Source organism: Trichomycterus rosablanca, chromosome 11 (genome assembly GCF_030014385.1).
Source record: "Trichomycterus rosablanca isolate fTriRos1 chromosome 11, fTriRos1.hap1, whole genome shotgun sequence".
In the NCBI taxonomy this organism is placed as follows: domain Eukaryota; kingdom Metazoa; phylum Chordata; class Actinopteri; order Siluriformes; family Trichomycteridae; genus Trichomycterus; species Trichomycterus rosablanca.
Window position 1 is genome coordinate 30,720,220 of NC_085998.1, and position 519,399 is coordinate 31,239,618.

Below are 519,399 nucleotides of genomic sequence, written 5' to 3' on the forward strand. Positions count from 1 at the left end.
CACACTACCATGTTATTACAATGTGAGTCTTATTGCATTGCTAAGGGTGGCACGGTGGCTAAGTGGGTATCACTGTCGACTCACAGCAAGAAGGTCATGGCTTCGATCCCCAGGCGGGGCGGTCCGAGTCCTTTCTGTGTGGAGTTTGCATGTTCTCCTCATGTCTGCGTGGGTTTCCTGCGGGTGCTCTGGTTTCCTCCCACAGTCCAAAAACATGCAGCCAGGCTAATTTGAGACACTGAATCGTCCTATAGGTACCTAGCTGCTACGATGCATAAACCAGTGCATTGTAGTGCCGGTCCCATGCCCGGATAAATAGGGAGGGTTGTGTCAGGAAGGGCATCCGGCGTAAAAACTGTGCAAAATCGATAATGCGGATCACGATCTGCCGGCGACCCTTAACGGGAGCAGCCGAGGAAATGGATAGATTGCATTGCTAAGAGGTGGCACAGCGGTAAAAACACACGCTTGAACTGTAGCTGGATCTCGAATACATCGTATCGAATCTCAGTTTTGCCTGTCGGCTGAGCGGCCACGTGAACAACGATTGCCCTGTCGTTCAGATGGGCGGGACTAAGCCGAATGGGGTCTCTCTCTCTCATGACTGGTGCGATTACGACCTCTCCTGGCTGATTGGTGGCACCTGCACAGAGATGAGAAAAGAGTGCTCTCAGGGTGTGTCTCTCCATACGCAACGCTAAGCTGCACTGCACTCGTCAAAGTGTAGGTGATTAGATGCATACGGCATGCTGCCCACGTGTCGGAGGGGGTGTGGGTCAGCTTCGTTCTCCTCAATCAGAGCAGGGATCGGCATTGGTGGAGGGGAAGCGTGATGCAATCGGGCAATTGGACGCACTAAAAAGGGAGAAAATGAAATAAGTATTTACATCATTAGAGAGGTTATTAGGTTATTTAAAATGATCAATGGCTTAATTTACCTGCCACAGATTAACCCACCTTCCATCATGATTAGTAAGAAATGCGGGGTAAAATACCAACAATACCACCAAAGTGGAGGGCCCGCGCAACCTGTGCAAATCTGACGAAATAAACATTTGTAAGAATGGTAATAAGCGCCTCCTGTCTGCACTGACAGTGCTAAACTCGCGCCAATTGCATTAGCATGAGCTGCAAAATATGAGGTGGCTGACACGCGCAGTCGCTCGCCGGATGATGGAGGAGCGGCTTGCTTTTTTAATAAACGCGCCGGGCTCCCATAAAGAGCGTCTCCTAACTGCCTTTGTATCGAGCTGATTCTGTTGCTGACTCGCAGGGGAATTTATGTACAAATAATTACTTTTTGATAGCCCCGTAATGTAATTTCCTGCCAAAGAAATATTCAAATGGTTCTCAAAAAAAGCAAGAGCAGTACAGTATTTTATCAGCCCGGAGCTACGACTGGATGTGGGGAGAAAATGGAGACAGATTATTGTTTGCAATTATTATATCGCTGTCATCCGGCTTAGACTGATACCACTTTTCTTAGACTGATACCACAAAGAGAAAAAGAGGTTTGAGGTTTAGTCTGAGGTTTTAAGCCGTACTGCTTACGCGTCACTGGAGAGTGATACGCACTTCGATTTGTTTGATTCAGGTACTTCACAATATGCCCTAATCACTGCACATTTAATTAGTGCAGTCGCTCTTTCACATCCACCCGGCGTTTTCTACATCGCAAAGCAAACAAGCTCTTTCCCATTTTATAGTAATTGTACAACCCCAAATCAGAAAAAGTTGGGACAGTAAAGATTTACCACTTTGTAATGTTGCTGTTCCTTTTCACCACACTTAAAAGACATTTTGGCACCGAGGAGACCAAGTGATTTAGTGTTTCAGCTTTTATTTTGTCTCATTCTTCCTGCAAACACGTCTTAAGATGTGCAACAGTACGGGGTCGTCGTTGTCACATTTTTCATTTCAAAATTCTCCTCACATTCTCTATTGGGGACAGGTCAGGACTGCAGGCGGGCCAGTCCAGTACCCGTACCCTCTTCTTCCTCAGCCATGCCTTTGTAATGTGTGCAGCATGTGGTTTTGCATTGTCTTGTTGAAAAATGCATGGACGTCCCTGGAAAAGATGACGTCTTGTAGGCAGCAAATGTTGCTCTAAGATCTCAATGTACTTTTCTGCATTAATGCTGCATCACAGAAGTGTAAATGACCTTTGCCGAGGGCACTGACACAGCGCCATACCATGACAGACCCTGGCTTTTGGACTTGTTCCTGATGACAGTCTGGATGGTCCTTTTCGTCCTTGGTCCGGAGCACACGGCGTCCATTTCTTCCAAAAATGACCTGGAATGCTGATTCGTCTGACCACAATACACGTTTCCATTGTGTGATGATCCATCCTAGATGCCTCCGAGCCCAGAGAAGTCGACGCCACTTCTGGACATGGTTAACATAAGGCTTCTTTTTCGCACAATAAAGTATTAAGTGGCATTTGTGCATGTAACTCTGTATTGTAGTGCTTGACAAAGGTTTGCCAAAGTAATCCCTCACCCATGTGGTTATATCAGCTATTGTTGAGTGGCGGTTCTTGATGCAGTGCCGACTGAGGGATCGAAGATCACAGGTGTTCAGCTTTAGCTTGCGTCCTTGGACTTTACGCACTGAAATTCCTCTCAATTCCGAATTGTTTAATAATATTATGCACTGTAGAGGGAGACATATGCAAATCCCTTCCAATCGTTCTTTGAGGTTCATTGTTTTTAAACATTTCAATAATTTTCTCATGCATTTGTTGATAAACTGGAGATCCTCTGATCATTTTTGCTCATCAAAGACTCAGCCTTTCCTGGATGCTGCTTTTGTACCGTTATTACAATCACCTGTTTGGAATCACATCATTATTTAGTTTTTTCACCTCATTACTAGCCCTAAAATGCCCTGTCCCAACTTTTTTTGGAATGTGTTGCAGGCCTGAAATGCAGGAATGGAGCTATATTAAAAAATGAAATGAAGTTGAGCAGATAAAACATAAAATATCTCAGGTTCAAACTGTCTGCAATCAAATAAAAGTCAAAGTAAATGTAAGGAACACTGCATTTTTATTTCATTTGCATTTTCCATTCCACTGCCAGGTTGTCACTGCTGGGCCCTTAACCCTCAATTGCTCAGACATTATATCGTCACAGTACATTGCTGATGGGTTAAGGTCTTAGTGTATAGTATGTCTTGTAATAGACTCCCCTACTGTCAAGGTTTTATTCCTGTCCTTTGCACTGGATGTCTACAGGAGTTTGGCTTCTCTTTTATTTATCCTTAATAATCGCATCTTCCTAATTAAGGTCATGGTGGGGTCAAGAACCAGCCAAGAAACTCTAGGGACCTCAATAGGCCAGCAATGCATTGCAAGACATGAAGCACATAATCATTCATTCAATCACACCAAGGATCATGAGTAGCCAGTCCACCTATTTGTCCCTATTATTGCATGGATTAGTTTTATTAATTATTGTCCCTATTTGCCTGGGATTGACTGTCCAGAGTTTATTGTTGCCTTGTAATCAGGTTGCACAGGTAGTCCAGCTCCTCTATGATGGGTGCTGTGTCTCCCACCACTCAAGAGGATGCAGAAAATACCAGGACATGGGTCATTATACAAGGAATGTAGAAGGTCATCAACCAAGTAGCATGACCAGTTTCAGCTCCTTTGTGTGAGGAGGACCAAATTGTGAGTTTCTGAGCAAACTCAATTATAGGTGGCTCAACTATGAGTGCCCAAAATCTTTTAAAGAAGCCTGTGCTTAGAGCCCAGCACTATGCAGCTTTATTGGCATTCACCAAAGAACACATGAATCGCCAGGTCTCCATCAGCATTGCTGTGTCTTATCCACTCATATTAGCACAACACACACTAACACACCACCACCATGTCAGTGTCACTGCAGTGCTGAGAATGATCCACCACCAGCTTAATAATACCTGCTCTGTAGTGGTCCTGGGAGAGTCCTGACCACTGAAGAACAGCATGTAAGGGGGCTAACAAAGCATGTGGAGAAACAGATGGACTACAGTCAGTAACTGTAGAACTACAAAGTGCTTCTATATAATAAGTGGAGCTGATAAAATGGACAGTGAGTGTAGAAACAAGGAGGTGGTTTTAATGTTATGGCTGATCAGTGTATTTCAAATGTACCTACAACACTTCAAAGGTGTTACTTAAGAGAAAATTCAAAAAAGTGCACGGCAGTGAAAGAGTCCCAAGCAAATTGTAATATTATCTGCTTTTGGTTCTTTATGAGGTGTTACCGTACGGTGTAAATAAGATCACTGCTGGAGAATATTGCATTGCTACATTAGCGGTTTCTTGAGTTTGTAGAAGCAGTTTGCTTTTCCTTTTTTATGACCTGAGGAAGCCAGAGGAAGGTAATCTGTATGCCAGGTCTTATTGAGAAGAAAAAAAAATGCTTGTTACAACAATTGTGCCAAGCAGCTCTGGTGTAGATCTGAGAAGATGTTGTGGATTCTTTTGGAATGACCTGGATTTTTGCATGGAACGTGTTAAATATGTTCTGATCTTAATAAACAGCAAACAGATTCTGCCTTTTTTTTTAAACACACTGTTTAATACTACACAGTCCAGGCTTGTACTTAGTAAATAGTAAAACATCCTTTAGCATCCATAGAATTTATTGTATCTGCTGACGTTTTTGTGATTCATTATTTGTATAATTAAAAAAATAATAAGATTAATTGAAATTAATATTATAACATTAAGGAACAGCTGTTTTATTGTATATATGTGATTTAGTTTCTTTATTTAATGCATTTACAGTACAAGTCAGTGACAAATATTATTAATAGTAATGGTTGTTTCTGTTAATGGGCAGCACAGTGACTTGGCGGGTAGCACAGTCGCCTCACAGCAAGATGGTCCTAGGTTTGATTACCTGGTGGAGCAGTCTTTCTGTGTGAGGTTTGCATGTTCTTCCTGTGTCTGCATGGGTTTCCGCCCAAAGTCCAAAGACATGTAGTCAGGCTGACTGGAGATACTAAACTGCCCTAGGATGTGTGTGTGTGTGCCCTGTAATGGACCGGCAACCCGTCCAGGGTATTTCATACCTCTCGCTGGGTGAATAGTACCCACCATGACCCTAAATTGGATAATGTGCAGGTAAAACAGACAATGGATGAATGTATCTGTTAAAAAAAGTGCTTAACCTGGCTGGGCTGAGCGGCCACACGAACAACGATTGACCTGTTGTTCATATAGGGGTTGGGGTATTAAGCCCTTAAAACCACCTTCTTGTTTCTACACTAACTGTCCATTTTATCAGCTCCACTTACCATATAGAAGCACTTTGTAGTTCTACAATCACTGACTGTCGTCCATCTGTTTCTCTGCATGTTTTCTGCATGCTGTTCTTCAATGGTCAGGACTCTCCCTGGATGACTACAGAGCAGGTATTATTTGGGTGGTGGATCATTCTCAGCACTGCAGTGACACTGACATGGTGGTGGTGTGTTAGTGTGTGTTGTGCTGGTATGAGTGGATAAGACACCGCAATGCTGCTGGAGTTTTTAAACACCTTACTGTCACTGCTGGACTGGGAATAGTCCACTAACCAAGAATATCCAGCCAACAGCGCCCCATGGGCAGCATCCTGTGAGCACCGATGAAGGTCTAGAAGATGACCGACTCAAACAGCAGCAATAGATGAGCGATCGTCTCTGACTTTACATCTACAAGGTGGACCAACTAGGTAGGAGTTTCTAATAGAGTGGACAGTGAGTGGACACGGTATTTAAAAACTCCAGCACACAACACACACTAACATACGACCACCATGTCAGTGACACTGCAGTGCTGAGAATGATCCACCGCCTAAATAATACCTGCTCTGTAGTGGTCCTGTGGGGGTCCTGACCATTGAAGAACAGCATAAAAGAGGGGTAACAAAACATGCAGGGAAACAGATGGACTACAGTCAGTAATAAAATGGACAGTGATTGTAGAAACAAGGAGGTGGTTTTATTGTTGTGGCTGATCGGTGTATGCTTGCCACCATATACAATGACTGACTCAATTAATGCCAAAATTAAGATAATATAATGTATATTATATTGATATATGATTTAAAATGTAGGGTTTTAACAGTTAAGTAGAATAGAAAGAAATGGAAACAGAAAGTGCTACTGCAGCTCTGCTTTCTTTCATGCACTTTTAATGAAGAGAGTAGAGATGGCTGAGAGTGAGGCGGCATTCATCGGAGAGTCATGTGACCACCAAGGAACCAAGTTCCCATTGCTTGTCCTTGGTAGATTTAATTGGCTAGGAGCTGCATTGTATCTGCTCTCCTCCACTGCTGCACTACATTGTATTAAAGAACAAGAGGCTGACGGAGTGCACTGTATGTGTGTGTGTGTGTGTGTGTGTGTGTGTTTGAGAGTAGGGAAGAGAGTTTGCAAGAGTATTATATAAGGGAAGTTTTATGCTAGATGTGTTTGTTCTGTTAGACTGATTCAGTAAGCCGTAATAATCTCCTGGCAAAGCACTGGCTCTCATGTGCAGGTTTGTGTGACCCAGACCATCACTGACCCACCACAAAACTGGTATTGCTTGGTGACGTTCCAGGCAGCATAAAGTCTTTCAGGTCTGTCACATGTGCTCAGTGTGAACCTACTCTCATTTGTTAAGAGAACAGGTTGCCCATGGTGGACCTGACAATTCTAGTGTTCTCTGGAACTAGATCAGTGGTCCCCAATCTTTTTTGCACCATATAATATACACCGATTACTCCATTTTATTAGCTACAATTACCATATAAGAGCACTTTGTAGTTTTACAATTACTGACTGTAGTCCATCTGTTTCTCTGCATGCTTTGTTAACCCCCTTTCATGCTGTTCTTCAATGGTCAGAACTCTCACAGGACCACCACAGAGCAGGCATTATTTAGGTGGTGGATCATTCTCAGCACTGCAGTGACACTGACATGGTGGTGGTGTCCACCAACCAAAAATAGTCCACCAACCAAAAATATATCCAGCCAACATTGCCCTGTGGGCAGCGTTCTGTGACCACTGATGAAGGTCTAGAAGATGAACAACTCAAACAGCAGCAATAGATGAGCGATCGTCTTTGACTTTACATCTACAAGGTGGACCAACTAGGTAGGAGTGTCTAATACAGTGGACAGTGAGTGGACACAGTATTTAAAAACTCCAGCAGTGCTGCTGTGTCTGATCCACTCATACCAGCACAACACACACTAACACACCACCACCATGTGTCCCTGCAGTGCTGAGAATGATCCACCACCTAAATAATACCTGCTCTGTGGTGGTTATGACTATTGAAGAACAGAGGGAAAGCAGGCTAAAAAAGTATGTAGAGAAACAGAGGGACTAAAGTTAGTAGTTGTAGAACTACAAAGTGCTTCTATATGGTAAGTGGAGCTGATACAATGGACAGTGAGTGTAGAAACAAGGAGGTGGTTTTAATGTTATAGCTGATCGGTGTATAAGATATAATTTCACGGACCGGCGGGGGAGGGAAGATTTAAACACAAACAGAGCTCTTGTTAGTTGGGTCAAAGAATCTAATCAACTACATTGACATCAACAACATCCCAAGAAAGACTTCGCCCACTGTTAGAAACCTTGGAGTTATGTTTGATTCCCATCTTTCCTTTAAATCTCACATCAGTTCCTTAACCAGATCTGCATTTTTCCCGGCTGTGATCCATACTCTTCATTACCGATGCCAAAACCCTGGTTCATGCCTTCATTTTTTCAAGCACTGATTATTGTAATTATTTATACGCAGGTCTTCCAACTAAACTCATCAACAAGCTGCAATACATTCAAAACTCAGCCCACATTCTAAATGAGTTTGTCACGAATTAAGCATCTATGCTCCTGGAGTTTGTTTGTGCTACGTCCCTGTCTCCAGGAGCACATGTTTGGAACACCCCCTCATTGTGATTGGTCTTCAGCTAATTATCCACAGCTGCACCTCGTCTCCAGTAATGTGCTCATGGCATTTAAGAAGGGAAGGCAGCAGCGGATGATTCGGCGGGGACTATTTTGGTCCCCCCTCTTTGGATAAGCATTTAGCATAGGTCGTGTGTTTGTGCCTGGTCTTGTGTGTCTTGTGTTTTGTTATTATTAAACGTGTCCGCACCCTCTTGTCTTGTCTAGCCCATTTGTTACAGAGTTGCACTGGCTTCCAATCACATCACATATAAAATTTAAAATTCTGCTTTTTACTTTTAAAGCTCTCCATGGTCTGGCCCCAGCTTATCTTTCAGAGCTCCTACACCCTTACATTTCCTCTCGTTCCTTAAGGTCCTCCGGAGGTAGGTTTCTCTCTACGCTTCTGACTAAACTGTCCTCAGTGGGTGGCAGATCTTTCAGTGTGGTTGCTCCTAAGCTCTGGAACTCTCTGCCTCAATCCCCGTGAGACAGCTCTTCTATCTGTTCTTTTAAGTCCCAACTGAAGACTTTCTTTTCAAACAGTATGTTTGTTCTTCCTCTCCTGTAAAGCGACCTTGAGACTGTGAAAGGCGCTATATAAATAAAACGTATTATTATTATTATTAAAATAAAATTATATGACGAGCATAATAAAAACACAAAGTGCATAACAATACTACTCACCAATGATGGACAATCAGTGGGAACCTGTAACGCTATATGGGCTATGACAATACAAGGGGGGGCAGACACACACGCAGAGATGTTATAACAAAAAGAGATGGAGAAAAATGCACACCAATAGTTCAATGAAGGTCATTCTGTAAGGCTCTGGCAGTGCTCCTCCTGTTCCCAATTGCACAACGGAAAATATACAAGTCCTGCTGCTGGGTTAAAAACCTTCTCGTATAACAGCACATTCTCTTGAGACCTTCTTGTAATGGTGCCATCGTGGAGGAGCTGGACTACCTGTGCAACCTGAAAGGGCTGCTTGTACCTCCTCATGCTTCCTGTAGTGACAAGGAGAGAGGAGAAGAATCAGTCAGGAATGATAAGGATAGAGTACCTGTCTCCGGCACCACCTGCAAAACCATTCCCTTTTTGGAAGTCGTCATGCTGTTTCCTTTCATTTGCACCAAATCTTGTGAAATTGATTCACAGTTGCGTATGTTTCCTAATGAGACAGATTGAAATCACTGAAGTTTAACTGACTTATACTGTGTGTGATACTGTGATGAGTAAGCGTTGAATGAAATAGTGTACACTATGTGAAAAGGGAAGAGTCAAAAAGTGTGGGACCCTCGTATCTTGTGTAACCTGTAACTACCTGTCGTGTCATGAATGTAACCAAAGTGTAAATGTTAGAATCCTAATAAATACATAGCTTAGCACAGGGTGTACCTTCTGTCTTTTCTTTGTTTAGCATACACTATATTGCCAAAAGTACTCACTTACCCATCCCAATCATTGAATTCAGGTGTTCCAATCACTTCCATGGCCACAGGTGTATAAAACCAAGCACCTAGGCATGCAGACTGCTTCTACAACATTAGTGAAAGAATGGGTCGCTCTCAGGAGCTCAGTGAATTCCAACGTGGCACCGTGATAGAATGCCACCTGTGCAACAAGTCCAGTCGTGAAATTTCCTCCCCACTAAATATTCCACAGTCCACTGTCAGTGGTATTATAACAAAGTGGAAGCGATTGGGAATGACAGCAACTCAGCCACGAAGTGGTAGCCACGTAAAATGACAGAGCGGGGTCGGCGGATGCTGAGGCGCATAGTGCGCAGAGGTCGCCAGCTTTCTGCAGAGTCAATCGCTTCAGACCTCCAAACTTCATGTGGCCTTCAGATTAGCTCAAGAACAGTGTGTAGAGAGCTTCATGGAATGGGTTTCCATGGCTGAGCAGCTGCATCCAAGCCTTACATCACCAAGTGCAATGCAAAGCGTCGTATGCAGTGGTGTAAAGCACGCCGCCACTGGACTCTAGAGCAGTGGAGAGGTGTTCTCTGGAGTGACGAATAACGCTTCTTTGTCTGGCAATCCGATGGACGAGTCTGGGTTTGGCAGTTGCCAGGAGAACGGTACTTGTCTGACTGCATTGTGCCGAGTGTAAAGTTTGGTGCAGGGGGGATTATGGTGTGGTTTTGTTTTTCAGGAGTTGGGCTCGGCTCCTTAGTTCCAGTGAAAGGAACTCTTAATGCTTCGGCATACCAAGAGATTTTGGACAATTTCATGCTCCCAACTGTGTGGGAACAGTTTGGGGATGGCCCCTTCCTGTTCCAACATGACTGCGCAAGGTCCATAAAGACATGGATGAGTGGGTTTGGTGTCCTGACCTCAACCTGATAGAGCACCTTCTGATGGATGAATTATAGCAGAGACTGCGAGCCAGGCCTTCTCGTCCAACACCAGTGTCTGACCTCACAAATGCGCTTCTGGAAGAATGGTCAAAATTCCCATAAACACACTCCTAAATCTTGTGGAAAGCCTTCCCAGAAGAGTTGAAGCTGTTATAGCTGCAAAGGGTGAGCCGACATCATATTAAACCCTATGGATTAAGAATGGGACGTCACTCAAGTTCATATGCGTGTGAAGGCTGACGAGCGAATACTTTTGGCAATATAGTGTAGCTTGGTGTAGAAAACAGTCTAGGTTAGAATAGGTTTAGTGTATTCTTGTTCTAGTTGATACCAAGTGTTTATATTTCTGCATTCATGTTACATTTTTATGTTTTTATTCATGGTTCCCCTTGTTGATTGTATATTTTGGCAATTTAGTTTTATTTAATAAATCTAGATATTAATATGTCCATTGTGTTTGCACACTTGTCGCCTGCCTACTCACCGAGTCTATCATTACAGCAATGTTAAAAAGCCAGACGATAGCTCAGTGGAAACAGATTGCACACAGATTTACATAAATATATAAATAACGGTGGTCCTGGTAGCTAAGGGAAATTGGCAGTGGCGTTTAAATCAGGAAAATCATCTGCAGCATTAGTAATTCAGGCATCCATATAGCGGTTCAAGTGCTTAACACCGTGTGTGTGTGTGTGAGTGAGAGAGAAATTGCTTGGTAATACAATCTAGAGAGGTGAACCTCTTTGGAGTAGACCTTAGGGAGCTAAAAGATGCGCTTGCTAACCGAGCGGCTTCACCTTGTCTACATGAAGCAATCAGATTTGGATGTTCACGCTGTCCCATCTACACAGCACACAAATTTTAATGTTTTATCTGCTCAACTTCATTTCATTTGTTAATAAACATCCATTCCTGCATTTCAGGCCTGCAACACATTCCAAAAAAAGTTAGAACAAGGGCAATTTAGGGCTAGTAATGAGGTGATTACAAACAGGTGATTGTAATCATGGTTTGGTACAAAAGCAGCACCCAGGAAGGGCAGAGTCTTTGATGAGCAAAGATGATCAGAGGATCTCCAGTTTGAAAATAATTGAAATGTTTACAAACAATGAACCTCAAAGAAAGATCGGAAGGGATTTGCATATTTCTCCCTCTACAGTGCATAATATCATTAAAACATTTAAGGAATCGGGAGGAATTTAAGTGCATAAGGGCCAAGGGTGCAAGCTTAAGCTGAACGCTTGTGATCTTCGATCCCTCAGACTCAACAATAGCTGATATAACCACATGGGTGAGGGATTACTTTGGCAAACCTTTGTCAAGCACTACAATACAGAGTTACTTTACTGTGCAAAAAGAAGCCTTATGTTAACCATGTCCAGAAGTGGCGTCGACTTTTCTGGGCTCTGAGGCATCTAGGATGGACCATCACACAGTATAAACGTGTATTGTGGTCAGATGAATCAGCATTCCAGGTCGCAGTGTGCTCCGGATCAAAGATGAAAAGGATCCTCCAGACTGTTATCAGCAACAAGTCTAAAAGCCAGGGTCTGTCATGGTATGGGGCTGTATCAGTGCCCTTGGCAAAGGTCTTTTACACTTCTGTGATTGAGATCTTAGAGCAACATGTGCTGCCTTCAAGACGTCATCTTTCCAGGGATGTCCATGCATTTTTCAACAAGACAATGCAAAACCTCATGCTGCACACATTACAAAGACATGGCTGTGGAAAAAGAGGGTACGGGTACTGGACTGGCCTGCATGCAGTCCTGACCTGTCCCCAATAGAGAATTTGAAACGAAAAATGCGACAACGACGACCCCGTACTGTTGCACATCTTAAGACGTGTTTGCAGGAAGAATGAGACAAAATAAAAGCTGAAACACTAAATCACTTGGTATGAAAAAGTGTGGAAACTTTTTAAAGAACCCTCATAAAACTGAAAAATGAATTTAACTGGTTTAAAATCTTAATGACCTTCCACCTATAGTAATTCTCAAAAGCATCCATAGTTGTCTGTTTCACACTACTGAGCAAGAACAACCCATAAAAGAGGACAGTCTGCCAGAGACAAAATGCAAATACAAAGTGTTGAATAAATACATCCATGTTCACTGTGACAGGCATATGTCCATGAGAAAGATAAAAGAAATAGAAAAAGATGGTGACGTGTGTTCTCGTACACTCCGACTGTCCTTGGCACTACGTGTGTGTGGTGAAGACCTGAAGCGGCAGCGGCTCTGACAGGCTCATAATGGGGCTTTTTGTTGTGCCTGGCATGGTGTGAAGGCTCCCTGCACACAAGCCTTATCTGAATCCCTCAGGGGAAGGTGCCAGAGAGGTAGAGAAAGAGAGAGAGGAGGTACGAGAGAGAGAAAAAGAGTAAAAAAGAGGCTTACACCCTTATCGCTATGACATTCGGTGCTTACAGGAGAGCAGAGTGCCAGTCAGATCATTTACAGGAACAGATTAATACTGGCCAATGAGTCACACACTTCTCACCTACACACACACACACACACACTGACTACCTACCTATGAGCACACACACACGATGCAAGACTCCACCAGCCCAGTGCTGAATGACACCACATTTATTTCCTCTTTATTCTTGCTTGCTGTACTACTTTTAGGGCCAATATTCCTTACAGTTTGGTTCAGGTCTACTATCATATACACTGATCAGCCATAACATTAAAACCACCTCCTTGTTTCTACACTCACTGTCCATTTTATCAGCTCCACTTACCATATAGGAGCACTTTGTAGTTCTACAATTACTGACTGTAGTCCATCTGTTTGTCTGCATGCTTTGTTAGCCCCCTTTCATGCTGTTCTTCAATGGTCAGGACTCTCCCAGGAACACCACAGAGCAGGTATTATTTGGGTGGTGGATCATTCTCAGCGCTGCAGTGACACTGACGCAGTGGTTGTGTGTTAGTGTGTGTTGTGCTGGTATGAGTGGATAAGTTTTTAAACACCTCACTGTCTCTGCTGAACTGAGAATAGTCCACCAACCAAAAATGTCCAGCCAACAGCGCCCCATGGGCAGCGTCCTGTGACCACTGATGAAGGTCTAGAAGATGACCAACTCAAACAGCAGCAATAGATGAGCGATCGTCTCTGACTTTACATCTACAAGGTGGACCAACTAGGTAGGAGTGTCTATTAGATTGGACAGTGAGTGGACACGGTATTTAAAAACTCCAGCAGCGCTGCTGTGTCTGATCCACTCATACCACCACCATGTCAGTGTCACTGCAGTGCTGAGAATGATCCACCACCTAAATAATACCTGCTCTGTGGTGGTCCTGTGGGAGTCCTGACCATTGAAGAACAGGGTGAAAGCAGGCTAAAAAAGTATGTAGAGAAACAGGTGGACTACAGTCAGAACAGTAGAACAGTAGAACTACAAAGTGCTTCTATATGGTAAATTGAGCTGATAAAATGGACAGTGAGTGTAGAAACAAGGAGGTGGTTTTAATGTTATGGCTAATTAGTGTATCTTTGTATATAAAGTAACTGATTAGGCAACTTATGTCTTCAATAAGGTTTAGTAAGTGGGAATGTCAAATTTCTCTTTTCTCTTGCATCCTTAAAGGGAGAAATTAAGAATCAAAGAAAAGAATCAAAGAAAAGGATCACACCCAGTAGATTTGTGAAGCTTTATCGAATGTCATCTTTAGGACTCATTTAGCTGTTTCCTCAGCTATTGATCTCTCATATACCAAACTCTTGGATTTGTTTGTGGACCTTATTTTAGCTATTCCCTCGTACTGTGCCTGTTTTTTAGGCTTTATGCCTTATTGTTCTCTCTGAATTCAGATCTGGTGTTTAGATTGGTTTATCTGGTGTCTCAATAGACTGCTAATTGATTTACCACCCACTGACTGATTTAGAAGTTGGGACGGGGGCAATTTAGGGCCAGTATAAGGTGAAAAAACTAAATAATGATGTGATTCCAAACAGGTGATTGTAATCATGGTTTGGTACAAAAGCAGCATCCAGGAAAGGCTGAGTCTTTAATGAGCAAAGATGATCAACGGATCTCCAGTTTGTCCATAAATGTGTGAGAAAATGATTGAAATGTTTAAAAACAATGAACCTCAAAGAAAGATTGGAAGGGATTTGCATATTTCTCCCTCTACAGTGCATAATATCATTAAACCATTCAAGGAATCAGGAGGAATTTCAGTGCGTAAAGGCCAAGGGTGCAAGCTTAAGCTAAACGCCGGCACTGCATCAAGAACCACCGCTCAACAATAGCTGATATAACCACATGGGTGAGGGATTACTTTGGCAAACCTTTGTTAAGCACTACAATACAGAGTTACATGCACAAATGCCACTTAAAACTTTACTGTGCAAAAAATAAGCTTTATGTTAACCATGTCTAGAAGCGGGTCGACTTCTCTGGGCTCGGAGGCATCTGGGATGGACCATCAAAGTGGAAAGGTGTAAAGTGGTCAGATGAATCAACATTCAGGGACTTTTTTGGAGAAAAAAATGGACGCTGTGTGCTCCAGACAAAAGACGAAAAGGACCGTCCAAAACAAGTCCAGGAACAAGTCCAAAAGCCAGGATCCGTCATGGTATGGGACTGTGTCAGTGCCCTTGGCAAAGATCATTTACACTTCTGTGATGGCAGCATTAATGCAGAAAAGTACATTGAGATCTTAGAGCAACATATTCTGCCTACAAGACGTCATCTTTTCCAGGGATGTTCATGCATTTTTCAACAAGACAATGCAAAACCACCTGCTGCACACATTACAAAGGCATGGCTGAGGAAGAAGAGGGTATGGGTACTGGACTGGCCTGCCTGCAGCCTTGACCTGTCCCCAATAGAGAACGTGTGGAGAATTTTAAAACAAAAAATGTGACAACGACGACCCCGTACTGTTGCACATCTTAAGACGTGTTTGCAGGAAGCATGGGACAAAATAAAAGCTGAAACATTAAATCACTTGGTCTCCTCGGTGCCAAAATGTCTTTTAAGTGTGGTGAAAAGGAATAGCAACACTACAAAGTGGTAAATGCTTTACTGTCCCAACTTTTGTGGAATGTTTTGCAGGCCTTAAATGCAGGAATGGATGTTTAGTAACATTAAATATTTCAGGTTCATTGTCTGCAATGAAATAGAAGTCAAAGTTAATGTAAGTAACTCCAATACTACTTCAGAGCAAGCCACAGCAGAAGACCTCCTGACCAATTAAACAGACGATTAAGCCATACCATGTAATGCTTTTAAAAAATATAATTCAGAACTGATCGTACAATAGTTGTATCACAAACACCCTACAGATGCTTTTAAATGCTTTACCTCTGTTTTCACAATCCTGCAACTCTAAGCCATCCATCATACACTTTTCCCTCATGTTCCAACCACACTGTCTTTTCCCCTCCTTGAGCTCTGTCTCAGCCTCTAATGAATCAAGCACAACTTTTCCTTCAAACAGAGATGATAAAGCCCCTCTGGCACGAACACATATTGCATGCATTCATCACCGCAAAGATTTAAGGTATGTCAGCATGTGCCCTCCCAGCATTAACCCCACAGAGACTCGGTAAATGGTGTAACACAGCTATAATTTAGGAGGATCCCAGGGTCTTCGGTTGGTCTCTGTGGATCGTTTCAGAATATCCCCCTTGTCTCAGTTTTTTTGCTACACTGCATGTCCCTTACTGGCTGTCTCCGAGCTGCTAACACATAAAGGCTGAGGACAGATTATCCTGAGAGGACAGAAACGGAAACATGAAGTGGCAGGCAGACAGGCAGGTGTGCTGTGGTGACAGGGCAGACAGAGCTGTGAATCCATATGCAGGGATTCGCTCACAGCTGGCTGGTTTTAACCTCTCATGTACTGTTTAGGAACAGGATAGGGCATGCTAATGTTACTGCCTTCTGTTCATGCTACCTTTCATCCTTTCTCATGATCTTACTCTCTCACACTCAAACATATATATATATTTATCAGCTCCACTTACCATATAGAAGCACTATGTAGTTCTACAATTACTGACTGTAGTCCATATATTTCTCTGCATGCTTTGTTAGCCCCCTTTCATGCTGTTCTTTAATGGTCAGGACCCCCACAGGACCACTAAAGAGCAGGTATTATTTAGGTGGTGGATCATTCTCAGCACTGCAGTGGCACTGACATGGTGGTGGTGTGTTAGTGTGTCTTGTGCTGGTATGAGTGGATCAGACACAGCAGCGCTGCTGGAGTTTTTAAATACCGTGTTCACTCACTGTCCACTCTATTAGACACTCCTACCTAGTTAGTCCACCTTGTAGATGTAAAGTCAGAGACGATCGCTCATCTATTGCTGCTGTTTTAGTTGGTCATCTTGTAGACCTTCATCAGTGGTCACAGGACGCTGCCCACGGGGCGCTGTTGGCTGGATGTTTTTGGTTGGTGGACTATTCCCAGTCCAGCAGTGACAGTGAGGTGTTTAAAAACTCCATCAGCGCTGCTGTGACCACCATGTCAGTGCCACTGCATTGCTGAGAATGATCCACCACCCAAATAATACCTGCTCTGTAGTCATCCAGGGAGAGTCCTGACCATTAAAGAACAGCATGAAAGGGGGCTAACAAAGCATGCAGAGAAATAGATGGACTACAGACTACTTCTATATGGTAAGTGGAGCTGATAAAATGGACAGTGAGTGTAGAAACAAGGAGGTGGTTATAATGTTATGGCTGATCAGTGTATGCACTGAATGTATAAAGCATTCAACAGCAAATGGTGGTTCAAAAGTGGTTGAATACTACAAAAGATAAATACTTGATAACATGTTTCTTATTCTCTTTTACAAAGTTTAAAAACACTGAGTTCCTGCTTTTATTGTACACTATAAAACATCCAATAAACAGGTTTTAGTAACAGTATAAATACACTAATGGATGGGAAGGGAAAGAAAATTTGAGGCAATGAGTTAAAAAATCAAGTAAACCTAATTAACATGGCCTGAACATCACCAACTTTCCATGCAGTGAAGAAGTGGACTTCATTTCTTTGACCGCAGAGTGCCGTGCTTTGTGCTGGCCGATCAGAGCTGACCACCACCTCAGTGGTCTGGCGTAATCAATACTAATGACTTTCTGAGGTTGGAGCTCCAGACAAATGTCTTTGTGGCTTGACTACATAACCAATACATTTCTATTACAGCTCTAAATGAAAATTCTGCAAAAATATAGACAGGCTCTGGCAGATAGAAAACACTGTGTGCCACTGTAATTCGATACCGCTGTAATGCTGTTATGTGTGGGGTTATTGTATAACAGTGATGCAGTGATATCAATATGGTGCCATGCCAGGCCTGAAATGCCAAAGTGGTTTTAGTAAGGGTAAGTGAGTGTACAGCCTACCCCACCACAACTAGGCACAGGTGGGTAAATTGAAAGGGTAAAATATAAGAGACCTGACCTTTTGTGGTTCTGTGTGTGTGTGTGTGTGACCTTTCAAATCATTTTAACATAAGATAAGACAATGGGAGTGGACACAAAATGCAGCTTTCAAATAGTCATTTCACTTCTATAATCCCTATTATCCCTGTGAAAAAGTATTTGCCCCCTTAAACCTAATACAGTGGACCCTTGGGTTACGAACGGTTTACCATACAAACAATTTGGGTTACGAACGATCTTTTTCAACTTAATGTACAAACAAATTTCGGATTTGCGAAGTCACGAACAAGTTAACTCCGACCGTCTCTCTCTCTATATATAAACTGTATATATACAGTGAGCGGACAGCGGACGGTGTTTTTTTCTGGGTTTTTTTATTTTTATTTTGTAAAATTTAATATTAAAATGGCCTCAAAGAAGCTGCAGAGGAAGTGCAGTGGTGAGAAAATGAACAAATCTATTACATTTGTTGTGTTGTATAATTACTCCTGCCAGTAGCTGTCACTGTGTATCAGACAGAGGGGACAGTGAGTGAGAGAGAAGAAGGAAATCGCTGAGTAAAGTATTCTTTCTTTTGTGCAATTACACCTACAAAATACAACGTTATTGAAATAAAGAAGGAAATAATAGAGAAATATGAGAGTTATTGTTGTTTCTGGTAGATACATTTTATAAAAAAAGAAGGAAATGTATTATGGTGTATGGTACAGCACACGTACTGTACTGAAATGTGATGTGTTTTTATGTACAGTACAGTACTACTACTGTGTATTGTTGTTTAATATTGTTTATTACAGTATTATCTATTCTATAATTTAAGATTGAAGGGAAATATACTTGTATTTATAACAAAAAAGACCATTTAAGACATTAGAGAGGTTAGGTAAGGGGGTGGTTTGGGAGGTCTGGCACAGATTAATTCTGTTTACATTATTTCTTATGGGAAAAATACTGTAGGTTTAACTAACGAACATTTTGACTTAAGAACAGCCCTTCGGAAACAATTAAATTCGAAAGTCAATGGTCTACTGTACCTGGTTGTGCCACCCTTGGCAGTAACAACTGCAATCAAATGCTTGCAATGAATTTTTTACATTGCTGTGGAGTTTCTTTTGTGCCTTTTAAAGGTGAACTTTCTTGTGGGCTTCAGATCATTGTCCTTCTGCATTACCCAACTGCACTTTGAGCTGTAGGTCACACTGATGGTCGGACATTGTCCTTCAGGATTGTCTGATAGAGAGCAGAATTTATGGATCAATCAATGATGATATGATATAAGTCATCCAAAGCCTGCAAAAGCAAACCAGCTCCAGACCATCACACTACCACCATGTTTGGCTGTTGGTATGATATAGTGGAATGTGGTGTCAGCTTTAAGCCAAATATAATGGGACCCATGTCTTCCAAAAAGCCCTTTAGCAGATGCTTTTATTCAAAGCGACTTACAATACTGTAACAGTATATTGTCTAAGCAATTGAGGGTTAAGGGCCTTGCTCAAGGGCCCAACAGTGGCAACCTTGCAGTAGTGGGGCTTGCACCAGTGACCTTTCAGGTACTAGTCCAGTACCTTAACCTTTAGGCTACAACTGCACCTGCCAATCTCATTAATTTCATTTTTAATGTCATCCCTGTAGCTTTCTTATTGTGAATTTGTGTACATTGACCTTATCTAAGACAAGTGACACCTGCAGATGCTTGTCTGGGTCCTTAGGTGACCTTCTGGATGAATTGTCAATGCATTCATGGTGAAATTTTAGTAGTCTGTCCACTCCTAGAAAGTTTTACCACTGCATTTGATCTATTTGTGGATAAAAGCTCTCATTGTGGTTTGCTGAAGTCCCAGAGCTTTCAGTAGTAATGGCCAATGAATGGCAGAGCTGAGATTCGATATGATGTATTTGAAATCCCAGCTCTGATGTGCTAGCGTGTTTTTACCGCTTCGCCACCTGAGCAGCCCTGCACATGTTATATTAAGTTATAAAGGCAGTACATTGTACCACACTTATGAATAAACTACTGTATATACTACACTGATCAGCCATAACATTAAAACCACCTCCTTGTTTTTACACTCACTGTCTATTTTATCAGCTCCACTTACCATATAGAAGCACTTTGTAGTTCTACGATTACTGACTGTTGTCCATCTGTGTTTCCTTTCATGCTGTTCTTCAATGGTCAGGACTCTCCCAGGACCACTACAGAGTAGGTATTGTTTAGGTGGTGGATCATTCTCAGAACTGCAGTGACACTGACATGGTGGTGGTGTGTTAGTGTGTGTTGTGCTGGTATGAGTGGATCAGACACAGCAGCCCTGCTGGAGTTTTTAAACACCTCACTGTCACTGCTGGACTGAGAATAGTCCACCAACCAAAGCGCCCCGTGGGCAGCGTCCTGTGACCACTGATGAAGGTCTAGAAGATGACCAACTCAAACAGCAGCAATGGATGAGCGATCGTCTCTGGTGGACCAACTAGGTAGGAGTGTCTAATAGAGTGGACAGTGAGTGGACACGGTATTTAAAAACTCCAGCAGCGCTGCTGTGTCTGATATACTCATACCAGCACAACACACACTAACACACCACCATCATGGCAGTGTCACTGCAGTGCTGAGAATGATCTATCACCTAAATAATATCTGCTCTGTGGTGGTCCTGTGGGGGTCCTGACCATTGAAGAACAGGGTAAAGGCAGGCTAAAAAAGTATGTAGAGAAATAGATGAACTACAGTCAGTAGAACTACAAAGTGCTTCTATATGGTAAGTGGAGCTGATCAAATGGACAGTGAGTGTAGAAACAAGGAGGTGGTTTTAATGTTATGGCTGATCGGTGTATTTGAATGTACTTAATAAAAACGTAGTTAGCACAAAGTAAAACATGAATTAATTGAAAATCAAACAACAACAAAGACAAAATGACATATCTGTCATACCTATTTCCCCTTTGATTTCTGGAAAGTTAGCATAGCACATTGCAAAATGAAAATAGTCTGGTGTGGTTGTCAGCCCACCCTAATTAACATAAAGAATATTAAAGGTAGGGAGGAAAATAAAAGAACTACCAAGGGACGAAGAGGCAGTCTGAGCTTCTTTTTCATAGTGTCCTTGAGAACAGATTTAGATAAACCTGCAGGGAAATGCCGATATCTTTAACTTAGTCTGTTCCTGAAGTTTCCGCAGTGTAAAATTTTGCAGAATGTGTCAGCTGGTGACTCTATCACTGTGGTCCTGAGCAACAGAGTATGTGTGACTGCATGAGTGGTTACAAATGTGTCTCTGTGTGAGTAGGTGGGAAACAGCTAAAATCCAGGTAGATGTACAGCAGCCTGAAGCTCCGTCATGTTTTTTTCTTTTCCTCAGAGGATTCTGAAAGAAGGTGACGCTTCACTCCACACTGCTCAACCGTGATTGTAACAGTGATGCACCTGTTCTGTATGTGTGGGGATTTGTACATGGTTTTTCTGCTCTTGCTTTGCAGTATTATTCAGTACCTGTTCTATCCTGGTCAGATTTGTACTGGGCACAATGCCACTCCTTTACAGAATGTAATTACTATGTGTGATTATTTTATTATGATGATACAGTTGGAGTGTATACATATATTGTTATGTTCAGATTCCATTTTTGCATATATTTTACACCAGTAATAGAGTTCTGAACATTGGCTGATACCCAGTGCTGATGCAATACCAGTATCTTTATAATTACTAAATGTATAATGTGTGTATTCCTTGGTAGTTCACACTACCCAATTTTAAGCCCATTTTCTATTCAGCGACAACATACACATGCCTCAGAATGCAACTCATATTGTGTGCTCAATCACCTGATTTCTTCAGATACTGATGTGGGAGAAAATTGAAGTATAAATACATAATCAATTGATACATAAAATGTGTATATACTGTACACTGATCAGCCATAACATTAAAACCACGTCCTTGTTTCTACACTCACTGTCCATTTCATCAGCTCCACTTACCATATAGAAGCACTTTGTAGTTCTACAAAGTCTCTGCATGCCTTGTTAGCCCCCTTTCATGCTGTTCTTCAATGGTCAGGACTCTCCTAGGACCACTACAGAGTAGGTATTATTTAGGTGGTGGATCATTCTCAGCACTGCAGTGACGCTGACATGGTGGTGGTGTGTTAGTGTGTGTTGTGCTGGTATGAGTGGATCAGACACAGCAATGCCGATGGAGTTTTTAAACACCTCACTGTCACTGCTGGACTGAGAATAGTCCACCAACCAAAAATATCCAGCCAACAGCGCCCTGTGGGCAGCGTTCTGTGACCACTGATGAAGGTCTAGAAGATGACCGACTCAAACAGCAGCAATAGATGAGCGATCGTCTCTGACTTTACATCTACAAGGTGGACCAACTAGGTAGGAGTGTCTGATAGAGTGGACAGTGAGTGGACACGATATTTAAAAACTCCAGCAGTGCTGCTGTGTCTGATCCACTCATACCAGCACAACACACACTAACACACCACCATCATGTCAGTGTCAGTGCAGTGCTGAGAATGATCCACCACCTAAATAATACCTGCTCTGTGGTGGTCCTGTGGGGGTCCTGACCATTAAATAACAGGGGGAAAGCTTATATATGGTAAGTGGAGCTGATAAAATGGACAAGGAGGTGGGTTTAATGTTATGGCTGATCAGTGTATGCTTAGGGCATTATTGCCAGTAATCATATTCTAATATTCCACTTCACCCAAACATCATTTGGTCAGTGGGGGTCCAATAGGGATGTTTTTAAAATAATAAATGGTTTACAGGTGGGTCAAAAAGTGTACAGAGCAACATTGTATCCCTTTGAGTAATTCGTTGAGTGTTAATAGAGTGTAGATTGAGACACAGCCATCTAACTTGCTGGCTAAAGCAGCATCTCTTCCCTACCTAAAATAGACTGTTTGGGAAATTATACCATTATTTTAACAATAATACTACTGGTTTTTATACTGGCTCAGATCTCCAGTAACAGTTACAAGGCTTTAATCCAGTTCATGATATGAATTCTAATATGAATCTTTATAACGTTTTGTAGCTTCTTCTATGTCTGTGGAATTCTGTGCACATTCAGTCAAGAGTCAGTGAGGTCAGGAACTGGCGCTGAGAAGGTCCGGGTTGCATTTTGAGTTCTGACTCAGTGGAGTTCAGGTGTTCAGTGGAGTTGAGGTCAGGGTTCTGTAAAGGTAACTAAAGTTGTCAAAGTATTTATTTATGGTTCATGTTATGGACCTCATCATCATGCTGGAAATGGAAAAGAACTGTCCCTTGATTGAAATCTTGAAGAACATAGTTGATCTTATTTATAGTTTAGCTATTGGTGTGGCTGAAAAACCTAAGGAAAAGTGTCCACATAGTTTTGGCGGTATACTTTTTTGTCGTTAATGCATCCTGCCGACTCCAATCTCTCTCTCTCTCTCGTTCTCGCCTACTTTCCATTTTATCTGAATTGATTGCTACATGACTAGTTCAGGAAAGGCCCTCTATATACTTTTCTCCTGCATGTAACTGTGTGTGTGTGTGTGTATGTGTAGGCAGCCAAGGTGCGTTCAGCGGTCGATGTAATTCTCTCCGTTCCCCAGAGTCTGAAGGTGATAATGGAGGCGGATAGTATGCCCCAATCATAGATTACAGCCGAGTGTACGAGAGGGTCCTTTTCTCTTTCATCTCTTTCTTTTCCTCACTCTCTCTCCTCCACTTCATCTCTCATGGCAAGGATGAGGATCAGAAGCTAGATCAGAGTCACCTTACTTCTTCTGTGTGAATATTATCAGAGCGATGGTGTATGAGGGGGAAGACTGGAGGAACCGTGTCCCTGCGGAGGCAGCATGAAGAGGTCAGAATGCAGACTCATGCTGCATCAGTCCCTGTGATCTGTTCTAACCTCCCAGCCTGGTCTAGGTTATTTTGAAGGAAAAGTTCAGAATGGATAAAATTAGAGGGTGGATTTGTGTTTGTCTGATTTTATACAACTTGACTGAATAAAATCCAGCCACATCAAGACAGTTTTTTCATATTTTAGGTTCATCTTCAGATACAAAAAGCCAGTCAAACATGATGTGCTGTGATCAGCTACTGATCAAAACCACCTCCTTGTTTCTACACACATTGTCCATTTTATCAGCTCCACTTACCATATAGGATCACTTTGTAGTTCTACAATTACTGACTGTAGTCCATCTGTTTCTCTGCATGCTTTGTTAGCCCCCTTTTGTGCTGTTCTTCAATGGTCAGGACTCTCCCAGGACCACTACAGAGCAGGTATTATTTGGGTGGTGAATAATTCTCAGCACTGCAGGGACACTGGCATGGTGGTGGTGTGTTAGTGTGTGTTGTGCCGGTATAAGTGGATCAGACACAGCAGCGCTGCTGGAGTTTTTAAATACCGTGTCCACTCATTGTCCACTCTAATAGACACTCCTACCTAGTTGGTCCACCTTGTAGATGTAAAGTCAGAGACGATTGCTCATCTATTGCTGCTGTTTGAGTTGGTCATCTTCTAGACCTTCATCAGTGGTCACAGGATGCTGCTCACAGGGCGCTGTTGGCTGGATATTTTTGGTTGGTGGACTTTTCTCAGTCCTGCAGTGACAGTGAGGTGTTTAAAAACTCCATCTGCTGCTGTGTCTTATCCACTCATACCAGCACAACACACACTAACACACCACCACCATGTCAGTGTCACTGCAGTGCTGAGAATCATCCACCACCTAAATAATACCTGCTCTGTGGTGGTCCTGGGAGAGTCCTGACCATTGAAGAACAGCATGAAAGGGGGCTAACAAAGCATGCAGAGAAACAGATGGACTACAGTCAGTAATTGTAGAACTACAAAGTGATCCTATATGGTAAGTGGAGTGTGTAGAAACAAGGTGGTTTTAATGTTATGGCTGATTGGTGTATACACACACACACACACACACACACACACATTCAGCTATAGGGCAATTCAATGTCTCCAGTTAGCCTCACTTGCATGTCTGGACAGTGGGAGGAAACCGGAGGAAACCCACTCAGACACATGGAGAACATGCAAACTCCACACAGAAAGGACCTGGACCGTCTCGCCTGGGGATCAAACCCAGGACCTTCTTGATGTCAGGCGACAATGCTACCCACTTAGTCACCATGCCACCCCAAAAACATTATTAAAAGCAGATTTGCCAACATAAGATAATAAGATAATACTAAAATAATCACAACTGTCAAATACAAAGCATTAAATACACTGTTATTAAGCTAAATAAGTAGATTAAAATGTATAAACAATATATTGCAAAGAGAAAAGGGTAAGTGACAGGATGACTAAAATAATGTTAGGTTAAGCTGAAGGAATTTTAAATAGTTCTTTAAATTTTATGAAGCATATCATAGTTTTGGCTTATTTAATATAACCTTAAAAATAAAACAGTGGCCGGTCAGGTGGCGCAGCGGTAAAAACACGCGCTGCAACCGGAGGATTGATGGGCGGGACTAAGCCAGATATGGGTCTCTCTCTGTCAGACTGGTGCAATTACGACCTCTGCTGGCTGATTAGAGGCGCCTACACAGAGATGAGGAAGGAGTGCTCTTAGGGTGTGTCTCTCCGTACACAATGCTAGGTGGCACAACACTCGTCAATGTGTGGGTGATAAGATGCATACGGCTTGCGGCCCACATGTCGGCGGGGGCGTGGGTTAGCTTCGATCTCCTCGGTCAGAGCAGGGATCGGCATAGAGAGGAAGCATGACGCAATTGGGCAATTGGACATGCTAAAGAGGGAGAAAAAGGGAGAAAATGCATAAAGAAAATAAATAAATAAATAAAACAGTGCATATTTACACATTTAAGTTTTAATCTGTTAGCAATCACCAAGGTCAATGGGTCTTTAATGTACCCCATCTATTGAATAGAATAAATAGATGAATCATATTTAAATAGATGAATGATCGCAATGACTGAGCAATTCAGTCTTCCTTACCCTATCATTTTCCTTCTTACTTTCCCTCTCTTAGTGCCACTCCTGACCCCAGCATATCTGCATTATTGGAAAGCATGATCTTTTCCCTCTAGTTTCACTTTCCCACTCATTTTTCCAGTGAAATTGTAGACGACAAGAGGAAAGTGGAGAGGCGCGACATTAAGATAAAAAAGACTTGTAAAACGCTGCAAAATCCTGCAACCGTCCATTTTCCACGATTCCTTCTCCCTCTTTCTTTTTTCTTCATCTCTCTTTTCACTAAGTGATGGAGATGGGGCTTCACTGAAAGAGACACCTTAAAGAACTAGAGAAAGGTTACAGTGGCTGACTCTATGACATGAGTATATTATTTATCACCAGCTTTCCTGCAGTGCTGCTGCAGCCTAATTGGCAAAATAAGGGGCTTTTATACGGCACAGACAGTAATGCGTGCACACACACACACACACACAACACACAACACACACACATGTAGATGCTCATATGCCTCATATTACCAGAATAAGAGAAAACAAAAACATCTGATATACCACTATTATGGAATAATGAATAATGTCACCAAAACATTCAAGAGAATCAAAACTTCTATTACATTCTTACACACATACGCACACACACACACATATGTACACAGATCAGGCATAACATTATGACCACCTTCCTAATATTGTGTTGGTTGCTGACCCATCAAGGCATGGACTCCACCAGACCCCTGAATGTGTGCCGTGGTATCTGGCACCAAGATGTTAGCAGCAGATCCTTTAACTCCTCTAAGTTGTGAGATGGGGCCTCCATGGATCGGACTTGTTTGTCCAGCACATCTCACAGATGCTCGATTGGATTGAGATCTGGGAAATTTGGAGGCCAAGTCAACACCTCAAACTCGTTGTGCTCCTCAAACCATTCCTGAACCTTTTTTGCTTTGTGGCAGGGCGCATTATCCTACTGAATGAGGCCACAGCCATCAGGGAATACCGTTACCATGAAAGGGGGTACATGGTGTGCAACAATGCTTAGGTATGTGGTACGTGTCAATGTAACATGTACATGGATGGCAGGACCCAAGGTTTCCCAGCAGAACATTGCCCAAAGCATCACACTGCCTCTGCCGGCTTGCCTTCTTCCCACAGTGCATCCTGGTGGCCCAGGTCATCCACGTGTAAAAGAAAACGTGATTTATCAGACCAGGCCACCTTCTTCCATTGCTCGGTGGTTCAGGTCCGATGCTCATGTGCCCATTGTTGGCGCTTCCGGCGGTGGACAGGGGTCAGCATGGGTACCCTGACTGGTCTGGTCACTAATCTGAATCTGAACTCCAACACACCTATAATAAAATTCTGTTTAAAAATGTGTGGTTCTTATCTGATGTGTAATAAAAATTATGAGAATTATCTACAGAATTAGCATAATGGATTTGGTCCTTTCACTAAATAGTCTCTACTCCTGTTATCCCTGTAGTTTGCCTACCTAAAAAAGAATGCCTGTGAAGGCATCAGGAGGCGCTGAAGGAGTGTGAACAAAATGCTATGCTCATGCTCTTCCTAAACAGATTATCTGTCTCAGTTATTATCTTACATTCACACCTTTGTCTCACTGTTTCGTTTTGGCCTCTTGAGGGAGTGTTTTAAATAATAATAATAAGAATGCCCTTATTGGTCATATACTGTATAGTGGTACCTTGAAACTTGACGTCAATTGGTTCTGGGAGTGGCGCATACTGCATAAACATCCACTGATACCACTTTTCCACTGACGCGGATCCGGCTCCGTTCCGCGTGTTTACACCTGAAAAAAGAGGTTCCAGACAGCGAACTAGCGTTCTAATCTGGCACCACAGAATACTTTGTTGTCCAGCACGAACCGTGCTGTCATCTGTGGGCGTGTCAAAGTGTAGAGGTTTGGAGTGGACGCTTTCACATGAGACATTATAACATTATATAGAATTTAAACCACTTTCATATTTTAAAGTTCACCTGATTAAAATTTGAGCCAGTCTGCCACTAATATTCAATGATATTTTCAAAGAGATGAACTGTGTGATATGACGTGGTAAAAGTGACCCGGACAGTATAAACGCTTAACGTGAATAATAAAGCTTAACGTGGCTTGTTGTACTAAAACAATGACTGATGAATTTGGGCAGTATAGAGCACTTATAACCAGTAATAACAGAGAGAAATTAAGTGTTTCGGTGCCGTACTTTTAGTACATTCAGCCACGTTACGCTTTATTTAGGTGAAGCTTTTTGCATATTCAGAACCCCGAGCTGCATAAACACCACACGTGAAGTTAATACAGCTAAACACAGATACATGTGGAGCTTTTAGACCGGATTTGATGCTTATTTCACACAAATGGATGTTTGTGTTGTGGAACTTTAGTGATGTTTCACCGATCAAGCTGAGCGCTGAGCAAATCGGTTATTTGCACCAAGGGTCGCGATGAGAGCAAAACGCTTCTCACGTCAATGAACTAAAGAAAACAACAACTGCGACAAACACGTCTACGTCTTCTTATCACCAATAGTTAAGCAATGCTTTAAAACGAACATCTGTAACAACAGCACAAATGCTCGCAGGTAACCTACACGCTCCACCATCATGTTACGACTCTTTACTTTCTTGTGTAACGCCCACCGTTGATGATGCAGGCTTGATTCCCAAAAACTGGTCGAAACGCGGGTCAGTTCTCTACAAAACACCAAGGTTCAAAGAAACCTGAACAGAACCGGTTCAAGAACCATGGTTCTTTTGGTGGAAAAGCGCCATGAGAGGCTTTTGATTTGACATTGGCAAATATGTAGAGTTTTTCTTCTCTGTGTTTAGCAGGTTAACCACAGTACAAACAAATATGTATTTAGTATACCAAAAATAAATGAGCTATGGTCTAAACTGTGCATCAGATTAGTACCTTTCTCTACTTATAATATACACCTTTAGTATCTATTGTTGAACAGTCGGCCTTAATGAATCCCACTGTGTATGCTAAATAAATGTGTTTGGTTTTGCACAGCTGTCGAAAAGCAACAAATTACAACAAGACATGCTATTCTGCACAATTAGAAACACAATTCTCCAAAGAGTCTCTTAATATATCAGTTTGCACATATTTTGTGTTTTTTTCATATTAACACTAATTTATTTAGTATAATCAGGGCCTGATTGTGTTGCTTTGGCTTTAAATCAGCAGCATTAGAAACAGAAAATACCAAGATACTGCATTCAGGCCCTGTATATCAGGTGTGTCTAACATTATAAGTAAGAACATCCTGGAGCATTCTGACAAGGAGGGTATTAAATGAAGAAGACAGAACACAGGTGCAAGCATTGTTCAAAATTATCCTTGGCAAGAACCGCAACAAGCCACAATGAACCACAACATCTGCCTCTCCTGCTCCGCATTGAGCTGATTTGAAGTCAATTATAAAAACGTTAGCACCCCTGCCACGACAAATCGCTACCTATTAGGAATAATCATTGCAGCTCAGTGGTTGTGTGAGTGCCACTAATCTAAGCTAGGGAGAGTGAGACAGCTGGCGGTAATTTTCAGGGATACTGACAGCCTTGGGTAAATAACGTCAAACCCACCCCGACACGAAGGAAGAGAATGAGAATAAACACCAAGCTGTCTCACCTTCCTTTGACAGCACATTAAAAAACACACACTCAGATTGACAAGGCCATGTTGATAAAACAAAATCACAGACGGAATACCTTAAAACATACAGACATTAAAGCAAAGCATCACACGGAAGTTTCAAATACACTTTTCAAAGATGAGATGTTCTTTTTGATATCTACAAAGCTACATGAACACACACACACACACACACACATGTATGCCTCATCGTCTGGTAGCTGGCTTTGTGAGAAAATGAGAAGAGCTGTCACTCAAACCAGAGAAATGATATGTTATCTGTCAGAGTTGTGCATATTTAGAAATTGGTTGCTCACGTTGCATTGAAAAACAAGCAAAAGAAATTCTTACTCTGTTTCTCGTCTCAGTGATTCCACTGGAAAGACTAGCCAGAGATAAAGTTGGTTTGTTTGTTTGTTTGGATTTTTTTACGTCATGTTTTACACTCTTCGGTTACATTCATGACAGGAACGGTAGTTACTCGTTACACAAGATTCATCAATTCATCAATGATACACTATGGTAGGTATAATTTACTATGGTAGGTATAATTCACTATGGTAGGTATGATTAACTATGGTAGGTATGATACACTATGGTAGGTATAATTCACTATGGTAGGTATAATGAACTATGGTAGGTATGGTAGGTATGATTAACTATGGTAGGTATGATACACTGTGGTAGGTATGATTAACTATGGTAAGTATGATACCCTATGGTAGGTATAATTCACTATGGTAGGTATAATGAACTATGGTAGGTATGATTCACTATGGTAGGTATGATACACTATGGTAGGTATGATTAACTATGGTAGGTATGGTAGGTATGATTAACTATGGTAGGTATGATTTACTATGGTAGGTATAATTCACTATGGTAGGTATGATTAACTATGGTAGGTATGGTAGGTATGATTAAGTATGGTTGGTATGATACACTATGGTAGGTATAATTCACTATGGTAGGTATGATTCACTATGGTAGGTATAATGAACTATGGTAGTTATGGTAGGTAAGATTAACTATGGTTGGTATGATACACTATGGTAGGTATAATTCACTATGGTAGGTATAATGAACTATGGTAGGTATGATACACTATGGTAGATATGATACACTATAGTAGGTATGATACACTATGGTAGGTATAATGAACTATGGTAGGTATGATTCACTATGGTAGGTATAATGAACTATGGTAGGTATGATTCACTATGGTAGGTATGATACACTATGGTAGGTATGATTCACTATGGTAGGTATAATGAACTATGGTAGGTATGATACACTATGGTAGATATGATACACTATAGTAGGTATGATACACTATGGTAGGTATGATTCACTATGGTAGGTATAATGAACTATGGTAGGTATGATACACTATGGTAGATATGATACACTATAGTAGGTATGATACACTATGGTAGGTATGATTCACTATGGTAGGTATAATGAACTATGGTATGTATGATACACTATGGTAGATATGATACACTATAGTAGGTATGATACACTATGGTAGGTATGATTCACTATGGTAGGTATAATGAACTATGGTAGGTATAATACACTATGGTAGATATGATACACTATAGTAGGTATAATGAACTATGGTAGGTATGATACACTATGGTAGATATGATACACTATAGTAGGTATGATACACTATGGTAGGTATGATTCACTATGGTAGGTATAATGAACTATGGTAGGTATAATGAACTATGGTAGGTATGAGACACTATGGTAGATATGATACACTATGGTAGGTATGATTCACTATGGGGCAGATTTATTAGTCAAAAGTTAGGAAACATAAGTCGCCAATTCATCACAGAGCAAACACACACATACACACACACACACAAACACACACTCACTCACACATGGCAATTTTAGTAACTCTAATTGGCCTGACTGCCTGTGTTTAATAGCATGATGCTGCCATCACCATGTTTCATCGAAGGAATGGTAATAACCAGGTGCATTGCCTGCTTTTCAAAAAGAGTGCTTGCTGTTCTGCTGTTCTGCCCACTAAGTTCAATTTTTATCAGAGCTCTTTACATGCCTTTTAGCAAACTGCAAGCAGGCTGGCATATGCCTTTAACTCAAAAGTGGCTTTCATCTTGTCATTGTGAAATAAAAGCATGATTTATGGAGTGCTGCAGAGATGATTGTCCATCTAGCAGGTTCTCCTATCTCTGCACAGGACTGTTGGGTTCTTTCTTACCTGCCTAAGGTTCTTCTTTCCTGAATACCCAATTTGGCAAGAAGGCCATCTCTAGGATAGTTCAAGGTTCTGTTTTAAACTGTTTGAGGCCACTCACATTCAAAGCCTTAGATATTGATGCCCTGATCTATGCATTCACACAGTTTGATTATGGATGTCCACAGACAGTTCCTTGAAATTAATGGTTTGTTTTTTAAACCCTTATACACCTTTATACACCTGTTTATATTGCAACAGGCGGATTCCAATTGATTTCTAGACACACCTCATGGACAATTAAAGCAAACAGGACGCAACTTACCACGGATTTAAGTGTCACAGCAAATGGCTCTGAATAATTTGTGAATAAGAGATTCTAGTTTTTTTTTTAACTTAATACATTATTTCAAAACATGTAAAACAGTGTAGATTCATGTGTAAAAATTCAAATTCTATTAATTGGAAAACAAATTAATGACACAGTAAAGAACACAAATAGTCCATTAATCCACAAAAAGATGCATTCTTTACTTATAATATTAATAATAATCAGTGCTGTTGAGACTTTCTCAAGTTGCCACTCTTATCTGAGGGATTGGAAGCCTTCATGGTGAGCGCTTATTTGGCTAATGTAAAGCAAGTCATGTTGATAATTACCTGCATATACACTGATCAGCCATAACATTAAAACCACCTCCTTGTTTCTACACTTATCCATTTTATCAGCTCCACTTACCATATAGAAACACTTTGTAGTTCTACAATTACTGACCCCCACAGGACCACTACAGAGCAGGTATTATTTAGGTGGTGGATCATTCTCATCACTGCAGTGACACCGACTTGGTGGTCATGTGTTAATGTGTGTTGTGTTGGTATGAGTAGATCAGACACAGCAGCGCTGCTGGAGTTTTAAAATACCATGTCCACTCACTGTCCACTCTATTACACACTCCTACCTAGTTGGTCCACCTTGTACAGTAGATGTAAAGTCAGAGACGATCGCTCATCGATTTCTGCTGTTTGAGTTGGTCATCTTTTAGACCTTCATCAGTGGTCACAGGATGCTGCCTACAGGGCACTGTTGACTGTATATATGTCAGTGCCACTGCAGTGCTGAGAATGATCCACCACCCAAATAATACCTACTCTGTAGTGGTCCTGTGAGAGTCCTGACCATTAAAGAAAAGCATAAAAGGGGGTTAACAAAGCATGCAGAGAAACAAGCTTTTACAAACTTAAACTTAATAAAAAAGAGCATTTGGTAGTTGTTTGTTATATGACAACTACCATTACTAGACTAAACATTGCTCACACTAGACTAAACATTGCTCAAACTAGACTAAACATTGCTCACACTAGACTAAACATTGCTCACACTAGACTAAACATTGCTCAAACTAGACTAAACATTGCTCACACTAGACTAAACATTGCTTAACTAAATAATAATACATCCTAATCAAAACTGCAAGAGGTAGTAGTGTGTGTGTGTGTGTGTGTGTGTGTGTGTGTGTGTGTGTGTGCGTGTGTGTGTGTGTGTGGAGGGGGTGATTGTACGCTAGGGGGTTCTCAGCACTCAAGATGTGGAGACATGAAACGAGGCATTAATTGAGCTGCCTGCAGAGGGAAATGTCTAAGGAAAGAACTCATTAAAATTATTATTAAAGCAACAAGCAGCACTCAAGCATGGCCAAAACATTCTAAGGACTAAAACAATCTGTTTTGTACTGGCATGAGGACATGTGATTAAACTAAACATAGAGCCAGTGTCACACTGTGGAGATGGTCTTAGACCAAACACATGCAAACAATACGATTTTAAAATGTGATGTTGTTTAGTGCAATTATCGGACAAAGCCGTCTAATTATGCTTAAACTTAGTAGTGAGTATCATTAAAAAAGGTTTGTGTTCATAATTTGGGGGAACTTTAAATAATGCTGCTGGTTGGACATCAGTTAACCAGAGAAAGGCTTTAAATCTACTACAAAAGAAATGCTAATAAAAAAGAAATGTCAAAGCACTTAGACGCACTAAACAAAATAAAATGTTACAAAGACACAAAGGCATAACCATGCTGTCAGCTTTCATTCATTAATAAACATTTTATTTTAAAAATATGAGTGTCATGGTGGATATGCTGCCACCTGGAAATACTAAGCACAAGATGGTAACACAACTTGGACAGAGCACTTTGTAGTTCTACAATTACTGACTGTAGTCTATCTGTTTCTCTGCATGCTTTGTTAGCCTCCTTTATGCTGTTCTTCAATGGTCAGGACTCTCCCAGGACCACTACAGAGTAGGTATTATTTGGGTGGTGGATCATTCTCAGCACTGCAGTGACACTGACATGGTGGTGGTGTGTTAGTGTGTGTTGTGCTTGTATGAGTGGATCAGACACAACAATGCTGCTGTAGTTTTTAAACACCTCACTGTCACTGCTGGACTGAGAATAGTCCACAAACCAAAAACATCCAGCCAACAGCGCCCTGTGGGCAGCGTTCTGTGAGCACTGATGAAGGTCTAGAAGATGACCAACTCAAACAGCAGCAATAGATGAGCGATCGTCTCTGACTTTACATCTACAAGGTGGACCAACTAGGTAGGAGTGTCTAAAAGAGTGGACAGTGAGTGGACGTGGTATTTAAAAACTCCAGCAACGCTGCTGTGTCTGATCCACTCATACCAGCACAACACACACTAACACACCACCAGCATGTCAGTGTCACTGCATTGCTGAGAATGACCCACCACCTAAATAATACCTGCTCTATAGTGGTCCTGGGAGAGTCCTGACCATTGAAGAACAGCATTAAAGGGGGCGAACAAAGCATGCAGAGAAACAGATGGACTACAGTCAGTAATTGTAGAGCTACAAAGTGCTTCTATATGGTAAGTGGATCTGATAAAATGGACAGTGAGTGTAGAAACAAGGAGGTGATTTTAATGTTATAGCTGATGGGTGTATAGTGTGGCATTGTGCAGACCACTGTATCATCAACTGTGGTGCTTTGGGTTTGTGGTAGCACAAATATTTTGGGATTTTTACAAAGACTAAAGGTACAAAGTTGTTAAATAATAACTAAATAATAGCAAACTGTAAGGGTTGGCTCTGGGGCTAGACAGACTCCAGGCCACTAGGGGTCAACAATGAGCCGGCAATCAGGTCTAAAGCACAACACCTGTGCACAGGTCTATAAAGAGTTGAGAGAAGCCGTCAGAATTTGCTGGGTCTGTGTCTTGCATTGAGCAAACACATACACAGCCGGTATTTTGGGTAGAGGACTGAGAGCTTTCTCTCTCACCCTCATTTCTCTCACGTCTCAAGTTTGTCTCTCTTGCAAAATAATTTTTTTATTTATTTATTTATTTAAAGTTTATTTATGGTAGTTCTACTCTTCTGTTGGGAAAGCCTTTTTTCCTCGTGTATCTTGAGGTAGCCAGTGTTTCCCCTGGCAGTCTTTGTGTTTTAATTTTTGCATCTCTCTTGAGCTTAGTGGTGTTAACCCACTTGAGTTGAATCGCCTTCTATAGAGCCTGCTTGGTTGAGTGTTTGAGTGATAGTGTTGGGTCAGTAACACAGCACTGGCATCCAACGGAAACACCTAGTAACTGTGACCCAGACCAAATTGAGTAAATCCAAATTTTCTATACACATCTGGGATTAGTGCTACAATCGTAATAAATGTAATACATGTGTCTATCATTGTTTTTAATACAAATATGCTTGGTGAGATGTGTTTTTTAAGAATACACAGAAAATAATTATTTGTGATAGTACTATGTTTTTCCGTTATTTTTATTTTCCATGACAATTTCTTAACCAAAAGAAAAAGCTAGTAGGTTTTCCCAAACTTTATTGTTTTACTATCTATTTGTTGAAATTTTGTTCCATACAAGAAGAATGAGTAACTCTATACACAAAATAATAATTGCAAGCCCTTTGAAAATAGACACATTTTGAATATTTTCTGCATAATATAACCATCACCATTTACAGTAAATTACCCTCAAAACACAACTGGCCAGATTTAAAATTATATACAAAACATAAAATCATAAATAAAATATTATTATTATTCCTTAGTAAGATCTTCAACACTGTCATTTATTTCCATGTCCATGGAAAACCTTTTCATGCCAGTCACAAGGTCCATTACTCTAAGAATACCCTTCTTTTTCTTTTGTGGGATTTCTCGAGGGCGTTAATGTATTGCAGGAATTATTTTCACATCAAATCTTTGTTTAAGGAATTTCCTCATAATCTTCATCATCAAAGTGTTTCTTCATGAACAGGGGCAGCATGGTGGCTAAGTGGGTAGCACTGTCGCCTTACAGCAAGAAGGTCCTGGTTTTGATCCCCAGGTGGGGCGGTCTGGGTCCTTTCTTTGTGGAGTTTGCATGTTCTCCCCATGTCTGTGTGGGTTTCCTCCCACAGTCCAAAGACATGTAAGTGAATGTAACCAAAGTGTAAAACATGACATTAATCCTAATAAACAAACAAACAAACTCATGAGCAGCTTTCGGCACCCCAGCTTGTGTCACATGACTCAATGGTGATCCCTGATTAGATCCCTAGGTTTTTCTATTGTTTTTCTGACTAGTTGGATGTAGTTACTTTACTATTTTCTTTGTAAAATAAACACTTCAAGAGAACATTATGCAACTATTACATGTTAAATAGATGGGGAAGGAAAAAAAATGTGGATACTAGGTTTTGCCATTGGAGGCAAGAGCAACCTGGGTTCAAATTCCACTTAGTTTAATTATCGGTTCCACATTCAGACTACTGAGCATTTGGGTCCTGTTCCTAACAAGTCTGGTAGCTCACCCAGTAAAGGCACCTGTATGGTACACAGGGGTTCAGTGTTCAAATACACCACTGTTCCTGGATGAAAAAGTATGTCCCAATCATACAAAAAAGGAACTGTTACAGAAAGAACAGAATCTCAGTACTGCTGTGAGATACATGCCGTAATTTGAAATGTGTGACAGTTTTGAAGCATCACTTTGAGCGTCTAGAAGAAATGCAGCTTTCTCTTTAATGGGTTCCCTTCTCATTATTATCTGCCACTGGGCTTTAAGATGTCTTTAACACTGACGTATCCACCATGAGACAGAGAGCACTGATGAATCATACTGAATTATCCATCCTTTATTACTGTGACCAGACGTTCCCAGTCTAGGAGAGAATATTTCAAAGGACTGTTTTAATAAGTTAAATGTATAAAAATCATTTTTGTTTTATTCAATATAAATGAAGTCATAAAAATTGCTTTACCCTTTGTAGCTGCACCAGTCTAATAAACTAATAGCTACACTTCGTACAGATGTTTTTGAAGATTTCTTTCTCTCTTTCTTTCTTCAGCAAACACAGTGAAAACTACAAGAAATAAATACTTAATACATAAAGTCCACATGCATTTGTCAGTCATTTAAAGTCTCTTAAATTAGCGTCCATTGATATGTGAGAAAATCAAATAAAGTTGCTTACAAGGTACAGTGTATCACAAAAGTGAGTACACCCCCCATATTTCTGCAGATATTTAAGTATATCTTTTCATGGGACAACACTGACAAAATGACACTTTGACACAATGAAAAGTAGTCTGTGTGCAGCTTATATAACAGTGTAAATTTATTCTTCCCTCAAAATAACTCAATATACAGCCATTAATGTCTAAACCACCGGCAACAAAAGTGAGTACACCCCTAAGAGACTACACCCCTAAATGTCCAAATTGAGCACTGCTTGTCATTTTCCCTCCAAAATGTCATGTGATTTGTTAGTGTTACTAGGTCTCAGGTGTGCATAGGGAGCAGGTGTGTTCAATTTAGTAGTACAGCTCTCACACTCTCTCATACTGGTCACTGAAAGTTCCAAGATGGCACCTCATGGCAAAGAACTCTCTGAGGATCTTAAAAGACGAATTGTTGCGCTACATGAAGATGGCCAAGGCTACAAGAAGATTGCCAACACCCTGAAACTGAGCTGCAGCACAGTGGCCAAGATCATCCAGCGTTTTAAAAGAGCAGGGTCCACTCAGAACAGACCTCGCGTTGGTCGTCCAAAGAAGCTGAGTGCACGTGCTCAGCGTCACATCCAACTGCTGTCTTTGAAAGATAGGCGCAGGAGTGCTGTCAGCATTGCTGCAGAGATTGAAAAGGTGGGGGGTCAGCCTGTCAGTGCTCAGACCATACGCCGCACACTACATCAAATTGGTCTGCATGGCTGTCACCCCAGAAGGAAGCCTCTTCTGAAGTCTCTACACAAGAAAGCCCACAAACAGTTTGCTGAAGACATGTCAACAAAGGACATGGATTACTTTAACCATGTCCTATGGTCTGATGAGACCAAGATTAATTTGTTTGGTTCAGATGGTCTCAAGCATGTGTGGCGGCAATCAGGTGAGGAGTACAAAGATAAGTGTGTCATGCCTACAGTCAAGCATGGTGGTGGGAATGCCATGGTCTGGGGCTGCATGTGTGCAGCAGGTGTTGGGGAGTTACATTTCATTGAGGGACACATGAACTCCAATATGTACTGTGAAATACTGAAGCAGAGCATGATCCCCTCCCTCCGGAAACTGGGTCGCAGGGCAGTGTTCCAGCATGATAATGACCCCAAACACACCTCTAAGACGACCACTGCTTTATTGAAGAGGCTGAGGGTAAAGGTGATGGACTGGCCAAGCATGTCTCCAGACCTAAACCCAATAGAACATCTTTGGGGCATCCTCAAGCGGAAGGTGGAGGAGCGCAAAGTCTCGAATATCCGCCAGCTCCGTGATGTCGTCATGGAGGAGTGGAAAAGCATTCCAGTGGCAACCTGTGAAGCTCTGGTAAACTCCATGCCCAGGAGAGTTAAGGCAGTTCTGGGAAATAATGGTGGCCACACAAAATATTGACACTTCAGGAACTTTCACTAAGGGGTGTACTCACTTTTGTTGCCGGTGGTTTAGACATTAATGGCTGTATATTGAGTTATTTTGAGGGAAGAATAAATTTACACTGTTATATAAGCTGCACACAGACTACTTTTCATTGTGTCAAAGTGTCATTTTGTCAGTGTTGTCCCATGAAAAGATATACTTAAATATCTGCAGAAATGTGAGGGGTGTACTCACTTTTGTGATACACTGTACATCATTGTCCACGTAAAGACACAATCACAACATTTAAGTACAAATACAACAATAAATGAAGTACAATTACCATGTGTGCCTCTTAGATCATGTGCAGAATAGGGTTAGATTGGAGTCATGTGTCTTTCCTCTGCACCCTTGTTGGTTCTGACCCACAATGCCACGGTTATAACACTTCACATTAAACAAACAGTTGCACTACATTTTATCCAAATATTATTTTAAAGTGGTACCTTTTTACACACAAAAATATCCAGCCAACAGCGCCCCATAGGCAGCGTCCTGTGACCACTGATGAAGGTCTAGAAGATGACCACCTCAAACAGCAGCAATAGATGAGCGATCGTCTATGATTTAACAGCTACAAGGTGGACCAACTAGGTAGGACAATCTAATAGAGTGGACAGTGAGTTGACACAGTATTTAAAAACTCCAGCAGCGCTGCTGTCTGATCCACTCATATCAGCACAACACACACTAACACACCACCACCATATCATTGTCACTGCAGTGCTGAGAATGATTCACCACCTAAATAATACCTGCTCTGTGGTGGTCCTGACCATTGAAGAACAGCATGAAAGGGGGCTAACAAAGTATGTAGAGAAACATATTGACCACAGTCAGTAATTGTAGAACTACAAAGTGCTTCTATATGGTAAGTGGAGCTGATAAAATGGACAGTGAGTGTGGAAACAAGTAGGTGGTTTTAATGTTATGGCTGATCGGTGTATAAGCACACTTATAGGTCTTGTTAAGAAATGCACAAACTGGATATAGCTGGAAGAAGCTAAATATACCAAGGTGGACTAAAGGAGGGTTAAAGAAGACATGCGGTGATGACAGACAAAGCAGAATGCCATGTGCAGAACTTCCTCCTCCCTTCCTCCATCCTTCCTTTACATCTCCATTTCTCGATCATCTCTGTAGAAAAGGTTAGTAAATGTCAGAAGGAAGGTCTTTATCATCTTCAATGGCTCTGATGGGTGCAGTGTGTGTGTGCATGAGGTGTGTAAAGATGACAGGGTGAAAGCCAGGCAAAGGAACTTGTGTAGCAATGACTGAACACTGAAAGAAAGTTGCCACCTCTGGGTCATTTTGAAAAATAATTGAAGCTGGGCAGATACATAATAGCTAGACTGTAAATAATATACTGTGTATTATATCCCTTTTTGATTGATTGCCTCGGTTAATGCATTTTGTCACACTTAATATTTTCAGATCATTTTAAATCAAGGAAAATTATTGTATTTTTTGTAGTCATTTAAATGTCAACTTACTTTTGTGTTTTGTGTAACTGTCGTTCTGCAGACCACAATCAAGCCTCACCTTTAGCTAATACAGACAGATGACCTCACTTTTACCTCAGGATTATTTTTATATCAGTGGAATTTATCCCTACCTCAATAATAACAGATTTTGGATGTCCTGACACAGAAAAGTGCCCCTCGCCATCACATGACCACCTTCAGGTTGGTATAATAGCACGGTGGCTCGGTGGGTAGCACTGTCGCCTCACAGCAAGAAGGTCCTGGGTTTGATCCCCAGGCGGTCTGGGTCCTTTCTGTGTGGAATTTGCATGTTCTCCCAGTGTCTGTGTGGGTTTCCTCTGGGAGCTCCGGTTTCCTCCCACAGTCCAAAAACATGCAGTCAGGTTCATTGGAGACACTGAATTGGCCTGTGTGTGCGTGCGTGCGTCTGCGTGTGCGTGTCTGCGTGTGTGCGTGTGTGCGTGTGCGTGTCTGCGTGTGTGTGTGTGTGTGTCTGCGTGTGTGTGTGTGTGTGTGTCTGCGTGTGTGTGTGTCTGCGTGTCTGCCCTGCGATGGACTGGTGCCCCGTCCAGGGTGTTACTGTGTGCCTTGCACCCATTGAAAAGCTGGAATAGGCTCCAGCAACAATCGCGACCCTGCCTTAATATTCTCACTAGTAAGGTATCTCACAATTTCAATGGTATTTTGACTCAAGAATGAGTGAGCATCCGATCCGATGCTGCCTTAGTACTGAAGGCAATCCCAGCATTCAGTGCGGCACAAATTTTCTCACAGAAAAATGAAAAACGTGGCGGACGGTGCGGAGAAACGAACTGAGTATTTTCAAACATAAATAAATGATTATTGATTTTTTATTTGTATAAACATGTACAATTGTATGTATTTAGCTTAGTAAGCAAAACCCAATGTTGTCGCTGTCTAAGTAGTGAGTTTGAATAACCTGCCTTATAAGTCAATGACTTATTAGCATCCTCTCTATTGAGGCAGCTGCCTATGTAGGCAGTAAGACAGCAAGGCAGCTCACTAGGTTTTCAAATACACCCATTGTTTCCAGATAGTCTCCAGCCCCTCTGCAACTCTGATCAGTATTATTTATTTACCTTCAATACACAGCGGGTATTATCCATGCCATAATAGGCTCTAAGGTTCAAACCATGCCTCCAGTCACCGTCCCTAAAGAGTATGGTGTGTTCTTTGTTTTATTTCCACCTCCCAAAAACAAGCTGTAAATGGATGGGCAATTGATATTGATAGTAATTCTTTCATACAGCTCTATTTGTTTTTCTCTCACCCACATCTCCCCACATCTCCACTAATGCCATTCTCGGTGTAATCAGGGACACTTATGCACCCATAACTCATACAATTCATAAAATACTTATGCAGTCCATAAGTCATACAATTATTTTCCTTCTGCCACCCAGCTTTCCTGCCTCTTTTCACGGTCATCCATATTTGATGACTTATAGGACTGCAGGCCTTTATAGCAATGACAAATTTGAGCCTTGTGACAGTTTAATGGCTGCTAAAGAGCTCTTGCTTGAGTAACTGGGTGATAAAAATATTATTCTAATGCACTGTGTATTTTCCCCAGTCAAAACTTAGTAATTGGTTCCAATTACCGAAACACTAAGGCCATTTCGGCTTGTTTGAGTGCAAATAATGTGTATCCGAGTACACACAGACAAATCTAACACACACACACACACATACGCCAGCACTCAAACTGGCTGCAATGCCGAGGTAAAAAGATCTTTATTTATATAGCAATAAATCTTAATATCACTTGTATTTCTTAGCAGTGAGTTCAGTATGCAGACTGATACTGGAAATAAGACCAGTTTGCACCAAACTTCCATTATAAGATTTATACAGATTTAATTGTCAACAGCGCTTGTACAACCCCAAATCAGAAAAAGTTGGGACAGCATGGAAAATGCAACTAAAAAAAGAACACACAGTTTCTTACATTTACTTGGACTTTTATTTGATTGCAGACAGGATGAACCTGAGATATTTCATGTTTTATCTGCTCAACTTCATTTCATTTATTAATAAACATCCATTCCTGCATTTCAGGTCTGCAACACATTCCACAAAAGTTGGGACAGTAAAGCATTTACCACTTTGTAATGTTGCTGTTCCTTTTCACCACTCTTAAAAGACGTTTTGGCACCGAGGAGACCAAGTGATTTAGTGTTTCAGCTTTTATTTTGTCCCATTCTTCCTGCAAACACGTCTTAAGATGTACAACAGTACAGGGTCGTCGTTGTCGCATTTTTCGGTTTCAAAATTCTCCACACATTCTCTATTGGGGACAGATCAGGACTGCAGGCAGGCCAGTCCAGTACCTGTACCCTCTTCTTCCACAGTCATGCATTTGTAATGTGTGCAGCATGTGGTTTTGCATTGTCTTGTTGAAAAATGCATGAACGTCCCTGGAAAAGATGACGTCTTGGAGGCAACACATGTTGCTCTAAGATCTCAATGTACTTTTCTGCATTAATGCTGCCATCACAGAAGTGTAAATGACCTTTGCTGAGGGCACTGACACAGCCCCATACCATGACAGACCCTGGCTTTTGGACTTGTTCCTGATTACAGTCTGGACTGTGCTTTTCATCCTTGGTCCGGAGCACACGGCGTTCATTTCTTCCAAAAAAGACCTGGAATGCTGATTCATCTGACCACAATACACGTTTCCACTGTGTGATGGTCCATCCTAGATGCCTCCGAGACCAGAGAAGTCCACGCGGCTTCTGGACATGGTTAACATACGGCTACTTTTTTGCACAGTAAAGTTTTAAGTGGCATTTGTGCATGTAACTCTGTATTGTAGTGCTTGACAAAGGTTTGCCAAAGTAATCCCTCACCCATGTGGTTATATCAGCTATTGTTGAGTGGAGGTGTTGAGCATAAGCTTGTGCCGTTGGCCTTTACGCACTGAAATTCCTCCCGATTCCTTGAATGGTTTAATGATATTATGCACTGTAGAGGGAGAAATATGCTAATCCCTTCCAATCTTTCTTTTAGGTACATTGTTTTTAAACATTTCGATCATTTTCTCACACATTTGTTGACAAACTGGAGATCCTCTGCCATCTATACTCATCAAAGACTCAGCCTTTCCTGGATGCTGCTTTTGTACCAAACCATGATTACAATCACCTGTTGACATCACATGTTCGGAATCACACAATTATTTAGTTTTTTCACCTCATTACTAGCCCTAAAATGCCCTGTCCCAACTTCTTTTGGAATGTTTTGCAGGCCTGAAATGCAGGAATGGATGTTTATTAATAAATGAAATGAAGTTGAGCAGATAAAACATGAAATATTTCAGGTTCATCCTGTCTGCAATCAAATAAAAGTCAAAGTAAATGTTAGAAAGTTTTTTATTATTTGCATTTTCCATACTGTCCCAACTTTTTCTGATTTGGAGTTTTATTTCAAAAGAAAAAACCCACACATTCATGTGCTAGGTGACTTCAAAAGGACTCAAATGTGCCGTAGCTAAATGAAGCATACATAAATTCATTATCAGCATGATTAAAACAGCTTTCTCTCTCAGCAGCCTTGTTTATACGGTACAGCTTAATTTGTTGAATGATTTAATCTAGTGAGATAATTTTGCTTTCTAATGCTTCCCGTTTAGTGTATTAGTACCATTCACTTCTGAGGTGTCTGGAAAGTCACGATGTTTTTTTAGCAACATGTATTTAATGATTTTATAAAAACATATTGTACCTGTGAAAGTAGATCCAGCTCTAGAACATCCTGCATCCTTGGCAAGATTTACTTTAGTCACCTCACACCCCACCTCATACCAAACACAACTGGGACTGTATTGGTCCACCAAATTAAGCAACCAGCATGTATTAACATGTTTAAATTTGGTTTAATTTGAGCTGTTCTGATGTGCACATGCTATTTAGTTTTAAATTATTGTCTTGCTTCATAGCCTAATTGGACCTATACTTCAACACACACACATACACCGATCAGCCATAACATTAAAACCACCTCCTTGTTTCTACACTCACTGTCCATTTTATCAGCTCCACTTACCATATTACTGACTGTAGTCCACCTGTTTCTCTACATACTTTTTTAACCTGCTTTTACCCTGTTCTTAAATGGTCAGGACCCCCACAGGACCACCACAGAGCAGGTATTATTTAGGTGGTGGATCATTCTCAGCATTGCAGTCACACTGACATGGTGGTGGTGTGTTAGTGTGTGTTGTACTGGTATGAGTGGATCAGACACAGCAGTGCTGCTGGAGTTTTTAAATACCGTGTCCACTCACTGTCCACTGTATTAGACACTCCTACCTAGTTGGTCCAACTTGTACATGCAAAGCTTACCTATTGCTGCTGTTTGAGTTGGTCATCTTCTAGACCTTCATCAGTGGTCACAGGACGCTGCCCATGGGGCGTTGTTGGCTGGATATTTTTGGTTGGTGGACTATTCTCAGTCCAGCAGTGACAGTGAGGTGTTTAAAAACTCCATCAGCGCTGATGTGTCTTATCCACTCATACCAGCACAACACACACTAACACACCACCACCATGTCAGTGTCACTGCAGTGCTGAGAATGATCCACCACCTAAATAATACCTGCTCTGTAGCGGTCCTGTGGGGGTCCTGACCATTTTAGAACAGGGAAAAAGCAGGCTAAAGAGAAACAGATGTAGAGAAACAGATAGACTACAGTCAGTAATTGTAGAACTACAAAGTGCTTCTATATGGTAAGTGGAGCTGATAAAATGGACAGTGAGTGTAGAAACAAGGAGGTGGTTTTAATGTTATGGCTGATCGGTGTATTTTGACATAACTAGTAAAGGTCTTAGTGCAGTGCCAGACAAGTAAGCCTTATTCGTCACAAAGACAGTAAAAAGAGAATTGGACATCATGACAAGGCCTGCCCTTTAGCTTCATGATGATGTAATGAAATAGCATCGATCCCTTTGATTTTTACCAGCTTACATTGTTAAGCTCAGACATTTTGGTAAATGGTAAAGATTTTGCTTGGCCATTTTATTTCCCCCAGGAATAAGTGGTAGACTCCTGCGGAGAGACTCGCGACACAAACCAATAATAAAAAATGCATTTTGTGTGACACAGCTAAAATTATGTCAGTGTGACAGCTTAAATGACTTTGAGTAATAATACTTTCAGAAAATGTAAGCAGCCAAGATTTCCCATGTTAACGTAAGAGTAATATTGTGTCAGTGGTAAGGGTTTCTCATTGATCCACACTGCATTGTGATCCATTCATGCACTTACTTGCAAATCCTTGTATTTCCCATGGTTCTTAAATGCAAAGAATAAACTATGCATACATTGCTTTTACAATTTAGCTACAAACATTTCCAATGCCATTTACACTTTTCATTTTCAGATTTCACTACTGTTTTATTCTGGTCAGGGTCACGGTGGGTCTCTTTACCCCTGAATCACTGGGTGCCATACTGTACAGTATGCAGTACACACCCTGGATAGGATGCCAATCCGTTATAAAGGCGATCATGCCTGTATGTAGACGCCTGATTGGCTGACAGCACCTCTGGGAATTCCAACCCTTGATCCCAGTGGACTAAACGTAAAACTGAATTATTAATGGAGGTGAAATTCAGAAAACAAACACAAACGAGGTGAGACATATGGGGGGCATGGACTTCATGAGCTTGTGAAAATATTCTGTCATCAATGAACACCGTACTTGCTGCGGAACGGTCCATAATTCAGTTATATTCCTAGGTGTAGGATTTCTGTGCTCCACATCAGGTTGCATAGTATCCCAGATGTGTTCGATAACGATGAGATCTGGTGACTTAGGTGGGAATGGCAAAACCCCAAACCCAGATGAGTGTCTCTAGACGTTTGTGGCAGTGTATTGTCCTGTTGGAAAAGCCCAAACCCATCAGAATGAATGCAGGACAGGAACAGATGTAACTAATCAGAAAGGAGGTACATATAGCGTTCACCTGTCAGAGAAGTTTGTAGACGTACCAGGGGTCCCATGGAATGCCAGCCATACAAACGTGCATGGGTGCCGTTGCTATGTTGTCTGTCTGTCTTGAAACTTTGGCACTTGTTTGGCACAAATACCCCTTTTTCACTGACGCGGAACGGAGCCGGTTCCGGTTCGCGAACGTGATTTTGAACCGGTTCTGCATGTTTCCAGCAAAAAAGAGGTTCCAGACAGCAAACTAGCGTTCTAATCTGGCACCACGGAATACTTGGTTTTTCAGCATGGACCGTGACGTCATCAGTGGGCGTGTCACAGTGTAGAGGTTTGGGTGCTTCACATGAGAAGCTGCAAAACTGCTGTGCTGGTGTCTCATATGAAGCTTAATGCTGCACTTCCAAATTTTAAAGTTCACCTAATTAAATTTTGATCCGGTTTGTCGCTCATATTTTCAAAGCAGCTCGAAAGAAATGAACTGTGTGATATGACGTGGTAAAAGTGACCCGGACAGTACAACGTTTAACGTGAAAAATAACGCTTAACATGGCTTGTTGTACTAAAACGACGACAGATGAATTTGGGCAGTACAGAGCACTTATAACCAGTAATAACGGAGAGAAATTCAGTGTTTCTGTGTCACAGTTTAAAAAAAATCTTGAATGATCGTGATCGGCGATCACTTAAATGTTTGGTGAAATCAAATGGTAGAAAAACTACAGTAGAACTCAGGGATGTTTAATAGTGAAAGTAAGAGCATTTCCACACGCACAATGCGAAGGGAACTCAAGGGATTGGGACTAAACAGCTGTGTAGCCTTAAGAAAACCACTTGTCAGCGAGGCTAACCGGCAAAAACGGCTTCAATTTGCTAGGGAGCATAAAGATTGGACTCTGGAGCAATGGAAGAAGGTCATGTGGTCTGATGAGTCCAGATTTACCCTGTTCCAGAGTGATGGGCGCATCAGGGTAAGAAGAGAGGCGATATGCTGAAGTGATGCACCCATCATGCCTAGTGCCTACCGTACAAGCCTGTGGGGGCAGTGCTATGATCTGGGGTTGCTGCAGTCGGTCAGGGTCTAGGTTCAGCAACGTTATGTGCCCAAAGAATGAGGTCAGCTGACTACCTGAATATACTGAACGACCAGGTTATTCCATCAATGGATTTTTTCTTCCCTGATGGCACGGGCATATTCCAAGATGACAATGCCAGGATTCATCGGGCTCAAATTGTGAAAGAGTGATTCAGGGAGCATGAGACATCATTTTCACACATGGATTGGCCACCACAGAGTCCAGACCTGAACCCCATTGAGAATCTTTGGGGTGTGCTGGAGAACACTTTGCGCAGTGGTCCAAATCTCCCATCATCAATACAAGATCTTGGGGAAAAATTCATGCAACTCTGGACAGAAATAAATGTTGTGACATTGCAGAAGCTTGTGGAAACGATGCCACAGCGAATGCGTGCTGTAATCAAAGTTAAAGGCGGTCCAACCAAATAGTAGAGTGTGTGACCTTTTTTTTGGCCAGGCAGTGTGTGTATTGTATTTTAGAGTGGGTTTGATGGTTATTTCACACAAATGGATGTTTGTGTCGTGGAACTTTAGTGATGTTTTATCGCTCAAGCCGAGCGCTGAGCAAATCAGTTATTTGCGCCGAGGGTCGCGGTGAGAGCGAAGCGCAAAACGCTTCTCACATGAATGCACTAAAGAAAGCAACGATGGCAAAAAACACGTCTTGACTTGAAGCAGATAAATCTGATGTGCATTGTTGAAAAAATTGTAGTCATTGTAATTAGGTAAATATAAGAGAGGAAAACAGATTTATGTCAATGTCAAAACATGTTTTCTTATTAAAAGATAAACAGTAAAAATGTTAAAGAAAACTAATTCTCTTAGCTAGTTCTCCCTCGAAAGGTTATCCAGGTTTGTCCACTGAAAGTCTGACAGAAGCACACTGAATATGTTGCGTTTAATATCCTGCATTTGCCTTTTAGTGATTTATTTTGCACATGGATGCCTTGTGGAGTCTCAGCCTTTCAGTATAATAGAACAACAGAATAGGTTTTCCACTTGTGCACATGCAGTTACTTATGTTATGTTATTTTAATGATTGAAAACACATTAATCATAAAGAACAGCATTAAGCACAGTTAAGGTTGACATTTGCCCTGTCTAGTTAGCAACTACAAACTATAATTTATTTACTTAAACAATAATGTAGTGACCATTTTAGGGAGAATAGGGGGCCATTTAGTCATCCTTTGTAAGGTTTTTATAGTAAATGTGCTTTGTTGTGGGAGATGTATAATGACTAAATTGTCATGGTATTGCTAAATGTCATGGATATTTTATGCATATGAAAACAACTTGAATTCATTCAATCATTCATCCGTTAACTGTTTTTACCATCCGCTCCATCCTATTTACTTGGCAAAAAGTAGGATACACCCTGGCCAGTCCATCACAGGGCAAACACACACACATTCACATGCAAATTTGTATCTCCAGTTAACCTGTAGAAAGAAAACAAAGCTACCGGAGGAAACCCACAGATAGTGCTTTTCCACCAAAAGAACCCTGGTTCTCGAACCGGTTCTGTTCAGGTTTCTTCGAACCTTGGTGTTTCTGAATCCGCTTCTTGGGAGAGTCAAACAAAGCTTCACCTAAATAAAGCGTAACGTGGCTTAACATACTAAAACTACGACACAAACACTCAATTTCTCTCTGTTATTACTGGTTATAAGTGCTCTGTACTGCCCAAATTCATCAGTCATTGTTTTAGTGCAACAAGCCTTGTTAAGCTTTATTGTTCACGTTAAGTGTTTTTCGTACTGTCCGGGTCACTTTTACCACGTCATATCACACAGTTCATTTCTTTGAAAATATCAGCGGCAAACTGGTTCAAAATTTTATCAAGTGAACTTAAAAGTGCAGCGCAAATGCGGTTTAGCAGCTTCTCATGTAAAAGCACCCAAACCTCTACACTGTGACACGCCCACAGATGACGTCATGGTTCTCACTGAAAAACCAAGTATTCTGTGGTGCCAGATTAGAATGCTAGTTCACTGTCTGGAACCTCTTTTTTTCGGTTGAAACACGCAGAACCGGTTCAAAATTAAGTTCGCGAACCGGAACGGAGCCAGATCCACGTCGGTGGAAAAGGGGTAAGAGACACAGGGAGAACATTCAAACTTAGCAGTAAAAAGAAATCAGACCACTTTATCTGGGAATAGAACCCAGGACCTTCTTGCTGTGAGGCGACAGTGCTACCCACCCATATTCACTCACTCACTCACTTTCCTAACCACTTATCCAATTAGGCGTGCTGGAGCCTATCCCAGCTTTTCAATGGGCGCAAGGCACACAGTAACTGCCCTGTGATGGACTGGCGCCCCGTCCAGGGTGACACACATACACACACACACACACCCATTCACCTATAGAGCAACTCAGTGTCTCCAATTAACCTGACTGCATGTTTTTGGACTGTGGGAGGAAACCGGAGCTCCCGGAGGAAACCCACGCAGACACAGGGAGAACATGCAAACTCCGCACAGAAAGGACCCGGACCGCCCTGCCTGGGACTCGAATCCAGGACCTTCTTGCTGTGAGGCGACAGTGCTAACCAGCAAGCCACCGTGCCGCCCGGATATTAAAACAACTGCTTTAGACATATCAAACATCTTCTCTAAGCTAAACCACTGTGATCAATGATTCAAACAGAATTATTACAGTCATTTTGCCATACCACAAACAAATGCGGTATAACATTTAGATACATCAGTGACTGCTAATGAAATAATCTGGGTTTACAGACGATACTCTTTTTGAAGCATTTTTGCAAGCATACTATTTAGACCAGAAGTATATAAGATGTTAGATACAGCGAGAACGATGTGAATGCATCAGAGACTGTGTACTTCAGAGCGCTCCTGCAGCAGGATAATGCAATCCAGCGGGTGGGTAATTGAATTTCAGACACTATAATTACTCGGCTCTCACTCCATTGCAGGTAGAGCAAACATCCTTAATATGCCTCCTCCAGCAATTAAAAATCAGTCTGCAGTGTTGCACCACCTTTCTTCCAATTACTGCTTTCTATGTACCTCACTTGCAGTAAAATATTCCAATGGTTGTTTTCTTAAATTGCCCTTCTGTGCTGATCACTTTTTTTTTTTTTGCTTTGTGTAGACTTTACCGAGTACATTTCTTTATAAGATGTGAGGAATTGTATTGTTTTGTTAGTATCATGTTGTGTGTTATTGTATGTGTAATACATATACACTCAGGTTCCTTCAGGATCCTAGGTCCTCTCTTGTGGGTCCTCACATTTAGTTCACCATACAGGCTTTAATAAGGTTGTGGAATGACCATCATCAGTTGTTTGGCTGAAGGATCTGATTTGATCATCTTTATAAAGGCTGGAACATTTTGATTTCAAATCTAATGGTACATTATGTAATCCATGATGCCTTGTATTCTAACAAGGTTTTTAGGGCATTTGGAGTTAAAAACAGCCCCAAAACAAGGATTCATTCCATGATCCTACTCCACCAACTATGCCACAGTGTTGTTTTACCTTCTAGTCATGAGTAGATATGAGTGGATATGACCATTGTTAGGCTCGTAGCTATATTTCAATAGCTATTGTCTAATTAAAGACATAGCCTAGACTTCAAAGCCTAGACTAAAGTATACAACGATCAGGCATAACATCATGACCACCTTCCTAATATTGTGTTGGTCCCCCTTTTACTGCCAAAACAGCCCTGCAACTGTGATGCACTGTGTATTCTGACACCTTTCTTTCAGAACCAGCATTAACTTCTTCAGCAGTTTGAGTTACAGTAGATCATCTGTTAGATCTGGCCACATGGGCCAGCCTTCTCTCCCCACGTGCATCAATGAGCCTTGGTCGCCCATGACCCTGTCGCCGGTTTACCACTGTTCTTTCGTTGGGCGACTTTTGATTGATACTGACCACTGCAGACCGGGAACACCCCAAAAGAGCGGCAGTTTTAGAGATGCTCTGACCCAGTTGTGTAGCCATCACAATTTGGCCCTTGTCAAACTCGCTCAAATCCTTACACTCGCCCATTTTTCCCGCTTCTAACATCAACTTTGAGGATAAAATGTCCACTTGCTGCCTAATATATCCCACCCACTAACAGGTGCCCTGATAAAGAGATAATCAGTGTTCAGTGTCTGTCATAATGTTATGTCTGGTCGGTGTACATACTGTGTACTATAACCTTAACATCTCTTTCTCATCCTCACTGTCTTGCTGTCTCGTACAAAAATATCTATCTTAAATCAGATCCCGCTTCCAGGAGTGATGCCATATGGGTGTTTAACACCATTACTTTAGGGGCCCTTCGCCCTCACCTCCACTGCGTCAAAAGTCTGCCAAGGTCTCTGGCAATATAAGCCAAGCTGAAGAGACTGATTTCATGTCAAATTGGAGTCAACAGACTGGGCTCATGGCCAAAAAAACACACCTGGCACATGCCATGATGCATATTTTTCGGCATGTATCTCCAATGACCTTAAGCTTACCCCACGTTTTAACTTACACACATCATAGGCATACCTTCATACTGAGAGTCTGATTGTACACTGATGATCAGGGAATCTAGAACGAGCGGCCAAGAGCACACGGGCGACACAGACTTTTTTCCCGATCGTGTATTAAATCCGTTATCTGATATACTGTCTAGTGCACTAAGTAGGATACATAAATCTATGATCAAATATACAATCTAGTGCACTATGTAGTGAACAAGAATGCGTTATCTAATACACTATCTAGTGAATTATGTAGGGAACATAAATCCGTGATCTGATATACAATCTAGTGCACTGTGTAGGGAACATAAACCAATTGTCTAATTCACTAACTAGTGCACTACGTAGGGAACATAAATTCATATCTAAAATACTATCTAGTGCACTATGTAGGGAACATAAATCCGTTATCTGATATACAATTTAGTGCACTGTGTAGGGAACATAAATCAATTGTCTAATATACTGTCTAGTGCACTAAGTAGGGAACATAAATCTATGATCAAATATACAATCTAGTGCACTATGTAGGGAACATAATTAAGTATATAATACACTATCTAGTGCACTATGTAAGGAACACAAATCATCATCTAGTTATACTTTCTAGTGCTCTATGTAGTGAACATGAATGCGTTATCTAGTGAATTATGTAGGGAACATAAATCCGTGATCTGATATACAATCTAGTGCACTATGTAGGGAACATACATCCGTTATCTGATATACAATTTAGTGCACTATGTAGGGAACCTAAATCTTTTAACTAATACGCTACCTAAAGCATTATGTAAGAAACATAAGTCTATTATCTAGTACACTATCTAGTGCACTAAGTAAGGAACATAAATTCATTTCTAATATACAATCTAGTGCACTATGTAGGGAACATAAATCTATTATCTTTCACACTATCTAGGGCACTATGCAGTACACATTAATGTGTTTGTGACGCGAAGTTAGCTCAGTTAGCAGCTCCTAAAAGTTCTGTTATGACCCATGTCCTTTTTTTTTTTTTGGCAGGGGGGGTGTCGGTGGATGGGGGTGGATGGGGTCTGGGTCCGGGTCCGGGTCCGGGGGTACCTCCATGAAATGAGTTTTTGCAACTTGGGATGTCTGTCAATGCACCTTTATTTTGGGCAAATGTGTCACCAATCCAGCCTCTCTTTGCTCCCGGAACTCATGTTTCATGTGTATGTGCCACGCCCCCACCTCAGGGAGAACGTGGTTTAAGTGGTTTTCTTTCTTGTTTCATGTCGATGCCGCTTAATAATGATTGGACAGTTGAGCTAATGATCCACAGCTGAACCTCATGGCAGGATTAACACTTAATGTATTGAGGACTGTGCTGTGAATCATCCAGCAAGTGCTATTTTATACCTTAGTTTGGAGGTGGTCTTGGGGTTTTTATGTTTGCTAAATTGTTTAGAGCATTGCAAAGACAATTGTATTGTATTTCAGTTCATGCATCATGTCTTGTATTTCAGATCATGTATCTTTCTTAGGAGTCTTGCTCAGAGAATCATGTCTTGTTAGCTTTCAGGGTGTAGCTTAGCTTAGAGTCCTGGATAAGATATCCATATATACAACCCCTGGCAAAAATTATGGAATCACCACTCTTGGAAGATGTTCTTTCAATTGTTTAATTTTGTAGAAAAAAAAGAAATCACAGACATGCCACAAAACTATCATTTCTCAAACTGTCAACCCTCTGGCATTAAGAAACAATAAAAAAAGAAACAAATATAATAGTTGTGGTCAGTCACAATTGCTTTTTTTTTTATCAAGTAGAGGAAAAAAATATGGAATCACTCAAATCTGAGGAAAAAATTATGGAATCATTAGAAAACACTGCACCATTATTACTTTGTTGCACCACCTCTGGCTTTTATAATGGTTTAAACTCTCTGAGGCATGGAGTTAACTAATGACAAACAGTATTCTTCATCAATCTGCCTTCAACTGTCTCTTGCTGTTGCCAGATCAGCTTTGCAGGTTGGAACCTTGTCATTGACCATTTTCTTCAATTTCCACCAGAGATTTTCAAATGGATTGAGATCCGGACTATTTGCAGGCCATGCCATTGACATTATATGTTTTCTTGAAGGAAAGTTTTCACGTCCTTTGCCCTATGGCAAGATGCATTATCATCTTGAAAAATGAAGTCATCATCACCAAACATCCTTTCAACTGATGGAATAAGAAAAGCGTCCAAAATTTCAATGTGGACTTTGGCATTTATTGAAGACCATCTCCCCTGTGCCTTTACCCGACATGCAGGCCCATATCATCAACAACTGTGGAAATTAACATGTTTTCTTTAGGCAGTTATCTTCATAAATTTAATTGGACAGACACCAAACAAAAGTTCCAGCATCATCACCTTGCCCAATGCAGATTCGCGATTCATCACTGAAGATCACTTTTATCCAGTCACCCACAGTCCACGATTGCTTTTCTTTAGCCTACTTTAACCTTGTTCTTTTCTTTTTAGGTGTTAATGGTGGCTTTTGTTTGGCTTTTCTGTATGTAAATCCCATTTCTTTTAGGTGATTTCTTACAGTTCAGTCACAGACATTGACTCCACTTTCCGGCCACTTGTTTCTCATTTGTTTTGTTGTGCATTTTCTGTTTTCAAGACATATTGCTTTAAGTTTTCTATCTTGATGCTTTGATGTCTTACTTGGTCTACCAGTATGCTTCCCTTTTACAACCTTCCCATTTTGTTTGTACTTGGTCCAGATTTTAAACACAGCTTACTGGGAACAACCAACATCTTTTGCGACATTCCACAATGATTTATCTTCTTGAAGGAGTTTTATAATCCTCTCATTTGTTTCAACTGACATATCTTGTGTTGGAACCATGATTCATGACAATCTGCTTTGTGCAACAGCTCTCCGAGGTGTAAGCACTCTTTTTAAACTGAAGAATAATTAGCAAATCTAATCTGCTGCAGATGTTTTGTTTTTAAACTGCAAATTACAGAGTGATTCCATAATTTTTTCCTCAGATTTGAGTGATTCCATATTTTTTTCCTCTACTTGATCTAAAAAAAGCAATTGTGACTGACCACAACTATTATATTTGTTTCTTTTTTTTATTGTTTCTTAATGCCAGAAGGTTGACATTTTGAAAAATGATAGTTTTGTGGCATGTCTGTGATTTATTTTTTTTCTACAAAATTAAACAATTGACAGAACATCTTTTGCCAGGGGTTGTACATATACAGCTGTACAGTACAATGAAATTCTTTATTCGCATATCCTAGCTTGTTTGGAAGCTGGGGTCAGAGCGCAGGGTCAGCCATCGTACAGCGCCCCTGGAGCAGACAGGGTTAAGGGCCTTGCTCAAGGACCCAACAGTGGCTGCATAGCAGAGCCTGGATTTGAACCGCCAATCTTCTGGTTGATAGCCCGAAGCTCTACCCACTAGGCTACCACTGTCCCTAATAGTTAGGTTAGCAATAGCAATCAGCATTTACAATGTGTCCACCCTTGCTTCTCATCTTGAGCCCTCTGTTGCAAGATAATTTAAAGAACAGAAGTAAAGAAGTACAGCCCTTGGCATGTTACATACTTCCATGCTCTTGACCAGTGCAATAGAAAGGTGTTAATTGTACTGTATTATCAATAAATCCTGATTTCCCTAGATGTCCCTGTCAATGCTAAAGCTATTAGTAGCCAGGGGTCTGAGCTAAATTGCTCTGCTTTCTGGATGAGAAGGATGACATTCTCGTTTCCTGTATTGAAGCAACATTGGCCAGTCATAAGCACCTGTGAGCTCCTGTGTACAGAGGGGACAGTTAGTGTTCTTCAAGAATGATGGTTTGCTTAATGACGTTGCATCAGGTGCAGTTTAAAAAAGGTGGTGGCTAAAAATAAGGCTGATCATTAACACATTAATATTTAGAAAATAATTAACTTTATGCTACATTTTTAAGGATATTGTGGGTATTTGAAGTACTTCTATAACAGCCTCTAGCTCCATTATGACTAAGTTGTTAAAAGGTACATATTGTACGATATAATTTCATCATTTTTGTATAATCAGAATGTTTTATAATAATTAGTTCACTACACCGTCTAAAGGCTTTCAATTCATCCATTCATTAATTCAATATCTGTTTTATTACTGCTTTATTCTATCTGAGGTCACGGTAGGTATAATTCACTGGGGTAAAAGGTAGGAAACACCCCAGACAGGTCACCAGCCTATCACAGGTCAAACACACATCACCTCCAATTAACCTGACTGCATGGTTTGGACTGTGGGAGGAAAATGGAGCTCCCAGAGGAAACCCACACAGACAAAGGGGAACATGCAAACTCTATGACATGTTGGTGGTGTGTTAGTGTGTGTTGTGCTGGTATGAGTGGATAAGACACGGCAGCGCTGCTGGAGTTTTTAAATACTGTGTCTACTCACTGTTCACTCTATTAGACACTCCTACCTAGTTGGTCCACCTTGTAGATGTAAAGTCGGAGACGATCGCTCATCTATTGCTGCTGTTTGAGTCGGTCATCTTCAAGACCTTCATCAGTGGTCACATGACGCTGCCCACGGGGCGCTGTTGGCTGGATATTTTTGGTTGGACTATTCTCAGTCCAGCAGTGACAGTGAGGTGTTTAAAAACTCCAGCAGCATTGCTGTGTCTGATCCACTCATACCAGCACAACACACACTAACACACCACCACCATGTCAGTGCTGAGAATGATCCACCACCCAAATAATACCTACTCTGTAGTGGTCCTGTGGGGGTCCTGACCATTGAAGAACAGAGTAAAAGGAGGTTTCAAAAGTATGTAGAGAAACAGATGGACTACAGTCAGTAATTGTAGAACTACAGAGTGCTTCTATATGGTAGGTGGAGCTGACAAAATGGACAGTGAGTGTAGAAACAAGGAGGTGGTTTTAATGTTATGGCTGATCTGTGTATATCCACAATGAGATATTTTTGCTCTATTCCAGAGGTATACAGAGGTACACCAGTATTCCAGGAGCATCCCACACCTGTACATGTCCATCATATGCACCAGTGCTTCATCAAATATATTTGAAAACATCTGTTCCTCTCTGTTGCTTCTCTGTTGCTTTATTTTCATGCCTTGCCGGCTCGTCGACTCTTCAGATCAGACATGCAGATGGATGGCTGGATGCTAATGAGGGATCTCAACAGAGCCACACAGCCTGTTAAACTTCTCCTGACATTAACCCACCCTATTCTCCCATGACACACCATGCATTAATGTACGGGTGGTCAAATTTGGTTTCTAAACACAATTAAACTGCTGCTCTTTGAATCTCACAGAGCAAGACACAATGTTAAAATGAGACAACGCAGATCCAGACATGATGCCAAAATGAGAATACACACCTGGGAATACCTCCAAAATGTATCTGGAATTTGAGTAAAAGCAAGTGTAGTGATTTGCAGAATTGTTTAAATTTAGCTACATTTAAAAGTTTTCAAGCATTAACTATTTATTGACGGTCTTGCCGCAGCATGGGATTCACGTTGGGACGTCCAAAACCTCAATTTTGTTTCTTTTGATCCTTTTTGAGGTGTGTTTTAGATCATTATCCTGCACATAATTCGACTGCGTTCAAGCTTTAGGCCACAAAGTGATGGTGGACATTCTCCATCAATTCTGATAGAGAGCAGAATTCAAGGTTCAATCATTTAATACCTTAATTTATATCATTACTACCACCATGTTCAACTGGTGGTATGATGTTTTTATGGTTGAATGTGGTGTTAGCTTTACACCAGATATAACGGGACCCATGTCTTCCAAAAAGTTCCCCAGTCAATCAGTCAAGTGTCTTGAGGTTATCTAAGTGATTTAACAGATCTGCCGGTAATTATGCTTGAGTGTGTCTAGTGAAATTGAACCCACCTGTCCAGTGAATTTGGTTATCTGTTTGATTTATAAGCTAAGGGGGGAATTACTTTTTTAAGTAATAAAAACAACAGTGTTTTCTACACAAGAATACAAATGATTAGCCGCTCAGGTGGCACAGCGGTAAAGTACGCTGGGGTTAGGTAGTTGGGGTTTCGAATACATCGTATCGAATCTCGGCTCTGCCTTTCCGACTGGGCTGGGTGGCAGCATGAACAACGATTGGCTGTTGTTCAGGGTTAGAGGGTAAAACAGTCGGATCATAGGTCCTCATAACTGGTGGCTGACTGATGGCGCCTGCACAGGGCTGAGGAATAATGCTGATGGGGTGTGGCCCTCCATACACAGTGCCTGCCAAGTGTATGAACTCGACTTGGGCAGGTGAAAAATGCAGTCTGAACGTGCCGGAGGAGGCGTATGTCAGTTGAGAGGCGTCCTCAGTCAGCAGTGAAGGGTCGAATCAGTATAGAGGACGCAATCAGGGTAATTGGACACGACTAGATTAGGGGAGAAAAATTGGGGGAAAAAGTGGGGTATTATTTTACACTGCTTTAAGGTCATGGTGGGTCCAACACATTTACGTTTACAGCATTTAGCAGATGCTTTTATCCAAAGCGACAAATACTGTGAAAGTATACAGTCTAAGCAAGTGACGGTTAAGGGCCTTGCTCAAGGGGCCAACAGTGGTAACCTGGCAGTCGTGAGACTTGAACCGGCAACCTTCTGATTACTGGACCAGTACCTTAACCACTAGGCTACAACTGCCCTATAAAACACCATTTACATAAATACACTTTGGACAAGGTATCGATAATTCTTCATATTTTAGGATGTGAAGGTGCTCAAAGACATGGAAAAAATCCATGTGGACACTTTGTTTGAAGAAAAACAATTTTTCTTTAAAATATTTAATTACCAAAGCTAGAATAATGGCATTATTGTGTCTATCAAACCATAGCCCTCCCAGTTTATGCAGATTTTTTGGGAGTTGAAATTCTCATTAAATATACAGATTTAATAACATTATGGGTCCAGTTTATTTTCAAGACTATTCTCATAAATGGTTTTAAGCTGGATGAAATTCATTTTTTCTAAGCTCAGGCATTACACAACATATTTTACTATAATAAAAACAACTAAACATGTCTGTGTCCCTGTAAATTATTTCATTATTATACTGTGATTGTAATAATTTGACACTATTTTTACTGTAGTGTTTGGTTCGGGTTGCAGCCCCCATTTCAGTCATTATCTACTATGAGCATCACCTTTTTGAAGAATTGAATTGGAATTTAAATAAACCAAACTTTACACTTGGCACAATGCAGTCAGACAAGTACCGTTCTCCTGGCAACCGCCAAACCCAGACTTATCCATCGGATTGCCAGACGGAGAAGCGTCATTCGTCACTCTAGAGTCCAGTGGCTGCGTGCTTTACACCACTGCATCCGACGCTTTGCCACAGGTGGCATCCTATCATTCTGGAATTCACTGAGCTCCTGAGAGCGACCTATTCATTCACAAATGTTTGTAGAAGCAGTCTGATGTCTAGGTGCTTGGTGGCCATGGAAGTGATTGGAACACCTGAATTCAATGATTTGGATGGGTGAGTGAATACTTTTGGCAATATAGTGTATCTAGCTACAATAAAAATTAGTTTACTTACATTTGCATCCATGCTTGTTCAAGTGTAACAACCCAACACTCTTTTTTGAGTGTAACAATACATAACGTTATATATGTTATATACCATGTTGAGCAGAATTATGAGAAAACCTATTATTCTGCCATCACGGTTGGGCCAAAATAAATTATTTCATAGAGCAGCTGCTTGATAAATAGTACAATTGTTATCTAATAAAAATGCAGCCCAGGATTGCTGTCTAGATTGGTAGCTACCTCGTGAATAAAACACAAAGAGTGTAGCATTAGAAAAGGAGATTGAGACCAACCTTGTTCAATTGACATGAACAGTAATTGGAACCGTGTAGTCAGTAAATTGAGATAAAAAAAGAACATTCTTTAAAGGATTACAATAAAAAAAAAAAACTGTAGCCCCAAACCACAAAGTGTTGCGAGCGAGGAGGTTAACGAGGGGTAACGGGGTTACGAATGAAAGACAGAAAAACAGACGAGAAGATTAAGGGAAGTTGATTTTTCTGTGTAAACATTTAGACTTGCTTATTATGCAAGTGCTAATTTCCCCCTAGGAGCTCATTAAAGTCTTGAGTGCAGCAGAGAAAGAGGAGAAGCTATCTATCTATCACCTGCTACAGAGAGAGAGAGAGAGAGAGAGAGAACCAAGAGTCATTTAAAAACTCTCACACAGACAGAAATATAAATTTAAAACAAACTTTGTAGCGTCAGCCTGATGATACCACATCGGGCTGGACACTGATTGGATGTTAATAGTAGTGGTGGTAAATTCGGTTCATTTTATGTACTCGGGTTAATCTGTGTCACTCAGTAATCTGATCCGGTACACTTGAGTCACATAAATCTCTTGTACTGACATCTTGATTGCGATTGATTTACTGCATGAAAATGCATCCAAATATCACTTGTCTTTATGCACTCATCTTCTGTAAATAAATCCTTCTCTCTTAATTATCTTGGCACCTCACACTTTTTTCCAAGTGGAATCTTGATCATGGGGGGTAGAGACAAGGAGGGGGGAGAGGGGGTGGACTCACCGACCAATCAGATGGGTATATTAATGGGTCAAGGGTTCAAGGGTTCAAGGGCCCTGACCCAGTCAGGCAGCCACAGTGGCACCAAAACAGTCAATAAATTACCGTGGGGGAAGGACTATGATACTCCTTAAGTGGTACAGTCCTAAAGTAGCCTGTAAGCATTTGCATTGTAATAATAATATAACTATATTTTGTTCAACTATGAGAGACAAAATGAGAAAAAAAAATCCAGGAAATCACATTGTAGGATTTTTAAAGAATTTATTTGTAAATTATGGTGGAAAATAAGTATTTGGTCACCCACAAACAAGCAAGATTTCTGGCTCTCACAGACCTGTAACTTCTTCTTTAAGAAGCTCTTCTGTCCTCCACTCGTTACCTGTATTAATGGCACCTGTTTGACCTCGTTATCTGTATAAAAGACACCTGTCCACAGCCTCAAACAGTCAGACTCCAAACTCAACCATGGCCAAGACCAAAGAGATGTCGAAGGACACCAGGAAGAAAATTGTAGACCTGCACCAGGCTGGGAAGAGTGAATCTACAATAGGCAAGCAGGTTGGTGTGAATAAATCAACTGTGGGAGCAATTGTAAGAAAATGGAAGACATACAAGACCATTGATAATCTCCCTCGATCTGAGGCCCCACGCAAGATCTCATCCCGTGGGGTCAAAATGATCATGAGAACGGTGAGCAAAAATCCCAGAACTACACGGAGGGACCTGATGAATGACCTACAGAAGGCTGGGACCAAAGTAACAAAGGCTACCATCAGTAACACACTATGCCGAGAGGGACTCAAATCCTGCAGTGCCAGGCGTGTCCCCCTGTTTAAGCAAGTACATGTCCAGGCCCGTCTGAAGTTTGCCAGAGAGCATATGGATGATCCAGAAGAGGATTGGGAGAATATCATGTGGTCAGATGAAACCAAAATGGAACTTTTCTCGTCGTGTTTGGAGGAAGAAGAATGCTGAGTTGCATCCCAAGAACACCATACCTACTGTGAAGCATGGGGGTGGAAACATCATGCTTTAGGGCTGTTTTTCTGCAAAGGGGACAGGACGACTGATCCGTGTTAAGGGAAGAATGAACGGGGCCATGTATCGTGAGATTTTAAGCCAAAACCTCCTTCCATCAGTGAGAGCATTGAAGATGCAACGTGGCTGGGTCTTCCAGCATGACAATGATCCCAAACACACCGCTCGGGAAACGAAGGAGTGGCTCCGTAAAAAGCATTTCAAGGTCCTGGAGTGGCCTAGCCAGTCTCCAGACCTCAACCCCATAGAAAATTTGAGGAGGGAGTTGAAAGTCCGTGTTGCCCAGCGACAGCCCCAAAACATCACTGCTCTAGAGGAGATCTGCATGGAGGAATGGGCCAAAATACCAGCTACAGTGTGTGCAAACCTGGTGAAGACTTACAGGAAACGTTTGACCTCTGTCATTGCCAACAAGGGTTATGTTACAAAGTATTGAGTTGAACTTTTGTTATTGACCAAATACTTATTTTCCACCATAATTTACAAATAAATTCTTTAAAAATCCAACAATGTGATTTCCTGGATTTTTTTTTTCTCATTTTGTCTCTCATAGTTGAAGTGTACCTATGATGAAAATTACAGACCTCTCTCATCTTTCTAAGTAGGAGAACTTGCACAATCAGTGGCTGACTAAATACTTTTTGGCCCCACTGTATGTACATATAGTATATAAAGTGTTTTTGTTATATTGATGTAATTACCATACTGTTGTATAATAGTAATTGCATAGCATAGCTAATTTTTTCTATAATTTCCTTATTTTTTATTTTATTCTACTCTATTTTATTTACTCTATTTACTGTACTTAAACTGTACTGGAGCTGCTGTAACACTCGAATTTCCCCCATGGGGATCAATAAAGGAATCTTATCTTATCTTATCTTCAACATCAACCCTTATGTTACACAATATTTAGTGCATATGTCCACAATGTCTTTTTTGCAGCATTGTGTAGAAGCCTCCCTATTTCTACACTCACTGTCTATTTTATCAGCTCCACTTACCATATAAAAGCACTTTGTAGTTCTACAATTGACTGACTGTAGTCCATCTATTTCTCTGCATACTTTGTTAGCCTGCTTTCACATAGTTCTTTAATGGTCAGGACTCTTCCAGGACCACTACAGAGCAGGTATTATTTAGGTGGTGGATCATTCTCAGCACTGCAGTGACACTGACATGGTGGTGGTGTGTTAGTGTGTGTTGTGCTGTTGTGAGTGGATCAGACACATCAGTGCTGCTGGAGTTTTTAAATACCGTGTCCACTCACTGTCCACTCTATTAGACACTCCTACCTAGTTGGTCCACCTTGTAGATGTAAAGTCAGAGACGGTCGCTCATCTATTGCTGCTGTTTGAGTTGGTCATCTTCTAGACCTTCATCAGTGGTCACAGGACGCTGCCCACAGAGTGCTGTTGGCTGGATATTTTTGGTTGGTGGACTATTCTCAGTCCAGCATGGACAGTGAGGTGTTTAAAAACTCCATCAGCAGTGCTGTGTCTTATCCACTCATACCAGCACAACACACACTAACACACCACCACCATGTCAGTGTCACTGCAGTGCTGAGAATGATCCACCACCTAAATAATACCTGCTCTGTAGTGGTCCTGTGGGGGTCCTGACCATTGAAGAACAGCATGAAAGAGGGCTAACAAAGCATGCAGTGAAACAGATAGACTACAGTCAGTAATTGTAGAACAATTTTCAAACTAGTAACACTAATCCATCAACATCTTTATCACATTTTAAGGCTTAGAATCAAATTAAGAAAATTAGAAATGACCATTTAAGTTTTATTGGATCAAAGCAAATAAAAAACAATCATTAAATAATTCAGTAAATTAAAGAAAGGATTTCCTTTGCTTGATATTCACATATATCTTACAGTCAATAATAATAAAATTACTATTTAGTATTTCTGATATAGCTTAAGTGTAGCCACATTTCCGACTAGAACGAAAACAAGAAGCATCGGTAGCTGGGCAGCAGCCTTATGATCCACACACACGATCACTATTATTAACACTGAAATACGGAAATACAGATAGTCAACCAGATTCAGTTAGAGTATATCATATAGAAATTTAAGGTTTTTATATATCTGTATATATCCAGTATACAGCAAGATTCTTCTTATGGAGACTCAGCATGACAGACTAAGATGTGTCCTCTTATAAGAAGAGTAATGACATAAGGTGAGAGTGAAAATACCCATAAGGACTGGAGGGTACAGCATTTGACATCTGTTTGTACAATTTAATATTACATTAGAATTTGATGATGAAGGATGAAGAGTATGAAGAAAAGTAGGCGTGTTAAAAGAAAAGTGTGTTTTAAAGATGGGATGAGGAAATTCCCAATGAAATGTGTATGAAAACAAGGGAAACAGCCTTTATAACTTTGTTATTAATTCTCAATTATTGTAATCATAGGGCTAATAAAAAAGTTTTGGCTGTCCAGAGCTGTAATCAAGCAGCATTGCGAGCATGTCGAAGAGTTAGCCGTATGAATTCCTTATTTATCGCTTACACACATCCTCCACACTCTCTCATTCATTCTCACTTTTTTACTCTTTCGCCGCAGCCCCCCGAGCCAGTGAGCTAAAGAGCAATAGTCTCTACGTGGCAAGCCTTTCATCTACAGCGGGAAGACCAGGAATCCAGAGAAAGTGGAGTACTTCCAACCGCCCATGAGGTTACCCCGCTCCAGCTTGAGGTAGGCTCGATCGCCTTTTTCCATTTGGATCAGGACGCCATTGCTGGCGGCCTCGCGCGTCACGTCCTGGTCTCCGGCGAACGCAGAGATCACCGGCCAGCCGTTGTGCATGAGGCTCACCTACAACAAGTACACAGGTTATATAGAAGGTTAGACAGATCTATTCACAACATCTTCTAATGTTTAATTTTCATTTATAATATATATTATACATTGACCAGGCATAACACTATGACCACTGACAGGTGAAGTGAATCAGACTGAATATCTCTTCATCACGGCACCTGTTAGTGGGTGGGATATATTAGGCAGCAAATGAACATTTTATCCTCAAAGCTGATGCGTTAGAAGCAGGAACAAATGGGCGAGTTTAACAAGGGTTAAATTGTGATGGCTAGACGACTGGGTCGGAGCATCTCCAAAACTGCAGCACTTGTGGGGTGTTTCTGCAGTGGTCAGTATTTGGGTCATTCCTACAATTCGGTGCCTTTTGTGTCCCCAGTACTGATCGATGTATTAAGTAAATTTTAAACAATACAATTTTCTAAACATCTTACTGAAATAATTAACACTTTCAAATACTAAACACAATGTTTTCTACTCCCCCCCACAATAAAATGACTGTATACATACTGTTTTTATCTCTTAGATACCAGAGGTTTTACCATGTCCCCAGTGCTGTACATTCTGATTTAGTGATGGATAAATGAAGTTTAATCATGAAAATATCTCAGTCTTTAAATACTGTTTAAAAGGTTTGCTTAAGTCCCTCTAAAGCTTGGATTTTTTTTCTTTATGAGTTTCATTTTATTGCTGATTATAAGGGTTTTTCACACGTCCCTTAAGTTGCTGTCCACCCTGTTATTTCTTACTACTGTCTCTTAAAATGAAAAGCTGTTTTGCATAGTGACATCATTTCCTGGAGCTCACATGATCTTTTTGGAGGAAAAACAACTGTGGAATATGTGTGGCTCATTAAACTCCTCATTTTAATGTTGTTTTTTCCACATTTTATCCTAAAAGTCATATGGTCAACCATAACATGTCCACCCTGTTACGGAATATATGAGAAAAAGCAATACGATTTGATCATTTTAACAATTATCACACTAAAAAGCAGAAAATTCTTTGTCTGAATTCACTTTCATGCTAGCATGGTTTTGCTCACTAGCTAATGGCTAATTTTATGTCAGAATGTCCACCCTGTTATGGTCCACCCTGTTACGACCTAATACGTAACAGGCTGGACGTCACAGTATATATGAGGTTCATGTGTAATTTAGCTTGACCAGTATTAGTTTGGAAAAGTATAACATGTCCTTTTTATAATAATATATGAAAAACAAATAAAAACAGTGTTTCCTTTTTAAAAAGTTTTAAGGTCTATCCTAGGAATGACCCATCTACTAAAATTGATTCAAAGAAGGAACAGTGGTAAACTGGCGACAGGGTCATGGGCGGCCAAGGCTTATTGATGCACATGGTCCAATCCAACAGACAAGCTACTGTAGCTCAAATTGCTGAAGAAATTAATGCTGGTTCTGATATAAAGGTGTCAGAATACACAGTGCATCTCAGTTACAGGGCTGTTTTGGCAGCAAAAGGAAGACCAACACAATATTAGAAAGGTGGTCATAATGTTATGTCTGATCGATGTATATAAAATGTTTATAACCTGGGACGCTTATTTTGTTTCTCTAGAGCACAGTAAAGCACAATGACACAATATTCTGTCAATCATGAGATCATTTCATCTTTGCCTTTACCGTCTGCCATTTTATTTACAATTGGCTTCAAAAACGTTGGTATGCTTCGTAAAGATGGATAAAACGATTATTTTACACTCTCAAACAGAAAATTGCACTTTCTTTAATTATAAACAATGATGCCATTAGTTGGGAAAATTTCTGTGGCAAAAACTAGTGGCAGATATTAAGAAGGTTCTTAAAGTACACTTTAATGGAAAACACATAACAACCATCTCAATACAATAGGTGTGCTAATCTGCACATGAAAGTTCATTCAAACTCAAATCTTCCCTGGACAGGTAAGCCACACCGTATTAATCTAAAAGCTTGTTGTTAATCTTAAGTAAGGGAAGAATAAAGCCTGTGGAATGGCCCTACAAAAGCAGTAACGCAGCAAATGATAAGCAGTGAACTGCAACCTGGTCATCTCCATAAATCTGGATGTTTTAACAAGACAACAGCAAACATAAAACCAAAATAGCTGGCTAAAAAGAAAGTTGCAGTGCTTGAATTGCTAAGCCAGTCACTGAAAATATATAGAGGCTTTAAACAATACAAGTCTACCAGAGGGTCCTTCATGATGCTAGAGAATGTAAAACCAAGGGAAATTAGGCAAAAGTTAATTATTTTAATGCAAATACAATGATACCTTGTAACTCAACGTCCTCTAAACTCTAGACGCCTTTCGTAGACAAATTTGTACCCTTAAACTCAACTTTTCCCTTAAACTCAATGTTCTCAATTTTTTAATTTCAAATTAACAATGAACAGTCGCTTTGTTCAGTACTCGGCTTGAGCGGTGCAGTAAGACGTCATCAAAGTGCAAATATGAAACAAAACTGCATTTGTGTGGAATAGCCGTCAAATTCACTTTGAAAGCGTCCACACTTATCTGTGTTTAGCTGGATTTTCCTCACTGTTTCACTTTTAAACTTGTGTTACAGCTCGATGTTCTGAGAAATTGTAAGAATCAGCTTATTATTTCAGTGTTTTTATATCATATTTGTGTTATTTTCAGTGTATAAGTGTCAAAAACAACCCAATTTTTTAACATTTGCCTAAAATATATGCAGTTCCTTAGGACCATGGAACGCATTAACAGGTTTCCCATACATCCTTATGGGGAAAAAATACCTTGAAACTCAATGCCTTTTAAACTCAACAGCACTCCCAGAACCAGTGGACATTGAGTTTCAAGGTACCACTGTATCTCAAAATTGTATTTTCTAACAAGTAGCTTATTAGTTAAGTTTATTTACACATAAATATATATTTTCTGGTTATATTAATAAGTTACCATATTATTAATTGCTGTCAAGTCGATTTTGACTCCTGGTGAGTGTCTGGACAGAGTTTATCCATAATATCCTGTCCTCTGATTGGGTCCTTAGTCTTCTTAATGGCTCATTTATTATTTCCCTAATTGTATCCATCTATCTCAGGGGTGTCAAACTCATTTTTACAGAGGGCCACATCTGCATTATGCTGTGATGTCTGCAATCTTAAATTATGTGTTTGGTGTCAAAATGCCAAATTTATACTTACTCAAAGTTCTATAGTGTGAAAAGTGTTGCGATCAGGTTATAATTGGCAGTGAGTGCAGTGTCAAGCTAAAGCCAATGAGAGCGCAAGATACAGAATAAAGGGAAATAAGGGGGAGGAGCAAAATATATAGTTTCTATCAGAATACATTGCCATGCACACAGGCTTTACAGTATTTGTGACTTATCGTCCATGCCAAACCATAATACCAACGTTGCATTGCAAAAGCATTTATTTATCTTCAACTCTCTCTCTGCAAAACCGATGATACCTGCTGACTGCTATTCACCCAGATTCTTCTCTTTTTCCTTCTTGCTGTTTCACTACATTAATGCACAAACAACTTGGATCGCTCGCTTCTTGCTGACGACCATTTTTGGAATAATTGTGAATGCTTATGAATGATCTCATTATACCTCTTGTAACTTGTGTTTTTGTGACAAAATGTAGTTTGGGAGACCGGACAGACTCGTCTGTGATTCCTCATGGTGATAGATTGTGTACTGTGTGAACGATCAGTCGTGTAGTGTGAAAACCACAGCGATTTAAAAGACTCCCGATTACTAAAGATCAAGTTGTGTACAGAGATCTGACCATTGTGAAAGTCATGTACTGAAAACTTAGCATTACAAAAAGCTAAAACGTAGGTGTGATTGCGTCTTCCAGTAAGACAGTAATCTAAAATATATGTCTAAATCCACACATAAAATAGTTTAACCATAAAATTGCCACCCTAGACCTCTGACATTAACGTTATTATACACCTAATGTAGTGAGCTTTGTAGTGAGCTAAAGAGAACAGTTCACAAGAGTGTTTTGATGACAATATTGCTCCAAGATTCCTTGCTCTGTATTCTCCAATCGTATCAATCATTACCTTTTATATTATTAACTTCTATTATTAAATGATTTAGCGCTGTCAAATTGGCAAAGGAAAATTCCACAATGCTTATTTTGAGGGGTGTGAATGTTGTAGCCTAAAGGTTAAGGTACTGGACCTGAAAGGTTGCTGGTTCAAACCCCACCACTGCCAGGTTGCCACTGTTGGGCCCTTGAGCAAGGCTCTTAACCCTCAGTTGCTTAGACAGTATACTGTCACAGTACTGTAAGTCACTTTGGATAAAAAGCATCTGCTAAATGTCGAAAGTGTAGATAGATGGATGGATGGACGGACGGACGGACGGACAGACGGACGGACGGACGGACAGACGGACAGACAGACAGACAGACAGACAGACAGACAGACAGACAGACAGACAGACAGACAGACAGACATAAATTAAGGCCTCAGTAGCAAGTTACATAAATCAAAAGTCAAAAGTTATAGTACACACTACAGAGATTCACATTATACAAACAAGTATCTGTATAACCACAACACTCAGACAACACACTACAACAACAGGACCTGAGGGTACATATGGAGTTTATCTGTAAATAATTGCCCCCTGAAAGCTATTTGCCCCCTGAAAGCAATTTATTCATAAATATTAGTTTTCCATCTTTACCAAGGCTGCCAACAAATCAGAGCTGAGTGTACTCCCCATTTTTTGTTTTGTTGGAGGATGCTCAAGTGGCACAACGGTCTATTACACTAGCCAACCCGTGCTAAAATCAGGGTTTGAATCTTAGCAGTGCTATTGGCTGGCCAGGCATCCCTACAGACATGACTGGCTATGTCAGGGATGGTGGATTGTCTTTGGCTTTTCAGCAGTTTCTCTTCCAATTTATTGGAAGTTAGTTTCATTTCCAACCCACTAATTAAGCCAGTTTATTTCTGAAATTCATTACAATGCTAAAACAAACTTCCACCTGCTAAAAGTAATAGAGAGTGAGTAGGTTACAAGCCAGGTCCATGATGTGCTTTACATCTAAAGATACAGATTCAACAAAAAATAATGCAGACATTTACTGCATTAACACACACAGGGCAGCACATTGTTGGGTAAATGTAAAGTATACATTTACAACATTAAAAGCTTAGTGTGATAGTAATATTTTATTGTGTATTATTTTGATAAGGAATGTTGACAAACTTAATATAACCTAATCTGGACACAACCAGTTCTTTGGAAAAGACAATTATGCTTGAAAGAGTTATGGTAATAGAGGAAGAGGATGAAGAGCAATGAGATCCGATTAGACCAGGGGTGTCAAACTCATTTTCACCGAGGGCCACATCTGCATTATGGTGGCCCTCAAAGGGCAGTTGTAACGTATCCTGCTGTGATTGCTCTCTGCCTTTCAAGTCTTGGACTATTTGTTGTTTTTCTTGGAGGCTAAATTCTGTGTTTGGTTTTAAAATGCCAAATTTATCCTGTATATTTATAATGTATATCTACATTTATATTGTACTCCTTTACCACAGACATGGCCTCATAACACAAGAGACGTACCGGTTTCTCCTCTTGAAGCACAAACTTGTATTTACTTTCCCATCTTTGATGAAATGACCTTCCTTCTTCTTGTACATTTTGGGATTATTTGTAAATATTTCTCAACATCACTTGTTGGAAATCTGCCTCAGTTAAACACTGATGTAGAAACACTGCTATCTAGTGGCAGGATGCGGTCACTTTCCGGCTCACAAAATCGGCATGCATTGTGGGAGATGCAGTTTATGTACGATTTTAAGACAATCATATGTCTTTTAAGCTCTCGCCACATAAAATGACATGGCGGGCTGGATTTGGCCCGCGGGCCTTAAGTTTGACACATTTGAATTAGCGGAACAATGAACAAGCCATTAAGAAGCCTGAACACCTATAGGGAAGACATAATAATATAATAATGGGTCTGTCTGGAAAACGTAGTGAGCTCTCTACATAGACACATTTTACGTCATCCTACTTGCTCCAGAGAAGAAGGCTGTCTAAATTCTTAGATACCTTACAATGCTGCCTACGGAGGTGCCTTAATTCTAAGTAATAATCAGACTGAATAACGAGGGAGCATCTAAGGCTTTTTTAGCAGTGAAAGCAATTCCAGCATTCTGTGCGGCACAACTTTTCTCACAAAAAATTACAAATATGGTGGATGGATGAGGATAAATTAATAAATCAAATTTGGGCTTGTCAGTGACAATTTAACTGTTTCGGTACACAGAGGGAGATGTTAGCTGGCGTGCTAGCGGGTTGTGCCTCCTCAGCCAATTGGTTTGAATGGTCTGAGCCTAACTGTGTTAGCTTAGTAAGTAAAAACTATGGTGACGTAATAGATAAGTAATGCGTCTAAATAATCTGCCTTATGAGTTTGATGTCTTATTAGAATCCTCTCTGCCTAGGTAGGCAGTAGGCAGCAAGGCAGCTCACTAAGTTTTCAGACAGACCCATTATAATCACTTTGATACCGATTTTGACTAACCCCTATTAAATTCTCACAACTAAAATAAAGAAACGACCGACCTAGTCAAAACAGAACTGTAAACACAAATTGTTGCCACAAAGTTTGAATTTTATATTATTGATTGTGCACACCTGTAAGAACTAAGTGTGGTTAAAACACTTACAATTGGCAGGTAAAAAGATTTCACGTCAAGTCAAATTTATTTTTACACTGTCTCAAAGCAACTTTAAATATTCCAAGACCAAAACCCACTGATGAGCAAGCCAAAGTTCAAATCTCAGCTCTACTACTGGTTGGCTGGGCGCCCCCTAGCAGGCACAACTGGCAGTGCCTGCAGCGGTCAATATCGGCCACTAGTCTGTTAAGTCAGAAAAGACCGGACTAAAAAGGGGGCGGGGTCTTCAGCGCTGTGTAAGGACCCTGGTTAGTATCTTACGGTAATATACCTTCCTCGACGCGACCAGGGTCCCTAACAGTGGAAGACTAATTGGCTATGCTAAATTGGGAAAAAAGGGAGAAAATGCCGTGTGATTTCGTAGGCGACTGTGCGCCTACACCTAGTCTGAGGGGGCATGAGTGTCAGATCTCATCCCCTAAGCGCGAGGATGGTACAAGCAGCAAGGGAATTGCAAAAGGGGAATTGGTGATAATTAGATTTGGAGAAATATGGGGGAGTGCAAAAAAACACTAACTTTGTTAAGGATTCAAGTAATGATCTTCTAACAATAGCACATTTGTTATTACTGCTTTGTTCCCCTTATTGCTAGATACAATTTCACACTTTTTATGATAATTATGACAGGCATAAACGCTTAAGAACATTAAGAAAACTGTGTGCAGTACAGTTCAGTACAGTACATTTAACTACCATTGCCATTTAGAGCTCCGACTTAAGGATGTGTTGACTATATTAAAAGCCTTTTTTCCCCCTTATTTTCCTCCCAATCTAGTCATATCCAAATTCCCCAACTGCATTTTGCTTCCTTTCTACTGTTGCGTACTAACAAATGCCCCCTCCGACACATGTGCAGTAGCCAATGAGGCTCAGTATCACGCTCGGAGAGTCACGCACTGATCTCCATTATCCCCCGTCTTTGTGCAGGCACTATTGAGGTCGTAATTGCAGCAGTTATAAGGAATCCATAAGGAGCCAATCGTCTGTTGTCTGTGTAGGTGTCCAGGCAAGACTTTGTTTTCACCCACTTTTAAACTAATTTAAAATAAACTAATTAAGTTTTTCCAGATGTTAAATGTCTTCAGAGAGGAAGCCGTCTGAGACAAGCAGGTGAAGTTATGCTAAGCTGGAAGTGATTAAATGCATAACAAAACAGATCGGAGAGACAGGCAACCAATCAAACGTCTGTAGATTTGATAATGGACAAAAGCCGTGACGGAACATCGTCTACAATAACAGCTATTTTAAAATACAAGTACAGAACAGACAGTGTTTCTAAATGACTTGTTCACTTCAAAGACAAATGGACTGTCTTAAACTTTCAGCCTCAGTAATTGTAATCCCTGTTGGCAAAAAGACATGCACTCATGCATTGTTCCCATCAGTGGCAATTACATGGCAGAACGAATGTAGACGTGGTTGAAGCAGGGTGTCAGATCCATCCATGTCACTTTATTAATGCCCAATTAGAGAGAGAATATGGATAAAAACGGGGTGATTTGGTCTTCAGCATTATTATAACTAAGCAGTTAATAATACAGGCTGAAATACTATCGGCAAAGGGACAGAGACCATGACCGCTACTCACATTTATAGTCTTTGCCGTGATTATATATATATATATATATATACAGTATATATATACACTGATCAGCCATAACATTAAAACCACCTCCTTGTTTCTACACTACCTGTCCATTTTGTTAGCCCCCTTTCATGCTGTTCTTCAATGGTCAGGACCTCCACAGGACCACCACAGAGCAGGTATTATTTGGGTGGTGAACCATTCTCAGCACTGCAGTAACACTGACATGGTGGTGGTGTGTTAGTGTGTGTTGTGCTGGTATAAGTGGATAAGACACAGCAGCACTGCTGGAATTTTTAAACACCTCAGTGTCACTGCTGGACTGAGAATAGTCCACCAACCACAAATATCCAGCCAACAGTGCCCTTGGACAGCGTCATTTGACCACTGATGAAGGTCTAGAAGATGACCAACTCAAACAGCAGCAATAGATGAGCGATCGTCTCTGACTTTACATCTACAAGGTGGACCAACTAGGGAGGAGTGTCTAATAGAGTGGACAGTGAGTGGACACGGTATTTGAAAACTCCAGCAGCGCTGCTGTGTCTAATTCAATCATACCAAAACAACACACTAACACACCACCACTATGTCAGTGTCACTGCAGTGCTGAGAATGATCCACCACCTAAATGATATCTGCTCTGTGGTGGTCCTGTGGGGGTCCTGACCATTGAAGAACAGGATGAAAGCGTGTGTGTGTGTGTGTGTGTGTGTGTGTGTGTTATGAAATAGGCCGGTGTCTGTCGTTAAGCAAATCCACTGCATATACGGTTGGAGTTATTCACCACCAGCTCAGACTGAAGAAGTCACTCGGATGAGTGATGAAACATATATCTACACCAAACTTGTGTCCAGATGAACTAATTCATCTTTGTGGATTTGTGTACTCCAAACACCAGTATACACTCACAGTCCTCTTTATTAGAAACACCTTTACACTTTCATACCCACGTAATTATCCAGTTAGCCATCACAAAGCAGCAGCACAATTCTAGTACTGTTGTTGGTGCCAGACAGCTAATTTAGCCACTTTACAAACAGCAATAAAGTTTAAAAATCATCCATTAAGCAGCAGTTCTGAGAGGTCGGTTCCACTCTTGTCAGCCAAGAACATGAATCTGTTGTTACACTGAACATGGCCTAACTAAACACAGATGATTAAATGGACTCAACTGACCACAGCACATTTTATCTTAGATGAGCATTGGCCCAGAGACCTCTGCTGAGTCACTGCATGGAGTTGATGTACGGCTTTCTCTTTGTATGATAGTGTTCCACGTTACATTTCTTAGTGATGGATTGTGTTAAGTGACATTGTTTTTCTGAAGTAATCCTGAGCTCATGTGGCTAAATTTAATAAAGTACCATGACGGTTTCTCATGCAATGTCATCTAAGGACTCGAAGGTTACAGATTCAACAGTGGTTTCTGGCTTTGCCCTACACATGCTTAGATTTCTCCAGATTCCCTTAAACTTTGGAAGATGATTAAAGACATAAATGTTCTTTTTGAACTGATTGACAATTATTTCGTGAACATTGGGAGAACATAATGGGCTATGATCCATCTTTATTTGCACAGATTGAGTATTTGATGTGGAATGATTTACATTTACATTTTTGGCATTTAGCAGATGCTTTTATCCAACACTTACAGTATACAATCTAAGCAATTGAGGGTTTAGGGCCTTGCTCAAGGGGCCAACAATGGCAACCTGGCAGTGATGGGGTTTGAACCAGCAACCTCACTGCTTACTAGTCTTGCACTTTAACTGCTAGGCTACAATGTCCTATAAAAAAATACAGCAGATAAAAAGCTGTGGCACAGTAGTATATTCTGCTAGCACACCAGCGCTGGGATTCTGAACTCTCCAGGTTTGAATCTCAGCTCTGCTACCGGTTGGCTGAGCGCCCCCTAGCAGGCACAATTGACAGTGGATGGTAAAAGACTAAGAAAGGGGGTGGGGTCTTCAACTCTGTGTAAGAAACCTGATTACTAGCCCAAGGCTCCTGTACAGAAGTGGAAAAATGTGGGGATTAGTGCACCAAAGTATGAGCAAATAAAAAGGGGTCGGTGGACTGGGAACACGTAGGAGGGAAATATACCCTTCTCGGATGTGATCAGGGCCCCCAGCAGTGGGAGACTAGTATCTAGTTATCTATTTTGTTAATAAAAATGATTTTGTCAGTTAAGTAAAGGTTTAAGTTAACAAATTTTTTAGAACATGATTTGTATGAAATTACAGCACAAATCAGCTAAACAACAAGCTGTTTCTGTTTAGCCGTGTTTTCGTATCGTCTCCAATCAACACGAAACGCAGCGCTACCGGTGTCCTCTCTTTTTTTACGTTTTATAATTCCTTTTACCAAATTTATAAATAAAAAATCAGATTTTAATCAGAAATGCATGTAATCAATCCTAGACGCACTTGGATACACATGACCCCAGGTGTGCAGTTTATCTGCAATGCAGATGCACATATTTAGGCGTCTTCGGTTAACTGAATGTGGGAGTGTGTGACGCGTCCAGTCTTTCTGCTTGTCGCTGGACCCGTCACAGATCTGACCAGGATGAATTGTAAAGAGAAAACAGTAACATAATTACTGTTGTCAAACTCTAGGCAACTGCTTTATCCACAGTGACTTACAATTGCGACCAAATACAATTTAAAGACACAACAAAGGCAACCGGGCATCGGTGGGGCTTAAACCAGTCTTGATCTTCAGTCTACCAGTCCAGTACCCTAACCGCTGAGCTTTACTTGCCCTTCCGTTTCGATAAAGCTTGGATTGTACTAATAGCTAAATAGACCTAAAAGCTACACTGGGACGTGGATCATTCCAGTCATTTTGATGCACCCCATGCAAAAAAAACCTCTGGATCTAGCTAACCAATGCATTAACTGCTTGTTGGCATCTTTTTAAAAGGAAGCATTCACATTGATTGTTTTTTTATTTTAGCAGACAGGGTTGTGTAATACAGAGCTTTGGCATAATTGTCTTTGTAATCCTGAGAACCATTTATTTTAATTAAACTGGACTAGTCGGGCCAGAAACAAGCAGAAAACATATACCGATCAGCCATTACATTAAAACCACCTTCTGGTTTCTACACTCACTGTCCATTTTACCTTCATCAGTGGTCACAGGACGCTGCTCACGGGACGCTGTTGGCTTGATGTTTTTGGTTGGTGGACTATTCTCAGTCCAGCAGTGACAGTGAGGTGTTTTAAAACTCCATCAGCATCGCTGTGTCTTATTCACTCAAGACACCACCACCATGTCAGTGTCAGTGCAGTGCTGAGAATGATCCACCACCATTGGTCCTGGCCAATGAAGAACTGCATGAAAGGGGGCTAACAAAGCATGCAGAGAAATAGATGGACTACAGTCAGTAATTGTAGAGCTACAAAGTGCTTCTATATGGTAAGTGGAGCTGATAAAATGGACAGTGAGTGTAGAAACAAGGAGGTTGTTTTAATGTTATGGCTGATCAGTGTATTTATTCATTGGAGTTAAGTCTGCGCAATCCATGAGACAGACAGTTACATCACTGGTCCAGTTTTACTGCATTTTTTTTTAAATAAATCATTAAACAAATGGCTTTTATGCTATTAAAATTTGCCAAATTGTCCTGTTTCAGAAATTCTCACCCTAACGTTGTTTATTATACTCATTTAGTAACTCCTTTCAGCTTAGTTAAAGCAAAGAAAACACATTTGTTAAGTCAGTCTTTTTATAATCATTTTTCCCCATTTTATTAATTTGTGATTATCAATTTAAAGATTAAGTAATTATCATTGTGTGTACGTGTTTGTTTGTCTATGCGTGTGTGTGCATGTTGCCCAGTCACCCCTTCCATCCTGCACTAATAACAGCCTCCAATTAACAATTTCATTCATTTCAAATGTGTTTATTGGGGTTGAGGTCGGGCTCTGATCTGAGCCCGTTAGTAATCATGCTTGTATTTTGCCTTTTCTCAAATTTAATAATTGAATCCATTTTTTATTAGGAAACAAATAATTAAAAGTGAAAAAAAATGCTGAAAGTACTGAAATTGACAGGTTATTTATACAAAGGGTCAGATTTCTGTGTTTTATTTTTCCCATTGCTTAGACATCTCTCTATTAATTAAATGCACATTTAAGTCAATATATTTGCAGCTATTTTTAATCTATTATAAATATGACCATACCAAAAACTAAGAAATTCTAAATGCACATTTAGTTACGCTGATTTCATGATTTTTTTTTAAGTAAAAAAACATTTTATTAAATGCAATAAAAAAAAAAATAAATAAAATAAACTAAGGCATTTACTATTGCAAAAAATACCTAAAACGACTTTTAAAGCATTTAAAGCATTTTTAAAACCTATTTTAGTATAGCTTTTTATATTGTGCATTTTGGAGCTGTTCGCACCATGCGCCCTTTTCACTACTCAGTTAATTGAATCACTATTAGGATCCAAACACACAGAGATTAAAAAAAGACTCAAATAAAAATGAGAATTAGACCAATGTCAAAAATATGCATATATGTATTTGAAAAGGATGCTGAGTAGAGTTGTGGGGGGTTAGTTGCTGTTCAGGGTTTAATCTGCTGCCAGGCAGAGACGTAATAAATCCCAAATGATTGCATTGTGTATATAAGAACTACACATGGTTAAAAGCTTTTAGTTTATATTGTATTGGATTTGGATGACTGGACATATGAACAATCCATCGTGGACTGTTTTAATTTAGATACTATACAAGAAACGTGAACAAAACATCCCTAGTAAGTCCAAATAATAAGTCAATAATCTACTATAATATTATGTCATTAATTTATATGCTTATACTTAGACTGAGTTGTCTAATATTGTTCATTTTTTGTCTCTAACTAAAAGCACTTTTCCTGCTGGGTACCAATCACATCACCTTAAAGCTCAACGCGCCACAGATCTTATCAGTACGGGTATCAGTATGGGTCCTTCCTATTATTTTGAGACACAATAGATGAACTATGTTTTCTTACAGAAATGCCATGGTATTTCTTTACATTATTTTTACACTCATTGCCTTTTGCAGACGCTTTTACAGGCTTTGTTCTGTAACCTGAAGTAACTGTGACTTCCTAAAGGTCGATCTGTTTAAAAAAAGCTGGTGAACAGAGTTGAAAAGAGTCCTGTGCAGTCAGGGGTACAGCTAATTTCTCAACTCATTTACATCAAATGCTTAATCCTGGTTAGGTTAGGGTTGTGCCTGGTCTGGTTCAGAAACACTGGACGTGAGGAGGAAATAACCCAAACAGGGAGCCAATTCATCGCACACACACACATACACACACACACAACCCTGATGAGAACTGGCAATCATGTCTATCATGTAGATGCCAGTATTTTGCTCTGGTGGCACAGAAGTATTCCTGCCTTGCGCCCAGTGTTCTCCCGGAGAACCAGACCCGGCGGGACCCTGACCAGCATAAAGCAGTTCACGAAAATAAAAAATGTAATGAATTTTAGTTTATTTATACATTCATCGTCTGCTTTATCCTGTTTAGGTTTGTGGTGGGTCTGATTAATTAAGCGAAAGGCATGAAACACTCCAGACAGGTCGCCAGTCCATCACAGGGCAAACACACACATACACACACATACACACAAATTCACACCCTCACATTTAAGACAATCTTAGTTGCTTTTTATATATATAATAAAGTTTTTATCTACATTTGGAAAAATAGAAATTGACATAAACCCAGGCACCTAAATACATACAAAGAAAGAAGAACACTCACCTGGATGGTCTGACGGTTATAAACCTTCACAACATGGAAATTAAAACTGTAAATCCCTTTTCGTGGTGCAAAGAAATTGCTTCTCTCCTCATCAAAACTTTTCCCGACATTCACCAAGACCTGCAGAAGGGAAACATCACACATAGATGAGTCTCATATGAATCTGATTATTACAGTCATGCACTTACAATGATTATACGAGCTCATTAATACAGAATTAGTGTATTATTATGGTTATAATTATAGGTGACAGGGCATTTAAACATCCTTGTTTGTCTTTACCTAAAGAAGGATTTGTGACTGATCTGGTAATGTAAATGTCTAAAGATATGGCACATGGGGTTTTACAGAAATTAGAAATTATCACATATTCATGGATCAATGAACACACTGTAGCCATAATATTTGAGTGTTTGACCTTGCATGTTGTAATTTGATTAAAATTTTTATTAAATATATGTTATATAAATTATTATATAATTATACAGCTTTTGCATTTGTATGATTACTCAAAGCTTCAACAGTTCACTGTTTATAAATATTAAATGTACTTTTAACCATTACCTTCCATTAATAATCATTATGATATATGCACTTTCTTTACTTGAACTTAAATTCACACACAAAACATTAAACTGTTATCAGAATCAGAATCAGATTTATTGGCCAAGTTTGTGGATACATACAAGGAATTTGGTTACGGCTGATGATATCTCTCTAGTATAAATACAGTATACAAGCAATGTATACATTAAACATTAAACACAAAAATATACAAACTATAAGACTATATACAGGCAATATATAGAACAAATGTATGGATGTGTGCATGTATGTATGTACAGTATTCAGTGACCTATGTATGTACATATAAGCAGAGGTACACAATATATGGCAGTATACAGTGATATACAGATAATGTAAGTTAGCAGCGTGTGGATTATTTACAAAAAATAACAGTAGAGTGCACAGCATGTAGGATGAGTACTACAATATTTTGACAATCGGCAGCAGGTGAATACACATGAAAGAATTAAGGTTTTATTATTATTAAAAAAGTCGTAAGTGTTCAAATGTGTAGAAAGCAGGTGGTGATGGTTGTACTAATATTTTATTATACATTATGTAAAATTACAATTATATCTGTATAATTTATACATATATTTTTTTATAACTTTAAGCTTTAATTCATTAAGCTCATTAAGTTTTAATGTATGGATTCACAAATACACTTGCATAGCCTAAAGTTATATAAAAAAAGTATAAATTATACAGATTTAATTGTAATTTTACATAATGTGTAATAAAATATTAGTACAACCATCACCACCTGCTTTCTACACATTTAAACACTTACATTTTAACTCTTTTAATAATAATAAAACCTTAATTCTGTCACATGTACTTGTTAGAATTGTAAATAATAGAAGGTAAATATTTGCTAATTATTATTATATACTATTTTTAGTTCATATCTTGACATAAACATGTTGAAATATTTTGCACACTTTTATATAAGTGGTTTGTTCTGTAATATAAAGTCATGCCGCACCCTGTATACCCTGTATTTTGCAAGTACATGTCAGTGAGACGACTATTTTGTAAAGGAAAAGACTTGATTTACTATAATGTACACTTATTTCTGTGCATTAACATTCACTGCAGTTTTGCTGATCCTAGAGCATCCTTTATTGACTTATAAAGAAGTACAAATTCTCATATAAATGGTGGGAATACACACACATTGACAAAAGACAAATACAATACAATAACTTATTAACCATCCCCACGCCTAACAGGCACAATATTATTCCTTTGCAAATGTACCTGATCGAAGTAGATGACCATGGTCCGATTGCTCATCTCCGACGGCTCATGGTTGGTGTTTCTCACCGCTGAAAATGCGACTTTGGCGCTGCCGGAGCGCACCGAGATCCCCAGCGCAGTGCCGGTGGGATCCGAAGTTGGGTTTGAGTCGCACACCACCAGACATTTCCCCTCCAGCACGATGGGTTCCGTCTCGTTTTGCGCGCTGGCGAGGCAAAGTAACGCCAGTGCGCCCAGCACAAACGTCAACATGACTGCAACTTCAGCCTGCACCTGCGCACCGTATCCTTACCAAGAAACAGAGATCTGCGCTTATTTCAGCCTTCTGTCTGAGTTGCTTGTATAGTTTTATAACAGCACAGTTGTCTCCAAGCTTTCTTTCAATAAACACGTTCACTTGTGATGTCCAAATCCACTTTTTTGGTTGGTTTAGATTATCGGGTGAGATTTTTTTCCCCCAGATCCTCTTTTCCTTCAGACTTATTCCAGATTCGGATAGGCGGAGGGGAACGTTCCGAGGCCCTCGTCTGAACACATAGCGCAGGGCTCCGTCTGCTCTCAATTATTGATGCCTGAGATATTGGAAGTGAAACACAAAAGCTTGTGAACGCTGCGCTCCCGCCCCTCCACTTCGCTCCCCACCGGCGCACCAGCGCGTCTCCAATCTACCAATCGCGATACACGGACCGCCTTTCCCTGCAATGATGCGATGCAAGTTGTCACCCCTTTTTGCACAGAGCTCTTACAGGTGGGCTTGCCTGATTATTAGGGGGGTGATGGTCGTCTCCTTTAAAAATAGGGGCGCGCCTTTGACATAACGCGCCACTGTGCGCACGGAGGTCATTCTAATGGATTAGTACCAGTGCGCCGGGGTAGCTGATCAAGTCTTTATGGTTCGTGGATTATCTTAAAGGAATCTTACAGTCTTAGTCTAGCTACAGCATATCTATCTAATGGGTGGCACCATGAACTAGAACTATGGTCAAGGAATATCCCTCGCCTCAACAGTTTAACCTTTTAACCTTGCTTAATTTTACTCAACAGCTTATTATTAAACTGGGGCCAAAGGAACCATGATACCATTGTATGCATGGTAAAGGTACTATATAACAAGGTTTCGGAACATTGAACTAAAACCAACGTTTTCCTCAGGAAGAACAACTAAAACCTCTTGGATAAAAAACACCCCTTACATTTAAATCATAAAGGATTAATGATTTAAAGGGGGACAAGGACAAATTTTTAATTCTGTTCTCAGTATGGCAAAATTGTCTAATTTTGCCATTTAAATTTTTCTTCATTGGATTCATTTATATTGTACAGATTTTTATTTTTTACTTGTTTGCTTGTTTATTAGGATTTTAACATCATGTTTTACACTTTTGGTTACATTCATGACAGTAAAACGTAGTTACTCATTACACATGGTTCATCAGTTCACAAGGTTATATCAAACACAGTCATGGACAATTTAGTGTCTCCAATTCACCTCACTTGCATGTCTTTTTTTGTATTTTGTTTATGCATTTTCTCCCCATTTTCTCCTTTTTTTAGTCCAATTGCTCAATTGTGCCAAGCCAAGAGTCAAGTCAAGAGTCAAGAGAGGTTTATTGTCATTTCAGCTATATACGAGTACATATTGAAACGAAACAACGTTCCTCCAGGTCCAAGGTGCAACATAGAACAAAAAAGTGCAAGACAGTACAGTACAGTGCAGGTAGACAACATTACAATAATATGAGAATGCTTAAAATAAATAAAGGAAGACAAGACTAGAGACAAGTGTTGGTTAGTACATGGTACTGAGTAAATAATGGTGAGGTAGATTATACATAAGTTATGTGTATCAGTCAATCAGTCAAGTGATGCTTCCTCTCCACCAATGCCGATCCCCACTCTGATTGAGGAGAACGAAGCTAACCCACACGTGGGCAGCAGTCGTATGCATTTTGTCACCTACACTTTGACGAGTGCAATGCGTTTCAGCACTGTGTATGGAGAGACACACCCTGACAGTGCTCTTTTCCCATCTCTGTGCAGGCACCATCAATCAGCCAGCAGAGGACATAATTGCATTAGTTATGAGAGGCTTTTTAATATCCCACCCCTATCTGAACAACAACATTGATTCGATACGATGTATTCGAGATCCCAACTCTGGTGTTCAGTGTGTGTTGTACCACTTGCATGTCTTTGGATTGTGGGAGTAAACCAGAGAACATGCAAACTCCACACAGAAACGACCCGGACTGCCCCACATGGGGATCGAACCCAGGACCTTCTTGCTGTAAGGCGACAGTGCTATTTATTTTTTACTTAAATATAAGTTGCAATAATTGTACTTAATTTTAATATGTGCATAATTAAGACGTAAATAGAATTAGTGACAAATGTAAGTAATCTGAAGGAAGAGTTGTGGGTTTTTTTCTTCTGTTGGGAATAAACCAGAACTAGTTCCAAAATGGACCAACTCAGCATTTCAACCCAGCAGTGTTTACTTGATGTATTTAACCACTATAATGTAATTAATTAATGAGTTAGTTAGTCATTACAAACTACACCGATCAGTCATAACATTATGACCACCTTCCTACTATTGTGTTTGTCCCCCTTTTGCTACCAAAACAGCCCTGCAGCTGTGATGCACTGTGTATTCTGACACCTTTCTATCAGAACCAGCATTAACTTCTTCACTAATATGAGCTACAGAGCTACAGTAGCCCACACGGGCCAGCCCTCCCTCCTCCCATGTGCATCAATGAGCCTTGGCCACCCATGACCCTGTCGCCGGTTTATCACTGTTCCTTCCTTGGACCACTTTTAATACATACTGACCACTGCAGACCGGGAACACCCGACAAGAGCTGCAGTTTTAGAGATGCTCCGACCCAGTCGTCTCTAACACATCAACTCTGAGGATACAATGTTCACTTGCTGCCTAATATACTCCACCTACTTACAGGTGCTGTGATGAAGAGATAATCAGTGTTATTCTCTTCACATGTCAGTGGTCATAATGTTATGCTTAGTCAGTGTACATTGCTGTGTTAAACAGTTAAACAAAAAGGGGTAATAAAAAAGAAAACAATTCATACTTATTGTTGGGTTTATTGAGAATCAGTGCAAATAAATAAGACAGAGCAAGTATACAAAAAGCACAACTACAGACAGTCCAGCAATGCCAATATTGGGGTATTTTGGGGGGTATTTTTACTTTAATTCTCCCACACCACCACCACCATCACTATCCAAATTGTGACATCCCCTGACACCAATTGTAAAATTTCATTGTTTTATTACCTATTAAAAAACTTTAATCACATTTATTATTCAAATGATGTAGGTGCTGATGTAAGCAGTGTGACAGCCCTCTTATGAGCAGGCCCCACGTATGGATCCACACTGGCCACGGGCTGCACCAGTAGGTGGTGTGGCTGCCCCACTCCTTTTAAAGCTGCTCCCAGTTTGTATCTAGTTTGTATCTTTTCCTCACTTTATTCATTTTTTGTGAACTTGGTTGTTCTCTGATTCTATCCCTTTTCTATCCATACTTTGGTTTGTATTCACAATAACCACCCCTTTACTTGTCATATCTCTCTTTTATTATTATTTTTTAATAATGTTCTGACTTGGTTGGGTTCATATATTAATTCTCGCGAGTATAGGGTTTCAACAGGCATGACCCCAGTAACTGTACTGTAGTGTTTAGTATAGTAGGCTAATCTAAGTCATAAAACATATATTTACTATTAAAATGTACATATATACTTGAAATAGACTGCTTAAATGTAAAACAAAATACATGAATAATAATGATTATTAAAGAATAGTATTTTTTAAACATTTCTGTTTGGCAATAGCTTGAAAATCTTCAACAGAATTAATTAAAAAATATATCACTTAGAGTAAAGCAATGTGAGAACTGTATTTCTGAGGTGTATTTTTTACAGATAAATTACGCACCTCATAGCTTTTGCCACCACACTAACTCTTGGGAGATCATTTTTCTCTCTGCATGATGCAGACTCATAATAGGTCCAGTTTTCTCTCGTCTGTTTCTCATAAATTGTTTTAGGAATAATTATTCTTTCTTCCTTTGTTGTTGTACCAGTGCATTAAAAATGGCATTGTTTGCCCTTAAAACCATATTTTTCACATGTCCAAAGAAGCTAAACCAAGCAAGTGGTTTGTAAATGCACTATAACTATGTCTAAACAACTGTATCTATCTATCCATTTATCCATTTATTTATTTAATTATGAAATACTTAAATACTATGAATAAATACTTTATTCAGGCTAAGGTTGCAGTGAGTCCTGCATCACTTACTTATGTACACACCAGGGGTAGACAAATGTACAAATAAGAGAAACAGGGTGTGGAAAGGGGAGGATCAAATCCAGGTCTCCAGTAGCAGTGTTATAATAATTATTACTTAGTTTGAGTCCTGTCTACTTATTAACATGTCCAAAGCTAAACTAAGCAAGTGGTTCTATCTATAGATCTGTCTGTCTGTCTATCTGTCTATCTGTCTATTAATTTATTTATAAACCACTTTATCCTGGCTAAGGTTGCAGTGGGTACTGCATCACTTACTCATATCAAAAATCTGAACCAAGCAAGTGGTTTTAATTGCACTATGACTAGGCCTACACAGCTTCATCTATCTATCTATCTATCTGTCTGTCTGTCTGTCTGTCCGTCCATCCGTCCATCTGTCCATTCATTTATGAACCACTTTATCCTAGCAGTTGCAGGGTCCTGCTTCACAACTTAGAGAAATGGGCATGGGAGGTAAGAATCAAACCCAGGTCTTTATTATTATATTTAGTTTGGGTCTTGTCTACTTATTTACATGTCCAAAGAAGCTAAACCAAGCAAACGGCTTGTAAATACACTCTGGCAAAGTATTTTTAAAGAGTTCTCTGCTTTGTTTTTATATTGTAATTATATTGTATTATTCTCCTTCAGTCAATCTTCTAAAAGCCAGAAGAGTGGATTAGCATATACTTGCAACAGGACCCGCACAGAGAAGTATAGTTGGCAGAGTGTATTATAACCCCCCGGGCACACCTGTCCTGTCTTATAAACAGAGCAGCTCTTTTCTGAATCAAGACTGGCATGCTGCTATAGCGCTGTCTACACAGCTTAAGCAACACACGCTATTGTTTACTTGCAGTTTGTACAAGATGACGGAATCAGTCTGGCATCTCAGAACGTATTTAAAATGTGTTTTGGCCCACGGAAGGAAGCCTGCGCTCCTGCAGCTCTGACTGCGTTCATTCTGCACCAGCGCACTCTCTTACGTGACATTTAATGAATGAGATGACTGAGTAAGAGGCATCTAGTTAAAGACCGAAACTGGACCGTCTTTAATATTCTATAGAAACATCAGCAGAAGCAGCAAAACATTCATTCATTTATTCAGTGTCTGTTTTACCACTGATTTATCCTGGTCAGGGTGGGTGCAATTCACTGGGCGAAAGATAGGAAACACCCTGGACAGGTTGCCAGTCCATCACAGGGCAAACACACACCCACACAGCAACAAAACACAACAACCATATAAACTTAACAGTTGAAGCCAAACTTTGCATACACTTCTGAGTTATACACTTCTGAGTTTTCTCCCTTTTAGTGCGTCCAATTGTCCGATTGCATCATGCTTCCTCTCCACCAATGCCAATCCTTGCTCTGATTGAGGAGAACGAAGCTAACCCACGCCCCCTCCGACACGTAGGCAGCATACCGTATGCATTCTGTCACCTACACTTTGGCGAGTGCGATGCGGATCAGCACTGTGTACGTAGAGACACACCCTGACAGCACCCTGACACCCTTCTCTGTGCGGGCGCCATCAATCAGCCAGCAGAGGTCGTAATTGCATTAGTTATGAGAGAATCTATCTGGCTTTTAATATCCCACCCCTATTTGAACAACAGGCCAATCGTTGTTCATGTGGCAGAGCCGAGATTCCGATATGATGTATTCGAGATCCCAGCTCTGGTGTTCAGCTTGTGTTTTACCACTTTACCCACTTTGTGTTTTTTTATCATGCTCGTCGTATCATTTTATTTTAAATCCTCCCGCCCCCGCCGGTCTGTGAAATTATATCTTATATGAAATGGGTCTGTGGTGTAAAAAAAGGGGATTGCTGTTCTACTTATTGGCTGTCCTTCATCATTGGTCTGGTGGCAAAAAATCCTCACTCGCATTAAGATGTGATGGTTTTTTTTTTAGTTAAATAAAACAATAAGTAACCATGGCAACCTCAGTCACTCAAATACTGCTCAAATACTGCTCTTGACTAGATAGCTTGTGGTTCCAATACAATAAAATCCCTCCTTTGTGATAAAGTGTGGACACATTGCTCCTCAGTGTAGTTTGCAATAATTAATTAGATTTGGGTAAAACAAAGCCCCCAGCAGGCAGATGAAGTGTTAAGAATATCTTGCATTATTAGCAAAATAACATTCCACCTGCAGGGGTGTCACAGTAGGGATGGGTGGATAGTGGAGGCCAGGAATGAAGTCAGGTAAAGTAAATATGCCCTCACTGAGCCAGCATTTGTCTAGAGCACCTGGGTCAACATGTATTCCATCTTATAACATGTTTTTAATAAACTAGGCATGCAGCAGTTTACAAAGGATCTTTTACCATATTTTACTATGAATGAAAATTGGCAGTGAAAGGTAGCCTTGCGGTAAAAATATATCTGTTATTAACTCGACAAAAAGAAAAGAAGGATCCCTCGATGCAGTAGATAAGCGGTGAAAGCTCGGTTATTGGAGCGTCTGGATGAATATTATATGGTGACAGGTTTCCCTGGAGGAGCAGTCCTGCCATGCTCCACATCCCCTAGGTCTTCCTGCATCATACTGCTGCCTAAGGTGCCTCCATCTGGCCCACTGTGTAATTAAAGACGTGCTGGTCTCTCTCTCCCTCTCTCTCTCTCTCTCTGTGTTTTGGTTATATGATGGAAACGATATGTTTTTGATACATTCCTGTTCTCGGTGGGTAGCACTGTCACCTCACAGCAAGAAGGTCCTGTGTTCATTTCCCAGGTGTAGTCGTCCTGGTTCTTTCTGTGTGGAATTTTCATGCTCTTCCGTGTCTGTAGGGTTTCCTCTGGGAGATCCGGTTTTCTCCCACAGTCCAAAGACATGCAGTCAGATGTATGTCTTTGTCCTGTGATTGACTGGCAACCTGTCCGGGGTGTTTCCTACCTTTCGTCCAGTGACTTGTACCCACCGTGACCCTTGAGTTTTTGTCTCTGTGAGGGTTTTGTTCTGGCATTTCAGTTTCCTCCTACTTTCTAATACATGCAGAGGGTAAATTGGCAGCACCAATTTTAAGGTTATGTGAGCTATTGAATGAGTGTTATTTATTTATTCTTTTATTTTTTTATGAACCACTTTATCCTGGCTAAGGTTGCAGTGGGTCATGCATCACTTACTCATTATTATTATTATTATTATTATTATTATTATTATTATTATTATTATTATTATTATTATCAGTAATGGTGGTAATAGTAGGAGTTTTTATTTATTTATCTTTTATTAAAAAGAGCTTAAATATTTTCACTTGTTTCTGTGTTTTGGTTTATATTAGATTTATTTAGGTCATTGCTTATACCTTATTATTATTATTATTATTATTATTATTATTATTATTATTATTATCAGTAATTGTGGTAATAGTAGGCATTTTTATTCATTTATTTATTTTTCTTGCTTTTATTAAAAAAGAGCTTAAATATTTTCACTTGTTTCTGTGTTTTGGTTTATATTAGATTTATTTAGGTTACTGCTTATACCTTATTATTATTATTATTATCATTATTATTATTATACAGTGGTGGGGGTAATTGTGGAGGTTTGTATTTATTTTTCTAGCTTTTATTTAAAAAAGAGCTTAAATATTTTTAGTTGTTTTTGGGTTTTGGGTTATATTAGATTTATTTAGGTCATTGCTTATACCTTTTTTTAAATAATTACATTGGTAGTGGTGATAGTAGGAGTTATTTATTTTTGTAGCTTTTATTGTAGTTTATATTACATTTATTTAAGTCATTGCTTAAATATTATTATTATTATTATTATTATTATTATTATTATTACAGTTGTGGTGCTATTAGTTGGATTTTGGGTTTTGGTTTATATTACATTTGTTTATAAAGTCATTGCCTATTATTATTGTTATTAATATTATAAATATTATTATTATTATTACAGCAGTGGTGGCAATAGTAGGAGTTTTTATTTACTTATTTTTGTAGCTTTTATTAAAAAAATAGCTTAAATATTTTCAGTTTCTGTGTTTTGGTTTACATTAGATTTTTTTAGTGCAGCACGGTGGCTCGATGGGTAGCACTGTCGCCTCGCCACAGCAAGAAGGTTTGACCCCTTTCTGTGTGGAGTTTGTATGTTCTCTCCGTGTCTGCATGGGCTCCGGTTTCCTCCCACAGTCCAAAAAGCATGCAGTCAGGTTAATTGGAGACACTGAATTGCCCTATAGGTGAAAGTGTGTGTGTATTGGTTTGTGTGTATGTGTGTCTGCCCTGCGATGGACTGGTGCCCCGTCCAGGGTGTTACTGTGTGCCTTGCTTTCATTGAAAAGCTGGGATAGGCTCCAGCACACACCCTGCGACTCTAATTGGATAAGCAGTTAAGAAAGTGAGTGAGTGAGATTTATTTAGGTCATTGCTTATACCTTATTATTATTATTATTATTACAGCGGTTATGTGATAGTAGGAGATTTTTTTTTTTAGCTTTTATTAAAAGAGAGCTTAAATATTTTCATTTGTTTTGGGGTTTTGGTTTGTATTAACTTTATTTCTTAAATCATTGCTTATACCTAAAGTACAGGACTAGTAATTGGAAGGTTGCCAGGTTGCCACTGTTGGGTCTCTGAACAAGGCCCTTAACCCTCAATTGTTTGCATCGTATCTAGTCACTACTGTAAGTCGCTTTGGATAAAAGCATCTGCTAAATGCCGAAAATGTAAATGTAATACCCTACAAAGATGTGTGTGTGTGTGTGCGCCACTGAAAATAGTCAGCAGAACGTCTGTCGCACATGACATGAAAACCATTTGCAGCGAAACGCCTTGTAACATATCAGTGTGACACAAGTTTCTGTGTTTTGTGAGAAAAGTCAGTCCCTGCGGATACAGACAGGCTGATAACTCGAGGTCATTATACAGCGATTAGCAAGTGAGCGCTCGGAGCCTCAAAACGAAGAGCTAACAACCGAAGTAATTAGCATGCTTATTTAAAACATTTAGCACATTGTAAATAGAACCACGCCATAATAGGATGTGTTTAGTTGCGCTGTATTTCAGAGTGCCAGACTATTCACACAGACTCAACCAGCGCTGGATGATTCAGTGGCTGCATAGACACGCGGGAATCGTTCACCTCTAGAGGATCATAGATTTATACTAATCGTATTACGCTGATGGCTGGAAGGTGGAATTAATATGTAATGAACATCTTTTCCTCTTTATTAGAATCATTTTCAGGTATAGACAGCAATTAAATAGATTAGCGGTACACTGTGTCCATTCCTTCGCTGAACATAATCCAATCAAGAATTTTAAGCCCTGAAAATTCAATTTGCAATATTACATTAGATCAGCTTATTATTGGCAGCCTGTTGGTGGCTCATCAGAATGATAGTTTCTGTCCTGTGCGCATTTCAGTAATTTGATTTACAGAGGGCTGACATACTCTGCTTGGCTTGGCTCTCCAAGAGGGTCAAGGTCAGTTTAAGGACAGGGGCACACATGCAATGGCTATTGTGTGAATGTATCGCCTGGAGTATGGGTAGGAACTTTCACTGATTACACTGTCTGCAGTGATTCTTGTACCACACTTGTCTCTACTGATCATTTTAATGATTAGGTTCCACTGCAAGTTCAAATGTTAAATAAGGAAAAAAGCAACAACAAAAAAGCATTTATATGGGAGGTTCGAGGCCAAAAACAACTAGATGGACCTCAAGACCTTCAGGAAAATATTTTGTGGACTGGTGAGTCAAAGAAGAAACTTCTTGGGGCGCTCAGGTGGCGCAGTGGTAAAACACTCTAGCACACCAGAGCTGACATTTCAAACTTGTCGGTTTGGATCATTTTCAGCGCTGCAGTGACACTGACATGGTGGTGGTGTGTTAGTGTGTGTTGTGCTGGTATGAGTGGATCAGACACAGCAGCGCTGCTGGAGTTTTTAAATACAGTGTCCAGTGTACAATGTAAAGTCAGAATCATCATTGCTGCTGTTTGAGTCGGTCATCTTCTAGACCTTCATCAGTGGTCATAGGACGCTGCCGACGGGGCGCTGTTGGCTGGATATTTTTGGTTGGTGGACTATTCTCAGTCCAGCAGTGACAGTAAGGTGTTTAAAAAGTCCAGCAGCACTGCTGTGTCTGATCCACTCATACCAGTACAACACACACTAACACACCATCACCATGTCAGTGTCACTGCAGTGCTGAGAATGACCCACCACCTAAATAAGACCTGCTCTGTGGTTGTCCTGGGAGGGTCCTGACCATTGAAGAACAGCATGAAAGGGGGCTAACAAAGCATGCAGAGAAACAGATGGACTACAGTCAGTAATTGTAGAACTACAAAGTGCTTCTATATGGTAAGTGGAGCTGATAAAATGGACAGTGAGTGTAGAAACAAGGAGGTATTTTTAATGGTATGGCTGATCAGTGTATATATCTAGTTCATCCCTGACAGGCAAGCCAATCATTGGTCGTGTAAGTGCCAGGATTTAAACTCACAGTTGGAGATGTCGGCTCTGGTGTGCTAGCTCACACAAAAAAATCTGTTAATGAATTAGCTTTTACATTCATATTTTTTCATACACATCGAATAATGAAAATCCTCACTCATTTGCACTCATGGCACCATGCTGGTGATCGCTGTAAATATATTGTTAGCAGATGTAGTTCTTTCAAACTTAAGTTTAAGAACAGAGGAACACTGATTTCAATAATAAAATAATACATCTGTTAGCCTGGAACAAAGACCGTCTCGTAAAATATCTGCCTGATTTCCATATTTGCTCCTGCTTAGCCCCTGAGTTATAGCGCACTCAGCTGGGTGGGAAAAGAACCATTAACACTCTTAGTAAGTCAGTATGAATATTGCATTTAGCGATATATGACGCACTTGAATCTTAAAGAGACAGTTACTACATTTTTAGGGGCCGCTGCATACAGTGGAGTTTTAATCTTAAATGTGACTAAATCTCATAGCAACAATTCATTAATTCATTTATTTATTATCTGTTTTACCACTGAATTATCCTATTCAGGGTCACAGTGGGTCCAATTCACAGTTTTTTATGTACAGTACTACTGTGTATTGTTGTTTATTATTGTTTATTACAGTAATGTCTATTCTATAATTTAGCATTTAGGGGAAAATATATGTATTAAATATACTTACGTATTTATAACATAAAAGAGCATTTAAGGTTAGGTAAGGTTAGGTAAGGGGGGTTTGGGAGGTCTGGCACGGATTAATTCTCTTTACCTTATTTCTTATGGGAGAAATAGGTTTAACTAATGAACATTTTGACTTAAGAACAGCCCTTCGGAACCAATTAAATGCATAAGTCAAAAGTCCACTGTAGCTGGGTCACTTTAGGAAAAGTCAAATCTCAGGTTAAAATAAGATTGAATGGATCTCATAAGCTAATAATTATACTGGTGGGACATTTTTACCCTTAAGACAACACAAGGGTCAAATACATGTCTGAAGGAAGGTACTAAGGTAACGATAATTGTTTGAAAGATCATTTTTACTTCTTTTCGGGGTGGCACAGTGGCTAGGTGGGTAGCACTGTTGCCTCACAGCAAGAAGGTCCTGGGTTCGATTCCCAGGTGGAGCAGTCCGAGTCCTTTCAGTGTGAAGTTTGTATGTTGACCTTGTGCCTGTGTGGGTTTCCTCCCACAGTCCAAAGACATGCAAGTGAGGTGAATTGGAGATGCTAAATTGTCCAGGACTGTGTTTGACATTAAAAGACTTAAACTGATGAATCTCGTGTAACCAGTACCTACCTGTCTTGTCATGAATGCAACCAAAGTGTGTAAAACATGACGTTAAAATCCTAATAAATAAATAAATAAACACTTCTTTTGGAGAGTCGTGTTTTCTAAAAAAAAAAAAAAAAAAAAAGGTACATCCTAACAACAAAGATGGCATAAGTATAAGTTGGTGGTCTCTTCTAGTTGTTTTTGCCAAGCTCTAAGTTCAGTCAGAGCAGCTTATTTTTCAGCCTAATAAGAACAATTTAACTTATTATGTGTCTTAAATAACTAATCGGGCCATTTAAGAACCACAAAAGCTTAATTTCATAGATTTATTTTAACAGAACTGTAATTTATAATGGCTAAATGTTCGCCGACCTGAGGCTGAAGCCTGTGGGTTTGAGGTTGCCATGCCAACAATGCAGTTCCTGCTGGACTGCTTGATGGGATGGGAATCTGCAGCGTCTGCACTCACGATGTCCAAAACTCACCAACAGACTTTATTCTAGCTGGTGAACTCTAATTAAATTCTTTATGGTTTCACTTTCTATAGTCCATTTCATTAAATTCTAATTAGCTCAATGATCCTCTAGGCCACCCAAGGAGGATGGGTCATGTTGAGTCAGGTTCCTCTTAAGGTTTTCCTGGTCACTGTTGGCCTAGGCTTGCTCATCATGGACGTTTAGTCTTGGAATCTGTAAAGCTGCTTTGAGACAATGTTCATTTTGACTTGACGACACTTGGCCAAATTACAGCAACATGCTGCCGACAATCTAGTATGTGTTTCTACTTATTCTAATGATGACCAGTTAGGTTGTGTCTCAATACAGATATGTTTTGATGAGTTTAGTCTTATTGGGTATGACAAACTCCATACCCTGATGTTCTCATTTTAGACCAACCACATGTACTATGTTTAATACTGTGTAAGATACTCAAAGATCATTAAAAGATCATTTAAAAGATCATGCTAGTTATAACTTTTAGTTTAAATTAATTGTGTGTATGTATGGTTCGTGTAAATCTTATTTACTCAAATTATTCTCCAGGCCACCCAAGGAGGGGGTCCCTGCTGAGTCTGGTTCCTTTCAAGGTTCCTTGCCATAATTTTAAGCAAGTTTTTCATTGCCACTGTCACCCTCGGCTTGCTCAACAGGGGTTTTTTGGTTTGTCGGTCCTGGATTCTGTAAAGTCGCTTTGAGACAATGTCTATTGTAAAAAGCGATATATACATTTATTTGAGTTGACTTAACTTAAAAGTAATTGGATTGTCATCCCTGAACATAATCAATTTATCCCTCAGATTGAGCCTCCAAAAACCAAATTTATTGCTCCGAAAAGCAGTACGTTTGTTGGATAGGACCAAAGATGATCTCTGGACAGTTGCCATTATCCAGACAAGATTAAGATTTAGCCTCAGACTAGGACTAAGATGCTGTTGTTAGCTGTTGTTAGGCCTCCTCTAAATAAAGAAAACCCCTTTGACCCTCTTAAATCTTTCCTTCTACTGTCCAATCAAAGTATTAATAATAAAGGGGTTATTAAGTAGTAATAACAAAAGTTTTATTTAAGTCAGGTTTCCAGAAGCATCACTGTACAGAATCAGCATTATACACCGACCAGGCATAACATTATGACTACTGACAGGTGAAGTGAATAACACTGATTATATCTTCATCACGGCACCTGTTCAGGGGTGGGGTATATTAGGCAGCAAGTGAACATTTTGTCCTCAAAGCACAAGCGTAAGGATTTGAGCGAGTTTGAGCCAAATTGTGATGGCTAGACGAATGGGTCAGAGCATCTCCAAAACTGCAGCTCTTGTGGGGTGTTCCCGGTCTGCAGTGGTCAGTTTCTATCAAAAGTGGTCCAAGGAAGGAACAGTGGTAAACCGGCGACAGGGTCATGGGCAGCCAAGGCTCACTGATGCACGTGGGGAGCAAAGGCTGGCCCGTGTGGTCCAACAGACGAGCTACTGTAGCTCAAATTACTGAAGAAGTTAATGCTGGTTCTGATAAAAAGGTGTCAGAATACACAGTGCATCACAGTTGCAGGGCTGTTTTGGCAGCAAAAGGGGGACTAAATATTGGTCTGCTTCACCCAGATTGTGGTTATGTTTTTGTTCTTGTGCTTTTGTGTTCCAACTTAGCATTTGATACTACTGACCATTAAATTTCATTAATAATGTTATTTATAAATGCTCCATTTGACTGACACATTTAAGATCAGTGTAGATGGATTGAAAGGAAAGTCAGGAACCAAAAAGCAGAGCTAATTATGCTTTCCTGGGCTTTTATACGTAGTTTATTAGGGCATTATTACATCTGGAACTTGCAAACCTTACTAACAATAGGGCAAATAGTTTGCTATTACAATATATACGCCTAAGAAGTAAACAGTTTAAGTTTTTATTTCACAGAGAAATAATTCTAAATGACAACAATTGGCTGTTATCTTCTTTATATTCCAGTTTATTGCTTAATTACCGTTTTTCTATTTGTTAAGCTGAAGAGGAAGACAGGGGAATGAGGGAGGAGTATATAAAGTGTAAGGGCTATTAGAATCATCACTGATAGCTGCGTGTGATGGGTCTTCTGTGTGCACTTCTGTTTTATAGCCCGAGATGTCTCCCACCTGGCGCACCAACAATAACCCTCAATAAGAATAAAAAGCATCATCAACATTAATGGTTTACACACATTTACACTCACTTAGTCTCACACCCCAACACAAACACCAGCGTACACCCCGGAATCGCACTACCGTGTCCTATAAATCTGCCGCTGTAGTATTTTTTTCAGGCTGGGCTCTGCTCCCCCTGCTTTCTTTAAAGTGTGTAATAATGGCTTTCATTTGGTTATGGGAGGGGAAGGGCCGCCCGGAGATGGCCAGATTAAATCTTACGTGTGCCAGAGGAGAGAGAGGAGACGGCATTTGGCTGTCAGGAGAGCGCTGGTGAAAAATAACCTGTCATCACTTTTCTTCCTGTTCAGTACCGTGTGTTTTCTGCTTGGCTTTTTTTGGGAGCTCGCTCACTCTTACTTCAGGGGGTGATTCATAAGGCGGGGTTTCCGAAGACAAAACGAGAGGAAGTGAGTAACGAAGGGGAGAAAGAAAGATCATGACTAGGAGAGCAGGAGACATTCAGACAAATGTCAAATAGAGAATATTAAAAAGTTAAAAAAAAATATTAAAAAGGTTAATTCAATTATTCATTCATTTACTCTCTCTTTTACCACCACTTTATCCTATTTAAGGTCGAGGTGGGTCTAATTCATTGGGCGAAAGCCAGGAAACACCCCGGACAGGTCACCAGTCCATCACAGGGCAAACACACACACACTCTTTCACACCTAGGGGGACTTTATTATCTCAAATTAACCTGACTGAATGTTTTTGGACTATGGGAGGAAACCGGAGCACCCACACAGACACAGAGAGAACATGCAAACTCCACACAGAAAGGACCCAGACCGCTCCACCTAGGAATCATACCAAGGACCTTCTTGCTGTGAGGCAACAGTGCTACCCAATGAGCCACTGTGTCGCCCTTTAACTCTATTTATTAAGAATTTCAAAAACAAATTTCACTTTCTGATGCATTTTTCCCAGCACTGTACCAGCGTTTAAATGCCATCAGCAGAAAATGTTTTTGGTTGAGCCACTGATGCACTGCTGCTTTCACATCCAACCTATAGGTTTATAGCCCAGTACGTGATTCAACAATGAAAACTGTTGCAATTCCTTATTACTACGTTGTTCTCTAAACATATTTAGGCAGCACGGTGGCTCGGTGGGTAGCACTGTCACCTCACAGCAAGAAGGTCCTGGGTTCGATCCCCAGGTGGGGCGGTCCGGGTCCTTTCTGCGTGGAGTTTGCATGTTCTCCCCGTATCTGCGTGGGTTTCCTGTGGGTGCTCCGGTTTCCTCCCACAGTCCAAAGACCTGCAAGTGAGGTGAATTGGAAATATAAAATTGTCCATGACTGTGTTCGATATGACCTTGTGAACTGATGAATCTTGTGTAATGTAACTACCTGTCCTGTCATGAAAGTAACCAAAGTGTAAAACATGACGTTAAAATCCTAATAAACAAACAAACTAACAAAACATATTTAATACAGTGGTACCTCAAAACTCGACGTCAGTTGGTTCTGGGAGTGGCGTTGAGTTTCAAGATATTTTTTCCCATAAGGATGTATGTGGAGCTGCATATATTTTAGGCTAATGTAAAATAATGGGGTTGTTTTTTTAAACTGAAAACAACACAAAAATAATTTAAAAACACTGAAATACAATTAAAAACAGTTGAAATAAAACCTGCACTTTAGCTTTACTTCTTTATTGTTTCTTTATGCTTCTTAATCGTGGAGATGCTTGATTTTGGAATACCGTATTCCTTAAAGAGTTCAGTAAGGGCGCATTTACATGAGAAGCAGCAAAACCGCTTTTGCGCCGGCTGTTTCCTATGGAGTGTGGCACTTTTTCCGTGTTGGGCTCGCAGTTTTTTCGCTTGCCGATTTGCGGGCTTATGATACAAGCAACTCAGGCTGTATGAACAAGCCTGATATAACGCTACAACACAAGTTTAAAAGTGAAACAGAAGGAAAATCCAGCTAAACACAGATAAATGTGGAAGCTTTCAGAGTGAATTTGACGATTATTCCACACAAATGCAGATTTGTCTCATATTCGCACTTTGATGACATTTTACTGCACCGCTTAAAGCGGAATCCGCCCACACGTCGAGTTTAAGAAAAACGTCGAGTTTAAGGGTACAGATTTCTCAACGAAGGGTGCTGAGTTTCCAAGATTTTAAGATTGGGGGATGTTGAGTTACAATACATTTCTACTTATCTAAGACACTCACTCACTTTCTTAATCGCTTATCCAATTAGGGTCATGGGGGGGGGGGGGGGTTCATGGGGGGTGCTGGAGACTATCCCTGCTTTTCAGTGGGCACAAGACACACAGTAACACCCTGGACGGGGCGCCAGTCCATCGCAAGGCATTATATAACACATTTGTATGAATGTAAAAATCTGTGAATTTTGTATCTATGATCTGTAGTCCTTTTGGATTCCCTCTGTTTGATAAACTAATTGATTTCAGATCATTAGGGTGGCACAGTGGCACCGTGGGTAGTGCTGTCACCTCACAGCAAAAAAAGCCTGGGTTTGATTCCCTGGCTGGGTGGCCAGGGTCCTTTCTGTGTGGAGTTTGCATGTTCTCCCTGTGTCCATGTTGGTTTCCTCTGGGAGCTCCAGTTTCCTCCTACAGTCAGACTAAAATTGCTTTAAGTGTGAAAGTGTGTATTTGTAAATGTGTGATGAATTGCCGAACTGTCCGGGGTGTTTCCTACCTTTTGCCTGATTAATCAGACTCACTGCAACCCTGACCAGGATAAACAGACAGCGAATAAATGAATCATCAAACAAAACACATGGTACAAAGGAATCTGTAAATGTAATTCATTTTAACTTAATTTCCACTCTTTTTCATTAGGCATCTCTGTCCTCCTCAGATGAGTACTGACCTGGAGCATACCCCCTTCTAAATACACCCCCCCCCCCCAGCCATGTTTTACACTCCATCACTATCCACCACTCTTTGGCAGTAAAAATGAATAAAGTAGACATTTTAAGGGACGTTTTTCCTCTCTGATGTTAACATGGTCAAGCCTGCTGTTATCTCTGCATACATTTAAATTAATTGGGGTGAGCGAGTCAGGCGTAGCTTTTCATCTTCAAAATCTAATTAGGCACATTTTGCACACTCTTATGGTGCTAATTGCTACCTTTTTGACTTGTAACTTTTATCTGTGTGCACCAAAAGTATAATTTGGGTTTATTTTCTTGTAATAAGTAACAAATCAAGCAGGGACTTTTTTTTAAATAGAAGTGATAATTTTGCATGAATTGGCAAAAACTCTTTTTTTTTTTATCAAAGTGACTTACAATTGTGACAGAATAAAATCCAAGAAATTGATGGTTAAGGGCCTTAACTTAAAACTAGAACTGAACTCTCAAGGTTGGTTTCCCAGACAGGGATTAAGGCTAGTCCAGGACTACACTTTGCTTTAAATGGAGAATCTCCATTAAAAATGCTGTGTAGTCTAGGACTAGGCTTAATCCCTGTCTGTGAAACCAACCCTCAGAGTTTGAATCTCAGCTCTGCTCCCAGTTGGCTGGACCTTCAGCAGACAGAATTTGTCCAGTACCTACCTTTGTCCAGTAGCATTGATTATCCGGACGATGGGTGCCAGTCATTAGCCCAGATAATCGAGGTGTCACTGGATGTCCAGTCTATTAAATTGCAACAAATAGACTGCATTTGTTGTTGATGCACCTTCTCCTTGTTTCTACACTCACTGTCCATTTTATCAGCTCCACTTACCATATAGAAGCACTTTGTAGTTCTACAACTACTGACTGTAGTCCATCTGTCTCTCTGCATGCTTTGTTAGCCCCCTTTCATGCTGTTCTTCAATGGTCAGGACCCCCACAGGACCACCACAGAGCAGGTATTATTTAGGTGGTGGATCATTCTCAGCACTGCAGTGACACTGACATGGTGCTGGTGTGTTAGTGTGTGTTGTGCTGGTATGGGTGGATCAGACACAGCAGCGCTGCTGGAGTTTTAAAATACCGTGTCCACTCACTGTCCACTCTGTTAGACACTCCTACCTAGTTGGTCCACCTTGTAGATGTAAAGTGAGAGACGATCGTTCATCTATTGCTGCGTTGATGAGTTGGTCATCTTCTAGACCTTCATCAGTGGTCACAGGACACACACTGCCCATGGGGCGCTGTTGGCTGGTTATTTTTGGTTGGTGGACTATTCTCAGTCCAGCAGTGACAGTGAGGTGTTTAAAAACTCCATCATCCACTCATACCAGCACAACACACACTAACACACCACCACCATGTCAGTGTCACTGCAGTGCTGAGAATGATTCACCACCCAAATAATACCTGCTCTGTAGTGGTTCTGTGGGGGTCCTGACCATTGAAGAACAGCATGAAAGGGGGCTAACAAATCATGCAGTCAGTAGTTGTAGAACTACAAAGTGCTTCTGTATGGTAAGTGGAACTGATAAAATGGACAGTGAGTGTAGAAACAAGGAGGTGTATGCATTTAAAAAGTGTGCGAAATGGACAGGGTGTGAATACTTTCTGAATCCAATGTGTGTATGAGAGCAGCAGAAGCTGAGTTATTATTTAAGGATCATACGAGGGGTTTGGCCCATCTCCCATCAGCACCGGTATCGATCTGCTCAGTCAACACTGTGCTCCTCTCTTCTGTACTCCTCCACACAGACCCAGACCCACACCTCTAAACACAGTACGTGCTGTGTGAGGCCAGCGGTGACCTGCACACCTGCTGAAATAAGAGAAGTGTACGGGCAATTTTTGATCTTCAGTTATAGATATAATTTCACACCCAGACCCCAAACACACACACACACTCACACAATTACTGTAATACTTTTCCTCCCAGTTTACATTCTCACCAGCGCACACAGACACCACCATGTGTTAAATTCCCGTACACACGTCAATCATGTTTGCCCTCACAGGCTGCCTCGCTGTGTGTGTTTGTGCTGTTAATAACTCCAATCTATTGTAACCTCAAAGCAGCACCTGCAGCCTGAGCCCACCTGAGCTGTTCTGTTTTACTGCACGTGTGGGGAGCACTCTCATCCTGCTCTCATCCTGCTCTCATCTCTCTCACTTTGCTTTTGTCTCTCTTTTACCTCTTACTTTTTCAGAAAAAGACATTTTCAATGGGTTATATTTGAATTGGGGTTTTTTAAATATATTTTCTTTATGCATTTTCTCCCTTTTTAGTGCATCCAATCGCCCGATTGCATCACGCTTCCCCTCCACCAATGCCGATCCCTGCTCTGATTGAGGAGAACGAAGCTAACCCACGCCCCCTCCCACACGTGGGCAGCATGCCGTATGCGTCTTATCACCTACACTTTGACGAGTGCAGTGCAGCTCAGCGTTGTGTACGGAGAGACACACCCTGAGAGCACTCTTTTCTCATCTCTGTGCAGGCGCCATCAATCAGCCAGCAGAGGTCGTAATTGCACCAGTCATGAGAGAGAGAGACCCCGTCCGGTTTAGTCCCGCCCATCTGAACAAAAGGCCAATCGTTGTTCATGTGGCCGCTCAGCCTTAGCCGGCAGACAGAGCTGAGATTCGATACGATGTATTCGAGATACCAGCTCTGGTTCCAGCGTGTGTTTATACCGCTGCGCCACCTGAGCGGCCTGGTTGTATTTGAATTGTTAAATGTATTAATAAAGGATGACGTGAGTGGAAGTGAAAATTCACAGTTCTACATCTTGTCTCCACCCTGTTCTAATATTGAGCTCTTTGATCATTATATGCACTTGTTTCTTAGTCTTTTTAATATGCTTGAGTAGATGTAGATCCTTCCAAAGCATCGTCGTCACTATAGGAGTTTCAAAGCATCATTCTTCTGTTTTTTCTATCCTTGTCTGGTATCTTGCATCAACTTGCATTTTGACTAATACACCGATCAATCATAACATAAAAACCACCTCCTTGTTTCTGTTTTATCAGCTTCTTTTACCACATAGAAGCACTTTGTAGTTCTAAAATTACTGACTGTAGTCCATCTGTTTCTCTGCATGCTTTTTAAACCTGCTTTCACCCTGTTTTTTAATGGTCAGGACCCTCACAGGACCACTACAGTGTAGGTATTATTTAGGTGGTGGATCATTCTCAGCACTGCAGTGACACTGACATGGTGGTGGTGTGTTAGTGTGTGTTGTGCTGGTATGAGTGAATAAGACACAGCAGCGCTGATGAAGTTTTTAAACACCTCACTGTCCCTGCTGGACTGAGAAAATATCCAACCAAAAATATCCAACCAAAAATATCCAGCCAACAGCGCCCCATGGGCAGCGTCCTATGACCACTGATGGAGGTCTGGAAGATGACCAACTCAAACAGCAGCAACAGATGAGCGATCGTCTCTGACTTCTCTCTGATCGCCTGCCTGCAGTCCAGATTTGTCTTCTATTAATAATGTATGGTGAGTAATTAAGTAGAATCAAATAATGTCAACCATGGGCGTTGGAATCAGTGGGTCTCAATTCTGTAAATGACTGGCACCAACCTAAAACCTAAAAGCATTTCTACTCATAGAGCATGGTGTAGGGGTGCTTTGCTTCATAGCGTTTATCATATAGGGTAAAATAGACATGTATGCACTACAAGGAGAGGATTTTTTTTAAGTGATGGTGGATATTCCTTCATCAAATTGTCCATCCGTGAAATGTTTTTAATATCTGTGATGCATATAAGAACTAACTGAAAGTGACACTCAGTATTAGCCTCCCCCTCCCCCTTTAGCAACACACTACTGTAGAACTACACGATTCCTCAGTTATAAAACAGTGCTATCTGTAAAGCTCGCAAAGCTGCCATTTAGCTTATTTGTTTCCTTTTGCAGTTGCAAAAGGTCTGTAAATGTGAATCTACAACTAAGATACACACGTTCTTTCTAATATAATAATGCACACGTAATTGAACTTATTATTGTTAAACCTTTACACTCAGTTAAGTACACATCCTACCCATTTTCAGTCCCTAGAGGTTTAGTTTTGTTTTTCCTACCCATTTTGTGTCTCTGTTGATTACCAAATTAGATGCACCTGTTTTGAGTTTCTGATCCCTGTGTTCCTCCTATTTAAACCTCTTTTGTTTTGCAGACCGGTGTGATGTATCAGAGAGTAATCTGAGCCAGTACTGAGCAGTTTCATTTTTTTGAATGCCAGTGGTTTTGCCTAGCCTGCTTCACTCCTGTACATGCATCTTAATGTGAGTCATCATTACAATTATGTCCTCATAAAACACATTAACAATTATTCAGTATCCAGCCTTAAGAAGGTATTTAAATATTTGGACTTACAACCAAAAGACAGAACTTTATAAGTTAGGATATACTCTATTGCCAAAGGTATGTGGACGCATGACCATGAACATGAACATGTTCCACATACTATTGTGACTAAAACAGCCTTTGTCAAAGCTTTTCACAAGATTTTGGAATGTATCTGTGAAAAAGAAATTTAACTTGAAATTCAACCTCAATTGGTTCTGGGAGAGGCGTTGAGTTTCAAGGTATTTTTTTCCCATAAGGATGTATGGGTAACCTGTTAATGCGTTCCATGGTCTTTCAAACGAAATATTCATAGGAATCAAATCAGGGAGCTGTGCTCTTATCTATGGTAAAGATTTGTTTGTTTTGCTCACTCTATTTTAAAACGGTATCGTGCGTAAACAACTCTATGAATCAGTGCTCATGTGTTTCAGAGATTCATATATATATTTGTATAAACCAATCAGAGCTTTCAAATTCAGATTTTGGGTGGAATTTCAGTTGTTTCTCTAATCCAGATAAGCAAGATATGCAATTTTTTTTTTTGCATTTCTCCAATGGGCCTTAATTATGTGAGCTGGCAATGAAAATCTCTCTCTTTATTGGTGGTAGAGATATAAGTGACATCTTGGTTAACAAATTACCAGTTTCACGCTTCTAGAGAATAAATTATCCGAAGACAGTTTTCGTTAGTTTGGTGGATAAACACAGTTGGAAATGGATTTATATAGTCAGGAAATATTCTGGAAATATTCTTGAAATGTTCAAGATGACCACCAAGAAAAAAAACCAAGTAGATTATATCCCTAGTGGAACAACACACAGGTATAGATTTCAAAGATTTCGAGTTTAGGGGACGTTGAGTTACAAGGTACCACTGAACATTAATTTAAAAGCCATTTGTATAGTCAGGCACTTAAGTAGAATGAGAAGGCTCGCTTACAATAGTTCCAATTCACCCATAAGGTGCTCAGTTGTGAACACTTTCAGGACTAAGATCCACACGTTTTATATTTATAAAGACATTAGTACAATTGCTTGTAAAAATAATAAGTGCATTATTATTTTAGGAAAAATGTGTATGTCTTAGTTGTCCATCCTTACAGTGTTCAAGGCTCTGTGCAGGCCTGTGCACCAAACTGGCTTGCTTTGTGTACACTGGAACATGCTGGATGAGGAAAGGGCTTTTCCCAAACTGTTGTCACAACTTTTGAAGTACAGTGTGAAGTAAATTGTGACATATAATATCACTTCATATAACTGATTATCTACACCTGTTAAGAATGGGTTTTAGCTGTGCTTCTGGCCTTGTTGGGTACTCTACAGACAGCATTGGATGTGTCAGATAAGAAAAGGTAAGATGTGGCATCACTATGTTGCTACACATATCACTACAACAATTATTTCTAGTGTCTGGTTAGAGCATCTTCCTGACTAGCAAAGGAATATTTGTAGTTCCTCAATACATCCTACAGCTCTATGTAGAATTCTTTCAACAGCTAATGCAATGCAAGATTGCAAGTAATTTAGACATTTTATCATCTACCATGAGTACTATTGTGAAAAGATTCAGGGAATTCATAGAAATCTCAGGCTGTGTGTTGAATGTACGTTACCTTCAAGCCCTCAGACTGTGAGAAATATAGTCACATGGGCTTTGGAGTACTTTGGAAAACCATTATCACTTATCACAGTCCATCTCTGCATTAAGAAATGTAATCTGAATCTCTGTTATGCACAGAAAAAGCCATAAATCTATTCTACGCAGAAATGTCACAGAGTTCTCTGGGTCTGAGCTTATCTCAGTTAAACGAGAAGACAATTGAGATGTGTGCTGTGGTCAGATAGGTCCAGATTTCTGCTTGCTTGTGTGGGAAAAAACAGATGTCAAGTTCTCTGTGCCAAAGACAAAAAGGACCATCCAGACTGTTATCAGCGCAAAGTGCAAAAGCCAACATCTGTCATAGCACAGGGGTGCATCAGTGCCCAAGACATGGGTGACTTTCTTATGTGTGAAGGTACAATGGACACAGAGGCATGTATTAAGATTTTAGAGAGACAAATGCTGCCTTTATTTGTGTGTTTTAACTACTTATTATACACTGATCAGCCATAACATTAAAACCACCTCCTTGTTTCTACACTCACTGTCCATTTTATCAGCTCCACTTACCATATAGAAGCACTTTGTAGTTCTACAATTACTGACTGTAGTCCATCTGTTTTTCTGCATGCTACCTAGTTGGTCCACCTTGTAAATGTAAAGTCAGAGACGATGGCTCATCTATTGCTGCCGTTTCAGTTGGTCATCTTCTAGGCTTTCATCAGTGGTCACAGGACGCTGCCCATGGGGCACTGTTGGCTGGATATTTTTGGCTGGTGGACTATTCTCAGTCCAGCAGGGACAGTGAGGTGTTTAAAAACTCCATCAGCATTGATGTGTCTTATTCACTCATACCAGCACAACACACACTAACACACCACCACCATGTCAGTGTCACTGCAGTGCTGAGAATGATCCACCACCCAAATAATACCTGCTCCGTAGTTGTCCTGACCATTGAAGAATAGCATGAAAGGGGGCTAACAAAGCATGCAGAGAAACAGATGGACTACAGTCAGTAATTGTAGAACTACAAAGTGCTTCTATATGGTAAGTGGAGCTGATAAAATGGACAGTGAGTGTAGAAACAAGGAGGTGAATTTAATGCTATGGCTGATCAGTGTATGTGTATATACATTATATTAGAATCTGACACATTTTCTTACTACTGTAAGTGTGTGAATGTGGTGACGAAATACCTGGTTTAATAACATCAGTGTGTGGAAAGAGCTCCTGCAGAGAATGTATGTTCCATACCATGCAGACAATCTGTTTTCTTCACTTAACATTCAAAGCTACCATCTGATTACCATCTCATTTTGTAGACTGTTTTACAGTCTCTTTCCTCCGCCGTTTCCTTCCCTCACATCTGCTTCACATTGACTGGCACTCGATTTAGAAAGATCTCACTCATTCATTCATCGTTTGTCTCCACACCTTTCCTCATCACACCATTGTTTCAGCATTTCTCTCAGTATCTCTGTGTTTGTCTCACTCCTTATGTGTCTTTTTCTTCAGCTGTCTCCGCTGAGGAAGAGAGGCAGAATGGCTTTCTGCTTGCTGTGAGAGAAGCAGCTCAATGCAGCTGGAAAAAGGTCACTGATGAAAGGCCTTTAAACCGAACTGTCAGAGAAATAGATACTGTACATCTCTCTCTCTCTCTCCTGCACTATCACTCTCACTTCTACATACGCTCCCACTTGTACACTTTTCAAATATAGTCAATCCATTATAATCATTATATAGTAGCAGTCATTAATTTACTCACACCAACAGGCAATAAGGCAAGCTGGTCCTTTTTTGTAAGGTCACTAACATGAACATGAACTCCTAACTGCTAGAGAATAGACGCCACCATTTGTGCCCATAATTATTATATAGTGGTCATCACCCATTTACTCGCACTAACAGGCAATAAGGCAAGCTGGTCCCCTTTATCCAGTGTGTATTGCGTCCAGTCCATTTTTGCGTCCTTGTAGTTTGTGTCCAGTGCGTATACGTCTGTGGGGCCAAGCTCAAAAAGATGCTGTCATGTTGTCTTCGTAGGCAGCTGGCTCTGTCCAGGGCAGTTACACCATGACAGGCAAGATTGCCTTAAAAAGACGATCAAAGGATGCTGGCATATGAGCCGGCAGGAAAAAAATACTGGTCCCCTAACTCCTAACTGTTGGAGAATAGACGGCTCCATTTGTGCCCATAATTATTATATACTAGCAGTCACTCATTTACTCGCACCTACAGGTAATAAGGCAAGCTGGACCCCTTTCTCCAGTGTGTATTGCGTCCAGTTCATTTGCACGTCCTTGTAGTTTGGGTCCGTGTATTGCGTCCATTTTTCCAGTGTGTATTGCGTCCAGTGTGTATCCATCTGTGGGGCTCCGCTCAAAAAGATGCCGTCATGTCGTCTCCGTAAGCAGTTGGCTCTGTCCAGGGCAGTTACACCATGACAGGCAAGATTTCCTTAAAAAGAAGATCAAAGGATGCTGGCATATGAGCCGGCGGGGAAAAAAAATACCGATCCCCTTTTATTGTTTTAAGAAGACCAGTAAAACCCAAGCATGAACTCCTAACTGTCAGTAAATGGACACCACCATTTAAGGCCTTAATCATTATATAGTAGCAGTCACTCATTTACTCGCACCTACAGGTAATAAGCCAAGCTGGTCCACTTTTTTAGTGTGTATTGCGTCCAGTCCATTTTTGCGTTCTTGTGTATTGTATCCAGTGAGTATCTGTCTGCGGGGCTTTGTTCAAAAAGATCGTCACGTCGTCTTCGTAGGCAGTTTGCTCTGTCCAGGGCAGTTACACCATGACAGGCTTTTTCTTTTAAGATTTCCTTAAAAAGTAGATCAAAGGATGCTGGCATATGAGCCGGCGGGAAAAAAAATACTGGTCCTTTAACTCTTAACTGTTAGAGAATAGACGCCACCATTTGTGCCCATAATCATTATTTAGTAGCAGTCACTCATTTACTCATTTACTCATTTTTCAGTGTCTATTGTGTCCAGTCCATTGTTGCGTCCTTGTATTTTGCATCTGTGTAAAAGCCCATGAACCAATCAGACCTTCTGATTTTAATGTTTAGTAAGAAATGCTGTTATTTGCATTTATTCAGTTTGCGTCACACAGATGATGTCAATGAAATGCTTGATTGGCTGACGAGTTAGTGTTTTACTTTACAACCGGGAACAGTTTGAAGGTTTTTAATTATAAGCACATTTACAAAATAACAGATTATATTTCTAATGGGACAACATACGGTTATAAATGTAATAGCATTTGGAAGGACATAAGCTAAGGTAAGCAGTGGTTATGATTTTTTTTTGCTGTGTTTTGAATTTTTTTATCGCACGCTTTTGTTTTGCAATGAAAACAAAGCATATCAGTTTAAGCTTTTAACTGGTACCCTCTTGTTACGGAGATTACATTCATTTGCACAATGACTAGGGAAGTAAAGACGGCAAAATACAGTTGCTAATCTGTTGTTGTTGTTAATCTGAATGTACATATTATTTGTTTATTTCTATGCTACATTTCCAATATATGTTTTGTGTTTATTATATTGACTAGTGAATTGACTCAGACTTTAGTCTATAGACTTGTGACTTGACTCTGACTCTAGCCTAAAGACTTGTGACTTGTCTTGGACTCTAGCCTAAAGTCTCGTGACTTGACTCTGACTCGTATTTTGTGCCTTGTGAACATCTCTGGTAGACGGCTTGTATTGTCCGGGGTAGTTATACCGTGACAGCCAAGAACGCAGCAGCACCAGATGAGTTCCTTGGAAGGATGATCAAAGGATGCTGGCATATGAGGCGGCAGGAAAAGAACTACCAGTTCCCTTTCATATTTTTTGGAAGGCCAGTAAACACATACATAAACACATAAACTTTTAGAAACTAGAAGCCAACACTTGTGCACATTTAGGTGTAGGTAAAAAAGCATTTGTGAGGTTTGACACTGATGTTGGAAGAGAATCTTCCCAATCGGGTGGTGGGCATTTCCCTGATCAAACCACAGTTCTTCCTCACAAACCCAGCAAGCCAAGTCTTTGTGGCTCAAACAGAACTCACTTTCTTAAACTGTTTCCACAAAGCTCAAAGTATATAATGTACATAATTCATTTTAAACAATCAATAATAATATAATCCTTTATAATAAGAAGGGACGTCCAAAGACTTTTGACCGAATGTGTAATCTACTGTATATGACAAAAGTAGACAGCCTAGTGAAGCAAATTCCAGTCATCCTATAGACTTACTGCCACCCAATGGCGAATTTAGCAATTACACCAGTAATTTTCTTATTACCCGAATGATCCTGTGACTTTTAATTAACGTTGGGCAAAACATGAAATGACTTTTTCTCATGATTACTGGTTTAAAAGGGCACTTAACTGTCACTCCAACTGTCCCTGTTCATCAAAACTGAGTAAAAACTCACACCAGTGACCAGTTGCAACACACTTTACATTGCTCAACCAGCCTTCTTTAACCCTTTAATGGTCTCATTATGAAAATGATATTTAAGCCAACCAATAATGTCTATACCAACAACAAACAATTAATATTATTTCCTAGTACGCACAGTATTTTTAATGAGCCTCTACCAAACAGTTGAGATGATCACAAAAATGATGCAACTTTCAAGGATGATTTTCAGCTTCTAGCTTAACACATGTTAACCAAGGAGTAGATGAGGTATTTAGACTCGAAGTAAGCTCAACCAAATAGTTAAGCAGAACATTAAAGGGTTAAGAGGCAAGTCAGGTTCCTCTGCATTCCGTTATGACTCAATGATGCACTCTTGAATGAATTTTGGTTCATTCTGCGTGGGTTTGCTCCAGGATCTCTGGTTTACAGTGCATAATATCATTAAACGATTCAAGGAATCAGGAGGAATTTCAGTTCGTGAAGGACAAGAGTGCAAGCTTAAGTTGAACGCCCGTGATCTTCGATCCCTCAGACAGCACTGCATCAGGAACCGCCACTCAACAATAGCTGATATAACCACATGGGTGAGGGATTACTTTGTCAAACCTTTGTCAAGCACTACAATACAGAGTTACATGCACAAATGCCACTTAATACTTTATTGTGCAAAAAAGAAGCCTTATGTTAACCATGTCCAGAAGCCGAGTCGACTTTTCTGGGCTCGTAAGCATCTAGGATTGACCATCACACAGTGGAAACGTGTATTGTGGTCAGATGAATCAGCATTCCAAAAAAAATTGGACGCCGTGTGCTCCGAACCAAAGACGAAAAGGATCATCCAGTTATCAGCAACAAGTCCAAAAAACCAGGGTCTGTCATGGTATGGGGCTGTGTCAGTGCCCTTGGCGAAGGTCATTTACACTTCTGTGATGGCAGCATTAATGCAGAAAAGTACATTGAGATCTTAGAGCAACATTTGCTGCCTTCAAGACGTCATCTTTTCCAGGGACGTCCAATGTAAAACCACATGCTGCACACATTACAAAGGCATGGCTGCGGAAGAAGAGGGTACGGGTACCGGACTGACCTGCCTGCAGTCCTGATCTGTACCCTATAGAGAATGTGTGGAGAATTTTGAAATGAAAAATGCGACAATGACGACCCCGTACTGTTGCACATCTTAAGACGTGTTTGCAGGAAGAATGAGACAAAATAAAAGCTGAAACACTAAATCACTTGGTATCCTCGGTGCCAAAACGTCTTTTAAGTGTGGTGAAAAGTAAATGCTTTACTGTCCCAACTTTGTTTGGAATGTGTTGCAAGCCTGAAATGCAGGAATGGATGTTTATTAATAAATGAAATGAAGTTGAGCAGATAAAACATGAAATATCATCCTGTCTGCAATGAATTTAAAGTCAAAGTAAATGTAAGAAACGTACATGTGTTTTTTTTTTTTATTTGCATTTTTCATGCTGTCCCAACTTTTTCTAATTTGGGGTTGTACAATCAAACAGAAAAAATCCAGCGGTTAGGATTTATCCAGATATTAGAGATCTAGAAAAAATTAGAGAAGAAAAATTGGTCTTCAAGGTGGCCTTAAAGTGCCAGGTTGATAGCGGTCTGTACACCAGGCGAGGATGGATTAGTGTACAGGAGAAAGGGATGAGAGGAGTGTGCTGTCATTTAACTCAGAATCTGTCATCTATCTCTCTGAGCACCAGGCTGCAGAGTATAAGCACTACACACTCATACACACCCTTACAGATTTAGAAAGTGCAAGTGACAATTTTTCTCGCACCTTTTTTTCTTTCTCTCCGGATATATCTCCCGTGCTCGGCGGGGGCATATTAAACACAGAACCTTTTCAGCTCATCAGTTCATCAGCTGTGATATTTGTGACATGCCAGACTGAGTTGTAAAAACTCAACAGGAATTACATTGTTATAACCCATCATCTGGGGGTAAAGTAACAATACGTGGTGTTAAGAAATAAATAAATTGTTACATTTATTTATTAGTTATTAGGATTTTAACATCATATTTTACACACTTTGGTTACATTCATGACAGAACAGGTAGTTACTCATTACACAAGGTTCATCAGTTCACAAGCTTAATGTCCAACACAGTCATGGACAATTTTGTATCTCTAATTCACCTCACTTGCACATCGTTGGATTGTGGGAGGAAACCGGAGCTCACAGAGTAAACCCACACAGACACGGGGAGAACATGCAAACTCCACACAGAAAGGACCCGGACCGCCCCACCTGGGGATCGAACCCAGGACCTTCTTGCTGTGAGGCGACAGTGCTACCCACCGAGCCACCGTGCCACCCTGTTGTTAAATTAGGCTCCCTTATTGTCTGCTTTCTGAAATACACAGATCAGCCATAACATTAAAACCACCTCCTTGTTTCTACACTTACTGTCCATTTTATCAGCTCCACTTACCATATAGGAGCACTTTGTAGTTCTACAATTACTGACTGTAGTCCGTCTGTTTCTCTGCATGCTTTGTTAGCCCCCTTTCATGCTGTTCTTCAATGGTCAGGACCCCCACAGGACCACTACAGAGCAGGTATTATTCGGGTGGTGGATCATTCTCAGCACTGCAGTGACACTGACATGATGGTGGTGTGTTAGAGTGTGTTGTGCTGGTATGAGTGGATGAGACACAGCAGCATTGATGGTGTTTTTAAACCAGTGGCGGCTGCTGGTCTTTCAAAGAGGGGAAGCTCATTGTCGGCTTACATCATAAAATTTGTCAATTTATCTATACATAAATTCTGCCCTCTGTTCCTTTTCAAGAAAATGGCCTGAAATGGGTTGCAGTTTGTCTTTCGACTTAACTCGCAAAATCCGCGATGGGACTGAAGCTCCCAGTGATTAAGTGACGTGTAGATCTCAAAATAGCTGTCAATCAAAACGGGATTCAGCCTTTCGACTGATCCTCCAATCATCTTGCAGAAGCTCAGCGTCCAGACCCGCCCACAGCTCCATTCACCCCCAGAGATGCGGTCCGGGGGCGGGACAAAATTGTGGCATATATCCAATGACCGGCGAGTTTCGAAGCAATGAAAAAAACCCTTCCATGCAGCCCCATTGAAGTGAATAGACGCTCAGCTTATGCGGGCAAATGCATTGACGCTACGGGAATGTATGAGAAGTTCGAGTCAGTCGATTTGTGATAAGTAGCTGATTCTGAACGATTCTGAACGTCAATGAAATGTTAACACAACTGTACATATTTGACCATTAAATTTTTGACATTTTAGGGGAAGCTGAGCTTCCTTTGCAGTCGTAGAGAAATCGCCACTGTATTAAACACCTCACTGTCACTTCTGGACTGAGAATAGTCCACCAACCAAAAATATCTAGCCAACAGCGCCCCGTGGGCAGCGTCCTGTGACCACTGATGAAGGTCTAGAAGATGACCAACACAAACAGCAGCAATAGATGAGCGATCGTCTCTGACTTTACATCTACAAGGTGGACCAACTAGGTAGGAGTGTCTAATAGAGAGGACAGTGAGTGGACACGGTATTTAAAAACTACCAGCACAACACACACTAACACACCACCACCATGTCAGTGTCACTGCAGTGCTGAGAATGATCCACCACCCTTATAATACCTGCTCTGTAGTAGTCCTGGGAGAGTCCTGACCATTGAAGAACAGCATGAAAGGGGGCCAACAAAGCATGCAGAGAAACAGATGGACTACAGTCAGTAATTGTAGAACTACAAAGTGCTTCTATATGGTAAGTGGAGCTGATAAAATGGACAGTGAGTGTAGAAACAAGGAGGTGTCTGAACAAGACAATTCTTTATTCAAAGCACCGCGGTAATTAATCTAGGATGATGTCTACTTGTGTATGCATTACCCAGGTTTGTTGAGTGCTCACTTCCTAATTGCTCATTATCAAAGAACAGGCTGTTGATATAATCGAGTTCAAAAGGGCTTATAGTGTAAATAACAGGAGGTAATGGATTATCCAACGAAGACATGTCATGCGGAAGCTTGGCTGTGTAAAACCCAGAGGAGCTTTGACATTTTCCTCTAATCTCGCTTAGCCTCCCGTACTCAGATAAGACACGGCCATGACAGCGCACACAAACCCAAGCCGCACGATACCCAGACCAAACCTTTCCGATGCCATTAGTAGCAAGAGGGCAAGCGATTAAAGAGCATTTTGATGGATATGTTTATTGTCTACGGGCAGTTCGTCCGGTATGGGTTCTGCATTATTGCCAGCGGATCGATGTCTCAGTGCGCATGCTGACCTTATTGCAGAGATCACAGATCGATAGCACAGTGAGGAACACTCCCGCACGCTGGGCAAACAAAGACGTGGACTTGAACCCTGACCGGCAAATTAAAACTCGATCAGAGTGACCCGATGGGGCTTCGGAGGGCTGGGGGCTGGGGGCTGGTGTGTGTGGGGACCAGTGACTCGAATAAACGTGCTGCTTTGAGTTAATCAGTGTCTGATTAGGTGGCAATTAGAGCAAGTGTGCAGGTACTGCTGAGACGATACTGGCATAGAGTCAAGAAATACAGTTGCAAACTGTAAGATACTGGACTAGTAATCGAAAGGTTGCTGGTTCAAGCTCCACTACTGCCAGGTTGACAATGTTGGGCCCTTGAGCAAGGCCCTTAACCCTCAATTACTTAGACAATATACTGTCTCAGTACTCTAAGTCGCTTTGGATAAAAGCTACGTGGGTAGCACTGTTGCCTCACAGCAAGAAGGTCCTGGGTTCGATCCCCAGTTGGGGTGGTCCGGGTCCTTTCTGTGAGGAGTTTGCATGTTTTCCCCGTGTCTGCGAGGGTTTCCAAAAACATTCAGCCAGGCTAAAACATGCAGCCAGGCTAATTGGAGACACTAAATTGTCCTATAGGTACCTAGCCACTAGGATGCATAAACCAGTGCACTGTAATGCCGGTCCCGAACCCGGATAAATAGGGAGGGTTGTGTCAGAAAGGGCATCTGGTGTAAAAACTGTTCCAAATCAATAATGCGGATCACGATTGTTTCTACTAATTTCAAGCTTTTATTCTCAAGGTTTTGTATATTGTCCTCTCATTTACTTTTGTTGGGAAAAATTTTTTAGTTCCAAGTTCAGGTTCCTCTGCTCAGTTTTTTAACTCACTGGTGGACTGAGTAGCTTATGTATTTACATTAGTAGTTATATTGTCTTGCATTACATCAATCCATCATGTGTATTTCTGGTCAAAGGCACTTCATTTGATTAGCCTTGAGTATAGGGTCCCGTAAAATACGGAATCGTTCCTTATTTGGAAACTAAATGTCGTGTTCCGTATTGAACTGATACGGGACGCGCTTTGTTCCGTATTTTTATTAATGGAGATAAATGCTGCAGATAAGGCTGAGACAGGGTGATATGTATGAAACAGAAGGAAACTGCTGCTACCGTGGGGATTAGAAAGCGTTTGGTTATTATTTTAAGTAGTATACACTTTAAGTCTTAGTAATGTGTGCGCAGGCATATCAGCATAACAACGTGTTTATTACTCTGCTGTTTGAGTAGCACAATGGGCAGAGTGCAACGCAATTATCCCCCCCCCCCCCCCCCCTTTTTCTCTCTGCCCCCCTAAGCAACGCAGTCTAGAACCGGGGTTGCATGTCAGTGTGAAGATGGATTATGTAAAAATGTTGTTTGCACTATTGAGAAAAAATGGTACACGATGTTCTTTATGCATGTTGTTTTACCTAAAATATGGTTCTGATTAATTATTATAAAGAATGAAAATAATATACAGTGTATCACAAAAGTGAGTACACCCCTCACATTTCTGCAAATATTTCATTATATCTTTTCATGGGACAACACTACAGAAACAAAACTTGGATATGACTTAGAGTAGTCAGTGTACAGCTTGTATAGCAGTGTAGATTTACTGTCTTCTGAAAATAACTCAACACACAGCCATTAATGTCTAAATAGCTGGCAACATAAGTGAGTACACCCCACAGTGAACATGTCCAAATTGTGCCCAAAGTGTCAATATTTTGTGTGACCACCATTATTATCCAGCACTGCCTTAACCCTCCTGGGCATGGAATTCACCAGAGCTGCACAGGTTACTACTGGAATCCTCTTCCACTCCTCCATGATGACATCACGGAGCTGGTGGATGTTAGACACCTTGAACTCCTCCACCTTCCACTTGAGGATGCGCCACAGGTGCTCAATTGGGTTTAGTCCATCACCTTTACCTTCAGCTTCCTCAGCAAGGCAGTTGTCATCTTGGAGGTTGTTTTTGGGGTCGTTATCCTGTTGGAAAACTGCCATGAGGCCCAGTTTTCGAAGGGAGGGGATCATGCTCTGTTTCAGAATGTCACAGTACATGTTGGAATTCATGTTTCCCTCAATGAACTGCAGCTCCCCAGTGCCAGCAACACTCATGCAGCCCAAAACCATGATGCTACTACCACCATGCTTGACTGTAGGCAAGATACAGTTGTCTTGGTACTTCTCACCAGGGCGCCGCCACACATGCTGGACACCATCTGAGCCAAACAAGTTTATCTTGGTCTCGTCAGACCACAGGGCATTTCAGTAATCCATGTTCTTGGACTGCTTGTCTTCAGCAAACTGTTTGCTGGCTTTCTTGTGCGTCAGCTTCCTTCTGGGATGACGACCATGCAGACCGAGTTGATGCAGTGTGCGGCGTATGGTCTGAGCACTGACAGGCTGACCTCCCACGTCTTCAACCTCTGCAGCAATGCTGGCAGCACTCATGTGTCTATTTTTTAAAGCCAACCTCTGGATATGACGCCGAACACGTGGACTCAACTTCTTTGGTCGACCCTGGCGAAGCCTGTTCCGAGTGGAACCTGTCCTGGAAAACCGCTGTATGACCTTGGCCACCATGCTGTAGCTCAGTTTCAGGGGTGTTAGCAATCTTCTTATAGCCCAGGCCATCTTTATGGAGAGCAACAATTCTATTTCTCACATCCTCAGAGAGTTCTTTGCCATGAGGTGCCATGTTGAATATCCAGTGGCCAGTATGAGAGAATTGTACCCAAAACACCAAATTTAACAACCCTGCTCCCCATTTACACCTGGGACCTTGACACATGACACCAGGGAGGGACAACGACACATTTGGGCACAATTTGGACATGTTCACTGTGGGGTGTACTCACTTATGTTGCCAGCTATTTAGACATTAATGGCTGTGTGTTGAGTTATTTTCAGAAGACAGTAAATCTACACTGCTATACAAGCTGTACACTGACTACTCTAAGTTATATCCAAGTTTCATGTCTATAGTGTTGTCCCATGAAAAGATATAATGAAATATTTGCAGAAATGTGAGGGGTGTACTCACTTTTGTGATACACTGTATGTTAAACAGCCTAAATAAAACATGTTGATAATGTTCCTGTGACGGTGTAAGACCCAATATATTTTTTATAGGTGCAACCCTAACCGCCCCCTGCTTCCGCTCAGGTAAACACCCGCCACCCCACCCCCCACCCTATGCCGCCAACCTGCCAGCCCAGGGTGTTCCTTATTTCCAGTTCTGAAAGTTTCCAACCCTGCTTGAGTACGAAAAGGCATGTGCTATTCCAAACCATTTAAACCAGGACAAACTTGACCAAAAAGATCATTGTGTCTGCATGGTATAATGTCAACTTCAACTAAACATGTATGTTAAATAATAAATCACCGAAAAGGCTGTCTGGGGGGTATAGTTGAGTTCTATCCATGTCTGCTTGCCTCTCATTCTTTTATTTTATAGTTAAACCATTCAAATAAGACCTTTTGACATATTTCAGACTGCTCTCAGACGTGCTTTAAGAGGTAAATGACAAGCAGTGAATATGCAGTGAGAAAATTAAACAGTCAAGAGGAGAGCTTATGCCTCCTTCCTTAATTTCCATCTGCATTTAACCCAGACAGCAGCATTAAACTATCACAGCCAACATGTTCAGCAAACGTTAGTCCAGATAGAAAGCAATGCTTCCATCTAAAGGCCAGGAGAAGAGACACAGGCGGTTTGGTTTAGCTTTGTATTTAAGGGGGTCTGGAGAACATCTTGTTTTTCGAACTGTGGACTTTAGAATAGCTAATTAACGTAGAAATAAGACTCATATCATGCTTAGATGAAGGAAAGTATAAACTGTAATGTCTGAGAGCAGCAACTAGTATAGCAAAGTATCTATAAAACAGACTTATCAAATAAAAGTAAGAATTTTGCAGTACTATTGCCATAGACAAACACATAGACAAACTATGGGCTGTATTAAAAAGCAAGAACAATCTGTATCATCACTTGTCTGTTTCTAATTGCACAAGATTGGAGCAGGCTATGCAGCATACTTCACCATATACCTCAGAGCAAATACGTCTCAATAACTGTAAACAATAGCAGTAGCAACAACAGGATGCATTTCAGTTTGCCTCGCTGTGTCTGTTGTAGCCCCCCCCCCCAATTTTCCTCCCAATCTAGTCATATCCAATTACCCCATATCCACCCTGATTGAGGAGAGCCGAGACTAACGCAAGCCCTTTACGACATGTGTGCAGTAGCCGACTGCATCTTTTCACCTGCACGAGGCGAGTTCATATGTGGATCAACTTTGTGTACAGAGAGCCACACCCTGACCACATTATCCCTGGTCTCTGTGCAGGCGCCATCAATCAGCCAGCAGAGGTCGTAATTGCATCAGTTATGAGGTCCCCTCTGGCACCCTTCTTGAACAACAGCCAATCGTTGACCGGGTAAGCGCCCAGCCTGCCGGATGAACTGATGAGTGTGTTTTATCGCTGCCCCACCTGTTGTAGCCTTTTTTTTTTTTTTTTTATAAAATCTATTGCATTTGGGTTTTACATGTGGCACGTGTTTTGTCTCCTGCCAATCCAGTGACAAATCTTGTTGACCCATTCATGCATCCGTTGGTCCCTGGTCAAGAAGAGCAACCAAATTGGGCACAATTACAGGTACAGTTCAGGTCAATTGGCAATGGAAACAAGTACAAAATGTGGGATCGTGGATTTATAAATGCATAGTATCACAGGGTATCCATGCAGTTGAATTTCACCCTGTTAGATATGATCTGGCCAACTGTGAGGATTAGCTGCAACAACTACTAAGTTATAAGGCAACAGGACGTTCTCATGGTGGAAAACAGTGTGGAGCACAGCACCAAGGTCCTGGTCATGTGGACCTGGATTTAAACCACACATCTGATTAGTGTCTGTGAATTTGACCAATGCTTCCCATTGTTGAAATGGGCTCACTATCTATAAACGTATAGGTGGACTGGCTATGAGTAAATAGGTGTGTTGGGTGTTGCGTGCAATGTATTGGCAGTCTGTCCAGGTTTTTAGGTCAGTGAACTTGTTTCTGCAGCAGATTTACTCTTATTTCTGGGTATATTATGGGAATAATTGCTTTGTTAGACTTCCAAGCCAATGAAGATTCCATTTGTGATCTGAAACGAATCTTTAGTGTTTTTTACCAGATGGAGCAGAGATGAAGTGTGGCCACTAGATGGTGGTCTGTATTCATCATATACACCAGCAGTTCTCAACCTGTTTTCCCCTCGACACCTATGATATTACGATATTATGATATTATTCTTATGCTTTAAGCAAGGATGCCAAAAGGTATTGTGTTCTTGCTCATGGAAAATTTGATGAATCCTTGATGAAGGTATGTTATCTTGGTGTTTACTGATTTTAGTTGATATAGTGGGTTTACTTCTGGTGAACTGGTGGTAGGAGCTTCCATACCCTGGTCTACTTCGGCAGGATCTGCAGCAACAACTGACTTTATCTGTCAACCTGCACTTCTGTGGTGGGCAAAAAAGATGTGTCCATTCTCAAAGACCCAACGTAGGCTATCGGCAGTTTAAAATAGATCTATATGACATCACAGAAAATCTTCCATATGCCAATAGCTTATTGATTTCCACCTCTTCTCAAATAAATGCAAGAGGGCCGACCCTCATCTAGGCACACTGAGGCCCCATAGATATACACCACTGCATTGTAAAGTAATGCAGTCCTTTGGCCATTATAATCAGGCGGAATCTTGGAGGCTTCTTGTTCAAATGCAGTGTAGTAGAATAAATTGTACAAATCGATGAAACTCATATTGGATTGGATTTATAAGTTTTTGTTAATGTTTGTGTATTTAAGCAAATGATTTTTGGGTAGCACAACAGTTGAAATGAAAACGAGATAATCCAAAATAGGGGAAATTTGTTAATCAACCTGTTTTGGTACTTTTCACAGGGGAATAGGTAACATGTATTCCTATCATGTTTGGGTATAAGAAAAGCATTAATGTTGTTTGTGAGTAGTGGTAAGTCATGGTTTACCACTTGTGTGTACAAATAAAAATAATGTTACTTTAATTGCAATTGTAAATAATTTGGGTATTTATTTATAACTACTGTCTATAACAATATTGAAAGATTCAGATATGCTTGCAAAATCTCTGTGCATAAAAGGCAAGGCTAAAAATATATTTAACGCCTGTGACACATTTGGTGCTGCATTAACACATGGCAGTTAAAAATGTCTGCAAAGTTCACTTCTCAAATAGTTTTTAAAAATGGTTAGTTATAGATAGTTATGTTCTCTGGGCCAAAAAGTAGATACCAAAGCAAGTTAAAAGTCTCTTATGGTTTGGTGGTGTGTTTGTTTTAAAAGCATGGGTAAAAAATTGAAAAAGTTCCTTATAGTGTATGTGTAAATGAGTGTATATACACTGATCAGCCACATCATTAAAAACCACCTCCTTGTTTCTACACTCTCTGTCCATTTTTTTAGCTCCACTTACCATATAGAAGTACTTTGTAGTTCTACAATTACTGATTGTAGTCCATCTGATTCTTTACATACCTTTTTAGCCTGCTTTCACCCTGTTTTTCAATGGCCAGGACCCCCACAAGACCACCGCAGAGCAGGAATTATGTAGGTGGTGGATCATTCTCAGCACTGCAGTGACACTGACATGGTGGTGGTGTGTTAGTGTGTGTTGTGCTGGTATGAGTGGATCAGACACAGCAGCGCTGCTGGAGTTTTTAAATACCGTGTCCACTCACTGTCCACTCTATTAGACACTCCTCCCTAGTTGGTCCACCTTGTAGATGTAAAGTCAGAGACGATCGCTCATCTGTTGCTGCTGTTTGAGTTGGTCATCTTCTAGACCTTCATCAGTGGTCACAGGATGCTGCCCACAGGGCACTGTTGGCTGGATATATTTTTGGTTGGTGGACTATTCTCAGTTCAGCAGTGACAGTGAGGTGTTTAAAAACTCCATCAGTGCTGCTGTGTCTGATCCACTCATACCAGCACAACACACACTAACACACCACCACCATGTCAGCGTCACTGCAGTGCTGAGAATGATCCACCACCTAAATAATACCAGCTCTGTAGTGGACCTGGGAGAGTCCTGACCTGGCATGCAGACAAACAGATGGACTACAGTCAGTAATTGTAGAACAACAAAGTGCTTCTATATTGTAAGTGGAGCTGATAAAATGGACAGTGAGTGTAAAAACAAGGAGGTGGTTTTAATGTTATGGCTAATCAGTGTATATACATAAACAAATGTGTACATAAGTGCATGTGAATATTTATAAATTGATATAGACTGTATATGTTTATGGGTGTATGTGAATTTGTGTATCAGTGTATGCTTTGAATATGAATCAGAGTCTGTTTTGAATGTGTTTGTACATGAGTGTATATGTGTACAAATGTACTGATGATACACAGTGCCAGCGTGTGGGTGAACATCTTTAGTGGAGCATGTTTTACAGCTGTTTGTCTCTCCAGCCTCTGCTCACAGACGCTCGGCCGCAGCTGTGAAGAATCCATCAAGACTCAAAAGTAATGGAGGCCTGGTTCTGCTTCATTTCACCAGCTGAGAGGTGTTGATTGGAGCTTTTTTAGTGGGAAGAAAAGAGAAAAACAACCCCACTACAGCTGATGAATGCCTTCGGAGATAGAGAGATTACAACAGACATAGAGAGACAGATAACATGTTTCCACTGCACTCGGGTCTGAATGAAAAACAGACGCGTTTTATCCCCGTCGTTTATTATAGTCCGCCGCCACAATGGCACGCCGTCCAAACAAAGTGCTTTTCTGAATCCTCGCCTCTCCGCAGAGCCGTACAGTCGCCGTCCCTGCACAACTGGATATCAATCAAAATGTATCACTATGAATATACTTGTTGTTGTCGTGTTAGAATTCGCGGCTACCCGGGTCGGCTCTAAATGCGACGTGCTGCATTGTTAGCGGAGCCGCACACTGTGCTTAGGTGCGCCGCTGTGAGTGAGATCTTCATTAGAAACCTTCAGCTCTCCGCGAACCCCCCTTGCCATCCTTAGAATGTAAGGATCTGTGCCAGATACCCACTTTAACAGCCAAACATGTTGATAATTAAAGCACTGTATTTGAGAGGTGTTATCACAACAATTAACAGCAAAAATGTAGGGTATGAAAGGGTGCCTCGGAACGTGTGGCTTCCTTTTTCCTTGATCATAAATCGTAGATCCGTCACAATTTTCTAAACACTGATTAATGGAAAGCATCGCCTGTCTTTGAAGGAAAACATATTTCTCCTACTTTTGTCAATCCTCCCGACTCTCCCTTCGCCCTCCCCCTTTTCCTTCCCCGAAGTTGGCTGGCTCTGGCCTCGTTCCGTAGCAGCGGCTGAATATCCGGCAAGGCCCCCATGCACAATGAGCTTTAATTGGGTTAAGTTTGTCCGCTACAGATAACATTTCTCTTTCTGCAGAGAATAAAGCAAATTGCTGGCACTAATGGCACTGTTTAATGTAGCTCTTTTTATTATGGATGGAGGAAATTAGGATGAGACTCCCTACAGAGAGCTGATGTCGTGGGAGCGGGTGCATTGTTGCAGCTCATCAGGAAGGCATTTTCACCGGAGCGCCGGTCCTCGTCGCTTTACTCTTTCCTTCTTTCTCTTTTCATTATATTGTATTAAACAGAAAAACAAAACTTACTGATCAAAACCCCTTTAAAATTCAACCTCATTTGAAGATCTTCCCTCATTTAAAGAAGTTCGGAACCTGACGTTTTCTGTTTACTACCCTAAGTCTATAAAGCTGGTGTTTCTTTTGTCTACGACTGGGGCAAGAGCCAGAATGGGGTACAAAAAGAGGAGGAGGGGAATTGCTATTGAGGTTTTGGCACGAGACCCGGTAAGCCGAAATTACCCTCTTTGTAAACAAGTCGCATTGAAAGCGTGTGTGCCCACTTTAAAGCCGGGGCCGACCTCCGAGCCTGGGACGGTGAAACCGGGACAGGAGACGAGCCGCAGTAAAAGTGTAGTGATGAGTGTGGGGATAATCAGCCACTGATGGAGCAGAGGGGACAGTAAGTGAAGTGGAGCGCTCAGCCCCAATCTGTGCCTCGTCTGCTACTGTCGTGGTCGGGTCGGACGTGAGGCAGCGGGGTTGGTTCCCTGGCTGTCCACAGCATCACAATAACAATTTAATAGGATAGGATAGGATAAAAAAAATTACATTGTCTTAATGACGCACTGAAATTCCTCCCGATTCCTTGAATGGTTTAATGATATTATGCACTGTAGAGGGAGAAATTTGCAAATTCCTTTCCAATCTTTCCTTGAGGTTCATTGTTTTTAAACATTTTAATCATTTTTTCACACATTTGTTGACAAACTGGAGATCCCTTGATCATCTTTGCTCATCAAAGACTCAGCCTTTCCTGGATGTTGCTTTTATACCAAACCATGATTACAATCACCTGTTGACATCACCTGTTTAAAATCGCATCATTATTTATTTTTTTCACCTCATTACTAGCCCTAGATTTGGCAGCGTGATCTAGGTATTGTGGATGTAGTTTCACATGACTGAACTTGATGTTGGAACTGATGTGGAACTGTATCCTGCTTTTTTATAGCAGATCACTGACTTCTTTTGAATAGTCTGATTATAGATAGATAGATAGATAGATAGATAGATAGATAGATAGATAGATAGATAGATAGATAGATAGATAGATAGACAGACAGACAGACAGACAGACAGACAGATAAATGAGTAGACAGACAGACAGACAGACAGATAAATGAGTAGACACAGACAGACAGACAGACAGACAGACAGATAGATAGACAGACTAGATATTTGACAGATACATAGACATAGACATAGACAGACAGACAGACAGACAGACAGACAGACAGACAGACAGACAGACAGACAGATAGATAGATAGATAGATAGATAGATAGATAGATAAATGAGTAGATAGACAGACAGACAGACAGATAGACAGACAATATATTTGATAGACAGACAGACAGACAGACAGATAGACAGACAGACAGACAGACAGACAGATAGACAGACAGACAGACAGACAGACAGACAGACAGACAGACAGACAGACAGACAGACAGATAGATAGATAGATAGATAGATAGATAGATATACAAGATATTTGATAGACAGACAGACAGACAGATAGATAGATAGATAGATAGATAGATAGACAGACAGACAGACAGACAGACAGACAGACAGATAGCTTTAAAGCTTTAATGTTTTATAGATAAGTTGGAAAAAACCTTCCACTCTCACTCACTAAGGTAAAAATGCTTTCTCATTCGAGAGTGTAAAGCACTCACACATGCTTTTGCTTTGCAGTATTTAAACCGGTTATGTCTAATCATTTCCTATAAAAATAGTGTATCTAGGACAAAAGCAGTGAGATGTATCATTGTGGAGGTGGGACCTGGTAGGGTTGGCGTGAGTTCAACAGAACATACTGTAACAGAACAGAGCGAAACTGCTGTAGGCAACATAAATATAACATGAACTCCCCAGGCTGGTGACAGTACAATGAGGGAGTGTTTAAGAGGGCTTTCTGGGGCTTCAGCTAACATGGCCACCAGCCGTCCAGGAACACGGGTCAGAAGAAGAAGATGTAGAAAGCTTGTGATGCGATTGATAAATATTTTCATTTATTAGTTCACTCATCTGGGTGGCTTGATGGGTAGCACTGTTGCCACACAGCAAGAAGGTCCTGGGTTTAATTCCCAAGTAAATTGGTCTGGGTCCATTGTGTGTGGATTTTGCATGTTCTTCTGTGTCTGTGAGGGTTTCCTCTCACAGTACAAAGTCAAGCTAAGTGTAGATACTAAAATTGCCCTTAGATGTGTGTGTTACGGTGTGTATGTGTTTATGTGTATATCTGCCCTGCAATGGTGCCCTGTCCAGGGTGTGCCTGTGTGCCTTGTGCCCATTGAGAGCTGGGATAGTCTCCAACACCCCTCGCAACCCTGATTAGTATAAGCAGCCCCATACGCAACAAACTGTGATGCATTGTGTATTCTGACACCTTTCTATCAGAACCAGCATTAACTTCTTCAGCTATTTGAGTTACAGTAGCTCATCTGTTGGATCGGACCACACAGGCCAGTCTTCGCTCCCCACGTGCATCAATGAACCTTGGCCGTCCATGACCCTGTCGCTGGTTTACCACTGTTCCTTCCTTGGACCACTTTTGATAGATACTGACCACTGCAGACCGGGAACACCCCACAAGAGCTGCAGTTTTGGAGATGCTCTGACCCAGTCGTCTAGCCATCACAATTTGGCCCTTGTCGAACTTACTCAAATCCTCAAACACATCAACTTTGAGGATAAAATGTTCACTTGCTGCCTAATATTTCCCACCCACTAACAGGTGCCGTGATGAAGAGATAATCAGTGTTATTCACTTCACCTGTCAGTGCTCATAATGTTATGCCTGATTGGTGTATATGGAAATTAATCACATTCTATACCTTTCTGTTCTATTCTAGGAAGTTTTGTGTATCTGTGGGAACTTGTGCTCATTAAGATAAAACAGCATTTGTGCAGTTAGGCTCTGATGTTGAATGAATCAGGCCTTCCTCACAATCAGTGTTCCAATTAATTCCAGAGTATTCAGTTTAGGTCAGGTCTTATCAACCCTAAACAATTGCCAAAAACTATTTACTTATATAATTGATTTAAAATACCTGTTAGTAATGACTAGGGCTGGCTCGATACCACTTTTTTAATGTCCGATACCAATCCGATACCATCATTTCTCCTCTCAAACAACTAAGCAGTAATAATACATGTCTCAATGCACCATGGTTAAACTAGCTATCTAAATAACAATGCTCAGACTGTGAAACAAATATTCTAAAGTAATAAATACAGAACCTACAACATCACACTTATGCAAAACTGCTGTTTTTATTTTCACTTTTACACACAGAACATTTAGCGGCATTTTTTATTTTACTTACTGTTGTTCACGTGACACGTCTCGCTTTACGGTGTGTCGTCCAAAGTGTCTTCGATTGGAAGATGTGGATGTCAATCAAACGCGATGGACCAATTAGAACTGACGCTGAGTTGAGATTTTCCGTTAAAGTTCTGTCACGTTTTTAGATGATTAAAAACCAAAGCGCGCTTATTAAAAAACCCTGCTGGATTTTGAAGAGGACGTCTGTGGGGGAAACACTAATGGATTAATCATTGAGGATGTGAGATATCTCCAAGCCGGGACAGGATAGGTTTTTTTTTATCTCAGGTGAGCGATTTATCATTTATGAAGTGTTTTTATTGTGTATAAACAGTGTTTTTAGATGTGGCAGTAGTAGATGATTTTTTAAAATACTAAAAGTTTAAGAAGATCAGTGTGTCTTAATTTCTGAATGGCTGTTGCGGATGTTGTAGATCAGTTGCCGATCAGTTGCCGAGTGAGCTGGCAATAAACAGCACTCTGCTGGAACGTATCTTCATGCTTTACACACAAACAATGGCCTTATTTACATTAAGTGTTATTTACATTAAGCAACAGTATCGGGTTATTTGGGCCAATATCGGGCTGATATAGATACAGAGTATCGGATCGGTGCCAGCCCTAGTAATAAGTGTTGCTGAAACACTTGAACTCAAAAATAATAAATAATTAATTATTGTGTCAACGTATTGGTGGCTATATAGTGTAACTAACAAGCCAGAGATTTTAAATGTGTCCAATTTGACCTTTTATACGTACATTGGGTCTATGTCAACTTGTCGTTTTATAAGCCTGCATACAACGAATAAAATGTATTCCTTTTCATACACATGTAGCTGTTTTATAAACCTTTAGTCCTAAAAGAATGGAAAAAGAAGCAAATCCATGAGGAGATGACAGAGGGTGTAATCGCTTGCTATGTGATTTAACAATGCAGTTTTTCATCTCATTCACAACCCGTTCTGTCCTTGACCCTTAAGAAGCTTGTAATGCGGCCTATTTCTCCTCTTTTGTATGAATCCAGAAGAAAAAAAGCAGACACCGCAGCAAGGTTCACCCTTTTATGCCCACAGGCCCCTTATCTCTCTGGGACTCCGGTACAGGAGGGGCGACTTCAGACGAGACCAAGAACCTCGGCGGTGGGGGGTCTATTTGAAAGGCCCCTCTGCGGCCTGGCAGGAGGACTGAGGCCCAATCTAAGGGACACCCCTGTTGACCGAGCGCACAGAGTTAGTAAACCCACAGAGTTATCCATGACAACGGACGGATCAACGGTTCGGTCAAAGACCGAAGAGGCGAGAACAAAGGCCTGGTGCGATTTAGCACATTTCTTTACTTTGCATTTGCCAAACATGTCCTTTCTCTATCTGTCCGTGAAGTAATGATGTCTCATACTGCGGATGACCAGGCAGACGGATGCTGGGAGGATTTTGGCTATGGCCATGTTGGGTTCCTGAGAGCAAAGGCATAAATCTTCTCATCAGCTTTAAGGTCATCCTTCAGGGTTTTTGTTATTAAAAACATCCCCATGTGAGGACATCACGGTGCCTGGATGTACTGCACAACCTGCATGAATTCCTACATCCACACTGGCATGGATGTGCCATTAAAATGAAAAAAATACACCCACTCTCATGCATACCACCTTATTAGATAGTATTGGATTACAGATATTGTGCACATTTCTAATGTAAGATTACAAGGTTTCTATTTTTATAAGCCTTGTAGTTTAGAGAATATATAATTTTAACCCATACACACTGTATACAGTGTATCACAAAAGTGAGTACACCCCTCACATTTCTGCAGATATTTAAGTATATCTTTTCATGGGACAACACTGACAAAATGACACTTTGACACAATGAAAAGTAGTCTGTGTGCAGCTTATATAACAGTGTAAATTTATTCTTCCCTCAAAATAACTCAATATACAGCCATTAATGTCTAAACCACCGGCAACAAAAGTGAGTACACCCCTTAGTGAAAGTTCCTGAAGTGTCAATATTTTGTGTGGCCACCATTATTTCCCAGAACTGCCTTAACTCTCCTGGGCATGGAGTTTACCAGAGCTTCACAGGTTGCCACTGGAATGCTTTTCCACTCCTCCATGACGACATCACGGAGCTGGCGGATATTCGAGACTTTGCGCTCCTCCACCTTCCGCTTGAGGATGCCCCAAAGATGTTCTATTGGGTTTAGGTCTGGAGACATGCTTGGCCAGTCCATCACCTTTACCCTCAGCCTCTTCAATAAAGCAGTGGTCGTCTTAGAGGTGTGTTTGGGGTCATTATCATGCTGGAACACTGCCCTGCGACCCAGTTTCCGGAGGGAGGGGATCATGCTCTGCTTCAGTATTTCACAGTACATATTGGAGTTCATGTGTCCCTCAATGAAATGTAACTCCCCAACACCTGCTGCACTCATGCAGCCCCAGACCATGGCATTCCCACCACCATGCTTGACTGTAGGCATGACACACTTATCTTTGTACTCCTCACCTGATTGCCGCCACACATGCTTGAGACCATCTGAACCAAACAAATTAATCTTGGTCTCATCAGACCATAGGACATGGTTCCAGTAATCCATGTCCTTTGTTGACATGTCTTCAGCAAACTGTTTGCGGGCTTTCTTGTGTAGACTTCAGAAGAGGCTTCCTTCTGGGGTGACAGCCATGCAGACCAATTTGATGTAGTGTGCGGCGTATGGTCTGAGCACTGACAGGCTGACCCCCCACCTTTTCAATCTCTGCAGCAATGCTGACAGCACTCCTGCGCCTATCTTTCAAAGACAGCAGTTGGATGTGACGCTGAGCACGTGCACTCAGCTTCTTTGGACGACCAACGCGAGGTCTGTTCTGAGTGGACCCTGCTCTTTTAAAACGCTGGATGATCTTGGCCACTGTGCTGCAGCTCAGTTTCAGGGTGTTGGCAATCTTCTTGTAGCCTTGGCCATCTTCATGTAGCGCAACAATTCGTCTTTTAAGATCCTCAGAGAGTTCTTTGCCATGAGGTGCCATGTTGGAACTTTCAGTGACCAGTATGAGAGAGTGTGAGAGCTGTACTACTAAATTGAACACACCTGCTCCCTATGCACACCTGAGACCTAGTAACACTAACAAATCACATGACATTTTGGAGGAAAAATGACAAGCAGTGCTCAATTTGGACATTTAGGGGTGTAGTCTCTTAGGGGTGTACTCACTTTTGTTGCCGGTGGTTTAGACATTAATGGCTGTATATTGAGTTATTTTGAGGGAAGAATAAATTTACACTGTTATATAAGCTGCACACAGACTACTTTTCATTGTGTCAAAGTGTCATTTTGTCAGTGTTGTCCCATGAAAAGATATACTTAAATATCTGCAGAAATGTGAGGGGTGTACTCACTTTTGTGATACACTGTATATACTGATCAGCCATAACATTAAAACCACCTCCTTGTTTCTACACTCACTGTCCATTTTATCAGCTCCACTTATTATTATTATTAGGTATTATTTAGGTGGTGGATCATTCTCAGCACTGCAGTGACACTGACATGGTGGTGGTGTGTTAGTGTGTGTTGTGTTGGTATGAGTGGATCAGACACAGCAGCGCTGCTGGAGTTTTTAAATACCATGTCCACTCACTGTCCACTCTATTAGACACTCCTACCTAGTTGGTCCACCTTGTAGATGTAAAGTCAGAGACGATCGCTCATCTATTGCTGCTGTTTGAGTTGTTCATCTTCTAGACCTTCATCAGTGGTCACAGGACACTGCCCACGGGGCACTGTTGGCTGGATATATTTTTGGTTGGTGGACTATTCTCAGTCCAGCAGTGACAGTGAGGTGTTTAAAAACTCCATCAGTGCTACTGTGTCTTATCCACTCATACCAGCACAACACACACTAACACACCACCACCATGTCAGTGTCACTGCAGTGCTGAGAATGATCCACCACCCAAATAATACCTGCTCTGTGGTGGTCCTGTGAGAGTCCTGACCATTGAAGAACAGCATGAAAGGGGGCTAACAAAGTATGAAGAGAAATAGATGGACTACAGTCAGTAATTGTAGAACTACAAAGTGCTTCTATATGGTAAGTGGAGCTGATAAAATAGACTGAGTGTAGAAACAAGGAGGTGGTTTTAATGTTATGGCTGATCAGTGTATATACAGTTTATTCACGTTATATTTACATATAATGTATTTTAGCTTTTACTAATATATATACTGTATATCAAAAAGAGGATTTTTTATAGGTTAGTACAGTCATTCATCACTGCTGTGACCTGGGTTGGACTCTTAGTGTGTCTCTGGTGTGAACGGATGGAAAAGATTAGAAGGCAAAAGTATTTAGACGCTACAAATAAATAAGATTACCTTGTAGTAAAGCCAATACAGTTTTAATATGTTCACGCCAATTAAGTTTTTTCAGCATTTAGTTCTTATTTTATGCATTTCTTTTATATAAACAGACCTGCTTATGCTTCCAGTGTTACTAGGGTCTTGTTTGTTTTGTTTGTTTGAATGCACTACGTTAAGTGTTGTTCTCCAGATTAAATTTCTTGAGTATTTTACACTAAATGGCCAAATGTCCCTGGGTGTAAGTTGGTAAATAAATGAATAAATAACTGATGCCCTGTAATTCACTAGCATCACATCCAAGATGTATTTTTTACTTACTTCCAGTGTGTGTGGGGACATTAGTGTAGGGTTTCTAATTTAATTTATAGCATTACATAGGGACAGTGGCAGCCTAGTGGGTAGAGCTTTGGACAATCAACTGTAAGGTTCAGAGTTCGAATCCCAACTTTGCCATGCAGCCACTGTTGGGCCCTTGAGCAAAGCCCTTAACCCTCTCTGATCCAGGGGCGCCGTATAGTGGCTGACCCTGCGATCTGACCCCAGCTTCCAAAAACAAGCTGGGATATGTGAAGAAAGAATTTAGTTGTACTGTACATCTGTATATTTATATATAACAAATAGGCATTCTATTCTATTCTATTCTATTCTATTCTATTCTATTGCTGGATTATCAAAATTATAATATATTTCTTACAGAATAATAATAAAAAACACTAAATACATTTATTTCAAATAAACGTTTTGTTCTGTTTTTTCCGTGTCGGATTAAGTTAATTTACCAAAAGGAGAACCTGTTATGACTGTTTTCACGTTACCCTTTTACCAGAGATGCCGATAACCATGGAGGGGACTGTATAACTACACAGATGTGAGATTTTAAAGAAGAAATTATGAGATTGATATGCTCAGCTCAATGTAAAAGCACATACTTGTTTGCTTCTTTAACGACTTGAAAATAAATCTTGAATTTCTTGATACTGTTTTTGTTTATTACTTTTTAAGTGGATATGATAGAACACAGCACTGACATTATAAAAATTCTTCTGAAATACTGAAGATGACCACTTTTCTTATGTATGTTATAACTTGTAATATTAACTTCAAATAAATAATTTCTGATTATTACTTATTAGAAAAATATTAGAATTACATATGAAAATATAAGTTTATGTAATTTTTTATCATATATGGCTCATTGTGTAACTGAAAAATATATTCTTGGTAAAAATGTGGACACACTGGTTATGTTAAAAAGGAGAACAAAATGTTTTTCTTTTAACAGACACACGTTTGATCTGATTAGTCTATCACACGTATTGATCATAAAAATGCAATTATACAGAAATACTATATTATAATAATAAAGACCTTCCAACCAACCTATGTGTAGTTCCCAAGGTTCCTTTTCCTTGTGTGTGTGTATATTTACATGATTTCAAGTTTACTGTCTGGCTGTTTTGTCTTTACAGCATATCGGTTACAAATGTATGCCAACAACTTAATAATTGTTGATGTAGTCCCTGCTGAGCCGTGCCTGCCTGAGTATCATCAGATTATTAACTTACTAAAGTTTGTGATTTGCGTAACAGTAAAATTCTCTAGTTTTGATTTCCAATTTAGTTCAACCTATTCTATTAAACAGTTTTGAAAATAAATACAATGATGTTAGAAATATGAAATAGGAAAATTATATTAAAATGAAACAACTAAATGATGTCGATTTGACAAACTAAATATTTTCTAGTTGATTTAATGCATTTGTATTTATGTGAAACCAATGTCCATAATTAAGTGAAATCAATGAAATCCCTCAAGAAACACAAGGAAAGTAAATTATTTTGCCCCTTCGTGTATATAAATAAATATGTGAATGTGTGATGCCCTGCAATGGATTTGCACCCTAGACAGGATAGGTGCCTTCTGAGTGGTGCCATATACCGACCACGACCCTAACCAATGTGAAGCAGTAGTGAAAATTTATTATCAAATATGTTAAGAAATGAACTATAATTATAACTGAATAATAATTATTTAAATGGTAAGGAGGGTGGCACAGTGGCTGAATGGGTAGCACTGTCACCTCACAGAAAGTAAGGCCTGGGTTTGATTTCCAGGTGGAGTGGTCTGGGTCCTTTTTGTGTATAGTTTGCATGTTCTTCTACAGTCCAGAGACATGCAGTCAGATTAATTGGAAACACTAAAGCCCTCCTAGGTATACGTGTTGGTATGATTGTGTGTGTAAATGTGTGTTTGCCCTGTGATGGACTGGTGACCTGTTCGGGGTGTTTCCTTCATTTTGCCCAATGAATAGGACCAACCGGATCCCTGAATTAGATAGATAGATGGATGGATGGATGGATGGATCTACAGATAAACAGAAACTAAAAATAGCAGTGGTAAAGATAAGATAAGGCAGTGGTAAAGCAGATAATAAATGAATGAATGATGGGGAATATTCAAGTATGTGACTCATTAAATTTACTTGATTTAATGGACATCAGTTGCACTTGAATACAATATGTATCACATAATAATTCTAGTTGTTCTTTATTCTTGTGGAGCTGATGTCCACAATTGAATCAGTTCAATTGATATTTTGGTGTACATGCAGCATAGTAAATAATAAATAAAAATAGCATTCTTTAAGCTTGTAGGCGAGATGCTGGACTAATTCCAAGCCGGTGTAAAAAAAAAAAGAGTGCAAAGACCGAAAGAAAAAGAGCTCAGAATCAAGTGCGTCTTTTTTGCGAGTTTTCTAAAGATGCGCGTTTTTGGCCGCGAGCCGAATGATTGCGCGCGCCGACTTCAGGCTGCAGTTTCCACGCGCGACCATTGCTCGGTGCTGTTGTCTCTCTCTCCGCCTCGTGTGCATATATGTGTGTGTGTGTGTGTGTGTGAGTGTATGTATGTGTGTGTGTACTGAAGCCCAGGCTGTGCGGAGCTCCCTGCGGGATCGGAGCGCTCCCCCGCCGGGACCCTACTCTCACATCCTCCCTGCTGGGACACGGGGCTACAGTTCCAGCCAAGCCTGCGCTTTATTATGTGTGTGTGCGCCGCAGCCCCGCCAGCATTCGGATCGGGAGGCGGAGGGAAGACCAGAGTCAGGACAAAGAAGAAAAGGGAGAGAGCAAGACGGCTTTAGCGCTCAACGCTTACGGCTCTTTACGGAGGCAGTTTTTAAAAGAAAAGAAGGAAAACATTTTTTTTTCAGGTGAGAGGAAGAAAATGCTGCCTTTAGAGATGCCTTCCTAAAATAAACAGCGCGAGTGTTCGGATCGGAGCGTATTAAACCTCCAGCGGACCACGCGGTGACTGGAACGGACACCAAATCACAAATTGCTGGTTATTTTGTGCCAGGTTGGTGCATCAGTAAGACGCGTTGGCACCTTTTTACCCGGCTTCTTTATTTACTAATCCTGTAATAACTCCGGCTGCTCATTTTAAACTCGCCGGCTGTTACGAAAGGAAAAAAACGGCGCACAGTGAGCAATCTACAGGTTGAAATCAGGCGCGCAAAGTTGCAAAAGCGCACGACTATCTCCTCGCCATTGCTCTCTACCCTCTCCTGCGACTGGCACACACAGCCTAACCAAGTTGCCGCATTGCAACAGGCAAATCGAGTGGAAGAAAAGTCCCAGCTCGTAGCCTATGACTGTTTGCGAGAAAAAGGACAAGAAGGTGATCGAAGCAGCACACCGACGCAGAGATGTCCAGGCGCAAGCAGGCCAAGCCGCGCTCCGTTAAAGGTAAGCGCTTTTTCTTGTACACAACCGTTCAGCATGACCAATAAGATTTCACAGCTAAACTGGCGCGCAGTGTGAACCGCAAAGATTTTATTTCCAGGCTAACAATGGAAGGATTGTGTGTTCAAGATGTGTAGTCTAAAGGATTGAGTTATTTACAGCAAAAGGTATAAATTAAGTTCTGCGAAAATTTAGTCATTGAACGCGCGGCAGACTGGAATCACCCAGCCTTAGTTCTGCGAAAATTTAGTCATTGAACGCGCGGCAGACTGGAATCACCCAGCCTTACTTCTAAAGGAAAATATCATTGACCTAAAAACATAAGACATAATCTTTAAAGTTTGGATTTAACACCAGGTTCTGCAGGTTCTGGATTTATTTTAACTCTGTATACTTGTATTACAAGTTTAATTGACACTGGGGATTAGATGGATAGATGGATAGATAGATAGATTTTATTGATCCCGAAGGAAATTAAAGCCCCAGTAGCATAATACAACAAATAATTAACAAAACAAAAGCAACCAGAAAAACTAGAACTGAGTATTTCTTGTATTTTACATAAAATGGATAACTGGTAACTGTAATGACTATGCATGAGGTATAGTTCCAGTGTAAAGATTAAATAGTAATTAAATTATTAAATAGTAAAGTGACATGTGACAATGTTGCACAATGAGGCCAATATAGCCATATATATATACAGTACATACACATATATACACATATACATACATATAGACATATGCAAATACATACACATATATACATTTGCACATGCATGTGCATACAAGTACGTACACACATGGCTACTACTACAACATGGTCGTGATTGAGCACCAAAACCAGAGTTAATTTAAATATATATGTAATTTCCACATTAACGTCAATTCGATTTAGATTGTAGCTTACTTATATTACTAAAAAGTACATTTAATGTAATATTTTTGTAGTACAGGCAGTGCATGTCTTATTTTTTATTATTTATTTACCAGTGATTTTAATCATAGCTCATAGACATGTTCTTCACTTTTTAAACCAATAATCCACTGGACCTTGTTCACTGATTTGGATTCTTGACTTTGCAACTTATTGTACTTTTATTCCATATGAATGTCCAGTATGCACTTATTTTAGATGCATGACCCCATCTAAACATTTGTACCAAATTTCGATTGGGTAGTTTCCTTACTTGGGTGGTGTTTTGAGGGATCACGAACCTGGTCTGACGAATGATTTTGCACTTGGCACACACTTACCCTATGGCAAGCAGATGGGCACTGGGGTGGCCATGTGGCCCAGTATGGGGAACCCTCCCCCCCATTAATAACTCAGGTTTTGTTCTAATTAATGGATACAATCTGTAATGATTCACCGAGGGCGGGTCACTGGCTACGAGAAACAAATTGCAGTTATTTTTGGACACGTGAGTTAATTGATTCAGGGTCATGAAAGTGCCATAAAGATGAGTAATAACAGATGTAAACTTAGTTGGTACCTGAGTTTTGAATCCACAGCAGTTTAACACAGAATGACAGCGAGAAATAAAGTCAGCATTATGGTATGAGTGAAGAAGAGAAAATGATACAGCACATATGTATTTTATTAAACCTGCATTATGGTGCTTTAAGGATTTGTAAAGCTTTTTGACTGATATGTTCTTGCATTTCATAGTTGTGTGGTGCAGATAAATGGCAAAAATACAAACATTCATGTAATATTGAAGTAGTTCCCAGGGTTGTGATGTGATCCTACTGTGACATCTATAACACTGAGTTCAGTTAGTTAAATGTTAAGTATATAAATATATAATAAGCTATAAGTGTTAGGCCTTTTAGGGAAACACATGCGTGGTACCATTAATTGTAAATGATTTAAAAAGAAACTCAGTATGATCTAAACAGTAGATAAATACTGTGAGTAGTTCCTAAATCAGCTAAACTGATGTTTGCTGTGTAAAGAGAGAGCTTAACCTCTCCACACTGACTGTCAAAATCTGCTAAGTGCACTGGACCTAGAATGTTTTGGCACTGTAAATGGACTGGCCTGACACAGTGGGTGCTTTCAGATAACCCATGCTTATATCAAGTCAGCGATGCACATCAGTCATGGGTCAATTACATATCTTGGCATAACCGGGGCATGGCTTTTCCCTATCTCAGACAAACACCTTGACTAGTGCTTGGCAATGTCAGAGGTCAGTCGGGCAAAGGAGGCACCAGCGGGTATGTTTGATTGTGTGTGGAATTATAAAAGATGGTGTAGTGTGTTACGCCATGCACTGAAGAATCTTGTTTAACAACTGTCAGATTATTACGTAAATTACAGATTAAGGAATAGATTTGGGTTCAAATTGAATTGTTATAGACAGACAGGCTAAAACAGTTCCTGTCATTTATTTGAACAGGGATTCGCCTAGTTCCTAATGCAAATAGCATTAAAAGCTATGATTATCAATGCTAATGAGGGAGAGATTTTGCTGCTGGGCTAAGAGATAGATGAGAGCGCGTGTGAGTGAAATAGAGAGAGCAAGCGGTGCTTATCAAAATATTATTCCTCCCAATTAATCCTGTTTTAATGCGTACGCGTGCAGCGCTTGGCCGCGGCGTTGCTGTTTCATATCTGCGCTTCTCCCTCGAGTGTTTCATGCATTATGTAGCGATGATTATTACTTAATTACACATTAATAAATCCCCTTTATTTGGAGGACATTAAGGAAGGACGAGTGCACACGACAGGCTCGGAGACACGGAGCCCCCATTTCCGTCTTTCTGCAGACTTGTTTACGCTCAATCACATCAGATCAGACCTTTAACCCAGTAAAGGAAGAAAACAGGGAAGTCAGGCTTGTGTTTATTTTGCTGAAGGAGTGAAGAACTAATGGTATTATTTCCACCTCACCTCCTCATGTTCTTCTCATAGGATGAGTTATTAATTACTAAAACGTGGATGGGAATGTACACTTAGAAAAAAAAAAGATCTATAGAAATGATACTTTTAGTTAGTTACACTTAAGAAGGCTTTTTTTTAAGTTAAAGAAATTGAATGCAATTTCTTGGCTGTAGGTTTTAAATCTTATACTTTCCGTCAATATCATCGTATTACATTTTTCTTTGAATTGATATGCAGAATTAAATAGCTTTTTAGTTAGGTTTATATATTTTTTTACTTTTTCTTATAAAAATTACAAAAAAACTAACTCACAAGCATCTAGTTAGCTAATAAATCTCTGTCAAACATGTCATTGTATGTATATTTTCTTTGCATTTGAAGTATTTCTAGAGTATAAGCTTTATTGCATGGATATTTAAAAAAATAATAATATTCATCAGTTGCTAAGCTATACTAGAATATCATCAATTTTACCCTTTTATAAAACAAATTATCTTGATGTAAATTAAAAAATAATAAATAATAAAAATAATAATAATAATATAAATAATAATAATAATAATAATAATAAATAATAATAATAATAATAAATAATAATTAATAGACTTATTTAACTCTTAATTCTATTGTTGTTGCTGTTACAGTACCCAAGCGTCCAATAAAATCAATATAAATGAATGTAAAAATCAAACATTAGTATAATACATTAATATAATATTAATTATATTATTAATATAATATATTAATACAATATTAATGATGTTATTATTAATATAATATATTGATATTAATATAATATAAATATAAAATAATCCTTAATTCCTTAATATGAATGCATTATTATGAAAAATTCATAATAAGTAATAAGTAAACTACTTTATATAAGTTTAGAGTTTTTTTTTCTTTTCTGTTTGAATTAATAATGACGGGGTCGATTTCTTTAATTAAAATGATCAAATAAATGACTTTGCATTTACACTATATGGTCAGAACATGTGAACACCTGAACAAAAACGTTTGACGTTCTACACTTCTACACATTCCATTACCAATATCATTGATATGTCGCTGTCTCATTAAGTATAGCGGCTGTTGTAGCCTAGCGGTTAAGGTACTAGATTAGTAAGCAGAAGGTTGCTTGTTCAAACCCCACCACTGCCAGGATGCTACTGTTGGGCCCTTGAGCAAGGTCTTTAACACTGAATTGCTTAGACCAGGGGTTTTCAACCTTGAGTACTTGTCTGGGGGGCGCGAGTGCCTGACCGGGGGGCGTGGCATTACGAGATGTTTTTACTTCTAAAACTAAAGCAATTCATTTTTCACCCACGGGAGACATATTTCATTAGTCTAACTGACCACGCACACACACACGCAGGTTTAATGTTATTCAGTTCAGTTTGAAAAAAACCCTTCAAAATAGGGCTAACAGTGAAGATAAACCGGTGACAAAAGCAACGACTGCTGTTATAGGACGTGTGTGTGTCTTTAAGAGAGATGCCCTGTTCACAGTAGTGATTCAGGAGTCGATTCATTTTAAGCGCAGCGTAAGTTTCTTTTCTCAGTCATCTCTCCGTTTTTACTGTTATAATGAATGTTGCGGTTGTAAATAAACACCAACTACTACAGAACATTTTGTGTTAGAACAAAGCTCAGGCTTAATTAAACTGGTTATTACCACAGAGCGGTAACCGAGTCAGATTCGTTCTGCCTGTGGAGCTAAACGTTTTCCGTCAGGCAGAGCAGATGATCCTGAACTAACCAACTTAGTAATTGATGCACTTTTGTCTCTGCTTGACTCTGTGAAGTAACGTTTTCTGCTCTCATCTACATCAAAAAGCAAGAACCGCTTACGACTTACCAAAGTGAACCACGAATTTATATAATGTGCTGATAGAATCGGCTTTGATGGGATCGGGCCGTATTATTTTGTTGTAATATTTTAAATCAGCAAAATTGCATCGTATGTATGATGTGCACAACGTTTATTACGTCATTTTAGCTTGTCAGAAGCTTTCTCTTTGGGGGGGGGTTCGTGGTCGGCACACGAAGGGGGGCGCATGTCCAAAAAGGTTGAAAACCCCTGGCTTAGACTGTATGCTGACAGAGTACTGTAAGTCGCTTTGGATAAAAGCATCTGCTAAATAGCGAACATGTAATGACCCCCCCCACCCCCCATCCTGCTGCCGTAACAGACTCCACTTTTAACAGAAAGCTTTCTACTGTCTGTCGGAATTTGTGCCTATAATACACTGTAATGTATCCCCTAGATTTTTAATGAGCTGTGATGGATTGGTTCTCGGTCCAGGGTATTCCTGCCTTGTGGCCAGTGTTACCTGGTGGAACCAGACTCACTGTGATCACCGTGATATCCATATAATTTAAAACTCCTTAATATGAAATTTTAAAAATAATAAGTAATAAATAAAATACAGGTTTGGGGTTTGTTTGTTATTGAATTAACAATGAAGGAGTCAATTTCTTTCATTAACATGGTCAAATAAATGGTTTTGCATTTACATTATATGGTCAAACCATGTGAACACCAGTTTGGCATTCTATTCTACTACCATAAGCATTGATATGTTAGCCCCCTCCCCTCCCTTCCCACTGCCGTAACAACCTCCAATTTTATCTGTGGGAATTTGTGAGGTCAAGTGCTGATTTGGGCCGAAAAAGCCTGGCTTACAATAGTCACTATAATGTATCCCTGAGATTTTTAATGAGCTGTGATGGATTGGTTCTCTGTCCAGGGTATTTCTGCCTTGTGGTCAGTGTTTCATGTGATCACCGTGATATTAATATAATATAAAACTCAATATCTAATTATAAAAATAATAAGTAATAATTAAAATACAAGTTTGGGGTTTGTTGGTGAAGGGGTCAATTTCTTTAATTAACATGGTCAAATAAATGATTTTGCATTTACAATATAGGGTCCAACCATGTGAAGACCAGTTTGGCATTCTATTTTACTAACATAAGCATTAATATTTAACCCCCCCCCCCTTTCATGAAAAAGAATGAAATAAAAAAGAGAACAGAAGTGTTTAGTGGTTAATGTCAGGGCTCGGTGCTGGGTCCGGAAACGCCTCTACATCAAACTTTATATACCTTTATGTGCATCTTTGTACACTAGCTTTGTGCACAAGGGTACATTCACTGTTGCCACAATGTTAAAACTGTATTTATTACTTTATATCATTATTTTTTAACTGTATGTGTGTAATGGCGAGAAATAGATTGAGGGATTTATATGATTATTTTTTAGTAGTTGTATGGGCATAGTTGGTATGGCAGGAAAAAAGGATCAAATAATTATGAGTGGTTTTGACATACTTGTGCCCACATGTTGTCCATATGTCATACTGTAAATTAAATGTGTCCTATAAAATTATGAAATATAACAAAAAATTTATAGTAAGTAATAACAAATGTAAATGCACATAGTATGTAATTATTGAGAGTTTTGTGTTGAGTTATGTGAGTACACAGAGTTCAGGTGGTTTCTGTGCAGCTAGTTCTTATTTCTTGGCTCAGCTAATAAAAACACTAAATGTTTTATCTACTCATAGCTACATAAATAAAAGTAAAAATAAAGAACGCTCATATAGAATTGTCCTCGACTTTTGGATTGTGCGTGTATGTGAAGAGCTGTCGGTAAAGATCTCATGGCTGACATCTCCTCGCCGTCTCTATACGACCATCTGGTTTCAGCATTTAGCGTTTTTATTGTTAGCTAGACTTTTGGCAGCCTTGACGTACTTTCATTGGTCAGAGGGCTGTTATAAAATGCTAAATTGCCTTAGCACAGAGCTACACGTAGCTACAGTCACACAAAGCTGTTTTTCATATTTGTAGTGATATCAGTTTTGTTTCCTGTACTTTGTTTGCTAGTTTAGCACAGAGCTACACATAGCTACAGTCACACAGAGCTGTTTTTCATATTTGTAGTGATATCAGTTTTGTTTCCTGTGCTCTGTTTGCTAGTTTAGCACAAAGCTACACATAGCTACAGTCACACAAAGCTTTTTTTCATATTTGTAGTGATATCAGTTTTGTTTCCTGCACTTTGTTTGCTAGTTTAGCACAGAGCTACACATACCTACAGTCACACAGAGCTGTTTTTCATATTTGTAGTGATATCAGTTTTGTTTCCTGTACTTTGTTTGCTAGTTTAGATACAGAGCTACACATAGCTAGTCACACAGAGCTGTTTTTCATATTTGTAGTGATATCAGTTTTGTTTCCTGTGCTCTGTTTGCTAGTTTAGCACAAAGCTACACATAGCTACAGTCACACAAAGCTTTTTTTCATATTTGTAGTGATATCAGTTTTGTTTCCTGCACTTTGTTTGCTAGTTTAGCACAGAGCTACGCATAGCTACAGTCACACAGAGCTGTTTTTCATATTTGTAGTGATATCAGTTTTGTTTCCTGTGCTTTGTTTGCTAGTTTAGCACAGAGCTACACATAGCTACAGTCACACAGAGCTGTTTTTCATATTTGTAGTGATATCAGTTTTGTTTCCTGCACTTTGTTTGCTAGTTTAGCACAGAGCTATGCATACCTAGTCACACAGAGCTGTTTTTTATATTTGTAGTAATATCAGTTTTGTTTCCTGCACTTTGTTTGCTAGTTTAGCACAGAGCTACACATAGCTACAGTCACACAGAGCTGTTTTTTATATTTGTAGTAATATCAGTTTTGTTTCCTGCACTTTGTTTGCTAGATTAGCACAGAGCTACACATAGCTACAGTCACACAAAGCTTTTATATATATATATATGACAATAAATAATCAAGAACATAAATTCCAGTACATTGAAATTATACTGTTTATATAAGGTAAACAGTCACAATAGTAGTTCAGATTAAAGTTTCATCACTTTGTTATATGCAATAAATGAGATGAATCAGAACTATCCAGCTTTTTATATCGACACTAAACTCTACCCTCATTTCTCAGGTAATGAAAGATGAGCAGGAAAGTTGATTTCTTAATTCTCACAGCGTGTTCACAGCATAAGCAGTTTGTTAAACAACTCTTAAAAGTATTTCATCAAGGCTAGAAGAAAATGTAATTATGCACAGTTTGACAGCAGTGGTGTTTTTCGTCCCCATTATAGTTGCAATCATGATGAGTGGTGTAGTTAAAAGTACAATTCTCTTGTTCTCTCTCTCTCTGTGTCTCTCTCTCTGTCTGTCACACACATACAGGTCAGTCTTTCCCTTTTGTCTTATTTATGTCAACAGCTATGGGGTGTAAACTGTAATTTTGCTGCCTCCAAAATTTTAGGCAACAGTACTGAAGTCTGAAATTTTAAAGATAGAACAGGTATATTAGTTTTTTTTTGACATGCTAAATTAATTAAATAATTAATTAACAAATGTTTATAGAATTTGTAAAGATATACTGTATAACAAAAGCAATTTACATTATATATAAATTTACACTATAAATAAATAAATCAAAATGTTTATCAACTTTTTTAATATTTAAAGTATAATTTAAAAATATACACTGTACTAACAAAAAAAACACAATATATAAATGTACACTATAATTACAAAAATAAATAAATAAATAAAAATGTTTATAGAATTAAAAAAAATACATAAAACCCAATGTAAAATATGTTGTACTTACAAAAAATACACTATATTTAAATATACATAAAAAAAATAAACAAAAATGTTTCTAGATATTTTTTAAAATTATTTAAAGCCCAATTAAAAATATACAGTACATTGTACTAACAAAAAAATTCACTATATATAAATTTACACTATGAATAAATAAATGAAGTGTTTATAGAATTATTTTTAAAAACATTTAAAGCCTAATTTAATTTAATACACATTGTCCTAACAAAAATTAATAAATAAAAAAAGTTTATAGAATCATTTTAAATAATTAAAGCCCAATTTAAATATACATTGTCTAACAAAAATACACTATTTACAAATCTACACTGTAAATAAAGGAATAAAATGTATATAGAATTTTTAAAAAACAGTTAATTCCCAATTAAAAAATATACATTGTACAAACAAAAAATACACTATATGTAAATGTACACTAAAAATACAAAAATAAATAAAAATGTTTATAGAATTTTTGAAATACTTAAAACCCAATTAAAAATATACATTGTACTACAAAAAGTGCACTATATATAAATTTACACTATAAATACATGAATAAATAAATAAATAAAAATGTTTACAGAATTTTTTATAAATATTTTAAGCCCAATTTAAAATATAGATTGTACTACAACAAGTGCACTACATATAAATTTACACTATAAATAAAATAAATAAATAAATAAAAATGTTTATAGATTTTTTTAAATATTTCAAACCCAATGGTAAATATATGTTGTACAAACAAAAATACACTGTATTTAAATTTACACTATAAATAAATAAAAATATTTTTAGAATTTTTAAAATTAAATTTAAAATATACATTTAAAATATAATAGAAATGTACACTACATATAAATTTGTACTATAAATTCATAAATACATTGATGATTTAGAAAAACTTTGAAAATGTGAAAACCGATTTGTTTTGATACTGGTACATTAGTGTGACCGCGCACGCGCACGTGTGTGTGTGTGGTAAGACTATAAAGATGGAGCTTGTTCTATGACATCTTAGACCCGACATTATTAAAAGTGAATATTGACATGGGTGCTTGATGGATCAGTGCTATTACAGTAACCCCCCTAAGATGGGATATTTCAGCGCCAAAGAGTTGGCATCTCTATGATGGGTGATGTGTCTGCCAGTCCCAAGTCCTTATCAGCAGCCCGCCTGCTAGTTTTTGTGGAAGGATCTGTCTTAATGCGCCATTGTAGAAGCTTAACCAAGCTTTATCAGTGTGCCTAGAATCAGTGGTCTGGAACCGTGGACTCACTCAGAATCCGCTCTGCACTTCGTTTCTCTTCTAAAGAGAAGGCGGCGATCTGGTGAGGGCCGCTATTAATTACTTTTGTGAGGCTGGAACACACTGTGCCCCCCTCTGGCCTGCCAACCATGTCTTCTCTAGTCCACGGGTCCCTACGGGGACTGGCCGCACTAAGACACGGTGCTCTGGAACCCGGATTGGGATGCTGCATGGGGCAGATTAAGATGTCCTGGAACACGACTGTGTGAAAGATTTAGAGCGAGTCTGCTCTACATCCTGCTCTAAATACATCCAAAACACTCTCATCAGAAGTGATCATGTGTGTTTTGGCTTTATGAGGCCATGTTACATATTCAGATGCATACAGGGGTGTGGAAATAGGTGTCTGTTTTTTGTTTTGGTAAAATGATGTGGTTTTATGTCCCAAAAAACACAAATGTAACTTTGTTTTATGTAGTATGTAGCACAGTAACTCAGTAACTTTCACAATGCGAAACACTACAAAACAGTCCAGAGATGAAATAAAAGGTAATAAAAATATATTACTGTAATACAATGTGTTCAGCAGAACTAGATCACTCTGCATTCCGTGTTTGGTCCTGGTCAGAGTGATGCAGAGTGGGTTAAGGACAAACCAGTCGTGGACCAGAGTGGCAGGTATATAGTGTGTCTTGAATCAACACCAGCTGTGGATTAAACTGGTATGTCGTGTTCCATTTAATCAGCAATGATACCAATACTCATATATACTCTGTGTGACAAATGATTAAAGTGTTCTTCCAATTGAATTTGCACAGGTACAACATGAGTGAGACTAATTTGGCAATCAAGGTGTATTGTAATTTGTATTTTGAAGGTTAGGTTAGGTTTGATCCAGTTTGGGTTCAGAGAATCTGGTTTAGAATAATATCTGAGTCAGAACAAATGGAATTATGTAGAGTTTAGCAGTTTGGAGTCATATTGATGACACATGAGGTTCCAATTGTTCCATTTTTGTGTGTATAAAATGGGGGAAAACTAGAATACCGAACACGATCAAGGGTGCACCAGTGAAGATTAAGAACTAAGTCTACAAAACATTCATTCACTGTCTGTTTTACCACTGATTTATCCTATTCAGGGTCACGGTGGGTCCAATTCACTGGGCGAAAAGACAGGTTGGCAATCCATCACAGGGCAAATATACTCACAAACTTCAATTAACCTGACTGCATGTCTTTGGACTGTTGATTGAAAACCCACACAGACACTGAAACCCGGATCGCTCCACCTGGAAATCGAGCCCAGGACCTTCTTGCTGTGAGGTGAGGGTGGTACCCACCGACTATTCTACAAAGCAATTATTTATTAAAAGTGTTAATTCAACATGAAATATTTGGGCCTAATATCTAAAAAGAGTGTAACTTTAGCGAAGTGCGCACTACTTTCTACTTAATTAAACAGAGCTCAAAGTAGTAGTTTCATTATTGTTGGAGAACGAATTTAGCACACCTAAGTAAATAATGTGGTATTTGGAACACCGTGGGCACTTCTACAAGGTTGAAAAATCTGGCTATAAATTGTGTCGTGTGAGCTAGGTGTTACGTCTGTTGGAGTTTAGTGACCCTGGAACTGAGATGGACCATTATCGTATGGCAGAAGTGGATTGTGTGAACAACACATGGGGTCTGTCTGAAAACCTAGTAAGCTGCCTTGCTGCCTATCTGGCAGCCGCTAAAGTAGAGAGGATTCAAATAAAAATATCCAACTTATAAGGCAGATTATTTAGACACACTTAGACAGTGATTACGGTGATTGAGTCACTGCAGTTTTAGCTTACGAAACTAACACAGTTAGCTAACACAGTTAGCTGGTCTCCCTCTGTGAACCAAAAACGATTAAATTGTCATATAAAATATACATTGTACTAACAAAAATTTAAACTAAATATAAATTTACACTATAAATAAATAAATAAATAAATAAAATGTTATAGATTTGTAAAGCTCAGTATGTATATACGTATATATACTGTGTATATATATATATATATATATATATATATATATATATATATATTTTGTATGTACAGTATATATACAGTATATACACTGTATTAACAAAAATTTAAACTACAGTATATATAAATTTACACTATATAAATAAATAAATACAATGTTATAGATTTGTAAAGCTCAGTATGTATATATATATATATATATATATACATATATATATGTGTGTATATATATATATATATATACAGTGTATCACAAAAGTGAGTACACCCCTCACATTTCTGCAAATATTTCATTATATCTTTTCATGGGACAACACTATAGACATGAAACTTGGATATAACTTAGAGTAGTCAGTGTACAGCTTGTATAGCAGTGTAGATTTACTGTCTTCTGAAAATAACTCAACACACAGCCATTAATGTCTAAATAGCTGGCAACATAAGTGAGTACACCCCACAGTGAACATGTCCAAATTGTGCCCAAATGTGTCGTTGTCCCTCCCTGGTGTCATGTGTCAAGGTCCCAGGTGTAAATGGGGAGCAGGGCTGTTAAATTTGGTGTTTTGGGTACAATTCTCTCATACTGGCCACTGGATATTCAACATGGCACCTCATGGCAAAGAACTCTCTGAGGATGTGAGAAATAGAATTGTTGCTCTCCACAAAGATGGCCTGAGCTATAAGAAGATTGCTAACACCCTGAAACTGAGCTACAGCATGGTGGCCAAGGTCATACAGCGGTTTTCCAGGACAGGTTCCACTCGGAACAGGCCTTGCCAGGGTCGACCAAAGAAGTTGAGTCCACGTGTTCGGCGTCATATCCAGAGGTTGGCTTTAAAAAATAGACACATGAGTGCTGCCAGCATTGCTGCAGAGGTTGAAGACGTGGGAGGTCAGCCTGTCAGTGCTCAGACCATACGCCGCACACTGCATCAACTCGGTCTGCATGGTCGTCATCCCAAAAGGAAGCTGACGCACAAGAAAGCCAGCAAACAGTTTGCTGAAAACAAGCAGTCCAAGAACATGGATTACTGGAATGCCCTGTGGTCTGACGAGACCAAGATAAACTTGTTTGGCTCAGATGGTGTCCAGCATGTGTGGCGGCGCCCTGGTGAGAAGTATCAAGACAACTGTATCTTGCCTACAGTCAAGCATGGTGGTGGTAGCATCATGGTCTTGGGCTGCATGAGTGTTGCTGGCACTGGGGAGCTGCAGTTCATTGAGGGAAACATGAATTCCAACATGTACTGTGACATTCTGAAACAGAGCATGATCCCCTCCCTTCGAAAACTGGGCCTCATGGCAGTTTTCCAACAGGATAACGACCCCAAACACAACCTCCAAGATGACAACTGCCTTGCTGAGGAAGCTAAAGGTAAAGGTGATGGCCTAAAACCAATTGAGCACCTGTGGCGCATCCTCAAGTGGAAGGTGGAGGAGTTCAAGGTGTCTAACATCCACCAGCTCCGTGATGTCATCATGGAGGAGTGGAAGAGGATTCCAGTAGCAACCTGTGCAGCTCTGGTGAATTCCATGCCCAGGAGGGTTAAGGCAGTGCTGGATAATAATGGTGGTCACACAAAATATTGACACTTTGGGCACAATTTGGACATGTTCACTGTGGGGTGTACTCACTTATGTTGCCAGCCATTTAGACATTAATGGCTGTGTGTTGAGTTATTATCAGAAGACAGTAAATCTACACTGCTATACAAGCTGTACACTGACTACTCTAAGTTATATCCAAGTTTCATGTCTATAGTGTTGTCCCATGAAAAGATATAATGAAATATTTGCAGAAATGTGAGGGGTGTACTCACTTTTGTGATACACTGTATATATATATATTTATATATATGTTGTATGTATATATATATATACACTGTATTAACAAAAATTTAAACTATATATAAATTGACACTATATATAAATAAATAAATCAAAAAATAAAATGTTATAGATTTTTTTTGACATGTAAAGCCCAGTATATATACTGTATATATACTGTATATATATATATATATAATATATATATATATTATATATATATATTATATTAACAAAAACTTTAACTATTAGGGCTGTCGAAGTTAACGCGATAATAACGCATTAACGCGATTTCAATTTAACGCGATTAAAAATAATAGTGCCGTTAACGCAAATTCTAGTTAATGTTGAGACTTGACTGGTAGAACTACAACGCTCGGTTACATTATGTTAAAACAAACGTTTTAATGTCGGACTTGCCACCGTTTTTCATTTGCGGTTTGTTAACATAATGTAACCGAGCGTTGTAGTGATGCACTTATAAAGAAATAAATACACGCTATATTCACAAGTTGTCGGGAGCAGAACACTTTTATTAACTTATTCTGTTAAGGTACCAAATACCAGAAAGCTGAGTCAAGCACGTTAGTCCATGCACTATGGAAGCCCCAAAGGGTCAAAACACACTCACTTCGTGTAGAAACGGCCATCAAACCATTGTCACAATACAACCACAGAAAAGTCTGTTACAATAACTACGCCTTATCCCACCTAAAGCACCGCTGATCTACAATGTTTGCTGATGGAGAAATTCTAAACTACAATCTGACATTTACTGCCTAGTATGTGAGTGAATAAAACTCCCTTACAGTTTTCTCTTGTCCCAGCAGTTTTTAACATCAGTACATTTAGCATAAAATGTGTTCACCATTTTAATTGTAACATTTCACATAAAAATCCTTGTTTTCTATAACATTTACACAGATTTTTTTTAATGCGATTAATCGCGATTAACTATATGAAATTCTGAGATTAATCGCGATTAAAAATTTTAATCGTTTGACAGCCCTATTAACTATATATAAATTTACACTATATATATAAATAAATAAATCAAAAAATAAAATATTTTAGATTTTTTACACATATTTAAAGCAACATTTGAAAAGAACTTCGCTCCGCATAGATTCGCCATGTTTGTAATTTTTGTGAGAAAAGTTGTGGTGCACTGAATGCTGGGATTGCCTTCACCACTAAAGAAGCATCGGATGCTCCCTCGTTATTCAGTCAGATTATTGCTCAGAATTAAGGCATCTCAGTAGGCAGCATTTTAAGGTATCTAAGAATTTAGACAGCCTTCTTTTTGGGAGCACGTAGGATGATGTAAAATGCTGTCTACCTTTTTAGGGGAGATTCTAAGGCTACAAGCTCCAGCTAATAATTGCTGCATCAAAGAACTAGCACTAGTGCACTGCATAAGAAATCCCAACTTTTCTTCTTTTCCTTTCTTCTTTCTTCTTTTCTCTCCTTTCCCCACACCACACATCTCCGGGTGGCTGCTCTACGACCCTTCCTAGCCTTGCTGTGCTGTACATTAAACATAAGCAAAGGGGCAATTAAATCCCACTTTCTCCACCTGCCTGATGCATATATTTATTTCCAGTCCTCCCTTCTGGACCGATCCTGAGCTCCGGTCTTCACTTTTTTAGGAAGGGGAGCTGCAGAGTTCATTAGCAATGAGTGCAGGAGCTGGCTTGACCCCTGCTGACCCCCCCAGAGTCTTTGCTGACCCCTCAGCAGGCCTTCTGCCCTCCCCGCCAGCCCCCTCTTGGCCCTCATTGCCCTGGGCTTACATAGCTCTCTGACACAGAGCATGATTTGGAGAACTGGAGAGAAAATGTTTTGCTTCAAGCCTTCAGCGTTTGAGGATTTTTTTAAAGGCTGTGTGTGTGTAAAACGGAACATGTGCCCACGCAGATAAAAAATTGCCTCGGCACTTGTGGCTCCCACAACACTCGGTGCTCAACCTATCGATTTTGCTATGCCTAGAAAGTTTTGTGCAAAGAAAGTACAAAAGAGTTCAAACAAAAAGGAATTTATTGAATCCGGTACCCTTGGCCTTTTCCTAACAGATCGAGTTTAACTGTGCTAACTGGACTTTTTGGCTATTTGTAGAGTTCAGTCGTTGCTGCTGCTGTATTTTTTCCTGATATTATTTTGAATGAGTAGATTTTGTCACTAAAAAAATATAAAGAAACAGACGGCCACTCATTTGCTCCTGAATGTAAAGACCTCTTGTTAAGGCCACTGAGGAGCTAAGGGATGTGCTATTATGACTGGCTTTTTGAACAGAGCTTTTTAAACACTGACAAGACAAATGGGAGCAAAGCCTGGATCGTTTCAAAGCCTTGTCACTAGCCGACACCGTACACCAATATTAGGCATACACTTTTTATCTTTTTGTACCCACAAAATGACTAATGCTGGGGTCATTTCTTAATTATACAGACATATCTATCTATCTTTCTATCTATCTATCTTTCTATCTATCTGTCCATCCATCTTTCCATTCGTCCACCCATCCATCAGTGAACCTATTTATCCATCCATCTGTCCGTCCGTCCATCCATCCGTCACTCTACCTAGTTTTCCATCTATCCATCCATCCATTGGTGTCTATCTATAGATATATATCTGTCCATCCATCAGTGTATTTATTTATCCATACATCCCTCCATCCATCCATCCATCCATCTATCTATTTATCTATATATTCATCCATCCATCTATCCATCTATCTATATATCTATTCATCCATTCATCCACCCACCCATCCGTCAATCTACCTATTTTTCCGTCCGTCCATCCATCCATCCATCCATCCATCCATCCATCCATCCATCCATCCATCCATCCATCCATCCATCTATCTATCTATCTATCTATCTATCTATCTATCTATCTATCTATCTATCTATCTATCTATCTATCCATCTATCCATCTATCCATCTATCTATCTATCTATCTATCCATCTATCCATCTATCCGTCTATCCATCTATCTATCTATCCATCCATCTGTGTATCCATCCATCTGTGTATTTATTTATTTACCCATCCATCCCTTCTTCCCTCCCTCCGTCAATCTACCTATTTTTCCATCTGTCCGTCTGTCTGTCTGTCTGTCAGTCTGTCTGTCTGTCTGTCTATATATCCATCCATCCATCCATCCCTCCATCCATTCATTCCTCAATCTATCCATCCATCAACAGATTTTAAGGCACAAGGCATTCATCCTTTATCCTGAACCCACACTCTTGTCCATATTTTGTCATAAGAAAGCTTCTTAGCGCTTAGGCTTCACTGTAAACGGGATCTCCTTTATACTAGACTCTTGCTAACCTCCAAGAGAGACGAAACCCTTGATGTTTCAGTTTTGCCTTATTCCTCTTCACTCAATTTGCTGTCAAAAAGCGAGGGCCTCCCCGCTGATCTGGGGATAATAACCCATGCAAACAGCAGGGCGATAGTGAAGAAACAATTAAAGTGCCTCACTGTTACAAAGCACACGCACACACAATATTGGAAATAATTACAAGGCTTGTGTATGTTAGTTTGTATAGTGTTGAGGTAAATGAATGTGTTTGCTCTGTGGTTAAGGTTCTGGACTAGTGATCAAAAAGTTGCTGGTTTAATCCTTACCATTGCCAAGTTTCCACTGTTGGGCACTTGAGCTAGGCACTTAACCCTCATTTTTTCAAACTGTATTTAGTCACCTTGGATCAAAGTCAAAATCATGATTCTTAAATGTCACATGTCTAGGGATATTCAGCCAATCACAACATGTATCTATCCATTAGTATGTTGGTCCTATGTGTCTGTCTGAATATTAGAAAAGGCTTCACTCCATCGCTCCAGCAAAACAAACCAGAGCCAAATGAGATGAGCCGAATTATTAATACTTCTACTTCACCCTGGTTCTGTCCACTCGTTCTCTTTATAAATGCTTCATCTCGCTATCAAACAAAGTCCGACCCGCTCCGGGAAATGTGGAGACGGTATGAGCGTGCAGAAAGACAATGGGCCGAGGGGGGTTGGCGATGGAAGTCTTGTAGGTTGATGGATAGATGGACAGGCAGATGGATGGCTGAAATAATAGTGAAAAATAAAGTATTTTGGCCCGGCTGTGTCAATACTTACCGGTGGGATCACATTTCCTGAGGCTGTCTTGGTCAGTGAAAGAGAAAAGCTCAGTCGTAGCGTTCAGTACAATGCCAGACTGATTTTCTCTGATTCACTCCACAAACAATTAAAGTGAAGGTATTCTATTGTGATCTGTTTCCAGGTTCCAAGTTAGACCTCTGGGTTGTATGGACCCAGGGATCAGTTGGGGAGTCCTAGTTAATGTCTAGTGACCTCTCTAGTCAAGAGGTAGCAGGCGCTTAGGACTAGTAATTGGAAATTCAGTGGTTCAAGCTCACCATTGATAGATTGCACTGTTGGGCCCCTGAGCAAGCCCCTTAACCCCAATTGATGCCTTATTGTTTGAAAGCACGCAAACACACAATATTGGAAGTAACTGAGCTTACAAAGCTTGTGTACATTAGTCTGCTCTGTGGTAAAGATACTGGACTAGTGATCGGAACATTGCTGGTTAAATCCTTACCATCACCAAGTTGCCCCTGTCGGACACCTGAGCCCTTAAGGCCCGTAACCCTCAATTTCTCGAATTGTAATTGTATTCTGTCACAGTTGTAAGTCGCTTTGGATCAAGGTGTCTGCCAAATGCCATGAATGTAAAAATAAATGAATCAAACCTAGAGACTGCAGACCTGCAGACCTCAAACTGAAATTCTAAACACACTTCTCAGTGAAAGACAAACTATTACGGATGGGAATCATTTAGTTTTTATATTGTGTGTGCTCTGCATGCTGTCTGTGTTGACGTAAGTAAGACGTAGACGTAATTGTGAACGGTACTTTAGAAGACTTGAGGTGTGCCAAAACTTTATTGTCAACCGGGCTTAGGAGCCAAAACATTACATGGTCACTAGTTAATCCTCTTCGCTCCGGCTGGAGCATAAGTTGGCACCATACACTGATCAGCCATAACATTACAACCACCTCCTTGTTTCTACACTCACTGTAGAAACATTCTATCAGCACCACTTACCATATAGAAGCACTTTGTAGCTCTACAATTACTGACTGTAGTCCATCTGTTTCTCTACATGCTTTGTTAGCCCCTTTTCATGCTGTTCTTCAATGGTCAGGACTCTCCCAAAACCACTACAGAGCAGGTATTATTTAGGTGGTGGATCATTCTCAGCACTGCAGTGACACTGACATGGTGGTGGTGTGTTAGTGTGTGTTGTGCTGGTATGAGTGGATCAGACACAGCAATGCTGATGGAGTTTTTAAACACTTCACTGTCACTGCTGGACTGAGAATAGTCCACCAACCAAAAATATTCAGCCAACAGATGAAGGTCTAGAAGATGACCAACTCAAACAGCAGCAATAGATGAGCGATCGTCTCTGACTTTACATCTACAAGGTGGACCAACTAGGTAGGAGTGTCTAATAGAGTGGAAAGTGAGTGGACACAGTACTTAAAAACTCCAGCAGCTGTGTCTGATCCATTCATACTAGCACAACACACACTAACACACCACCACCATGTCAGTGTCACTGCAGTGCTGAGAATTATCCACCACCCAAATAATACCTGCTCTGTGGCGGTCCTGTGGGGGTCCTGACCATTGAAGAACAGCATGAAAGGGGGCTAACAAAGCATGCAGAGAAATAGATGGACTACAGTCAGTAATTGTAGAACTACAAAGTGCTCCTATATGGTAAGTAGAGCTGATGAAATGGACAGTGAGTGTAGAAACAAGGAGGTGGTTGAACCCTAAATTCTTATGTGCGAACAACAAAAGGCTTTCACGGTCTTATACGGAGAGCCACAAACAGTAAAGAACTCTCTAAAGGAAAGTGATTGTAGCATTAATCTGTCCTCCAGTGATACAGGCGAGCCGCAAAGCCCCGACAGAAAAGGCCTTCGCTGTAATGCTTAATCAAGTCTGTATCAAACTAAGTAATGCCTTAGCGTGAAATCTGAAGCCGGAGTGAAAAAAAAAAAAAGCACTCCCCAGCTTGTACTACAGGATAAGACAATTAAGACTTGCTCTTGTTTTTTTCTTCCTCCCTCCCTTTCTGACTGTAACTCTCTCAGCCCGGGTTAGTTTGAGAATAAGAACGACTTGCTGCTTCTCCTCTTTCACTGATGGCGACTATTGTCAGTGGCACTCGGAGCACATCTATTTTGGGACACTCCCCAAAGACGCGGCGCTCCTGCGAGGCCATCCTAGGTCAGGGGCATCAAGTTAAGCTTGCTTTTCTTAGCCTATGAGGGGTGTAAATGGGGGGTCTGTATGGGTTATGTCGGGGTTTTTTTGTATTCTTCATACCTCCATCGCTTCCTTGACTCGTCCCTGTCGAAGGCATCGTAGTAGAGAGAGCACGATTACGGGGACGATCCCCAGCGAGCCGAGCGTTCAGCCAGTGTCATGCTCAATGACAGCCACACATAGCAGACGCGATTTAATCGTGCCTGCGCCGGCTTGCCACGCTCTCGTTCTCGCTTCATACCAGCCTGACATTTCCCTTACTGCCAGTCAGTCGATTTTGTATGGCTCTATCCGTCTTTAGCTCTCTCGCTTCTTTTCTTTTACTCTTCCCGCCTCTCTTGTGTGTTATATGTTCCAGTTGCAGTTATATTGGAAGCATTTTTCTGTTTGAGTTTGACAGCTGAGAAGAGTGAAAAACACATTTTAGATCTGAGGCCACCTTGACTGCGTTGTCTGTCTGAACACAAAAAACTGATCGATTTTTTGCTCTGTGTTTGTTATTGTGTTTATTTGCTTGTGTGGTGCTTAGTCAATCTAAAAAGAAAGAGAAAACTTCATCGAATCTATCCCAAACTCAACTCTAACGTACGTTCATTTAGTCCAAGTTTAAACTTGTTTAGACTGGCTTCAAAACTCAATGCTATATAATACTACACTATATACTGATCAGCCATAACATTAAAACACACTGTCCATTTTATGAGCTCCACTTACCATATAGGAGCACTTTGTAGTTCTACAATTACTGACTGTAGTCCATCTGTTTCTCTACATGCTTTGTTAGCCCCCTTTCATTCTGTTCTTCAATGGTCAGGACCCCCACAGGACCACCACAGAGCAGGTATTATTTAGGTGGTGGATCATTCTCAGCACTGCACTGACACTGACATGGTGGTGGTGTGTTAGTGTGTGTTGTGACACCTCACTGTCACTGCTGGACTGAGAATAGTCCACCAACCAAAAATATCCAACCAACAGCGCCCCATGGGCAGCGTCCTGTGACCACTGATGAAGGTCTAGAAGATGACCAACTCAAACAGCAGCAATAGATGAGCGATCGTCTCTGATTTTATATCTACAAGGTGGACCAACTAGGTAGGAGTGTCTAATAGAGTGGACAGTGAGTGGACACGGTATTTAAAAACTCCAGCAGCGCTGCTGTGTCTGATCCACTCATACCAGCACAACACACACTAACACACCACCACCATGTCATTGTCACTGATTTAATCTGTGGTGGTTCTGTGGGGGCCCTGGCCATTGAAGAACAGGGTGAAGGCAGGTTAAAAAGGTATGTAGATAAACAGATGGACTACAGTCAGTAATTGTAGAACTACAAAGTGCTTCTATATGGTAAGTGGAGCTGATAAAATGGACAGAGAGTGTAGAAACAAGGAGGTGGTTTTAATGTTATTAATTCATGTGTTTCAGCCATCATGTAATAAATCAACTATATAAAGGAACTTAAATGCTCCCAACCTTACAGAAACAGTTTAGGGAAGGCTGTTTCCGGTTCCACCATGATTGTCCCCCTGTGCACAAAGCAATCTCTATTAGGACATAAAGAAAAGCTCGGTTTAAAGAAACTCGCTGACCTCAGCCCCACTGGACAGCATTGGAATGAACTGGAACATCAGTTGATGCTTTCTGACCAACATCAGTGCCCTCTTTAGAATGAATGAGCACAAATTCCCACAGATGTACTTTCAAGACTTGTAAGAAACCTTATCAGAAGCAGAAGAGTGGTTGACTTAGAGGTCACTCTATTTAAATACCACTACCATTTGTTTTCGAAATGGGATGTCCAGCGTGGTCATGATCAGGTGTCCAGATATTTTGGCTATAGAGTGGATACAATGCGGTGATAAATTACACTTTAGTTTGACAAATATAATTGCATGTAAACACATTCACAAATAAATTTAAATATGGCTTCTGTCCTGAGACATGACCTCCAGCTACAATGCAAGTTCTAGGTAAACACGAACCTTTGACGTAATTTTATGACACTTCTGGTTTGAAGAGGTGGATGTTGTGGTCTGATAAGTGTGTGTGTGTGTTTATATATACAGTGTATCACAAAAGTGAGTACACCCCTCACATTTCTGCAGATATTTAAGTATATCTTTTCATGGGACAACACTGACAAAATGACACTTTGACACAATGAAAAGTAGTCTGTGTGCAGCTTATATAACAGTGTAAATTTATTCTTCCCTCAAAATAACTCAATATACAGCCATTAATGTCTAAACCACCGGCAACAAAAGTGAGTACACCCCTAAGAGACTACACCCCTAAATGTCCAAATTGAGCACTGCTTGTCATTTTCCCTCCAAAATGTCATGTGACTCGTTAGTGTTACTAGGTCTCAGATGTGCATAGGGAGCAGGTGTGTTCAATTTAGTAGTACAGCTCTCACACTCTCTCATACTGGTCACTGAAAGTTCCAACATGGCACCTCATGGCAAAGAACTCTCTGAGGATCTTAAAAGACGAATTGTTGCGCTACATGAAGATGGCCAACACCCTGAAACTGAGCTGCAGCACAGTGGCCAAGATCATCCAGCGTTTTAAAAGAGCAGGGTCCACTCAGAACAGACCTCGCGTTGGTCGTCCAAAGAAGCTGAGTGCACGTGCTCAGCGTCACATCCAACTGCTGTCTTTGAAAGATAGGCGCAGGAGTGCTGTCAGCATTGCTGCAGAGATTGAAAAGGTGGGGGGTCAGCCTGTCAGTGCTCAGACCATACGCCGCACACTACATCAAATTGGTCTGCATGGCTGTCACCCCAGAAGGAATCCTCTTCTGAAGTCTCTACACAAGAAAGCCCGCAAACAGTTTGCTGAAGACATGTCAACAAAGGACATGGATTACTGGAACCATGTCCTATGGTCTGATGAGACCAAGATTAATTTGTTTGGTTCAGATGGTCTCAAGCATGTGTGGCGACAATCAGGTGAGGAGTACAAAGATAAGTGTGTCATGCCTACAGTCAAGCATGGTGGTGGGAATGCCATGGTCTGGGGCTGCATGGGTGCAGCAGGTGTTGGGGAGTTACATTTCATTGAGGGACACATGAACTCCAATATGTACTGTGAAATACTGAAGCAGAGCATGATCCCCTCCCTCCGGAAACTGGGTCGCAGGGCAGTGTTCCAGCATGATAATGACCCCAAACACACCTCTAAGACGACCACTGCTTTATTGAAGAGGCTGAGGGTAAAGGTGATGGACTGGCCAAGCATGTCTCCAGACCTAAACCCAATAGAACATCTTTGGGGCATCCTCAAGCGGAAGGTGGAGGAGCGCAAAGTCTCGAATATCCGCCAGCTCCGTGATGTCGTCATGGAGGAGTGGAAAAGCATTCCAGTGGCAACCTGTGAAGCTCTGGTAAACTCCATGCCCAGGAGAGTTAAGTCAGTTCTGGGAAATAATGGTGGCCACACAAAATATTGACACTTCAGGAACTTTCACTAAGGGGTGTACTCACTTTTGTTGCCGGTGGTTTAGACATTAATGGCTGTATATTGAGTTATTTTGAGGGAAGAATAAATTTACACTGTTATATAAGCTGCACACAGACTACTTTTCATTGTGTCAAAGTGTCATTTTGTCAGTGTTGTCCCATGAAAAGATATACTTAAATATCTGCAGAAATGTGAGGGGTGTACTCACTTTTGTGATACACTGTATATGTGTGTGTGTGTGAGAGAGCTCCAAAGGAAGAGGGAGAGCTGACACTGGAGTTAGGGTTTTCCTCAGGAAAGGCCTGTCGGAGGCAGGAACCAAAGCTGCCCCGCTCCTCACCGCCAGGAATGTGCCATGTGTGAACCACGGGGGAGGAAGTGTGTGAGACGGAGAATGTGTACAGGTTGTTTTTTTTGTTTGTGTGAGTATCCTGGCCTCTCACGTCAATGCATGCTCGATTTCAGGAGATGGCAAGTAGTTGTCACGGGTGTCAACCTGAAGATGCTGTACTGGTGCATTAGTAGGGAAGGGTGTTCTGGGTTTGCTTTTATTTTTCTTTATTAGTCTCTAGCATATTCTGTATACACTGATCAGCTCCACTTACCATATAGAAGAACTTTTTAGTTCTACAATTACTGACTGTAGTTCATCTGTTTCTCTGCATACATCTTCGTGCATTTGCAGTTTATGCTCCGAGGCTATGGAACACTCTACCTCCTAATATTCGACAAGCACCTTCGGCCGCTGTTTTTTAAATCACTCCTAAAAACATACCTTTATAAGCTGGCATTTGAACAGTGAGGAGCTGTGTTAATTTTAATTGTTTAGTCTATTTTTATCTGTTTTATTTTGTCTCTTACTCTGTATTTTTATTTGGTTCTTACTTTTTTAATATAATGTTGTGTTATGTATGCTTATTCGATGTACAGCACTTTGGTCAACGTAAGTTGTTTTAAGAGTGCTTTATAAATAAAATTTACTTACTTACTTACTTACTTACTTTTTTAGCCTGCTCTTACCCTGTTCTTTATTAGTCAGGACCCCCACAGGACCACTACAGAGCAGGTATTATTTAGGTGGTGGATCATTCTCAGCACTGCAGTGACACTGACATGGTGGTGGTGTTAGTGTGTGTTGTGCTGGTATAAGTGGATCAGACACAGCAGTGCTGCTGGAGCTTTTAAATACCGTGTCCACTCACTGTCCACTCTACTGACACTCCTACCTAGTTGGTCCACCTTGTAGATGTAAAGTAAAGACGATCGCTCATCTATTGCTGCTGTTTGAGTTGGTCATCTTCTAGAAACTCCATCAGTGCTGCTGTGTCTTATCCACTCATACCAGCACAACACACACTAACACACCACCACCATGTCAGTGTCGCTGAAGTGCTGAGAATGATCCACCACCCAAATAATACCTGCTTTGTGGTGGTCCTGTGGGGGTCCTGACCACTGAAGAACAGCATGAAAGGGGGCTAACAAAGAATGCAGAGAAACAGATGGACTACAGTCAGTATTTGTAGAACTACAAAGTGCTTCTATATGGTAAGTGGAGCTGATAAAATGAACAGTGAGTGTAGAAACAAGGAGGTGGTTTTAATGTTATGGCTGATCATCATGGACATTTTGACTTAGTGATTGCTAACTGAATTGCCGTAGGATTGGTAGGACCGTTGTCTTTTAGTATTGCACCGTCCCAACAATGCTCCTCCATGTACATACATATTTTATGCATTCTATAAGAATACGCTTTTGTACTGGGATGGCATATGCCATTGTTTGGGATTCATGTAGAAGCATGGGCAGCAGCAGTGCTCATGGCACCCTTATCAGTAAACAGGCTAACGGTGCCCAACCAGCCTTTAGACACCAGCCCAAAAGTATGAAGCTGGCATTTCCTGCTGGACAGAACGCGACCGTCCCTAGAGCAGGCCCCAAGCAAGCAAGAAAGCATTCCTATTGGCTGCCAGATGTGCCTCGTGGTTATGTCGCACAACCGGTTCGGCCAAGTGTGATGCCAATCTTCCAAACCAAGCCTTTTCCCAACGGGGTGGCATCAGCGAACATGGCCTGTCCTCTAAGCCTGAAGCAGGGGATCATGAAGAAAGCTGATTAACCAAATACTTTTATCAGTACGAAAAACCCACAGCCACAAAAAATGACCTTAAAAAAAATCTATTCAATCTGCCAAAATTGCTAGTAAGCTGGAGAGGGGGCAGCTCAGCGCTTACGCCCGGATAGGGTAGGATAGAGGCGGATGAGGTCCACTATGCGGCCATGCGAACAGTCCAAAAATCCTGTAGATGCTTCCAGCTGCTGCCTCTAAATACATACACCCAGTAGCTTGGACATGCAGTCCAACAGAAAGACAGAGCTTATTAATAAAGAACAAGATGTGCAAACGGAGAAAGCAAAAGTATGTGGACACTAGACTCATACACAGCCAATAATACTGAGCTACCCATTACCCTTTTGCAGCAATAACAGGCTTTTAGACACAAAATTTCTAAGTGAGTCTGTAATAATCAACGTTCCAATTCATCCCAAAGGTGTTCAGCTGGGTTTAGATTAGGGTTCTACATTACAGACCATTGAAGCCTGCATTGCACACATGTGCACGGTCATGCTGGAACAGGAAATGACCTTTACCATAGTGTTGTCACCATGTTTAAAGCGTGTAATTTAGTTTTTATGATTGATTTTATACACTTGTTAGCATTAGGTGTGGCTAAAACCAACTTAATTATTTAGAGGGGGGTCTATATACTTTTAGCCATATATGGTATTCGAGTACATGCTTTTAAAATGTGACAAATAATTGGAAAATATATATTTTTTAAAGATGCAGTGTTTGAGAACATTGAACTAAGTATATGGATTATTTTTAATTATTTTATAATTATTTTATTTTATTATTTTATGTTATTTTATTTAATAATTATTGTTTTATTATTTAATTATATATTATTTTATTATTTTATTTTTTACATTTGACATTTAGCGAGATTTAACATGTTGGGAAACATGTTTGGCTTCACTTTGGCTTCTCTATCTGCTTAATAATGAACAGTGTCTCGTTTTGCTCAGATTGGCAGCAACAAGATGAATGAGAAAACGAATGAAAGTCTTAATAACTAATGAAACAATGAAACATGCTTCAAGGTCTGGATAGAATCAAACTTTGGTCTAGATCCGGGCTGATGCTTGGTGACATCTGGTTTATGTTACTGCGTCTGTTGCATGAAGTCCCACAGATGAGACACAGAAAATCGTAGAACATTCAATACTCAATGTGTTTATAAGCTCAGGTAAGCATAGCCTCTCCGCTCTGCGATAAGATGGCGGAGTCTCCGGAGGCACAGGAGCTCGGGAGCCTGGAGACCCAGCCGTGTGCATTTCCGTCACTCTCCCGGCTATTAAAAGCCATTAATGCCAAGCAGGACGAGTCAGACTTTTATCTTTTATTAATTACCTGGAAACGAAAGACTCTTTTCTTCTTGGCTCTCCAGCTCTTTCTCTCTCCTTGACGAGACCGGGCGTCTGTACAGGCTAACCATTAAAGCGTCATTAACCCAGAAAGCTGGCAGTGATGGACAGCATGTTGTGTCACTTCATTTTTTTTAGAACACGCGCTCGGTGTCATTATTAGCTTGGTACTGTGGCACCCACGTTTTGCAGCTGATTGCCTTGCTTCGCCATGCCGAAATGATAATGGCCTTTTCTTGTACTGGACCAAGGTGCTATTCTAGCATTAGTCTTGCTATCAGCAGCCTGATAAGAACATAAGTATATACCCATCCATAAACTGGTTGGACGTTCCATCTCAAAACCATGGACCTAAGGAGTTGCCCCCCTATTACAGCTGTAAGATTCTAGAGTGTGTCGAAAGATCATTTGTGAGGTCAGGCGCTGATGTTGGACCGGAAGGTCTGACTTGCAATCAACATTCCAATGTCATCTCAAAAGTATTCCATCCCAAAGGAGTTGAGGTCAGTGGAATTTCTCCACACCAACCCTGTCAAACAATTGTATTTTTTGGGTGGATGGAGGAAAACAAGATACTCACACTGATCCCCACTGACTGAGCAAAGGTAAGGATCAAACCCAGGTCTCCAGGGTTGTGTCCTGCATTTTGCTGTGCAGCAGTTGTCCCACCGTGCCACCCAGTTCAACCTCTGAAAGCTCCACATGTATCTGTGTTTAGCTGTATTTTCCTCCTGTTTCACCTTTAAACTTGTGTTATAGCTCAGGGTGCTGAAATTGTAAGAATCAGCTTTTTTTAGAGAGAGTCTTAAGCGCTTATTGTTAAAAAGGACTGAAAAACTAATGTGCTTCTCATGTGAATGTGCCTTTACTGAATGGAAGACGGTATTCCAAGATCAAGCATCAACATGATTAAGAAGCTTAAGGAAACAATTAAGAAATAAAGATAAAGTGCAGGTTGTATTGCATTTTTTAATAGATTTTTAACAATTTTCAATTGTATTTCAGTGTTTTTATACAATGGGTGTGTTCGAAAAGCTAGGGAGCTGTCTACATAGGCAGCATTTTACGTCATCCTGTGCGCGCTCCCGAGAAGGAGGCTGTTCGAAATCCTGGATGCCTTAAAATCCTCACTTCTGAGGTATCTTCATATTTCAATGTTATTTTGGCTCAAGAACGAGTGAGCATCGGAAGCGTCCTTAGTGATCGAGGCAATCCCAGCATTCATTGCGGGTCGGGCGTTCTTCTCTCACAGAAAGATAAACATGGCTGACGGGGCGGAGAAACGAATTGAGTTATTTTCAAACGTAAATAAAATATTACTGATTTTTAACTTGTATAAACTTGTACCGAGTGTTTTTATTTGCAAGTTCGGGCTTGTCAGGAAATGTAACCGTTATCGGTACATGAAGGAAAATGTTATATGGACGTTAGCGTGCTGTGCTACCTCAGTTCATTGGTTTTAATGGCAAGATGCTAAACGCGAAATGCGAAACCCGATGGAATCGCTGTCTAAGTAGTGCGTTCGAATAACCTGCCTTATAAGTCACTGACTTATTAGAATCCTCTCTACTAAGGCAGCTGCCTATGTAGACAGTAAGACAGCAAGGCAGCTCCCTAGGTTTTCGAACACACCCTATATCTGTGTTATTTTCAGTATAGTGTCAAAAATAATCCTATTATTTTACGTAAGCCTGAAATATATGCAGTTCCACAGGACCACAGAACGCATTAACAGGTTTCCCATGCATCCTTATGGGAAAAAATACCTTAAAACTCAACGCCGCTCCCAGAACCAATCGACATTGAGTTTCAAGGTACCACTGTACTATGTGGGATTTGTCATGTCATTTGCACTTGTCATCGATCATTTATTTTCTCTAAATGTTAAACAGCTGCAAATGATCCCTGGATTTCAGGTCTAAGTAATACAGTATATGTATCATTAATCTATTTACATACAGCATTATGACCGTGAATGAGCCCTTGATAGTGTAAGCAGTCACAGTGTACTTTAGTCTGAGTCCAAACCGCCTGTTCCTGGACACTGACCCATTGTGTCGAAATACACGCACACTCACGTAAACAGGTACGCCAGGTTTGAACCTATTCAAATGCACCGACACACACAAACACACCGTGCTGCCAATGTGGGGCTGCTAATGGCTTCCAGTGGGAGGAAGCAGGAGCTGGGTTTTATCCCTGAGTGGAGAAGACTTAATCAGACAGAATGGCTCGGGGCCAGTAGCAGGCCTGTACGCCATGGCCCTCCACGCTCACATTTGGTATTCGGAGACTCTTTCTCCTGCATACGGGCTGCAGTGCGGAGGGGCCCAGGTGAGAGTACCCCACATAGCTTTTTTTTCATTTTGCTGTTTTCTTCCAACTCTTCACTGTCTTCAGTCAGTGGTTTGGTATTGGCTTGGATATTGGATCATACAGTTAGTCTTAGGTTATGCTGTGACTTCTCTGTGCCCATATAAGTAATAGTAATAATAATAAAAGCAAGAACGTAAACCCTCGACTGCTAGTAGTGTATTAATTAACAAGTGTAATTGCAAAGCATCTGCTAAACGCTGTAAAAAAAAATTAAACCAGTATTTATTGGCAGTGGTAGCTCAGCGGTTAGGGTACTGGACTTGTGGGTGCTCACGTTTCCTCCCACAAGTCCAAAGACATACACAGCCAGGCCAGTTGGAGCTTCTGAATTGTTCTCAGTGTGTGTGTGTTTGTGTGTGAGATAGAGAGTGAGTGTGTAATGGACTGGCGATTCAGACCCACCAATAAACCAACATACCAGTTTTTTACCTTCAATAAACACTTCATCCTAATCAGGGCTGCAATGAGAGCCTGTATAAATACATTGGACATAATACACCCTGGACATGGTGCCAATCAGTTGACTCACTCAAATACTAACCCATGTGAGCACTGAGAACCTGCACCACAAGTTGAACCCCACAGGTAGTGTACATAGTCTAAGTATTTACTAAAAATGACGTGTCCATAAAATTAGACAGCCAGTACCAATCAAAAGTGTTTTGAGAAACTGTGCTTATAAATAGTGATCAGTCAAAATTCTGTACATGCAAAACATGAATGTATTTTAAATTCTGACTGGCTTGTTTCTACTTTAATATGAAGTATTTATAGACTATATGGACAAAATTATTGGGACACCCCTTCAGATTTTTGAATAAATGTGTGTCAACACACTGACTTATTGACTCACTGATTCACTGACTGACTCACTCACTGACTCTTTGTCTAGGTGCAATTGTAGAAGCAAATCCAAACCAATGTGGACACCACAGGTTGAACCCCTAGTTCAGTGGTAGTGGACAGAGGTCTAAGTATTTACTAAAATAACTAGTGTCCATAGGCCTGCCTGTGTGTACATTAAGCAGACGCCTTTATCCAAAGCGACTTACATTACAGTTACAGTATACAGTCTGAGCAACTGAGGGTTAAGGGTCTTGCTCAAGGGCCCAACAGCAGCAACCTGACAGTGGTAGGGCTTGAACCGGCGATCTTAACCACTAGGCTACGACTTGCATGTCTTTGTCTAGGTGCAATTGTAGAGGCAGATCCAAACCCATGTGGACACCATAGGTTAAAACCCCACAGTTAGTGGACAGAGGTCTAAGTATTCACTAAAAATAACTAGTGTCCATAAAAATAGACAGACGGATTCACTGATTCATTGACTGACTGACTCACTGACTCACTCACTGATTCACTGATTTTTTTTTTGATTCAGGGGCAATTGTAGAAGCAAATTCAAACCTTTGTGGACCCTAGAGGTCTAAGTATTTACCAACAGGTGTAATAAATAAATTATATTAAGGAAATAATATGCTTCCAACTTGCAGCAACAGTTTGGGGAAGGCCTCTTCCATTTCTCACAATGCAATGTCTAGCTTGGTTTAACGAAACTCTGCCAGCGACCGGCTTTGGAACGAACCGGATCATCAATTGAGGCCCAGCCATACAAATGCTCTTTTGACTGAACGGGCACAAATTCCCACAGATATACTTCAAAGTGCTGCGGTCACTCCATTTTAAAACCATTTGTGTTCTAAATGGGATGTCCGACAAGCTCATGGTCAGGTGTACAATTACTTTTGGCCATGTAGTGTAAGTAACTCTATTTGAAACATCAACATGATGTAAATCAGTGTATGAACGGCGCTCATTTTAAAAATGGTGTAAACAAACGCCTCGACTACACCGTTTGGGCTGGTTCCTCACATCCGGGTATTGTCTGTGAGGAATTTTTCACCCTCTTCTTGAGTCCGTGTGACGTTCCTTCGGACGCTTTGGATTTCTTTCATGTTCCAAAGACATAGGGGCTTGATCCAGCAACCTTCCGATTACTAATCCAGTACCTTAACCACTAGGCTACAGATTGCCATCTATTAATGATGAGCAGTTGGAGCTCAGTGGTTAAGGTACTTATTACCAATTTAATTGTGAGTCCGCTAAAAGCCTCAAATGTGAACTAATGGGCGGCACGGTGGCTTGGTGGGTAGCACCGTCACCTCACAAACACCTCGACGTGGTTCCTCACATCCAGGTATTGTCTGTGAGGAATTTTTCACCCTCTTCTTGAGTCCGTGTGAGGTTCCTTCGGACGCTTTGGATTTCTTTCATGTTCCAAAGACATAGGGGCTTGATCCAGCAACCTTCCGATTACTAATCCAGTACCTTAACCACTAGGCTACAGATTGCCATCTATTAATGATGAGCAGTTGGAGCTCAGTGGTTAAGGTACTTATTACCAATTTAATTGTGAGTCCGCTAAAAGCCTCAAATGTGAACTAATGGGCGGCACGGTGGCTTGGTGGGTAGCACTGTCACCTCACAAACACCTCGACGTGGTTCCTCACATCCAGGTATTGTCTGTGAGGAATTTTTCACCCTCTTCTTGAGTCCGTGTGAGGTTCCTTCGGACGCTCTGGTTTTCTTTCACCTTCCAAAGACATGCAGAAGGTGGACTGGATACGTCCAGGTCCTTCCTCTACATACAGTGTATCACAAAAGTGAGTACACCCCTCACATTTCTGCAAATATTTCATTATATCTTTTCATGGGACAACACTATAGACATGAAACTTGGATATAACTTAGAGTAGTCAGTGTACAGCTTGTATAGCAGTGTAGATTTACTGTCTTCTGAAAATAACTCAACACACAGCCATTAATGTCTAAATAGCTGGCAACATAAGTGAGTACACCCCACAGTGAACATGTCCAAATTGTGCCCAAATGTGTCGTTGTCCCTCCCTGGTGTCATGTGTCAAGGTCCCAGGTGTAAATGGGGAGCAGGGCTGTTAAATTTGGTGTTTTGGGTACAATTCTCTCATACTGGCCACTGGATATTCAACATGGCACCTCATGGCAAAGAACTCTCTGAGGATGTGAGAAATAGAATTGTCGCTCTCCACAAAGATGGCCTGGGCTATAAGAAGATTGCTAACACCCTGAAACTGAGCTACAGCATGGTGGCCAAGGTCATACAGCGATTTTCCAGGACAGGTTCCACTCGGAACAGGCTTCGCCAGGGTCGACCAAAGAAGTTGAGTCCACGTGTTCGGCGTCATATCCAGAGGTTGGCTTTAAAAAATAGACACATGAGTGCTGCCAGCATTGCTGCAGAGGTTGAAGACATGGGAGGTCAGCCTGTCAGTGCTCAGACCATACGCCGCACACTGCATCAACTCGGTCTGCATGGTCGTCATCCCAGAAGGAAGCTGACGCACAAGAAAGCCAGCAAACAGTTTGCTGAAGACAAGCAGTCCAAGAACATGGATTACTGGAATGCCCTGTGGTCTGACGAGACCAAGATAAACTTGTTTGGCTCAGATGGTGTCCAGCATGTGTGGCGGTGCCCTGGTGAGAAGTACCAAGACAACTGTATCTTGCCTACAGTCAAGCATGGTGGTGGTAGCATCATGGTCTTGGGCTGCATGAGTGTTGCTGGCACTGGGGAGCTGCAGTTCATTGAGGGAAACATGAATTCCAACATGTACTGTGACATTCTGAAACAGAGCATGATCCCCTCCCTTCGAAAACTGGGCCTCATGGCAGTTTTCCAACAGGATAACGACCCCAAACCCAACCTCCAAGATGACAACTGCCTTGCTGAGGAAGCTGAAGGTAAAGGTGATGGACTAAACCCAATTGAGCACCTGTGGCGCATCCTCAAGTGGAAGGTGGAGTAGTTCAAGGTGTCTAACGTCCACCAGCTCCGTGATGTCATCATGGAGGAGTGGAAGAGGATTCCAGTAGCAACCTGTGCAGCTCTGGTGAATTTCATGCCCAGGAGGGTTAAGGCAGTGCTGGATAATAATGGTGGTCACACAAAATATTGACACTTTGGGCACAATTTGGACATGTTCACTGTGGGGTGTACTCACTTATGTTGCCAGCCATTTAGACATTAATGGCTGTGTGTTGAGTTATTTTCAGAAGACAGTAAATCTACACTGCTATACAAGTTGTACACTGACTACTCTAAGTTATATCCAAGTTTTATTTCTATAGTGTTGTTCCATGAAAATATATAATAAAATATTTGCAGAAATGTGAGGGGTGTACTCACTTTTGTGATACACTGTACTTACCTGCTTTCTTTGCCTTTTTAATCCTTTCTAGCTATCTCTACTTTTTCTGTTTTGCTCTTTCCTCTTTCTTCCCATCACCCCTCTCGCTCCTGCTGTCATGACTGTCAAACAGTCGTAGCTACACGCGTCGGGTCCGAATCTGCGCCGCATTGCGATTAGAATTACGTCCGTGCGGTGCTCCGCTCGCCCTCGCGCTTTTGTCTCTCATTCAGATTCAGATTTAGCGATGCTCCTCTGGCACGACTGTTTAAATAACAATCGCTCTGCTTTCTTCTCTGCGGTGGGTCAGGCCTGCCTTTGAAGCCTTACCTGCAGCGGAAGCGTGCGGGGTCTCACTGTGACGGGCAGGGGGTTCGAGATTAATGCATCTGTGTGTGAGGATTTCAGTGCTATGCATTTATAACCAAAGCGCCTTTTTTTTTAGGTCAAAAATTGGTTTTATTATCCAGGTTGTGTGTGTGTATGTATGTGTGTGTGTGTGTGTGTGTGAGAGAGAGAATCTATTCTAGAATTAATAGATTACATTCACATTTTAGGCATTTAGCAGACGCCTTTATTCAGAGCGACTTACATTACAGTTACATTATACAGTCTGAGAAATTGAGGCTTAAGGGCCTTGCTCAAGGGCCCAACAGCTGCAACCTGGCAGTCATGGTGCTTGAACCAGCAATCTTCTGATTACTAATCCAGTACCTTAACCACTAGGCTATGCCTTGCCATTTATTAATGATGGGAAGTTGGAGCTCAGTGGTTAAGGTGCTGGTTTCCGATTCAAGCCCCATGGGCGCCAAGTTGCCACTCTTGGGCCCCTGAGCAAGACCCTTAACCCTCAATTGCTCAAATTGTATTTAGTTGCTAAGTCCGCTAAAAGCTGCACATGTAATCTAATGGGTGACACTGTGGCTAGGTGGGTAGCACTGTCACCTCACATCAAGAGGGTCTAGGGTTTCCTCCAGGTGTTCCGGTTTCCTCCCACAGTCCAAACACATGCAGTCAGGTTAATTGAAGATAATAACATTGCCCTTGCAATGAGAGTGCACTTGTAAACTAATGGGTGACACTGTGGCTTGGTGGGTAGCACAGTCACCTCACAGCAAGGAGGTCCTGGGTTTGATTCCCAGGTTTTGTGTGGAATTTGCATGTTCTCCTGTGTCGGTGTGGGTTTCCTCCAGATGTTCCGGTTTTCCTCCCACAGTCCAAAGACATGCTGGCAGGTTAATTGGAGATACTAAAATTTACCATTGGTATGAGTGTGTGTGTGTGTGTGTGTGTGCACTGATGCTCAGTGGTTAAGGTACACTACTGGTTATTAGAAGGTTACCAGTTCAGGCCACACTGGCACCAAGTTGGCACTGTTGGGCCCCTAAGCATGACCCTTAACTCTCAATTGCTCAAATTGTATTCAATCAAAACTGTAAGCACTGTCGCCTCACAGCAAGAAGGTCCTGGGTTTGATTCCCAGGTTCTTTGTAGAGTTTGGTATAAATGTGCGAATATATGTGTGTGTGTGTTTGCTCTGTGATGAACTGGCAACCTGTCCAGGGTGTTTTCTACCTTTTGTCCCGTGAATTGTACCCATCGCGACCCTGTATCTGATAACGCAAATAAAGGAATGAATCTATTAATGTGCCTGCATGTCTACTTGATGACCATTAGCTACTGTTAACTAAGAACAATTAAAGGCTGTCTTAGGCCACGTCTGGTATTGACGTCTAGACGCGAAAATGCAAGCGCTCTTTTTGTTGTGTCAATTTCTGTTGCCATCAGCCTTTTCCATGTGGAAGCCTGTGTGTGTGTGTGTTGCTGTAAATGGTAATGTCAGTGTTTAACGCTGCTTAACTGAAATGCAAATAACATGCTGCACTTACTCCAGTAATTAACCGAGCGGCAATCTCAATAATATAGAAATAAATTGTGTCAAGGATTTGTGTGTGTGTGTGCGGAAGGAGACTGCCCTGGGGGAAGAGTGTATTTTTTCTCTTTCTTTGTTTTAAATACTAGTTTAAAGAGAGCGGGAGTGAAGACTCTGCACTCTTTTATTTATACTACAGTTTATTTTCAATTGGTTTCTTGTTCAAAGAGCCGCTTCATTCAGTTCAGTTCAGAAATATTAAGTATTAAATATTAAATACTGAGTTCTGCTTTTATACCACACTTAATTACACATATACATACAGTATATATGACTACTGGTAAGAAGATATATGTATATACAACACGGACATCTGTAACTGGGTTTTGTTGCCCTGATCAACTGGGAAGAAGCGAATGCCATCCTTCCCACCCATTGAGCAGGACCTATTATGCTCAGCAGGACTCCTGGCCGCTGATGGATGTAGCATTGCCTGGATTGGAATTCTCTTTTTTGTAATTAAAAACACATGCTGGAACACCAGAGCTGGGATCTCGAATACATTGATTGCTCTGTTGTTCAGATAGGGGTTGGATAACTAATGCAATTACGACCTCTGCTGGCTGATCGATGGCGCCTGCACAGAGACGGGAAAAGAGTGCTGTCGGGGTGTGTCTCTCCGTACACAGTGCTGATCCGCATTGTACTCGTCAAAGTGTAGGTGACAAAATGCATACGGCTGCTGCCCACGTGTCGGAGGGGGCGTGGGTTAGCATTGTTCTGCTTAATCAGGGTGGGGATCGGCATTGGTGGAGAGGAAGCATGACGCAATCGGGCAATTGGATGCGCTAAAAGGGAGAAAAAGGGGAGAAAATGCATTATATACAGTGTATCACAAAAGTGAGTACACCCCTCACATTTCTGCAGATATTTAAGTATATCTTTTCATGGGACAACACTGACAAAATGACACTTTGACACAATCAAAAGTAGTCTGTGTGCAGCTTATATAACAGTGTAAATTTATTATTCCCTCAAAATAACTCAATATACAGCCATTAATGTCTAAACCACCGGCAACAAAAGTGAGTACACCCCTTAGTGAAAGTTCCTGAAGTGTCAATATTTTGTGTGGCCACCATTATTTCCCAGAACTGCCTTAACTCTCCTGGGCATGGAGTTTACCAGAGCTTCACAGGTTGCCACTGGAATGCTTTTCCACTCCTCCATGACGACATCACGGAGCTGGCGGATATTCGAGACTTTGCGCTCCTCCACCTTCCGTTTGAGGATGCCCCAAAGATGTTCTATTGGGTTTAGGTCTGGAGACATGCTTGGCCAGTCCATCACCTTTACCCTCAGCCTCTTCAATAAAGCAGTGGTCGTCTTAGAGGTGTGTTTGGGGTCATTATCATGCTGGAACACTGCCCTGCGACCCAGTTTCCGGAGGGAGGGGATCATGCTCTGCTTCAGTATTTCACAGTACATATTGGAGTTCATGTGTCCCTCAATGAAATGTAACTCCCCAACACCTGCTGCACTCATGCAGCCCCAGACCATGGCATTCCCACCACCATGCTTGACTGTAGGCATGACACACTTATCTTTGTACTCCTCACCTGATTGCCGCCACACATGCTTGAGACCGTCTGAACCAAACAAATTAATCTTGGTCTCATCAGACCATAGGACATGGTTCCAGTAATCCATGTCCTTTGTTGACATGTCTTCAGCAAACTGTTTGCGGGCTTTCTAGTGTAGAGACTTCAGAAGAGGCTTCCTTCTGGGGTGACAGCCATGCAGACCAATTTGATGTAGTGTGCGGCGTATGGTCTGAGCCCTGACAGGCTGACCCCCCACCTTTTCAATCTCTGCAGCAATGCTGACAGCACTCCTGCGCCTATCTTTCAAAGACAGCAGTTGGATGTGACGCTGAGCACGTGCACTCAGCTTCTTTGGACGACCGACGCGAGGTCTGTTCTGAGTGGACCCTGCTCTTTTAAAACGCTGGATGATCTTGGCCACTGTGCTGCAGCTCAGTTTCAGGGTGTTGGCAATCTTCTTGTAGCCTTGGCCATCTTCATGTAGCGCAACAATTCGTCTTTTAAGATCCTCAGAGAGTTCTTTGCCATGAGGTGCCATGTTGGAGCTTTCAGTGACCAGTATGAGAGAGTGTGAGAGCTGTACTACTAAATTGAACACACCTGCTCCCTATGCACACCTGAGACCTAGTAACACTAACAAATCACATGACATTTTGGAGGGAAAATGACAAGCAGTGCTCAATTTGGACATTTAGGGGTGTAGTCTCTTAGGGGTGTACTCACTTTTGTTGCCGGTGGTTTAGACATTAATGGCTGTATATTGAGTTATTTTGAGGGAAGAATAAATTTACACTGTTATATAAGCTGCACACAGACTACTTTTCATTGTGTCAAAGTGTCATTTTGTCAGTGTTGTCCCATGAAAAGATATACTTAAATATCTGCAGAAATGTGAGGGGTGTACTCACTTTTGTGATACACTGTATATATATGATGGATATACTGTATATATGGGCAAGTCGTAGCCTAGTGGTTAAAGTACTGGACTAGTAATCAGAAGGTCACTGGTTCAAGCCCACTGCCAGCTTGCTGCTGTTGGACCCTTGAGCAAGGCTCTTAACCCTCAGTTGCTCAGACTGTACTGTCATTGTAATGTAAGTAACTTTGGATAAAGGTGTCTGCTAAATGCCGTGTGTGTGTGTGTGTGTGTGTGTGTGTGTATATATATATATGTATACTGTATATATATATATATATATATTAGGGATATATTAGGCAGCAAGTGAACATTTTATCCTCAAACTTGATGTGGTAGTAGCAGTAAAAATGGACAAGCGTAAGGATTTGAGCGAGTTTGACGACAATGGCCAAATTGTGATGGCTAGACGACTGGGTCAGAGCTCCAAAACTGCAGCTCTTGTGGGGTCAGTATGTATCAAAAGTTATCCAAGGAAGGAACAGTGGTAAACCGGCAACAGGGTCATGGGCAGCCAAGGCTCACTGATGTGGGGAGCAAAGGCTGGCCCGTGTGGTCCGATACAACAGTCGAGCTACTGTAGCTCAAATTGCTGAAGAAGTTAATGCTGGTTCTGATAGAAAGGTGTCAGAATACACAGTGCATCACAGTTGCAGGGCTGTTTTGGATGCAAAAGGGGGACCAACACAATACACACAGGGCGTCGAGGGTAGTAAATCTGAGAACTAGATAAATACGTCCCCACCACTAATAAAGCAGAGTGATTTCCCACAGGAATGGGAAATGCTTTTATTAGAGGAGCGTTTTTATCTCTTTGTAATTATGTTTTTATATATTTCTATTTGTTTCTCAGTCTGGGCAATAGTTTGAGATCATAGTGAGTGGTCTTTACTGGTTTTACTTATTTTTTCTTGATGTACTTGGACATTTATTTAATCCATCAAGACATACATATATGTTTGAAGGAGTATTAACATTCCAGCTTGGCACTGTGGAGCCGGAAACATCTAAATGCGCCAAATCAGAGCATTGACACTCAATAATTTTTGATTACCACCAACAGTTTTACCACCACTTTATCCTATTTAGGGTTACAGTGGCTCCGATTCACTGAGGAAACACCCTGGACAGGTTGCCAGTTCATCACAGGGCAAACACACATAAAAACATTCACACACATTAACCTGACTGCATGTCTTTGGACTGTGGGAGGAAACCGGAGCACCTGGAGGAAACCCACACAGACATGGGAGTACATGCAAACTCTACACAGAAAGAACCCAGACTGCTCCACCTGGGAATCGAACCCAGGACCTTCTTGCTGTGAGGCGACATTAAAGCATCTAGTAGCATCTATCTAATCCTCATGAGCAATCTTCATGAGGGATCAGTGATAGCTCAGTGGTTAAGGTACAGGACTAGTAAACAGAAGGTTGCCGGTTCAAGCCCCGCCACCACCAAGTTTGCCACTGTTGGGTCCCTGAGCAAGGCCCTTAAGCCTCAACTGCTCATCGTGTTCCGCTCATTGTGTAAGTCACTTTGGATAAAAGCGTCTGCTAAATGCTGAAAATGTAAATGTATGTATGTATCTGAGTGGTGGCCAGTGTTAGCAGTGCTAGTGCTAGTGCTAACAGTGTGTAGGAGGCTGGGGTCTGCCGTGGCCGCCGGCTGGGTTGTATTTAGTCGAAAAGCAAAGTTCAGCTGTGTGGTGCTGTTGTGCTTTAGCCTGCAGGTAATCGCAGACCTGCGTGCTACTCTGTGTGGGTGGGTGTGTGTGTGTGTGTGTTGAGGATGCAGGACATGTCTGGTGAAGCCTCCTACCTTCTCAACACTCCCACACTCTCCCTCTCTCTGCCTGACCACACTCTTTTCTAATGAAGCATTAAATAAGCTATGAGTGGTGCCCTGATGGTGGGTAATCTAGCATTTCGTCTTCAGGAATTTACCGTCCAGCTTGCTAGACGTGGTACACTGAAGTAACTTTTTGGGGATAATAGTGCATAAGAATAATTTGGTTTGATTAGACACTTGTTGGGTATCGTAGCGTCTGTGGCACCAACAAATGGACGTCAGCCTTCTTGTTATGGAGTAGAGTGGGATTCAGATACAAGCCTTTGACTTTCCAAGTCATCAAATTGCTGTACTGTTCAGGCTACACAACTTGATCTCTTATAATCAGGAGTCATTGTGGTTTGGACACTACACGACTGATCAGCGATGGGGGTCATGCCATACATTCCACCACTTGGGTACCAGTACAGAAAAGATCCTTGATGCGTGTCTTCCTTGAGTTGTGGGTGAATCAAGACAAGCAAGACTAGTGGCTTGAAGATTGCGTGGTACGGTTCAAGTCATTAGACTAACGGACCAATCACTCACTCTCTCACTTTCTTAACCGCTTATCTGATTAGGGTCGTGGGAGGGGGGTGCTGGAGCCTATCCCAGCTTTTCAATGGGCGCAAGGCACACAGTAACACCCTGGACGGGGCGCCAGTCCATTGCAGGGCAGACACACATACACACACGTACACACACCCATTCACCTATACTGTGGGAGGAAACCGGAGCTCCCGGAGGAAACCCACGCAGACACGGGGAGAACATGCAAACTCCGCACAGAAAGGACCCGGACCGCCCCACCTAGGGATCGAACCCAGGACCTTCTTGCTGTGAGGCGACAGTGCTACCCACCGAGCCACCGTGCCTCCACAGACCAATCAGAATGGACTAAATCCTTCGTGTCCAGTTACAATTCTTGGGCTGTGATGTCAGTCAGCATGACATACATGCCCAGCATTAAATAGTGTAGCATGGAGGCACATCTGGAAGTATTCCAGGTGTTCCAGTTGTCTCCCGGATTTTCTAATCAAAATTGTGTACGTAGGTGAATGTGTCAGTGTGTATGCCCTGTCTAGTATGGATTCCAGGTGGTACCAGACCCACTGTGACCCTCACCAGTATGAAACAGAAAGACAGAAGCAACTGCGCTATGGCTAAAGGAAGCTGCGGTTAGATGAGCTCCTACAGGATATAAGTGCACACACTAAACCCACTTCCTGCCCTGATTGATTCACAAAAAAAGGGGGGGGGGGGGGGGGTATACACAGGCAGAAACCACACTACCCCTGCCAGCCATGCTGCATTCCTTCCACATAATCTGAGCCCTAATTACACACAGACACCAACCCTTACTCTATCAGAGTAACACATGGACACAGAAACACAGAACACGTAGCCCGGACTCTGTACGCCCGTGCTTCCCAGTCTCCGCTCAGCGGGGTGGCCGGTGCGAACTCGGCTCCAAGTTCACACCATGTGTGTACGCGTATGTGTATGTGAGCGGAGCCAATGCTAACAGGTCCTTTTGTTTGCTCTGTCAGAAGCCTGCTCAGTCAGGAGCTGCAGCCCCTGATCCGCCACACACGGCCAAAAAGACTAGCCTGTTACCGCTCGCCAGGCTCCTCGGCCCAGAAATAACAACAGACCTCCTCTGAGCTCATTTGGGCTGGCGTACAATTCCACTCCTGCTCACTTTTGCTTCATTTGTCCTTCTTTTTCGCTCCTAATGATGCTAGCAAAGTACGTCTTGGACCTGGGCTTACGGTTAGTCATTTGGCCCATGTGCCCACTCGGTGCTGTAGTGTATTGATGTGTGTGGGGGGTTTATTTCACACAGTACTCCCAGCAAGCATTACAGTTCATATTTCTCTAGCCTCTCTGTCGGCCCGGCCTGGTCGACTCGGGCGACTTTGCTGGACTATTTTTCAGGAAAGGCACCACGCTGGTTCTTTTAGTCACGTCTAGGTCTCTTGTTCTTTGTTGGACTGGGAGGGTAGCCTCTCAGCTTTGTTATATGCTCCCTTTAGTGTGTAAAATCTGTCTGTGGGCTACATATTAACCCACACACACACCAAGTCTTACAATTACAGTCTTTTACAGCATATTTCTGTTGATTTTTTTTATTATTATTATGCCATGCTTATAGCTAACCCCACTTCAAACCATAACCTCAGTTCCAATCAAATAGGGTTTTTAAAAGTCAGCGCAAGTCAGTCACTTTTATCTCTTTCCGCCGTCTCTCGTCTTTCCTCCAGTCCTCTCCAGCACAAACCTCTCTCAAACTCTTCATTTTCTCTTCTAGCGGCTAGTCTGATCTCTTAATGACTGTCTTCACCCCCCATGAAGCTCATTAGTGATAGCCATCTTCTCCACTTTTGCCCGTAATCCTCAAAGTAAATATCGTCCTTCGAGTTGTGTTCTGAAGCTATTTCACTTCTGCAGCTTGTGCCTTATGACGTGTCTTAACGCAAAGTGTTCCGATGAATGTTCGGATGTTCCATGACAATGGAATGTGAACAGTGTATTCAAGTGGGCATTAAGTTCTTATTTACGTTTGCACAGTTTCAACCCAAAATCTTCCACAGACTACACAGAGATGATCATGTGTGTAGAGAAGCACACTTTTCTACTGATAGTGGAATCCCGAAAGGGATAAAATGCACTCAATACGTAAACACGTACATCAAACGTTGTCAGCACGTTGTCAGTGGTGGTGTGTTAGTGTGTGTTGTGCTGGTATGAGTTTTTAAATACCGTGTCCACTCACTGTCCACTCTATTAGACACTCCTACCTAGTTGGTCCACCTTGTAAATGTAAAGTCAGAGACGATCGCTCATCTTTTGCTGCTGTTTGAGTTGGTCATCTTCTACACCTTCATCAGTGGTCACAAGACGCTGCCTACGGGGCGCTGTTGGCTGGATGTTTTTGGTTGGTGGACTATTCTCAGTCCAGCAGTGACAGTGAGGTGTTTAAAAACTCCAGCAGCGCTGCTGTGTCTGATCCACTCATACCAGCACAACACACACTAACACACCACCACCATGTCAGCGTCACTGCAGTGCTGAGAATGATCCACCACCTAAATAATACCTGTTCTGTAGTGGTCCTGTGGGGGTCCTGACCATTGAAGAACAGCATGAAAGGGGGCTAACAAAGCATGCAGAGAAACAAATGGACTACAGTCAGTAATTGTAGAACTACAAAGTGCTTCTATGTGGTAAGTGGAGCTGATAAAATGGACAGTAAGTGTAGAAACAAGGAGGTTGTTCTAATGTTATGGCTGATCAGTATAATATATATATAATCCGGATAGCTTCCAACGGAAGGCCAATACGTCTCCACTTTTTTAATATATAATAATACACAGGGCTGCTGAGTTAGCTTAGCATGTAGTAGTGAGGAAGTAGTGAGGAAAGTTGCCAACAGATTATAATCACATGAAACTTTATGTACCTTTAGGACCTGTTTTGGTCTGTGGAATAAATCTTGTTCCCTGAAACTGCATTTGAAAGCAAGCAAGTTTGTGAGAGAAAGATGCTAAAATGCTAAGCTAACCGCAGCACAATGGTAGCTCATTTCAGTGCAGTCCCAGTGCAGATTAATTCAAACTAATTTGACAAACTTTGTCCAATGTGCTTGGAATTTAAACTACTTAAAACAAAGCTTGTTTTTTGTTCTTTACGTGTGAGACTGTGTTGCTGTGTTCAAGGGCTATGGGAAGGGGAGGAGGAGGTGATGTTTAAGTGCTCATTGTGTGCTGAGTTCTGCTGTATCCTGTTTGTGTGCCAGTGGGGCTTCCTTCCCCTGCTATGCCCAGGAAAGCCTTCATCATCACTTTCCTCCTCTCATCTGCCTGCTGCCGTTACCTGTTTTTGCACCTCCGAAATTAGTACAGGGGAAGAACACACGCACGCAGGGTTTCACGGTACTCACACAAAGCCTTTGATGTATATCAGCCAATCAGATACGGCGTATGGCATACACCTAAGCCTGGTTAACATGCTGCTCGTCTGGGTTTACGATTGAACCCTTTCATGCATGGTGTCCACATCTGTGGACAGTGAACTTCCATTTGAGGTCATATGCCATGGTTATGTTCCTGTATTCCAAATAATTATTGCTTGGTGACATCATCAATTCAAAATGGTTGGGAGTGACAGCCATGTGCTAAATGCCTCACAGGCGTATCTGTGGAAAAACGTTTATTTCAGGAGGCCAATCGGGGCAGTAAAAATTGTCGTTTGTACAGTAAAATATGATGAACATGTTTATGGTTTATAAAATAAAACTGTGTAAAAAAGGTGGTTTTAAAAGTCCATGTTTGTGAACGTCATTCATTAGTCAGATCTATCTATCTGTCTGTCTGTCTGTCTCTCTATCTGTCTATCTACCTTTGTTTATCCTGTCTGTTTGTCCTGTCTGTCTGTCCTGTCTTCCTGTCTGTCTGTCTATCTGTTTGTTCTGTCTGTCTGTCCTGTCTGTCTGTATGTCTGTCTCTGTCTGTCTGTCTATCTATCTATTTATCTAGTCTGTCTGTCTGTCTCCTATTTGTCTATCCTGTCTGTTTGTCCTTTCTGTCTGTCCTTTCTGTCTGTCTGTCTGTCTGTATGTCTCTGTCTGTCTGCCTATCTATCTATCTAATTATCTAGTTTGTCTGTCTGTCTGCCTTTCTGTATATAAATATTTGTGTCTGTGTATATACAGTGTATCACAAAAGTGAGTACACCCCTCACATTTCTGCAGATATTTAAGTATATCTTTTCATGGGACAACACTGACAAAATGACACTTTGACACAATGAAAAGTAGTCTGTGTGCAGCTTATATAACAGTGTAAATTTATTCTTCCCTCAAAATAACTCAATATACAGCCATTAATGTCTAAACCACCGGCAACAAAAGTGAGTACACCCCTTAGTGAAAGTTCCTGAAGTGTCAATATTTTGTGTGGCCACCATTATTTCCCAGAACTGCCTTAACTCTCCTGGGCATGGAGTTTACCAGAGCTTCACAGGTTGCCACTGGAATGCTTTTCCACTCCTCCACGATGACATCACGGAGCTGGCGGATATTCGAGACTTTGCGCTCCTCCACCTTCCGCTTGAGGATGCCCCAAAGATGTTCGATTGGGTTTAGGTCTGGAGACATGCTTGGCCAGTCCATCACCTTTACCCTCAGCCTCTTCAATAAAGCAGTGGTCGTCTTAGAGGTGTGTTTGGGGTCATTATCATGCTGGAACACTGCCCTGCGACCCAGTTTCCGGAGGGAGGGGATCATGCTCTGCTTCAGTATTTCACAGTTCATTTTGGAGTTCATGTGTCCCTCAATGAAATGTAACTCCCCAACACCTGCTGCACTCATGCAGCCCCAGACCATGGCATTCCCACCACCATGCTTGACTGTAGGCATGACACACTTATCTTTGTACTCCTCAACTGATTGCCGCCACACATGCTTGAGACCATCTGAACCAAACAAATTAATCTTGGTCTCATCAGACCATAGGACATGGTTCCAGTAATCCATGTCCTTTGTTGACATGTCTTCAGCAAACTGTTTGCGGGCTTTCTTGTGTAGAGACTTCAGAAGAGGCTTCCTTCTGGGGTGACAGCCATGCAGACCAATTTGATGTAGTGTGCGGCGTATGGTCTGAGCACTGACAGGCTGACCCCCCACCTTTTCAGTCTCTGCAGCAATGCTGACAGCACTCCTGCGCCTATCTTTCAAAGACAGCAGTTGGATGTGACGCTGAGCACGTGCACTCAGCTTCTTTGGACGACCAACGCGAGGTCTATTCTGAGTGGACCCTGCTCTTTTAAAACGCTGGATGATCTTGGCCACTGTGCTGCAGCTCAGTTTCAGGGTGTTGGCAATCTTCTTGTAGCCTTGGCCATCTTCATGTAGCGCAACAATTCATCTTTTAAGATCCTCAGAGAGTTCTTTGCCATGAGGTGCCATGTTGGAACTTTCAGTGACCAGTATGAGAGAGTGTGAGAGCTGTACTACTAAATTGAACACACCTGCTCCCTATGCACACCTGAGACCTAGTAACACTAACAAATCACATGACATTTTGGAGGGAAAATGACAAGCAGTGCTCAATTTGGACATTTAGGGGTGTAGTCTCTTAGGGGTGTACTCACTTTTGTTGCAGGTGGTTTAGACATTAATGGCTGTATATTGAGTTATTTTGAGGGAAGAATAAATTTACACTGTTATATAAGCTGCACACAGACTACTTTTCATTGTGTCAAAGTGTCATTTTGTCAGTGTTGTCCCATGAAAAGATATACTTAAATATCTGCAGAAATGTGAGGGGTGTACTCACTTTTGTGATACACTGTACAGTATCTATATATCTATCTCTCTATCTATCTGTCTGTCTGTCTGTCTGTCATTTTACAGACATTTTATAATGATCTTGAATATTAATACAGCAGAACATATTACAGCATTAAATTGCAACTTTATACATAAATATGGAGACAAATGTGCATTTTGCTTTCCAAACTGGGACGCCATAGGTCAGGGGCTCAGTGCAGAGGGATAGAAAATATCCCAGAGTGCCAGTGACTGTGGAAGTGACAGCAGTGATGAGGGATATGTGCACGTTAGATTAGGGTAAAAATATAATGAGTTGCTACTTTATCTGCAGTAGATGGGTTTCCACATACATACAACTACACTTACATCTAAAATCTCTTTTTTTATTGTTAGTTTTTAATAATTAAGCTTAAATACATGACATCAAATACATGTAAGTTGTGTAAGCTGTGGAATGTTACTCATTTATGGCATGGTGTCCACATATGTGGTCAGTTAAAGAATTTTGAAATAAAACCAAATTTTGTAAAAAAAGGAAAATGCATTTAAATTTTGGCATTATTTTGACTAATAAAACAGAAGATAGATGAAAGGGTTAAACAACAATGTCTAAGTCTTGATTTTTTTCTCTTTGTAGCAGTGGAAGAGGCAGATTCGGCTGAAAGTGCGGGAAATTGGGACTCCACAACTCCGGCAGGTATGTTCTACATTCCACCGTGGCTAGTAGCGTGGCGCCTTCCAGTCAGCGCTCACACGACACCTTTAATAATTCTCTTCTGACTCCTGTGCAGCTCCTACCGTCGTTCCAATCCGTAATATCAATTCCACATGGCCTGTAGCCCTGCGCTCACAGGGGGGAGAGGAAAGAGAGTGGGATAGAGGAACGGAGAGAACCGTTTTCATAAGGCATGGGAGGACGGTGGCCAGGTGCACCCTAGAGCCGGGGCTTTGTGGCTGCTTCCTGTCTTAATGCTTTGTGGGGAGAATGCGGACGTATGTGTTCGTGACTTATGGGTTCCTTTCGGGTTAGACCTGCCTCGCAGGCAATGAACAATCTTATCTGGCAACATTTCAGGAGCCTGGTTTGAATTGTGCATCCGTTTGAAGCTGGGATTAGATTTCTGTCCTTATTCTTTATACACAAATGGAAGTAAAGTACAGTTCTCAAAACCAGTATGATGCTCCCCCATACCATGATAGATATTGGCTTTGATTTCTTCAGTTTTTGTATTTAAAAGGTTTAGATATTTAAGCCAAATTCCATATATGGCAAGAACAATGAATAGACAAATCTAGTCTAGTCAAATTTATTTGTATGGCGTTTTTTTACAATAGACATCATCTCGGACCGACAGACCACAAAAACCCAGTTCAACAAGCCAGGGGCGACAGTGGCATGGAAGAACTCCCTTAAAATTACAGGAACAAACCTTGAGAGGAACCAGACTCAGCAGGGACCCCCATCCTCTTTGAGTGGCCTGGGGAATAATTTGAATGAATTAGATTAAAACTAACCATAAATACACACAAAACTTAAAGTTATAACTAGTGTGTTAGTAGTGTGCTTTTCATTATTCAGTTTGGCTTAAGATAATTAATAGTGAGTTCTGGATGGTAGATACCCGTCACATCTAGCAGGAGCTGCATTGTTGGCACGGAAGTCTCAACTTGCAGGCTTCAACCTTGGGTGGGTAAACAGGTCTCCGTAAGAACAAGGGCTGGCACTGATCCGATACTCTGTATCAGTATCGATCCGATATTGGCCCAAATCACTGGATCGGATATCGGAAGGAAAAGAACGTGTAATCCGATCCGATACTGTTGCTTAATGTAAATAACACTTAATGTAAATAAGGCCATTGTTTGTATGTCAAGCAAATAACACATGAAGATATGTTCCAACAAAGTGCCGTTTATTACCCGCTCACTCGGCAACTGATCTACAACAAGAAATTAAAACACACTGATCCACTTCAACTTTTAGCATTTTAAAAAAATACTACTGCCACATCTAAACACTTTTTAAACACAATAAAAATCATCTACTACTGCCACATCTAAAAACACTGTTTAAACACAATAAAATCGCTTTATAAATGATAAATCTGAGATAAAGAAAACCTTGTCCCGGCTTGGAGATCTCTCACATCCTCAACGATTAATCCATTAGTGTTATGATATAAAACACACTACACCGTTTCTTGTTTAGCCACAGGTGACCTCTTCAAAATCCAGCAGGGTTTAATCATCTAAAAATGTGACAGAACTTTAACGGAAAATCTCAACCAAACTCTGCGTCCTTTGTAATTTTTGCACTGCATGCATTGATATTTAGATAGCTAGTTTAACCATGGTGCATTGAGACATGTATTATTACTGCTTTTTTGAGAGGAGAAATGACGGTATCGGATTGGTATCGGTATCGGCAGATACTCAATTTGCAGTATCGTATCGGACATAAAACAGTGGGACGTGGGATAAACGACCAAAAATGTAGTTAGGATGTGATATGAAATTAAGAAAGAATTACAGCAGCGATGGTTCATAACCCCTGAGCTTTGTTGGTGAATCCGACTAAGCTGTTATTGCGTCATGATTACAGGTTAGCTCATGCTGCATTGATGCTTTAACCACATCAGCTGACCCGTCCACTCTTTTTAAAATTCAACTCTTTGGCTTCATAGACAGCATGTAAAAACCACCATATCCAGTAATATATCTGTAAATGTGTGAGTTTAGGTTCCTTTGATATCTTAGATTGGGTGATAATACGTGCCCTGTATGTGAGGAAGGAAGTGCTGTTGAGCTCAGCAGAGAGACGGAGTAGGAAAGAAAAGGACCCAAGGGGGCGACAGGATGACGTGGGCTTCTTCTAAGCTGCCCTCGGGGAGCGCCGGAGGGGGGGTGGGGATAGGGTGGGGGTGCTGACTGCAGTCCTGTGTGGCCACGAAACGCTGCGTATGTGAGATCCGGCAGGATGGGGAGTCCCTGAGCTCTCCGTAATGCATCCCGTTTTTCCTCTCTTTTTCCTAAAAAAAAGTTTTTTTGTTCCCTTTCCTGGTCAAAGTTGCTGAGGGTCCTTGCACATTCATTCAGTTCTAAACCTCTGAACTGAAATCAGACATTCTCTTAAAAAATTTAATTCGTTACTATAAACGAATCATGTTTTCCTGTGTTTGCTTAAGTCACCTGTCCTGGGCTAGTGGGTGAGAGGTGGGTTGCCATGTCTTATTAAAAAAGATTAAAAAACCCTTCCTTTCCATTATTCCCTTGGAGATGATTTTAACGAAGACCCTGGTGTTCAATCCATGTATTAAATGAGTCTGTGTCTGTATGGTAGTAGGGGGCTTCCCTTCTTCCCTCCTTTCCACCCACCCTCTGCTCCCAAACCCCAGAGGACCTAAGTGTGGCCCCTTCACCCCTTCCTGCTGATGAAGAGCTTTGGAGGTACACCCTTCCACCCATAGTCTCCATCTCTTTCTCTCTCTCTCTCTCTCTCTCTCTCTCTCTCTCTTCCTTTCCTTCTTGCTCTCTCGCTGTCTCTGACTCCATTCCGTGCTCCAAGAGACAGAAAAACAAGAGTCCCTCCCAAGCCCAGAGGGGAAGACGAGGGAAGGAGAAAAGGTCGAATGTGAGCCAGGTCTCACACTTGAGACTCATCCAGGGAGAGAAAGAGGCAGTGTGGCACTGGGGATGGATTCCAATAGTAACATAGTTTAATAAGGTTGGGGTAAATTCGCTGTGTCTCTAGAATCATAGATTTCATTGGTTGATGAAGAAAGGCTGATCTTATAGTCTGATTTATTTTAATTGGCTTTGTCCGTATATGAATCTACATTGAGACACGTTGACTAGAACACACGCTTAAGCACACACACCAGTATGTGTCCCTGTCTATGATTCATTGTGGAAAAAAACAACTCATATCCCAGAGTTCCGGCCAAAAAGGGCTGTTATAAATCTGAATTGCATTATTTTATTCATTTTCTTCTTTCTGATTGGTCAGCCAGCAGGATTCTGACACACTAATCCAGAAAACCCGCTGACTGACTGCGAAGCTGCTTTTTGCTACCGTACAGACGTCCAGTGTCCTTTAAAGGTGCTTTGTATGAGGTCACTAAAATGTGTGAATGGCTGTGGGTGAGTTTCAATTCATCAGAATCCTACTGAGCTGCCTTGCTGCCTACTGCCTACCTAGGCAGCTGCCTAAGTAGAGAGGATTCTAATAAGCCATCAAACTCTAAGGCAGATTATTTAGACACACTACTTAGACAGTGATTACGGCAATTGCATCACCTCATTTTACTGGCTAACACAGTTAGCCTCAGCCTATTCAAACCAATGGGCTGAGGTGACACAACTCGCTAGCATGCCAGCTAACATCACACTTCAGTAGTGGTTTTCTAGGCCCCCTTTTTATTCTATTTATTTATGCATTTCTCCCGCTTCTGGGGGATCCCTGATTGCATTCGAGGAGGGTATGTTGCTGCCCATGCCTCCTCCGACCCGTACGCAGTCCTAGCAGACCCCTTCTTTTTGCCCATGCTTTCTGCACAGGTGCCTCTATCTGCTAATCAGGGTCCTTACACAGCGTTTGAAGACCCCACCCACTTAGTCCGGTCATCTCACCCAGAAGACACGGTGGCCAATTTGTGTCTGTCAGTTGTGCCTGCTAGATGGCGCCCAGCCGACCGGTGGCAGAGGATTTGAACCAAGGTGTTCAGAGTCTCGGTGCTGGTGTGCTAGAGGAATATCCCGCTGCTCCACCTGGGTGCCCCTGTTTATGCACATATTTTACATGTTGAAGTGTGAATACACTTTAGGGCCCCTCTATATAGACTAGACTAGAATAGAATAGAATCTTTATTGTCACTATACCCAGGTACAATGAAATTCTGAGGACAGGTATATGGGCTGATGATATATATGTTCTGCTAACGTTTACTTCCGACGTGTCTTTGTTTTTTCATCAACTTTTAACCCTCAAGGCTTCATTTTGAACACATATTTTCCAAACTGTTGCTCATACAACCCAAGAGGACAGGTAAATGACCCTTGGGGGCAGATTACCAAAGCTTGGAAACCTAGATGGATAGAAGTTTATTATGATGAACAAATTGCAGTATAGATATCATATCACATTGGTCAAATTTATTTGAAGATGTGTGTAATCTGGGAAAAAGGGGGCAAAATGATGACTTAGGTGGGCATGGCAAATCCCCAAACTCAGGTGAGTGTTTGTCGAAGCATAATGTGTGGTGGCACATTATCCTGTTGGAAGAGGCCAAACCCATCAGAATGAATGCAGAACGTCACAAAGGAGGCGTTTGTAGACGTACCAGGGGTCCCATGGAAGGTCGTTTATTGAATATTTGTCTTGTCATTGCACAAAGTAGGATATTAATCACTCTCAGTCTTGTGGCCGAAGACGCACAGCATCTCTCCGGGTGTAGCCTGAGCCCAAGCCAGACAGCATCTGGGGAGACCGAGGTGTTTTTACTTCTCCGGATAGAAGTAGGAGAAATGATGACCCTTCGTTCCACACCTCTACCGATTCAGTCCGACCTGCTCTCTGTGATACAGTGGACAGTTTAGAAAAGAGGACACGGGCTAGATCTCCCTCTTTCTTCCTCATTCATCTCCCTTTTTTTTCTCTCCATCTCCTTGCATGAACCTCTGGAGGTCCATAATATATTTTTAATTTCCCCAAGGCAGCCCCAGGAAAACAGTTCTAATGTGTGAAGGGGAGGTGTGTGTCTGCCGTGCGTGGCTGTACGTACTTATTATTAGCGCTCGTCTATGTGTGTATCTGTGTACTGTGTACCATCCCGTCTCCCGAATCCCGTCTCCCGAAACAGGTGACGGCCTCGGTGAGCAGCTGTCATCCTGTTCATGTTCTGTTTTAATTCTCTTCCTTCCATGACGCTCTCTTTCATCATCTCCCTCACCCTCGCGCCGTCTCTGAGGATGTGTAGGCATTGGGTGCCGGGCCCCTCATGGGAGAATAGGCTGAGTACACTGCATTTTGGAAGGAAGGAGGAAGGTGGAGGGGGGTCTCTAGGGGCCGTTGTTGTATTGTGGAAACATAGCAAGCGCGGGCCGGTAGAACCAGAGTAAGGCCTGCTTTAAATAGGTCCCTGTGTTTACTGCGTTAGGGCCTGCTCTCCCCAGAGGCGTCGAGTACACACACTCGTATGCACACATACACACTTTGCCTGCACCTGCTCAGGCGATGGGCCATCAGGGGCCCTGTCCCATCCTTCCCTAGCCCCAGTAAATATGTCAGCACAACCCTGTCCAACATCAAGCTTGGAGTAATGGTTCGGGTTTAAAATCGCATTTGCACAGTTTTGCGCCTACCTCAGATGTACTCAATCAGAAACGACGTTTGGTGTCTGACTTTTGCTTCTTCTTTTTTTTGTGCTGGGATTAGTACCAGTACTGGGATTAAAGAGATGCTTGATACTAATCCAGTTACCTTTAATTTGACATCTTTTGACTCCTTTGTTTTTCATATAATCATATACACACTGATCAGCCATAACATTAAAACCACCTCCTTGTTTCTACACTCAATGTCCATTTTATCAGCTCCACTTACCATATAGAAGCACTTCGTAGTTCTACAATTACTGACTGTAGTCCATCTATTTCTCTACATGCTTTGTTAGCCCCCTTTCACCCTGTTCTTCAATGGTCAGGACCCCCACAGGACCACCACAGAGCAGGTATTATTTAGGTGGTGGATAATTCTCAGCACTGCAGTGACACTCGCATTGTGGTGGTGTGTTAGTGTGTGTTGTGCTGGTATGAGTGGATCAGACACAGCAGCGCTCTATTAGACACGCCTACCCAATTGGTCCACCTTGTAGATGTAAAGTCAGAGACGGTCGCTCATCTATTGCTGCTGTTTGAGTTGGTCATCTTCTAGACCTTCATCAGTGGTCACAGGACGCTGCCCAGAATAAGCGAAGACATGATTGATCATACTCGAAACATAAAAAAAGTAACCATATTTAGCAGATCTAACAAAATGCTGAGTGCTAACAAGCGTCTGACACCTCTCTTGTGAAATTTTCACCCATTCTTCTCAATGCAAAAGCTTCCAGATGATTGAGATTTGATGGCGTTGTGCTGCAGCTGTTAGCTTTAACACTAAATGGAAAATTCTGGAGAATGAAAAGGTAATTCCAGGTTATATTAGGACCGATTCTTTAACCAAGTTTGCTTGAGATCATGGGGTCCCAGAACTCTGCAGGCCTATTCAATTTCCTTTTGACGAACTGAAGTGGTCAAGAGCTTTTTGGTCAAGAGCCGTGTACGTCAATGATGTTACGTGGTTTTCTTATGGTTGCCACTGACACATTTATCCCAAGCTACATAGGCTTTCTACACTCTTATCCCGGATTAGTTGAGTTTACTAGAAAATTGCGTGGAAACCCGTTGCCTTAAATTACTTAAGTTTTTACACAAGCAGAAACTAATGAAGTCAAGTCGTATTAACATAGACTCTTAAGTGGATCCAGTAGACAAATCAAGTTTACATTAGTAGTCTTTACTCAAAATCATAAGTTCACATAAATTATCTCTTTTCTTACGTTTAAATTGTAGAAAATAAATATTTTAAGTATACAAAAATCATATAACAAATAATAACATTATTAATTGCTACTTAAAATGTTTAATACTTTAATGTTTTCTTGTAATTTCTTGATTACTTTGCATTAAATTGTTTCAACAAATTTTTAAAGAAATTAAACAATACTTTTCAATGTTCCAATGTATTTTATTGACAAAATGTTGCAGTTCTCATTTGTTGCGGAGTCAATAACAAATTTGTCAGCCAAGTAAAAGTAAAAACAGGCATTAAAACTGTTTGGTAATTTGTTTTGTTTGTTTTGAGAACCCGTATGCACAGCATTTAACAATATGGACACTTTAAAACATACATTAAAACTTGATACAAGCTGTTAAAACATCAACTTGACTGATGAACTGTGTTAAGTTTATCTAGTCAACTGAACAATAATATGCAGTCCTGAGAAAATATGTCTACATCCTGAACTGTAGAACACAAGTGGCTGGACATTCCCATCCCACAACAAACTTCAATCAGTTCTCACATAATACAAAATCTAACAAAACTGTTTAACATTTCCTTTTTTATCACTTGTGACAAAAGGACATTTGTATTGTATTTTAGCAAACTTTCAAGGTTTGTTGGTGCTATTGGTGTCAAAGAATGGACAATAACAATGAATACAGAGACACAAGGCTGTAGTGGGGAAAAAGTCACTGGAAAAACAAGCAGCCATGCCTTCTCACATTAACCTTGCCATAGCAATTACTTACAGTGCAAGCTGGTTTTTCAGAGTTTGTAATCTGGGTTTTAGTTCATTGTGGCCCAGTGAAAGGAGAACCTGTTGGATGAACTGGAATGTGTTCCTCATTGATTTGTGATAGTTGAGATGCAGGGCGTAAGTAAGTCCAAACAGAATGCACATAGCTTTTGGCAGGTCTTGAATGTTGTCCATCACAACTTCTCCCTCAATGATGATCTTTAGAGAGGCTGGACTGAGGTGGGGGGATGGGGAGAGCAAAGCAACGTCAAGGTAGCCGAATGAGTCATCAGAGTCCTAACAACATAAGAGCACAATAATCACATTTTTCTTTAAATAACCATCTATAAAAACTATATAAAACTATGCTCACGTTGTTTGTCAAAAACAGAAACTATAAAACAATAGTGAAAAGTCAAGGTTACGCTGACATTTGATACTCTTTGATAAAGTAAGAGGTTACTTACAGAGCATTCTTTGTAGAAGTCTGCGGGACTGTCCCCAAGGACAATAGGAAGCCCTCTGAGCACCAGTGTCCGAATGTCAGTTGGCTCTTTGGTCTTTTGGAGAGTAAAATAACAATACAGTTACATATGTGGGTAGAATGACAAGTTAATGACTGGTCAATAAGAAAACACAATTTTGATTGGATTGCGCAACTAGTATAGTTGCATTTTTAGTGACGTCATTACATAAGCTGTGAAAAACAATACAATGCAAGGACATAATGGATATGGACCAACCTTAGTCTGCTGTGATAGCTGTGACAAAAGCTGCCCAATGTTGCCTCTCTTAGATTGAAATATCTCAATGAGACGAAGACTGTGCTGATCAATGCTTTCATAGAACTCTTGCTTGAGGTTCTTGCCCACAACCCTGTTGAACTCCATGTACACCTGAAAAATACAGATTTCAAAACTAATTAATACTGTGGCTGGGCCTGCAGCAATTTTGTTCCATCCCCTCTTAGCCTACTTGTTTTATCCCTAACCAACTACACCTGACCAATATCCCACCCACCATTCATTCTCACATGGGCCTTTAAGAATAACAAGAATGTATCATGAGTAGGATATTAGGTCAGAATTTACAGATTTACACAGCTGTGCATGTTAGGTTTTCTGATGAATCTTAGATAAGTGGACCTTAAGTGCATTAATGGAGTTAAATGTGCACAAACATTCTTGGTGTAAGCAAGAAAATCGCACCGTTCTATTGTAACCCCCATGTTTTAACCTGTAATGTTTTAACAGGTAACCCCGTTTTTCACATATAAACTCACAATACTTACACTTCCACTGCATCTTCAAAAGAACCTGTAAAAAAAAGAGCATAAGAAAACTTTTAGCTCAACAGCTGCACTTCTGTTCTGTAAACTCCACTGCAAAACATTTATCAGCCTCGGCTAATGACTAAGAAGTCGATAACTGTATTACTGCTACACAACGATTCAACGAGAGGCGTGGTGGCGAAAGACGCGGCATGGGGGAATGTGCTAACGCTATAAACTGTGAACCGATAAAAAAAAATTGTTACGCTAAATAGTAATAGCACACTAAATGAAGCACCGCGGCTGAAGTAGGAGCTCTGTGACGGATGGTTTGTTTATATTAACACGTTCAAACGAAGAAAGTTGACAACGTTTCATAAAGACTATAATCTAATAAATCCAGCACGTTGATCAACTTCTCCTCATCCATCTCGCACACTCGAGCTGCTTGTGAGAAAGACCTGACGTTGTTCCGAGCTGAGTCAGCCTCTTCTCAGTGAAAAGTTTCTTTTTATCAGAAATGTCTCATTTAAGATATAGTTCCTTTACATACTCACCATTTGTAGTAACACTGATTTCAAAACCCACAGCTTCGGGGTGCAGCGGCCATAAACCAGGGCTCTTCACGCAACGTTCTGCTGCCGTTTCAAACAGGCCCCTCCCCTCCCCTCCCCTCCCCTCCCCTCCCTCTCAAAAACTTACCATATTAAGTTATCTTTGCTTAACGTGATAATTGCACTGCATATTTCAACTCAGTATTGCTAACAACTAGTTTGAATTAGTAATGGCAATATTTTTTTACAAAACATGAAAGAATAATTAATGACTGCTCAAAAAATTTATTTATACCAAATCCGGGTTTAGAGTGTAGGGTCTTTATTTGTTGTCCTGATGAGATTGGACACCAGATTCTTAATGGTGTTCATGGTCTTGGAAATTTTCCTATACCCATTTCCCTTTTAATCATGTGATCTCTCAACTTCTTGAACACTTGAATCTCTGGATGGTGTTTATAATCACACATTACAGTTGAAGCAATTAAGGTCTGGTATTGGGTCCTAACTGGTTTAATCATGTTGTAACCTGACTTTAGACCTTACAGACTAGTATTAAGTTCTAACATCTGTAGCTTAATGTAGGGTTATAGTTGTAACATGGCAGTAATACAGGAACAGGAACTTTTTGGAATTTTGATATATACATAAACAGTATATACACTGAAGTGCCTGAAAAACTGGTACAACAGGGGACTGTAGTGGCTGGTGGTGGCTCCATAATGGTTCGGGGTTTGTTTAGCTGGCATTCCATGGGACCTCTGGTACGTCTACAAACCTCTCACACAGGTGAACGCTATATGTGCCGCCTTCTGATTGGTTTGGCCTCTTCCAACAGGACAATGTGCCACCACATACGTCTAGAGACACCAAATTAAGGTCAGAGGAACTTGGGGTTTTGTTATGCCCACCTAAGTCATTAGATCTGGGGTGCAACGTGCCGTGGATACAACAGAATTGTGGACCGTTCTGCATAGAGTATGGTGTTCATTGCCTACAGAGTCTATGCCCTGTTATGTTTCTGCAGTCCTACGCTCCTGTAGGGTGCCTACCAAGTATTAGACTGGTCTACTAGTTCTTCTGGCACTCTTGTGTGGGAATAAATACAGACTCTGACAGTGGTACCATGCTTTAAACATACTTTTTGTCCTCGTGGATACACACACCCTCTAAAGGGTGTGTTTGGTAACTCAAGAACTCTTGTCTTGTCTTTGCTTGTTTTACTCGGTCAGTAGGCCAGAGGTAGTTTTTAGAGACAGTACAGGTAATGGATTCAGTCAGATCAGGTAACATCAGACATCTCTAGTCAAGCACAGAGTGAAGCTGCCATCTGACTCATATTCTTGAGGAAGAGAAATTTTTTTCAGTCTGTAGCACACTGACACACTATTACCTCAGCTGATCCGTTTTACACTCCCGTGTGTGTGTGTGTGTGTGTGTGAGGTGGAGTTTGAAAGGAAGGCTTGTACTATAGATGTTTTTATAGGAAAAAAGTGCAGAGGTCTTGTTGAAGTTGGAGCAAATTTTTTCCAGTGCAGAGCAGCTTGTTGATGGTCCTGTTTAATCAAAATGTGTGTGTGGCTTAGTGCAAGTATATGTGTGTTTTTATGTGCAAAATATTTAAAAGCAGGGGTTATTAATGCTTTTTGATCAAGTACATTATGACATCAAAACAAAACTGCAAAATACCAGTAAAACACGCACACACACACACACACACACACACACACACACACTAAACACATAATAAGTAATGCACGGCCACCCCAACTTTTATTCATTGATTAATTTCAATTGTGGGGACATCACTGGTCATCTTTTTTAGGGTTTACCTTTCTTATACATGCAGTCATCATCCATTCTGAGCATTGTGGGTATAGAATTACAGGGCTCTAGACTAACGTTTTGCACTGGTTGCACTGGTGCACCTAACTTTTTTTCTTAGGTGCACCAGCACAAAAGTTAGGTGCACCCAAATTTTCGACCGCATCGCATTTAACACCGCAGTTTTACAGGTTCACTTTTTTTTTTTTTTTTAATCACTGTCCATACAGGCAATATTGACTTGGAAATAACTAACAATCTGGTCAACATGGCCTCGTCTGATGATCTGTTTTCTGCTGCCTGACAATGAAGGGCAGTGGGGAGAGGGGACACTTGGGCAGTGCATTTATCGCGGCATGTAATGTGTTTTATAGATGCATTGGGCTTTTTCAGCCTTTCAATTCGAAATGTATTAGAACCAGTCACAAATATACTATTGCCGGCCACTGTCTTCTTTACAGTTAATTATAGTATTACAGACTAATTATAGCACACTTATAAAAATTATAAAAATAATAGAGTAAATGTGTATGTATGTGTGTATATCTATTTATATGTGTGTGTATATTTAAAATGATATGTATATGTTTGTGTGTGTGTTAGAGTGTAATCTTAAATGCAGTGCATTATATTATCGGCTTTACTGAATCTTTTACACAGATTCCCAAAATCGCTTGCGGTGCACTCACTGCGTATTTTGACTACATGTATTGTAATATATTTTGGTCTTTTAGTTATTTTTATATTTTACTTAACGAAAATATTGTCGTGTTTTTACTTTCACTATCGCGGCACTTTACCGCTAGCATTAGCCCCTTGCTACTGTAGAGGGTCGGCTCACCTAGCCGCTGTCCGGTGGGGATGCTGCGGGTCTTTTGCTGTGCGGTGGTGGAGGTGTGGGAATAAAGGCACACGACAGGGTCGAGTCACTTTAACTGTTTAGTCAGGACTTAAGTGAGCGTTACAACACTTTACACCGCCGAGCTCCAGAACCCGAACTTCCATTCTGGGGACATCCGGCGAGTCCAAACGCACGTGTATATACCTGGTGCTGCATTCTGATTGGCTGAGCTGAATGTCGCTCACATATCACCGCTACAATATTGTCCCGCCCTTCACTATCTCTGATTGGTTTAGACCATGATACTGGCCTAATGTGTGTCTGTTGTTGTTGTTTTTTTCCCTCGGACGCCTGGTCGCACCGGTGCGACCTGAGATTTTTTTTAGTCGCACCATTGAGAAATTAGGTCGCATGTGCGACCAAATTGGTCGCACTCTAGAGCCCTGGAATTACAATTACAGTAATCTGTAGACTTTGTCACCTCACTCTACCCTGTTTATCAATTAAAAAGACTTTCACTGACCAAATATTTTTGTGGTAAGCCAATCCCAGCACTGAAACAACACTAACATGGTAGTTACACAAACCAATAAGGTCTGGATAATTTTAATAACACGGTATTGACACATGCTAATAAGATTAATAAATGGTAATAAAATGGTAATTACACATGCCAATTATGTTTGGTTAATAGTAATAACATTGTAGATATACATACTAATAAGATTTAATTAATGGTAATAACATGGTAGGTACACATACTGATAATGTTTGCTTAATAGTAATAACATAGTAGTGTTACAAAACAGGTATGTTTGGTTAGTGGTAATAATACAGTAGTTACACATACTGATAATGTGTGGTTAATAGTAATAACATGGTAGTTACATATACCAATTGTGTTTGGTTAACTGTAATAAAATAGTAGTTACACAATGGTGTGTGGTTAATGGTAATAACATTGTAGATATACATACTAATAAGATTTAATTATTGGTAATAACATGGTAGGTACACATACTGATAATGTTTGCTTAATAGTAATAACATAGTAGTGTTACAAAGCAGTTATATTTAGTTAGTGGTAATAATACAGTAGTTACACATACTGATAATGTGTGGTTAATAGTAATAACATGGTAGTTACACATACCAATAAGGTTGGTTTAATGGTAATAAAGTGATAGTTGCCCATACCAATGAGGTTTGGTTAATAGTAATAACACAGTAGTTACACATACCAATAATGCTTAGTTAATGGTAATAACACGGTAGTTACACATACCAGTTATGTTTGGTTTATGGTAATAACATTGTAGTTACACATACCAATAAGATTTGGTTAATAGTAATAACATTGTAGTTACACATACCTCAACTTCTTCTGTAATAGTACTTAAAAAATAACACATTTTGAGGTAGCAAAAATAAAGTCTTGATTATTAAACCCATATCTGACCTCTCCTACCACTGAAGCCATGGCAACCATCAAACTCAGGATGGAAATGCCCACTGTTGATAGACCAGGGTGAAAGAACTGAACTTAACCTTCTGTAAATCTGATTCAAATAATAGTTTGATATGGCTCTATCTCTACTGTCCATACTCAGGTCCGCTCCAACAGTCATGGTCACAGTAAATCCCAATAATAAAATAATTATGTTGTATCATCATGTAGCTGTGTCTGCTCCACCGAAGGTGATGCCTGGGTTTCCCCTTTTACTATGCTTCACAATTATCACAATAATTACGTCATGCACAGTGACCCACAAATACTGGACTGGCTGATCTGCATCATATTGTTAAACATCGTTAATGCACTGAACATCCTAAACTTTCCTAACTAAAATAATTTAAATCTGATTGCTTGACCCGCTGTCCTCTGTACCTCCTGTTACTTCGCCGTTTAGTTTCTTCTAACGCGTCATGGAATGTTCGGTTTGGTTTTGTCGGCCCCTCGTCGCCAAGGATGCCTCTTATAGTCCATAAAGCTCAGCATCGGTACAAGGCTAATTATTTCTCTTATGATAAAGGCAGTGCCGCACTGTAAAAAGAAGGGGGGAAAACATATCAACCTAACGAGGGGTAATTAGCAGGTCCCTGCAAGGCGGGGCTGTGCCGAGCTACATGGCTGCTCTGTGGATTCTACTAATTCACTTCTCCTCATCTAATTACCCCACACAAACATGACTGTTTGTCTTCCCTGAGAGAGAGACGGTGAGAGAAGGGGCGGCAGATATCGAGAAAATACCCCCCCCCCCCCCAATAAAATACATTATTTAATAACTTTTTATCCTTTAGAGACATCAAGTAGATCTACAGTACCTGCAGGTCTAACCTTCTAGGTTGCCAGCTTTTTTCTTTCTGGGTTTGATTCCAAGGTGGAGCGGTCTGGGTCCTTTAGGTGTGGAGTTCGCATGTTCTTCCAATGTCTGCTTGGGTTTCCTCCGCAGTCCAAGACATGCAGTTAGGTGAATTGGAGATACAAAAAAGTGTAAATCATGGAGTTAAATCCTACAAAATATAATAAATACTCAAAATAAGAGCACGACACATTAATAGAAGCAACAAATGAATGTAATTTTAATAATAATGTTGGATTTTTTATTATTCTGATCAAATATGTCATTTGTTAGTCGTTTATTTGCTACTTATTAGTTCTTGTTGACAAGCTAGCGTCTCGAGTGTATACTGTGTGTGTGTGAGCATGTGTGTGTGAAGGCTTCTGGCTCTGGGACGGGCTGTGACTCAGAGATAATGGCCCAATGCAGAGAGAAGGCCAAGGCTCCAGCTGGCAAGGGGGGAACCATGAGGTGATCTGCGGTGGTGGTGGGGGGGAAAAAAGCTCCTACGGGACCCCCGTACTCTCATTAACACACCGCTCCCGCTCGGGACGGGCGGCTGCGCACACCCCACGGTAAATTACTGATTAAAACACACAAAGGTCTGGAGGTATGAAAGCATGTGTGGGTGCGTTTAAGCGGGCGTGTCATTGTTCTGTTCAGTGTTCGGTGGCTTCATTTCTTTGTCAGGTCAAGGTCATCGAGCTTACACGGTGATGCGGGGAACACCCAGCACTAGCTCTGATGAACGATAATGTCGGTCGAGGGGTCACACACACCTAGGGGCGAGTTAAAGTACCAAAGTATCAAGAGGCATGAGGGTGCCACACAGCAACTTGGTTCAAGGGTTCAAACCTCATTTTTGGTCATTGTCTGTGAGCTTTGTTTACGTTAAGCTTTGTTCACGTTAAGCTTTGTTCACGTTAAGCTTTATTTACGTTAAGCTTTATTTACGTTAAGCTTTGTTCACGTTAAGCTTTGTTCACGTTAAGCTTTATTTACGTTAAGCTTTGTTCATGCTAAGCTTTATTTACGTTAAGCTTTGTTCACGTTAAGCTTTATTTACGTTAAGCTTTGTTCACATTAAGCTTTATTTACGTTAAGCTTTATTTACGTTAAGCTTTGTTCACGTTAAGCTTTATTTACGTTAAGCTTTATTTACGTTAAGCTTTGTTTACGTTAAGCTTTATTTACGTTAAGCTTTGTTCATGCTAAGCTTTATTTACGTTAAGCTTTGTTCACGTTAAGCTTTATTTACGTTAAGCTTTGTTCACATTAAGCTTTATTTACGTTAAGCTTTATTTACGTTAAGCTTTGTTCATGCTAAGCTTTATTTACGTTAAGCTTTGTTCACGTTAAGCTTTATTTACGTTAAGCTTTGTTCACATTAAGCTTTATTTACGTTAAGCTTTATTTACGTTAAGCTTTGTTCACGTTAAGCTTTATTTACGTTAAGCTTTATTTACGTTAAGCTTTGTTTACGTTAAGCTTTATTTACGTTAAGCTTTGTTCATGCTAAGCTTTATTTACGTTAAGCTTTGTTCACGTTAAGCTTTATTTACGTTAAGCTTTGTTCACATTAAGCTTTATTTACGTTAAGCTTTATTTACGTTAAGCTTTGTTCACGTTAAGCTTTATTTACGTTAAGCTTTATTTACGTTAAGCTTTGTTTACGTTAAGCTTTATTTACGTTAAGCTTTGTTCACGTTCAGCATTGTTTACGTTAAGCATTGTTTGCTTTTACTACATCATATCAAACAGTTTGTCTCATTGGAGGTGCTTTGAAAAGGTTGGATGGTTAGGATAAAGTGAGCATTAAACTGAAAAGGTGTTGCGATATCATTTTCTTAATATTACCCACCTTACCCTGCTTTTTCACATGGGCGCACACATATGGGGTGTGTTCGAAAATCTAGTGAGCTCTCTACATAGACAGCATTTTACGTCATCCTACAAGCGCCCATGAGAAGGAGGCTGTTCAAAATCCTAGATGCCTTAATGTGCTCCTTAGTGAGGTATCTCAAAATTTCAACGCTATTTTGACTCAAGAATGAGGGAGCTTGCGTTGCATCCTTAGCAGTGAAGGCAATCTTAGCATTCAGTGTGGCACAACTTTTCTGACGGATTTTTAATTTGTATAAACTTGCACAACTGTATTTATTTGCAAATTCGGGCTTGACAGTGAATTTACCCGTTTTCGGTACACAAAGGGAGATGTTGACATGCTAGTGCGTTGTGCCACCCCATCCCATTGGTTCAAATGGCATAAAGCTAACTCTGTTACCTTAGTTAGCGAAAACTGATGGAATCGCTGTCTAAGTAGCTAATTCGAAAAACATGCCATATAAGTCAATGACTTATTACAATCCTCTCTACTGAGGCTGCTGCCTATGTAGGCAATAAGACAGCAAGGCAGCTCCCTAGGTTTTCAAACACACCCATGGTCTGTCAGAAAACAGAGTGATCTCTCTACATAGACGCATTTTACGTCATCCTACAAATTCCTTTGTGAATTTTTAGATACCTTAAAATGCTGCCTACTGAGGTGCCTTAATTCTAAATGATAATCTGACTGAATAACGAGGGAGCATCCGATGCTTCTCTAGCAGTGACGGCAATCCCAGCATTCTGTGTGCGGCACAACTTTTCTCACATAAAATTACAAATATGGTGGACGAATCCGGAGCATCGAACAAAGTTCTTTTCAAATGTGAATAAATTCTCATTGATTTTTTATATTTATAAAGGTGTAAACTTGTAATTTATTTGCAAATTCTGGCTCGTCAGTGACAAGCCGTTCTGGTACACAGAGGGAGATATTAACTGGCATGCTAGCTGGTTGTGCCACCTCAGCCTATTGGTTTGAATGGCCTGAGACTAACTGTGTTAGCTTGGCAAGCAAAAAAATCGCTGTGTAAGTAGTGCGTCTATATAATCTGCCTTATACAGTGTATCACAAAAGTGAGTACACCCCTCACATTTCTGCAGATATTTAAGTATATCTTTTCATGGGACAACACTGACAAAATGACACTTTGACACAATGAAAAGTAGTCTGTGTGCAGCTTATATAACAGTTTAAATTTATTCTTCCCTCAAAATAACTCAATATACAGCCATTAATGTCTAAACCACCGGCAACAAAAGTGAGTACACCCCTAAGAGACTACACCGCTAAATGTCCAAATTGAGCACTGCTTGTCATTTTCCCTCCAAAATGTCATGTGATTTGTTAGTGTAACTAGGTTTCAGGTGTGCATAGGGAGCAGGTGTGTTCAATTTAGTAGTACAGCTCTCACACTCTCTCATACTGGTCACTGAAAGTTCCAACATGGCACCTCATGGCAAAGAACTCTCTGAGGATCTTAAAAGACGAATTGTTGCGCTACATGAAGATGGCCAAGGCTACAAGAAGATAGCCAACACCCTGAAACTGAGTTGCAGCACAGTGGCCAAGATCATCCAGCGTTTTAAAAGAGCAGGGTCCACTCAGAACAGACCTCGCGTTGGTCGTCCAAAGAAGCTGAGTGCACGTGCTCAGCGTCACATCCAACTGCTGTCTTTGAAAGATAGGCGCAGGAGTGCTGTCAGCATTGCTGCAGAGATTGAAAAGGTGGGGGGTCAGCCTGTCAGTGCTCAGACCATACGCCGCACACTACATCAAATTGGTCTGCATGGCTGTCACCCCAGAAGGAAGCCTCTTCTGAAGTCTCTACACTAGAAAGCCCGCAAACAGTTTGCTGAAGACATGTCAACAAAGGACATGGATTACTGGAACCATGTCCTATGGTCTGATGAGACCAAGATTAATTTGTTTGGTTCAGATGGTCTCAAGCATGTGTGGCGGCAATCAGGTGAGGAGTACAAAGATAAGTGTGTCATGCCTACAGTCAAGCATGGTGGTGGGAATGCCATGGTCTGGGGCTGCATGAGTGCAGCAGGTGTTGGGGAGTTACATTTCATTGAGGGACACATGAACTCCAATATGTACTGTGAAATACTGAAGCAGAGCATGATCCCCTTCCTCCGGAAACTGGGTCGCAGGGCAGTGTTCCAGCATGATAATGACCCCAAACACACCTCTAAGACGACCACTGCTTTATTGAAGAGGCTGAGGGTAAAGGTGATGGACTGGCCAAGCATGTCTCCAGACCTAAACCCAATAGAACATCTTTGGGGCATCCTCAAGCGGAAGGTGGAGGAGCGCAAAGTCTCGAATATCCGCCAGCTCCGTGATGTCGTCATGGAGGAGTGGAAAAGCATTCCAGTGGCAATCTGTGAAGCTCTGGTAAACTCCATGCCCAGGAGAGTTAAGGCAGTTCTGGGAAATAATGGTGGCCACACAAAATATTGACACTTCAGGAACTTTCACTAAGGGGTGTACTCACTTTTGTTGCCGGTGGTTTAGACATTAATGGCTGTATATTGAGTTATTTTGAGGGAAGAATAAATTTACACTGTTATATAAGCTGCACACAGACTACTTTTCATTGTGTCAAAGTGTCATTTAGTCAGTGTTGTCCCATGAAAAGATATACTTCAATATCTGCAGAAATGTGAGGGGTGTATTCACTTTTGTGATACACTGTAAGTCGATGTCTTATTGGAATCCTCTCTACTCAGGCAGCTGTCCAGGTAGGCAGTAGGCAGCAAGGCAGCTCACTAGCTTTTCAGACAGACCCATAGATAAATCCTCACCAGTGCCCAGTAATAGATCATGTGTGTGTGTGTGTGTGTGTGTGTGTGTGTGTGTGTGTGTTAATAACAGGGCCTCGTCTGGAGTTAGCAAGGGTGCAGCTGGGGTGCCCAACACATGTCTATCAATCTAGAACACACCGAGAGCGAGATAGCAGTCTAAATGGAGTATGTTGTGGAGACCCCCTCATGAGACCACCTCCCCCCTTTAGAGAGGATAGGGGAATGATGGCAGGCGGGAAAAATGGAGGTGAAACAGACTGGGTGAGCGAATGAGCTTAGCATTTACCGGAGGTTTGTGGCTGGGAAAGACCAGTGCCAAGAGCTTTTATATTCCGGCTGCTGTCCTGCGGACTGAAGTTACACGAGCCAGGCTGGTTTCGAACGGAAAAGATGGAGGGAAGAGAGGAAGAGAGGTAGCAAGGGCCGGAGCGGGGTCCCATCTGGCTCCTCCCTTGTTGCTATGGTAGCAGGTTGTGCTGGCATGTGCCTGGGTTGGCAGTGCCCATACCTCTGGCATCAGGGTACCTGGGGGAACGATGGTGTGTGTTTGAGAGTGTGTGTAAGTGAGTTAGTGTCTATGCACTATCCATTTGCGCCGAGATTAGAACCTCTCATGGATGAAATAGTAACGTTAGCTCACTTTGTGTGTGTGTGTGTGTATGTGTGTGTGTAAGTGTGTGTTGGTGTGTGAAACATCAGCTCAGGACCACTATTACTGTAGTGTCAGTTAGGGGCCTTTTCCTCCCTGTCCAGACGGCACTCTCACGACTGGACAGATGGCCATATCACCCCCCCACCCCAAACCTCCAACCCTCCAAACGCTCCCACCTTCACCCCCACCGGATGGACGGCGCGAATCTAGAGCACCTGAGCACCCTCCGTGCTCGAAAATACAACACCACACCGCACCCCTCCCCTCTCGTCTCCAATCCAGCTTCCCGCAGTCCGAACTGGGCCAGTGCCCAAAGTGATCCATCGGCTCTCGCCGGGCCCTCTCCCGGGCTCCAGGCTCCATTAGCGATTAGCGCTATAGTTCCCGGGCAAATTAGAGCCGCTGATCAGAGTGTAGCAAGCGCAGGAATGGCCACCTCCTGCTTCCCCTCTGATTGCACAAGTCCAGGATGATTAGACAGGATGTTTAACCCAGGGGAGCCACAGCACTGCCCTCCTCCTCTTTTTAATTCCTCTTTTCTCCCCCTTTTTTCGCTGAATTCATGCTCCAGCATATTCCTTTTTTCTTGCTTTTTGATTCCTTTCTTATTACCTTAAACTAAATGTCCATAAACTTTTGAATCCTATTTTATTAACCTCTTTTTATACGTCTACGTCTCTCATTTCTTTCTTTTTTTCCTGCGCTCTCTTTGCGGTCTCATGTGCAGTCCTTTCAGAGCGCAGCGTTTAATGTGATAATAAGGTGTGAAAATGGAGCCACAATGGCAGAAGGAGGATTGGGCTGGTGGATGTTGGTGCGGCGAGCGGGTGTGTGGCGCAGGTCTGCTTTCAGGACTGCCAGGACTCCATGTGTGATGTTATGCTATGATGTTACACTTATAATCCAATTGTTATCGGTACAGGTGCGCCGATTTAAATGTTTACCATTCCGTGTTGATCTCTTGTTTATGGGCTAAATAAGACACGCCTGGATAACATTCATTTGTTTATATTCTTCTTTAATAACTGCTGGGTCCTGGTCAGGGCTGCTGTTGCTCTGGCGACACTTGGACCAACACACTCACTGCTACTTTAAGGTTGATTTAGTTTTACTTACTGACTTACAACTAGGGCCATTTTGTTCAATCTGTGTTAGTATAGTACAGTAAAGTATAGTGTAGTGCAATAAAGTATAGTTCTGTACTGTCTAGTAGATTATAGTATATTGAGTATAGCGCATTGTGTAAAGTATAGTGATTATAGTATAGTAAGTAAAGTATAGTATAGTACAGTACAGTAAAGTATAGTGTAGTGCAGTAAAATATAGTTCTTTATAGTCTAGTAGAATATAGTATGGTGAGTATAGTGTATTGAGTAAAGTATAGTGTAGTGCAGTAAAGTATAGTGTTAAATAGTATGCTACAGTGCAGCAAAGTATAATGTAGTGCAGTACAGTTCTGTATAGTCTAGTAGATTATAGTATAGTGAGTATAGTGTAGTGATTAAAGTATAGTGGTTGTAGTATAGTGAGTTAAGTGTAGTTTAGTACAGTACGGTAAAGTAGAGTATAGTTTAGTATAGTAGAATATAGTATGGTGAGTATAGTGTAGTGATTAAAGTATAGTGATTGTAGTATAGTTTGGTAAAGTATAGTTTGGTAAAGTATAGTATAGTTTAAGATATTACAGTATAGTAATAGTGTAGTATAGTTTAGTATAGTATAATATAGTAGATTATAGTATAGTGAGTATAGTGTAGTGAGTAAAGTATAGTGATTGTAGTATAGTAAGTTAAGTATAGTTTAGTACAGTACGGTAAAGTACAGTATAGTCTAAAATAGTACAGTATAGTTTAGTATAGTAGAATATAGTATGGTGAGTATAGTGTATTGACTAAAGTATAGTGATTGTAGTATAGCGAGTAAAGTATAGTATAGTTTAAAATATTACAGTGTAGTAACAGTATAGTATAATATTGTAGATTATATTATAGTGAGTATAGTGTAGTGAGTAAAGTATAGTGATTGTTGTATATCGAGTAAAGCATAGTTTAGTACAGTTTGTATAGTATAGTAATAGTGTAGTATAGTTTAGTATAGTGTAGTAGATTATAGTATAGTATAGTATAGTGTAGTGAGTAAAGTATAGTGATTGTTGTATATCGAGTAAAGCATAGTTTAGTACAGTTTGTATAGTATAGTAATAGTGTAGTATAGTTTAGTATAGTGTAGTAGATTATAGTATAGTGTAGTGAGTAAAGTATACGATTATAGTATAGTGAGTGAAGTATAGTATTGTATAGTATAGTACAGTACAATAAAGTATAGTAAATTTAAAACAGTATAGTGTAGTAATAGTGTAGTATAGTTTAGTATATTATAGCATAGTATAATATAATATAGACCGTACTGCGTTTGGCTTTAGTATGGGAGGTCCGACAAGCTCATGGTGTTGACACACTTTTGTACATATGCTTATATCAAAAGCAACTTAAATCACGACTGCATACAGTTCAAGAAAACAAGGTGTAAGGGCCTTGCTTAGGGGCCCAACAGTAGCCAGTATCTAGTTTTGCTGTTTGGGTCTGTCTTTATTACTCTATGCTCTACAGTAACATGGATGGATTGTGTCGTTGTTTCTGTGTGTGTAAAAGCAGCCGTGCCTGAGAAGGAGTCTGACAGTAAGGACAAGGCCGGAGGGGAGGACGGTGAGCAGAGTGTGACCAGCCATGACGACAGAGTAGGAGAGGAGGATCTGGACGATGAGTCCATCTTCACCTGTGACAACTGTCAACAAGACTTCGATTGTCTGGCTGACCTGACAGAGCACCGCACCAACCACTGCCCTGCAGGTAGGCAAACAATACCACCCTCATTTCCCTCCTACAGCACTCCCAAGTACTGGGTCTGTAGTATCAACCTGCACCTTCAGTCAACAGTGTTGTCAGGTTGTGTTTTTTCAGCGGTCCATGTTTGAACTGCACAGTAATTATAATAATTCTGTATCTAATGCACTTTATTAGGAACACCTACCTGCTGCATACATATACCATACAGATGTGTAATTATCAGTCCATATGGTCCCCATAGTACCCCCCACTGACCAGATGTTATTTGGATGAACCATTCTCAGCATTGCAATTACAATACCATGGTAGTGTGTGTTGTGGAATTTTTATTACCTCTTTTTCAATTTAGTGAGGAGATCAGTGCTCCAAAAATATAAAGACAATAGTATCATGTGATCAGGAAGTCTGTACTGATAGAAGACTAGTGGAAGTTTAACACATAGTGCATCTAACTCTACGCCTATTGAGTGCTAGCAAGGTGTGTGTTCCTAATAAATTGGCCAGTAAGTTTAAACAGTATTTAAAAATCTGAACAACAATGCTGCACTTGACACACTCATACAACTACAACACACACTACCGTGTCATTATCATGTTAGTGTCATTGCGGTGCTAAGAACGCTCCAACACCTAACGTCATCCGGTCAGTAGGGGTTCCATGGGAGGCTTTTTTTGATTGATATATGTGGTACAGGGGGGTGACAAAGTGCACCGAGGAACAAAAGGGGCACAGGGTGTAATTCTATACCTACAAAGCACCTTTGTATGGAAGGTAAAGATTCTAAAATAATCAGTGTATGTAATAAATAGGTGTCAAAGTGCTAGGTGAGAGTGTTAGTCACTCTGGGTTGCCAGATTTCAGGTTCCCGGGTAGGATTTGAGATCGAATACGCTGTCAGACTATAATTAATCATATTAATCTTTTCAGCTGCGTGGTATAAGAAACGCTGTTGCAGCACTGATCATTCACAAAGCTAAGTACATAAATAATGAGCTTAAAACTCCTATCAACAACATTAAAAAAAAAAACTCATGCACCCTCTGACACATGTTCTGCAGCCAACCACTTCTTTTCTCCTGCATGAGGCCAATTTATATAGAGATATGTATCGGGCACGGAGAGTCATGCAGCTCTGTTATCCCCCATCTCATTATAAAGGTGGCATTATTCAGCCAGCAGAGGTCATAACTGCACTGGTTATGAGGAATCCCCTCCGGCAATCCCACCTTTCGGAAGAGCCAATCATTGTCCATATAGGTGCCCGACCTGCTGATAGCATGATAGTGTGTGTATATAAGAAAGAAAAGTGCACTTTTCGGGTTGCCAATAGCGCAAAAAATAAACAAATAAAGCTTTTCTCACCGTCTTGTTGTACCTACATTTATGTTAGTTTTACATTTAGCAGATGCTTTTATCCAAAGCAGCTTACAGTTTGAGCACTTGAGGGTTAAGGGCCTTGCTCAGGGGCCCATCAGTGGCAACTTGGTGGTGGTGGTGGGACTTAAACCTTCTTAACCAACTTTCCGATTATTAAGTTATGACAGATTATTATTATTGTCATTGGAGCTATACAAGAGCAGTTCTAGTGGTTAAGGTACTGGACTAGTAATCAAAAAGTCGCTGGTTCAAGCCCCGCGGTCCTGCCAGGTTGCCACTGTTGGGCCCTCGAGCAATCTCTACATACACTGATGGAGTTTTTAAGCACCTCACTGTCCCTGCTGGACTGAGAATAGTCCCCCAACCAAAAATATCCAGCCAACAGCGCCCCATGGGCAGCGTCCTGTGACCAACTCAAACAGCAGCAATAGATGAGCGATCGTCTCTGACTTTCAATCTACAAGATGGACCAACTAGGTGGGAGTATCTAATAGAGTGGACAGTGAGTGGACTTACAAAACATGCAGATAAATAGATGGACTACAATCAGTAATTGTAGAACTACAACGTGCTTCTATATGGTAAGTGGAGCTGATAAAATGGACAGAGAGTGTAGAAACAAGGAGGTGGTTTTAATGTTATGGCTGATCGGTGTATTTTGGTACCAGGTACCAAAGTAATTAAAATGATTGCACAGATTGTATTGATTTTATGTACAGAATGTAAAGTGATCTGTGCATTTAATAGCAGCTTGGGGAATGTAGGGTACAATACAGTTCGGTTTAGTGTGGTATCTTGAACGCTACATACTAATTCCCGCCTCTTATCTCGTCTTCATGTTTGTGTCGAACCGTCGGTGTTGAGTTCAGAACAGCAGAATACCAAGTCATGTGTGTATTGTGTAGGTGTGTATGTGTATTGTGTAGGTGTGTATGTGTATTTTGCTGCTCTCAGGCCGCTCCGGAGTCAGAGGTGTCCCGCAGGAGAGTGGTGTTTTAAAGCTAACACGCTGTACACCAACACAATGCCCATTATTACAATCGCGGTAATTAATGAAACGCTGAAAGCGGCCCTGCAGGGGCATCTGCTTCCTCGCAGATTAATCAAGGGCCTCTCCTTAACGAGCAGAAAGCGTGCGAGGTGGGGGTGAGCCAGAGAGAGAAAGAGAGGGCGAGACGAAAGAAAGAAAGAAGGTTTGACGGCCTGACGGCGGCTCGTTTTGCATAAGCGCGCGTGAGAGAAAATAAAGAACTTTATTATATAAAGTGTTCAATCAGGCTTTGATTGAAGAGGTGTTTAGTCACGGACGTGACGTGAAAGCGGTCGTGGGGAGCGTCAGCGAGCCTCGCCGAGCCTCGCCGAGCTCCGGAATAGCGGGGACGTGTTTCTGGTGGGAAATAATATGCCGTGACACAGGCCTCGTCGCTTCCCCAACCCGTTCGCCTGTCTGGCGGTGGCGTAATGAAATCAAGGCCTTGAATATGAGACGCGCTGCCTGCTCCCTAGCCGTCAGACAGCTACGTGTTGCTTAGCAGAGGGGAAAAAGAAAGAGAGAAACAAAATGAAATGATAAACCAGAACGTCCCGAGGGAGGGACTGCTGGAGATTGCGGAATAATCCAGTGCCGCGGCTAGGGGATCGCATCTCTGCCTGTGTCGGCCCCTCTTCCCAAACTGATATGAGCGTACACAAACACACACAAAGACACACACACACAATTCAGGCTTTATTATTATTATTATTGAAAAGAGTGCTAAATTAAAAAACACTCACCGGCCAATCCTTTAACGTTCTCTGCATACCGCTGGGAACCAGCCTAGCGGGGCACAGCACGCTGAACCGCAACCGAATCAGATACGCGACAAACACACCATTTTGTGACCGCGCGTTCGCGGCGCAGTTTATGAGGAGGGTCGCGGTTTCCGCCTCCCCCGGCACCGCGCAGAGCCCGGCCAATAACACCGAAGGCTTATAAATTCCCCTCTATCACTTTCAGATTATTATTGTGATCACACGACAGTCAGCGGTAATATTCTCCAACAGCAAACTCGTCATAAGATGATATAAAATTCCTAACAATAGCGCACGCTACGGGGTCGGACTGGAGACGTCGTCTTGTGGGACGTCTGGATGTGTATGCAATAGGAAATCCTTCAGTCTGGGGTTGAGGCTCAGAGTTTTAAGCCGGATTTTACACTTAGTGAAAATATTTCGGGAGGAATCTATAGATCAGGGGGCTTATATGGTGCGTTTGAGGCTAAAACATCCCAAAACATGAAGATGCATACACATCTACAGACATTATTACTGTATTTCTTGCCTTTTCGCCCAATCTAGTCCAGAGATGTTCACAAGTCACAAAATACGAGTCCGAGTCAAGTCACGAGTCTTTAGGCTAGAGTCTGAGTCAAGTCATGAGTCTTTAGGCTAGAGTCTGAGTCAAGTCACGAGTCTTTAGGCTAGAGTCTGAGTCAAGTCACGAGTCTTTAGGCTAGAGTCCGAGTCAAGTCACGAGTCTTTAGACTAGAGTCCGAGTCAAGTCACAAGTCTTTAGATTAGAGTCTGAGTCAAGTCACGAGTCTTTAGGCTAGAGTCTGAGTCAAGTCTTTAGGCTAGAGTCCGAGTCAAGTCACGAGTCTTTAGGCTAGAGTCTGAGTCAAGTAACGAGTCTTTAGGCTAGAGTCTGAGTCAAGTCTCAAGTCTTTAGGCTAGAGTCCGAGTTAAGTCACGAGTCTTTAGGCTAGAGTCCGAGTCAAGTCACGAGTCTTTAAGCTAGAGTCCGAGTCAAGTCACGAGTCTTTAGGCTAGAGTCCGAGTCAACTCACGAGTCTTTAGGCTAGAGTCCGAGTCAAGTCACGAGTCTTTAGGCTAGAGTCCGAGTCAAGTCACGAGTCTTTAGGCTAGAGTCCGAGTCAAGTCACGAGTCTTTAGGCTAGAGTCCGAATCAAGTCACGAGTCTTTAGGCTAGAGTCCGAGTCAAGTCACGAGTCTTTAGGCTAGAGTCCGAGTCAAGTCAGGAGTCTTTAGGCTAGAGTCCGAGTCAAGTCAAGAGTCTTTAGGCTAGAGTCCGAGTCAAGTCAGGAGTCTTTAGGCTAGAGTCCAAGTCAAGTCACGAGTCTTTAGGCTAGTGAGTCAAGTCACAAGTCTTTGGGGGTAGAGTCCAAGTCAAGTCACGAGTCTTTAGGCTAGAGTCCGAGTCAAGTCACGAGTCAATATATTATAGATAAAACATACATTGTAAATGTAGCGTAGAAATAAACAAATAATATGTAAGTTCAGATAAAAAACAACAACAGATTAGCAACTGTATTTTGCCGTTTTACTTAGTGCCTTTACTTTCCTAGGTACCAGTTAAAAGCTTAAACTGATACGTTTTGTTTTCATTGCAAAACAAAAGCGTGCGATAAATCGCAGCACAGCGGCCAAAATCCAAAACACAACAAAAAAATCATAACCACTGCTTACCTTAGCTTATGTTCTTACAGATGCTATTAAATTTATAAACGTGTGTCCCATTAGGAATATAATCCGTTATTTTGTAAATGTGCTTATAATGTGAGGTGGGGCCTCCATGGATTGGACTTGTTTGTCCAGCACATCCCACAGATGCTCGATTGGATTGAGATCTGGGAAATTTGGAGGCCAAGTCAACACCTCAAACTTGTTGTGCTCTTCAAATCATTCAGCAGAGCATTGCCCAAAGCATCACACTGCCTCTGCCAGCTTGCCTTCTTCTTATAGTGCATCCTGTTGCCATGTGTTCCCCAGGTAAGCGACGCACCCGGCCATCTACGTGATATTAAAGAAAACAGGATTCATCAGACCAGGCCACCGTCTTCCATTGATCCGTGGTCCAGTTCCGATGCTCACGTGCCCATTGTTGGCGCTTTCGGCGGTTGGCACCCTGACTGGTCTGCGGCTATGCAGCCCCATACGCGACAAACTGGGATGCACTGTGTATTCTGACACCTTGAGCTACAGTAGCTCGTCTGTTGGATCGGACCACACGGGCCAGCCTTCGCTCCCCACGTGCATCAATGAGCCTTGGCCGCCCATGAACCTGTCGCCAGTTTACCACCGTTCCTTCCTTGGTGACTTTTGATAGATACTGACCACCGCAGACCGAGAACACCCCAAAAGAGCTGCAGTTTTGGATGCTCCGACCCTGTCGTCTAGCCATCACAGTTTGGCCCCTGTCAAACAACACCTGTCAAACTTCAAATTGACTTTACCTGTCAGTGGTCATAATGTTATGCCTGGTCGGTGTATATATAAGGTTTGGTTTCAGGCATCTAGAGGAGGTGATACTATTTTTATATCTGTTAACCCTACCACACAAGTTTTGAACTTTTGCTAAGTGTTCAGCTACTAGTGATTCGTGTTAGCTCTTGACGCTTTCTTTTTGTCTGCTAAACTTGCGTGGTGGATATAATACACGCGTACGTTTTTGTATGTGTGTGTGCGGGTGCGGTGTGGGCCAAATCTGGGGGGAGTCTCTGCAGGAGGAGGAATCTGGAGCACTGGCTCCCCAAGGAGTGCTTGGAAAAAAACCCCGGATCAAATGGAGAACATTCTCTGCTCCGCTCCAGTGCCCCACGCCCGGCCATGGTCGGACTCTTAAACGTCTCTCCCTCTCTTTCCCTATGGTCTCCCATGTGGCCTAGTGCAGCTGACCCTTCTAGCCATATGCCCCCTACCCCCAGCCTGCATGCTGCCCAGGGCAGGAAACTGGGAGCTGCTGTTCCCAAAGGTCTGCGGAGAAGAAGGTCCAAGGTCATGCCATAGCGGCTCCACTTACAGCATTGCATATATAGGGACAGAAGCGTTGGGGAAAATGACAGTATACACTGATCAGCCATAACATTAAAACCACCTCCTTGTTTCTACCCTCATTCCATTTTATTAGCTCCACTTACCATATAGAAGCACTTTGTAGTTCTACAATTACTGACTGTAGTCCATCTGTTTCTCTACATGCTTTGTTAGCCCCTTTTCATGCTGTGTTCTTTACTGGTCAGGACCCCCACAGGACCACCACAGATTAGGTATTATTTAGGTGGTGGATGATTTTCAGCACTGCGGTGACACTGACACGGTGGTGTTGTGCTGGTATGAGTGGATAAGTCGAGTGGATACCTCACTGTCACTGCTGGACTGAGAATAGTCCTCCAACCAAAAATATCCAGCCAACAGCGCCCCATGGGCAGCATCCTGTGACCACTGATGAAGGACTAGAAGATGACCAACTCAAACAGCAGCAATAGATGAGCGATCATCTCTAACTTTACTTCTACAAGGTGGACCAACTAGGTAGGAGTGTCTAATAGAGTGGACAGTGAGTGGACACGGTATTTAAAAACTCCAGCAGCGCTGCTGTGTCTGATCCACTCATGCCAGCACAACACACACTAACACCCCACCACCATGTGAGTGTCACTGCAGTGCTGAGAATGATCCAACACCTAAATAATACCTACTCTGTGGTGGTCCTGTGGGGTTCCTGGGGTGAAAGCAGGCTAAAAAAGTATGTAGAGAAACAGATGGACTACAGTCAGTAATTGTAGAACTACAAAGTGCTTCTATATGGTAAGTGGAGCTGATAAAATGGACAGTGAGATTGTGCAATGATATATGTACAGTTTGGCCAGCACGGTGGCTCGGTGGGTAGCACTGTCGCCTCACAGCTAGAAGGTCCTGTTGGAGTGGTTCAGGTCCTTTCTGTGTGGAGTTTGCATGTTCTCCCTGTGTCTGTGTTTCCTCCCACAGTCCAAAGACATGCAAATGAGGTGAACTGGAGACACAAAATTGTCCATGACTGTGTTTGACATTAGAGTAAATACCTGTCCTGTCATGAATGTAACCAAAGTGTGTAAAACATGATGTTAAAATCCTAATAAATAAATATTTGATATTCCTGATAGACGGCAGTGAATCATAAGGGACCGACGTTAGTACTTCTGTATCACAGCTGAGCTCTGCCCCCTCGGAGCGCATCGTCTGCACTTTCATCAGCACCTTAGCTTTGTCACATTAATCGCTTCACGTGTTGGAAATAGTGGGAAGAATGGTGGGGATGTGTGTGTGTGTGTGCGCGCACATTAGTCTCCATGTGAAATAAAGGTCAGCGCTGGTGAGGGACTCAGGCAGGGAACTAGGAGGAGAAGGAGAATCAGGTTGAGCGAGAGCGTTAGCCGTAGCCGTGCGGGTAAACGCGAGAGCTGTCAGTCAGGTGGGAGGCGGGCGCTCGGCCTGTCAGATACAAATAGGAGGCGAGTGCTAATTAACCCGCCTTCACAAGACTGAAGGGAACAGGCGGATCTCCTGAGAGAGCAGAAGAGCCGGTGAAGGGATGGCTCAGTCAGCAGGAATAGCTCTCATGCACTTACTTTCTTTCACTTTACACACACTCGCACACACACACACTCAAACACACACACACACACAGACAACATAAAAACTGGTTCTATTCTGTGTTGAGACAGTATTAAGTACTGCACTTACTACTGCCATCACACAGTTATGTACATACGAGGGTTCTTCAAAAAGTTTCCTCACTTTTTTCAACTCTATTTATTAAGAATTTCAAAACAAATGACGTCACTTTTCAACACAGTCACCTTCCCCTGCATTTTTCCCAGCATCCTACACACATTTTAATGCCATCAGCAAAACATGTATTTGATTGAGCGTGTAGCCACTGATGCACTGCTGCTTTCACATCATCATCACATGAAAATCTTCTTCCCCTTAAAGCTTCTTTGAGCGGTCCAAAAAGGCGGCAATCAGATGGCGCTAAATCTGGGCTATAAGCTCTCTCTCAGTCTCTTAGACACGACCAATTACTTCTCCTCCCACCCTCACTGTTTCTAACCAAAATATAAATGTGCGGAAACTTTTTGAAGATCCCTTGTATATGTTGAATTAACTTCACTGGATGTTAATCAAAACCTTCTGATTAATAGTTCACTACCTTAATCTCTTAGCTACTACTGCTCTATGTATATCTCTATCTGTCTATCTATCTGTCTGTCTGTCTGTCTATATTTGTCTGTCTCTTTCTATCTATCTATCTATCTATCTATCTATCTATCTATCTATCTATCTATCTATCTATCTATCTATCTATCTATCTATCTATCATCTATCTATCTATCTGTGTGTCTGTCTCTCTATATCAACATCTCTATTTGTCTGTCTGTCTGTCTGTCTGCCTGTCTGTCTGTCTATCTGCCTGTCTATCTATATCTATCTACCTATCTGTCTGTCTGTCTGTCTGTCTATCTGCCTGTCTGTCTGTCTATCTATATCTATCTACCTATCTGTCGGTCTGTCTCTATCTATCTATCTATCTATCTATCTATCTATCTATCTATCTATCTATCTATCTATCTATCTATCTATCTATCTATCTATCTATCTATCTATATCCGTCTGTCTGTCTGTCTCTAACTATCTGTCTGTTTGTCTGTCTATCTATATTTGTCTGTATGTCTGTCTATCTATATTTGTGTCTGTCTGTCTGTCTGTCTCTATCTATCTATCTATCTATCTATCTATCTATCTATCTATCTATCTATCTATCTATCTATCTATCTATCTATCATCTATCTATCTATCTGTGTGTCTGTCTCTCTATATCAACATCTCTATTTGTCTGTCTGTCTGTCTGTCTGTCTGTCTGCCTGTCTATCTGCCTGTCTATCTATATCTATCTACCTATCTGTCTGTCTGTCTGTCTGTCTGTCTATCTGCCTGTCTGTCTGTCTATCTATATCTATCTACCTATCTGTCGGTCTGTCTCTATCTATCTATCTATCTATCTATCTATCTATCTATCTATCTATCTATCTATCTATCTATCTATCTATCTATCTATCTATCTATATCCGTCTGTCTGTCTGTCTCTAACTATCTGTCTGTTTGTCTGTCTATCTATATTTGTCTGTATGTCTGTCTATCTATATTTGTGTCTGTCTGTCTGTCTGTCTGTCTCTATCTATCTATCTATCTATCTATCTATCTATCTATCTATCTATCTATCTATCTATCTATCTATCTATCTATCTATCTATATCCATCTGTCTGTCTGTCTATAAAGTTTATTTTTGGTTTAGATGCCACATAGTTCAGTCTCTTCTGGGAGCCCAACTGAAACACACACACACACACACACACACACCACACACACACACACACACACACACACACACACACACACACACACACAGTGTATGAACCTGAATTGGGCCTTCACATTTTGATTGTACATGTGTAACTATACTCCACTCCAGCCATACAACCCCCCACTGGTTGAACAACTCCTGTCTGTCGTCAGGGTGGCAGCTAAATCCAGGGAGACCGGCACTCTTATTAAAGCCACAGATCACTTTTCTTGCCTCCATCTATCGGGAGGTGGACAGGGACAGTAATCGAGGGGAGATGTGAAGACGGGAGACACAGAAATATCGAGTGGGACAATATTTTCGAAACGAGTGCACAGTGCTCTATTAATTATTCTATTTGCTGATAACATTCATTCATTCATTCATTGTTTTACCAGCTCTTAATCCTATTTAGGGTCACTGTGGGTCCAATTTACTGGGTCAGGTCGCCAGTCCATGACGGGGCAAACACACACACTTACACACATTCACACACACACACCTAGGAGGACTTTTAGTATCTTTAATTAACCTGACTGCATGTCTTTGGACCGGGGAGGAAACCCACACAGACACGGAGAGAACATGCAAACTCCATACAGAAAGAACCCAGGCTGCTTCACCTGGGAATCGAACCCAGGACCTTCTTGCTGTGAGGTGATAGTGCTACCTTTCAAGCCACCATACAAAATTAGTCAATTTGTTGAATTCTACACTAACTGGTAATGCGTGTTGTTCTGGTATGAGTATCAGGTGCAGCAGTGTTGTTGGGATTTTTAAAAATCAACGTCCTGTGATCAGAAAATGTCCACAGATTAATGACTAGAGGATTAACACACATTATGATGAGGGGAGTCAGCGACATGAAAAAGTTGAGCAAAGTTCATTCATTTATTTTCACTAAGTGGGACAGTGGTAGCCTAGTGAGTTGAGCTATGGAGTACCAACTAGAAGGTTGTGGGTTTGAATCCCAGCTCGGCCACGCATCCACTGTCGGGCCCCTAAGCAAAGTCCTTAACACTCTTAGCAAAGTGGGCGGAGTCAGCGACAAGAGAAACTAAGTGGGACAGTGGAAGCCTAGTGGGCCAAGCTATGGATTACCAACTAGAAGGTTGTGGGTTTGAATCCCAGCTCGGCCATGCATCCACTGTCGGGCCCCTAAGCAAGGCCCTGAACACTATCAGCAAAGTGGGCGGAGTCAGCGATAAGAGAAACTAAGTGGGACAGTGGTAGCCTAGTGGGTCGAGCTATGGATTACCAACTAGAAGGTTGGGGGTTTGAATCCCAGCTCGGCCATGCATCCACTCTTGGGCCCCTAAGCAAAACCCTTAACACTCTCTGCAAAGTGGGCGGAGTCAGCGATAAGAGAAACTAAGTGGGACAGTGGTAGCCTAGTGGGTCGAGCTATGGATTACCAACTAGAAGTTTGTGGGTTTGAATCCCAGCTCGGCCATGCATCCACTCTTGGGCCCCTAAGCAAAACCCTTAACACTCTCTGCAAAGTGGGCGGAGTCAGCGATAAGAGAAACTAAGTGGGACAGTGGTAGCCTAGTGGGTCGAGCTATGGATTACCAACTAGAAGGTTGGGGGTTTGAATCCCAGCTCGGCCATGCATCCACTCTTGGGCCCCTAAGCAAAACCCTTAACACTCTCTGCAAAGGGGGTGGAGTCTGTGACATGAAGAAGTTGAGCAATGTTCATTCATTTATTTTCACTAAGTGGGACAGTGGTAGCCTAGTGGGTCGAGCTATGGATTACCAACTAGAAGGTTGTGGGTTTGAATCCCAGCTCTGCCATGCAGCCACTGTTGGGTCCCTAAGCAAAGCCCTTAACCCTATCAGCAAAGTGGGCGAAGTCAGCAACATGAAAAATTAATTCATTTATTTTCACTAAGTGGGACAGTGGTAGCCTAGTGTGTTCGATGGAAGAGAAACTGATGGAAGAGAAACACATCATCATGGGGTCAGAATTTGTGATTTGTGGTAAAAACTGGGTGGGAAGGAATCTGATTACTGGTCAAATTGTATTTCTATATGCTCTGTAGATACTTTTTTTGGGTGACGCTTCCAGTGTGAACACAGGGCGATGAGCGATCAGCGATTCGGGCGACTAGAGACGGAAAATTGCTGCCAGTATTTTTTATTTATTTATTTATATTGCACGTGCCCAGTGTTTAGAGCGAAACTGTTCTAGATCTAGAACTGTTCTCGTAACCTGATAGCAACCTTATTCCGATTTACAGAATGCTGTTTACATGAGCAATTGATTAATCTGGCAACCTTCTGATTCAAATCTAACAGTAATTGCATTATTAGCAAACACGTGAATGCAAACGCTATCTAACTGTGTGCTGCACTCTCTCTCTCTCGCCCACTCGCGCTCTCTCTCTCGGAGCCGGAGGGTGGCCTGAAGATTCCTGCACTAAGCCCTTGGCACGGATACAAATGCAGTCACAGCTGGTTGTAAACTCAGGTTTTCCAGAGAGAGCAAAGAGCCCTGCCTCTGTAGGAGAGAGGCAGAGTGAAAGGAGGGAGGGGGGCACAGCATGATGGGATAGAGAGAGCGAAAGAGGGAGGGAGGGGGGAGACAGAGGAGGGTTGTTTCGAAGCACACTGGAAGTCATTTTTCATCACAGGGTTCATTTTTCACGATGAAGTCCTCTCTCTCTCACTCTCTCTCGCCCTCTCTCTCGATTTCTCTCTCTTTCTCTTTACCGTCTTACCGTCGCTCAATCGTGGTCTTTTTGTGTTTTCTTTCTTCTTAAACACAGACCCCTTTTTTTTTTCTTCACTTCTTTTACCCCTCCTCAATTTTTTTGCTCCCCTCTGTCTCTCCCAGCCCTAGTTTCTTGCTCCCCTGTTATGAAATATGGATGGCACCAGTTCGGGGAGTATAGAGCGCCTCTCTGCCAGGGAGCACGCCTCTGTCTCGGCAGACCCGTCTCGTGCACGCACCTAAACACTTCGCTGAGCAATCTGTCAACATGTCAGCAACACATGTTTTTTTAGGATGGGGGGGGGGGGGGCAGAGTTGGAGTAGGAAGAAAAAAGTGAAGAGAAAAAAGTGCTTCCAGAGGGAGTAATGGTTCCCACCAGGACTGCGAAAATGCTTTGAATTCAGCAGATTTCTATTGCGCCGAGACTCCCCCGGGGTGACTTTTTTTTTTTTTTTACAATGCCTGCATTTCAGAAATTTGAGCCAAAGACCCCTGGGGGCGTCCTTTCATAATGCCTGAAAATGTAGGGTTATATTGTGTGCAGTTCCCCATGGGGGCTTTATTAATACCTGAATTCTGAGGCACCGCAAATTACACAGGGACCCGGCGGGGGCCCGCGATCGCGCCGGGAAACGGAGAAAAACTCTGCGGGGACGTTTTCTGCTCTCTTCTCTTCCTCTTTCCTTCTTTCTCTTCTCTTCTCTCCTCTTCTTTTTTTTCCGCATTCGCTTTTCTGTGCTTTACGCAAGAGTGGAAGCGGAGAATTCGCCAAAGGACACAAAAAAGCAGTGTGCGGATGCGAGAGCTCGCGAGTGTGTGTGTTGGCGGCAGACGCCTTGTATTCAGCTTGCCTGCTCAGAGGGAAAAATCAGCCGATTAAAAATGTAACTCCCTCCTCCTACCTCCCTCTCTCTCGCGCTTTCTCTTTGACTCTCGCTCTATCTCTCTGACTCTCCCTCTTCACATGTGCTGCTGTGTTGAGCTTGCAGTCGGAAGAAGACAGAGTAAATATTTGGGCTGACTGCGTATGCCCGGGTAAAAGACGAAATCCGTCGGAATATCTACACACGCTTTTTTTTTTCCGCCTCGTCTTGGGGCGGGCGAGAGAAATCTGGCATATCCCTCATTTGTATTCATTGATTGAAGAGAGCAGTGTGTACCAATGAATAAACGTCCTGGTGATAAAAGTACACATTTACAAATCTATTTTTCTGTGTATACCTATAGTTACACTGGATAAATAATTCATGCGTTGCATATTCACAAAGCAAATGTGAATTTGTGAAATTTTATATACATATACACCGACCAGGCATAACATTATGACCACATACAGGTGAAGTGAATAACTGATTATCTTCATCACGGCACCTGTAAGTGGGTGGGACATATTAGGCAGCAAGTGAACATTTTATCCTCAAAGTTGATCTGTTAGATGTGTTGACGACAAGGGCCAAATTGTGATGGCTAGACGACTGGGTCAGAGCATCTCCAAAACTGCAGCTCTTGTGGGGTGTTCCCACTCTGCAGTGGTCAGTATCTATCAAAAGTGGTCCAAGGAAGAAACAGTGGTAAACCGGTGACAGGGTCATGGGCGGCCAAGGCTCATCGATGCACGTGGGGAGCGAAGGCTGGCCCGTGTGGTCCGATCCAACAGACGAGCTACTGTAGCTCAAATTGCTGAAGAAGTTAATGCTGGTTCTGATAGAAAGGTGTCAGAATACACAGTGCATTGGACTTGCAGGGCTGTTTTGGCAGCAAAAGGCGGATGAACACAATATTAGGAAGGTGGTCATAATGTTATGCCTAATCGGTATGTGTGTGTGTGTGTGTGTGTGTGTTTGTGTGTATAAATATATATCTTACAAGGGTGGATCGGGTCAAGTGTCATTCACTTGTCACAGCTGTTGGTTCAATAAAATTTCTTCCATTAACCATACCTTGAAACTCGACGTCAATTGGTTCTGGGAGTGGCATTGAGTTTTAAGGTATTTTTTCCCTGTAAGGATGTATGGGAAACCTGTTAATGCGTTCCATGGTCCTGTATATACACTATATTGCCAAAAGTATACACTCGCCCATCCAAATCATTGAATTCAGGTGTTACAATCACTTCCATGGTGTATAAAACCAAGCACCTAGACATGCAGACTGCTTCTACAAACATTTGTGAAAGAATGTGTCGCTCTTAGGAGCTCAGTGAATTCCAGCGTGGTACCGTGATTATATGCCACCTGTGCAACAAGTCCAGTCGTGAAATTTCCTCGCTACTAAATATTCCACAGTCCACTGTCAGTGGTATTATAACAAAGTGGAAGCGATTGGGAATGACAGCAACTCAGCCACGAAGTGTTAGGCCACATTAAATGACAGAGCGGGGTCAGTGGATGCTGAGGCATGTAGTGCGCAGAGGTCGCCAACTTTCTGCAGAGTCGATCGCTACAGATCTCCAAACTTCATGTGGCCTTCAGATTAGCTCAAGAACAGCGTGTAGAGCTTCATGGAATGGGTTTTCATGGCTGAGCAGCTGCATCCGAGCCTTACATCACCAAGCGCGATGCAAAGCGTCGGATGCAGTGGTGTAAAGCTCGCCGCTACTGGACTCAAGAGCAGTGGAGACGTGTTCTCTGGAGTGACGATGGACGAGTCTGGGTTTGGTGGTTGCCAGGAGAACGGTACTTGTCTGGCTGCATTGTGCCAAGTGTACAGTTTGGTGGAGGGGGGATTATGGTGTGGGGTTGTTTTTCAGGAGTTGGGCTCGGCCCCTTAGTTCCAGTGAAAGGAACTCTTAATGCTTCAGCATACCAAGAGATTTTGGAGAATTTCATGCTCCCAACTTTGTGGGAACAGTTTGGGGATGGCCCCTTCCTGCTCCAACATGACGAGCGAATACTTTTGGCAGTATAGTGTATAAGTTCAAGGGTACAAAAGTCTCCACAACGGACGTCGACTTCTCTATACCAGAGGGGTGGCACAGTGGCTAAGTGGGTAGCACTGTCGCCTCACAGCAAGAAGGTCCTGGGTTTGATCCCCAGGTAGGGCGGTCCGGGTCCTTTCTGTGTGGAGTTTGCATGTTTTTCCCGTGACTGCGTGGGTTTCCTGCGGGTGCTCCAGTTTCCTCCCACAGTCCAAAGACATGCAAGTGAGGTGAATTGGAGACACTAAATTGTCCATGACTGTGTTCCATATAACCTTGTGAGCTGATGAGCCTTTTGTAATGGGTCTCTATACCAGACGTTTACGTGACGTCTTCTTAAGTCAGCCAGACAGGAGCAGTCATCCAGGAACAAGGATTCGATATTCCATCATGCTTTCCCGCTCTCGTATTAGTATGATTGTGCACATATGTGTTTAAGGGTGGGTGAGAATGTGACCCTGGGTGGCACTCGTGACCCGGGTGACCCTGGTTGTTGGAGAATAGAGCTGTCACCAGTCCCGTCATAGAGCACCAGTAAGGAGAAACAGCCTGTTCACTTGTATTCTGAACTTCCTGTCAGGGCTAACCCTTTCGCTCTCACTTTATCTCTCATCTATGCTAAAATGCTAAATCAGCGTATTGTGACGTACCTTATACCAGTAATAATGATGTATTATCATATAGCCATATAGTCTCTAAAGTGAGTGTCTGCAACTTTGATGAACAAGGGCAAATATCCGCTCTTTTCCCATCTCTCCTGTTGCGTGCCCCCTTAACCTGTCCTCCTTCTCTGCCTTTCTGTCTCTCTCCAGATCTCCTGTGGTTTCTTTTCTCCTTTCCTCTCATTTCTTTTACTCTCTCGGTCTCTCCTGTTGAGTTTGGCTAAGACCTCCTGCTCTCGTTCATTCTCTCTCTCATACCCTTCATTATTTGTGCGGCACCTCGGTGTGTCCCTTCACCCCTCACTGGCTCCATATAGCGGGTCGGGTGCGGTACAGAGCGGGTAAAGAAGGTGCACGCAGTGTGTATGGAGTGGGAAAGGCCTGGCTGTCGATATAGGACTAAATATACTATATAGTAAAGGACGTCAGTTCTGCCAATGCATTCTGTGACACTGTTTTGTATTTTTATTTATTTATTTATAAATGATATTGTGACACAGCCAATGATGCAGAAAACTTAGCTGGGAAATCACCTATAATTAAAAACAAAACTAAAAACATTGTTTTTTTTATTTAATTAATTTATTTACTAATTTATTTTTAATTTACTTTTTATTTATATATTAATTTTTTACCACAGACATCATTATATTGTGACACAGCCGATGATGCAGCTTTAAATTGACACAGCCAATGATGAAAAAGAAGGACACTTAGCCGGGACATCACCAATAAGTAAAAACAAAACTTATTTAAACAGATTGTTTTTTTAATCTAATTAATTAATTTATATTTTATTTATTATTTATTTATTTGTTTTTTGTTTATCATTAATTTATTTATATTTTATTTATTATTATTATATATTTTTTTGTTTATTACTTTTTTTTTGTTTTTTTTGTTTATTATTTATTTTTTATTTTTTGTTTATTATTATAATTTTTTTTTTTTGTTTACTATTTATTTATTTTATGTTTACTATTTATTTAATTGTTTATTTTTCATTCATTATTTATTTATTTTTCATTTATTTTTTATTTTTATTTTTTTTTTTTACCACAGACAGCATAATATTGTGACACAGCCAATGATGCAAATGAAGGACACTTAGCTTTTTTTTAAGGTATTTATCAGTGATAGAACATCTGGCAACGTAATGGCCAGCCAGGGTAAAAGAAGAACACTTCACTTGGACATTACCACTAAATAAAAACAAAACTTTTTAATTGTACTTTTTTTTTTAATTGATTTATTTAAATTTTATTTTTTATTTATTTCTTTTTTATCACAGATAGCATTAAATTATGACATAGCCGTTGGTGCCAAAGGACATTTTTATTTTATTTCTATTTGTTTTTTTATTATTATTATTTTACCACATTAATCAATTTTACCATTAATCAATTTAATTGATTAATTTAATTATTTATTTATTTATTTATTTTACCGCAGACAGCATTATATTGTGAGACAGACAATGATGCAAAAGAAGTACACTTAGCTGAGACTTAGCTTTTTTTTCCCCTTTTTTTTATTTATTTTATTTTTAATGTATTTATCAGTGACAAAACATCTGCCAACCTAATGTCCAACCAGGATGTGACGTCCCATTCCCAAACCCTGTACACTCCTTTTTCCTCCATGCTCACCAGTAAAGTGAAGTGAAGAGTAATCAGCTGGAGCTGTCCGATTGAAACCAGTACCCACCTTCCACTTTCACTACCCTCCACTCGAGGGGCCCGAATCTTTCTTCCACACGCACACAACGCCGCAACAGAGGCAAAGGGCAGAGTGCCAGGGGGAGAGCTGTTATAATAGTTTTAACCCTGCGCTCAGGTGTGGCTCGCCTTTGTCAAGTGAAATGTCAGGGAAAAGCACTGCCCCTGGGACGCACCCGCCGAGAAAAAGCGCGCAAGCCTGTCTGCCTCCACACTCTTTTCAAAGAGCTCAGCCATGCCTGCTTTACACACATACACACGTACTTGAGAGTCCATTAACCTGGGCTAATACACACACACACCACACACACTCACACATAGAGCTCCACACATCAACACAATCACACTTGCTTATATGCACACACACATACAAACCAGTCAAGGTGCTGGGATACCAGTGTTATACGTAGAGCTTTACTAAATTCACTACATAAAGTCACTGATACATTGAATGACAGAATAAATGGAAGCTACAATACACAGCACATTCCACCTTAATAGTTGACCGTAACCCTAGAACAGCCTGCAACACATTCCAAAAAAAGTTGGGACACTAAAGCATTTACCACTTTGTAATGTTGCCATTCCATTTCACCACTCTTAAAAGACATTTTGGCACTGAGGATATCAAGCAATTTAGCCCATTCTTCCTGCAAACACGTCTTAAGATTGGGGACAGGTTGGGGACAGGTCAGAACTGCAGGCAGGCCAGTCCAGTACCCGTACCCTCTTCTTCCGCAGCCATGCCTTTGTAATGTGTGCAGCATGTGGTTTTGCATTCTCTTGTTGAAAAATGCATGGATGTCCCTGGAAAAGATGACGTCTTGTAGGCAGCACATGTTGCTCTAAGGTGTCAATGTACTTTTCTGCATTAATGCTGCCATCACAGAAGTGTAAAAGACCTTTACCAAGGGCACTGACACAGCCCCATACCATGACAGACCCTGTTCTTGATAACAGTCTGGATGGTCCTTTTCATCTCAAATGACCTGGAATGCTAATTCATCCGACCACAATACACGTTTCCACTCCGTGATGGTCCATCCTAGATGCTTCCGAGCCCAGAGAAGTTGACACCACCTCTGGACATGGTTAACATAAGGCTTCTTTTTTGCACAGTAAAGTATTAAGTGGCATTTGTGCACGTAACTCTGTATTGTAGTGCTTGACAAAGGTTTGCCAAAGTAATCCCTCACCCATGTGGTTATATCAGCTATTGTTGAGTGGAGGTTCTTGATGCAGTGCCGTCTGAGGGATCGAAGATCACGGCATTCAGCTTAAGCTTGCACCCTTGGCTTTTACACACTGATATTCCTCCTGATTCCTTGAATGGTTTAATGATATTATGCACTGTAGAGGGAGAAATATGCAAATCCCTTCCAATCTTTCTTTGAGGTACATTGTTTTTAAACATTTCAATCATTTTCTCACACATTTGTTGTCAAACTGGAGATCCTCTGATCATCTTTGCTCATCAAAGACTCAGTCTTTCCTGGATGCTGCTTTTATACCAAACCATGATTACAATCACCTGTTTGGAATCGCATCATTATTTAGTCATTACTAGCCCTAAATTGCCCCCGTCCCAACTTTTTGTGGAATGTGTTGCAGGCCTGAAATGAAGGTATATTAACAAATGAAATGAAGTTGAGCAGATAAAACATGAAATATTTTGGGTTCAAACTGTCTACAATCAAATAAAAGTCAAAATAAATGTAAGAAACACTGCATTTTTATTTTATTAGCATTTTCCATACTGTCCCAACTTTTTCTGATTTGGGGTTGTAAAATTCAATGCTAGGATTGGCTTTGCAGGTGAGGAAGCACCAGACCTCCATCAGTATTCAGTCAGAATATTGCTTATTATAAGTGTGAGTGTTTTGCACATGAGAGAGTGCCTCTATTCTGTTCTGCATCTTCCCATGTGGAGCACCCCCCTCAGGGACCTGGACCAGCCTCAGGCAGGCTCTCATACACCCATTACAGGCCCCCTACACACAAACACACACACACACACACACTGTCTGACGTCAGAGCTGTGGCTGGCTGCTCCCCTGGGTGCCAGGAGCGGTCTTTGTTCCCCTCACCCACTTCCTCTGCTTGTCCTTTGTCCCTGGAAATAGCCGTCCAGCTAAAAGCCTGATCACAATCCCTTACATCCTACAAGGACAAGGGTCCTTCAAAAAAAGTACCCAAACGAACAGATTTGGATGGATAGGTAAAGATTTGGGATGGATTTCCTGTCAGATTAAGAACATGTGAAAGATGTGGAATGGAAGATCAGATGGCTGTAGGTGAAGGTGCATCGATTCGTCTGAGACCGTGACACTGGAGCCTCCCCAGGGAAAGATAGAGGAAAAAGAGGGAGAAAGGGAGAGGAGTGAGTGATGGGGGTTGGGGCGGTGTTCAAAGTGGAATGCGGTCTCCCGGGGTCGGGGATCTGGAGCGTATATGTGCTGTTCTTCTGAGCAGCGAGGCCTTCCCATGCCACCAGCCATTGTGAAATATTTAAACCTGATTTTCATTTGGGCTCGGGCTGGAAAACATTGCTAAATAAGTCAGAAGCCTCGGCTGAAGTTTACACACACGGATCATGCCATAGCAAGCGTTACGATGCTGTGGGCTTAGAGGCTGGCGTACAAAGATGAAACCCCTGCTTTAAAATCGAATCATATGGATGAATTAAATTTATTGATCTATTTTTTGGCAGATTATCCTTAAGTCTATAGTTACGTAAAGCTTGCTTGACCTAAAACAAAGCTGCTGTGTCACAGCAACTTCTAGTCATGTCAGATTATTTTATTTATTTATATATTTATATGGAAGCCAGTTTTTTTTCTGTAGATGTCTCAAAGCTGTAATTCAAGCTGTAAGTCAAAGGACATTGGCTGCGTCCGAAATCGCATATTAAACAGTACATACTAAACTGCAGGCATACTAAACTTTTTCAGTACGCAAGTGTGGTATGCACGCAACTTCGTACGTACTACGTCCACAATCTTACCAGCGTCACATTATGCATGACGTCTTATCGCCACAGGACATAATGAATTCTGTCGCTCTCCACAAAGCTACTCATTATATAACGTTACTCAGGGCTGTACCTAATCATAACATTTCTAATGTTTGTCTTTCTTCTTCGCTACGAACACCTATGCAGCTCTAGTTGAATTATGGGATAGATTATCGGATTGAACGCTCAAACATGGCTGCGCAGGCAGTAGGTCATCCGGGTACTTTATGCATACTGATTAATGACCGATGTATTCGGACATACTAACCCAGGCATGTCCAAAGTCCGGCCCTCGGTCTTCTGTCTTAAATTGCATTACTTGTGGCCCGCCAGCACAGACAAAAAAAAAAAAAAAAAAATTATAGGCTGTATGAACAATGATTAACATGGACAAAATTTAACATATTATTGACGTATTGGACTAAAACAACGACCTTTGAGTGGTGGAGAAAACTTATGCCCAGTAATAATTTAGAGAAACTCAGAGTTCCTGTGTCGATCGTTTAGTACATAAAGCCACGTTAAGCTTTATTTTTGTGAGTTCAGTTAGAAATTCAAATTGCTTGATCTCTATGTTCTGATTTGTTCATTGGAATGCTTAGATTTGGTTGTTGTTCGCTGTGTGAAAATAAAACTATTAAATAACAGCATATTTATATGCATATTTTATTGTTGAAAATAATGTCATCAGGGACTGTTGGCCCTCGGGCACTTTCACATTATCTAATCTGGCCCTCCTAGAAAAAAGTTTGGACACCACTGTACTAACCGCTCTCACGTACTGCTTCCGTGTACTGATTTTGGATGCAGCCATTGTGTCAGATACTTTTTTTCTTCAACTGTAGTGCTTAGATCACAATTTCTGCCAGTTTTACGCTTCCAACTCCGATTACACACCCCTACTCACATAGGTAGTAATATAGATAGTCAGTTAATAATTAATCTTCAAGCAATGATAGTTTGCATTCCTACTACAGTCAGACTAGCCCTATTTATGTATTTAATGTATTTACATGTACACCGATGAGGCATAACATTATGACCACCTTCCTAATATCGAGTTGGTCCTTCTTTTGCTGCCAAAACAGCTCTGCAACTGTGATGCACTGTGTATTCTGACACCTTTCTATCAGAACCAGCATTAACTTCTTCAGTAATTTGAGCTACAGTAGCTCGTCTGTTGGATGGGACCACACCATGTGCATCAATGAGCCTTGGCCGCCCATGACCCTGTCGCCGGTTTACGACTGTTCCTTCCTTGGACCACTTTTGATAGATACTGACCCCTGCAGACCAGGAACACCCCACAAGAGCTGCAGTTTTGGAGATGCTCTGACCCAGTCGGTCGTCTAGCCATCACAATTTGGTCCTTGTAAAATGCTCGCTGGCTTATATACCCATTCACTAACAGGTGCCGTGATGAAGAGATGATCAGTGTTATTCACTTCACCTGTCAGTGGTCATAATGTTATGCCTGGTCGGTGTATGTACGTATGTATGTGTTAATGTACTTGTACAAAATTGGATGACGTCTGTTTACTTTTTAAACCTTTGTACCAGACTTACCTGTTCGATCAAGCAAGCAGTGGTAGTGCGGCCGGTAGTATTGGTGCTGCACAGCTCCAAGGACTCAGGTTGAATCTCCATCTCTGGCTGGTTTGTTTCAGTATCTTTTTGAAGGTGGAGTTAAATATTTGGTTAGTTAGCTAATGTAACAATCCAAGTAAATAAATTCATTTTTAATTGAATGTAGATATGATCGCTCATCCTGATTGGTTAGAATGCGGTTGGTTCATTTTATTTGCACATGTAACATTTACATTTTCGGCATTTGGCAGACGCTTTTATCCAAAGCGACTTACAGTACTGAGACAGTATACAGTCTGAGCAATTGAGGGTTAAGGGCCTTGTTCAAGGGCCCAACAGAAGCAACCTGGCAATGGTAGGGCTTGACCTGGTGACCTTTGGATTACTAGTCCAGTGCCTTAACCGCTAGGCTACAACTGCCTTATTATATAAGAACATAAACCAAACACTTCCCCCATTTAAACCTGTGTAATTAATAAGGACTATGTAACATAATAATAACTCATTATAACTTGCTAGATTTTGCTATGATATACTGTAAATAACCCAGGTATCAATCGTATTTTAATGACAGTGACCAGCCCTGTTGCTATTAATGTTAGTGTTGTATTACATATCATAAAACAAAAAAACAAGGATTGTGGTGATATTGCTATTGCTTATTACAAGCCATGTTTACATGCAGCCTAATAATCCGTTAATAATCCCACTAATAGCTCAATGGGAATAGAACACATCCATATATATGCCTTAATCTGAATAGAGGCCGTTCCGAATACAGTTTCTATCTGAAATTCATCTATTATTATCGGATTGTTGAGAGTGTACATATAAACACCTCAGTCTTTATCTATAATTGAAATAAATTAAATCAGATTGAAGAAAATCTTGGCATATAAACATAGCCACTGATTCTATGACAGCTGGAGGAATGCAACACGCCAAATATTATTTAATTTTCATCTTTTACCATCGCTAGGTTTCCCTCCAGTTTCCCCCAAATCACCAGGCGCAATACAGCAACACTGCACAAACAGGACGCCAATCCATCGCCGGGCCTCGGCCACCCCCTCCTCAGATATAGGCAATCATGTCTGTATGTACATGCACAACCGTCTGACAGCACCTCTGGGGATTTAAACCATAGATCCCAATTTACCGCCGCTCCATCCAGCACCCTTCAAGTATTATACAGTATATATTTTAAACAGCCGATGGCATCCTTAAAAACACACCATGTAATCCTTTCTCTTTTCTCCCCTTCTTTTCCCTGCACCTACTCTTTGCGCCGATTAATGAGAGCGTTTCTGCTGGAGCGCAACAGGACCGTGGCAGGCCTGCTCTCTGGCTGGCTGGTGGGAGCGCCCTGTTCGAGTAATGAACTCCCCCAGGATGTGGCACAGCAATGCGGGTTGCTTTCCACGCTCGGTTCCCAGGGCGGCCTGGGTTGAAGGCTAGAGTGAGAGAGAGAGAGAGATAGAGAGAGAGAGAGAGAAACCATGCGGCCTGCGAGTGGGTAGATAAAGTGAGAAGGGGGTGTGGAGGAGAGGGACCAGGGGAAAGTGTGCACCCATGTGTGTGTGTGTATGGATGGGTCTCTGACAGCTGTGGGGGCTCGGGGCTGACTGGTGTGGGCCTGATAAGGGGTCATAGGCTTGATGAGAGGACTTATAATCCACCAGCACACACACACACACACACACACACACACTGTGTGTAATGGTGGGATGGTGATTGATTAAGAAGAACACTAGGTGGGGCACACATGCCAGTCTTGCCAAATTCCCCTGACAGGAATCTTCTCACCTCAGGCATAGATTTTTAAATCCGTTCCTTCCTCTACACAGGTCCCACATTATTAGAACTCCATTTATGTGTCCAGACTATATAGTGTTTTACTGTTACTGTCCCCTGAGTTCTGCTCTCTTATAAACTGGACATTTGCCATGTGATCCTTCGTGATAACATTTGGCTTTGCATTAGTTACATGTGCCATAACAGACCTGCTCAATGTGATGTGGTATTGGTATACAAGGAGTAGTAGGATGGCAGATAGCAGAAAGGCTGTGTAAGGCCAGCTCTTATTATTTCTAATTTATTATTGACCCTGAGCAAATCCTACACTTTTTGTGTTTGTCCATTTAATTCCCGCATATTAGGTGGCACGGTGGCCTGGTTCGACTCCCTGTGTCTGTTGTGGGTTTCATTTGGAAGCTCCGGTTCCCTTCCACAGTCTAAAGACATGCAAGTGAGATAAATTGGAGATACAAAATTGTCCCTCACTGTGTGTGACATTAAACTTGAACTGATGAATCTTGTGTAACCAGTAACTACCTGTCCTGTCATGAATGTAACCAAAGTGTAAAACATGACGTTAAAATCCTAATAAATAATAAATAAATAAATTCTCTTATATTAAATGTACATAGTACAACAATTACCAAACAATTGTTGTCTTATTTGGCTGGACTATTGTTACCCGTTAATGTATTAGTATCTGTTGACACACAAGTCAATCAGGTATTAAGCTGCATGTTGTACTAGGTCTCAAACCAACAAATTGGAGATCAACCCCTGATTTGGACTTTGAGGTGCACTCAAACTTCTAGCTAAATGTGTGTGTGTGTGTGTGTGTGTGTAAAGGTAAGAGTCTATTCTCCATTTATACACACAACAACATATTTAATGTGCATTACAACAGTATATATTCATATACGTTTACATTTACATTTTCAGCATTTAGCAGACGCTTTTATCCAAAGCGACTTACACAATGAGCAGAACACGATGAGCAATTGCGGGTTAAGGGCCTTGCTCAGGGACCCAACGGTGGCAACTTGGTGGTGGCAGGGCTTGAACCGGCAGCCTTCTGTTTACTAGTTATGTACACTGACCAGGCATAACATTATGACCACTGACAGATGAAGTGAATAACACTGATTATCTCTTCATCATGGCACCTGTTAGTAGGTGAGTTTGACAAGGGCCAAATTGTGATGGCTAGACGACTGGGTCAGAGCATCTCCAAAACTGCGGCTTATGTGAGGTGTTCCCGGTCTGCAGGGGTCAGTATCTGTCAAAAGTGGTCCAAGGGTCATGGGCGGCCAAGACTCATTGATGCACGTGGGGAGCGAAGGCTTGCCCATGTGGTTCAATTCAACAGACAAGCTACTGTAGCTCAAGGTGTCAGAATACACAGTGCATCACAGTTGCATGGATGTATTAGGAAGGTGGTTATAATGTTATACCTGATCGGTGTATATGAGCAGAACTGTTGCTTAGTAGGGTTGAGTTGAGTATGGTTTCCTCTCATGTGTGAAAACACATGACAGCATGTGTACACTAAGTACATAGTGAGTACACAACACGTACTGTATGTGTATTTACAATATAAATACAGTATACACATACAGTATATACTGTATATACACATGTAGTTTAACATTAAATAACATTTTAAGTATTATTCAAGTAAACCTTGTTTTTCCCCCATGTAATAATACTCCACTTTATGTCCTTAATTATTCGTTTTTACTAAAACAGTGTCTTTAATGGCTTGAAACACTAGTAAGTAATGAAACACTTGGGGGTTTGATTTAATTTAATTTTTTTTTCATATTAATTTAATTTTGGGGCATGTGAGTGAGTGTGAAAGCACGCCCTTCTTCTCTGACTGTTCAGTGCAAGTGTGTATTTGTATGTGTGTGTGTGGCAGTAAGATATATCAGATACAGGTGAAAACAGAATGTCTAAATGTCTAATTGTTATCTTTTATTTAGTATTTGTTTATTTGTTGGATCTATTTTTTTTAATCTAGACCAACTTAGAATTCGATTGAGCAGTTGTACTTCATTTCATTTCATTTCATTTTCAGCATTTAGCAGACGCTTTTATCCAAAGCGACTTACACAATGAGCGGAACACGATGAGCAACTGAGGGTTAAGGACCTTGCTCAGGGACCCAACAGTGGCAACTTGGTGGTGGCAGGGCTTGAACCGGCAACCTTTTGTTTACTAGTCCAGTACCTTAACCACTGAGCTATCACTGGCCCTATCACTGATTGTTCTTGCTTTACAGCCCAGAAGTGAAAGATTGTCAGATCTGGGATTTAACCTCATAACCTTTTAAATAATAGATCAGAGCAGGTATTATTGAGGTGGTGGATCATTCTCAGCCCTGCAGTGACACTGACTTGGTGGTGGTGTGTTAGTGTGTGTTGTGCTGGTATGAGCGGGATCAGACACAGCAGCACTGATGGAGTGTTTAAGCACCTCACTGTCACTGCTGGACTGAGAATAGTCCACCAACCAAAAATATCCAGCCAACAGCACCACGTGGGCAGCGTCCTGTGATGACTGATGAAGTTCTAGAAGATGACCAACTCAAACAGCAGCAATAGATGAGCGATCGTCTCTGACTTTACATCTACAAGGTGGACCAGCTAGGTAGGTAGGAGTGTCTAATAGAGTGGACAGTGAGTGGACACGGTGTTTAAAAACTCCAGCAGTGCTGCTGTGTCTGATCCACTCATACCAGTACACAATACACACTAACACACCACCACCATGTCAGTGTCACTGCAGTGCTGAGAATGATCCACCACCTAAATAATACCTGCTCTGTGGTGGTCCTGTGAGAGTCCTGACCATTGAAGAACAGCTTGACAGGGGGCTAACAAAGCATGCAGAGAAATAGATGGACTACAGTTAGTAATTGTAGAACTACAAAGTGCTTCTATATAGTAAGTGGAGCTGATCAAATGGACAGTGGGTGTAGAAACAAGGAGGTGGTTTTAATGTAATGGCTGATCGGTATATATATATATACTGTATATAGATATCTTAGTGCAGGCGTGTGATTGTTCATGTCTAATACGGAAATTTGATGGCCGCTCTGCCATTAGAGAAGAGGTCTGACAGTTCACGGGCCTGGATAGCGGGAGGGAAGAACTGGGAGGCTTAAAAGCCGCCGCACGTCCATATTTGAAGCCATTTCCATGTTTTAGTTCTCCTGCGTTATTAAAAAGCAGAGGTGGGGTGATGTTTGATGTCGGGATGGGGCTGTACTTTCAGCCCGGTCCCTGTGCAAATCCTTTTTTTCCGAGGCAGCTAGCGGCCACCATTGATCTGCCACTCCCGCCATGCCCGCCCTCCACCGCGCTCGGCGGGAGCGCCCGATTACGGGAGGACGTGCACGCCTGCGTGCGCCGGCGTTCGTATTTATGTGCGCAGGTACATGTGGCTGTGTGCATGTCTGATATCGGCTTTTTTGGTGCGAAGGTTCATGTTTGTGTGTGAATTTGTGGACGAATGTGTGTGCGAAGGTCAGCTCGGTTTCTCCTTCCCAGAAAACAGCCCCTGGGGCGATGCCAGAAGTTCCCAAATAAAAAAAAAAGTTCTTTTTAATTCTTTCGGGCAGTCACAGTGGACATCCATCCCCCTTCGGGCCAGCAGGAGAGCTCTCTGCGTGGGCTGGGGCCTTGCTGGCAGAGGGGGAGGACCTGGATGGGATCTGGCAGTGTTTGTACGGCTCGGTGGGGGTTCGTGGTGTGTGTGTGTGTGTGTGTGTGTGTGGAGGTCTTGTGCAAAGGCAACCCCAGGAGCCAATGGATCGGAGGAGTTTTTTGCTGAGGCCCTGTCCTCGCCCTCTGTCGCCCCATGGTTTGGCGGATGTAGACCGTAATTACTGGACCCCCTGGCCTCTTTCTTTCTCCCAGCCCCTGCCTTTGATCTGTTTCATGTCGAGCACATTTTTCCCTGCTTGTGTTACCTTTGTCTCGTCCTCTGGTGCTCCGGTGCTTTTCTCACCCCCTTTAATGCACACACTGTCCACACAGGGGCACAACTCTCACCCCGTCTCTTAGGTTTACTTTTAAACTTGTTTAAACTTTCATAATGATCATGTGAAAGTTCTGTGATCCGCGCTGGTGCATAAATCTGAATGAGAAACACAAAGCTAACGATGAGCGCTCTGGCTTGTGCTGTTGTTTAGGATCGTTTCCTAACTTTAAAAAGTCCTTTCTCTCGTTTGAACAGTACAAGAAAGGCGCGGCACTTCTGTGCGCGGACGCGTGTAGTCGAGCATCTCGGGGTACGCCTGAGTGTCGCGGCAAAATAATAACGCAATTATGAACACAGACCAAAGTGAGTGAGCGGCTCCCACCTGTTGACGGCGGCGCGGCGTGTTGTTTAGCTCGCGTCCTGCGGGGCATTGATCCGTCGCCTCCTGCATGTGTGAGGGGGATTGGGGTCGCTTTTTGTTTGCGAGGTAATGGCATTGTTAGCATAATGCTCGCTTGATTTGCTATTCACTGTGGTTTGATACAGCTATTCTTCTGGGCTAATTGCCACACCACATATCGTTCGGCTCAGTCGAAAGCTCAGATTTGATGGCGCTATCAGAGCACGTGTGTGATTAGCTTTTAACAGGGGCTGAGTAAGGGGTTAGGCAGCAGACTGGCTCCGGAGATGAGACGTCTGGGTAACGTTTTAGTCTGGGCCATATATATAAGTCTTTCAAATCCTGCAGCCTTTCTTTACTTTTGTTCCGTTCTATTGATCCGTTTTGTTTTTTTGGGTCCCGTCCCATCTATATCAGTCTCTGTTCCTTTTAATGTGTGTTTGTCTGTGCTTCTCTAACACTGAGGCGCATTGAGAATGAGGTGAGGTGTGTCATCACGGCACCTGTTAGTGGGTGGGATATATTAGGCAGCAAGTGAACGTTTTATTCTCAAACTTTATGTTAGAAGCAGGAAAGATGGACAAGTGTAAGGATTTGAGCGAGTTTGACGACAAGGGCCAAATTTCAGATCTGCCAAGATCCAAGCATCTCCAGAACTGCAGCTCTTGTGAGGTGTTCCCGGTCTGTAGTGGTCAGTAGGAACAGTGGTAAACCGACGACAGGGTCATGGCCGGCCAAGGCTCATCGATGCACGTGGGGAGCTCAGGCTGGCCCGTGTGGTCCGATCCAACAGCCGATCTACTGTAGCTCAAATTGCTGAAGAAGTTAATGCTGGTTCTGATAGAAAGGTGTCAGAATACACAGTGTAGGGCTGGGTATCGCCACCAATTTCCTGGATCGATTCGATTCCGATTCACCAGGTCCCGATTCGATTCGATCTTCGATTTTCGATTCGATTTTCGATCCAATTTCGATTCAACACATTTAGGCATATTTGAGTTACATTAACAGGTTTTGTTTACATATGTACAGATGTTCAGAGAACGAATGTGATAATTGTACAAAGAACACTCATTATTAAAAATATTTGTGTATTTTGTTTACATAAATAATTAATCCAAAACAGAAAACAGTAACATTCAACAGCCAGGTGTATGTTTACATTACATTTACAATGTTGTAGCATGTCAGACAAATGAAATAATAATAAAAAATGAATGTTACTGTTTTCTTCCATTTGTCTGACATGCTACAACATTGTAAATGTAATGTAAACATACACCTGGCTGTTGTACAGCTTATGCCAAGTTTACACTACACGACACTCTGATTAACACGTGGTCACTGTAATGTTCACACTACACGACTGATCGGCGATGGGGAGTTTTACACTACACCATCCATCACCAGGGGGAATCACAGGCGAGCTTCTCTGGTCTCCAAAACTACGTTTTGTCACGAAAACACACGTGAGAAGTGATGAAAGGTTTAATGATACCACGTCCAAACATGCACATCAACAAGTAGCGAGCAATCAAAGTTTGTGCGCTGATGAAATAAATGAATCTGAGTGGATTTGGCAACACGAGCAGCATGGATCGTTCTGTAGTGAGTTGGAGGTTAATAAATATTTTGTTTTGTAGAGAACGATCTCGCGTGTGCTGATGTATTCTGATAGAAACTATATTGCGCTCCACCACCTGTTTCCAACCTCTCCCCTGTGTTTCCCCTCGCTGTTTCTCACATTGATTGAGAGCCGAGTTTTGATCGCAGAGCGAACACCGAGTTCCTCCCGAATCCAGAGCCGAGCGAAAATCAGTGCAAAAAGTTGTGTAGTGGTCATAACTTGAGCTTCTGCCATGCTAAACTGATGTGCAGGTCAGATCTCGTTGCATGAAAAAACAGTGGCTGGTCACGCGAAATTAAAGGGGGTAACAATAGTAATAGATTTCCGTGTGCACCGTAAAAAGGGGCGTATTTAAAAAATCGATCTCGCATTTATATGAATCGATATCGGATCGTTCAAATAAAGATCGATTAAAATCGAAAAATCGATTTTATAAACCCACCCCTAACACAGTGCATTACAGTTTGTTTCCTATAGTCACAGACCAGTCAGGGTGTCCATGGTGACCCCTGTCCACCACCAAAAGTGCCAACAATGTGCACGTGAGCATCGGAACTGGAACACGGAGCAACGGAAGAAGGTGGCTGGTCTGATGAATCATGTTTCTTTCAGGTGCGGGTGCGTGTGCATCGTTCACCTAGGGAACACATGGCACCAGGATGCACTATGGGAGGAAGACAAGCCGGCCAAGGCAGTGTGATGCTTTGGGGAATGTTCTGCTGGGAAACATTGGGTCCTGCCATCTATGTGGATGTTAGTTTGACACGTACCACCTACCTAAGCATTGTTGCAGACCATGTACATCCTTTCATGGAAATAGTGTGTATATATATACGTATATATATATATATATATACTGTATATAGTATATGCGTACAGTAGTAGATAGTATATACATACAATTTTATTATTTATTATTATGTTTCACTATGGCATCTATATGGCATCTATGTATATATATATATATATATATATATATACAGTATATATGTATATATATATATATATATACAGTATATACAGTGTATCACAAAAGTGAGTACACCCCTCACATTTCTGCAAATATTTCATTATATCTTTTCATGGGACAACACTATAGACATGAAACTTGGATATAACTTAGAGTAGTCAGTGTACAGCTTGTATAGCAGTGTAGATTTACTGTCTTCTGAAAATAACTCAACACACAGCCATTAATGTCTAAATAGCTGGCAACATAAGTGAGTACACCCCACAGTGAACATGTCCAAATTGTGCCCAAAGTGTCAATATTTTGTGTGACCACCATTATCCAGCACTGCCTTAACCCTCCTGGGCATGGAATTCACCAGAGCTGCACAGGTTGCTACTGGAATCCTCTTCCACTCCTCCATCATGACATCACGGAGCTGGTGGATGTTAGACACCTTGAACTCCTCCACCTTCCACTTGAGGATGCGCCACAGGTGCTCAATTGGGTTTAGTCCATCACCTTTACCTTCAGCTTCCTCAGCAAGGCAGTTGTCATCTTGGAGGTTGTGTTTGGGGTCGTTATCCTGTTGGAAAACTGCCATGAGGCCCAGTTTTCGAAGGGAGAGGATCATGCTCTGTTTCAGAATGTCACAGTACATGTTGGAATTCATGTTTCCCTCAATGAACCGCAGCTCCCCAGTGCCAGCAACACTCATGCAGCCCAAGAGCATGATGCTACCACCACCATGCTTGACTGTAGGCAAGATACAGTTGTCTTGGTACTTCTCACCAGGGCGCCGCCACACATGCTGGACACCATCTGAGCCAAACAAGTTTATCTTGGTCTCGTCAGACCACAGGGCATTCCAGTAATCCATGTTCTTGGACTGCTTGTTTTCAGCAAACTGTTTGCGGGCTTTCTTGTGCGTCAGCTTCCTTCTGGGATGACGACCATGCAGACCGAGTTGATGCAGTGTGCGGCGTATGGTCTGAGCACTGACAGGCTGACCTCCCACGTCTTCAACCTCTGCAGCAATGCTGGCAGCACTCATGTGTCTATTTTTTAAAGCCAACCTCTGGATATGACGCCGAACACGTGGACTCAACTTCTTTGGTCGACCCTGGCGAAGCCTGTTCCAAGTGGAACCTGTCCTGGAAAACCGCTGTATGACCTTGGCCACCATGCTGTAGCTCAGTTTCAGGGTGTTAGCAATCTTCTTATAGCCCAGGCCATCTTTGTGGAGAGCAACAATTCTATTTCTCACATCCTCAGAGAGTTCTTTGCCATGAGGTGCCATGTTGAATATCCAGTGGCCAATATGAGAGAATTGTACCCAAAACACCAAATTTAACAGCCCTGCTCCCCATTTACACCTGGGACCTTGACACATGACACCAGGGAGGGACAACGACACATTTGGGCACAATTTGGACATGTTCACTGTGGGGTGTACTCACTTATGTTGCCAGCTATTTAGACATTAATGGCTGTGTGTTGAGTTTTTTTCAGAAGACAGTAAATCTACACTGCTATACAAGCTGTACACTGACTACTCTAAGTTATATCCAAGTTTCATGTCTATAGTGTTGTCCCATGAAAAGATATAATGAAATATTTGCAGAAATGTGAGGGGTGTACTCACTTTTGTGATACACTGTATATATATATATAGACTTGATGTGTACAGAACTACTGCCTGTACCCGTCTACCACCTGTAAACCTCTATTGGACCCCCATTGACCATTTAACATTTGAGTGGTAGACTGGTAATAACATGGTAATAACATGGTAGTGTGTGCTAATAGGTGCAGCAGTGTTGCTGGGATTTTGAAATGTACTGGACACCTTCTGATCTGGCTTTTAGTCTAATATTTCCAGTTGGAGCACTAATTTCCCTCTAGCATTAATATTGGGGTGTTTAGAAATCCCAGCAACACTCCAGTATACCAGTGCAAAACCCAAATTATATCTGGTTATTGTGGAGTCCCATTCAATTGATAAATAGGATATGGGGAGGGGGTGGTGGTAACAAAGCATACAGATCAACAGACGGGCTACAGTCATTAATTGTATATACAGTGTATCACAAAAGTGAGTACACCCCTCACATTTCTGCAGATATTTAAGTATATCTTTTCATGGGACAACACTGACAAAATGACACTTTGACACAATGAAAAGTAGTCTGTGTGCAGCTTATATAACAGTGTAAATTTATTCTTCCCTCAAAATAACTCAATATACAGCCATTAATGTCTAAACCACCGGCAACAAAAGTGAGTACACCCCTAAGAGACTACACCCCTAAATGTCCAAATTGAGCACTGCTTGTCATTTTCCCTCCAAAATGTCATGTGATTTGTTAGTGTTACTAGGTCTCAGGTATGCATAGGGAGCAGGTGTGTTCAATTTAGTAGTACAGCTCTCACACTCTCTCATACTGGTCACTGAAAGTTCCAACATGGCACCTCATGGCAAAGAACTCTCTGAGGATCTTAAAAGACGAATTGTTGCGCTACATGAAGATGGCCAAGGCTACAAGAAGATTGCCAACACCCTGAAACTGAGCTGCAGCACAGTGGCCAAGATCATCCAGCGTTTTAAAAGAGCAGGGTCCACTCAGAACAGACCTCGCGTTGGTCGTCCAAAGAAGCTGAGTGCACGTGCTCAGCGTCACATCCAACTGCTGTCTTTGAAAGATAGGCGCAGGAGTGCTGTCAGCATTGCTGCAGAGATTGAAAAGGTGGGGGGTCAGCCTGTCAGTGCTCAGACCATACGCCGCACACTACATCAAATTGGTCTGCATGGCTGTCACCCCATAAGGAAGCCTCTTCTGAAGTCTCTACACAAGAAAGCCCGCAAACAGTTTGCTGAAGACATGTCAACAAAGGACATGGATTACTGGAACCATGTCCTATGGTCTGATGAGACCAAGATTAATTTGTTTGGTTCAGATGGTCTCAAGCATGTGTGGCGGCAATCAGGTGAGGAGTACAAAGATAAGTGTGTCATGCCTACAGTCAAGCATGGTGGTGGGAATGCCATGGTCTGGGGCTGCATGAGTGCAGCAGGTGTTGGGGAGTTACATTTCATTGAGGGACACATGAACTCCAATATGTACTGTGAAATACTGAAGCAGAGCATGATCCCCTCCCTCCGGAAACTGGGTCGCAGGGCAGTGTTCCAGCATGATAATGACCCCAAACACACCTCTAAGACGACCACTGCTTTATTGAAGAGGCTGAGGGTAAAGGTGATGGACTGGCCAAGCATGTCTCCAGACCTAAACCCAATAGAACATCTTTGGGGCATCCTCAAGCGGAAGGTGGAGGAGCGCAAAGTCTCGAATATCCGCCAGCTCCGTGATGTCGTCATGGAGGAGTGGAAAAGCATTCCAGTGGCAACCTGTAAAGCTCTGGTAAACTCCATGCCCAGGAGAGTTAAGGCAGTTCTGGGAAATAATGGTGGCCACACAAAATATTGACACTTCAGGAACTTTCACTAAGGGGTGTACTCACTTTTGTTGCCGGTGGTTTAGACATTAATGGCTGTATATTGAGTTATTTTGAGGGAGGAATAAATTTACACTGTTATATAAGCTGCACACAGACTACTTTTCATTGTGTCAAAGTGTCATTTTGTCAGTGTTGTCCCATGAAAAGATATACTTAAATATCTGCAGAAATGTGAGGGGTGTACTCACTTTTGTGATACACTGTACATGAGGTAGCTTATAAAATAATGAACAAATTGGATCTGTATGTACCTGATAGATGTAAATACTAAAGGTGCTAGTGTGAGTGTATATTTGCTTATATTCTAAACCAGAAGGAGCAATATAATGACGAATACTCTTAAATCCCTTGCTGGAGAAACCTCCTGACCTTGATCTTGCACATGACTGACCAGTTTTATGAAAAGCACTTACCACATTGGCATGGAGCTGAGCGCATATGTGGAGGAGAGATGCTGTCGGGATGAGGTGGAGCTCCTTGCGTGTCCTTGAACCCTGGCTGGGTGCTCTGGTGTCCCCCTGGGGAGTGCACAGTTTAATACCACAGTAATTATCCTCTCCACCCTTTCTATTGCAGACCAGGTGTCTCCTTTACCCTGTACAGCATGTGTGTGAATGACGTGTGTTGTTTTTTAGTGGCACATATTAAAATCTGTACAGACGTGCTTTGTTGAGTTTGCTATTTATACACAAATGCTACGTGCACCAAGTTAGTGCGAGTGTGGTTTTTTTATTATAAATGTGCCCCATCTTAAGCCAGTATCAGAGCTTGTCTGCATGTGTGTATCACTAATAGTAGGTCCAGGTGTTCCTCTTACCTCTTCACCCCCTGGAGACTTGTAGCTTATGGGGTGCCAGTCTTGGCAGGAGGTTTCTGGCTTGTCTGTCTGTACAGGGGCTCTCTGGGGCTCTAAAACCACTTGGGGAAACTTATGCAACCCCCACCTCAACCATTCAGTCCCTTTCTGCTAACCTCCATGATCTTGTACCAGCCCAAAAGTAACAAAAGAATAATGGACCGAAATGCAATATCCGCAACCCACAATGGAGAAAATGGACAAATAAGGGATAGTGCAGAAATGAAAACTAGATGCCGTGATATGACAAGCTACTCTCGCCTCCCCAGCTTGTAGCTTATGGGGTGCCAGAGTGGGCAGGAGGTTTCTGGCTTGTTTGTCTGTGTAAGGGCTTTCTGGGGCTCTAAAACCACTTGGGGAAACCTTTGCAACCCCCACCTCAACCATTCAGTCCCTTGCTTCTAACCTCCAGCATCTTGTACCAACCCAAGCTGCCAGCCAATTGTTAAGTACAAAAGAATAATTAAACAAATTGCAATATCTGCAACCCTCAATGGAGAAAATGGACAAATAAGGGATAGAGCAGAAATGAGAACTGTAGCTTATGGGGTGCCAGTCTGGACAGGAGGTTTCTGGCTTGTCTGTCTGTGTAGGGGCTCCCTGGGGATCTAAAACTACTTGGGTAAACCTTTGCAACCCCCACCTCAACTATTCTTGCTTCTAACCTCCATGATCTTCAGCTCAAAGCTGCCCTTCTAATTGGTGTGCGAACGTATTTCCACTGTCGAACAGAGACAGCTGCAGTTGCTTTGAGCTTCCTGTAGAGGGGGGTGCTGGTCCCAGACAGATCTGTAAACACATAAATCCACACAGAATGTATCCAAATCTCATACTGTTACCATATTGGTTTGATTCAGTGACGTGGGTGGATGTAACCTGTTATGGCAGAAACAAATCGGAATCGTTATTAAAAAGCTCGACATAAAATAAATGCCCACTAAGTGTAAATTAAGATGTTATAACGTCCTCATCTATGCCAACCTGCAGGCATGCATGCTAAATCAGGTATCAAATTAAATAGGCCAGGTTGCTCAGCTAATAATGTGGCTACAGTAGAGCCATAATGCTCTTGTGTTACAGTGTGTTTTTGTTGAGGACAAAAGCACACACACACACACACATGTGCACACACACACACACACACACAGATTTGAGTCAGAATGACACATTCTCTATTAGCTTCCCCCTGTAGTGTTGCAGCCTGCAGGCATACCAACTATTTTTAACAATGAGGTTTGGCTGATTGAGTTCAGAAATATGAGAGATGGTCAGAGACGAGCGTGGCCGTCTGTCGGGCGAGCTCGGCTACTGGGCATTCACGTACACGCTGATCACCCCACAGCCACCCTCAACTGGGAGGTTTCTTAGTTTAAGGTAACTTATCGCATGCAGCGTTGTCGGCTAAAATTGTAACCGGGAGTGACTCGCCTCGGTCTGAATCTGATAGAGAAGAAATTCCACGAACTTAATGGTGATAAATTCAAATAATAAAAGCGTCCAATTAATAAATACAATGCAACAAATGAACAATGGTACAAAATGCAATTTCCGCAACCCGCAACAAAGAATATGGACAAATAAGGGATAGTGCAGAAATGAAAACTGGATGCCATGATATCACAGGCTGCTCCCCAAAGGACAGTCAGGGACTTTTTGCCACCCAGTGTCAGAACACTGAACCTTGTTTTTTTGAGGCAGACCATAGATCTAACCTTAGGAGCACACCGAGCCATCAGACTGCTTTTACACCTACTTTAATGATAAGAACATGGGGTTCAAAATGTCATAGCAGGTGTGAAAACACGTCTAGAGCAATCAAGTGCTCGTGGATCATTTTCAGAAGGTGTTTTATCTGAATATTGGTGTGATATGAAAATTGGTGAGGCTTTTAGGGTTCTACAGTAGTTCTGTGTTCAGTTGGATGATTAACTTGATTATAAAAACAACTGATTATCTAGGTCAGCAGTCTTCAATATTTTTGGGACCCCCTTGACATGGGTTGTATTACGCTTTCAGCAAGAATGACAAAAGGTATTGTCCTCTTGCTCATGGAAACTCTGCGAATCCTTGACAAAGGTAAATATTTTGGTGTTTTCTGACTTTGGTTGATGTAGTACACCTATCAGCTATAACATTAAAATCACATCATTGTTTCTACACTGACTGTCCATTTTATCAGCTCCACTTACCATATAGAAGCACTTTGTAGTTCTACAATTACTGACTGTAGTCCATCTATTTCTCTACATACTTTTTTAACCTGCTTTCACCCTGTTCTTAAATGGTCAGGACCCCCACAGGACCACCACAGAGCATGTATTATTTAGGTGGTGGATCATTTTCAGCACTGCAGTGACACTAACAACACTAACACTAACACACACTAACAAACCACCACCATGTCAGTGTCACTGCAGTGCTGAGAATGATCCAGCACCCAAATAATACCTGCTCTGTGGGGGTCCTGACCATTAAAGAACAGGGTGAATGCAGGCTAAAAAGGTATGTAGAGAAATAGATGGACTACAGTCAGTAATTGTAGAATTGTAGAACTACAAAGTGCTTCTATATGGTAAGTGGAGCTGATAAAATGGACAGTGAGTGTAGAAACAAGGAGGTGGTTTTAATGTTATGGCTGATCATTGATAAGGTACATGCTTGGAGAATGAGGGCCCAAGGTGCCTGATTTTGAAAACTTGCCACCAGTCACAGTATGTAAAGTGTTTTGGCATGTTTTTCCAATGCCTCTGAAATGCGGTAGTGTTTGTTGCCTGTAATGGATTGGTGCTATGTCCAGGTTGTTTTCTTGTTTTGCTCCAAGGTTGATCTGATCTGACTAACACGATTGAACGATTGTTACAGCAGCAGATGATTCTGTGTGGATGCAGCATCAGTTTCTCCTCACCGTGTGTTTATGTGTTTGCTCGGAGGCCAGGACAGGAGTACACAGGCAGCGAGAGGTAATGGGGGAGGAGGTGAGCCTTAACCTGACACTTTGCAGCGTCTGTCTGATCAAAGAGGGCCAAACGGCAGACAAGCTTGTCTGATCTCTACCTGAAGCCTTGCTCTAGAGTGCACACACATCTGAGCAAGAAAAAACGTTATAGTCGACTCTCGGGCTGCTTAAAGAAGTCTTTGCGCTCCGCCGTTCCAGGTGCACGGGATCAGGCTAAGTGGGGTGAGGGTGGGGGTAAGTGAGGTTGTTGCTACCCTGGTACCATGCCTGGCTGGGTAGACAGCTGTTTCCCATTGACCGTGTGTTTAGAGGAAACTCGACTGCTCAGACGAGAGCGAGAGAGACCGAGACTCTACATGAGACGGTCTTCAAAGGGGTATAAGATACAGCACACAAAAGATAGAGGACGCTTTGTGTCAGAAGGGGGGTAAACAAGACGGATCGGGCAGAAAAATGAGGAGCAGCGTGAAGGAGCAGGTGAAGACGATGCCGAGGAAGACGCGCGGTAAAGAGCGGGAGCAGATGCCAGATGTCTTAGCCTGCTGACGCCAGAGCAGAGGAGAGACTTGTTTTGGTACACTTCACATGTAATTAATGTGCAGCTGTTTAACAGTGCAGGCCCCCACCGTCAACACACACCGCGCTGCATCGGAGTCAAACGCCTCTTAACCACTGCCGGTGCCCTTGTCGTCACACAACCTTGATTTGTCTGCTTCTCGCTTCACCCTACCCTTACATCGACTTCTCTTTTAGACTTGTATTTTGACCTCCGTTCTGCATATTAGCCACAGATACGTTTTAGGAGGGCGCCAATTTCATAAAAGACGCACATACACCTGTTTTAGGAACATCAGTGTGTTTAGGAAATGTATTTTACCTGCATATGATCACTAGGAGAGTCTCCCTGATTCGATCTCTGTGAATCCATACCAGACCTTCTTGCGTTACAGAGGTTAACCCTCATTTTGGCTGTCCTCACTTGGGTATCTATGGGGGGGAGCAGGGGTATTCTGGGGACAACTCTCAGCTGGCCCTGTGTCCCCAGCTTTGGGCCTCCGGTCCCCTGCCCTTCACCTTCTGCCCTGGGAACAACGCCGGCTGCTTTAGACTCTTTTGGGTGCCAACTGCTACATATGGGCCATGGGCAGCATGTGTGTTTGTGTGTCCTCCAGGATTCTGGCCCCTGACAGACCGCCTGTTCTGTGACTTTACTGTTCTCTGTGTGTATCCTTCAGGATTTGATCCCTGACTGACTTCTTGCACAGTTACAGGACAGTCATGTGTATGTGTCCAGTATGTGTCTTCTGAAGCTGTCTCCTTGAAGCAACAGACAGGTGCCCAGCAACAGTTTGAGGACATTGTCTCAAGGGGCATTTCGTTTGTCAAACACACTGGAGTTTGTTTCCCCAGAGGAGACTCTACTCATGTATGATGCCCCCTCCTGCTTTGGTCTTTCCTCTCCTCTCAGCCTAGCTTTGTCTGCTGTGGAGACACTGAGGAGTGAGACCTGTCCCTACTAAAAGTTAAAAGATTCAGAAGAGAGAATGTGGTATCAGGTGTAGGATGAGGTTGTGAAAGCTAAAAATTAAAGGAATTATAAGTGACTGGTATACTGGGTGACCATGTGGGAACTCATGGTAAAAGTTGTTTTTCTGCCTCCTGTAGTGCAGCTCTCTCATTAGGGGCAGTAGGCAGAGGGCCAGGGGAACAGGACTGAGTAGGAAGAATGCTGGGAATGGTAGAGGCTTAGGCAGGGGGCCAGACTCAAAGGTGAAGGAAATGGTGGGGGTGAGAAGAAACATGACTAGGTAAAGAGACACGGATATAAAAAAAATCTTTGCCACTCATTATGATTTGACACTTGATTCTGAGCTAATTTGATTCTGTCATTTTTTGACCTAATGTTTGCGGACACTTGCGAAGGATCTTGCGTTTTATTTAAATAAGGACGCCTTTTTTAAAGCAAACCATTTGTGGGTCATGTGTCCAGCAGAATAATGACCCAAGCAATCATCAGAGAACAGCTAAGGATTAATGACAATAAATCTTTGGACTGTTATGAAGTAGCCTGCTAAGAAAGTCTTAATCTGAATCCTATTGAACTTTTGTGGAAAGAGGTTAAACTTGCAAAAGCATAAAAAAATAAATAAATAAGTTTACCTATATTTTTGTTTATAACATTTTTGGTTGTTTAATTATTTAAAATAATGTTCAATTGGTTAATTAAATAACTAAATTAAATGAAATTAAATAATAAAAAAATTAAATAATAAGATACAATACAGTCGTCAGTTTAAACATTATTTACTTTTATTTATTTATTTAATTTACTTATTTTTAAGATGGAATGGTACCAATATTTTTTCCCTCATCTATATGTCACAAAGTTACATAAAAGTTCATAATATATAATTTATATAATATAATAAATATAATATAATATACATAATATAATTAATATAACATAATATAACATAATATAATATAATATACTTAATATAATATAATATAATTAATATAATTAATATAATATAATATAATTAATATAATATTATATAATAATTTAATATAATATAATATAATGTAATATAATATAATATAATTAATATAATATAATATAATATAATATACTTAATATAATATAATATAATTAATATAATTAATATAATATAATATAATTAATATAATATAATATTATATAATAATTTAATATAATATAATATAATGTAATATAATTAATATAATATAATATAATATAATTAATATAATATAATATAATATAATATAATATAATATAATTAATATAATGTAATATAATATAATATAATATAATATAATATAATATAATAATATAATATAATATAATATAATATAATATAATATAATATAATTAAATATAATATAATATAATATAATATAATATAATATAATATAATATACAAACTGCGGTGCCCAGGTGGCACACCAGCGATGAGATTCTGAACTCTTCGAAACTCGGCGTTGCCACCGGTCGGCTGGGCACCATCTAGCAGGCATAATTGCCATTGCCTGCAGCAGACACGGTTCTGCTAGGGTGGGATGACAGGACTATGTGAGTGGGGTTTTCAAATGCTGTGTAAGGACCCTGATTGGCAGATAGAGAGGCATCTGTGCAGAGTGCATAGGTGAAAAAGGTTCGGCAATTTACCCATTTCGACTGCGATCGGGGATCCCCCAGCAGCAGAAGACTAATTGACAAACTGCAACTTAATTATTAATGTGTTATTTTTACAAATTCTATAATGTCTTAACCCTGTGAGGGTATGGCCTTCTAATTAATAATTTGTGACTATATTTGGTGAGAAACCAAATTCAAGCTGTTATATTACGCTAAAAAAATAAACACTTTCTTTATGGTCGTGGGTGACACTGTCCAAAATCAAGCAAACTTGGGTGTATGTCAAAGTAAAAAGGTTTTATGGACGTCCTATGGAAACTTCTGAAAGACTATTGCTATAGATTGTGTGTTTTATTGGTTTATAACAGTTAGCTGTTTGTTAAAGGGAGACGCAGAGCTTCACATTGTCAGCAGGTAAAACTTCTGAATGTGTCCAAACCTTAATGATCACACACCAGCCAGACTGGCATTCACCAAAGCTCCGGCCCCAGGCTGGTTCCGCCGTTGTGAAACATGGAGAACATCATTCTCCTTCTCATTTATTCTCTCATTCTCTCTCTCACTCTTCCTCTTCCTCTGTCCTCGTGTCTGATGATGAGGAGAAGACAAGACGTCAGACCGGGCACATCTTCATTACAGCTTTTCGCCACGTTTCCAGCCTGGCATGTTGGCAGATCGGCCAGCCTATTAGCCAGGCCAGCGTGGTCCGCTCTGGCCTGGGCTAATGGCGGCGTGGGGGTGTGAACAGGGAGGGAGAAGCGCTCTCAAACCTCTATTAGTGAGACATCCACCAATCAGGTGCTGTCGATGGGTTCCTTCGTGACAACGTCCACCAATTATCAGGTGTAAGCTCGAGGCAGGGTGGCGAGCCTACCTCCAGACATCAGAGTACGGATCTGTTCATGATGTTCCGTTAACCTTGTTTTCTTGAGCCAGCCTTTGGTCTTGTGCTCCACCCTTACACCAAGGATGAGCAGGCTAGCTAAGCGGGAGCGCTGCCGGGAAGGGACCAGGACAGTTCGCTTATTTAGTAATGAGTCACAACATGAAAGATAGACTGGCATGAAAGACAGAAGGGTGAAAGATGAAGACCATCCCAAAAGTAGGATCAGCAGATAAACTTGAGGTTTTGTGTCCGTCTCTATGTTTGCTAATCTCCATTTCTTTGCTTTTTTTCTCTCCCTTTTTTTCTTTCAGTTTCTTTTCTAATTTACTTTCCACTGAAATTTTTTACACTGTTTAGCGCTCTTGCCAAGTCTCCCGGCGGACGGATGACAAAAGCCCTGTAAAAGCCATGTGATCTCCCATTTTCCAACAGCCACACTTCTGAGGATTAGGGCTATTTAATGACTATAATCTCCTCCTCTTTCAAAAGTGATTTCTCACATTCTCGCGCAGTTAGACGGATCAAATGAGCATTAATAGATTTATAATTTGCCAGAATGACCACATGTGCCAGGAGATTTTTTTTTGCCTTTTTTTCTCTAGCTTCATCCTTGTGCAAATGTTACTTTAAATCTTTTGTGTGGCGGTAGTATGTGTATCTGTCCCACAGCAGGGAGACTTGCCTGTCAGTCAGGGTAAATCTTCTACCTTACAGTCCAGGCCACAGTGTCCAGATCAGGGACTTGTCTGTCAGGGGCCAGAGTGTTATTGTGTAGCTAAGGAATTCACCACAGTTACATCTCTTATGGGCTTTTATTCTGGGCTCTTTCATTGGGCCAGCATGGCACTGTTTCCCCCTTGTCACTTGTTTTTTGGTTGTGATGTGTCTTGTCCTGACATAGTGACTGGAGTAGGGAGCACAGGGGTGGTGTGATTTGAGTTCCTTGTGGTTCCTTTATAAATACAGCAACCTAAATAATGGTCAATTATTATGATAATTATGATACTGGTTAAGCCACTAATGGACAGAGTGTCACTTCTGCAGTCTTCTTGCTGGTCCTACATAGTTAGGATTTGTCCTACTACTGTAGATCATTTGGGGCAGTTGGCAGTTGTCTAGCAGTTAAGGTTCTGGACTAGTACTCAAAAGGTTGCTGGTTTAAGCCCCACCACTGCCAGGTTGCTGCTATTGGTCCATTGAGCAAGGCCCTTAACCCACAATTGCTCAGACTGTATACTGTCACATTTGTTACATCCACTCAGTGTAAGGTGAAAGTTTGGGTTTTCTTTCCAAAGAGTAAGAAAGAGACCACTGTTCCTTTTTTAATTCACACGTAGTCAATGCGACAAAGTTAAAGAACGTCATTCAATATCCTACACTGCTAAATTAATAAACAACGTTGCTGTATAAATATTTCTGACACAGCCAATTTTATACGCCATGTACAACGATCAGACATTACATTAAAAACACCTCTTTGTTTCTACACTCACTGTCCATTTTATCAGCTCCACTTACCATACAGAAGCACTTTGTAGTTCTACAATTACTGACTGTAGTCCATCTATTTATCTGCATACTTTGTTACCCCCCCCCCCCCCCCCCTTTCATGCTGTTCTTTAATGGTCAGGACCCCTACAGGACCACTACATAGTAGGTATTATTTAGGTGGTGGATCATTCTCAGCACTGCAGTAACACTGACATGGTGGTGGTGTGTTAGTGTGTGTTGTGCTCCACCACCATGTCATTGTTACTGCAGTGCTGAGAATGATCCACCACCTAAAAAATATCTGCTCTGTGGGGGGTCCTGACCATTGAAGAACAGGGTGAAAGGAGGCTAAAAAAGTATGTAGAGAAAAAAATAGACTACATTCATTGTAGAACGTGCTTCTATTGTTAAGTGAAGCCGATTAATTGGAAAGTGAGTGTAGAAACAAGGAGGTGGTTTTAATATTGTGGCTGATCAGTGTATTTCAATTTATTTCCTTACAGGTGTATGTATTGACCGAGTATACAAGTATAACTATCGACTGTTACTGACATATTCCCACATTTGCCACCTGCTTCTCTTTTTGTTTCACTAACACTATAAGCGTTTTTGTAATAATGAACATGACACTGCTGCTTACATTGATATCTCTATTTTGAAAGTTTCTTGCTTGGAGGTAAATTCATAATTCATGGTTTATACAAAAGTCTACCCACGAAGCCCCTTCGAGATGTATTTGTTCTGCAGAGCACAATTTTAAAGTGGATCGATTCATCACATGAATTTACAGTATTTTCATGAAACTGCTGCTCGTGCACAGCGATAAAACCATACAGAGGTATAATTATCTGCAACGTGAACATACGTGAAGATATAGTTTATACACTGATCAGTCATAACATTAAAACCACCTCCTTGTTTCTACTCCATTTTATCAGCTCCACTTACCATATAGAAGCACTTTGTAGTTCTACAATTACTGACTGTAGTCCATCTGTTTCTCTGCATGCTTTGTTAGCCCCCTTTCATGCTGTTCTTCAATGATCAGTACTCTCCCAGGACCAGTACAGAATTGGTATTATTTAGGTGGTGGATCATTCTCAGCACTGTAGTGACACTGACATGGTGGTGGTGTGTTAGTGTGTATTGTGCTGGTATGAGTGGATCAGTTTTTAAACACCTCAATGTCACTGCTGGACTGAGAATAGTCCACCAACCCAGCCAATAGCGCCCCGTGGGCAGCGTCCTGTGACCACTGATGAAGGTCTAGAAAATTACCACCTTAAAAAGCAGCAATAGATGAGCGATCGTCTCTGACTTTACATCTACAAGGTGGACCAACTAGGTAGGAGTGTCTAATAGAGTGGACAGTGAGTGGACATGGTATTTAAAAACTCCAGCAGCGCTGCTGTGTCTGATCCACTCATACCAGCACAACACACACTAACACACCACCACCATGTCAGTGTCACTGCAGTGCTGAGAATGATCCACCACCTAAATAATACCTGCTCTGTGGTGGTCTTGTGGGGGTCCTGACTATTGAAGAACAGGGTGAAAGCAGGCTAAAAAAAGAAATAGTAGAGAAATGTAGAGAAATAGATGGACTAAAGTCAGTAATTGTAGAACTACAAGGTGCTCCTATATGGTAAGTGGAGCTGATAAAATGGACAGTGAGTGTAGAAACAAGGAGGTGATTTTAATGTTATGGCTGATCGGTGTATATGTTTAATACATTTTAAGTGTGTAGAGTTGGTTGTGAACAGTTCATTTAAGGCCCAACATGCTAACATGCTAAGTGAAACGAATGAAAATCTAGTTGATACAGGAGGATGATGAAATGAACAAAAGGTTACACCCCGATCCTTTAACGTTTGTGATTTTAATGTGTAGTAGATGTTAGTTCATTATATAAATGATATACATAAGAAAATTGTCAATGCACACAAAGCTGCCACATGCACACTGAGAGTGGGTGATAGAGTGAGACGGAGTCTATCTTTTCCACATGGATTTGTTGTATTTAATTATTTGCTTTCATGCAAGTATTTTTTCTGTCCTCATCGTTTTAATTCCGTCTGTGTTTTTCATTACAGATGGTGACGATGACCCCGGGCTCTCCTGGGTGGCATCCTCTCCCTCCAGCAAAGACGTGGCATCACCATCGCAGATGCTAGGGGACGGCTGCTGTGATCTGGGCACAGGGGAGGAGGAAGGAGGCTCCGGCCTTCCTTACCCGTGCCAGTTTTGCGACAAGTCCTTTAGCCGCCTCAGCTACCTGAAGCGCCACGAACAGATTCACAGCGACAAGCTGCCTTTCAAGTGCACCTTCTGCAGTCGGCTGTTCAAGCACAAGCGCAGCCGGGACCGTCACGTCAAGCTGCACACCGGTGACAAGAAGTACAGCTGCCAGGAGTGCGAGGCTGCCTTCTCGCGCAGCGATCACCTCAAAATACACCTGAAGACGCACAGCTCCAGCAAGCCCTTCAAGTGCAGCATTTGCAAACGTGGCTTTTCGTCGACCTCTTCGCTGCAGAGTCACATGCAGGCCCACAGGAAAAACAAGGAACACGTGGCGAAAAAAGACCACGGCAAGCATGACGGTTCCACAGGTGATGTGGCGGAACAAGAGCAGGACCTGTACATGTGTGATTACTGTGAGGAGACATTCAGTCAGACGGACGAGTTAGAGAAGCACGTGCTGACGCGCCATCCCCAGCTTTCGGATCGCGCCGAACTACAGTGCATTCACTGTCCGGAGATTTTCAGCGACGAAGGAACCCTCCTCACCCACATTGACAGAACGCACGCCAACAAGAAACATAAGTGCCCCATGTGCGCAGAGCAGTTCACATCCGTAGAGGAGGTCTACTGCCACCTTGATAGTCACCGTCAGCCTGACTCCAGCAACCACAGTGCCAGTCCTGATCCAGTATTGGGAAGCGTGGCATCCATGAGCAGTGCCACTCCTGACTCCAGTGCCTCACTTGAGAGAGGATCCACCCCAGATTCTACTCTCAAGCCGGCACAGGGAAGACGCAAATTAGTCCAGGGCTCAGACCACGATGACGGAGGCTGGTCAGTAAAGGTAACCTACAGTTGCCCTTATTGCTCCAAGAGAGATTTCAACAGCCTGGCAGTTCTGGAGATACACCTGAAGACAATTCATGCAGACAAACCTCAGCAAAGTCATACCTGTCAACTGTGTCTGGAGACCCTCCCGACTCTGTACAATCTGAATGAGCATGTGCGAAAAGCTCATCGATCCAGTGGGGGCTCCGCATCCAACTTTCCTCTTCTGCAGTTTAGTAACGTGTCTGCCTTTCACTGCAACTACTGCCCGGACATGTTCGCAGACATCAACAGCCTGCAGGAGCACATCCGTGTTTCTCACTGCTTGCCCAGTAGTGTAGTAGCTGGCTCCACCACTCTAGAGGGCAACCATGCTTTCTTTTGTAATCAATGCTCTATGGGTTTCCTTACAGAGTCCTCCCTTACGGAACACATCCAGCAAACTCACTGCAACAGCGGGAGCGGCGTTGCCAAGATGGAATCCCCCGTACTGCAGCCCTCACAGTCCTTTATGGAAGTGTATTCCTGTCCTTATTGCACCAATTCTCCCATCTTTGGCTCCCTTCTTAAACTCACCAAACATATCAAAGAGAACCACAAGAACATCCCACTAGCCAACAACAAGCGCAAAGTTCGAGTGGCAGACTTGAGTCCCGCTTCTTCTGATGTGGAAATATCATCCCCTAAACGTCACAGGATCACCAATGACACCACCACGGCAAGCGCTAACGGGGACTACCCCTGCAACCAGTGTGACCTTCGCTTTACCAGTTTTGAGAGCTTTCAGGTGCATCTTAAGTCCCACCTGGAACTCCTACTGAGAAGACAGTCCTGCCCTCAGTGCAACAAAGAAGACTTCGACTCTCAAGAGTCCCTGCTGCAGCACTTGACCATCCACTACACCACCACCTCCACACAGTATGTCTGCGAGAGCTGCGATAAACAGTTTTCTTCTGTGGATGACCTGCAGAAGCACTTGCTGGATATGCACACTTTTGTGCTCTACCACTGCACATTGTGCCAAGAGGTCTTTGACTCCAAGGTCTCTATCCAAGTCCATCTGGCTGTCAAACACAGCAACGAAAAGAAAATGTACCGCTGCACTGCATGCGCGTGGGACTTCCGCAAGGAAAGCGAACTTACGATGCATGTGAAGCACAGTCACCTGAGTCAACCCACCTTACCTGGGGTTACCAGCAAAGCTCGCAAGTGCATATTCTGTGGGGAGAGTTTTGGGACGGAGGTGGAGCTACAGTGCCATATCACCACCCATAGTAAAAAATTTAACTGCCGCATTTGCGGAAAGGCCTTCCATGCCATCGCCCTGCTTGAGAAACATCTTCGAGAGAAGCATTGTATGTTTGATGGAGGAAACGGCAACGGAAACGGAGGAAGTCAGAATGGGACTCCGAATGGAGTGAGTCAAAGCTCTAAACGAGGAGGAGGTTCAACTGTGGCTGTCGAACAGGCCGACTTGCAGAACATGCTTTTGAAGGCAGGAGCCCAGGACACTGCCAACAGCCATGAAGCCAGCGGAGGAGAGGAAGAACTGGATGCTTCCGAGCCGATGTACGCTTGTGACATCTGTGGTGCGGCATACACCATGGAGTCCCTGCTCCAAAATCACAGGTTGCGCGATCATAACATAAGACCTGGTGATGATGACGCAGGAATGCGCAAAAAGAAAGCTGATTTCATCAAGGGCAATCACAAGTGCAATGTTTGCTCAAGAACCTTCTTCTCAGAAAACGGCCTGAGGGAACACGCCCAAACTCACCGTGGTCCAGCCAAGCACTACATGTGCCCCATCTGCGGAGAGCGCTTCCCCTCTCTGCTTACACTTACAGAGCACAAGGTCACTCACAGCAAGAGCCTTGATACAGGCACCTGCCGCATCTGCAAAATGCCCCTCCAGAGTGAAGAAGATTTTATTGAACACTGCCAGATGCATCCGGACCTGAGAAACTCCCTCACAGGCTTCCGCTGCGTGGTCTGCATGCAGACCGTCACTTCCACCTTGGAGCTTAAGATCCATGGCACTTTCCACATGCAGAAGCTCTCCTCTTCAGGGGGAAGTGGTGGCGGAGGAGGTTCCGCCTCATCGTCTCCCAACGGCCAGTTGCCTGCTCACAAGCTCTACAAGTGTGCTCTCTGTCTAAAAGAGTTCAAAAACAAGCAGGAGCTGGTTAAGCTGGATGTCAACGGCCTGCCCTTTGGGCTGTGTGCTGGCTGCATGAGCCGAGGCACTAACGGTCAGTCGCCCAGTGGGGTCGTGACTCCTCAGGAGCCAGTGGATAAGGGGGCTTCTGGACTACGCTGCCCAGAGTGTGCGGTCAAGTTCGAGACTTTGGAGGATTTGGAAAACCACGTTCAGGTAGACCATCCTGAAAGGAGCCCGGAGACAAGTGCGGCTAAGAAAGTGACTGATGCATCACCTGTCCCTAAGGTAAGTCTAACCTACCATGCACTTAAAACCCTGAAGTATCTCTCTGATTTGCTACCAATCAAATTTCAATTTGGTTGTTTTGCTAATTACAATTGGTCATAATTGTTGTTTAGAATTAAATAGGAGTTTAATTCAGTGAAATAGAGGTATACCTTTGCTCTTTCGCTAGTTTACTTTCTGTATCTGTCCTTTCCTTCATTTAGAAATCATTTTCCTCTCAGATGTCTGACCCACCGTTCAGACAGACAGTGATTTTTCGCCTCTGGTCGCCCAAATTGCCGATCGCTCATTGCCCTGTGTTCACACTGGAAGCGTCATCAATTCCCTGTGGGCGTTTGGCTGCCATGGTTTAACCAAGGCACAAATGCCAAGACAGTACAGCATGCTTTTTCCCTCTTTTTTCCACCAATTTTTATCCCCCAGTCTAGTCGTGTCCAATTACCCTGAATGCGTCCTCTATACTGGTTCGACCCTTCACCGCTGACTGAGGACGCCTCTCAACTGACATGCGCCTTATCCGGTACGCACAGTCAGTACAGATAGTGCATTTTTCACCTGCACGAGTCGAGTTCATATACTTGACGGGCACTGTGCACGGAGGGCCACACCCCCATCAGCATTATTCCTCAGCCCTGTGCAGGCGCCATCAGTCAGCCAGCAGGGGCCGCAGTCGCACCAGTTATGAGGACCTATGATCCGACTAACAACCCTGAACAACAGCCAATCGTTGTTCATACTGCCGCCCAGCCTAGTCGGAAAGGCAGAGCTGAGGTTCGATACGATGTATTTGAAACCCCAACTCTGGTGAGCTAGCGTGACAGTACAGCATACTTTACTGGCTGTTATCAAAGTTAAACTTTGCTCAATGTTTTCAATTTGCTAATTCCACCGACTTTGCGCCACTAACTTTCCCCTGAGATTGCCAGCTTTAATTGAAAATTGAATGACACCCAGAAGCAAATTGTTTGCAAGCAAGTAATGTTCTGTTTTACTGATTTCTATTGGCCTGAACAAAGAATTCATGACTGCATTACTGTAGGCTCCAGGGGGGTCTACAGTCTAATCCCACAGTGCCATTGTACAACCTGTTCCCTTGATATTGGTTCACTGTTTAGTGGATATTGATAGTAAACCTCCAGGTCACTCTGGCTTAACCTTACCTGTTCTAAGTCCCACTATCCTGGTTTGTCTTACAGAAGAAAACATATCAATGCATCAAATGCCAAATGACCTTCGAGACCGAACGTGAAATCCAGATCCACGTTGCCAATCACATGATCGGTGAGTGAAAACCTTTCCTTTCTCCATACGTGTGGATGTGCGTGTGTGCATGCTTCGTCCTGAACTTGGACCGCTTACGAGCAGCGTTTCCCGCTTCCCCTCTCTTCCCCGCCGCCCCAGCGATCCAGGATCCTGCTCGGCCCTCGCTCCCCGCACACAGGTGTGAGACAGACAGGTGAAATGAACAGCTCTATTTCTGGATCACAGATGTCGCTCTCGACAGCTGTTCCATTGTTTAACAGCGAGCGCGCAGCTGAGGCTGTGGCTGCAGGTCTGTCTGATTGCTGTGGTAACTCTTCGCCGCGCAGTCGAGGCTGGGAGTACAGGTCTCACTCCTTCCGCAGTGGCTAAGAAAACAATTAGGTCATCTGTGACTTTCTCATCTTCACCTCATCGCTAGATCTGATTCTTGACGATGAAGCATGCTATGTTCTGTTGATTTGTGTGTTTAGAAAGATTCGAGTGCACATAGTCACAAACCTAAGTGTACACCGATTAGGCATAACATTATGACCACCTTCCTAATATTGTGTTGGTCCCTCGTTTGCTGCCAAAACAGCCCTGCAACTGTGATGCACTGTGTATTCTGTCACCTTTCTATCAGAACCAGCATTAACTTCTTCAGAAAATTGAGCTACAGTAGATCGTCTGTTGGATCGGACCACACGGGCCAGCCTTCACCCCCCACGTGCATCAATGAACCTGTCGCCGGTTTACCACTGTTCCTTCCTTGGACCAATTTTGATAGATACTGACCACTGCAGACTGGGAACACCCCACGAGAGCTGCAGTTTTGGAGATGCTCTGACGCAGTCGTCTAGCCATCACAATTTGGTCCTTGTCAAACTCGCTCAAATCCTCACACTCGCCCATTTTTCCTGCTTCTAACATCAACTTTGAGGATCAAATGTTCACTTGCTGCCTAATATATCCCACCCACTAACAGGTGCCGTGATGAAGATGTAATCAGTGTTATTCACTTCACCTGTCAGTGGTCATAATGTTATGCCTAGTCGGTGTACCTGCTAATTCATACCTCATAGCTTATTCCTCCCTGCTGTATGTAACAGATTATTCGGTTGCATAAATACCACAGACTGTACAACAATTGCAATTTAGAATAGCTTTATGGTAATTACATTGACAATTACTACATTAATTTTTCTCCACGACATCAACTCAACCCCCCCACCGCACTGCCCTCCCATTAAAATAACTAAAAGACTATGAAATATCAGAATACATGTAGTTATCAGCATACAGTATACATATAGATATATAATCACTGTGTTATTATAGTATTAGTGTTATTGTAGTATTATTTTATTCTGTTGTAGCCAAGTGTTGTTTTTGGCAAGGCTCATTTGTTTTTCCATATATGGTAAAAATGATGATGACAAGAATAATTATTAATAAAGAAAAAGCACACTGCACTAAACAGGTCTGATAACCAATGGTTTACTGATCACCATGACGGTTCTACATGTATCATGCCATGTTGTTGTGTTGTTTGGCTTTAAATCTACATTTTAATATTCAACTGTTCAACTGATTTAGCTGTTTTATTTATAATTTCTAAGTAAAAGGAATTTTCCTTTTCTTTATAGTCGTTTGACTGTTCTAATGTTTTACATTAATCACTTGGGGTCAGGACATATTTTCCAGTAATTTACAGGCTATTTAAAGCTTACATTTACATTTTTGACATTTAGCAGACACTTATCCAGAGCGACTTACAGAAGAGCTTCCACACTAAACATTTCTGTACTCTAGTTTAAGTAGACAACAGTCCAATAAGGAAATAAGATAAATAAAAATGTTAGTAAGCACATGTTAGGTGAGTTTTTAATCGTCTTTAGAAGACGTTAAGAGACTCGGATGTTCGGACAGACAGAGGAAGCTCGTTCCACCACTTGGGTGCAAGTACAGAGAAGAGCCTTGATGCTTGTCTTCCTTGAGTTCTGGGTGGAGTTAGATGAGTTCTCTAAGGTAGCTTGGGGCTGGTCCATTTTTGGCTTTGTAGGCAGACATCAGTGTTTTAAATTGAATGCGGGCAGCTACAGGAAGCCATGGAAGAGAATGAAGCAGTGGGGTGAAGCCTACATTTCTCAGGAATACTTGGTCTCACTCAGGCTGATTGTCATGCCAGTTTTACCAGGAACTTTGATGTTGGTTTCCATTCACACTTAACTCTCTCAGACTGTTTGTTTAACCTCTACTTTATCCTGGTCAGGGTTGCGTTGTGCTCTATTCATTGGGTGAAAGACTGGGCATCTCGGACAATCACAGGGCAAACACAAAAGGTGATTTTTAGTAGCATCAATTGGCCTGACTGGAGGGAACCCACTTGAACACATGGAGAACATGACAACTCCACACTTCTGTGCCACCGTGCCACCCCACATTTAACTCCTTCTCATACATTTGCATTAAATTCTTGGGTAAAACTACTTACACTAAAAATGCAACATGTTCTCAAGAGTGAACTAACAGATTGTAGTGTGAGCTACATAATGGTATGGAATCTATTATTATATAGTGTCCATCTTTTAACTATTAATTATGACTCAGTATCAACACATGAATAGTCTGGTACCACTTAGGGGCAAACACATGGTTAGGATTGCACAAAACAGCGACATCAAAGCCACGAATATTGTCTGCTTGCCGTAATTATGTTCTGACAGCGGTCCAGCAATGTTGATGAGACATTAAGGTCGTAAAATGCTGAGTCAGTCTAGTGATTTCCACCAGGTGGACGATATTACGCAACATGTAGCAGCCAGTGATGCTTTGTTCTTGTATTCTTTAAGTAATAGTTGCTGCAGCAGCAAACTGTACCATAGATTAACGAGCAGAGCGTTTGAGTAATTGTTCACAACAAAGGCTTATGTTCTTAAGCTTTGGTGGCTTCTTAAGGCTGTACAGTAATTACTAAGCTGTTCAGTGTTGTAACTGTACCAACCACAAGGTTAATCATCTACAATGTTGCACAGTATACTTACATCATGTGTCCAAGGTCCATTGACGCCTATCTTTAGCCCATGCATGGCCAGGTGTTGGTTGCAATGTTGACTGGTCAACTGCGGCACACGTGTTGGTCTACGACTGTTGTACCCTTGCCGATGCAGGGTACATTGCATAGTCATAGCTGAAATTGGTTGCCCTTGCCCACTTTTTGCTTCTCAAGGCTTTATAGTTCATAGACTGTGTTGCTTGTGTTGGTGCTAGGTACCTAATTACTTACCATTGCACAATTTACACACATCATGTGTCCAGCATCTATTGATGCCTATCTTTGGCCCATGCAAAGCGTTAGTTACAATGACGGGTGGTCAACTGCAGCTGCGACTGTTGTATCCTTGTCGACGCAGGGTACATTGCATAGTCAGAGCCAAAATTGGTTGCGTTTGCCCACTATGATATCGCAGTATAATGTGCCACAGAGGAACAGCTCACCTATCAGTATAAGTCACCACACGAAGCCAGCCACTAAGTAACCTTCTGCGGGATGTTAATGGTTTCTTTGTTCTTGGTACACCCATTATACCGTGGTATTGGAACAGCCCACAAGTGCAGCTCTTGCTGAAACACTGGCACCACACCTCTGGATGTAACCACCAATTGGGGGCACTTTATCATATGTGATCATATGTCACCTGCCAGGTGTTCAGAATGCAGCACATGTTCAGTGTGTTATACAGTATGAACTGTGCTTTGAATCCTACACTTTCATCATGGATTATAGTCAAAATGCCCATATACTAGAAGGCATGAAGTATAACCTGCCTCACCACTGGCATAAAGGGAATTTTAGGTTAATTAACATCCTAATTGTCAGAAAAGCTAGAAGAGATTAATTACGGAATTATAGCCGATTATTTTAAGTGCTCGTTTTTCTATGATCATTTTTATACCCCTCTTTACAGTTTGATAAAGTCTTGGCGTATTAATAGAGCGGGCCGTGTATTAACCCTTATCAGACATCGTGTTAGCCAGCAGAAAATTGCAGCGAGATCACAGAGCAGCTCTGACTGAAGCCTACTCTTACTCGCTCTTCTTCTTTCGGCTGGAGATTACAAAACAATCATTAAAAGCCGCGCTATCTGTCTGCTTTGATATATGACTGAGGAGGCTAAAATTAGGATTTGAATTGGGATTTCTGGCCCTCTTTTCACAGCAAAATCCTTTACAAAACCAGGTCTGTTTTCAGTGCTGGTCTGCTTTTCGTATTCGCAGTTGCACGGGACAAATTGCATGGTCAATGCTAAATGTTAATTTCAAATTAAAGGTATATTATGTTTTTAATTATAAAGCAGTATTTATAGAAATCGTCTTCTTTAAATTGTATGAAGCAAGATAATATAAGGCTGTACCAATTAGATACAGTGGTACCTTGTAACTTAACGTCCCCTAAACGCAAAATCTTTGACACTCAACACCCTTCGTAGAGAAAGTTGTACCCTTAAACTCAAAATTTCCCTTAAACTCAATGTGTTATTTATTTTTAACCATTTTCAATTATATTTCAGTGTTTTATATATTATATCTGTGTTATTTTCAGTGTATAAGTGTCAAAAACAACCCCAGTATTTTACATTAGCCTAAAATATATGCAGTTTCACAGGACCATGGAATATTCACATTAACAGGTTTCCCATACATCCTTATAGGGAAAAAATACCCTGAAACTCAACGTCTTTTAAACTCAACACCACTCCCAGAACCAACTGATGTTGAGTTTCAAGGTACCACTGTAATAAGACCTGTATTTATTGTATAATGCAACACCTAAGTGTAGTGGTCTACACTTATTTTAAACCATATAAGGCTACAGTGTTTTGCACAAACAGTTTACTTATAACTTCATGTAAAGAATAAAAAAATAAAGTATAAAGTTAACTGGTGATGTTCTTTTAATGGAACAACAACAAAACATCTAATGTGACATTGTTAGCTCAATTCATACTACCACTGTCATTGTTGCATGTTGTTGTCATGTTAAAATGTCATCGATATCATGCTAAATCAGCAGTTCTGCATGTTTAAATGAAGCTAAAAAGACTAATATATTAATATTTTGATATAATTCCACCCATGTTTATGCAGGACATAAATTGCTTGGCAAAAAATGGGCCAAAAAACATTTTAATAGTCCTAACAACAAATAATGGTCTGAAAATGGGCAAGAACTAAGAAACTGGGCATTTGTTATTGTTCATCGGTGCAGTGAACTGTTGGGGGAGCTAAAAACAGAAACATTTACTTAAAACATCTTAATGTTTGATATAAAACTCAATCTAATACATGTCCAGATGTTTTCCATTATATTTTCCAATATATTTTTTGCCTGTTTTTTCTTTATTAAAAGATTAGCCGCTATTGGCTGCTCAACTGATGCTACCCAACAAAGTTCTGAAAACAAGCTTCTAAACAGAACCAGTAGTGACTGGTCTGTATATCTACTGAGTGTGCAGTCCTTTAAGTTCCAAGCTAAACAAGTCAGAAAATCCCCTTCACAAAAAAAACTAAATATCAAGCCGTGGTTACTGTCAGAAAACACATATCTGGTCTTTGTCTTTACAAGACCCTTAAGACACAGCAAATCCCTATTTCCTTACAAACTATTAATAGAATACGTCAACATATTAAGAGAACAAATGATGTTACCAGAAAGAAAGGATCTGGAAGACCCAAAGCCTCTTCAAGCAGTGATGACAACCCGCTGAAATTTACTGTTCTCAAGCCTTCAGAAACTGTCAGCAGAATTCAGAAGCTCATAAAACAAGAGTCTATTGAGAAGATGATAACCAGAAGGATGTTGACTGAAGGGTTTGTGTATAGATGTGTTAAAAGCCATCAGAGGATCAGGGACAGAATGAAGTTTGATTCAGAGTTATTCAACACAGTATTGACACTCACTGTCCATTTTATCAGCTCCACTTATCATATAGGAACATTTTTTGTAGTTCTACAATTACTGACTGTAGTCCATCTATTTCTCTACATACTTTTTTAACCTGCTTTCACCCTGTTCTTCAATGGTCAGGGCCCCCACAGGACCACCACAGAGCAGGAATTATTTAGGTGGTGGATCATTCTCAGCACTGCAGTGACACTGACATGGTGGTGGTGTGTTAGTGTGTGTTGTGCTGGTATGAGTGGATCAGACACAGCAGCGCTGCTGGAGTTTTTAAATACCGTGTCCACTCACTGTCCACTCTATTAGACACTCCTACCTAGTTTGTCCAATTTGTAGATGTAAAGTCAGAGACAATTGCTCATCTATTGCAGCTGTTTGAGTTTGTCATCTTCTAGACCTAGATCAGGGGTCACAGGACGCTGCCTACAGGCCGCTGTTGGCTGGATATATTTGGTTGGTGGACTATTCTCAGTCCAGCAGGGACAGTGAGGTGTTAAAAACTCCATCAGCACTGCTGTGGCCTATCCACTCATACCAGCACAACACACACTAACACACCACCACAGGCATCTTGTCTTTGTTAGTGGACTCGTTTTATTTTTACAGCCACCAGATATTTTTATTTGGGTTCACACGTCGACGTTTTCCTCAGCCATGTAATTCTTTCTAAACATTTTCAGCCTAAAATATGATCGACGTATCCCGTATAAGCACGTCAATAACACCTGCTCTCAGTAATACAGTTTTTTTTCTTACCTTTCCATTTTTGTATGGTTCGCTGACACACCTTCACGTCTCACTCTGTCACAGCCTTTTTCCCAAAAGTGATGTTTGCGAAGGTGAGATCATACCTTCACCGCCAACCCCTGTCGCCCTTCCTCTGCCTAGATCTCTCGCTCTGTCTCTCTGTGAATGATCATCACCGCTGAGATGACACCTCATCTCAATCAGTTTAACCAGTCAAATTTGCAACATCTGCTCCTCCTCTCATCTCCGTTCCTCCACCTGTGATCTCCCCACCGCTGTGCAGTCACGCGATACTGTGTCTTTTGCTTTGCCGTCACTCCGCTCCGCTGCCGAGCCCCCGGGGGAGAGCGCGGTGCAACCGTACCGAATTCCTTAGTACAAAAAATAACCTGCTTAAGATCTGTAATGTTATAAATAGCATTATTAATACACATAATGCATTCTGTACTGTTTATATTAGTTTTATGTCTCAGGCTGTGTGTTTGCTTGTAGAGCTGAGATGAAGGTGATGCACTAAATGGGATTGTCAGTACTGGATGAGGTTGTCAGTACTGGATGACATCCTTTGAGTTTGTCAGTACTGGATGGACGTTATTACCTGTAGAAAGACAGTCTGAATGAGGGTGTAAGAACTGGATGAGGTTGTCAGTACTGAATGAGGATGTCAGTACTGGAGGAGAATGTCAGTACTGGAGGAGGATGCCAGTAGTGGATGAGGATGTCAGTACTGGAGCAGGATGTCAGTAGTGGATGAGGATGTCAGTACTGGAGCAGGATGTCAGTAGTGGATGAGGATGTCAGTACTGGATGAGGTTGTCAGTTGTAAATGAGGATCTCAGTACTGGATGAGGTTGTCAGTACTGGATGAGGATGTCAGTACTAGATGAGGATGTCGGTATTAGATGGACATAATTACCTATAGAAAGACAGTCTGGATGAGGATGTCAGTACTTGATGAGGATGTCAGTACTGGATGGACATTATTACGTATAGAAAGACAGTCTTGATGAAAGTGTCATCTGGATGAGGTTGTCAGTTCTGGATGAGGTTGTCAGTACTGGATGGACATTACTACATATAGAAAGACAGTCTTGATGAGGGTGTCATCTGGATGAGGTTGTCAGTACTTGATGGGGATGGCAGTACTGGATGAGGATGGCAGTACTGGATGGACATTATTATGTATAGAGAGACAGTCTGTATGAGGATGTCAGTACTTAATGGGGATGTCAGTACTGGATGAGGATGTCAGTACTGGTTGAGGTTGTCTGTACTGGATGGACATTATTACATATAGAAAGACAGTCTGTATGAGGATGTCAGTACTTGATGGGGATGTCAGTACTGGATGAGGATGTCAGTACTGGATGGACATTATTACATATAGAAAGACAGTGTGAATGACGATGTCAGTACTGGATGGACATTATTACCTCTAGAAAGACAATCTGGATGAAGATGTCAGTAATTGATAGGGATGACAGTACTGGTTGAGGATGTCAGTACTGAATGGACATTATTACATAAAGAAAGACAGTCTGGATGAGGATGTCAGTATTGGATGGACATGATTACAAATAGAAAGACAGTCTGTATGAGGATGTCAGTACTGGCTGAGGATGTCAGTATTGGATGGACATGATTACAAATAGAAAGACAGTCTGTATGAGGATGTCAGTACTTGATGGGGATGTCAGTAATGAATGGACATTATTCTGTATAGAAAGGCAGTCTAGATGATGATGTCAGTACTGGCTGAGGATGTCAGTACTGGATGGACATTATTACGTATAGAAACACAGTCTGTATAAGGGTGTTAGAACAGGATGAGGTTGTCAGTACTGGTTGAGGTTATCCATACTGGATGGACATTATTACATATAGAAAGAGAGTCTGGATGAGGATGTCAGTACCTGATAGGGATGTCAGTACTGGATGAGGATATCAGTACTGTATGGACATTATTACTTATTACTTATCACTACTGGATGAGGATGTTAATACTGAATGAGGATGTTAATACTGAATAAGGATGTCAATACTGAATGAGGATGTTAATACTGAATGGGGATGTCAGTACTGGATGACATTCTCTGAGTTTGTCTGTGGATGTCAGTACTGGATGGACATTATTATCTATGGAAAGACAGTCCGGATGACCTCAACACATTTGATGACCTCAACACATTGCATGACCTCAGATTTTAACACATTTACACCCGCTGACCCATACTATAATGCACTAGATGGGGTCGTCAGTACTGGATGAGGATTTAAAGGTTGGCAGTGCTAAGTGCGGTCTTACCAAAATATAATCAGAATTGATCCTATTTCCCATCTCTCATATTCAATATAGTCGTTTGGTCTGTCTAATGGAATCCCACAGGTAAATTAGATCAGTGGGATCCATTAAGATGGTGGTAAGTCATGGCTGAAGTGTTTAAGATTAGTGATAGAGGACAATTTACTAAAAACCAGAGACTTATAATTTGATTATATTATTCTGAATAGTGTCAGTGGGTAGAGGATGTTTAAATGCAACGATGCTCATTATTTAAGTGCAGGTCTTTTTGAATTAACTGTTTAGATCAGGATAAAACCCATATTAAAGACTTGTATTCTTTAGTCCAGATTGACCACATGGTAGTTTGATTAGTCATTGGTTCTTGGTGCAATTCATTAACCCCCGTAATCACAATTCCAAAAGTGAGAAATTAAACATCAGTCTTCGTCTCTCTGTCTTTCCACTGTTATTGGTAAATCGTCGCACGATCCATCTTCTCACTGACGTTATGTCAGCGTCTTCCTCCTTTTCTCTCTGTTATCCTGTCAAAATCCTCAAATCTCCAGTTCAGGGGCGATGTCAGGAAGGCTACTGGGGTTGGGATTGATCACCCCCTCGGTCTCACACCACAAAGCCGATGCCATTTATAACGCCTGCCCGGCAAGAGATGCCCATAATCGCGGTAATAAGACTGATAATATTCCATCCTGTCCACCAGCTCACACTAAATTATGGCAGGATCGGTTTGGACCCTCTCATTTCCCCTGGTGAGTGACAGCAAAGCTCTGCGCTGTATTAGCATACCTGGTTTAGCGTGTAGCTGCAAGCTACGGGAGGACAGGGCTGCCTTAGAGAGGGAGGACAGAGGAGACGTAGCAGTTATGACTATGATATGATATGATGATTACATCTCAGTATAGATAGATATCATACCTACCATTAGGGTTGGGCGGTATGACGGTATTACGGTATACCGCGGTATTTAAAAATGTTGACTGTATTTTAAAAATGTGAAGCGCCAAATTTCAGCTTAAGGTCCACCTTGAAAACGGAGACTTTAAGACCTGCGCGCATCCACAATAAGGGAGGGCGGGAGTTGTAGGTGGTTGGAGCTCACTGATTGGTTGTTGGGGTGCTCACTTTTTGAGGCGATAACACAAAAGCTAAGGAGCTCTCTACATAGGGTGTGTTCAAACACCTAGTGAGCTGCCTTGCTGTCTTACTGCCTACATAGGCAGCTGCCTCAGTAGAGAGGATTCTAATAAGTCAACTTATTATAAGGCAGGTTATTCGAACGCGCTACTTAGACAGCGATTTCATCGGGTTTTGCTTGCTAAGCTAACAGTTAGTATCTTGCCATTCAAAACCATGGGATGGGGTGGCACAACGCGCTAACATGTCAATATAACATCTCTTTGTACCGAATACAGTTACATTCACTGACAAGCCCGAACTTGCAAAAAAACACACTTGTGCAAGTTTATACAATATAATAATTATTATCTCTGTGTGTGTCGCGCTCACTCTTCGCGACACTCGGATTTCGGATTTGAATTCCGACAATAAACAGCTTTAATTATGACTGATTAATTCCCCGTACTGATGTGAAGCAGAATTGGTGTATTACAGCCGATAAGAACGACGCAAAAATGAAAAGAACATACAAAACATATATATAACGGTTCCCAGAGATGCGACTCGGTTCATTTGAAAGAGCCGTTCAATAGAATCGGATCGCTCGCGAACGACCCCCCGCGGTAATACCGTATACCGCGGTATTTTATGAAGACGGTATGACGGTATGAAAATCGGCAATATCGCCCAACCCTACCTACCATACAGATGGTTCATATTGATACATTCACATTTTTGGCATTTAGCAGACGCCTTTATTCAGAGCGACTTACAGTATACAGTCTGAGCAATTGAGGGTTAAGGGCCTTGCTCAAGGGCCCAACCGCAGCAACCTGGCAGTGATGAAACTTGAACCAGCGACCATATGATTACTAGTCCACTACTTTAACCACTAGGCTACAGCTTAGCTTAAATTGTGTTGTTCTGGTATGAGTGTATCAGGTGTAGTAGAGTTGTTGGGAGCAGCTGTGAGGTCAGTCATTGATTTCGGACATTGATTGTGGCCCACAGTTGATGTTCCGATTTATTGTGTGTTCAGTAGTGTTGAGGTCAGGGCTTTATGAGAGCTACCAAAGTTCCTTCCTTTGTGCACAGGGGCACAGGCAAATTGGAGCAGGAAAGGGCCTTCCTCAAACTGTTGAAACAAAGTAAAATGGGTAAAATACATTTTTGTCAATTAGCAATTATCCAGTCACCTGAACTCTATATATACAGTGTATCACAAAAGTGAGTACACCCCTCACATTTCTGCAGATATTTAAGTATATCTTTTCATGGGACAACACTGACAAAATGACACTTTGACACAATGAAAAGTAGTCTGTGTGCAGCTTATATAACAGTGTAAATTTATTCTTCCCTCAAAATAACTCAATATACAGCCATTAATGTCTAAACCACCGGCAACAAAAGTGAGTACACCCCTTAGTGAAAGTTCCTGAAGTGTCAATATTTTGTGTGGCCACCATTATTTCCCAGAACTGCCTTAACTCTCCTGGGCATGGAGTTTACCAGAGCTTCACAGGTTGCCACTGGAATGCTTTTCCACTCCTCCATGACGACATCACGGAGCTGGCGGATATTTGAGACTTTGCGCTCCTCCACCTTCCTCTTGAGGATGCCCCAAAGATGTTCTATTGGGTTTAGGTCTGGAGACATGCTTGGCCAGTCCATCACCTTTACCCTCAGCCTCTTCAGTAAAGCAGTGGTCGTCTTAGAGGTGTGTTTGGGGTCATTATCATGCTGGAACACTGCCCTGCGACCCAGTTTCCGGAGGGAGGGGATCATGCTCTGCTTCAGTATTTCACAGTACATATTGGAGTTCATGTGTCCCTCAATGAAATGTAACTCCCCAACACCTGCTGCACTCATGCAGCCCCAGACCATGGCATTCCCACCACCATGCTTGACTGTAGGCATGACGCACTTATCTTTGTACTCCTCACCTGATTGCCGCCACACATGCTTGAGACCATCTGAACCAAACAAATTAATCTTGGTCTCATCAGACCATAGGACATGGTTCCAGTAATCCATGTCCTTTGTTGACATGTCTTCAGCAAACTGTTTGCGGGCTTTCTTGTGTAGAGACTTCAGAAGAGGCTTCCTTCTGGGGTGACAGCCATGCAGACCAATTTGATGTAGTGTGCGGCGTATGGTCTGAGCACTGACAGGCTGACCCCCCACCTTTTCAATCTCTGCAGCAATGCTGACAGCACTCCTGCACCTATCTTTCAAAGACAGCAGTTGGATGTGACGCTGAGCACGTGCACTCAGCTTCTTTGGACGACCAACGCGAGGTCTGTTCTGAGTGGACCCTGCTCTTTTAAAACGCTGGATAATCTTGGCCACTGTGCTGCAGCTCAGTTTCAGGGTGTTGGCAATCTTCTTGTAGCCTTGGCCATCTTCATGTAGCGCAACAATTCGTCTTTTAAGATCCTCAGAGAGTTCTTTGCCATGAGGTGCCATGTTGGAACTTTCAGTGACCAGTATGAGAGAGTGTGAGAGCTGTACTACACACCTGCTCCCTATGCACACCTGAGACCTAGTAACACTAACAAATCACATGACATTTTGAAGGGAAAATGACAAGCAGTGCTCAATTTGGACATTTAGGGGTGTAGTCTCTTAGGGGTGTACTCACTTTTGTTGCCGGTGGTTTAGACATTAATGGCTGTATATTGAGTTATTTTGAGGGAAGAATAAATTTACACTGTTATATAAGCTGCACACAGACTACTTTTCATTGTGTCAAAGTGTCATTTTGTCAGTGTTGTCCCATGAAAAGATATACTTAAATATCTGCAGAAATGTGAGGGGTGTACTCACTTTTGTGATACACTGTATATATACGCACCGATCAGCCATAACATTAAAACCACCTCCTTGTTTCTACACTCACTGTCTATTTTATCAGCTCCACTTACCATATAGAAGCACTTAGCAGTTATACAATTACTGACTGTAGTCAATCTGTTTCTCTGCATTCTTTGTTAGCCCCCTTTCATGCTCCTCTTCAATGGTCAGGACCTCCACAGAGCAGGTATTATTTAGGTGTTGGATCATTCTCAGCTCTGCAGGGACACTGACATGGTGGTGGTGTGTTAGTGTGTGTTGTGCTGGTATGAGTGGATCAGACACAGCAGCGCTGCTGGAGTTTTTAAATACCATGTCCTCTCACTGTCCACTCTAGTAGACACTCCTACCTGGTTGGTCCACCTTGTAGATGTAAAGTCAGAGACGATCACTCATCTATTGCTGCTGTTTGAGTTGGTCATCTTCTAGACCTTCATCAGTGGTCACAGGAGGCTGCCTACGGGGCGCTGTTGGCTGGATATTTTTGGTTGGTGGACTATTCTCTGTCCAGCAGTGACAGTGAGGTTTTTAAAAACTCCAGCAGCGCTGCTGTGTCTGATCCACTCATACAAGCACAACACACACTAACACACCACCACCATGTCAGTGTCACTGCAGTGCTGAGAATGATCCACCACCTAAATAATACCTGCTCTGTAGTGGTCCTGGGAGAGTCCTGACCATTGAAGCATGCAGAGAAACAGATGGACTACAGTCAGTAATTGTAGAACTACAAAGTGCTCCTATATGGTAAGTGGAGCTGATATAACAGACAGTGAGTGTAGAAACAATGAGATGGTTTTAATGTTATGGCTGATTGGTATATATATATATATATACAGTGTATCACAAAAGTGAGTACACCCCTCACATTTCTGCAGATATTTAAGTATATCTTTTCATGGGACAACACTGACAAAATGACACTTTGACACAATGAAAAGTAGTCTGTGTGCAGCTTATATAACAGTGTAAATTTATTCTTCCCTCAAAATAACTCAATATACAGCCATTATTGTCTAAACCACCGGCAACAAAAGTGAGTACACCCCTAAGAGACTACACCCCTAAATGTCCAAATTGAGCACTGCTTGTCATTTTCCCTCCAAAATGTCATGTGATTTGTTAGTGTTACTAGGTCTCAGGTGTGCATAGGGAGCAGGTGTGTTCAATTTAGTAGTACAGCTCTCACACTCTCTCATACTGGTCACTGAAAGTTCCAACATGGCACCTCATGGCAAAGAACTCTCTGAGGATCTTAAAAGACGAATTGTTGCGCTACATGAAGATGGCCATGGCTACAAGAAGATTGCCAACACCCTGAAACTGAGCTGCAGCACAGTGGCCAAGATCATCCAGCGTTTTAAAAGAGCAGGGTCCACTCAGAACAGACCTCGCGTTGGTCGTCCAAAGAAGCTGAGTGCACGTGCTCAGCGTCACATCCAACTGCTGTCTTTGAAAGATAGGCGCAGGAGTGCTGTCAGCATTGCTGCAGAGATTGAAAAGGTGGGGGGTCAGCCTGTCAGTGCTCAGACCATACGCCGCACACTACATCAAATTGGTCTGCATGGCTGTCACCCCAGAAGGAAGCCTCTTCTGAAGTCTCTACACAAGAAAGCCCGCAAACAGTTTGCTGAAGACATGTCAACAAAGGACATGGATTACTGGAACCATGTCCTATGGTCTGATGAGACCAAGATTAATTTGTTTGGTTCAGATGGTCTCAAGCATGTGTGGCGGCAATCAGGTGAGGAGTACAAAGATAAGTGTGTCATGCCTACAGTCAAGCATGGTGGTGGGAATGCCATGGTGTGGGGCTGCATGAGTGCAGCAGGTGTTGGGGAGTTACATTTCATTGAGGGACACATGAACTCCAATATGTACTGTGAAATACTGAGCAGAGCATGATCCCCTCCCTCCGGAAACTGGGTCGCAGGGCAGTGTTCCAGCATGATAATGACCCCAAACACACCTCTAAGACGACCACTGCTTTACTGAAGAGGCTGAGGGTAAAGGTGATGGACTGGCCAAGCATGTCTCCAGACCTAAACCCAATAGAACATCTTTGGGGCATCCTCAAGCGGAAGGTGGAGGAGCGCAAAGTCTCGAATATCCGCCAGCTCCGTGATGTCGTCATGGAGGAGTGGAAAAGCATTTCAGTGGCAACCTGCGAAGCTCTGGTAAACTCCATGCCCAGGAGAGTTAAGGCAGTTCTGGGAAATAATGGTGGCCACACAAAATATTGACACTTTAGGAACTTTCACTAAGGGGTGTACTCACTTTTGTTGCCGGTGGTTTAGACATTAATGGCTGTATATTGAGTTATTTTGAGGGAAGAATAAATGTATACTGTTATATAAGCTGCACACAGACTACTTGTCATTGTGTCAAAGTGTCATTTTGTCAGTGTTGTCCCATGAAAAGATATACTTAAATATCTGCAGAAATGTGAGGGGTGTACTCACTTTTGTGATACACTGTATATATACATAGTGTGTGTGTGGTAGGGCATCATTTTCATTTTAGTCTCCACTTAGTGCTGCCCCCTCTTGGTGTCTCCCAAGCATTGTGGCGCACCCTACTGGTGGGCAAAGATGCAAGGATGCACGGATTCAGCACCGCACACACACTCATCCCAAAACCATACACACGCACTCACACCTGCAGGGGGCATCCCGTGGGTCTGCAGCTGCACAGTGGAAAACAATAAAGCCCACAGAAAAAGGAGCCACGTTCCTAAGAGACACCCCCCACCACACACACACACACACACACACACACACACACACACACACACAAAGAGGTTCGAACTCAAAGAGGAAACAAATCAACAAACAATACAGAGCGACTCTAACAGTCGATGGAGGATCCAGGTCTGAGCTGCTTCCTGTGTTTCCTGTGTTTAAATCTGACACGCTCTTGACACTTCTTGTGGTAGGGCGAGATGTTCTGGAGCGTTTCCGTTTTGCCAGGCCGAACAGGACTCTTGTCGGACTCTTAGAGGCTCCTCGGGGCTCTGCTGTTTTTCTCTAGTTGTTTTTTTTTACTCTTTGAGTGTGTGGGCAGAATCCTGAAGACGTGTGTGTGCGTGGAGTGGACAGAAGTAATAGATAGAATCTTCCGTACTACTGTTCTGTACTTTTTTTTTTTTTTTGAAAAAGCAAAAGCACGCAGACGCTAATGCTGCGCTAATCACCGGCGGTCAGAACTCGCAGCACGCCCACTCTCCTCTCAGTCGCCTTTAATCAGCCAACACGTTTCAATTAGCATATTGTGTTTAACCTCACTTTCATCTGGCTTTATTAGCGGATCGAGCCATAGTCAGCCTCTTCACCCCCCCTCGGTCCCTCTTTCCTGTCTCACGCCAACCTGTTTGGCTTGTTTTATAGAGAAATCGATCGTGAAAATTGCACAGAATGATCTGTGTATTACATTGTTAATCTTACGTCGGATCATAAACTTAAAACTGAGAGCTATTAATTATGTACCATATGCTTTATGGATTTGATTTGGACTAAATTAATTACTCCAGTGGACCTTGGGTATTTATACAGGTGCGTCCTAGTAAGTGGATTTCCTTTCTACCTATAGCTACGTGTTAAGCAAAACATGTGATGTTGCCAGATATGCCACCTCGTTTTGAAGAAAAAACACTGTTTTCCTCCCACAGTCCAAAAACATGCAGTCAGGTTCATTGGAGACACTGAATTGCCCTATAGGTGAATGGGTGTGTGTGTGTATGCGTGTCTGCCCTGCGATGGACTGGCGTCCTGTCCAGGGTGTTACTGTGTGCCTTGCGCCCATTGAAAAGCTGGGATAGGCTCCAGCAAACACCCCCACCCCCTAAAGAGAGAGCAATAAAGTGGATTAAATAAAATCAATTAAATTACCTGGATTAACATACAGTCCCTTTCTATGGCTTGCGCAACTGCGACGAAACACGACCAGGGGCGAATCTCAGCTCTGCTACCGGTCGGCTGGGTGCCCCTTAGCGTGCACAATTGGCCATCAGTCTGCTTTGTGGGAAAAGACCGGACCGGAGCATAGAGATTGGTTAGTGTCTCTCTATTCATGATATCCGGCCTCATGTGCGATTCCACCGAAGCAGGGGCAAATAAGAAGGGGTCGAGGGACGCAGACGGGATCCCCAGCAGTCGGGAGATCTCCACTTGTAGTGAAAGCGAAATGTGACCTGGTAATTGGATATGACTAAATGCAAGAAAATATAATCTGCTAGCACACCAGTACTGGGATTCTGAACTCCCCAGTTCAAATCTCAGCTCTGCTCCCTTAGGCTGGGCGCTCCCTAGCAGGCACAATTGGCACAACTAGTCTGGACAGGACTAGTGGATGTGGGTAGGGTCTTTGACGCTGTGTAAGGATCCTGGTCAGCCGTCTGAGGAGCATGGAGATCGGTGCGTGGCTCTCCGTGTGTGTGTGTGTGTATATGCGTGACTGCCCTGCGATGGACTGGCGTCCCGTCCAGGGTGTTACTGTGTGCCTTGCGCCCATTGAAAAGCTGGGATAGGCTCCAGCAAACACCCCCCCCCCGCCCTCCCCCAAGAGAGAGCAATAAAGTGGATTAAATAAAATCAGTTAAATTACCTGGATTAACATACAGTCCCTTCTCTGGCTTGCACAACTGCGACGCGACCAGGAGCGAACCTCTAGCCCCTAGCGGGCACAATTGGCCATCAGTCTGCTCGGTGGGAAAAGACCAGACTAATAAGTGGGCGTGCAAGGATCCTGGTTAGCCGGCTGAGGAGCATAGAGATTGGTTCATGTCTCTCCATGCGCGATATCCGGCCTCACGTGCGATTCCACCTGTGCTACCCTAGGCTGGGTGCCCCCTAGCAGGCACAATTGGCACAACTAGTCTGGACAGGAGTAGTGGATGGGGGTAGGGTCTTTGACGCTGTGCAAGGATTATAGTTAGCTGTCTGAGGAGCATGAAGATCGGTGCGTGGCTCTTCATGTGTGAATCCAGGAAAGCAGGGGCCAATAAGAAGGGGTGTAGGGCAGGTGAATATACCCTCCTCAGACTCAATCGGGATCCCCAGCAGTGGAAGACTACCCTAAATCGAGAGAAAAAGGGAGAAAATGCATAAATAAAAATAGAAAAACCAATAATGCGAGTGAAGGCAGGCAGACGGGAGCAGAAATGGTATGGTCCACTATAGGGGTGTCTGAAATCTGCCTTTCGGTTCCTGGCTTATATCATACTGTACCTTACTGTACCTGTATTAACAACCCATCGCTCAGAGAAATGTCCCGGATTACAGTATGTATGAGATGCATAACCACCGTTTCATCACTTCCACAGTAAATGATCCCTTCCACCTCCCATAATCCCCATGTCTGTCCCATGTTCCCCTTCTAACCCTCATATGATCATGAAGCTGCTGACTAACTGTCACCCTGCCTTCTCTTTCCACCCTTCCCTGCCTGTCGGATGTGCCTCAGGAGAGCCCGCCCAGCTGCCATCAGGTTTGTCCCCCATCTCTCTCCCATCCCCACCCCTCCCTCCACAGACACTGCACAGAGCACTTATAAAGGGGGGGTGGGGGTTAGCTAGTACACTGTATAGAGACTATATTGCATGACCGGATTCCTCCTGATAGAGACGTAGTTCACTTTAACCTTCCATTATTCACGATCAAGGAACTCACACTACCATCCACCCCCCCTGTACATGGTTGTTTCTTGCATGGGGCTGGGGTAGGGGGCATGAGGCAGCGCGCACCCACACCTGAACAGACAGGGCCTCCGGAGAGACTGACTAACGACACGTCTCGCTTTTAATTCTTACTTATTCATCCCGGTGAGCCTGATGCCTGAAGCATGAACCACGTGTTACCATGGCAACATCACACACAAAACGATCGCTAGACCCCACAGTGATGTCATAGCATCCTAGTGACAATTGTAATGTTGTATTATTGTAACAGTTGTAATATTTCAATGTATGAATGAAGCAAGTGGTTATTGATGGTACCAGTACTGATCCAACATTGAGATCTTTGAAGGGTGGGTTTGCCAGAGGGATTCCCTATAACTCTCTGTGCGTGATACGGATCTCTATTAGAACCCGCCACATACAGGTGAAAAGAAGCGGTCGGCTGCTGATTACGTGTGTGTGGGGGGGCGTTAGTCACAGCTCTCCTCTTATCAGGAGTGAAGGTCTGCAGCAGAAGGAGAGCCGAAATGTGGTTTGGTAATTGAATATGGCTAGAAATTACTAGCACACCAGCACTGGGAATCTCAGCTCTGCTACCATAGACTGGGCACATTTGGCACAACTAGTCTGGACAGGACTAAAAAGAGGGTGCGCTCTTCGATGCTGTGTGAGGACCCTGGGTTGTAGTCTGAGGCTCCTGTACAGAAGTGAAGGAACATGGATATTAGTGCATGACTCTCCATGCGCGAGACTGGCCTCACTGCGCACGTGTCTGAAGGCGAATGTGTCAGGCAAATATTCCCTCCTCGAATGCGATCGGGGTCCCCAGTAGCAGAAGATTAAATGGCTATGCTAAATTGTGGAGGAAGGCGGAGATCAGTGCGTGACTCTCCATGCGTGAGACTGGCCTCACACTCAAATCCACCAAAATATGGTGAATAAGAAGAAATCAGAACTGCGCACACGTCTGAGGTGAATGTGTCAGGCAAATATACCCTCCTCGGATGCAATTGGGGTCCCCAGTAGCGGAAGACTAATTGGCTATGCTAAATTGTGGAGGAACGCGGAGATCAGTGCCTGACTCTCCATGCGTGAGACTTGTCTCACACTCAAATCCACCGAAATATGGGCGAATAAGAAGGGGTCAGAACTGCGCATGCGTCTGAAGGCGAATGTGTCAGGTGAATATACCCTCCTCGGATGCAATTGGGGTCCCCAGTAGCGGAAGACTAATTGGCTATGCTAAATTGTGGAGGAACGCGGAGATCCGTGCATGACTCTTCATGTGCGAGACTGGCCTCACACTCAAATCCACCGAAATATGGGCAAATAATAAGGATTTCGTAGACTGCACATGCATCGGAGGAAGTGTGTGTCAGGAGAATGTACCCTCCTCGGATGCGATCGGGGTCCCCAGTAGCGGAAGACTAATTGGCTATGCTAAATTGGGAGAAAAAAGTAGGAATAAAGGAGTGAGACGCAAGACGGCGCAGACGGCAGGTGACGCAAGCCCTGGCATGGTCTCTGTGTGTCAGTGAAGATTTAACGAGGCAGCACTCCAGAAGCTTTAGAAGTCAATGGATGTGGATAATGCGGATGATGGCTCACTCCGCTAAGTGCCTGCATTTGCGTCTGGCTGCGTTTAGCCTGGGGCCATGTGTGTGTGTGTGTGTGTGTGATTGCAGGTCGTACCAGCCCTCTCTATTCAACACGTGCCTTTATTAAGAACATCACAAGTGTCTGTATTAACAGTTAACCGTGTCTCTTGTCTAAATTTAGATCCCTGTAATGCTGCATTTAGGATTTTTGAATGAATCACAACCCACAGCTACTGTAATCTATGGATTATTACTATGGATGAATATTTTACACACACTTTCTATTACTTATAATGAAATGTAGAATAGTTTACCGGCAGTTAATACAATCTTACTAATAAACACAGTTTTGGCTATTTAATAATGCACTTTGGGGGTATACAATTACCACAAGACCCCCACAGGACCTTCACTGACTACAAAACACAGCAGTAACAGGTATTGTAAGTTGTACTGGTATTACTTTTAAGAAAACCAACTACAGCCACCGTCTCAAAGCAACTTTACAGAATCCAGGACTGCCAGGATCCAGCTTTTGTAACTGTTCGAGCACGTTAGTGTGTAGAAAAATTAGGAAATTCAAATTATGAGTAGAAAAATAGAAGCTAATTAAAAATAGAAAATAGAGATACAAATGTTCAGAATAACAAAAATTACCTATATATATATATATATATATATATATACATACAGTGTATCACAAAAGTGAGTACACCCCTCACATTTCTGCAGATATTTAAGTATATCTTTTCATGGGACAACACTGACAAAATGACACTTTGACACAATGAAAAGTAGTCTGTGTGCAGCTTATATAACAGTGTAAATTTATTCTTCCCTCAAAATAACTCAATATACAGCCATTAATGTCTAAACCACCGGCAACAAAAGTGAGTACACCCCTAAGAGACTACACCCCTAAATGTCCAAATTGAGCACTGCTTGTCATTTTCCCTCCAAAATGTCATGTGATTTGTTAGTGTTACTAGGTCTCAGGTGTGCATAGGGAGCAGGTGTGTTCAATTTAGTAGTACAGCTCTCACACTCTCTCATACTGGTCACTGAAAGTTCCAACATGGCACCTCATGGCAAAGAACTCTCTGAGGATCTTAAAAGACGAATTGTTGCACTACATGAAGATGGCCAAGGCTACAAGAAGATTGCCAACACCCTGAAACTGAGCTGCAGCACAGTGGCCAAGATCATCCAGCGTTTTAAAAGAGCAGGGTCCACTCAGAACAGACCTCGCGTTGGTCGTCCAAAGAAGCTGAGTGCACGTGCTCAGCGTCACATCCAACTGCTGTCTTTGAAAGATAGGCGCAGGAGTGCTGTCAGCATTGCTGCAGAGATTAAAAAGGTGGGGGGTCAGCCTGTCAGTGCTCAGACCATACGCCGCACACTACATCAAATTGGTCTGCATGGCTGTCACCCCAGAAGGAAGCCTTTTCTGAAGTCTCTACACAAGAAAGCCCGCAAACAGTTTGCTGAAGACATGTCAACAAAGGACATGGATTACTGAAACCATGTCCTATGGTCTGATGAGATTGTTTGGTTCAGATGGTCTCAAGCATGTGTGGCGGCAATCAGGTGAGGAGTACAAAGATAAGTGTGTCATGCCTACAGTCAAGCATGGTGGTGGGAATGCCATAATCTGGGGCTGCATGAGTGCAGCAGGTGTTGGGGAGTTACATTTCATTGAGGGACACATGAACTCCAATATGTACTGTGAAATACTGAAGCAGAGCATGATCCCCTCCCTCCGGAAACTGGGTCGCAGGGCAGTGTTCCAGCATGATAATGACCCCAAACACACCTCTAAGACGGCCACTGCTTTATTGAAGAGGCTGAGGGTAAAGGTGATGGACTGGCCAAGCATGTCTCCAGACCTAAACCCAATAGAACATCTTTGGGGCATCCTCAAGCGGAAGGTGGAGGAGCGCAAAGTCTCGAATATCCGCCAGCTCCGTGATGTCGTCATGGAGGAGTGGAAAAGCATTCCAGTGGCAACCTGTGAAGCTCTGGTAAACTCCATGCCCAGGAGAGTTAAGGCAGTTCTGGGAAATAATGGTGGCCACACAAAATATTGACACTTCAGGAACTTTAACTAAGGGGTGTACTCACTTTTGTTGCCGGTGGTTTAGACATTAATGGCTGTATATTGAGTTATTTTGAGGGAAGAATAAATTTACACTGTTATATAAGCTGCACACAGGCTACTTTTCATTGTGTCAAAGTGTCATTTTGTCAGTGTTGTCCCATGAAAAGATATACTTAAATATCTGCAGAAATGTGAGGGGTGTACTCACTTTTGTGATACACTGTACATACATACACAGTGGAACCTCGATTTGAGAGACCACATTTTAACGGATTTCAGATTTAACAGAGAAAATAAGGAAAACTGAATGTTCGGTCCGGTAGCTTCAGTAGCCACCAGCAGTGCTTCAGACTCAAAATAATAGATACTCTACTAGTCCCCACTATACGATCACAGCAAAAAAAAAAAACATCTCCACCACACATGATAAATGAAATTATTTCCCTGTAGTACAGTACACCAATTTGAATATTGATTTACAGGTTTTACATGACATATTTATATATATTTATGTTGTTCAGTGGTAGCCTAGTGGGTAGAGCTTTGGACTATCAACCGGAAGATTGGCGGTTCAAATCCATGCTTTGCAGCCACTGTTGGGTCCTTGAGCAAGGCCCTTAACCCTATCTGCTGGTTGCCGTACGATGGCTGACCCTGCGCTCTGACCCCAGCTTCCAAACAAGCTGGGATATGCGAAGAAAAAATGTAATTGTACTGTACAACTGTATATGTATATTTGACAAATAAAGTATATCTATCTCTATATCTATATGTGCATGATTAGTACTTTTGTGGACCTTAGTGCTGTGTTTTCATATATTTCCACACACCTGGAAAAAAACCTTGCTGTTTTGGACAATTGCATTTTATCGACCATATATATATATATACAGTATATATATAGAGAGAGGTATGTATCAAGATAAGTATAGTCCTGGTTGCTATTTTGGTTAAGGGCCCGAATATCTTGTGGGAAAAAGCTCCTTCCTGCCTTTTGACCAGCACCGTTTCTTATATATAGACTGCAGGTCAGGAAACTCGGTACCTTCTGGAGAGCCTGTACCTTCCTATCCTGCCTGGTGCTGTTTCCAAACCAGGCTGTGATGTTTCCTGTGATGATGCTGCTTTCAGTGGTGCAGGTGTAGAAGTTTAGCAGTACCTTGGAGGGCAAATTTGAAGTCCCTTAAGCGTCTAGACGCTGGCAAGCCTTCTTTGCCAGGGTGGTGGTGTAGCAGGACCATGACAGATCCTTCGATTTGTGGACTCCAAGGTACTGCAGTCCCATTGAGCGAAACAGTAAACAGTTCTCTGGCTTTCTGGTGCCGTTGTGGTCTCCACATGTGCAAACATGGGAACAGAAGAAGAGCCCCTCATGCACATCCTATACCACCTGGAACTAATCAAGCAGGACCTCCGATGGGGCCAGGCGCAGACGCACGGGGGCTACCATGCAGGGGGCGCGCTGCCAGAGCCAACGGGTAAAGCGATGCGAAGGAGATGATGGAGTTAATGGATTTTGAGGCAGACATGCCAGCTGTCCATAATGTCTCCAGTTCTCCTGTCCAAGCCACATAGAGGACCATGGACCAGTTGTCTGCACACATATATCACCATTTAAATTATTATTATTTTTACTTTTTCTACTCCTCTCTCTCTCTCTCTCTTTTGTGTTCGAGTACCCCCCACAGAGGATGGCATGTTAAAACGAGAGAGAGGCATAACTGTTTTGCCCAAATGTTTGTTTGCAAGGCTGAGTGGCGTCTGATCCCCCCGAGAACTCATTTTGCCACGTTTGCGCTTGATTTGCTTCTTATGCTGTTTATTAAAGGTAATTACAAGCTGTTTGGAGATCTATAAGAGAACTACTCAGGGGTAGGCCCCTCCGAAAGGTGCGGGAACAGAATGGAAAATCAGCCGCGCCGGTGGCCGCCGCCGCTGAGATTTTGTAGCAGGTGTAAATTTGTACATGTGTGTACACCAGACACTCGGTTTTTTTTTTACTAGTGTGTCAAACCTGGTCTGGGTTCTAATTCTGGTCACTATACTGGGCGAGATTGTGTAGCTTTGGCAGGGGTGTGCTGCCCCTCTGTCATCCCGTCCCATGCCTGTCCAGGTGTGTCTGAGGCAGCTGCTGTGCAAGGGAGGGTGGGACTAATGTGGGAACCACTCACCCCCCCTCCTCCTCCCCTCTTCTGAGCTCTGTGAGTTAATTGTTAAAAAGACAAACAAGCCTCCCGCCTTTGTGCCCGTAATGAACGCGGGCCAGCCGCAATTAGCTCCTCGCTTAATTCGTTAAGTATTCTGAATTTATTTTCTCAAGCGACAGTGGCATCTGTCGCAGCTGCTGCGGAAAACTTCCACCCATGCGACTCTGTGTTGGGTGTGTGTGTGTGTGTGTGTGTGTGTGTTAGTTTGCCAGGGTGGGTGCAGTGTGGTACTTTGGTAAACAGAACTCAAGGGATGGAAGTGAGTAAAGACGATGTGTGAAGATGTGATATTAATATTGTTGGCCATAACATTAAAACCACCTCCTTGTTTCTACACTCACTGTCCATTTTATCAGCTCAATTTACCATATAGAAACACTTCAAAATTCTACAATTAGTGACTGTAGTCCATCTATTTCTCTACATACTTTTTTAGCCTGCTTTCACCCTGTTCTTCAATGGCCAGGACCCCCACAGAGTAGGTATTATTTAGGTGGTGGATCATTCTCAGCACTGCAGTGACACTGACATGGTGGTGGTGTGTTAGTGTGTGTTGTGCTGGTATGAGTGGATCAGACACAGCAGCTCTACTGGAGTTTTTAAATACCGTGTCCACTCTAGTAGACACTCCTACCTAGTTGGTCCACCTTGTAGATGTGAAGTCAGAGACGATCGCTCATCTATTGCTGCTGTTTGAGTTGGTCATCTTCTAGATCTTCATCAGTGGTCACAGGACGCTGCCCACAGGGCGCTGTTGGCTGGATATATTTTTGGTTGGTGGACTACAGCGCTGCTGTGTCTGATCCACTCATACCAGCACAACACACACTAACACACCACCACCATGTCAGTGTCACTGCAGTGCTGAGAATGATCCACCACCCAAACAATACCTGCTCTGTAGTGGTCCTGTGGGCTAACAAAGCATGCAGATAAACAGACAGACTACAGTCAGTAATTGTAGAACTACAAAGTGCTTCTATATGATAAGTGGAGCTGATAAAATGGACAGTGAGTGTAGAAACAAAGAAGTGGTTTTAATGTTATGGTTGATCGGTGTATATTACTTTTCCGTCTACATTTACCACCCTTCTGATCAGTGTCTGGCAAGTCAGTACAAAAGGATAGGATATGTCTGGTAGCTTAGAGGGTGGAGCTTTGGACTATCAATAAGAAGACTCTGGGTTTTGTCAGTCACTCTGGATAAGAGCATCTGCTAAATAAAAAATAAATAAAAAAATAAATGTAAATGTAAGAACCAGCAAAAAATGAATGAGATGCTGCTAAAACATAGGTAATACTTAACATCGCCATGGGCCTAGAGGTCACCATAAAGCCTGTATGAGTTCCAATCATTCAAAAACACAAATAGAACGACTGTCAAAATAATCAATGTCCAACTTTTTAGAAGGGTTACCCAGAGTGCATTTGTGACGGTTTAACCTCGATTTACTCCATGACTGGGTTACACATCGGTGTGAGTGGCACTGTGCCTTTCCAGCTTCACTTCAGCTGTGCAAATAAACCCTTTATAGACCGTCTGATAATTAACTGCTGTCTGAAGTGATTGTGCCTCTGCACATCAGATCAGTGTGTGCAAGCGCGAGTGGGAGAAATGCGCGGATGTCACAGCTCATCGGCGCTCTCCACCCTCGATCTCGGGCGGGGGTGGCGGTTCGGCGGCGCCAGGGCGCAGGTATCTCGGCGTGTGTACCTAGACGGTGTGTGTTCTCGTATGTGGATGTGTGGGAGAGACAGGCACCCTGGGGACAACGTCTTCAAAGGCAGCACTCTGAGGAACGGAGAGAGGTGCCTGCCTGACAGGAGCTTCCAGCTTTGATCCTGAAAAGGGAGAGCTCAGGGGTTAAAAGAAAAGAGAGGATGGAGAGAGGGAAGCGAGATAAAGGAGCGACTGAAATAAGATACAGGGAGATGTCGTATATAAAACCTTCGAGGGCAGACTTCCTTTTTATTTCACCCGAGTTAGGGTTGATCTAAAACTCGGCTCTGCCCTCAAGGTATGCCCTGTATCACACTTTGCTTCTCGGCAGACAGTTGTTAGGAATAAAATGACACGTTTTCCTTATGTGTTTTGCTCAGAGCCAGCTTGTAAAACAAAAAAGGAACGTCTCTTGATTTCTGGTGCGTTTATTTGACTGTAGCCTAAATAGAATTCAGAAATATGGTTTAAGTCTCTGTCCAGAAATACACAATATGATGAATGGTAGATTAAAATAGAGCACGTGTGAATGAACTAAATAAGTCCATTTAGCAAATATCAAACCTGCACTGCTACTCAGAACATACACAGTCACACTAATAACAAGAAATCAAGCTGTTCTGGTGTGGTTTGGGACGCTGTTTCAAGACAGATGGACGGACAGACAGACAGATAGATAGATAGAGGCAGACAGACAGTATCAAACCTATACTGCTACTCAGAACATACACAGTCACTCTAATAACAAGAAATTAAACTGTTTCATTTCTAGACAGACAGACAGATAAAAAGAAAGGCAGACAGATAGACAGACAAATATAAAGAAATAAAGACAGACATAGAAAGGCAGGCAGACAAGCTAGATAGAAAGAAAGGCAGACAGGCAGATAGAAAGGCAGGCAGATAGACATACATACATACATGCAGACAGACAGAAAGGCAGACAGACAGTTCCGATGTGGTTTGAACATTCTGGTTTGGAACGCTGTTTCCAGACAGACAGACAGACAGTCTAGATAGGAAGAAAGAAAGACAGTATCAAACCTACACTGCTACTCAGAACATACACAGTCACCCTAATAACAAGAAATCAAGCTGTTCTGATGTGGTTTGTACATTCTGGTTTGGACACAGACAGACTGAGACAGACAGACAGTATCAAATACGCACTTCTACTCAGAACATACACAGAAATCAAGCTGTTCTGGTGTGGTTTGGACATTCTGGTTTGGAACAGTTTCAAGACAGACAGACAGACAGACAAGCTAGATAGTAAGAAAGGTAGACAGACAAACAGACAGAGACAGACACATAGATAGATAGTTAGACAGACAGACAAGCTAGATAGAAAGGTAGACCGGCAGACAGACAGACAGACAGACAGATAGGCGGGCAGACAGACAGACAGACAGACAGACAGATAGATAGTGTCAAACCTACACTGCTACTCGGAACACGCACATTCACTTTAATAAGTCAATAAAACTGTTTTAGTGTGATTTGGAATGCTCTGGTTTGGAACGCTGTTTCAAGACAGACAGACAGAAAGACAGACAAGCTAGATAAAAAGAAAGGCATACATACAGACAGACAGACAGACAGTATCAAACCTGCACTGCTACTCAGAACACACACACTCAGGCAGACAGGCAGAGAGACAGACAGATAGAAAGACAGACAGAAGGATAGAAAAGCAGACATACAGACAGACAGTAAGGCAGATAGACAGACAGATAGTAAAACAGACTGATAGATAAACAGACAGACAGATAGATAGAAAGGCATACAGACAAAAGGATAGAAAAGCAGACAGACAAACAGATAGAAAGACAGTCAGACAGAAAGGCAGACAGACAGTATCAAACCTGCACTGCTACTCAGAACACACACACTCAGGCAGACAGGCAGAGAGACAGACAGATAGAAAGACAGACAGAAGGATAGAAAAGCAGACATACAGACAGACAGTAAGGCAGATAGACAGACAGATAGTAAAACAGACAGACAGATAAAAAGACAGACAGATAGAAAGGCAGACTGATAGATAAACAGACAGACAGATAGATAGAAAGGCATACAGACAGAAGGATAGAAAAGCAGACAGACAAACAGATAGAAAGACAGTCAGACAGAAAGGCAGACAGACAGTATCAAACCTGCACTGCTACTCAGAACACACACACTCAGGCAGACAGGCAGAGAGACAGACAGATAGAAAGACAGACAGAAGGATAGAAAAGCAGACATACAGACAGACAGTAAGGCAGATAGACAGACAGATAGTAAAACAGACAGACAGATAGAAAGGCAGACTGATAGATAAACAGACAGACAGATAGATAGAAAGGCATACAGACAGAAGGATAGAAAAGCAGACAGACAAACAGATAGAAAGACAGACAAACAGAAAGGCAGACAGACAGTATCAAACCTGCACTGCTACTCAGAACACACACACTCAGGCAGACAGGCAGAGAGACAGACAGATAGAAAGACAGACAGAAGGATAGAAAAGCAGACATACAGACAGACAGTAAGGCAGATAGACAGACAGATAGTAAAACAGACAGACAGATAAAAAGACAGACAGATAGAAAGGCAGACTGATAGATAAACAGACAGACAGATAGATAGAAAGGCATACAGACAGAAGGATAGAAAAGCAGACAGACAAACAGATAGAAAGACAGACAAACAGAAAGGCAGACAGACAGTATCAAACCTGCACTGCTACTCAGAACACACACACTCAGGCAGAGAGACAGACAGATAGAAAGACAGACAGAAGGATAGAAAAGCAGACATACAGACAGACAGTAAGGCAGATAGACAGACAGATAGTAAAACAGACAGACAGATAAAAAGACAGACAGATAGAAAGGCAGACTGATAGATAAACAGACAGACAGATAGATAGAAAGGCATACAGACAGAAGGATAGAAAAGCAGACAGACAAACAGATAGAAAGACAGACAAACAGAAAGGCAGACAGACAGTATCAAACCTGCACTGCTACTCAGAACACACACACTCAGGCAGACAGGCAGAGAGACAGACAGATAGAAAGACAGACAGAAGGATAGAAAAGCAGACATACAGACAGACAGTAAGGCAGATAGACAGACAGATAGTAAAACAGACAGACAGATAAAAAGACAGACAGATAGAAAGGCAGACTGATAGATAAACAGACAGACAGATAGATAGAAAGGCATACAGACAGAAGGATAGAAAAGCAGACAGACAAACAGATAGAAAGACAGACAAACAGAAAGGCAGACAGACAGTATCAAACCTGCACTGCTACTCAGAACACACACACTCAGGCAGACAGGCAGAGAGACAGACAGATAGAAAGACAGACAGAAGGATAGAAAAGCAGACATACAGACAGACAGTAAGGCAGATAGACAGACAGATAGTAAAACAGACAGACAGATAAAAAGACAGACAGATAGAAAGGCAGACTGATAGATAAACAGACAGACAGATAGATAGAAAGGCATACAGACAGAAGGATAGAAAAGCAGACAGACAAACAGATAGAAAGACAGACAAACAGAAAGGCAGACAGACAGTATCAAACCTGCACTGCTACTCAGAACACACACACTCAGGCAGACAGGCAGAGAGACAGACAGATAGAAAGACAGACAGAAGGATAGAAAAGCAGACATACAGACAGACAGTAAGGCAGATAGACAGACAGATAGTAAAACAGACAGACAGATAAAAAGACAGACAGATAGAAAGGCAGACTGATAGATAGACAGACAGATAGATAGAAAGGCATACAGACAGAATGATAGAAAAGCAGACAGACAAACGGATAGAAAGACAGTCAGACAGAAAGGCAGACAGACAGTATCAAACCTGCACTGCTACTCAGAACACACACACTCAGGCAGACAGGCAGAGAGACAGACAGATAGAAAGACAGACAGAAGGATAGAAAAGCAGACATACAGACAGACAGTAAGGCAGATAGACAGACAGATAGTAAAACAGACAGACAGATAAAAAGACAGACAGATAGAAAGGCAGACTGATAGATAGACAGACAGATAGATAGAAAGGCATACAGACAGAATGATAGAAAAGCAGACAGACAAACGGATAGAAAGACAGTCAGACAGAAAGGCAGACAGACAGTATCAAACCTGCACTGCTACTCAGAACACACACACTCAGGCAGACAGGCAGAGAGACAGACAGATAGAAAGACAGACAGAAGGATAGAAAAGCAGACATACAGACAGACAGTAAGGCAGATAGACAGACAGATAGTAAAACAGACAGACAGATAAAAAGACAGACAGATAGAAAGGCAGACTGATAGATAGACAGACAGATAGATAGAAAGGCATACAGACAGAATGATAGAAAAGCAGACAGACAAACGGATAGAAAGACAGTCAGACATACAGACAGACAGACAGTATCAAACCTGCACTGCTACTCAGAACACACACACTCAGGCAGACAGGCAGAGAGACAGACAGATAGAAAGACAGACAGAAGGATAGAAAAGCAGACATACAGACAGACAGTAAGGCAGATAGACAGACAGATAGTAAAACAGACAGACAGATAAAAAGACAGACAGATAGAAAGGCAGACTGATAGATAGACAGACAGATAGATAGAAAGGCATACAGACAGAATGATAGAAAAGCAGACAGACAAACGGATAGAAAGACAGTCAGACATACAGACAGACAGACAGTATCAAACCTGCACTGCTACTCAGAACACACACACTCAGGCAGACAGGCAGAGAGACAGACAGATAGAAAGACAGACAGAAGGATAGAAAAGCAGACATACAGACAGACAGTAAGGCAGATAGACAGACAGATAGTAAAACAGACAGACAGATAAAAAGACAGACAGATAGAAAGGCAGACTGATAGATAAACAGACAGACAGATAGATAGAAAGGCATACAGACAGAAGGATAGAAAAGCAGACAGACAAACAGATAGAAAGACAGTCAGACAGAAAGGCAGACAGACAGTATCAAACCTGCACTGCTACTCAGAACACACACACTCAGGCAGACAGGCAGAGAGACAGACAGATAGAAAGACAGACAGAAGGATAGAAAAGCAGACATACAGACAGACAGTAAGGCAGATAGACAGACAGATAGTAAAACAGACAGACAGATAAAAAGACAGACAGATAGAAAGGCAGACTGATAGATAAACAGACAGACAGATAGATAGAAAGGCATACAGACAGAATGATAGAAAAGCAGACAGACAAACAGATAGAAAGACAGTCAGACAGAAAGGCAGATAGACAGACAGACAGTATCAAACCTGCATTGCTGCTCGGAACATGCACGTTCACCCTAATAAGTCAATAAAACTGTTCCAATGTGGTTTGGAATGCTCTGGTTTGGAACGCTATTTCCAGACAGACAGACAGACAGACAGACAGTATCAAACCTGCACTGCTACTCAGAACATACACAGTCACACTAATAACAAGAAATCAAGCTGTTCGAATGTGGTTTGGAACGCTGTTTCAAGACAGACAGTCAGAAAGACAGACAGACAGAAAGATAGACAGACAGTATCAAACCTAAACTGCAACTCAGAACATACACAATCACCCTATCTGTTTTTCACACGAGCTTTCCCTTATACAGTTAATCCACATATGCACCGTACCTACTTGTAAATAATCTCTATTGCACAAATTTTTATCGCTGCTATATTGTTTATTTTATTCTATGTTTATATATAATATACCCTTTCTATTTTTTACTTAGTCTGTCAGTGTACCGTACTGTACATCCTCATTGCACACTTTGCCTGATGTTGTACTGTTCATGCTGCTGCTATATTGTTTATTGTTTATTATACATTTAGATATAGTGTCCCTTTTTATTATTTAACTTGTTGTATGTATGTTGACATACTGCACCAAAAGAAATTCCTTGTACATCTGGTACTTGGCGAATAATAAAGATTCTGATTCTGATAACAAGAAATCAAGCTGTTCGAATGTGGTTTGGAATGCTGTTTCAACACAGACAGACAGACAGACAGACAGACAGTTAGACAGTCTGACACACATACAGACAGACAGACAGACAGACAGTATCAAAACTACACTGCTAGCCAGAACACACACATTCACCCTAATAAGTCAAAAAAGCTGTTTCGATGTGGTTTGGAATTCTCTTGTTTGGAACGCTGTTTCAAGACAGACAGACAGACAGACAGAAATAGCAGGAATGAGTGATCTTAAAAGTAATTCAAGTGAATTTGAACAAGGCCTAAAGAGTGCCCTACGAATTTCAGTTGACTGCATAATTGCTGGAATGAGAAAACGATTTGGGACGAAGCCGAACTCTGATTGCGCCTCTTTTTTATCGAACCTGAAGAACACTTTCAGGCTGGTGGCTGATTGCAAAATAAAGTGATAGAGAGGACAGAGAGGGATTACTGGATGGAGATAGTGGAGGATGGAGAGAAGTTGGCAGAATGCGAGGAGATAAAGCGAGAGGAAGCAGAGGAAGAAAAACTGGATCAGTCTTTCAGCTGCAGCGTTGAGGGAAATGGATATAGAGACCGGTTGGCCGGTCAGAGCGGGCGCTGATGGGTTTCGGTTGACCTTTGGAAGCGAGGGATGGAAAGAGCCGGGTAGGGAGATAGTGGAGGATGAGGCACGCTGACAGGGGCACTCCTAGTTTTTTGGCAGGCTCTCGGTCTGCGCGGCGAGCAGCTGGACTTCATTAGGCGCTGGTGTTAATTACTGGGACCGGGCTGCAGACGCCCGCCTGGTTGCACAAAACACTGTAATTTAGCAAGGGTCACCTTGAAATCGATCGTTTACCATCACGGAGGGTGAGAGCGAGCTGGTGGGTGAATACGTGAATCAAAGAGAGATGAGAAGAAATGTATGTAGGATGGATAGGGAGCGTGGGTAATATGTATCGAGAGCTCTTAAAGCTCTCACACGAGGTGCTTGTAGTGAAATGGTGCTCAGGTATTAGCCGAGAGACACGACACTTGTTTGAAGGACGTGAAATTGGTTTCTAATAGGGGGGTGATATGGTGAAATTTCACACACTGAGCATTTTATTAGGTACTTTTTTGTACATACATTCATTGCTTATTTTATAAGCTACACCTACCATACAGATGGGTATCCATGGGTATATAATTACTTTGTGTAGCCCAAAAAGATACCCTATGGGGACCAGGTGTTATTTAAGTGGTGGATCATGCTCGGCACGGCAGTGACAAAATAGAAGCCGACAGTGTCATGTGATCATGAAGTGTCCACTGATTAAAGACTGAAGAAGTGCTGACAGTGCGTGTTCCTAATAAAAGCTCAGTAACTTTAAACAGTACTTACGAATCCAAACAACACTGCTGCACCTGATACATTCATACCAGAACAACACACACCACATGTCATTACCACATTATCATGTAAGTGGAGTGCAGTTTTGAGAATGATCCACTATTCAAACAATATCTGGTCAGTGGGGGTCCTGTGGGTTACAGGTGTTTGCAATATACAGTGTATCACAAAAGTGAGTACACCCCTCACATTTCTGCAAATATTTTATTATATCTTTTCATGGGACAACACTATAGACATGAAACTTGGATATAACTTAAGAGTAGTCAGTGTACAGCTTGTATAGCAGTTGTAGATTTACTGTCTTCTGAAAATAACTCAACACACAGCCATTAATGTCTAAATAGCTGCAACATAAGTGAGTACACCCCACAGTGAACATGTCCAAATTGTGCCCAAAGTGTCAATATTTTGTGTGACCACCATTATTATCCAGCACTGCCTTAACCCTCCTGGGCATGGAATTCAGGGGATCATGCTCTGTTTCAGAATGTCACAGTACATGTTGGAATTCATGTTTCCCTCAATGAACCGCAGCTCCCCAGTGCCAGCAACACTCATGCAGCCCAAGACCATGATGCTACCACCACCATGCTTGACTGTAGGCAAGATACAGTTGTCTTGGTACTTCTCACCAGGGCGCCGCCACACATGCTGGACACCATCTGAGCCAAACAAGTTTATCTTGGTCTCGTCAGACCACAGGGCATTCCAGTAATCCATGTTCTTGGACTGCTTGTCTTCAGCAAACTGTTTGCGGGCTTTCTTGTGCGTCAGCTTCCTTCTGGGATGACGACCATGCAGACCGAGTTGATGCAGTGTGCGGCGTATGGTCTGAGCACTGACAGGCTGACCTCCCACGTCTTCAACCTCTGCAGCAATGCTGGCAGCACTCATGTGTCTATTTTTTAAAGCCAACCTCTGGATATGACGCCGAACACGTGGACTCATCTTCTTTGGTCGACCCTGGCGAAGCCTGTTCCGAGTGGAACCTGTCCTGGAAAACCGCTGTATGACCTTGGCCACCATGCTGTAGCTCAGTTTCAGGGTGTTAGCAATCTCCTTATAGCCCAGGCCATCTTTGTGGAGAGCAACAATTCTATTTCTCACATCCTCAGACAGTTCTTTGCCATGAGGTGCCATGTTGAATATCCAGTGGCCAGTATGAGAGAATTGTACCCAAAACACCAAATTTAACAGCCCTGCTCCCCATTTACACCTGGGACCTTGACACATGACACCAGGGAGGGACAACGACACATTTGGGCACAATTTGGACATGTTCACTGTGGGGTGTACTCACTTATGTTGCCAGCTATTTAGACATTAATGGCTGTGTGTTGAGTTATTTTCAGAAGACAGTAAATCTACACTGCTATACAAGCTGTACACTGACTACTCTAAGTTATATCCAAGTTTCATGTCTATAGTGTTGTCCCATGAAAAGATATAATGAAATATTTGCAGAAATGTGAGGGGTGTACTCACTTTTGTGATACACTGTATACATAGCAACAAGTGGGCTAGAGTCTGTAATTGTATACCCACAAAGATGGTATGTATGGTAGGCTTCTAAAATAATCAGCTGGAAAAACTAATTTCTACAGCACCCCGTCTATTCCTCATCTGAAAGGAAAAACACAGGGATCACAGTGGGTCCAAAGCTTATCTGGCTTAAAAGAGCCACATTTCACGTCAGTCATTAAATTATACCCATGAATTGAATGATAGAATGGAAGCTACAATACGTACACAGCACACCTACCTTAATGCTTGAATGTAAACCTAGAAGATCCAGCGACGGTGCGAGGCCTCATGTTCTGTCTCAGATACGAAAATGCTCGTCTGTGCTTTGACACCCCAAGCCCCCTCCTGCGTCAGTCCAAACTAAGTTCTCTGAGTCGTGTTTTCATCTGCTTTAGACTTTGTGATCTTGGACATTTTGACTAAGAGATTGCTAACTGAATTGCCGTAGGATTGCTAGGGCCACCTCATAGTGCAAACATAACCAGTAAACATGAGACAGTTATGGGAATGAAAAACGTTGAATTGCTAAACACAAACCTTACATTTGGCTCATTTCACGGCTATGAACTAGGTAGGGCCTTATTAATAGGGTACTAAACTTTCCATTGCATGGCATTTTTAATTACCCACTTATTTACTTACTCACATCTAGGGACAATTAGAGTAACCTTCCATCTACAGACGTGTTTGGTAGGTGAGCAAACCAACGTCTAGTCTTAAAAGCATTAAGATTAAAAAAAGCATTTCTTTTTTCAAGCACCTCAGAAAAGTCTAGTCAGTTCTGTTTCTGAGAGGGTATAAAAAAGCAGAATATAGTTTTTGTTGTGGCCTGTAATACCTGAGAGGGTGCACACACACACACACACACACACATCAGTACACGATCATACATTTACTGTAAGCCGCTGTCACACAGCGCAACATATGGGTTTGTCTTGGCAGCACAAGGGTAATTACGAGATACTGTACGAGGACAAAGAGAGACAAATGGGAAAGTCGAGAGGGCATCTGAGACACGGAGGGGTAATAGTTTGCTTTTCCGGCGCGCTCCCCTGTATACAAAAGGTGTACAATAGACGCCTTTATTCCACCGTCTCCCAAAACAAATGTCTACCACTCTGTGCTCCCTATAATACAAAGGTCTAATGCAATCTCCTGCTTAATTCGTAGCCATGTCAGGTTTTCAGCCTCTTTTCTTCCTCCTCTTCTTTTTTTATGTCTCGCCCAACTACCCCCCCCCCCCCCCCCCCCCTCCTCCCTGAAGAAAATCAATGCATTCTGATTTAGTAATTTCCCATGGTGGCGCGCCTTGCGTTCCCTGCGCTGAGAGAGGTGACAAATCCGGTCATGGTTGGTGTGAACCTCTTTCTCTCTCTTCCTCCCCCCCCCCCCCCTTCCTCGATCACTCTCTCATTCTTTCTTTCCTTCTGTCTTTCTCTACTCTACTTTTGTTTTCATTTCTCTCTCTCGTCTGCCTCGAATTTGTTGGAATTTCGCAGGCCTTCCCGGTGCTCTGGTGAAAAACACTCATTTGTGACGGTGCCAAGCTGCTAATGGCGGATGGCAGGGTCCATGCCGAATCCCACCTCCGCTCCCCTGCGCTCGTTATGGCCGCCTCGGCACGCCGCACACCCCTCCCCTACATCTGCCAAACTCAGCTGCGAGGGAGCGGCGTAATTATCCCGCCGGAGCCGCAGACGCCTCCATGCCGTCACAACTGGGGCTTCATTAGAGACCCGCAAGAGTGCCCCCACGTGTGTGTGTGTGTGTGTGTGAGAATGTGCTATGTTTATTCGAGAGCGGTTCTGGATGTCCTTTGCGCTCTTGTGTACGGAGACTAGTGGAGCGTGGATAGTTTGTTGGAGAGTTTTTGTTGATCTGTGAGACAGTTGTGTGCTGCATGTGAATGTGTGTGTGTGTGTGGTTTTAGCCTGATCTGTACTAATATGCTAGTGAGTACACAATTAATGAGCGTGCGGCGTGCGGGCGTGTGCCGAGCTTATCAGTGACTCTCAGAGGTAATTTGACTTTTTAGAGCTGTAGACCCCTGTGCCAACCCCCTACCCCCATCCTCCCCACAGAGAGCCGGCAGGACCTAGATTCCCTCAATACGATGCTCATACACATTAAAAACAACCGACTTAAAGGTAATACAGTAAAACAATTGGAATCTGTTACTGAATGTTGCTTATAATATAACTAATACAGTGGTACCTTGTAACTCGACGTCCCCTAAACTCAAAATCGTTGAAACTTGACACACTTTGTGGAGAAATTTGTACCCTTAAACTTGACGATTCCCTTGAAATTTTTTGCCGTTTTGTTCAGCGCTTGGCTTGAGCTGTGCGGTAAAACGTCATCAAAATGAGAATATTAGACGAATCTGCATTTGTGTGGAATAACCATCAAATTCACTCTGAAAGTTCCACATGTATTTGTGTTTTGCTGGATTTTCCTCCTGTTTCACTTTTAAACTTGTGTTATAGCTTGGGGTGCTGAGAAATTGTGAGAATCAGCTTTTCCAAGAGTCTAAAGCTTAATGTGACTTAATGTATTAAAAGAATACCTTTTCTACAATACATTAACTCAATACCACGCCTTTAAAACTCGACGCCACTCCCAGAACCAATTGACGTTGAGTTTCAAGGTACCACTGTATCTGGTTCCAGCAGCTACCAGATTATTTATGGAATCATTTAAACTACAGAGATGTTAATGATTAAGCGTTAAAGCATGAATCTGATCTCTGCTTCTGCTTTAAGCAGAAATTGTCTTGTATTTTTAAATTGGTCAATAATATTATGCACTGTAGAGGGAGAAATATGCAATTCCCTTCCAATTTTTTGACGAATGTTGTTTTTAAACATTTCAATGATTTTCTCACACGTTTGTTAACAAACTGAAGATCTTCTGCCCATCTTTGCACCTCAAAGAAAAGAAAAAGCTAGTGTTAATATACATGTACATAAGCAGTAGTAAAGATGATGAAATTAAAACTATTCAAAATATAGATTAAACATTTAATTTCATTGGTATTTATTTATTTATTATTTATTTATTTATTTATTTGTTATTAGTTATTTATTTATTGATTTACTTATGTATTATTGATTGATTGATTTATTTTGCATTTCCTCCAGTTATCTTTCCAATCTAGTTTCCCAATTTGTTGTATTTATTTTATTATGTATTTATTATAAAGATAATGGCATTAAAACCATTTAAAATACAGATAAAACATGTAATTTTATTTAGTTATTTATTTATTTTGCATTTCTTCCAATTTCCCTGCTATTTTTTGCCTCTACTGCTGCATACTTTGATACTCCTGCAAATTTAAATAAGTTAAACTTTGACTTATTTATTTATTGTTATAAATAAATAATAAATAGTTAATAATAAATTAATCTGAAGTTGGTCAAATCTACATTTATTTCAATAGGATTTGTAACAAATCAACATTTTCTTTTCATTTTACATAGATACTCACTGCTTACCCTAACTTGCCCCCATCCCAACTCTTTTTGGAATGTGTTGCATTACTGAAATGCAGGAATGGAGGTATATTAATTAATTAAACAAAATAACTTCAAGTAAATGTAATAAAAACTGCATTTATTGCCCATATTGTGGAAGCTGTTGACCCTGTTGACCGATTGATTGATCAGTACGGCCAGTTGCACCTGTTAGAAATCAATTGGGTCGATAGCACAGCTGAAATTGGAACTTGAGAGCTCAAGATCTAAGCCGTGGTGGGTTAGCACACTATACAGCTACATCAGCAATAGTTCTGACTCATCACATGATCAATATAATGAAAGATTGATTTCCTAATGGGAGTGGTCCCTTCCAGAATGACAGTGCCCCTTAAAAACGACGCAATGGGTCAATGCTTTAATGATTGTAGAAATGATCATCAGACGCTGTATCATATGCTAACCTCAGCATCACCACCTAAGGGCCAATATTAGAACTATTGCTATGGTTTTTATTTTTTATTTCTTGCGTTTCCGTGCTTTTTTCCATATATTTATAAAATGCACATAAAAGATGTGCATGGAAATCCCCTCACACTCTCTCTCCACCTTTCTATTTTCCACCGAAGTGTTCCCGAGATGCTAATCGTATTGCCATAGCTTTCTTTAACTACCTGACATGCGGTGATGTCGTAATTGTGGGGGTGTGTTTGAGTTGGAGAGGTGAGACACGTCTGGTTGAAGGCTTGAGGAGGGTGAGAGTGAGACGAACTGAAGGGTTATTACCGACTCCTGCTGGCTTACGCTGTACGCCGGCTCATGTGATGCAGGACTGGCTGTTCCACCATGGCAACTACATACTGCTCGCTGTTTCCCGCTGAGAGCGCCGAGTGACTGCACTCGGTCAGAGGTTCCAGACAGCCTGGGCAAGACAAAATACTGTATTTATTATACTGTACATATTATTTAAAAGAGCCTTTAATTACTCCTGCCAGGAGATATAATGTTAAAGTGTTAGCCACTTAGGATTACAGTTGGTTATAGTTATTCTTATATATAAAATCTAAATGCATTCAAGTAGTAGGTAAAATATACTTAGTAAAAAAAAAAAAGCTAAAGTTAATATACATTAGCTGCATTTCTATTTCAGAACCAGCAGTAAAGGTGATGAGATTAAAAACCATTTAAAATATAGATAAAACATCTCATTTTATTTATTTATTTATTTGCATTTTCGCCGATTTTCCTCCTAATCTAGTTGCATCCAATTGCCCATTTTTTAAATAAAATAAATTAATAAATTTCTTTCTTTCTTTCTTTCTTTCTTTCTTTCTTTCTTTCTTTCTTTCTTTCTTTCTTTCTTTCCTTACTTACTTACTTATTTACTTACTTACTTACTTACTTACTTACTTACTTACTTACTTACTTTTCAATAAAGGGGATGAGATTAAAACCATTTAAAATTTAGATTTTATTTATTTATTTATTTATTTGCATTTCCTCAAATTTTCCTTCCAATGTAGTTGCATCCTGGTTTTGAGATTGGAGATTAAAACCATTAAAAATAAAGATAAAACATGCATTTTTTTAATTAATTAATTAATTAATTGTTTACAATTTATTTATTTACATTTCCTTCCATTTCTCTCCCAATCTAGTTGTATCCAATTGCCCAATTCCCTTTTTTTCAGTAAAGGTGATGTGATTAAAATCATTTGAAATATAGATAAAACGTGTAATTTTAATCATTTATTTATTTATTTATTTATTTATTTATTCATTAATTTATTTATTTGCATTTCCTCCCATTTTCCTCCCTATCTGGTTGTATTCAATTGCCCATTTTTTTCAGTAAAAGTGATGAGATTAAAAACCATTCAAAATATAGATAAAACATGTAATTTTATTTATTTATTTATTTATTTGCTTTTTCTCTAATTTTCCTCCCAATCTAGTTTCTTCCACTAAAGGTGATGTAATTAAAACCTTTCAAAATATAAATAAAACATGATTTTTTTTATTTTATTCATTTACTTATTCATTTATTTATTTATATATTTTCATCCAATTTGTCTTCCTTTCCATTTTCCTTACTTTGTATTTTTCTTCCTTTCCATTTCAGAACCCACAGTGGAGGTGGTGTAATTAAAACCATTTAAAATATAGATAAAACATGTAATTTGTATTTATTAATTAATTTTATTCATTTATTTGTTTGCATTCAGTTTTCCTTCTAGTTGCATCCAATTTCCCAATTTGTTTGTTTTTTTAATAAAGGTGATGTGATCAAAAACATGCAAAATATAGATAAAACATGTAATTGTATTTATTTATTTACATTTCCTCCAGTTTTCCATATTAGTTTTTTTATTTTTTATTTAGTTACTTCTGCAAACTTTAATTAATGTAATTCTAAAGTTGGTAAAATATACATTTATTTTAACAGGATTAGAAACGATCAACATTTTTTTAATTTCTTTTGTGCTTTTGAGCCTGTGTTTATTAAACTTTGACCTGTTAATTATTTTTGTTCACTTAACGTCAGACCTGCTTTGCTAAAATATGCAAAATCGCTTATTTAATGTTGTAAATGTCTTTTACATTTGTGCTTTTTACTATTTATGGGGCTTGATTGTACGCTATAGCTAAATTAACTAACTTCAGCACCATTTCTTAGTGTGGCCACACCCATTTTCCAAACCACAAGCTTGAAAACCATGTGACCACGGTTCAGACAGGGTCCCAGTATATATATTTTTTAACTGAGCTTGATCACTACATTGGGTACAATATGACGGCGCCCTACACACCTTGCAGCCAGTGTGTCCAGGTTTTGTTAAATGGTCTGTATTTTTGATATTTGACGCCCAACCATTTCTTATTCTAATATATAAACCTTCTTTGTTTAAAGTAAAGACAGTTCAAGCACTAAAATGATTCAAATTCCCTCTGCACACTTTTGAAGCAGCTTGCTGTAGTCTTCTGACCTCTTTCCTGAATACTTACTCGACTGCGTGTTTGTACGTGATGGTGTGTGCACGCTCAGATTTTCCATTTCCAACACGCCCGGGAGATCAGACCACCTTGCTGGAACCGTTGGCTCCCTCAGCGCAAGCCTCCGCCCATAGGAAAGCCAGACTTCCTCAGGTTCAGGCCAAAGCAAGCATTTCATGCTTTTCCAGGCCGGGCCAACATGACTGATCAGCCTGTGTTCATCTGAGGACAGAATTATTTAGCATTAGCGCTAGTCAGACCCCCTTTCCACTTCAAACCAGCACTTTTCTCTCCTTTGCTGTAGTTTGGTCATTCTAGGAGCATCATGAGTGATTAGATTTGAAAGTATTTGCACCTAATTGACTGGCTGTTTGGTTTAAGCTGAGGAAAGCTGATAAGTCGAAAGCATGTTAACGTTAGCACTTCACGGTGACTTTTCAGGTCAAGGGTTAAACAATTTACAGACTCCTCACATTTGCAGCAGTTTATTTAATGTGCAGGTTTATTGATGTTACCTCATTCCTCCGTTTTACAAAGAGACTAAACATCTAGAAATAGAAACAGAGGTACAAGCAAAGGTGGAAAAAAGGTCTAAACCCAAGACCCTAGTTTTTCATTTATTTATATTTATATTATATTTTTACATAAGTGTCAGTCATATTAAAAGCAGCTGACAGCCTTCGGTTCCAGACTAAACTCTGGACAAATAGCTCTCAGATCGATAGTTTCCCAACAGCAATATTTGGTATCAATGCGTATCCTTCTCATTACAAGATGAAGCAAGAGCCTCTCCGGGCTCTGAATAATTTATCCCCTCGACGTGAAGAAAATACCAGAGTAAGGAAGGCCGATCGTACACTCACTCTCTCCATTCTCCCTTCGGCCCAAAACAGACCAAGCTCTCATCTCATCTCCCTCCCTCCATCAGTCTCCCTCCAGTTCATGATAAACCTGCAGACGCTCGTCTCTGTTTCTGTCTCACCTTATTTCGGCTGTCGTTCCTCCCTGGTTCTCTTCTTTTCCGGAACGGTGGCGCTTTTAGTCACTTGTCTGCAGCAATTATCTTTAGAGCAGAATGTTCTATTACTATTTAGTATCAAGCCATTTATTACTAAGGTTGCCAGATTTGCATTTCAAATTCATCCCAAAAAACACTCCACTTTTAACAGGTCAGTAGACAACATCAATAGTTAGATTACCCCAGTTCCAAATGTGTCTCTTAACATCAAGACCGTCATCATTAATTAGTTGTTGGGGTAAATTAGTGTGAGCTATCAATAGCTACTCAACAACCAAATCTTTGAAGTATGGCTGTGGGATTTTGTATCCATTCAGTCAAAAGAGTAAATGCATGTGCTAGTCGGCAGCTTTTTTGGTCAGGGTGGGAGTGTTGCACTTGGCAGGGAGTTGCAAACAGGAATCAGAAATGACTGAATTGGGGGGAAAGGGGGAAAGATTGATTGATTGCTTAATTGATTGATTGGTTAATTGATTGGTGGATGGTTGGCTAGCTGGCTTGTTGGTTGGTTGGTGGGCTGGCTGGCTAGTTGGTTGGTTTGTTGGTTGGTTGGCTGGTTGGTTGGTTGGCTAATTGGTTGGCTGGCTGGCTGGCTGGCTGGTTGGTGTGCTGGCTGGCTGGCTGGTTAGTTGGTTGGTTGGCTGGCTGGCTAGTTGGTTGGTTTGTTGGTTGGTTGGTGGGCTGGCTTGTTGGTTGGTTGGTGGGCTGGCTTGTTGGTTGGTGGGTGGGCTGACTGGCTGGCTGGCTGGTTGGCTGGCTGGTTGGTTGGCTCTTTGGTTGATTGATTGATTGATTACTTTATTGATCCCCAAAGGGAAATCTTTCACATATACAGATGATACATGGATTCCTTGTATATATTTAGTAAAGTACATATATACTTTTTTACATATATACTACTTGAGCACTTGCATAATCAGGAAATGTTTGGAATATTAAAATGCATGTAAACACACTCAGTGCTGACAGTGGGATGATGGGGGGTCGGAGAGGTTCGGAGGGAGATGGAGTTGTTACCGTGCTGAGCTACAAGCAGGTAGAGAGAGCGAGCGAGAAGGCGTAGGCCCGGTGCTTTATGTTTTCGGTAATTAAAACAGCATTAGGCTATTTATTTCCTCTCCCCGTGCGTAGCTGATTGGGCATGAGGGAACGCGGGACTCGCAAAGCCGAGAAGGAGCACAATTACACGCCATCAGCAGACAACATTAACTCGCTAATAGGAACATGGTAATAAAACTTTATTATTATGGGGGAACGATGATTGCCTGGTTTAAGATAACATTTATAATACTTAGCAATGATTCAAAAGAGGTGTGGGGTGGTGGGTGAGGAAGAAAAGCACAGTGTAAGACGGAGTAAAGATGCTTCTTTTCTCGGCAAGGAAAAAAGGAGAGAAGGATGATGGTTTATTCCTGAGAGGTTAGCTCTCATTAGCCATCTATCCAAATCTCCATTATGTTTTTATCCACTAATGCACACCACAATTCACTCATGATACTGACCTCCACCCATCCTCTCTCTCTCTCACACACACACACACACACACTTTTTAAACTTTGTTCCTTTATATACCTGAAGTACGTGTTACTTTCGGAGCAGAATGTTCTATTACAGCAATTACCAATAAGTGATTTATTACTAAGGTTGCCAGATCTGCATCTCATATTCATCCCAAAAAACACCTCAGTTTTAATAGGTCAGTGGACCGAAAGTGTCTCTTTACATAAAGGCGGTCACCATTAATTGAACTTTCGGGGCTAAATCTACTGGGGAGGGGGGTGGGTCTCCTGTCATTCTAAAACATTCCTGCCATATCAGTAACCAATGGAAACACGGATCGATCATAACATTATGCAAAGCTAGTAAGTGGAATTTGTTTATTTATCATTTTATATCAGTATATTGGGTAGGGGGTTGCTTTTACCTTTATTTTAAGGGGGTCAGACCCCCCAATTGCCCCCCTGTTAACACCTGAAGTACGTGTTACTTTCAGAGCAGAATGTTCTATTACAGCAATTACCATTAAGTTATTTATTACTAAGGTTGCCAGATCTGCATCTCACATTCATCCCCAAAAAACAGTTCGGTTTTAACAGATCAGTGGACAAACTTCTCTTAACATCAAGGCTGTCACCCTTAATTGAATGTAGGGGGGGATCAAATCTACCAGGGGGTCACCTGTCATTCTAAAACATTCCTGCCATATCAGTAACCAATGGAAACTCTAGGGAATCAAAACATTATGCAAAGCTAGTGAGTGGAATTTGTTTGCTTTTACCTTTAAGGGGTGTCCAAGTATTTATTAAAAGGGTCAGACCCCCCTCCCATTCCCAATTGCCCCCCTGTTATTGGAACCATTATTACAGCCTTGCTTAACAATACTAATGCATTATATATTCGTACATAAAATACTTATACAATACTGGCAATCAAGGGTTGGTGGCTTTGCTCATGGGTCCAACAGTAGCAAGTTACCGTGACAGGGGGTTGAACCAGCAGTGTTCCAGTTAACAGACCTGTTAAGCTAGCTAACCACAAACCAGTAACAAATTTAAGGAGGAACCTGTATGATATGGGTCCTATATGACACTATAGGGCCAAAAGTATGTGGACACCCCTCCTAATTATTGACTTCAGGTGTTTTAGGTGCACTTTTTTTATACACATTATATACTTTAAGCAAGGGCAACAGTTTGAGGAAGGCACTTTTATTCTAGGATGACTTATTAAATATGGAGGAAGGGGTGCTGGCAACACCCTATATATAGAGCCAAAAGTATGTGGACACCCCTCTTAATTCTTGACTTCAGGTGTTTTAGGTGCACTTTTTTATACATTATATACTTTAAGCAATGGCAACAGTTTGGGGAAGACACTTCTTTATTCAAGAATGACTTATTATATAAGTCAACTCCATATATGGCCAAAAGTATGTGGACACCCCTCCTAATTATTGACTTTAGGTGTTTTAGGTGCACCTTTTTATACATTATATACTTTAAGCAATGGCAACAGTTTGGGGAAGACACTTCTTTATTCAAGAATGACTTATTATATAAGTCAACTCCATATATGGCCAAAAGTATGTGGACACCCCTCCTAATTATTGACTTCAGGTGTTTTAGGTGCACTTTTTTATACATTATATACTTTAAGCAATGGCAACAGTTTGAGGAAGGCACTTTTATTCTAGAATGACATAATATATGGAGGAAGGGGTGCTGGCAACACCCTATATATAGGGCCAAAAGTATGTGGACACCCCTCCTAATTATTGACTGCAGGTGTTTTAGGTGCACCTTTTTATACATTATATACTTTAAGCAATGGCAACAGTTTGGGGAAGGCATTTTTTTATTCAAGGATGACTTATTATATATTGGGGTGCTGGCAACTTCATATATGGCCAAAAGTATGTGGACACCCCTCCTAATCAGGTGTTTTAGTCTCACCTATTACATACAGGTGTATAAAGCTTATTGAATAAAATACATTTTACAGTTTTAGCAATGGCAACAGTTTGGGGAAGGTACTTTTTTATTTAATATATATGCAAAGAAAGGATGGGAATATATGGCAATCCTATATTAATGCCAAAAAATGACAGAGATATTGAAAGTGCAGGTCATTGTATGTCCTTACAATTTAGTGGCAGGTGTCAATGCGCATAATTTTTTGAGCCTCTGGTGTAAATTACCAGCAGCCTTGTTGCCGAAAGTGGTTGCCAGTTCTTTTTCAGCGTTTTTCATGCTGAAATGTGCATCGTGTCTGATTATCGTATGTCTCACCCATAGTGCGTAAATACATGAGAATGTACTGACAGTTATATAATCGTATATACAGATCACCCCACACGGCTTAAAATATCGTATATAATGTACTTTAACTTCTAGATCATAGCAATTAATGCACAGTTCAGCATCTGGCGCATCTGGCGCGTGCCCCCTTCCATACACGTGCACACAGATACACACGCACTAGCAATCGTCTCTCAGCTTGTAGCACTTTCTGCTAGACAGCGTCGAATAATAAAGACATGCCAGTACAACCACTAAAGTCTCACACTGCTCTTACACTACAGGCAGCGAGCGCCGCACACACCCAGGAAATAAACTTATACCGCACGCTCTCTTAATCAGACCCCGCACACACCCACCACGACTGGCGATCGGCTGCCGAAACAGACGCCAGTGTTCTTATTTTAACCCACACCTTCACACCTCAGCCGGGGCCGGTACAGTCCCTCAATCCCTCAATCCCTTACTCCCTTTTTTTTACTCGCTCCTTCACGCCCCCACTAGACCTGACATTCCAGCAGATGTTAAGAGAACTCCTGCAGTAATTAATCTGATAACTGGGCTGGTGTGTGTGTGTGTGTATGTGTGTGTGAAGGTGTTAACAGTCGGGCTTTGATTTTTCTTCCTTTTTTACCTTTAATGCCAATTCTTTTCCTGTAGTGAATGTGATCCATTTGTACAACATACGTATAAGAGACAGGTAGACGCGTCGAAGCGAGATGCGCACAAACAGAAAATGTGGTAAACGTGTTAAATTTCCATGTAGTGTCTGTCATATGTGGTTCTTTTGCTTGAGGGCTGGATTGAAGGTGTGCGCTTTGTGCCCCGAGGCCTCGCTCCGGTCTGATTACAAGGAGCAGTCTGAATTCCCCTTCCTGCCTCACTTCCATCATCATCGATCCACTCTGTGTGAATGTGTACTCGGCACATGAACACACACACACACACACACACACACACACACACACCGTTCTCATTATTGCTTGGAGGAGGGGTGAAAAGAACAGATATACAATTTATGAGGACATACATTGTTCCATATAGCACACAAAGCACACATGTTAAAATGAATGTTTAATTACAATTGTACTCCACCCTCCATAGTGAGACACTTCACCCTATAATGCCAAGCGTATCTTATTTGATATATGAGTTTTAGACACCTCTATATCATTGGTAGGTGGATTTTTTCCTGAAATACCTGATGTATACAATTAGATACATGTCTTCAGCCTCCTAATAGATTATTCATGCATCAGAGGACCTTTTAATGAGACCAGGGTGGCACGGTGGCTCGATGGATAGCACGGTCACTTCACAACAAAAATTTTCTGGGTTTGATTCCCAGGCGGGGCGGTCCGGGTCCTTTCTGTGCGGAGTGTGCATGTTCTCCCCGTGTCTGCGTGGGTTTCCTCCGGGAGCTCCATTTTCCTCCCACAGTCCAAAAACATGCAGTCAGGTTAATTGGAGACACTGAATTGCCCTATAGGTGAATGGGTGTGTGTATGTGTGTCTGTCCTGCGATGGACTGGCGCCCATTGAAAAGCTGGGATAGGCTCCAGTGAGCCAGGTTAAGATTTGTGTTCCTCTGCATTTTCATTTTGGCCGGCAGAGGGGGCACGAAGGCGCTGATGATTGATTGATTGATTCGTCAGTTTCTCTTGATCGACAGTTACTTGCGCCTCATGAGTGGTAATTCGCTCCAGGTGGAGGTCTTTCTAAATATGACGGTTTCCCCTGTTTAGTTTTGCCAGCTTATCTGTTGGCAAACCCGCTATTTCTCTTAAACCATGATACCTGGCTATTTAATCCGGTCTGGTCTTCCACTGGTGTGCGATGCCAGGACACTTAACTCACCCGGTGTTACAGCTTTTTTGGGCCACCCTTGGAGAGTGGATTGCCCCAGAGGTGACATGATGTACCGTTTTTGTAGCGGCCCATGCTAGTAAATGGTAAATGGGGTGGTAGGGTGTCTCTTGTGTAATTCTGGTCCCAGTTGGTTCTCAAGTTTCCTATCTTTTCTGTTTCCTGTCAGATTGTGACAACCAGTTGTCAGTTCCGCACTATTCTTGTTCTATCCACTTTCTCCATTGCGGGCTGCTGATGTTTTTTGTGTCTTTGTTCCTGTAATTTTGGCCACGTTATTTATTTGCTATTGGGTTCTTTTTTTATTCTTCCGGATGTGGGGCTTTACCTCGTGTTTCAATAGCAAATGTCTCCCCATTGTATTCATCAGTTCACTAGACAGATTGTACCTTAAGCACCTCATAGCTAACATGGATTGATATATAGATTTGGTTTGTCTTTTAGATATTTATATAGAGTGTATTTTTTATTATTTTATTACATTAATGAAAACTCAAGCTTAAAAATAGAAAGAATAAGAGAAAATGTTTAGTTTTAGTGCTTTTTAGTTGGTATCGCTCCAGTGTATCAAACTGTGCTTGTGATGTAACAGTATTAGTCATTTTATCCTTCACAGTAAGAATGTGTTTACGTTGTTATGCATTGCCGGTGTGTTTTGGGCTTTTTTTTCCACTGGAAATTAACCACTACATAATAAACCACTACATAATAATGGTTGATAATAATGACAGCAATGGTGGTGCAGCAATGTGTCATGTATTTAGTACTAAATCCCAATGTGGATTGGGACACAGCCAGAGATGCATGATCTGTAAACTGTGATATTTTTCTATTCCTAGATTGATTTATACAGTTCTAACCGGATCGCATACACACCACACAGACGTATGCTGATATCACAGCAGGTTTGAAGAAAGACATTCGATTCTGTGTGTTCGTGTGAAGTCCCATAAGCCTCATCAAGACTTTAGCACCTTTATTAAAGCAGAATCTTAGCGGCGTCTCACTGCACACAGACCGGAGCGTGTACACCGGTGTGGAAGTGTGTGTGGCCCCTCTAACTGAGCTGTTGAAGGTAAAAAAAGCCTTGGGTCCAGGAGTGTGAAATTGGTCCATCTCACTGTCAAGGACACCTTTAATTACAACAGCAGGGGGTTTGGTGAGCGCAGGGAGACGGAGGAGTTTACAGGGCAGATAAGGTGCTGAAAAGAGACTCGGTTTGCTGTATGATGTGTAACCTATATATAATAATAGTCATATATAACGTGAATATTTTGCTCTGTGTGATCACGTGATCACAGTGGACAGATCATACAAACAACACGTACAAAACATGTTAATCATTAATGATGAGAAATAATGAGTGAATGCTCCCTACTGGGTGTGTTCCAAACCTCTCAGAATGCTAATTCACTAGCGGCCTTCATTCTAGATCAAGCAAGGTGCTAGTAAGCTAATTTGGCTTGAACACGGACGTTAAGATTTCCGCCTGCTAATTAGCTGAGCGATGTGTTTGTTTAAATAATAATAAAGTATACAATAATAATCATGTACATCAACAAATCTTACACAGTAGTTGTTAGCATTATTGGCTAAAGATCAAGCTGAGAAAGCAAACATGCTAATACTAAACAATGAGGAAAAGCCTGGTATAACTGGCCTTCGTTGCAGATAAGGTGTTAGCAAGCTAATGGCATCTGCTTTTGGTTTGAACAGAGACGTTAAGATTTCCACCTGCTAATTAGCGGAGCGATGTGTTTGTTTAAATAATAATAAAGTATACAATAATAATCATGTACATCAACAAATCTTACACAGTAGTTGTTAGCATTAATGGCTAAAGATCAAGCTGAGAAAGCAAACATGCTAATACTAAACAATGAGGAAAAGCCTGGTATTCCTGGCCTTCGTTGCAGATCAAGCAAGGTGTTAGCAAGCTAATGGTCGCTGATTTTGGCTTGAACACAGACATTAAGATTTCCACCTGCTAATTAGCTGAGCGATGTGTTTGTTTCAATAATAATACAGTAAACAATAATAATTACAGACATCGACAAATCTTACACAGTACTTGTTAGCATTAATTGCTAAAGATCAAGCTGAGAAAGCAAACAATAAGGAACAGCCTGGTATTCCTGCCCTTCGTTGCAGATAAAGCACGGTGCTAGCACGTTAAGACGTTAAGATTTCCACCTGCTAATTAGCTGAGCGATGTGTTTGTTCAAATAATAATAAAGTATGCAATAATAACCATGGACATCGACAAATCTTACACACTACTTGTTAGCATTAATGCTAAAGATCAAGCTGAGAAAGCAAACATGCTAATACTAAACAATAAGGAACAGCCTGGTATTCCTGGCATTCAGAAATGTATCTTTATATTAAAATGTGTTCCACAAATTATTATATTTCCTTATTTAGTACAGATAGCGGCCTTTGTTGCAGATCAAGCAAGGTGTTAGCAAGCTAATGGTTGCTGATTTCGGTTTGAACAGAGACATTAAGATTTCCACCTGCTAATTAGCGGAGCGATGTGTTTGTTTCAATAATAATTAAGTAAACAATAATAAGCATGGGCGTCGACAAATCTTACACAGTACTTGTTAGCATTAATGGCTAAAGATCAAGCTGAGAAAGCGAACATGCTAATACTAAACAATAAGGAACAGCCTGGTATAACTGGTATTCAGAAATGTAACTTTATATTGTATGTAAACTGGTAATAAAATAAGTATTTAGGGGTTCATTTAGTGAATACTGAAAACTAAAAATCACTGTTTCAATATTTCTTAGCCCCTAAGTCTAGTGTCAATAGTATTAGCAATGTTAGCATATGAATTACTGTTGCTTTAATTCTGACAATGTAGCACTTTGTTAGCAAGAAATGTATATTTTATTATATTAAACAAGCATGTTCACATGTAAACAAGCAAATATTAGGATTGTGCTTTGTATGTAGTGACACGTTAGTTTTCTGTCTCAATTATATCCAAATGAAATATTATTTAGCTTTCATTGCTAATTAAAGCAATACTAGCAGCATGGAAGATAGTGTGGAACTAATGTTTTTATTAGCTATTTCAGTCAGAAAACCTTTAAATAACTGAAGTCCGTCACATTCTTGAAGCTGACTGAAAAATTGTGCTACTAAAATGTTTTGGTTACTGTCGTAGTCTCTGCAAACAAGAAGAAGAAGAAACAAAACAAAAACAACGAACAAAGATGGCAGGCAGTATTTTACCAAACAGTACTAGCATCCAGTATCATCCTGATTGCTTGTACTGTGTAAAATGTTTGAATGATTTGAGCTTTCGAGGCAACACCAACATAAGAGGCTACTTTTATTTGGTTTAAACAGTTAGCTAATACTTTAGCTCAAGCAGTTAGCGTTATTTAGCTTTAATTTAAGAAAGCTGCAGGTGACACATTTGTAGCGGGTATTTAGTCCTAGTCTTGGCTTTGGTCACCATCCATGTGAAGTTTAGAATTTGGAGTTGCATTCATTGTCTGTTTTATCACCTTTTTATCCTGGTCAGGGTCGCAGTGGGTCTGATTTAATGGGCGAAAGGCAGGAAACTTTCTTGTTGTGATGCGACAGCTGTACTCAATGTACCACCTCCTTACAAAACATGCAGAAAGTAAATTCATTTATTGTCTTGACATCATCGTTTTATCCTTATCACCGTTTTATCCTGGTCAGTGTCATTGTGGGCGAAAGGTAGAAAACACCCTGGACAGGTCGTCAGTCCATTAAAGGGCAAACACACACACACACACACACACACACACACACCTAGGGCTAATTTGACTCTCCAATTGACCTGACTGCATGTCTTTGGACTGTGGGAGGAAACCGGAGCACCCGGAGGAAACCCAGACACAGGGAGAACATGCAAACTTCACAAAGAAAGGACCCGAATCGCTCTACCTGGGAATTGAACCCAGAACCTTGTTGCTGTGAGTGAGAATTAGAGAGTATTTGATGTTCTGGGATGGATTTAGTTCATCATTAGTGACGGGTGGAGCTACAGACGGCAGCAAAAATACACCAAAGCCGCAGGAAAAGTGAATCAAAGAGCCTCTCGAGCTATTTGACTGATACGAGCGGATCCGCCGCCCGCCTGATGCCTCGTTTCCTTAGCAGAGCGGCCCGAATTAGCATGATAATCATTCCCATCGTTTACAAGGGCGAAATGTTTCAATTTAATGCCTTGCTTATGTTACCAGCCATGCACTTAATTAGGAAGTAATGACTCCAGCGAGGCAAGAAAAGCGAAGGACAGAGCAGAGAGGAGACGAGAGGGATGAGGACTGAGAGCACTTCATAGCTAAAACCTCTGTATACGCTCGGGCACTTCACCTGGCACGCAGACAGCCACGCGTTGTACACGGCATCCTGTAGCCATAGCGACTCTGCAACGTTTTTCGTATGTCACCCTGACCTCAGGACACGAATTTGCCTCCCCTCCCCTCCCCTCCCCTTTGCCCTTTCTTCCCTTTTCACTTAGGCTTTCACTTTGAATGGTACATGTCGCGCCAGCTCCATTGTACTGTACAGTATGTTCCGCCTCTCAGAGTCAACATGCAATACTTGTAAATTCTGGGTAGAGGGGTGGGCACAACCAGAGAAACTGACCGACCCCTTCTTTTTCTGGGATTGGGTGGTGGAAGGCACTTCTTTCCTGCTCGCTCTTCTCTCTGGGGGGCATCGAAGCAGTGTGGAGGAGGGGCAACTCTGCAGCACAAGCGCTAATCTTATTGACTTCAGGAATGACTGGCCCGAGTTGGACCAGTGAGCTTTGTCTACAGTTAAATGGATAAGGGGAAATGGGCAGAAATGTATTTTGGACAGTTCCAGTTACCTCAAATCAATGACGCAATTACTCCCCATGAGTCACTGGGGCTATAAGGCTAATGTATATAAACATTTTACTTGATTTGTTATACTTAAACTGTTGTGATTTCATACTTATGAACAATTTGAGTAATAATCTAGTAATACGTTTTAAATTCGGCTGCTCCTCTATTAGGGGTCACCACAGTGCTCCGAACACCTGATTTGGCACAGTTTTACACCAGATGCCTTTCTTGAACCAACCCAACCCTCCTCATTCTTATCCAGACTTGGGACCAGCACCTAGAGCGCACTGTCAAGTGCACCTACCAATGGCTAAGCTGTACAGCCACCACCTCCCCAACATAGCCAATCAACGAATTTAAACAGACACATTAACACAAAATGAACATGTCCACTTACGCCCCCATGTGGAGGCTTTATGTTACATCTTGTAAACTACAGTAGGATCAGATTGCCATCATTTTTTTAAATTAAGTAGCTCAAAATATGCTTATGCGGTAAAATACGCTTGCACACCAGAGCTGGGTTCTCGAATACATCGTATCGAATCTCATGAATCTCACGACACATGAATAACTCATAACTGGTGCAATTATGACCTCTGCCGGCTGATTGATGGCGCCTGCGCAGAGTTGGGGAATAATGCTGATCACGGTGTGGCTCTCCGTGCACAGGGCTGATCCGCATATGAACTCGCCTCGTGCAGGTGAATAGATGCAGTCGGTACTGCACACGTGTCGGAGGGGGCGTGTGTCAGTTGTGAAGCTCCTCAGTCAGAAGTGGAGGGTTGTATCGGTAGAGGTGAAGCGTAACGCAATCAGTCATGGAAAAATCAGGGTAGTAGCATTGCATCTTTTAGATTTGAATCAGTGTAGTTTAGTGCAGGGGTTTTTAAACCCTGGGTCGGGTCGGGAGCCAAAAGAAATGGGTCATGGAGAAAAATTATAATAATTAAATAAACGTATTTTAACAGGCACATAAACACAAAAAAAGAACTTGTCTGCGTGCACTCCCATGGGGGGGCTTTATGTTACATCTTGTAAACCACAGTAGGACAAGATTGATAATTGTTTTTAAATAACTATATTTCGTTTTGTGTTTCGTTTTGATGCATTGTTTGTGTTGCCTAGGTCACGGCAAAAATCATGGACAGGCACAGGCACATAAAAACAAAATTAACTTCAACACCACGCCCCCATGTGGAGACTTTATGTTACATCTTGTAAACCACAGTGGGACCAGATTGCCATCATTGTTTTTAATAACTATATTTCGTTTTGTGTTTTGTTTTGATGCATTGTTTGTGTTGCCTGGGTCATGGCAAAAATCATGGACAGGCACAGGCACATAAAAACAAAATGAACTTGAACACCAGCGCCCCCATGTGGAGGCTTTACGTAACATCTTGTAAACCACAGTAGGACCAGATTGCCATCATTGTTTTTAATTAACTATATTTCGTTTTGTGTTTTGTTTTGATGCATCGTTTGTGTTGCCTGGGTCACGACAAAAATCATGGACAGGCACAGGCGCATAAAAACAAAATGAACTTGAACACCAGCGCCCCCATGTGGAGGCTTTATGTTACATCTTGTAAACCACAGTGGGACCAGATTGCCATCATTGTTTTATAATTAACTATATTTTGTTTTGTGTTTCGTTTTGACGCATTGTTTGTGTTGCCTGGGTCATGGCAAAAATCATGGACAGGCACAGGCGCATAAAAACAAAATGAACTTGAACACCAGTGCCCCCTGGAGGCTTTATGTTACATCTTGTAAACCACAGTGGGACCAGATTGCCATCATTGTTTTTAATTAACTATATTTCATTTTGTGTTTTGTTTTGATGCATTGTTTGTGTTGCCTGGGTCACGACAAAAATCATGGACAGGCACAGGCGCATAAAAACTAAATGAACTTGAACACCAGTGCCCCCTGGAGGCTTTATGTTACATCTTGTAAACCACAGTAGGACCAGATTGCCATCATTTCTATTAATTAATTAAAAATCATGGACAAATTGTGGGTCTCTTGGAAAAAAAGTTTAGAAAAACCCCGTTTTAGTGTTTTGTGTGTGTGCTCGTCCGAGATGCTTTAAAAGTCTACATAGGAGCGGGGCTGCTTTTCTCAGCTGTTGATCCCACTCACGCTGCTTTGTGCAATGGCAGATAAATGCAGATCTTCTGTCACACACTAATTACAGCAGCTTAAGTGCTTTAACCACTGTTATCACAAACTGTTCTATTCTCTCAAACCCCCCCCCCCCCCCCCCCCCCGTCTTACAACCTTCCTGTTTGTGTGTTCATGTGTGTGCGAGCGTTTATTTCTACAGCCCGTGTCATCCCACACTACAACACCTTGTGTGTGTATGTGTGTGTGTTTTCAGAGGCCAGACTTACCTCTCCGTGTGAGCTAGGAGAAGCAGAACGCGATAGCACTTGATGTTCGGTGGAACACATTTCACGGCGCATAATTTAAAAGTTTCCTCCTGTTATTGTCTCCTACAGATTCTGTCATCTACCCCTTTCGCTAGCGTTCTCTCTCTCGCTCCTTTTCTCTCTATGACAGCCCCCCGCTCCGACAGACTTCCCGCGGTCTGCCTATTAGCGCCAGCCTCAGAGTCGACCATAATGCTTCATTTACAATATGGATGGAATGTGTGACAGAGGTGTTGCTGGGTAATGGCTCATCTCTCTATTATTTCCATAATGTACACATTTGGCTTCTCTGGAGTGTGGTTGGTTTGTGACCTGGAGACATCAGTAGCTTTAAGAAGAACACTTGATGAGAAGCTTTAGACACACACACACACACACACTTTCTGCTGCAATGTGCAGTGCTGAGCCACTCTTGGGAGAGTTCTGGGTGGGAAAAAGGGGAGGGGGAGTAGGGCAAAATGGGAAAAAGTGAGTATGGAGAGTGGGTGTGATACTTAATGTCTTGTAGAGAGCATGTCTGCTTATTGTCCAGTTATGTGGAACTGATTTACTTATTAGGGTGGCACAGTGGCTTGGTGGGTGGCATTGTTACCGTACAGCAAGAAGGTCCTGAGTTTGCTTCTCAGGTGGAGCATTTCAGCAGTCAGGTTAATTGGAGATACTAAAGTCCCCCTAGGTATGAGTATGCATGTGTGTGTGTGCTTTGTAATGGACTGGCAACCTGTCCAGGGTGTCTCCTACCTTTCGCCCAGTGAATCGGACCCACCGTGACCCTGAATATGACAAACCTGTGGTAAAACTGCCAATGTATGAATGATTTAATTATTTACTAATTATGTTTAAAGCTGGGAGATTTGGCAACCAATGTATTTGAGTTACACACAGCACCCTGGACTGGGTAGCAGGGCATTCTGCACCTTCACCCACTTTAGTTATTAATTTAAGGACCCAATATCTCTACTCCTCTACCTTCTACCCCACCAGTCCAGAACGGCAAGGCTTACACATGCTTTCTCAAGATTAGCCAGCATTGCAAGATCAATATTCGCCAGCTCTATCTTTTTTACCCTAAAATCAATTAACCCGTCAATCAGACTTCAGCTCCCAGTCATGGATGGCTTTGGGTATTTTTAGGGCTCAAACGCTTGATCTTTTGATGATAGGTCAAAAATCAAGGGTATCAAGGGAAGGAAACAACTGCACTTATCCCTAAGGAATTTCTAAAATAGGGGTTGAATAGGGTCACTGTGGCTGTGCAGCACCTATAAAGTTTGGTGAAACCGTTACCTATGGTTATGAGTTAAAGAGTGAATGGGTGAGGTAGTAAGGTCCTGCGGTGATAGGGTAGGATCTGGACCAATCACAATTCTAAGAGCTTACTAAAAATGAATCAAATCAAATTGAATCGAATCAAATAAGCGAATCGGATCTGAGTGTTGGGTAGTGTAAAGTGAATGTATGAAAGAGAGCGATGAAAGGGTTAAGGAACATAAAGGCTGAGTGTGGCATTGGAAAGCAGACGGTTCTGGGCTAGCTTACAGCAGCTGCGGAGCCCCGCTGCTAGATTAAAAGAGGCTGACGGCCGCGGCCTGAAGTGCAGCCGAGCCCCCCAGCGGGTGGAGACGGGAAGGGGTGCGGGCAGCTGTCGCCCTCCACGTACGTTCTCACCCTGCGTTCACCCTGCTCACACCCCACGGATACGCGCGATCACACGGGTCTGATGGTCAACACTGTGCCCGATGTGGAGGTTGCCGCTGGATGTTGGGGGTGTCCAGATAATTGTGAACTGCTGCTTTAAGACTCATTTTTTTAAATTAACTTGCAGAAGGTAGGTTGGTTGCTTTAAATAGTTCTTGGTTTACTTGGAAAGGCTTTGGACCTCACTACCGGTCACTGGTTAGAAAGAGCTTGGCATATATATATGTATATATATACTGTATATACATCTCGTCCATTGGGTTGGATGCTGGAAATTCCTTATAACTGATGCAATTATGACCTCTTCTGATTCAGGGACAGGGAATAATGGGGATCAGTGTGTGACTCAGAGTCTGCAAAACCGAGCCCCATAAAAAGATGCAGTCGGCTACTGCACACGTGTCTGAGGGGGCGTGTGTTAGTCACGGCTCTCCTTGGTCAGGAGTGGAAGTCAGCAGCAGTATAAAGGAAGCGAAATGCAATTGGGGAATTGGAAATGACTAAATTGGGAGAAAAATTGGGGGGGAAATGTGTATAAATAAGCTGCTGGTGATGAAGCTGTTGAAATATTCTTCTAGAGTCATTTAGTTGGATGAATGCTAATGTAGGGTCTTGGCAGCTTGGCAGGGCTGGTATTCAACCACACGATCGTCTGATCGGTTGTCCAGGGTTACAGCTGGACGGTTACCGCTGTTCCACATAAACACAGAGCTTTTTTAATGCATCACAATTCACAGGGCGGGAAATGATCTGATGCAGCAGGTGTGACATAGAGATGAAATTAATGACAAGGAATGGGTAGAGAGGGGGACAGAATAAAGGAGTAGAGGATGCACAGGTGGAGGGGCTGGATTTGATTGATAGCATTAGCTGCTGGTGTATTGTGCACCTGCTCTTCATACGCCAGACCCTCGTCTGGAAAAATAATCGAGAGAGAATATAGATTGGCAATGAGCGAGAGGGGTCAACTGGTAAATACTTTGCTAGATGAGTAGGTAAAAAAATGAGAGGGTTAGTCTACTCACCTCTACTGATACAACCCCAGACTGCTGACTAAGGAGCTTCGCAAGTGACACACGCCCCCTCCGACACGTGTGCAGTACCGACTGCATCTTTTTACCTGCACAAGGCGAGTTCATATGTGGATCAGCCTTGTGCACGGAGAGCCACACCCTGATCAGCATTATTCCCCAAGTCGCCGCAGTTGGCATCAATCAGCCAGCAGAGGTCGTAATTGCACCAGTTATGAGGAACCCTGGTCCTGCTTGTTTATGTAGCACCCAGTCCAGCCGGATGTCAGAGCTGAGATTCAATACGATGTAGCGTATTTTACCACTGCGCCACCTGAGCGACCCGGCTGCTTTATTTTTAAGCATTTAAAATAGTAGATGTCTACTTTATTTTGATTATTCATAATTGTTTGCTGACTCTCTTTCTATGCATCGTGTTCTCTTCTTTTCTCATTTCTCGCTGACTCCCGCTCTCAACGGGGGTGCAAATCCCTCTCTTCGGAGCTGCGTGTTGCAGAGTACGGGGGCTTAGATCCGACATCCCGCCCAGATTCCCAGTGTCTCTTCGTCTCCCGTCTCTAATCCGTGCAGTCGGGTCTTTTCCCCTGTTCCGTCTCTTTCGGCGGGAAGTGAAGAGAATAGGGGCTGGTTATTAGGATTTACTCCTCTTTTCTCATGTCTTCATCCCTCTGTTCATTCGGGTTCCGTTCTCTCTCGGTTCCCAGGCTTATGTGTGAGAGCATGAGAGAACGAGAGAGCCAACTGTATTTCCAGCTCTCTCTTTTTCTCACTTTCTTAGGACTGTTGTGATAATTCAGAAATGTTTCGTGTTATGTGAGAAATGCTAAAAGTGCAGCTAAAGCACATATTGCCGCGCTCTCCCTTATGCATATGCAGATGAGGATGGATTGTGTAAAAGGAAGGAAGTGGGTGGAGATATTAACAGTGCACCTCATCTCACAAGGTTTGGGCAGTTAGCAGTGGTCGACTTTGCACCTAATTTTTCTGCTTGTGGTTGCCAGGTGCCTGATTGTCCTACTGAATTGAGTTAATCTGTAATCATGGCTATGGGTTCTCTTTTGACAGACTATTATCAGCATTAACTTCTTCAGCAATTTGAGCTACAGTAGCTTGTCTGTTGGATCACCACACGGACTAGGATTTGCTCCTCACGTGCATCAATGAGCCTTGGCCGCCCATGACCCTGTCGCCGGTTTACCACTGTTCCTTCCTTGGACCACTTTTGATAAATACTGACCACTGCAGACTGGGAACACCCCACAAGAGCTGCAGTTTTGGAGATGCTCTGACCCAGTCATCTAGCCATCACAATTCGGCTCTTCTCGTCAAACTCGCTGAAATCCTTACGCCTGCCAATTTTTCCTGCTTCTAACACATCAAGTTTGAGGGTAAAATGTTCACTTGCTACCCACTAACAGGTGCCGTGATGAAGAAGAGTGTTATTCACTTCACCTGTCAGTGGTCATAATGTTGGTGTATTTAACACCTTAACGATCAGGGCTATTGTTGTGCACTTTATGTGCATCTAAAGGACATACCTAGTTTTTAAGGCTTTTTATTCAGAAAGTTCATAAGATAAGAGATGATTTATAATTTTAGGTTACATAAAACCCCATAAAGTATCAGAAAAAAACAGCTAAAGGTCATGTTGATATTTTACTATGCTTAAATGATGATAACAACTTTTATCAAGTGTCCAGTTAGACAGCTGTCCAGTTAGACAAGTCCATGTTGATCTCCAAACCTTTACAACACACAAACACCAGATATTTGTACTTTATTCGTACCTAATGTTGTCATTATTCAATACATTTGTGTCGTTTGGCTCTCCCAGACTGTCCAGATACATGAAATGTACCCCTCCCTCATTTCTTCACATCAGTGTGTGTAAAGCATACTGAATCAGTGAGTCAAAACAAGTCAGAAAACGACTCTTTTCGAACGAATTACTCATTGGAATCGAATCACTAAACTGTGCTCTGATTATCGTAGACCGATCAGCCAAAACTTTACGACCACCCTACAATGCCTATTTCATAATAATGGTCCATGTGACAGAGAGGGATATAAACGTTGGGCTGATGAGTAGTTGCTCGTTGTACTTGTATTGAATGAAGCAGATACGATCAGCATAAAGACCTAGCGACTTTAATAAGGGCTGAATCATTATGGCTAATTGACTTCTCCAAAACAGCAAAGGGTGCATGGAGGCAACCGTTTACATACCTGTACCTACCAGCAAGTAGTTCACATAGGTACGAGGAACAAACCAGCAACAGGTTGTTGGGCGGCCAGGAATTTTCAGCTGTGTCGATTTTGTCCCCTGTGTTTCGACGCTTGATTTGACACGTGTCCACACTTCTTTATTACCTACGCTTGGTAGGCAGTACCAGGCACAATTTGCATGATTAGCTACAGCTTTAGTTCTCTTAGCCTTTAGTGTAATATTGCCAAACCTAAACAAGATTCTGGTTTAAGCCACTTAATTACAGTGAAAGAATTCAATCGTAGTTTCTTTCTACTCATTCCCTTTTGTGTGTGTGTGTGTGTGTGTGTGTGTGTGTGTGTGTGTGTGTGTGATGTATACCTCATCAGAATGCAGTACGTGTTATTCGTGAAGGGTGGGGGAGATTAGAGAGACTCTACTGTCACCGTCCCAGGAGAGCTGGCTAAGAGCACATGCTGGCATGAGCACACAGGAGCCAGAATAGATGTTAAACACACACATGTACACAATCATACACACACACACACACACACACACACATGTACATGAGCATCCGTTATAGAAGTTCTGGCTCCATGTTATTTACGTACAATAGAAACTAACCTGCTCACCCAACACCTGTTCTCTATGCTGTAGCTCTACTGTAGCTCGACTGTACCACCACTTTATCCTGTTCGGGGTCACGGAGGGTAAGATTCACTGGGCAAGGGGTAGGAAACACCCCAGGCAGGTCACCCTGTAGTTCTGTTCAGCAATCCAAGATAAATTGGGACAGTTAAATACATTTCTTGTTGACTTTTTACTGCCATGATTTTACTATGGTGGAGCAACATAAGACTAATGATGCCTTGATTAGGGTTAATCTGTCCTTATAACCAGCAGAAATTCAGTAAAAATATGAATCTATTAACCTGTACCAAGATACCAACGTTCTAGCACATCAGAGATCGAATCCCAGCTCAGCTACTGGTCGGCTGGGCACAATTGGCAGTGCCTGCAGCAGACAAAAATTGGCCACTAGTCTGCTGGGTGAAGGGTGGAAAAAGACCAGACAAAAAAAAATGGGTGGGGTCATCGGTGCTGTGTAAAGACCCTGGTTAGTATGGTAGAATGACGCCCGAGGCGCCTGTTCCTCTAAAGTGGAGGAACGTGGAGATCAGCGCGTGACTCTCCATGCGTAGGACTGACCTCATGTGTGACTCCACCAAAGTATGGGCGAACAAGAAGGGGTCGTGGACTGCACATGCATCGGAGGGAGCATGTGTCAGACAGAAGCCTAATTGGCTACACTAAATTAGGAGAAAATTTTTAAAAAAATTCATATTAACTGCTGGTCTATATAAATATCAGTATTAATTGCACACACCAAACACAAACACTGGCACCACAATTGAAATCGACTGCGTACATCCTATGCATGCATACACACCTCCCGATCACACTCTTTATTCATTGCGGTGTGCACAGGCGCCAGATTGGAGCTAACGCTTCACAAACACAGGAGGATAAACAATCATAACAATCCGAAATCCCAATCGCATGCACTAACACTCTCTCTCTCTCAGACTCGATCCCATGCTGCTGAGATGCACAGATTCCATGCTTGTGCATTCCCCCACCCTGAGCCCGGTCCCAGATGCCCCAGTCGTTGGCCCAGCATTGCACAACAGACTGTGGTATTATAGCAGGGAGAGGAGGGGAGAGTGCCAGGGGAGAGAGAGTGGAAAGGAGTGGGCGAGCATAACGATGAGCTGAAAGTATGCACCCCTTACTTTAGGGAGCGCCATCCTTTCTGAGACCCACAGGGACCCAGCTTTCCATCTCTCATTATCCGTCTCACTTTTTCACCTATTTTTTTTATCGCTCATATTCTCGTCTCACTCTATTTCTTTTCGGTTTGGACAGCTGTGGGTGAGGATCAGGTTACGGGTGGCGCTGGTGCTTCCTCTGCTGGCAGGACTGTGGGTGTGGGTCACATGTCTGTATGTCATTAGCATCATGCCTGTACAGCAGATACAGCTGCAGTGTTATTATTCACATATGGACAATTAACACTTCAATTCTACACATCATATCACTGCACAATGCATACTAGCCTCAGGTAGTATACTTAATTATTGAGAAGTGCTTTACACTACTGAATTAGTGGGCATTATGTGCATTTGTATAAACTGGGTTACATTCTTTAAGGACTTTAAGTATTCTGGAATCTTTTAGAGGGAACAAAAATCTTTGATGTGTGACACAATGGTGCAGCCTGTAGGGTGAGTGCCACAAACTAGCACGAGTCCTGGGGGCCTGGGTTTGATTCCTGTGTCCAAATAGATTTTTGAGGTTTCCAAATTTCATTGAGTGAGTGAGTGTGTATGTGTGTGTTTGAGGGAGTGAGTGAGTAAATAAGTGGGTGAGGAAGGGTGTGAGTAAGTGAGTGAGTAAATAAGTGAGTGAGGAAGGGTATGAGTAAGTGAGTGAGTAAATAAGTGAAGAAGGGAGGGAACGAGTGAGTGAGTGAGTAAATAAGTGAGTGAGGGAGCGAGTGAGTAAATAAGTGGGTGAGGAAGGGTGTAAGTGAGTGAGTAAATAAGTGAAGAAGGGAGGGAACAAGTGAGTGAGTAAATAAGTGAGTGAGGGAGCGAGTGAGTAAATAAGTGAGTGAGGGAGCGAGTGAGTAAATAAGTGGGTAAGGAAGGGTGTGAGTAAGTGAGTGAGTAAATAAGTGAGTGAGGAAGGGTGTAAGTAAGTGAGTGAGTAAATAAGTGAAGAAGGAAGGGAACGAGTGAGTGAGTGAGTTAGTGGGTGAGTAAATAAGTGAGTGAGGGAGCGAGTGAGTAAATAAGTGAGTGAGTAAATAAGTGAGTGAGTGAGTAAATAAGTAAGTGAGGAAGGGTGCAAGTGAGTGAGCGAGTGAGTAAATTAGTGAGTGAGGAAGCAAGAGAGTGAATTAGTAAATAAGTGAGTGAGTGAGTAAATAAGTGAGTGAGGGAGGGAGCGAGTGAGTAAATAAGTGAGTGAGGGAGGGAGCGAGCGGGTGAGTGAGTGAGTGAGTAAATAAGTGTGTAAGCAAGTGAGTGAGTGACCAAGTAAGTAAATGAGTAAATAAGTAAATAAGTGAGGGAGGGAGGGACTGACTGAGTGAGTGAGTGAGTAAATAAGTGAAGAAGGGAGGGAACGAGTGAGTGAGTGAGTGAGGGAGCGAGTGAGTAAATAAGTGAGTGAGGAAGGGTGTGAGTAAGTGAGTGAGTGAGGAAGGGTGTGAGTAAGTGAGTGAGTAAATAAGTGAAGAAGGGAGGGAACGAGTGAGTGAGAGAGTGAGTGAGTGAGTAAATAAGTGAGTGAGGGAGCGAGTGAGTAAATAAGTGGGTGAGGAAGGGTGTAAGTAAGTGAGTGAGTAAATAAGTGAGTGAGGAAGGGTGTAAGTAAGTGAGTGAGTAAATAAGTGAAGAAGGGAGGGAACGAGTGAGTGAGTGAGTTAGTGGGTGAGTAAATAAGTGAGTGAGGAACGGTGTAAGTAAGTGAGTGAGTAAATAAGTGAGTGAGGGAGCGAGTGAGTAAATAAGTGGGTGAGGAACGGTGTAAGTAAGTGAGTGAGTAAATAAGTGAAGAAGGGAGGGAACGAGTGAGTGAGTGAGTTAGTGGGTGAGTAAATAAGTGAGTGAGGGAGCGAGTGAGTAAATAAGTGAGGAAGGGTGCAAGTGAGTGAGCGAGTGAGTAAATGAGTGAGTGAAGGAGCAAGAGAGTGAATGAGTAAATAAGTGAGTGAGTAAATAAGTGAGTGAGTGAGTAAATAAGTAAGTGAGGAAGGGTGCAAGTGAGTGAGCGAGTGAGTAAATAAGTGAGTGAGGGAGGGAGGGAGCGAGTGAGTAAATAAGTGAGTGAGGGAGGGAGCGAGTGAGTAAATAAGTGAGTGAGGGAGGGAGCGAGCGGGTGAGTGAGTGAGTAAATAAGTGTGTAAGCAAGTGAGTGAGTGACCAAGTAAGTAAATGAGTGAGGGAGGGAGTGAGGGAGTAAATAAGTGAGGGAGGGAGGGACTGACTGAGTGAGTGAGCGAGTAAATAAGTGAAGAAGGGAGGGAACGAGTGAGTGAGTGAGTGAGGGAGTGAGTGAGTAAATAAGTGAGTGAGGAAGGGTGTGAGTAAGTGAGTGAGTAAATAAGTGAAGAAGGGAGGGAACGAGTGAGTGAGTGAGTTAGTGGGTGAGTAAATAAGTGAGTGAGGGAGCGAGTGAGTAAATAAGTGAGGAAGGGTGCAAGTGAGTGAGCGAGTGAGTAAATGAGTGAGTGAAGGAGCAAGAGAGTGAATGAGTAAATAAGTGAGTGAGTAAATAAGTGAGTGAGTGAGTAAATAAGTAAGTGAGGAAAGGTGCAAGTGAGTGAGCGAGTGAGTAAATGAGTGAGTGAGGGAGGGAGGGAGCGAGTGAGTAAATAAGTGAGTGAGGGAGGGAGCGAGTGAGTAAATAAGTGAGTGAGGGAGGGAGCGAGCGGGTGAGTGAGTAAATAAGTGTGTAAGCAAGTGAGTGAGTGACCAAGTAAGTAAATGAGTGAGGGAGGGAGGGAGTGAGGGAGTAAATAAGTGAGGGAGGGAGCGAGCGAGTGAGTAAGTGAATGAGTGAGTGAGTGGGCGAGTAAGTGAGTGAGTGAGTGAATAAATGAGTGAGGGAGGGACCGAGTTAGTGAGCAAATGAGTGTGTGAGTGAAGGAGTAAATAAGTGTGAGCGAGTGAGAAAATAAATCTGTGAGGGAGCGAGTGAGTTACTAAGTAAGTGAGTGAGGGAGTGTGTGTGTGTGTGTGTGTGTGTGTTTGCCTCACTCACTTGCTCACTCACTCACACACACATTCACTCCCTTTCTTCCTCCCTCCCTCCCTGGGTTCAGTTCCCAAGTGGAGCAGTCTGGGTACTGTCTGTGTGGAGTTTGTATGTTCTCCCTGTGTCTGTGTGGGTTTCCTCCGGGTGCTCCGGTTTTCTCCAACAGTCCAAAGTGAGGTGAATTGGAAACAATACAAAATTGTCCATGACTGTTTGACATTAAAGACTTGAACTGATGATGAAGTTGCTGTAACCTGTAACTATCTGTCCTGTCATGAATGTAACCAAAGTGTGTAAAACCTGCCGTTAAAATCCTAATAAATAAATAAATATAATATAATGATCTTCCCATTAGGATTATTACAGATGGATAATTAGTCACTCGAATAGAAAGAAAAGGTAATTGTTAGTATTTTTATTTGTTTTATTACAAGAAAAGTTTGGACGCCCCTGGTCTACTATTAGGTACAGAGTTTTTTTTAGAAGATGTTTGGAGGGGGGAATTCAAGCTGGATTAAAGACTTCTTAAAAGTCCAAGTCTTCTCTTGTTCTCTCTCTACGTCTCTCTGTCTGGTTTATTAATTCATTCCCTGCTGTAATGGCTTGCAGCTGGGGAGAAAGAGAGCACTGCTGTAACGCCGATGGAACGTTCTCCCGCCGTCTAATCACCCTGTTTGTACATCCCTAATAGGAGGAAGAGAATGTGGGGAGGGGTGGGATGCTTTACTGTCATTAAGAGGTGAACGACTTGGAATTTATCTCATTAAGGTGTGTGTTTGTGTGTGCGCTAATGTCCTGCTTTGCTTGGCTGCATTGTAGACGCTGTATACACCGATCAGCCATAACATAACATTGTTTCTACACTCACTGTCCATTTTATCAGCTCCACTTACCATATAGAAGCACTTTGTAGTTCTACAATTACTGACTGTAGTCCATCTGTTTCTATACATACTGTTTTAGCCTCCTTTGACCCTGTTCTTCAATGGTCAGGACCCCCACAGCACCACCACAGAGCAGGTATTATTTAGGTGGTGGATCATTCTCAGCACTGCAGTGACAATGACATGGTGGTGGTGTGTTAGTGTGTGTTGTGCTGGTATGAGTGGAGTTTTTAAATACCGTGTCCACTCACTGTCCACTCTATTAGACACTCCTACCTAATTGGTCCACCTTGTAGATGTAAAGTCAGAGACGATCGCTCATCTATTGCTGCTGTTTGAGTTGTTCATCTTCTAGACCTTCATCAGTGGTCACAGGACGCTGCCCACGGGACATTGTTGGCTGGATATTTTTGGTTGGTGGACTATTCTCAGTCCAGCAGTGACAGTGAAGTGTTTAAAAACTCCATCAGTGTTGCTGTGTCTTATCCACTCATACCAGCACAACACACACTAACACACCACCACCATGTCAGTGTCACTGCAGTGCTGAGAATGATCCACATAAATAATACCTGCTCTGTGGTGGTCCTGTGGGGGTCCTGACCATTGAAGAACAGCAAGAAAGGAGGCTAACAAAGCATGCAGAGAAACAGATGGGCTACACTCAGTAATTGTAGAACTACAAAGTGCTTCTATATGGTAAGTGGAGCTGATAAAATGGACAGTGAGTGTAGAAACAAGGAGGTGGTTTTAATATTATGGCTGATCGGTGTATATCCCGCTAACGCAACAACCCTACACCCTAATCTACTAAGTACTAACTTTCTACAGTCACGTCATGCTCAGTATGCATCTCACGCATACACACACACACGTACTGACTCACAATGGGACTACAAATGCGTTTGCCACCGCAGACACATCAGCGCGAGGCAGGCGGGTCGGCAGGCCCCTGGGAGGCCGCGGTGTTCCTGTTTGATGTTGGCAGCTGATTAATGAGTTGTGAGGAGTGAGCATTTGACGGGCGCTCTCTGGGCGCCTGTTTGAGGGCCTCTCGGTGGGTACGTGCGTGTGTGTGTGTGTGTGTGCAAGCGAGTACGCAGTGTGGGTGGGTGGTTGTGGGGGTGGGATTAACCCCCACTGGTTACCCTTGAAGAGCGTGTGGAGGTGTAGAGGCGGCCCGTGTTCCAGCAGCGCATCGGGGTGCTGTCACAATTAAAGCAGCGCAGCAGAGCTACCGCAGGAATAAGCCTCCTCGCCACACGCTAGCTCCCTCCAGAGACACGCAAATGAAAGGGGGAACGGAAGAGAGGAAGATGGGAGGCTAAAAAGGAAAGATTAGTGTTAGATGAGAAAGGAATGACAGAGATGGGATTGTATGGTGGAAGAGAGGGGAGATCCGGTCCGAGAAAGAATAAGCATGTCTCCTTCCTTTTAAGGGACTGATGTGATACATTTGAGAAGCTAAAAAGTTCTAGAACTTTCTTTATATACAGGAACTGGACTAGGAGAACGCCATTGTTGGCCGGCAAAGGGGGCATGGAGGCGCACATGATTATATGTTGATTCATTTTTATTACTTACATTTACAGCATTTAAGTAAAAAGTGTCTAAACGCAATCACAGGTGCAGAACATTTGCCCTTTTGCCCCACCACCATGTGGCAGAGTCTGCCACCCATCAATGGAGGTCAAGTTATATTAACACGGCTTAGCTGCTGAGTTCTACAGTGAGCCACGTTGGAGTCGTGTCCGTCTGCGTTGCCATTGTTGGACGGCAGAGGGGGCACGGAGGCGCAGATGATTATATGTTGGTTCAATTGGTATACAGTGGCTAAACACAATCACAGGTGCAGAACCTTTGCCCTTTTGCCCCACCACAATCTGGCAGAGTGTGCCACCCATCAATGGAGGTCAAGTTATTTTAACACGGCTTAGCTGCTGAGTCCTACAGTGAGCCACATTGGAGTCGTCTCCACCTGCGTTGCCATTGTTGGACAGCAGAGGGGGCATGGAGGCACACATGATTATATGTGAAACCAGCAGATGACATAGTGACATAGTGAAACCAGTTGATAGTGTGAGTTTCTGGCTCATCTTTTATTGTACCCAGCTTGTACCCAACTTTTACCGTATTTAGGTTCCATAGCTTTCCTTTTCCCCCAATAACTGGGTTGTGACATATTGTGACAGCCAGTTCTCAGTTCTGCACTATCCCTGTTCTATCCACTTTCTCAGTCACGGGCTGTCGATGTTTTTGTGTCTTTTATTTGTTACTTTGTTTCTATTAGTTTGGCCACCTTATTTATTTGTGTTTATTCTTTATGTGTGGCTTTTTAGTCACATTATTGTTCCACCTTGGTCAAGCATCACCTTTAGCTGGTAAATCAAGTGAGATTTGTGATATTTGTAACTAAACTGTGTTGAACTTACAGATAGTATTGCCTGGGACACTAGTTTTCAAGGGTGTAAATTCGACACCAATTATCAAATCCTAAAAACTAAACAGGGGCTAATGCTACCCACACTTTTCAGTCCTTAAAATACATACATGACTCACATAAATCACATTCACATAGTTAATAATAAGGCTCCTAAGGTCCTGAAAGAGTAAAGTGTCACATAGGATCTGTCTGAAAACCTAGTGAGCTGCCTTGCTGCCTACTGCCTACCTAGGCATCTGCCTAAATAAAGAGGATTCTAATAAGACATCAAACTCGTCAGGCAGATTATTTAGACGCACTACTATCACTAGGTCTTCAGACTGACCCATAGTGAACACAGTTTTGTTAATAGCTAAGTAAAGAGAGAGAGTGTGTAAGCAAGCATTACAGGTGGAAGAAGGTAGAGGAAGAAAAAGCTCGTGTGTAAGCATATAACTGTAGCAAAATCAAAAAGCTATGATTCGAGCAAAGTGCCAGGCATTGGGGAGAGTGAGACAGGAAACAAGGGTTTGAAAAATATAGAGGATTTTTGAAGGAGCCAGACAGAGGTTAGTAGGAGGCGATCAGCAGCTTTCTGAGCAAAGATTGTTCATGGCTGGGTGTTTGCTGGAGTATTTGTGCAGTATGTGTGTGTGTGTGTGTGTGTGTGTGTATGTGTGTGTGTTTACTTCTTTACCACAGTGGAAGGATATCTGAAGTAGCGCTGGCATGTCTCTCTCTCTCTCTGGGAGCGATGCTTTAATTAGCTCCTGATGAGGACCTTCAGGAAAAGAAGCAGGTGATTGGACTTCTTATCCAAATAATTACCTCAATTAAGTCATTAAGACCTTGGGCATCGCCAGGCCCAGAACTGGCTCCCTTGTGCCACAGCATCCCCCGATCTGCCGTGCCCTGTGTGTATAATCGTGTGGAGGTTTATTCTCTTTTGCATTGAAGTCTTCTTGGATCATTTTGTTATGCAGTCATATACATACACATGCAAAAAAAGGACAGGTTAATTACCATTAGCATCTGGATGACCGTATGTCTACTTGAGCCCTCGGAGGAAGTGGTTTATTGGTCGTTTGTGTTGATCCTCCCAGCAATACCATACCACCAAAGCATACCATGCCCATGGGTGGTTCCCCCACCTATGCACCCAGCGACTGTGATGCTACAGCTTTGGCATTATTGTTTGCTAGGCGAAGGATCCTCTTGAGCTGGAAGTTGGCGGCCTCACCTTCACACTCGCTATGATTAAAAGATGTGTTTTTTTTCCCCTTAGCCTGGAGAATATCAATTTCAGGTTGAGGGGCTCTGTCGATATATTTTTATGAGATTTTTCAGCCCTTCATAACTTATCCCTCATATCCCTCATAAGTATTTGTATTTATTTATTTTAAGTATTGTTATTTATTTATTTTAATTATTGGTATTTATTTATTTGTTTATTGTAATTATTTGTTATTTGTTTATTTGTTTATTTTAGTTATTGGTATTTATTTATTTATTTTAAGTATTGTATTTATTTATTTTAAGTACTGGTATTTATTTATTTATTTATTTTAATTATTGGTCTTTTTTATTTATTTTAGTTATTGGTCTTTATTTATTTGTTTAATCATTGGTATTTATTTATTTATTTTAATTATTGGTCTTTATTTATTTATTTAATTATTGGTATTTATTATAATTATTGATATATATTTATTATTAATTATTGGTTTATTGTTTATTTATTTGTTTATTTTAATTATAATATTTATTTATTTGTTTATTTTTAATATTATCATTTTTTCTTATTTTTTATATTTAGGTACTATTTATTCACATATTTATTTACTTATTTTTTATTTCCATTGTTATTTTTATGGTGGTCACTATTAAAGTTTTTACTGTAATTTAATATTTATTTAGTAATTATTTTTGGTTTTTCCTGTGTATTTCAAACCTTCCTTTAGGTTTAAAGCTCAAAAACAGATGTGTTTTGTAGAATTATTTGAAGCATATGTCTGTCTATGATTTTGCTTTCTAGTCATCAATAAAAAGAAAAAAAGGAAAGAAAAAAAGAATTAAAGTGGGTTTGTTTGGATTTCTGTTGTCAATTCCCCTCCCATTGTCGTGCATCAAGGGTATCCAGGTGTGTTTTGGCTTGCGGAGCATCGAAGCCCACATCTGGATTAGGCCAGTGTCCCTCCTCCCAGATGTGCTCTGACTTTAAAGCAGCTCTTATTGTTGAAGGTAGGCAGAGGCATCAGCTGTATATCAGGTGTTTGCATACACACAGACAGATGTTATTTTGATAATAGTAAGAGTGGGGGGGCTGAACGAAAAGACAAAGGGAAATAACAACAATAGTGTTAAAACTAATTCAGACGTGACGAGCGGAGAGGAAACGAGGCATACGGGCAAGGTGCACAAACATTTGGCCCCGGATTGGCTTTTCCATCTGGCCCGGGTTTGTATGAGCATCTGGGCTTGTGTGTGTTGGCGTGTGTTGTGTGTGTGAATTGTACGTGCCTAGCTCATATTATGAAATTAGGCACACTACTGAGACAGGGATTCATAAATACATATAGGCTACATTTTCATATACGTCCATTGATAGATCAGAGCACAGTCTGCACCCACCGTGACCCTGATCAGGATGAAGCAGGTACTACAGATAACTGAAGATTATGAATTATGTCATAACCCAGACAGTAAAAGTGACAACATGCTGCATTGAGCTTTGATTAAATACGCAATACCCTCGATACTCTGGGGAATAAACATCCCCTTAACATCCCTATATTCACTAGAAAGGGGGGAGGGGGGTTGGAATGATAAAGAGAGGAACAAGAACACTACAAGTAAAAATAAAAAATGGTCCTTTAACCAGGATCGCTGACACGCTCGCTTTTGTTGTAGATGTGTACGCATTAATATTGATTTTTTTTTTGCACCCAGGCTCTTTGAACATTCAGTTTGGTGTCGCTCCCTTAAGGCGAGGTCTCTCCTTACACAGCAAGATAATTCTTTGTTGTCTTTAATAACCCCGGTGTTTGACACTCAGATTTTAATACTGGTATGGATTTTTTTCTTTGTAACCTTCAGATGGTATAAGAGGTGTGGAGCAGAGAGAGAAGAGTCAGACTGAAGAGCACAAATGTCAGGATTAGAAATCGCTAATTCTGCTTCCCTGAAAATTCACTTCGGAAGCATTTAGATGGTTGATAAATCAGTGTGGAGGGAAGCAGGTCCTGGCAGTGTGGTTCTGAGCCAAATTATTTAGCATGATAGTAAATAGTATTTCATTTAGATGGTACTATGTCGTTTATTGTTGTTCATCCGCTGTCTGTCCATTTTTCTTTCTTTCTATCTAATCTGTCTGTCTCTCTTTTTAATCTGTCTGTCTGTATTTCTGTCTGTCTCTGTCTATTTATCTATCTATATATACTGTATATTAAGGCTGTCAAACGATTAAACATTTTAATCGCGATTAATCTCAGAATTTCATATAGTTAATCGCGATTAATCGCATAAAAAAAAAACTGTAAATGTTATAGAAAACAAGGATTTTTAAGTGAAATGTTACAATTAAAATGGTGAACACATTTTATGCTAAATGTACTTATGTTAAAAACTGCTGGGACAAGAGAAAACTGTAAGGGAGTTTTATCCACTCACATACTAGGCAGTAATACTATCCAGCAGAGACCCTTGACTTCGTATATATGTCAGATTGTAGGTTAAAATTTCTCCATCAGCAAACATTGTAGATCAGCGATGCTTCCGGTGGGATAAGGCGTAGTTATTGTAACAGACTTTTCTGTGCTTGTATCGTGACAATGGTTTGATGGACGTTTCTACACGAAGTGAGTGTGTTTTGACCCTTTGGGGCTTCCATAGTTCATGGAATAGCATGCTTGGCTAACGACTCTAGCTGTCCGCTATTCGGTACCGTAACAGAAGTTGTTAATAAAAGTGTTCTGCTCCCGACAACTTGTGAATATAGCGTGTATTTATTTCTTTATTAAGCGAGTGCATCACTACGACGCTCGGTTACATTATGTTAACAAACCGCAAATGAAAACCGGTGGCAAGTCTCAACATGAACTAGGGATGACTCGCAGGGCCCAATAGAATTTGCGTTAACGCCACTATTTTTTTTTATCGCGTTAAATTGAGATCGCGTTAATGCGTTATTATCGCGTTAACTTCGACAGCCCTAATATATATACAGTGTATCACAAAAGTGAGTACACCCCTCACATTTCTGCAAATATTTCATTATATCTTTTCATGGGACAACACTATAGACATGAAACTTGGATATAATTTAGAGTAGTCAGTGTACAGCTTGTATAGCAGTGTAGATTTACTGTCTTCTGAAAATAACTCAACACACAGCCATTAATGTCTAAATAGCTGGCAACATAAGTGAGTACACCCCACAGTGAACATGTCCAAATTGTGCCCAAATGTGTCATTGTCCCTCCCTGGTGTCATGTGTCAAGGTCCCAGGTGTAAATGGGGAGCAGGGCTGTTAAATTTGGTGTTTTGGGTACAATTCTCTCATACTGGCCACTGGATATTCAACATGGCACCTCATGGCAAAGAACTCTCTGAGGATGTGAGAAATAGAATTGTTGCTCTCCACAAAGATGGCCTGGGCTATAAGAAGATTGCCAACACCCTGAAACTGAGCTACAGCATGGTGGCCAAGGTCATACAGCGGTTTTCCAGGACAGGTTCCACTCGGAACAGGCTTCACCAGGGTCGACCAAAGAAGTTGAGTCCACGTGTTCGGCGTCATATCCAGAGGTTGGCTTTAAAAAATAGACACATGAGTGCTGCCAGCATTGCTGCAGAGGTTGAAGACGTGGGAGGTCAGCCTGTCAGTGCTCAGACCATACGCCGCACACTGCATCAACTCGGTCTGCATGGTCGTCATCCCAGAAGGAAGCTGATGCACAAGAAAGCCCGCAAACAGTTTGCTGAAGACAAGCAGTCCAAGAACATGGATTACTGGAATGCCCTGTGGTCTGACGAGACCAAGATGAACTTGTTTGGCTCAGATGGTGTCCAGCATGTGTGGCGGCGCCCTGGTGAGAAGCACCAAGACAACTGTATCTTGCCTACAGTCAAGCATGGTGGTGGTAGCATCATGGTCTTGGGCTGCATGAGTGTTGCTGGCACTGGGGAGCTGCAGTTCATTGAGGGAAACATGAATTTCAACATGTACTGTGACATTCTGAAACAGAGCATGATCCCCTCCCTTCGAAAACTGGGCCTCATGGCAGTTTTCCAACAGGATAACGACCCCAAACACAACCTCCAAGATGACAACTGCCTTGCTGAGGAAGCTGAAGGTAAAGGTGATGGACTAAACCCAATTGAGCACCTGTGGCGCATCCTCAAGTGGAAGGTGGAGGAGTTCAAGGTGTCTAACATCCACCAGCTCCGTGATGTCATCATGGAGGAGTGGAAGAGGATTCCAGTAGCAACCTGTGCAGCTCTGGTGAATTCCATGCCCAGGAGGGTTAAGGCAGTGCTGGATAATAATGGTGGTCACACAAAATATTGACACATTGGGCACAATTTGGACATGTTCACTGTGGGGTGTACTCACTTATGTTGCCAGCCATTTAGACATTAATGGCTGTGTGTTGAGTTATTTTCAGAAGACAGTAAATCTACACTGCTATACAAGTTGTACACTGACTACTCTAAGTTATATCCAAGTTTCATGTCTATAGTGTTGTCCCATGAAAAGATATAATGAAATATTTGCAGAAATGTGAGGGGTGTACTCACTTTTGTGATACACTGTATGTACTTCTCTGTCTTTCTTTCTTTCTTTCTTTCTATCTAATTTGTCTGTCTGTCTGTATTTCTGTCTGTCTGTTTGTCTGTCTATATGTACTTCTGTCTTTCTTTTCTTTCTATCTAATTTGTCTATCTATCTGATCTATGTCCATCTGTCTTTCTTTCTATCTAATCTGTATCTCTCTTTCTTTCTTTCTATCTATCTTTTTTCTTTCTCTCTTTCTTTCTTTCTTTCTTTCTTTCTTTCTTTCTTTCTTTCTTTCTTTCTTTCTATCTATCTGATCTATGTTCGTCTGGCATTCTTTCTTTCTATCTCATCTGTCTGTCTATCTGTCTGTCTCTCTTTCTATCTAATTTGTCTGTCTGTATTTTTATCTTTCTGTCTGTCTTTCTTTCTATCTAATCTGTCTGTCTGTGTTTCCATCTATCTATCTGTCTGTCTTTCTTTTCTTTCTTACTATTTAATTTGTCTGTCTATCTTTCTTTCTATCTATCTAATCTATCTGATATATGTCCATCTGTTGTTCTTTCTTTCTGTGTAATCTGTCTGTCTGTTTATCTGTCTGTCTGTCTATTTGTCTGTCCATCTTTCTGTTTTTCTATCTTATCTATCTGTATGTCTGTCTGTTTTTTTCTATCTATCTATCTATCTATCTATCTATCTATCTATCTATCTATATATCTATCTATCTATCTATCTATCTGACTGGCTGTCTGTCTATCTATATGAAAAAAATTTGACTTTTAGGAATGGCTAGTGCAACAGTAAATAACAGGGCAGATTGAAACACATTTTTATCCAGTAACAGAGCAGGGCTCTAAGCGGTTTGTCCTTTCTGACTCATGGCCACAGATAAATACAGTATCCTTAGTGCATGAGCTCACAATCTACATATGACACTGTGATCCACCACTAAGGAGCTCTTGTAGACTACCGTTCCCCAATGTATCTTATTCAACACAGCACGGGCAAGCACGAGCATCATCTTATTATTGTTAACATGAGTTCTTATTTAATGGACAGTTATAAACGATGTAATCTTTAGAAGGTTTATACATTTTCCAGGTTTTAAAAGTGAGTTTCAACTATCTCCCCAAGATATAAAGAATTTAAAGAGGGTCACAAGCATTTTCACCATCCACTTTTAACATCCTGACTAAGTGCTTTTACTTCCCAGTTTCACCACCAGGAGAGAGTTGATCTATTTTATGTTGTTCTTTTCACATTTCCAGCACAGACAGTTGTGCTTGCCTGATGGCACCTTTAAAAGCACCTCTGTTATCCTAGCAGACGAAGAACAAACCTCCAAACGCATGTATATTTCATCCCGGCCTTGAATGCATCATTTATTGCTTTGTTTGTATTTGAGCCACAGCGACTGCGGAGAGCCAGTGAAGTCTTTGGGGTGGGAATTTGAGTAACCATGGAAACATTAAAATGACCCAAGTAGGATGAAAAGTTAAAGCAGCAAGGTATGATGGGAGATGTATGCTCACAGGCCCGATTCGGTGCATGCTTAAAGTGCTCCGGCTTCCTCAGGGAGGAGAGACTTTTTTAGACTGCTCTCTCGTTCCCTTTTCCCTAATCTGCAGATAGGAACTGTTCTATTAAGAGACATCAAAGGCAGCACCTCACACGGGGAATAGCTGAAGCATTAGAGATGCCAGGCTCACGGTGAGAGCTTTGTGAAGAGAATTAGTAAATGACAGTTGCCTCTGCAATGTAAAATGATCCAGAGTGTTTGTCGCACAAGTCCTGCCCAATTTGCTTTCTTTTTCTTCCTTCTGTAAGCGAGTTGATCAGGCCTGGTATAAATGACTCATAAGTACATTTCTCAGAATGTCTGTTTCCAGCATGACAACATAAGTAGCCCTAAATTTTCCATCACCCCCCCTGCCGAGAAGTATTGTTTTGCATTTCTGCTTGACTTGATCACACTGAGCTTTGTGCTTTGATTCCGTGTCTGACAAAGTCCTTCTGTTAAAGGCACAGAAAAACTAAAGCTAATCTAGAAATGAGACATGTAAACAGCAAAAAAATCATATCTGTTGACTTAGTCACGTTAATATTAAGGGGTAAGTCCTGATCTGAATCCCATTGAGATGCTGTAGCTGTAGAAGAGACCACAATTCCTCCACAGCGATTTAAATAATAATAATAATAAGTTACACTTATATAGTGCCTTTCTCAAAACCCAAGGTCGCTTTACATACAAAAATAACAATCACACAGAAATAGCAGAAGATGAAGTGAGAAAGTGCTGAAAAAATGTTCCAGAGCGAAGGGGCAGCAACACTAAAACACCGACCACCCAAAGTACTCAGCCTGAACCTGGGAACTACCAGGAGACCAGCATCTAACAATCTTAAATTCTGGGATGGAGAAAATTTGATTGTAGCATGTTACTGCCAAGAAAGCACAATCAGTTATTGGAATCAGGGGGCAATTACTTTTTCACATGGGTGATAGATAAAGATAAATATTTATCTTCAATATATGGAATGAGAGCAGCACGGTGGTGCAGTGTGTTACGCTGCCGCCTCCCAGCAACAAGGCCCTGGGATCGATTTCCAAAGGGACCAAAGTCCTTTCTGTGTCCATGTGGGTTTCCTCCAGGTGCTCTGGTTTCCTCCCACAAGTGTGTTAATGTGTGTGGACTGGTGACCTGTCCCGGGGATAAAGCTTTGGTAAATGTAGCTTTGGACAATGAATGAATTAATTCAAAGATAACAAAATAAGACTTGTCTGGACTATGGTCGAGGAGGCACGGTGGCCTGGGTTCGATCCCCAGGTGGGGCGGTCCTGGTCCTTTCTCTGCAGAGTTTGCATGTTCTCCCCGTGTCTGCATGGGTTTCCTCCCACAGTCCAAAAACATGCAGCCAGGCTAATTGGAGACACTAAATCAGGGGTCATCAAACTACGGCCCGCGATGCTTTAATTTGACCGGCCCCTTTAACCACAGCAGCAATACATGTTGTCTGGCCACTGTTCATCTTCGAACTCACAGTATTATAACGGGGAAAAAAATAACAAAGGAGTCTCAGTAGATTATACGGCAGCGATCCAACGGGTGGCGCTCCAAGCATGAGGGGAGTGATTGGCGCATCAATAGAGACATGAGTGACCGCAGCCACTGTGGGATTTCGTTATGAAAATCCTCGTGTCCTGTGTTTCATTAAAGCTAATGCTCTTAACTACAGGCAGTTTCAGGAATTCTTGTCTGAGCTGAAGATGTGCTTTACTGAGATCCGCTCGCTGAGTCGGGGCAAGTTTTGAAATGTTTTAACGACCTGCTCCCGGAGATCAACGCATTTATGCATCCAAAATCAAAACTCAAGCACATTGTTTAATTTTTATGCTTCTCTTTCCATTGCTCCCCGATCTCAATAAAACATGCACTCAAAGTAACTACCGTTTTCGGGAGCATCTACTTCTGTGTGCAAACTTTTTCGAAGTTGAAACACCTTAAATCTCCAACCAGATCCAGACTCACTGATCAACATTTATTAGCTATTATGACTGGCAGTAACAAATATGGAACCTGATGCTTACTGTCATCAGGCAAAAGCAGACTCACAGTTCACACTGATTTTTTAAGGAAACACTGTATGAGGTAGGATAATGGAAATTATTAAAATAAATAAAGTTTCTGCATTATCATTATGAACTACAATTATAAAAGCCCAGGCAATACATCCAGTATACATAGTAAATAGCTTTTTTGGGTGTGTTTACTATTTCACCCGCGGTCCGGCCCCCCGAAACACTGAAGAACAGTAATCTGGCCCTTCGGTTAAAAAGTTTGAGGACCCCTGCACTAAATTGTCCTATAGACACCTAGCCACTAGGATGCATGAACCAGTGCATTGTAGTGCCGGTCCCAAGCCTAGATAAATAGGGAGGGTTATGTCAGGCAGGGCATCTGGTGTAAAAACTGTGCCAAATCAATAATGCGGCGACGCCTAACGGGAGCAGCTGAGGAAACAGATAGATAGACTCGTGCGAGTGAAAAATGCAGTCTGTACTGAGCACGTGTCGGAGGGGGCGTGTGTCAGTTGAGAAGCGCTTTCAGTCAGCGGTGGAGGGTTGAATCAGTGATTAGGGGAGAAAATCGGGGGAAAAAAAGGTTGAAAAAATAGAAAATGAGGGTCAAGTTCAACCCCAAAATAAGTGGCCTGTCCAATCAGCACTTGGATCTAGAGATTATGATGATTTGAACATAGATGTGCATACATATGCATGTTTTTTTGGGGTTTTTTGGGGGGGTGGGTCATTGAATGCAAGCTGCTTTTATAAGAATTCCTACACACACATGGATTACAGATTTAACGTTTCGACATAAGGTGCATAGTGCATATAGAAGGCCTGTTGAGAGCCCCGCGGTGTCCATATATGTGTGACTATATGTGATGCTGTCCTCTGTTGAGGGCCAGAGGCAGGGCACAGCTGGGTGCAGGGCGGGACGGGGACGGTCCAAACACAGCAAGGTCACTCCTACAGTTATACACCACACCGAGCGGTTTTACTGCCAGAAACACCCCACCACCACCACCACCACAACACTCTTGTTCAACCTTATTTTTATTACTTTTTAAAATGCATTCATTGTTTCTAATTTGTTTTATTTCGAGCAACTTTCAATTTCACAGCGTCTATTTTTCCCCCAGTTTTAATGATTCTTTCTTTCTTCTGTCTACGTCTTTCTCTCGCTCTCTGGAGGTACAGATGGACACATTTGCAGGTTAACTCGAACAGCTGGAGGTGCATTATTAGCGTCCTGCTGCTCCCTCATATTTTCTCCTGTTTTTTTTTATCCTTCCTTGGCACGCAGATAATTCGCGAGCGGCTAACCGAAAGACGTAGTTGTCGTCCTGATAGAAAAGCGAAGATGGGCGGCGGGGGGGGCGCGGTCATCCGAGGCTATCGTACAGAACACAGAACTATCTGCGGTTTGCATTCAAAGAAATATACGGAAACATACAGAAATTACAGTAATTGTGTCAATTTGGGCGTGCATACGTTATTGTGTATGAATCAGGGGGATGGAAATTAAATCCCAGGGATCCGGCGTGTCCTTATGGGCCGAGCCGACAATCTACTATTGTGGCGGAATGGTTAATTTTGTTTTTGAGCTGCATGTGGGAGATCTTGCATGGATAAAGAGCTCCCAGTGCATCCAGGAGAACAGGATTAGGCACACACACATGCATTCACACATAAATAATACAAATGAACACGCTGATCGTAAACGCTTAGCTTTTTTTGCAGGACCGGGCTGTCCTTTTTATAGTTCTGCGGTGTGTGTTTCTGAGTATTTGTCAGTTGTCGGTTTTACTGATGTTCAATGCAGCTGTGTCCTCTGGCAGCCATTAAGTTTAAAAGCAGCCTATCATGCTTTCTGTAGGTTGTGTGTGTTTGTGTGTGTGTTTTCTGATCCAGGAGACATGCTGCACAGGCAGCACTAAGCACCAGGCCTCAAATTCAATAAGACCCCGCGTAGACCGGGCTCGGCCAGCAACGCTGGCCAGCGCGCACGCAGCTGACCACTGACTAGTGCCATAATTACCCTCCATACTGCAATTAACAATCTGGGTTTGTGTGGTTATAGGAGAGAAAGAGAGAGGCAGACCAGTATCTCACCCATTAAAAGTTTGGAGTTGGCGATGGACTTTTGGGGTGCTGCAATGGCACAGTTTTACGCACCAAGTAAACACAGACTGACCAGAGACATTTCTAAATGTCCACTATTGGTGCTGCTGGGTCTGCAATTGGCCTATAAAAGGCATTGTTATTGGTGTGTAGATCTAGCCACATACACTTTGTTCTGGTCCCGGATGTACATTTGATTTGGTCCATATTGTCTGTGTACTGTCCATCTTTTACATCCTTTGGACACATTGCCCTCAGTTGCTTTGGCTTTAAGTATCAGCTAATGCTAATACAGATACAGGACTTTTGTTGGTCAGAACTTCTTTATCATTAATTTAGGACAGGTTTAATATCAGATGCATCCCTGCATAGTTGTTTTCATAGTTGTTAGTCTTAGTGGGTGATTCGATTGGTGAAGCATTTACTGATGATTAAAAAAAGAAACTACAGTTAGTTTTATATAGAAACTACAGTTTCTATATAATAGCTTAATAAATAACAATACCAGCCAATCGCTGACTGTAAATTTATGCTACAATAAAGGTCACTATGACACAACAACCATAAGGTATGTCATGGAAAAATAAGGTCAGATGATAAATGAAAACAAAGGATACAATTGACTGAATTGGAGAATTTATTCGCACGGTCGTGGGTTCTTACAGCAGTGGAATAGCTGAAGAACAAGGAACAGAACTGTGTCCATCCCTTTATACTGCTCTAGTCACGTCACATTGGGTGTTGGACTTTGGAACCTCCATTCTGTGCTAACTGTTGTGTCTTATCTGCTAACAACATTCTACAACAGCTTAACAACAGGCATGTTGCTTATCTCTATACTTCAGACTCTGTACTTTAACAACTATAAGTATTTAATGCACAAGCAGCAAAATACTAATATTCAGGTGATATTAAACATAATATCTGATTCTTCCATATCAGATACTTTAGTGAAACTACTGGGTTTCAGAATAAAATATAGGTGAATTGTTATGCATTATTTAATAGTTCCAGTAAGAGGTGGTTGGGCAGGGACCTACACAAAAGCTTGAACTGTCAACCCAGGGATTACATTCTTTTTGTAATGACTGTGTTGGATTTTGGAACCTCCATTCTGTGCTAACTGTTGTTTCCTATCTGCTGACAACATTCTACAACAGCTTAACAACAGGCATGTTGCTTATCTCTGTACTTTAGACTCTGTACTTTAACAACTATAGTTGAATTATTCCGAATTATTCAATAATTCCAGTAGGAGGTGGTTAAGCAGGGATCTACACGAAAGCTTGAACTGGCAACCCAGGGATTACATTCTGTTTGTAATGACTTTATCACACGGACGTTTCATCCGAGGGCTGATTAGACGTCTGTACCCATGGGCACTTTTCAGCCTTCGGTTTACATTCTAAACACAAACAGCCAAGCAAACGAACAATAAATCCTGCGAGTGTGTACAAGGTTGCGAGTGGTCTGGAAATGCATATATATGCAGGGCGCATGTAGCTGAATACAAATACGCTGCCCACTGGAACTCTGATTAGCCGGACAACAAGAATCTTTGCGCTAATATTTCGCCTCGATCATGAAAAGTTTGCCCATCACTGTTAGCATGGTCACGGCAAGGTCAGTGTGCTGTACTAATGCCCAGTACATTAGACTTTCTGCTTTTGGCTGATTTCTCCACTGCTTTGATTGCACTGGGCTGCAGGCCCCTGCCCACCTCTCCCTGTGCCATCTCTTTATCAGCATGTGTGTGTGGAAATGAGAGGCAGAACCGCCCAGCGGTAGATCTGGGCGACCAGCGGGCAGCCGCTGCCAGACCAGGCCAAACTGCAGGGGTACGCTTCCACAGATGTGCGCCGATTGGTTGCGCACTGATAAAAAGGGCGGAGCTAAGAGTCAACAGGGGGCCGCGATTCGGGCACCCCGTAAGTGGCACGTTGAGCGAGGCTGTATTTTGGCAGATGAATAAAAGCGAGGAAGGATGACTGTTAATTTGCTGGCAACTTTGTGCTACAGCTGGTCCTGCAGTGCTTTATGGGTAATGAAGTTCTCTGGAGAAGAACACTACAGTCTAACAAGGCTTAAACCGAGTAGCGAGTGCCAGTTGCTTTGTTACTGCTAATTAAGGTGGTAATTTTAATTCGAGCATGGGATGTCTGAGAGAAAAAGGATAAAGGAACAGTCCGGAATTATTTTTTTACCTGATCAGCTGTTCACATCTGTCGAGTTTAGGAGATTATCACAGATAATAATGTTATCATGAAGTATTAAATAATTATGTAATGATTTTTTGCTTTAGCAATAATATGGCATTTTTATTATCTTAGATTTGAATCACCACCTTTAAATGTCTAATGTAGATAAAGTGGATGAGGTAAAAGCTTACATACACCGATCGACCATAACATTAAAACCGCCTCCTTGTTTCTGCACTCACTGTCCATTTTATCAGCTCCACTTACCATATAGAAGCACTTTGTAGTTTTACAATTACTGACTGTAGTCCATCTGTTTCTCTGCATGCTTTGCTAGCCCTCTTTCATGCTTTTCTTCAATGGTCAGGACCTCTACAGAGTAGGTATTATTTGGGTGGTGGGTCATTCTCAGCACTGTAGTGACACTGACATGGTGGTGGTGTGTTAGTGTGTGTTGTACTGGTATGAGTGGATCAGACACAGCAGCGCTGATGGAGTTTTTCAATGGGCGCAAGTCACACAGTAACACCCTGGACGGGGCGCCAGTCCATCGCAGGGCAGACACACATACGCACACACATACACACACCCATTCACCTATAGGACAATTCATTGTCTCCAATTAACCTGACTGCATGTTTTTGGACTTTGGGAGGAAACCGGAGCTCCCGGAGAAAACCCACGCAAACACGGGGAGAACATGCAAACTCCGCACAGAAAGGACCCGGACCGCCCCGCCTGGGGATCGAACCCAGGACCTTCTTGCTGTGAGGCGACAGTGCTACCCACCGAGCCACCGCATAAAATCCGCATTCCTAATTTATTACAGATTATCATTAATTATGGCCAGTGAGTTATCTGTACCCATATAATTAGGGTTAGTTTGACTGCACCTATCAACAGTGTTTTTGGGTTTGTGAAACAGTGGTCTCCTGCCAGGGTTGGAAACAAAACCCAAACTGTCACCTGTTGCTAAAAGAAAATTAGGTTGGATGATTAAATGTAACATCAACACATAAAAGGTTTTTATGAATTAGAAGGGGCCGGAACGTGGGTGACACTATCCACATTTGAGCAATTGATCCACTTTATTGTTCAAAAAATCCACAATAAACCTTCAGAATTTACATTTTAAAGTATTCTTATAATATATGATATAGAAAATAATAAATAGTATCTATGGCCATAAATATCCAGCAAGTGCAGAAAGCATCAGTCTAACTATCTCCCTCATCCCTATACCAGATTTTCTCAACATAACGTTACAACATCCTAAAAATGGCCGCCGAGTTGCCGTTTCGGAGAAGTCGGAATCATTGACGAGCAAAGAAAAAGGAGAGAAGCATACGGCTTGGAACGAGACTTTGTTTGTTTGCTCGTGTGCATGAAGGTCGGGTTCTGTGGGTTGGAGGGATCCAGCTTCCCACTGTTATGTAATCTGATAGGAGATTCCAAGCTGGTCAGCTCCATATGCCGTCCGCCACTGCCAAAACTATCTGGAGCCGGAGACTCCATCTCATTTGGCAGCCGGAGAGAGTGCAAGAGAGCAAACTAAAGAAAGAGCATTTTGAAAATATTTGCCGGAGCTAATGAGAAATGTGTGAATTACACCAGCAGCCGGGAGAGAGAGAGAGAGAGAGCGAGAGAGAGAGGATGATGTAGTAATTCACTTCTTATAGCTCTAAGTCTAAAAGGATTGAGTAGCAGGACTGAACCAATGTACGATACATTAAATCCACTTACCATATAGAAGCACCTTGAAGTTCTACAATTGCTCACTGTAGTCCATCTATTTCTCTACATACTTTTTTAGCCTGCTTTCATGCTGTTCTTCAATGGTCAGGACCCCCACAGGACCACCACAGAGCAGGTATTATTTAGGTGGTGGATCATTCTCAGCACTGCAGTGACAATGACATGGTGGTGGTGTGTTAGTGTGTGTTGTACTGGTATGAGTGGATCAGACACAGCAGCGCTGCTGGAGTTTTTAAATATCGTGTCCACTCACTGTCCACTCTATTAGACACTCCTACGTAGATGGTCCACCTTGTAGATGTAAAGTCAGAGATGATCGCTCATCTATTGCTGCTGTTTGAGTTGGTCATCTTGTAGACCTCCATCAGTGGTCACAGGGCGCTGCCCACGGGGCGCTGTTGGCTGGATATTTTTGGTTGGTGGACTATTCTCAGTCCAGCAGTGACAGTGAGGTGTTTAAAAACTCCATCAGCGCTGCTGTGTCGTATCCACTCATACCAGCACAACACACACTAACACACCACCACCATGTCAGTGTCACTGCAGTGCTGAGAATGACCCACGCAGCTCTGCCATGCAGCTACTGTTTGTACTTAACCCTCTCAGGTCTAGGGATGCCATACAGTGGCTGACCCCATGCTCTGACCCCAACAGGGATATATCATACATTACCAACACTCACCAACACTCACCCACATTTACTGTATATGGTCCTTACTGTATAGAGGACCTGAGTATGAGTCTAGTCTCTGCACACTGTCTGGAAGACGTTTCTGAGTGTATTTGGGTTATGGACTAGCTTCTTGTCCAGAGTGTATCCGTGCCTTACGCCTAGTGTTTTTGGGTAGCACTTGACCCACTGTGACTAGGGATGCCATACAGTGGCTGACCCCACGCTCTGACCCCAGCAGGGATATATCATAAATTACCAACACTCACCAACACTCACCCACACTTACTGTGTATGGTCCTTACTGTACTTACTGTATAGGGGACCTGAGTATGAGTCTAGTCTCTACACACTGTCTGTAAGACGTTTCTAGGTGTATTTGGGTTATGGACTAGCTCCTTGTCCAGAGTGTATTCGGGCCTTACGCCCAGTGTTTCTGGGTGGCACTTGACCCACTGTGACCAACCAGGATAAAGCAGGTAGTGAAAAATTAAATGGTGCCAGCCAAGGTCATAGAAGTGCCAGTACACACAGTACAATATAGGGACACAGTGTAGTTTAGGGACAGTGGTAGCCTAGTGGGTTATCAATTGAAAGGTTGAGAGTTTGAATCCCAGCTCTGCCATGCAGCTACTGTTGGACCCTTGAGCAAGGTCCTTGGCTCCAGGGATGCTGTACGGTGGCTGACGCCACGCTCTGACCCCAGCAGGGATATATGACAAATTAAGGCATTCTATTTCATGAATTGTTACAACATTGATGTTATGACATCATAAGTATGTCACCCTCTACCCTTATATATATTTACATATATGGAAAAAGATGCTCGGAGGGGGGTACGAGAAGGTTGATGGGTAGCTCCTGGGATTGTTTCAGCACTCTGTATATTACACAGTACTCTGTGTATTTATGTGTAAGTGTGCGGGAACAAAACACAGAAAGAGAGTAAGTAGGTAGTAGTAGCTCCTAGGACCCCTCCAGCTCTGCAGTGTGTGTGTGTGCGTGTGTGTGCTCTGCTTTGGCCCACATTGCCACCCCCACCGGCACGGGTCAAGCTCAGCGTGCTGCTGCTTCTCCCTGCTCTCTATCCTCGAGTTGCCATAGCAACACACCTTGAGCTCGCCCCCTAGAGAAGCCCGGTTTGCCTCCACCCCTCTTTTTGCCCTGGCCCCCATCCCTTCTTCTTCCAACCTCCCTCTCCTTTCTCTCCCGACTTTCTCCCTCGTTCCCTCGCTCGCCATCCGGCCCATCAATCTGAGGCCGGAGCTGCAGGGCCTTAGGGCCGGGCGAGAGGGGCCGAGTCCGGCGGGAGCCACTGCTCCCATCCACACAGCTCATTTATGTGCCAGAGCACACTATGGGGGGTGATGGGAGGAAAAAGAGAAGCAGGGTAGAGGAGGAAGTAATAAGCAATGTACAGGATGAGGAATATGGAAGATTGAAGAGGTTAGGGTGTGCAGATATAGGCATGTCGAACAGAACTCCTCCTGGATCCCAGTGGTCAATTACCTGAAAGCACATTGGCCGAGCACTAGCAGTAGCCACTGCAGTGATGATGCAGGATGAAGGTCTGTTCTGTTAGTGGAATAACAAGCTGAAATGATACATAATTACTGCCTACCCCACAATGCATCTCTGCACTTCTTAAAGCCTGTTTAATTTTGTCTACTTCCTGTTGCTCTGTCCACTACCTATTAGCACTAATTGCACATTCATATATTATAGTGGTCACAAACCTTTCATTTCCTTGCTGTTACTCATTGCTTTTCATTCTATGTCTTGCCTTTCACCACTGGAATCATCAAACCAGGCAGGAACCTTTTCAGAAATGCTAAAACACTTTCAGGAACTGTGACTAAAGGTTTGGCTGGTCTAGTGTACCCAGCTAGTTCTGGTAATCAAATGTCCTAAGTGTCACTGAGGCCACAAAAAAGAACGTTTTCTCAGAGGCTTACATAAAAATAGCTTCATTTTCTGAACGCCTAAGCCATAATTTTGTTATTGATTTGTTTTAAAGGTTTTTGCTAAGAATTTCAAAACTAATTTCTCCTAAAATCCTGGAATTATTATTATTATTAATTTATTTTTATTATATTTTTATTATGGTGTTATAATTATGATTTTATTATTGTTATTATTATTGTTATTATTATTATTTTTAATTATATTATTATTACATTATTATTATTATATTATTATTGTTATTATTATTATTACTATTTAGATAATTATTTATTTTTAAATTATATTATTATTATATTGGTATTATTGTTGTTATAGTTTTATCATCATTATTATTATTATTATAATCTGGAATTTTCTCTTTAGAAGTTGTATTATTATTATTATTAAATTATTATTATTATTACATTATTATTATTATAATTATTACTATTTAGTTATTTATTTATTTTTAAATTATATTATTATTATATTTTTATTATTGTTGTTATAGTTTTATTATTATTATTATTATCTGGAATTTTCTCTTTAGAAGTTGTATTATTATTATTATTATTATTATTATTATTAATAATTATTTTTATTAATTCAAGTGCCGTCAAGTTAATTAAGACTCCTGTTGACCTATGATTAGTCTCTCTTCAGAACATCCTGTTTATGTGTGTCCTCAGGCCTCTTAATAGCGTGTTTCTTTTTCCTCTAATTGTATCCGTCTACCCTGTCACTGGCCATCCTCTTCCTCCTTTACCTTTAACTATTTTGCTGTAATAAATGAATCTTCACTTTTTTCTTGAATTCCTTGGCTTTCTTGTAATCCAGCATACATATGCAGTAATATCTCACATTCTTCACCTTTTTTAAATCCTGCTTGCACATCTGGCTGTCCTCTTTCAGTGTAATTATCTTCAGCATAATTTTACTGGCAGGTGATGTGAGGGATTGGTATTGGGATAGAAACTGACCTCTTCCAATCTACCAGCCATTGAGTGGTTTAGCTGGCGGAATTTAGTCATCAGTTTAAGCGAATCTTAGATTGATCTCAGGGCCTATCTTGGCATTTCATTTTTTCTTGCCTGTATCATTTGTAATGAAACAATCAGGTCTTCTTTCTCAGTCAGGGTAATAATGCTGTAAATTATAAGTGTTTTAGGTGTTTAGTGTCTCTCGCCGCTTCTCCAGTCAGGCTGTGATGTTCTTGTCCTGCTGACAAGCAGCTCCGGTGGAGTTTTCTGACTCTGGTTAGCTGATCGATCCATCAATCAGTTTAGCTCCCCAACCTTGTGCTATTGTCTTTTGTTCAGCAGTGACTGAAATTGAATATGTTGTACTTTTAGAAAAGCTGTCGACTAGCCCTCATCTCTACTGCCTCCAGCAGAAAAAAAAACGAGGCATCATGAACTGTCTGCTTTGATATGGTTGCCATTTTGTTGATGGCATCTTTGGCAGCCTGTTCTTGAGTCTTTTATTAGGCTTATGTTGATTCTGCTTGTATGCAGTTATAATACAGAAGCCGTTATTTGATGTGTACGTGTGTTAAGCTGTAGAATGGCTCGCCAGTAGTACCGCACTCTCCATCCCAAAGCGTACCCTGCTAGCTCCACTGATCAAATACGCTCCATGAGATGCAACATGGGACTGGTTGATGGTGACTAGCCACTGTAATCACACACACACACACACACACACACACACTGGAGTGGAGTGCTTAGTGTTACAGCCGAGGCTAAAAAAGAGATGATGGAGCATGTTGCTCAGTGCCCGATCAAACCACAGCAGGTCTCACAGACAAGAGTACATAGAAAACGACACACAACGACAGATACGGCCCCCCTAGCTACCATTACTTTTGGCCGGACAGCCCAATTATCCCTTTGTTTTCTGCTTTCCTTAGCAGAATTCCTTTCCTCTTGCCATACCCCTCTCATTTCCCCAATGTTCCTCTTTGGTGTCATTGCGCTCTCCTCCCTCCCTCAAGCTCATTTGAAGCCTCTCACTCTCTCTGCCACACCACGGCTCATATAAAATGTCCTCCGAAAGCCACCTGACACACGGCATTGAATCCTGACCTCTAGCCTACCGATGCTCCCTACTGCAGAACATACCTTCCACATCCAATGTCTTTAAGGAGAAACCAAAACCTAGAAATCTCCACACCTTATAATCCTCAATACCTCTCCCTCCCTGTTCTTTCAGACAGGATTAGGATGTCCTTCGAGCCACATCTAGATTGGAATCATCACAGGTGGTGGTTTAGGAAGGCATTTCGGGACGATATGTCGGCAGGGGTCCTCGATTGATCGATCGAGTTTATTAACCCTGCCCATGACCGGAGCTCAGAGGAATCCGTAATGGTGTCTCTACAATCCCAGATCATCTTGAAAGTTGGTGTACTAGGGGATTGGCGTGTGCGCAGGGGTGGGGGTCTGGAGATGGGCACTGTGATGGAGCGCTGGCAGGCAGGCAGGCAGGCAGAGCTCAGGCCTGTGTGGCGTATGGGTGATAAGAAGCGAGCAAAGACACCCAGCCAGGACCTGACGCCCACCTTTCATCTGTCCTGCTATGGATGGGCATGGGGTCCGGTGATGTCACTCCGGACGGCTTAAAATAGAGCCGCGGGCAGGGGGGACGGCACTGTACCTACAGCGCTTGGGGGCGGCAGGCAATTACCGGTCGGGAAAAAGACAGAACCGGGCAGAGGAGGAGGGGAGGAGGTTGGAAGGTGAATGTAGGATGGTCAGACTGGTCGGAGCTAAAAGTGAAGACTTTGATTTAAGTATCATGTATAAAATTATGGTTGGCACAGATTTGAATTACGATTGTCCATTTTTTCGGTCACGCCCCTCCTTTCCTTTCCCTTCCCTTCTCTCGGGCCGATCCCACCGCTGTGTGTGTAACCTGTTGTATTATGTGCTCTTTGGTTGCAGAGGAAGGCATCAATCACGAGTGCAAGCTGTGTAACCAGATGTTTGACTCTCCGGCCAAGCTCCTATGCCACCTGATCGAGCACAGTTTCGAGGGCATGGGCGGCACCTTCAAGTGCCCCGTCTGCTTCACAGGTAAGGGGGCTTTACCCAGGGTGCTAAGGGCATAGGGTCAGGGACAAAAAAGATATATCTGTGGACGCACATCACACACGTATGTATAACACAACACGAATTACAAAGCAATCACTTACAGTGTCTGGTCATGTATCCGAACGTGTGTAATTGCACTCATTCATGTAGGGTAATGATGCATAATAACACACGGTTGCTTAGGTCTGTGTTCACTGGAAATGCAACTGCTCTTCATTATATGCTCTCTTGCACATGTTCTTTAATGCAGCCCCTGATCGTGGGCAATTAAACGCATGAGTTTGTTTATAATCTCTTCCTGTCTGCACTTGTTTGCTTACTGTCTGAGTGACTGAATGATTTTATGATTAAATTGTTAAGGTGTTAAAGGACAAATAGAACACCTTTATTACTGATCAGCCATAACATTAAAACCACCTTCTTGTTTCTGCACACACTGTCCATTTTATCAGCTCCACTTACCATGTAGAAGCACTTTGTAGTCCATCTATTTCTCTACATACATTTTTAACCTGCTTTCACCCTGTTCCTCAATGGTCAGGGCGCCCACAGGACCACCACAGACTCAGCACTGCATAACATAGTGTGTGTTGTGCTGGTATGAGTGGATCAGACACAGCAGCGCTGCTGGAGTTTTTAAATACCGTGTCCACTCACTGTCCACTCTATTAGACACTCCTACCTAGTTGGTCCACCTTGTAGACAGAGACGATCGCTCATCTATTGCTGCTGTTTGAGTTGGTCATCTTCTAGACCTTCATCAGTGGTCACAGGGCGCTGCCCACGGGGCACTGTTGGCTGGATATTTTTGGTTGGTGGACTATTCTCAGTCCAGCAATGACAATGAGGTGTGTCTAATCCTCTCATACCAGCACAACACACACTAACACACCACCACCATGTCAGTGTCACTGCAGTGCTGAGAATGATCCACCACCTAAATAATACCTACTCTGTGGTGGTCCTGGGAGAGTCCTGACCATTGAAGAACAGCATGAAAAGGAGCTAACAAAGCATGCAGGGAAACAGATGGACTACAGTCAGTAATTGTAGAACTACAAAGTGCTTCTATATGGTAAGTGGAGCTGATAAAATGGACAGTGAGTGTAGAAACAAGGAGGTGTTATGGCTGATCGGTGTATACACATGGACAGTACAGTACTGGAGCTGAAAGCATTAAGGGTCTTGTTTAAGGGCCTATCAGTGGCTGCATGGCGGAACTAGGATTCTAACTAGTTCTAATTGGTAACCACTAGAAGCTCTAACCACTGGGCTACCAATGTCCAGTCCCATGAAGCAGTTGTAGTACAGGAATAGGCAGTGACTAAATTGGCTGGACAAAAACAATCAAGGTCAAAGCAAAAATCTGTATTGTTATAAATGACTACGACATATAAGATTTAAGCAACCAAACATTTTATAGGGACCTTTTAGGCTCATAAACTCTCTCTCTCTTTCTAATCTCCCTACCATTAATCCTTTTGTCCACTCAATTCTGTGAAATAAAACTACATTTATTATATATTTCACTTTATAACTCATAGCCAATATATTTCTCTATGGACATAATTCTAAAAGAAAATATTATGACAGGTTCTGTGTGGCAGAAGAGGATAGATAATAAAGGTCAAAATGAAGGAGTCAGGGTGTTTCGGTCAGTCCAGCTCTCATGCTGCGTTCACCATGAAGTTAATGAGAACTGACCTCCCTGTTGAGATGCCTGGTGGGACTGGAGGCCTCCTGGGCAGACTGTACCACTCCTGCTACCCCCGCTTAGCCTGCTGGTGTGATGAAAGTAGAGCAAGGAGAAGCCATATTATTTTAAAAATGAACCTTATATTACAGAGAATGTGTTAGCACGGGTCGAGGACGAATGCCAAAATGGTGCCAAATGTTTCTCCTGGACACAGATTTATGTGATACATAATAACATAATATTAATATTATTATTAGTACATAATAAATATTTCAATCAGTCAGTCAGTGGCTCGGTGGGTAGCACTGTCACCTCACAGCAAAAAGGTTCTTGGTTCCATTCCCAGGTGAAGCTGCCTGGGTGTTTTCTGTGTAGAGTTTGCATGTTCTCCCCATGTCTGTGTGGGTTTCCTCCAGGAGCTCTGGTTTCCTCCTACAGTCCAAAGACGTGAATGAATAAATAAACAAATCAATAAATCAATGAGTAAATAAATAGATAAATAAATGGATGAACGAATAAAAAATAAATAAATAAATGGATTAAATAAATAGATGAATTAATAAATAAATGTACAAATAAATAGATGAATAAATAAATAAATAAATGATTAAATAAATAAATGTATAAATAAATGGATGAATGAATAATAAATAAATGGATGAATAATTGGATGAATGAATAAAAAATACATAAATGGATAACTAAATAGATAAATGAATAAATAAATGGACAAATAAATAAATGATAAATGAATAAAGAATAAGTAAATAAATAAATAAATACCTAAATAAATGAAGTAATAAATAAATGAATGAGTAAATAAATAGATAAATAAATGAATAAACAAATAAATGAAGTAATTAATAAATAAATGAATGGATGAATGAATGAATAAAAAAAATGAATAAAAAATAAATAAATAAATGGGTGAATTTATAAATAAACAAATACATGTATAAATAAATAGATACATTAATACATAAATGGATTAATAAATAAATGGATAAATTAGTGTATAAATAAATGGATAAATGAATAAGAAATAAATGAATAAATAAATAAATATATTAAATAAGTGGATTAATTAATAAATAAACAAATAAATTAATGAATGAATAAAAAATTAATAATTGAATAAATGTATAAATGTATCAATTAATAAATAAATAAATAAATAAATGCATAAACAGATGTATGAATTAATACATAAACAAATAAATGAATAAATAAATAAATAAATAGTAAAAGTTTTTTTAAAAGCACCTTAAGGACCTTTTCTGCTAATCACTCATCCAATCACCCATGTTCACATTTAGCAATTTATTTGCTTTGTTCTGTTTTGTTTTATGTAACAACCATGCAAACTCCACACAGAAAGCACCCACACTGCTCCACCTGGTAATTAAACCCAGGATCTTCTCGTTGTAAGGTGATGGTGCTACCCACCGAGCCACCGTGCCACTGTGTGTCAACGATACGTTACATCTGCTTCTCAGAGCGTGGCTGCTGAGATACAAATTCATCTCAAGCCCTGCTTGTAGCCCATCGTAATGGACAGAATGACCGCTAAGAAGCTTAATGTTTGTATAAAACCTTTCTGAAGGTCTTTCAGGTGAGTCGAGTCGATGTGTGTGTGAGTGTTAGATTGTGTGTATTGTGCCGAGCATTAGCAGAGGTCAGAGAATAAAGGGCAGGTTTATAGAGAAGCAGGGTAATCCGTTCACTCTCTCCAGGGTAAAACCTTCTTTCTACATTACGCTAAACGGCTTCTGGGTGTGCGTGTGGCCGGAGGTATGTTGTGAAAGTCACTTTGAACTGCCTGTCAGCTAACAATTGGGAATCAGAAATCATTATTTGAGGTTGTCAACATTATTGGCTGGAGTGTTTAAATCTACCCTGTTAGCCGTGACTTTTGCGCTTCCCATCTTTTGTGCTGCACATTGTGATTGGCACTCATTTACCAAGAGCTTATGGGTGCAAAAACAGATGCAAACAGGTACAAAATAACACCAGCATGAAGTGTGCCGGTTACTCTACATCTTGACCTTTGGGGCTAGTTAATGGAAATAGATTCATTTATGGCCTGCAGTGTGTTAATGCAGAACAAATGCGCCCTTTGTCAGATGTTACAAGGGAAGAACAGATACTTACTTAATGCTCCATTTGCACTGTGGTTGTAGTTATTATAGCAAGATGGATACTGCAAAAAGCTTAAAGGTTGAAAGCTTATTTGTGTATATTTTAAATATTGTTTTGAGTTTATAGAGTTTAGTTTAAACAAAACAGGAACTAGAAAAATTATTGCCAAAATAATAATAATAATAAATAACTCACAGATTTATTGAATCCGCTAGGACGTGTTTTGTGTTGTTAAGGCTAAGGTTGTTAAGGGGAGATATGTATCTAATTGTACACTTCAGGTATTTCAGGAAAACAATGTGCACACTGACCACACTGATTATAGTGATTAAAAGTGGTGGCTGTAATTGATTTCTACATCGGTGTGCGTCCTATATACTAGGCGGCCAGATGGTGGGCCTTGAGTTTGACATGTCTGCTTTATACCATGGATGTCAAATTATGTACATTTGTCCCCGTCATTCATCCCTCTTACAAACATCCTCATGGTTGCTCCCTCTTTCCATGTTGGTTGCTTCCCCCTTACAAAATGTAGGTACTCGGTCCTCTTTTAAAGTTCGACTCTATTCCTGTGTGGCTTATGAATAAGTGAGAGACCGTCTCTCCTCCTGGGAGCCTTAATAATTTATACTCTCTACACACATAGCAAAGGTAAGTTTACTGAAATGAAAAAAGTCGAGAAATGCACAAGAACAGAATTGAAAATCCCGAGGAAAAAAAAGTACGATGATTTATTGATAAATACAGCAAGTCCTGGAGGGCATAGTTTAGCCTACCTACAGTTTCCATCATCTCTTCCATTTCTTTGTCATCCCCTATTCTCTCAAAGAGCCGGGGAACTTATTGCCCCGAGTGTTGCCTTGCATCATTTTCACAAGACTGTACATTCTCCCGCGCTAAAATTGGTAGTTGTGGTGTGATTCTCTCTTATAGTACATGACCGGCCACCAATTTAATCATTCGCTCCCCTCACTGGTCATCTAACATCACTCTTCCTGAGCGAGCAGTGACAACGTTTTTATAAAATCATGTTCTTCTTTCCTCCCCAGTGTTTGTCCAGGCCAATAAGCTTCAGCAACACATCTTTGCCGTGCACGGACAGGAGGACAAGATCTACGATTGCTCCCAGTGTCCGCAGAAGTTCTTCTTCCAGACTGAGCTCCAGGTTAGTCCCATATATTCTACACTTCAATTTACTCTCTATGACGTACAGGTTGAATGTGACAAATCGGAGCTGAAATCCTGCTAATAGGCTGTTAGCGCTGTTTATTGTAACTCGGGCTCGGGCGGGTACAGTGGACCTCGGGGCAGGACCGTGTGGGTCGTGAGAGATGCAGATGTGAGACGAATCAGGGCTAATGAAGGAATTAAAGGAGAAGACGAAGTACATTCTAGGGCTAGTAACGAGTCTACGTCTGACCACCTGCTGATAAACCCTGCTATACACATGCGCTTTCACACACGAGAACACACACACACACATCGACATGCATACTAGTCGTGCCTCACTGTAAGATAATATCCTAGTGATATTTAATATACAGTATACACCGATCAGCCATAACATTAAAACCACCTCCTTGTTTCTACACTTACTGTCCATTTTATTACTGACTGTAGTCCATCTATTTCTCTGCATGCTTTCTTAGCCCCCTTTCATGCTGTTCTTCAATGGTCAGGACCCCCACAGGACCACTACAGAGTAGGTATTATTTGGGTGATGGATCATTCTCAACACTGCAGTGACAATGACATGGTGGTGGTGTGTTAGTGTGTGTTGTGCTGGTATGAGTGCATTAGACACAGCAGCGCTCACTGTCCCTGCTGGACTGAAAATAGTTCACCAACCAAAAATATCCAGCCAACAGCGCCCTGTGGGCAGCGTCCTGTGACCACTGATGAAAAGTCTAGAAGATGACCAACTCAAACAGCAGCAATTGATGAGCGATCGTCTCTGACTTTACATCTACAAGGTGGACCAACTAGCTAGGAGTGTCTAATAGAGTGGACAGTAAGTGGACACGGTATTTAAAAACTCCAGCAGCGCTACTGTGTCTGATCCACTCATACCAGCGCAACACATTAACACACCACCACCATGTCAGTGTCACTGCAGTGCTGAGAATGATCCACCACCTAAATAATACCTGCTCTGTGGTGGTCCTGTGGAGGTCCTGACCATTGAAGAACAGGGTGAAAGCAGGCTAAAAAGGTATGCAGAGAAATAGATGGACTACAGTCAGTAATTGTAGAACTACAAAGTTCTTCTACATGGTAAGTGGAGCTGATAAAATGTACAGTAAGTGTAGAAACAAGGAGGTGGTTTTAATGTTATGGCTGATCGGTGTATATGACCTGTGTCTGTTGCAGTGGAAAGGAGGTGATTCATCATTCCACCTTCCCTCCCTTAGACACAGCCAGTTATTTACATAAAAACAATTGGCTGTGTCTAAGTAGGTGGTAACAATCCAAAGTTAAATTAAAAACATGTTCATGCCGCCTACCTCTCATATACATATACAGTGTATCACAAAAGTGAGTACACCCCTCACATTTCTGCAAATATTTCATTATATCTTTTCATGGGACAACACTATAGACATGAAACTTGGATATAACTTAAGAGTAGTCAGTGTACAACTTGTATAGCAGTGTAGATTTACTGTCTTCTGAAAATAACTCAACACACAGCCATTAATGTCTAAATGGCTGGCAACATAAGTGAGTACACCCCACAGTGAACATGTCCAAATTGTGCCCAAAGTGTCAATATTTTGTGTGACCACCATTATTATCCAGCACTGCCTTAACCCTCCTGGGCATGGAATTCACCAGAGCTGCACAGGTTGCTACTGGAATCCTCTTCCACTCCTCCATAATGACATCACGGAGCTGGTGGATGTTAGACACCTTGAACTCCTCCACCTTCCACTTGAGGATGCACCACAGGTGCTCAATTGGGTTTAGTCCATCACCTTTACCTTCAGCTTCCTCAGCAAGGCAGTTGTCATCTTGGAGGTTGTGTTTGGGGTCGTTATCCTGTTGGAAAACTGCCATGAGGCCCAGTTTTCGAAGGGAGGGGATCATGCTCTGTTTCAGAATGTCACAGTACATGTTGGAATTCATGTTTCCCTCAATGAACTGCAGCTCCCCAGTGCCAGCAACACTCATGCAGCCCAAGACCATGATGCTACCACCACCATGCTTGACTGTAGGCAAGATACAGTTGTCTTGGTACTTCTCACCAGGGCGCCGCCACACATGCTGGACACCATCTGAGCCAAACAAGTTTATCTTGGTCTCGTCAGACCACAGGGCATTCCAGTAATCCATGTTGTTGGACTGCTTGTCTTCAGCAAACTGTTTGCGGGCTTTCTTGTACGTCAGCTTCCTTCTGGGATGACGACCATGCAGACCGAGTTGATGCAGTGTGCGGCGTATTGTCTGAGCACTGACAGGCTGACCTCCCACGTGTTCAACCTCTTCAGCAATGCTGGCAGCACTCATGTGTCTATTTTTTAAAGCCAACCTCTGGATATGACACCGAACACGTGGACTCAACTTCTTTGGTCGACCCTGGCGAAGCCTGTTCCGAGTGGAACCTGTCCTGGAAAACCGCTGTATGACCTTGGCCACCATGCTGTAGCTCAGTTTCAGGGTGTTAGCAATCTTCTTATAGCCCAGGCCATCTTTGTGGAGAGCAACAATTCTATTTCTCACATCCTCAGAGAGTTCTTTGCCATGAGTTGCCATGTTGAATATCCAGTGGCCAGTATGAGAAAATTGTACCCAAAACACCAAATTTAACAGCCCTGCTCCCCATTTACACCTGGGTCCTTGACACATGACACCAGGGAGGGACAACGACACATTTGGGCACAATTTGGACATGTTCACTGTGGGGTGTACTCACTTATGTTGCCAGCTATTTAGACATTAATGGCTGTGTGTTGAGTTATTTTCAGAAGACAGTAAATCTACACTGCTATACAAGCTGTACACTGACTACTCTAAGTTATATCCAAGTTTCATGTCTATAGTGTTGTCCCATGAAAAGATATAATGAAATATTTGCAGAAATGTGAGGGGTGTACTCACTTTTGTGATACACTGTACATATACAATAGTCAAGTGTTAACCATAGTGCAGTCAGACCTTTTTATGTGTGTTAGTGTGTGATAGTGTAAAGCAAGTTCTAGCTGAACAGAGAGCTCTATTCCCAAAAGATTCATGCTCAAGTGCACAGAGCAAGTGTTCAGAGTGGGCATCTGACAGGTCATCAGAAAGCAGCCCGGGTTACTGTTTCATTCCTTGTGAGCTGGACAAACTCCTCACAATATGCAGCATTTTTAAAACAGATGTCTGTCTCTCTGTGCACACATACACTGTAGCTCTAAGCAGACTTGTGTTGCCAAATATACTAAGATCACGTGTATAAATGTATACATGAAATCGCTAAATTGATATACTTATTTGTGATTTGGTCCATATGAATGTGTTTAATCATATTTATGAAATATTATCTCTCATAATTACATGAATTAATGTAAATTCCCTAATTCTTGCCTAATGTTATAACATACAAAGCAAGACTACCTCCAAAACTCTAGACAGTGTTACCCATGTTCCGGGAGGTCTTAATTTATGGTGGACTGGTTTTTGGTGGTTCTTGGTTTGCATCCAATACTTTAGATAAATTTCCACTCAGCATAAAGCAACAGTTTATGTAAATTTTAAAAGTAAAAGGTGCTGACAAAGAAGCCCAGTTATATATATGTTATATAAATATATTGCCTTAGGTGTGAATGTGTGTTTGTGTGTGTGGGTGTGTGTTTGCCCTGTGATGGACTGGCAACCTGTTTCCCACCTGTTGCCCAGACCCAACGTGACCCTGAATAAGTTAAAGCAGTTGTAAAACAGACAATGAACGAATACATACATATATACATACATGCACCACTGCTTTCACATCATCATCACATGAAAATCTTCTTCCCCTAAAAGCTTCTTTGAGCATCCAAAAAGGTGGAAATCAGATGCCACTAAATCTGGACTATAAGCTCTCTCTCAGTCTCTCAGACACAACCAAAAACCAAAAATATGAAAGTGCAGAAACTTTTTGAAGATCCCTCATATAAATGATATATATACACCGATGAGGCATAACATTATGACCACCTTCCTAATATTGTGTTGAACCGTCAAGGCATGGACTCCACTAGACCCCTGGTTTAGGCTCTGCTGTGGTATCTGGCACCAAACACATCCCACAGATGCTCTATTGAATTGAGATCTGGGGAATTTGGAGACACCTCAAACCCGTTGTTGTGCTCCTCAAACCATTCCTGAACCATTTTGCTTCTGCTGATCAGGCCACAGCCATCCATTTTGGCCATGAAAGGGTGTACATGGTCTGCAACAATGCTTAGATAGGTGGTACCTGTCGAAGTATCATCCACATGGATGGCAGGACCCAAGGTTTCCCAGCAGAACATTGCCCAAAGCATCACACTGCATCCACCGGCTTCTTCCCATAGTGAATCCTGGTGCCATGTGATTAATTAGGTTCTGGTTGAAATTGTATATAGGCTTGATGATTGATCCAGGAGAACTAGCACTGTAGACTTAACCTTCATTTACTAGGCGTTATCATGGATGTAGGGTAGTAGGGTTGGGCACCACTGTGATGGATGATAGCTGAGCTCTATGGACAGCTGGCACTGAGGGCTTAACTCTTGGGTTTCTAGACATTTTACACAGCCACAATATTAATAGTGTTTTATTTATTTACCCGTGCAGTAAAGTCCTGGGTTCTTCAGCACTGCTTGGTGCACTTTTAGGACTTTCTGCTGAATTGCATAATTGATTTCATTGACTTTTCATCTCTTATGCTGCTTATGGGTCAGACAGATTGAGGAGGCCAGGTTGGTGCATAATTCAGCTCAATGAGGCTACAATGGGCAGCTGGGGTCAGCTCCATCCTACCCAGACCCTGCAGCATTTATCTTCCTGAGCTATAGGCCACCAGCCTGCATGCTGCACACACATGTGCGTATATGTCTTAGTGGGGGGTGGAAGAAGCGGTGTTGGTTGTTAGAGTGATGTTAATAGCCTTCTCATACCAATATATTCGGTTTCATCTTTCAGGAAATGAGATAGGTGAGGTGATGGTGTGACCTAAATCTCCCATAAGCCCCCCACTCTCGCGGTCACTCCATGTAGCCTCACCCCCAGCCATGGAGTGACAGTGATGTACAGCCGGCGGTGCTGGGCATATGGCCGGTCAGTCCATTTAGCAGCAGGAGGAGCGCTGGACCCTGTCGGTCACTGTCCACCTCGCCCCGAGGCCGGCCGGCCAAGATATCCACTCCAGTTGATGGCCCAGTGGGCACAGTCTCCTTCTTCTATCCATCCCTCTGTCCCATCCTGCCCCATTATGTCCATGCCAGACCTTGAGCTCCAGGCCTCATTTGGCTGGTGTAGACAAATCAGTAAGGAATAGTGAACTTAGTAGTGCACTTGTGTTTGTAGATAATAAGGGGCCTTATGTTCCCTGGTCTCTATATTGAAACAATGCCCAATTTCCTCTAAGCACAAGGTGTCAAATTGTGTTTTCCTCAGCAACTTTGGCAAACGAACTACTGTTTAATTTACTTTTTAATGATTGAAGTGGGGCTAGTCTGCTACAAGCAACACAAGACGGAGGGCATTGGGGAAAGCTGACCCATCTGTGCAGCCAACCATATAGATGGATGGACAGACGGACAGACAGACAGACAGAGACATTTACAGTACATTATATTTTACATTATATATAGATAGACAGACAGGCGAACAGACAGAAAGATGGACAGACGGATGGATAGACAAACAGACAGACAAAAAGATAGACGGACGGATGAATAGACAGACAGATAGAAAGGTAGACAGACAGATGGACAGACAGAAAGACAGGCAGACAAATAGACAGGCAGGTAGGCAGACAGACGGACATAAACATATAGACAGACAGGCAGACCTACCGATCGACTGGCAGTGATAGCTCAGTGGTTAAGGTACTGGACTAGTAAACAGAAGGTTGCCGGTTCAAGCCCCGCCACCACCAAGTTGCCACTGTTGGGTCCCTGAGCAAGGCCCTTAACCCTCAATTGCTCATCGTGTTCCACTCATTGTGTAAGTCGCTTTGGATAAAAGCGTCTGCTAAATGCTGAAAATGTCAATGTAAACAGACAGACAGATAGACAGACAGACAGACAGACAGACAGACAGACAGTGTTGATATTGCAGTAGTATATTTATTATAAACAATATGTAACTATGTATTATCCAAATACATTATGATAATCAAGATATATTTGCATACATTGATGAGGCATTACATTATGACCACCTTCCTAATATTGTGTTGGTCCACCTTTTGCTGCCAAAACAGCGCTGACCCGTCGAGGCATGGAGTCCACTAGACCCCTGAAGGTGTGCTGTGGTGTCTGGCACAAAGATTTTAGCAGCAGATCCTTTAACTTACAGTGGGGGAAATAAGTATTTGATCCCCTGCTGATTTTGTAAGTTTACCCCCTTACAAAGACTTGAACAGTCTATAATTTTTATGGAAGGTTTATTTTAACAGAGAGAGACAGAATATCAACAAAAAATCCAGGAAAAAAACATTAAATAAAAGTTATAAATTAATTTGTATTTAAATAAGGGAAATAAGTATTTGATCCCCTACCAACCAGCAAGAATTCTGACCCCCACAGACCGGTTATGTACCCATGAGGCACACAAATTAGTCCTGTCCCTGTATAAAAGACTCCTGTCACAGAATCAGTTTCTTCCGTTCAATCTCTCGACCACCATGGGCAAGACCAAAGAGCTATCAAAGGACGTCAGGGACAAGATTGTAGACCTGCACAAGGCTGGAATGGGCTACAAGACCATCAGCAAGAAGCTTGGTGAGAAAGAGACCACTGTTGGTGCGATAATTCGAAAATGGAAGAAATACAAGATCACAGTCAATCACCCTCGCTCTGGAGCTCCATGCAAGATCTCACCTGGTGGGGTAAGAATGATTCTGAGAAAGTTGAGGTCAGTCCAGAATTACACAGGAGGAGCTTGTCAATGATCTCAAGGGAGCTGGGAGCACAGTCACCAAGAAAACCATTAGTAACACACTTCGCCGTAATGGATTGAGATCCTGCAGTGCCCGCAAAGTCCCTTTGCTCAAGAAGGCTCATGTACAGGCCCGTCTGAAGTTTGCCAATGAACACCTGAATGATTCAGAGAAAGCTTGGGAGAATGTGATATGGTCAGATGAGACCAAAATTGAGCTCTTTGGCATCAACTCCACTCGCCGTGTTTGGAGGCAAAGAAATGCCCGGTGGGGATGGTGTTCTTGGGGTCATATCCAGCATTTCTCTGCTCCCAGCTCCCTTGAGATCATTGACAAGCTCCTCCCGTGTAATTCTGGACTGACCTCACCTTTCTCAGAATCATTCTTACCCCACCAGGTGAGATCTTGCATGGAGCTCCAGAGTGAGGGTGATTGACTGTGATCTTGTATTTCTTCCTTTTTCGAATTATCGCACCAACAGTGGTCTCTTTCTCACCAAGCTTCTTGCTGATGGTCTTGTAGCCCATTCCAGCCTTGTGCAGGTCTACAATCTTGTCCCGGACGTCCTTTGATAGCTCTTTGGTCTTGCCCATGGTGATCAAGAGATTTGAACGGAAGAAACTGATTCTGTGACAGGAGTCTTTTATACAGGGACAGGACTAATTTGTGTGCCTCATGGGCACATAACTGGTCTGTGGGGGTCAGAATTCTTGCTGGTTGGTAGGGGATCAAATACTTATTTCACTTAATTAAATACAAATTAATTTATAACTTTTATTTAATGTTTTTTTTCTGGATTTTTTGTTGATATTCTGTCTCTCTCTGTTAAAATAAACCTTCCATAAAAATTATAGACTGTTCAAGTCTTTGTAAGGGGGTAAACTTACAAAATCAGCAGGGGATCAAATACTTATTTCCCCCACTGTATATAGGCTGATGTCTGATGGACAGCTTAATGCAACTTTCAGTTCTGATCAACTATAGACTTTGTAGACTTTCCGAAGTTCTGTTTGTGGGATGTGTGTGTGTTTGTGTGTGTGTGTGTGTGTGTGTGTGTGTGTGTTTGTGTGTGTGTGTTAATGAGGTTGGATGGATGGTGGACCCTGGTCAGCATGGCCTAACCATCAAGCCCTCCCCATTATCCACACTCAGGGCCAGCCCCTGTTAGTCCTCACAGTTCCCATGAGCCCTTGCAGGACACTCACTGCATCATCCGTTTCCCATCCTGCTTGGCCAATTCCCCCCTCAATCTCTCTTTCCTCCTCCTAACTCAGTTATTCTCCTTTTTCTGTGTTTCTGTCTCTCACATTCTTTTTGACACTTTCTCACCCCCACATGAGCCAACCGCATGCATTTTTCAACCCGCTTTCTCCATCTCTCTGGCACTCTCTCACTCCTTCTCTCTCTGTGCCTCTCCCTCGCGCCCCATAAATAGTGCAGACGTAAGCTGGTAAATAAGTGATGCTTCGCCCTGATCGGCGCAGCAAGACCCCCTCTACCAGACCCCGGCTTTTTTTTCTGGAAACTTCAGAGACTTTCTTCACACTGTGTGTGTTTCAGTGTGTGTGTGTGTGTTTTCCTTCAGCTGTTGTTTTGTTTCCCTTGCTATCCCCTTACACACCCATCCTGCCCACGATGCTGGCCCCTCCGTGGTCGCCACTGTCACTGCGTCCGACACGGCCCTTCGGGGCGCGGCGCAGTCTCCCCACGACTTGCACCCTGGCGCGTGTGTGTACGTGTACACTGTTTCCTTTAGCGCTGCTGAATATTTAACCACAGTCAGCGGACTGTATGAGTGTTTGAGTGGATGAGCGAAGAGAACGGTCTTTGGGTTTTGCGGTTGTTTGTCCGTGCCTCTGCGTTCCCCCTGGCGTCCTGAAAGTGTTAAATATTTGAGAGTCCTCGCGGTGAACGTGTTGTGATGTCGGTGTGTGTGTGTAGGAAGTCACCGATGAATTTAGAAATGCCATACGCAGTGTACAGAAGAGGTTTCTTTCTCGCTGTGGTGGTGCGCTTGTGTAAAGCATCTAAACTAAGCTACAAATTATGGACCTTTGAGGGTACAACGTTAGCAACACAAAAAAGGTACTTGAGTACATTTAGCACTCCATTTCTTACAGTTTGGGGTGTCCAAATTTTCCTCCCAATCTAGTCATATCCAATTACCCGATTGCATTATGCTTCCTCTCTACTGATGTTGATCTCCACCCTGGTTGAGGAGAGCCGAGACTGACACACGCCCCCTCCAACACGTGTGCAGTAGCCGACTGCATCTTTTCACCTGCACGAGGCGCGTTCATATGCGGATCAGCTTTGTGTATGGAGAGTCACACCCTGATCAACGCATTATCCCTCGTCTCTGTGCAGGCGCCATCAATCAGCCAGCAGAGGTCATAATTGCATCAGTTATGAGGTCCCGTCCGGCATCCTCTTAGAACAACAGCCAATCGTAGCTCGAGTAGGTGCCCAGTCTGCCGGATGTCAGCTAGCGTGTTTTACCACTGTGTTACCTGAGCGCCATTTTTTAAAATTTTGTTGCTAACAAGGGTTCTCACATGCCCTCTATGAGCTCTTAACGCACCCTCAGAATTGATAATAGAGTCATTAATGAGGTTTGAGTAATATTTAGCGAGGACCAATAATATTGGACAGGGCTAAAAGCAATCATTATTTAATAATTATTTAAATTGCGGTGGGTATAGTTCACCAAGCGAAAGGTAGACAGGTTGCCAGTCCATCACAGGGCACACACACTCATACCTAGGGGCAATCTAGTATCTTCAGTTAACCTGACTGCATGTCTTTGTAATGGAGGAAACTCACCAAACACCCACCTGTTGCAGCCAATAAACATTTTATTATAGCTTCTAACCCTAATTAATGGTTAAGGTAATAATCAGAGGGTTGCCAGTTCATGCACCACTACTGCTGCTTTTGGGCTCTTGAGCAAGGCCCTTAACCTTTAATTGCTTGAATTGTATTCAGTCATAACTGTAAGTAGCTTTAGATAAAAGCTTCTGCTAAGTGCCACAATGTTAAATGTACTTCAACAGTGAGCATTACACTCACTCACTCTCTTAACCGCTTATCCAATTAGGGTCGTGGGGGGGTGCTGGAGCCTATATCAGCTTTTCAATGGGCGCAAGGCACACAGTAACACCCTGGACGGGGCGCCAGTCCATCGCATGGCACACACACATATACACACACACACATTCACCCATAGGGCAATTCAGTGTCTCCAATTAACCTGACTGCATGTTTTTGGACTGTGGGAGGAAACCGGAGCTCCCGGAGGAAACCCACGCAGACACGGGGAGAACATGCAACAGCATTACACATCATTTCTTTAATTATATTTGCAACCAGTTGCAAACAGCTGGTTGCATTATCATCTCTTGTAACATGTGCAACATGCTCGGTTAAATATCAGGATATAGTGTCTCTTAAATATTGCAAGTTTATGAGGTTCATGATTGTTATAGATATTGTTGGTTTGACTTACAGTTTCACTTTGTGTGTGTGTGTGTGCACAAGTGTGTGGCTGTCTGCCCATGTCCCAGCTGCCCTAGCTTGTGGAATGGCACAGTGTTTTATTAGAACAGGGACCTGGGGGACTCTCTTCAGACCCCTAACCCCAGCACACACACACACAGTCTTACACACAAACTTACAGACTCCCCAATCCCCCCTTCACTGTTGATTGGCTGGTTACTTGAGGTGCAGCCTAGAGACTAGAGTTCTGGTTTAACATTGCAAGGACTGGACTGAAAAAAGCACACACTTACTAATACACTACACACAGAGAAACACACACACACACACACACACTTCAGCTTGTGATTGTGTAAAACATCTCAAGACTGTATACTGCAAAATACACTAACACACACTTTACTGTGATGAAACGAACCACAGAAATGCACACTGATACAACAAGGAAGGGACCCTATAACTGAAGCTTTGTTTTAAAATGAAATTTACCCTCAATTACTTAATAAATCATGTAAATTAGTATAATGTGTATTTTCCTATGTATTTTTTACTTGTAAATACGTTTACATATTACAAATTTTAGTCAGAAAAGCATGTGGCACAACCACACATTAATAAAATATTATATTTATTTACCAGGACAGGGGACATAAGAGCCAAAGTGGCAATGACAGAATACAATTCAGAATTAAGAGCTTTGCTCAGGGACCCAACAGTGGCAAATTGGCGATGGTGGGGCTTGAACTGGCAACCTTCTCAATACTAGTCCAGTACCTTAACCTCTATGCAGACGCTTTCATCCAAAGCGACTTACAATTATGACCGAATACAATTCAAGCAATTGAGGGTTAAGGACCTTGCCAACAATGGCACCTTGTTGGTGGCAGGCTTGAACCGACAACCTTCTGATTACTAGCCTAGTACCTTAACTGGTCCTTGAATTTGAATTTGAACATCAGACATTTTAACCCATTTGAAAGCTTGTTAATTCATGTTTTCTGTAAAGTCAATATTATTTTATAATACACATCGCCCACACAAGTTTTACTAAGCCCATTTTACTATTCTGGGCTTGTTCCAGCTAACATAGTAAACTGGCCAGCTTGAAGTTAATATTTGGTAAAACCGCTGTTGACTTTCTCACTGCACTGCTGTGGGACACGAGGCTTGTGGCATAGGGGTGTTTAAAAGGGTGACACAAAGTCCTACAAATTGAGTAAGTGAGGGAGGGAGTGAAGGGGGAGGGAGTGACACGTCATCCCTGACTAGTATGAAGTGGTTGGTAAAGTAAATAAATGCCTAGAAATTTGACTTTATAGATTATTTAATGAAATGCCCCTTTTAAAAGTAACTTGATTGGTCAGACCTGAAACTTCATAGCTGATTACCACAGCTAATCTTGAGTTCGTATCTCAGATCTGCTACCGGCAGGCTGGGCGCCTACACGGACAACGATTGGCTCGTCTGATGGGTTGAATACTGGAAAGAATTCCTTATATCTGATGCAATTACGACCTCTGCTGGCTGATCCATGGCGCATGCACAAAGACGGGGAATAGGGGGGATCAGTGCGTGACTCTCTGTATGCGATACTGAGCCCTATATAAAGCCGCTTTCATAGGTCATGAGTGGAAGTCAGCAACAGTAGAGGGGAAGAAATCGGGTAACTGGATATGAGTAGGTTGGAAGGAAAATTGGGGAAAATATTGAAACTTCGGAGTGTTCAGTAGGTGTAAATATGCTTGGCACGGTGCCACAGCTGGCAGAGCGGGATGGACATAGTGACAAGGGGAAGTTTGTGAGAAGTTTACAAGTCATTCCCGTATCCGGAATACTCGGAGCAGGAGGGGACGTGTTTAAGTTGTTTACTTGTTTTGTTGTTGTTTTGTTTCTCTACCCTCGCTGAGGTGAAGCCTCGGATGAGTTTGCGGCCTGGTGAATTCAAATCAGAAGCGCTCGCCGTGAAGCAACCCGAATCTTTAGAGAAAATCAAGTCGTTCAGATTCGTTTTAGTACGACATGGGACGCGGTTCGGGCTCGACGTGTGTCTGCGCACATGGATCTGCATGTGTTTGCGTTCGGGTAATGAATCACGATGAAGGTACGCGCCGGTCGGTAAATTCCCCGCGCCTCGCCAGACGTCCCCTCCGATCCGTTCGCGAAAACGCCCCTGCTTGAGGCCGTGGTCTATAAGGGAGCGGAGAAGAGAGGGCCGAGATGAAGCGAGAGAGGGAGATGAACTTCAGCAGCTTGGCACACGGGAAGATGTGGCGTCTGCTCTAAATTGAATAATTTGAGGACCGGTGAGAGAAAGAAAGAGGGAGGGGGAAGAGACGGGGAGAGAAGAGACGCCGCAAACGTCGAAAACATCGTTCTCGGATCTGCCACTCATTTTTTTGTTTCGATTTTTGTACCTGGAATCGTCTGGTGACAGAGGGACAGTCGACATATGACAGAGGGAGGAGTGTGTGTGTGTGTGTTGTCTGTGTCCCAGTTAGACATGACAGTTGAGCAGGCCTCTTCGGCAGTGCTACAGCATTGCCCTGCGTGCCGCGTTGTTGTCTCGCTTGCAGGTTGCCAGATTGGGACAGTACCTGTCACAGCTTTTGACAGTGACATACGAGTGCAGGCTCTGTCCCTAAACATCGAGCAAATGCACACAAACATTCACAAACACCCACATACTGGCTGGATTTCTGTCTTTGTGGGATATTTCCAGCGGTTTTACCCCTTTTTTGTAAGCTGGATCACACTGAACCCTAAAAGAAGACACAATTTTTGTACATTAAACAAAAATTTATTTATTACATGAGGTCCTGACAGAATTTTGCCTGTAGTCTGTCATCATGAGGACTATTTAATAGACGGCTTCTGAATTTTAATGAATAATCAGTAACATTTCTGATGTGATGGTCCATCCTGGATGCCTCCGAGCCCAGAGAAGTCGACGCCACTTCTGGACATGGTTAATATAAGGCTTCTTTTTTGCACAGTAAAGTTTTAAGTGGCATTTGTGCATGTAACTCTGTATTGTAGTGCTTGACAAAGGAAATCCTTCACCCATGTGGTTATATCAGCTATTGTTGAGTTGAGGTTCTTGATGCAGTGCCGTCTGAGGGATTGAAGATCACGGGTGTTCAGCTTAAGCTTGCACTCTTGGCCTTTACAAACTGAAATTCCTCTCGATTCCTTGAATCGTTCGATGATATTATGCACTGTAGAGGGAGAAATATGCTAATCCCTTCCAATCTTTCTTTGAGGTACATTGTTTTTAAACATTTCAATCATTTTCTCACGCATTTGTTGACAAACTGGAGATCCTCTGCCATCTATACTCATCAAAGACTCAGTCTTTCCTGGATGCTGCTGTTTGGAATCACCTGTTTGGAATCACATCATTATTCAGTTTTTTCACCTCATTAAAAGCCCTAAATTGTCACTTTTTTGGAACGTGTTGCAGGTCTGAAAAGCAGGAACGTAGGTATATTAACAAATGAAATGAAGTTGAGCAGATAAAACATGAAATATCTCAGGTTCAAACTGTCTGCAATCAAATTAAAGTCAAAGTAAACGTAAGAAATTTTTATTTTATTTGTCCCAACTTTTTCTGACATGTAAAGCATTTTATCGTCTGGTTTTAATTTCATGTTCTTTTAATTGTAACTATATTTGCAAAAAGCCTTTCTGAGGTTCTAGATCTCAGCAATGTTTTAATGCTTTTAATAGTTCCTTATGTAAAGCACTTTGAATTGCCACTGTGTATGAAAGGTGCTATACAAATAAACTTGCCTTGCCTTGCTGCAGGCACTGTCAGTTGTGCCCACTAGGGGGTGCCCAGTCGACCATATTGCACTTTTTTAACGTATATTTTTATTGGGTGTGTTGGGTTGTGTTTTTATGCTCAGGCCTCACGTCGAGGTGTAGCACTCCAGCACCAATAACACGGCGTATTACGTGATGGTATGCTCCTCTAATGATCTGACACAGAGCACACACACACTAGCAGGAGTTCTTCACACAATCACAATTCACAATGCGCACAGGTGTGTGTTAGCTCAGATACACACACACTCTCACACGTTCACGCAATACTTACAATAATAAGCGTCTTACACTTGTATTCTTTTACACCTTTCTCATACGCATCCACACAGGAAGCTTTCTTACATAGAATTTGACAGCATACACATTTCCTCTCACTCGCACAGACACACAGCGAGAGATCTTACACATTTGTTTCTATTCAACAGCTACCGTATGACTGAAAGCTCTATAAAATCATGCCGCTGACAGCTACGTTTTTCTCTGTACGTCTTACATGTCTGTTTATTAGCAGCGGGTTTCACTCATGGCTAACGTTAGCACCCGTTAGCCTCCACTTTCCACCTCCGGAGCTTTTGTTCCACTGCACAGGCTTCTAAAACGTTTGGTAATTTGAAATCTAAGTGTGTTTTTTTTTATTGTTAATTGTTGTAGTACTAACATGAACCATTTAGAACTGAAAGCTTCAGTTCCAGTGTCCTATAAATCAGCGGTCCCCAACCTTTTTTTGCACCACGGACCGGTTTTATATTAGATATTATTTCACGGACCATCGAGGGTGGGAGGATTTAAAATAGAATAACTATACTACTCACAAATTAGCTTTTTTCGCTACAACGAGACACTGCTCCCACCTAGTGGTGATTGGGGACAATAACACCCGTAAAAAGTAGTGTTTTCATTGCTGATGTAGCGATCTCTAAATATTTATTCTTTCTGTGCGGCCTGGTAATAAATGACCCACGGACCGGTACCAGTTCGCAGCCCGGTGGTTGGGGACCACTGCTATAAATCACAGATTTTACGGATTTTTTAAGAAAAGTGCCACCTTTTACGGCAGTCATTAAATAACACTCATAAATTGAATGATAGTATAAATGGAGGCTACCGTAATACTCGGTGGTCTCAAATAGGAAAATACCCATCCGTGTTTTCACACACCCCCTCTGCGTCAACAGAATCGGTTGGGAGTTCCAAACTCAGTTACCTGAGTCGTGCTTTTAGCTGCTTCAGACTTCAACATCACTATCCGATTGCTAACTGAATTGCCGTAGGATTGCTAGTGTAACAGATTTTTCTGTGGTGTAGTGTGCTGACAATGTTTGATGTATATGTTTACATATTGAGAGCATTTTGTCCCTTTGGGGATTCAATCATCAATGGAAAAATGTGCTTCTCTACACATGTGATCATCTCTCTGTGTAGTCTGTGCTGCTCCTCAAAAGAACAAGCGGGTAAAGTATTATGCTCCTCATAGTGTGGCTATGTACAGTTTATTTCTTACTTTATAAACTCAGCTCAGTTACACTAGGACCACCTCATCGTGAAGTTAACTAGTAAACGTGAGGCACTTGAATGCTACGTTAAGTTTGAATTTCACACAATTCGCATATTACACAGGAAAAGGTCATGAATTAGGTAGAATTCGGCTTGACACCGTGAGGACCTAAATGTTTTAAAGATTAACCTCAAAGGTCACACACAGTTCTACAATTACTGACTGTAGTCCATCTGTTTCTCTGCATGCTTTGTTAGCTTTGTTTCATGCTGTTCTTTAATGGTCAGGCTTCTCCCAGGACCACTACAGAGCAGGTATTATTTGGATGTTGGATCATTCCCAGCTCTGCAGGGACACTGACATGGTGGTGGTGTGTTAGTGTGTGTTGTGCTGGTATGAGTGGATCAGACACAGCAGCGCTGATGGAGTTTTTAAACACCTCACTGTCACTGCTGGACTGAGAATAGTCCACCAACCAAAAATATATCCAGCCAACAGCGCCCCGTGGGCAGCATCCTGTGACCACTGGTGAAGGTCTAGAAGATGACCAACTCAAACAGCAGCAATAGATGAGCGACCGTCTCTGACAAGGTAGACCAACTAGATAGGAGTGTCTAACAGAGTGGACAGTGAGTGGACACGGTATTTAAAAAATCCAGCAGCACTGCTGTGTCTGATCCACTCATACCAGCACAACACACACTAAGCGCTGAGAATGATCCACCATCTAAATAAAACCTGCTATGTGGTGGTCCTTTGGTGGTCTTGATCATTGAAAAACAGGGTGAAAGCATTCAGTAATTGTAGAACTACAAAGTGCTTCTATATGGTAAGTGGAGCTGATAAAATGGACAGTGAGTGGAGAAACAAGGAGGTGGTTTTAATGTTATGGCTGATCAGTGTATATATGAGAAATAAAGGCTTTCTATACTATTAAAACATTCTTCTGGACTCATGTTGATGGGTAACATACGACTCTTTGTGCTCCCATTTGGGCCACTTCATGTATTTAAGTATACAGTCAAAAAAACGTCCCCAGTCTCCCTCCCTGAGAGTATTACAGTCAAACCCAAACCAGACAATTCCCAGCAGACAGGCAGGGGTGCATTGTGGCTGTGACACGGAAAGCGAGTGTGTGTACTCCTGTGTGTCTCTGAGCGGCGGAACACGCTTAACGTTGCGTAGCCTAGCCTTAGCCTACCGCGGCTCCGTCACCCATAACACGGCCCGTCTGGGACGCTGGAGCTCATCTGCTAGTGCGGTACGCCCCGCCGAGCTCAGCCAATATCGAAATGTGTGCAGCCCGTGCAAATGTGTTTTGAAATCGAGGATGGGAGTTGCCTTGTATTTCCAGATATTTGGTGCGGCTCGTGTTGACATTTAGAAGAGCCGTATTAGCCCTAAGGAAATACTTTTTTAAGGTAGATCCCAATGCTGCCTAATTTGTTCAGAATAATTGGATGATTAATTGCCTGGAATGATCTCAGTAGAGATGTGTGGTACAGAGGCACTGGTGGCTATACATGCAGGTGTGTGATATTTACATTACATTTTACAGTTACATTTTCGGCATTTATCCAAAGCGACTTACAGTATACAGTCTACACAACTGAGGGTTAAGGGCTTTGCTCAAGGGCCCAACAGTGGCAACCTGGCAGTGGTGGTGTTTGAACCAGCAACTTTCTGATTACTAGTCCAGTATCTTAACCGGTAGGCTACAACTGCGTACAACTGTTAGGAAGTTAGGAAGTGTGTATGGCTGGGTGACGTGAGGCTGCTTTGTGGTGATGCCATGCCACAGTAGGTTGGTGCCTGTGTTAAAATAACGACCTAATCTCCACCTGTAATGTATCTGTGGTGACCTCAGATGGATATTTTCACACATGTTTACACTGCAGTAGTGCCATACAACAGTAGGTTGGTGCATTTGTGTTACATTAATACTCCTACATATGTTGTCTTGTCTAAAAATGCTGGGGCCGGCACGACGGCTCGGTGGGTAGCACTGTCGCCTCAGAGCAAGATGCTCCTGAGTTCGATTCCCAGGTGAATCAGTCCGGGTCCTTTCTGTGTGGAGTTTGCATGTTCTTCTCATGTTTGTGTGGGTTTCCTCCGGGAGCTCCGGTTTCCTCCCACAGTCCAAAGTCATGCAAGTGAGGTGAATTGAAGATACAAAAATTCTCCATGACTGTCTATGTGTCAGTTTTGTATCTCCAATTCACCTCACTTGCACGTCTTTGGGCCGTGGGAGGAAACCGGAGCTCCCGGAGGAAACCCACGCAGACATGGAGACAACATGTAAACTCCACAAAGAAAGGACCCAGACTGCTCTACATGGGAATCGACCTTCCCAGGACCCAGGGAACCCAGGGCTGCTAGCATGGGTAACCAGGGACCAAGCATACTGAAGTGGGGTATAAGGGTGCAGCAAGAAACTGTGCAGATCACCGATTGGTTTCCACTCAAGTGATGATACAAGCACTATATTTATGTACAAACTATACCAGGAGTGCTAAAAATCATCCTGCTTCATCCTTGCTACTGCTACTAGTACAGCATCTTTGGGAGAATGCTGTCACAGCCGTACCTTTAGCGAACTTTTCTGACTATCAAGGGTACTCTTCTGCATTTTAAACTGACAATAGAACATTAGGTATGGTACAGAGAGTTGTGATTGTACTGTAGGGGTACCATGCATTGGAAAAGGGGCACAAGCCTCTCATATATAGTCTGTGCCCAATTCTGGCATTACTAAGTGGCAGCATCAGAGGCGGGAGGAAGTCCCCCTTTGGGCTAGCATGCAGAAAACAGGACGTCGCCGCAGAGAGAGGCAAAACACGTACGGTGAAATGACCGAGCTTTGGCTGGGTGCAGGCTGACTTTGTGTGCATTAGTCCGGGTGTGTATGTGTATTTGTTTATAAGTGTATGCGTGCGTATGATAAGGAATCCAGGGGCAGGGCAGGGGGCCGTTTATTTGTAGCCCGTTCCCAAGTGAGTTTCCTGTCTCTGGGAGGTGAAAGCTGAGAGCGTATGAAGCTTTAAGACAGCCCATCTGTTAGTCTCCGGCCCTTGGAAAACTGTCAGGCGGCTCTAAAAATAAGCCACGCTAAAGTGCACCAAGCGGCAAAGGTGATTTTTCATTTTGTGTTAAAAACGGAGCAGACCGGGACAGGTCTGTGTCCTAAGAGCAAAGTTACGTGCACTGCCCCCTCCTACCGACTCTCACTCCCGCCTGCGAACCCCAGTGATTCCTCTACTTGTTTCTGACCAGTCTCAGAATCTACGGACAGAGGAAAAGTATTGGATCAAGGAATATGCAATTGTCTTATTTTATATATGTGACAATTGGTGGTAGCCAAAAAAGAGTGCAATAGCAATTATTGGTAATATTTTAGAGCATTTTTAAAGTCACATCACAATATATCAAAAATATATATTTTTGCCTTAGTTTACATAAAATCTTTGCAAAATTGGACATAATAGGTACAAAAAACATTACTTAAACAATTCATTTATTTTGCATTGTACATAACACTGATCCAGTCCAGAGATGTGTCTGGTACCAGTTTATAGCAGGGCAACACCCTAGAATCACCCTAGAAACTTAAACCTATTAAGCTTTGGGTTACCTACACTACCTGCTGCATCAATGTTCTCATATATAATTCTCACTCACTTTTTTAACCACTTATCCAATTAGGGTCACGGGGGGGGGGGGCTATCACAGCTTTTCAATGGGCGCAAGGCACACAGTAACACCCTGGATGGGGTGCCAGTCCATCGCAGGGCAGACACACATACACACACACACACACATACACACACACACCCATTCACCTATAGGGCAATTCAGTGTCTCCAATTAACCTGACTGCATGTTTTTGGACTGTGGGTGGACACCACACACAGACACAGGGAGAACATGCAAACTAAGCACAGAAAGGACCCTGACCACCCCGCCTGGGGATCGAACCCAGGACCTACTTGCTATGAGGCGACAGCGCTACCCACCGAGCCACCGTGCCGCCCCATATATAATTCAGGTGAAGCATTTAGTCAAAACTGCTTGGTTTTAAAGTGACTGTATTTAAGGACCCCAAATCAGAAAAACTTGGGACAGTATGGAAAACACATTTAAACTAGACAATGCAAAACTACATGCTGCACATATTACGAAGACATGGCTGTGGTAGGAAAGGGTACGTGTACTGGACTGGCCTGCCTGCAGTCCTGACCTGTCCCCAATAGAGAATGCGTGAAGAATTATGAAACCAAAAATACAACAACGATTACCTTGTACTGTCGCACACCTTAAGTTGTGTTTGCAGAAAAATTGGGACAAAATAACACCTGAAACACTTCATTCCTTGGTATCTTCAGTGCCCAAATGTATTTTAAGTGTTGTGAGAAGAAATGACAGCACTACAAAGGGGTTTTTGGAATGTGTTGCAGGTCTGAAATGCAGGAATGGATGTTTATTAACACAAGAAATGAAGCTGACCAGACAAAACATTAAATATCTTGGGTTCATACTGCCTGAATGAAACAAACACTGTATTTTAATTTTAATTTTAATCTTCTGTACTGTCCCAATTTTTTGGGATCTGGGGTTGTATTATAGGGCTGTATAAGATAGCATTATGGCCAGCATGGTGGCACAGCTGGTAATCCAGGATCCATGGGTCAGGGTACGTCTGGGTTTACCACATCCAGGTTCTCCAGTTTTCTCCCAACGCCCAATTATATGGATTGGCTTCAGTACCTATTGCCCGCTGTTTCCGGGTAAGATCCAGACCCACTGTGATCCTGATTGGGATAAAGCAGATACTACAGTTAAATAACCAAAAATAACCTTAGTATCCAGAGCCCAAACAATGGGTACAGGAAAACCACTCACACACACACACACACACACACACACACATACAAAGGACATTCTGATTCATTTCAAAAGAGTTCACTGGGTTTAAGATCAGGGCTTTGTGCAGGCTGTTGGAGTTTCTCCACACCAAACTGGTCAAACCATGTCTATATAAACCTTGTGGACCTGGCTTACACCCTGAATCTTAGTAATTAGAAGTGGCATCCACATACTTTTGAACATATAGCCCAAATAAGGTGTCAACATGTGTTGCGATCTAATACTTTTATACCTGAATTAAATCCACTGACGTGCTCACTAAAAATCCTGAGGTTTCTCTTGTTTTCCCTCTTTGTTTCCACACAGCAAGCAAAAAAACATTACAGTCCTCCCAATGCCACACTGTTCCCCGAGGCCTCCCTAGAGCCAGGGACCAGGGGCCCTGCAGTATACACACACGTACCGAGCCCTGATTGAAAGTGACATGACAGCAGCTCCAGTCCGCATGCTCATATGTGAAAAGGGGTAGTGTTGGGAAACGTAGATTTGATTTTCCTTTATCTTTCCTTTCCCCCCCCATCTCTCTTGCTCCCTTTTTCTCTCCCTCCCCCTTAAAGCGGGCGCAGCAGTCTGACGGTCTCTGCATTAGTAATGGGACTGGGCCATATTTCCCAGGAGTGCGCAGCTCCGCAGGATTTAGCCTCTCTTTTATAACCAGTTTAGGAAAACAATGACAGCAGAGATATTGACTGAGCTTTGAGGAGCTGTTCTGCCCAGTACACAACCTCCCCCTGGTATGGGAGATGAGCAGAGTGGGGAAGAGAGGGCAGGCTGTTCTAGCTGGTACTCATCCTCCTACTGCTAGAGCAGAGTACCGGCCAGTCGGAGGACAGTGTGTGCCGGACTGGGGAGACAAAAGCAGGTTGTAGTTTAGGATTATCTGCTAAAAACCTGACAAACTAGTAGACTGGGGCTCCTCCTCTGTTGAGAAACACACATGTGCTGATGGAGGAATGTGGATGGGGTGGCGTGGTTAAAAAATAGTCAAAAGGGGAAAAATATGGAACAAACACCAGCTCACGCTACCTAAAACACTGTGGAAAACATTGTAGCCCGCCAACTGTGATTGGGCAAGTAAGCGAGTCAGTGAGTCAGAGACAAGCCACTACTGCTGCTCCAAGGACCTGGGTTTGATCCATGCTTTTGTTTACTGTTTCAGAAGTTTCCCATGTTCTTCCAATTTGATTGGCTAATAGATATGGCCAGTCAAAAACGCCATTTGTGTGAGAGTGAGTGTTTTGATGCTCTTTAATGGATTGCCCCTCCAACCAGCCATAACATTTAAACCACCTCCTTGTTTCTTCACTCACTGTCTATTTTATCAGCTCCACTTACCATATAGAAGCACTTTGAAGTTCTACAATTACTGACTGTAGTCCATCTATTTCTCTACATACTTTTTAACCTGTTTTCACCCTGTTCTTCAATGGTCAGGACCCCCACAGGACCACCACAGACCAGGTATTATTAAGGTGGTGGATCATTCTCAGCACTGCAGTGACAATGACATGGTGGTGGTGTGTTAGTGTGTGTTGTTTTGGTATGAGTGGATCAGGCACAGCAGCGCTGCTGGAGTTTTTAAATACCATGTCCACTCACTGTCCACTCTATTAAACACTCCTACCTAGTTGGTCCACCTTGTAGATGTAAAGTCAGAGACGGTCGCACATCTATTGCTGCTGTTTGAGTCGGTCATCTCCTAGACCTTCATCAGTGGTCACAGGACGCTGCCCACAGGGTGCTGTTGGCTGTAAATTTTTGGTTGGTGGACTATTCTCAGTCCAGTAGTGACAGTGAGGTGTTTAAAAACTCCGTCAGCATTGCTGTGTCTGATCCAGTCATACCAGCACAACACACACTAACACACCACCACCATGTCATTGTCACTGCAGTGCTGAGAATGATCCACCACCTAAATAATATCTACTCTTTACTGGTCCTGGGAGAGTCCTGACCATTGAAGAACAGCATGAAAGGGGGCTAACAAAGCATGCAGAGAAACAGATGGACTACAGTACAATTGTAGAATTCAAAGTGCTCCTATAGGGTAAGTGGAGCTGATACAATGGACAGTGAGTATAGAAGGATGACAGCATTGATCAGCCTTGTGGTCAGTCTGATGTGCAAATGAAATCATAGGACACAGGGGGTCCCAAACAAATAAATGTAACTTCACAAGCCTTTAAAATTGGGTCACTGGCCACAAATGGCTGGGAAGCCCTGAAGTTAAAAGTATAAACCAATCATAGTGCATTGTTGTGAATAATTATTGCACCTAGAAGAATGCCTTTATTTTTCATATATACATATACACGTGTACAGTACAATGACAGTCTTTGGAAGCTTGGGGTCAGAGCGCAGGGTCAGCCATTGTACGGCGCCCTTGGAGCAGACAGGGTTAACGGCCTTGCTCAAGGACCCAACATTGGTTGCATAGCAGAGCCTGGATTTGAACCGACAATCTTCCAGTTGATAGCCCAAAGCTTTACCCACTAGGCCACCATTGTCACAAAAGGTCAAATTATTGAAATGAGTGGGAATTCTTCGCTAATGTTGTCATTGATGTGTTCCTGGGCATTGTTTTAGGTGAATATGGCCACCTAGTGTACGGATGACACACATAACTCGAGAATGAAGATCAGTTAGTTGGTCAGGGAGTTATTCCATCAGGGAGTCAGTCAGCTAGTCAGATAAAATTCATTCACTACTTTACTACAGTGTCTTTTGGCTAAATCTCTCAATAATGACAATAAAATGAGATGTTTAACAAGCCTACAGCCAGCTGCCCAGATACTTTTGGACATATGCTGTATCGATGCATTTAATCATGTAGTATTGCATATGGATGCATAATCGGATGAAACAGTATTGAGGGGCGACTATAATGCTCTTTCAGGACTATTTAAACCACCTCTGGCTCTCCCTCTCTCTTCCTCTCTGAGAATATATCAATTACAGCTGCATTGCACTGATGTCATACTGCGAGTCATTATCAAATTCAGAGACACACACCATTCTAGTGATCGATCGCCTGCTGCTCGATCGATACCGCGGCCCCCCGACGACACGTTCGGATGAAGAGAGCAAACTGCGACCGGCCTGAAAACGTGTGTGTTCCAACACACTGATTAACTAATTTAAACAAGCGTTAGAGCGCCCGCCTCTGCGTCAGCCGCGAGCCTCGGAGACGGAGGGACACGATGTTCGACACGAACGATGTGGGTGGTGCACGTCTATCTATGCAGGTGGCCGCTTGGTTTTCGAGTAGGTGTGTTATGGATGTATGCACTGGTGCATCCGAGGGGGTGAAACGACTGTGTGTGTATGTGTTTGCCGGGCTCCTTCCACCCTTTTATTTGTACTGTGCAGTTTCCATCAGGCCACTGCAGTCGCGGTGTGATCTCGGGCCCCGGGGACCGGCACTGCCTCTCAATCTCTCCTCCTGCAAATCAATAGAACTCCATACAACCCACTGCACCTTGGGAAAACACACACTCGCTAGTCACAAGATTCACACAAGCATAGAATAATGCCTTTGAATTACACCGATCAGCCATAACATTAAACCACCTCGTTTCCACACTCACTGTCCATTTTATCAGCTCCACTTACCATATAGAAGCACTTTGTAGTTCTACAATTACTGACAGTAGTCCATCTGTTTGCACATGCTTTGTTAACCCCCTTTTCATGCTGTTCTTCAATGGTCAGGACTCTCCCAGGACCACTACAGAGTAGGTATTATTTGGGTGGTGGGTCATTCTCAGCACTGCAGTGACACAGACATGGTGGTGGTGTGTTAGTGTGTGTTGTGCTGCTATGAGTGGATGAGACACAGCAATGCTGCTGGAGTTTTTAAACACCTCACTGTCACTGCTGGACTGAGAATAGTCCACCAACCAAAAATATCCAGCCAACAGCGCCCCGTGGGCAGCGTCTTGTGACCACTGATGAAGGTCTAGAAGATGACCAACTCAAACAGCAGCAATAGATGAGCGATCGTCTCTGACTTTACATCTACAAGGTGGACCAACTAGGTAGGAGTGTACAGTAAGTGGACACGGTATTTCAAAACTCCAGCAGCACTGCTGTGTCTGATCCACTCATACCAGCACAACACACACTAACACACCACCACCATGTCATTGTAACTGCAGGGCCGAGAATGATCCAACACCCAAATAATACCTGCTCTGTGGTGGTCCTGTTGGGGTCCTGACCATTGAAGAACAGGGTGAAAGCAGGCTAAAAAGATATGTAGAATGTTTGTAGGTAAGTGGAGGTGATAAAATGGACAGTGAGTGGTTTTAATGTTATGGCTGATCGGTGTAGATAATTATTCTCACTCTATGCAGCAAGATTGTGTTTTATTGTGTAATTATTGGCTACGAGCTTCATCCTGGTGAAGGGGCAATGGACAAGGTATACACCCTAAATAGGGCTGTAATTCATCTGTTCACACACCTGAAGACATGACTGCACATGTGCTTGCATAAATGGCCCTGTTAAGTCACTGTTCAAGTGTTTAGCAGGCTTAGCATTTTGTGCATTTTTTGAAGCATGGCTGACAGACTTGTGTACAAGGCTGACCTCTGCTGTCAGCTGGTGGTATCACAGGAAGAAAAACAAGCCACTAAAAAGTGCTTTGCTCTCATAATGGGGTCAGGTGCTCCCAAAGAGATGCGCTTCCTTACTGGAGAGCTTTCCTCCTCCCTTGCTCGTCTGCTGTCTGCTTAACATAGGAGACACAAGACATGACAAGGCACAGGACGAAAAAAGTCACCAACCAACTGACTCGTATAAATGTGCGCTCAGATAAGAGGCAGTATTTATCAACAGAAAACCATGATTAATCTTGGATGGTTTATTTTCTTGGTGTTTTTTATTCCCTAATAAAACGCAGCTTATATTTCTGAGAGATTTATCTCCGAACACGGCTTAGAAAGGGTGTGATCGTCCGCTCTTCCCTGCGGATTGGGTTTATGATGCAACAGAAGCACATAGTAAAAGCAGCTGGAGGAAATCTAGCCTAACACGCTGCCCAACGAGGCTTTACAAATCTAATATTATTAATGATTATCCTTTTAGACTACAAATAATGCATTCGAAATCTCACTGTATTCATTTATAGTAATCAATAACTCTATTATATTATTTGATTGGGTCTTTTTCAACCCATATAGACCATTGGCTAGCAGTTCTTATTTAAAAGCTGACCAGACCTTCAACAAATTGTTTGCATCACTACAGTGACCATAGCAAAACTGTAGAAGAGTCTTTCAGTTTAATTCAACCCTTTAATGGTCCCATTTTGGATTGTGCCAATACATTCAAAAGGGCATTTGTGCAGACTGGCACCAATGTTGAGGAACGCCTGTCTCACAATCAACTTTCAATTCATCCAGTTCATTGGTGTTCAATAGGTTTAAGTTAAGGGCTCTTTGCTAACCACTTCATCCACACCAAACCCATCAAATCATGTCTTTCATTTATTTCATTTATATGTTTATCCTGGTCAGGGTTGCTGTAAATCCTGCTTCTCTGGAATCACTAGCACACTGCAGTAACACATCCAGGAAAAGATGCCCAACCATGGTGGGGCCTTGGCAATCCCCCACGGACAAAGCCAATCTTGCTTGTATGTAAATGCCCGACCAGAAGCACTTTGTAGTTCTACAATTACTGACTGTAGTCCATCTGCATGCTTTGTTAGCTTCCTTTCATGCTGTTCTTCAATGGTCAGGACTCTCCCTGGACCACTACAGAGCAGGTATTATTTAGGTGGTGGGTCATTCTCAGCACTGCAGTGACACTGACATGGTGGTGGTGTGTTAGTGTGTGTTGTGCTGGTATGAGTGGAGAAGACACAGCAATGCTGCAGGAGTTTTTAAACACCTCACTGTCCTTGCTGGACTGAGAATAGTCCACCAACCAAAAATATCCAGCCAACAGCACCCCATGGGCAGCGTCTTGTGACCACTGATGAAGGTCTAGAAGATGACCGACTCAAACAGCAGCAATAGATGAGCGATCGTCTCTGACTTTACATCTACAAGGTGGACCAACTAGGTAGGAGTGTCTAACAGAGTGCACAGTGAGTGGACACGGTATAAAAAAAACTCCAGCAGCACTGCTGTGTCTGATCCACTCATACCAGCACAACACACACTAACACACCACCACCATGTCATTGTAACTGCAGTGCTGAGAATGATCCACCACCTAAATAATACCTACTATGTGGGGGTCCTGACAATTGAAGAACAGGGTAAAAGCAAGTTCAAACAGTATGTAGAGCAACAGATGGACTACAGTCAGTAATTGTAGAACTACAAAATGCTTCTATATGGTAAGTGAAGAAACAAGGAGGTGGTTTTAATGTTATGGCTGATCAGTGTATATACATTATATACAGAAATACATGAAAATATGGAGAACCTGTCAAACTCCTCACACACAGTAACAGGATGCAAGGTTTATATCCAGATGTTATAAAATGTAAAGATGTGCTGCAGTCACTATCTACTTCTCCACCATACTGTACTATATAGTATATACTGTATATATTGTATATATAGAAATACATGGAAATGTGGAGAACCTGCCAAACTTCTCACAGACAGTGACTGGATGCAAGGTTTATATCCAGATGTTATGAAATGTAGGGATGTGCTGCAATCACTGACTGCTGCTCCACCATACTGTACTATATAGTATATACAGAAATACATGGAAATGTAGAGAACCTGCCAAACTCTTCACAGACAGTGACTGGATGCAAGGTTTATATCCAGATGTTACGAAATGTAAAGATGTGCTGCAATCACTATCTACTGCTCCACCATACTGTACTATATAGTATATACAGAAATACATGGAAACGTGGAGAACCTGCCAAACTCTTCACAGACAGTGACTGGATGCAAGGTTTATATCCAGATGTTACGAAATGTAAAGATGTGCTGCAATCACTATCTACTGCTCCACCATACTGTACTATATAGTATTTACTGTATATACTGTATACATTATATAAAGAAATACATGGAGAACCTGCCAAACTCTTCACAGACAGTGACAGGATGCAATGGTTATATATTTACCTTTTATAAAATTTGATGATAATCAGTGCTCACTGTCTGCTGCTCCACCATAATGTACTATATAGTATATAGACTGTATATACATTATATACAGAAATACATGGAAACGTGGAGAACCTGCCAAACTCCTCACAGACAGTGACGGGAAGTAACATCTTAATTAAGGTCACAGTGGGTCCGACCCCACTCAGATACACCTTTTGGCTAAACAAAAACACACCCTAAATGGACCACTAATCCATTACAAGGTATTACACATTATTCTAGGTGGTGCCAGACGCACCACGACCCTGATCAGGACGAAGCACTTAGTGAAAAAATAGTGATATTGGCTGATACCCTGGGCTAGCTTTTGTTTACATGAGCGGTGTTAATCATAGCCTGCTGTAGCACAATTACTATTTACAGCCCTTTTATTCCTTCCCGTTGTGTATACTCCACCAGAGGTGTTTCATACGTGATTATAAATTTATACGCTGCACTCAAGGGCCCATAAAATGTGTTTGTCTCATAAGGTATTGAGATGATGCTTTTTAAATATTCATAAATACGAAACAAGACGCACGACTCGCGGATCTGAACAAACAACGCCGCCGTAGCCCGAGACGGACGGAAGGCATCGCAGAACAAATATAAAATAAATATAATATGATTTGTGCTCTCCTGCATTTCTGAGTGAGATGAATAAGAATGGTGTGTATTTAAAGCTACTCCGTGTGCGCACCGAGCTTTGCATAATGTAAAAGCCGAAGAAAAGAAAGGAAAAGAAAAGAAAAAGCACACATGTGGCTAGAGAGCAGGTACTCCCTTATCAAAAAAAAGGGGGTGCTGGCCCTGAGAAGGACAGACAAGCCTGGCGGGTGGCTGGAGAGCAAGATGGATGGAGAAAGGGAGGTGTGGTGGAGATGTGGTGGTGGGGGGGGGGGGGGGGTGTATTGAGGGTGAAGGTGTGGGCACGTAGCTTATTATTTCTCTCCTTATGGGTTCTCTTCTCTTCCTGTGCAGAACCACACACTGAGCCAGCACGCGCAGTGAGCCCGAGCCCCGCAGGACTCCTGGTTCAGCCCGGAACCCCAACCCAGGCCCGGTGGGGGACGCCCATTTCAACATCACAGCCAATCAAAGTGTCATTTGCTACTCACATGTAAAACTCTAACGATTCTGCCACCAGGCGCAGCTATTACGAACGGTGGGGAACGAATATTAATGGGATATGCTATTAAAAAAAGAAAAGGAGCGGGGGGAAGGAGATGAAGAAGAGAAAAAGGTATTCTACGTGCAGTATTTTTTATTATCCTCGCGTCCCGATTGTGTCCTTTTTCTGATTTTTTTTTTCTCTTTTTATTTGGAACAAAAGAAAACATGGGAAAAAATAAACACCCTGCGTCTTTTCTCTAGTCTCTAGAAAACACCCGTCCTCTGTTGCTTATTATATGCAATTTCATAGGTGTTGTTTGTTTACTTTCTTTAATGCGTTTCATTTTCCCCTTTTATTTGCCGTACCTTTTTATTTCTCGCAGTAAATAGGTACTTGTGCCGTGTTGTGAATGCTTGCCAGTCGTAATCTGTTTTATTTTTTCCTTTCTATTATTGTTATATATTTTCTTTTTTTCTAATTACAGTAAAAAGACAAAAAACAGTAAATAAATCGACAAAAACATAATGGTTTTGATGGAATTTTGCAGTTCATGGGCCTTATGGATGTTGTAAAAATAAATATCATTGATTTCAGTTCAACTGGATGATGTCTGCTTTTTAAATGTGAATTAACCAGATTGCAATAAAAACTAGTACAGTTGAAAATAAACAAATAAATGAATCATGAATAAAGGGAATTTGTGTGTCTGGTGTGTTTTTTCCCCCACGAACTAGCTCGGTTGCTTTCACACTATAGAGTGATGAAGGCTTATCTAGAATAGCTCAAATAAAACACATTTTTATGTGGTACACAGATTAGCCGCAGAGCGCCGCCGAACGTGGTGTTATATAACTGCGTACGCAGAGGGAAAGAGCAGCCTAGTTTTAATAAGAGCCAGTAATAACATTTACTCAGCACTGTATACAGTACTTATTTTTATTTATTAGGATTTTAACGGCATGGTTTACACACTTTGGTTACATTCATACAGAGATGTTCACAAGTCACAAAATACGAGTCAAGTCACGAGTCTTTAGGCTAGAGTCCGAGTCAAGTCACGAGTCTTTAGGCTAGAGTCCGAGTCAAGTCACGAGTCTTTAGGCTAGAGTCCGAGTCGAGTCATGAGTCTTTAGGCTAGAGTCCGAGTCGAGTCACGAGTCTTTAGGCTAGAGTCCGAGTCGAGTCACGAGTCTTTAGGCTAGAGTCCGAGTCGAGTCACGAGTCTTTATATTAGAGTCTGAGTCAAGACACGAGTCTTTAGGCTAGAGTCCGAGTCAAGTCACGAGTCTTTAGGCTAGAGTCTGAGTCAAGTCACAAGTCTTTAGGCTAGAGTCCGAGTCAAGTCACGAGTCTTTAGGCTAGAGTCTGAGTCAAGTCACAAGTCTTTAGGCTAGAGTCCGAGTCAAGTCACGAGTCAATATAATATACACAAAACATATTGGAAATGTAGCATAGAAATAAACAAATAATATTTAAGTTCAGATAAAAAACAACAACAGATTAACAACTGTATTTTGCCATTTACTTAGTGCCTTTACTTTCCTAGTCATTGTGCAAATGAATGTAATTTCCATAACAAGAAGGTACCAGTTAAAAGCTTAAACTGATATATTTTGTAAATGTGCTTATAATTACAAACCTCCCAACTTTTCCCGGTTGTGAAGTAAAACACGAACTCGTTAGAAAGCCAATCAAGCGTTTCAACCTGTAATGGACTGGCGACCTGTCCAAAGATTCCTGCCTTTTGTGCTTTTACCCAATGAATCGGACCCACACGACAGACAGACAGATAGATAGACAGACAGATAGATAGACAGACAGTTAGATAGATAGACAGACAGTTAGATAGATAGACAGACAGACAAGACAAGAAAGACAGTTAGATAGATAGATAGACAGACAGACAGACAGACAGACAGACAGATAGATAGATAGATTGCAGTGGGTACAATTCAGCCGGCAAAAGGTAGGAAACACTGCAGACAGGTTGCCAGTCCATCACAGGGCAAACACACACACACACACACACACACACACACACACACACACTAATACCTGGGGCAATTTTAGTATCTCCAGTTGACCTGCCTGCATGTCTTTGGACTGTGGAACAAAACCGAAGCTCCCGAAGGAAACCCACACAGACACAGAGAGAACATGCAAACTCTAATGCATACTTCCATACTAAACAGTACGCGAAAGCAGTACGTGAGAGCGAGTAGTATTCGTTAAACAGTAAGTGAACAGTATTTGGATAACCTACTGCAAGGGCAGCCATGTGAGTATCCACACAGAGCAAACTGCGGTCCCATAATCTATCCCATAGTTCGATTGAAGCTGCAAAGACGTTCGAAACGGAAGAAGAAAGATGGCAGAAATCAGAGAGTCGGCTGTTTACAAGTGTAAGTAAGCGTAATATAAAATGTTATGATTGTGTACAACCCCATGGGACTTTTAATGAATAGAGGGTCTTTAACTATGGCGATGTCGTCAAGTCAAATTTATTTGTATTGTGCAGTGGACATTGTCTCAAAGCAACTTTACAGAATCCAGGACCAACAGACCAAAAAACCCTGCTGAGCAAGCCGAGGGCGACAGTGGCCAGAAAAAAAACTCCCCTAAAAATACAGGAAGAAACATTGAGAGGAACCAGACTCAGCAAGGACTTCCATCCTCCTTGGGTGGCCTGGAGGATAATTTGAATTAATTGGATTTACACAAATCATACATACACAAAATTAAATTGAACTCTAAGTTTTAACTAGCAAAAAATAATAATAATAATGTAAACAATTGGAGTTCTTCATTATTTAGTACAGTCTGTGATAAAGTCAGTAGTGAGTTCTGGTGCATACATGTCAGGTGTCCGTCACATCTAGCAGGAGCAGCATTGTTGGCACATCAGTCTCAACTTGCAGTCTACAACCTCCGGTGGGTAAACAGTTTTTAGTCTGAACCACCTTAGGTAAAACAACAGAAAATGTAGTTTAAATGTGAAATCATTAAGAGTAAAATTTTTGTTTTGCACAGAGTAGCATTAGACTCAGACACCCCTAATTATTACAGCATAACTAAAAGGGAGAGCTAGCAGGTAACCCAGTCAGAAGGCTTTTTCAGGACGTCAGCGCCCACCTCCCCCACGTCATCAAACCTTGAGTGATCGGACAAGAGAGGCAGAACGACAGCAACCCAACGTCCCTGATAACCACAAGTTTCTGTGACCTAGAACCCCCAAGCTTTGCGCCTTTGTCTATAATCGGGGTGGGCAGCTCCGATCCTAGGGGTCAGAATTCAGGCACAGCCGGAAGCCGACATGCTGTGATGACATATATATATATACACTGGTGTGTTTCTACACTCACTGTCCATTTTATCAGCTCCACTTACTATACAGGAGCACTTTGTAGTTCTACAATTACTGACTGTAGTCCATCTGTTTCTCTGCTTGCTTTGTTAGCCCCCTTTCATGCTGTTCTTCAATGGTCAGGACTCTCCCAGGACCACCACAGAGCGGGTATTATTTGGGTGGTGGGTGATTCTCAGCACTGCATTGACACTGACAAGGTGCTTGTGTGTTAATGTGTTGTGTACTGGTATGAACGGATAAGACACAGCAGTGCTGCTGGAGTTTTTAAACACCTAACTGTCCCTGCTGGACTGAGAATAGCCCACCAACCAAAAATATATCCGGCCAGCAGCGCCACTGATGACGGTCTAGAAGATGACCAACTCAAACAGCAGCAACAGATAAGCGATCATCTCTGAATTTACATCTACAAGGTGGACCAACTAGGTGGGAGTGTCTAATAGAGTGGACAGTGAGTGGACACGGTATTTAAAAACTCCAGCAGCACTGCTGTGTCTGATCCTGCCATACCAGCACAACACACACTAACACACCACCACCATGTCAGTGTCACTGCAGTGCTGAGAATGATCCACCACCCAACTAATACCTGCTCTGTGGTGGTCCTGTGAGGGTCCTGACCATTGAAGAACAGGGTGAAAGGGGGCTAACAAAGCATGCAGAGAAACAGATGGACTACAGTCAGTAATTGTAGAAATACAAAGTGCTCCTATATGGTAAGTGGAGCTGATAAAATGGACAAGGAGGTGGTTTTAATGTTATGGCTGATCGGTGTATGATCTACACTGATGACCCAACCGTGCGTGTCCTCGTCCTGTATCCTTAGAATATTGTTTTCATTTTCACATCTCAGCATGAAAGAAACCAGAATAAAATACAGCTACAGTGTAGGAGACAAGAGGAGAGGTTTATTTCAAACTGTGGTTCATATTTTTCCATTGCAGAGTTTTACTAATTTTATCCATGTGTTTAGGCAGCTGCTTCCTTAATTCAGCCAGACAGAATGACCATAATATATTCGTTATATGCCAAGGCACCCAGCAGGCATGTGAACTTGTGCACTTGGTAGAAGAATTTTAGCTCACCATATGGTTTATCATTAAAGCACAGTCCTGGGCTTGAATGTAGATGGGAAGCAGTGACCAAATAGCTGTGGGCTATACAGGACTATAAATGAAGTTTTGGGCAATTAGTTTTTAATAATTGCATTATAAAGAGGGTATTGTGTTTTTTTAATGTTCAATCCCCCTTCCTGCATTTTTAACTTCTGCCTTATGCTGTTGGCACAGCTAAGACTTGAAACTGGGTCTCAAAGGTAGTAGGCTTGCATGATAGACTGTGTATTAGTTGTTTACTTTTTAAATCAGATCATAGAAATATAAATTATTCTAGTGAATCAAATAATTAGATTCCTGGTTCAATTTAAATTGGAATCAGGAATCAATGATTTAAAAAACTATATGTAAATTAAGGCCCTGGGTTATTTTATTAAACTGTAATATCAAACATTATAAGACGGATAGTTCCGGTCCTAATCTGATTGGCTGAGCCGCGTTCGAAGCCGTTGTAAAATCCCCGATAAACGCACACCTAGGACCACCTCACATCATTCCATATTAATACGCCACTGAAAAGAAAAAGTGTTGCCTAGCAACACTGTTAATTGAACTACCTGGCGTCGCGGAAGAATGCTTTATTGTAAGTTTATACACAATAAATACATTTATGAATTAAACATTGTTGTATTTATTGTATTTTATGTTGACCGCCGTTTTATAAAAGCAGTAAGCCACTCGAGACCGTGCGTTACTGCTATGATTTTAGCACGGGGATGACGTTTTTGGCACGACGCGAAGCGGAGTGCCTAAAACTTCTTTCCCCGTGCTAAAATCATAGCAGTAACGCATGGTCTCGAGTGGCTTATTGCTTTAATAAACTACTCACGAACAAAACCCTTAAGGATCCCCACCCAATTAAAAAAAAATTTGCATGACATTTCATAATGTGCAGGTTACATTCATGGAAATAATAACCGTTGGCCTGGTGGTAATACATGAGCAGAAATGGGCAGCCTAAACATCTGATTTTTGTTTAGGAGCCAAATTATTATGGTTAGATGATGGGTACCCAGGTTGAAGTATTCCCTAAACAGGAAGAGATTCTCACAGGTAGCACAGGTATAGTTCCCAATGGCAATGGTCTGAGAGGACAAATCACAAACCTCCGACAGGCTGCTGGGCAGTCAAGACTCATCAATGCCAAAAGACTCCAAAGCTGTGGTTGATTGAATTGCAGATCTTTTCAATACCAGTAAATGTGTTATAACATAGTGTATCAAAGGCCTCTGTGTATAGGGCTGCTTAGTCACAGGTCAGTCCCTATGCTAACCCTTATGTCCAAAGCATTTTGTAGGCACACAGGCATCAGAACTGCTCCAGCATCAAAGTTTTATATAAAATACAGGAATTTATTCTGTCAAATAGACAAGGAACTAATTAAAGCTTTATTTCTTAATAACACATCTTTATAGACTATATCAACTAAACTTCTTTATTTATTTTTAACTAAAGAAACTTTTTCAACTTTACATGCAAGTGGGTAGCACTGTCGCCTCACAGCAAGAAGGTCCTGGGTTCGATCCCCAGGTAGGCGGTCCGGGTCCTTTCTATGTGGAGTTTGCACGTTCTCCCCGTGTCTGCGTGGGTTTACTCCGGGTGATCCGGTTTCCTCCCACAGTCCAAAGACATGCAAGTGAGGTAATTTGGAAACACTGAACTGTCCTATAGATACCTAGCCGCTAGATGCACAAACCAGTGCATCGTAGTGTCGGTCTCAAGCCCGGATAAAATAGGGAGGGTTGTGTCAGGAAGGGCATCCGGCATAAATTGTGCCAAATCAAAGCGGATCATGATCCGCAGAGAGCCGACCCCGCAACCGAACAGGACAAAGGCCGAGGAAGAAGACATGTACTAAGTGGGTAGCACTGTCGCCTCACAGCAAGAAGGTCCTGGGTTCAATCCCCAGGTGGGGCGGTCTGGGTCCTTTCTGTGTGGAGATTGCATGTTCTCCTTGTGTCTGCGTGGTTTTACTCCAGATGCTCCGGTTTCCTCCCACAGTCCAAAGACATGCAAGTGAGGTAAACTGGAGACACTAAATTGTCCATGACTGTGTCAGGTTTCCTCCCACAGTGACCTTTTTTTTGGCCAGGCAGTGTAATATACATACGCACCAACATATAAACATATAAGTCAAATAAAACCACTAAAACAAAGATGGCTATGACAACCCAACAATTATTAAAAACGTATTCATTAAGCGGACATTAAGGGGACTCCTTTTAGGAAAAGTGGAAGACTATTATAAAACGCATGATAATTTTAGAAGAGGTGTATAATAAAGCAATAACTGCTTTTATAAAACGGCGGTCAACATAAAATATAATAAAATACAACAATGTTTAATTTATAAATGTTATTATTTACAAAAACACGTACAAAAAGCATTCTTCCGCGAAATCAGGTAGTCCGTTAACAGTGTTGCTAGGCAACATGAGGGCGAACAAAACGTTCGCAATAAACATTCCTCCACAAACACTATTACACTATTTCTTGGACTAATAATTAGGATTACTGTTTATATTAATCTGGACATTTACATGTATAGTACATGACTTAAAATAGTGTTCAATCAAGTTTGTACTTTTTCTTTTTAGTGGCGTAGTAATATGGAATGATGTGATGTGGTCATAGGTGTGCGTATATCGGGGATTATACAACAGGTAGTTCCGACCTTACAATCTGATTGGCTGAGAAGCGTTCTAACTGTGCTGATATTCGTGATAACAGCACGGCCTTTTCACACCACAACTGTATTACTCCGCTGACGCGTTGCCAATAACGACAAGCTTCATGCACACAAACCCGCACGCAGGCGACACAGACCTTATTCCCGATCACGTTTTAAATCCGTTATCTGATACACAATCTAGTGCACTATGTAGGGAACATAAATCCGCGATCTGATACACAGTCTAGTGCACTATGTAGGGAACATAAATCCGCGATCTGATACACAATCTAGTGCACTATGTAGGGAACATAAATCCGCGATCTGATACACAATCTAGTGCACTATGTAGGGAACATAAATCCGCGATCTGATACACAGTCTAGTGCACTATGTAGGGAACATAAATCCGCGATCTGATACACAATCTAGTGCACTATGTAGGGAACATAAATCCGCGATCTGATACACAATCTAGTGCACTATGTAGGGAACATAAATCCGCGATCTGATACACAATCTAGTGCACTATGTAGGGAACATAAATCCGTGATCTGATCAAATCAAATCAAATCAAGGTTTATTTGTCACATACATGGTCATACACGGTACAACTGGCAGTGAAATGCTTTAGTGATACACAATCTAGTGCACTATGTAGGGAACATAAATCCGTGATCTGATACACAATCTAGTGCACTATGTAGGGAACATAAATCCGTGATCTGATACACAATCTAGTTTACTATGTAGGGAACATTAATGTGTTTGTAACGCGAATAGTTAGCTTAATAGCCCAGTTAGCAGCTCCTAGAAGTTCTATTATCACCCATATCCTTTGGTGTGTGTGAGAGGATTTTATTTCTTTTTTTTCCCTTCGGAGTTTCTTGCCTTCTTCTTCTTGCTGTTCTTACCTCCCTAAAATGAGTTTTTGCAACTTGGGATGTCTGCTTTGTAGTGTTAAACTTTATATTCGTTGTGGAACTACTTTTTGGCAGAAGGTATTGTCAATATTAAAGCATATTTAATATGAAATTCAGGGCTTCTTTGATTTATTTTCTTTCTTTCTTTTGTAAAAGCTGTTGTATAAAAGCAAAAGAACACTTGAGGCTGTGATGTTATTCGCGATAACACGCTCCCTCTCGTGTTCTATTAAAGCAATAAGCCACTCGAGACCGTGCGTTACTGTGATTTTAGCGTCGACGCGAAGCGGAGTGCCTAAAACTTCTTTCCCGTGCTAAAATCATAGCAGTAACGCACGGTCTCGAGTGGCTTATTGCTTTTATAAAACGGCGGTCAACATAAAATATAATAAATACAACAATGTTTAATTCATAAGTGTATTTATTGTGTATAAACTTACAATAAAGCATTCTTCCGCGACGCAAGGTAGTTCGATTAACAGTGTTGCTAGGCAACATGAGGGCGAACATAACATTCACTTCTTCTTTTCAGTGGCGTATTAATATGGAATGATGTGAGGTGGTCATAGGTGTGCGTTTATCGGGGATTTTACAACGGCTTCGAACGCGGCTCAGCCAATCAGATTTTAGGACCGGAACTATTTGTTTTATAAATGTTTCTAAATGTTTACTTTCGGCTTATGCTAATACTACATCTCAAGACTTGAACTGTAACTTTTTAGACGCTCCCTAAACAACACATCTACAGCATCTTTAACCAGAGAAAAGTACAGTTACAGAGAGGACATGTTTTGAGAGTTATTAAGCAGAAACACACTTCGGGTAGTTTTAGGAAATCAGACTGAACTGTTTGGCGTCTATTTATCAGTATTTTAGAAGAAATAAGCTTAAACGTGTGACGGGTGTTCATTTGTTGGACGGACCACTCGGTGTGTAGCTGTTTTTGTTCCGGGTCTGTGTAGCACTGTTAGTAAGTTAGGCTCCGAGTGAAGGTGTGTCTGTCACTGTCCAGCACTGCTGCTCTGTCTCTCACACACACACACACACACACACACACACACACACACACACACCGCAGACATTTATGAATACGTGAGGAAAAACGAGGTGACGAGGCACAATGGCGGCAGCGTTACTGTCCGAGACGGATATTCAGCAGCGCTCCATGTCGGAAGAGGACCCGAACGGGAACGAGCACGGAGCGGCCGCTCGCAGTAGCGCACCCCGCTGGGGCCCTCAGCACGCCGGAGCCCGTCAGCTCGCCCATCTCTACTCTCCAGGTAAGAGCATGAGCAGGTGTACAAGTCTGCACTGTTTCAAACACTCAAATACACTCGTAAAACCCTTTTTTCCTATTATAAAGCTAAAAAGAAAATATAAGCTGTGTTAAAGGACATAAGTTTATATTATACAAGTTGAAAAATGTATATATACACTGCCTGGCCAAAAAAAAAGGATTTAACTAAGCCTCCCATTGGATAATTACTGCATGGGTGATTATGTTTCAGCTGGCAACAAGTTATTTAACCCTAACTGATGCAGTGAGTAGCTTCTCATTTGTTAAACAACCATGTCGAAAGACACATCCTGTGGTCGTGGAAAAGACTTTAATCTGTTTCAGAAGGAGATTGCTGAAACGACTAAAATCGGGTTAAGAACTGTCCAACGCATTCAAAATTCAGGATTCTATAATAATTCGTAATGCTCATTAATTATTACTTAAAAACATGATCTAGGTGCTCAGGTTCGAAACTCGGCTCTGCCATCTGGCCGGGATGGGCACCTACATGAACAATAACTGATGCAATTACGACCTCTACTGGCTGATTGATGGCGCCTACACGGAGTCGAGGGATAATCCATTGATCAGGGTGTGGCTCTCCGTACACAGAGCTGATCCGCATATGACCTCTCCTCGTGGGGGTGAAAAGATGCAGTCGGCCACTGCACACTTGTCGGAGGGGCGTGTGTCAGTAACGAGTAACTACTGTTCTGTCATGAATGTAAGTGTGTAAAACATGACGTTAAAATCCTAATAAATAAATAAACAAATAAATGTTTTTAAATTGTGAAAACTAAATAAAAATTGAGGGGAAACAAACAGCCACGGTGATTCCTGACGCAACCCTTTTTATTTTTATCCGGGCTTGGGACCGGCACTTAGAGTGCACTGACAAGAGCGTAAGAAGCCATAATGATCACTCACTTTCGAGTTCATTTCTAGGCAGTGCAGCAATCTCCCGCTAGCAGGCCCAGTTAATTACTTTGGGAGAGTGTGGAATGGCTAGTGAAGGGGTGTTATACAGGGTTAATAAGTGTATGTAGTGATGTGCATCTCCGGGAGCTTGGGGGATTTAATTTTTTGGATGAACTGAGTTGCCCCCTGCTGTGAGTTGGATATTTGGAGTGGCTGTTTATCAGATTCTTAGAGAAAGTGATAGTGTGTTGTTAACAAGCCACGTATCTAAACACGCTGCCTTCTGGGTTGGCCACCCGTTTCTCTCAGCTGTATTGTTGGCAGGGTTAATTGAGGACGCTTGTGGGAATAAAGCTTCAGATCTTAATCCAGGCTGACGGTGAGTTGAAGCTTTTTCTTCTTTTCATCCAGACTTTTTACTACAAGTGTCATGGGATTTAAACACGTAATGGCTCGGTTCGGCGTGTAGTTAAGGGTGCTGGAGCTTATTGAATTTTGACATTTCTGCACTATATGAAGAAAGAGGAGTAGGGCCATTCTGTTGTATCGGTCTCCAGGACATTATATGTATAAATGTACAATGATCAGCCCAATCATTCTTGTTCCTACACTCACTGTCCATTTTATCAGCTCCACTTACCATATAAAAGCACTTTGTAGTTCTACAATTACTGACTGTAGTCCATCTGTTTCTCTGCATGCTTTGTTAGCCCCCTTTCATGCTGTTCAATGGTCAGGACTCTCCCAGGACAACCACAGAGTAGGTATTATTTGGGTGGTGGATCATTCTCAGCACTGCAGTGACACTGACATGTTGGTGGTGTGTTAGTGTGTGTTGTGCTGCTATGAGTGGATAAGACACAGCAATGCTGCTGGAGTTTATAAACACTAATAATAGTCCACCAACCTAAAAACATCCAGCCAACAGCACCCCGTGGCCAGCGTCCTGTGACCACTGACGGAGGTCTAGAAGATGACCAACTCAAACGGCAGCAATAGATAATTGATCGTCTCTGACTTTACATCTACAAGGTGGACCAACTAGGTAGGAGTGTCTAATAGATTGGACAGTGAGTGGACACGGTATTTAAAAACTCCAGCAGCGCTGCTGTGTCTGATCCACTCATACCAGCACAACACACCACCATGTCATTGTCACTGCAGTGCTGAGAATGATCCACCACCTAAATAACACCTGCTCTGTGGGGGTCCTGTGGGGGTCCTGACCATTGAAGAACGTCATCAAAGTGCGAAAATGAGACGAATCTGCATTTGTGTGGAATAACCGTGAGATTCACACTGAAAGCTCCACATGTGTCTGTGTTTAGCTGGATGTTCCTACTGTTTCACTTTTAAACTTGTGTTACAGCTCGGGGTGCTGAGAAATTGAGAGAATCAGCTTTTCATAGAGAGTCTAAAATGCTTATCGTTAAAAAAAAAGCTTGATGTGGCTTAATGTATTAGAAGAATGACTCAGGAACACTAAACTTCTCCTAATTATTGCTGCTCATAAGTTCTCTCTACTAATGAAATTCCTGGCTTGTTGTTTTACTACAATAAGTTACGTTAAGTATTGTGCACCGCCATATTCCATAGGAAATAACGGCACAGCAGCGCAAAAGCGGTTTTGTCACTTCTCATGTGAATGCACATTTACTGAACGGAATACAGTATTCCAAGATCAAGCATCTCCATGATTAAGAAGCATAAGGAAACAATAAAGAAGTAAAAGTATAGTGCAGGTTTTATTGTATTTTTATTAATTTGAACTGTTTTTATATTATATTTGTTATATTATTTTCAGTGTGTATAAGTGTCAAAACAACCCCAATATTTTACATTAGCCTAAAATATATGCAGTTTCACGGGACCATGGAACGCATTAACAGGTTTCTAATACATCCTTATGGAAAAAAATACCTTGAAACTCAACGTCTTTTAAACTCAACGCCACTCCCAGAACCAATTGACGTTGAGTTTCAAAGTACCACAGTATTGGCCGCTCAGGTAACGCAGCGGTAAAAACACACGCTGGAACCAGCGCTGGGATCTAGAATACATCGTATCGAATCTCAGCTCTGCCTTGCCGGCTAAGGCTGAGCAGCCACATGAACAACGGTTGGCCTGTTGTTCATATGGGCGGGACTAAGCCGATGACTGGTGCAATTACGACCTCTGCTGGCTGATTGATGGCGCCCGCACAGAGGGGAGAAAAGAGTGCTCTTAGGGTGTGTCCCTCCGTACACGCAGCTAAGCTGCACTGCACTCGTCAAAGTGTAGGTGATGAGATGCATACGGCATGCTGCCCATGTGTCGGAGAGGGCGTGGGTTAGCTTCGTTCTCCTCAATCAGAGCAGGGATCGGCATTGGTGGAGAGGAAACACGATGCAATTGGGCAATTGGACACGCTAAAGGGGAGAAAATGCATTTAAAAAAAATACTTTTATTATTATCTTCCACTTAGAAACCTTGTAAAAATGAAACAAAGTTGCCTGAGATTGACCAGTACACATTTGATGGAATGGCCCAGTAACAGAGCAGCTCGAACCACTGGATTTTACGTTTGCGCTGTTTGAAACAGGCGCTTGCAGGGTGATACAGAGACCTCAAACGATTTTCAGAGTGAGATGCAGCTGATGAGACACTGGTCTGTTCGACGCTCTCTCCGCTTCATTACTGCTACCCCAGGACGGCGGAACAGCTGGACGCCGGTCTCCACCATATGTCTGCGTCTCATGCACCACTGACTGCTCCTTGTGCTTCTTTATCCCGCTTTATGGATTCGGCCTGAAGTAAACAGGAGGTCGCTGACTACTTTCCACATCCTTGGGTTCCTCCCACCTGCTGCTGTGCGCTGAACATCTGGGCCTTTAGAACATTTGTAACTCACATCATCTGTGAGTAGGTATGGGAAGAATGAGTTCGCTATCTCGCTGGTAAAGCACGTTATCATAACCTGTCCGTGAACTATTATCACGTATCCGCCTCCCTAGCGTTATCAGCCACTCTGAGTCACTAATGCACGCGGAGCTTCCACTTATCAGGTGTTAAAACTGCAGTGTTTGTTTATGACGAGTGTATCAGAGATAAGCTAATCATATGTCAACACAATACAAAAGCATGGTCGTTTGAATGTGTTAGCGCTGCTCTTAGGTAAAAAATATATTTATTCTTGTATTCCCACCCTATTGTATATACTTTGTAACAGAGAGCTACAGGTGGATGTGATATGGTTGCCTGGTACAGTAAGAACTAGAGATGGGACGATCGATCGGCTATGAATCGGTATCGGCCGATTTTTAATCAAAATATGCTATCGGCGATCGGCCGATATTTCCTAAAAGTAGCCGATCCGATCGTGTGATATATAAAGATCATTTTAAGTTAACAGCTCAGTGGATTGATCCAGACTTTGAGCTACGAAGCGCCAACCATCACATCACCATTCATCAACCATCGTACAGAAACCACATCATTAACGTTGTGCATCATACATACGATGTAATTTTGCTGATTGTAATATTTACTTTAAAAAGATAATTCAACCCGGTCACATCTGAGTCGATTCTATCAGCACGTTATATAAACTCCTGGTTCACTTTGGTAAATCGTAAGCGGTTCTTACTTGTGATGTAGATGAGAACAGAAAACGTTACAGAGCCAATCAGAGGCAAAAGTTTATTCATTAGCAAATTCGTTAGTTCAGGATCATCTGCTGAACTTTTAGCTCCTGTAACGGTCGGTTACAGATCTGTGGTAATAGCAGTTTAATGAAGCTTTTTAATGTAAGAGAGTCACACAGAATGTTCTGAAGTAGCTGATGTTTATTTAAAACCACGACATTTAATTAATAACAGTAAACACGGAGAGATAACTGAGAAGAGAAACTTACGCTTCGCGAAAAATGAATCGACTCGTGAATCAATGAATCACAGCGATACTGTGAACAAAGCGTATCTTCTAAAGGCACAAACACACACACACACACACAGGCGCTGCTCCGGTTTATCTTCACTGTGAGGCTCTTTTTAAGTTTATTTATTTTATTTACTGCTAAACCCCCCCCCCCCTGTCCCTGAAAGGAGATCGGAGATCGGAATCGGTGCCAAAAAACCCGATCGGTCCATCTCTAGTAAGAACTTAACAGTACACAGTAACTTAGCTGGCTTGAAATCTGAACGTTTTTAGAAAGCACAGCCTCTATTAATGGTTTTATAATGTCACGTTTTATGGCTTTCTAAATCTCTTTACATTTCCAACTGCAGTATTTATAAGGTTGTCTCAGGTTTGCTAATTGGCTTAGATAAGATACTGGCTTTTATGGACCTGGTGGCAGTAAATCATAAGGTAAGTCCATAAATATGTTTTAACCATCAGAAATAAGCCACTGTGACAGTCGTTGTACATGGGCTTCACTCTTAGGTCAAGTTAAACCAAGAAATAATACATTCACAGCACAGTAAGCAGCTTACAAGTGAATACAGTGCAAACAATTACGGGTTAATGGCCTTGCTCAGGTGCCCAACAGTGGCAACTTGGTGGTGGTGGAGCCTGAAGCAGTAACCTTCTGATCTATGGACCAGTATCTTACCCACTAAGCTACCACTGCCCTTTAAACCCTTTAACATGGGATGCTAATTTTGCACGTTTCTTTTAACTTATACTTTATAACCGTCATCCTCACTTATAACCGTCATCCTCATTTCAACACCATTGGCATTTAAATGGCAACCTTTCACTTGTGGGAATCTGTGCCCGTTCAGTCAAAAAAAGGCAATTGTGAGGTCACACACCTATCTTGGACGAGAAGGTCTGCTCTGAGATCAGTGTTCCGATTCCAGTTTAGGCCTGTTTGCAAACCACTGGTCTTTCACAATACCAAACTCACCCAATTATGTCTTTATGGACATTACTTTGTGCACAGGACCAGCCCTGGTGAAACAAAAAAGGAAATTGTCTAAACTGTCTCTAAAATTGTGTCAAAATTAGAAACAGATGATTTTTTAAATATAATTATTTTATACACCTGTTGGCAGTTGGTGTAGCTGAAAGTATTAAACCCACTGATGAGGGATGTACTGTATTTGAGGCCAGTCTTGCATACGGAGAGTACAGGCGCAGGCGCTTCAGGTTACTAACACAGCATTAAAGACCTCACCCACTTTTTCGTCTGGTCTTTTCCCACCTAGCAAACTAGTGGTCAATTTTGTATGCTGCTAGGGGGCACCCACCCGACCGGTAGCAGAGCTGAGATTTGAACTCGGAGAGAATATCCTGCTGCGCCACCTGGGCGCCCCAGCTTTAAACTTTTTTAATGGAAATCTTTAAATACAGACATGATTTTATTGTTCATGCCTAGTTGCGATACCTTTACAGCTCCCACCCGCTCTCCTAATCGAGACTGCCACTGAAACAAGAAGGAATGCCGAGCATTTCTGTCATCTTAACCCAGCCTGTAGCTAACTGTGGAAAAACACACACACACACACACACACACACACACACACACACACACACATATACTGATCAGCCATAACATTAAAGCCACCTCTTTGTTTCTAAACTCACTGTCATTTTATCAGCTCCACTTACTATATAAAAGCACTTTGTAGCTCTACAATTACTGACTGTAGTCCATCTGTTTCTCTACATACTGTTTTAACTTGCTTTCACCCTGTTCTTCAATGGTCAGGACCTCCACAGGACCACCACAGAGCAGGCATTATTTAGGTGGTGGATCATTCTCAGCACTGCAGTGACACTGACATGCTGGTGGTGTGTTAGTGTGTTGTGCTGGTATGAGTGGATCAGACACAGCAGCACTGCTGGAGTTTTTAAATACCGTATCCACGCACTGTCCACTCTATTGTACACTCCTACCTAGTTGGTCCACCTTGTATATGTACTTTTTCGCGTGGTGTTTAATGAATGCTGTGTATTCGGACACACTACCCACTCCTGCGTACTGTTCAGTATGGAAGTATGCGATTTCGGAGGAAGCCGATGATCACAGTTGAGACGCTGCTCAAAATCGTCCGTGTTTGTGTTCATGGCACGCCTCTTTTTTTTTTTTTTTTCGACCAATCACAGACGTTGTTGCGGAAAAGATGAGTGTGCTGAGTGTGTGCGTAATTATAATAAAATGAAAAGTGGAGTAGATTTTTAAATATTTAATATTTAAAAAATCACAGTGGGGCCACTTGACTAAGAAGTTGGTACTAAATACCGAGCTGAGTGAAGAACGCACAGGGAGTAAAGAGCTCAGAAATGGAATTCAGATCAAAGTAATTATACAGTTTCCTACTGTCGCCATCCCCGACTGTCACACTCACCTGAAGTTCCCACACAAGCTAATGGAGCGCAATCAAATATTAATATTAGGCTAATAAAGTTTAAAACTTAATGGCATTTGTGTGTGTGATTGTGCATATTTGATTTTGTATGTATAGCAGGGAAGTTAATGATTGACCTGTTAACCGATAACACACAAAGCCGTGATTGTTTAAATGCTGTTTAAGTTGTTTTATCTGTAGAGAAATAGTGCTGATTTGAAACACGCCCGACCCGCCCTAAATGCACAAACAAGGAAAACCTTTATATGTATGTACGTATATATATATACAGTGTATCACAAAAGTGAGTACACCCCTCACATTTCTGCAAATATTTCATTATATCTTTTCATGGGACAACACTATAGACATGAAACTTGGATATAACTTAGAGTAGTCAGTGTACAGCTTGTATAGCAGTGTAGATTTACTGTCTTCTGAAAATAACTCAACACACAGCCATTAATGTCTAAATAGCTGGCAACATAAGTGAGTACACCCCACAGTGAACATGTCCAAATTGTGCCCAAATGTGTCGTTGTCCTTCCCTGGTGTCATGTGTCAAGGTCCCAGGTGTAAATGGGGAGCAGGGCTGTTAAATTTGGTGTTTTGGGTACAATTCTGTCATACTTGCCACTGGATATTCAACATGGCACCTCATGGCAAAGAACTCTCTGAGGATGTGAGAAATAGAATTGTTGCTCTCCACAAAGATGGCCTGGGCTATAAGAAGATTGCTAACACCCTGAAACTGAGCTACAGCATGGTGGCCAAGGTCATACAGCGGTTTTCCAGGACAGGTTCCACTCGGAACAGGCTTCGCCAGGGTCGACCAAAGAAGTTGAGTCCACGTGTTCGGCGTCATATCCAGAGGTTGGCTTTAAAAAATAGACACATGAGTGCTGCCAGCATTGCTGCAGAGGTTGAAGATGTGGGAGGTCAGCCTGTCAGTGCTCAGACCATACGCCGCACACTGCATCAACTCGGTCTGCATGGTCGTCATCCCAGAAGGAAGCTGACGCACAAGAAAGCCCGCAAACAGTTTGCTGAAGACAAGCAGTCCAAGAACATGGATTACTGGAATGCCCTGTGGTCTGACGAGACCAAGATAAACTTGTTTGGCTCAGATGGTGTCCAGCATGTGTGGCGGCGTCCTGGTGAGAAGTACCAAGACAACTGTATCTTGCCTACAGTCAAGCATGGTGGTGGTAGCATCATGGTTTTGGGCTGCATGAGTGTTGCTGGCACTGGGGAGCTGCAGTTCATTGAGGGAAACATGAATTCCAACATGTACTGTGACATTCTGAAACAGAGCATGATCCCCTCCCTTCGAAAACTGGGCCTCATGGCAGTTTTCCAACAGGATAACGACCCCAAACACAACCTCCAAGATGACAACTGCCTTGCTGAGGAAGCTGAATGTAAAGGTGATGGACTAAACCCAATTGAGCACCTGTGGCGCATCCTCAAGTGGAAGGTGGAGGAGTTCAAGGTGTCTAACATCCACCAGCTCCGTGATGTCATCATGGAGGAGTGGAAGAGGATTCCAGTAGCAACCTGTGCAGCTCTGGTGAATTCCATGCCCAGGAGGGTTAAGGCAGTGCTGGATAATAATGGTGGTCACACAAAATATTGACACTTTGGGCACAATGTGGACATGTTCACTGTGGGGTGTACTCACTTATGTTGCCAGCTATTTAGACATTAATGGCTGTGTGTTGAGTTATTTTCAGAAGACAGTAAATCTACACTGCTATACAAGTTGTACACTGACTACTCTAAGTTATATCCAAGTTTCATGTCTATAGTGTTGTCCCATGAAAAGATATAATAAAATATTTGCAGAAATGTGAGGGGTGTACTCACTTTTGTGATACACTGTATATGCATTTTCTCCCCTTTTTCTCCCTTTTTAGCTCCTGCAATTGCCCGATTGCGTCACGCTTCCTCTCCACCAATGCCGATCCCTGCTCTGATTGAGGAGACCGAAGCTAACCCACGCCCCCTCCGACACGTAGGCATCATGCCGTATGCATCTTATCACCTACACTTTGACGAGTGCAGTGTAGCCTAGCTGCATGTACGGAGGGACACACCCTAAGAGCACTCTTTTCTCATCTCTGTGCAGGCGCCATCAATCAATGAAAGAGAGACCCTATCCGGCTTAGTCTCGCCCATATGAACAACAGGCCAATCGCTGTTCATGTGGCCGCTCGGCCTCAGCCGGCAAGGCAGAGCTGAGATTCGATACGATGTATTCGAGATCCCAGCTCTGGTTCCAGCGTGTGTTTTTACCGCTGCGTCACCTGAGCGGCCAAACAGGAAAACCTTTAAATGTACATTTCTTTCGGTTTGGTTTCACGATCAGGCAGGTCAGACAGGATTTAGTACTATCTGTGTGATACAGTATAGCCAACGGCTGCCGATGTGCTAGAATCTTAAAATTAGGTGGCCTTTTTTTGTGGATCAGGTAACGTACAGAATGTATCCAGGAGACAGACCGTGTCTGTGCGTGTGTCCCAGGTTGAGCTGTCCACCGAGATCAGATGAAAGCATGAGGGCCTGTGACTGATCCATTTGTCTTGGTCAGGGGAATTCTACCTCCCTTCTTTCCTTTGTGAGTTTCTCTCTCTCTCTCTCTCTCTCTTTCTTTCTACGTTTGTTCCTGACCCACTTTTAATCCCCCCCACAAGTCCCGTCTGAAGAAAGGCCTATCGAGATCTGGCCGGAGGGAAACGCGTGTCTTGTCTTTTCCACACATTGCCATTTTACTTTTCTTCAGTGCTGTCTTTAGCATTTGTGTTTGCCCACATGTAAATGCCCTGGCATTGTCAGGAAGGTGAAGTGGTAAGAGAATGGCTCGTTTATGGCGTGTTGGCAGGTTTGAAGGCTGCTGTTCCGAGCCTGTGAAGTGCTCATTGTTCTGCTTCTCCGGAGGAGGTCTTTCAGAGGCACGGCTGTACCGTGAACACGGGCCACCAGCACGCCATCAGAGGAGGCCAGTGATGAAAGGAGTCCATTGTTGGCCCGTGATGGTGCGAGACACATCTTGCCGCTGTTCACACTCGCCAGCTTCTACATATTTCACACCACCAAGGAAGCTGGACCTATTATTGGAATCTATGAGTTTAGAAGATATGTGGTATTGATTTGGCTTGCAAGTTCTGATTTGATATTATAATAATGCCTGATTAAGATAAAGATTAAGCTAGCACACCAGAGCTGGGATTTCGAATACATGGAATCTCAGCTTGGCCATCCGGCCACATGAACAACGATTGGCTGTTTGCCGGACCAGGGTTCCTCATAACTGGTACAATTACGACCTCTGCTGGCTGATTAATGGCGCCTGCTCAGAGTTGGGGAATAATGCTGATCGGGGTGTGGCTCTCCGTGCACATAGCTGATCGGCATATGAACTCGCCTCATGCAGGTGAAAAGAGGTAGTCGGTACTGAGCACACGTCGGAGGGGGCGTGTGTCAGTTGCGAAGCTCCGCAGTCAGCAGTGGAGGGTTGTATTGGTGGAGGTAAAGCGTAACACATTCAGGGTAATTGGATACGACTAGATTTGGGGAGACAGTTGGGGGGGAAAAAATGAAACATTGGGTCTGTCTGAAAACCTAGTGCTCTGTCTACATAGATGCATTTTGCGTCGTCCTACGTGCTCCAGAGAAGAAGTCTGTCTAAATTCTTAGATGCCTTAAAATGCTGCCTACTGATGTGCCTTAATTCTAAGCAATAATCTGACTGAATAATGAGGGAGCATCAGATTCTTCCTCAGTGGTGAAGGCAATCCCAGATCCGAATATGAACTCGGCTCGTGCAGGTGAGAAGAGGTAGTCTGTACTGAGCATGTGTCGGAGGGGGCGTGTGTCAGTTGCGAAGCTCCTCAGTCAGCAGTGGAGGGTTGTATTGGTGAAGGTGAAGTGTAACGCAATCAGGGTAATCTATCTATCCATCTATTTATCTGTCTGTCCGTCCATCCATCCACCCATCTATCATCTATCTGTCTATCCATCTATCCACCCATCTATCTATCTGTCTATCTATCCATCCATCCATCCATCTATTTATCATTCATCCATCCATCCATCCATCCATCCATCCATCTATTTATCATTCATCCATCCATCCATCATCCATTTATCTACCTACCTACCTACCCACCTATCATCTACAGTATCTATCATCTATCTATCTATCTGTCTGTCTGTCTGTCTGTCTGTCTATCCATCCAGCTATCATCCATTTATCTACCTACCTACCTATAATCTATCTATCTATCTATCTATCTATCTATCTATCTATCTATCTATCTATCTATCTATCTATCTATCTATCTGTCTGTCTGTCTGTCTGTCTGTCTATCCATCCGTCCATCCAGCTATCATCCATTTACCTACCTACCTACCTATAATCTATCTATCTATCTATCTATCTATCTATCTATCTATCTATCTATCTATCTATCTATCTATCTATCTATCTATCTATCTAGCTAGCTATCTAGCTATCTGTCTGTCTATCCAACCATCCAGCCATCCATCTATTTATCTACCTACCTACCTACCTACCTACCTACCTACCTACCTACCTACCTACCTACCTACCTACCCACCTATCATCTATCTATCTATCTATCTATCTATCTATCTATCTATCTATCTATCTATCTATCTATCTATCTATCTATCTGTCTATCCATCCATCCATCCATCAATCGTCCATTTATCTACCTACCTACCTACCCACCTATCATCTATCTATCATCTATCTATCTGTCTATCCATCCGTCCATCCATCCATCATCCATTTATCTACCTACCTACCCACCTATCATCTATCCATCCATCCATCCATCATCCATTTATCTACCTACCTACTTACCTACCTACCTATAATTAATCTATCTATCTATCTATCTATCTATCTATCTATCTATCTATCTATCTATCTATCTATCTATCTATCTATCTATCTATCTATCTATCTACTTCTTTTATGCTATACAGTAGCCCATGACTCCCAATGATCCCTAGTTATGGAAGAAACTTATAGCAGCATTAAAAATGAGGTGGAAATAATTTAAGTTCTTCTACCACTGCATTAGGCTGCAGTACCACTAAGTAGGAAATCTTCCTGGTATCAATATAGACTGAAAGTTTTGGCATCATAAAAACAGACGTAAGATTTTTCCTCACATTGAGGCATGACAGTGTTCATCATCTAAAGCTAGGTGGGTGAAGGAAGAGGCCATGTTTCAATCTGCTATAGAAGGCTGCAGATGTTAAGTGGGTGAGAGAGTTAACAGGATCGCCATTAGCATTCACAGGGTGTTGTTTGGCACTCCAGCCACCCCTCTGTGTTGAATCAGGCATCGTTGATTAATTTCAGCCTATTAGCACCCCCTCCTCCTCCCCATCCTCCCGCCTCCCTTCACCCCTCCCAGGTTAATTCCCCATGTCAGTGAGCGGTGACGGGGCCACGGGCGTGAGCGATCGGCGCACGGGCTGGCTGGCGAGCGCATTGTTGTCAGGAGTGTATTAATGAGCGCGCGGCTCAGCTCCCGCGGCCAGGGCCGTAGCGGCGATGGCGACTCTGCTGAGGCCTGGCCTAGTTTCTGCCCTCGCCGGGGAGCACGAGGATCCAAAGGCTGGTGCTGATCACCTGACAGCGGCCCCACTGCTGCGACTGTTTCGTGTGTTTGTTAGCAGGTGTTTGGGCGCAGGAGATGAATGGCGAGCATGAAAGCGGCTAAATGGCTTTCTGGTCTTTATTTTCTCTCTCTAAATAAAAGATTTCAGAGGAAGGTGTCAGTTGTAAATATCACAAGCTGTTTTACTAGTTGTAGGTGCTCAGTGGGCTTTAAATAGTCAAACGTTACCCTACGTTCAGACCAACAGCCATGCAAAGCGACCGGCTGTCATTCATTTTCAATTAGAGCTGGCGACAAACGGTGGCAACCTTAAGTGGGCGGAGTCAGCAGTGGGATTAAGTTGAACTTTATGCAAATTAGGAGCAAAGTAATGTAGCGATTACCAAAAGGTAAGGGTCGTGAAAATCGCAAATGAGCCGTTTCCCGTGTAATCTGCAATTTGCTAAGAAATTCAGAATTTACGGTTTGTGTTTAGCGTTTTAACATTTTTCATTTGCGTAGCATTCAAGTGCTTCGCGATTTCTGGTTAATTTGCACAATGAGGCGGTCCTAGCAATCCTACGGCAATTCAGTTAGCAATCGCTTAGTCAAAATGTCCAGGATCTCGAAGTCTAACGCAACTAAAAACACGACTCTGGTAACTGAGTTTGGAAAACTCCTAACCAATTCTGTGGACACAGAGGAGGGGGGTGTCAAAACACGGACGAGAATTTTAGTACATGAAGCCTCGCACCATCGCTGAATGTCCTAGGTTTACATTCAGCTATTAAGATAGGCTGTGCTGTGTATTGTAGCTTCCATTGATTCTATCATTCAATTTATGAGTGTAATGTAATGACTGCCATGACATGTGGCTCTTTTCTTTAAAAATCAGTGAAATCTGTGATTTTTGAAAAACAAGGTCCATGAAATTAAGCACATTTTCCAGTGAATTTAGTAGGACCAATAAGAATTTAACAGAAACTGTACACTACATTTTTAGTTTTTAGATAATAGTTCCTACTAGAGATGGATGAGATAATGTTGTGATGTCAAACTTCCACAATTAGACGGCAGCGATCACAGAGAACAAACACAGTTTTCTTGTTGACTGCACAGTAGTGATGGGTCGGTCGCGAACGAGTCGGCTCTAAGAGCCGGCTCTTTAAAGTGAACGACGGGATCCGGCTTCTGATTGGGAGCCGATTCGGGGTTTTTTTCCGTTTTTTTTTTTCTGTCAAAGCCGCAGAGAGAGAGAGAACTCAGCGCTTTACACAAATGAAATCACTTTATCGTCACGTCACATTAACACAGGTGTGAAAGGTGAGTGAAATGCTTAGGTGCTCAGTCCCTCCATAACAGAAAAGAGAAACAGGATCAACCCATCAAACATGAGCTCCTTGGTTTTTCTGAATGCTAATCTTCACTAAATACTTACAAATACTGTCACCTGGATGCTGATTTTTCTTTTTGTTTTGCACATTTTCATTTATATTTTGTTGAGTGTGAGTGATGCTTCGTTGATGTTGTGTTGTTTCACTCTAGATGCTTGTTTATTTTGTTTTGTTTATTAGGATTTTAACGTCACGTTTTACACTTTGGTTACATTCATGACAGGAACATTCACCTCACTTGCATGTCTTTGGACCGTGGGAGGAAACCGGAGCACCCGGAGGAAACCCACGCAGACACCGGGAGAACATGCAAACTCCACACAGAAAGGACCCGGGCTCTTCACCTGGGGATCGAACCCAGGACCTTCTTGCCGTGAGGCGACAGTGCTACCCACTTAGCCACCGTGCCGTCCCACTCTAGATGCAAATGTACAAGTAATATACACAATCGGATCTTTTTGTCTAATTGAGATGGGTCTTTGTTTTTGTATTTTATAATGTATTGTTGGAGCACTCTGTTCCATGTTGAGTATATAAATAAAGCAATTTAAATAATAAACATTTGATACAATGTTTTTTTACATTAGTAATTAATTTTACATGTAATTTGGTAATAAATTAATTTAAGCAACAAAAAAATCTAAGGAGCCACTTGGGAGCCGAAAGAGCCGGCTCTTTTTGGTGAGCCGAGCCAAAAGAACCGGCTCTCTAAAAGGAGCCGAAATTCCCATTACTACTGCACAGACAGTGATGAACCAAGATGGACAAGGGTGAAATTTTTATGTGAGGGATTTCCCGTAAAGTGGGCGGAGTCAACGATGCTTAAATTTTTATTTTTTTTTAAGTTTATGCAATTAGGAGCAAAGTGATGTGGCGAATACCAATAGGAATTGAACATTTAGCAGTGCGATATCCACATTATCTTCACCACTGTGAAACGGTACACTTTGTTTTTGGTTCCTAGATAATCATTCCTACTAGAGATGAAAGAGAAACATATTGTCGCTTTGTCAAACCTCCGCAAATAGACGCCAGAGATCACAAAGAACAAACAGAGTTTTCTTGTCATGTTGACTGCACAGATAGTGATGGACTATGATAGACAAGGATGAAATGTATAGAACAGGGATTTCCCTTCAGGATTTTTATTTTAGCAGGATTACATATGATTTGTGGTAAACACTGGGTAGGGAGGAATCTGTGGTAAAATTTGTGGTAAAATTGCTCTGTAGATACTGGCTAGTACAGTGCACTGTTCTGCCATGGCATTGGCATTTGCAGTGATTTGGGCAACAAGAGGCAAAAATTGCTGCCGGTCTGGACATAAGAAACAATAAGATAAGACTTTATTGATCCGAGTACAAGAGAAGGGTGGTAAAAACATGAAGGAAAATACAACTAAGTGAAAAACTTAAGATACAGACTTAAGAACTGCTAGACAAAGTTGCACACATAGTGTGTAGTTATTTACACTAAAAGGTTCCCTTTTAAAAGAAGTGATGCATTTTGTTTTATTGTTATGAATATAATATACACGTGAAAATATGAATAATATAGTACATATTTCATCTATGTATTGCACTTTTAGTAAATGTAAATATTAGAGATGCATGAGTACTGATACTGGTATGGGGTATTTGCCCGATACCGCGCTCATTAACTTGTACTCGTACTCGCAAACGAGGCTCCGATACTAAACGTGCCTAGTGCACGTTGCTGCGTTATGCCTGGTTCACACTACACGATTTGTGCCCTGATTTTCGCTCGGCGACTGGTCGTCGCTAGATTTGCCGGCTCGGGAGCAACTCGGCGTTCGCTCGGCGATCAAAACTCGGCTCTCGATCGCTAAGTGTGAACTATCCAACAACTCGATCCGACCGGCTCGCCGAGCGCTCGGCGACCGGATCGAGTTTTCTAGCACGTCAGATATCTGATCTAAGATGTGCGACTGGGAATGAGTGACATGTCGAACAGCCAATGAGAACGCAGGATACGGTGTGAGGGGAAACGCAGGAGAGGAGTGTAAACAGGTGGGACAGGGGGATAATATAGTTTATATCAGAATACACCAGCACACACACACACACGTTTTACAGTATTTCTGACCTGATCGTTCTCTACAAAACATAACAACAAAACACCAACATTGCAAAAATATTTATTAACCTCCAACTCATTAACTCCATTAACTCATTAACTCCTTCATTCTAAATAGGTATTGGTATCGGTATCGGTATCGGCAAGTACAAAAATACATGTACTTGTACTTGTACTCGGTTGGGAAAAAATGGTATTGATGCATCCCTAGTAAATATGAATGACATAGCCTAGTGGTTAAGGTACTGGACTTGTAATTAAAAGGTCACTGGTTCAAGCCCCACCACTGCCAGGTTGCCACTGTTGGGCCCTTGAGCAAGGCATTTAACACTCAATTGCCTAGACTGTATACTGTAGGTTGCTTTGGGTAAAAGTGTCTGCTAAATGTTGTAAATGTAAATATTGCACCTTTTTATTGAACCTATAGGAGGAGTTTTTAACAGTTTATTTAATAGGGTTATATAATAGGGTTATATAATAGGATTATAGTTGTGATGTTGTCCTTGCCCTGTCTGCAGTATGTGTTACAATTTTTGACAATGTCAGCAGACCTTTGTGTGAACGTAACATCAGATGATGATTGGATCATTTTAAAGGGATTCTTTTTGAATTCTTTTCTTTAAATTTGCTTAGTCAGCGTTGCTTACTTAGCGTCAAATGATCAGTCAGTTTTGGTTGCAGTATCACGTATCAGTTTTTGTATCAGTAGCACATTGGTGAGCTGTTGTCTGAGGTTATTTGACCTGCACTTCAGAACCACAAGTCCCTACATGCGTCTAACATGACATAGCTGTAATTATGGTAATGCCGCCTAGTCATTTAAAACCTTGTGATTCCACATGATACCGTGTGACAACCTTGTATCTTGTATCTCTATTAAAAATGTATCGTGTTTGGTGCTTTTCAGAGTGTAATTGGCCCTGTTTTTTTGGTGTGAAATATCTGGGTCCAGTGTCCACCCAGAAACACTGGGCTTGATGTAACATTCCATTTTATAGGTCACAAACCCCTTGTTGGGTAAACTTGAGAAGTTTTAAATAAACACCAACTACTACAGAACATTTTGTGTGACTCTCTTACATTAAAAAGCTTCATTAAACTGCTATTACCACAGATCTGTAACCGAGTCAGACTCGTTCCGTCTGTGGAGCAAGAAGTTTTTTTGTCAGTCAGAGCAGATGATCCTGAACTATGTATGATGCACAACGTTAATGATGTTATTTTAGGTCGTGAAGAGCTTTCACGATGGTTTCTGTACGATGGTTGATGAATGGTGATGTGATGGTTGGTGCTTTGTAGCTCAAAGTCTGGATCAATCCACTGAGCTGTTAAGCTTAACATGGTCTTTATATATCACACGATCGGATCGGCTACATTTGGGAAATATCGCCGATAGCATATTTTGATTAAAAATCGGTAGATATCGATTTATAGCCGATCGATCTTTCCATCTCTAGTACTGGAAGGTACCTCAGAAGGTAGCAGCCTTGTTTATAGGTCGCAAACCCTGTGCTGGGTGAACTGGGTCCAGTGTCCACCCAAGTGGGAAGTGGTAAAGACTAAATTGGAAAATTGTAGAAAAAGGGGAAGAATTAAAAATTACTTATTGTTTTTTTTATTATTATTATTTCTATTAAGGATATTTAAGATATATGAGGGTTTTACTGACAGTGATGTTCCACCAACCTGGTTCAGCTAATATTTTAGCATACAGCTAGGATAAAAGAGGGGGATCTGTATGTATACAGTGAAAAATACTTGTGTAAATGCTACAGAGACAGTTTGTATTTTTTATTCCAGGTGCAAGCTCACGCTTGGCTTCTACTAGTTCACAGTTGGCTCACTGCTGATTGAGATGCTTTGTTGTAACTTCTTGGCATCAGCAGAACAGGAGGCACCATCAGCTCACTGTGATGAGTTGGCTCAGGTGTCAGGTGGAATCGTGTTCTACTGAAACAGGTGTTGGTGGAAACGTCCGTTCATGTGTAATAACTGGGAAATGCTGTAGCAGACTTGTCGCGACATCAACAAACCATGAACTGGGTCCAGTGTCCACTCAGAAACACCGGACAGGGCAACACACAATCACACATTGACTTACATACCGTAGTAAAGAAACTAACATGTACACAAGGAGAATGTATGAAATGCCTCAAAGATAGTGATCAGAGTCGTTGTTGATAATGGTAATCCGAAACTAGATAAAGCTGATAGATAAATAGTTGAATGTAAGCGATGGACACAGACGAAAATTCTCAGCCGTGTTTTGACCCCCTTCTCTGCATCCACATAATTAGTTGGGAGTTTTCCAATTTAGTCGTGTTTGAAGCTGCTTTAGATTTCGACATCTTGGACATTTTGACTAACCGATTGCTAACTGAAATGCCGTAGGACTGTTAAGACCGCCTCATAGTGCAAATGAATGAATAAACGTGAGACACTAAATCTCTAAACACAAACCTTTCATTCTGAATTTCACAGCAAATTGCATATTACATCATCATGAATTAAGTAGGGCCTTAGCTATATGTTAGCTGTAGTGGTGGTATGCTAACTAGTATTAGCTTTTTACAAATCTTCCCTTGGTGTCCTTACATGTTGTTTTTTTTTAAACCATGGTTGATTATTCTAACACCACATCTTACATGCAGTCTTTAATGACTCTTCTAGTAAACGTAATGATTAAAAAGTATACACACACTCTCTATTATTAAGATGTATCTATGTAGGCGCCCAGGTGGCGTAGCAGGATAATCCACTAGCACACCAACGCGGAGATTCTGAGCTCCCGGATTTGAATCTCGGCTCTGCTACCGGTCAGCTGGGCAGATCTTATGGGAGATCAAGGAGATTGGTGGACTGCGCACACGTCGGAGGGAGTGTATGTCAGGCGAATATAAAAAAAAGCTATAGATATTAATCATGCAAATTAAATCAGCCTAGCTATTGAGAGGTTCACTTGCCAGTGCGCTCTCAGTGCTGGTCCCAAGCTGGGATAAAATAATAAGGGTTGTGGATAAAATGAGAAGGGTTGCCAGAGGAAAAAAAACTTCCTAATACAGGAGCAGCCAGAAGAAAAATAGTGCATAAACTTGCTTCCTGTAGTGTATTCGACAACTTATTTTACTTAGAAATGAAACGAAAGGGTCGGTCAGGTGGCACAGCGGTAAAACACGCTAGCGCACCAGAGCTGACATTAAGAGGTCATCAGTTCAAAACGCAGCTCTGCCATCCGGCTGGGCTGAGCAGCTATATGAACAACGATTGTCCTGTTGTTCATACGGGGTGGGAAAAGCCGGGTAGGGACTCTCTCAAGGCTGATGCAATTACGGACTCTGCTGGCTGATTGATGGCGCATGCACAGAGACGTGGAAAGAGTGTGTTGATCAGGGTGTGGCTCTCCGTACACAAAGCTGATTCGCAAATGAACTCGCCTAGTGAAAAGATGCAGTCAACTGTTGCACACATGTTGGCTTAGTTCTCCTCAATCAGAGCGGGGATCGGCATCAGTGGAGAGGAAGCGTAATACAATTGGGCAATTGGACGCGCTAAAAGTCGGGAGAAAAAGGGAGAAAATGCATAAACAAAATATAAAGAAAGAAAGCTGTACTTTCAACCGCTCAGGTGCTTACACAGACACTTGATTGGCTGTGTGCCTGCAAGGGGCGGGACATTGGCTGAACAGGGTTTTCTCATAACTGCTGCAGTTACGACCTCTGCCGGCTGATTGAAGATGCCTGCACAATTAGACGAAGGGCGATGGGCAGGTGAAAAGATGGGTTGGTACTGCACACGTGTCAGAGGGGGCGTGTGACGGTTCTGACTCTCTTAGGTCATGAGTGGAGGTCTAAGGCACTAGAGGCGAATTACAGTCAGGGAGTTGGATAGGACTAGATTGGAAGAAAATTGGGCAGAAATGCATAAAATAAAATCATTCATCGTTGTTTAGTCCTTAGTAAAAATATATAGTATACATTACCATATAAGGTAATCATAAATAATACATGAATGTATTTGTGTGCTATGACATTAGTAATTAGTGTGTTATTAGCTCTGGTCTGGTCTATTGTTTGGGTGCTTGGTGTAAGCCAGCCCACTGTGGTGCTATAAATAGTGGTCATCAATATCCTCCTCTCAACTGCCACAAGCCCTCCGTCTTCTCAAGGCAGATCCTCTGATGGCATTAAATTTTTAGAAGAGCTGACTCCACTGTGCCACTGCAGGAAAGAGGGACTGAGAAGAGAAGGGCCGAGCCAGCAGAAGAAAGAGCGGCGGGAGAAGCAGAAGTACTTTCATGTCTTTAATGACCGAATATGCAAAGTGAGGGAAATGCATATGGCACGGCGGGCGAGAAGATAGAGATAAGGCGAAGTCTTGACCAGAGTTATAAGCTCAGTGTAGTAGATGAATCATTTTCCTATTCTGTTTCACTGAGGGGTTTTTGTTTGGTTTTTCCAGTCATACTGGCATTATAATACATTGACATCAGTTGGTCCTGTCATGATCTCCTTATTGATGCCGTTACACATCGCATGTGTTTTCAAATGGATCGGGGTCATGCTAACATCACCAGTGGTCATAGCAGCAGTACCAACCAGCATAAGAGCTTCTAATTCTTAGTGCAGTTTGGTAATGAAGAACAGTCTCACACACATGTCTATACACACACGTCATGACCAGCTTTGGTGTACCCAACTGGAGTACTGCAACTGGCATTCGAATTGACGTCAACAGTTCAATTGTTTATTTTTTATGCATTTTACCCCCTTTTTCACCCAAATTAGTGTAGCCAATCCACTGCTGGGGAGGGTGTATATTCGCCTGACACACTCTCTCCATTGTGCGCGCAGTCCACCAATCCCTTCTTATTCCGCTGTACTTTGGTGGATTTGCACACGAGGTCGGCTTTGATCTCTGCATCCTGATCATCCACTTTGTGTACAGGCGCCCTGGGCAACCAAAGTCCTTACACAGCATTGATAACCCCTCCCCTTAGTCCGGTCTTTACCACCCAGCAGACTGGAGGCCAACTGTGCCTTCTAGAGGGCGCCCAGCCGACCAGGAGCAGAGCCGAGATTCATTCCCTAGAGCTCAGAATCTCAGCGCTGGTGTGCTATCGAATTATCCTGCTGAACCACATGTTAGCCACAAAGTCTCCTGCAAAATCACTTTGTCTACTGACCCTCAAACCCTGTCAGATTTCTAAGTGTTGCTGTTTACTACTGTTAGGCGAGATATCAAGGTGTCCATAAACTTTTGATAACTTGTCCTTCTTCTCTGTGTTAAAACAGAGGTGCTGATTTCAGTAGGTTCTGTGCCCCTATGAATGTTAAACAACCCCAACACCCCTGACCATTACCTTGGTTCTTTGATCCTGGCAACTAAGCTTGGACTCATGTACACGTTATCTCTTCTAAATATACTCAACCCTCCCTTACTCTGATTGTCTGTGCGTGATGAGTTTTTTCCTGTGCGCAGTCTGGTTTTGCGGGGCTCTTTCTCTCAAACTCATAGCAGCAAATGACACTGGAGTAAAGGATCTGAACGCCAAGATTTATCTATAAGCAGATAAATTATGAGGAAATTATAAGTACATGTTTAGGTTTAAATAGGTCATCTTTGTCTATGTGTGTTTTCTTTCTAGGAAAGCGGCTGCAGGAGTGGATCTGTGTGATCCTGTGTCTTTCTCTCTTCGCTGTCAACTTCGTATTCCTCATTATCAACTTTTCCTCAGTGCCCATCTACAGAATCATATTTAACATTGGTGAGTAGGGGCTAGTGTAATAACCTGCCTTTTTGTTTACCTGTAGATGTGTAGTAACTAAATGCATTATTTGATTCCTGATTGTAAATCTGCTGCTGGTTGCACTACTCCGATCTGATCAAGGAGGGCCGGATCACCAAAATGTTCTGCCCGTGGTGCCAGCTGCAATATTTGTTTGCAGAGCCATGTAGGCGTGGCTGTCATGCATTTTGAACTCTGTATGGTAATTCCTCTTAAGTGCAAACTGATTTCTAACTGGTTTCTTTATATTTGTAATGTAGCAACACAGATTTTGCCCTCTGGTCCCCTATTCTGAGTTGTGATTTTTTTTTTTTTTATTCAAGGATAGTATTTTCTTGATGCCATCTTTCTGCTTTTTTTTTTGCTTGATTAATCTTGTGTTTTCTTTCTTCTCTCAGTGGCTGGTATCGTAACGGCAGACTTTGCGTCGGGGGTGGTGCATTGGGGAGCTGATACCTGGGGCTCAGTGGACATTCCTGTCATAGGGAAGGTGAGCAAGGGATTTGCCAACGAATAATCCCAGAATACTGAACTGTCCACCATCTAAGAGGCCTCAACTGCTGAGCCTTGTCTGCCAGAAATGAAAGATTGAAAGACCAAAGCTTTTACATGTATAATTTCACCATATATATAATAAAGCAATAAGCCACGAGAGACCGTGCGTTACTGCGATTTTATCACAGGGAAGGTTGTTTTGGCACGATGCGAAGCGGAGTGCCTAAAGCGTCTTTCCCCGAGATAAAATCATAGCAGTAACGCACGGTCTCGAGTGGCTTAAGGCTTTACTATATACAGTGTATCACAAAAGTGAGTACACCCCTCACATTTCTGCAAATATTTCATTATATCTTTTCATGGGACAACACTATAGACATGAAACTTGGATATAACTTAGAGTAGTCAGTGTACAGCTTGTATAGCAGTGTAGATTTACTGTCTTCTGAAAATAACTCAACACACAGCCATTAATGTCTAAATGGCTGGCAACATAAGTGAGTACACCCCACAGTGAACATGTCCAAATTGTGCCCAAAGTGTCAATATTTTGTGTGACCACCATTATTATCCAGCACTGCCTTAACCCTCCTGGGCATGGAATTCACCAGAGCTGCACAGGTTGCTACTGGAATCCTCTTCCACTCCTCCATGATGACATCACGGAGCTGGTGGATGTTAGACACCTTGAACTCCTCCACCTTCCACTTGAGGATGCGCCACAGGTGCTCAATTGGGTTTAGTCCATCACCTTTACCTTCAGCTTCCTCAGCAAGGCAGTTGTCATCTTGGAGGTTGTGTTTGGGGTCGTTATCCTGTTGGAAAACTGCCATGAGGCCCAGTTTTCGAAGGGAGGGGATCATGCTCTGTTTCAGAATGTCACAGTACATGTTGGAATTCATGTTTCCCTCAATGAACCGCAGCTCTCCAGTGCCAGCAACACTCATGCAGCCCAAGACCATGATGCTACCACCACCATGCTTGACTGTAGGCAAGATACAGTTGTCTTGGTACTTCTCACCAGGGCGCCGCCACACATGCTGGACACCATCTGAGCCAAACAAGTTTATCTTGGTCTCGTCAGACCACAGGGCATTCCAGTAATCCATGTTCTTGGACTGCTTGTCTTCAGCAAACTGTTTGCTGGCTTTCTTGTGCGTCAGCTTCCTTCTGGGATGACGACCATGCAGACCGAGTTGATGCAGTGTGCGGCGCATGATCTGAGCACTGACAGGCTGACCTCCCACGTCTTCAACCTCTGCAGCAATGCTGGCAGCACTCATGTGTCTATTTTTTAAAGCCAACCTCTGGATATGACGCCGAACACGTGGACTCAACTTCTTTGGTCGACCCTGGCGAAGCCTGTTCCGAGTGGAACCTGTCCTGGAAAACCACTGTATGACCTTGGCCACCATGCTGTAGCTCAGTTTCAGGGTGTTAGCAATCTTCTTATAGCCCAAACCATCTTTGTGGAGAGCAACAATTCGATTTCTCACATCCTCAGAGAGTTCTTTGCCATGAGGTGCCATGTTGAATATCCAGTGGCCAGTATGAGAGAATTGTACCCAAAACACCAAATTTAACAGCCCTGCTCCCCATTTACACCTGGGACCTTGACACATGACACCAGGGAGGGACAACGACACATTTGGGCACAATTTGGACATGTTCACTGTGGGGTGTACTCACTTATGTTGCCAGCTATTTAGACATTAATGGCTGTGTGTTGAGTTATTTTCAGGAGACAGTAAATCTACAACTGCTATACAAGCTGTACACTGACTACTCTAAATTATATCCAAGTTTCATGTCTATAGTGTTGTCCCATGAAAAGATATAATGAAATATTTGCAGAAATGTGAGGGGTGTACTCACTTTTGTGATACACTGTATATGGTGAAATTATACATATACTTTTATAAAACGGCGGTCAACATAAAATATAATAAAATACAACAATGTTCAATAAATAAATGTTTTTATTCACAAAAACACTTACAAAAAGCATTCTTCCGCGAAATCACGTAGTCCGTTAACAGTGTTGCTAGGCAACATGAGGGCGAACATAACATTCACTTCTTCTTTTCAGTGGCGTATTAATATGGAATGATGTGAGGTGGTCATAGGTGTGCGTTTATCAGGGATTTTACAACGGCTTCGAACGCGGCTCAGCCAATCAGATTTTAGGACCGGAACTATCCGTTTTATAATGAAGGTTTTGAGTACTATAAGCTTTGCTTGGCCCCACAAAATGACACAATGGGTTTGTTTGAAAACCTAATGAGCTGCCTTGCTGTCTTACTGCCTACATTGGCAGCTGCCTCAGTAGAGAGGATTCTAATAAGTCAATGACTCATAAGGCAGGTTATTCTAACGCGCTACTTAGACAGCGATTCCATCGGGTTTCGCTTACTAAGCTAACACAGTTAGCATCTTGCCATTCAAACCAATGGGATGGGGTGGCACAGCGCGCTAGTATGTCAACTAACATCTCTCTCCGTGTACCGAAAACGGTTAAATTCGCTGACAAGCCCGAACTTGCAAATAAAAACACTTGTGCAAGTTTATACAAATAAAAAATCAATAATAATTTATTTACGTTTGAAAACGTTACGTTAATTTCTCCGCATCGTCAGCCATGTTTTTTTTTCTTTTTCTGTGAGAATGCTGCTGCACTGAATGCTGGGATTGCCTTGATCACTAAGGACGCTCCCGATGCTCACTCGTTCTTGAGTCAAAATAACATTGAAACTAGACAGCATATTAAGGCATCTAGGATTTCGAACAGCCTCCTTCTCGGGAGCGCATAGGATGACGTAAAATGCTGCCTATGTAGAGAGCTCACTGGGTTTTCGAAAACACCCAATATATGATGGAATCAGTACACGCGAAACAGTTGCAACAAATACAATTTTTATTGTTTATTTAATATTTAAATCTTGTACAATTACCCTTAGCTCTCCCTTTAATAAATAAAACGTTTGAAAAGTAGACGGCTTCATATATCTCCGATTCCAGTTCGCTTATAACATTGAAATAGTGACTAACATGAAGTGTTTTCACACTGTAAGACATACCTGGAATCCACTGTTTTAATCATTGCTCTGAAAACTTCTTTCTCGACTGTCTATAGAGGAATCGTGTCCTTGCATATGTGGATTGGTACTGCGTCCGTAATATCATTGTTTATAGCAGCTGTGGCTCGACAAACCATACAGTATATATTTATAGTGTTTTAGTCTGTTCTAGACTGCTTACACGCCTCGTGTCTTTGGCAGGTTCTTCCGGTGCACATATGGTCTTCCTCTCTTCAGTTTTCATCTGTTTTTGTTTATTTTTTTCACCATATTGAGGAAACCTCTCTCATCTGTTAACACTATCATGCTAACGCTAACTATAATAACAATATTATATGATCTGCTGCCTACTGAAGCCTACAGCTGTTAAAATGAACTGTTGCGGTATGGCGGTATATGAAATATCCATACCATATGAGGAATCAAAGACGGTATACTGAATGTACCGTCATACCGCCCAGCCCTAACTGTTAGTATATTGCCCAGCAATAAATGCATCTGTGTAATTGGGGCTTCTATTGCAGCATGAATTGGCACACCATTGCTGTGATCAAGTAGAATAAAGTGTGCATGCTAACAATTTCATTGTGATAATGGTACTTTTCTTTGCTGGTACTGATACTACTACCAGTATCGCTTCTGATACAGATACATTATTTGTATTTGTATTATTTCCTCACTGCATCTAATATACTTGAACAGACATCCAAAGTTTCTGGAAGTTCTCCCGATCGCATATTAAATCCGTGATCTTATATACAATCTAGCACACTGTGTAGGGAACATAAATCAATTGTCTAATATACTGTCTAGTGCACTATGTAGGGAACATAAATCCGTTATCTGATATACAATTTAGTGCAATATGTAGGGAACATAATTAATTATGTAATACACTATCTAGTGCACTATGTAAGGAACACAAATAATCATTTAGTTATACTTTCTAGTGCTCTATGTAGTGAACATCAATCCGTTATCTAATGCATTATCTAGTGCACTATGTAGGGAACATAAATCCGTGATCTGATATACAATATAGTGCACTGTGTAGAGAATAAACCAATTGTCTAATTCACTATCTAGTGCATTACGTAGGGAACATAAATTCATATCTAAAATACTATTTAGTGCACTATGTAGGGAACATAAATCCATTATATGATATACAATTCAGTGCACTATGTAAGGAACCTAAATCCGTTAACTAATACGCTACCTAAAGCATTATGTAAGAACTATTATTATGTACTATTATCTAGTACACTATCTAGTGCACTAAGTAAGGAACACAAATTCTTTTCTAATATGCAATCTAGTGCATTATGTAGGGAACATAAATCTATTATCTTTCACACTATCTAGTGCACTAGGTAGTACACATTAATGTGTTTGTGACGCGAACAGTTAGCTTAGTAGCTCAGTTGGCAGCTCCTAAAAGTTCTGTTGTCACCCATATCCGTTGTCGTGTGCGAGAGATTTTTTAGCTTTTTTCTCCCCCCTTGTCCGGGGGTACCTCCCTGAAATGAGTTTTTGCGACTTGGGATGACTGCATGAACAACAACTTAGCATAAACTCAAGCTGCTGTAGATGGCACCAACCTCTAAGTTTGAGAAAAGGAAAAATGAAGTCCAAGGTTTTAAAGCCTATTTTTAGCACAGATCAGGTGTAATGAGGACAGCAATGTCACGAACTGATTTGCATATTACACGCAATTTCAAACCATTAAAAAAGCCGCTGCCAAATTGAACACCTTGCTAGGAGAATATTCCAAACCCGTTTAAGTGTACAGGCAGGTCTCTTGGAGCCTCCTTGCAGTCAGGCGCACATGCTCCCACCCACACTACGTACACAGTGTGGCCTCTCAGCGTATTAGTCTGTTTGATTTTAACAAATGACCCTGTTTAATTTTCATATCAGCCTTTGCTTTATTGGTCTGTTGTGATTTACCAGGCTCACGGCCGGCTAAAAGAAAATGCCACGTCCTCCCTCCGGGGTTCCTCCATTCCTGTTTTCTGGAGCGGCAAGTTGTAACCTCCTCCACTCTCACACACACCCCATGCTCTACCCTACAGGGGGCAGGAATACCCAGGAGGCTCAAATTAATGCAGACTGTTGGGCAAGTCCTCTTCTTGTCCAATCAGAGAAAAGGTCACCAACTGCTAGTCCAATTAAAGCGCAGTTGGGGCCTGGTTTTTTGTACCGGACAGGTAGGGATGATGAATATGGGCAAGCTTTTGTGTTGGTAGCGACAGCGGTTATTGTGTTGCTGAAGGAGTTGGAGAGTCGCATTGGTGCATGGTTATCTTTTGTAGTGTAGCTTCCAGACCCCATTTCTACATGTTATTTTTTAAATCGTCCATAACTTCGTAATCAAAGGACCGAGTTCTGCTCCCTTATTGTATAATTTGGACGGGTACCATATAAGGATTGCATGTACATGAAGTTAGCCAGTGGCTGCTGCCATGCAATTCATTATTCTTGCTCTTTTTTTATGCATATTCTTTCTTTTTCTCACAATTTAGCATAGCCAGTTAGTCTTCTGCTCCAGGGGACTCCAATCGCATCTGAGGAGGGTATATTTGCCTGGCACATGCTCCCTCTGATGTGTGCACAGTCCACCAACCCCTTCTTATTTGCGTATACTTTGGTGGATTCACATGTGAGGCCAGTCTTTCACATGGCGAGTCACACTGTGATCTCAGTGCTCCTTCACTTCTGTGCAAGCTCCTCTGGTAACTAACCGGAGTCCTTACACAGCGTCAAAGGCCCCTCCCACTTTTTTTAGCCTGGTCTTTTTTCATCCAGCAGACTAGTGGCCAGTTTTGTCTGCTGCAGGCACTGCCAGTTGTGTTTGCTAGAAGGCGGCCAGTTGACCAGTAGCAGAGCTGAGATTCAAACTCGGAAAGTTCAGAATCCCAGCACTGGTGTGCCAGCGGGATATCCCGCTGCGCCACCTGGGCGCCCTAAACTTAGAATTTAACATAGAATAGAAGTTCTTTTTTACATTAAATGATTATGAAGTACATAAAGTGTCAAGCACTTATGAGCAGTGATAATCAAGAGAGGTTTGGTGTTCCTTTGTCGTTCTTGTAGTACATTAAACCACTTAACCATTAAGCTTTTTTTTTTAATAAGTGTTACAATTTTACAATTACAATTCTTACAATTTCTCAGCAACCCGAGCTATAACACAAGTTTAAAAGTGAAACGAGGAAAATAGAGATAAACACAGATCTACACAGTCGAGTCATTATTATGAGCACCAGCTAATATCCAGAGTAACCGCCATGTGCAGCACGGAAAGCACCTAAACAGGCTGGGAGTGACTCAATAAGGTCATGGTAGGTTGTCACAGGTTCCTGGAGCAATGCCGGCTGCAGGGAGGATCCATAGAGTGAACGCGACGATTGAGGTGTTTACATAGATGCTCAATTGAGGTCAAGTCTGGGGAATTCTTGGTCGTGCTGTTCCAACCAATGTCGGACATTTCTAGCAGCGTGACATGTCGCATTGTCTTGCTGAAAGGTCCCATCCGCCCCAGGAAAGACAACGAGGGATATATGTGCAAGACAGCCTATCGCACACCTTATATACCCACCAAGCCAGCTCACGAAACATGACTTCCTTCATGAGCTCTGTGCTGTCGCCATCGAAAGTAGGAAGTGATAATAATGTGACCCTTATGTGTACGTGGAAGCTTTCAGAGTGGATTTGATGGTTATTCCACACAAATGCATATTCGTCTCATACTCAAGTAAAGCGCTAAGCAAAGTAACAGTTTGCGCCGAGGCTCGCGGTGAACGATAGCGCACATATAATGCAATACCAATAAAACAAGCACACAGCTCACATTCCTGCCGTGTATATCACAAACGTGCACACATGGCAGTATAAAAACAAACAAACCCAGGTCCTCAGGACCTATGTTGCTGTGCGGCACCCACTCTAAATGATCAGAAATTTGGGCACCAAATTTATAGCTCCATAAAGTTAGTTTCTGCTTTGGACATATGGTTAGAGCACGTATTTTCTGGAGCTTATGCCAACTAAACGGCTCTTCCCGCAGGCCCCCCTGCGGCCCAGGCCGTGGAGGACATGCCATCGTCTCTTTAATCAGCGTCCGTCTGTGCTGCTAAACGGCTCGATCCGCTGACCCGCCGCTAATGGGAAGGAAGGAGAGAGGCCTTCCTCGCAGCTCTACAGCCACCGCGGATCCTCCTACTTTCGAGGATAATTAGGATCTGCCACCCGGGAGTGAGTAGACTTCAAAAAGAGCAGGGGAATTTACGGCCCTTTTTAAGCTCCCAGCGCTCTAAGACCCTTTAACGGCCAGATTAAAGACGGCACTCGGCGGACGGCTACGTACAGCCTTCGGTCCGTGCGTTAAACCAAAAAGCATCGACTTGAGGGAGAGACGTTAATGAGCGTGATTAAACGGGCTCTTAAGAGCGAGAACGAGGAAAAAAAAAGAGGATGTGACCAAAACGATACAGCTCGCTCCAGTGGGTGCTTAGTTAAGAATGGGGGTTGCTGGGCTCCCATCAGCCGTCGTGTTGCCAGGGCAATGCGGTGATGGGAGTCGTGATTAGCCAGAAGGCAGCCGAGGCAAGGCAGGGTGTTAAACGGTGCGGGATTAGCGGCGACAAAACGCCAGGTGGTCACGAAGCATCGAAGAGTCCGCGCGCACGCCCGAGTCTGGAGCTTGGCGCACGTTTAATCTCACGCGCAGGCTGAGGAGAGACGGGAGACGGGCAGAACGGGAGGGAAGATAATTGTCGAAATATCAGCAGAGATGCCTTCCAACCCTGCGCTCCAGCAGATTTCCGCCACACACGCTCGCATGCAGGCGTGATTGAGTTAGGCCACAAACATGCGATAATGACATTTCCCCTCCGCGCCTCGCCTCGGAAACGCGACAGCGACACAGCTCCGAACCATTTCTGCTTTTTTTGTGGCGAAATAAATTACTTTCATTCTTTTGTGATGTATTTTCTTCTTTTCTCTTTGTCCGTGTGCGCTTTTTTCCATTCCTCCTTTCATTTGGCGAGCCCCGTGCAATCCGGCCATGAGTGACATGAGCCGCTGAGCTTCAGCTTTTTCATGCTGCAGGATGGCAGCAGCGGGGAAGTGCCGCTTTATGGCCGGTTATCTCGCTGCTCCAGAACTTGTGAACTCCTGCTCCCCCCCTCCTTCCATTTGCTTTCATTAAGCTCTATCGGTCAGCATCAGTACCAAACAGACATTTTGTTTTTTATTTATTTATTTTTGTTACCATACACCGACTAGGCATAACATTATGACCACTGACAGGTGAAGTGAATAACACTGATTATCTCTTCATTACAGCACCTGTTAGTAGGTGGGATATATTAGGCAGCAAGTGAACATTTTATCCTCAAACTTGATGTTTGAGCGAGTTTGTCAAGGGCCAAATTGTGATGGCTAGACGACTGGGTCGGAGCATCTCCAAACTGCAGCTCTTGTGGGGTGTTCCCGGTCTGCAGTGGTCAGTATCTATCAAAAGTGGTCCAAGGAAGGGACAGTGGTAAACCAGCGACAGGGTCATGGGCAGCCAAGGCTCATTGATGCAAGTGGGGAGCGAAGGCTGGCTCAGATTGCTGGTTAATGCTGGTTCTGATAGAAAGGTGTCAGAATACACGGTGCATCGCAGTTTGTTGCGTATGGGGCTGCATAGCCGCAGACCAGTCAGGGTGCCCATGCTGACCCCTGTCTTCCGCTAAAAGCCCCAATGGGCATGTGAGCATCTGAACTGGACCACGGAGCAATGGAAGAAAGTGGCCTGGTCCGATGAATCACATTTAAGGTCTGATGAAGCTCATATGAGGATCCGTTTCATGCACAGACAGTCAGGTGTGCAGGAGCCATCGATCAGCCAGTAGAGGTCGTAATTACAGCGGTTATGAGGAATCCCTGTTCAGCCATTGTCCCTCCCCTTAGAGACACAGCCAACAGTGTCTGTGTAAGCACTTTGCCGGGTGATAGCAGAGCTGTATGAACTAAGCACAGTATGGGACAACGGAGACCCCAAACTGTTGAGCGGCTGGAGTGTCACATCAAGAAAAAATGGGAAGAAATTTCTCCTTCACATCTACAACAATTGGCGTCCTCTCTTCCCAAATAATAACAGCAAGACATTCAAACTACATTTAAGCTGATTGTCAAATTTGTATTGCAGTCATTGTGATTTTACATTGATACATAATATTGTACAGTAGACCCTTGAGTTACGAATGGTTTACCATATGAACATTTTGGGTTACGAACGTAATTTTTTTTTTAACTTAACGTACAAACAAATTTCGGATTACGAACCGAAATTCGCGAAACAAGTAACTCCGACCGTCTCTCTCTCTCTCTCTCTCTCTCTCTCTCTCTCTCTCTCTCTCTCTCTCTATCTATCTATCTATCTATCTCTCTCTCTCTCTCTCTCTCTCTCTCTATCTATCTATCTATATATCTATATATATTTATATATACAGTGAGCGAACATTCGGACAGCGGACAGTGTTTTTCCGGTGTTTTCTTTATATTTTGTAAAATTCTATATTAAAATGTCCCCAGAGAAGGTGCAGAGAAAGCGCAGTTTTTTGTTGTTGTATAATTACTCCTGCCAGTAGCTGTCACTGTGTATCAGACATCGAGTAAGTGAGAAGGAAGTTATTATTTCGTGAAATTACACCTACAAAATACAACGCTATTGAAATAAAGAAGGAAATAATAGAGAAATATGAGAGTTATTGTTGTTTCTGGTAGATGCAATGTATTATGGTGTATGGTACAGCAGACGTACTGTACTGAAATGTGATGTGTGTTTATGTACAGTACAGTACTACTGTGTATTGTTGTTTATTATTGTTTATTACAGGAATGTCTATTCTATAATTTAAGATTTAAGGGAAAATATGCTTGTATTTATAACAAAAAAGACCATTTATGACATTAGAAGGGTTAGGTGGGGGGGTTGGAAGGTCTGGCACAGATTAATTCTATTTACATTATTTCTTATGGGAAAAATAGCTTTAACTAACGAACATTTTGACTTAAGAACAGCCCTTCGAAACCAGTTCAATTCGTAAGTCAAGGGTCCACTGTAATACTGAGACAAGTGAGGCTGTTTATGCTGGACAAGCTAACGTTGATATTTTAAGCTTTGGCGCAAAGCTAAAGTTGCTAACAGGTCTTGGCTAATCAGCTAGATTTGGTCTAAGTTTCAGCAAACTGTTCCATTAAACCCCGATAAAAACAAACATAAAAATCAATTGTAGCATATGGGTGTATGTGAGTATTACATGCTCTTCTCTCTGTCTTGTACTGCAGGCGTTTATCCGTCCGTTCCGGGAGCACCACATCGACCCTACGGCCATCACACGGCACGATTTCATCGAGACCAACGGTGACAACTGCATGATCACCATTCTGCCTCTCGCACACATGACCTACAAGTTCCTGTCCTTCACACCAGGTACAAGGACACCTACACTTTACAGTTCTCAAGCAATGGTGACTAAGCATGACTTTTATTGTTCTGTTAGTAAAAGCTGGTTAATGATGGGCGGAAAGGTGAATCGTGTACATTGTGTACGTGCTCTTGAGGTAGATTGCTAGTAACAAAAAAGGCAATTCAGTCATTTGAAATGCTTCCAAGAAAGAAAGTGTTAAGGGTTTTTTTTAATCACACAACATGTGGCATAATGAGAACTAAGCCACACTAGTAACAATAGGAATGCTGGGATACAGTACTGTGCTTCCCCTTGATTTCTTCTATTTTTGCTCATTTGTCACATTGAAATGTTTAAATCTTCCAACAAGTAAACACAAAATGTAGGATATTGTGTTGGTCCCCTTTTTGCTGCCAAAACAGCCCTTCAACTGTGATGCACTGTGTATTCTGACACCGTTCTATTAGAACCAGCATTAACTTCTTCAGTAATTTGAGTTACAGTAGCTCGTCTGTTGGATCGGACCACACGGGCCAGCCTTCGTTCCCCACGTGCATCAATGAGCCTTGGCTGCCCATGACCCTGTCGTCGGTTTACCACTGTTCCTTCCTTGAACCGCCTTTGATAGATACTGACCACTGCAGACCGGGAACACCCCACAAGAGCTGCAGTTTTGGAGGTGCTTTGACCCAGTCGTCTAGCATCACATGTTCCTGCTTCTAACACATCAACTTTGAAGATAAAATGTTCGCATGCTGCCTAATATATCCCACCCACTAACGGGTGCCGTGATGAAGAAATAATCAGTGTTATTCACTTCACCTGTCAGTGGTCATAATGTCTTGCCTAATCGGTGTATATCACCCTTGTGAAAATGAATTGCCCCCTACAAACCTAATACCTAGAGCCCTGCTAAATTAACACCTATAATTGAATGATAGAATAAATGGAAGCTACAATACACAGCACAGCCTACCTTAATGGTTGAATGTAAACCTAGAACATCGAGCCACGGTCTCAAAGACGACAATTATTGTGCTCTGCGTCCACATAATTGGTTGGGAGGTTTCCAAACTCGAGTAGTTCCCTGAGTCGTGTTTTTAACCGCTTTAGACTTTCTGACTAATCGATTGCTGACTGAATTGCCGTAGGATTGCAAAGGACCAACTCATAGTGCATATTAACCAGTAAACGTGAGGCACTTGAATACAAACCATAAAGCAAAGTCCATATTACACAGAAAACGGCTCGTTTCAGGGGTCTGAGGCGCGCTTTTAACAGCCGTGAATTAGGTAGGGCCTTACTAATAACTGGTTGTGACACCCTTGGGAGTAACAACTGCATTCAAACATTTGCGATAAAATGTATAAAACGAAAAATCTTCATCCATTCATAGTGTTTCTTTCTTTCTCAGATGCCCTTGCCGAGTCCTACCCATGGGAATGTTTTGTGTTCGCGCTGGCCGTCTTCGTGACCATGACCAATCAGATTCACAAGTGGTCTCACTCTTATTTCGGCCTGCCGAGATGGGTCACCTTGCTGCAGGACTGCCACTTAGTGCTGCCCCGCAAGCACCATCGTATCCACCACGTCTCCCCTCACGAGACCTACTACTGCATTACTACAGGTACACAACCACTTACACACGAAGCTGCATTTAGCAACAATAACTCTTACCAGATGCTTAATATAACTCAAGATCAGTCTTTTCATTGCTGGAAAGATTTTTTGTGCAAGAACTGCATAAAGTAGTACTGAAGTCTGGCCACAAAATCTCAGTGAGATTTAAATCTGGTTAGTTTGACTGATTTATTAGACCACAGAACATTATACCAAAAAGGTTTGAGGCTCATCAAGGTGTTTTTGGCAAATGCAAGATGTTCCTCTTGATGAGCAGTGGTATTTTTCCTGCGATTCTCCCACGGATACCATTTTTACCCCGTTTACTTCTAATGCTTGATTCATAATCGCTGACCTTACCTGTGGTGAGGGAGGCCTGCATTTGTTTGTGCAAAGATTTCCTGTGTTGTTCCAAGTTGTATGTTGTGAATATACAGATTTAGCATTTGATGCCTGCAACACAATAAAAAGTCGGGACAGGGACATGTTTACCACCGTGTTACATCACCATTTCAGATTCTCTGAATCTTTTCACAATATTATGGATGGTAGATGTTTAAGGACCAGAGAAATGGGAGAAATATGTCCCAACTTTTCTGGAAATGGGGTTTGCATGATGCCAATGCTAAAATAGTATCGTTCCCCCTTTGCATCTGTAGCAGGCTCCACTTATATGGGATTTTTGTAATGTGGAAAATCTGTGCCCTTTCATTAAAAAAAAACATTAGTGAAGGCACCCAGGTGGCACAGCAGGATATTCCGCTAGCCCTCAGTTCGAAACTCGGTGTTGCCACCGGTCGGCTGGGCGCCATCTGGCAGGCATAATTGGCAGTGCCTGCAGCAGATATTAATTGGCCACCGTATCTGCAGGTTGGGGGCCGGACTATGTGCGGGTGGGTGGCTCTTCATACGCTCTGTAAGAGACGCCTGTGCAGAATGCAGGGGCGAAAAGAGGGGGGCTGTACACAGTGCGCTAAATTGGGAGGAAAATGGGGAAAAAATGTATATAAAAAAAAAAAAAAAAAAAAACATTTGTGAGGTCAGGCACTGATGTTGGACCGGAAGGTCTGGCTTATAAGCTATAATGAAATCTTCACCTCAGTCCCCACCAGAAAAAAACTGCTTAAATTCTTAGCCCTCAGACCCTGGGTCGTGAGCAAAAAAATTGGTTGCAGAGAAAAATAATAAGACAGGCACGTAAACACAAAATGAGCTTGTCCACGTACGTTACACCTTATAAACCACAGTGGGACCAGATTGCCATCATTTTCATTACTTATATTTTGTTTTGTGTTTTGTTTTGATGTATTGTTTGTGTTGCCTGGGTTGAGGTAAAAATCATGGACAAAGTGTGGGTCGCTTAAAAAAAAATTGGAAAACACTGCTTTACCCCTTATCCCTGTGTACACAAGTACATAAACAAATCGACCCCCACTTTGAACCTATTATTCAGCCATGATAATAGCCGTAGCACAACATGGTGTTAAGAATCAAGCAAACAAACAAAAGCCTGGCTCGCACTTGACATTCCAATTCATTCCAAAGGTGTGTAATAGGGTTAAGGACACGTGACTATGCTTGCCACTGGAATTCCTCCACACTGAACTTGTCAAACCATGTCTTTATGGACCTTGCCTTGTGCACAGACAGACAGTCATGCTGGAATAGAACTGGGTAGCAGTGGATGCAGGTGGAATGCTTTACATACTTTTGACAGCATAGTCTAGGTGGTTGTTTAATTCTTTATAGCAGTGGAGTATTAGACTCGACTAAAGCTAATTTGAAGAGCCACATGAAGTGAGCTTGGAAAGTTCAAGGTTTATTAGAACAGTAGGTGGAAGGGCAGGGTAATAAGACTGTACATTTATAGTGACAAGCTTACATACAGTCGTAACAGACACGTCATGACAGCGTTAGGATTTCAAAGGATTCTTCTCAGTTTTTAAAGCCCCCTGAGTCACCAAATTTATAAAGTTAGGCTTACTTAAGAACCCTAATTCTGTAAGGCTCTTGTTATATAATCAAATTAATTAAATGTAAACATTTAACATGATATCACTGCAGAAGGGTTCTCGTTTGTTCCGTGTCTCATTTGTTGTAGATCATAAATGGTGATTTCATTAGATAGAGCCGCATTCTGCAGTGCTGTTAGTGCTTAAAGATAAAAATAGTATAGCGCAGAGACGGTTTAGTTCTGTGTGTGAAGGCATTAAACCCCTACGATAGCTGGAACACTCAGTATGCAGCATGTGTGGCTTTGAGAGAGCTGAGTGGGGATGCTTGTGCGTCACCCTGTGCCCCTGTGGACAACAGATGTGAGCGCGGGGGTGGAGTGCGTCTCTGTGTTCGAGACGGAGTAACACAAAGCATCTTCTCGTCATCTTTCCGACTCGAGATTGGTTTAAAGGAGTGACGAAGAGGAACAAGGTGGCCTTGCTCACACGGTCCTGTTTTACTTTGCACCCCCTGCCCCTCTCGCACCTATTTTTCTTTCACTCCGTTTCTCTTCTACTCTTTTCCGGCGGGTCCCCGGGGCCCCTGGCTCGCCTTTGTGTGTGCCAGTGTCTGACAATCTCCATGTATATTTAATGCTAACCTGCTGTCAGTGCTAACAAACAGGCCTGCATGGAGAGAGACAGATTGAGAGAGGGAGACAAAGAGGAGTAATCAGACAACAAGACATGCACCGAGAGGACCACTGCAGGGACCACACACACACACACACACACACACACACACACACACACACACACACACACACACACTTCAAGGGACGGGACCTAGGACACATGTACATACAAACTGCATGCACAAACAGTGGGATGTTCAGGCTGGTGGGTCAGGTGTAAGGGGTATCATCACGCCTGCTACACTACATGACCAAAAGTATACGGACACTCTTCCTGATTGTTTATTCAGTTCAGGTGTCTATAAAGTAAACTATATGCTTCCAACATACTGGCAACAGTTTGGGGAGGTCCATAAAGACATAAAACCATAAAACCACACGCTGGAACACCAGAGCTGGGTTCTCGAATACATCGTATCGAGTCTCAGCTCTGCCTGCCGACTGGGCTGAGCGGCCACATGAACAACGATTGGCCTGTTGTTCAGATAGGGGTGGGATATTAAAAGCCGGATAGGGACTCTCTCATAACTAATGCAATTACGACCTCTGCTGGCTGACTGATGGCGCCTGCACAGAGACGGGAAAAGAGTGCTGTCAGGGTGTGTCTCTCCGTACACAGTGCTGATCCGCATTGCACTCGTCAAAGTGTAGGTGACCAAATTCATACGGCTGCTGCCCGCGTGTCGGAGGGGAAAGTGAGTTAGCTTTGTTCTCCTCAATCAGAGCGGGGATCAGCATTGGTGGAGAGGAAGCATGACGCAATCGGGCAATTGGACGCGCTAAAAGGGAGAAAATGCATAAACAAAAGAAAAAAAAAAAAAGACATGGCCTGCCCAGAGCCATGACCTCAACCCCATTAAACACCATTGGGATTGATCGGAAACCTTAACGAACCTATAAACTAAAGGACTCTATTTTAATACCTATAGATTTGTAATAGGATGTCCAGCAAGTACATGATTATTATTTATTAGGATTTTACACACAGGACACCAGCCAATCACGGAACCTCAGCTTTCCCCTCAGACATAGCCAATCATGTCTGTATGTAGATAGCACTCCTGCAGATACGAACCCTGTATCCCAGCGGTAATGGGCTAGCCTAATTTACCACTGCACCACCCGAGCACTCACTGGCTGTTTTTGTCTTATTTCTCTTTCTCTAAGGTCATTTGTTTTCTTTTTCTTTTATTAGGTAGGTTTCAGTCGATTACAGCTGTGGTCACACCTACCGTTTGTCTGAAATGTTTCCAGTAAAATTACAATCACAATAATGGGATTCATGCTGATGAGCATTTTCACATCAAAGATTTGAATATGCATAAAATTACAGAGCCAGACATACAGTTTCAAATGAACTTTCATACAGTGGTACCTTGAATTGTAGGTATTTTGTCTCATAAGGGTGTATGAGAAACCTGTTAATGTGTTCCATGGTCCCGTGTAACTGCATATATTTTAGGCCAATGTAAAATAATGGGGTTGTTTTTTTATACACTGACAATAACACAGATACAATAAAAACACTGAAATAAAATTAAAAATCAATAAAAATAGCACCCCGAGCTGTAACGCAAGTTTAAAAGTGAAACAGGAGAAAAATCCAGCTAAACACAGATACACGTGGTCTAATCAAACCCCGCTCTGTACCACGCAACCTCCGAGCCACTAGTCTCGCTCGACTTAATCCTCCACCCAGGACTAGAGGAAGACGAGCATCAAGGCTCTTCTCTGTACTGGCACCCAAGTGGTGGAACGAACTTCCTCTGTCTGTCCAATCATCTGAGTCTCTTGCTATCTTTAAAAAACGATTAAAAACCCACCTTTTTACTAAGCACTTAAGCTGCCTTGTACTTACTTACTAACTCTCTTTTCCATTTCTTTAAAAAAAAAAAAAAAAAAATAGGTTTGAGCAGATTTGTGTTCTTGGACTGTTGTTTACTTAAACTAGAGTAATTAAATGTTTACTATGGAAGCACTTCTGTAAGTCGCTCTGGATAAATGCCGAAAATGTAAATGTAAATACACGAGGACAGATACATGAGTGAATTTCAGAGTGAGTTATTCCACACAAATGCAGATTCATCTCATATTCTCACTTTGCGCTGAACATTAAAATTAAATACATAAATAAATTTTTAAAAAGTTGAGCACGTCGAGTTTAAGGTACACATTTCTCGACAAAGGCTGTGGAGTTTTAAAGATTTTGAGTTTAGGGGACGTGGAGTTAAAAGGTACCACTGTAATGCTCTAAAAACATGCGTAAGGCTTCTCTTAAATTGTCCCTTGGTGTTAGTGTGAATGATTAATTATGATATGGATTAAAGACATGTCCAGGGTGTGTTCCTGTTTTGGGTCTTATTGTTTCTGGAATAGCATCTTGAACCATCATAAACCTGACGGAGACGAAGTCTGGGCTCATTTGTGCCCAGCGTGTGAGGTCATGCCTTGCTAATGTTTTTGTACTACCCCTTCTTTCACTTTTTGTCTGTCTCAGGCTGGCTGAACTACCCTCTGGACTTGATAGGCTTCTGGAGGAGGCTGGAATGGTTGTTAGAAAGATTAACAGGGCACAAGCCGCGAAGCGATGACATGGCCTGGGCTAAGAAGACTGACTGAGATGATAACATCCGTGCTCCTCGTGCTCCTGTCTTCCTCGAGCAAGAGGGTCTTTCTCTTAGAGAGGAAAACATGGGCTGAACGTGGGCCTTGAGCCTATATCCTCTCTTCATCCACAAATCTGCCTTCATAGCACACCATAGCACTGAATACTCCAGATACTGAGGGCTCTAAGGTCTGCTTGTTCGTCTCCATGTCTGTTCCTACTTTACACACCGAGCTGAATAATCGAAGGGCACGCCTCTAACCAAATCAAGCCACGGGTGATTAGTAGTAGTGATCGTACTATAGATGTTTTGTTTTGTCATTTCATCGCTGACATTTGCTTTATGGTATGTTAGAAATGTCCGTCCTCTGGAGGTTGGGCTCTTCAGAGGACAGGAAAAAACGATTCGTTGCCATCCATTCTGACATCAGCAAAACATGCTTTTTTTTTTATACATAAGGACTCCATTTGTCTAAGCATGATTGACCACTCAAGATTTTTTGTGTCCATTCGTTACATGTCCTCTGCTTACATTATAAGGAAGATTTCTTAAGTTCATATATAAAGAAACTGTTAGTTCAATCTTTTATGTATTAGTATTCTTGCAGTGCCAGACGTGACCTTGATAGAAATCCTTTAAAAAATGATCGTAAAAATTGGCCGAGGCTTTACAGACTTCGTACCAGCAGTAAAAGTTTATCATCCGAGGGTGGTGTAGTCATAACGCAAGCAAAACACCAGCTTAACCTCGAGCATATTGCTCTGTTTGCTTCAGATTTATCTTTCTTGTAAGCCTAGCTGCCCAAATCGCATTCATGGTCCCACACAGGTCCCACCTTGCCACAAAGGCGACTGTAAAGCAACTACAGTGGTACCTTGACACTTGACGTCAATTGGTTCTGGGAGTGAAGTCGAGTTTTTGAGTTTTAAGGTATTTTTCCCATAAGGAATGTGTTAATGTGTTCCATGGTCCAGTGGAACTGCATATATTTTAAGCTAATGTAAAATAATGGGGTTGTTTTGACACTTATACACTAAAAATATGAAAAATATAATATAAAACACTGAAATATAATTGAAAAAGTAAAAAATCAATACAAAGGCGCCAAGGTGGTGCAGCAGGATTTTCCGCTAGCACACCAGTGCCGAGATTATGAACTCCTCGGTTCGAAACTCTGAGTTGCCACCGGTCTGCTGGGCTGGGCGCCATCTAGCGGGCATAATTGGCAGTACCTGCAGCAGACACGTCTTTGCTAGTGCGGGATGACCGGACTATGTGGGTGGGTTCTTCAAACACTGTGTAAGGACCTTGATTGGCAGATAGAGGCGCCTGTGCAGAGTGCATACTTGAAAAAGGGTTCAGCTAAGGGCTGCACGTGGGTCGGAGGAGGCGTGAGCAGCAATATACCCACTTCTACTGCAATCAGGGATCCCCCAGCAGCGGAAGACAAATTGACTACGCTAAATTGGGAGAAAATGGGAGAAAATGGGAGAAAAATGCATAAATAAAATTTTTAAAAATCAATATAAAAATACAATAAAACCTGCACTTTACCTTCTTTATTGTTTCCTTATGCTTCTTAATCGTGGAGATGCTTGATCTTGGTGTACCATATTCATACCATATAATACATTAAGTCACATTAAGCTTTTTTTTTTTTTTTTTTTTGGATAAGTGTTTTAGACTCTCTTTAAAAAAAAAGCTGATTCTTACAATCTCTCAGCACCCCGAGCTATAACAAGTTTAAAAGTGAAACAGAAGGAAAATCCAGCTAAACACAGATACATGTGGACGCATTCAGAGTGAATTTCATTGTTATTCCATACAAATGCAGATTCGTCTCATATGACCTACATGCAGTACCGCTATCCACTTCCGTTTTGCCATGCTAGGTTATGTCTAAGGTAACAACAGGCCTTCTGTACACCAGGGTTGACAAAATAGTTCTAATTCGACATTGTGTAATACAACACTGTTTGGGATGCAGCCTGTTTTAATCAGGTGTTAATTAAGTTCACTCCCCGAGGCGGTAGATTATTCCTGAATATTAAACCGAGTTGTTTTTGTTCATTTTGAAGGCCAGATATCCTCATGTTCCTCCAAAAATGTGTTCCTGGATTACACCTGTATGTCACATAGATCTTACATTCTTAATCGAATGCTGTTCTAGAATGTGTTTGATTCAACCTAATTGGTATCATATATGGAGCTATATGGATGTTTTTTGCCCTTTTAGCCTCTTTAAAGAAAACAAACATTTGATGGCTTATAAATTATGATATTTGGGATCAGCTTTTGCACTTGCAACTGTAGCACTTTTAGCCTGGGGTTAAAAAATACACTGAATTTTGGACAGTAAATTCAGAAAGAACAGAACTCTACCTTTGGCTTTACTATAATTCCGCTAGTGTATGTGCATTGACCACAACTCGCTTGTGTGGTTTTTGTTGCAAATGGTGCAACAGTAAAGCCTTGAGGCTGTGTTCCAGAGGTTGCAAGTTAGAACCCGGATGATGAAATAGCCATCTGTAATAGGGAATCTATTCAAATGTAACTGGCTCTTCCTTTCAAAGGTGGAAGAGACTATTCCCCTTTACCCTATCGATCAAAAACAACACTGGGCAATCTGTTATTGTTATGGAATAGGGCAGTTAATGACCTGATGTGTCTCAGATGAAGTACATGATATGAAGAAGTGGTAGTTTTGTTATGGGGGGACTGAAATACTAGAAGGGAATTGATAATTACTAATTAGGATAAAAATTATTGATTTATTATTTTTTAAATGCATTTTACCCCCTTTTTCTCCCAATTTATTGTAGCCAATCCGCTGTTGGGGACCCACACTGTCCAAGGAGGGTGTATATTCGCACAGTCCACCAATCCCTTCTTATTCACCCATACTTTGCATACAGAAAGCTATGCCCCATTCTCTGCGCTCCTCCACTTTCTGTACAGGCACCATGTGCAACCAAGGTCCTTACACAGTGTTAATAACACCACCCCTTAGTCCGGTCTTTTGCACCCAGCAGACTGGAGGCCGATTTGGTCTGGACACCCTGGACGGGGCGCCAGTCCATTGCTGGGCAGACTCACATACACACACCCATAGGGCAATTCAGTGTCTCCAATTAACCTGACTGCATATTTTTGGACTGTGGGAGGAACCCGGAGCTTCTGGAGGAAACCCACACAGAGATGGGGAGAACATGCAAACTCCACACAGAAACCACCAAGCCATCGCACCGCCCGAGATGTAAACACGGAGACTTAAAATCTCTGCGCTGGTGTTCTAGCGGATTGTCCCGCTGCACCACCTGGGCACCCTTAATTTTATTATAAGATATTTACAGTATGCTAATATAACTATCATTTTTTTTGTTAACTTTATACACCTTTTGCGCAGGCTAACAGCAATGGAATAAAAACAGGCTTTTATTGATCGTGAAGATTGATGCGAATTACATGTTTAGTGACTGTCAAGGTGACTTATTTATTATCGATGTTACTGTTACTGTTATCAATTTTATATATTCATGATATACTCTCACAACAAACCGATTATATTTATAGATAGAACCTTATATTTAAGAGATTTTGAATAACTGACAACATATATTAATATTTAACAGTTTATAATTAATAACAATTCTAGCATACTAGTAACACTAAGGAAGGTAGTTTCATCTCTAAAATGTATAATGCAGCTTTAAAGCCTAATTTGTGAAAACAGTTTAAATCCACTTTATACACCAAAACATCATTAAGCTTTTTTTACATTTACAAATGTTTTTATATTACTATTTAAAAAGTTAGTTATTCCCCCTCTCGTATAATGGATGGCTTAAATTCTCAACTGTTCTAATGAATAATAAAAGCAGTGGGCTTTTTGTAGCACTTACGTGGCACAGTGGTCTAATTTGCTAGCCCCTTTAGCCAAGATTGTCACCATCCTGGTGGAGCCCTCATTAGACAAAATTGGCAGTGTCTGGGGGAGAAAAGCCAGATGAGGATTTAGGTTTTTTTTAGATTGCAGCAGCGCCTCCTACTGGCTGATTAAGTCACTAGAACTAACAGCAGAGGAATACAGGGGGAGTAACATGGTTCTTCGAAAATGCTGGGATTTTTTTTTTTATGCGTTTTTTTCTTCCATTTTCTCCCAATTTAGCATAGTCAATTTGTTTTCCACTGCTGGGGATCCCTGATATTTTGCAGTTGAGGTGGGTATATTGCTGCTCACTGCGCGCAGCCCTTAACGGAACCCTTTTCCACCCACAGGCGCCTCTATCCGCCAATTAGGGTCCATACACAGCATTTGAAGACCCCGCCCACATAGTCCGGTCATCCCTCCCTGTAGGCACTGCCAATTATGCCCACTAGATGGCGCTCAGCCGACCGGTGGCAATGCCGAATATCCCGCTGCGCCACCTGGGCGCCCATGCTGGGATTTTTTGTATTACGCCACTGGATGCTGGTGGAATGTGTGATCTAGCTTATGGTCCTCTATAGACAGTGAAGGCATTGGGCACAGGATATTAAGTATATATAATTCGAGTAAAAATGGGGGGAGGGGGTGCCTTTTAATGGGTATTTAGGGCTGGTTTCCAAGACGTTAAATGATTTTGGTAATTGTACATAACACTGAACATGCAGTAACTTTTTTTTTTAATTGAAAATGCTGGATTCTGGAGTAAGACTGATGAGAACTTTTTGCTGAATCCACTGAGCAAAACTCTAAGATTCGGTTGGTTGACACCAGGCTAATGCTGCTATATTTAAAGTTTTGGGTCTAGGTGAGGTCAGTATCTGAAAAGGTCAGTTTATTGTAATGTATATTAACAGACTTTCTTAATGGTCTTTAAATTTTATAGAATCAATTATGTTAGTTCTAAGAAATTAAAATACCCAAAGATTTCCTTTTCATTTACCCTTGTACACACACACACGGACATTATCAGAATCACCTGCCCGAAGAATGTAGAGCTCGTGTTAGACTGTAAACTGCAGGTAGCGGTAGGAATAAGAATGCAGCCATCTGTTACAGTACTGTTTGTATTAAGTCATTTTACATAATTACAAATGCACTCGTTTTGTTGGCTTTATAATGTTTCTATTTTTTATTAAACGATCAGCCTACTTGTTCTCCATTTTGCAGCTAATGCTTGCTGCTGGTCTGCCTTAAATCAATGTTTTTATTAGCTATATGATTTAATAAAGATCAAATACACAAGTACAATTTCATTTTTGTGGTTTATTTTTATTGTATTCATTCATTTGTTGTCTGTTTTACCAGTGCTTTATCTTATTCAGGGTCACGGTGGGTACAATTCACCAACGAAAGGTAGGAAACACCTCAGACTGGTCGCCAGTCTATCACAGAGTAAACACAATTTTAGTAGCTCCAATTACCTGACCACATGTCTTTAGACCGCTTCACCTGGGAATTAAACCCAGGACCTTCTTACTGTGTGGTGACGGTGCTACCCATCTAGCCACTGTGCCGCCCTGTTCTTATATTCTTATGGTTGTGGAATGTGTAAGTAGTTAACATGATTGTGATTCATTTCTGATATTGAACAGTAAAAGAACATGAGACCTCCAGTGGAGAATGAAGTGACTGAAGTGACTCACAGCTTTTTGCCATTTGTTACAAGGTATGCTGCTTTACTGGTCATTGTATGCCTTTAATATATTATAGTAAGAATCAAAATAGATGTTATGCCTTTAACATAATGAGTAAGAATAGAATCAAAACTTATTTTTAATGCTTTTAATGTAATTATATATAAATCAAAATAGGTTTATGCCTTTAAAATAATATTATAAGAATATGCCTTTAAAATAATTAGTAAGAATCAAAATATTTTAATGCCTTTAAAATCATTATATAAGAATTACAATTTGTTTTTATGCCTTTAACATAATGAGTAAGAATCAAAATATTTTTTTGTCTTTAATATTATTAGTAGGAATTAAAATAGTTTTTATGCCTTTAAAATAATATTATTAGAATTAAAATGTGTTTTTATGTTTTCAAATATAATTTGTAGAAATTTAAAATTTGTCTTTATGTCTAATATAAAAGTTTTTATGCCTTTAAAATAATAAGAATCAAAATGGTTTTAATGCCTTTAAAATAATTATATAAGAATTAAAATAGTTTTTATCCCTTTAAAATAATATTATAAGAATTCAAATTAGTTTTTATGCCTTTAACATAATTAGTAAGAATCAAAATAGTTGTTATGCTTTTAAAATAATTATATGAGAATTAATATAGTTTTTATGGCTTTAAAATAATTAGTACGAATCAAAATAGTTTTTTATGATTTTAAAATAATTATATAAGAATTAATATAGTTTTTATGCTTTTAAAATAATTATTAAGAATCAAAATTGTTTTTTATGATTTTAAAATAATCATACAAGAATCAAAAATGTTTTATGCCTCTAAAATAATTATACAAGAATTACTTTTTAGGTCTTGAAAATAATTAGTAGGAATTGAAATAGTTTTAATGCCTTTAATTAGTAAGAATCAAAATAGTAGCAAGAAGTGCGTCTGATTGTAAGTGGTTTTGCGAAGAATGGGTTAAAATACTTTCACAAAGATGTAAAAAAGAAACCTAAATGTAGTTTATAACAAGTTTAATATGTGTTGGATAACTTTATCTACTTATAAATGAAATATATATTTTTTATGTATGCCTTTTCTCAAGTTCCATTTGTGTGCTACATTTTTAAAGATCACTGAGTGTGACAAATATGCAATAGCAGGTTAGCAGACGGGGACAATTACGTCTTCACAGCTTTGCAGGTGACATTAGCACACATAACAGACTAGCTAATTATCCTATTCATCGTGTGTAGAAAACTGAAGTTTTTGACAACTTTGACGTATTAACTGTGCAGCTTGGGTGCTTTCATGCTGAAAATCACACACCTAACTTATTTGTTCCATTAACTAGCCAGTAAGTGTCTGTTTAAATAGGAAATTGTTGCTTCTGCTGTGATTAACAACAAAAATATCTTCACGTTATGGCTGAAACATGGATAGCTCTACACTTTACACATCCGTTGCTAACAGATGCTTTCTATCATGCAACAGTTTGAAAAATGTATTATTTTTTTTTGCACCATGATTGTGCCCCTTCGCTGCAAAGATGAGGGTGAGAGTGGTGTTTACATTTACATTTTACATTTTCTGCATTTAGCAGACGCTTTTATCCAAAGCGACTTTTTACTGTATTGCGGCAGTATACAGTCTGAGCAATTGAGGGTTAAGGGTCTTGCTCAAGGGCCCAACAGTGGCAACCTGGCAGTGGTGGGGCTTGAACCAACAACCTTTCGATTACTAGTCCAGTACCTTAACCGCTAGGCTACAACTGCCCATGGTGTTGCAACTATTACTCAGGTGTCCACATACTTTTGCCAATGTAGTGTCATCAACCGTTTCATCCTGGTCAGGGTCAACACTGGAAACACTTTTGGACAGGGTGCCAATCTATTGAAGGCATTTGGTGCAATTTAGCTCAGAAGTGTATTCCATAGTGAACTGAGGACTAGTCATTTATGCAGTACAGCATACAGAGTAGGTGCCACATAGAAACACCTGTTATGAGTCCATAGGTTTGATCTATTTGATATAGGTTTTATCTATATCATGTTCACCTTTTATCTGCACAGGCTTTTCTTAGAGGTACTCCAAGATCTTTTACCTCTCGGTGCGTCTAAATTGCTCCTGTTGGCTGTAGGAAAGGCCAGTTAACACCCTGTCTGGTATTCCTGCCATGCCCTCAGATTTTGAGAGGCACAGAACCCACCGTAATCCTGACCAGGATGAAGGAATTATATACGTATAAAGAAAAGAACGTTAGAACGTTACATCTGATGAGTGAAGGATAACCTTTTGGCGCCCTCTAGTGGCTAAATGGTGTATACACCTAGACTCATAAACCGAAAAAGAAGAATTCTAAATATAAATACATCTAAATAAAATAATAGCCATTAATCTACAAAAATTAAACCATCTTTTTTTTTCTCCCCCTTTAGTGCATCCAATTGTTCAATTTGCATCGTGCTTCCTCTCTGTCTATGCTGAACCCTGCCCTGACCGAGGAGATCGAAGCTAACCCATATCTCCTCCGAAACATGAGCAGCAGCCAGATGCATTTTTGCCACCCACACATTGATGAGTTTGGCGCCAACTAGCGTTGCATGCGGAGAGACACACCCTAAGGGCACTCTTCCTCATCTCTTGTGCAGGCGCCTCTAATCAGCCGGCAGAGGTCGTAATAGCATTCTGACAGAGAGAGACCCACTTCCGGTTCTTTGTCCCGCCCCCAACTGAGCAACCGGCCAGTCGTTGCTCATACAGCCACTCAGCTTCGAACCGGTGAAGCAGAGCTGGATTCGATACCACGTACTCAGAATCAAGCCCTGGTTGCAGTGTGTCTTATTACCGCTGCGCCAGATTTTAAGATTTTAAGGTGCTCCTATGTTCTTCTGCTATTCCACATTAACATGCAAGCTATCTTAATAATCATCTCACATTTGCCAAAGGTAAATACAAGTGGGACTTTAGCATCAAACTTTTGAGTTACATTTATACATATCAGACGACAGATTGATTCTTTATTGATCATTTGCAGAAAATGTCTTTGTTACGGCAGCTCACATCAGACAAACAACTTCTTACATACATAAAGCATCCATTGACACAGAATAAAAACAAGCTAAAAATCTAGTGGGCTAAATTCTATCTATATACTGGCACTAAGTGGACCTATAACATAACATTGCACCTATCATTTACGTAGGTACTGATATCCAGGTGCAATGTAAAGCAGCCAATCAATAGGAACCTAGTTCTTTCAACTTCTTTGACTATTTACACTACACTTAACTGTAGCTGATTGGTTGCCGTGTCTAAATAAAGTAATTAACCGAACACCTGATCTGATTCACCGGACCTGAGGAAAGAGTTGGATGCTCATTTAGTGGTGGACCAGGGCAGACTGGAGTAGATCAAAGAGGTGTGGGAGTCTCCAAATTCGCAGGGAGACTCAAGAGCCACTTCATCATCTACTTTTGGAGAACATTCTGGGTAGATAGAACAGAAAAAACGACACGTCTCACTCACTGTGAAGAAAAAAGTGGTTTCCAAACAAGAACAAGGGGTGGAAGGAGCACAAGATCTGGACCCCTGAGCAATGGGATTGGAAGGTTGGATTGAATATTTTCCTATATGTATGTAATACAGTGTTCTCTATTACAAATCAGTAGAATAACCATTTGAGTCAAACTTTTTAGAACTCCTTAGTTTTTGGCACTACTGCATTTGTGCAGCTGACCGTGTCCTGTATTAGGGCTCAACAAAGCAGATCATTCTAGTCCACATACCTGATTTGGCACAATTTTTACACCGGATGCCCTGCTTGGCGCAACCCTTCTATATTTATCTGGCCTTGTGACTGGCTTTAAGCGTGCATGGCTAGACTGTTCAACCACACCCCCATTCAGACAGAGCCAATCATGTCTGTGTAGACACCCCACCAGCTGATAGCCCTGCTGAGATTTAAACCCTGGATCTCGGCAGTAGTGTGCTAGCATGATGTGCTTGCATAAGTAATGTAATAATGTGAGTTTATTTCAAATAATTTTGGTTCTACACTGAGTTGAACGTTTTATTCTTGTATTTTTGTGCTTATTTCCTAGTATTAGCATCAAAGAGACGACAGAACATCCAGAAATTCACTAGACTGTTTCTCTATCTGCACTGTTTCTCTGATGTAGTACACTGTGTCCCCAAGTTCAGCAGGAGATCTCTGTGTGTGCTCACCTTGCAGATGGACCTGCCGGTTGTGTAGGTACTCAGCAATGTAGTCCAGCTCTTCTGGGTATCGGTGTAGGCCCTCAGCCATCAGGTAGAGCAGGTGGCGAGTGGTGCAGGGCACAGCATGGCACTCAAGGTTTACTCGCTCCAGGTAGTCCTCGGTGAGTTTGGTAGCCCTTGCCGCTGCCTCCGCCGGGTCACGCTGTGGCCGGGCACCGTTCCCATGTCCAATCTCAGCCATTATCAACTCCAAAGCCTGCTCTCTGGGCATGTTGCGGTCAACTGTGGAGGAGAAATGGCAGATCAGGTACAGAAGGTAAGGTAAGCTACACATATGGTGCACAGTGAGTGTCACTGCAGTTTATACAGAATAAGAACTGTATATTAATTGCAAACTACTTTTTCAAGGCATTTAGCTGCTGGTGCTATACAGTTCATTCATGGCTGGTTGATTTGTTGTTACTGGAAATTCTATATTTGTCTGTGTATTTTCATTTGCGGCTGGAGAACAGGATCTAAAGAGAGAGGTGAAATCAGTGCAAAAACACAAGAAATAGCGTGTGAAGACTACAAAAGCTGAATCCATAATAGAGGTAGGTTACAATTGAACTGAATACAGGTGGGTTATGAATAGGGGTGGGTTATGAATACAGGTGTGTTATGAATAGTGGTGGGTTATGAATAGATGTTGGTTACATTTACATTTTCAGCATTTAGCAGACGCTTTTATCCAAAGCAACTTACACAATGAGCGGAACACAATGAGCAATTGAGGGTTAAGGGCCTTGCTCAGGGACCCAACAGTGGCAACTTGGTGGTGGCGGGGCTTGAACCGGCAACCTTCTGCTTACTAGTTCAGTACCTTAACCACTTATGAATAGATGTTGGTTACAAATACAGGTGGGTTTTGAATAGAGGTGGTTTTCATAAAAGCTGAAAACAGGTGGGATTTTACAAACCGAATAGAGGTGGGTTACAAAAAACTGAAAACAGGTGTGATTTTTTAAAACTGAATGTGGTTACAAAAACTAAAAACAGGTAAATAGAGGTGGGTTACGAATAGAGGTGGGTTTTGAATATAGGTAGGTTATGAATAGAGGTGGTTTACAAAAAACCAAAAAACAGGTAGGATTTATTAAAACGGAATAGTGGTGGGTTAAATTAAAACTATTCATAATAACCCACTTTTCTCCATCCGTATTTGTAACGGATTATAAATAGAGGTGGGTTATGAATACAGGTGGGTTATAAAAAGAGGTAGTTTACATTAAAAAACAAACATGTAACCCACCCACAACAATGTTGCCGCTTGCAGTAGTAAATGTGTATTTTGCAAGTGCAAATAGTTATCAGTTTTAACCCACCACTATTCAGTTTTAATAAATCCTACCTGTTTTTAGGTTTTTTGTAACCCACCTCTTTTCAGTTTCAATAAATCACACCTGTTTTCAGTTTTTATGTAAACCATCTCTATTCACAACTCACCTATATTCGAAACCCACCTCTATTCATAACCCACCTGTATTTGTAACCCACCTGTATTCATACCCCACCTCTATTCACCTGTTTTTAGTTTTTTTGTAACCCCATTCAGTTTTTAAAAATTACACCTGTTTTCAATTTTTTGTAACCCACCTCTATTCAGTTTTAATAAATCCCACCTGTTTTCAGTTTTTATGTAACCCACCTCTATTCATAACCCACCTGTTTTAATAATCCACCTGTATTCGTAACAACCTCTATTCAGTTTTAATAAATCACACCTGATTTCCACCTGTTTTCATAACCCACCTCTATTCATAGCCCACCTGTTTTCGTAACCCACCTCTATTCATAACCCACCTGTTTCATAATCCACCTGTATTCGTAACCAACCTTTATTCAGTTTTAATAAATCACACCTGTTTTCAGTTTTTATGTAACCCACCTCTATTTGTAACCTATCTCTATTTGTAAACCACCTGTTTTCATAACCCACCTCTATTTGTAAACCACCTGTTTTCATAACCCACCTCTATTCGTAAACCACCTGTTTTCATAACCCACCTCTATTTGTAAACCACCTGTTTTCAAAACCCACCTGTATTCATAACCCATCTCTATTCATAATCCACTTGTTTTCATACTCTACCTGTATTCGTAACCAACCTCTATTTTTTTGTTTTTTTGTAACCCACTCTCTATTCAGTTTTAATAAATCACACGTTTTCAGTTTTTATGTAACCCACCTTTCCATTCAGTGTTTAGTCCTAAACAATAACAACAAATGAAAAAAACAGCAATCACTTGGAAATAAAAATCCCTTTATTCATTTAGTTTCTTTGATGTGTTGTGCAAGTGTATTAGCTGACTTATTATAAGTGTTTTTAACTTTAATTTTTGAAATGTACTTGTTTTAATTATTATATTTTTAATTGTATAGTGTAATTGTTTTTACTTGCTCCCATCAGTAGAATCCCCACAGTCAGGTGTCTTCTAGTCCCTGCTAAGCAATTTTGACAGAATGCAGAGCCATCACGATGTTGACAAGAGCCTCTGTGCATGTGACTTTTTTAACATGACATGCAGCATTAGCTTAATGGGGTAAAATGCAAAAACTAAAGACCTAAAACAAAGGTAACATCAATGCAAAAAACACAAAACAGTGAGTGTAGACTAGAAAAGCTGAGGAAAAGAAGGACCTATGGTCACTCTGTATTGAGTGTTATTTCTAACTCTGATGTCATGTGAATGTTGAAAATTAAACTAACTTTACCGCAGTAGCTTAAAGTAACAAAATTCTTTCGACTGAAGCGAATTCAAGAATGAAGTCTTAAACAAGAAAATTCCTACAAATAAATTCCACTTTTGTTTACAGTGAGTGAGAAAAGTAGTGCACTAAGTAGTGCAGTGCAGAAATTAAGAGGAAACCCCTTCAAATAAAATATGCACCTGCCAAACCACCCACCACAGGATTATCAGAGGATCAGCAATAAAATGTATTCACTCGGTTTTTACACACTTTCATCGTGGTCAAGGTTGTTGTAGGTCCAGCACCACTGTGCACAATGGATGCAAGGCTTGGCTTAGGCACTAGATCATTGCAGGACATCAATGACTAATTACTTGCCTTAAAATGCACAACTGATGGATATTTGAAGAAACTAATCCACCTTTTGAATGATTTTGGGATGTGGGAGGTAACCAAAGTGTCCAAAGGAAGTCAATAATGAAGAATGAAATAAGATGAGGCAGGTCCTTAATGTCTCTGTTCAGCTGTCCACATAAAAACTAAGACCAGGTGACCCTCCTGCATGGCTCTAATGACCAGTTTAAAAGGGGAGAGGCACATTGTAGGTACCTCTGACGATGGACCGGGGTTTAGCATGGACACTTCGTCTGGCCTGCAACTGAACTGCTTCATACACAGAAGGATTAGATGCAATGTGCTGAAAACACATTACCCCCATCACCAGTATTTGCAATTTAGTTCACAGTAGCTCTTTTGTCTGTCAATCCACACGAGACACAAAGCCTTGTCTTCTTCGGCCATCAATGAGTCTTGGTCGCCGAACACCCTGTTGCAGGTTTGTGCCTCCTCTGACCACAGATGGTAGGTACTCTCACAACTTTGCTATTTTAGAGATATTTTGACCCAGTCGTCTGACCATGAAAAGTTTAGCCACTAATAAATTCAGTCAGGTACGCCTTCACCTGTATGTTGCATTGCCCATCTGTACTTTAACTACCATCAGCCCACCATGTAATATATCACTTACCAATTCTTATGAAATTGCACTTTTTTGGAGGGTTGGTCAATGATGTTGCTCATGTAGTATCCAAACAAGTTTGTTACGGGTACTCTGGTTCCTACTAATCAAAAAAAAAAAAACACACCAGTATGCAAAATGAGTACCGTACATCAGGGTTCTCAACCCCAAAACCCAAAAATGGGTAGCAGAGAAAAACAATAATGAAACCTGTACACGAGCGCCCCCTTGTGGAAAATCTTGGACAAAACGTGGGTGGCTTGAAAACAGTTTGAAAAACCTTGCTCTACATCACCCCCATGTGTAAGAAATATGTAAACTCCCCGAGATGGCCTGACACCCTGGTTAAAATGTTTAAAAAAAAAAAAAACTTCCAGGCAAATCAATTATGCAACACATAAATCAGACGTTTATTACAAACATCACGGTTCCAAAAAAAAAAAATCTATTTAAATTCAGTCTCTTGCAATCTTCGGGAGCTCTTGAGATTTCAGCCACTTCTGAAAATTCAGATTTTACCCCCCAGTATCAGTCTGGAATATATACGTCCATGATTCTTAAATAACCAGGGCTAAAAATGACAAATACTTATATCTCAGATCAACTTATGCTCGTCTACGGCAACATAAATACTGTGCACCTGCAAATCAAGGATCAATCTCTGCAGTTTTGGGTGTGATTTCTGTACTGTATACAACAAAAAGCTGATCTGCGTGAACTACTGGATTTGGGTTTTAATGATATGGATAATGTAGAGAAACCCGGTGAATAGAGGTGCTTAAGGGACACGTTCATGAACAGTAAAAGGTGGTTGGATAACTGCTCTCTATCGTAAGGTTTAAACATGAGAAGAGTCACAGATACAATAGACACATCTAAACACAGACAGGCAGGCACGACTGATTGGTGCCTATGGGTAGAGAGCCCTAGGCAGATTCCTGTGTACACAATGCATGTAAATTTACACATGCATTACTTGGCATGTTTCTTAAAATTAAGCTTTCTAAACTTTTCCACTACCTCAGACGTTTTTTCTTCTTCTCTAGGACTCCCCCACCTTTCTGACCGGGGATGGCCGTCTTGTGAGCCACATGTTCCTCTCTATCTCTCCTTCTTGGAGGTATGCATTCTTCAGGAGAAAGAAAGATCCAGCCCTCTTTTCGTCACAGCGTTTGTCGCTGCAGCATTCCACCCTGAAACAGCGCCATGATTTTATCAGTCAGGTGGGCTTTCTTGGACAGAACTGGATGGGATGGAAGCTTGGGGAATTTGTTTGTGTCTTGGCTTCGTGAGCTGATGTCAGGACACATGGGAAATGAGTCTGACTCGCGTCTGAATGTCCTGACGACACAATGGGCATGTCTCCAGCTGTAAGGCACACTCCATACAAATCCCACTAAAGAGAGAAACAAAGACGGCTAAGCAAACATGCAGATGAATCATAAATTCAATTAAGCACTAAGCAAGTATTATCAGTAATTATACACACACACACACACACACACACACACACACACAAGTGCTTTACTAGGTATCTGGTTTGTACATGAATTAATTATTTTAAAAGCTACACCTACCATACACATGAACTTTGTTGGGTATACAGTTACTGAGTGTTGCCCATTTGTTGGTATGTACAATTTGTGCCCCCACAGTACCCCAATTGACTTTATAGAACCATTCTCATATAATGATATGGTAGTGTGTTGTACTCATATATATGAGTGTATCTGGTGCAAAAGTAAAAACTGAGTGTCAAAGTGGTAAATGTACACTGTGAAGGTAGCACAATGGTGAGATAAGTGGCGCTCGTATTATGTAAATTCAGCCTAAGGGACATACATGTTATAGCAGTCTTCACCTCTACCGATACAACCCCCCACTGCTGACTGAAGAGCTTCGCACCTGACACACGCCCCCTCTGACACCTGCACGAGACGAGTTTATATGCGGATCAGCCTTGTGCACGGAGAGCCACACCCTGATCAGCATTATTCCCCAACTCTGCACAGGCGCCCTCAATCAGCCAGCAGTTATGAGAAACCCTGATCCCACTCATCCCAGTCTGAACAACAGCCAATCGTTGTTTATGTGGCCGCCCAGCCCAGCCGATTGGCAAAGCTGAGATTTGATATGATGTATTCGAAATCCCAGCTCTGGTGTGCTAGAGTATTTTACCGCTGCGCCACCTGAGCGGCGAGCGCCGAATTTCAATTTGTGGGTTTTCTTTAAATGTCATTTAATTAAAGGGCACAACCTCCTAAATGCTTGTTATTGATCATGATTGACCACAGTTGGAGCCGTATCTATTACCATAGCCAAATCAATCCCTAACAAGCAGTCAGAATGACATTATCGTGAGTTATTTGGGGATAAGTTCAATAAACTTAAAAAGAAATAGCTTAAGAGGTAAGGGCACATTCACATGGGAAGCAGCAAAACCGCTTTAGCACTGGTTGTGCTGCTGTTGTCTACAGAGTGCTGCTTATCTTGCCGCTGCGCTTCCCTAAGTGGCGTGCACCGCACTCTTCATTCACCTAATTGGACTTTGACCCAGTTTGCCACTGACCTTTTTAAAGCGCCTCCAATGAGACAAACTGTTTGATACGACGCTGTTAAAGCGACTCTTAACATAAACAATACTTAACATGACTTATTATATTAAAACAACAACTAAGGGTTTCTATTAGTAGAGAGAACTCATGAGCAGTAATAATTGAGAGAGTTTTAGTGTTCATGTGTTGTTGTTTTAGTACATTAAGTCACTTAATTTTTCATTTTTTTAAAAACGATTGCTTATACTCGGTTATATCGATTTTATACTCTCCCGGAGAAGGGTTTGATAAAGACAGGAATAACTTGGACAGGGTGTTAATCCATCGCAGGAGCCAGAAAGCAGCTGGTGGGCTAGTGTAACTACTGCATCACCACAGTATACATCCATAGGACTATATTTACTAAATTAGTTTAATTCATGTGTGTAGAACTTTGTGTATCATGAACTTAACCCAGACTCGAGAATTCAGCAAGGATGTACCTGTGTGTACAAGGTCTCAGCTCTGTGTCTGCCATTTTGTCACAGCAGAGGGTACAGCAGTTGTCTCTGATGCTCACCTGCTTCAAAAGAGCTAGGCGTCTGTGCCTGAGAGATAACACAGTTTGCATAGAGAGAATAAAAAGAGAATATTATCGATGTGTAATATTAGATGCCTGCACTTTCACATAACAGCTTCGGCGTGCAACAGGCGTCCAGCTACTAAACCTACCTGGGCAGGATTATCTTCTCGTCTGACGCGAGCGAGGCGAACTCATTAAAGGTGCTGAACTTGAGAGATGGGGGGTGGCGGAAGGGTTTGGCCCCGAAGTTAAATTCACACTGTTGGTAGGACATGAAACTGGCAGCTGCAAAGAAGCCAGACCTAAGAAAGAAACACAGATTGAGAATGTAAGCAGCTGGAGTAGCAAAACAACATATTGATCTACAATAAACACTCAGGCTGCTGATTAAATATTATATGCCAATATTATATTACTCCTTAACAGATGGAAAAAAAGGTTGGCTTACGTGGCTGAAGAAAACACCTGCTTCTCAGGAGGAAGAGCATTTCCATTCAGGTAGAAAATCATCTGCTTCTTACTGAGATCCAACAAGAAACCGATGGCATCACCTGTAAATCAAACAACATGTAGATTTTACTCACAATAATCCATCTATACAGCTGGAAAATGGCACCAATAATGTAAGGAACATTTATAATTACTATTAAAATCTAACAAAAATAGTATGAATACTTTAACAGTAGCTTCTATGGTGGCAATGTTTAAGAAACCAAACTTCAAATGCTGGTCTACTGTTTTTATATGTAACAGATCTGAACTGCTCAGTGGGTAACACTGTCGCCTAACAGCAAGAAGGTCCTGGGTTTAATCCCCAGGTGGGGCCAGAGTTTGCATGTTCTCCCCTAGTCTGCGTGGGTTTCCTCCGGGATCTCCGTTTTCCTCCCACAGTCCAAAAACATCTAGTCAAGTTAATTAGACACTGAATTGCCCTATAGGTAAGTGTGTGTATGTGCGATGGACTAACGCCCAGTTCAGGGTGTTACTGTGTGCCTGAGGCCATTGAATAGCTAGGACAGGCTCCAGCACCCTACCGACCTACTTGGACAAGCGGTTAAGAGAGTGAGTTAGATCTGAACTGCAAGAAACCAAGTCAAGCACATGTCTAAGCACGTATCTAATAAGCCATAATGTTGTAGCATGTGCAGAATCAGGCATGGCATTGTCTTGCTGAAATAACCATGGATACCCTGGGAAACATCCCAATATATGCTCCCACATCAATGGTATCCTCAATGGTATCCTCACACATATGTAAGTCATCCATGATGTGGGCACTGATGCAACCCGCTACCATGACAGACTTTGGCTATTGGACATTCACAGATAACAATCTAGATGGTCTTTGGTAGGGATGTCTGTTTTACCGGGATCAAGCTAAAATGAGGACTCATCTATGTATAACACACGTTTCCACTGTCTTTTGGACCATCTGAGATGAGCTCAGGCCCAGAGAACTCAACATATAAATGATCTCTAGTTTAGTATGTGTTTCAGGTTGCATTTCTTGATCTTTACCAAAGTAGTAGTTTACCAAAGTACTCCAAGGCATATATATATTTATTTATCACAGTAGGATGATTGTTTCTTATGCAGTGATTCTTTCTTTGTATTTAGATAGATTACTGTTGGAGTAGTAGGATTGTACCAACCTTCTTTCCAACAGGGGTGGGAGTGAGGTTTACTGCGCGCGTTATACCAAATCAGCTGCCTGCAGCCGTCGTACGCACAGGAGTACTCGTCATCCCCAATCCCATAACCCTCCTATCACACAGACATATAACAGTAACCACACTTCATACGAGTAAAAGGTTATGATAAATGTGATGTGAAAATGCAATAACATACGTGATTAAGGAACTTGCTATCCTTGGTGGCCCAGCCGATCTGCATGACCCCCGAGGTGATGACTGTGACCTCATAGTACCAGACCCCTGAGTCCACACAGAACGTACAGCGCACACTCTCGAACGACGATGCATCACAGCGTGCCTGAGAAAAAGCGTGAGCCCTTATGAACATTTGTAAATGTCAGGAAGTGTAGTAGAAACAATTATCGTTTCTCTGCTCTTACCTCTAGTCCACTGGGAGAGATCTTGAGATATTCACTGACGTCGTTGCTGTTAAGCATGGCGTTGATGTTGTTCAGGTTGACCTTCTCATAGGTGAAATGGCGACCTTCTTTTAAAACTTAAGTTCACAATTACACAGTTAGTTACAATATTAGAATCTGCAGTGTTCAAACAAGCAGTAATAACTCCTTTATCACTTTGTTTTGTTGCATGGCCTCCTAAATGTGTGTAATAATAACTGATTAAATGAGCTATTAGCCCCTTTTTCCATTGCATGGTACCCCATAGTACAAACAGTAGGCATCCAGAACTACCCGTACCGTACCTACTGTGCTACTGTCCGCTTCCAAATGCACCAGGGTACTCAGGAAAGAAGAAGGAGTTTGCTAAAAGTGAGACTGTGATGGCATTCTTCACCCAACGGTGAGAGCAAACGAGCAAAGGTGCCACGTTAACTGTAAACAGTGGCGGCAGCAACAACAGGACAATTTTTGGGTTTCCCCGCTGTGGTTTTTGTGCTGTTTAAATTTAACACTCACAGTGCCTTATACAGTACGCTTGGTCCCTTGTCAGGAAGATTCATTAAATTTAGCACAAGTACTTAGGAGCAGTACGGGCCACTTGGCCAAGGAAACAACTACTAAATGTGGGATCACGGATTTAAAAATGTATTGTACCATAAGGTACCATGCAGTGGAAAAGGGGCATAAAACGAATCCACAAGCACAGTGGATGGTCTACAAAGCTCTATGCAGAATTCAGACAGCAGGACTCATTCCTAAGCAACTTTATTTAATAGCACAACCATTCTTCTGAGGCCCTGAGATAGACTGGCATTCTGATAAATTGGCATTGCACCAAGCTATTCCAGAGGATGCAGGATCTACCATGACCCTGGCCAGGATTAAACAGTGGTGAAACGTGAAAATGAAACACACAGGTATGTTGGCAGCTTGCTTTATGGGAATATTAATCATCCAAAAAGACTGGTGCCTGTCAACATGGCACATATCTGGCCAAAAAATAAACAGGTGCAATTATTTAATTGTGCTATATACTGTTGTAATGTGTCAGCAAAGGAAAACCCAAATGCTCTTAAACACATCTTATTAAGACAATCATTGTGTTTTTTCAGAGCTAAAAAATTATAATCACTGGCTCTTTAGAACAATAATTATGTCACATGAAGCCCAACAATCATGAAAAGTATAAAAGAAAAAGAAAAATAAACACGAACTACAAATATAGACATGACAGGCATGTCGAGGCATTACCACTGCTGGTATTATCTGACACTGAGACCTGATATTAGGATTGAATCAAAACTGGCCAATAAATGCAAGTCCCTTATCAACTGATATAACTGGCAAGTCAAAAGTGGAAACACTCAAGGTTAACACCACAGGTATGTTGACTGGGAGCACTTACAGAGGTTGTCTAGGCTCCACTGTGCACAGAAGCCAACCTGACGTTTAAGATAGTCCGGATGATCCGCCCAGGACTCCAGGACAGCTAGTCGCTCACCGATGCATGACTCTGAGACCGTCAGCTTGTTTTCACCTAAAACCACAACAATAACACATGACTGCTTTACAGACCAACCCTGAAATGTAAGACTTCAAACATAGACAAATCAAAGAGAGACTTACTAGTCTGGGAAAACTTCTCCAGAGCAATGAGGGCAAAGAGCATTACAGTAGGATGAGCCTCAGAACTCTGGAAAAAATATATAAACACAGTAACTACAAGCACAAACAAGGGGTTGAGTATTACATGTGTAATTGATGCAGACGTGGCATTCAGATTAGATTTTTTTTACTGACTTTCTCACAAATGTTAACAGAAGGGGCATTTCATGTCAGGGATCATATTCAGCCAACACATGAAAATATAGTGGCTGAAAATAAAGACAGTTATAATGACAAAAAATAAAGACAGTCTGGTAAACAGTGTGTCCTTAAAATATCCTTTAACAACCCAAAAAGTTTGCAATTCACCTTTGTTATTTAACAATAAACAAATAGTTAAAAAATGAGTTTTTTGTGTAAAATACCTGGTGCACCTTCACTGATTTACAGGTACGGGCTATGCATACTATGACAATCTAATTATTCCACATTTTCTTGCTATCACTTATTACTTTTAGTTTGCATTTCAATGAACAACACAGATGATACGATATACTAACAATGCCCAACAGTTTAAAACATAGATTTTTCTCACCAAGCTCTCCAGTAAATACTCCAGTGTTCCTGGGCTGAGAAGTGCAATGCTTGCTGGACCTGCAATCCAGAGAATAAGAACCATCAGGGACTGTACAGGTAAAATTTACCCAGCAATAAATAAAATAAATAAACTTAAAAAGAGCCTCACAGTGAAACCGGAGCAGCGCGCGCGCGCGTGTGTGTGTTTGTGCCTTTAGAAGATACGCTTTGTTCACAGTATCGCTATAAGTGATTCATTGATTCACGAGTCGATTCATTTTTCGCAAAGCATAAGTTTCTCTTCACAGTTATCTCTCCGTGTTTACTGTTATTAATTAAATGTCGTGGTTTTAAATAAACACCAGCTACTACAGAACATTCTGTGTGACTCTCTTACATTAAAAAGCTTCATTAAACTGCTATTACCACAGATCTGTAACCGACCGTCAGACTCGTTCCGTCTAAGGAGCTAAAAGTTCAGCAGATGATCCTGAACTAACGAATTTGCTAATGAATAAACTTTTGCCTCTGATTGGCTCTGTAACGTCTTCTGTTCTCATCTAGTACATCACAAGTAAGAACCGCTTACGATTTACCAAAGTGAACCAGGAGTTTATATAACGTGCTGATAGAATCGACTCAGATGTGACCGGGTTGAATGATCTTTTTAAAGTAAATATTACAATCAGCAAAATTACATCGTATGTATGATGCACAACGTTAATGATGTTATTTTAGGTCATGAAGAGCTTTCACTGTGGTTTCTGTACGATGGTTGATGAATGGTGATGTGATGGTTGGCGCTTCGTAGCTCAAAGTCTGGATCAATCCACTGAGCTGTTAACTTAGCGTGGTCTTTATATATCACACGATCGGATCGGCTACTTTTAGGAAATATCGGCCGATTGCCGATAGCATATTTTGATACCGATACCGATTCATAGCCGATCGATCGTCCCATCTCTAGCCAAGACTATTTTAAATACTTTTACATAGGTACAAGCATGTCCTCATAAGCTCAATTACAGTTAGTTTACAATGCAGTGGTACATCTGCTCACAGGCGAAAAAAGACACCACATTAGCAAGGTCCTGGCATTCCTCCATTGACTTCAAGTAAGTTCTAGGATCCAATTTAAAGCCCTTTTACTCATTTATAAGTCCTTGAATGGATCTGCGCTGTCTTAGGAGACATAGAACAATCCAATCCTGTGCTTCTTCGAGGTCTTTAAACTCAACTGATCAGTTGATTTTGGCTATGCCCTGGACATTAGGTCTGCACCTTCCACTGTTGCTTTTACCGATTAGATGTTGATGCTTATTAATGATTATGTTGTGGTTAAATGTGCCATATGGTGCTCAGGTGGCGCAGCGGTGTAATGTGCTAGCACACCACTTAGGAGAGGAGAAGGGCAGACGTGGGTCTCTTAATAACCCAGAATTGAAAATGACTAGATTGAGATATAAAGGGGGGAAATCTGAAGAAAAGTGCTTTAGAAATGAAAACTATACAAGAGTGTGTATGTACAACTAAGACTTTTAGATAGAACGTGAAGTGTCTATGGCACATGTGGATCGTGTGTTTGGCATGTCTGTCTGCTTTTAAGTTTAATAATGATTTACCAGCGAGTTTCTCGGCTAGGCAGCCCAGCACTGCAGTGGTGTTACGGTGTTTGGCTGGAATTAGGGCATCCTGGCGGGCAACATCGCCGCTCAGATTTAACATATCTGACAACTTCTGCAGAGCGTCCTGGACAAAACGGATAAAATGTCATTACAACAGAGCAAAAAGTCTCTAAAAACAACAATTTATGCATCACATAAAATAATTTATTGATCTGGCACATTCACAATACCACCACCAGGCATTTGGCAATTGTTGTCCTCAGGACAGTCTAAAAGTCTTTTCACCAACCAGTGGCAAACTCCTTTATAGAGCCTATTCCTTTAAGAATGTTGCTTGATCAGCAGTCCTACTTATTACATTTGAAATAACTGTGCTTTCTAAGGGTCAACGACTTCTTTTAGTTCTGTCTTTCAGCCCACTGTTAACCACTAATATGTTTATTCATGTGTGTGACGCATTCATACTCACTTTGGTGGGCAGAGGGCACTCATCCAGCAGCAGAGTGATAACAGCCGGGCCTAACGGGTCATCCAGAGGAATAACTCTGATCAAGGACTGCACTACTTCCAGCCAACCATCATCTAGCAAAACACAAAGAGAACTTGATGTATGGCATGATTCATCCTATTACAAAGAGAGTCACCCTTTGTCTATGAATCCACCCTTTATCTAAGAAATGATTTCTGCTTGTAGAGTTCTATAGAACAGGAAACAACAGCAACTGGCTACACAGTTGGAGTGCGTCATTACCTGAAAATAATCAAATCTGAATCAGTAAATCCGTAAACTACGTTAAAGATTCTAAATGATTTACCACTTCCACTTCAGCTGCACTTCACAGGACACTAATTACATAATTTAAAAAAAGTAAAGATAATTAAAGACAGTCACTGTGGATCTTCAGGCAGAATGATGACATACATAATGGCCTTGTTTTGTTTATAAGGATTTTAGTCATGTTTTACACAGGTAAAACAAGTACAAATGAGTCATCAGTTCAAAATTATTGCCAAACACCGTCACAGGCAATTTTGTATCTCCAACTTACATGTCTTTGGACATTGGGAGGAATCTTTTTTGGATGCCTACAATGTGTACAGTGTGCATCACATTAGAAAGATATCCTTTATTTGCATTAACACCTTTACGTGAATTTCATAAAAGACTAACATTTCATATTCATCAACCTTTTTGTTGTGGTTTCAACAGGTCCGGTTCCATTGAAAAACACAAGGACATTAATACCAGGGACAGTTCATCACCAATCATGTCTGTGTAGACGTCCAGTAGGCTGATAGCATGGGGTAGCACATCAAACAATAGCATTATTTAACAGACATATGACCAGGAAATGTACCCCGTCAAAATAGTAGCCTAAAAATTCCCCGGGCATTACCAATCTCATGTCTTTTGCCAATAGATACATTCTGACATCGTTGTAAAATAGCTCAGGCCAATATTCAAAAATTCTACCAACCACCTAATGCCTCAGAAGTCAAACAACATCAGCCCCCCACCTGACACAACAGATCCATATATAAATAAAGACCACAGAAACAAAAACCCTAATGACTGGACAGAGAGACAGGTTAACAAGAAGGACACAGCTGTCAGGATCTTTGATGTCATATACTACTTCCATTACTGGAAGTAAGACTTCCTGCCAGCCTGCAAAATATTGACTTCAAAGTCCAGGAGTGTTTTGGATCCAATCCAGAATTCCAACTGTAATGTACACTTTATTATCTTATATGCTTTGGAGACCTATTACAGCAGACTAAACTTGAAAATTCAGAAAAGACCCAAGACAAAATAAATATCAACCCATGAAAAACAAGTGCACAGCTTAGACATGTTGCACAGGTCTGACCTCAACAGCCTAACATACAGTACAGTCACAAAAGCAAAGCAAAACTAAACGAAGACCGACTGTACTCAGAACTGGCTGCTTTCCAGGCATAGCACTACATTTATATAAACAGCTTAATTTAAATTGTAAGCCCATTGGGGAAATTAAACATAGCCAGCCATGTGATATTTAAATCTCACTCATTTGAACATTACCATCCAATTTAAGCAAGTTTGTTCACAAACATGTACCATGATCTAAGAAAACTTACAAGGCATAGGACTCCACCAAACCACAGAGAGAGCATCTATGGTGAAATGAAGGACATTTGGAACTGTATGCATTTGGAACTTGATGCCAGATGTTTTTTTTTTTTACTTGTAAGCAGTTGGACTGGTTGTGGTACTGGATTAATGGTATTGTTACTTTTGTGCCAAGTTAACACTTCTAAAATCCTCAATCATATACATATAAAATGACACATCAGCTTTCCTTTGCCATAATGTGTTTTGACTCACCAGTTTCTGCCATCTCGTGTAATGTTATCATGGAGTAAGGAGGCTCTTGATCACTAAAACACACACAAAAAAAACAAAGTTAATACAGAAGGAAAAAAACAAGGTAACTCCAAACAAACAGCAAAATATGGTCTGAACATTTTCAGATCTGTCAGACGTGAGTAGGACAGTCACAGCAACTGTAATAGAAGTGGTGATAAGTACTCAAGTATTTGGAGGCTTCATCAGTGATTGATCATGATGACGTATATTGTGACTGTTTTAACTGAAAAACATACACAGCGTATGGTGTGTGGAGCAAAATTATTTGTGCTTTGTTTCTACATGAATAAGAAAATCACTAAGAACAAGGCAGGAATACCCTGGACAGGGTGCCAATCCATCGCAGGGCTTCAAACAATAATGTATGTGTAGAAGCCAAGTCGGCTGATAGCACTGCTGAGATTTAAAACTGGATTTCAGCAGCGGGGGGCTAGCAGAATACACCACTGTGCCACCTGAGCGCCTTGAAGTAGGAATGTAAATGATTAACAGATTAACTGATTTTAGAAAGATAAGTCTTTGTTTAATTAAAGCTGGAAGTTTAATTTCATTTAATTTCCAACAGGATCAGTCTGGTCCGCACACATGATTTGGGCACAATTTTTACTCTGGATGCCCTTCCTAAAACAACAGCACGGCTGTTTGGCTATGTCGGAGCAGGCGGTTGGCCAATCATGCACCCCAAGAACCTATTGGTCATCTAAATAATTTTTTTATTGATATATTGACCATTTATTGACATTTTGACCATTAAAAAGTGAATTACTTAAAAAACATTGAAGTGTCAAGAGACTGCAGTTATTTACAATGCAGTAATTAAATTTAAATTAAAAAATAACCAACCTTGGTCCTAATTGCAAGAATCAACAAAATATAAACTTCATATTTATATTATTTTATAAAATAGACACACACAGCTGAATGATATATGAATACTGAAGGTTAAGTAGACAAGTTCTGCCTCTGTATTGGTTGTTAATGATGATGGATCTTCCCATCCATCTGCTTGTCTGCTCCTGGAACAGTAAATCTGTTTGATGACAGACTGGTGTATCACAGACTACAGGAAAAGAAAAGAGCTGCACTGTACAGTGTATGATATTGCTGGACTGCTTGTTTAAACCAGCTCATATGTCAGAAATCTATGAAGAAGTAGTCATGGAGTGTAAAGATTGTGAAATGCTTCACCACAAGTGCTTTGGAGATCAGCGTTCATTAAGTATCAGAACAGTAGAGCGTCACGACTGTGGATGGTGCTCGGCTTTCCATTCAACAATAGAAATACAAATATTACTGCCAGCAGTAATAAATGAAAATGTGGAAAAATCTATGGTATATCTATGGTAAACGGTGTATTATTACAAAAGCCACCTAAAAGTAGACTAGTGAATTCCTCTTGAATTTTATTGAGTATATCTACTGTGCAATGATGTGATGTTCTCATGCATTATGTCACACTGTTACAGTGTCTAGACAATATTGAGCAAATTAGTTTAAAAGTAATCTTTCATGTAAAAAAATAATTAAGCTGCACTGTGCAGAGAAAACGAAAAAGAAAAAAATGTGGTGCCTTCTTACAGAAGTATACAACTACAGAATATGAGTTGTGGTATTTATCAAAAAAAGTCGGAATTTGACAGATCAAATGGAAATGGCAGTAACATCACATAAAATATTATTATAACACTATTTTTCTATACTGAAGCACTATTAGGTTTTTATTTCAAAGACTTGTACATGCCTCTATTATGCCTTAACAACAATGTCCCTTTTAAAAGCACCTTTTAAAAGCACCCCCCCCCCCCTTAAAATTATTTAAATCATGAACGATCAAACAATTAGACATTAAAATGTAAATAGAAGTTATATAAATACAAATATAGGCATTACATAAAGCATCAAGACTTGCTGATATGAAACTGTGTTATTATAAGATGCTATAACCGTGCTGATTATCAGTTAACCGTTGGGTAATGCACTTGTCAAAGCACGTTCAGTGCCGCTCCCAAGCCGGATAAAAAATAAGAAGGGTTGCATCAGAAAGGGCATCCAGCATAAAAACTATGCCAAGTCAGGAATGTGGGACCAAATGTAAACCTGTCTCTTTAAATAAATATACCAGTGGATGCTTGTGGACATTTGTGTAGGTTGACACAGAAAAAGGTGAGAAATGAGTGGGAGTGGTGGGAAAAAAATCAAAGACACTATGGATACTGTGATGAGCCTTGTAAACATTATTCGAGAGGGTTCCAGTTTGCTATTTCAGAGCCCTGGTGGAAAAAATGTCCTTGTAGCTGCATCACAACATGCACTAAGCAAATTAGTAATTCCTAAATGTCAGCAAGGCATTAATCATACCTATCGTGTAAGTATAAAGCTATAAAAGCTTTCTAAATAAAGCTGGACACATTCAAACAAGATCTACCGGTACAAAAACTGCAACACGATAACAACAAAGGGCAAGAGGTTTCTGTGATGCTTCTGTTCATGGCAAGACTAAAAGATTGTTTCAGGGAGAGGCTTCAAAACTTCAATCTCTGCAGTGAAATACTGCATTTTATATGGCAGCCATTCCCTATTTCTGCAGATGGCCAATAGACTGCTAAGGCCAAAAGGTTACTTTCCTCCCTGGACGAAGCATCTCTTCAAAAAGAGATCTAGGACACGTCAAAAGCAGATTTGCTTAAAGGGCAACACAAGGATGTTAATGAAAGTGACCTGTAGATGAACAGGAATTCCTAATTCAGACACGCAAGAGAGGTCACTGTTTTTCCCCCCACATACATCAGCGACAGAACACTGCCCAACTTTAAGTCTGGTTTCAACCCATGGGGGAACGTTCGGGGGGGGGGGGGGGGAACGTTGGGGGAACGTTCGTAAAGGAACGCTCGTGAAGGAACGTTGGGGGAACGTTCGTGTGGAAACGTTGGGGGAACGTTCGTGAAGGAACGTTGGGGGAACGTTCGTGAAGGAACGTTAGGGGAACGTTCGTGGGGAAACGTTGGGGGAACGTTCGTGGGGGGGAACGTTGAGGGAACGTTCGTGTGGAAACGTTGGGGGAACGTTCGTGGAGGAACGTTGGGGGAATGTTTGGGGGAAACGTTGGGGGAACGTTCGTGAAGGAACGTTAGGGGAACGTTCGTGTGGAAACGTTGAGGGAACGTTCGTGGGGAAACGTTGGGGGAACGTTCGTGAAGGAACGTTAGGGGAACGTTCGTGTGGAAACGTTGGGGGAACGTTCGCGGGGAAACGTTGGGGGGGCGTTTTTGAAGGAACGTTGGGGGAACGTTCGCGGGGAAACGTTGGGGGAACGTTCGTGAAGGAACGTTGGGGGAACATTCGTGGGGGAACATTCGTGTGGAAACGTTGGGGGAACGTTTGGGTGGATTGTTGGGAATGGTTGGGTGAATTGTTGAGGTAATGATTGGGTGGATCGTTGAGAAAATGTTTGGGTTTTCAACAATCCACCCAAATGTTCCCTCAACAATTCACCCAAATGTTCCCAACAATCTAGCCAAAAATTCTCTCAACTGTTTTTGAGAAAATGTTTGGGTGGATTTTTGTGAAAACGTTTACATTACATGACAGGAGATACCTTAGAAACAACTTTATTTTTCTTAGAATAGCTCTTTTTTTTTTTTTAAGTAAAAATAGTTCTTGTGTGAAGCTTCCCCCGCATGAATTTTAATAAAAGTGCCTGTAAAAAATTTGGAACATGTAGCTTTGTCTCAGAAGTGTCTTTTTGTTATTACCTTATGGAATAAAAAAAATATCGAGATATATATCGTATATCGCCATTCAGCGAAAAAATATCGAGATATTGTTTTTGATTCATATCGCCCAGCCCTACTTCTAAGCACATTTTATTTCCTGAAATAAAACCAAAAGCTGCTTACTTGTCAACCAGAGTCCTGATAACAGCTAGTGTATCCAGTACCAGACCGTCCACGTTCTGCTTTTTCCGGCGTGGCTCGTGCGGTCCGCGGCCACGCCTGGGTGGTCGGACGGGATCCCTGGGTCGGATGCTCCTTGCCTCTGGGGGTTCCGAGTTTTCAACTCGCCGGAGTTGCCTGCGAGGCGCTGGTCCCTCCTCAGCATCGCTGTCCTCTCTGCACACACAGCTGTTTCCCATGGCTCCACGGCGCACGAGGCACCGCCACAAATGGACAGATCGTAGCTGTTCGACAGTCAGACGCAGAACCTGTGCAAGGCTCCTGCTGGCACAGAATGCAAACCAGGTGGCTACTATCATATCATTTGAAGGACTCTGGGTGGCGCCTCGGGATGGGGTGTGTGGGGACGTCGATCATCGTGCTACTGCAGACCATCAGCAGCTGAGCAGAAAACAGCCACAGAGTTTACTGCTGCATTCAACAAGCATCCTACAGCAGGGAGCCTTCACTCCTGTGGGAAGGAAAAAAGGCAGCAATAAGAGGAGGGAATAATACGGTTTCTCATGTCAGACCTCAACAGGCAGAACCTCAGCCGAATTCATTTAATCCCACCAGTCACACTTGTGATCTGATGCTTGTTAATTTGGCAATAATTATAAGACCTTAACGATAAAACCTTAATGATCAAAAGGGACACAACCTCTTTGGGTGGCCTAAACATGTGAAAGTAAATTAGAAAAGGTAAATACATACTAAATAAATAAAAGCAAATTATTAAAGTAATCATGCAAATTAAAAGAAAAAAGGATTGCACAGTAGACTCATTCTCTCTACTGTTAAGACACTTTTATCAGACAGTATACCAGGTGCCGAAACACCTCTCAAAATGTGCATGACATCGCCTATTTTCATCACACATGAATACCTGACTTACATTAATAACGGCCAAATTAGTACTGTGCGATGTGACGGTACATTCGGTATACCGTCTTTGATTCCTCATACAGTATGAATATTTCATATACCGCCATACCGCAACATAGTTCATTTTAACAGCTGTAGGCAACAAAAGGTGGTGCCTTACAGCAAGAAGGTCCTGGGTTCGATCCCCAGGACCTGGCGGTCCGGGTCCTTTCTGTGTGGAGTTTGCATGTTCTCCCCGTGTCTGTGTGGGTTTACTCCGGGTGCTCCGGTTTCCTCCCACAGTCCAAAGACATGCAAGTGAGGTAAATTGGAGATACAAAATTGTCCATGACTGCGTTCGATATAACCTTGTGAACTGATGAACCTTGTGTAATGAGTAACTACCGTTCCTGTCATGAATGTAACCAAAGTGTAAAACATGACGTTAAAATCCTAATAAAACAAACAAACAAACAGCTACAAAAGGCAACAAATCATATAATATTGTTTGCCGCTAAAAGCGCTATGGAGCCGGTACAGCTCACTAGTTAGCCAGGCAGCGTTAGATGGAAGCGGAGATATTTAAAGTCGTCCACTTTTCTACAACAGACCAACGGTCAAGTTGCACAGTGAAGTTTTCAAACGGCTTTTTATTTGATAAAGTGAGAGCTATGAGTAATTGCACAATACTTAAATATTAAATAAATAATAACATTTTATTTATTGCAACTGTTTCACATGTACTGATTCAATCATGTATTGTGTCATTTTGTGGGGCCAAGCAAATCTTATAGTACTCAAAACCTTTATTATATACATGGTGAAATTAAAACTTTTTATATTCTACGTACTTATTATAGCAGAATTAGCCACAGACATATAAATAGTCCCAGTCATACAACAAAAAACATTCCGTGATATACCACGAATCCGTCAGAATCTTAAAAAATACAGTGATACAGCCGCTCAGGTGGCGCAGCGGTTAAGTACGCTAGCTCACCAGAGTTGGGGTTTCGAATACGTCGTATCGAATCTCAGCTCTGCCTTTCCGACTAGGCTGGGCGGCTGCTTGAACAATGATTGGTGTACGAGTGTATGAACTCGACTCGTGCAGGTGAAAAATGCAGTCTGTACTGACGGTGCGTACCAGAGGGGCGCATGTCAGTTGAGAGGCGTCCTCAGTCAGCGGTGAAGGGTCGAATCAGTATAGAGGTAATTCAGGGTAATTGGACACGACTAGACTGGGGGATAAAAAATTGGGGGGGGAAAAAAGTGATACCGTGTTTTTCGGTCATACCGCCCAGCCCTAGGCCAAATCATTATGGCCAGACTGGGTCGAAGAATCTCCCTCCCTCATTTTTTTTCTGGAAAAGCTGTGCGTCTGTGGAAATGTGTGCCCATTTTGGCAAATTAAGCATGTGTTGATCATGTACTGACATTACCAGGCTTATTAAGGCAATTAATGCTCCAATTCATTTGAAAATGGTTTAGATCAGGGTTTTAATGGACCTTGCTTTGTGTTTAGGGACACAGTTGTGCATGAATAGGAAAGGACCTTCCCCAAACAGTTAGCACAAAGTTGGAAGATGCTTTGCAGTGGGTGTGGCTGGAAGAAGTAAACACAATATATATATATACACAACGTGTATATGTAAAAAGAGAGAAAATTAAGGTCTACTGTACGGAACACTGTGACTTTAACGCTTTAACGTTAATAAGATTTATGTATTACCTGTACGTGAGACAGCTAGTCAGCTCCACCTAGTTATGAATAATAGTTGATTAATGGTAATTAATTTTTAATTAAGCTTAATGACTGACACTGCCCACGTTAATTAACTCATAAAATCATCTTGCTAGTAATTTAGCCGCCGTCTACTGTAAACATGTTTACATTTTTATCTAACCTGAGTTTTATTCACGTTAGCTACCCAGCTAGTGAGCTATCACAGATTTGTACAGGCAGCAGGACAGCTAGGACCAGCTTCAGTATTAAATACTCTAGGGATAAAAACAAGGTGTAAATAATGTATTACTTACAGGATAAAAAGAAAGCAACAGATTAGTCCAGGTCCTGAGGGAAAAGCAGCAGTAGCGGTGGGTACCGGGCCTAATGCGACTCATACAGGAAGTGTAATGTTGTGCTAATGCTAACTGGCGCTCCGCTCCGTTAGCTCTGCGCTAGCGAGTAGGAGAATGCAGCAGCTCAGATACTGGAGTGGGCGGGAACATGGGCGGGGACCTGCTCATCAGTTCTTCTTTTTCTTTGTGTGAAAATCGCGGTTGGAACACTGGTGTTGTAACGCATTACCGCCACCACTGGTCTGGAGTATTGAGCATTCTTATACTGTATTTAGAGTCTTACTTAAATCACTGGAAACTGTGCTTATTTTCACGGTTTTCAAAAATCACAAATTTAACGGATTTTTGAAGACAAGTGCCACATTTCATGGCAGTCATTAAATAACATAAACTGTCATAAACTGACTGATAAAATAAATGGAAGCTCTCAAAGACCAAAATACTTGACAGTGTTTTGACACACCATCCTCTGTGTCCACATAATCGATTCAGAGTTTTCCAAACTCAGTTACCTGAGCAGTGTTTTTAGCTGCTTTAGACTTCAACATCTTGAACATTTTGTCTAACCGATTGCCAGTGTCTTTAGCATTTGCTAAGTTTATAGAGTAATAAATAAACTACATAAGCAAACTATTGGGAGCCTAATACTTTACTGGCTTGTTTTTTTTTAGCAGAGACTACACAGAGATGATCATGTGTGTAGAGAAGCACACTTTTCCATTGATTATGGAATCCCCAAAGAGGCACTCAATATGTAAACACAAAAACCAAACATTGTCAGAACACTACACCACAGAAAAGTCTGTCACACTAACTTGATTGCCGTATGATTGCTAGGACCACATCATATTGCATATTGCACCTCTTATTTCTTACGCTACATAAATGTAAATGTTAAATTGCAAAATACAAATCTTACATTTTTAATTTCACTGCAAATTGCATATTACATGGGAAATGGCTTGTTTTCCCATATGAAGCCAATATATCTAACCAAATCTAGCCAAGTTGTCAATTTTAGAAGCTAGTTGACATTACCTTACCTAGAATTTACCTATAGCGGAATGCCTATATATCGTGAATTAGGTGAACCTTACTTACAGATAATTAGATAGATAGATTTAACTTAATTGTCATTGCACAGTACAGGTACAAGGCAACAAAATGCAGTTAGCATCTATCAGAGGCACAAACAATAGCAATGTGAAAAAAACAAAGAACATCAGTAAACTTGTATATCTATGGTTAGTATAAAAATTATAACTAAGCACTATGGCATCTAATTTATATATATGGTAGTACTTAATATACATAGTAACACAGTAATAAAATGATAATAGTAATAGTAATAATAATAAATCCATAAGCATAAGAATGGGAATACTAGATATGTATAATAATTATAATATAGGTAAAATGGAAAATAAATAACTATACATTTTAATGGGTATATAGGTGTGCAGATATCTGACAGGTAGACAGTTTGCATGTTCTCCCTGTGTCTGCGTGGGTTTCCTCTGGGAGCTCTGGTTTCCTTCCACAGTCCAAAGACATGCAAGTGAGGTGAATTGGAGATACAAAATTGTTCATGACTGTTTTTGAGATTAAACTTGTGAACTAATGAATCTTGTGTAACAAGTAACTACAGTATCTGTCATGAATGTAACCAAAGTGTGTAAAAAATGATGTCAGAAATCCTAATAAATAATGATAATAATAATCTGTAAACATCAGTTGGCCAAGGTGGAGGAAACTGGTGCAAACCCATGTAAACACAAGAACAGTACCTGGGTGTATCAAATTGTTGTCTTGGCTGTGCCATTTGTTGCCTAATAGGCAAACTACTCTAAGTTGTCCAAAGCTGATGCCGTGCTGCCTCTGATATTGAGCTGAGTCTTATTACTGCCTAGCTGCCACTATTAGACCCTCAAACAAGGTCCTCTACTGCCAAATGCTTGGATTGTATTCTTTAGTTAAAGTGTTTAGTTTTTTTGTACCCGTTGACCATTATTAGATGTTGTTGTTTATTCAAGATTAAATTATACTTGTTTTCCTCCAAATTGTTTAAATAAACGTTATATTAACTTTTGTAATCAAAACTACATTTCCCATGACTCAGTATTCCAGTGCATAGGAAATGATTGTGTACACAGCGGTTTAACACGGACACATTTACAGTGGTACAAGCGTGAATGGTAAATATCTGTATTTTCTGTGTATTTTTTACTTGAACATATTTAATCTGTTTTTGTATTTTATAACAAATTTTCAGCTTGTCTTAAACGGTTTTGTGGAATAATTGGTTCACATGGTTGATTTTATGTGTAATTCTGCATGTCAGCAACGGCTTGTTAGCAGTGTGGCTAGGTTTGCTAGCGTGTCTGTGTAAAACAAGTGTGTTTACGTATCTGCTTATTCTGCCAACAAACTGCATATTTTGTATATTTATCAAAATGATCAAACCTCTTTAATGTTAGGTTTAGTGATATCTTCTTTGCACAATATTGCATGAGCTTTAAATATATCTCAGATGGCACATTGCAAATGTATTAAGTAGGTAGTTTCTGCCTTGGCTATATCAAAAGCAGTGTGCATAATATCAGATAAAAGACCAAAACATTTATAAATACTTACTAAACCCTTTATCCTAAACTAGAATAAATTAGAAGTCACCTTTTACAAGCCTTTGCAAGGTGAGAGAAGAGGAACACCTGGGGGAAACCCATGCAAACACATGCAAACATGCAAAACTCTTCACAGGCAGTGGATGAGGGTGTTATTACAAAATCATATATACAGATAGATAGATTTCAAAAGCTACAGTCCCTTTTATTCTTGTTCAGCACTTGACATTTGACAACACACAGTGTGTGAGAGATTTATGGATCAGCTATTTGCAGTGGAGAAACTATGAAACTACAGCCACACAGCCTAGGTCAGACCACCCCTCCATACTTTGTAAACAAACCAAAGTGACACTACTTGGTGTAACCAGCGTGGAAATGGATCCAGTGCTACGAATGCATTCTGGACAAGACACACTAACAATCACTTTCTTAAACTTAAACTAGAAGCAATTTTTTAAAAAATCACCCTTTGCATGCTTTTGAAAGGTAATAGAAGAGGAACACCTGGGGGAAACCCATGCAAACACATGAAAACATGCAAAACTCTTCACAGGCAGTGGATGAGGGTGTTATTACAAAATCATATATACAGATAGATTTCAAAAGCTACAGTCCCTTTCATTCTTGTTCAGCACTATCATTTGACAACACTGTGTGAGAGATTTATGGATCAGCTATTTGCAGTGGAGAAGCTATGAAACTACAGCCACACAGCCTAGGTCAGACCATCCCTCTATACTATAAACAAACCAAAGCGACACTACTTGTAACCAGCGTCGCAATGGATCCAGTGCTGCGAATGCATTCTGGACAAGACACACACTAACAATCACTTGCTTTAACTTAAACTAGAAGCAATTTAAAAAAGTCTCTTCTTTCATGCTTTTGGAAGGTGGAAGATACACCTGGAGAAAACCCATGAACCCATTGCTCAGCACTTTAATTTGACAACACAGTGTGAGAGATTTATGAATCAGCTATTTGCAGTGGAGAAACTATGAAACTACAGCCACACAGCCTAGGTCAGACCATCCCTCTTTGTAAACATCCTGGACAAGGCGACATGCTAACAATCACTTGCTTTAACTTAAACTAGAAGCAGTTAAAAAAAAGAGGAACACCTGGGGAAAACTCATGCAAACACATGAAAACATGCAAAACTCTTCACATGCAGTGGACGAGGGTGTTATTACAAAAACAATATATATTTCAAAAGCTACATTCCCCTTTATTTTTGTTCAGCACTTTCAGATGACAACACAGTCGATTTGTTAACTGTCACCAGTGCGTGAGAGATTTATGGATCAGCTATTTGTAAGTCCTAAAGCGTTTAGCAACATAGATATAAATAAGGATATAGGGCCATCTAAAAGGCACTGCACAAACTTGAAGTGCAGTTCAGTTCATCTTAACGAAGTGGAGAAACTATGAAACTACAGCCACACAGCCTCAGTCAGACCATCCCTTTATACTTGGTAAACAAACCAGCGCAACACTCCTTAGTTTAACCACTTGGGCACCACCTGTCTCAGTCAGTTGTAGAATTTGTGGCTGTAATTGTATCAACAGATACAACCATATCCAAAGATTTACCAAAAGTGCAGTTATGAAACAGTGTGATGTACTGGGTGGGGGGAGCAGTAACACACCCTGGACAGGACGCCAGTCCATTGCGGGGCTGTCAAATTCTATTTTTTTTTATAGAAAAACTAATATAATATGACATTCTTTGGTAAGTTTAGTACACAACTTTTATTTATTCTGCAAATTTAACATATTAAAAATTTAAGATAAAATGTTGAATGTGCCAAAACCTTAGCATTTTTTTTCTAAATATAAAATTTAAAAAAATGACCAGTGATTTGTTTCCTGTACAGCATGTGTTAAATTATTTTAATTTACATATGGAATTTGACTACTGGTGTATATTATAATGACTGCATTGTATGTATAGGACTGTATATTGTAAGCATTTTAAGATTTATAATTGTATAATCATATCAAAAATAAACCTAAATCAGGCACCAGAACAAAAGTACTTCTGCGTAGGGAACATTAATGTATCTTCTCTTTGAAAGTTTTCTGTCTGCTACTCTAAATTCTCTAAATGCATTTTATTTTCTCAAAGATGTGAAGCGCTTACTGATGGCCAGGTCAAGGTTGAAAGACGTACAAGCTAGAACAGAATCTATTTTGGTCTTATGGTTGTGCTGCCTCAAAGCCTATTGCAAGGTGAAGCTTGCTCGACTGTGGACAGTGTTACCTGCTGCTAATTCATAGCATCTGATTATCTGAACAAAATGTATTTGGGCACCAGGTGTGCATGATGTATAATTTTGCATTGAACTGTACCTAAAATTGCCAGTCCTGAAGTCAGCCACAAGAGGGAAGTGTTTACTTATTGTTCCACTTTTTAATACTAGTTGGCTTGTCCCTACGTTGCCAAAAGTTATAGAAGGGACAAAGCCAAAATCTAATGCCAGTTATATTTTGTGTTAAACGACATTGGTCATTGTATATTTTATTGTGATAGAGTGTGATAGATAGATTTAGGTGTGACATGAGTGTGCTAACTGTAGTTTATCATGAACTTACCATCTTACCCTGCTGAACTGTTGACATTGATAGTGGAATTTGGGAATCAAAGCTGAAAGAGATGAGACAGTCAGTGAGTCCATAAGCTGGGTCCACTATTAAACCTAATAAAGCTGACCACATTAAAGTATGTTTACCCAAAATTAAAGTGACTTTTGTATTTCTGGAGACTCAGACATGGGGTCAGAGCTTTTTATTTATGCTTTCAATGTTTTCACCCAAGGTGCTGTCATGGCGGACGGTGTCGACCTGAGCCAAAAGTTTGTTTCTGAGTCAGAGATAGAAGAAAAGAGGAAAAAACGACAGGAAGAATGGGAGAAGGTTCGCAAACCAGATGATCCTGAGGGTAAGATTTTCTCCTGGCCTGTAAAAAAATAATGTCTATCTTTATGGACTTGTGGGTATCATACCGTTTTGGTCCCTGTCTTCCAAAAACCTGTATATAATAAGTAAGCTGAACATATATTTAGATTTATGATAAAGCCATGTCTATTGTAGTGGTTTTAATTTTTAAATTGTTATTCATTAGTACTTACATGGTTACATGCAAGTAAAAGATGATTCACACCATCATAATATGCAGATTTATAGAGGTGCTCATTTTAAAATGCACTGTGGTGGGTTTTTATAGCGTATGTATGATGTGGCACTAGTGGTTTGCCTGTCTACCTTATTATTATTAATATTATTAATAATAAAAGTATATTGGTGAATACTGTTATAAAACTGTCTTATCAATGTATTAATTATTAACAGTCCTGTAATGATTTCGGAAATAACAGATGACACTACAGATGACATCAAGAGTTCAGGCGCCTATGTCGGCGGAGAGGGAGGGGAGGTGGAGCGGGTCGGTTTAACAGCCTAGTCATTCAGAGGTGCACCTGTCAGTGCGCTCTTAGCGCTGGTCCCAAGCCCGGATAAAATAAGGAGGCTTGTATCTGCTGTAAAATTGTGCCAAATTAGGTATGATGACAAGAATGATCCACTGTGGTGACCACTGATACAGGCGCAGTTGCACAGTGTGATGCAACAGGTTTCTATAGTTTCAAACACCCAGTAATTTATTTGAATCGATGGAGTAATGCCAACATAAGTTTCACTACTGTTACCAATATACTTGTATATACAATGTTCTTAGTTAATTAAATTACTTTGGTTAATCTTAAAAAGCATGGTAAAAAAATGGCTATTAGATATTAATAACTATACAGAGACAATAGCTTTTTAGACAATTTGCATTTCCTCCTTTTTTCTCCCAAAATAATCGTATCTAATTACCCAATTGTAATTTTCCCCACTGCTGCAGACCTATTTTGACAGACGTGCAGTCGCAGGAGCATTAGCAATCGTTTTTAACCAAACGTGCTAGAGAACGTGCTAGAAATCACTTTGCAGAGTGGTTTGGCTCTCTCATCACAGATGAGACTTTGGACAGAAATAAATGTTGTGACATTGCAGAAAGTTGTCAAAACAATTTCACTGCAAATTTACACTGTAATCAAAGCTAAAGGCGGTCCAACAAAATATTAATATGCATTTCTTTTCCTGGCCAGGCAGTATATCTACAAAACACAGTTAAGTTCAGTTAAAATATTGGAAATCTTTTCTTTAAACCTTTGTCAGTTAAGGAAAGTCTCAAAATAGACAAATCACAATCTAGTTTTAATGCATTTTACAAAACGTTCCAACTTTTCTAGAAATGGGCTTTGTAGATTTGAAATAAATGTGGATACATCCAAAAATTTCAGAATTGTGGAAGTTATTAAAAACAATCTAGAAATTAAACTGCCTCTCAGAGGTGTAATTGCCATATTTATTTCCCACAAATCATGTCAGGCCCCTGTGTCTGTCCTGCAGTGTCCTAAATTCAATTCGAGTCCCGCATCATTGTTCATTTGCTCACAGTATGAAAGAAGCAGCTTGCTGAGTTTAAACTTGGAAAAGAAATCATTTGATTAAAGTGCCATTTGGAACACAGCCACTGTAGTCGGCTGTAAACATTTCAGCGGAGCACCAGTATGTTAGGCTGTGAGGCTATAAGAGAGTAGCATAAACAAATTAAAATAATCATTAATCACATTTGGTTTCGTTTTTAGTATATCACAGATGATAAAAGAAATTAGATTCATTTTATTACATCAAAAACTGGAGAAAATAGACCCTACCAAAAACCCTAAACAATAAGTATGCATTACTGCATTAACTTCTTTACAAATATCTTATATTTTGGGTTTGTTTATATTTATTTCCACAATACTACAGAGGTCCCAGAGGAGGAGTATGACCCTCGATCCCTGTTTGAAAGGCTCCAGGAACAGAAGGACAAGAAGCAGGAGGAATATGATGAACAGTTCAAATTCAGTAAGCCATTTCTCTTTAAATAATTCTCATATTCTCATGTTTTCACCACACTCTGATCCGTAAATCCATATCTAACCCAGTTTAGCACCAGCAAGCCTGAGTGCAAGCGTTCAAATAAGACAGCGAGTGAATTACATGACAGTCCATGTTCTTGGAAAAAAAGGGGAGCGGTGCATTTCATCCTTGCGAGCGCTGACGGCACGCTGGCATACTCTCGGCAGCTCCGCCGTCCTCCGTATCCCTGGAGACGGTGCCGTCCTCGGTCTCCCTGGTGACCAACGGCTCATTCTCTTAGCTCTCAGTGCCGAGTTAATTTGAGAGCAAATTGCTTGATCCATGTAATAACCATACAAGGCATTTTGAAAAGGTCACACAAGCAGGAAACATGAGGCAGTCTGACACTTAAGACTATATCTCAGGCTCCCAACAGCCAATCGTATTTCTAATGTCTCTCCACAGAGAACATGGTTAAAGGACTGGACGAGGAAGAGGCCGGTTTTCTCGACGAGGTGTCACGGCAGCAGTGTCTTGTTGAGAAACGGAGACGAGATGAGGAGAAATTGGAGATCCTGGAATATAGGATATCCTTTCAATTTTAAAGCACACACACAAACAGAAACATACACAGTACTGCACAACTTTAAATTTGATTTCCTGTCTTTCTCTCCTGGTTTGCTTGTTTTCTTCACTTAGTTAAACTGATGGGAGAAACTCGGCTGTCAAGAATCACTTGCTTTCAGGTCTTGCAGCTTGTTAGTGTGCTCACTTTTCAACAAGGTAGTCCAAAGTGAGCCTAATACACTAGAGGCCAGCTGTAGTTTAAATGAAAGTCAGTATAGACTTGGCAAAAAGTTTAAGTGTTAAGTGGGTATTGCTATAATTGGGACATTTTGCATAATGCAATATGAACCCTTAGTTAGTTGACAAATATTTGTGCTTGTGTAGCCCCAGGTACTGCGTGTTTCTGATCGTGGAAATTATTGTCAGAATTTTACTCCGAATACAAACGCTACAATTGTTTAGTCAGACTCGCCCGTGCGGTGAGAATTGGATGACGCGTTGTCGTGGCAACACAGCCCTTCGAAGCGCTTGCAGAAACGATGACGCCGCCACCCAGAGCGTTCCGCTCCTTAGTGTAATGAAGCAATATGGCCTAATTCAACTAGCCTAGCCTCCGGAGGGAGCAGGTTTTTCTTAGCCATGATTTCAGGGCATTAGACTGAGAAGTCGGTCAGAGAGGAAGCAGGTTTGAATTCTGTGATAGAAACTGCTTTTCTGTGTGCCTGTGATATGAAGTGGCATTTATCTGAAGGTGCCCTCCCCACCTTTAAGCCCAAATCGCTGTCAGATTCTCCTCTGACATTAAAATGAAGATCTCTGTCAGTCAGTTTTTCTACTAACATTTACTTCCAGAAATCGCTGATGGTTATTGGATTTCATTCTTTTAGTTACCTGTGCCATGTTTCCTGTGCCAGCTACTGCCATACAACTCAAAAAGCACAAAGATCGTCTCTATGCACAATTGTGCTTCAGTTTTCACTTCATTAGTCTGTAGTACTTATTTTTAAATTACTTTTGGCTGTTTTGCATACTCAAACTGTAGATTTTTTGTAATGAGGTTGCAGGTAAGGTTTAACTTAGATGACTTTTCATACAGATTTTCATCCTTCCTGTGTCAGTTTAACTTTCCTGCAGGTCCTGTGCTGTCATAGGGGGATTTGTGCTGCCTTTCTGACCAACATGCCAGCAGTTTTATTTGAGAGGGGTTTTTTTTTCCCCAGACCTGCCTTGGCCTTCATAGTTTCCCAAAATTGAGAATGGAAATTTGGAGCTGGAAGTGCTTTATTATTATTATTTTTATTTTTTTTACATTCATAGCCTTTCCTTACTCTCTATGTATCACTTTAGGTGCTCAGTTTTTTACTTGGTGCCCATGGTGTTGACACAAGAATTAAAGAGGAAAAGACATTGCAAAAATCATTGTCACACCACCTTTGCATTTGTTGTACCTACTATAGGTATTTAAGTCCTTTGTCATTATATAGAGAATAAATACGTTAATTATAATGTTATTTCTTAATGATATGTGTGATGATATGTGTGAATGGGTTTTGCCCAGGCACAATATCCAGGGTGTATTCCGGCCTTTTATTTATTGTTTCTGGGTGGCTTTGGATTCACAACGTAACTGACTAGGATAAAGCAGTTAGCAAAAATGAATAAAAATAAATAAATTAATAAATAAATGCATTATTTTAAAATTACAATTGTTTTACATTGTTGTAAAGCACAATGATACAAAAATCTCCTGTAATTTTCATTAACCCTCAAGTCTCACAGTGCTTTAAAGAAACTGGCAGCCAGTGAGAGTCAAAAGAAGGAGCCTGAAAAAAAGGCTGGACCCAAACCACCAGAGCAAAAGAGTAGCCACCTGTCACAGGCGCATCTACTGGCGGGTGCGGTCAAACGCCGAAGGTGAGGGCAAAGAAGGAGGACTACTTTTTTAATGTCCAAATAAATTATCTCTATGAATTCAAATAGAGTATCCTTGATATTCAGAGTATCCCAGATATTCAAATTATTAAAAAAATGTCTAAGGATGACTAGCTTTCAACCTGATATCAGTGCAGGCTATGTCAAATAGCACTTAGCAAACTGGCATATTAACTGTGTGCTAATGCTGCTCTTGTCAAATCTTGCTCTTGTTCATTATGAAATGTTTTGACCTTTGGCTAGTAGGTATATTGTTATATAATATAGTGATGTAATGTTTCACATGTGACCAGTGCTAAACTTTCAGGCCTGCTATGTTTGCTAGTGATAAAACCTTCACATACTGTTGATTCTGTGTCAGAATGGTAGGGTGCTAATTTGTAATACAGTAATACAAATATAGTTCCCTCCCCCCTCCCTATATTATCTGCGTCTCTATAGTTCCTCTCAGTCTTCAGACTGCAGTAAGAAGCAGAAGGTGGAAGAGGCGACGGCAGCAACAGGCAACGGCAGTCAAACAGGTGAGCAAAGGGCTGAAAACCTTAGTGGTTCTGTGATTAAACTGTGAACAGATTGCCATTTTTTATAAATATATTTAATTAATTTTTTACAAAATATATCAACCCGAGAAGAGCATTTATGCTGCTTTAATGGCAATGATAAGCAATGGTATTGAACATTTAAGATGTTTGAATATTGACATCTAGAGTTTGATGCAACAAGCAATCTTTTAAAGCAGGTTGTGGGGGGTTCAGTAAATTTTAGTCCGACTTGTTGGTCAGCTTTAAATCAGCAGTATGTGTGCATTTAGGACAGGGCTGTAAAGAAAACACAGAGGCCACCACAGGTTTGCTTCCTTAAAATGGACCGAGGTTCCTGTTAACACCTTTTGCATCTAAGACCAGCTTTATCTGTGAACTAAAAAAGTAGATTTTATACCATTATAGATTATTATAGAAATTCATAGGATTCATTTCTATTTAGCAACAAGAGCATTAGTGCACTGATGGGAAACCTCACAGTTTGCAGTTTGATGGAGTTCAGAACTCAGTACAGTCCATTACAGTCCCTCCCACACCTAATTCAGCAAACTTTTTTAGGGTTCCTTTTTGTGCATGGGAAAAACAGGGAAATACAATGTCTAAAGGTGTTATGGACAGTTGACTATTAGCTTAGTCCCACACCCCACTGTCAGCAACTATAACAGCCTCCACTTTGGCAAGGCCTTCCACAAGGTTTTCAAGTGTGCCTGTAAGAATGTGTGCCCATTTAAGTAAGGATCCCACTAAAAGCTGGGATCGGCCTCACCTTTCCAATTCCAATTTCCAAATCTGGTGCCAAACCCAAATTTACCTGTCTAACTGTCAAACAGTGAAGTGTGATTCACCACGCAAGAGTCCAATGGTGGTGTGCTTCACATTACTCCAGCTTGCACTTGTGATTCTGTGTGATGAACATAGGAAAGTGAGACTGCTTGACTGTGGAAAGGTCCGTCAACCAACTATGGTTCTGACACTACAACATTGTAGAGCCTGTTTAAATCAGTTACCATAGAAACCATCTCAATGGGTGCAGGCATAGGCCTTATTTTAATTTTAAATACAGGCACATGGCTGGTGCCGTGATTCATGTGCTTCTTTGCATGGCTTTTCTCAGAACGGGAGATGGAGAGGCAGAACCAGGTGCCTAATGTAGGAGCGGCCCGCGGTGGGACGCTCCATCGACCCTCTGCAGCTGTGTGTGTGGGTATCCTGCCAGGGCTAGGGGCGTACTCTGGCAGCAGCGACTCCGAGTCTAGCAGTGACAGTGAAGGTAGCGTGGATGGAACCAACTCTTCCATTAAGTGCAACAGGCTCATCAGATAGACACACTGATACAAACTTACATGATTATTCATATTCATTTCCCACATTATTACCTGTTTGATTTCAAAAGTGAGCTGGATCTTTCTTTCCTGGTTTAGCTGGGTGGATCACTGCTGCTATAAGCTAGATCATATGATATAATATAAGCTTAGTAATTTAATTGGTCTCAGTGTTGCAGCTTGTAGTTTTGATCGTGTGCATTTGTTTTTTTAGTATGTTTGCTTCTTTATCTGCATTAATGTTAATTAAAAGTTACTTTATCAGTAGCTGGCATTGTGGTCATTGATGTGTACTGAAACATGACCTCCCGCATCATGCCCGTATTACATTCTATACAGTTTAAATCCCTGGCACCTAAACCTGGCGACGCAACCCGTGCTGCTGGCTGAGGAGACGACTGCTGTGTGGATGAAAGACGAGACTGCTTAAAGTGCATCAGTATGAAATCCCTAACCGTGTCATGAGAGAAGCAGACTGGTTATGGGCAACGCTGACTGAAAGATGTGGGAAAAAAGGCTTGTATTTTTTTTAAACCTGCAATGCTAAAAATGCTGGATTTTTTTAAAGGAACTGTTCCCTACAAGGAAATGAATGTGTTTGATGGCTGGATGGGACATTAAAACCAAAGGGAAAAGAAAATGGGTTTGTGTTCCTTCATTTTCTCATAGAGAAGGGTTGTGTTTTCTTAATTATCCTGCTCACAGTTATTTTGTTTGATTAAATGCAGGATTTGGAACATAATTTGGCTATAACATCATGTAATAGATAAGGGGTCTAAATAAAAATCAAACTGTCTTTCTGAGAGGTTACAGTTTATTGTACTTTGGTGTCGTTTGGCTGTGCAGTCCCAGTGGACAGCTTTGGGATAAATTGGAACATTGGTTGCAAGCCAGAGCTTCTCTCTTTGAAATGGTATTAGAACCCTAGATCCGGGCGGCACGGTGGCTCAATGGGTAGCACTGTCACCTCACAGCAAGAAGGTCCTGGGTTCAATCCCCAGCATGTAGTTTGCATGTAATTCCCGTGTCTGCGTGGGTTTCCTCCGGGGTTTCCGTTTTCCTCCCACAGTCCAAAGACATGCAGTCAGGTGAATTGGAGATACAAAAATTGACACTAAACTTGTGAGCCTATGAACCTTGTGTAATGAGTAACTACCGCTCCTGTCATGAATGTAACCAAAGTGTGTAAAACATGACGTTAAAATCCCAAAAAACAGAACAAACAGAACCCTAGATCCCGGAGGTAGAGGGCTAACATAATTTATCGTTGTGCCACCACACCAAAGCGCCTGTGCTTATGAATATGAAAGCTGTTATACTGTACCTAATGATTTCTACAGGATGGATGTCCATACTGTTTGGTGAAGCACCCACTGCAGTAAACAGTTAGCAGCAAAAGTTAAATTTCTTTAAACTTGTAAAAAATCCAGCTGATAGTTGTGTCATTAGTTTTCATATATACGTTTACATCATGCTTGAGAGAGGATTGAACAAGGAGTGATTAAAAAATAATTAGGTCCAATTAGGTCCAGCTCATGCTGGCCAAGTGCCCACACTGTGAAGCCATCAGGCTCTTCTTTTCACCAGCTAGCAGATGTCTAGCAGATGTCATACTACACAGTCGTAATACTCAAAAAGAAGCACGTCTGTCCTTCAGTATCTCATATACGATCAATATGACTGTAGACTAGTGCACCATCCAAGTGCCTTTGCATATCTCAGGTGCCATTGAAAAAAGTTCTTTATAGTAGTTACATCTCCCCCTTGGATTCCTGACACCATGGCACAGTGCATACTAAAAAATAAGAGCAGCACGAGCCATTTAATGCTAGAAATTCTGTACTGTTGACTTGTGTGCTTCAATACTCTGTCTCCTGTCAGTTCTCTAATAGGACATTCCAAGCTGATGAGCATTCCAAGATGATGAGCCACATCTCGTTCATATCCAGTGATGAGAGTAATGTTTTGGAGCCACCGCAGATGTTTACAAGTGAGAAATGTTTCTCACATGATCATTTGAATGAAATAAGGTTTTGCATACATCCAGATGGCATTATGTCTGGATTTACCTTAGCTGCAGATTCCCTTTATGTGATACAGAGTCTTAAGACAATATTTACTGCTAGCAACATCTCAAATAAAATTTATTGACCTGAGTAACAAATGACTGACCAAACTGTATAAAAACAAAATCACCATTGAACTATACAATTTACACAAAATACAAAGCATTACAGAAAAGATACATAAAAGGCAATACATTTAATATATATATATTAAACATATATAAAGTTACATTCAACGGTTTTCTTCTCCTCTGTTAATTAGATAAAGGTTCAATTCTACTCCTTAATTACAGTGTTGGCTTAATACAAATAAATTCATTTAACTCCAGCAGTGGGATTTATTAAGAGTGAAAGTCAGTTCCAGAATGTTCTTTATATCTTTAAGTTGATCCCTAAACAGATTCTGATGCACATATTTTATATTTACATCATGCAGCTACTTTGTAAAGGCTGAAACGATGAGTAATGTTACACAAAATATGCAAAGAGGTCACAAAGAAGTAGGAGTAACCCCATGTTCAGACCGGCAAATGCAATGGCTCAATTCCTATTCATGATGGCCACGTCGCTTCGTTCCTAATTTGCATAAAATTAAACTTTGCTCAACTTTTTGTGTCGCCTCCAATTGCCGAAAATTGCCAGCTCTTATTCAAAGTAAATGACAAAAGGTAATTTTGTCATGTAGCATCGCTGCCCATCTGAACGTAGGATAAGATTTCAGGCTGTTTGCATTTTCATTGGGCCAGAGGCCAAAATATTGAGTAGAAATTAATTAATTACCTTCAGGATAAATAAAGTGTCTATCTATCTATCTATCTATCTATCTATCTATCTATCTATCTATCTATCTATCTATCTACACCGACTAGGCATAACATTATGACCACTGACAGGTGAAGTGAATAACACTGATTATCTCTTCATCAGGGCACCTGTTAGTGGGTGGGATATATCAGGCAGTAAGTGAACATTTGATCCTCAAAGTTGATGTGTTAGAAGCAGGAAAAATGGATTTAAGCGAGTTTGACAAGGGCCAAATTGTTTTGGCTAGACGACTGGGTCAGAGCATCTCCAAAACTGCAGCTCTTGTGGGGTGTTCCCGGTCTGCAGTGGTCAGTATCTATCAAAAGTGGTCCAAGGAAGAAACAGTGGTAAACCGGCGACAGGGTCATGGGCGGCCAAGGCTCATTGATGCACGTGGGGAGCGAAGTCTGGCCCGTGTGGTCCGATCCAACAGACGAGCTACTGTAGCTCAAATTGCTGAAGAAGTTAATGCTGGTTCTGATAGAAAGGTGTCAGACTCCATGCCTCGAAGGGCCAGGGCTGTTATATAAATCTATGTAAATTGCATGTTGCTTCTCACACTCGCAATTAATTATTATTCTTGATTCCACCACCTCAATACATTCCATACCAATATTAAATCTTCCTTTTTGGATAAAAGAAAGAATGAAATACTTACAAATGCACAGCGATTGTCACCTACACACAAACAGTAATTCATTTTAGGCAATCCTGTTGATTAAAACACATTTCACAAGCACAGTGCGATTGGCAACAAGAAGACACAATACTGGATGAGCCCCCAGTCTACACTATCCTAAAGAAATTTGGCTATACGACCAGGTCAACTCAAATCTCAGTCTAAAAGTCGATCTTAGTCTTAAAATTTTAATATTATTTCTGTAGGTCCTGACTTTCACTCTCATTCTGAGAACTAAACAACCAGATAACTGTCAATGGTCATTTTGTAATACTGGCCATACTGACCTAACATGCACACTTGCAGCCCAGCATGGTTCATAAATCATGTTGTCCTAATTTGAGAATGATTCTGTCCTTTATATTCTCCATGGATCTTTAAAAATATGGCCCCTGCATTACAGGTCCTTAGGACCGGAGTTAAGATCTGCTGCATGAGAGGAGTTAGTGTCCGACACACAGAAAAACAACCTTACATTGCATCTTGGTTTCAAAGTTGGCATATGCACATAAAAACAATAAATAAAAACATTTTTAAAAACATTTATAGAAAAAAAGCATGCACTTTGTCCTTCAGACTTGTTAAGGAATCTTTTTGTAAACAGTAAATTTTGGCAACATGCAGTGTGAACTCCCAGCCTCAATCTTTCACTCAGGCACCGTGTTTCTAGGCGACAGGTTCCTCTGTTTGAAGTACTGGGTGACCTGTTGAGGCAGCTCGGCCAGAACTGATTTGGCTAAAGTTTCTTTCGGCGCCTGTGAAAAGAGCAAACATATAATCACAGTGTATTTATATATGTAGCATTTAGCAGGTGTGAGTTAGGGGCCTTGCTCAGGGGCCAACTTAACCACTAAGTTACCACAGAGTTACCAAATCCACAATTGGATGCCATGTCAGAAGGTTGTGCAGCAGTAAAATACACTAACATCTCGAGCTTGTGAGTTTGAATCTCAGCTCTGCTACCGGCAGGCTGGGCGCCTACATTAACAATGATTGGCTAGTTCGTAGGGAGGGTGCCAGAAGGGATTCCTCTAAACAGATGCAATTACGACCAATTCTGGCTAACCGATGGTGCCTGCACAGAGACGGGGGATAATGGGGATCAGTGCCTGATCTCCCTATGCGAGACTGAGCCCCATATGAACTCCTGGAGGGGGCATGTGTTAGTCACGGCTCTCCTTGGTCAGGAGTGGAAGTCAGCATCAGTAGAGAGGAAGCAAAATGCAATCACAGTTGTAGCTTAGTGGCTAAGGTACTGGACTAGTAATCAGAAGGTCACTGGTTTAAGCCACACCATTGCCAGGTTGACGGTATTACTGTCACAGCTGTAAGTTGCTTTGGATAAAAGTGACCACTAAATGTCAAAAATGTAAATGCAATCGAGTAAGTGGACACAACTGGATTGGGATGAAAATTGAGAGATAGATATGCTCATCAGTTTATTATAATAAGTCTCTTGTCAATAAAATAAATCATTGTGGCAGACGCACTAATCTGGTAAGGAAGTGATGAAGACACTTGGTGCTGCTCTACTCAAATTTAATTTCCATTTGTTGCAATGGCTGCTGCAGGGACTGTTGTATGCTCAGTTGAGGAAGTCACATGCCATGCAAAACACCCACTCCTACTCCCACTGAATGCCGTAGAGCTGATCCAGCACACCACAGCACCAGAAGTATTGATTAAATAAGTATGCTGACAATTTGAGGTTAAATTAAATAGAATAATATAAACAGAGTAACACCACGGAGCTGCAAACTGCCACTGAAACAGTAATACATACACTGATCAGCCATAACATTAAAACACCCTCCTTGTTTCTACACTCACTGTCCATTTCATCAGCTCTACTTACCATATAGAAGCATATTGAAGCATATAGTTGTACAATTACTGACTGTAGTCCTTCTGTTTATCTGCATGCTTTGTTAGCCCCCTTTCATGCTGTTCTTCAATGGTCAGGACTCTCCCAGGACCACTACAGAGTAGGTATTATTTGGTGGTGGATCATTCTCAGCACTGCAGCGACACTGACATGGTGGTGGTGTGTTAGTGTGTGTTGTGCTGGTATGAGTGGATAAGACACAGCAGCGCTGCTGGAGTTTTTAAACACCTCACTGTCACTGCTGGATGGAGAATAGTCCACCAACCAAAAATATATCCAGCCAACAGCGCCCCGTGGGCATGCAGCGTCCTGTGACCACTGATGAAGGTCTAGAAGATGACCAACTCAAACAGCAGCAATAGATGAGCGATTGTCTCTGACTTTACATCTACCTAGGTAGGAGTGGACAGTGAGTGGACACAGTATTTCAAAACTCCAGCAGCGCTGCTGTGTCTGATCCACTCATACCAGCACAACACACACTAACACACCACCACCATGTCAGTTTCACTGCAGTGCTGAGAATGATCCACCACCTAAATAATACCTGCTCTGTGGTGGTCCTGTGGGGGTGAACAGGGTGAAAGCAGGCTAAAAAAGTATGTAGAGAAACAGATGGACTACAGTCAGTAATTGTAGTACTACAAAGTGCTTCTATATAAGTGGAGCTGATAAAATGGACAGTGAGTGTAGAAACAAGGAGGTGGCGCATGAGAAGAGTAGTGTGTAACTTTAAAATAACATTAGGTGAAGTACTCACGTTGCGGAAGTCCCTGAACGGTACAAACTGCACTATGTCCCGGACAGCCTCCTCTCCCGTGTAGGACCGCAGTACGCTGCTGTCTCCATCCAGAAACTCCATCGCTGCAAAGTCAGCGTTGCCCACGCCAATTATAATAATGGACATGGGCAGTTTGGCAGCTTGCACGATAGCGTGGCGGGTCTCATCCATGTCGCTGATCACACCGTCAGTAATTATCAGCAACGTGAAGTATTGCTGCAAAGAGGCATTATGGGAAAAGGTTCAATTAATCTATACTTGATGTCATGAAAGCAATGACCACATTTTAAGTGTGCAAATCCATTGTTTCTGGAGACGCATTTCCAGTTATATTAGTACAACAACAATAGTGTAATTCTTATTTTGACTGTTATACTACACTATACAGCAAAAGTATGTGGACACCTGACCATCATCTGTTGGAAATCTATTTTCAAAACCAGTTAGGAAAAATATTTTAATGTTGACCCCTTCTTTGCAGCTTTAACAGCAACATTTATTTATTTATTAGGATTTAAACATGTTTTACACACTTTGGCTACATTCATGACAGGACAGGTGAATCTCCAATTCACCTCACTTGCATATCTTTGGACTGTGGGAGGAAACCGGAGCGCCCGGAGGAAACCCACGCAGACACAGGGAGAACATCCAAACTCCACACAAAAAGGACCCGGACTGCTCCACCTGGGGATCAAACCCAGGACCTTCTTGCTGTGAGGCGACAGTGCTACCCACCGAGCCACCGTGTCACTCCAGTTAAATGATTACTGGATATTCATGATCTTTATTCAGTAATTAAAATAAATAAAATAAATTCCCTAAAATATTTTTTGTCGAGGCAGTGAGTGAGCAAGTGTGAGCAATCCATTAAAAAGTTTAAAAAAAATTACCCATGCAATCAAGAATCATGTTAACATTGTAGGATCAAGGCCACCTAGTTCCTTTCTAAACCTGATACTTTCACTTGCATAAGATTTCCAATAATATATGTATAGCGGTGTATTAAATAGTAGCCTTCATATGTATATACAACATTGGCAAAATTATACAAATATTACATTAAATATTACATTAAGTGTGTTAAACGATATAAAACTGCATTACGAGGCTCATGATGGAATGTTTGGTTAGACCCAACCATCCTCTCCTCGCACTCCAGCAGGCAGAAGGATGGGGGAGGACATAAGTGCTAGAGGGAATTTTACACTGTCACTTTCTCCTCCTCCTGCTGTTCCTCACAGTAGCGCTTCCTCGACTTAAACATTTAACACAGCTTTGCTTCTGCTCAGCAGGCCGACTTAATGAATCTGTTTTCCAGCTGCACAATTGCTGTTGCGCTGACATAGAGCATTTCTTCATCAGAGTCCTGGGGTAATAGAACAGCAAGAGTCCTAAACTACAACCCTGTGGTTCACCCACCCACGCAGAAATGTCAAAGTAAAAATCATGTTTCTTTTCCAAACCGCAGGATGGATTAAAATCTTAAGTAATGGTTGTGTAAATGGTTTAAGGACCTTGTTTACCAGACACAGATCTAACAAATAGAAAGCTTTATTTAATTTCTTTTTCTGCTTCTGATTTTACTGCATTATTCAACCACAAAATAAAAGTTAAAATGCTGTAATGTGTAGGTGGGCGCAGTAGCGTGTTTATAAGGACCACTATGTCCAGTAACCATAGTTTCCATGGCTAAGGTCAATACACAGGCAGATGAAAACAGACTATTGATGAAAATTAATCTATACTTATACTAGATAGCTGGCTCAAGGCTGGAGAAAGCTTAAGAGTAAAAGATGTGATAAAAACAAGATGAGGAAATGACTGAATGACAATCTTTCTACATAAAAAAATCTAAAAACACAAAGGGTTTAAACATACTGACAAGACAAAAAAACAGCAACAGCTAATGCCTAGTTCACACTACACAATTTTTGCACTGATTTTCGCTCGGCAACAGGTGTGATGTGTCGGCTCAGAGGAAACTCAACATTTGCTCGGGGATCAAAACTCGGCTTTCGATCGTTATGTGTAAACTGTTCAACGACTCGTTCCGAGCAGCTCACCGAAAGCTCACTGACTCAAGAAAAATATCTAGTATGTTAAATATCTGGACCTGTCGCTGACTCAAAATCGTGTAGTGTGAAAGGCGATGCGAGCACATTGCAAAGGCAGCGAGTGCGGAATTAATCTACAGCCAATAAGAATGCAAGATACAGGATGCAGGGAGTTGTAAATGTGTGGAACAGGGGCATAATTTAGTTTATGTCAGAATACATTGGCACACACACAAGCTTTACAGTATTTGTGATCTTATCATCCACGCCAAACCATAATACCATCACTGCATTGCAAAACATTTATTTACCTCCAACTCACTACAGAACAGACAATCCCCGCTGGTCATGTAGCCCAATCCACTCTGATTCATTTATTTTTCTTACTGAACTGACTTACTGTAAATGAATTCTACAGCTTAAGTGTGTTTATATCATCATTTATATGGATTATGCATCTTGTACAGTGCACTTATTGTGACAGATACATTAATGCCTTCAACTATGGAACTGATCAATCCAAACAGACTATCTGGACTGGGAGGAAAGAATTTATATTTAATTTATTCATTGTCTGTTTTACCACCACTTTATCCTATTTAGGGTCACAGTGGGTCCAATTCACTGGGCGAAAGGTTGGAAGCACCCCGGACAGGTTGCCAATCCATTACAGGACAAACATACTCTAGGGAAACAAGAGCAAGGGCATATCTTCAATTAACCTGATTGCATGTCTTTGGACTGTGGGAGGAAATCCACACAGACATGGGGAGAACATGCAAACCCTACACAGAAAGAACCTGGACCGCTTCACAGTGGAATCGAACCCAGGACCTTTTGCTGTAAGGTGACAGTGCTACCCACTGAGCCACCATTCCACACAGTTATATCTGATCAATTGTTCATAAAGACACAAATCAGAATACTTCACCCATGATGAACAAATACATAATGTTACATACTGTATATTTAAACACCTATATGGGCTAAGCATTTTTGTCAGCTTATTTGTATTTTTCTTGCATTTGTTTTCTTTACTTGCCTTTGTTTACACTAGTGTAGATTTATATTCTCTCTTTCTATTTTTATCTCTTGTTGGAGACAGGGTACTATTAAGCACAAGAAGCACCGGGGTACTTTTAAATTGAGTGTAAATAATAACTATTATGTCTTTCTACCAAGCAAGAAAACTATTAGTCACATATATTCTTGTCTGTGTTTAGACACCGATAGGTCAGCCCATGTATTCCAGTTCTGTGTCTAAAGCTTCTGCAGACCTAATAATAGTGAAATGCTTTGTCATTAACTTCTGGAATGTTGGAAAAGTCCAAAAATCTGCACCAATTATTTTTTTAGTCCTATACAGTGACTGAAAAATGATCCATCTTCCAAAACTACACTACATGACCAGATATATGTGGCTGGTTGAGTAGTTCCCTCTCTACCTGTTGCACCACTGAGCTGCCAACGTTGAAAAGTTCTAGTCAATAAAAACCCAATTTGTGACAATTTCTTTTGTAATAAACAGGTTTCAAGTCACCATATTTTTAGATCAACTGCACAGTGAGAGAATCTGTATCTGAAGCCATTATCAGAATGTTATTTTCACCTGTGCTCTGGCTCTAATGATGTTTTCTGCAGAAATAAAAACAACAAAGGCTGGAGGTGGTCATGCCACTGACCAGCAAACAAATCCGGAAAGTCTAGAGGGTTCTGCCTCATTAGTCAGTGAAGCTTATAACCAACAGAGGGAGAAGGAACGAACATTTGTTCACTGAATCAGTCTCTATAAATATCTTTAATTGAAAAGGGAAGGCTTGCTTTCTGTTAGGCTGATAATAAGAGGGGGAGAAAATGCAAGTGCAGCGCCTGCTCAAAGCAGCTTCGAAGATTTTTGTAATGACAACCAGAGGCACATTTCAGGAGTTTTCTTACTAAGCAATTAGACGCTGTAGATGCAAAGTTCTGCAGTGAGACTGGTACATGTGCATGTACTAAGTACACAGCCCTATATGTAAGGCCCTACTTAGTTCATGACCGTGAAAATCGCGTCACGGACCGTGAAATGAGCCGTTTCTTGTGTTATATGTAATTTGCTGTGAAATTCAGGCTTTAAGATTTATGTTTAGTGATTTAACATTTTTTATTAACGCAGCATACAAGTGCCTCACGTTTACTGGTTAATTTGCACTATGAGGCGGTCCTAGCAAGCCTACAGCAATTCAGTTATGCCTAGTTCACACTACACGATTTTTGCCCTGATTTTTGCTCGCCGACTGGTCGCCGCTAGATGTGGCAGCTCGGAAGCATCTTGGTGCTCGCTCAGGGATCGAAACTCGGCTCTCGATCGCTATGTGTGAACTGTTCAACGACTCGATCAGAGCGGCTTGCCAAGCGTTCGCAGACTGAAGAAAAATATCTAGCATGTTAAATATCTGAAACAGTCAATTAGTGCGGTGTCGAACTACAGCCAATGACAATGCAAGATACGGGGTGAGGGGAAACGTGGAGTAGGAGCTGTAAAAACGTGGGACAGGGGCATTATATAGTTTATATCATAATACATTGACACACACGTTTTACAGTATTTCTGACCTTATCATTCTTGACAAAACCGTGGCAAAAAATATTTATTAACCTCCAACTCACTATAGAACAATCCATGCTGTTCGTGTAGCCAAATCCACTTGATTTTATGCTGCACATTAGCGCACAAACTTTGATCGCTCGCTACTTGTTGACGTGCATTATTAGACGTGGTATCATTAAACCCCTCATCACTTCTTGCGTTTGTTTTCATGACAAAACGTAGTTTGGTCAGAGAAGCTCGTCTGCGATTCCAGTTGGTGATAGATGGTGTAGTGTGAAACCCCCTATCGCCGATCAGTCGTGTAGTGTGAAAGCCACACCGACTTGAAAGACTGATTACAAGAGATCCAGTTGTGTAGTGTGAACTGTACAGCGACCTGACGACTTGGAAAGTCGTGTAGTGTGAACTTGGCATTAGATAAAGACGAGCTTGTTGGCAACAAACCTTCAGTAGGTTTGGTGTCAGAATAACTTTGGTTATACAGATAATAACTTGATTACCATTGTTACTGGGAACATAATTAGGATACAAATCCACATAAAATGGTTTAATGAGCACAGAATCAATTCTTGTCACAGCTATCTCATCAAGGATTATATGAAGACACAGTGTGAAGTTAATTACAAAGAGAGTTTCTACCACATGCCACACCTTTTCTGTCTTTAATTCCATTTTAGTGCTATATCTTGACTAAACCATATTGGAATCGCAACCAGTGCTCTGACTATAAATAATATGTCATTTCAGTGAATGGTGAGTAATTCAGTTCATTGTTCATTGAGATATTGGCATCAACAGATTCTGCGCATCTTTGCTGGTGATGCTCTGCCAGACCATTATCTCTTCTAGCTTGTTTCAGCAGTTTTTGTGTCTGCAGTTATGTTTTCAGCAAATGAAATGCATGCTCAGTAAGATGGGAGAGTGGATAGGATAATGAAATTGGCCAGTCAAGAATTCCCATTTTCCTTTGCAATGACAGCTGTTTAAACCCAATTTCCAGAAGAGTTGGTGTCTTGGTGTCATTTTGTAAAATGCTATAAACAAATCTATAAATTAGTAATCCTCTATTTAACAGACAGCTGACCAACTTGAATATATATTGTAAATATAAAAAATGTAATTTGATGCCTGTAACAAATTTGAGGTAAAATAAGAATGCAAAGAGGCATATATTAGGATTTTAGAGAGACATACACCGTCATCAAGACAACAACATTGGTTAAAGGTCTATGGTTAGTTTAAGTATCCAGTATATTGGGCTCGTTCTTTAAAACCTGCAGGTAGAGCACTACTCCTGGAGCTTTAGTGTTGAGGTGTGACCTGCCAGGTCCAACTTATTTCCATCTGAAATAAAAAACCTTCATCTGTAAACACCCCAAAAAATCTTCAAAGTTAAACCCACATGTATTTCAGTATGCACTTCCCCTAGTAAAGCCAACGACAATGACCACATTCACACAGAGCCCACACACCAAGCTGAGTTTGACCAGCAGACAGCTGTGGGGGCAATCAGGAACAACGGAGCAGCACTGTTTTCATTAAGCCAGACACAGATCTCGAGAGTTGGTAACACATTTCCACGATGTTAAAGTCACCCGGCACACTGACGGCTATTTACAGACCCACTTGGAATTACTCGGAGCAGCAGAAAGAGAAGCACTGTTCCATCAGCAGTGGTAGATGGAAAGTCTTAAGGAATGATGCAAGGTGGGTGTGGTAAACTGCAGCGCTGGCTCATATTCTTAAAAAGAGAGGATTCTACAGCCAAGATCAGCAGCGTAACAGGATTCCATTAAAGTAATTAAGATTGAGTAGTAAAATATAACTGCACATACTAAAACTAAATTCAGAAATATCTGATAAAAGAATACAGAATACACATAAAATATATTTTTAAAATGCACATTCCCAAAAGATCTACTGACTTAGACCCTTTATGTGAAATTTAATTATTGTTACTGATTGTTTTTCTGTAACTGATGACGAATGTGAACAGAATGTGGAAGAATTAATTTAATTTCACATGTACACAGGTAAAACAGGTGGCTTTTAAAATATGAATACAACTAAAAGAATATATGAACATGTTTAATTAATGGTAGTAGTAGAGCAGTAGTAGAGTAGTAGTAATAATAGTAGTAGTAGCAGCACCAGTAGTAAATGAGTAGTAGTGGTAATAGTAGTAGTAGTAGACGACAAGTAGTAATATGAGTAAAAGTAGTACTAGTAAAGAAGTGTTAGTAGAGTAGTAGTAGATGACTAGTAGTAATATGAGTAAACGTAGAACTAGTAAAGTAATTGTAGTAGATTAGTAGTAGACGTAGTAATAGTAGTGGTAGTAGAGAAGTGGTAATATCAGTAGTAGTAAAGCAGTGGTAATAAATTAGTAGTGGTAAAAAGGGCAATTATTATTGGTAGTATTATTATTAACGGTAGTAGTAAAAGTAGTAGTAGTAATAGTAGTAGTAGAGAAGTAGCAACAGTAGTAGTGGTAGCAGCAGCAGTAGTAAAAGAGTAGTAGTGGTAATAGTAGTAGTAGTAGACGACTAGTAGTAATATGAGTAAAAGTAGTACTAGTAAAGTAGTGGTAGTAGAGTAGTATTAGTAAAAAAAATGGCAATTATTTGTATTACTGGTAGTACTATTATTAATGGTAGTAGTAATGGTAGTAGTAATAGTAGTAGTAGTACAGAAGTAGTAGAGTAGCAGTGGTAGCAGCAATAGTAATAAAACAGTAGTAGTGGTAATAAAGTAATAGTAGTAAAAAGGGCAATTATTATTAATATTGGTAGTAGTAAAATAAGTAGTAGTAATAGTAGTAGCCATAGCAGCAATAGTAGTAAAAGGGTAGTAGTGGTAATAGTAGTAGACTAGTAGTAACAGTAGTGGTAGAAGAGGAGTAGGAGAGAAGTGGTAATAGCAGTAGTAGAGTAGTAGTAGTAGTAAAGTAGTGGTAGTAGGGTAGTAATAGACTAGTAGTAATAGAGAAGTAGTAGTAAATATAGTTGTAGTAATAGATATGGTAGTAGAATTAGTTTTTAGAGTATTATTATCATTATTATTATTAGAAAGAATATTAATAATACCTAAATGGTAAAACTTCGAAACGTGTGAGCTGAGACCAGCTAATGTTGTGCACATACTGTATGTATGATTTTATTTATCTTATGAGACAAATATATAATATTGCTATAAAAACACCAGCATCCTGCAACTGCATAAAGTACAATGCACACTTTACTGAACACACCTTTCTTGTGGGTACTGCTTATGGTAAACAGTACATTCAGATTCAGTACCGTTTTCTTCCCTGCACAGTTTCTTTCGATCCCTCACCAGGCTTTCATGAGTGTCAGTTTACGACCACAGGTTGCTGATGGCTTGACATTTTTGGTTGGCAGACTATTCACAAGCCATCAGCAATATTGATTTGTTTACAAAATTCAGTGATGCTGCTGCACTCTCAGCAGCTCAACACACATCGTGTCACTAGCAGCCAAGACTGATCCACCACCCACAAAAAACACAAATGGAAGTCAGTCTATTTCTTTCAATTTCTGCATATTTGTGACAGTTTTGAACAAATAATTTAAGACAGATAACCTAGGTAAACACAATATACAGTTTAAAATGATTACTGCATTGTTTGAAGCATCACTTACACAGAATCTTTCCAACTATATAAATTAAGCTAAGCGGTCTGAACAAACAGCACACTGGAGTGATCAAAATAAATTTTGGGATTAAGGAGACTTGTATCAGTTATCTACAGCTAAAATGCAATTAGGTTATGCAACAAGACAGCAACCAAATTTTACAAATTTACCAATTTGTGTCAAAATTTCTGGTTTCCTCCCACAGTCCAAAAACATGCAGCCAGGCTAAATGGAGACACTGAATTGTCCTATAGGTACCTAGCCAGTAGGATGCATAAACCAGTGCATTGTAGCGCCGGTCCCAAGCCCAGAAAAATAGGGAGGGTTGTGTCAGGAAGGGCATCCGGCGTAAAAAACTATGCCAAATCAATAATGCGGATCACAATCCGCCGCCGACCCCTAACGGGAGCAGCCAAGGAAACCAGAAACAAGAAATCGGACCGCTTTAAACAACTGAATTCATCTACAACCCTTCTGAAAGCAGCTACTTAAAAAAAAAAATATGTATTACAATAATACACCTAAAGGTCATGAAAATTCATTCAGATTAAGCAATTTGATGATGCATCTACTTTACTTATTAAAAAGTATCGGATCGATATCGGTGATACCGGCCCTGTATTTACTTGGTATCGGGTCGATACCAAATTTTGCAGTATCGCACAGCACAATCACCAACCAGCTGACACACGAGTCGAGACCCTGAATGTTTTTTTCCCCCAAAACTTGGCAAAAACTCGTTTAGGCGAGGAATCGACTCGCGAGTCAGATTCAGTTGGGAGAATCGACTCGCGAGAGGATTCACTTTAATATGAGTAATGGCTTCCAAACACTGAAGTTGCGCTACTTTTTTAAGAAATAAATTCGAAGAGTACTTTTCTAAATGAAGCGAAGAGCGAACGTACGCCAGCCAACTACCTTACCGACTGAGTTTGACTCAGCACGGAGTAACGCTCGGGGTTTCCTTAAATAGGTGAATCGCAGGTGCTACGAGTTAGCGCCAATCAACGCTGTGCCTTATGGGAATTGTAGTTCGCTGGATCAAGGTAATGACTCGTTACATATACAGTACTGTTTATGACAAAGACGTTCCATCTACCCTATATAATCTCACATGAAATATAGGGGAAAAAACATCTCACCATATGGACTATTTTTCCAGAGTAGGAAAAAATGTTAGGGTAGTGATTTACTCATCTAACATGCACAAGTGAGTCATAAGTACCGTTCATGTAGCTAATGTTTTTATGAGCGAAGCTTCTAATGAAGTAAATTATGCCAAAATTAAGCCAATGAAATTATGGCATGCTAAAAACAGTCGTATTTAAAACTACAAAAACGGCATTTAAAAAAAAATAGCCAATTTTCAATAGGAGACAGATCAGGACTGCAGGCAGGCCAGTCAAGCACACAAACTCTAGATCTAGGTACATTCACGTCAGTGGCGGCTCCTGCCAAATCTCTCGGGAAGGGGGGGGGCAATTGTTGCGATGATGGCCAAGGTGACCAGTTCAATGGGTAAATTAAAGCTTAAATAATTAACATCTTAAGTCATCTGTCAGTTTGCCCTCACAATTAACTTTGAACATGGAGAGAGACCAGCTTTACCATTAATCATAAAATGAAGTAAAGCCTTCACCCTAACAATTTAATTCAGTCTTCATCAGATAGCATTTTATTTTAGGTGCAGCAGATCCAGAATAAAGATTGGCATCAGGGCTGATGTGCAATGAATAAAGAAGTACAATTAAACAACTGGGGAGATCCAATAAGTGCAATCACAATTCACAATTCACAATTTAAAGAGATCGAGACACCAGGTTACGTGTGACGCAAGCACGTAAGTGCGAGCCCTCCCGGAACTCATTCAGATTGTATTGCAGCACCTGCAGTTAAAAAAAACAAAGCTCTAACATGAGAGTCTATAGCTGCGTCCGGAATCGCATACTTAGATAGTATGTACTAGATTGGAGGAAGTATGCACTACTCTGCCGGTAAAAAAGTACATACTTCCAGTACAGAAGTATGCAGTATGCACATAACACTGCTACGCACTACATCCGCCATCTTTCCAACGTCAAGTGATGACGTGGGACGTGATGACGTAATATCACCATGGTTACAGACTCATTACAAACCCCACTCGCCAAACTTTTGGATATTTATCGTGTTTTTGTTATTAATTCGTCTTTAAAATGTTTTATTTTATTTATCTTACTTACACTTGTAAACAGAGGACCGCTATCTTTCTTGTTTCTTATTACGCTTCGAACGCCTACGCAGCTCCAGTTGCATTATGGGATACATTAACAGACCGCAAGTGTGCATCGCTTGCATACTCAAACATGGCTGCCCAATAAGTAGGTCATCCGGGTACTTCTCGCATACCTCTTTGTGTATACTATGTATTCGGACATACTAACCGCTCTCGCGTACTCATTTCGCGTACTATTGAGTATGGAAGTATGCGATTCCGGACGCAGCCTATGAGAGCAATCCAGACTGAAATCGCCCAAAAGGGGTGGTACTGTACAGAACACAACTCGACGCTGATTGGACTACGATATTCCGAGGCATGACAGACTCCAGAACAGTCACAGCTGTGATAGAAAAATTTCTTCCCTTTCGCCCTTTGGTGGTGCGTTGCCCGATTGCCCTAAGGAACGAGCCGCCCCTGGGTTAAGGTACTGAACTAGTAATCGAAAGGTCACTGGTTCAACCCCCACCACTGCCAGGTTGCCACTGTCCGGCCCTTAAGTAAGGCCCTTAACTCCCAATTGCTTAGACAATATGCTGTCACGATACTGTAAGTCGCTTTGGATAAAAGCATCCGCTAAATGTCAAAAATGTAAATGTAATGTATGCCACAGTATGTGTGGGATGACAGTTGATTGGGTTGGGGTGCAATTCATGCATTGCCATTCCCGGCTTGTGTGTAGGGTTCCCTATGTTTGCTTTTTTTCGAGAACTGGGTTGTCACAGATGGCCGGAGCATCCTGTCATATTGTGACAACCAGTTCTCAGTTCTGCACTATCCCTGTTTTATTCATTTTCTCCGTTGCGGGCTGATATGTTTGTGTGATGTTTTATTTGTTACTTTGTGTTGGTTGTTTTGGCCAACTTATTTATTTACAATTTTTGCCACAGTATTGTTCTACCTCGTTCTAACATCCTGCATGTGGCTTTATTTTTGTTCTTGCAGGTGCCAGGTTTCACTCACGAGACACGACCCACCCCCATTACAGATCAAGAATGGAACCCAGATCCTCAGGAGCCATGCTGCTGGACTGCACTTAAAATAATAAAAGGGTATGATAGTGGCATGTGAGTGTGCTCTGTAAGGTGAAGGCAGGATGAGCTTGTTTACTATAGTAAAATCTTGCACTTACTGCTGCTGTGTCCTGCTGCAGTGCCTGTGAGGCGAAGCGTGCCACATGGTTGATGATCGGGGCAAAGTTGGTTGGGCCATAAAAGCGGATGTGAGGTAAGCATGTGGAGTATGCTTTAACGATGCCCTCAACGCCTGCACACAACACAGACTAGCTGCCATTAAGGTCATTTCAGGAATTTACCATCTCTAATGTTTAGATTTAACATGCTTCTATGTTTAAAGGTATATGGGTTATGTAAAATAATATGTTATAATGTACAGGATGGTGCATTTATTCATTTTCTTACCTGCACAAAATGGGTTGGTAGGGTCAAAGTTGATAGCAAATTCATGGGACACCTGTAATATAAGGTGACAAATTTTTATGTTTAACAGCCATGACACCATGCACACCAACAATCGCAGTGAATCAAACACTGTTGCTTCAATATGGTACTTAAATCCAAAACTGTTTACTGTTGTCTGCCTCTGCTGGGGGTCCCTGATTGCAGTTGAGGTGGGTATATTGCTGCTCACGCCTCCTCCGACCAGCGCGCAGCCCTTAGAGGAACCCTTTTTCACCTATGCACTCTGCACAGCCGCCTCTCTATCTGCTAATCAGGGTCCTTACACAGTTTTTGAAGACCCCACCCACATAGACCGGTCATCCCACCCTAGCAGAAACGTGTCTGCTGCAGGAACTGCCTATTATGCCTGCTAGATGGCGCCCAGCCGACTGGGTTTCGAACAGAGGAGTTCAGAATCTCATGCTGGTGTGCTAGCGGAATATCCCAGAATACCCCAAAATTAATTTAATCTTTTATGACATTAGTATATTTTTGATGCTTATATTTGGCCACAAATAATGCACAATGTGACCGATTTTTACAGATTATTTTAATCAATAATAATTTAGTTTCTCCGCAGCATCGGATGCTCCCTCGTTCTTGCATCAAAATAGCGTTGAAATTTTAAGATACCTTAGTAGTGAGCATATTAAGACATCTAAGATTACGAACAGCCTCTTTCTCAGGAGTGCGCATAGGATGGCGGAAAATGCTGTGTATGTAGAGAGTTTTCTAGGTTTTCGAACACACCCATGGTGTACGTGATAAAAAGTGCATCAACTGCTTTGTATGACCTCCAAAACCCAGTTCTAGCTGGTTTAGACCAGTTTCTATGTTCTAGCTAAGAAATCTCTTTTAACAGTGGAATCTTCCACTGTCCTACAAGGTCGCCAACAAGTATAAAAAGATGTTTGTTATAATTATCCTCTTAATACACTCCATTAGGGATGTAACGATGCACCACAAGACAGTTAATAATCGATCCAAAAATTTCACGATTCAAATCGATTTGACGTGTAAAATGAATCGATATTCACTTTAAACAGCAGAGGGCGCTGACGCTATACACCTCGCCTGATTGACGTCACTGGCGCTATGCGAGTGGTTGCCAGATTCGGGGGTTTTTAGCCAAATTGGGCTCAATTCAAAATTGTTTGCACTTACCTCAGAAATAAAAGGGCATTCATTATTTAGATGAATAAAAGATCAACACAAATACAGTATTTTATTTATTTATTTATTCCCTTTTTAGCGTGTCCAATTGCCCGATTGCGTCATGCTTCCTTTCCACCAATGCCGATCCCTGCTCTGATTGAGGAGAACGAAGCTAACCCACGCCGCCTCCGACACGTCGGCAGCATGCCGTATGCATCTTATCACCTGCACTTTGACGAGTGCAGTGTAGCTCAGCATTGTGTACGGAGAGACACACCCTGAGAGCACCCTTTTCTCATCTCTGTGCAGGCTCCATCAATCAGCCAGCAGAGGTCGTAATTGCACCAGTCATGGCAGAGACCCCATCCGGCTTAGTCCCGCCCATCTGAACAACAGGCCAATCGTTGTTCATGTGGCCGCTCAGCCTTAGCCGGCAGACAGAGCTGAGATTCGATACGATGTATTCGAGATCCAGCTCTGGTTCCAGAGTGTGTTTTTACTGCTGCGCCACCTGAGCGGCTTTTATTTTCTTTTTTAAGAGAAATAATAAAAGGAAACTTTGTCATAATTTGTGTTCAATTTCAGTTAAAAAAATCTGGAAAAAATCGTATCGTGAACCCAGTATTGTGAATCGCATCGCATCGTGGGTAGAGTGTATCGTTACATCCCTACACCCCATACAACACAAGCTTTTTATTATTATACATTTAGTGCCTTTTGTCAGTTGGAATATTTTTCATATTTATCTACAAATTCTACATTATTTTAGGGCCAGAGAAAACATGCTAAGAGGTTATATCTGCAACCCAGGCTGTCAGTTGATCTTTTTTGTAATATAGATAACACATTTCTCCTTTCCTCTTTTTCTCCTCGTCCTCTCACTTGTACTCTTCATCACTCCAGTGCCATGGGAACCCAGATGGGCTGACAGTTGCATAATCACTGGGATATGCATGCATTATATGTTTTCTTCATCTCACAATTTCTGCCAGTTTAGAATTCTAATTGCCCTTCACTCATCTATTTAGCATTTTTGCTCTATGTTGCTTTAATTCATTCAGTCTCTAAGGTGAACAAACTGGACCTCACATAAAAACAAAAGCACACATTCACTCCCACATTCGAGTACATGAGCACACACTTTCCTACCTTCCAGTCTGGTGGGAGCTGAGCCCCGAAGCCAAGCGCTGGAAATCTTTTGTCTCTGTGGACAGAAAACAGAAATAAATCCATTAGAGTTCGACTACTGCACAGATTTGAATCTGAATACTGAATACTTACTTAAACTGTTGCTTACAATAAAACTTGGAACTAAAGAATGGAACTAAACCCTTTGGAATGACAGATTTCTGCATGAATGGTTAATTTATTCAGTTTTGGATAAATATGTATCTGGGATGATTCATTAACAAATACTGTATGTGTATCCTGAATGCATGTGTAACACACCAGTGTCGAGATTCTGAACTCCTCTGTGGGCTAGATGGGCGCCATCTAGCATGCATAATTGGCAGTGCCTGCAGCAGGCACTAATTGGTCATCATGTCTGCAAGGGCGGGATGACCGGACTATGTGGGTGGGGTCTTCAAACGCTATGCAAGGACCCTGATAAGCAGATAGAGGCATCTATGCAGAATGCATGAGCGAAAAGAAGGGGTCCACTAAGGGTTGCGCACGGGTCGGAAGAGGCGTGAGCAGGAAATATACCTTCCTCGAATGCAATCAGGGCTCACCAGCAGTGGAAGACAGATTGACTATGCTAAATAAGGAGAAAAATGGGAGAAAATGCATAAATAAATAAAAAAAATCATGGTATAATGGGGGCTGGGCATGCCTCTCTGGAAAAGAGAACAAGGCACAATGCCCACACACCTGCAAGATAGCAAAAAAAAGGGTGATAATCGCAAATAAAAGTGTGGCCAAATTAGTAGAAACAAAGCAACAAATTACAGTACATCAGCAACCCACATTGGAGAAAGTGGATAGAAACGGGGAAGTACAAAAATAAGAACTGGATGTCACAATGACAAGCTCTACGCCAGCCATCCACGAAACACCAAGCTCACGGAAAGGAGGACAGTAAAGGAACTTTCTGCAACTCCCGGTTCACTAAATGGTGTATTTATGGCAAATCCAGTTTAGAAAACAGGAGTGTCAAGCTGCCTCTGGGGCAGTCTTTTCTCCCAGGATGGTTCCCACATGAGGCCCTTGAAACTGTGATGCCAGGGTGAGTTGCTTACATTGCGAGTAAGTGAAAAGCGGAGTAGATTGAGTGATCCGGCATCACAGGTTTGCCAACCAAGGAGCTTGCGACGAGCCGTGATAAATAGGAAACCTTCTACGTGAAGCAAATTACCATGAGGCGCATGTGTCTGTCGATCACAGGTGATTGTCAGCTATGAGAAGTTCACAGATCAACGTGCTACTACGCCTGTGTCTCCAGCAGATTCTTCTTTTTATTAAATTTTACTATGTCCCAACTTTTCTGGAAATGGGGTTTATAATAGAAAGTAAAATTAATCCTTTCTTTAATTACAGCAAATCATTTAAATGCAGATGGAATAAAAAAGGCAATTATTTTTTACAGCACTGTATAATTTGGAACATAAACTGTAATTGTTTAAATGGCATGTCAACTGACTTCTAATTATTTAGGACAGAATGTGCTTTGTCTAATATTATTATTTAGATAACTTAATGATAAAATTAATGAATACAGGCAATTTCCAAAAGGTTCACAAAGTTTTTCTCCAAGCTATAAAAATTTTCATATAAATAAAGTAATCGCACTGTGTTTGTGGTAAAACTGTAAATAATCCATGAACTAACGTGTCATAGTCCTGGATAATCTGTCCCACAGCCCAGATGGCAGAGAGATACTCATTGGTGCCCATCGGGTTGATGTAGTGGAGGGACGACTGCTCCCTAGGGTTCCCATTGGAAGCTGTGAAGTCAATGCCAACCTGGTGGGATGCACACAAACAGAAATGTATTTTTATCAGCAGTCTCGAATGAACAGTAATCTAGGAAATGGTTTCACAATTGTACGACATCATTTTTTAAATATTTAAACTTTATTCATACACATAGTGGGAGGATTTTTAGAAGTCTATTAGTGCAGTGTGCATGGTGAGAAAACAAAAACATGCCAATAATAGTTTTGGACCCAAGTGCAGTGATTGAACAGAATCAATCGTATGTACGTACGTCTCTTGTGTTATGAGGCTGTGTCTGTGGTAAAGCAGTACAATATAAATGTAGATATACATTAAAAATATACAGTATAAATTTGGCATTTTACCACCAAACACAGAATTTAGCCTCCAAGAAAAACAACAAATAGTCCAAGACTTGAAAGGCAGACTGCAATCACAGCAGGATACATTACAATCGGCGCTTTGAGGGCCTCCATAATGCAGATGTGGCCCTCGGTGAAAATAAGTTTGACACCCCTGCTGTAGAGTGTTACAGAGATAAACCAGAGAACACAATCAGCCCTCTTGATCAAACAACACAGATCGCTAAGTGACCACTGAGGTAAACTACCAAAGATATAATAACAAGAAGAAACCAAAGTGGATGGAGTGACACGCCAGCTACTCGGTCCACCAGAGTGTCACTACACAAAAAAGTTTTAAAACTCCATTAGCGCTGCTGTGTCTTATCCAGCACAACACACACTAACACACCACCACCATGTCAGTGTCACTGCAGTGCTGAGAATGATCCACCACCTAAATAATACCTGCTCTGTGGTGGTCCTGTGTGGGTCCTGACCATTGAATAACAGCATGAAAGGGGGCTAACAAAGCATGTAGAGAAACAGATTGACTACAGTCTGTAATTGTAGTGCTACAAAGTGCTTCTATATGGTAAGTGAAGCTGATAAAATGGACAGTGAGTGTAAAAACAAGGAGATGGTTTTAATGTTATGGTTAATTAGTGTTTAAGACAGGCTATTCAGACAAACTACTTCACCTCGCCACAGTTTTTGCAGTTTTACTAAGCTAACTCAGTTAGCATCAGGCCATTCAAACCAATGGGCTGAGCGACACAACCCGCTAGCATGCCAGCTAATATCTCCCTTCCTTTACCGAAACGGGTAAACTGTCACTGACAAGCACACATTTGCAAATAAATGACACTTGTGCACCTTTATATAAATTAAAAATCAATGAGAACTTATTAACATTTAACAATTCCGGACGAATTTGTAATTTTTTGTGAGAAAAGTTGTGCCGCACTGAATGCTGGGATTGCTTTCACCCCTGAGGAAGCATTGGATGCTCCCTCGTTATTCAGGCAGTTTATCGCTTCTAAATAAGGCACCTTATAAGGCAGCATTTTAAGTCATCTAAGAATTCGAACAGCCTACTTCTCATGTGTAGGAAGACCTAAAATGCTGTCTATGTAGAGAGCTCACTAGGTTTTCGAACACACCCTATACCCACCTATAGTTTGTTCAACAAAATATGATTTCCAAGCTGATTTACCCTACCAGCTTTGTCTAACAGCATGTACACATTCAGCTCTGAGAATATAAAGCAATGAGCCAGATGAATCATGTTGTACTAATGAGTGCAAGAGCTCCTACCAACAGGTCAGCCTATGTGCCCTTCTCCCAGTCGACGCAGGTACCGCAGACTGACCCGTTACAATACCTTTAAACACATAGACGTACTCGGATATGTGTCTTCACTAGAAGCTGAATCAAATGCTGCAAGCCACATGTGGTGATGTCCTTGTTAGCAAAGGTTTACAAGTCTGCACTGCTCCGACTGAGCTCTGACAGCTCTGTCCTCAGGCAGTGTTTACCCACCATCTGTGAGTCGAGCATTCGCTGGGCTTTCACTCTCCACATTACACAGAATTTACTGTACAAACATCAACATCACACTTTAGGCTAGTCTGTCCAGTGGATACAGGGACTAAAAATGTGTGTGAGAGAGAGACACACACAGAAACAAAATAGTAATGAAACTAAACATGTAAGATACATTAAAACACGACAAAAATGATGCTGACGTAACAAAAGATGCTTCCAGAAGAATGTAAAAAACAGTTTTTCAAAAAATATTAGCCAGGAATACGTGAAGACAATAATTTTTTTATTTATATTGGTTACCTTGTGCGTTGTGAATGACTCCCTTTCTATAGCTAAAAGAACAGTGACTCAAAATCAGTTTGTTATAATAAATGATGCATCAATTTGATCAGCAACTTCTTTATTATGTTCTAGTCTTCATACACCCAATAAAAAATTACGCCCGCCCACAGAAATCCTAATAAATTACCAAAAGACAGTCTTTAAATAGCTACCGGAAAGACACACTTTCTGTTTATTGATTAGTATGGGTCAGTAGCAATGGCCTGTGGATAAATATGTAGGTAGTTCCTCCAGGGGCCCGCCATGCTGGTCAAAAGATTGCAACCACGTTTCGGTGTAGGTCAGCAGGGCTGGCCGTAAGATAGGAACGGCTAACCAATTTATTTTTAAATTACAATGGATATTAGCTTTGTGCATTATTGCTTTTTCAATTCCAAGCTTTTTTAGTAACCACCTTAATCCATTTACTGAGCTAATGATTTTGAATCAGGAGAGGGCAATTCCTATACTGTTGCCAACATCTGAACACACATAGTTCTTGACATAGAATGTCAATCTGTTCTTTATTTTTTTAGCAATTTTTCTTTGATGGAACTGGGAGGCGCAGCCCAATACAGCTGAAAATGTGATGAACTAATATAGCCAAAGCTACTAATTAGATGGGGTATTTGCATACATTTAGCCACGATTGATAGCCCAAACCTCTACCCTCTTGGCTACCACTGTCCCCCTGTGACAGATTGATAGTAAGACAAAGACAAAAATACACTATTGAAAATGAGACCTAAAAAAAGAAGCTAATAGAGGATGACAGAATGAGGGTGCTATTTTAGGTGCCCGATGGCCTGAAGGTGATGAGGTCATAGTCACAGCATGACTGTCCCATATATTTAAGAGACTCCAGCAGCTTTATGCTTCTGCATTGTGTAATATTACTGCCACGTCATTACACACAATTCCTGTTATTGTTGTTATTGTTTTATTGTTAACTAAACAAATTTGAAATGAAATGTCCTTGTGGAAAGCCTTTCCATGGTAAAGGATAGGAAAATGGGGTGTTTTGTAAACTGCAAACATATATTTTTTTGTTTCTGTAAAACCAAGTGACTTATTTGATCAAAAAATAATTACCTAAATACATTAATTGGTGTTCTTCATGTTGTAGGCATAGCCAATAGTAAGGAGTTTAGCCTCTGCTAAATAACAGTGTGTTGCAACCTTTTGCTGTCCACTATACCAGCCTTGAGTCTTCAGTATCTTTGGGATTTTGTGCCCATTTCATTAAAAACAACATGTGTGAGGTCAAACACTGTTGGGGGACGGCACAGTGGCTAAGCGGGTAGCACTGTCGCCTCACAGCAATAATGTCCTGGGTTCTATCCCCAGGTGGAGCAGTCCTTTCTGTGTGGAGTTTAGATGTTCTCCCTGTGTCGGCGTGGGTTTCCTCCTGGTGCTCCGGTTTCCTCCAACAGTCCAAAGACATGCAAGTGAGATGAATTGGAGATACTAAATTGTCCATGACTGTGTTTGATATAAGCTTGTGAACTGATGAATCTTGTGTAATGAGTAACTACCTGTCCTGTCATGAATGTAACCAAAGTGTAAAAGATTATTTTAAAACCCTAATAAACAAACAAACAAACACTGTTGGACGAGACGTCTTGGCTCACAATAGATAGGTCAAGCTCTGTGCAGGCCACAGGAGTTCATAACAAACTCCTTAAAACCTGAAATGTCTTTATAGACCTTGCTTGTGTTTTAACAGGAGTTTAAACAACAAATAATGTTGCAACAAAGTTTAACGCATATTACTTATCCTGTTTTATTGATTTGCTAAAACATAGATCCAGGGGTCAAATGTTAGTAAAGCGGACCACAATAATGATCAATAATATGGAAGCAGAAAACAGAAAAGTGCATATATATAAATATATATATATAATATATACTCTGTAAGACTATTATGCTCTTTCATGCTGTACCTTACTCTATCTGAAGGGAGCAGATTAAGAGAACTAGAGAGTGGATTTAAGAACATAAATATATATATACACACACACACACACACACACACACCAATCAGCCATAACATTAAAACCACACACTCACTGTCCATTTTACAAGCTCCACTTACCATATAGAAGCACTTTGTAATTCTACAATTACTGACTGTAGTCCATCTGTTTCTCTACATACCTTTTTAGCCTGCTTTCACCCTGTTCTTCAGTGGTCAGGACCACCACAGAGCAGGTATTATTTGGGTGGTGGATCATTCTCAGCACTGCAGTTACAATGACATGGTGGTGGTGTGTTAGTGTGTGTTGTGCTGGTATGAGTGGATTAGACATAGCAGCACTGCAGGAGGTTTTAAATACCGTGTCCACTCACTGTCCACTCTATTAGACACTCCTACCTAGTTGGTCCACCTTGTAGATGTAAAGTCAGAGATGATCGCTCATCTATTGCTGCTGTTGAGTTGGTCATCTTCTAGACCTTCATCAGTGGTCACAGGACGCTGCCCACAGGGCGCTGTTGGCTGGATATTTTTGGTTGGTGGACTATTCTCAGTCCGGCAGTGACAGTGAGGTGTTTAAAAATATCCACTCATACCAGCACAACACACTAACACACCACCACCATGTCAGTGTCACAGTTGGTGTGCCTTTCTAAATTTAGTGACTGCTGCACCACCCTGCATTTATTTTTTTCTACAAGGACTTAAATGCACATGCAAAAACACATTCTGTTCTGTTTCCAGCTGCCTAGGAGCCTAGTGTTGACCCCTTGATCATTTAATGTGGGTGAACAAACACACTGTCTCCAACACTAAAGGCCAGTACATGAAGATTCAGAACCTAAATCCTGAGCTATACAAAAGATGATCTGATGAGTCTACAGTTTGCCATTTACTCTATTTATCTGGACAGATTTACATTTGGTAAAAGGATACTTTTAATCTACCATTACTTCTGCCAACTAGTAGGTACAATGGATGCTTTATATCCACCTTTTAGAAATTATTAGATCTGAACGTTCCTACAACAGTCAAAATATAAGGATCAATCTTCTCTTTTGGTGTGCCTTTCAACATTCAGTGACTGCTGCACCACTCTGCATTCATTTGTTTCTACATGGACATCAAATGCCCACGCAAAAACACATTCTGTTCTGTTTCCAGCTGCCTGGTAGCCTAGTGTTGACCCCTTGATCATTTAATGTGGGTGAAAACACAAACACACTGCCTCCAACACTAATCTTACTGCAATCTAGTGTTACAACAAGCAGAACATGCATATAGCACGGTGCTGAAGACACCTCGACACATGGTACATGGTCTGTTAGTTGAAATGACTGGAAACCACTCTGTAAGACTATTATCCTCTTTCATGCTCTAACTCACTCACTCTATCTGACAAGGGAGCAGATTAAGAGAACTGAGGAGTGGATTTAAGAACTGAGGTTCAACAGTATGTCTTTACCTGACTTAATAAAATACATCTGTAGAGTAGAAATAATGCTGTAAGGCAAGACAGGCTGCCACAGTAATTATAGATTTGGGTGAATGTTTTCTCCTTTTAACACACTTACATCGATCAGCCATAACATTACAACCACCTTCTTGTTTCTACACTCACTGTCCATTTTATCAGCTCATTTTACCATATAGGAGCACTTTGTAGTTCTACAATTACTGACTGTAGTCCATCTGTTTCTCTGCATGCTTTGTTAGCCCCCTTTCATGCTGTTCTTCAATGGTCAGGATCATTTAGGTGGTGGATCATTCTCAGCACTGCAGTGACACTGACATGGTGGTGGTGTGTTAGTGTGTGTTGTGCTGGTATGAGGGTATAAGACACAGCAATGCTAATGGAGTTTTTAAACACCTCACTGTCACTGCTGGACTGAGAATAGTCCACCAACCAAAAATATCCAGCCAACAGCGCCCCGTGGGCAGCGTCCTGTGACCACTGATGAAGGTCTAGAAGATGACCAACTCAAACAGCAGCAATAGATGAGCGATCGTCTCTGAATTCACATCTATAAGGTGGACCAACTAGGTAGGAGTGTCTAATAGAGTGGACAATGAGTGGACATGCTGTGTCTGATCCACTCATACCAGCACAACACACACTAACACACCACCACCATGTCAGTGTCACCGCAGTGCTGAGAATGATCCACCACCCAAATAATACTCACTCTGTGGTGGTCCTGTGGGGGTCCTGACCATTAAAGAACAGAGTAAACGCAGGTTAAAAAAGTATGTACAGAAACAGATGGACTACAGTCAGTAATTGTAGAACTACAAAGTGCTTCTATATGGTAAGTGGAGCTGATAAAATGGTCAGTGAGTGTAGAAACAAGGAGGTGGTTTTAATGTTATGGCTGATCGGTGTATTTTGTTTATTTTACACTGCCAATTAACACATCTCCTTTCATTCCAATGCAGCAACAAAAATAAATGTATATACAGTACATTCCAACAGTAGCCTTGAATGTGCATTTATAAGAAGGTATTAATAATGATCAGAATAACAGTACATCTGGTGTACAGACAGGCTTTAAAGGCAACACGTGATGTACAGAAAACAGCTTTTTTCCGAGCATCCTGCAGCTCCCGCATCTCTCTCCATCTCTGTCAATGCACTTTTAATACAGACTACTGTCACTATAGCAACCCGTGCTTTTCACTTACTTTCCATGCATTTGACTGAGTTACATAAAGAGCCATGAACAAAGGCTTTTAACTCTGACACTGTACAGAAACGATCACCCTTTATCATGCACATGTCACACTGGGGTTAGTGATGGAGAGCGGGAATGCATACAGCCTAGGGAGCTTAAAAAATCACACCGGGATTTTGTGACCATTTTTGTTTAGAATGCTGGATTTTGCAGCAGTTTTTTCGCAAAGTGATCAAATTTTCAGCCATAACATTAAAACCACCTCCTTGTTTCTACACTCACTGTCCATTTTATCAGCTTCACTTACCATATAGAAGCACTATGTAGTTGTACAATTACTGACTGTAGTCCATCTGTTTCTCTGCATACCTTTTCAGGACCCCCACAGGACCACCACAGAGCAGGTATTCTTTAGTTGGTGGATCATTCTCAGCACTGCAGTGACACTGACATGGTGGTGGTGTGTTAGTGTGTGTTGTGCTGGTATGAGTGGATCAGACACAGCAGTGCTGCTGGAGTTTTTAAATACCGTGTCCACTCACTGTCCACTCTATTAAACACTCCTATCTAGTCGGTCCACCTTGTAGATGTAAAGTCAGAGACGATCGCTCATCTATTGCTGCTGTTTGAGTTGGTCATCTTCTAGACCTTCATCAGTGGTCACAGGACGCTGCCCACAGGGCGCCGTTGGCTGGATATATTTTTGGTTGGTGGACTTTTCTCAGTCCAGCAGTGACAGTGAGGTGTTTAAAAACTCCAGCAGCGCTGCTGTGTCTGATCCACTCATACCAGTACGACACACACTAACACACCACCACCATGTCAGTGTCACTGCAGTGCTGAGAATGACCCACCACCTAAATAATACCTGCTCTGTGGTGGTCCTGTGGGGGTCCTGACCATTGAAGAACAGCATGAAAGGGGGCTAACAAAGCATGCAGAGAAACAGATGGACTTCAGGGACTTCAAAACATGGACAAGTATTTTCGTATTTGAGACAGAGCCTCACACTGTAGCTGGATGTTTCAGGTTTACATTCAACCGTTAAGGTAGGCTGTGCTGCGTATTGTAGCTTCAATTTATTCTATTATTGAATTTATGAGTGTAATTTAATGACTGCTGTGAATTTTCTTTTTTTTTTTATAAATAACACAAATCGAACACTATTTAACCATTACAGGAGAATCTGGTATGCAAACTTTAAATAAGAAATACATCTTCTTTATATAACAAAATATTTTCATCCTCTGTTTACCAAATAGATAAACATTCTGAAATGCCTTCCTTTCTAAAAATAAAGAATTAATATAAAGCAAACTCACAGTAAACATGAGCTGAAGGCCACCCAGGATGTAGTCCAAGAATGAGTAATCCCTTGTAATCTGCAGAACATCAAATCAACACATGGGCAGTCAACACTTCTTCATAAAACGCTGCGTTATTTACAAAACATCAAACGTCCTGTTGTATCCCATAAACCCTTTCAAGTGCGCCTGTGTATGTGCATAACAGCGTAGGAGCTGAACTGCTGATGACTGAAAATAATTGAGTATTATCCCACGTTCATGGCTGGCCTCATGGACGGAGGCGATTACACTCATGGCTAAAGGCTCTGGACTAGTACGTGCCTTGTGCTGATATTAATATGTCTTAATATGTATATTTAGCAAAGGATTAAGAGTCATTATGTTAATCTTTGCCAACAGCGAAACCACAATTACAGCCAGCATAATTAAAAAAAACATTACATAAGCAGAGCTGTAGGCTGTAGAGAAAGTCTTCAATGTGTACATGTAATATCCGGGCAGCTCTGTATTGTCTTTATGCTTATTTTCAATGCTTAATTCTAATTAGGGCTGGCACCGATCCGATACTCTGTTTCGGTATCGGTCCGATATTGGCCCAAATCACTGGATCGGATATCAGAAGGAAAAAAAACGTGTAATCAGATCCGATACTGTTGCTTAATGTAAATAACACTTAATGTAAATAAGGCCATTGTTTGTGTGTAAAGCAAATAACACGCGAAGATACGTTCCAACAGAGTGCCGTTTATTGCCACTCACTCTTTATGACATCATTAACATGTTCCAATGATCTACAACTCATCTGCAACAGCCATTCAGAAATTAAAACACACTGATCTACTTAAACTTTCAGCATTTTAAAAAATCATCTACTATTGCCACATCTAAAACACTGTTTAAAACACAATAAAAATCATCTACTACTGCCACATCTAAAAACACTGTTTAAACAATAAAAATCGCTTTATAAATCGCTTTATAAATGATAAATCGTACTTGGATAAATCGGTCTTGTCCCGGCTTGGAGATCTCTCACATTCTCAACGATTAATCCATTAGTGTTATGAAATAAAACAAACTACACCGTTTCCCGTTTAGCCACAGATGACCTCTTCAAAATCCAGCAGGGTTTTTAATAAGCGCGCTTTGGTTTTTAATCATCTAAAAACGTGACAGAACTTTAACAAAAAAACTCGTCAATTCTAATTGGTCCACCGCGTTTGATTGACATCCACATCTTCCAATTGTAGACACTTTTGTTAAACAAGCCAAAAATGCTACTAAATGTTCTGTGTGTAAAAGTGAAAATAAAAACAGCAGTTTTGCATAAGTGTGATGTTGTAGGTTCTGTATTTATTCCTTTAGAATATTTGTTTCACAGTCTGAGCATTGTTATTTAGATAGCTAGTTTAACCATGGTGCATTGAGACATGTATTATTACTGCCTAATTGTTTGAGAGGAGAAATGACGGTATCGGATTGGTATCTGTATCGGCAGATACTCAATTTGCAGTATCGGTATTGGTGTCGGACATAAAAAAGTGGTATTGAGCCAGCCCTAATTCTGATGTGTGAGTGTGAGAAAGTTTCTTTACCTTGCATGACCTCAAAATGATGACCCCAGAGTTAGTGTAGTTCTTTTTCTTCTTTTGTTTTTTAGGATTAATGCAGTCAAACTCCACCTGCGGAATGATACACAGAGTTAACGACCTTATGCATTATACATTAGACCAAATTTTTTTCAGTCCATCTTTTAGCTCCTCTGTTGAAAACAGCTGTTCGCTCTGGGCCATGGTAATACAATGCAGTGATAATGTTAACTAGAGTATAATTTCATTTACTCTACATAACTAGATACTTAAATGAGTTCTGCCAACAGATATGCTGGGGAAGTTATTTATATCCAGACTGCATGGACAGATAATGGTTTCTACGAGGTCCAAATTATGGAATGTAACCCACGTGCAGTTCACACTTCCAAGTTTGCCAAGTTTTTCTATGATAGAGCCTAATAACTAAGGTTTTTCTGTTTTATCTCCCGTCTTTTAGCTTGTCCAATTGCCAGATTGCATTATGCTTCCTCTCCACTGATGCCGATCCCCGCTCTGATTGAGAACAACGAACTCCGACATGTGTGCAGTAGCCGACTGCATATTTTCACCTGCACTAGGAGAGTCTGCATATTTTCACCTGCACTAGGAGAGTCCATATGCAGATCAGCTTTGTGTACGGAGAGCCACACTCTGATCAACGCACTCTTTCCCCGTCTCTGTGCAGGCTCCCTCAATCAGGCAGCAGAGGTCGTAATTTCATCAGCCATGAGACATTTTATCAGCCATGAGAGAAATTTTTACCACTGACATCACAATTATCTGACATTTCAGAGCATTTTCTACTATTATTAAAAAAAATAGAAAAATAGAACTGTTCCCATTTTAGTGTTTAGAATGTGTCACAAAAGGTGTGCTTTTCCCTTCACTACATTGTGTTACTAGTGGTAAGTAATAACCTCAGACTGTTCTAATAAACAGCTTTATTGGATTTCCGACATTTGTTTTGTGCTCACAGATGCACTTCTGGGGAAGCCTGAACACTCAGGATTGTTACCATACTATAGCAATAAACGAAAAGACCAAAGGGTAAGTTTTAATGAGTTATTTAAGAGACCAAGGAAAGCAACCACAGTGTATAGAACAAGTATAGAAAGGTAACACATCCCACCCACCGTTGTTTCCTGTAGCAAAACATATACCCACTTGTGAATGGCATCACAGCAGTTAAACAAGCGGTTAGCATCTCAACCAAATCTAACTCTATCTCTCTATGTTTCTTGCCATCTAATTCCTGCTCTCACTTGTTCCAATCCCTCCCACTTTCTCAGATCTTATCCTCAACCTTCGACTGGCTGTGAGTGCATCTCGGCTCGTTCTCTCTCTTTTAGCTTCGTTGTGCCTCAGACATTGCTCACACGGTTTGGAGAATAAGTGCTACAAACCCATGAGGACTGTGATTTCCTTTCCTGTGTTTGTGCATTATGAAACAAATGACTCCAGCCTGATGGTAATGAATTAGTAGTGAAAGTTGTAAAATGCAAAATACTTTCTTAGATCTTATTCCAGTTGGCAGTGTTGTAGCCAATATTTATGAGTTAATAATGAATAATATCTACTATTCTTTCACTCTGCCTAAAAACATTTCAGTAGGCACCACTCACAAGATGCCTAGACCTTCAATCTCCTCAATACATTATATATACCGATCAGCCATAACATTATAACCACCTCCTTGTTTCTACACTCACTGTCCATTTTATCAGCTCCACTTACCATATAGAAGCACTTTGTAGTTCTACAATTACTGACTGTAGTCCATCTGTTTCTCTACATACTCCTTTTAGCCTGCTTTCACCCTGTTCTTCAATGGTCAGGACCCCCACAGAACCACCACAGAGCAGGTATTATTTAGGTGGTGGATCATTCTCAGCACTGCAGTGACACTGTCATGGTGGTGGTGTGTTAGAGTGTGTTGTGCTGGTATGAGTGGATCAGACACAGCAGCACTGCTGGAGTCTTTAAATACCGTGTCCTCTCACTGTCCACTCTATTAGACACTCCTATCTAGTTGGTCCACCTTGTAGATGTAAAGACAGGGACGATCGCTCATCTATTGCTGCTGTTGAGTTGGTTATATCTTCTAGACCTTCATCAGTGGTCACAGGACGCTGCCCACGGGGCGCTGTTGGCTGGATATTTTTGGTTGGTGGACTACTCTCAGTCCAGCAGTGACAGTGAGGTGTTTAAAAACTCCAGCAGCATTGCTGTGTCTTATCCACTCGTACCAGTACAACACACACTAACACACCACCACCATGTCAGTGTCACTGCAGTGCTAAGAATGATCCACCACCTAAATAATACCTGCTCTGTGATTGTCCTGTGGGGGTCCTGACCATTGAAGAACAGGGTGAAAGCAGGCTAATAACATACTTAGAGAAACAGATGGACTACAGTCAGTAATTGTAGAACTACAAAGTGCTTCTATATGGTAAGTGGAGCTGATAAAATGGACAGTGAGTGTAGAAACAAGGAGATGGTTTTAATGTTATGGCTAATCGGTGTACATATAATCTTTATCTGTTTACTGTGACTTATTGTTGTATATTTTCATTTAAATGTATACACATCACCACATTAAATTATTAAATTATTTGTAAAATTTAGTCCATCGTACCTCTACTGAGTTCTGTGCTTCACTCAACTTGGTAACTGTGGTCAGAAATTCTCCTATGAAGTCATGACCCCCATCATTGTCATAATCGTAGCATATCACCTATGAAAAGAAAAAACACATAAAAATGTTGTTAAGATGTTAAGGACAGAAAGAGGAAGGTTATGATCTTGTACAGGAACAAACATTGTTCTCACCATTGTTGATACCAAGTATTTTATGTAAACGATTTAATGATATCATTTAAAAAAAAATAAACCTTTGGATCCACGCTGGAATCTCCCAATAGACTCAAATACAAATACATTGTATTGTTTAACCTTAATAATATGCTATTGAAAAAATGGTCCTGGCCCATCACCAATCCCAGCAATCATTTAAATAACAATAAAACCCACCTTAATGTTTCTGTCCACATCACCATTGCACAGAGAGATGAGTGGAACTGTGAAAGGCTTCCATACAGGATCCAGAGTGTTTTTAATTACCTGGTACACAGATATGAACATTTACATTAACGGCAATGAGCAGACGCTTTTAGTCAAAACGACGTACAGTCAGGACTAAATACAATTCAAGCAATTGAGAGTTAAGGGTTCAGAAACCCAACAGTGGCAACTTGGTGGTGGTGGTGGGGCTTCGAAACAGCAACATTCTGATTACTAGTCCAGTACCTTTACCGCTAGACTACCACTTCCCAGACAGGTTACTTTAAAACATACATATATACACACAATTAAGTAGTTGCCCATTGTTCACTAAAGTTCACTCTGATGTATGTCACTCATTATAACATGGCAAGAGAATACAATGCTTGAGGGCGGACTGGCAGATACATTAATGCATTGATTCATTAATTTCAAACCAACCAAATACTCATAGAAGTGAGTGAGTAAGTGAACGTGTGAGATTGTGATGCCCAGTGATAGACTGGTGCCCTGTCCTAGGTATGTTTTCCAATTGTGTCCAGTGTTTCCAGAAAGGCTTCAGACCTGGATTAAATGGTATATAATTAAAAATATATATGTTTAAGAAAGTGGGTGACCCACGTCTGAGCAAAGCCTTTAAAATTAATAAAATAACAATAAATAATGAAACTGCCTATCTACACAATTTTTATAATGTTGTAGATGTTAATATTGTGCTTAAATTTTTTTTGTAAATTTTTAGAATATACAGTGTGTTAAAAAAAAATGAGGAAACTATTTAGAAAGATTTGTGGCTTGGTGTTTCGTATAATCTTTAATACTGGTCACTGTTGAGCTAATGAGCAAGGAAGCACTAAAAACTATCCAGAAAATTACAGAGGTGACATGGGTGATAGCTGATTTGCATTGCAGTGTTTTTGTCTCTAGCTAGTCTATACCCACGCAGGGTTGGCGGTACATCTTACCTCTGTTCTGTGAACCAGCATCCATTTCCCATCTTCTCCTTGTTTGTGAAACTCCAAGTAAGGATCTGATTTACCGAAAAAGTCCTGGAATCCAGAGAAGTCCGAATAATTAAATATCGTTTTTGGTTTATTGGACTTAAACTTTCAATGTTTTGATTAATCTGTGCTCACTTTTTTATCCAGCTTTCTTCCACACATGGATAGGGTGATTATTCTGTTGTCGGATAGCTCTTGGGCTGTTATCTAGAGTGAAAATTAACAGACAGAATATGACCAAAATGTAGCAAAAACAGGTTTGGTATATTAGGGTCAGAGTATTTAGGGTATTTATCAAAAGCAAAAATAAAGCTTTGATGACTTACTGTGATGGCTCCCTTCCCTGCTGGCTTGCCATTGCCCAAGGTAAGAGTGCGAGAAAGCTTTTTATTGGACACAATCTGTTTGAAACAAAAACACTTGTTTACACTTTTATTTCGATGAAGACATATGTTCTTTAATTAACAAAAGATCACTTTAGTAGTTGTGACTGAACAATATTCTTAAAACCTGATTAATGAAGGCTCCTTAGCTAATTTTACTTTCACTTAAGCTGTGTGCGTATAAAATACTACCTAAGCATTAGATTTCAAAACATGTACAGAATACAGTAAATAGTGTGTAAGTCCACTGTGGGAATACAGTACCACTCCTAGCGTGCAGACAAACTCTCCCAGAAAGTCATGCTCATACAGCTGGCTGCTACACTTGTCCTCATCGAACATGGCAAACTTAAGCTTCTGGACCTCTTCGAAGTGATAGTCCACCTGGAACTTGACTCCAAACACTGGGTTCAGGTTGTTCACAGCGGTCTCTGTTCGGCTCAGCTGTAGTCACACGGGCAAACACAGAAATTAAACAAATGAGCTACCATGCTTTTAAGACTAGATCCATTTTCTTATATAATAATATTTCACAATACACTGATCATATATCCTTAATTTTCATTTGGGCACAGTACTGATATTAGATATATAGGCAGCAACACTGATCAGCCATAACATTAAAACCACCTCCTTGTTTCTACACCCACTGTTCCTTTTATCAGCTCCACTTATCATATAGGAGCACTTTGTAGTTCTACAATTACTGACTGTAATTAAAGACTTTTAGTCTGCTTTCACCGTGTTCTTTAATGGTCGGGACATTATGGCCACATGACCACCACAGAGCAGGTATTATTTGGGTGGTGGATCATTCTCAGCACCGCAGTGACACTGACATGGTGGTGGTGTGTTAATGTGTGTTGTGCTGGTATGAGTGCAGCGCTGCTGGAGTTTTTAAATACCGTGTCCACCCACTCTCCACTTTATTAGACACTCCTACCTAGTTGGTCCACCTTGTAGATGTAAAGACAGGTACGATCGCTCATCTATTGCTGCTGTTTGAGTTGGTCATCTTCTAGACCTTCATCCGTGGTCACAGGACGCTGCCCACGGGGCGCTATTGGCTGGATATTTTTGGTTAGTGGACTATTTTCAGTCCAGCAGTGACAGTGAGGTGTTTAAAAACTCCAGCAGCATTGCTGTGTTTTATCCACTCATACCAGCACAACACACACTAACACACCACCACCATGTCAGTGTCACTGCAGTGCTGAGAATGACCCACCACCTAAATAATACCTACTCTGTGGGGGTCCTGACCATTGAAGAACAGCATGAAAGGGGGCTAACAAAGCATGCAGAGAAACCGATGGACTACATTCAGTAATTGTAGAACTACAAAGTGCTTCTATATGGTAAGTGGAGCTGATAAAATGGATAGTGAATGTAGAAACAAGGTGGTTTTAATGTTATGGCTGACCGGTGTATAATCTCACTCTTTAAGCTACACAAAACTTGTAATGGCAGCAGGTTTCAAGATTCTTGGTCTCGTGATGGTCAGCTATACACAACCATCCAAAAAAACAAGGAGAGATAGAAGACTCAGGGCAAAGACCCTGATGAACAGATGAATTTAACATTTATCAGAAGTTTGCAGACAGACTAGGAAGAAATAAAACTGCATATGTGCATAAACCCAATCAGACCCCTAGATGAGACTGAACATATGGACGGAGCTGTGATGCTGTGTGGACAATGTCCACCCGTCTGAGGACAACATATTTGTTTGTCACCCCTCAGTGTGTGTGCATGTGTCACTATTCCTACTGAAAATGACCAAACCATTGAAATGCACTTTTAATCTGGTTATAAAGGTGCTTTAAAAAGTATTCATACCCCAACAACGTTCTTGAATGTTATAACCTGGGATTTGCATTAGTTTAAAATAAAACTGTATCTGGAATAAAAAAAATAAAATACAAAAAAACTGAAATGTCACCAAGATGTAAGTATATGACTAACAGGGATCATGAAGTATTTGTAAGTTTTTAAAAAAAAAATGCATTTTTCCCCCTTTTTCTCCCAATTTAGCGTAGCCAATCCGCTGCTGTTAACAATAGTTAAATGAAACATAAACACAATTTTCTGGCAATAATTAAGCTTGCCGTGCTTTAGGAAGGAAGAGTTAGCATCAAAGTGCAAACATTTCTGGGGCATTAAACATCACCAAGGGAAAAACAATTGGTGTGATGTACCGGGAATATTAGGGAGACAATTAAATATTATGGACCAAGAAACAAAATCTCAATTTTTAAAGATGACAACAAACATGCAGCCAAAATTAATTAAAATGTGATATGCAGTTGTAGCATAGCGGTTAAGGTACTGGACTAGTGATCGAAAAGTCGCTGGTTTAAGCCCCACCACTGCCAGGTTGCCAATGTTGGGCCCTTGAGCAAAGCCCTTAACCCTCAATTGATTAGACAATTTGCTGTCATAGTAGTGTAAGTCGCTTTGGATAAAAGCGTCTGCTAAATGCCGATGTAAAAGTGTGAACCTGAGTAACCTACACACAGGCTTGTTAAACATCGATTAGTACTGTATATTACTGCACTGTTTGCAAGGCTGTATTCAGCGAGCCCTTCCACTGCTCATTTCTTCCAAAACCCAAACCCACCATGCTCGCTCTTTACCTCCCTCTGCCTATCTGTTCAAAAAGCAGAAGGCTCTTGTTTCCTGTGTGGTTGCCATGGATACTGTGCGCTGAGAAATACTGATTTAATGTTACGGCTTGCACTATTGACCATCAGCATCAACATTCGCTCTCTTTCTCTCACACACACACATTCTCAAACACACTATCACCTTGTGGCCCCTCTGGAGCTCATAGCTGATTTTTGAAGTGTTTCACTCTACACAAAACCCAAATGACTACATGACTAATGCGCTTCAGCTTTTTTTGTTTTAGGCCTATTATCTTTTTTTCTTCCAGAACCATCACTAGTTTTTTTTCTTTCATAGGCTTCAAAATCACCCTTTTATAGCCTATACAAACATTGTGAGCTAGATGTATGAAAGCAAAAAGGTGCAATGTGAATCTGCACAATTTATGTCATTTCTACAATTCGGTGTCTTTTGTGTCCCCAGTACTGACCATTGTATTTATTAAGTGAATTTTAAACAATACAATTTCTAAACATCTTACTGAAATAATTAACACTTTAACACTTTCAAATACGCCCAACCCAAATAAAATGACTGTATACATACTGTTTTTATCTCTTAGATACCAGAGGTTTTACCATGTCCCCAGTGTTGTACATTCTGATTTAGTGATGGATATATGAGGTTTAATCATAACAATATCTTAGTCTTTAAATACTGTTTAAAAGGTTTGCTTAAGTCCCTCTAAACCTTGGATTTTTTTTCTTTACGAGTTTCATTTTATTTTTGATTATAAGGGTTTTTCACACGTCCCTTAAGTTGCTGTCCACCCTGTTATTTCTTACTACTGTCTCCTAAAATAAAGAGCTGTTTTGCATAGTGACATTATTTCCTGGCCTTCACATGATCTTTTTGGAGGGAAAACAACTGTGGAAGATGAGTGGCTCATTAAACTCCTCATTTTAATGTTGTTTTTTTCACATTTTATCCTAAAAGTCTTATATGGTCAACCATAACATGTCCACCCTGTTATGGGATATATGAGAAAAAGCAATACGATTTGATCATTTAAAAAATAATCATACTAAAAAGCAGAGAATTCTTTGTCTGAATTCACTTTTATGCTAGCATGGTTTTGCTCACTCGCTAGCTAATGTAATACGTAATACGTAACAGGGTAGACGTCACAGTGTATATGAGGTGCATGTGTAATTTATATAGCTTTATTATTCAGTTTGGTTATAATAATAACAGAAATATTGATATTATGTGTGCATCCTTTAAAGAATGGCCTTAAGTGCAGCTGAAAGACAGAAACACAACAGTTAAGCATTTGTCCATAACAGGGTGGACATCCTGGGTCAGAGACTGCATAACAATGTTTTAATAAAACCTACAGTTTGTGTGCTTGAGCTTGACCAATATTAGTTTGGAAAAATATAACATGTCCTTTTCCTAATAAAACATGAAAAACAAATAAAAACAGTGTTTTATTTTCAAAAAGTTTTAAGGTCCAAAAGGCACCCAATCCCAGGAATGACCATTTATGAATATGCCAGGGTTTTTTAAAATAAGTAAAAATCAAAATGCAACAGACATGAGACAAAGACTGCATGATGTACAGATCATTTTAATGTAGTATCCACTATGGTAGTGTGCAACAACAAACAACAGTAAATGTTCTGTCTGAAATTACATTCTACTATACTAAAAAGTGTTAGTATACCACCACCAATAGTGTCTTTTATACCCAGACAAACTATTTAAAAGTACTACAATTTATTTGGGACACAGCCAAATAAACTGTACATTTCTAGGAGTTCTTATTCATCTACACCACACATTCAGAATCATTTTGCTTGTTTACTGCATATCAGGGAAAACAGACAACTAAAATGTTAACATTTTTATTACTTTTAGTAATGACTCTTCTATCCCTTAAAATGCCATGACAGATGAGTTATTAAGGTCTGGGCCAACTGCCAGGCCAGTGGAAAATCTCTCCGTGCTCCAGACTGCCAGTCTGGGTCTATGAGTGACATTTTAAGCATCTGCGTCTTGTATTGCATTATCATCTTCTCAGAAATGACATTGTTAAACTAACAGGATAGCTAGCCATCAAATGATTCATGATTAATTATTAAACAATTTATATTCTAAGCAGTAATTAATTAAACCATACCGGTCCCTACTTTTTAATTATATAATTGCATTACATTGTTTTTCTATTTAAATATAAAAAGTTCTTTAGCATATGTTTTCCCAAATTAATTTATAGGGTCCCCATAGGTGGAACCAAAAAGCCTTTATAATTAAAATCAGTTAAATAATTCCCTTTAAACCATGTTCTATAACATAAATGTTCTGTAATCACTCTTCCAGTAGGAACTAAAAAGTGTCATACCTCCACCCAGTTTCCATCGACCTCTTGGAATAGGACGCAGAATGGGTCAGACTTGGAGGCGACGTCACGATCCAGCAGGTTTGTACAGCACACAGAGAGCTCCACCTTGGTAACGCATCGCTGAGGACCAGCGACAGGGCCAGCGTCAGGCCCCGAGCCCAGTGTGTAGGCCATGCAGGCTGGCGTACCTCCTCTCCCACAGCCTGCACACATAAAGAAACAGGAAAGTCAGTACATCAGTACATGAGAAACACATTGATTAATATATAGTATATTACTACATAAAACAGTACAGTATAGTACATAGTACAGTATAGTATAGTAAGTAAAAGTGCATCCAACGTTTATAGTGCAATCCATCACATATTACAATTGTTTTTTGTACATACATATTTTGTAGATATAATTGGCAGTTTACCCATCAATCCAACAACAATCAATCCCACTTAGTCACCCAATAATTATGAATACATGTTTTTTCAAGTAAAATTAATCAAAACCTAAAAACTGAAATCTCATGTTCACAAAAGTATTCAGACCCTTTACTCAATACTTTGTGGAAGCCCCTTTGGCAGAAACCACTGCTGCAAGTATTCTTGGGTACGTCTCTACCTTATAATTCATGGCAAACCTGTATTTGCAGTTGTCTGGATTACATGGGGTCAAGCAGACAAATTTTCTCTCAGTATAAGGTGTTAGTTTTGGTTTTTTTCTTGACCTTGTCAAAAAAACACCATTCTTTTTGAATGGGTGCAGTCGAACTAGCATTTTTCAATAATCACAAGGGTGGCACGGTGGCTAAGTGGGTTGCACTGTCGCCTTACAGCAAGAGGGTCCTGGGTTCGATTCCTAGGTGGGGCAGTTCTGTGTGGAGTTTGCATGTTCTCCCCATGTCCACGTGGGTTTCCTCAGTGTGCTCCGGTTTCTTCCCACAGTCCAAAGACATGCAAGTGAGGTGAATTGGAGACACTAAATAGTCCATGACTGTGTTTGATATAACCTTGTGAACTGATGAACTTTGTGTAATGAGTAACTACCGTTCCTGTCATGAATGTAACCAAAGTGTAAAATATGATGTTAAAATCCTAATAAACAAACAAACAATAATCACAAAGAAGCAGCCAGCTGTAGCATGATGTCAAAAGGGTGCAAAAGGGGTGCTCACAGGCAATCGTGAGTGTAATCGCAGACAGATAATACCAGAATGCACTGTAGGACGATACACCACAGGACCTACACAAATTGAAGGACTTTGAAATTGTCCTGGTACCTGATAGCACAGGACACCTTCAGATGTCTCAGCAGGTCAGAGCTGTTTTGACAGCATATTAAGCAGGTGGTCCTAATGTTTGGGCTCATGTCTCTTACTAGAGTATATGTAGATATATAAAGCATATACTAATTAAATATTAAGCATATACATGTATGTATGCAGTAAGAATCTCATATGCCAGGCCATTTAAGCACACACACTGTGTGTCTGTGTAAATGACACCTGGCATCGTCTTCTTAAAATAACCATGGACTTTTAAGGAAAATATGTTGCATTTATGGCAGGATATGGTACCTTCATGTTGTGGGCACTGATTCACCACCACAGCATGTCAGATGTTGGCTTTTGCACCTTCGATTTGATTTTGACTTCAGTTCTTTTGAATTGATGTATGGCTTTCTCTTTGCATTACAGACTATGAGCCATAAACTGACATCCCAAGGCATCCCAGGCATCTAGTAATTATATTTATATTAACACATTATTAAGACATGAGATAAAAATAAGCCAGAATGTTATGAATCTAAAAAATAAACAGTAAGGTTATGAAAATGTATTGTGCATAGTAGGACCCCATGCATGACATTTTCAAGGAACATGAAAACCTTTGCAGTGCCCCTCCGGCCATGTGCCCACTGTTTCTGATTAGGCACTGGACCTCCTTGTGGCGCTGATTAGTACAAAGCAGTCACTTAAGATTAATAAAAGAAAGATTTTGACAGATTTATCAGTGATCTGTCAAATACCCATACACATCCACACTAATATAGAGAGAAGAACATCATGCCAGGACATGAGGAACATAGCAAGGGTTCCTGTTGCTAAGAGACTGATGAACCAATGTCTTTTCTCTCTGTGTTTGTGTCACTAACCATAAATAGGCTATGACCACCATACACTGAGAATACAAATACAGCTGATTAATATTTATGTTACATGCATGTATTTCATGGCACATCCCGAATCTGAGCCAAATCACATTTAGGCATGTCCAAATTATTATGGTTGGATTATTTAATATTCTCAACTAGGAACATATTAATGAGCAAGCAACTAAATCCTGACAGGATCAAATCACACAAAACAATTTGAAGGTTTAGCTGCCCGGTTGACCTACATCATATGGAAGTTCTGCTGTTGAGTTACCTACCACAAAACACACATGAAACATAAACCACAATAGGGACAGGAAATATAAAAATCTATACATGCAAACCTCACAGTCCTCTTATAAAAAATAAAACAAACAGGAATGTCCTCAAGTAACTGATCTATTTCAAGCCATCAACCAGTGTAAAATTCAGATGACATTTTTACTGCATATTAAACAGGTGGTCCTAATGTTTGGGCTCATTTCCCATACATAGATATATAAAGCATATACATACATATTAGATGTTAAGCATATACATACACCGATTAGCCATAACATTAAAACCACCTCCTTGTTTCTACACTCACTGTCCATTTTATCAGCTCCACTTACCATATAGAAGCACTTTGTAGTTCTACAATTACTGACTGTAGTCCATCTGTTTCTCTGCATGATTAGTTAGCCCCCTTTGATGCTGTTCTTCAATGGTCAGGATCCCCACAGGACCACCACAGAGCAGGTATTATTTAGGTGGTAAATCATTCTCAGCACTGCAGTTACACATGGTGGTGGTGTGTTAGTGTGTGTTGTGCTGGTATGAGTGGATAAGACCACATCGTTCTCATAAGGGCCACATTGGATCTAGTGTCACCCAGACTCACGGGCACAAGACCTATCTATTTACTCATTTCCCTTGAGCGAATTAAAGAAGCAAATCCACCTACAGTCTACATGTTTGTGGGAGGTAAGAGGAAACCAAAGTACTTAAAGGTAACCCATGCTGACATTAAAAAACAGACCAAACTCCTACTCACACTACCTGTTGTGTCAGTGCACTGCACATTTGTTTAACTATTGTACTTTGGTACTTCAAGTGATTGTTTGTTTTGGTGGGTCACATAAAGCACATATACGGACACAAAATCAGCCACACAAATATGAGAAACCTGACATGTTCTCCTCGTGTCCTCCTCACTTTTCCTCACACTTTTACTCACTTGCATACTAGCTAGAGGCTATCAAGTGAATCTAAGAGGGCTTGCATGTTTTTGGGGTAGGTGGAAATCAGAGAACTCTTAGGAAGCCCACATGGACATGAGGAAAACATACAATGAAGGGCAAAATTCTGAAAATATTACAGTATATAATCCTTAAAACAATTTAAATGAAAAGACTGTATTTTGTATTTGCCACTGCTGAAAAGTGAGCTCATTTGTTTGACTGACCTTATCATTTCCCACAAAAAGTCATACTTCCATTGAAGCACATGATCAGACAATTTTGATCATGTGGGTTGATCTACTCATCAGAAGTTTTTATACAGAAAAATCTGAAATTTTAAGTTTAATATTCAGCCAGTGGAAAGTTGATAGAGCAACTGTTAGAGTTAAGGTTCGGGGTTAGGGTTAGGGTTTGTGATAGGGGTAGAGTTTGGATTAAGCCATAATGACACATTTGGTTAATCTACAAAGTATAGACCAACCAAGGATTAGGATTGGGGCAAGAGTGCAGCAAGAGTGGGGCAAGAGTGCAGCAAGGCAACCGCTCTCATTCCTATTCAATTAGCGCTGGCGATTTCCATTGTGGAGCAAACATTAGCGACATGAAGTGGGAGGAGTCAGTAATGCAAAAAAGTTTAACCTCATGCTAATTAAAAGCAAAGTGATATGGCGATTGCCAATAGGAATTGAGCACTGAACATAACAGTACCCGCATTATCTCCACCACCGTAAGATGGTATGCTTTGTTTATGGTTCCTAGATAATAGTACCTACTAGATATGGAAGAGAAACACATTGCCGCGGTGTCAAACTTTTTCTTGTCATGTTGACTGCACAGACAGTGATGGACTACGCAGGAATGAAATCTATAGACAAGCATTTTCCCTCCAGGATTTTCATTTTTAGTGGTAACATCTTTTTATTGTAAAAACTGTGTTGGAAGTGAATTCAAGTCAAATTTATTTGTATAGCACTTTTTACAATAAACACTGTCTTAAAGCAATTTTACAAAATCCAAAACTGCAGACCAAAAACCCCTGTTGAGCAAGCCGAGGGCGACTGGCAAGAAAAAAACTCCCTTAAATTTACAGGACGAAACTTTGAGAGTTACCAGACTCAACATGGACCTCCATCCTCCTTGGGTGGCCTGGAGAATAATTTCCAGGTATGAAGGAATCTGATCAAATATTTTTTCTATACATTCTATAAACACTAGCCAGTAAAGTATGCTGTACTGCCATGGCATTTGCTTTTTTCCGCTTGGTGTGAGTTAAATCATGGCAATAAAATGCCTACAGGTGATGATGACGCTACCAGTGCGAACACAGGATGATGAGCGATCAGCGATTTGGGAGACGAGGCAAAGAATTTTAACTTTTCACTTAAATCGTTATACTGATCATTAAAAAACAATGTATTCAATTCAAGAACAATCCATAAATAAAAGCATTTTCACAAGAGGTTTCAGAACTTTGGTCTCCACTGTTGCTATTACGCTTCTGTTATAATTTAAAAAATTTGCCTTATAGACAATTCTGGAGAAAGAACTAAGAGCAAACTTACCCATTGAGCCCATACATCCCATACCGTCACACACCTTCAGTTTCTTATCTAACTGAGCAGAGCCTTTACATAGACTACTGGGTTAAGTACGGTTCTCAGCGTAATCACATATCTCCCACGGTTGATTTCTAACAGTGGCGTAATGGAATGTTTTAGGTGATGCTCTATATCTCAGACTCCAGACACAACAGAATCTTCTAGGAACACACACACATACATACAGTTTAAACCGCCTGAGTCCACCCATCTGTGGTCACACTGGAAACTCTGCCTCATGCTATTCAAAGACACACCGTAAACAGCACTTATGTGATTAGCACCTTCATGCTTACTCACCTGTCTGCCTACTGCAATACTGCAAAAAGCTCAAGCTCTCCTGCTTAACACTACTACCTGGTATCTACTGCTTATATCATGATGCACCCTTCAGCATGCTTTTCAGTTCAGATGAGATTTGGTTTGGTATTCCAAATATCATTGTGGATTTTGTACTAAAACTTTGAACTGCATTATTTATCTATAAAACATCAAGGAAACATGACTATAATAATGATAAGCTAACAGTTTAGAAGTTTGGGCTTTCGGTTCCATGTTTCAGAGGCTGCTAGCAATCAACAGACTAACTTGAGTTTGATTATCAATGACAGATTCCATTATGTTTCAGTGGTGTCATACCTGTTTAAATGTTTCAGATGTGTTGTTTTAGGATAATAAATATTAGGCATGTGATGGATCCAGAAACAAAGCTTTGGTGATGATTCCACACGCTGGGAGAAAAGCTAAGACATAATGCATTGTAAGATTTTCAATAAAATAATAATAGTCTTTCTAAAACTGCAGCTAATGGAAAAATGGACAGGTAGGCAAAAAGTATTGTAATGTGCAAATATGTTTGTGACAGTTCCTGCAGGGTGCCAATGTCATCCAGTTGGCTTTTCTGCAATCATTTTAGTGTCTTCACATGAAACTGAATTTAAAAGGTTTTGTTACTGCATTTAAGTAATATTAACAAACTAAACAGACTAATGAAATTAAATCTGCTGACACAACTGTAACCAACATTTGCCCTTTAAAAAAGTTAACAGCAAATCACTGCACACTGTACATCACTAATCAGTCACTTTAAGCTGTCACATGAGTGTTCCATGTCATCTATGCAAACCTCCCTTTTAGAGCCCTAAGACAACAGTGGGCCAGCTGTAATTATTTCTTACCATAAACGTCTCAAAACTGTAATTGTGGAACATGGTTACATAATATTCGTACGTAACAGTTATTGCATAGTTGGCTGGATATATTTTATAATAAATGTATAATACATTTTTATTACTAATTAAACAGTATTATTGTTACCAATTAGTATTATGTATTAATTAATTAATAATATTATAATTAATAATTAATGGCGGCACGGTGGCTCAGTGGGTAGCACTGTGGCCTCACAGAAAGAAGGTTCTGAGTTTGATCCCCAGGCGGGGCGGGGTGGTCCGGGTCCTTTCTGTGCGGAGATTGCATGTTCTCCCCGTGTCTGCATGGGTTTCCGCCGGGAGATTGTATGTGTGTGTGTATGTGTCTGCCCTGTGATGGACTGGCGCCCCATCCAGGGTGTTACTGTGTGCCTTGCGTCCATTGAAAAGCTGGGATAGGCTCCAGCACACGACTCTGATTGGATAAGCGGTTAAGAAAGTGAGTAATTAATCATTTTATAGCACATTTTATAATTGTATTGGTATTATACATTTGATCTTACTTGATTGGTAGAAACAGTTGTATAACTGTACAAATTTAGACCCCCCCCCACCCACCCACACACACACATGTATGCACACACACATGTATGCACACACAAACACCAATTTTTGATTTTTTAAATTTTTTCACCAATTGCAATTTTTAAGTATCCTCCCAGCCTTAAGCTCAATAACTGCTTTGTGCAAAATCCCTCTGACGTTGCTCCCGGCACCAGACTTTAATATTCTTTAATATTCTTATGGACACTTTATGTTTATTCTTATTAATTACTTTGCTAGATTTTGAAGTTTTATATAATTTATATTTATATAATTATATTTTATATAATTTACCTTAATTAAGCATCTGCAGACTTGCTCCAAACAACATCTCAATGTACTTGTACACTGACAATGAAGATCTTATCTAATCTTAGTATAAAATATAGAAACAATCTGTGAACAATGTTAGGAAAAAGGTGGTTAGATTGGTTTCAATACAGTAATAACAGTCCTGATTCTGGTCTAAATCACAAAAAATCCAAATGGCCCCAAAAGCCAGGAATACCTGTTTAAATATTTGGCTTAAAGTAATTGACACAGTAATTATTGTGTCAACTCGCAAGAAGGGGGATAAGTAATGTAAGGGCGATCTGGCTGCGACATCTGTCACCCCATTGATCGCTAGGGTTGATTCGGCTGATCTGGCTGGCTAGGCGGGTGTCCCCTTCCTCCCTCACCACTCCATGTGCGTCCCTCCCGAAGCTCCGCGCTCGGTGGAAGAGGACAACATCTCGGCAGACAAGCATCGCTGGTCTAGAAGTAGCTGCGCTCCCCTGCTAGAACCTCCAAACAAGCTCAAGAAGGGGGATAAGTAGACATCAAACTTCAGGATTTCCGAGCTAGTTTTTTTTATTCATTTTTTACATCCCCCTTGATTGTAAAAGCTGTTAAATGAAAAAAGAAGTCAAGAAAAGAAATAAAAATCACTTCACTGAGAACAGACAATAATCCAATAACATCATTGCTCTTCCTTAGCTGCTGTTTGCTCAAGGATAGTCATTCTGTAAATGATGTGGTTCCTTTAAACAGCTTTTTAAGGTAAACATTGGGAGCCAAAACACATCTGTGTTTGTGTGTGTGTGTGTGTGCATGTATGCAAGGGTTTATTTTACAGTTTAGGCCCCTCTTGGCTACAGTAAAGGGGAAGTGATTTAAACATAATGCTTTTCAAGGCACAACCAAAGTGGCAATTAAATAAAATTAGCCTCTGCAGACACTTTATTATTCTAATGGACAGTTTATTCTTATTCTTATTAATTACTTTGCTAGATTTGAAAGTATGAAAGTGTTTTACTTTTAATATAATTGACCTTAACTAATCATTTGCAGACCTGCTCTGAACAACAACTCGTTGTACTTGTACAGTGACAATGAAGATCTTTTAACTTATCTCATTTTATCTAATCCTTACAATTAAATGTGTAAGAAACTAAAAATCTTCTAATATTAGACTAATATTTGACAAAAACACACCCATGTCAGAGTTGTGGTACTTTTGTAATGGAGTGATCCTTTCTAGTTATTAACTGTGTCATGTATTTTAACAGAGCAATACAAATACACTTTAGGTAAATGATCTGCCCATAGCATAGTGGTTAATAACATTGAAGGATTAGGTATCTAACTTATGCCCCTTTTCCACTGCATGGCACGTTTTTAAATCTGTGACCCCACATGTGCTAAATTTGGTTACCCCTCTTGACCAGAAACCAAGCAAACCAAGTGAGAAACAGCGCACACCAGTCAACACATTTAAAACCCAACTTCAATACATTTTTATTATAAACAAGGCTACCAAAAATTCTAGAGCAGAACAACCACAGCGTGGCAAACCAAAAACCATCCTGTTGTAGCTACTGC

General features: G+C 41.5%; 6 protein-coding genes across 17 annotated transcripts; 3 read left to right on the plus strand and 3 right to left on the minus strand.

Annotated features, from left to right (window-relative positions):
* Positions 1-62,904: 62,904 nt before the first annotated feature.
* Positions 62,905-80,400, minus strand: cbln1 (cerebellin 1 precursor). Its single transcript, XM_063004695.1, has 3 exons — positions 79,850-80,400; positions 78,023-78,142; positions 62,905-63,967 (listed from the first exon to the last, which is right to left on the minus strand). Exons 1-3 carry the CDS (start codon positions 80,099-80,101, stop codon positions 63,770-63,772), a joined length of 570 nt encoding a protein of 189 aa, XP_062860765.1. The 5' UTR covers positions 80,102-80,400; the 3' UTR covers positions 62,905-63,769.
* A 51,093-nt stretch (positions 80,401-131,493) lies between these two features.
* On the plus strand, positions 131,494-376,723 carry znf423 (zinc finger protein 423). Of its 3 annotated transcripts, none has more exons than XM_063004163.1 (9): positions 131,494-132,284; positions 179,018-179,077; positions 201,552-201,749; positions 247,618-251,039; positions 252,236-252,320; positions 270,728-270,751; positions 341,963-342,094; positions 346,997-347,112; positions 375,904-376,723. In XM_063004163.1, exons 1-9 carry the CDS (start codon positions 132,245-132,247, stop codon positions 375,931-375,933), a joined length of 4,107 nt encoding a protein of 1,368 aa, XP_062860233.1. In that variant the 5' UTR covers positions 131,494-132,244; the 3' UTR covers positions 375,934-376,723. The 3 variants fall into 3 exon arrangements, with proteins under 3 accessions (XP_062860233.1, XP_062860234.1, XP_062860235.1); XM_063004164.1 differs by having other exon boundaries at positions 201,555-201,749; XM_063004165.1 differs by lacking the exon at positions 270,728-270,751.
* Positions 376,724-385,110: 8,387 nt separating this feature from the next.
* si:ch211-212o1.2 (uncharacterized protein LOC492735 homolog) lies at positions 385,111-427,001 on the plus strand. Its single transcript, XM_063004699.1, has 6 exons — positions 385,111-385,392; positions 407,413-407,532; positions 407,952-408,043; positions 418,467-418,611; positions 420,003-420,215; positions 425,335-427,001. The coding sequence occupies exons 1-6, from the start codon at positions 385,233-385,235 to the stop codon at positions 425,454-425,456; spliced, it is 852 nt and encodes a 283-aa protein (XP_062860769.1). The 5' UTR covers positions 385,111-385,232; the 3' UTR covers positions 425,457-427,001.
* A 7,069-nt stretch (positions 427,002-434,070) lies between these two features.
* rspry1 (ring finger and SPRY domain containing 1) lies at positions 434,071-459,166 on the minus strand. 10 transcript variants are annotated; one of them, XR_010013974.1, is made up of 20 exons: positions 459,121-459,166; positions 454,352-454,859; positions 450,414-450,466; positions 448,515-448,627; positions 448,043-448,169; positions 446,440-446,498; positions 445,866-445,932; positions 445,645-445,776; positions 444,219-444,334; positions 443,993-444,136; positions 443,797-443,908; positions 442,593-442,695; positions 442,294-442,446; positions 442,065-442,169; positions 440,048-440,423; positions 439,037-439,130; positions 437,716-437,763; positions 435,678-435,793; positions 435,285-435,560; positions 434,071-434,545 (listed from the first exon to the last, which is right to left on the minus strand). XR_010013974.1 is itself a non-coding variant. In XM_063004167.1 (15 exons), the coding sequence occupies exons 2-15, from the start codon at positions 454,705-454,707 to the stop codon at positions 440,327-440,329; spliced, it is 1,737 nt and encodes a 578-aa protein (XP_062860237.1). In that variant the 5' UTR covers positions 454,708-454,859; positions 457,292-457,441; the 3' UTR covers positions 439,414-440,326. The 10 variants fall into 10 exon arrangements, 1 of the variants encoding a protein (XP_062860237.1); XR_010013979.1 differs by lacking the exon at positions 459,121-459,166 and adding an exon at positions 457,292-457,441 and having other exon boundaries at positions 439,037-439,127; XR_010013975.1 differs by lacking the exon at positions 459,121-459,166 and adding an exon at positions 457,292-457,441 and having other exon boundaries at positions 437,716-437,760.
* A 308-nt stretch (positions 459,167-459,474) lies between these two features.
* psme3ip1 (proteasome activator subunit 3 interacting protein 1) lies at positions 459,475-469,916 on the plus strand. Its single transcript, XM_063004700.1, has 7 exons — positions 459,475-459,528; positions 462,779-462,901; positions 464,821-464,919; positions 465,379-465,500; positions 467,258-467,394; positions 467,854-467,933; positions 469,069-469,916. Exons 2-7 carry the CDS (start codon positions 462,787-462,789, stop codon positions 469,275-469,277), a joined length of 762 nt encoding a protein of 253 aa, XP_062860770.1. The 5' UTR covers positions 459,475-459,528; positions 462,779-462,786; the 3' UTR covers positions 469,278-469,916.
* Positions 469,917-473,391: 3,475 nt separating this feature from the next.
* On the minus strand, positions 473,392-511,014 carry cpne2 (copine II). Its single transcript, XM_063004701.1, has 15 exons — positions 510,817-511,014; positions 506,070-506,249; positions 505,749-505,823; positions 505,558-505,629; positions 505,387-505,470; positions 504,392-504,481; positions 503,997-504,095; positions 501,362-501,448; positions 499,782-499,841; positions 491,496-491,629; positions 489,816-489,870; positions 487,473-487,524; positions 487,184-487,317; positions 475,471-475,707; positions 473,392-473,580 (listed from the first exon to the last, which is right to left on the minus strand). The coding sequence occupies exons 1-15, from the start codon at positions 510,988-510,990 to the stop codon at positions 473,473-473,475; spliced, it is 1,641 nt and encodes a 546-aa protein (XP_062860771.1). The 5' UTR covers positions 510,991-511,014; the 3' UTR covers positions 473,392-473,472.
* Positions 511,015-519,399: the final 8,385 nt, after the last annotated feature.

Coding starts and splice junctions, on each gene's coding strand:
- cbln1 (XM_063004695.1), bottom strand. CDS start 80,101: ATGTTGACGTTTGTGCTGGGCGCACTGGCGTTACTTTGCCTCGCCAGC. Junction 78,143..79,849: donor TGGTCATCTACTTCGATCAG/GTACATTTGCAA, acceptor TCCCTTCTGCAG/GTCTTGGTGAATGTCGGGAA. Junction 63,968..78,022: donor ATAACCGTCAGACCATCCAG/GTGAGTGTTCTT, acceptor TACTTGTTGTAG/GTGAGCCTCATGCACAACGG.
- znf423 (XM_063004163.1), top strand. CDS start 132,245: ATGTCCAGGCGCAAGCAGGCCAAGCCGCGCTCCGTTAAAG. Junction 270,752..341,962: donor GCCCGCCCAGCTGCCATCAG/GTTTGTCCCCCA, acceptor CTTTGGTTGCAG/AGGAAGGCATCAATCACGAG. Junction 347,113..375,903: donor TCTTCCAGACTGAGCTCCAG/GTTAGTCCCATA, acceptor CTTCCTGTGCAG/AACCACACACTGAGCCAGCA.
- si:ch211-212o1.2 (XM_063004699.1), top strand. CDS start 385,233: ATGGCGGCAGCGTTACTGTCCGAGACGGATATTCAGCAGCGCTCCATG. Junction 385,393..407,412: donor CGCCCATCTCTACTCTCCAG/GTAAGAGCATGA, acceptor TTTTCTTTCTAG/GAAAGCGGCTGCAGGAGTGG. Junction 407,533..407,951: donor CAGAATCATATTTAACATTG/GTGAGTAGGGGC, acceptor TTCTTCTCTCAG/TGGCTGGTATCGTAACGGCA.
- rspry1 (XM_063004167.1), bottom strand. CDS start 454,707: ATGATAGTAGCCACCTGGTTTGCATTCTGTGCCAGCAGGAGCCTTGCA. Junction 443,909..443,992: donor ATAGCAAGTTCCTTAATCAC/GTATGTTATTGC, acceptor TCTGTGTGATAG/GAGGGTTATGGGATTGGGGA. Junction 442,696..443,796: donor CCACCCCTGTTGGAAAGAAG/GTTGGTACAATC, acceptor TTTGATTTACAG/GTGATGCCATCGGTTTCTTG.
- psme3ip1 (XM_063004700.1), top strand. CDS start 462,787: ATGGCGGACGGTGTCGACCTGAGCCAAAAGTTTGTTTCTGAGTCAGAG. Junction 462,902..464,820: donor CAAACCAGATGATCCTGAGG/GTAAGATTTTCT, acceptor ACAATACTACAG/AGGTCCCAGAGGAGGAGTAT. Junction 465,501..467,257: donor TGGAGATCCTGGAATATAGG/ATATCCTTTCAA, acceptor CTCAAGTCTCAC/AGTGCTTTAAAGAAACTGGC.
- cpne2 (XM_063004701.1), bottom strand. CDS start 510,990: ATGGCCTACACACTGGGCTCGGGGCCTGACGCTGGCCCTGTCGCTGGT. Junction 505,630..505,748: donor CAGGGAAGGGAGCCATCACA/GTAAGTCATCAA, acceptor TTTTCACTCTAG/ATAACAGCCCAAGAGCTATC. Junction 489,871..491,495: donor ATTATCCAGGACTATGACAC/GTTAGTTCATGG, acceptor TTCTGTCCACAG/AGACAAAAGATTTCCAGCGC.